Below are 562522 nucleotides of genomic sequence, written 5' to 3' on the forward strand. Positions count from 1 at the left end.
CTTGTGTGGTTTTATTTGTAACTGTTGTATGAGTGTGAACTACCTCTATATCCCAAGTATCAGCCTGATTCCTGTGGTAATGCAGCTCTGTCCCTGCCCTCTGAAAACCGAGTGTTTCTGCTGCTCTGCTCGAAGCAGAAGCATCTCTAATGTGTACAATCCCCCGGTAGCTCCAGATGCTCATCTTTTCTTCTATTCCTACCCCATCCCTTAGGGACAATTAGAGAAGAGCTTGTAAATTCATAATTATGGACCTTTTCAAACCCAGATTAGTTCCTTCAGTCTATCAGGTGAATGCATATTTATAAGTGTTCTTAAAAATGTGCCATCCTTCACTCAATGAGGTGTAATGAATCCATCACTTAACACATGCTCAGGTGCAGAATGGAAAAATCCTTAGGGTATTTTTTAGGATTATTAGAGGGATGTTCCATAAGTTGCTTGGCTTCTCTAGGAAGTGCTAATAAAAGCGATTGAACTATATGCAATGCACAGATCACTTAGTGGATGCTGCTTCTTTATCATAAGAATACTGGTGCTCTTCAGGCAAGCAGGGTCTTTATCTCTGTGACTTGGTTTGTGTTAAGAGTAGTAAGTTAAAAAATCTTAAGGAATAACTCGTGCTGCGGAGATCAGACTCAGAAGGCCACGTCTTCCAAGAACATGTCTTCCAAATATAAAACCAAAAAGTCAGATATTTCCTTCCTTCTGCTACTGTTTCTCTAGCACTTATTACTGGTTTGAGTGCCTAGTAGTGAATCTTAAAATAACACTAGGGTATGTCTCTGGGATACACCTGTGATTACAGTTAATCAAGGCTGTAAGTTAATTGGACTGATGCCAGAGCACTCAGTCATACTCAAAGGCAAACTTGCATCTCAAATCCTCCTGCTGCTAAGCAGAATAATACGCTTCCCCCAGGTTACTAGATGCTGGGGAGGATAATACTTGGTATTACAGCGGGAAGTGAGCCTTTCTCATCTCTAAGCCAAGTCAGGAAAACTTGCAGACTCCTATCCTGACCCTAATTAATAGAATCTATTCTACTTTCATTGCATGCCACTACTTCCTAGAAAAGAAGAGGCAATTATTCTGCAGCATTAACAGCTATCCTTAATTTAATGTTACATTCAGTAGCTGATGCAGAAAGAAATCTGGGATTTTTATGGCTACAACTCTCCAGAGCCTGCCTGCCCAAAGGAAAGGGCTTTTTTACCCAGAACAAAGGGACTATATTTTGTAAAGCAATAAGTGAAGAGATGCGTAGAAAAGGGGCAAAACACGCCAGTTTTCCTGCAGATCCGTTAATTGCTGTGTGCCACAGAGACAGCAGTTGTACCTTGTTAAACTAGCACAAAGAAAGTTGCATTTGCAGGTGAATGCCATGTCTGTGGCAGCCTTTGTCAGTGATGCCGTTACCCTTCCGCCTTGATGTGATTCACAACAAACCCAGAGATACTAGAGCCAAAAGGCTGCATGTGCCTTGCAACAACTTTGCACGCTGCTAGTCCAGACTGAGCTCGTGTGAACCCTGTTCTCATTAAATCCATGAGCAACTAAGTGCAAATAAGCTAAGTTACAGCTTTTTATGGTTTTAATTACTGCACTTTTTAATGTGGGCTGAGCTTTCTGTAATACAAATCTGTTTATGCACACTTCTTTCTTTATGTAAAGCGGAGTGCTTTACCGTTTAATTACAGTGGACTTCATAGAGGAAGCTGAGGGGTGATATTAATTACACTTTGTCCTAAGCTTGTCTCTTGACATGTTTTCTAATTTCCCAATTACTTCTTTTTATGTTCTTTTGCATCGTGAAGATAAGAAATAACATTACAAACAACCAGGAAGGTCAAGGTTTGGGGTGGGGAGAGTTGTATGCCAAACCTCATTGGCTGCTTTTCTGCACTATTGACCACAGCTGGACACAGCAGAAAATCCAGAGCAGGGGCAATAGCTCCCTGGGCACTGGATGCCTTCTCCCTGCTCTCTTCTGCTTCTGATATTAGTGACGGATTTCACCCCCAGCACCACCCCAGGCTAAACCTAACGGTAAAGTGAGTAGTGGAGATGGAAAGCGGCAGCTGGCAATAGCGCTGTGGCCAGGTGCTCATTAAAAGTCTCCTCCAACTCTCACAATGACCATTAGTGACTAATTAGTTGTGCTCCTGGTGTTCCCACTGCGGTACTGATTAATTTAACAAGCGTCTCCACTGCATGCAGCGCTCAGCCAGAAAAGGGGGGTCTGCATGGTGTGCTGTGCCCTGCTGGCACTGGGGCACCCCCAGCCTGACCAGTGGCCAAGGAGGTGGGTGTGCTGGTGTACCCAGGGCTGGTGATGGGTTTGTTGGGGTGTCTGTGAAGCCTGTTCTGCTCCCATCAGTCTCCTCCATGGCACTGGGGGGTGCTGGCTGCCCTCCTGTCCCAGAGAAGGGGGACACATGGGAGGTGACCTGCGGTGTGTGGTTATGGTGGCCTGCATGCTCCTCTGGCTCCTGCTCTAATTTACTGAGGCCTTGTGGTTTATTAACTGCAGTCTTAGAATGATGGATAGTGCTTGTTTAATGCAAAGCTGCCTTTGGTGCTGCTGCTTGAGCAGCTGCCGATTTGTTTTCTCCATTCCCCTGCGTCAGAGCTGGCAGTAACCTCGCTGGGGTCAGCTTGGCACTGGGGACAGACAAGAGCCAGCCCAGCCATGGGGGACACGGGGACAAGGAGCCACGGCTGTGGGGCAGGACTGAACTTGCCTGGCCCCCACTGCTGTGTGGCAGGGGGGCTTATTAATTGTTTGGTGGTGCTGTGTTACATGGCCCATTTGCAGCTTTTTCTTGTCTGTTTTGAAACTGTGAAATGAGGCGCAGTAATCAAGGAGGGTTTTAATAACCATCCCAGCTCTGACATTTAAATTACAGATGGCATTTTCAATTAAACAGGCACTCTCAGCAGGTTTAATTTAGCTATCAGTTCTGCTCTGTTCTTTAAGTGTTTTCTTAAAAACAATGATGAATTTAAATCTTGCTGCAAAGGGAGAAGCAGCTGAGGAGAGATTGGAGCTGGCCGGAGAAGGGAAACCCGTCCAGGGGTGCCAAGTGTGCAAAGGGAAACCAGAGACTGACGAGATGAAATGTTCAGCTCCCCCAGCACAGATTTGTGCACAGGATGCCCAACACTCTGTTCTTCTCAAGTGTCCTTTCTACCTTTTTACACAGGTATGCTCCCATTTTACCAGGGTGCCCCAAATCTACTTACACACTTGAGCTCTCCTTGCAGCGTTCGTAGTCCACTTGTTTCTTCCAAGCAAGGCTGAGGCTGATTTCAGCTCTGTTTAAACCCAAACCTAACAAGAGAAGACCATAAAGGGCATGGTGGGAATTACTGGTTTGGTTCAAACTTAATTGTTTCCCTGATGGCTCTGGCTTGCTTTCCTCATTAGTTGCTGGACGTGCTGTTTGCTGACATGCTGAGTTCTGTTCGCAAGTTCTTTTGGGCCCTAGGAGCTGTGGTGTGTTCTCGTGGTCCTCAGATGGTGACTTCTGTGACAGAGGTGTGCTGCGCAAGTTAAGGCCAGGGTGCTGGGCCTTCCTTTGGGGGGCTGTGTGGCATGTGGAGAAGAGCCTTTCCCCTTCTGCTCGGGAGGGCATCTGCATCCTCGCAGCCATTGTGAGGAGCCTCCTGTGCTTCTCTCCAGTGTAAAACAGGGCTGGATAATTTCATCACTGCTAATAACATTTCTAGTGAGGCAAGCTACAATAATGATAAGGGTAATTGAATCTCATGCTTCAGGGATAAGCTTAGCTCAGGAGGGGGATCAGGGAGGAATTCATTTCCCTCTTCCCTGTGGAAGCTGCTTTGCACGCTCGATCGTTTGTGTTGAAAGGCCGATGCTGGCACAGGGCTGGGCTGACCCTAGCCTCCTGTTACCTGTCATTAAAATAGCAAGGAGTTCTAATCCCTGCAATCACGCTACAAAAATTGTTCATAGTATTTATGGTGGAAACTTAATTTCAAATAATATACTTTGAGAAAATCCCGACTGGGTCAAAACTTAGAGGGGGCCTAGGAAGCAAAATGTGTCTGCGTGACTTTTTTACATTATCCTCCCAGCTCCTAATACCATCTAGAGGTGGATGCGTTTCAGTGGGGTCTGAGGGGATCTCTTAATATCCTTATCCTACCTCAAAGGAGCACTATTGTTTAATTATCTCATTTATGGCTGTTGGGAAGCTTAAAGTGTTCTGAGCTGTGGAAAAGAAAGGGTTTATAGAGGATTGTGGTGGTTGTTTGTTAAGAATAAGGCACAGAGTGATGCAGCTCAGCTAAATGGAGCTTTCAGACCTATCTGATGGGGTGGAAGCTGAAGATGCAGCTGGCAGAGCTGGAGAGAGGAGATGACTGGCACACAGTGGGACAAAGATGTCACCAGCCCTGGTCCCCTCGCTGTACCATGACCGTCCCTTGGGATGGATTTAGTTCCTGCGGGGCTTGGTCTGGAGGGGATCAGGCAGTAGAGTTGTCTCAAGGTCTGTGAGTGGGGATCCAAGACCTTGACATGAAGTGACGTGTTCAAGAGCCAATGCAGAGAGACCACGCAGGCGGCACATTGAACCCAGCAGCACAGAGGTCTTCAGGAATGCTCTGGAGTCTTTTGCGTCTAGGAGAGGAGCCTCCAGCTCAGCTGTGCTGGTCCTGGAAGGAGCACCCAGGAGACAGGAAAGCATCTCTATGCTTTTTTGTGAATTATTCATGGAATTCCAATGACTTAGTGCTGGGGAAAGGATTTCCTGTTCATTATTTACTGATCTCTTCAGAAGTGCTACACTTCTTTTCTCTCTCTCTTTATTTTTTTTTCCCTTGGGATGTCTATAGTAGCGGGAGAAGTTTGTCCCCATAGACTTTCAAAGAGTCCTTTGCCATGTGCCTTTGTTATTTATTCTTCATAATGAAGCTGCTAGAATGAATTCCTAAGAAAGACAGTGTAAAGAAACATCCCTGTCATTAAACAGCCTTCAGAGCTGCCGTTAAAAGATTTCCAAGCAGCAAATGAATGCCTCAGTGGGCTCTGTGTTGATTGACTCATGATGTGATGGATGGTGTCCAGTCTGGCATCGAAGCTGTCCTTGATGTCTGTCACTTGGCTGTGAGCATGGGGTGAAAACACTGCAGAAGGATGCACAGAATCCCTGGTGACCATGTTGGGAAGGAATCCAGCAGTTTGGTGTGGGACTAGGTCTCTCTTGAGGTTACTGATCCCCAAAGTACCAAGGATATTGGGATAACACACTTCGGGTTTTTTTGGTCAAGGCTGTGATATGTGGGATCCATGCCCTATAGCAGTGTCACTCTTTGTCATCAGACAAAATCTGGGCCACCTTCCTGTCACATCTGCATCACAGGGTCACTGCTAACGAGAGAGGCTGGTCGGTGCCAGCATGTCCTCTCTGTTCTGGGCTTGGGTGCCCAAATGGGACAGTGACACATCTCCTACCTATGGTCATAGAAGAAGCAAGCACTGTCTAGATACAGATCAGGAACGAATGCCTCCCATGCTTTTTTCTTTTTGGTAAAGATGATCTTGCTCTTTAGGCTTGTCTGCCTGTACCAGTCCCTTTCCCCAGCTCTTTTCCATCCATACTGAATACCCAGCTCTCTGCTAAGAATGGAAGCACTGACCTTCATAACTGTCTACGAGCAGCATCTCCTTTTCTGTAAGGAGTGCATCAAACTGTAAGTACAGCAGGTTCTCATTTCTTTGAGCTGAAACACCCAATGGCAACAAATCAGTATAATTTCCTTCAGTTTATCTGGTTTTCCTCACAAACCCTGATACTGTTAACATTTGTAGAAAAGAAAGAAGTCCTCTGTGTCTTCAAATGTACCACGATACATTTTCAGCACCCCCTGCCCCAGGTGGTGTTGCCCATGTCATGAGAAATAGTGGCATCAGCAAGTCTCAGTGCTCCTTGCTCTCTGTGAAAAGCTGATTTTTGAGGGGTCTCGGCTCAGATATTCCAGCAAACAGCCCCCCAGGTGCCACCCAGGAGCTGGTGTTGGGTACAAGGAGGAGTATTTTCCTGTTTGTTGCAGTGATTTTTGGATCAGTGAGTTATCCCCCTGCTCTGCCCGCTTCCACCAGCCCCTCTCCCACTCGAGCACTGTGTTCCTTGGCTTCGTGCCTGTAGTTTTCTCTGCTTACCAACAAGAGCTGCCTTGTATGGGTTATTGCGCATCGTGTCGCTGCTGGGTGCACTTGAACCTGACGCGGTCCCTGCGGCTGGCGCTGAGCTCCCTGCGATGGTTGGTGACCGCAGGGGGACACGAGCACCTCAAAAGGGCAACTGGGGCTGCTGCCTGATTTATTTTAGATGTTGCTTAGAAACAAACTCAATATTACCTAACTCGGCCAGATCTGCAGTGCAGAACTCATTGCACAAGGGGAAAAGAGGGGTTTTTATTATTATTTTTATTATTATTTTCTACTTTTTTTTGCTTTCACAAGAAGTAACTCACTTTTCAGCTGTTGGAGAAGGTAGTAATTGATCTAGAGCTTTGCAGCTTGCCTTCCGGAATGGTTTTATTCTTAATGTAGGAATAAAACTCTGTTAGGTCAAATACACAGCAATAAATACAAGCAGCACATTAGGTTTAATATATCGGATTATTCCACTCGGTGGTGATGGGGAAAAAAACCCAAGATTTAATTCCCCTGGCAACACAGGCAAGGAAAATCACTTTCCCTGCCCATTTTTTTTCTGTTAGGTCATTTTTGTCTGTCAGTGCCGGTGCTGCAGGCTTTGACAGGGTTCAACTTTACTTTTCATTTTTTTTAACTTAGTGTGAAAGTAAGAAGTATTTTTTGCAGGTAAATTGGCCACAAATTTGCTCGATGCCTTTTATTTCTCACTGTTACAGCTTCCCTCCCTGGTGGGATGTGGAGAGCTCTCAGTACTGCCAGAAGAGTAGGGCTTGTTGCAAACTGGCAGGATAGGGCAGATTGAGGTTTCATTCTGTTGCTGGTGTTGGTTTCTGTCCCTACCCCGAAGCTTCCCAGCTAGAACCAGGGTTTTCTTCTCCATGCCCTTCAATGCCGTAACATCTGCTGCACTTTCCTTGCATCCCAAGGCTGGTGGTGGCTTAGAGCTCCCATATGGTGGTGATTGAATTTCTACCAAGTGATGCGCCTCGCAGCGCTGGAGCCTTTCATCAAATCCCACAGTCAGTCTTTGTACCAAGCTATCCCTCATTTTCCCAGGAGAGCAACGACATTGGATCCTTTTCCTACAATCCCTGCTTTTCCCCAGATTTCTGTTTTATATCAGGAAGAGGCAGGGATGATTTCCTTACTTGTCATCATGGCAGACAGGGAGAATGCGGCTCTGCTGCGGAGCGGGCAAGCAGCAGAGCAACTGCAGCAGAGATTTAGCTTGGATAACAGAGGAAACACCTCAGCGTGCTGAAGGGCTGTAAGAAAGGATTTGCAGGAGGTAAAGCCTTCAGAGCCAGGAAGCTTTAAAAAAAGGCTGGATGAATCTGTGTTGGGAGCAACGTACGGGTGGGGAGGGGTCTGCCTTCGACAGGAGGACTTGGACTAGGCAAGCCTGAGTTATGTGCCTGGGTGGGGGGTGTCTGTTGGTTCTAAAGCATCTCTCTCCTACGTGCAAATTGTCAAGAGACTGAGGAAGAAGCAAGGTAGGAGTCTCCACGTGGTTAACTAAGCCTTTGCACTGTATTCATCTGTCCAGGCAGAGTTACTGCTCCAGTGAGCACCTCCACCAGCACCTAGACTCTACCTGATTGTATTTGTCTAAGAGGAGAAAGACTTTCACAATAAGCCTGCTGGCAATTAATTGGCTTTTGTTCAGCAAGAGTGAACAAGATCTCATCTTAATCTATTTCATTATTTCTCCTTGTATAGCACAGTCAACACAAGATTAGGTTTAATTTACAAAAAAATGCAAAGTCATTACTCATATCTGGATCAGGATTTTATCTGCTTCATTTTGCAATGCTGCGTGTGTCAGTATTCACGAGAGGAGCTGCATGGTGTGTGGTGAGGTGGAAATGGCGCTGACTCCAGGACCTTTTGGAAGGATTGCAAGTAGCAGAGCTCTGATGTCACCCTTCCTCTGCCCCATCTCCTGCCCTTCCTTAGCGAAGCAGCTTTGTGCTCTGCAGAACCAGCCTCTTCCTGCGGGGCAGGTGGGCAGAGATGCTCTTATCTCTCATCTCCTCGCTCCTTATGCAGCAGCAGCCCTGGACATGCACATGGAAAAGAGCGATGTGAAGCCAAAAGGGAACGTTGTGCGGTCCGTGGCAGTACCTGCTGCAGTTCCATGTGCTCCCTGACAATCCATCAGTACAGCGAGCACTCTTATGACTTTATTGTGGCCTCTCTGTCTTTCTGGGAACGCTGATTGCTCTGTGGTTAATGGGTCTGCACAGATAGCAGCTCCAGATGAGTCGCTCTAAGTGCCTGCAAGGGAGGTGAGCCAAGGGCATGTGTAATGTAGCTGGGACTCCCGCCTCCCTGGGCAGCTGTTGAACTTTGCTGGCAGGGAAGGCAGCAGAGCGGCTGTGTGCGTCTGGGCAGGGGTAGGTGGGGATGCAGACAGCCCTGCTGCTCTGGGTGCGATTCTTCTGAGTCGTGGGCTGGATTAATAGAAGAAGATATTCTGCAAGGAAAGGAATGTTGCTGATTTGAGCGATATATGTAATAAACTAATGCCCTGGGATAGTGTTGGGCGAGTCGTGCTGCTTCCGGTGGAATTTGAAAGGCAGGCCTTGATCTGTGTTCAAGAAAGCTTTCACTGCTTAGTGCATTTACAGTCTTGAAGACAAGTGTATTGCGAGCGTCTGCTGCCCAAGTGGCAGCTGTACTCCCAAAAAGCACGGGGTGTCACTGATGGCAGGGATAGGCTCGCTGCCTGCAGCCCGGCTGCCCTCTGCTGTCACTGCAGCTCGGTTCTTCTGCTCCTCTCTTCCTTCCACACCAATCTTGACCATGTACCTTGTGTGTCCTACTCTGGTTTGTCTGGGTACCTCTGCTTTACACACAGGCTGCTGTGTAAGGAGCTCAGCCCACTTGTGCAGCTGTTTCGGGTAATAGTTATGCTTTCCAGCTTCCATGAGACCTACCAATTTAATTCACTATAGTTGCTTGTGACTGTAGTCACATCGACTGCAGATTTGGGCTGGCAGCCTCTGCTGCAGGTGTGGCTGATGCCCTGCTGTCCTGGCCTTTGGGAGGTGCCATTCCCACATCTGGAAGCTGTTTGATTTAGGGGGAACCACTGTCCTAAACTACCCCGCTTTTTACAGCTGGATAGAACAGCTGGGCTGCAAGTAGCAGGCAATTGTCAGAATTGTTTTCTCCCATTCCCAGTCTTGAATGCCTGGAGTGGGAGCAAACTCCTCCATCTGTCCACAAACCCCTCAGGTGGGTAATAATAGATGCTTCATATAGAAAAATTCAATTAGACTTGACAAGAGATGTATGCTAGTGCTTCCTTGCCAGGGCCCCATCTTGCTCTGTTCTCTTGCTCTGCAAGAGACTTGCTGTAAAAGCTATTATGAAAAAATAAAAAAACCACCTTTTATATATAATGGCATTTATAGCCAGGACTGGCTGTGGTGGGCTTTGTAAAACAGAAAATTACAGTTGGATCTCATACAGCTGCAGCCACCAAGATGCAATTGGCTGCCCAGGACACCAGGTGTCAGCTGCTGGGAGTGGGAAAGGTCTGCGTGGGGTGCTGCAGCTTTGGCTTCTCTTAATGCCTCTGAGTATTAAAGCAGGCAGGGTAGGAGGTGTATTCATGCTGTGTTCTTGGCCAAAAGCGAGTAATTTATGTCAAACTCTCCCTCTGGTTCTCATCACCCAGCTGCTTTGTTCCAGCACGGGGTGTTTTGGAGGACATTCCTGGTGTGTGTTTGGTGTTCAGTGGCCTGTCCCAGAGGTGGGTGCTGGGTCAGGGAACAGAGCATGTACTTTTTTCTGGGAGACTCATAGTATAATACAAGGTACAGTGATTCCTGTTTTTTGGATAGAACTGCTTGACATTACTCCACATAACGGAAAAAGCATGCTTAAGCTCAGAACACAAACAGCCAGCACACAGGGGAAGATCCACACAAAACTGTGTTATTTTATTATGTTTGCCTGGACTGTGGCCTGGCAGGGCTGTGGTTTGGGAGGCCAGTGTGCCCCAGGCATCCAGGTGCAGCAGTGCAGAAAGCCTGATGAAGCAGAGCATGCACATAGTGAGCAGCTCGGATGCTCTCTCCTTTGGCTACGGGTAGTAGTAGTTACACTGCGCTCATAAGGGTGCACTTTGATGCAAAGTGGCATTCAAAGATGCATGTGCTGGCAGCCCAGGAAGGGAAGACAGGCAGGTGGACACAGAAATGTAAGTGGCCCTCTCTCTAGGCAACACCAGCTCTATCAAGGGGATGCTCCTTGGAGAGGCCTGACTAGCAGGGCAGGCTGGGCTCAGGGAAGCCTGGGTGTCCAGGACGGTGGCTCAAAGCCCTGAGCGCTATCAAGAGGCACTGGTGGGGGTGTGTACAGTGTTGTCTTGTCAGTGAGCACATGGAGTGGAGGGAAACGTGTATGTTCTACACACACTGTTAGTAGGCAGGAAGAACTGAGACCAAGTGGGGCTAACAGCAGCTTTCTGCTGTGTTCTCAACAGCACAAGGTCTATGCTGTTCTTTCTTCCTTTTTTTTTGCCCCACTCTTTAACTTCCAGAAAATATGCCCAAATTACCGCTTAAAGTTAAGGAGTGCCGAAGTCTGGGAAGCGGCAGGAGGGGTGTCTAGCTCAGGCTGGGTGCTAGGGTTTAGCAGCTCAGAAGTGAGGTCTGCAGGATTTTTAGGTTATCTCCCTGATGGAGAACATCAGTGCAAGTGGTGAGGCTGAGTCTAACATGGTACATTCACAAATCTATTTGCATCCTTTGCATAGTCATCTTGAGGAAAGAGGGATGGTGGCCCCTGGCACCTTGTACACACATTCGTGAACAGAAAGGTTGTATGTTCTACAGCCTGCAAGCAGCACCATGCAGAAACCATCCAAAGGCCATGGGATGCTCTGAGGGATTTCAGCTCCAGCATGTGTGTCCCAGTTCAGCACAGCTATGGCTCCACTGTCACGCTGCTGTTGGTAACACGTACACCATACCAGCCCTTCCAGAACAGCGTGTCCTGGCCACCGTGTTCGAAGCGGACAAAGCGGACTCCAGGCCCGTAGTCAGAAAAGGTGTGGGAGATCTTCGGGATGAGAGATAAAATGGTTGTTGGTAAGCGTCAAAACACCATGAACCCACCCTACTTTAGTGCACAGAGCCTTCAACCCCACCTGCCCCAGTCGCACCTACCAGGCTGGGTAACAAGAGGACATTTACAGTGGGAGTTACTGGGAGGAGCTTTGATCCCACTGTTGTTCAGAGGCCATTGAACCTCTCCCCATTGGGAATCTCCTTCAGCTTATACCTGCAGTGGTGGCTCAGCATGTTTCCAAGTTTTATGTAAGGCAGCCTTCCAGAATGATACCTTTGTTCAATCACAGGTTCATGGCTCCACAGAACACAACAGAGCCTTCTCCTCCAGGAGAACTCTCCTGCTTCTCTTTGCTTCAAAATATTCCCGGTTCATGCAGGTTGGGTGTCACCTGCTGAGCCCACAGCTGTAACTCACCTCAGTCCAGCTGGCATCATTGTCCTGGGGGATGGTGATAGTCTCACTTTTGTACTCGGCCAGAACATCCTCATTCTCTGAGAGCAGCTTCACACAGAGCTCGTAGAGGCAGCCAGCATCGCTGCGTCCTGCGTACCTGCAAGGAGATCCCAGCTGCTGGCCTCACCTGTGCGGTGGGTGAGGTTTGAAGGCCCAGTGCAGGTATATGCCCTCCTTGCCCTTCCTTCTTTCTTGACTCTCTGCCTGCCTTCTGAGGCATCCTTGCTACTTACCAGTCTCTTACCACAACTTTAGGCTGTGTTGTATCCATCAGCTCTTCCCAGTAGCCCTCAGCCCTAAGGTCAATGACCTGAGCCTTTCGACACCACCTGAAATGAGATATTAATGGGTATCACAATCTCTCCTGGGACTGTGGAAATGAAAAATGTCCCCTTCCCTGAATAAGTGAAGAAAGCAGCCTTACTCATAAGATGTAACAAAGTATTTATGGACTTCTTCACTAGGGAATTCTTTTCCAAAGTCCCCTGGGAGATCTTCAATTTTCCAGCCATCACCTCCGTTCTCTACCTCTCCCCAGTGCTGCAGGTCTTCTGCAAAGGGCATAAAAGAAACTCAGATGAGTCTTAGTTTCTGCGGACCTGGGAAATCCAATCATCTTTCACTACAACCTTTCTCTTGCTTGTGAAAGGTACCATGATAGATGCAGTGCTAATATTGTATGTAGACTATGGAGATGTTTGTTAAGTAGAGCTCAGGCATAAAACATTAGTCTGGTTGAACTTAATATTAACAAAGTTTAACGCTCCTCACCAAAATGGCTATGTACCTGGGGGAAAGGCTTGACCTTTCTTGCCATGGTTTGGCAAGAAACAACCTGGAAACCCAGGTGCTGTTACTGTCACTGCACCGGACAGGGGTTCTGCAAACAACATCTTTGCCTCTCCAGTGGGATTCTGATCCCTGCAGGGGCTTGTATAGAGTTGACGTCAAGTAGAACCCTTTGCAAAGGCTGATTATCAAAGGCCTTCTTGTCCATTAAATGATTTGACTGCATGCAAGAATAAAATGCTGCAACCTGATGGTAACTAAAATATTTTTTTCAAAGACTGCAGATGTCCAGTTCCCAGTGACTGGTCACATCTATGAAATCTCAGCCTTGTTTATGGCTGTCTCTCACCTTCACCACAGGGGTTCTTGATGAGATTCTTCCTTTTCTTGCTCAGGAAGTAGAAATTTTGCCAGTTCTCTGCATTCTCCTGTGACTCTGCTCCAGTGAGGCCTTCCTGCTGACACTTCAGGATCCAAAGCGCAGCTCCATCGATCAGGTTCTTCCACTGGCAGCAGACCAGGCGACACGCCAGCACCAAATCCACCGCAGGTATGGAAGCCAGGATTCTGATCAGGACCGCTTCGGGGAGGGACTCCATCCTCAGGCCAGCTGGATGGAACTTTCTGAGAAAGAAGGGGGAAAAGAGCAGTGACACAGGGTCCTTCAGACATGGGGTCTCCTGTCCCCAGTGATGTCAAACACTGACACATTAGAAAAAAGAAGAAATAAGCATGTTGTCTGAAAGCATGACTTTGGGGGCACAGATTGCTTCCTAACCTCAAGGCCCCACCCCTATTAAGTTAATACCTTGAAGCACGTGAGCAGATTAATATTTTTTGATCTCAGAGAAGCCTGTAGTTAAATCCATCCACAAAATGCAAGTAGTTGGCATCTGCAATCGCGGACAGTGCCAGTTTCCCCAACCAGAACCAGTCCTTCTAGAAATCTCTGCTGCTGCAAAAATCGGCATCTTAGCCCCGAGTTCCTCTGCAGAGGGGGCAGCATATGGGTGTTTGTTCTGCCTGTAAGAACATCACAGATGACAGATGCTGCAAAGCAGTACCTAAATATCAGTGGTGAGCATCTTGCCAACCGTACTCACAGTAGTTCATCCTGCATCCAAAAGGCCTTCCCTCAAGGGGCTGGCATAGGATCTCCTTAGTCATGAGCCTGTATAAAACATAGATCTGAGCATAACTGAAAATAACTCAGTTGATATTCTCTATTATTCCTTTTTCTATGGCCTTATAACCTGAGCAATTAAGTCAGAAGTGTGTGCTTTAGCTTCATGTGCTAATTCTGCACTGACTCCCAACAGCTCTCTGCTGCCCTGAGGTCTGGGGCCAGGAATACAGAAACATGAGTGTGCAGGTCCAGAGCCCCATGTCATCAGTGCGGGACACACTGTGACACTGCATTTATCTCAGCTGAGTCCTGATGCTGGGAAGCTGCTGAGACTGCAGCAAACTGCACAGATGCAGCCAAACTCCCCAGGAGTGAGTCAATAAGCCCAGGAGAGCACTGGGAACACAGCATGTGAAATGTCCTGGCATGGTACTTGATGGCAGCACCAAATCTGGCAGGCTGGGGATTGAAATAGGGAGCCACTACAGTAGCAGCATCCTAAATCCAGATGTTCTAGGTGCAGAGCTATCCTGTGTCCTCTATCTGCACTGCAGGAGCCAACTGTCATTTAAAACTCCTTGGCTTTTATGGAGGTAGCATTGAGTATTCTCCTTTTAATTTTTTTTTTTTTTTTTTTTCCATTTCCATTTCCACCACCGTCCTGAAGGGTAAGATTGGGTGGTGATCTGGGTTTTTTAATGCAAAAAGAGATGATGCAGGTTTCCCCTCCCGCAGGAATTGCACATGCCCGGCCCGCTGCCGGCCTGGCAATGGAGCACGGCTGGTCCCCTTGCTCGGCAGGGATCCCCATGCACTCGGGGCTGGGGTGCAAGACCCGGCTGCCTCCCCTGTCCCCCCGGCACCCTCCGGGGTACCCCCGTCCCCCTCAGCGCACTCTGACACCCTCTCCGCCCCCACCCTCTCCCATCTGCGCCTTCCCCCGGTGACACCCGCGGTGTCCCAGCGCGGTGTCCCCCCAGTCCGAGCGCTCCTACCTCCGGCGCTGCTGGGCGGGCGGCCGCGGCTCCGGGGCGGGCCAAGGCCGGGGCGGGCCGCCCTGATAAAGGGCCGTGTGGGCGGGCGGGGAGGCCGCGGGTCCGCCCCGAGCTCCGCCCGCTGCGGAAGAGTCGCGGCGGCCTCACATCCGTGTCCGGGGAGCGCAGGTGGGGCCGAGGCCGGCGGGGGGAGCGGCTCGGCGGGGCCGCGGCCCGCGGGCGGGCGTTAGTAACTGCTAAGAACTCCGCTTATCTCCACAAGCTCTGCGCTGCCGGTGCCCGGGGATTTTCCATCGCGTAAAGCCGTGGGTCGGTGATGACAACCATTTGCGACCTCCCCGAGGATGTGCTGGTGGAGCTGCTGTCGCTGCTCCCCGCCCGGGACCTGCTCCGCTCCTGCAGGCTGGTCTGCTCGCAGTGGCGGGACGTGGTGGACCTGACCACCCTGTGGAAACGCAAGTGCCAGCGGGAGGGGCTTTACGCGCAGAATTTGGACAGGAGCGTCACCGACTGGAAGATCTTCTACATGCTCTCCAACTTGAAGAGAAACTTGATCAAAAACCCCTGTGCTCAAGGTTTGTTTGATCATCTATAATAGGCGGCTAAGAGTTTCCCAACAGTCAGAATGAGTCAGTGCGCTCCCTGCACTGCTCACGTACTGCTGGTGTCACGGGACTGTCCAGCTGCTGTTGGGTCAGATCCACAAGTAAAAAGCTGTAATAAAACTATCATGGGTAGATAAAATGGTGAGAAATACGTAAGTGTGGTTGTGACCAGAAAAACCTCTGGAATCACTAAGGCCTCAGCACTGCAGACAGTGGCAGATAATTTGCACAGCAAGTACAATGCGGTAACGAAACTATCAGGTGTTGGGATTAACCATTTGGGAAGGTTGGGAATGTACATATGACTACAGTAATTCTACTTTATTACTGATTGTGAGCATCTGATTGGTCAGAAAGTTGCCACCTGTTGCCCTGGCTGCCAACAGCCACATTAAAAGTAATGGCAGGGTAAAGAGAAAAAAATACAGTGTATCTGAAAACTCATCAAAGAAGGTTCTTAGTATTGTTCTGTAGCTGATTCTTTAACAAAAGCAGAGACACTGCTGGAAACCAAACTGAGGTCCTAACACTCATCTCCGCTATCTGTTTTTAGACAACTTCCGGCACTGGAAACTCGATAAAAATGAAGGAGATAAATGGAAGATTGAAGTTCTGCCTGGACCTCATGGAACAGGGATGCCGGACCCCAAAGTAGACAAGTACTTTGTCACTTCATACGGGTAAGAACTGGACTCCAGTAATCTGGAGCTGGGGGACCTGCGTCCTCCTGTCTGTCTGCAAAAGCACCACGGGTAGAAGGCTCGAGGCAAGTCACTGAACCTTAGCCCGTGTGAGGAAAAGGAAAGAGTGTAATTAACCTTTTATACTAGTTAGTCTAAAGAAACAGAAGTATCACTTAGACAGGCAATTGCAGCATCTGCTAAACTTCTCTGTCCCTACCAGGAATCCCTGTAACATTTTTATAGTTGTGAATAATCCACATGGGATCTCTGCTTCTCTTCTACTAAAGCTGGTGGGCAAAGGTTACAGTTTGGCAAGCTAATCAGATACTTACCTGGCAAGGTCAAAGCTTGGTAACCTCTAAGAGTGGTAGGTGTGTTTGTCCTGCTAACAGCATGCAATAAAGCTGTCAACAGAGGATTAGCTGCTTTTACACCCAATAAGCAGTGGTTTCCCATTACTACAAGTGCAGGGACTCCTCTTAATCCAGTTTATAGGTAACTATTCCTTTTATCTGTGAGTGAAGCTAATCACTTCACTTCCTTGTCTAGTTCTGGCTATGGGAAAAGATATGGGAAAAGCCTTAGCCATGTCAGCCTTGAGGGCACTCAAGAACTGGGTGGGCTTTTGGTGAAAGTAAATTTGTCAGGGAAAGTGTGGCTGTTGAGAGGGAAGAGATGTGTTTTGTGAAATTGCGAATGTCTCTATTGCTGCTGCAGGCCATGCTTCAAGTCTCAACTCATTACCCTGCAGAAAGAAGGATATTGGAATCAGTTGATGGATGAGAAACGGCCTGAAATTGTAGTCAAGGACTGGTAAGTGTGTGCACTGAATCTAGAATGTCTGGCATTGACCTAGAGATAAGCTAGGCCTCTGAAGCTTTTCATGCTATCGAATTAGTTCTTTATCTTTTGGGAGTTGTAGCTCCTGAGTAAAGCATAAGCTAAATTTATTCAGTGGGCTGTGAGGAGGTGACAATCCTGTGAGTAGCCAGATAACTGGAAGTTTTAGAACTACTTCTTAGCTATGGGGACAACATTCCTTTTCCTCTGCAGACGGGCTTGCAGGCTTGCGGGCTTGCAGCCTTGCAGGCTGTTTTTGAACACTTAAGAGAACTGAATGCTGTATCTACAACCCTGCTCCTTGATTCCCCCGCCTCTCTAGGTATGCTGCCAGATTTGACTGTGGGTGTCGCTACGAACTCACCGTGCGGCTGCTTTCTGAAGACTACATTGTCCTTCAGGAGTTCCACCCCAAGCCAGTGGTTATCGAGCAGTGGAGCGATGCGATGTGGAGGGAGGTAAGCAGGAGCTTTACATCAGTATCGTCATGCTTGAATCTTGCAAGTCTTACCTGGCCAAAAGTCCCCTGTGGACCTACTTTCTCTGCTCTTCAGCCTCCTCTACTCAAGGCAAAAGTCCTTGCTGTTGTCAATGCTGAAGAAGCAATGGTGCCAGTTTTCACTTAAGCTTTTGTCTAAATAACTTGGTTACAAGAGCACAGTTCTTGTTTTTATTGGATCAAAAAGCTGTTTTAAAATTACTGCATGGATGTCACTTAAAGTATTGCAAACATTACTTTCCTTAAACTACTAAACACATTTAACTGGTTTGATTGGCTGTAGATTCCCCATTATGTTGTTGCTTACATGACAAACATACCAAAGAATCCAACTTAATGTTACATTTGACTTGGAGGGGATTTCAGGGTAAAAGGCTGAATAACAGACTTTTTTCTCATTCCTCAAAAAAGGGATATGATGCACTTTCAATTAGAGATATATGAGAATGATCTTTATCTGAGACTAGGATGCACATACTGTAGTTGTCCTAGCTTCTAGGTCAGTGCTGGTTTTCTCTTTTCTCTTCAGATTTCTTACACCTTCCAGAATTACCCAGCTGGAGTTCGGCACATCTGGTTTCAGCACGGAGGCCAAGACACCCAATTCTGGGCAGGGTGGTACGGGATCCGAGTGACAAACAGCAGCATCACCATTGGGCCCCTGACAATGTTATGAAGGCACGATCTAAGTGTTTGCTCTTACCTCAGGACTGTAACCAGGTGGTCTCAGGTGCAATTACTTGTTTGTACTCTCTTCTGGGTGAGTGTCCCAGCTTTGTCTTGCACAGCTAATTCTTAATCACAGCAGAACTTCTGCAAGCCCAGCCCCTTGGAAGGACTTTGGTCTTCATCTTTCATCTTCCTGTTCCATGGACATTACTGCAATTACTAGAGCCCTCCCACAGGAGGAAGACTGGGACAGTTCAGTATGACATCTGTCTTTTCTAGTTAATATGGCATTGTGCTACAGCCAAAAAATAGGTCTTGAATAGATTAAAAGGCTTTCTTGTTTGTTTATGGAATAATCTGAAATTAAACATTTTAGCCTTATTATACCTGTCCTCAAGGGCTCTGCTACAAAGAGATTTGTTTTGTATATTTTCCTGTTTCAGTTTATGTAGAAAAACATTTCTCTTTCACATCAGACCTTTCATAGCTTAAGGAAACTATCAACCCTTTTTCTTAAGTGCTCTGTCACTGCTCCTTAATTCCTTACTGTTTCTATAAGTGTATATGATCAAAATGGTGCATACCTTTCCTGTCCAAATACAGCCCATAATTGTTTGAATAAAGAGCAAGAGAAGGAGGAGATAATGAATCTCCTCAGGTGGCTGCCTTACAACATAAGTGCCTTTTGATTGTGCTGGGCTTTTTCCCTACTACCTTTGTACTACCAAAGTACTCAGTTTGTACTGAACGGTCTAACCCTTTATGTTAAAGCACTGTACAACCTCAATCTATACTATTCTTGCTCTTTTCCTTGGAGGAAGCAGGGAAGTGCTATACTGGCTGTCTTATGTCTGACTAACAAGCTCAGCTCACTTACTACAAACCATGCCTGCTACTCCTGTATGCATAGAGCCAATACTAAGGCCTTCTTTGCTTTCCTTTGACAAGTGCAGAGTTAACAGTTTCCCTTGTCTGTTCTCTGTTAGTAGGACATTTGCCAAATGTCCTTGCTGGACAAATTCCACCTTGCTAATGCTACTTATTGGGTGAATGCTCTCCCACAGAAAGGGGAGACCAAGGTTGTAGCCTGTCATGGGAACTGACAGATCCTGCATATGTTCCAGAAAAGGTATGGAAACATAGTGGAAGCTCCACATAAAATACAGAGCTCCATACAAAATAGAAATACTTCCTCACATAAGGAAGGAGGCTGGTTTGGACAGAACTCAACCTAGTTCAACTGGGGTAAAACTTCATATTTATTAAAGATTACTTGGGACAGTCACAGTGTACAGACACTACGTAAGGCCTCGCTCACTTTTAGTATGAGTCTGTTGCTCTAGCAGAGCATATACCAGACTGCTGTATATCGCTACCAGTGTGCAATGGAGATGCCCTGTTGAGAGCTGGATTTGTACAAAGCTGACTGCATCCTGCAGCTGGCTGTATCCAGAGACTCGCTGTAACAAAACCTGTACTCACTCTTGCACACGAGTGTACATGGGAAGAGGCTCTGGCTCCACATTCCAAGTCAGTTCTATATACAGTGGTAAGAGCACTTGAAATAAAGAGGCAGCAGCTGCTCTACATTCACCCAGAAGGCCAGCTGAAGAGACGCTTATCAAGGTATGGTTTGTGAGATATCTTATTCCACTGGAAGATCAGATGAAGCTTGAAGGCAAGGAAGATTTAAAATCAGGTGCTTTTGTGGGCTCGCTCTTCTACATACAACTGCATCTGGAGGAGAGAAACAAGCATCAGTTCCATGCAAGTAGGAGAATGGAAAAAAAGTCTGCAACAGGCTAAACAGGAAGAATTTGTGCCTTCCCCCATAAACAGGTTTCTTGTTTTATCATGAGTTGTGCCCTGTTTTGATTCCTGGCACAGACATCCGCTAGGCTAAGGTACAGCTCAGCAGTATTGAAATTGTTACCCTACAGAAAACAGCAGAGCTGGCAGCAGCATAGACAACACTTAGAACTACAGGCAGTTTTGGCCACGTCTCGGTCCAGAATGCTCTGCTCACCTTTAAGATATCCGATGTCATAGTTTTCAGGGGAATAAGCCGGGGGTCATGCATGTGCACGTCTTGTTCATCGGCGAGGATCCAGGGGAAATCCTGGGGGCAGGAACAAAAGGTGCTTTATTTGGAGAGAGGCTGGCAGGCTCTGTAAGGTGAGCTCTTTATCAGCACTAGGTCAGCATTAAGTAAGTGAGAGATCTAGTGGCTGAGGGAAGAAACAGGGAAGTCAAACCTTTCAAAACAGCAAAACTTAACACATGCACGCTTGGTCCCAAGGCTCAGCCTAATCATCTTCAGTTACAGCATCAAACTATAATGTTAACCAAGTTTACTTGTTCCAAAGGTGATGTGTCACTTCTTTAAAAGATATACTCTTAGCTGTCGCCAGCTAGCATGTTCTCTGCATTACACCAGCATCTAACTGCAACTCCAAAATACTCAGGGCATGGATTTCTGTCCTGCCTTGCAAATTTAAAGGCTGGCCTACTATAGTACCAGTTTCTGTTACTAAGCAGTGCACAGTAGACTTTCATTTTGAAACAACTTTATACCTCCCTAGCTTGCAGTTATTTGCCTTAGGACAACCAAAATAACTTGGCTCAGGGAAAAAAGCTTCCCTGTACTTAAGCAAGCATTCTTAAAAGACAAACTTGCTTTAAAAAAGTGACAGACACACGCTTTCCTTCAAGATAAAATGTATTTGTGCACTCAAACTCCACTAGTTACTTGAATCTTAGTCTTCCTTGCTATTTATAATCATCCATCCACACATAGTGGATGTGGGATAAGGGGTTTTTTTTGTTTGTTTTGTTACTTAAATTCAAGTACCCATTCTATATGTCAGAGCACTTTTAAAGTGACTGAGCAGGCACGACGCAGTAAGCATTGTTACAATCTAATTCCACCATTGAAGCAACTATTATCTGCAACCGTGGCTGGTGTGTGGTGAATGTGCTCAGTCACCTCACCAGTGTAAACCATTTAAATGCATTTAAAGCAAAGTTCTGAAGTGCATCACGTGAAGCTGACGTGTGTGTGCAGAATATCTAGTGGCTTTAGAGATGCCAAAACTCTGTAGTTCCTAATCTTTATGGGTTGCTCACACACAGTCATGTAGCTGAAGATCTCACTCACCTTTATCACCTGGATCTTTTCCATATTCCGTGTAGCAGCCTCTCGTGTATGAACCAGAACTGTGAAGGTGCAACCTGCAAGAGAAATGGCAGGCTCCAGATCAGGGGACAACTAACAGAAGATCAGACGCTGCCTAGTGTTGTCTCAAGTCAAGCAACACCATGCTATGAGGCTGTACGGACACGTTTGTGCTTACCTGGGGGATTGTTGTCAAGCACAGCATCGCACACACTGATCTTCAGGATGAATGCACGCAGCAACTGCTCCACGTGGGACAGCAGGGACTCTGAACTGGTGAGGAGACAGCAGTTACTGCTGTGCAGCAAATACTGGGGCCTGGAGCTGCTTCCAGAACACCTCTGCAGAGGCAGGTGTCAGGTGCTGTGAGGAAGGACTAACAGAAGCTTTACCTAATGGAAAGAAGAGGTGGTTGGGTGATCTCAAAGACGAATCTCTCCACAGGGTGGTGCTCTTTATCCAGGATTACAACTACAACCTTCTCCACATCATTCTGTAAGGACAAAGACAGAAAAACCCCTTCATTAAAGCAGGCTGTCTCTGCCCCCACTGTGCTTCACCTACTTCTGACAAAGTGGGAGTATGCTTATTTGTTGTGGCTCACAGCACTGGCAGTTACCCAAAGCTTGAGCGCTGTCAAATTATTATTACTGATCAGAAAAAAAAAGCTTTTGCAAAGCCATTTCTTGCTAGATGTTAAGCTGACAGCTTATTGCTGAGGCCTACGGAAATGAAGTGCGCTAGATAGCTCATCTGTCTAGATGCTATTTTGGAACAAAGGAGGAAATGTACAGCCATCTTGTTCCATCACTTGGGAATGGACAATGATGAGGAAGTTAAGATATGCTTAGACTGGCCAAATATAGCAGCTTTGTACTACTGCAATATAAAACTGATCAGTTTCCATTCTTTAAATGTGCATTAGCTTGTCTGCAAAAAGCAGAGAATGCAAAATCTGCCAGCATCCTACAACCTGAAATGTTTCAGATGGTCACACCTTTCTCTCGCAAAATGCAGAGTTCAAACCTACCTTTACTTGCTGGTTTACAGCAAAGCATTCCAACTATTCTGCCAGGTAGGTGTTTAACGTTTTGCTTTTGAATGCATTTAAGTTAATGTGTAGGATGAGGTAAGTGAAAATATATAGCTCTATATCCTCATGTGCATGTATTAGATACAACTAAATGCCAACGATCAGCAGTAAGGCTGGGCCTTAACTGCAAGGAAAGGTTATGGATGTTATATTTATTTTTGTTACTAACTTTATCAGCTAGTATATTGTGTATTTGTAAATAAATTCTGCAATGAAGACAGTGTTTATGTCCACTTCCTTTCTACGATCTTACCTTCTCGAGCAGTGGCTTTACACAGTGCAGCGTGTCCTGGATGTACTGGTTCAGCTCCGGATGGCAGGACATCTGTGCAAATACAGTGAACAGTCAGAGCCATGGTCTGATGTGAACCAGGACAACACTAAATGGGAAGATTTGAACAGAAGCACTAGTGTGTTACAAGGCACTTGATTTCTCTTCAAAAATGAGTTTGTCTGGAAGTGGTTTAGATTGTGCTGGTGAGTGCTGACTGACCCCTGCTATTTTGCTTGTTTGTGTGGCTGTCAGCAGAAAAATCTCCTACCTGGACAGGTACATTGTATTTTTTCCTCTTCTGAAAGATCCCAATAGGGTAAACTTCTCTGACGTATAAGATAAGGTGAACAGCCACCTCCAAGAATTCTGAAAGAACATCTGCAACAACTGAAAAACAAATGTAAAAGATGCTGAAGTAGGAATGGGGGGAAGCATGCACAGCAATACCATATACTCATAGGAAATGTTTTCTAAAGTATTCTTCCTTGCATAAATTTCAGCTGCCTCCCATGGTAGCAGGAAGTTTAGGGGTAGAGAAACCTTCCAACAGCAATATCACAAGCTCAAGTCCCAACAAGAAGCCTTGCAAGAGTATTTACCTTGCCCAAAGTTAAGGTCCTGCCGTGTGAGAGTGGTCATCTTTCCCAGAACCTGGAAGTAATCACAAAAAAAGATTATTTATCCTCTGGCTCCTGTACTATTAATACAGCCAGTTCATGGAGACGTCCACTCCCCTAGTGCCACTGAGCTCAGACTCAACAAACTGTCTTTGCGCTTAGTCAACACCCATATAAACACTGCCGGACAAATCCACTGAGCTCACACTGTGTCAGATTTAAGCACCCTCCATAACCAACACCACATCATCAGAACTCACCAGCAGTGCAAAAAACAAAGACAGCATCTTTGCTGCATCCTGGTTCACACGGCAGACTGACAGTTTATTCACAATTCAATTTCTGCTATTCTTGAATTAGGCTTTATTTTAAATAAAATCACAAACGTGAAAAAATCTGTTCAGTTCACAGTTCTTTGCTGGCTCCCTCCCTTTATGGTGCATTTGGCTGGGACTGGAAAATTCATGATTCCTAAGACACAGGAAAGTTTAGACAATCACTTCTTAGTAGCACAAGGAACACTTCTTTTTTTAAAGCCACACGAATGCTCTTATAATATACTAAACCATGCCTCTTTTCTAATCCCTATATTCTATTATAACACAAGAACTTCTTAGTTTTATGGGTTTATTCTCACCCCACCACCATGAAACTCTGCTTGTTCAGGCCAGGATCTGCATCTTTCCACTGACACGACACAGGCACCCATCTGCTGTGCGTTACCAACAGCTTCAGAGCATCCCCCTCTCTCTAGTCCCACGGAATCCAAACCCTGCACAGGAATTTGTCACACAGAATCATGCAATATCTCAAGCTGGAAAGGACCCATAATGATTGTGGAGTCCAACTCCATGCTCCTCATAGGACTACCTGAAGCTAAACCATATGACTGAGAGCATCATCCAGCTGCTCCTTGAACTCTGACAGGTTTGGTGCTGTGACCATTGCCTGGGAAGCCAGAAATCTGTGACAATTAGAAAGGGCAGCATATTAAATAGCCAAACTGAATACCGTGTGCTGACACTCAAACAGCAGACGCTGAAGCTCAGCTCTTCTTAAATAGTGGAGTTTGTGCCTTGCACATGTTAAGCTACAGCATACATAATTTTCTATTACAAGTCTTTTTTTCATATCTATACTCTTTGCATGGATGCAAACTCTAACCACTACGAGCAGCACCACTGTTCATGAGCTGTGTATGTCTTTAAAGGCCTCCAGGAGCACTGTGGCTCCATCAGAACACAGGTGTCTGCCACAGGCCTCTGACAAGCCACAGTCATTCCTATCAGTCGTTTAGCCACCCATTTTCAAGCAACTTCAGCTATAACAAACCACGTTTTTCAGACCTACAAAGAATTACTTCAACTTTCAGAAAACAGGGAGCTAGTTTCCTCTCCCTTTTAAAATCAGAATCTTACCATTGTACACAAAGAATCCCTGGAATATTAGTGATCCGGCTAGAATAAACAGAATTAAGATACTTAAACATTTCACTGACAACCCAGCTGCAGTGATTCTCAAATTGGTACAAAAGATCTGTAGCATAAAAAAAAAAATCTGTGTTTTTAGGGGTTTAGATTCACACCCTCACCTAAATGCCCTCCCTTCTTAAAGTGATGCCCCAGTGAAACAAGAGCATCCTGAGACATCCACCTTTAAACACAGTCACCTGAGAACCACACATTTCATACTCCCTCAGCTTAAGGTTTTGGAGCTGCTGACTGAAGTAATGCTGCAGTTAATGGCCTTTCATCTATACATTTTAATTTGCTGTCTTATTTGTACACAGTTTCCAAAGTCATTCCACCTTCCCAGGATAAGGAAGCACGGAGGGACGGTTCGGGGAAAAGGAAACCCCACGCTTTCTTAAGGACACTTTCTGGAAGCCAGCAAAGCCTTAGTGAAGAAATTTCAGACGATAAGGGCAGCAAAGAAGGCAGGGACATTATGTAAGTTATAATCCATCATCACCAAAGTGCCCATATCTATCACACGGGCTCCCGCGCTAGCCCAGAACAAGCAGCACAGGCCTCCTGCCCCAGCCTGAGCTGCGCCCTGCGGCTTCAGAGGCAACGGGGAGTCCCAAACCCAGCACCGTTTCTGTAACGACTGGACAGACAGAAGGACAGACCGCAGCTTTAGGGACAGGGACGGGCACTGCACGGAGCCCGGGTCCCGCCGCCCCTCAGCAGAGAAGCACTGCCCGTATTCCGGCATTCCCGCCGCACTGCCGAGCCGCCGCTACCGGGCGATCACACCGACCCCACCGCACCGCCCGCCACTCCCCCCGCGTCAGCCCCGGCTCCCGCCCGCCCGGGATCCCCCGGGACCCTCCCGATGGCCGGCCCCGCCCCGCGGGTCCCGCTGTCCCTCACTCACCCGCCGCTCCGCTCGGTCACCGTCACCGCCGCTCACGCGCGGCGCCCAGCGCGGGAGCCGGGCGGCGGCGCGAGTGTGTGACGTCAGAGCGGCGGGCGGCCCCAGCGCCCCCCGGCGGCGGGAGGAGCGGGCGCGGGGGGGGGGGCGGTCCCCGCTGGTCCCCACCAGTCCCTGGTGCCCGGTGCGGCCCGGTGCTGCTCGGTGCTGCCCGCAGCTGCCCCCACGGGCTCCCGGCCGGCAGCTGTCTCCGGTGCAGCGGGACCGGGTGCTCGGTGCAGAGAGTGGGGAACGCTCCTCCCCCGGGCTGGTTTCCCACCCCGTTACCGTAACGCGGGGGAGCCCCTGCGGGGAGCGGGTGCGCCGTGCCCGCCCCACTGGGCAGGTGAGCGGGGGCCCGGCCAGCCCCCACCCCGGCCGCCCCCCCTTTGTCTCCGTCCTTTGTCCGCCCCGGTCCCTGCCCCGGACCGCTCCTGCCACCAGCCCCGCGGGAGCGCGCACCCTGCGCTTCCGCACTCCTTCTCCTCCTCCTCCTCACCGTACCCCCTGCACCCTGTACAGCATCCTCTCCCACCCGCGCTCAGCACACCCCGAGCCCCTCCGCCCCTCCCAGCCACACCTACCCCCCCCACCATGCACCCCAGTCCCCCGGGATTCCCGGCGTCCCCAGTTCCCCTCCACATTCCCCCACTGCCTTCCCCCTGTCTCCTCCTCCTCCTCCTGCTGACGGGTTTGAACACCCCCCGGCAGAGCTGCCTCCTCTCCCGCTGCATGCACAGCCGCTGCCCGGCCCTGCCTGCCGGGCTCAGCCCACACTGAGGAGCGGCGGACAGGTAGGCAGCGCTGCCCGCGCCCAGTCCGGGCCGGGGGTGCTGGTTTTCTTCGCTTTCGCGGGGATTGAGAAGGAGTGGGGGGCACTTTCCCACTTTCCGTGCGCCCCGCGGGAGACAAAGGCCGGGGGTGATGGGGACCCCCGGTGCCGCCGCCGGGACGCCCTCGGTGCGCGGTGCCTCGGGTGGCGCCGGCATCGCACCGAGCCTGGGACAGCGCCGGTGCCTTCAGCCAGCCCTATTGTCACCGGGGCCGGGGTGACGGGGGTTCCCACCGCGGTTCTGCCACCCGGCTCGCCCTCGCCGGTCTCCTCGCAGGGCTGTGCGATGGGGGCTCCGGGGCTGTGCCCCTCCACCCTGCCGCAAGCCCCTGCGACTTCGGGGGCGACTGCAAGCTCCCTCCCGAGACGGCTCTTCCCTTCCCTGGAAGCAAAGTCGCCTCGGACGGAGGCATCAAGCCCTGTCGTAGGGCACCCCAGGGGTACATCCCGGCTCTGAGCCACGGCTGCTCTGGAAAGCGGCCGAGGGATGAAGGAAGCTGTTCGCACGGAGTCATTGTGTTTGCAGAGCCGTGCACCGAGCCCCCAAGTACCCACGGTTTATTCTCTGCTCTTTCCCCGTTGATAAAAGTGAGATCTCGTTCCTGAATTAAATCAGTTTGGCATAACTTAATGGCTTATTACAGCCAGTAATTCATCATGTAGGATTTAAGTGACATTTATCCAATTCACACCTGAAGTCTTCCGTCAACCGGAGGGTTTAATGGAAATGGTTTTGTATTCCCATCTCCTCTCCCTTGCAGAAGGAGGTATTAATCCTACACATTTTGCTTCAAAGTGAAAATGATATACAAAGAAAAATGTTCAAAGTGCAGCCTAACTGCAGGCTAACTGCAGGACACATTCACTTCTGTCCCCAGTGAAGATCGGGCCAAATCTGTCCCTGTTCTTCCCTGTCACACTGGTGGGTGCTTTCCAGCCGGGTGAGCAATGACCTTTGCTATTGATTGTGTCCCATTTGTCACTAGGCATTGTGCATTAAACTGGAGAGTCTTCTCTGCTGTGCTGACAGCAAGCGACTATATCTTGGATGCTAATCTCAGACTCATTGCTATTTTAATCTCATTATTGGGTAGAGGAGACTCTGTTTGATAGCGGGTTGCCTCTGATGGCTGTGTCAGCCACTCCATGAAGTCCCAGAGGGGAGCAGAGGCTACTGCATATTCATTCCTGTGCCCCTCCTGTCCCCGGAGGATGTTGGTGCTGCAGCCCCGACTGCCTGGGCTGGTGTGTCGGCAAAAACAGAGTTCTAGTTCCAGCCCATCAACTGATGTCGACTGAGCCACATTTCAAGTGGTTGCTGGACATGAGTTGCCCCAGGAAGATGCTTTGTGGAGGCACAGAGGCAATAAGGGCTACTAGTCAACGCCCTGTAAGCCTGAATCTATGTCCTGTCTCTTGTGCCACTAGTGCAATTAGCGTATTAGTGAATTTAGCCCTTTCTACAGTGGAACGCTCTTTGGTGATGGCAGAAAATGAGAGAAAACAACGCAAGATGTTTCAAAGGGTGGTGGTGGGCTTTGAGTAGCCTAGCCTAAATATCTGCAGAGCGGATATCTCTCATACCAAACACAGTCATAAGGGAGAAGGAAACTTTGGAGTCAGATAAATGTGAAAGACAAGGTAGGGAGGAAAGGTGACAATGGATACAGATACCTAAGAAAGGAGGAGGGCAGCTCTGAAGAGGGATCCGAAATGACTGAGATCTGTGAGCAGGGGACTCTGCTGCTCTTTGTCCCAACGATGTCTGGGCCAGCAGAAAAAAAAACCTTTACAAAGTGAGTGTGCGATAAATGTTAGAGAAAGAAAAGCGTTAGTACTTTTGCCTTGGGGAGGAAAAAAGAAGGATGCGTAAAATTACCTGTCTGCTTTAGGGGACCCTAGAAAGCTGGGAGAGATCCCTTTGAAATGGGAAGGTCTCTTGGCAGATTGTATATGAAGCTTTCCAGCATTTGTCTCCAGAAACAGAAAAACAGATGGAAAGAGACCCAGCAGGGAAGTAAAATCTCATTTATCTGCACAATACCATCCTCCTGGCTCCAGCCAGCTCTCTGCATGTCAGCTACCATAGAGCCTTCCCTGTCTATTCTGCTCCAGGCCTTCCCAAGCCCATCCATCACCCTATGGCTTCTTATTTACAGGGAGCCTGGCACACAAAGCTGGGTTTATTTTCCATCATCCCTGCCACACACACATACACACAACACCCGTGTAGATGCATATACACTTTGTCTATTGCTGCAGCTTTGGATTGTCGAGAGTCCAAGAAATCTTTACACACTCCTGCCAAAGTCGGAGCTTATCAGAGCCAAAGAGAAATCTGGCCCAGAGTACGTGCTTGGGTCTAGCTTGCTTCAGCCTTTGAGCATATGAAATGCAACATTTGTGGTCTGGGGTAATAAAGGATCTTGATATTCTCTATTTCTTGGCTCAAGAGTTTTGTTCCTCTTGGCTGTGACATGAAGAACATGTGAAGAGTTAAAAATAAGATCATTGTGTATCATGTTTTAAGTCAGATATGTGAATGAAGGTAGATGATCTGTTATTTGTGCTTTGTCAAATACAAAACAAATACAGCAGGGACAATTTCAGATCATAATTCCCCACCAAGGTGACTTAACTGTATTTATAAGGGTAAAACATGCCTGAGTTTCTCTTTACCAGGACTGCAAGCAGAGAGTGGAGTAAGAGCTGTATCTGTGAGTCCAGAGAAGTAGACTGCCCACAGGGAAAGTTACCCAAGATGCAAAAAAACCCCCCCTAATTTCCCTTACAGGAGTGTCACCATCCCCTACTAATCCAAAATGGATCAGAAATAGCGGCTGAGAGACAGCACTGCAGCTCACTCATCAGCCCCGAGCCTGCACCCCGCGTGGTTCTGGGCCTTATCTTTGCGTTACACATTTTCTTGTTAGTAGGCAGATTTGCTACCTCAGGAGGCAGGTGGCTCGGAATCCTGATGGTGTATAAAGAAAGTGCAAAGCATTGGGTGGAGTAAGGAGGATGTAGGCATGGTGTTGTGAAGAACTACAGGGGCAGCTTAACTTGGCAAGTACTTCAGCTATTGCCTTTATTAATATATGAATGCTAAGAAAAGGGTGAATTCTGGGCTTGTAACGTGTGTGTTTGTTTTGGAGTAATTTAGGAAGCGCATCTCCTTCCAAGGCTAGAGTTCTTTCTGCCTGGCATATGCTGCAGGGCAGAACTTCACCTTTTGCAGAAAAGGTGCTTCAGCAGTGTGAGAACATTGCTGACACCTACATGAACAAGCTGGGGGCTAGCACAGATTTCTTTTGTGGATTTTACTTCGGTGTGCAGACACTGAGGAGCCTGAGGAGAGCTAGGGATGCTGTCGTGTTACCTAGCTGCCTTTGGGAAGTGTGAATTTTACAGCTTCTGTAGGGTAAAAAAACATAATCTATGTTAAACATAGATCAGGGTGTGGAAACAAGTGCTGTGTTAACTCAAGGTATATGACTTGTCTGTGCACTGTTTTGGTTTGGCAAACAGGTCAGATTTCCCCTGACAACAATGCAGTCCAGGTATTTATCTGCATTATTAATGCAAGATTTCCAGTGACACTGTGAAACACCATGTTAGCCTGTCCTCTCAGCCAGTGTAGAGATAAGGCAACCCATGTGCCCTAGCTGCACTTTCATCCTGTGTCACGCCAGCAAGACAGCTGGGCAGCTAAAATAAATGCCCCATACACTTTGAAGCAGACCTTCTGTTTAACTGCCCTGCAGCATTTAGCTGCTTTCTAGCTCCTGCTGAAAACCAGAATCCGCAGCTAATGTGTCTGTCAGGTTCACCATCAAAGGGCCCGTGTCTGTGTGAGTGAGATTGGAGACACCTGCCTCGCATTCTCTTTTGCACTTGTTCTCTCCTCTTGGCATTTTGCCTACAGATGAAAAGGTAAGATGCTGTTTCCAGCTCTTTGAGTTGTTCTGAGTGATGCCTTGATCCAGCTGGTTTGCTCTGGTTCTTAAAGGGAAAATCCTAGGAAAAAAAAACAAAGAACATGGATGCAGAGCTTGGGTTTTGCTTGGTTGCTATTTGTTCCATTGGTTTTGAAGCAGGACTTCAAGTGCTTTGTTAAGAGATTTAGCTGTTTGTCTGGTTTTCCTTTGTCCCAGGTAGCTGCCAACAAAATATTATTTCATAGTGTTATGCCTTCAGCAAATGAGTTACCCAGCACCTCCTAAATTGGCCCTCAAGTAGCAGTTTGTTGTCCTTTGTGGCCAGTAGAAAAACCTGCTTTTCAGACACTGCATTAAAGAGAAGGGCCCTGTGCTGTGTGCCTCTTTCTAGGGTACATCTGTACTGACAATTTGCTCCCAGGCTCTGAGCAATAAGAGAGATGTATCTTGGAAAGGCAGAACTGGCTGCTGAATGAGTGAGCAGGCTTTACAGTTAAGAGGATGAAGACATCTCTCTCTAAACTCCCCAGATGCTCCATGAGGCTGGGGCTGCTGTGATGACAGAGGTTTCACTGACTCAAAACACTTCACATCTGTTTCACAGGTTGAAAGGAAAGAGGCAAGAAAATGCTGAAAGCCCTTTTTCCCATTTTGTGGGAAAGGACAGTGCAGAATGACCTAATTGCACATCAGACACTTCTCCAATGTCCCAAAGCCGTGTCTCATAGCGCAAACACAGGGACGAAGGAAGACCCTCAAAAAGTGAAGCAGAATGAATGAGAATAGTCTGCAGCCTTTGTGCTGAGGGACTCGACCTCAGTGTTCTTTGGACTTAAATTACCCTCCCAGTGACAGCCTCACCTGGTGGGTTGGAGTGAAATGTGCAGAGTGGAGCAGGGAAAAGTGGGACAAACTAGAGAAATCTCAGTCTGCCTCCCTGACAGCAGAAGATTTGTTTCTCCACTACACTGTGAGGTATCAGCACAAAATTTCCGGTGATTTTTATTCCCTTGACCAGTTTCCGCCACCCTGAAACAGTATGTGTGCACAGCACACACACACGTCTGTCTGTCTTGAGCTGCTCCAGGCTGTTGCTGGTCCTGCAAGACCACCATCTGCCTCCAGTTCTGTTCCTCTCGACATCTTCATTGCAAGGAAACCAGCTGTGAGGAGAGGCCGGTGCCAGCCAGGCCCAGGATGCCAACCTGGCAGCCGACAGCCGTAGCTGGACAGCTGGTGCTGTGCGGGTGGCTCAGGAGCTGTGGCTGCAGGACCCAGCTTCCCCAGTCCCTCAGCTGGGAGGCTGTGAATGGGAGGGTAGGGGGCCAGTCAGGAATCAAAGGGAAATGTCCTGCTGATTGATGGCCCTCATTTGCACATGAAACTGGGACCTCTCAGCCCCATAGGCCCTGCACGTGTCTCAGCTGCTGCAGCCAGCGCTGGGAGAGGAGGAGGTAACCAAGGAGGGAAAAAAATCACTTCCAGCTCTGGGCATCATAACTGTTTTCATTTAAGTGTCATAGATCTGAATCTTACTTGCCTTTGCAGTTCCTAGAAGTTGGTTGGGTTTTTTCTATCCTCTTTTAATTTTTTTTTTTTTTATTGCAGGTGAGGCAGAGCACCCAGGATTATGGCAACTTCTTCCACTTTCTGCTGTCCTTTCCTTTTCCTGTGCATGCTGGTTCTGGCTGACATCAGTCGTGCAGTCTCCCCGGACCCTGTCACGAAGCTCAAAAATGTCCCGGAGAACAACAACCATCTTCAAAACCAAGAGATGTGGCTGCAGCAGCCTGGAAGTGGGCACCACTACAAACACGGCTTGGCCAAGAAGGAGAAGGTCCATGCCATGTCTTCGAGAGGGCAGCCGGCTGCAGAAGAGACCCTCAGAACGGGTAGCAAAGCTCCAGCCACGCAAGAGCTGGCAGCAGAGGGACAGCCAGCAGCCCTGAAACAGAATAAGGATGTGTTCCTGGGCTTTGAGTTCCCATATCCTGAGAGGGACAACCAGTCACCTGGGTCTGAGAGAGGAAAGAAGCAGAACCGAGAGCATCGGCGACACAGCCGCAGGGACAGGCTGAAACACCACCGAGGTATTTGTGCTCCAAGGGAAGCTGAAGCTGTTGGGTCACTTGAAATGAGTGTTGACGGTGTGAGGGCAAGAAGATGCAGCTGTGGCTGAGGCACATGGGTGTGTGGAGGATGTGGGATGTGTGCCTGCTCTAGGGAGAAATCTGCCAAACAAAAGAGGCACAAGAAAAAAGGAGAACTCCAGAACCAGAGTTTTTTTACGGCTGGTTGCAATTTTGTGAAAATGACCTGGTTTGCCTTACAGGGGGAGCTCTGAGAATTTCTAGGACTTGAGGGGTTGTTTTGGGGTGGCCTGCTTTGTTTTTTTTGCTATTTAGCAAATTATCCAATTTATGAACAAACACGTCCAGGCCATGCTCAATCTCTTTACTGACTTTGAAACCATGACCAGAACTAGAAATAATACAAACCCCTACTTTGCTTGAAGATCAGTTTCTTCTCATCAGAGCTTGTATTCTTTTACATGTATGCTGAACTACAAAAAAGATAAATTTTGCATATGTGAAATTGCACTAATTACCTTAAAGTGTTGCTTGTTTTTGGCTGGGACTGCTTTCCTTTGCAGGTCAAGTTGTGGGTGTGTGTCTCTGCGGTATGGTATGCTCAGTAAATCTTTAGTTCTATTTAAGCCACGGAGTTTGTGTCAATCTACACTATTTGACAAACTGGGTGTCAGTATCCCCAAGCTGCAGCTATCACTCCTCTTTGCATCACTAAGAAGAGCTCTATTGTTTTCCCAGGGGACTGACTAAACAACTCATGTTAAGCAATATAGAAGAGTATGGTACAAAGCTGATTTGAATTTAAATTAATCCTCAGGAAAAGTAGGGATCGGGCTGGTTCTGACTCGAGCTAAATTGAAATAACCCACTGCTAAAATCAAACAAGAATGTGTTCACAGGTATTTGCAGCAGCTTAATCCATTGGTTTAAAAATGGTTAAACAAGAACCTTTTGTACTCTTGAGCCCAGAAGAAGAAATCCGTTGCTTCTTAGACATATCTTCAAGGTGTGATTATGTATGACTTAAGTGTGTAACAATCAAGATGTATGTACTCTAGGCCTCATCTATCACTTTTATTTAATAGCACATGACTGTTTTACACTGGTCTAAACAGCAGCTCAGGGTGGTAGAACACTGGCCAGTGGCTGGATGAAATCTGAATTCCTTTGACCCAAATCTATGGCATAAGAATGAAAAGGGATGAGAAAGCTAATGCTAACTGTACCTGTTGCCCTCCACAGGGAAGACTCCTGTTGCTGGGCCAAGCTCCTTGTACAAGAGACCTGAAAGCTTTGAAGAACAGTTTCAAAACCTGCAGGCAGAGGAAGCTACAATTCTGACTCCCACCACGCTTCTCATCACTGCACTGGAATTAGCTGTTTCCACAGAAGAGCCTCCTGTTCATCCAGCCACATCGCCACGGTCACAGGTAAAAAGACAGCTGGTAGTTGCACTGCACCTCTTATGCAGACAGAAATCTCCTGCAGATAAGATCTGGTTTCCATTTATTTTTTTTTGTTTGTTTTCAGTTAGAGGCAAGTGCTTGCATAACAGCAAAGCCCTCTCTTTTGCAGACACCTACACACCTCTTCTTCATAAACAGTTCCTTTAGTTACTTCTCTTCCTTGCCCTTAGCTAGCCATCTTCATTCAGTTTCAAGGACCACTTGCCTGGAGAGGTAGCATGTCCTAGTGCTCCTTGCTCGCCTTTTGTCCTCACACCAAAGCAGCGGAAAGGCTTCAGCTGCAACAAAGGAAAGCTCTTTCCTTTTGAAAATGAGATGCCAAGAACCCCCAGTGGACAAGACGGGTGGAGGGTGGTAGGTTTAGATCTTTTTAACGTCTAAAAGTACCGGGAAAAATTGCAAAGATTTGAGTGTCACTACAGAAGCGTAATCCGTTGTCTCTTTTGTTTCTTGTGGTCTGCAGGCCCGCCTGAGGCAAGATGGGGATGTGATGCCCACCCTAGACATGGCTCTCTTTGACTGGACAGACTATGAGGATCTCAAACCAGAAATGTGGCCATCTGCTAAAAAGAAAGGTGCCAAACCTCCCTGTCCTGTTTCCCAAAAGTCATTCTGTAAGGCTTGTCCCGTGGTTAGTGTTCACAGATGTGCTGAAGGATGTGAGATCTTAGTGGTGGAGAAAGACACAAAAAACATAATGCTGATTGTATTTTGTGCTCTGTTTCAGAATGTTTCTCATTTTGGATGCATAGTTTGAGGGCAGAGGAAAAATGATAGATGGAGGGTTGAGAAATAGGGAGGAGATTAGACTCTGAAAGTTTAGAGTTCAAACTCTTGAAGTTTGCGGCTGTTTTTACCCTGGAGCAATGTAGTCTCCAGAATAAAAACACCAGCATGATTTTTTCGATCAGCATCTGTTTTTTTTTTCCATAGAGAAACACCGCAGCAAGAGCCCCACCAGTGGAAATGAAACCATGACGGCTGAAGGAGCGCCGTGTGATCATCACCTCGACTGCCTCCCAGGTCAGGATCAGCTTGGTAGAGTCATTTCTCCCAACATGAGATTGTCTGAGATCCAGCCCAGGTTCTAATACAAGTATTCTGATTTTTAATACTGATAGGAAGCGGGATGCAGAGGCTCTCTGGGTGTGCTGTGGGAATGGAGGATGTCTGTACCATGGAGGTGTTATGGGTGTCAGTAGCCCTAGAAGGGAAGGGGATAAATGAGCTGTCCTGACTTTTGTTTCTGTTCTGCAGGCTCTTGCTGCGACTTGCGTGAACACATCTGCAAACCACACAATCGAGGCCTTAACAACAAATGTTATGATGACTGTATGTGCACTGAAGGTGAGTTCAGCTATTTGTTCTCCCCCTTCCAGCTGGCTTCATAGTTGGCTGCAATGATTCAGAATCATGGTTTATATGTGAAAATATGAGCCCAGCTCTGCTGCTCTTAATCTTTCCCTGCAACTGACTCACAGTGTGACCATTAAGTCATCTAGGATGTCTTGTTTTCCCTCTTAAAAAACAAACCTCCTGATATCTACAAACCTAACAGAAGCAGCCACAATATATTAACACTTCAGTGGTGCTTTCAAGTCTCACAGGTTATAAAAACTTACTATTATCCTTGTTTTACATGACCTCATGCCTAATATAGTTTTCCTGAATTAATTGCAACATGTTGCAATTTAGTAGGTGGGGGCAGGACACAGACTGTTTCTTAAAACTGCTTCTGAAGAATCCACAGCAGCCTTTAATAGACAGTTGTGTTATGGAGATGTTGAAAGGCACTTTTCTAGTCTGAACATGTTCAGGATCAGCTCCAGGCACTAGGTCTTGTCTGCCAGAGCAAAATTCTGGTTGCCGAATTTTGTGACCTGTGTTAGGTACCTAGTGACTTTGACCGGGCCATTCACCTAATTTTAACCTGGTTAAACAGACAGCTTTCCTGGAGTTGCAATGTTAAATGATAGTCTTCACTTCGGGTGTGTCATGTAACACTTGAAGGTCCTCATCAGAGATGTTTTGGTAGGTTAGCCTAGAAAAGTGTTTCTGTAAGCCTAACGAGGGCTGCCCCTGGCCCTGCTTTATACTTAAGCTAGTTATAAGCTGATGCCAAATGTGCATCCTCTGTAGCATTAAAAAGATCCCCAGAGATGTAGAGTCCAGACAACACTTTTAGATGAGAGCAGAGTTCTGATCCTGTGTGCTCTCCTTCTGGGAGGCCAGACTGCCCTGTGGGGACTGGTAATGAGGGGCAGAAACGCAGCTTCAAGGTAGCTGGTCTCAGCATAGCCCAGGGACATGTACTCCAAAAGGCTGCTCAGTGACCTGTGACATCAGCTGGGTCTCCTGTGTACAAGTACTCAAGGACAGTTTATGGGTTGTCTCATTATAAAGGCTATAAATCCTCAGCCTTCTCCACTCCGGGGGTGCTGGCACTGTTGCTATCTGCTGCTTGCTCTGGAAATAGAGTGTTGGAGTTTCTAGGATCATCAAATCAACTCCTGCCAATGCCAATGACCAGATCCTGGGCTACTGACAATCAGGGCTTTTGTGAGAATTACTTACACGTAGGCTGTGCCCTGTCTGGCCCAACTAGCTACACATTCTGGTCCAACAAAGTCAGACAATAGACACCAAAAGATAAATCTGTCAGTGCCAGAAAGCAATGAGTTACCAGAAGTTCCCATTGCCTTCAGAATATGTACAGATGTTTTTTATAAACAAAATGCCTGTTTTTTCCCCCTTAATATTCATCAATGCTATACCAGATAGCTTCCTTCAGACCTTGTGCTTTGAGCATCCAAAACAAAGAAACTCAAGATCAGCAGTGAGCTTTGGATCAGACCTCCCGGTAATAACAGTTTAAAGTCTCTTCCCTCCTCTCCAGAAGCTTCAGGGAAATAAATAGCAAGGGGAGGTCCCAAGCCATTGCTGCTGCACATTAACTCTGTAGTAATTTCCCAGTGGAGAGATCACTTAGACAGTAATGGGAAGTAATAGGGGGAAACCAAGCAGGACTTCCAGAAAATCACTAGAAGCAAATCAGGATAATTCATTGGTATTTCAGGAAGCCAGTGAAACCTTCTGCCTGAGCCAGTGCATCCCAAACCAGAACAGCGAGCCAAACAGCAAAGCAGGGCACAGGAAGCAATATACACTGCCCGTGCGAGGGATTTCTCTGCCACCTTATTTGACACAGCCCAGCCTTCCCAGCCACGGGACTGTCCCCACTGCAGCAAGCTCTGTCATGAACTGAGGCCAAGAGCTGATTGTTTGATGTTACTACTGCAGTGAGCCCTGGTCTCTCCTGCTCACTTATGTATGTCTTTTCCATAGGGCTACGCTGTTATGCCAAATTCCACCGGAACCGAAGAGTGACCCGGAGGAAAGGGCGCTGCGTGGAGCCCGAATCAGCCAACGGAGAGCAGGGATCATTCATTAATGTTTAGGAGGATAGGACTCCTGCCTGGATGGTCAGGAGCTGGGGTCAAACTGTTTATACCTAGCAATGGGAATTAGAGGAAAAAGTGAAGCAAATGACTGAAGCTGCAGGCTCTGAACGTGCCGGGTTCCAACAAGACAGAAGCTCACGGTAATTATAAATAGAGTGGCTTTGGCCTTTTCCATACCAAGACTGCATTCCCCTCCCTTCCCTCAGCACATTCCTGCCACTGAGCTGAGTCCCTCTCTCCCAGTCGGTAAGAGAATGATCATTACTACTGTTCTGATGGTCCTGGCAGCAAAAGGCTCTGTGGTTTTGTCTCCTCTCAGCAGAGGAAAGATATGAAGGATCCTTCAGTTCAAAGGGGATGTGAGCTTAAACTTTACCCCTTAACTATTGCTTGAGAAGAAAGGTAGATCCTCCTTAAGGATCAGAGGTTCCTAGCAGATAGGAAGCTTGTAGCCTGCAGGTGGAATCAAAGATCAGGAGAAAGGGGGTTCCTGGGTGAGAGGAGACCTTCTGCCACAGCTCTTGCTCCCTCCCTTGTTCAGTGCCACAGACAGACATTCCCTACCTGTCTTCTTTGGGACCATCTGGTCCTATTCCTTCCTTCTTTGCTCCCAAAGCACCACCTGTTTTCTGCAAGGATGTGGCAAGACATCCCAGCCTGCAGCTCTCATTCACTTAGTTACCCTGCCATGTCTGTTATTTTTAATGAATATTTTTAGGAGCTTTCTAGGGAAGTGATAGTTTTCCTAGTGAGCCAAAAATAAAGGTTTTTGGTAACAGGAGATAGGGACAGGCTGTTCCGTTGTAGTAAATCCTGTGACATGTTGCATGTGTGTTTCCATGATATGTAAATAAAGATATGATAGATATCCTTTGTGCAACTCTTCTGCTTCTTTGACGGCACCTAAGGATGTGGCAGGAGCCAGAAAGGCCTATACAGGAGCTGGCCAGTAATGATGACTTCAGGTAATCACACAGAACAATTGTGCCACTCAGTAGAAAAACTTCTCTACCCAAACTGGGGATGCAGGTTTCCTTACATCTTCATTCCAATTGCAGCTAACAGTTTCTGCCTAGTGTAGCTATCTAGATGTTTAAAACTTCTTTATATTACTACTTAGTTACTGACTTCAGTGATATATTGGAGCAACACAGGCTACCGGTGTTAAATAGGAATAGTGTTAGTAGGTAAATATGTTCTTTTCTACTGCTAACACCCCAATACCCTGGCTTCTGGTGGGATAGAGCTCTCTAGCCTTTTAAATATTAAGTTCAAGAACCTGGAGAGGTACAGCGCTTTTTGCAGGAATAATAAGATTAATCCTGGTGCTGTGGTCAGAATCTTCTTTATACTGCTTTCCTAAACCTCCGTGTTCTATTTAGGTAGGCAAATCTCCATTTTGCACTCCTAGTTCTGCATCATATACTCATCAAATGCTGCTGGCGTAATAGTTCACGCCTCTAATATGATCAGTGCCCAGTCATGACTACAGAGATATGCTATGAATACAATATTAGTTTTGACCCACATAAACCTGCACTGCTAGGAGGTGCACTAAAGGAGGAATTCATAAAGGAGCATTTAGGCAAAACCTGCCACTCGGTTGGATGCAGCTATTTAGATTTCTGCTTACAGTATTACAATCTTAGCCCAAAATGCAGGAGTAAAGAAAGGTGCTTTGGCTCCAGCTCTGTGCCGTGCCAGCAAGGATGCAATTTGTTAACCCAGAGAGATAAATGCAGCCCCTCCCTCAGCCCAGATGCAGAATAGGGCGTGGTGCTGCCAGTGCTATTGTCAGTGGAAGCATAAAGGGAAAAAGATCTTAATTGATCACAGTTGATTGCAGAGCTCTCAAACCCTGGTCTGTGTGACACCCGAAAGAACCACATGCACAGCCTTTGTTAAAGCCACGTTTTGACACCACAATGCTTTCCAATACAGGAGCCACAATCTGGTTGGAACAGTGCAATTGAAATTTTGCAGTGGTTTTATCTCTGGTGATGCAGGTCTTCATTGCCCCATGCACTACATACAGAATCCTTGTAGGATGGGCAGTGTTTTGGGCAAGACTGTGTTGCAAACCATGTGAAATACAAGCAGGCTTAAACAGCAAGTTTGAATTTTAAGCCAGAGCTTTTAGACTCCAAAAAGAGACTTGCTTCTTCAGCTTTTGCTTTTTCAGCATTCAGTCTGCTATTAACTCTGAGTATACAGAACAGATGATTCTTAATTGGTGGGATTAGTTAAATATCTAAGGTCAGTGAAAATTGAGCTAATTATTATAAATCAAGTCATGCGATTATTAGATTGATTGCTCGCATTGAGGTTTGAGAGAGTCTGTGACCGAGACTCATTCACTCTCAATCAGACTGTGATGCTGCAGAGCTGAAGCAGAAGGGGTGAGCGGCAGCACAGGCACGTGCTGCACAGCCACCGCTGCGTGAAAAGAATCCAACAACCCGCTTTATGTATCAGCCAGATAACTACTGACTTCACAATCACAGTGCAAAGGAAAGCTGTTGAGTAAATAACGTCCCAAGGTGTGGAATGCAAGACCAGCCTGTGATATAAAACTCCAGGGCAACATTTGTACAACAAGTCCAACCCACTTCTGAGTGTAGTAAAGCTTTTTAGTGCCACGCTGTGCTGTCTCAAGGGCATGACAGCAGCTGCAAAGCAATAGTATGACTGTGTTACATTTAGCAAATTTCCCTTTCCTTTCCCAGTATCTCCCAGTCACAATGCAATCAGTGACAATTCTGCCTTTGGGAGCACTAGGTCTGAACAAGAGAGAGGGAGGCAATTGTCAACCACATCTTGATTTATATGATCTTCTCAACTGTTTGAGAAACTCAAATTAAGAATTCACACCAGCTCAGTTTCTCTGCTGCCCCCTGAGAGCTTAAGCCAGAGCTCTTGCAAGATTTTCTATTGTCTTGCAAGGACTTCGGATCAGGCCCAAACCAGCTATAGCAGGGCTGTGTGGAATAATTTTTAAAGTTAATTGCAGGGCATGCATGAAAGGTGAGTGACAGAGTGCCACCCAAACTCCTGCTCTACAGCTACTGCTGTTAGCAGCCTCACAATGAGTCCAAGGGGCATGCATCATTTTAAACCACTTCTCCAGGGGTGAGAATCATTAGACATGGAAAAGAGAGGACAACGTGCTGATTTGACATAATCATCCCAGCAGCTGCCTACTCTGCAAATGCTGTTGAATCTCGGGGATGTTGCTGGCAGTTGCCAAAATGATGACTGCAAGGGAGACAAGGAGTAGAAGCACAAATTAAAACACTTGGGAATCATTCTGTCTCAGGTCTGTAATAGTCTGCATTCATTTTAGCTTGGAGGTGTTTTATTGAAACCCTCTCTCCTCCCTCCCCTTCCCCCCCCAAGTAATTACCCTGTTGTCAATCCACAGTGTGTGAAAGTGCTTCAATTTCAAACCCATGCTATACTAAATTGTTCGATTCCATGCCAGTCACTCTCTGCTACATAAAGCCTGGAAAAAAACATTGCTTTCTTATTTTTTTATCAGAAAAAAATGAGGGCTGTTGTTTTCTTGGAATGTTCCAAGTGATCACATGTGCCCCATAAACCCATTTCTGGTATGTCAGTTCATTTTCTAGAGTGCCAGTGAATCTGGAAGAGTCGTCCCTCAATTATATCTCAAAGCTCTACTTAGATTTTAGAAAAAAACAGAGGAGCAGCTTTTCCTTGCTAAAACTGGAAAGGACTTTCAGGTGCACTTGTCAAGATACCACATTAGTGTGACCCTTTCCATTTCCCAGATCATCTTGCCAGGGACTGTTTTGCAGAGTAGTTGCAGGAGGAGGCTCTCTACCAGCATTACAAAAGGCCTTCAATTTCCCCTGCAATCTAAATAACATTTCTGCTTGCTAATTTCCCACTGGGATTTAAAAGGGAGTTGTAGAGCCAGGAAAATTTCTATATGCCCTTCCTTGCTGCTTATTTAGAAAGGCTCTATTTACAATCTATGCATTTGTGCTGAGCTGATGCCTTCATTGCTCCCAGCTCCACAGGCAGGGGCACAACTCAAAGACACTGGTGTCATGTGCAGTCTTTAGGTACCTTCAGACAAGACCCCAAGCAAGGGATGCAAAGGGCAGAACTATGAGGGGTAAGCTCATCTCCATCCCCATGGGCTGGACAAGGACAGCAGAAGCAATTGCATTATCTCCTCTACTTCCTCTCAGAACTGCGATCATTTTATTCACCAAGGGTACAGTGTGCTGAAAACACAAAGGAAAGCATTTTTGCCTTATTAGCCTCACTTTTATACTGTCAGGAAGGGAGCCAGCTGTGTATTAGGTTTTTACTCGGTCTGCACAAGACATACCACACAATACATTTGACATAAAGCAGCTAATTGTTGGATATTAGTTGCAGTGACCTGAACTCACCTGGACCAGTCTTCTAGGCAGGAAAACCTCTGTGTCCTGTTTCTAGTCCACTGGGTTGTCTGCTTCTCCCTGCAGGTCTTCTTTAACTTGCTGCTTATCTTTCTCACCATGTTTATGTTGCTTTGAGTTACCAAGCCTAGGGAAGGGAACAGAGACAGCAGGCTACACAGAGAGACAGTTTACAAGGTACGAGCAAAGCAAAGCAGAGATAAAAAACAACCAGTTCCCCAGATCAGATAGGTGTGAGAGATGTGCAAATGCATAACGTCTATCATAGCTCTCACTGTTTTCACATCCATGAGATCATTAAGATGTTTCTAAGTCCCTTGAGTCCATGCCATGCAAGCCCAGGATATAATCAGTAGGCCTGAATTAATTGCACGATACACTGATGAACAAAATGTAGTAAAGTGCTTTTATTGTACAAGGGGAAACAAATGCCTTGCATTAAACAGCAGTCACATCAATCCAAATTATGGCTCATGCTGCATAAATGTTAATGAGACTCTGCCTCAGATAGAACGAGAGTGCTGAAAGAAGTAAAGACGGCCTCACAAAGCTGCATCTCAACAGTGCTCATACTTAAACTGGGACAGTACAATTTGTCTTTATAACAAACAGTTCTCCTTTGACAGATACCTATCCTGGCGGAAGGACACTCCTATTGCAGTGTGCGCCCAAACACTGAGCCAGCAATATGGCTATTCAAAGGCTCTCTTTATCATCCCTCCCACCCCAGGTGTCACATCTTTTTGTCATTTAAGGTAAAATCCAGTCCTTGACACCACTGGCACCACTAGCATTGATCTCCTTTGCTGCCACTACTTCTGTGAATAGAGGCAGGGTTTCCCTGCAAGACACAGAAATGAAGTCACAGCTGATGTGGTATGTGGCAATAGATGAGTTATATTTCAGTCTTGCATATGGTAGAGTGGCACACTCAGAGATTCCTGGGGAGGGACATTTGCAGCTTTTTTTCCTACTCTTCTGAAATAAACAGACAGTCAGTTTTGTTCTGCTAGTTCCTCTGGTTAGCATTTTATAGGTTGTTTCATTTTGGCATTTAATACTTTGCCTTGGGAGATCTTCAAGCATGCTGCACATTAGCAGTCAATAGCACTCAGGGTGCAGTGAAGGACAGGCTAGATAGGGCTGCACTTGTGGCTTTTTTGAGACTGTCTGAGTGTAGGTTCAGCATTGCACGATTTTCACGCATGACCTTGCACTGCACTGCTCAAACTGGAAATGAGACTGAAGGATGACTCATGCATTTCCACATTCAGCTTCTGCAATGAACTTCTGACTCTTTGCTCACTCCTTGGAGGCCCCATCTTTTCTGCAAGAATAAATGATGACAAGAAAGCAACCGACCCAGTGAAACATTGTAGTCTTACAGGGCAGACAGGTAAAGCATACACTGGGCAAGGAAGGGAAAGTTTGAGGGGGGTCATCCTGACTTCTTGGTTCTGTTAGTTCGTTTGCCATGCTTGGGGAGAACACTGCTATTATGGCTGTTCTGTGTGGGGTTGGGTTGATCACTTATCAAGCTTCCCTAGCTCTAAAATGGGAGATGCTTGCGTTCAGAATGAGAGATGAAGAACTCATGATTTGCGCTAGGCTTTTGGGCAAAGAATTCGGTCATCTAGTTCTGTGGAAAAATGGTGGGCAAAAAGAAGCAACTAAGCATCTGCCAACCATTCTAGCTACATGTCCAGACTCCAGTGCTCAACCCCAGGACTGGCCTGAACTCGACTCAGTTATTGTGTGACACAGCTAAGCACAGCTAGCACCCTGCAACTGGGTTTTTTTTATTAGTGTTTATCAAGGCGCTTGTTGTCACTCCTCGCCTTTCTGTCACTGTACTGCTGTGTACACAAAAGGTTTATTTTTCTCCAGAAAGCTGCTAAGTCCTCTACACGCCTTCCTGGACACTGACTCCAGTCCAAAACTTCCCTCAGCTGCATTATGTGTGTAAGTAGCAGGAAGAACCGCTTGGCTGGGTGTTTGGAGTCAACAAACTCACCCAGGCACACTTTCAACCCAGTGCTGGCTGTTTTGGACACAGGTGCCGTGCAATCCAATTTGGTAGCCAGAGCATCCAGACTATTTCCTCGCCGCTTGCCACCCACCAGGGCTCACCCAGAGCCACCGTGCACCAGCTCCTGTGGCAGCGGGCACGGTCCAGGGCAGGGGCCGGGCCTCCTCCTCCGCCGACCAGCTGCCACCAGCGCCCGCGGCCGGGCGGAGGGGCTGGGCCGGGTCCCGGTGGGGCGGTGTCCCGGCTCCTCCCGCCCTCCCCGGGGCGGTGGTGGGGCCCGGCCCAACCCCACAGGAGGCGGCCCGGCCGCCGGGAGTCACGGGCAGGGCGGGTGGGCCGCTGCCATGGAGCTGCCTGCTGTCAGCCTCAAGGTAGGGGCCGCGGGGCCGGGCCGCTCCCGGCCTTCCCCGGCGGGGAGGGGCCTGTCCGGCTGCGCCGGGCCAGCCGCCCGCTCGCTCTCCGCGGGCTCGGAGGGCGCAGGCTGCCCGCGGCGGGGCCGAGGCCCGGCCCGGAGGAGCGGGAGGGCCGCGGGGGTGTGCGGAGGCAGCGCTGTCTCTCGGCGGAGCAGAGGCGTGGGGCGGCGGGGTCGCCCAGGAGCGGGCGCTGGGCCCGGCTCGCTGTCCCCTGGCAGGCTGGCCGGCTTCGTGCCCGGCCCGGGGCCTGGGCAGGAGATGTGGAGGCCTCCGAGGATGAAAGATTGGTGTTTCTAAACCTTTTTCATCCGTGGGCAAGCGTTGCAAAAGCTCTTGGTCATTAAAACCCGCAGGCAATGACTTCAGTGTTCTCTCTACTTGCTGAAGTGGGTTGGGACGGTGGCTGGTTAGTAACTTGTGTTCATGGAGGTTTCCAGCTCAGCTGACCAGAGCTAATCCAGGATAAACACTGCACAAGACCCTGAGGAGGTGAAGTTTTTGCTCGTCAGGCAAAGTATGATCCCACTGACTTTGGGGTTATCACCTGGTGGATAATTAAAATTGTTTCTCTGTTGGGGGGGTACATGGGGGGCTTCAATTTGGGGCAATTTGAAAAGTTTGGTCAATGTCTGATAACTAGAGAAATGGGAAATAAGGGACTTACCACAGTTTCATTATGCTTTTTACTTTGGGAGGAGCACACTTTTTTTTGCTTTGGATGTTGGTGTTTGATATTGAAACCTTCCCTGGCAGACAGATGAAATTTTTCTTTTTTCTTTCTTTTTTTTTTTTTGTCACCATGACAACACAACTAAAATGTTGCCTGGTTTCAGACAACCATTCCCAAATCTCTTCCTAGAAAAGAGTGAGTTTGTCCCAGGCAAACTGTTTTCAGCATTAAGAAACTCCTTGTTAAGTCTGCTGGTATTGCTCTGGGGCTGGAAAGCTGGGGAATATATGAGTTATTAATTGTACCTGCGTCTTTGTACTGTTCCTGAGTTAGGGCCTGCTTCCCTGAGGCATACCTGAAAGCTGGGAAGATTCTTGTTCAGAAAGGACTGGAAACAACACGTACTACTGCTGTTTATTGGCACAATCTGCTCACAGTTTCTGTGAGATTGAAAAAGATGAGCCTGTGAGAGAAGCAGCTCCAAGAAAACGGCATGACTGAGCTGTGTTTGTGCCAGAACACAGCAGTGTCTTAGCCTCGAGGTCTCTTTGTAGTGAATGCTTCACACCTAGGATTATTGCAATAACTCTGCAGAGCGTTGAAATGCAAAGTTTGAGTTTGATCAAGGCAGGACAAAATAAGTTCCCACCTTTATTTTCTGCTCTCAGCACTAGTTCAAGTCTTAGGAGTTATTTTCTTCAAAGAAGAAATGTATGCCTTGCTTAGGTACAGGCTTAAGTCCTTGAACGGATGGAAAACCATTTAAATTCTTCTGCCGTCTCATCAGCAGACTGCCTGCAAACTATCTAATCTCACATAGTGACTGTAGCTTTAGAGAATATTTTTCATTAACACTACATTTTCTATGTTAAAACATACCAAGATCACCAGCTAATTCCACAGCGCCCTGAAGAACTGTCAGGTAAATTGGACTAATAGCCAGGAAGGGAATGCCTTTTTTACATTTCAGCAGTCCCTCACACCATCAGCCCTAGTTTACCTGACTTTATGCTGATGACTAAGCATGCTTCATAATTTTCTAACTGCAATATTGATCTAGACAGCTTTAAAAAAAAGAAAGAAAGCAAGCCACCCTGCCTAATGATGTTAACTGGTGAGCCTTCAGGGTATGTAACATGCAATTAAATACTACCTAATTAAGAATTTCCCTGACATTGTGATAGTCTCTTGAGTAAATGCTATTTGCACGTCTCCATTCTTATCCAAGAACATCTTGTATTTTACTGATTAGCAGTTTTTGCCTGGTCTCTGTGGTACAATTTGGGAGAAGGGAAAGTAGGGGGTAGTGGTAAAGCATTTTGTAGTCTTTCATGAGCAATTAAAAAAAAACATTAATAAAAATCTGTTTAAGCAGTGTTTGAAGTTACAACAACAGGGCGAATGCTCCACAAATGTGCTAGGGCACTTCAGTGAAGTGGGAGCTCTGTCCTATGATAATGTCTTTCTCGAACAACTAGTTTTGTATTAAGTTAGAGCATGGATAGACATTTTAAGTCAGTGAATGTGGTAGCACACTGGTAGATCTTACTATTTCTTTTTTTAGTGTCATAATGCTCCTATCTGCATACAGCTTTCCTGTGTCCATCAAGTAATTCAGCCTTTTGCTACTTACTCTTTTCCTAATTTTTTGCTTCAGAGGGGCTTTGGTGGTGTGTTGTGGTTGGTTTTTTTTTTGTACCGAGGTCAGTATAAATGCCAATTGGAGCCCTTCTCACAGCTGGAACAAAAAATAACCAACAGAAAAGTGCCTGTTTCCCATGGATCCTCTGATATGTTCAGGCATCAGCCTTTCTTTTATGAAGCTGCCAGCAGAGCTTGTCTTCCATATTCTTGTTTTCACAAATGTTTAAAGAGTGAATATGGGTGATCTCCCTTCACTGAGATTGGCCAGCAGGCTCAAAAGCAAGTGAGTGCGTGGATATAGGTGCCGAGAAAGACTGAGGGTGGTGTATTCTTGTTTCCATTTGCTGTCTTAAAAAAACATATAGAGTATGTCTCCTTGGTTACAGAAATGTCAAGTGTTGGTGAAGAGAATCCTTGTGTCACTTGTTACAGTAAGATGCTTTATTCCGGGATTTGTCCCCTTGAGTGCAAGGATCAGGATCGTTAAGGACATTTGCAAAGCACAGGATCTGTGACAGTATTATCTTACTGCTGCTTAGGGCACTGCCGGCGTTTGGGTGCTGGTGGCTTCACTGGGAATGAAGAGCTGTGTGCTCAGTTATGCAGGTTCTTAGAGGATGCCTTCGTGTCTGTGGATCCTGCAGTGAGGTTGAACCACTGCTCTGGAAGGACTTAAAAGGAGGAATTACTGAGGACTGTAGTGAAATTGCTGGTAGCTGCAGGCATGACTTTCCATGGGCTTCTTGGTGATGGGATGACAGATGGGTCATGTCGAAACTGTGCTAGCCTAGTGGGAATCAGATTGCACAGCTTTCTGTACAAACTCTTCTGGAGTTCCAAAATCAATAACCCATTTAGAAAAGAATAAGTGGGCCCTGAATCAACTGTTGACAGAGATGACAGTAATAATGAATGACTACAGTGTAGCACCACAGGAAATACTCAGCAACAGAAGCAGAGAAAAATGGGTTTGTGTCTTCACCATCCCAGTTGCTGTGTCAGCTTTCTGTACTGGTTCATGGGTCCAGGACACTCTTCCACCTGTCCCTTGGAAACAAGATGGTGTCATTTCATGTTGATCCTCCCACAGTTCTCCCAAGTTGCTGACCTGTCTTCCTCTCTTTTCTTTTTTTCATAGGCCATCATTCTGGTACATTGGCTGCTCACAGTGTGGTGAGTGATTGGTAACTGGTCTGGCCTGGGTAAGATGAGGGTATTCCTTCTAAGTGGGAATGGGATATTCTCAGGGAATCAACACTCCCTGTTTGTGCCCGTCTGTGTGCAAGAATATCCTAAATCTATGAGTGAGGTGTTTGGGTGAGAACAGGGATGAATGCAAACAAACTGTTGCAGGCTTATGGTGAATGTGGGCTGTTGTTTGTTTTGTTTTGGTTTGGTTTTGTCTTGTTTGGCAGGGGATGCATGAATCACATGTTTCCAGCCTCCTATGCCTGGGGAAACTTCAGTGTCCTTGCAGTGGGGATCTGGGCTATTGTGCAGCGAGATTCCCTTGATGCCATCATGATGGTGAGTGTGAGTGTATTTGACTCCCAGAGGCTGCTCAGGGAGAGGGTGGAGGGCAGACACAGCTTTTTTGGGTCAGTGATGAGTTTTGGCTGTTCCCAATATAGCAGTGAACAAGACAAATTCCCTGTTTGGGTTGTTTTGTTTTTTTTAAGAGAGCATATAAATCTAGAAGTACTGCAAACCATGGTGACAAGTATTCACTGTGAGTTATTTTGCTTCTCAGAGTTGAGGCATACTTGATTCTTACCTTTTTTTTTACCTGCTGTTGTGACTTACAATGCTAGGGGAGGACTCAAAGCGTTTACTATGCTTTGAGTTGGAGGGGCTGTACAAAACCCTTCTTTGAACATTAAAGAGATATCATGAGAAGGTTTCTGACAGATGTGAAGATGATGCACAAAATACAAGATAATTCATTTAGGAATCTCTGTCTACCTCGGGCAGTGTCAAGGGTTAGCAGTGTGTGATACTGGGGTGAAGGCATCACTGTGTGAACACAGATATTGCAGGAAATAGAAGTTGTGGTTGACTGTTGCTCCTCATGGTTAATGCCCTCTGTGGTTTGTGTCCCATTTTCTTTGTTTTCAGTTCCTAACTGGCCTGCTGCTCACCGTCCTCACAGACATCATTCATGTCTCTGTCTTCTACCCTCCAAACAACTATCTCACCGATACAAGGCGTTTCAGTATAGGCATGGCCATCTTCAGCCTTCTTCTCAAACCTGTGTCCTGCTATTTGGTGTATCAGATGTATCGGGAGCGCGGAGGAGAGTACACCTTTAACATAGGTAGGATGCTTCCTCTGCTTGCACATCAGTGAGCCACCTCCTCTGGTGTTAGGGAGACCCTCCAGCCTGAGCTCTGTGAAGCTGAATGCTGCCCCTCTTTCCAGGGAGAGCGGTGCTTGTGCTCTCTTGTGCATGTTTGTTCTCCAATCTTGTGGCTCTGGTATGTCATAGGCCTTAAACTTACGTTCTTCCTCTCTTCCCTTACAGACCTGGAGTCCTTGTCTGACAGCTGTTTTGCTTACAAGGGTACTGATACCACTGCTGCCTCATTCAATAGAACTGAAGGGCTTTTCCTCTCCCTTCTCCTGCTTGTGTGTTGGAAGCTTTTGGGTGTCCTCTCTTTGCCAACCCTTTCTTTTCCTTCTGGGGGAGAAGTAGAGGCAGCATCCCCTCTTGCTAGATTATGCATGAGGGGGAAAGAAGCTGGATTTCTAACTCCGTGCTTTCTCTGGGCCTCACATGTCCTATAAAGAGCTTTCCGTGCACATTGTCTGTCTCTTTTTTCCCTTCTCATCCCCTGGAGAGTAACATGATTTTGTACCATTCTTGTACCACAAGCAACTTGTTCATAGTGAAATTTGGAACACTGCTGGATTCAAATTTAGTGCCATTGTGTGGCACACTTGAGGCATAGCTGTGTTGTTGGGAAGAATGGCTGATGGATGAATCATGCTCTTACATCCATACTGTCAGCTAGCCATGGTTCCTGCTGCTTCTGGTTTTGTCTGCTCATTTTTCCACTAGATTTCATAAACTTGATCTTGCTGAAATGTGCTATTATAGGAGCCTGTTACGCTGGGGTGCAGTATTGTGGGTCTTGCTTTCCACAAAGCCATGTGGATACTAAGAGAGCAGTTCTCAGGGAATGAAGAGGCATGTTCAAATGCATCTTGGTTATTTTGCCTTTGGGAGGATGAATTTTCTTACCTTCTGTGAGGATGAGAGAACACAGGTGCTGAGAGCTGTTAGAGCAGCTGATGTGGCGTGCCCCTGAGCTGTTGGTTCCTTCTAACGGGTTCAGTTCTTGTGCTTCTGTTTTGTTCCCAAGCTTGTTCTCTTCCCTCTCCATTCAGGTGTCACCCGTGCAGGCCAGGATCGCAGCGCCTATGAGCCAATTGATCAGCAGGATGCCGCTCCACAGTGGCCTGATCCAAACAAGACAGCCCAGCAGCCGTACTGAAGCGCGCTCTGCAAGAGAACGGATGCCTCCCTCACTGAGTCTAGCCTTCCGCTCTTCCCATGGCTGTTCTGATGGAGGAAGACAGGAGAAGATCTGATTTTTTTCATTTCTTTTGCCAGCCTGAAGGGTAGGCAGATGGGTTTGTGCAGTAAGTCCAGAAGATCTTGGAGATAGCATGCTAAGCACCGTGACTCTGTAATCCCAGTATTCTCCTTTCCTCCCTCCCCCTAAATCCCTCCTCTGTACGGGTGAGTGGATGCACCTTCTGTGGTCTTCCAGCTCTTGTATTGTGCATCCTCTCTATTGTAAGTACAAGAACCACTCAAAATATTCCTGGACAAGCTATCTTGAACAGGCTTATGGACTGCCCACAAACAATACAGTTTAGCTTGCTTTTATGCAGATGCATTTCCAGGAAACATCTGGGAGTTCCTGAGGGCTGTTTTTGATGGTGTTATTTAACCAAGATTCATGACTGTAACTCCCTGTGCTAGCTCTGGTGGTTTGCACAAAGCTGGGATTGGTATAAAATGCTGTTACTGGGCCAGGGAGCTGCTTGTGCTCCCAGTATCTAGTCTTGGGTTTTATTCACTGATGCTTTTATGCAAGTTGAATGTCCTTCGGGATCCTTCAAATGGCTGTTGAATGTATGTGCCTTGAAATGTCCTTTTGCCTTCAGCTGCCTGTCTTAACAGAACTTGAAATGTTACATTTTTCTAAGAAAACTATAAAACGAACACAGTTTTTCTGTGTTAGAAAAAGTTACACTGGTCACCCATGTCTCATTTGAAAGTGTCAGTATTCCTGAGGGTTTGCGACTGTAGTCAGGCAGCCTGGGAGAGTCATTATGGCAGAAAGTCTACTGGGCTTCAATGGCTTTTAGTCTAAGCTTTACTCAGATAAGAGGAGGGTACTGTTTGTAAATGTGTGAATGGGAAAGTGGGCTTTAAAAGGTTGATTGGGGAAAGGACAATATGGGTTTATTTACACTGCAGTGGTGAGCTCTGTGGGATGTGACAAACTAATCTTATGTACAATAAATCTGCCCTGCTGTGGCTTTTGGGTAAAATCCTAAAAAAAAAAAAAAGTTCAACAAAATTACTTTGCAGAAGAGCATGTTAGCTTTGTCAGAATGCAAATATTAGTGCTAGGAAGATCTGTGTTTTTCTAAAGCAGGTTTGTTTTCAAAGTTTACATCTGTTATTCTACAGTTGCATTTCCCTTTACATGACCTGTTGTTGCATTGATTCTTCAATGACCAAGAGCCCTGTTAACATTGCTCTAACCTCTAGAACCATGCCATTTTGATTTTTAAAACCAAGCACTTTTCTCCCAAGTTCAATCACTTTAAACATAAGCAGATGCTTCCTCCACTATGCTGCACAAGCACTACAGTGACCTGCTGCTGTACTTGGACCATCATTGATGTTGAGACGAAGCACATGGTAAATGCCATAGAAGTGCACAATAGTCTGGTTTACCCTCCCAAGATGAGTGTCATGCGTGTATTTTGCAGGCTGCCCTGCAATAGGGAATAGGAAGAATAGGTAGGACAGAAATTTCTGGGGCTTGTGGAGTGGCAGAGCAGAACTTTATAGTTAATGTGTTGGTTTGTTTTTCAACCCTTCAGAACTGTACCATGACAGCATGGATCCCTGAATAGCACATTTAAACACTTGGGTTTTTTCTTCCCTAGACTTGTGAAGCATAGACTGAAAGCAACTGTTTTAAATGCAATGCTTGTTGGGTATTTGCACAAAGACTTATATCTAGTGAGGCCTTCCCAGTCATTTTCTCTTGCAAAAGACACCACAAAATCTATTGATACCCATCTAGCTAACCAGCTGTGTGCTTTTCTGTGGAGAATTCAGCCCATGTGGGAGCTCAGGGGAGCAGAACATGGCAGGAGTTACGCTAGGCTTACCATGCCTCGAGGACACCTCATTTGGGGCAGTAAATCAGAATAAAACCAACTACAAACAAGGCCCCTCTCCTGGCTTCTGAAGAGGATGGTGTTTGTTTCAGCAGTACCAACACATTCTTGGATCAATACCTGGTTTAGCAGGGGGTTCACAGTGCCTGTTGTGCTGGAGCCCAGCAGCCTGGCTCCACCATGGGGTTCTGCGTTGGCTCTTTGTGGGGTCTCCTCAGCCAGACGTGCAGCAGGTGCAATGCTCTCCTCAGGTTTCTTTACTTTTTTTTTTTAATCCTCGGGTGCTGATGTGATGTTTTTTTTGCTGCCGAGCTGGTAGCTCTGTAGGATTAACCACAACCGTCCAGTGCAGGATCCTCCCTCAGGCGGTTGGGGGGGTGGGGGGCCGGCCGTGCCCGGGCCTCGAACCGCGGTAGTGCCGCAGCCCGGCCTCGAACACCGGAAGAGCCGGATTGTGGCGGGCTCGGGACACCTGGCGCGGGAGGGGTATGAGGAGAAGGTCCCCGCTCTTCTGAGGCGCTGGCCGGGTCGGGTGAGCGGAGCCATCCCGGGCTGGACCCCGCCTCGTCTGGGTCGCCCTCAGACCGCGGCTTTAATTAGCCATGGGGCAGAGCGGCTTTCCTGCGGCCATCTGCAACCCCAATGACAGGCGGCGTTGCTAATCGCGGGGGATAAGCTGCTTATGGCGACCCAGCTGCAGCTGAGGTTTGGGCATTAGGGTTTGCCCCTGCGCTCGGAGGCACAAAGAGGTATCTGTCCTGTCCCTGAGGTTCTGGCGAGGCCCAGCGGCGTGTCCAGTGGCGGCTGACGGAGTGAGTAAGTGCCCATGAGGAGAGGAGTGTTGGGTGCCATCAGGGGTGCTGAGCCCTGGGGTGTGCGCCCCAGCTGTGCCGGCTGCCCCAAATGGCGTCCCCGGGCTGGGGCCACGGGTGATGCCCTCCCGCTGCCACCACCGCTCCCAGCACGGCGGCTGGTTCTCAGCTGGTGGCACACGAAGCTGTTCCTCAGCTTGCAAAGCAGCGACTGTCCTCTCTGTGGTTCAGAGCTCTTGTGTGTGCCTGTTGATCCCAAAGTGGCAACGAGAGGCTCATGCGATGGTTGGGTCTGTGGGACTGAGCAGTGGGGGAAAAGCCTTTTTTTCTAAGGCAGGTGAAGCGGGATCTTGGACCAACCACTGGTCCCACCTTGCAAGGTGAAATGGATCAGCCCTGGTCTGCAGGGATGGGAAAATTCACCTTGTCTGTGTGGTACTTTTCATGTTTGCTATGGGTTTGTCATTGTCATCATAATGCTAAAATGCATTCACTTGAAAGAGGTTGATTTACTTTTTCTGAGCTGTGCTATTTCCTTCTTTTTGCTTATAACAGAAATACATAGATCAGCTTAATGTTTGTTTGCTTGATTGGATTTGTTTCAGGTTTTAATGCATTAGTGTGTTGCTGTAAAGTGTATAGAGCAAGCATGCATAAAATGTTTTAGTTGGAAACATCAAAGCTAATATGAAATCCATTGGTCATGGATTTTGCAGTTCGCAAAATCTGTGGCTTGCCTGGAATATCTCTTTTGGCCTTAGAAGGAGTTTTTAAAAAGCACTTCACAAAATCTTGTTGCCTTTTGAGTAAGATGAACTACTCCTCAGAAGTGGTTACATTGAAGTCCTGAGTGGCAGACAAACATGATTTTAAAAGCCACTATCTCTTCCTGATCTCAATGAGACCGAAATTAGGAATGAGTGAGGTGAAGAACACCACATAAAGTTATCATGGCAATGTGTTGAGAACCTGGTACCTGGCACAAAGAACTGAAATGGAGAACTGAAAACTATGAGTTATCACAGAAATAGATTATGTCCAGGTTCTTAAGCATAAAAGTAGTCCAGTGCCAGGTTCCAGCTGTTCATGGAGCAAAACAGCAGTGACAAACATGATGGTTTCGTGTCCTTTCACAATTCAAATCCTTTATAACACCATTTTGTGATACATTACTAGTCGTCTGGATATTCCAGGGATGCAAGGAACGCTTCTATGGAACACTGGTCCACTGCTCTTTGTGGTTATTCTTCATGCAGTGATAGGCACCATAAAGAAGGCTGCCATGCTTTGTCTGTTCACTCTGTAGTTGCCAACTTCTGCTTGTCTGCAAAACAAAAAAAATGGGATCTTTCTGTTGCTGGTACACTTGGTGATGTATGAAAGGCAGTGACTGCAGTTCCCAAGGATAACTGCAACGCTGCACGACTATCTCCAGTTGCTTTAGTAATTTACTCCCCAGTTTGTGGTGATTACTGGAGGAGTTTGCCTGTGAGAAGGACAGGTGGTCTGTTCGCAAACAGGGGTGACCGAGGCTCAGATGTTTTCTTAGAAGAGAATGAGATAAACAGTTTGGAGACAGTGCAATTTGACAGGCAGCTTTCTGGTGTTCAAATACATTTGAAAAAGACAGCGGGCATTGATTTCATAGACCGTGCTGTCTCTCTTTTCAGGTTGACTAGGGTTTTTTAAGATGGTATAGGTGAGTGTGTCTTTTCACAATTCCCTTTTCATTTTTTAAAAGAGGGGTGGAAAAGAATGGTGGTGAGAATGACAGAGTGATTGACAACTTGCTTTTAAAGTTTGAAGGAATGAAAGCACAGTCCTGTCAAATTGCACTTACCACTTATCAGCAACTTACAAATTTGTGCTCAGCATGAGACTTATATGTATAACCATCTGACTTGGTGGCTAGACTGCAAATTAGGTCTCCTATCTATGCTGTAATTCTTCTAGGTTAGAAGACAATGTAGATTCTCTGTATGTGTAAACATGGTTTCATCCTTTAGTGTGGACAAGAATAAATTTGCCTTCCTAGCCTAGAGCCTTTGCATGGCTGTAGCGAGATACGTGAACAAATTTTCAGTTGTTAAGCAATGAAACAGTATCTTAAGTCAAGACACTACCTTTCATGTCAGCCCCGGGGAAAATACAAGTGTGGAGGAGATCTGAGCTCGATTTCCAGTCAATGAAGAGGGGTAAGCATTGTACTCAGCTGGAACAATGTTGCTCTGACTTCTGTAAAAACGTTTGCTTTTAAACCTGTTCTTTTTGGTGTCAGGTAGATCTAGTTAATTGTAAAGCATTCTCCAAAACCAGGTACGGACTACGCCGTCTTGGCAGGAGGATAATTCATCTTGCTAGCAACAAGTTCTTTTTGAGGCTGCAGGTGTACGCACAATGCTGGAAGTCTTTGTTTTCTGTTGAGAACTGAGTCTGTCCCCTTCAATCATTTCTGCTCTGCCAGGCTTGTTTGTCTGCTGAGAAAAAGGAAGGGAGTAGTGTCTGTAATACTTTCAGGACTGAAGCTGGTAGATTGGAGACAAGAAATTTGTAAGCAAAATAACCCAAAGCCTTTGGTAAACTAGGGAAGGTGTGATGAGAAATATGCTTGCTCCTTTGTTTATATTTCTTCTTATTTTTCTTCAGAGCAAAGAAACATTCAGAAGAATGAGAACGTTGATCTGTATTTGGGCTGCAGCACTTGGTGTAACTCCTGGCCAGAGAGCAGAATGAGGCCGACTGTGTGCTGCATCTCCGTCAGCCGGGAAGAGAGATCCCAGTCTGAGACAGACTAATCTCTCCTGCCCTTCTCAGCCATCCCAGATACCACCAGTCAATTCTCCAGTTCCTGCTTCTTGCAGCAGAATAATCTCTGCTCGTGGCTGCAGCACAGCTCTAAGTCTGTGGCTCATGGGATTCCCCATCTTGCTTTGTCAGTGCTCCCTGATGTGAATCTCCCTCAGATACACCCACACCTTGAGTTAAGAAGGAAGAAGGAATAAGAGTATTGATGTTCTTCAATAACACTCTCAGAAAGCTGGTAGCTGCTCCATACACACTGCTTGCCATCACTGTTTAGAAAGAAGGAACAAGAAGAGTGACTATCCAGTGGAAAACCAACAGCATTGGCCTCCTGCTGCTTCTTGTATGGATCCTGCAAACCCTTCACTAGTCACTGCATGTTTGTCATCTCGTACTGTAGATTCCTCTCTTAGGCATGAATTAGTGGTGTGTCCTTCTTCAAGGAGTTCAACTGAAAGTGTGAATACTTGTAGGTCAGCCCTGCCCTTTGGGGATCTCGATCCATCTAGTTTGGAGTCCCTCCAGTCTCTTTTGCAATCCTCACAGATTTCTGCTAGATTGTACTGTTCAATCCAGAGGCTTAAGCAAGAAACTGCTTTGATGGGGATATGGGGCTCTCTCCCTCTGGAGCCCAAGTCTTCTCCAGTCAGTGGCAGTTTGTGCTTTGCTCCTGATGGTTCAGCTCCCAGTGTCCTGACCCCAGGAGAACAGCTAGCTGGAGTGAAGACCAGTGCTGCTCAGGCGAGACTGAAATGGGGTGCACCATTCGCTAAAGACTGGAGCCTTAATGCAGTGACAAGAGACTTGTCTGTCTGTCACAGATACGGATACATTGACTCTAACACATGGAGACCCAAAATTTCAGGTGCCACACAGCCAGAAACCCTCTCTTCTGGGGTGGGCTCTAACAGGCTAGTGGATACAGAAGAAGATTCCTCCTACAATTGCTCCCCTAATGTCAGATACCAAACCCAGGCAAAGCCAGCTCTGGAAACTGGTGGTCTTTATGTTCAGACAAAAAGTCATTCCCCTGAAAAGGTTCTTAAAGGAGAAGAGACATCTGATGGGGCATCTCTGTGTGCTGTATCTTGGAAGAAAGACCTTCCAGCCAGTCTGTATCCAGAGAGTCTGCAGGTGTCAGTAGAGACAGATTTTGGAGGGGCTCAGATGAACGTTGGTGTAGCCATGTATGGGACTCCAAGGGACGTGTGTGTGAGAGTCACTTCTGGAGATAATGAGTTTAGACCGGTCCGGCAGCTTAGTATTAAATCTGTAGAAGTCAACAACTCTGATCATCATGTTAAGTCGAGCAAAGAGTCAGGAGAAGTGTGTGTCTCTAGATCACGAGCATCCAGAATGGCTGTGGTGAGCAGCAGCCAGTCCAGCCTTCATGTTGAAGAAGGCTTTGTTGAATATTCTGACGCAGAATGTATGAATGTGAGCAGAGAAGGAAGCAGAAACAAAAACTCCCACCAAAGCAGCTGGAGAAATTGCGAAGCTCATGCCAATCGTGACCGGTCTGAAGAAACTTCTGTGGAGAAGAGTGCCAAAGAACCACGGTGCTGTGAAGAAGGGAGCCAGGCACAGGAAACTGTGTCTAGAGAGGTGAGGCTGTGCTCACTGTGTAGCATCCCCAGATATTACTTGTGTTTGTTTCCACTTCATGCAAGAGGTGCAGAGTTGAAGTACAAAACTGATGGGGCTGCTTGTCCTATGTTTTTTTCTGGCACTGAATGGCCAGAATCTCCTCTCTTGTGGTCCTGCTCCATCCCAACATACGCATTTTTCTATCTCACATGTTTCTTCCTAAAGACCAGCTTCTTAACTGAGTTGTTCTTGGGAATGTAAGCACCTCTTTGTATTTTATGTATTTACATGCAGAGGGAAAGCATTGAACTGGTTTTTTTACTCTTCGAATAGTTTCAGGACCCTGAAATTTCAGTTTTGTTGTGCGTTTCCATGTCTGAAATATTTATGAGTATTCACAGAGCAATGGTAGGGACAGTGTCAAAGGCATCTGACCTAATACACTACCCTGACACAGGACCATTCTGGTCTCTATCCAAAATGACCTGCTGTGCTGGGCACAGCCAAATTCTTCAACAGAGTAGTGTGAATAACCACATGAGTTACTGTCTTTTGTCTGTTTGCAGGTCTCTGAGAACGATTTCTGGTCACTGAATGTGAATGACCAAAGGTAAAAAGACTCTATGTGTGAGTGTGCTGGTAGTTAACAGGCAAGGAAAACTGCTGGAAAGTGGCTAAGGAGCCACGTTCCTGGGAACATTTGGTTTTAGGACTTAAACTACATTGTTCTACCATGTTTGGCTCAGGAGCTGCATCCATTTCTTTCCAAAGGGTTGCCATCTCAAATGGAGTGTGCTCTAAAAAATAATTGCTGTATTTTTAAAATTCTAGCTTCTAAATTCAACCTTGGTTGTTGGTAGCAATGAAAAAGCATTGGTATCATATGTGCTACTTTTCAGCGCAGTAAATTCTGGCATGCTTACTGCATAGTTAGCCAAGATCAAAAACTGGGCTTATCTGTGAGATGGGATGCAGACTTGTGACCTGTGGATAAGATACATGTGAGATTGCTTCCAATTTCGCAACAGTGATACCTTAATTTGGTAGGATTTTCACTCTTTAGAGAGAATAATTTGAAATACCTCTTTTCAGTTTGATGGCTGAACCCTGATTGTCACGTCCTGGCTGTGTTTAATTTTCTGTTCTATTAACTGGAGCTCACTTTTGTTTTTATCTCTTGAAGTTTCCAGCACTCGTGTGACAGACAAATGCTAACTAGGTGTTTCCAAGCGTGGCGTGGACACATCCTCTGGAAAAGGGCTGCAGCCAGGTGGCTTTACAGACAGCAGCTGCTTCGGAAGGGCCTTGGCGCTTTGCAGCGGGCTGTGCACCAGAGGAGGATGCAGCTGGAGGTGGCCCAGCAGAGATGTGCCTCAGCTCTGCTTGCTGTCAGCTTCCGTAGGGTGAGGATGGGCTAGGGACGATAGAGGTGATGCCATGAGTTTTCTGTTGTGCAGTTGGAGAAAGCAGAAATCTTGTTTGGCTAGAGAGGAGGAACGGGTACCCTGCGTGACATTCAGTTATGTGGACCCTGATATTCTGTCTGCAGCTTGTTCTAATCATGTGCTGCTGTCTCCTTCAGTGGAAGGAAGCTGTGGCAAAACGGAGCAAGAAGCAAGATCCGCAGCCTGAGTCATATTCTTATACCCAAAGTTCATCGGTGGGGTTTTCTGGAGTAGGAAGATTAGCAACTATGACAACCTCAGCTCAGCACCAGCTTACAGGAGGATACTCAAAGGAAGCTGAGCAGGCTTGTAGGTAAGCTGAGAGCATTTTCTTTCTGTTATCCTGAACAAATGGAGGTTTATAAAGGGAGAAATTTTTCTCAAATTGTGGGAAACTTGTTTCCAAATCCTTGGATGTATTGCTGCAGATGAGAACTGCAAGAATTAGTAACTTAGTTTTAAGAGCTAAACAACCCTATTTTAGAGTGCACTAGTGTTTTCAGTCTGATTTGAGTGTCTGACAGAAAATAATCCTGTATTATTTATTGAGTTCAGCCATCACCTGCCTATGTGGTACAGGCATAAATGAGACTGGAGCAAGGCAATGCTACAGGCTCTAGCAGGACAGTAGAGGTGTCAAAAGAAACACCTTTTGTTGTGTCTTCTGAATCTGAAGGCAGAAGAACAAGTCCAGACAACAAGAGAAAGCTACCTAAGGAGAAGGAAGGCTCTGGAGTCTGTTCTCTGAATGTCTCATTGGACAGATGGATGTTAACGCTTCCTTGTGACTCTTTCAGGGTGGAGGGAGCACTGTGGACGCAGCTTCATCGTAAGGAGAGAGGAGATGAGTTGTGCTACAGAGTTCAAGCAATCAGAGATATGAGACGATTGGCTGGTAAGCACACATTCTGTAGCCTTGGAACAGCTTGAAGATAATCACTGTTTCACCATGTTTCTTGGTTTGTGTCTAGTTGTTGCTTTGACTGGACTTTCAGAACTTGATCCTGCAAATAGCTGGGCCAATGTCTGTGATGGTGGAGGGTGACCCACTCACCATGTCATAACACCTTCTGCCTTGTCCCTTGTATTAATTCCAGTGCAGCAGATCCTGTTGCTCCAGCACTGTGAGCTGTCTCCCTTAAGTGCCCTTTCTCAGGCAGTTGGACTTCAGCCAGAGGATGTTTGCTGTGTGACACTAAGTTGTTTTAAGATCTTCTAAGTTATTTTTTCTTCCTGTCAATCTCTTCCTGGCTTGCAACACAGCAGCTTTCAGATTGTGGCGCCTGCAGAAGGAGCTGCTGAGCAAAGAGGAAGCCAGGCTTTTAGAAGCCCGTGCTCTGCTGGAAAAGAAGCAGCTACAAAACGTTTTCTCATTGTGGCGTTCGCGATGCTTGGAGGTGGGACAGATTTTAGCACTGACAAGTCTGATCCAAAGAAACTTGGTCTCTCGGTAAGCTGATGAGGTCTGTTTTTCATGTGAAATGTCTGTCCACTGTGAAAGTCCAAGGAATGACAGAGCCAACCCAGACAGCAGTGATGTGTTGTTCCATCTTAAAGCTATCTACTCTTTTGGTTTAGGAGTTAATTAAAATGAAAGTAGAGATAGAAACATGAAAAGGAACTGTTGTGACCACAGATGTTGTGGCTTGCCTCCATGCACTGCCAAAGCTTTTTGGTCCTGACCTTTGACATCCCGAAAGACCAAACCTGCAAGCACCCACTGTGCTGCTATGCTCTAAGCAGGACAATGGCTCTTTAATTAAATAAAAGAATAAATGCTCAGAAGTGAACAGCTTCTTTCTTTCTGGATCTAAACCTAGTCTTGGGAGGTGACATAAGCTTGTACACTCTTCACATGGTTTTCTATGTGGTTTTATTTTCCTTTGGTTTTCTCAGGTGCTTCAGTGCATGGAAGGAATCTGTTGAGCAGAAGGTGCTTTACAGGTGCAACCTGTCGCATCTCAAAGCAGGATCACTAAGGAAATATTTCCAGCGGTGGGTTCAGATGCTGCAGGTCAGAGGTGGTGATAAGCAGGCAATGGTGAACTTCTTCCTCCTACAATGGAGGCAGCATTATGGTGAGCAGCTGGGGGCCTGTGGAGAATCTAAGATTTGAGGTGTTTAGGCTCCTCCCTCCTCTTCTTGTATGGTGAAAACCAGCTGAAAACAGCCTGATAACAGAGAGGCTCAGATGATACAGAATATTAACAAACCAGAGTGGTTAGAGGACTAGTTACTCTGGACATGTCAGTGAACCTACAGAGAGATTTGTTGCTGTCCTTCATAAACCTAGCAGAAAGTCTTAAACTTTGCTGAACAGAAGCAATGTGAGGGCTGTCTAAGCTGCGCCGAGTTTCTTAGCAATGACTCCTGACAAATATTGTCTCTTGTTACTCTCTGTAACTGGTTAAGGACCAGTTACAAGCTCTGTAGCTGACAAGACTGCAACAAAGAGGCATGAAGATCAGCCCTTGTGGCCAGTAAAGAGACGGTTTCCTGAGAAAACAGACTGCTCTCTTGATGACTTCTGCCAAAAGGTGAAGCTCCAGAGAGTATATCTGCTGTGGAAAGCAAGGCTGTGCAATCACCACAGAGCTGAGTGAGTGAAAAACAGTCAGTTACTGGAGCCCTGCCCTCATTAATACTGTCCTCTTGTCTTTGTGATCCTTCTGAAAGATCCCCTTTCTCCACCTACTGTCCATTGTGTCTGTACTAGTGTCCCCCTCTGGTATCCCTTTCTAGTCACTTTGCCATCTCCATGTCTTCTGTCTCAGTTCCTTCTCTCAGGCTTTGGAGCAGTGTAGACTCAGAAAAGCTCTGAAATTATGGCACCAAAAGTGTCTCATGCTGAAGACAGTTGAACAAAGTCCTAAGCATTCTCACAGGACTGTCTATGAAGAACCTCTTGCCATGCTGTTTTCTGAGGACCTCTCAACATCTTCTGGCTTTGACAGCAGTGCTCCAGCTACTCTGGCCTCTCAGAGCTCTTTGGAAAAGGTGAGGAGGTCTTGATTCATCCAGACTGCCCATAGGTATTGAATTGCGGGGGTTTTTCAGGGGAAAATTTCTGCTTCAACATGATTCTGTCATCAGCAAACTGCACTTAGTATTTAGGCCTCTAGAGCACTGAGTCTCTAGGGAGTTTAAATGTAATCAGAAAGTGTAAAGTCACTTCTCTCTGTGCCCTTCCTGGTTCATTATTTAGTGATATGGAGAGGTGCTGAGCTACTGAGGTTCTTCTCTGCACTTGCACCTGTTTGTGGCTGCAGGGTGGAAGGGATGAGGTACAAAGAGCCTCATCACAGAGAAAAGGGGAAATGGGCATGTGCACTGTCTCAGTGATGGTTTGCTGTGTCTGATTACTGGTGGTTTTGGGGTTAACCATTCCCAGACTAGTATAGAAATAACTTTGCCGTCACATATGTGTGTGCACTCCGGAGTTGTTGCTTGCTAGCCTGCAGCTCCTCTGGATATATCCTGGATTTCCCTGAGTCCTTGCCAAAAAGAGGAGTAACTGGCATGGTTGGAACTGTTAGCTGAGTGATTCAATTTCCAGGATACTTACATCACAGCATGTTCTTCCCTCCATACCTGCAGGAGTACAGTTTTAGTGACAGCAGCCAGCAGAGCTGCTCCTCTGTCCTGACTGCTGAGGATGTTGCACACGTGCCGTATCACGGTTCTTTCCTGGACTTACACCAGAGCGCAGAGCTGCCAGCTGAGCCGGGTGGGGAGCTGTACTTGCAGGCATCCTTTCCTCCACAGAGTGCTGGATCTGAGTGAGTTGGACACTGGTTCCTTGGGATGCTGGTAGCAGCACGGCCGCTTGTTTGGTCTGGCTGAATTGCTTCCTTCTGGCTAGTCCCTCATGTAATCTTGCAGCACCCTTCCACATAGTTTATCCTCTTCTTTCCCTTTTCCCCTGACACTTTTGTCTTGCAGAAGAAATTGGTTTGTGGCACGTCAGTTCCAGTCTTTGGCACTACAAAGTCCAGACAACAATGTCCAGCATCTCACCAGTTACTCTACATGGGAAGAGGTAAGGGCTGAAAAGTGATGTGATGCATGTAAATGTACAGGTGTTTTCTGCATGGTCCAATTTAGTGAAGAGCCAATCAGCATATGGAAGGTCTCACTGCTGTTCGTGCTTTGTTCTTTCTTCTCTCTCAGACAGAAGGTTTGGGAGATTGAGGCATTTCTCAGGGTAACTCTTCCCTACCGTTTGCCAGCTGAGTTGGAAATTGCCCATGTGTGAAGGATTTAAAAGCGATGTGTTAGACGCTCATGTCTGGGGTTCGTGTGGTGTGTTTGGGTTAGCAACAGGGAGTTAGGCAATCACAGAACTCACAGCAGCAAGGAGGAAGGGCTGAGCTATGTGGAGTGACTGTGTAACGATGGCAGTTCAAGGCCCTTTTTTTTTTCTGGATTACAGGACTGCAGTTCTGACAAGGAGGTGAAGAGTTCCTGGCATCAAACAGAGAAATGCTGCCTGCAGAGATACTTCATTGTCTGGTCAGCTCGAACTCAGCAACTTGTAAAGGCTGAGCAGTTCTGCAGGCTTGTTCAGCTGTCTCGGTAGGTATTGTGCTTTCCAGAAGCTTTTAAAAACTGTATGTTTAGAGAGATCTACACTTGCTTAAAAAAATAAAATTAAAATTATTCCTCTAGCTATCTTTTTCTGCCTTCAGTGGGAGTTTTGCAGCCTATTTTGTTTTTTTCCCTGCTTCAAAATTATTATATGTGAACACAACCATTTTCCAGTTTGATGGGATGCCTCATAAATTAGAGCAAGACCAGCACTTCTGGTAACAAGCCACGGTAAATTCCTGTCCACTGAGCTGGCCTGACTCTCTGCTCATTTGGAAGTTGAAGAGCACAGGCTTGGCAGAGCCAGGACAGAACCCTTACTCCTAACAACTTGCCTTGTCCATCATTTTCCCTGACTAATGGAGAAAGAACATTAACCGATCACATGTATTTCCTAAACTCCCTCGTGTATTTGTTCTTAAAGTTTCAGTTACAAGAGCGTGAATCTGTGTGAATTGTTCCTACAGTTGGTCCAACGACCTTTGTCTTTCTCAGAGCCTTTTTCAGCTGGCACCACTGGGTTGTGGAAAATAAGAACCGAAAAGCAGCAGCAGCCCTGGAACATCGAGTTCACTGCTGCCAGATGACTTTCAGCCTGTGGAAGAAGAGACTGGCTCAGAAGGTGGAAGCTGACCGGAGATTCAGGCGTCACATTCAGCAGATCACTGCTGATGCTCTGTGGCGTTGGCATTCCTGCTGGCAGAGTGAGTTACCCCATCTTCCAGCAGCACTTGTGTCTGCAGGACAGGGATGCTGTGGGAATGGTTGGGATGGAGAAAGTCCTGCTTCTGGTTGTAGGTCTGTGCACTGCTCTTCTGGAATGGCACATACTAGTCCAGGGGTCAGTGAGTGCCTGCATCACTTGTGATTTCAAACAGGATGTGTGCTAAGTACTTGCACTGTGCTGGGGAAGGAACACTCCCAATTTTTGATGGAAAACTGCCTTGCAGATGAGAGTGGAAGTGAACTGTGATCCCATCCTTGGGGAAGGATGGGAAGGATCCTTCCTTGGGGAAGGATGGGAAAAAAAAAAAGAAGGAAGGGCTGCCTTGCAGGCAGAAAGCAAGGTGAATTGAAAAGTCTCTTCAGCTACTAAAGACAGGACAGGAAATCTTAGAAAGTCTGGTCTCATTTGGTATTTGCAGCAGACGTATTCTCTGCTCTTGTCTGGACTCTGTGATGAGAAGAAAAACTTGTTGGGTTCAGCTCAGCAAGCTCTTGTGTTTGCTCACAGGGAATCGTGCTCTGAGGGAGCTGCAGCAGCAATGGGCTCAGCACAGCTGCCAGGAGAAAAAGAGGCTGGTCCTGCAAACATGGTATTGCCAAACAAGGAAGCAGAAATATGCTGCTTTATTCTGGAAACGTCTTCTGCTGCACAGGTTTGTTTCCTGCCCTCAAAGTATTTCTGTGGGAATCTTTGAGTGAAGAGCAATTTATGTAGCAGAGAATCCAGTGTATTCAGACCAGAGTTTGGGTTTGAAAGTACAGATGATGTGTGTAAGTGGAGCTTCCCTAGGAGTGCCTCCCTGGGGATGCTCTTACCTAAGGGCTCTGTCACACATAGCCTCACACTTGCCATCTCGTTCTTTTCATTCGAAACTTCTGGTTTTTTTCAGAACCTCTGTTCAGTCTTAGTTATGCAGCATGGTATTTGTAAACTAAGCAAGGGAGATGCAAACAATTTTTTGTAGTTTAAAAACATGAAAGCCTGGTTTCCGCTGGAATTATTCAGTATTTGCCAAAAGGAATATTGAGCAGAGGTCTTCCGGAGATCTGATGTTTACAAACCCAAATCTTTTAGATTCTGGGCACAGCATGTTGATTTTTAAATTAAAAATGGAGTTCAATATATTCCTGCAGAAAAGCAATATTCTGTAAAGCCTGTGAAGGGAGAACCATGATATTCAATTCATCTCAGTGTTAGTTACACAATATAGGTGAAGCTGTAGTATGTTTTGCAGCCTTGCATTATGGTGCAGATCCTGAAAACACAACTGGGAATTGTTCAGGTGGGTTTGAGATAACTCAGGAGGGTAAGAATGAGTAAGATGCTTTGTGCCAAGGATTCATTTAAAGCATGAGAAGTGCAGGTTTGGCCCTAGCAGATTTCCTTTTGAATTGCGGGTTCAGGCTGAGACAAAGATCTGCAGAGGAAAGAGCAACTAAAAACCCAGTAAAACCTCAGTGGCTGTGATGCTTGGGCTCTGCGCTCACCCCACCCAATTGCATTTTCTTCTGCAAATCAGTCTGTGTGGTGGCACCCTAGTGCGAATGTGTTTCAGAGAAGTCCTTAATGTTGCTCCTTCCTGTAGAGCGTCTCTCCACCATTAATCTTGCTTCTGAGTTCTCCTTTGATGAGAGAGCACTTCTAATTCCTCACCTGGATATGGTACAGGCTGAGCCCTGTCTCTTCTGAGGGGGGCATTTTTCATGGTAGGATAACCTGCAATAGATTCTCTTGATCTTCAGAGGAGCCTGCCAGGCAGAGGGTATTTACACCTCTGCCCTATGGTGCTGTCGGGTGATTTGCATAATGAAAGTCCGAGTGGAACAGGGAACCAAAAGGACAAGGCAGGAGTTAAAAGCAGATTGGCTTCTGGGGTGGCAGAGGAAGACTGGCCTCCTGTGCATCAGCTTGCATGACACAGAGAGATTATTGTGGGTGCAGATGTACAGTGCTGTTAATAGTAACTCTTGTAGATGCTGATTTTTTTTTTTAATAAAATTGTCTCCATAAAGATATTGTATTATTCTAGTTGTACATCCCATGTACACAGGCCCTTAGTTTGTGGCAGCCAAGAAAAAAAAATCTGAATCTTGACAACAAGCTGCTGTCTCAAATCCAGCCTGGCTCCGCAGTGAGCAGACTTGAGGAGTCTGCTGGGTTCCGTGCCAAAGGAGATTTTAGCAGTTTTATTCTCATCCCATAAGAAAAAAAACCTTCCTCAGGCATCATCCTAAAGGTCAGCCGCTGGCACAGAGAAAGATCAAGGATGGACTAATTCGATTCCTTTATTTTTTTGTGTGGTGGCAGGGCAGAGTAGGAAAATCATTTGTTTTGTATGCGAAGGAGAAACATAATTGAGCATTGCATTCAGTTTGTGGAGGCCTGTGAAGAGAAGGAAATGGTAAATAGGCTGGCAGGAATCAGACACACTCCTGGGCTTTGAGGAGTTAAGAGGTAACAGTGCTGGGAACCTGAACTAAAACAAGGGCAAGATTTTAGCAGAAAGAAACTGTAGGAAGGAGTCTGAACTTACATCTCGCAAGGACAAGGCACTGGAAAAATAAGTAACATAGATAAAGATATGTAAATATTGATTGCAGATGGAATAATAGGAACAGCCTTTTCTTCTTCTTGAATGCCCTTTTGTTTATTTTGACCACTTACATGTGACACTACATGTGAGAAGGTGGAGTTTGGTCTATAGCCTGTTTGGTGCTGACATGCAAATGAGACTTCAGGCATCTGCTGCTTTTCTGTGCTTATATTGTTTTTCAGGTGCCTGGTCAGCTGGGCCCAGGTCACTGCTTGTAGACTGAGGCAGCACGAAGCCCTTTCTTATTTTAAAAGGGTCAGAGAACACCGTCTCCTAGTTGTGAGCTTTACTGAGTGGAGGGTAAAACTCTTGAGAGCTGAACAGCGGGTCCTGGGAGAGAAAAACCACAAGGTGCAGGAACCCTCTCAGGGTAAAGCCTGTCACCGTTGGCGGTTGGCCTCAAGAGGACAGCAAGCCCTGCGCCTGGGATCTGTGGCCACCATAAAACAGGTAAGAAAAGATGAAGGTCCCTATGAGACGGTTATTTTTAACTGCCTGTTCTCTTGTGAAGAGCCCGGTTGGGTCACTAGGCACTGAGATATAGTGACAAAGCTGGTATAAAAACCTGGTTTGACTTGTGGCTGCCTAGCCCCTGCCTTGAAATTCTTTACAGACTGTGCATGCAACTTCATCACCATAATCTGGCACTGATTGCAGCAACCATCTGGAGCACAGCAATAAGGAATGGGGACGTTTTGACCAGAGAGATGAGAGTGCTCCTTCCTCTCTGCTCAAAGATGAGATGAGATAATCACTGTCCCCGCAGAGCAGAGCGAGCTGTCAGAGTCGCAGCTTTTTTCAAAAGGCTCACAGCTAGCAAACCACAAAGAGGTCGATTGATTTGGAGGGGCTGAGTCAGTCCTGCTGGGATCTCATCTGTGCAGTTTCCAGCCTGGGGTCTAGCACATTAAACTACCTGCAGGGATATGAACAGAAATGTATCTCTAAGGCTAGTTTGTACATTGTTTTTCATCTTGGCTGCAGCTGTGTTATTTCTGTTCGCAGGCCTGCAACTACTGGACAAAAGCAGCTGCCTTTTCCCAGTGCTCACGGCAGTGCAGTACCCTGATTGGTGCCAGGAAGAGCAGGAAGATGTCGCTGTCTTGGTCCATGAGTAAGAAGATGCCTTCTCTCTTCCTTTCATGGGGCCATGTGGGGAGTGTGAGTGAGGAGGGAAGGGGACCGGTGTTTGCCAGCCAGGTGACTGAGATTCCTCTGTGGAGTAGGTGCTCATGGCAGTCAAACACTGACTGTGGGTTGCTTCTGTGTTCAGGAGTCAAAGGAATAAGTGTTCATGGCAGCTCTAGTCTCTCCCTCTCCAGCTCTGAGGTTAGTTCCTGTGTGATTCCTCTTTTCTTTCCTAGAAAGCAGAAGTGGCAGAGAAAAGGATTCAGCATCAGCTGCCCCTGGGCTTTTTCCCAGTGCCATTCACCGCTGGCTGGTGATCTACAGAAATCAAAGCAGAGCTGAAAGGCTGCTGCCTCCTCACCTGGTAGAGAGATCTGGTGTGGTAGGACCCTCTCCTGCACACACAAGGATCCAGGAGAACAAAGCAGAAGCGGACTTGGAGGAGTGGAATGAGAAGTGGCTTGGGTAAGTGGAAAGCCCCGGGCTTACTCTTGTTGCTGCCATCAGGGAATGTCTTGTAGGGTTGTTGGGCTGCTAAAGTTTATTTTCTCCGCTTACCTATAGGAAGAAGTACCTGAGATGGTGGCATCACACGGCAATACTTTGCCGGTGCCAGCGTGACAGGAGACTGCGCTGTCTGGCAAGGGGATGGCATCAGTGGAAGGAAGCCAGCAGGGTGGTGATGCTGGCTCAGGCGTTGGTGAGTTGGTGTTAACTGAGTGTTACTGGGCAAGCCTGTGCTTGGACCTGCCCTTGGGGCAAGATGTGTAGCAATTGCATCCACAGTCACCGAGGAGCTGTGCTGGAGCACTGATGGGGCACTGTCCTTTCCCCAGGGTACTCTGACTTAATTAGCCACAATATTTGCAGGAGATAGTATTTCAGGGAGAGCTTTGTTTGTAGTCAGCTTTGTTTGTTACCAGGGCAAAATCATTTAAGGGGCACCTAGGAAAGCAACTGGAAGCAAGGTGGGACTAGAGGGAAGTGAGGTAGAGCCCAACTAACCTGTGCACTGCTCCTTTTCCTGGCAGGACCGGCAGCGGCTGATGGAAAAGGCCTGGAGAGTGTGGAGACGACAACATTTGCAAAGCTGCGTGGTGCAGAATTTTTTGGAGAAGGAAGCCAGGAGCCTACTGTCTCAGGTAAGCATTTATGACTGCCTTAATTCTGTGGACCAAAAAGCACTCCAAAGGGACAACTGTTTCCCTCTCCATGCACAAAGCTCTTGCTTAGGGAGAAGTTGAATACATCAAAGCATGGGACTTGCCCATAACAAAGGGAAATAGCTTCCAGCTTTATATGGGTTCATCTTTCGGTGTTTTTCAAAGCTTTGTGTCACAGTCAATTCCCCTGACGTGTGTGCCCCCTTCTCCACTGTTATCAGAGATGTTAATCCACTAATCCCCTGCCTCTCAAGAGTCCACTCAGGGAAGAAACCAGCTCCACTTTGGTGCAGGAGGGCTGTGCTGACTTGCGCCCACGGGCAGGCAAATTGCTATAAATTTGAGTGAGCAGACAAAGCCTTAGAGCTCAAATAACCAGTTCACTGCTGCCTGCATCCCAGAGATCTGTGCAGGATTACGTCCTCCTTTAAGGAAATGAGAGCAAGTATTGAAATTAGAGGGCAGAGGGGACATTAGTTTTACTTTTCTGACATTGGTTTGTATCCTGCACTTACTGGCCACAGGAACATAGAGGAGACAGGGAGGGGCTCTTGAGTGAGTGGTGAAGCAGTTGGCAGAGCCATTGCCAGAGGAAAAGCTTTGTTTGTGGGTACTGTGCGGGTGGCTGCAGCCCCTCAAGGGTAACCTGAGTATTTGATTTGTCCACTTTATTATTTAAGGCCTTTGGAAGGTGGCGCCAGCTCACAGCATTCCAGCTCAAGGACAAAGGCTGCTGCTGAATGGTGGGGGCCTGCCTGCAGCTGCTGCTCATTTTGGACACGTGGAGGATACAGCTGGCTGTCACAACAAAGAGCTGGTCCTGAGCAATCAGGAAAGCAAAGGCTCTGCTCACGTGATAAAAGCAGTGCTTCTGGCACAGGATAGCCAAAGGACAACTGGGAAGAGATGGTACCTAGTGAAAGGTCCTCTTTAAAGAACTGATATCCTACCTCCCTACAGGCACAAATTTGAGAAGTTATTCCCTTTTGTTGTAGGGTTGCATTCCCTTCTCCTCTGGACCCTGATTTTGCTGGACTTCTGATTAAAGGTCAAAAAAACACCTTATAGGCTCTCCCTTTTACTCAAGTGTTTTTTTCCTGGACAGGAGTTTAGCATCATGGAAGGAGTAAGTAAATATAATGCATCAGTCATAAAGATATCAGGAGTATGCCTGAGCAAATACTACATCCTGTTGATTTGAAAGTCTGGACTGTCCTGGGTAGGTGCTAACACAGGTCTTTATTTTTAGATGTGTCCTTTCCCCTGGGGGGGATTCCCACGTGGCTCACACCTCCTCCCCCTGTCTGGGTCCATCAGCTCTTCATTAAGCCTTTCAGTGGGTGGCCAACCTCTTGACTGCTTCCTGCTGGTTCCTTTCTGTGCTGAATGGGCCAGGGATGGAGAAACCTGCTGGGAACAGCTGAGCACCAAAAGCTTTGCTGAGGCAAGACAGGCGTGTCTGACCCCCAACCTTCCCATTACTTACTTCAGTGATTGATGCCCTGTAATTACCTTGGATATATGAGTGCAGTCTCAGACAGCTGTAATGAGAGGGTCTGAAGAATCTGGAAAAGGCTTTTCTTCCGTGCTTGTTTGAAAGAGATGCTCACAGCATGGCAGGGATCTCAAAATCCCACTGGGAACTGCCCCAAGGTCTTGTTTTCTTAGCCTGTGGTAGCTTTGCAGGATCGTTAAGTACACAAAGCAGCCTCCATCGCTCCCCCAACCCCTTATTTCTATGCTGTGGGGCCTGAGGCTGTTAAGAGGCATTAGGTCAGGAAAGGCAGGCTCTCTTTTTCTACAGGCACTGGAAAAGCACCACTGCAATTCCTGTGACCTTTCAGAACTGAACCAAAGGTTGTTATCTAGTTGCTTTTGGTAAATTCTAGGATTTAAGCTTTCTTTGCTCTACCATGGAGCTTTGTCCATACTGTACTTGGGGCATGTGGTCAAAGTGAATGCAGAACTCCCCATAAACAGTGGGTTTTCTTTAACTTTCCCTTGTGCCAGGCTGATTACTTTGCAAACATGAGTCTTTGCTACTTACAAAAGCAGGGCCTAATACAAAAGATATTCATATTGATGTATTTTATTGTATTTAATCTAAGAAATAGTGTGATTACTACTCCATCTCATTCAGATGTTAAATTCATATATTCCCATTAAAAAGAAAACAGGATATATATAAAAAGAGAAAAGTTAGGGAGAAAATTTGAACCTTCTTCTGGAGTGAGTGTAAAAAGAGCCTGATATGATCAGTTATGAAGAAACAGATCTTAGGAGTGCAATGTAAAAGCAACTTGAGCAGTTTTCAGCACTGGAAACTGTTTAAATAGTCTCCTTGCATAGGCACTGCTGACAGGAGTGTTTCTGTCCCCAAGGCAGCATTTCTGGCATGAGAAAGGTACCAGAATCCCACTGAGCTTTATCACGTTGATGCACAAGAGTTCTACTGTTACTGTAACCAACAGAGCCATGATCAGCCCCTCTTCATCCTGCAGACCTGGCCTTCAAGCTCAGTCTAGAGCCCCAGCTCAGAGATTCAGGTAGTTCTGGCTGTTTTTCAGTGAGAAGGCACCAGGGAGCCTTTGTGTTGGGGACAGAAGAACAGGTAGTGTGGACGGATCAAAGAGCTAGCCTGGTCATTAGGTTTAGGAGTATGTGGTCCAAACATCAGCACAGAAGCCGATTTTTCTCTCTCCCTGCGGTCAGTGGACGGAAGGAGGAAACAAGGGATGAGAAGAGGAATTTTCACTTCTGAGTTGGAGAGTTCAACAGCTCAAAAGTATCATCCACAACCTGCCAGAGGCAGTTTTCAAGTGGGAAGTCATTGTCCACCAGATTGACCAAGTAGTAGTTGTCATGGATGTACTGGATGATCATGCGAGAGGGTGACTCCTCTTCATAGAGCTTGGCCCATTGCTCGATCCACAGTGCAAAGGCCTCATCCTGACAAGGAGAAAAAAAAAAGTGCTTGTAGTGGTATAATGCACGTTAGAAAGCTGCATTTTCATTATACCTCATTTAGGACAACCAGTGTCACACATGCCTAGCCAGCCTGGGGCCTGTTTGTTCTCGGTAAAAACTGCTAGAACTGAGCGGAGCCTCCTGCTTTCCAGTCAGGGGGAGGGACGTGTCCTGAACACAACTGTTCAGAGCTGAAAGGAGATGCATTTGCAGTAAAACGGCTCAATACTGCCCCAGTGCGTGTAAGAGGGGAGTGAGAGCTGCTGCCCAGAGCTCTGGGGACCAGCACAGTGACAGTGGCAGCTCCCAAGCCTGGTTACTGGGCACCTGGTGTCTGTGAAGAGCTCTTGTCAGCACAAAGTTCTCCTTATACTGAGGGAGCAGGAGGAGCAGCATCTGGACCTCTGCAAACTAATATCCCAACAGTCCTCAACTGCAAGAAGTGTCACAGTCTAGAAACAAACCAGACACCCTGAACTTCCAGGATATCAGAGCAATGTATCCAGCAGGAGGAGGACTCACCTTCCAGGAGAGGAAGCTTACAGGATCCACCACAGTGGGCTGGATGATCTCTCTGCCTGGGAAGATGCCCCAGGTGACAGCATTGGGTTGCAGATCTGGAGCATTGGTGATATTCTGGCCCTGCCAAAGGAAGAAAAATTTTTGTGAAGGAACGGCCAGAGGAGGGATTGAGTGAGTTGCAACAACTGCATTTACCCTCTCCTTGTTAAGAGGTCACACAGCTGACTTGCTTCACTTTCCCTTCCCTTCATCACTTTGTCACACTTGGTTCATAGCAATATCTGAATCTTTAATATTTGCCTCTCTCCTAAGGTGAAAGGCCCTCCCAAAGTCCTGTAAAGAGCCTACCTTGACATTGACAATGTGGTAGTTCACTCGCAGCTCATACTTCTTCAGCACTTTGAGCAGCGCCGTGACGATCTCACTGGAGGTGAAGAACTCTAGGTATGCCTACAGGGAAGGATGGGAAAGAGAATAAGAGCCTGAACTCATGGGAGGGCTGGGACAAATACAGGCAACCAAGAGGACAGCCTGACTTGTACATTTCTGGGAATGGACATACAACAGAGCAGGCTTGAGCAAAGGGCAGAGCAAGTTAGTAAGAGAGCTGGGGGAAGAGGAAAAAACAAAACAAACACCCCAAAGCTAAAAATCCAAAGAGCAGAGGTAACAGCCCAGGAGCAGCCAGCTCAGGACAGCTCCATGCTTCCCATTTTGCACCCCAGTAAGCAGACCGGCTGGAATAAGCTCCAGCCAGCGTAACCACAAGTGCTGTGCCTGGGAGAGTCTGTGCCAGACAGAGCAAAGTGCTTGGAAGAGGCCTGAGTTTGACCTCTGTCCTACACAGCACCCTGTGAACAACAGTGTCCTGCAAAGGCAGCCCAGTCTGGTGAGCGCAGAAATCGGGGGTCTCAGCTGGGCTCTCCCAAGCACCCCACCATTCCCTGGCCTCATCTTTTGTTCACCATTCTCCCGGTGTGCTTATACAGCCTAATTCTGTACTTGCTCCATCTACTGCTGCTCTGTGCTTGGCTGCTCCCAACAACTGGTTCCCCTCCTCCCCTTTCCTGGCTATTGTGTGAGATGATGGATTTCCCCTCACCTCGGGGGATTTTTTTCCTTTGAAAACATAACTGCATTTGCCATCTGCTGGTCTCATGGCTTTAGCGGTTTGGATCCCTTTTGAACAAGGCTGCTTTGTTTCCTTGTATGAGCCACTTGCTTGGCATTTACCTTGATGGGAGATTCCTATCACAGCCATTACTGGCAAGGCTCTAGGGCCTGAAAAATGCAGGACAGCAGGAGGCAGGCAGGGCAGGTAAAGCTGCTTGCAGGCCAGAGAAGGATCCTGGCAGCTGTCTGGACAGCACAGCAGTCATGCATTGGGGTGGGGGCAATTGGTGGAGAGCTCTGCCTTAGAGAAGGACAGAAAGGGGGATTTTAAAATGCCCAGTTATTACCGTGAGAAGCTGGGTGGTAGAGATACTACCTCACTGATTCCCACTTCATGAAAAACACTTGTGCTCCTGCAGTGAATGGGATCAGATGCAGTGGGCAGGTGTGTGTTTGTACCTAAAACTTTATAGCCCTGCTCTAGAAAGAAGTTAATAATAATTACTGGCTGAGAACAAAACCAAGAAACTCTATAAATGTTCAATAGATCTTTTGAGATGGGAGAAAACAGCTACGAAATAAGCCACAGAGGTGATGTAGTCCGTTTCTTAAGAAACCAAAGGAGCTTTGCCTTATCTCAGCAACAAGGTATTAAGATAAGGAGCCCACAGAAGGATTATCTGGCTGAAAGCCTAGGGCCTCCCTTCCCAAGAGAGACCAAACGGGGTCATAACTCAGAGCAGTGCAGTACCTTTTGGAAAACATAACCCCCACTGGGCCCCCAGCCTACTATGGGGTCTGTGGATGGTTTGCCATTGATGTTTGGCTGGGAGTTGATGGTCAGGATTCCTCGTCTGTTAACCTTCTCCAGCTGCTCCTTCAGAAGGTTGGTTTCAGTAGCAAGAGGGTCATCATTCCAAGGCATACATGTAACCTACCATGAGAAGAAAAGATGTCTCACCATGGATGTAACAACCCTTTGTTTATCGTCTGGATGTTGAACTCCAGCTGTTGGATTCCCTTCAGCCACTATCTCAGCAAGTCCTTTTGGATAGGGAAGTTCCAATTCTTGTTTAGAAGAACAATGTGGTACCAGGAGCAAGAGGAAATATACACTATTGTCTATGTCACACTGACCATCCCTTCCTGGGCCATCACTTACCTTGTGGCCATTCTTGTTGGGTTCTCCGGTGATATAACACGTGAACACCTCAAAGACACTCTCCTCACCAGTCAGCTCTTCTCCCCACATCTTCAGGAGCTCCTCCCGAGGAGACTTGCTCTTCAGGTAGAAAAGGTAGTAGTCCTTCAGTTCCCCAAAGGCTGGAGAGGAGGAGTTACCCCTGTAAAGGGACCAGATAAAGGGTTAACAGGCCACTAGGAAGATAAGCTGATTTGGTGATGCAGGAAGACAGCCACCTAGGAAGAGAAGTATCCAACAGAATCCACCTAGAGACCAAAGGCTTCAATATCTTGGTGCCATTCTCATCATCTTATCAACGCCATTCTCCTCATCTTATCTCATCCAAGCAACTGGGGGCCACTTTGTTAAGAAGCCACCTGTTCTGTCAAGCTCAAAGTGTGCCCGGGATGCTCACTAATAACAGACCAACTGTGGAGCAGGTTTTCCTACCACACCTCTGCCTCATTGCCATTGCAGGCTGAGAGCTTACCATCGGCCGTTGGGGAAATCATCCCATTCTTGAGTCCGATAGATGTAACTCTTTGGCCTAGAGGCCCAGAAAATTGGCCGAACGTCTTCGACTCTTCTCTTGGGGTGAGCGCTGACTGCCCAGGGCAGAGGCCGCCTGCATGGGAGGAGCAGACGTTAGCACAGTTCCTCTGCTGACTTTCCATTAGAGGCTGAAAGCCCTTCCCCTGGAGAACTTTGCCTCTGGTGAGAGCAAGTAACAGGGGCTGAGAGGAATTCTATTTGTCAAGAAGTAGGACAGAAAACTCTTCTTCCTTCATGGAAAATCTTTTCCCATTCAGTTCCCTCACAGGATGCTCAGGAGGTGTCTATTAAATGGTTCAGTACAGGACTGACACCTGAAATTGAATGAAGTAAAGGAAAAGCACTGTGTGAAGCTGTTAATGAGAATCAAAACCAGCTATCCATTTTCCTTTGCTTCCTCTTATCTCTGCTGAAGCCTGTGGACTCAGAGAGAAGTCCATGTTCCCTTTATCAGCTGCAGAGAACCCTAGAAATCCACAGCGGGAGCTCACGTAGCACCTCGCCTGTAAGAGGGTTGTGACAGACCTCAAAAAACATGTTTCTTCCAAGTGGCAGCTATAAGAGTTTAGGTTTTAAGTGTTCCAGAATAGGCTACTTTAAAGCCACTTGACTAAAACTAATTCCTCCTTCAGCTGTCCCCTCCATTCCTCCCAGCTTTTGTTAGAGACCTGCAGAAAGGTGCTAAAAAAGAAAAAAAGCAGCAGAGGAGAGGTGCAAATCCATGCATTGCTTGAGCCTTCAGTAGATGGAATGAATGTATGTGAAAGTCCAGCATATTCTGCTCACCTGGGGTCCTCATTCCACATGCCCAGGCGCTTAAGGACTTCGGTAGTAGCCACTTCCCGATTGAGGGTGTAAAAATGGAGCCCGTGCACCATGCCACTATCCAACAGCTCCCGGCACATGGACACCGCCAGCTCCACCCCGTAGTTCCGGATAGCGGCATCATTGTCCTTGATGGGTTCAATCACATCTTTGATTTCTTGAGGCACTTCCAGCTTGGAGAGCTTCACCAGCTGGCGCAGGGAGTGGTAACCCTGGATGAGGATGCAGGGGATTTTCATTTTTCCAAGGCCCTTTCCTGACATCCCAGTAACACAGGTACTTGTTCTCAATTTTGTGGCAGGAGATTTAGAACTGGGGCTCCTGGATTCTATTCCTAGGCCCCGCCTCTAGGATGATAAAGCAGTCCTGGCTGTGTCACTTTAGGTGATTTCTTCCCATTTCTTTACTCGTTGCCTGAGTCCTAGGATGCTGACAGTGATGACTAACACCTCAGGACTCATAGGCCACTGTCCTTTATATCCCATTTTTGCCATATGGATACAGAAAACCTTTTAAGCTTAATATTACATGCCTAAGAGTTTAATTTGGCAAACCACCTACCGATTCATCGCACCCTCACTTCCCAGAAATTTTATGGAGGATATTTACAGACTTCTGTCAGGCTCTAACCCACAAACACCCAATATCCTGGATCCTTATTCCCTTCCCAAACTAGAATTACTGGATTTCACCTGTATGGGGAAGATGCCAGGAATAATGGGGCAGGTGATGCCAATGGCTTGACAGTCCTTCATGAATTTGAGAAAGGTTTCCGAGCGGAAGAAAAGCTGCGTAATGATGAAGTCTGCCCCAGCAAGGACTTTTTCCTTCAGGTGTCTCAGGTCTGCCTCGTAGCTCTCTGCTTCAGGATGACCCTTGGGGTAGCCTGTGTAAGGAGAAAAACACTAGAAATCAGAAAGTGTCACATCTGATTGTAGTGTAACAGCCCAGGTAGAAACAGGGACTGCTGAGCTGATTTCCCTGTCTCGGACGTTACCCATACTCTGCAATGAAGGACGTTTACCTGCCACACAGACGTCAAAGTAATCATCAAATTCATTGCGAATGTGCTTAACGAGGTCAACAGCATAGTTGAAACCATCTACTTCTTCCTCCCATTCCTCACCGACAGGATCTGAAAAGAGAACAAATCCACAGCTCTCTCCAAATGTCTGCTGGACTCAGATCTTCTAGTTCTGTAAAAATCTCCTGCTATCAGAAGGAAGACAAAGATGAAACCCTCAAGTCTGCAGTTTTACCCATGGACTGCTTTTGCCTGCCCTTGAGCTGGAGGGGCTACTAACAAAGGGATAGAGTGAAATGCAGTCTCAACATGTAATTCCCACAGCAGAAGTAGCCTCTAAATGGTATTTCTCCATTTTTACCCTGGACTTGAACACAACAGCAATACAGCCTCAGCCCCACGCATCACAGGATGAAAGGATTCACCTCCACGCAATGCCATGATGTTCTTCAACCCAAGCCGCTTGGCCTTCTGCAGATTGGCTGTGATGTCATCCTTGGTCTGATTGCAGCACGTCATGTGCAGGATGGTCTCCAGGCCGCAGTAGTTGACTGCAGTGTTGGCGATAATCATGGAAGAGGTTTCCTTGTCAGATGCTGGGTCTCCGGCAGGGTGCCATGTCACGTCAACGAAGAGCGGACCACCTGCTGCCATGCGGTCAAACCTGTGGATTTCAGAGCTGTGTCAGCCCACCAGGTAGCCAGCTCCCCTCCTCTCTTTGCCTGCGATATCTTGCTCACTGCTGGAATGCCAGTGACAGGCAGAGAAAGCTTGGAATGCAGCAGCAGCAGAGACCAAAAGTGTTGATCTATGAGTTTAGCAAGTGGCCAACATAAATAAGGAAAGTCACCCTTTAAGACTGTATGAGGAAGAGATTAGAGTCTCTTGGATTAAGAAGCAACTTCCTTCAAACCTGCTCTATTAGACTGATATGTCGTCTGAAAGACAGCAAAGTCCCATTCCTTTTGAGATGGGAGACTAATGCTGCAGCCCGCTGTCCCCAGCTTTCACTGCAGAGGCCACAAATATTAACAGACGGACCAGATCTCTGTTGTGTTCCCAAGTATGAGACAAAGGCTCCCCGAACTTGTCTCTCTCCTACTCTGGACTTTCTGTTTAAAGTAAACCTGGCACTGGCATACAGCAGATATAAAAAGAGTGATGAAACTCCCTCTTCTCCTCCAGGTGAGTACATGGTGGCTCCTGGGGCTCCCCACTGGGCTTCATGGTAACCTTTAGCTCTGCTGAGAACTATCACCTTTCATTTAACATGTAGATGGGGACATCTGTCTCAAAGGCTAAAACTGCAGTCCTCTGTAATACAGAGGCACAAACCATAGCGGCTGGATGATTCTGAAAGCAAGTGGGAATCTCTATTCCAGAGACTTTGGCACACTGCCTATCAAGTAATATTTTTGGCTTTTAATAGGTATTTTTCTGCTCTCTTGTCCCCCAGAATTCTGCTTCAGCCCCAAAGCATGACAGTGGGGTTGCTCTATCTTCACAGAGCACAGAAGAGGGGAAACAGTCTGACTCCCTCAGTAACCCCACCATGACTCTTTACTCTTCAGGGCCTCCCAGGAAGACAAGTTACCTGGTATCCATTACCCTCCTCAGCAGGAAAGCACAGCCCCATTACCTGCTTCGTCACCTGGAAGAGGAGACAGAGCATGGGGCAGAGCCTGCCTCATTAGCTATTTCCCAGCCCTCCACCAAAATCACTTCATCTCTCCCCTCTCCCACCCTGCAGCCCTCACCTGGAGATGAGATTGACAGCAGCGTTGGCTGTGCGTGGAGGGAAGAACTCCAAGGAGAACCACCTGTCTCCAGAGTCCAGCCGTCGGCGCATCTTCTCCCGCAGTCGCTCATGCCGGTCAGCGTCGAGGACAGGGGTGGAGCAGCGCGAACTGTCCTTGGAGCTCTCGCTCCCGCTGCTGCTGCCGCCATCGGACTTGGAGCTGGAGCTGGTGCTGCAGGTATGCTGGGTCTCGTTGACCATGGTGAGCTCTCTGGAGGAAGGGAACAGAAGGAGCACAGTGGGTACAAACAGGACACACATCTCGGCAAGGGGCAGTTACTGCTGGGGTGGGCAGCAGATGGTGAAAAGGAAGCCTGTGCCAAGACCCAACATTAATCATCAGCAAGGAGTCCCTTTTGCCAGCCCTCGCTATAAGCTGTAGTGGGGCATCGGGTGAAAAAACAATAGAAAGTGTATCTTTAGACAGTGCTGAGAAAAATAACATAGCAGATGGCTTCATGCCACTTTAATGCAGCTCTTCTGTGCCCACTGGGCCAAATTTGGCTCTCAAAATTGAGTCAGGTCAACATCACTTTTGCCCTGAGTACAACTTAGCAAGCCATGATACTCATGTGCATCAGGTGACAGCCTCTTTGATCTGGTGGCCTTGAGCTGGACATGCCAGCAAATATTGTTTTTCTTCTACAGCAGCTGCTTCTTGGACTGTATCCATCTTCAGAGTTCCCATTCTGTTTGTTCCCAAAGGGCAGCACTCCCTTACAGCGTAGGTAGGAGAGCAAGTGTTAATGGGGCAAGTACACAAGAATGTACAAACTATTGTTTTGTCAGAGAAAAAACTGAAGAATCCCCTCTGATCAGGCCATCCCCACAAATATCATCCTTTATTTTGTCTTTGCTGCCATCAGACAGTTGTATTTCTAACTGTTAGCCTTCTTCCACAAGAGACACCATCTCCACAGACAACTGTCCCCTGAGCCAATACCCCTGCACACACTCAGCTCTTGTTTTTATCAGAATTGCTGTTCTTTTCCTCACCCACTAAGGCTGCTTGGGCACAGGGTCTGCAGAGACCATCCCCTTCTGCCCGCCTTGCAACACAACCAGCTGCGCTTGCTTGGCTTCACGAAAAACAGCACTGAAAGTCAGTGGTACAAGTGGATCTAGGATGCCTAGCTCCTCTTAGCTCTCAAAAGTGTTTCACCCTATGCCTTTAAAATTAGGCAGTGATTACAGATAACTAGAGAAAATTTGGATCCACATTATTTGCTTATGTACCTGCCAAAACTTAAAATTGTCACTGGAAAGCAGCAAGCTGTCTGAGCACTAGGTAATATTGGAGCCTGTTTTGGAGGAAACGGTTGCATGAGCTGTGCACACATTGTCCTTAACATAACCTCAGTGGCTTCAGGTCATCCAAGAAGACTTTGAACTCATCTTCTAACTGTTTACACTGAGTTGCCAATCAAGCAAAACTGTTTGGGAGAAAGTCTACTTTTACCACCTGGAGACCTCTCCTGCTGGCAGGAGATATGAGAAAAGAGCCAGGCCCTCTGTAGCTGAGAGGAACTGGGAGCCTTAAAACTCTTGTATAACAACATTGGGTCATGGTAAAAATCAGCAGCACTGACCTACTGACAAGTCAAGCAGAAGCAACTGCTGCACAGTAGCAGCCCTGACCAAGCTCTCTCAAAAGACTTTGCCTGACAGCCACATGGCACTAATCTGGGAGAATTATCCCAAAGCACATGCTGCTTATCAAGCTAGAGGTGCAAAATCACATGCCAGCAACTCCCAATATCTCACTTCTAGCAAGTGTGTCACAGCCCCGCAGGCAAATCAAAGCATCTCAGTTTTCCATCTTGAGATTTAACACCCATCACAGGGGAAGGGCTCACGTTGTCTCTATAGGATGAGACTTGCTGTTGAGGAAAGGTCTTTACCTTACTGGCAACCTGGAACCACAAACACAGGAGAAAGGTCCCACTTAAATTTTGTGTACAAGCAGCATTTGGAACAGTTTCCTCACCACCAGATGCATCACAGATGTACTGGCAGAAGCTTGCCGTTATTGCAAAGCAAAAAAATATTTTCTAAACAACAGAAACAGTTGCAAAATAACACAATGTTAAACACCCATCAGAGCAAAGATCTGTAGCCCAGCACATCGATGCTGATGAGCATGTGCCTGTTGTGTTTAAGTGATGCTGCTGGACTGTAAGGTATTTTTACTGCTTCTAGGCCTGAGCTGATACCCACACATGTAGTGTGGGGTCTGCATCCTCCTAAGCTTAGTTTTCCCACCCAAGCTAAACTCGGCTGCAGAGACAAACGCTTCACATGGGACTTCGAATCATAGAATGTCCCGGGTTGGAAGGGACCCACAAGCACCATCGAGTCCGGCTCATGTCCCCGCACAGGACTTGTCCCGGGCCGTGGCACCAGGTGACAGCGGGGCAGGCAAGGGCCCCACTGCCGGGCACGGCCGCGGAAAGGCCCAGGGAAGCCCGACACCTCCATGGGCTGCCGGGGGACAAGCTGCGCGGGGGTGTCCCTGCCGCCGCGGGATCTCCGCGCCGCCGCCGGGCTCGGGGCCAAGCGGGGACCGAGTTCCAGCGCGGTCGTTCCTTCACCTCAGCTGAACCCGGCCTCGAGCAGCCGGCGGGCAGATCGGGCCGCGGCGCAGCGGCAGCCTGTCCCGGTATCGCGGCGGGGGCTGAGATGGGCCGCCCTCCCCGGGTCCCGCTCACCTGCCGCCGGTGTCAAGCGCTGCGCATCGCGGCGGCCCCGGCCCGCGGCGCTTTAAGGGCGGGCGGAGCGCGGCGGGTCACGTGGTGCCTCGCGGTTTCCCTTTTCCGACATGGCGCCGTGGCCTCAGCTCCCCTGGACGTGCCGGCGGGGCGGGGCCAGGCGGCGGCTGCCGCGGCGGGTGGGGCCGGGGCGGGGCGGCGGCGGAAGATGGCGGGATGCGGGACCGGGCTGTGCTGCTGCTGCTGCCCGCGCTGCTGCGGCGAGCGGGAGAGCCGCACCCCCGAGGAGCTGGTAAGGCCGCAGCCCCGCGCGCTCCCGGCCTCCCCCCTCCTGGCGGCGCCCGACACCGGGCCCGGCCTGGCCGGCTCTGGAGAGCGCCTGAGGGTGGGCGGCTGTGAGGGGCGTTGAGCGTTGCTAAGGCGCTGGGCCTCTGCTGCAGGTGCCGGTGCCTCAGCCCGCGCTCGGCCCAGCACCTCAGGGCCCGGTACCTCAGCCGGTGCTTTGGGCCACGGTACCTCAGCCAACGTTCGGCCCAGGGCCTCAGCCGTTCCTGCTCTTTTTTCTCGTGTTGGACACGGTAGCTCAGCCGCTGTTGCCTCGGCCTGCGCTGTGCCAGCACCCCAGACAGTGTTTGCTGTGGCTGGGCCTGGTGTCCCAGCGCCTGTGGCTGATGTCTCAGCATGTACTGCTGCTCCTCCCGGGCACAGCAGCCATTGCAGCCGTTAGAGGAGAGCGGCCCTGGCGGGGACTCTCTCCAGCAGCCCGGTGCAGAACAACGGTGTCTGTGCAAGTTTCCTGCCCTGTGCTTCCCTGTAACCTGTTGTGATGGTAGCTGGAATGTGGGTTTAGTACTATGCTGTGTGGAGCTCCCATATAGAATGTAGCGCATTCTTGCTAAGTTGCAAGCTTTAAGGTAAGGCCCTGTACAGTTATCCCAAGGTTGATGGTGGTCTGGTAATCAGTGCTCTGACTTTATAAGCAGTAGTGGCATAGGCCTAACCTTAACTTTGGCTCTGCTGCCGATATTCATGAGCACCTGTCCATGCATTTGTTCCCCTGCTCATTTTCCTTTCCCATGTTTGTTTTGCAGACAATCCTAGGAGAAACTCATGAAGAGGAGGATGAGATTCTTCCACGCAAAGACTATGAGGTGAGAAATTAACTGATAGTAGCTTGTGAAATCAACGTGGAAAGAACTGCAGACAGGTTTTGATCTGTTTGGTTTTGTAATGGGGCAGGTACTTAAAATGCATCACTAGTTAGATTGTATTGGCACCAACAGAAATACCAAGAGTTGCTGCACTTGCAAAAAACTTATAATCATGATACATTTCAGGGTTAAAGCCCTGTGAGTAGAGCTTCAACACCCACTCCTCAAGTCAGACTCCTGTTGAGGAACTTTATTTTCAGAGTTTGCTACATTGTTCCACTTTTTTTAAATGTGAGATTTACAGGCTCTAGTGGTCTTGTTTCCTCATGACTGCAGAAAATATCTGTAGCGACTTGGTCGCTGTTGCCTTACTGTTGTCTGTTGCCATACTGGCTCTCAGCAGATCTTCCCATCTCTCAGATCCTGCTTCTTATGGGAGACTTTTGCTTTTTGCATGTCTGTATGGTGGCCCTGAGCTATTTAGAGCAGGTGCTGTCAGCAGGGGTGTCACCAGCTCAGCCTGTTACTGCTTGGCTTGAAAAGGTGAAGTTGTTGTAGATAGAAGCAAGTGGTACTTTGTGAGTACAACTAAACAACTCTGTATTGCTTTGAACTCCTTGCTCTGACAAGCTTCAGAATTGATGCTGTTCATCTGGAGAGGAATTCTTATCTAGTGTTCTGTTGTAGGGAGAGGTTAAATATAAAGATCTGATGTTATCCCCAGCACTGTCAAATTGAAAGCACTTAAAGAAGCAAAGTCTAAATCTATATGACGTGATTTACTTAAAGTTGTATTAATCAGTCACATTCCTGTTTGGTTCCCTATGTCTTTCAGCTTGGGCAATGAAATTGGTCTGTTCCTTCACTTCCTGATTCTCAGGGTCTGGCTCTGCTGGAAATATTTGAATGAAGTTGCTTCCAGGAGTTTTTTTTCTTCTACTGTTTGCAAAACCTACTGTGGGGATAGTAATGACCTCTGTAATCTTAAACAAGGTCTGCTAACCGTAGTTTTTTGCTCAATCTGTTGGAGCTGATTCTCTTAAATTGACCTTTTGGCATTCTTTCAGAGCTTGGATTATGATCGCTGTATCAATGACCCCTACTTGGAAGTTTTGGAGAGCATGGATAACAAGGTAGGACCTTGTTCTTTCTTTTTCATTAGCTTGAGAGCTAAAACTGTGGACATTTCCCAGAGAAATTGGCCTAGGGAAGTTGTAGATGTCCCATTATCAGAAGTGTTCAAGGTTAGGTTGGATGGGGCTTTGAGCAGCCTGATCTGGGTGAAGATGTCCCTGCCCATGGCCGGGGGGTTGGACTAGATGAGATTTGAAGGTCCTTTCCAACCCAAAGCATTCTATGATTCTAAATATTCTCCACTGCAGGAAGTTTTGTGGGTTTTTTCTTCTTTATGGAATAAATTCTTATGCTTTCTTCGTGTCTCTATGAAAAGAATAAAAATATATGTGGAGATTATAGCTCCCAGCATCTGTTCTGATCCTCAGGTTTAAAGTGAGGGAGATGTTCAGCATTTTCAGTTCCCTGTTTTCAGTTTGCTGTTGTCATCATCTTCTGTTGATTTATCACTCTAGCTGTAACTGAGCTGTGGAGCCCAAAACCACATTTTTCTGTTCTCCATTTCTATGTTGCTTTGACTTGGCTTTTTACTTTTTATCCTCTTCCCCAACAGAAAGCGCAGAGGTATGAAGCGGTGAAGTGGGTGATGGTTTTTGCTATTGGAGTCTGCACAGGCCTGGTAAGGGTCATGCTGTTTGGGGAATGATGAAAATTCAGGAGACTAAGCAAGAATGGTTTAGAAGTTGATGGCTGAGGAATAAAGAGGAGGAAACATTCTCTTTCATGAAGTGGAGAGCTTAGTAGCTTGAGTTGTCTTTTGGGAATTATAGCTTGCTGTTGCTAGATTATTTTCCAGGAAGCCTTTTTTTCTTTCAGATCTTACTGTGCTTTCTTTGCAAAGTATTTTGGCAAATCCTTTAATTCTGCATACAGAAAAACTTGTCCAAAGTGAGCACTTAATAAAAATGGATATTAATTTACAGTTGAACTTTATTTTTTTGGTGTTTGGTAGTACTAGTTTTGCTGCATATGTTTCTAGAGCATTTGAAAATTAGCTTTGCTGAGTGTATGCCTCAATTAAACACTAGCATTCTTCTGTCCCCTGAAGTATGCTGTGGGTGTTAAAAATGCTACCAGATTAGTGCTCCAAAATGCAGCTCTTTGGGAGGAATTCTAAGTTGAGTCCATCCCAGGGAGAACAAGGGACGCAGCAGATCTGAGCTTCTGAAGTTACTTTACTCTGAACAATGCCTCTTTTGCCTTCTTCCTCTGTCCTCCCAGGAGTGTGTACTTCTGGTAGGACTTACTAGAGACTGGCCTTTGTTACTTGTTTGTAGTAATTTCTGATGGCAGATCTGTTGTTTTTGATAGGTGGGCCTCTTTGTGGATTTCTTCGTACGGCTCTTTACCCAGCTCAAGTTCCAGGTTGTACAAAGCTGTATCTTTTACCTCATGTGTGGGTTCCTGTTAGACTCAAGTGACCTTTTCCTTTCTGTTGCCGTATTTTGCTCAGAACAGCTGACACTCGGACTTCTGCCATCTGTCATGTTATTGATGATTACTCAAGTTTTCAACTTGCCTGTGTAATTCAGCCTTTGAAACCAAGAAGTGGTTCATGTACATAGGCAAAGACTAATCCCTGAAAGAATGTTTTCCCTTCCTTGTAGCTCAGTCTTGAGCTCTGAAAAGGAAGCCTGACTGCTGCCCTGGCTGGATTAGGAATCACAGGCTTGGCTCCTGATGCCAATGAGACCCACAGGCAGTACTGAATGGTTGTGTGTAAATGTGGCAAATGTCCTTACTTTCCTTGACGGTCTCTGCAGCGGTGGAAGAATGCACTGAGAAGGGCTGTCTTGCCTTGTCCTTGCTGGAGCTGCTGGGGTTCAACTTGACCTTCGTTTTTCTTGCCAGTCTTCTGGTCCTGATCCAAGTAAGACTTGAGATCTACTGCTGCTCCTTTTTCTTTATGCTCACATGGGTCCTGGGTAAGAAGTTTCCTTCTTGCCAGAATTGCGTTCTGTCCCAAGACATCAAACCAGCTTCACAGTGATAATTAATTTAGTTAAGCAGGGTCTCTTGGTCCCTTGCTATGCTCTGTGATGAGATATTGTTAATTAGCTATGAAAACAATGCCGCACAGCATCAGTGTTTCTTTTCTGCAGCCTGTAGCAGCTGGATCGGGAATTCCTGAAATTAAGTGCTACCTCAACGGGGTAAAGGTTCCAGGGGTGGTGCGTCTCCGGACGGTGGTGTGCAAAGCCATGGGAGTGCTCTTTAGTGTGGCAGGAGGTAAGAAACGCTATGGTGTCTTGATCTTGTTGGGGTAAGGAATTGCTGAAGCGTGAAAAATGCTGTCCCTGCTGTATGTAGGGTACGTAAGGCTTCTCCTGCCTGTCCAGTAAAATAATTTTGATGGGCTGGAGCAGAGTGATGAGCCCTGAATGCACATATAGAGTAGAAAACAGAAGGATCAGAACTGTTGGGGGAACAAGTACTCTTCTGTGTGGGCTAATCAGAAGTGCTTCTTTATGGCTGAGTCCAAGAAGACCTGAGAATTCTCCAGAACACCTTGTCTGGAGCAGCCTGGGGGAGGTTATGTTCTAGGTAGCAGGGCAGAGTAATGTGGAGAGTTCAGAGTCCTTGTAACAGCTGTCTTGGAATAGTTCCACCCAGTTGGAGTGCCAAGTCTGTGCAAGTCTTCACAAACATTTGGGGGATTGTGGGACCAGGGGTCAGCACCTTACTTCACCTCGAGGGGAAAGGGAGGAGCTGCAGGCTTGGCCCAGGGCGCTGTGCCATGGTGTGGGAGTGGTGAGCTGATCTCTCCTGGCATTGTCAGCAAGGGAGAGGCAGGGTGAGACTGTGTTGCCTCATCAGTCCTGTTTTTTCAGGTCTTTTTGTCGGGAAGGAGGGTCCAATGATTCACAGTGGTGCTGTTGTGGGTGCAGGTTTGCCACAGGTTAGTGCTGGCCTGGGTCACTGGTCTGGTCATGCCACTGCTTTGTAAGAGTGCTGTGAGGAGTAAGTTTCCATCTTCTGTCTTTCTAAATCTTTGTTTTGTTTGTAGTTTCAGAGCATCTCTTTGAGGAAGATCCAGTTCAACTTTCCCTATTTCCGCAGTGACAGGTACTGTACCCAGGATGTAGAGGAGGATGAGTCAGCAGACTTCCTTGGGAGAAGGGTGGTGGGCTGGGATGAATCAGTCAGTTGGTTTTTCATTTTCTCTCTGGTGTCCTGCAGTTTCATTCTGCAGCAAAACAACACTGGGACTTGACTCTTCCGTGCTGCTCTGCTCTGGTTTCCATGTTCACTGATGTTCTCTTGTACTACTCCACAAATCTCAACTCATTTAAAACCTTTAATCTGAATGGTTAAATGGCCTCATTGTTGGGAACAAGCTCAGTTACTCACCCCTTGAGACCAAGATATACTACAGAGAAGGCAGGTCCATCTGAATGTGAACAGAATCTTGCCCTTCCCTCTTTGTATTTCTGTCAAGTGATACTGGAACCCTGCGATTTGGGATGGTTCTTCATATACAGGGCAGTTCTGTAGCGTCAGTTTTGCTCTGTATTGGTGCTCTAGAGAAAGAGCATGATGCTGCAACGACATATTGAATAAATGGCATTGCCTGCCATAGCAAATACTTCTCCCAGCTGTCACTCCTGTATCCCTGGGATATATCTGTAATGGGAATGGTCTCTTATTTTGCAGAACCCAAGCACCTCCAGAGCTCTACTTTGCTAAACTGAGATTGTTTTCCTCTTCATTTCAGGGATAAAAGGGATTTTGTGTCCGCTGGAGCTGCTGCAGGGGTTGCGGCTGCCTTTGGAGCCCCAATTGGGGGCACTCTTTTCAGCCTGGAAGAAGGTTCCTCCTTCTGGAACCAGGGACTTACATGGAAAGTGGTGAGTGGTGACCCCAGCTCTTTCTGTGTGTCTCTTTGAGTTGGATCTTTGGGAGGGCTTGTCCATGAGGGCATTCAGATTATCCTGTGTCTCCTCCTGAGCTCTCCTGGCGGGAGAGAGTTTCCCTCCTCTGAGTGCTCCAGAATTACTATGGACCAAGAGCAGGGGTGAGTCGGGTACCGTGTGGAACTGTGGAGCAGCTCTGCAGGCAGCAGATTTAGTGTGACTGGGCAGAAGGGCTTTTGTGCCTGGGCTCTTTGCAGTCCAGTCCTTTGGGAGCAGACAGAGAAGGCAGGTGCTAGAAATTCCTGATTTCTTGTGTGGGAAAGCAAATCAGATTATTATAGGGGTCCATTCTAGCCCTGCTGTCTTTTGTAGCAGGGAATGAATGTTAAACCTCAGTAGGGCTATTTTCCTGAAGCTTGAGAAAGCTCTGAGTTTCTCTTCCCCAGGCATAAGTCTTAAAGAGCTGACTGTACCAGTCTTAATTTTGGAGTGTTCAGTTGTTCCTTTTTTTTTTTTTTCTTTTTCAGCTTTTCTGTTCCATGGCTGCCACCTTCACCCTGAATTTTTTCCGCTCTGGGATTCAGTTTGGAAGTTGGGGGTCTTTCCAGCTCCCAGGGCTGCTGAACTTTGGGGAGTTCAAGGTAAGATTTAGTGTTGTTATTTCCACTCCCGCTCCAGTCTCTTGTCAGTTCAGTGTTTCTTTCTGGTAGCTTTTTTTTTTGTGATGCATGCTTATATTTCAGTGAAAGGCAGCTGATACTTAGCTGAAATACATTGATAGCCTAAGACAGAATTGTTCCCCTTTGGCCACAGCTGCTGAAAGTCTCCTGCTGTGGGGACAGAAGCATTAGTAAAAAATTGCAGCAGCAACTGTAATGCTTATTTTTATGGTTTTCTGCACATAGTGCTCAGAGTCTGATAAGAAATGCCACCTCTGGACGGCCGTGGACTTGGGCTTCTTCGTTCTTATGGGGATTGTAGGAGGCCTTCTCGGAGCCACCTTCAACTGCCTGAACAAGAGACTTGCGAAGTATCGCATGCGGAACGTGCATCCCAAGCCAAAGCTGGTCAGGTATTTGTGCTTTCTTGAGTTTGTGCGGGGATCTGTGATCTGTATTCACTGTCACAAAGCAAAAACATCAAGCTAGGAGACGTAGAGACTGCAATTGGAGAAAGTCCCAGACCTCTTCTATTTGAAATCACAAAGTAAAGCCTCCATAGAACTTAGAAGTGAACACCAGAAGCCAGATGTTACAGCCCCTCTGCATTTTTGTAATTACTCTGGTTGTACAGAGAAAGCTGCAACCCCTTACAAGGGCTATGAAGGAGGCTTTTTATAATAAAGGTTATAGCTGATCAAACCAGAGCTTTGTCTCCATGCAGTATTTTTTTATGTCTTGTCCAAACAGATGCGGAAGGAATAGCAGATCCCACGTTCTTTTTTTAATTGATAAGTCCAAGACTGAATTAACATCTGTGCTATTTAGAGAGGGAATTGCCATGTAATACTGGAAAATAGCTGTTGGTTTGCTTTAGACAATTCCTAAATAAGAAGCCAAGCTTTGGAAAAAAAAAAAAATTGAACTGCACTTTAGCATTTAGAAAAGGAGAGATATAAGACACTGTGTATCAACCTGTCTTGTCCTGTCTAGACTTCTGCTCTGCAAGGATCTACAGAACACTCTTTCCATGTGAACATCCTCATCACTGGACCCTTCCCTGTGGCTTTTTACACATGACTGCTATGTGTTCTCTGGGCAGAAATAGCTCGTTTTTGGGACAAGCAATTAAAAAGGGGAGTTAATGCAATCCCTGGCATCCAAGTAATAATTCAGCTTGACTTGTAGAGCCTCCTGCTTCTGACGTTAAGCTGTGGTGACTACTTGTTCTTGCAGCCTCATCAAAGTCATGTGTGCGGAGCTGCGACTGGGTTACAGGGCTGAGTGTGGCTTCAGTGTATGGTTTCTGTTGTGTACTTGCAGAGTCTTGGAGAGCCTGCTGGTGTCCTTGACTACCACGCTCGTGGTCTTTGTAGCCTCCATGGTTCTGGGGGAATGCCGGCAGATGTCTTCCAGCAGTCATAGTGGCAATGACACTCTGAACCTGCAGGTGAGGGATCTTCTGTGAAGATTATACGTCCCTGTCATATTGTTCACCCTCCAGAGAAGCGCAGGCACATAATGAGCTTTTGACAGCATGCAGTACATAGCAGAACTTCAGTGAAAGCCTACAGACAGTTGCAGGAGCTTAGGGCAATAATGAAGGCTGCCCTTTGTACTGTCTTACCTTGGTGAAGCAGCTCAGCTGTGAATCAGGGAGCCCAATGATGTTCCAGGCCTCATCTCTGCTGCTGATGCTTGGTCTGAATTTCCCAGTGTGGGCTGGCAGCCCTGTGTGGAAGGGTTGCTCCCACTCTGCATAAAGGCTAATGTGGGAGAGAGGGGATTTTAACTCTTAGTGTCTTTGTGTCTTGCATTAGGGCATGTCAGAGGATGTGAATTCAAGCATCAAAACTTTTTTTTGCCCAAATGAAACTTACAATGACATGGCCACACTCTTCTTCAACCCTCAGGAGTCAGCCATCTTGCAGCTCTTCCACCAGGACGGTGAGTAACTAGGAGACAGTATCCCATCCTGTGCTTAGGCTCAAGAGCTTCATCTTGCTTGAAACAGCCTTGTCATAAGAACCACAAGGCCAAGAGCATCTTCAGGCCTTCACAGCTCTGGAGGATTGCTAGTATAATAGGTGAAAGCCTCCTCCATGGAGAAAAAAGGCCTGCTTTTCTTCTCTTTTTCACTTGCTCATTTTCTTCTTGTGTGTTTGGACTGGGAGACTAAGTAGCTCTTGTGAGATGAGCTTGCTGTGAGCTGAGGGGTGGATGGTGCAAGACTACTGTCTTCGTCCAACAGACCTGTGTCTCTTTAGTCATGATTCTTCTTGTGTTGCAGGTACTTTCAGCCCAGTCACACTGTCCTTGTTCTTCCTTCTCTATTTCTTACTCTCCTGCTGGACATACGGGATCTCTGTGCCCAGTGGTCTTTTTGTGCCATCACTACTTTGTGGGGCTGCCTTCGGACGTCTGGTCGCCAACCTCCTCAAAAGGTGCATTGAGAGTGTGTGTGTGTGTGTGAGAGAGATGTGCTGCAGACACTCGGGGAGCTCTGGGGTTATTCCAACCTCTGCGCTCTGTGTTTCACCCTAGCTACATCGGCCTGGATCACATCTACTCAGGAACCTTTGCACTGATTGGGGCGGCGGCGTTCCTGGGAGGAGTGGTCCGCATGACGATTAGCCTGACTGTCATCCTAATTGAATCGACCAACGAGATCACCTACGGCCTCCCAATAATGATCACTCTCATGGTGAGTGCAGTGTTCTGGCTTCTTGCAGACTGCTTGAAGATGTGCTGGCCCTGAATCTCTGTTCACTTCAGGGCTCTGATAAGCCAAGGAGTCTTGTACTTGAAGCAACAGCTCACTATACATTCCATTTGCTCTGCAGGTAGCCAAATGGACAGGAGACTTTTTCAACAAAGGCATCTATGACATCCATGTGAACTTGCGAGGAGTGCCTCTTCTGGAGTGGGAAACAGAGGTGGAAATGGATAAGTAAGGCTGCTCCGCTTGGTAGGGCTGTGGGTTAGAATTTGTAGTAGGGCTTTTGCTCAGAAATTAATGTTGTAATGCAGAGGGATGATGCTTCATCTCACACAAATCTGGCTGCTCTGAGAGCCTATAGTGCATCATTGATGCAATGTTATGTTAAAAAAACATCAAGCACACAGGAATAAGGAGCTGGCAGAATTAAATTGCAGCAGACTCCTTTAGGATCTCATTTTGGGACGGGGTTTGTTTCTTTGTTTGTCCATCACCAACCTTCTGTCGCTGACATGATGCATTCAGCAATCTTGGATTTCTGTTTCCTCAGACTACGAGCCAGTGACATCATGGAACCCAACCTGACATATGTCTACCCGCACACCAGGATCCAGTCTCTCGTTAGCATCCTGCGCACGACTGTCCATCATGCCTTCCCTGTGGTGACTGAGAACCGGGGCAATGAGAGGGAGTTCATGAAGGGAAATCAGCTGATAAGTAACAACATCAAATTCAAGGTAAAAAGTTGCTTGTTTGATAAGTTGAAGGGTAAAGAGCTTTGTTTTGCAGGTGGAAGGCCCTTTCTTTTGTCAGAGCAGAATTCAGGTCGGAGATAATCACTCACTACCACACAAAATTTTCAAGGACTCAATTTCATTCTGTTCTCTGGGTCATGGCAAAGGCAGCAGACTGAGCTGTTACTATATCTGGAAGTTAAGAAGACTAAGTAACCTGTTTTAGGATAGACGTGGAAGAAGTTTGGATTTGACACTGAAATTCTAAACTGACCATTGAGATCAGTAATAGGTGCCTAAATACTTCTCCCCTTTGCAGGAGGGGTAGTGAGACAGATGCTTTAGTCTCTTGGGAAACTTTAAGATCAGAGTGAATAAGAAATGTGCTTGTGGCACACTTGTGTTCTAGTGAAAAAGGGTGCCTGAGTTTCTAAACTCCACGTTCTCTGTCCAAGGGGGTACAGTCCTACAAGTATTGCAGCAGCACTGACTTAAGAAAAACCTTATCTGATGACACAAAGCTGTGATCGAATAGTTCATAGTTGCTCTTGGATAACTATTGACCTGCTTAGTATCTGAAAATTGTTTCTTGTGTCCAGAAATCAAGCATCCTCACCCGAGCCGGAGAGCAGCGCAAGCGCAGTCAGTCCATGAAATCCTACCCGTCAAGTGAATTGCGTAACATGTGTGATGAGCACATAGCAACGGAGGAGCCACCAGAGAAGGAGGATCTGCTGCAGCAGATGCTAGAGAGAAGGTGAGATCCTGGTAGGCACAAATATATGGAAACAGGGTGTTTCCATATGTTGAGATGTGTTGTGATGCTTCATCAGTCTCTGTCATTCCTATGTCAGAGGAAACAGTGCTAGTATGTGAGATTTAGAGGTGACTTGTCAGGTCTCATCAGGTGGTGCTGGGACTCACACCTGTGACCCGAGTTCCTAGGCTGAAGGCTTGATGATATACAACCTGTTAATTTCTGCGGAAGGATAGAATACCTGGGGAAATATCTTGTCTGTAGAAATCAATATCCTTTTGTCTGCAGAAACCAGAGGTCTCTGCAAAGCTCACTTCTCAGAGGAGCTAATGTCCTGGTGCCATAATACTGATACCACCTTTCTGGTAACTGGGCTGAGTCACCAGGCTTGGATTACAGTTGTTGCCAGCAGAAGCCCAGTCTAATGAATCAGTTTCTACCCTAGTGCTTGTGATGCTTATGAGTGGAGTCCTGACCCTGATGTTTTGCCAGATGCTTCAGCTTTTGTTAGAATCTGAGTAATTTGGCACTCAAAATTGCTTCAGTAGCAAGTGATTTGAAGTTGAATGTTAGGAGACTGTCTCCATTCTGCTGCTGTTGTCATATTCTGCTCATGGTAATGGCTCTTGACCCCTCTCTGCTATTTTGTTTGGTGGAGAGGAGGCTTGCTTGTCTCTAGCAAGAGCCCCTGAAATGTTCAGAAGGTTGCAAAGAGCTGAAATAGCTGATGCTGTTTTCGTGGCGGGGGTATATGTCTCTCCTTAAGTTTACGCAGCTTATAACACATTGAATCTGTTACAGATACACTCCCTACCCCAACCTGTACCCTGACCAGTCTCCCAGTGAAGAGTGGACCATGGAGGAACGCTTCAGACCTTTGACCTTCCATGGCTTGATCTTGCGCTCACAGCTGGTCACCCTCCTCGTCAGGGGTGTTTGTTACTCTGAGAGCCAGTCGGTGAGTCCCCATAATCATGAATTGTAGCAGAGACACCCCACCTTCTTGGCCGAGAAGGCTGGGAACAATATTTATGGGCTGCCAAAAAGAATTTACCTATTTTTAGACTTTACAGAATGCATCTGTGTTTTAAAAGCTGAAGATGGATAATGTAAATTCTCCCTTGCAGGTCTAGAATAAAGAGAGTTTAATTTTTGTTTAAGCACCCTCAGGAAGAGAGGGCAAACACTGTTTAAAAAATAAACCAAGAGACCCGTTTGTTGCATAAAGGTGCAATCCTGTCAGAACTGGTGAATGGAGGGCAGATATTAAATACAGAGCAACCAGCCGTGCATACTGTGTCTTTACTGCTGTGTGCCAAGGTCTTTCCAGGGGAGTATGAACATTATGGCTGAGTATGAACATTTGTTTTTGAGGCCTGTCTTCCACGAGGCTGATTTGTTGCTGCCCTCCAGTGTTGAGTGTAGGTCTGTCAGAGAGCAGAACCGATGCTCTCTCAGCTAAATACTTGTATGGGTTTGGGCTCGCACTGCTGTGTTCTGAGGTGAGCTGCTAGGAGCCCCTCTGCAGAAGCTGTGTGTGTGGGCATGGGAGAAGGAGATCTGTGTGGGCAGTTGTGCGGCACCGTTTGCTGTGCTGCTTGCAGCCCATGTGCTGTCTGGGACAGTGAGACATTGGTTCAGTGGGATGTTTTAATTGCAGAGTGCGAGTCAGCCTCGTCTGTCCCATGCAGAGATGTCAGAGGATTACCCCCGCTATCCAGATATCCATGACCTGGACCTCACGTTGTTGAACCCTCGCATGATAGTGGTAAGAGATGCACTGCAGAGTGACAGTGTTTCCTGATATATGTTTAAGACTGTCCCAAGCCTTTAACAAAAGCTGAGGGCATGTGTAAGTCCCTGGGTGCACTGACCAACATTCTGTATTTCTCATGCATTCAGCCAGCCTTGTTTGCATGTGGAAATCAATCCTGTTATGAGGTAACATGATACACAGGTACTTTACTTTCAGAATAAGGTGTTGCCTGTCTAGTTTAACATCCCTCTAGGTTAGATTCCTGCCCGAGTGAGATCAGACAGGCAAACTGCTGGTATCTATTTGGAACTCTGTGCTGGCAGCTCAGTCAGTGGCAAGCCTGTCATTGTCTTTGTGACAGGAAGGTTGCTGTGTAGGCCAAAATACTTTAAAAATATACATTCTTGTTTTCATGGACCCGCATTTATTCTGCTGAGGGGCTTTCTGCAGCATTGGGCTCTTAAGGTCTCAGGTTACAAAGTTCAAACAAACTGTGACAAATTCAGGTTCCTGAAATAATTCTGTATTTGTGGAGAAATTAAAGATGCCCGCAGTCTAATACCCTGTCCAGAGATCAGTGCCTTGGAGGAGTTGTAGGAATTGCTTGTTAGTGATTCCCAGAGACAGTGAAAATGTGACTTGTAAGTAATTGTTTTTCTTTCTCAGGATGTCACTCCATACATGAACCCATCACCCTTTGCTGTCTCTCCAAACACTCATGTGTCACAAGTCTTCAACCTGTTTAGGACAATGGGGCTCCGACATTTACCGGTTGTGAATGCAGTTGGAGAGGTGAGTCCTCATTCCATTTTGTCTTGACCGAGTAAGGAAGCCACTGTGTTTGTTGCGATGCTTTCCACCTTTGATAGAATTAAGATCTCTTTTAATATCGAAGAGAAATGCCTTGAAGAAACCAGAATGTAATTTTCCTGAGGCCCTGAAGCATTGTTGATTGCTCTGACTCTGACACCATCTTTTGGGTCCAAGCCTGTTTTCCCTGCAAAGGGCAGGACATGCAATCTTTATCCTGTCTCAGGTGCACAGCCTTGAACTCATCAGATACTGCTAATTTGGCTTCCTCTTTGGCGGCCTTATTCAAGGCCAAGAGCAGAATTTCCTGTGTGTTGGGGGAGGAGGTTTTTCTGCTGGAAGGGAACTTGCTTTCTGCTTTGAATGGTTTGCGCTTGATTCACGGTACATCTCTTTGTATCTACAATGTTCAGGAATAGTCAGTAGGTGTCAGTAACTTCCTATAAACAAAATGAGAAACTGATGCTATTTAAGCCTGAACTGGTGTGTCCCTGTGGGGCAGCAGTGCCTTTTCTGCCTCTTGGGTGTTCTGATAGCTACTTGGCAGAGCCTGTTGCTTGAAAACATGAGATGTTGACTCGTTCCATGCTTAGTACAAGATGCTCTTGCAGTACTAGAGAGCAGCCTACTTCTTAACTCTCTCAATGTGTAAAATAACTGAGGTGTTTCATTAGCTGAAACACGTGGTTTGACTGTTTCCCCAGGAGACTGGGTGAGGGTCGCTTTTGTGACCTGCCAGCTAGTGATGGGCAGTGTGCACTCACCACTTAGCTTTATCATTTCCCTGTTTTGGTTTTAGAGCTTCCCAGAATGTGTCTGGTACAAGCTATCTGCAGTCATGCATGTGACACACCAGAAATGTCTCTAATGAGAGAGCTTTGTTATTTCTCACTACAGTTTTCAGTTTCCAAAGGATTTAGTTACATCTGTGTGCTGTCTAACATGGACAGGATTTCCCATCCTAGACAGGAGTAACTACTGCTGTGTCTAGACATGACAGCAGCAGTTAAGCTGTTTGTGTGTAGTTGAAGCAGTGTCTTTCCTGTAGATAAGTGCTGGGAGAGGGAGGGGTGTTGTTTTGGCAAGATTTGAACTTGAACCCACTCTCACTCAGCATTGGTCAAGAGCTGCTTGCACGGTCCCTCTTTTTTGGGAGTTGTAGAGAACAATGGCTCTACCATGCACGTCTCTTAGTGGCGCATCTATGATACTGACTTGTGTCTTTTTCTTTTTCCTCTTTTCTTCCTCTTTAAGATTGTTGGGATAATCACTCGGCACAACCTGACCCACGAATTTCTGCAGGCAAGACTGAGACAACACTATCAGACCATTTGATGCCCGTGCCCCACTGTCGGTGTGGCTCCCTCCCTCTTCCAAGCCTGCACACACGCTCACATTCTGCTTGGACCCCACAAGGCCCAAGACTTGCCGTTTGGCTTCTCACATGCATATCAAGCTTGGGGAGCTGGAAAACATCTTGCTAGCCAGAGAATTAGAGGAGCTGCCTGAGCCCAGAGCTGTTGATTGGTCTCAGGCACTTGGTTTGACCACTCTTGATCCAGGATTTTTGTTTTCCTCTGCCCTGGTTGTTTCCTTTCATCAGATATTCTGACACTGTCTGTTCTGCTGTTTTGTTTGGGTTTTTATTAAGGCTTGGGGTAAAGAACGGTCTAGCTCCACTGTGTCCCGTGCAGAGAACTGCAGCATCTTTTTCCTGTCCTCCTGTATGTCTCCCTTTTCCTCCCTTGTTCCTGCAACTGTTGCCTTATTTGTGTGAGCAGAGGGTCGCTGTCGAGGCTGAGTGCAGATACTGAAGTTTGCAGTTCTCCCCCCTCTTTTATGGGCAAGTGTCTCTGCTGTGCTGGTTTTGACAGCAGCTGACTTTTGAGAGCCGCTCAGCAAATCAGTTCAAAACAGTTCAATTCCACTTACTGTTTGGGATTATAAATATTTAATACATGTGCAGAGCATCTCAGAGAAGGGAAATATCTTTCCCTGTTAGATGTTGCTATTATCTCCCTGTAAGAGACTCTTCTAAGGCACTTTGTGGCACTCCACTTTGTCACTACCCTGCCAGTCTTTCATTTCTTGGCATTTGTAGGCACTTTGTCCTTGTACTGATCTAACAGTGAGAGCCTGGGACACCTTTCCAGCTAGGGCTGGAGACCAGGGAGGTGAAGTGTTGCGTTCTGGAGGCATTTAGAGCTCATGCCCTGTCTCTGGGTTTGGTTGAATTATCTGTGTCATGAGAGGAGCTGGTGTAACTTCAGGCTGCCATCCAGGAAGGATATGTGGTGCTGGTGACTAACTGGCAGGATCTGCTGCAGGGTGATAAGTGAGGCCATCTGTGCTCTAAAAAATGCTTGGGATAATGTTTGCAGCTGTAACAGCTGAATATCTGTAAGGGCAAAATCAGCACTTAGAAGCCAGTTGCAGCCAGTTCGCTGCTTTAGCAGGTACCATCCTGGCCAGCACCTGTATTGTTCCAGCAGGCACCTGCCCTCCTGAGTTTTGCATACAGATAACCCTCAGTGGGAAGCCAACATTGTGCCTCCAGGGGCTGCAGAGCTGATTGGCTTGATAAAGCACAGAGCATTCTCTCAGCCAAGAGACTGGGCCAAATAACATGGGGAATGTATCCCAGAAAAGCTTCTGCACAGCCTCTGAGTGCCCCAGTTAACCTTTTGTCTGCCATAAGGAGCTAGGTAGATGAGAGCTGTGACAGAAGGAAATCAGGATTTGTGCTTGTGGGCAGTTACAAGTCCCAGGAATCCTGTTTTGATGGGATTTCAGATCACTCTAATGTGGTATTAACAATCCCATACTGTCAGAGCACCTGTCAAGGATGCCCTGTGTCTCTCCATGACAAATCTTTTCCCTCTTGCTTGTGTTTAGTGATTGTGTGTGGAAGGTTCTCTCTCTTCCTGCACATGAATAGGCCTCCTTAGATTGTTTGTCTTGAGCTGGTCCTGCCCTGTTTTATTTCTGTACACAAACTGCAGCAGTGTATTTTGCTGCAGGATGTCTTGTCATCGCTACTGGAGCCTGGAGTTAGGCAATCCAGAGAAGACAGGCTGAAAAATCTTAAGGTTTGGCTGAACACCAGCTGCTTCCCCATGAAGCCCCTTGCCTTCAGCCTGCTGTCTGCTCTGCCTGTGCGTCTGTCTTAAATGTTTCAGCTGGAAAACACACCCCTTTCACTCCTTCAGTAAAGAAGTTTTAAGTGAGGATGGTGGGTGACCCTGTCAGCTGCTTTAAAGGGAAATCTCGGTGTGCAATCACTGTTGTGTAGCCTGCAGAAATGGAATTGCAAGTTCATCTGACATTTGGAGATGCAGCATTTCCCTTCTGCTAAGGACTGATGCAAAGGGGCTTGTGTTGAATTGATCTTGTTCTCACACTTGGGTCACTTAGTTCCTTTCTTACAACACACTAACTGCTTCTACTCTGGCTCTGGTTGCTTAGTGATTTACCAAGAAACTTACTTCTAACGTAGGTGCCTGTAACCTTTTACTCAGAGTAACACTAATGGAATAGTAATAAAGAACTGGATTAGTAGTGATGGCAAAAGTTAGGGGGTAGTATGGGGCATTCTCCCCTGTGCAGTGTTAATTATGCAGTTTTGAATTGTTAATTTAACTGTGAGCCATTCCAATGGTAGCAACTTACCTTTCCATTTGTTCTTTTGCACTGTTTTTTTTTTTGTTATGAAATGATGTAAGCTAATTCCACAGTGTATATAAATTGTATTTTTTTTAAATTTGTATGAATATATTTTTATTTGAACTATGGCACTTGGGACATATTCATGTAACCATAACATGTCTGAGAGTAAAATGTCTCCTTCAGCACTTTCAAGGCCTTTCGATGTTTCTAGTGTTGTCTTATTTTTGCCCTTTGTTATAATAAAACTGGCAGAATATGGCAATATCCAAGAACATTATTTGAGGTAGATGAATAGTTGGTATTTATGAGCTGTCTGGATAGAACAGTTTGTGCAGAAGGTGCTTTGAGGCTGGGCAAAGATAAGAATTAGTATAATCCTTTAGGCTGTGACCACTCCTGTGCCACAATCTCTCATAACAGCTGTTAAAAATGAAGGAATTATCAAATATATAATAAGGACCTGAATTGTGCACACGGTGCTAGAGGCAACTGCTGCTTTTCTTACCCAAGAACTCTTGCTTTCCACCTTTCTCTCAGTAAGTTCAGGAAAGACATGAAGAATTTGGTGTTGTTCAGTGAGATTTTTATTTGTCTTTGCTGACAGGATCCAGGCTGCCTCCGTTAGCGTGTGTGTGTACACACGGGTGTGTAATGCGCAGCACACACAGCACGAAGCTGAACATGGCTGCGCTCCTGTGAGGAACAGAGAACGAAGCTGCTCTTGTTGTCCAGGGTGCTGAAGCGTTTCTCAGCGGCGATGGGATGTAACGCAGATGGAATCCGCCGCTAGGAAAACAAAATAAAGGCGTTATATAACCTCCTGTTTATGAAGGGCAAGTTGTACTGTTGAGGGGGGAGCTGATGTGCTAGGAACCAGTCAGACTAATTAATTTTGTCCAGATAGCATGATTGGTGAGTCAGGACTCAAACTACTACAAGCAATCAATAAAAAGGACCGAAAGTCGACTGTTTCTGGTTGCCAGCAGTGAGGTCCAAGAGCCCATCTTGTGGTCTTATCCTGCCTTTTTCTTTCACTCTGGTGTTTTCCTTCTCACTGTGAAACACACCAACCAGACCATTTTCTAGAAGAGGCTCATGCCTTACGGTGTAATTACTGCGTTTCAAAGGAAAGAAAGCTGCTGAATTATGCGCTGCCAGTCAGGGTTACTGCCAGAAGCTATTAGGAAGCAAGTCTGAAGTCTGGCCTTGCAGAACGTAGCAAATGTCATTAGAGCTGAGTGGAGGGTGTTAGCCTGGTCCTTCCCTGATCTCACTGAGATATTCCTTCCTTTGCCCAATGAGCACGATAGCACTTGGATACATCCTGGGTGCTGTGTTGGGGGGGTTGCTTGAGATTTATAAAGCACTCTGCTGTCTGACAGGGTGGAGGAGGGCAAGATTTCAGGACCCTGCCCCATGCTCAGTGCTGAATAGTTACTTGGAACATAATCTGCATTAGCTCTCTTTGACAGCAACACCAGAAGAAATAAAAGGCTGTCAGGTTAGCGCCTGGTTTATATATGGGACAACAGGACTGTCTTTTAGAGTCTTTTGAGCCACAAACACAAGTCCAAGCTGCTGCAAAGTAAGGTGGAGCATGAACACGTCATGCATCCCATGCTGTGGTAACCCCTTGTGCCTCTTTTCTTCCCCTGCTGGAAAGGTCAGCCTGCTGACCCTTGGTGAAGAGCAGAGCTGTGGCACTTGCCATTGATACTGTTGGGTCCCAGTGCATGCGGCTGTTCTGTGACACACATGATTAATGAATTAATTTGCTAGCTGGCTCCAAGATCCTTCATTTCTGCACCCACAGGCTGAAATTCCTGGATTTGCTGGAAGCCAGTTCCCAGTAGAGCCTTTTGTGTTTTCTATATGTGCCCTCTGGGCCACAGTCCGTACCCTCTTCAGACAGTAACACATGGAGTTCTAAAGAGACACTTCACTTTCGGATGTCCTTGGTTTAGTCTGCATGTTTGGGACTGGCTGTTTCCAGCACTGTTTCCTGCTCTCTGATCCAGCTCTCACACCACACCGGTAGCTTTGCTTGTCCTTGGGGGTGATGCTCGTTACCTGCAGAGCGAATGTGAGTTTCTCTCATTCAGCTTTTCCAAGTGCTCGTTTCTGTGTGCAGTCTTACTCTGACCTGGCTGTGAGATTTCCCTGGGGGAGCTTTACAGCTCACTGTGTTTATGGGAGTAGCAGTAAAAATCCAGCCACAGAGATGCTTTTTTCCTAGATTGCCTGCTCACAATTAGGTTCTCCCAGACCGCAGGGTCTATTAACATGCTGTCTGCAAGCCAATACAGACTTATTCCACCGGGAACTGGCTTGCTGTTAATACTGGACCCACCTGGCTCTAGGTCAGGCTGCGCCAACTCTTCTTGCCGTTTTTAGCACATTCCACTGCACTCATTAGTGTTTTGTGCCTTGAGGGGCTGACAGGGAGGGACAATGTACAGTGTCTATGCAAGTTTTGCTTGACTGGGTAAAATTCAGCTCCAGCAAGGGCTGTTATTGTTAGAGTAGGAGCATTGTTTTTACTTTCCTTTATAGCAGCACATGGGAAGTCAGAATTAGATGTCTGCAGTTGAGTCTATCCTGGTGCTGCTGTGTTCTTAGGTGCTGAATGAGCTTTCTGGGGTGCTCATTTGCTGGGAATGAGACCCAAAATTAGATGCTCAACACAGTTTCTAGTGCTACGTGCAATCACAGGATAGTTACGTTAAGCCTGGGCTCAATGCCATTGCTGTAGCTGACTTGGAAATCCAGGCAATTTGGTTCTCGGGGTGCTAACTGAATGTAGTCTTGGCAATATAACCCCATTTGGGGTGGGGTAGGATGTGGTTTGTGCCAAATTCAGATCACAGATGTGAAATCTAGCTGCAAAGGCTTAAATGAAACCTTTAGGGGATTTGCAGTGTCCCCATTAGCCATGTTTAGGATAACATTGTGAGGGACCATTCCCAGAAAGTGATAAGTGATAAATGTTATGCACAAGCTGCTTTGTAACTAGAGTGATCCTACCTGCCCTCGCATGAGAAATACCATGATAGGGTTCAAACACGTTGAGAATCCATCAAGAAACGCTGGGGATCGGCACCTCAGCCACATGCAGAGTCAGACAAGACACAGTTAATGATGTATCTTTCTGTTGATGCTCGTAACCTTTATTTGGTCAGTGCTAGAAAGCATATACAATGAATTCCCTTTCCTCCCTCTGGTTATCTTGAAAATTGTGGAGTGTTATGATATTTTTCTTATTTATTTTCCTGTAGACTTTGCGTAGATGAGGGATTTGTGTCAGTGGAGTGCGGTTCCCTTGACTGAATAATCGATACCAGCACAAGGACTCTCTTGTTACTGAAACCCCTGTCTATAGGAGGACTCGTATTGGTCTTTCAACATTGAGTAAGCTTTTTTTCCTGTTAATCTGTTATAATTTATTAGCGCAGAGGGAAAACTCTAGTGAAAAACTATTTTGTTTCTACCAAGCTTATACTTTCTTCATCTTATGTAAGTAAGATTCAGCCTCATGGGTACCAAAGTACCAATAAAACCTAGGCTTTTGACTTTAGGAAAATACAAGAAAACTTAATGCAACAGACAGGAGAGAGGTCCAGCATAGATGTCTAACGTGTTAGTTTTATTTAAAGATGGTCTCTTGGTGCTAGAGTAAGAAATGTTCTTTAAAAAAAAGTCAAATAAATAAATAAATAAATAAATAGAAATAGGAATAACTTTCTGTTGGAGAGTTTGGAAAGCATCTGGCTTTCGTCTTGGGAGGAACAGGTACTGTAAAGCATTCTTCAAAGTAGGGTCTAGGGAGGTTGTCCTAATTCTTCCTGGGACCTGCAAACCAAACATGAAATAAATGTTACTAGAATCTGTTTCTCAGTATATACCACTACTGTCAGCAGTGGTTTTACTGACCAAATAAATAGACATAGGGTTTCTTTTGAAAAAATGATACTAGCTTAGACTAAAATTAATTCCTTTATCAAATTGTCTTATTGACAACTTAAATGAAAACATGCTCGTGTGTCACAGTGGAACGGCTTAGGCAGGACTCACCGTTGCAACCCATTCCGCTCAGGGAACCGATTCTATCAATTCTCCTCCCGAAGCAGCCAGAATCTCTCATCATCCTGGGCATCTGCAGTCCCCGCAGTCTCTTGAGGAAGGGGTCCCTGTAGGACAGAGGGGTGCTGGGTGCGAGCCTGGGTTCAGCCTTCTGCTCCTCACTGTCATCTGTGAGTTCTGGGGGCATCTCCTCCTGGGTTTTGGGCTCTTGCAGGTCAGGATTGGACTCCAGGGCTTCAATCATTGCAAACTTATTCTCCAGTTTTTCCAGCAGAGCCTGTAAGAGAAGGATTAATTTCATCACAGTCCTACTTCTCTGGTCATTTACTAGCTGTTAGAGTCATCCATTCTGCGTTCATCAATGGTCCCATAGCCACCCTCGGGGAGACTGTCAGGTTAGATCCCTTGGTTGCCGGTGGCACTTGGGCTCTGTGCTCTGCAGTAAATCCCTCTTCACAATTATTCTACCTATGGGAATCTCTAGCTGAGTGCTGATTGAAGCTGCTTGCTGCAGAAATGTATCTTACTGACAAGGTTAGAAGTGCTCTTGGCAGAGAAAAAGAACAAGATCTGAGTTGTACAGGGAGATACTACTCAGCCAACCGATGGCACACAATCTCAAAGTACCTCTGAATCCACAGCCCACTCCCGTGTTCTCAGAAGCTGCCCGCGATGCTGTTTGCCAGCAGCTTGCTTGTCACCCCTGGCTGTTTCAGTGGGCATCACTTGAAGAAGCTCTTGGTGTTTTCGCTAATCTCTGCCCCAGGAGTTACAGGATTGCTGCTCCTAAAGTAACATGCATCCCCCTAAAAATACCTATACGCTAAATTTATGTCTGATGTGTGACTTCTTCCTGGGTACCATTCTCTATAATATTGAAATCTTTGTGTAAGAGGGATCAGAGAACCTCGTCAAGGGCAGCTCAGCCTATTAGAAGAATCTAATTGTCCATCTGCAGAAGCAGGCTGGAGAGGAGAGAGCCTTACGGCTTGCTAGGCAGTGAGTGCGTTTGGAAGCCACTCTCAGCCAGCCGCTGGAGACACGCGGCAGCTCCAGCTTGGGCTGGCACTGTCCTAAGGATTTTAGGAGTTTGTTCTCAGGGTCTGATGCTGCAAGAAGCCGGTCACTGGTCACTGGTGCCAGTCCAAGGAAATGTTTGAGCTTTCAGACTTCATCTTGCAAGACGAGTCTTAAGCTTGTATTTTGCTGCATCAGTGGGTGTTCTCTCTCATTCATTAAAATACGCATGTAGTAATTTCATAGCTCTAGAAGCTTTTCTGGATAAGTCACACTAAATGATCATACTATTTCCCTAGCAACTCTTCTAAAAGTTTGACTTCGGGTGCTCGGCTTTTCCTCCTCATCTCCCATCCACATTCAGCCAGTTCTCTTAAATCCACAAATCTAGAGCCGTATGTTTCCTGTTTATTTTGATAAAGCTACTGTGATGATTTGTTCCCTCTCTGGGATGTTACTCCCAGAAATGTGAATCTTTAAGAGAAAAAGAACTGAAAACCCAAAGCAGACATCCCATAGCATCAGAATTTTGTTTCCCACCGCTACCCCAGAGCTCAGGTGAACCCAGCTCTGGAGGATATTGCTCTGTAGAGCTTCTTTGAACCCCTGTGAAGACCCAGGACTTTGTCCCCCAGCGTGTGATCACCAATATGGCTATCCAATCATGCAAAAGAAAGGCAAAACCACAACCTCACACTCCGCTAAGGACCCCAAAAGTTTAACCTTGCAAAAGGAGAGAGTCCTCACCTCCATGCTGGCCAGTTCTTTGGCTGGGCTGAGGCTGTAGATGGGGTTGGCTCTGCTGGGCTGGAGCTGGATGAGAAGCAGCAAGAAGAAGCCGCAGGAAAACGAGCCTTTAGTGTCCATGGCGCTGGGTTCACTGGGAATAAAGAAGTTCAAGCTGTTTCTTCAGAGATGTCTCTTCAGGTCTCTCTCTTCCTTGTCCTCTCCCTTCTCTTCCGAAGCTCGTCTTTTATACTCTTTGGGTGTGATCTCTGCTTCCTAGGTTATCAGTGGATTTATCTGGGGCACATTCCAGTCCCACTGCAGGCATGCAGCTCTGTCAAGGGAAGATTCCCTTTATTAGCTGTCATTAGGCAGCAGCTGCTGTTGCTGAGGAATGTATGTCACAAGTCAGTGATTTCATGTCACTCCCCCTCCTCTTGATACCAGGCGCTGTGATTACATAGTCCAGTTGGAAATTCTTAGCAATTTTCTTTCAAGAGACCCCTATGGTCAGATTCACGGAGATGGGAAACGACCCTGAAAATGCTCTAAACTCCGCTCATTTTGAAGCTTTCCATAGGGAAATTACCTTTTACAGGGAAAACAGTAAGCTTTTCCGATGAGTATTTGGTGAAGAGTAAAGGCTGAAGATAAAACTGTTTTAGGACACCTAAAGTATTGTGCACACTTTCTTTCCGTATATGGAATATGCACAACCACCGCGTTCCATGAAGTGTGCTGAAAATCCCAGTTTTGGGCCGCTTCCTCTATTGCTGTTGGGGTGATATCACTGTTGAGACCTTGTTGCCAACACCAGAGACGCCTCAATCTGCACCTTGGTACAGACAATAACTTCTAGACGGGCTCCGCAGGGACACCGGGCACCTCCAGCCCCCCCGACAAGTGACTTCGGCACCGTTGCAAAGCACTAGTCTTTATTAACAGCTAAACGTTTAAATCAGTAGGATTTCTTTAAATGTCGATGGTAAGGCTTGACCCTGCGTCAATAAAATTTAAAGAAGAGATGGTCAGATTCAGGAATAATCTTCGTGTGCCGTTGTACAGGAAAGCAACTTGCTGGATGAGAACTTTAGATAAATAGTTTTCGGTGTTATTTAGCAAAGGTTTCAGAATTTGGCCCCAAGGAAGAATGAACGAATTTGTGTATATGTGTGTTTAGCGATGGGTTAAAGTGAAATGTTTAGTTTAATAGATTAAAACCAAAAATATTTGAGGGCTGGAGTTTTCAAGGTGAGCTAAAAACTGCCTATGCTTCAACAAGAAAATACAAAGATACAGATTTGCTGCAAATTCCTCTTGCAGCATCATCTTTGTGCATGTAGTGCAACTAAAAATCAGTCTTTTTTACAGAACTGCAGGAGAGTTCTGCACCATGAAGCAGATTGTTTATCCTGCATTTTCCTAACGTTTCTTGTTATTCTAAATTGAAACAAGAACTAGTATATGAGCAAATTGAATATGTCAGTCTAGTAATAATTTCATTACTTTCAATATGAATATAGACATTGAAAGATTCTCCTGAGTACAGTTTCTTAATAATAATGGAATGATAAAATATTTCTCATGTCTTAAATATCTTCACACAGTGTTTGTGTACAAACATGTGCACACACTGTTCATATGATCAGCTACCAAAATTATACTAGAAAGGGCACTCTCAAGGTTGTGAAGTGAAGCTCAAAACGCTACTTTTTCCTAATATAGCCTGAAGTCAGCCCAACTCTGCGTGCATTCTGAAGTCCTTTTTTATAAGCACACTCCATTTTTCCCTAATACTTTATTTCATCACTACAGTGGAGGCAGTGCTTGTTTTTTGTATTATTCTGTGCCCCAACACATTCTCATTTCATGCTATTCAAATTGTACTTAACAAAGATCTCGATAGCTTTTTTAAATTAACACTCCACACTGCAGTGTCTGTACAGTCTGTATAATTCACTAATTATTTACAAGTACTCTCTTACTGCTGCTCTTGGGTGTGTATGTGTGCGTTTGTGCCAGGGCGTAACTTCATTTTGTAAACTGAGGAAGTGTGAGAAGATAAACCAGAATTATTCATTAATATTGTGTGTTCAATTTAAGATAACTAGGATCTCTTATCGTTTTTTCTTTTCCTTTCACCCTTCTCCCCCTCCCTCCCCTGCTAAGTATTCTCTAGTGCAAAAACACTCTGTAGCTTGATCTGGGTTTTGCCTGAGCGCTCAGCACATCTGTAAAACAACCCCTGGGGCACAATCGCAGCAGCAAGAAACTGAGGAACACGGTATCAGGTGTGAAAAATTAATATTTTGGTTTGACTGATCTGTCCCTGTGAAACAATCTGATATTTTAGGGTTATATTGAATAACCTGGACCCAGAGATACTCCTTTCTTTTACTGCTTTGTTCATTTTCCATCTTCTGCATTCCACAGCAGAGAAATGAGATGGAAGGTCCTGACTTCAGCCTTGACAACGTTATTCTAAGACAAGGAGGTTTCTGTGCACTGTTTCACATACTGTGTGTGGAGGTATGTAGGTGGGATAAAACAGTTGTCTCTGTAGCTCTTGTATTTTCAAAGCCAGATTCTGCTCTCTATTATCAGTCTTGCTGTCCTGCCAGAGCAAACAGAGTGTAAAATGTCGGAACTCAGCTGGATCATTGTTGAAGCTATAAGCTCGCTTGTTTGTTTGCTTGTGGTATTTCAGTATTGTCACCCTGGCAAAGTTAATATGAACGTTAGGCTTTATAGCTCAGTGATGGATACACAAGACCAAGGCTTTACCCATGCTCAGCTGGTTATTTGACTAGTAAAAACTCTGTTGGGAGTCTTCAAAGGGCAGCAGTTTGTTGTAAAAAAGCTCACTGTGACCAGTTTTAGGGTTGGGAAATCGGTGCATTACCCCTGCAGCCTGTGGGATGGGGTTGTGGGGACCTTTCGAGTAGGGTGTTTGGCAAAGCCGGGAGCCTTTCTGCTTGTTCTGGGCTCCTTGCGCTTCACAGCCTTGTCTTGGGAGGCTGGAGGGAGCTCTGCACAAAACCTGTGCAGGAAAGCGAGGGGGCTTTGCTGAAGCCGAGTGACATGAGCTTGGGGGAAAGCGCTCGAGTGAGCTGTGCTGAGCTGGGTTTGGCTGCGCTCTGGACTCGGGCGGGCAGGGCCAAACCCTGGACCCGGGCGGGCAGCAGTCGGAGCCCCGGGCAGGTGGTCGGAGCCCCAGGCGGGCAGCGGGAGCCCCAGGCGGGCAGCGGGAGCCCCAGGCGGGCAGCGGGAGCCCGGCGGGGCCGGCGCTCGGCTCGACTGGCTTCTGTCCCGGGTGCTGAAGGCCCCGCGGCCCCTTCGCCCGCAGCGGCCGCTGCCAAGTGTATTTTTAAAGCGATACTGCCCTTCTGTCCTTAGTGGCACCCCAGCTTGGCACTGGGACCTGTAGGATAGGGGCACGTGTAGGGACGCTACCTGGAATTAACCCCAAGCCCAGTGCCCACCTCCTGGGAGGACTCACAGCTAGCAGCCATTGGGAAAGGCATTCCAGTTCACTGCCACGGTCCCAGAGCTGGCAGCGGTGCCTGACAGTGCCTCTGGACTGATCGTTGTTCTGGAAGGATGCAAACACCACCCTTCCTGCTTCTGCAACCCTCTGGCAAAGGCTTGTCCAGACCGGGTGGGATGCTCTGGTCAAGACCAAGTCCTTAGGGTAGAGGGAGAGGAGCGCTCTGGAGGGGATTTCTTTATCTTCTGACCGTGTGCTATGCCGTGACCGAAAAAACACTCACAAAAGGCAGTGCAGGCTTTGTACAAAAGTTTATTGCTGCATACCCCACCCTCGCAAAGGCTCTGGAGGCTCTGGAAGCGCTTGGGAGCCGGTCCCAGCTTCAGCTTCTCCCTCTTCTCCAGAGACCTGGGAGAGAAGGGCAGAGAGCTGCTGGGAGAGCCGCTCTGAGGCTTTGAGCCCCGTCCTCTCCGCTTTGCAGGACAAGCTCCAGCCTCCCCCGCTCCTGGAGCCACGGGCTCTAACCCGGCACCTATGGGCTTTGTATTTGTTGCATCCCAGCCCCGTCTGCGTGCCAATCCTCTCCATCCTCGTCCCGAAGCAGCTGGAGAAGTGTCTCCGTCTGTAGGAGGAGAGGAGGCTCCTCCACTGGCTCTGCCCCTGGGCTGCCGGGACACCGGGCTCCAGGACACCGGCCTCCGCCCTCGGCAGCTCCCACTCAGAGCCGCCGTCCTCAGCCCTGGCCACCGGCTCGTCTTCCAGGCCCAGTTCCCCTTCCTCCTCCCAGAGCTGCCCCAGCGCCTCCAGGAGGGCCTGGAGAGGGAAGGAGAGGAGATTAGCGCCGGGACAGGTGCGGGTGGCTGCCCTGGGAGCCCCGGCCCGCCCCAGTACCTGCAGGGACCGCAGCTCCGCACCGTGCTCGCTGCCGGAAGGTTGCGCTCCTGCCCATGGCAGGACGAGCAGCAGCAGCGAGGTCCCACAGCACAGAGCCGGCAGCTGCATCCTATTTTATCCTATCCCAGCCTGCTGCTTTGCCCATGGATGTCTCTCCTTATATCTGCACTCTCTGCCCAGAGGGAGCTCAGCTGCCTCCTTCCAGGTCCCCGCAGGAGCTGGAGTGCCCCCCAGCTTCGATAAGGGAACTGGTTACAACTGGCCCCACAGGTGACTCTTGGGGAGAGGGGGGGACCCTGAAAGCAGCAATTCCTCCAGAGGGAGAGAACTGCCCTGAGTCATCTCCTCCCCTCCTGGCTGCACTCAATTCCACCCCCCTCCACTCTCCATCGCTGTAGGGTAGGAGTTGATGCAGTGAAAGGGCCTTGCACTTTCTGCCTATTTGCTCTGCCTCACATCCGCAGGTGCGCAGGAGCTGTCGGCTGGCCCAAGAGGGGGTTGATTTCCCCTCCAAGGGGATGGAGGTGGATAATTTCTTCTCCATGGGAGAGAGAAGTGAGGGGAATTGGGAATTTTCCTCTGTCTGCAGCAGCTCCCAAAAGCTTTTCCTTCTCTGTATGCGTGTTTTTGTGCTATGTGAATAGCCCACATCCTAGATTTGGGTTTGGGAGGTTCATGTGATGACTCTTCTTTCCTTCCTCTGGCATTGGCAGCAGACGCTTCCCTCTATAGCTAAGAGACACTAACCTTTTAGTGGCTTAACTCTACCCTGGGCGATGGTATAGCTGACCACTTTGCTATAAACCTTACTTGGCTCTCCAGCCATGCCCTGGTTACAGCAGTGAATGAGTTACCACCCTCTCCTCATATCCCAACATCTTTCCCACAAATGATGGCAACAACTGTCCCCAACAGCTTGGTTTGGAGTGAGAAATTCCTATGGAAAATATATTGTTTTCAGAGTGCCCAGGGGCCTTGCCCAAAGAAAGAGATTTTGAAGATCTTTGGATTTGGGCTCCCCAGATAGAAGTGTCTGAATTACCAATTTGGTGACTGTAACGGGCTGCCTGTTTGTATGAAACTTTCTCTTATTTTGCCTCAGAGCTTTGCAGAAGTTTCTTATTTACTTTCAGTAAAACTTTCAGCATCTCTCCTGTGTGAGTGGTGGATTTCAACTATAAATGAGCACAATTTACACTGGTCCTGGGGTGCAAATCACGATGACCCTGTTAGATCCTTACAGAAGGCAAGGCAGAGCCCATGGTATCCTGTGGGAACAGCTGCAGACAGGGTCCTTTCAATCACCACCTTGGTAATATTAAAGCAATTACACTCTCTGCCTTGTGCTCCCCCTTGTTTGTAGCCAGTAGACTCATCCATCTCTCTGATTTCAGCTGATGTGCAGTGATTTCTGCTTGGGCCTTCATTTCAGAGACTGTCCTAAAGCTCAGCAGAGCCGAAGAAAGCTTTTCCTCTGAGTTCTGAGGGGTTTGAACCAAGCCATTGTGAACTGCTAGGTGCTGTATGAACAAGCAACAACATACATTGTGTTTTTACATCAATTTCCCTCGTTTTCTTGTCCTTCAGTTCCACAAATCTACCTAAAGCTGACAAAACGTCTTAGATTGGAAGCAAACTAGTAATAGCAGCTGGTGTGGGACAGTGGTTTCTGGATCCAGCAGTCTTAACAGTTGGCGAGTGGTTTTGTATAAAGCATCGCAGCAAAGAAGAATCTGGCAGAGAAATGAGGTGCATGTTTTGAAAGCACAGTATGCGAATGAAGGAAGCTCATGTGTGATGATCGTGTTTTGTTAATATGGAATAAGAGCAGATAGCTAAGGTGAGGATGTGCATCATCCTTGATTTTGTGTGTAGTAAAGACAGACAGGAGTGGAGAGGGATAAAGCAGTGAGAGTGTATAGGATCTGTGTGATGACCAAGGGAAAGAAATACAATTTAGTCCTCTAGTAATAAACTAGGCAGACTTGAGCCTCGGATGAGGCCAAATCTAGATTGCTGCCTAACATTGCTTATAAACAGGTACCCAAAAGCAAACACATTTGAGAAAGATATCTCTATGTTTCTTTCTGTGTAGGAGTAGTTTTATTGCAGACCTTTCTCCTCGGCAGCCGCTGTAATCCTAGTCAGTAAATTCATGCACTGCTGCTCAGTGAAGATGGAAATGACATCGCTAGAGATGAGCTTCCCCAGCTGACCGGCATGCTAACTTCAAAGGTTGGCTTTGATTATTTAAATGCTAATAGGACACAGCAAATTACCTAAAGTACAAACACACCTGGCTTCAGTCCCAGGGATCTAATTATGGAGCCTTTTATGTGAAAGAAATTGTTCTTGCTTTCTGAGAGTGGCTTTTTAAAACATTCGCACAAAATGCCAGGTGATGGGATGGCACATTACCAGCTTAGCCTCTGTGGAGCTGGAGCAGGATTCTGTTCACAAGTGCTCACAGCTCAATCTTCAACCTCCTCTGACCTCTGTTATTTTAACTGCAAATAATTTCAATGACCCATAATTTATGTTAGTGTAGCTGAGTTTGGAAACAGACTGAGGATGTTCAGGAAGCAAACTCTAGTACCACTTACCCTTCATTGTTTTTTTGGTGTTGAAATTTTACCATTAGGAAGTTTTTATGGCAATGAGAATGTACCTGCTCCTAAGGTTACTGAGAGCTGGGAGCAAGCTATCAGGCCCAGGATTATTAGGAATTGATGTAACCTTCCCATTAACACCAACTGTCACAAGATACTAGCTCATTGTCTGACAGCAGAATGTCTCTGGGCTGTGTGGATTGACCTTTCCACCATACGGTGGTCCATTAAAAATCACTCTCTGCTTTCTGGTCTGAGATAGTCAGCTCTTAAATGTTGCAACATGTTTAGGAGCTTTTTGTGCTGATGTCCTTCCTAGAGCAAGTCCATGGCTTCAGAGTGAAAGCTGTATTTTGAAAATAGCATGAGAAGAACAAAGTTTTCTCTAGTTTGGCCCTGAATAGCTCTGCAATGGGTCTTCATTCTATGGGAATGTTGGTTAGAAGGTACAAAACCAAATAATGGAATTTAAGTGATTGAGGCAGGCACAGAAACTAAACCTCGAGCTGCTCTGTGCTGAAGAGCTGAACTGCCAGAGATTCAGAGCACGAGTCTGCTGGTGAACTTGGTTTGCATAGATGTTTGTGCTCCGTGTTGCAGTTTGTATCTGGGGATCCTGTTAGGAATAGGTTTATTACCAGAATATATTCTTCCAGGAGCATCTGTTGTGTGGGCAAGAAAATGGGAGGAGTACAACTGTGCAGCCCATCTGTCCACTCCGGGTGAAAGGCTGGAAGTGAACAGCTGTGCCTTCATTTGTGACCGCCAGTGCGGACACGAGTGTGAGCAGATCTTCCTGATTGCCACGGAGCTGCTTCCAGAGCCCAGCTCTCATCAGCATCGGGATGGCACAGGTGGGATCTTGGCAAACCAGCCTTCCTGCAGAATTCCTTTGGCTCAGGATCTTTGCCAAGTAGCCATTCAGTGAGTAATGGGTTTGCTTAAAAAATAGAACTGGTCAGATACACTTCTTGTATAATCTTGACTTTTTTTCTGGAAAAATGCCTTGGATTGTCTGTGGAAGAATAGTTTAAAAGTCCATTTTGCCAGAAAGTAGCTCTTTTAAATGCTTGTGAATTTTAGTGGATTGTGTCTAACTGCAAACTGGGGCACTGCTTCAGTTTCAGGAACGATCCATGAAAGAATCGCAGCAAAGGCTCCAAGTGAATTCACCAAATTATGGAAACCAGTTTATTGTCTGTGACATAATGAGACTTGTTTATTTATACATTTAGTACACAAATAGTACAAATGTTTTTTGTAATTAAATTTCAGACAGATGTTCACCAATTGTTACTCTGATACAAACAGGCAGTACAGCAATGGTGTGTTCTACTGGCCAGGTAACTCAGGAGAGAGGGGGGATGCAATTTGCTCAGTGCATCATGTAGTAGATGGATTGGTGGAGCAAATGTGAATAAGGGCTGAATATCTCACTGAAAGGCAACAGGTCCTTTGAAACCTCAAAGTCAGGCCTGTCAAGAAAACAGAGGAATAAGTAAAAGAAAGAGAAGCGGACAGGATTTCATGCATGGAAATTAACTGATTTCTTACTGTTCTAGGGCCAAGTTCGACTCCACTGTTCTGCTCAGAGTTTCTTTGGATTGGCACAAGCATCCCTGGGGAGCTGGTGAAAACCTCTCTGACCTGGCTTCTGTGACAAGATGGAATGTGTACAGCTGACGTGGAGAAAGGAGTGAAAGCGGGTAAAGCAGGGATGTGGCATTCACAGGTTTTAGGTGTGAATCTGATGACAGTGAGTTCTGAGGAGGGTAGAAGTGGTAAACTGTGTTTGCAATAGGAGGGTAACAGTTACTTTAAGGCATCATTTACTTAAAGCTGCATATTTATACAAGTTATACACAAACACACAGACCACTTGCCTCTGGCTTTCTCTTACCATAGTAAGCAGTTAGCAACCCAGTCCACTCAGTGACCCAATTCTGTCCAACTTGACACCAAAACAACCCCTGGAGAGGCCCTTTTTGCTTCTTCTTCTGTATCTGCGGGGTAAACTAAGGAGGTCGCTCAAGAACCGCTGGACAGCACCATCACCCATGGGCGTGCTGTCAGGCTGGTCCCTGGTGTTTTGGGTCCACTGGAATTCAGCATCTTGCTGATCAAAGGCATCTGTTGGGATCGTGTCGTCTTGCTCATGGTCCCTCTCTTCTGGGAGCAGGGGATGCTCCAAGTCCTCATCTAACAGTTTGGACAGACTCTGAAAAAAGGGAAAGGTAGATGGTGGAGGGGGAGGAGAAGAGAAAAAAGAGGGGTTCTGGGAACTCTGTCATTATTTTCATATAAGCCATAGTCAGTGCTGAGTTTGGAGAAACTGATTTTGAACATTTATCAAAAGATTGAAAGTACTGATGTGATTTCTGAAGCTGCTGATGGTTATCTTTAGTTTCTTCTGGCTCACAGAGCTGCTCTGAGCTAACACTGTATGCTCTCCCAAAATGCTCTAAGGCTCCATTCTGTTACTGTATTCTATAGTTTTGAGCTGACAAACTGCCAGTTAAGTCTTTCCTAGAGCTGGGTATCTGGGCTATGGGATAAATTGTGAAAGACGATGAAAGAGGCTTGGTCAAGAGTGATTAAGGAACAAGAGAAGATGATTGATACCTTGGAATAATAAGAGAAGCAATGCAATGACAGGAGATGTGCTGCAATTGGTACTAGAAGAATTATGTATTTCTTTACAGACTGGGAGGTTACTTCATATTTGGGAATAGCAGATCCCTAGTCAGGCAGCTGAAATATATTTTCCAAATGACTTGGAATTCCTGCACACACAAATACACACACACATATACACACACAAACTTTCTCTTTTTCTCACATTCTGTCTCTGGGGCTCACAAGCAGGGACTGCACCACTGATCTGAGGAGGAGGTCATGCAGTTACAAACCATTCATTCCTTCTTCAACTTAAAACTAGGGTGACTGCTCCAGGCCTCTAGGCAGGAGCCCTTCCAGAAAAATTCCTTTTATTCCAAAAGCTTGTTGCTTGACTCAGTCACAGGATGACCTTAAATCTGTAATCCACAAATTGACCCCACAGGAAAAAGCATTTTCCGTTCAATTGCTTCAGGTGATCAGAAATTTAAATCCAGCAATCGATTACTTGAATTTCCCTCCATTTAATAACTCTGTGTCACCCCACCTCAGGGTTCCTGCTGTCCTTGTTTCTTTGAACGTCACCTACTGGGGTTGGAAGAAACAGAGCTAATCTGAACTAAGCCCTAAAGAAGCATCAGCTTCTTTCAGTTCTATTGAGCAGCCAATCACTTACCTGTAAGCTGGAGATGGGCCTGGCCCTCACCTGGTTTTGGCTGGCAATAAGCAGCAGAAGGAACCCAGGGCAAAAAAGAAGTTTCAGGTTCATCTTCATGTTTTGGTGTCTCTGATTCCTGCTCCCCTTGAGTCTCTCCTGTTCAGTGCTGCTCTGTGTCTCCAGCTACCAGCCTTTATATCTTCCTCCAACCCCTCCCAAGTCTACCTTTTGAGTTCCTGCCCGTGCAAGGATTGGTTTGAGGTTCTGGTCTGTTTTCATTCTCAGAGGAGGAGGAGGAGGGAGGAAATAGTTCTGTTTTCTTGTGGTGAATAAAAGGAGCATTTTACACTTAGGCAATGCAGCATCACTCTGTGAATCTGAAGGTCTCTGCTGCCTTGGTGCCATTTAAGTATGACCATTTGTTTAGCTCAGTGTTCCTTGAGTTGGCTGCTATACCTTTGCTTTCTACCCAGAGAAAAATAACTGTGAGAGAAGTATGAAGTGAGACAGAAAGCAAATTGTATCTGCTATGCATTCACCTGGCTCCTTTGTCACTATGAAGTACCAAATCAGGGGGACGAGTGTTTCACAAAGCACACTTGGCAAGAACTGAGTCTTATTACCTAACATAATAATATGGCATTAGTACCCTATGAGACAAAATAATGTGTTTTGTAGAAGGGAAATCCAAACCCTAAAAATGAAAGAAGTGATTTACATTGGTTACTGGCCTGAGTGACAGACAGTGTGGCTGAAATCAAGCTGACGTGCGAAGAAAGATTCTGCATGACTCAAGCTGAGGAAGAAGTTCCTCTTCTCCCGTGGATCTAACTTAAAACATTTATTCATGCCCATTTCTGAAGTGATTGTAGTGTTCTTTTATATGGCAAATCCTCTCTATAGTATGGGAGTATCAAGAAGGAGGCAGGTTGGCACGTATTGCTCATCTCCAACAGTCAATTGTTTCCTAGTTTATGGAGATATTTCTCCTGTACCAGAAGAGAACTTATTTCTTATGAAAAGAGTAGGATTAGGGCATCCTTTTCCTATGGGGAAATATCTGCCTCATCTCTACAGGCTCTTGTGAGGAAGCTGAGCTCTGAAGCTGACAGCGTGTGGTGTGCTTAGGTAGATATCGTTAGAGCACAGACGCAGTAACTCGTTATTCTCCTCCTTCCTCGCTCAGTGACCCTTGTCAGCCTCCCTCTCCCTCCCAGTCGCTCAGGCCAGCGTGTCCTGGCTCAGCGCAGCTGGCTGAAAGGGCAGTGACGTGTTTGCAGCGCTTCCGTCACAGTGGGAACATCAGCTCCGTGATGGCAGCTGACACCAGGGGCCCATCATTCTTTGGGGTCCCAAGAATGTGTTTTGCCTTTGCCTGGTCTGTTCTGCTCTCGCTAATGCTCGCTCATCTCTTTGATGGGGGTGAAGAGGGGATATTTTCTCTGTAGCCCTTTGGCACAAGAAAGGGTCTAGGCTGTCCAAGGACAAGGAGGGCGGTGGGCTGGCATTTCATAGCAGATCATAGGTGGTTCTGGAGCGTTGGGTTTTGATGGCAAAATTTTAATATTGTGTTTGTCGGGCACATTTATCACATTCTGCTGACACTAATGAAGGCCGGCAGGGAAGCAGCAGTGAGGGAGGGGATGAAATAGCAGGAGATTGTGCTCAGTGCGAGTCAGATGACTGTTCTGTAATGCTGCTTGAGGAGCTGGGCTCAATTCTGATCTCTGCTGCAGCAGGGGTGGAAACGAAGAAGCCACGTGGGACTTGTGTATCTGACCCGTAGCTGCCCAGACCAACCTGACTTCTCTCATTATCCCCAGTGCTGGCACTTGGATGGCACTGGGGAGAGAAGCACAACATCCACTGATTCACTGGTGGGTGTTTCTGGCCCCCTTTCAACCACTTGTTTCCCAGAAGAGCTTTTTCTTCATGCATGAGGACGTTTTCAGGTTCAGTAGTCCTGCTGTGGGGTTTGATACTAAAGATCCCCGACTTTGCTCTGTTCGTCTTGCTGATGGTTAGAACAATTTTGCTGTGAATTCTTTTGACATCTAGAGGCAATCTGCTTTTCCCAAGGTACTTTAAACACACAGAGCCCCACTGCCTGTGGTTTAGCACTCTTCAACAAATGGTGTAAAGCAGATGAAATGTGAAAACTGCTGGAGAACTGGTATGAAAATACAGATGTTTTTTACAGGCTATAGTACTGGAGAGGATTCTCAGATTAATCATGGCATGATGATGGGAAGACAGGAGGGAGTTGGTATTACACAAATGTGAGAAGCAAGGAGGGAATAACAGCTAGACAAACATTGTATGATCAGCTGAAACAAAATTGAGGAATTTTGGAAACCCCAGTAGAATGGATCCTGAAACAAATGGGAAACAAGCTGAGGTGTTCAGAGCAATGGCACAAGACTTGTGGCCAGTGCCTGGTGAGCGGCAGAGGCTTAAAGAAAGACTCATGTTCCATGAATCCTCACTTGAGCTATGTTTTTGACTAAGCTTCACCTCTAGCAAGATGAACAGCATCTTGCTGCCCAGTTGTTTTGGAAAGGCAGGAATGTTGTCAGTAACCACACTGCAACTGAAAACATGGATTAGCTGTGCAGCATGGAGTTTACATATCCCAAATTGTTTTGAGCTGAGATTTCCCCAGCAAAACAAGGTGGTTACTCCTGTGAGATCTCACCTCTCCTCTTCCCTTTGGTTTAGCTGCCTTTGTGTTAGTGAGGTGTGTGGTGACCTCTCCTGGTGAGTAGAGAATATGCCTTCAAGTTCGATAGAACAAGTTCTGGCTAAAAAAACCCAAACCGGACACTGTGGGAGGTTTTGATAAAATGACGGCTTCAATCTTTTATTCAAGAACCTTGTACGTGCAGTATAAGAAGGGGCTGCAGGCTTTAGGCTCTAGTAGCTGTGTTGGAACATGTGAGTGGTTATGTCTTGGGAAGGCACATGGCACGCGTGTGATATATGAATGTGTGTGCGTGGTATGTTGGTGTGTACAGCAAAGCGTCAGATGTTCCGGTGGTTGGCTGACTTTAGATCCACCACTAGATGTGTTGATCTGGACTCTTGTAATGGATTTTGTAGAATGTAAGTTTCTATAAGATGAGAGGGGAGCGGGGAGCACATTTCTTAAGCATTTTGTCTGGAGTAACACTTGCCAGGTTTCTCTTTGCAACGTGGTGCATCCTGGAATAGCTCGGAGTGGTGTCAACAGTGCCCATTGATCTGGAAAGTTTGCTAGCCAAGAAACTAAATAAAGGGCCAAGTGGTCACACCATCCCATTGTGCTATTTATTGCTGCATGCCATTTGTCAGCGTAGAGCGTGCTGAAGGAGAAGGCATTTCTAGAAATGGCTAAACAGCTACAGGAATGAAATGGCATCGTTCCTGGAAGTTGCTCTGGTTGTTTACTTCCCCTCTCCCTTCCCTAACAAACTGCTGATGAACCTAAGAATAACTCGACTAACTAAAAATGTAGCCATTACATAAAGCCTGTCCTCCACTGAACACTCTGTAGATGTGAGAGAGTGGCGCTGTGCAGAACCTCAGTTTTGTGTTCCCTGAACAGGATCCCAGTTGTCTCTTAGTTTTGACACATCTCAGTCCACATCTCTCTGTGGACTTTCCTTGACTGCACAGTTGTGTAGGTAGGTTCATGCTTTTTCAGAACAGAGAGGTAAACCGTCTCGATTTTTGTTGGGCAGAGAATTCATGTGTGTGTTATTCTTCCTGCTTACATTTACAGTGCTCTTCATCAATGCTTCTCATCAGTTCAGGCACAACTGGATGCTTGGATGTGCCCACACGTGCTCACTAGGATTAGAAGGCAAATCCTTCATGTCACAGTGTGGCAAGCAGTTGGAGACTATCCTGGAAGTCCGCAGTGAATGCACATCAGGCTACGTGTGAGCAAGAGAGTCCTTCCTGCCTCGGGTGGCTGAGCTGCAGTGGGAGGAATGCAGCCTCATCCAGAGCTTAGCTAAGCTGGTCTTTCTTAGTCATTCAGTGTAGCTATGGATGACTCTTATCACCCACTGTTCTTGATTTGACAACCCTTCTTTATTTTCCCAGAAAATACTCACTGTGTTCGCCAAGCTTCTGGAAATAGCTCCCTCCTTTTGTGGTGGAGAATGGCATGGCCGTGGGCCAGAGGGGCAGGATATTTTAGCTGTTGCTTGTCAGCACAGCGAGATGGGCGAGTAGCATCTCAAAAACTAACACTTCTAAAGCTATGATAAGGTGCTCAGGCTACAGGGCTGGAGCCTGTGTTCGTGCTTGAGATAAACTCCACTGTCAGTGCTGCATTCACACCTCTCCTGTCACATTAGGCACCTCATGGTCCTGCCTTTCCCATTAGACACTTGCTGCAAAGCCTCAGCATGGGGGTATGAGGCCCTGTGCCTTCATCTGCAGAGTCCCCAGGGACTGCATTTCTCCCTGTGCCCTTGTGGTGACATTGAGGTGGCTGGAGGAAATGTTGTGGGTTGGAATAGATTTGTCACTGCGGGTTGTCATCCTGAACTTTGTTTGGACTTGGGTGCTTCCCCTTGGGATGCGCTATCTGGACGTTGCCCTCTGGGCAAAAGAGAAACGGGAGTAGCTGGATGTCAGGGCTTGTGCTGGGATTGCAAACACCAAATGTGCTGTCTGAAAGCCGGGTGGGAAAGCCGTGCAATAGTAAGCAGTAATGGACAGGTAGGGTAAGAATACAGCTACACAACCTGTCCGAGTTGGACATGTTACTAGTCCTTTTTACAGGAAATAGTGCTTCAGTGTTTTCTAAAATGCAGGAGAACCCTCCAAAGGGTCTTCATTTGGGCACCCAAACCCATATTTGAAAAAAACAACATTTTGTGAGGAGGCATCTATGCTGTAAACCCTTAACTGTGTTTAGTTAAAACCAGCGCGCTAGCAGGGCTCCTCTTCGCATAGCTGAGAGATGCCACCAAACTTTGGAAGCAGAGAATGCGTTTAATGTCCCTTGCCCACTGGAAATTCTTCACATAACTTCTGCATTGTTTGACCAAGAGGATTTGTTTGACCATGTCACCTCCCCGAGGATAACAGCACATTTTTTGCCTGGTGTTGAAGTGTGAAGACCGTTGTGAGCCATGACATCATATCTCAGACCAGAGCAGATCAGGAAATGACCAAGAAGGCCTAAAATATTGGCCATGGGAAGAGTGAATGGAGGAGAGAAGGGATGTGATACAGCAACATTCTTTGGCCTGGATAGGTCAGATGCACCTGACATGTGTAATAGGACCAGAACATCTTTAGCACTTTAGCACATGATGATACTTTAGTGCAGAGAGGTGGCTTATGAGAGGCAGAGGTGAACTAGGGTGCAAATCCACCAAATGACATGCTAATAAATCACAGCTGCCCTTTGACAATAAGGAGTAAAGGGGATATGGGCCTGAACAGCTAAACGGCTCCAAATCTGACCTTTCTTTAATTCTGGAAGGTTTAAAATGAATTCTGAGTCCTAATCTCTAACCACAGCTAGAACAATAACTACCTCCGGACACATCAAAACTACCAGTGAGGAAAGACACATACATGTATTAATGGTTGTGGCTATTTTGGGAGGGTGGAAGGCAAGGAAGGTGGTAATAGGAGAAAACCAGCAAACTACATTTTCTAGAAAATTGATGGTTTGGTTTTATTTGTTTGTTTGTTTCAAAAATAAACCATTTTAAGTATTGAGTCATGAACTGAATAGTTTCAACTGGTTTTGAACTGATGTAAACCAGAAGGGGATTAGTCAGTTAAAAAAACAAAAAGAAGAAGGGGAGGTTTGTAAGGTGAAGCCTCTCTGGGGTCGTGCTCAGTGGGTTACAAAGCTGAGGGCTTGTTTTGGTCCAAGGTTCCGACATCCGTGGGGCTTATCACTGAAGTCAGAGCCAAGACAAACCTTCGGGCTGGGTCATGTCGATCTCATTTTGCCCACAGCACAGGAGCCCTTCATTAAAGTCCAAACAGACCTGACTCGCAGACACATCTCATGCTGTCTCACTGCTGGTCTTGTAAATAATCTGCTCTCCAAATTGCTAGAGCGCATTTCTCTCTCTGTGTTGTTCTCTCTCCTTGTTTCCTTGTGTCAAGCATTGAGAGCAGGATGATTTGGCTAAGGCTTGGCCTCTTTTCAGTCTTTTATTCTGTAATTATGTCAGACATAGGATTGACCAGTGATTAAAGTATTGCTTTGCAAATTGAAAATGTGCATCACTTTTACAGTCTTGCCTGCAGTCTGAGCAACTGCTTGTCTCTGTATTCACCTCCTGCACAACGTGTGTCTGGTGCTCCCCTGTCTCACATGGATGTTATTAAACCAGGTTGTTGTCTGTGCAGCTTTGTAATCGTAGAGGCGAGAATGAATGAGAGCCTTTGCAGATACCCGGTAATTCACCAATGACCAGAAAGCTTCTACTGGAGGAGAGGTATTTAAAACCTCTGTACCTCCTACCTGTCACACCATGTGGCTTTCCAGAGCTACTTTGTGAACATCCCTAATCATTATACGACTGTATTTAAACCTCAAAACAAATCTCTGCTTATACAGGTCCAAGAGCTTGATTTGATACCCCTTAACTTAGCTTCAAAGCGAGTACCTTCATTGAGACAACAAAATGTCCCGTCCCTCCCGGCTGAGCTCCTGGGCCCAGCGCCCGCTGATTTGTTCCCTAACGATCCTGCCAGGTCGAGGCCGCTGAGCACGAGTGCTGCTGAGCCACGTGGGGAAGGCAGAACGTTCAGAAAGCAGCGATTTCTGGAGCAGCAAGAGGAAGGGGCATGACAGGAAGAGAGGACCGATACTTCGCTGAAGAGCCCATCACAAATAGTGCAAGAATAACAGTTCTCTGTCGCAGCTACAGATTCCCTTATCGGGGAGCGTTAAGCGGTGGAGCCTGTCGACACTTCTTCCTCGCGCCCTGCCCTGCACTCAGCCGCCTGCAGATACAGAGTGGCTTGAACAAGTTCCAGTGCTCGCTGCGGAGCTTCCCAGGACCCCGCAGCCGGGTGACATCACTGCCAGCAGCCGCACCGGCGCTTCCTGTGTCACATTCCCCACTGAAGAGCCTCTTGCCAAATCCTTGTCGTTCTACACGGTCTTTTTAGGAACAAATGGTCTAATTTTAGCCTGAGTGCCACGAACACCTCCCTGAAATAGACTTTGACACTCTCCTGCCTTGTGCATGTTCTTGAGAGCTTAAAAACAAAATCTCTAGTCTTTAGGGTCCATAGCTAAGGCCTCTGTCAGCCTAAATTTGGGCAGTAAGAAATCTTGAGAAGTGTCATGGGGAAACTGTTGTCACTGCTAGACCCATGCTGAGCTGAGCAAGGACAGGAATGTTCCAGAGAGGCAGAAACTCAGGTGATGGCATGTTACAAAGTTGTATGAATCTGGTCCAATCTGGATGAGATGTTCTGTAATTCAAGGACTTTGCAATAGAAATAATTTGTTGTTTTCTGGACTGGCTGCAGCCAGATATGATGTTTAGAAGTGTGGTGAGTGGACTCACAGAGTGTCTTCTGTGGTTTGTCTAGGACAATTGCTCTAATCACCATCCTCTCTTTTTGGGGCCTAACGGGATGAGCACTGGCTTAGGAGTCAATAAACTGTGGTTGTATCCCATAGCAAAGTCAGTTCGCATCTGCTGTGCTGTCCTTGACGGGCATGTGCAGCAGTGACCTGCTTTGAGAACGTAAGAACAATTAGGAATTACTGTGAGCTGAGGACAAGGAGCACAAACTCCACAAAATCACTGGGCTTTTATGCTCCTGCCTTTTGCTGTTTCCATGAGCTCAAATACGCAAGCTCTTGTACTGAAGGATCAATGCAAGCTTAAACTGCTGTTTTTAATTAGCATAGAGTAAAAAGCCACATCTTTAAATAACTCTAAATAGGAAAGGAAAAAATGTTTTCAGGCAGCTGTTGTCTTTATGTTGCTCTCTTGTGATTGACACACATCCCTTTTGTTCCTTTATACCTACTAATTAAGCAGCTCCTTGTATCTGCAGGTAAGTTGATCAGCTAATGGACTCCCTGCAGTCTCTAGTGCACCATGTCCTGAAGGATAAATAGGAAAAGGCAAAAAGCCCTTGGACATCCAACTGGATCCTGGGCAGATTTGTCCAACGGGCCTTTTCTGACCAGGACTGAAAGCAGGAACATGAGACAAAGACCAATAGCCCTGAGGGCTGCCAGGGTCACTGCAGGGCCTGGTCTCCAGTGGGTGCAGGACTGTTTGCTGGGGCAGCTTCCCAGCTTGCCATCATTCAGCAGAGGACTAAAAATACTGTTGGCTCACATAGGGTGAGTGCAAAGTGGCTGGTGTTACTGAATACTCTAAAAACCAAACCCCCAGCACCTGGCTCCAGCTGGGCTTTAATGGATGAGAACAAAGCAGGACTTTGTGTGCTGAGCATCCCAGCAGGAGCTGGGAGCACACCAGCACGTTAATGGAAGGACAGAAGGGACTTGGGGGACAGGGCTTCTCCGTTCTGGGTGAGCAGCTGAATTACCCCAACTGCTGCACAGGCTGGGGTAGCTTTCACTCTCTTTCTCTAGCTGTATCATCCAGGACCTTTGAAATGTCATTGGCAAAAACTTTGTCAAACTGATTAATTTAAATTAACTATTTTTGTTTCCATCTTCCCACCTCCCCTCTCATTTTGACATGTGTCTTTTAAGAACAACCTTCTTAACACCCTGAAAAGCAGTGCAGAGCCCACAGATTAGGTCATTTATTGAACAAGATGTTAGCACAGTAAAGTGAGCAGCCTTGTTTATTTTTTCTTCTTTGGCTTCCATTTCTGCATCTGGGCCATAGGGATCATCCCAGCTACTCCAGGATATGTGCTGTTTTCTATTTCATATTCCTAATCTGCCTCCCTTTTTACCTGCTTTCTGGTTTCAAGGGCATGTTACCATTTAATGCCTTGTCTTAAAAGACTTGTTTTGCTCTTCTAACTTCTGTCCTTCTCCACCTCGAGAGGAAAATGTTGTGGCAGCTCAATGACATTCCTTTCTTCTCCTTTCACTGCCTGTGACAAAGTGTGTGTGGGACTGGAGTCCAGTCTTCTCTTGTGAATGTGCCGTCTATCAGGCAGGTCTGTAATGACACCTGGCGTTCAGTGTAGGAAAATGCTGATTATTGTGCTGTCCTGCTCTGGCCTTGTGAGAATTCAGGTGAGAACAGGCTGGCTGAAAGACACCCAGATTCTTGTTTCTAGATCTGCAGAGACAGCTTATTATCCAGACTCTAGACCCCTGTAACTCAGCACTATCACTGGTGCAGGATGGCTACAATAATCCATATGATCTTTATGGAAATGAGGGGTAACCTTTGAGCTTTACTCAGGGAAGGCAATGGAGAAACTAACTTTGTACATCAAACTCAAAAAGGTCTCTACAGGATTTGTCTTGTTCAAGGTCTGTTTCTGTGCCTTTGACCAGGTTGAAACCACTACCCCATCATAGAGTAAACTTGAGACTTCGTGTTAGTCTGATCCAGACCCAGGTTTTCAGTCCAGATGTTTCATCTTACCAAAGGTGAGTCTCTGAGTTAGACCAGTCAACCTGTCCAGCCTCAGCCTTCACCTACTCCAAGCCTTGCTGCATGTTAGGCATAGACAACCCAAAAATCTTTGGAAATGAGCCACCATATCAAAGCATCAGCCATATGCATAGAAAGCAGCTCATCACTTCCTCCTTCCTCTTTGGAGAGGGATTGTTCAGAGTTGAACCAAAGCATTTTTTGTTAATAAACACTAATTGCCGTCTATCATCAAGCACACAGGGCCATTTTCTACTATTTTCTAAATTAAAAATCTGCACTGAAGCCTCTGAAGAGATGAAGATCAGAACAGGCTCAATTTTCCATGCAAATAACTTGCCTCTGATCTTGACCCAGGATTTTCATAACAATTAGAGGCAGTGTGGGGCTCGGGTGGCCCTGAGCTGCCCCGCAGTCCCCAGCTGTCCCTCTCCTCTCCCCGGCTCTGTTCCTTTCATGCCAGCTTATGAGGGGATACGTGCACCTGAGGCATTTTCCTTCACTGACTTGAAAGTCGTGGCTTTTCAACAACACTTATCTCTGTTCCCTCTTTCCTGTTTTGTTTTTTTGGTGTTGTTTGGTTGGTTGTTTTCCCCATTTGATCCCATATGCTGAGCACTGACAGGAACCAGATGAAAGGATTGCAGCCTTTCAGTATCCATCCTGGGCATCACCCTAGATTTATGTAGATATATAGATTTATATGTATGTGTTTGTCTACATGTGATTGTCTGTCTGTTTAACACTGTGCAGCTTCCACATGTCTCCAGTTAGATAAACATCAAGCATTTGAAAAAAACCCAACATACCACGATTCCCTTGGCTGGCTTTAAAAAGAGTTATTTTTTTTAAGTGTTTGATTTGTATTCCTCATGGCTTTTTGTGATGTAGTTTGCTGTAATATGATTTTTTTGTTGCAACCATTAAGCACTGCTTTACCTCCCTTAAAAAAAGAACTGTAATGTGCTAAGATCTTTCTCTTGTGCAGCAGTAGTGCTCTACATGAGCCTGGCGACTGGGAGAGGAGATGGGCCAAACCCTCACCCTCACACTTGTGCTCCTGTTCCCATCAGGATGGTTCCCTCATGCTGGAATTGCAGCCAGCAACACAGGGTTAATAATGTGTACAGCCCACTTACAAATTAATTGGACTCTGTGTAGAGTTACTAATTGTCAACATCAGGAAGTAATTCAGTTTGCTTTGATTTCTCTGAGTTTTTCTTGGAGATCGCTGGATTCCAGTGACACACCAGGCTGTCATTTTGGACGCTGTAGTTCTTGTTACCAAGAAGCCAGTAGGTTTTCATTTTCCCTTTGCCCTGAAACAAGAAAAGGAGAGCAGAAAACAGCTATTTTCATGGGGGATTAAGCAGAGCATCGCTATGGCCAAGGCTACTACCTGTACTGCATTTATTACCTCTCCTTCTCTTTTAAGTGGCTGCTCTTTGGAGAAAGAATTGTAATTTATATGCATTTTGTGTGCTAATAATTCTTTCAGTTCAGAGAAAGGGCTTGCTGGTCACTAGCAGTGTTGCTGAGGGTTTAAAATCAGCTTTATACCCACATGTCTTCATAACTGAATCCTAACACTTCCACCCACATTTGTGTGGTTCTGGGCAGGTGCAGACATAGCAGCTGCATTTCAAAGCACATAGTAACACTTCTTCATCAATTAGGAGGAGTAATGTATGACCATTTCCAACTGAATTAGGAAAAGAACCTTGGGGCCACAGTTAAAAATTGACTTGCAATTCACAGAAGAGCAGTGGCCAAATCTTTCATTTCTCTTTCCTACCTCATTAAACACCTTTACTGTTGCAACGTTACAGAAAAGCTGTTACCTTGACTTCAATTTCTCCTCTCGGTTCAATTTCATACGCATCATCTGTGAGAAGGGCGTCATATGTAGCAGAACTGATATGGATCTTCTGCGCTAGGATTCAGAACAGAGCATTAGAAATGAATGATTCCCCTGTTCCCAGAGACCACACACCAGCCCTCCTGCATTTATCAGCCCAGTGTTTCCTCCTCCTCTTTGGAAAATGTCGGGTTGAGGAGGATGCCCAAGGAAGGGGAAGATGCCTTACGCAAGCTGGTGGACTCCATGCGGGAGGCTGTGTTTACAGTGTCCCCAAAAAGGCAATAACGAGGCATTTTGTACCCCACAACTCCAGCTACACAGGGTCCTGAGAAAATACAAGACAGAGAGACCCCGGTAAGAAACAAGTGGAAAAAGTGCAGGGAGATGCCCAGTGCAGACACCTTTGCTGGTCTCTGGGTCCTCGGGGAGCAACAGGAATGGGGCATATTCAGCACATCCCAGATCTGGCTGCACATTGTTTACCTAAGGAGATGTCTTGTTTTGATTAGCTAATTGATGCTGATATCAGTGCAACATGCACTTTGCCAATACTAAATTGTTTCACAGCCCTTTCTACACTGATGCAAGCAAAAGTCTTTTCACCCCACTGTTACTGCTGGAAGCCGGAGAAATATTCATCCTGGGGTGCTATGAAGAGCCAGTGGCTCATACAGAAATGCAGAATTCTTTTCTCCTCACACAGTTATTGTGTCCTGTTCTCTTTGTCTCATGCCTCCAGCTCAGCCCGCGTACCTGTGTGTATCCCAGCCCGCAGCTGCAGTCTGCCCATTGGCATATGGGGGATCACGACCTGTCGAACTGCTGCCACCAGATCCAGAGACATTTTGGCAATCTCGTCAGCGTGTTTGGTGCCGTTCCTCTCCGGCAGGCCGCTCACCACCATGTAGGCATCACCAATGGTTTCCACCTGATGGGAAGAGGCACGTGGCACTAAGTGGCAGGCACCAAGCTTTTCTTTCAAAATGAGAGCAGAATAAAATATATCTCGGCTGTCCACCACTTGCCAAGCTGCGGTGTAGTCCCTGTGCCTGGGGGGTCTTGGATTTCATGGCTTTTGGCCAGCTGGCCTGGTGTGTTTGGTATTCACTAGGAAACAAAGTAAGAAAGATTTCAGCAGGTTCCAGGCTCCTTGCCTGCAGGTTCGTACTCACCTTGTAAACGTCGTAAGACTCAATCCTGCTGTCAAAACAGACGTACAGATTGTTGAGCATCTCAACGACTTGCAAGGGAGTGCAGGAGGCAGCAATGCTTGTGAAGCCTACGATGTCCGAGAAAAAGATCGTCACCTGTCACAGGGAGAGGGAAAGCGTCAAGGTGAGGTCTCCAGGCAACAGTGGCAGAGCCTTGGGAGAGTTTGGGGATTTGTGACATTCTGAGCAGAAGAGCCTAAGGCACAGGCTGCACACAGAACCACTGTTGCAGAACTGAATAGATAGAATCCTAAATTAACAAGCTCTGGTTGCGAATTGTTCTCTGTTAGTTTGACAGATAAAATGATGCTGATCTCCAAAGTTTATAATGTGCATTTCTCTGAATACCTTGTGCTAGACGAGAGACTGAAAATCAAATGCTTTGAATCTTGTGAGCAGTGATCAACCAATTTCTCTAAGAAGTAGATCCTGATTTTTCTTCTAAGGTGATTTAAACTGTAGTAAAGATCAAAACCAAGTATCTGAACAAACTACAACATAAAAACTCAGCTGCTATATCTGCTCTTGTTGAATTGGGAAATATTAATTGGATTTTGTTTCTTCTTGAGTGATGTTCATCTTTGTTATGATCAAGTAATTTACAGATAAATTCACTTTAAAAAACCCAGACTTATAGAAGAAAGAACAACAGAAACCATAATAACCGAATTGAGGAAGGGAAATGAGTGCTATAGCTGTTGGCAAAGATTTCAGTGTTTCTTCTCTGTCCTGCCTGAAATTTGTCAGTGTTTAAAGTTAAATTGTTCTTTTATTCATCCTTGCTAATAGCAATTAATCCAGAAGAGCCACCTTTTCACTCCCTGTCTTGGTTCAGCTACTTTTGATGTCCTGAAAGTTGTGAATTATACTTAATTGTGCAATTACAGGTTGCTGTTTCGATAATAACACCTACAAATTAAATGCAAATATTTATTATTGTGCTCCACAGCTAAAACTAACGGAGTGTCCAGAATTGCAGTTACTGTAATATGAGGATTTTGGCTGTGGTTTGTGCAGCACAGCTGCTAAATTCAGCATTGCCAGCGGCGTGTGAGGCAGAGCTGCAAATAAATAGGTGCCTGGCCCAACCCTGCCCTTGTTTTTATGTTGACAGGTTTTGGTACAGTGACACACTTGAGGCTACGGGATCATCCATCCCCATCATCCTGCTCTAAGTCCTGCACCCTCCTTTCAGGTATATTTATAGAATCTTACTGACAAGTACAGGCTTGTGGTGGGTTTTTGTGATTCTTCCCATATTACAAGGAGGAAACTCGGTCTTGCTCTTATGTGCTCATGATCTAATGATGCTGGCTGGCTCTCAGGAGCAGGCTCATAAAGGCAAAGAAGAAAACATGCTAATATAGGATCTTTGACATCTAAGGCTGCACTTCTGGAAATTTCAACTCTTCTTCCTTCCCCATCAGCCCACGTGCCTCATGGCACTTTGCTCAGCTCTTTCCAAAACCCATCGTGAATATTTGGATTTCCATCCACACTGAACTATGGGCACAAAACCAAGTTCTTCAAAATGGTGGCAAGGTAGGTGCTTTTTTAGTCAAATACTTTTCTCTCCTTGGTGACAGCATCCTTTCCATTTGCTAACCTCGTCGTAGTTTTCTGCCTCAACTTTTTGGCATTTCCTGAGCTGCTTGGCCACAGATTTTGGCAACATCTGGTGTAAAAGGTCCTCAGCCAGCCGCCTCTCTCTTTTCAAGTCCTCTGTCTTTTCCTTGAGGTTCCTGGCATAATTGTGTATCCAATCTGTCATTTGCTTGAAGGACATGAGGATTATGGGGTAAATGAGGCAGGCTACCACTAACAGACTGATCTTAAGGCTCAGTGTGACCAGGATTTCATTAGATTTTGTGACCAGCTTTTCCTGTCCCCTCTGCAGTAGGCAGCTCTGTGCGGAATGCAGTCCCTTTGCCAAGGCTTCAGTGGGCACAAACTCATCTGAGCCCAGGGATGGGATGAAAAAAGAGATTCCTTCATAGTGGGTGAACTGAAGTGATAGGTTGACATTATCCATCCAGCACTTGCGTACATTCTCTGATGAGAAGACAGCATAGTTCAGAATGGCAAAAAATGGATGCAATGTTGTTTGCAAGCCTGGAGATGCTGGCATTAAATGAGCTTTAAGTGTGGCTTCTCTTATTTGAAGGATGAGTTTAAAAGCTACGATGTCTGCCCAGTCAGGGTTGTATCTCATAGCTCTGAGGTCTTCCTGGAGACTGAAACGCTCCAGCGATTCAGAGATGGCTCTGGACAGCACCTGGTTGGCTTCAGCATCCCCTGTGCTGTTTAATTTTTGTCTCCTGTCAGTGATGTAAAATCTACAAATGGAGATTTTCTCCTTCTTGCATTGGCAATTCTCGCAATACGGTTCCGCTTCACTCGCTTTGCAGAGGGAGTTTAAATTCCCCAGTAGCCGAGCATGAAACGATGTGTTCATCTCACTGTGTCGTTCCTCCTGCAGGACGTACAGGCGAACAGCCCACAGCTTGTCACAGGAGACAAGTTCCTCGAGGGCTTTCCCTGTGGTTCTCCATGTTTCCAAGCTGCTGCTCAAATCAAAAGACACGGCTCCGAGGAGGCTGCAGAGGGAGATGACACATGCTGTCAGAATCCTTCCAACTGGTTTTCTACTGTCAGCGTTGGAGCGGGGAGAACATCTAAAACAAAACCAAAACCAACAACAGTGGGGGTGTCTGATCCCTGGGGTGTTTCTTGCAGCTCCTAAAAACATAACTAGAGTTAGTAGTGATATTTAACGATTCTTATGCATTCTGAAACAAAGTACAGGCATCATGCTGTAGCTGAATGTCATTGAAAGACATATTTTATTATATTTTGTTCCACCTGACGTTTTGTTTTAAAATAAAAGATGCAGTAAAGGGACTGTTTCCTTGACACACTCAGAGCTGCAAAAGCACATGCATGAAATAACAGTTGTTCTGTGAATATTAAGACTGATAAAATAATTTGCTGCAGCTTTTATTCTCTGTGGTACTTAAAGGAGCCCATGAAAAGATGGGTTTCTTATTTCAGTGATGGCAAACTGGAACTGTGGAATTTTTTAAATCAAACTTTTAGAATTCGTTCTTAATAGGGATTTCCAGGTGATGAATCATTAGTGTTTTATATGTTCAAATGCACAATCAAAAGGCAGCAATTGCAAAATGTCTGACTGAAAGGAACCGCAAGCCTAGACAAATTTATCTCTAAACCCAGGTGCATTTTGCTTCTCAGAATTAACTTCCAATCTTTTCCTTACTCTGTCTACTCCTTACCTTTGAGTCGCTTGTCCTTGGTTTTTAATCATTCGTTTTGCTTTTGAATCCACCAAAATATGTGGCAGGAGGGAGAAGAAAAATGCAACAAAAATCCACCTTGCTTTTATACTAACTACCTTTTATTACAATGAGAGAAATATAAAGAGGGGCTTTAATGTAGTACCAGGCTAAATAGTGGCGACTCTGCTTGTGCTTTGGAAAAAAATCTCGGTTTGTGTCTGTGTCAGCCGACAGTGACAGTCCAGAGATCTTCACCTGGCGTCTGAGTGACTTACAAATGGGATCTGAAGGAGATGGGTCTGCGGGGACGCTGCCGGCACTGCTGGATCTCACCCTTCTGCTCCTTCAAAACCTCTCTGTAAAAGCGTTTTGCAGCGCTGCCGCACTCACCTGCCCAGACCCGCTTGCACCCGCGCTGCCTTCCCCTTGGGCATCGCCCCGCTTGCTCTGGCGAGTCCCACTCGCAGCCTCGGGGTCCCGCCAGCTGCCCGCAGCCCTGCGGTCTCACCCCGACCCCCCGAGTTGTCCCTGTGGCTCTAACTCTTCCTCCTGCCTCCTCTTCACAGCAGCTTTGCGTCTCCCCTGGGTGAGGGGAGCAACCTCCAGCCCCAGGCTGGGAACGGCTCTGGCGTTGTCACTAAGTACAGGCTCTGGTCCTGGTGATGCCCAGGAAGAAGTGACACGTGTTTTTCTTTTATGTTGCGAAAAATAGTGTTTATTGCAGGATGGTTATGTATAATGCTTGTGTTGTTAAAAGCATAATTCTCCGTCTCTTTGTGATCAAAAGTGTCATGATTATGACTTCATTCAAGCTGTTTTCCCTCTTGGCATCTCTCATCTCATTCTCTTTGTATTAGTAGTTTGCCATAACCTGAAAAAATATAAAACAAATGAAAAATCAATTATGAGAGCCAGGAATTTGTGAGCAGTATATGTAGCATCCAAAATGCAGGATTTAAATAAGGGAAATAAAATTTTTGCTTCTCAGTCACTTTTTAGATTAAAGTTTATATTAAATTAAAAAAGAATTGATGCCCAGACTTGAGCGGTGTGTGCTGCCTGCTAGGATGCAATTGCAACTACCAGTGTTATTGATGAGTAACCATTTCTGAAGTCATACCAGTAAAATCTTTATGACTATAAATATAGCCCTAGTATGCACTCCTAAACATCGAGACTTATTTAAAAGTAAAAATAATGTGGATAACTGAGAATAGGATACTTTATTTTTGCCGCAGAGACTGCTTTTGCACTGGGAAGGGCTTGTCTACAGGGGTCACTTGGATGTAAAGTAGCATTTGAATCAGAAGTGATACAGCTCCAAGTGTCTGTATTCTCTTGCAGCAACACCGAGAACCTTACCTCCTGGATCCAGCTATCGAAAGCAGAGACTCGAGTGAAGACAGACGGCTTGCGGTAATAGTTGCAGCCAAGACTAGAGCCAAAGCTGACGATACCATGCACTTCCCACCTGCCATCAGCATTTTGACAGTTCAATGGGCCACCAGAGTCCCCCTGGGAGGAAGGGGGAACACCGTTAATGCCAGTTATAGTGTGAGTAGCTCTTCTTTATTGTGTATTTTAAAGTTTTCCTTCCCATCAGGTCTGTTTGTGTCTGAAACCAAGCCCTACAATCAGTGATCTCTGGACTTACATTACAGCTGGAGGTGACTCCATCTCCGCCGGCACAGACCATGGTGGTTTTCACTGAGCTCCCCCACCAGGTGAGCTGGGAACAAGTTGCATGGCTCACTATCCGCAAAAGAGCTTGCTGCAGGTCATCAGGGGTAGGTCCGTTTGCTGGGAGGGAACAGAAACAGAGGAGTCATGGTACCAGCAGGCACTGAAGAAAGAACAAATCCACGTTGTTAAGTTTCTCCCAGGATCTGGATACTATCCCTCCAGGTAAGTAACTCCACAGGGGCTGTATTAAAGGAGAGGCTGTATAATCCACTCCTTAGCTCCATCCTTTTATCTATATATATATTTTAAAAGGCTTTAACTTGCTAATAATTTGCATTCCATTAAAAAATGTCTCATTGTTAGAGAAATAAAGGGCTGCTCTTCATTCAGGAGTTTGGAATTTACTTATCACTGCAGGAATCGCCTCTTGAGGCGAGCCTACATTTCTGCTGAAGCCTCTGAGATTTCCTTCACTTTCCATCTATTTCCTTATATGTCTTTTCAGTTATTCACTGGGATATGTTCAGATTAGTAAATTCTCTAGTGTGCACCCCGTTAACATTTGTGTTACAATAGCTTCTAAAAGCTTAGTACAGGGCCCTCTAGTGTGTTATTAGCCCCATTACAAGAAAAATAAATGAAAGGCGAGGAGAAATCATGGTGTGAGTGAAGTGGGGCCTGATAAACTACGCCACTACTGTGAGGTTGAGCCTTTTCCCAATCGGTCCCAAAAGTGAAAGCAGTACTGGAAGATTTTGTTCCACAAACGTCCAGGCACTTACTCTGCAGGCGTCCCCAGCCCGTCACGTAGCAGGCGGTGTTGGCTGACAGGATGCTCTGTGCCGGCGGCAGGCAGGCCAGCTGGATGTGGTCGGTCAAGGTGACGTGTTGAGAGAGTTTGATCAAGGCAATGTCGTACCTGTGGCCATGTGCACACATTTGGGAGCGGGGAAGAGAAAGGGAAGGGGCGAAGATGAATGCAAAAGGATGAATGTACAGCAGCATGAATGCTTAGCAGTTATGCAGCACTTGGCCTATTCAAGAGAGATGCAAGGGAGCAAGGAGGCTGGTACATAAGCAGTAAAGATTCCTCCAGCCACAAAGCAATGTGGAAATCCATGGACTGGAAGACTGATCCCTGCAGAACTGTCCACTTTCCTGCTGGCAGCTTTTTGGAAATTGTCTTTTATAGGTTATTTGGTTCTTTTATTTGGGTCTTTTCACCAAAACCAAACATGTGAGGGCTAACTCCAAGGTTCTGGAAACAGAGGGGATTTCTTTGATAATGCCCTTAGTTCGCAGAAGGACCTGGGAGTCCTTCAGCAACAAAGGTATTGATACCATTGATCAATAATACTCTGTATTTATGCTATTTGTAGGAGAGCTTCAAAGAGTGTTGTATAGGTTAATTAATTCCCTTCCACTGTATGCAAGAAATAATTGCATAGAACAGCTTCCCACCTGAGCATGAACATGCAAAATGTCATCTGAAAGCACAATCAATAAGCAATTCATATTGAAAACTCTTATCTTCTTTTGAGAGGGAAAGGTACAAACTGTAGACTCAGCTCTCGTCTATGAGAGAACATTTAGAAGTACCACTGTAAGCTGTAACAGGTGGCTCTAAACATTTATGCACTTAGCTCCCATAAATCAGGGTGGGTGGGATTCAGGCAGTTTGATTTTTGCCCTGCATCTAATAACTGAAAAAATACTTGCCACCAACTTACCCTTTTGAAACATCATTTGAATTCCAGTTCTTATTGACAATGATTTTTTGTGGGCTAAGCGCAACTGATCCTGCTTCCTCAGCTGCCAGGTTGTATTTTCCAAGATATACTCGATATGTCCTAGAAGAACTGTGCAAGAAAAGGACCAACAGTCAGTTACGCAGCTGCTGGCTTGCTGCTTGGCCATCTGCATCTTTGCCACCTGAGATTTTCAGTAAGAATATATTTAAGATTGTAATATTGCATCACATGCATTATTTCTCTGGAGCTGAGCCAGTATCTAATGGATTTGCTAAGGACAAAGTGTTGTGTGCAAGGCTGAATAGTCATTTCAGCTCCAGGCTGTTCTGTCAGCTCCTGCTTAAGGCTTCATTAGCAAACTCAAGATGTCTCCAGTCTTTGCAGGATTCAGCTCTTATTCTTCAGTTTAGACTGCTTTTTTGACAGCAATAAACAGCTTCACTGATAAACAGCTGTGTGATAAATATAATATGTAGGATATATAATAATAACATGCAGCCAATCCTTATTTCTTATGATGACATTTTTCTACAATTTGGTGTTACAATAACCAAGAACTGTATCCACATATTCAAGGACATATGCTACCAAACCAAAATGGGGTTGTTTTTGTGGAAGCGGTTTTGATGATGAAAGGTCATAGCTGTACCTGATCATTTCTTTGTTATACTGCCCCATAACATGGAGAGCTTACTGAAAATGACTGACTGTGATTATTTCTTCAGGGAGTGGATCGATTAGGTAATCTGTGGATCTCACTGCCACATATATTATGGAAACAGGCAATGCAGCTGAATTTGAATAGCAACTTGAAAATATAATGATGTTTGTAGTTATTTACAGAAAATGAGGAATGGATAATTCAGGTAATTGTATGAGGGGTTTTCTCCCCCTCTACTTTTATTTTAAGAAAATGAAAAGGTGTCATTCTTCTTCTGACCTGTTAGTTATAACCAAAAGATACGATGTGAAACTTGGAGCTCTTAAATGGGAAAGGGAGAGCTGGCATTCATGTGGTTTTGCTCCATCTACCTCTGGTCCTGCGCTGCCTGCCGGGTGCAGCCTTTGGCTCTGTGGTTTACCTGATGCAGTGCGCAGCTGTCAGCACCCAGTTGGTTGCAATGAGGGTTCCTCCGCAGGTGTGACGCCACTGGCCATTGGAATAGTATTGAAGGGAGGCCTAGGATCAACATGTCAAGTAAGGCTCAGATTATTGCTTACTGATTTTATTTCATTGCTGCACTTCCTGCACCCAGAACACAACTTGCTGCTGGCTTTTTAGGCATTTAAGCAACAGGTTTCCAACTTCTAGCCCAAACAGAGCATTTAGTTTGCTTCAGAAATGTATTTTTAAACACCATGTACAACTATGCTCCAGTAGGCACTGTATACTCCGCTGAATTTCAGTCTTGTTTAAATATAGGATGGTGCCCAAGACTACTGAAAGCACAGGAGAGCCTGCAAAAGCAGCAAGAGGTGGCACATTCAGAGCTTTCTTAAAAAGACTGGACACTTTGGCATTGATCACAATGTGCTATTCACATCCTAAGATATGACAGGCAAGATGCATCAAATGAATATAAGACCTGGTCTTGTCCAGCCCTGTTGTGTGAGGGCAGCACAACCCAAATTGTTGCAGCAAAAGCACAACGTGACCAACCTGCCAGGGCCAGCTGAAAGGTCTCGCGTCTTCTCCTCCAACAACCCTGGACACAAGGGGTGGGTAGGCAGGAACCCCGCAGCCAAAGGCTGGAAGACAGGAAAATAGGATGTGGGATTTAAAAGTAGGAGGTTTAGAAAAATGGCTGTAAGAGAGGGTTGTTTTTAATATAAACTGTTTGTACAGAACATTGCAAGGTCCAAGTATAGGCTGTGATTTAACGTGATACAAGTGAAGATACAGCCATCAGGCAGAACCAACCAGTGTTACATAAAGCCTGTTTGAACGGTTTCATTTTTCTGACAGATAATGAAATCAAGTTGGCTTAACCAAATTCTCATGTGTCAACTGAGATGCAGCTCTTAGCCAGGGTGACAATTTGATGTGGATTAACTGTATTTCAGTCTATTCAGGCCAAGTAAAATAACTTAGAATTTGCTAAAGGCTGCAAGCAGGAGTGCTAATTGAGCCCCTCTACTAAGAACGAAATAGCACAGCACATAGTTACTGTTCTGAGAGAACTTTTTCATTAACTGCCCATGCTGTATCTCTCTCTGCTTTGTTGCAGAATGTCTAATTGCCCTAAAAAAAAGAAAGTTGCTGTTAGGTTTTAATTCATTTTTCCTTTAAAGCAAATGCTGAAACTGGGTACATACCTGCAGCGGCCAGACTCAGCACAGCAAAGAGGACTCCAAGCATGGTGCCAGTTACCTGTGTGCTGCAGGCTCTGGTTCGAAAGCCATTTTATACGGTATCGTTTATCTCTGGGATACATGAGTTAAAATGCAGTGCTATTCTGATACCATTCTGGAGAAGTTGTATAATTGTGAGATAATTTTTTATATGCACAAGTGCTTAAAAAAAACACAGTTTAGATGGACCTTGGACCCAGACTATGTTAATAACCTGGTTAAAAAAAGTTCCAAATGAGTTGCATATTATCTGTAGCAGCTGTTTGCTTTCCCATTGTCTTGAAATTCACCACAAAGGTGTTTTCAGAAGGAAAATGTTAGGTGAATTATTCTAATACTTGATGGTCTGTCAGCAGTGACAGCATCTGATATATTCAGACAGTGACAGATTCAGACGTGTCAGCGGGGCTGAGTTAGACAATCTCTCGAGGCCCTCTTCCAACCTTAATTATTGTCTGATTCTACGATTGCTTGAAATTCTATCTCATTCTGGTTGGTTTTGTGACTGATGGCAGCTGCCACTTTGTACTGACTGAAAACCTGGATCTTCTTTACTAGCTCAAGTTGCATGTGTTTTAGTGAGCCATACTTCTTCAATAAACTGTAATCACTTTGAAGTGGAAGATGTTTCAAGCGATACAGAGAACCAGCTGTCCACGACAAAAGAGAAACACTGGTGAGCCAGACTTCATTTCTGTCCTATTTACCTTTAATTGTTAGATCAGTAGCACATCCCTGGAAGAGAATAGAGTTCCTGTAGCATTGCAAATGAGTATTTTTACACCCCAAATCAGCATGCTGACCCATGGTATCATGCAGTGTGGGCCTCTTAATGAAAAAGGGTAAACTGTTTTCACCAACAGGTCAAATCAGGCAAGAGCAGGCATTTCGACCACGACAGAGCTGCTGCCTCAAAGGAAGTGTCCTAATTCATTACTGGATGTTCGAGATCCATGACTTGATAGCAACATTTTGTGCCTTTTCCTTTCTATTTTATTTCTACTATGGGAATTTTCCATCCTTGGGTGTTTCCATCTGCCTGCCCTTCACCTGAAAAACTGTTACTGGTTATTTAAACAACAAACATCGCTTTCCCGTAAGCAAGGTCATGCACAGGGAGCAAACTTATGAGGATTGAAACAAATACCATAGCGCTGGTTTCATAACCAGAGTTGCATTGTACATACAGACCAAATTTGAGGTTTCATAAAAGCTGATATAAATCTATTGTTTAACGTCAGTCTTAACAAGCAGCAAAATCCCCGTTTTTCAGAGCTTCCATTCGGCAGTAGGTACTGATTTGGGTGGAAGATGCCTGGAGCACACATGTGGAAAGCAGAAATATATAATGCTTTGCTGTTTTGTCTGCTTCTCAAGAATGTATTATCCTACCAAACAATGGCACTTGAGAAAGCTGCATTCTGAATTTCAAATGGAATCAACCCAACTCTGCTCTGGCATCTTGTATTTATTATCTGACAAAGTGTAAATCAGGATTAACTGAGTACAGAACTGAGATTCTAAAATTTTTTTCATTCATTAGTTGGCTCTCTTCTTAATGGCTCAATTTACAAGCTAAACAACATACTATGCTTTTCAGTTTAACTTCCATACCACTATCATTTCATTGAATACCAACCAAGTATAAATTTCAGATGTTCAGTTACTATTTCAACTTTCCTGTTTTATGGGTGTGCTTGTAAGCATGGAACTTTATTTAGTTTTTTAAGTGTTTCTGCAATCATTTCACGAATGACCTTCTGCTATCTTGCACACTGTAAACAGAGAAACCCTGTTCTTTGTTTTCCTCTTTCTTCTTTGCACAGAAATACTGAAACAGTTATTTTATTATATGGGGGGAAGGCTCATAAGAATCATCATATTTTTAATGTAAAACATTCTCAAAGCTTTTGTTTTGTTTTTGTTCCATCTCTGCTTTATGTAACGATTGCTTATCCATCTTTTCCAGTCTAATCTAAACAGGCTGACGTATCTTTCTGGAACTCGGTGGGCGTCACGCTGTTGGCAGTTCTGCAAGTGAACATCAAAAGGCTCAGCCTCCAGCTGGTATCACGGTGGCTTGGAAACAGCTCCCTAGAAGCTCTTACCATCTTCATGCCAGATGTTTCACAGAACCTGAGCAGCTCATGGATCTTCAGTAAGAAAGAGCAGGATCTTCTGGTATGTTCTGTAAAAGTGCAATAGCCAATATTTCTTTACACAATGTATGTAGTGTACAATTTATAATGTACTCCATTGCTTCACAGTCTTTAGCTTGTTGCCTTGTAGGATAGTAACTATGCTAGATCAATTAGTAAGCAGAATGGTCTGCAGATAAATAACAGACACTGAAATCTACTTTTCTGAGGGATGTTTTTAATCTGAAACTAGACAGTAACCTATTTAAAAACTCAAAGTTAAATCCTGCCCTGGCTTTTCACTGGGAGCATCGAATCTGCCAGATTCATTATTTGCTGGCCATTAAATCTGCCACTTGATTGTTCCTTGGGTTCATTTCTGAGTTCCTAAAACTGAAGCTTGGCCCGCATGACTCAAGATACAACGAGGCTGCACAGAGCCAGGGAAATTAGGGAGATTAGCACCACCCTGTGTGTTTCAGTCTCTTACGGTGCCTTCCAAATTGTCTGTTCCCAGTTTAGACCCATTTATGTATTATTTTCCACGCTGTATTTCCTTTTAATCCAAGCACTTTTGCAGTCACTACTCGCCACAGATGTTTTTACTGGGCAGGGAGCAAGGTGAGGAGAGAACACAGACCAAAAAAAAACCAACCATACTTTGGTGATCAGATTAGACTGAAAGATATTTATTTAGAAACAACAGCTTTGGTATTTTAAAACCAAACAATCTTTAAATCACTAGAAAGTGGGATGTCTCCCCCCATAGCCAAAACAAATCAATGCACAAAGTCTCAATATGCTCAGAATAGGAAACCTGCAGATCAGCATTTCCAAGTGTAAATCCAGAAAACAATTTCCTTAAATTGGTTTTGCACTCTGCAATGATAAAGGCTGAAAAACCTGCTACCAGCACGTAGATATCTACAGTTCAATTGACTGACTTGTTACTGAAGTGGAAGCAAAATTAACATCCTCTCCCTCCCCCTGAGCAATAAATTAAAAAAATGTATACCAGAAAGGAGGTTACACTAAAGGTTTCTAGTTAACTCTCTGAAGGGAACCATCATTCTTTATTTTCCTGTAAAATTAAAAAACAAACAAATCAAAATACTGGTATATCTTCAAGTATTTTCAATAAATGGATTACTCTTAGGGAACTGAACAGCTTACAAGGAAAAAGAAACATCTGTTACACAAGCTTCTGGGATAAACTCTTGAAGAACCATACCTTGCAAGTCTCAGATTCCTCTCTTAACAAGGCACAAAAGGGTTGTTGCTTTCAAAAGGTCCTTGTTCTCAGCTGCAAAATTGTCACATGTCTTGTGCAAATGGAGGCTGAAAGCAGGACTAAGTTCACTTGGACACGGGGATGTTCCCATTCAATTAATGAAGCAGGTCATTATTTCAATACCATTAATCTTGCTTCCTGCTACAAAGATTCTGCTCCCTGTTTCTGGAATCAAATCCTGCATCATCTTCATTAAGCAGGTCCAATTAAGAAGAGGCAAGAGAGCTGTTTGCTGTACACTGCAGGGCTTTTTGCAGTGTCAAGAGGAGGAGCTGTTACATCAGCCCCGGTGTGCAGCTGTGAAGCTCCTCAGCATGTCAGAGCACAGTGTCAGGACAGTTACCTGCAGTAACGGTTAACCAGTCACTCTGTAAAAGGCAGAAGGCAAGACTTGTGGGTGGCAAAGGCAACCTGATAGCAGTGAGAAAAGGACATAATTTTATAGTTTCAAGGACATGTTTCAGGACATTATCAGGGTGCAGCTGTATACAAAATAATTTAAATTACCTCCTGACCACTTCCTCCTTTTGCACTATGGCTCTGATCATGATCACAGGCTTATAACTGCAGGTGTCTTTGATAGACGGATCTATTCCACCTCTCCCTAGGTTAGTTTGTCTAGCCACAAGCACCTTCCACTCTTGTTCATTCAATGGATGGCAGGTATTCAGACCTGCCTGGCATCAGGCCTGATCTCCAGGGCTCAACATTACAAAGCCAGTGAGCTGAGAGGGAAATTGCCAACTGACTTTAAATGAGTTTAGTCCAGTACCTTCTGAAAATTTTTCTATCATTTGGAAAACCACAGCAATCTAATGGTAGGACTTTTCCTCTGACAGCTCTATTTAACCATGCCTTTTTTATTTTACTTTTTTTAAACACAAGCCACATTTAACTCTGTTCAACCCGAAGGAGGGATGCCTCTGAACAATATGGCTAGCTCACATGGCAAATCCAGTCTTGTCATTCATTTCCACTCTGTATCAACACACAACCAAGAGCACCACTAAGAGCAGAAATCACCATCTGTTGTCTATTCTGTGCTAAGTTTTTACTAGCACTAAGTTTTCTAAGGCAACTCAAAACAATTTCAAATCCTTTACACCGAAGTGAGATGCGGTGGAGCTTGAAGTCAGAACCTCCAACTCACAGTAAAAAGCACTCAGTGCTTCTCTTAACACAGCTATGCATTTTGTCTGAATCAGAGAAACACTAACTTGGCATCTCCCCAAAATGACGGTGGTAAACGTGGTTTGATGGAGCACTGCACGGTGTCTATACATCTATGAACATTTACCAGTAGTCCCAACAAGTCAGCACCTTGACCTGAGAACACCAGCTTGCACTTGTGTGTTCTTCACACAGTCACACCAGGCAGACAAGTGTACACGATTCCCACGCAGTAGTAAAGACAAGTACAGCAGCTCTCTCACAAGCATCCCGGTCCTGCATAATGAGAAACATCATCTTGTCTGCCTTGACCTGCAGCCTTACAAATGTTTAAGGACAGATGATGGTTTTATCTTTCTAATGTTCATGAGCCCTACCACTCCAATCCCTGCCCTAATCCTACTTCTTGCAAGAAGAGGTCACAGCTCACTTGTTGCAAGAGAGACTGAAAATCCTCACAGTCCAAGACAGAACCTCTCCAGGCACCGCTGACAGAAAATGAGGTTGACTACACTGAGTGGACAGCAGCCAAACGCAGCAGCCTTATACCTTACTCCTGAAGAGCGGCTTGGCTCCAGGACCACAATATTCGTTGTAGATGAGTTTGAACAGAAACAAGTGAAACAATGTGATTAAGGAGGCAACGCTGAACCAGAACAGGAAAGGTAAGCCTGGGTATTGCTTGGCCATGTGTTCCTCATGAGCCAGAATAGCTTTTAGATGGAGTGTGTGTCTCAGGTCCTGCAAGTGGATCAGATCTGTCGATATATAAAGCAGTGGGGTGATGGGTTGAGTCACCATGACTGGGAAAGTGTGACCTCGTGCCTCTGAGGTCAGCTCCACAGGCTCGTTCATACAGCCTGCCTCACACGCGTAGAGTTTAACTGGCTTGTCTTGGAACTTCACAGACACATGCAAGAAGGGCTTTCCTTCAGCATCCAGCAGAACAGCTAGGTTAATCAAGTCCTTATTGTAATGGATCCCACGTAAGGAATAGCTGTTATGAAGTACATCAGGGTCAGCCTGAAACTGAAGATGGTTTTCTGTGAACTGCAGACCCCCAAAACTCAGCACCATTCCCTGCATAAGTCCGTGGACTCCAGCTGCCACAAGGCCCTTGCATCCCCGTTTCTGGAGCGTTAGCTTCCACAGGTCTGAGAGCTGCAAGATCTGGGTGACACTGGTCAGCTTTGCTGGCCACAGGTTCTCCGCGTGCATGGTCGCGTGGCCACTGAAGCAGTGGTCAGCGTAGTTCAAACTGGCTTCCATTTTCTCTCTCTCCTCGCCACTAATGAGCGGATCGAGCAGAGGAGCCGGCATGGTTGACAGCACGTAGTAGAGGGTCATGTTAACAGTCTCACTGGATGGTGTATGCGCATCTGTGATCTTTCGCATTTCAACCCCTGTAATAAAAGAAAACAACCAAGAGTCAGAGGAGTAGACATTAACCAGAACAAAAAAGATCAAAGATGCACGTCATTGTTCAATACACAGGATAATACAACATCTAAGAACCCTCTGCCTATGAAACACTGAAGTGAAATGCCTCCTTTTATTTTCTTAGACGCTCTCTCTACTACTTTGATTTTGAAAGCCAAGCTCCCACTAAAGGCAAGTTTGATATACAGATGGAGCTGTCACTGTAACTCTGCAACAATGACCTGTCAAAGGAACATCTATCTTTTTACTGTCTATAAAAAAGCAAGTCCTACATTACTTGGGCAGCTACTCTTTTATGCAAGGCCATTAAAATCTTCAGAAAAAGCATCCTTGTAGGACAGTCCTTAACTCCCATGAAGAAATCTGTCCTTTATACTGTCACTAGAGGTCAACTCTATTTCCAACTTAGAGCTGACATGCTGGGCAAATCAGTGAAGTTCCTGAAGATATGCAAGTTACGGTTAGAAATGTTCTTCTATCGTTTCCTTTATGCAGTAAGGAAAACTCCACTTTCGTAGAGTACGCTGGGTTCCAAAGTGGGAACACTTCTGTTATCCCACAAGGTGCCTTCTGACCCTGAGAGAAACTTGTCATGAAAAGCAGAGCCTCTGGAGACCTCAGAGCAACCAGGTCACTGAGCTTTCTGCTCCTCTCTAAAGCAACTTTGGAAGTTGATCATCACTTCCCTTACCTGAAATGAATAGGTCTGACCAGGTCTGTTGGTGCTCCTGGAAAAGATCTTCCACCCCCATCTGCATCACCTCCAGTATCTCTTTCTTGGCCGCCTCCCTCAGCTTGCTGAAGGTCTCCTCCAGCCTGGAGGCCTCGATGGGCTCGGAGGTGTACACCACGGAGAGCAGGGTCTCGTCGAAGTGGGATTTGGGTGCCACCTGCACCCGGCTCACGAGTTTCTTGGCCGCCACCACCATGAGCACCACCTTGGTGCTCCCAGGCAGCAGCAGGCGGCCAGAGGAGAGCAGGAACTGCCGCTCCTCCGCCTTCTCCAGGCTGGTGGCGAAGCGGCCGCCCAGCGAGGGCGCGGAAGCCGGGGCCGAGGCCTCGAAGGCGGCCACCCGCTCGGTGGGGTTGGCGATGAGGATGCGCTGCAGGTAGAGGTGCGGCCGGCTCCGGTGCGCGACCACCTCCTCCCGCAGCGTCACGCAGTCCCCGCCGCCCGGCCCGGCCCCGCTCTGCACGCACCGCACCCGCCGCACGGCCCCGTCCCGCAGCGCCGCCAGCGCCGCCCGCGCCTCCCCGCGCCCGCCCAGCGCCCTCAGCCGCACCAGCGCCGGGTACTCGGTGGACAGGGCCGGGCCGCCGCCGGATCCCGCCGCCGACACCCAGAGGCGACCGGCGGCCACGTCCAGCAGCAGGAACCCGTTCCCCGCCAGCGCCAGGCCCGGCCCCGGCTCCCCTTCGCCCGCCGCCTCCTCGGGCAGCGGCAGCGCATCGCCGCGCTCGGCCTGCGCCCGCCAGGCGCCCGTGGCCGCCTGCAGGCAGAGGGCGGCGGCCCCGCGGGGCTCGTTCCCCCGGCCCGTTCCCCGCCGCGCCCGCGCCGCCCCCAGGTACCAGTAGGCGACGAGCAGCAGCGCCAGCAGCAGCAGCAGCCGCCGCGCCCAGCTGCTGGAGAGCAGCCCCGGCAGCCCCTTCAGCCGCTGCTGCAGCCACATGGGCGGCGGCGGGGGCGGCGCGGGAGTCCCGGCCCGTCCCGCGGCCTCGGCGCTTCCCCGCGCCCGCTGCCCGGCCCCGATCCCGCCGCGCCGCAGCGACCCTTACGCCGCCATCGCTGCCGCCCGGAAGCACCGCGCCGTGCGGCGATCCCGGCGCGCTTTGCGGCGCTTTGCGACAGCCCCGGCGCACTGCCCTGTGAGGAGGCGCTTGGCGGGAAGCCGCGGCCCGCCCCGCCGCCCGGGAGATGGGACCCGGTCCGACCCCCCGGCTCCGGCTCCCCAGGCTCCGGGCCGCCGCCGCCCCTACCCGGCCGCCGACAGAGGGACGGGCGAGACGGCCCGGGCGAGACGGCCCGGGCGCCGTGGCCGCGTTGTCAGGCGGCAGCCCCAGCCCATTCCAGCCCACGGCCGCGGTTCTGTCCGTGGCGGGAAAAATCTGGAGGCGTTTTCCATAATTCCAGTGGCAATTTGCTCCTGTTACCGCAGCAGAGCCCGGTGTGGGAAAGCGAATTATACTCCGTTAAACTTTATTCCACTGTGTAGTAAATAGAGGAAAAAACTTGACGTGATTTACATGTGCACATGAGGCCGCAGACAGCTCTGTAGTCCAGTTGAGCTCTGCAAGGAGAACAGCAAGCCGAACAGAAACAATGTGAGTGAAAATAAAGTGTGAAATTCCTGACAGCACAGAACCAGTGAGCCAGCTTAGCAAAGGGGAAGCAGAGGAGACGCTTTCTTAACTTATTCCCGCAAATTAGCTGTTCGCTTTGGGTCGGGCTGGAATCTGTAAAAATGGCGGGTGAGACCCTGTTCTGTGCATGTCGCTGCGGTTTGAGGCTGCTTGAAAAACTGAGCTCTGAGCCTTCCAGTTGTTAGGAAGCTGCTGCTGTGCTGGGAGCACGTGTTGCACGTACTCCTCGGAACATCTGCACTGGCAGCTGCCTCTGCTTACAAAGACAGGCCCAGCCCACCCCAGCCAGGGCGCACAAAGCAGGACAAACATAGAAACAGGAAAAATAATATGCTTGCTGGGTTGGCATAGCTGCAAAATGCAAACAGAGCTGTCAAATAGGGAGCAGTCTGAGTAACAGCAGTATAAACAATGATGCATTCATGATTTCTAGTGTGCAAAACCCCTTTCGTTTTAGAATGGAGAGCTTTAACTTCATTAAAATGAGAAACTTGCAGTTTTTAAAACTCTAGATTGAGTCACAGATCTGTCTGAGGTTTGAAGGTGAGGAGCTGAGCACCTTTGCTTTGGCTCTGGTTTACGGTGTTGGGGCTGCTAAAGATTTATCAGGGCCTGCAATGTACTGCAGAAATCTGAAGTGAAACTCCGTTTTCTTTTTTGTTTTCTTTATTTAGTGAAACTGGCGCCTTTGCAGGAGGAAGTTTCCTGAAATCGCCACCTTAGGGAGAACTAGTATTTCCTTGGATCGTTGCCTGCAGTGCATCGTTTCAGCATGAGGACTATTCTGTTTGCCTGGTAATGATGAGGGAATTCCTGCTTTGGGGAGAGGGAGTAGAAACAAAAACTGCTTTGAACACTCTCAAGAATATTCCCAGTGCACAGTGATGGTACTTCTGTGCGAGGATGCTATGGTGAAGCACGGAGAATACTAATTAGCTACAGTGGGGGGCCGAGAGCGAGCCCCCTGCTCCCGCACAGCCTCCCGTTTGCTCAATATGCGTTTCTTCCCCCTGCAAAGCGCAGATGTTCCCTCGCTCCGCTCCAGCCTCGGCCCCAGCGGTTCCTACTCTCCCTCCCCGAGCGGCCCCAGCTGCTTCCCCGCCTCCTGCGGGGGCCGGGGAGGCCCGGGAGGAGGAGCCGCCGCCTCCCGCTTCCTCCGCCCGTCCCCGCCGGGCGGGTCTGGTGCGTGGCACAGGCTCCGGCAGCTCCGGAGCTTTCTAGAGCCGCCGGTCGGTGTCGGCTCCCGGGCCGCCTCCATGGTGCCTCCGGCGGTGCTGCTGCCCTGGGCGGTGCTGGCGCTGCTCTGGCCGGGGGGCGGCGGCGCCTCCGCACAGGAAGGTAAGGGGGGAGTTTGCGGGGGGAGCTGGTGGCCGGGCTGGAGGTGCCACCGCTGTCCTGTGCGTGGCCCGAGCGAGACTGTGGAGTCTGAACCCTTTGGCTGAGCCTGAGCTGAGTTCTCAGGGGTGCGAAGCTGGCGGGGGTGTCTGCACATGCTCCTCGAGTGCCTCAGCTACCAGACTAGTGCTCGTAGCTCTGAGTTTGAGGTGAGCCTTGGACACCCATTTCATCCCACTAAAGTAATCCCAGCTCCTTGGGGTGCGTCCCACCCAGGTCAGCCCTTCCTGCTTTTTAACTTGCTCAGTTCAAGAGTTTGGTAACAGAAAGCATTTGATCCCAGACTGGCCACAATGTGCCCTGAGATCCGGGATGCTCCGAAAATAACGTAAATCTATCCCCAACATAAACAGTTGGTAGATGCTGTGAAGGGTAATTGGTAAACAGTAGAGGATCAGGGCAGCTACAGAATGTCAGCCAGGCCGACAAAGAGGTTCACACACTGTCACTCTGCCAAGAAGTTTGAATAATTATCTCTGGCTTCATTAGAGAAGTGGCAATTAAGTGGAGATTTCATCTTGTTACCTACAATATTTCCCTTCACAATGTGTGATTCTGGTATAATTTCCCTTAGTATGTATTACTTAACAATAATGCAGTTAATGTGTATCCATGGGAGCGTTGGGAGTACTTTAGCTACAATGGCATAACTAAAAACAATTCAGCATTTAGGATAACTAGCAGACAAATAGAAGAAGTTAATCTCTCTGTGCTATCCTGTTTTCCTTACACATCCCAAATCTTCCAGGTTTTTAGTAAGGTTTTAGAGTGCACTAGAGATATAAAATTGGGTGGTGGGAAAAGACAATTAAGTATGTTGATTAGGAAGAGGGATTTGGAATTAACTGCTTCTTGAACCCATTGCTTCTGGCATGGCTCAGAGAAAAAATGCCTTACCTTTTCTGTGCCTCAGCTTCCTCAGAGTAATATGAGACTAATGATACCTGTCTTCTCTCTTGTACATTCTTTTAGATCTCTGCAAAAGTTCTAAGCATAGTTATTTGTAGTTAATAGAATCTTTAAAAAAACTTTCATAAATGTAAATTTAATAGAGATTGTATCCACTATTAAATTGTGCACTGATTTTTTTGTTTTTTTTTTCTATTTGATCTCTGTATTAATGGTATTTTCTTGGACACTATCTTAGTAGGAAGGGGCACAGTAAGATTGCCCACAGCACAGCCTGGGGATAAATTCATTCCTTGTCCTGAAATGCAGCTGTATTTGTACTATTTCTAATTGTCAGCATGGCCCAAGGAGTCCCTGGGCCCAGGAGGCCCAGCCTGACAGAACAGGCTGCTGTTTCTACATATGAAAAGTAACTGTGACACAGAAAATAGGGAAGCATAAATCTGCTTTTGGAGATTTTAAAATGCCTGTGTGTGGGACTGAGATTAAAAGAGTTACTGCTCTGTCTCCCAAAATACCAATCTGCTGCACTAGTGTTCAGCAAAATCTTTGAGAAAGAGCAAAAAGGGTTAAAGGAGAAAGAGCGGGGGCAGTGTAGCTCAGCACAAGCTCGTAGTACTGGACAGAAAGAATGTCTCTTGGGATGGAAAACTCTTGCTACTGCAGAGATTTTTCAGAACAGAAACTGAACTTCATGTCTCTCAGAGTTCTACCCCACCAGATGAATAATAAGAAGGGAATCTGTAACGTGAAATTCTGCTGGGGAGGACGGTATCTCCTGCTTTTCCGTGCATCAGTGAGTTCACGAGCTGCACGGTGAAACCTTTTCTGTCTTGGAAGTGGGACACCGCTTCCCGTTTGTCCGTGTGAGCCTTTAGCTCTCGCATCTGGTCCAGCAAACTTCTGACAGTCGGATCATAAACAGCTGGTTGCTTTCTTTGGGTGGCGACATAAAAATGAATTAGCGATTCGTTTAACATGAGATGTCTGAGAATTCAGGCTGAAATAATTACATAGTGGTCAGGCTCTTTTCTTTCTTCTCTTATCGTTATCATATGCTTTCTCCTCTCCTTTCAGGTACTAGAATTTGATGTTTGTCTTCACATTCCTCTCTGGCAGGCCCACATTTGCCCCACTCTGCATTGGCAGCATGATCTTCGCGTTCTCAGAAACCACGAGCTCCGAGCCCTTTAACAAAGCTGCCATGGTTTGTGGCGAGAAACTATAATGGCTTTAACGTGTTCCCTGGGGAGAGAGATATTTTACTCATTTGTTTGTACCCTCTGACTGGACAGGACACAAGGAACTGGAATGTGCTGTAGGAGCTGGATTAGGAATGCACTTCATCTAAAAATCTGCTTTTAAAAACCACACAAATGCAGGATTAGTATTCTTTTATTTGTTACTCCCTTCCTGTGAATGTCTAAGAAAATACAATTAGAGATGACCCCCTGCCTTTGTCAGCTCTGTCTAGGACTCAAGCTCTTAGATCCTTCCTCCCAAAGATCAAACAATATCAGTTTTGTTACACTAGGAAGATGCATCTGGTACATCCATTGAAAAAAATCATTATTCCAAAGAAGCCCGCTCAAGCCAAGAAAATGTGCTTTTAGTTTTTCCTGGTATTTTCTGATGTTAAAATCAAATGGCCAGGATTCACATTTAAGCACTGCTGCCAGAGCCTATGTGAATTCCTACTTAAGCTGGAGTGTTAAGATGAAGTAGAGCATTTAATCATCACAATGAAGAAACCAGAGCTTCCACATAAAAATCATATTCCAGTGGGACTATAGAGAAACTTCTGAAAGGGAACTTCTGAATTTAGCTTTGTCATTTTTAAGGGACTGGAAATGAAAAGCAAGTTTAGGAGGAGAATGTAAATGAAAGTTATGGCAGAATTAAATTCATATTGTATATGTATGAAAAAATCTGAAAAACGCCTCAGGAATGCAGAAGATAATTGGACCAGCCATGGAGAGGGAATAATAACATTCAGCGTAACTTTAGTGTTCCCTACACCCAGTCAATGCTGAGTGACAAAAAAGCAGCTCTGTGGGGGACAGGAAGCCAATTGCACTAAATAGATGAATTCCAAATGGGCATTTTTGTAGTAGTTCAATTATTTATCTCAAGTTTAATTTTCTCCATACCCTATGTGAGAGAAGAGAATTGTAGCTTTCAATAGCAGGGCAAAAAAAACACTCAATGCATTATATTTTCTTTTTCTAGCTCATAACTCAGGCAATGAAATTGTGTCTTCTTACAGTCTCCCATTTTATACCCCGCACCAAGTTCTAATCTCCACTGCAAAGGAACAGTCTTGCTTGTGCTGCAGTTAGTGTTGAGTTCTTCAATCAGACTGAAATTTGAGGGCACCTTTGCCCTGTTCTGTCCCCTGTGATAGTTCCTCCAGTAAAACACCAGCTATGTCCACGCGTTATTTGGTCTGATGTTATGTAGAATGGATGTAACCTGTGGCCGTGAACAGCAGAGACTGCAAAAGTCAGGCCTCCTTGGTTCTGTTGCTGGATTCATGATCGACTTTAAGAATGTAGTGGGAAAGTCACTTTGCTTCTTCTTGGCTGGATTTTGATGTCTCTTTGTCAAATCTGTCAAGTACTTTTAGGGCCGTTGTTCCCTACCTTGGCTCCATATCTGATAGTAAAGCTCCTCAGTTAAATATGGAACAGCTGGTAGTGGACACCGTGCAAGTTGAATGTGTCTCTTGTGCTTTCTCCTGTATGCAGAAAACCTGCTGGTTCTTACTGTTGCCACCAAGCAGACCGAGGGATTCCAGCGCTTTAGAAGATCAGCCCAATTCTTCGACTACAAAATCCAGGTGATGGCTCAGTGGTGGCTGGTCAAAGGGATTTGTACTGGGAGTTATCAAGACCAGTAGGGTTGTGTGTTGTGGTCCTTTCCTGTGAGTCTTGCTGGGAAGGTGACCTGTTCAATAGACCCTGCGCCTGTCGTTCTTTAGGTGCTGGGGCTGGATGAGGAATGGCAGGGTGGAGATGACAAGAAGCCAGCAGGAGGTGGGCAGAAGGTTCGTCTCTTGAAATCGGCTTTGAAGCAGTATGCAGATAAGGAAGACTTGATCATCCTTTTCATAGACAGGTAATGGGTTGGAAAGTATTTGCCATGAACTGAATCATAAGGCTGTTTGGACGGGTTCTTACTAAGAAGAAATGAACTGTGAAGTAGATTGCTTTTGGAAGGTGTGTCCAGACCTCCTCCATTTTTTTCCCCCTGAATTCTCTGTGGTTGCCAGAGAGTGGCTCAGAGCTGCATCCGTGGCAGCTGGGAAGGTCTGACCAGAACAGGCTGATTCCAGCTCTTGCATAAAGTTGATAGTGTTATACCTGCTCCTGCCAGGGTGGAATTTGGCTGCCTCCATCTGCAGAGAATGAGCAGACAATTTAAATGGATCCTAGGCAGGCCTTTCTTACCAGAATTATTTGTTTTATAAGGTGAGGCAGGCTGCAACACAATCCTGAGAGCAAGACTTAGTCTGCTGGAGAAATGTGGAAAGGGAAATGGACAGTAATACTGTGAAGCAGAACTAAAAGAAAGAGATTCCTAAAGAAGTTGCTGTTCCTAGAAACTTTTTGTGCTGATCTGGTTTTGTGACCCCATACTTTTCTGTCCCTTTCTTGTCTGTCTTTTGCTCTAGCTATGATGTGCTCTTTGCATCAGGCCCCACAGAACTGCTGAAGAAGTTCAAACAAGCCAAGAGCAAGGTGGTCTTCTCAGCAGAGAACTACATCTATCCTGACAGAAAGTTGGAAGCCAAGTACCCTCAGGTGCGAGATGGAAAGCGCTTCCTGGGTTCTGGAGGTAAGATGCAGAATCTTTTTTTAGCTGAGAACCTCTCTCAGCTTTTTCCTTCTATTAGAGGGCCTTTGGGAGAAGTAGCAAGTGACTAGCTGTGGAAAAAGCATCTCTATAGATGGAGCTTTTCTGATGCTAAAGGTTACATATTTGATCCTGGTGTCATTCCGAGTCAGGAAGTGTGGTCTATACATGTTTTTGCTGAAAGCTGGTATAACCCTGCAGCACTGCAGAGTGGAGCGAGACTTTGTGTGAAGGAAGTGAGAGCATGTGTCTAGAGGAGAACATTCCTTTTTTAGTTGTCTGGGCTGCAACACATCTTCATACTTATTCCCACAGGTTTCATAGGTTATGCTCCAAACCTAAAGAAACTTGTGGAGGAGTGGAAAGGGAAGGATGATGACAGTGACCAGCTCTTCTATACCAATGTCTTCTTGGATCCAGAAAAAAGGGTAGGCATAGCTGGATTTTGAGATTAGAAGTTGTCTGAGAAGCATTGCTGTTAATCCTCTGTGTAGTGTCCCTGCTGACGGTAAAAGAAATTAATTGCATACATATTGCCCCTTAATTATTACTCTGTCATCCTTACATGGAAAAGGCCAGTAGTATGTCTAGTTACCCATTTCCCTTCTGAAAATTTGCATTCTAGCTGCTACACCTTGGTTCTATTATTAGCAGTTTTTATCTTTAAAGTCAAGGTATCTTAAAACAAGTCTTGCTGGAAACTCATGCTGGTATCTGTGTGTGCTGGTGTTTAAAGCTCTTGAGTGTGGCAGAACTCACCAGCCTCAACCCAGGGGATGTGAAACCCAAACTTGAAGTGTGACTGATTCTGCTTCTGTTGTCCCTGCCCAGTTCTGCGTTATGCGGTGCAGCCTGTCCCTGAGGGACAGCACAATGCATGGGAACGAAGAAGGCAAACTGTGACAGCAACGTCAAGAGGGAGCATTAGAAGGAGAGAGAGAAGGAGTTGCGCTTTTTTACCAGCAGGGCTGGCAAAAAATTCAGAACAGCTGCACTTTTTTACTTCCCCAAATCTGAATGTGGCCTGTGATGTTTTAACATGGCCAGTTCCTTTAATGTTCTCATCTGCAGTTCTGGCCCTGTGCCACACAAAGGCTGAGTAATTCCACTGACTTGGCATTCAGAGAGCGGATGTTAGCGCCCTGCTGTCCTTTCCAGTAATCCGTCTCAATAGGTGCCCGGGGGGACACTGACTCTGTTAAATCAGCTGGATTTTAATCTGACAAAAATCTAGTCAGAATGTGACTTGCAGCAAGGAATAAAAGCAAAGACTGTACAAGCTGCCCTTGCACCCTGACTGTGTTCTGGTTTGACACCCATACCTGGGGCAACATTTGGGGTAACGCTTGCCCTGTGGATAGATGGCAAGAAGCCGTCTTCACAGCAGGTGTTTTTGCTATCTTGGCGTTCCTGCATATTATATGTGGGTTTTATATGACTGTGCTGCAAGTGTACTTCATTAATATGATGCATATTATTATTGGTGCACCCACGAGAGCTTTAAACTGTTTATTTGCATGGTTTTGCATAGTATAATATGCTTAAATTGTTTTAGAAAATGGCGAATTGTCCCAGATTCAAGTGAAAATGAGGATTAGCTGGGAGTATTATAGGCTTCAGAGCCTGGAGAGTATGGAAATGAGTACAGGAATGTCATATATCTTCACTCAAAGTCGGGTCTCTCACATGTAAAGAAAGGATGCCCACGTGTTTTAATTAAGGTTATTTATCTAATTCTTTTAAAGGAAAGTATCAACATCAGTCTAGACCAGAGAAGCCGGATCTTCCAAAACCTAAATGGAGCATTAGGTGAGATAAAAGAAGGAAGCTCATTTCTCCTTGGAATACAACTGCATGCCGACACCAGAAATAAAGTTGTGTTGTGGCTGAAGGGATTAAATTTCGGAAATTCCTGTCCCTGCAGAATAAGCCTCAGTAAAAAGCCTCTGCCAGAGTTCTGGGATTTATTTGCAATTCCACTGCAACAAATTAGTTTCTCATTGTAATTCCCTATTCACTTGGGGAAATGCAGGTCAGGTTTTCCATCTTACAGCTCCTTGCCCCTTTGATCTCCAAGCATGTCAGATTGCATTAGCCTTGGGGATTGAGGCTGGGAAGGGACTTCAGTGCAAGCAGTAACACACAGCCCTGCCTGAGGCTCTCCTGTCTGTCCGCTCCATAGCAGTGTGTGGAATGCACAGGATGCGAGATGCAGCCAGACGCTGTCTGTGCTGCTCACTGACCCTACCACCTGCTAATTGGTTTTGCTAGTCCTGGCAAAAGTGATTCCTTTACTCTCCTGACACTACTGCCTAATGTTTTTCACTTTAGAGTCTTGCACGACTCCGTCTTTGTTCCAGTCGGGTAAAAAATTATTATGAAAGTGTAGTTTTTGGCTCTTGTGCTCATTATAACAATGGAGCTTGGATTATCAATAAAAGCCTTCCTCTGATAACACGATGTCAATGTCATTTGCAGATGAGGTAGTTATGAAGTTTGAAAACTCACGAGTGAGAGCAAGAAACTTGTTATATGACACTCTGCCCGTGGTGATTCATGGAAATGGACCCACCAAGGTAAGTGGGTGTCCTGCGGGAAAGATTTGGTATGTATTTGTTGCAGTGATCCTTTAGGCTTGAGTGTATCAGTTTACTGTCTTCCCGTATACTGACTTTCCTATCTACATCTGAGAAACAATAAGTGGTCCAGGTCCATAGCTGCAAGATGGGCCTGGTTCAAAGATCAGCATGTAATTATACCCTCAGGCTATCATGCTTTTGAGATTCTTTAGTCCAAGAAGAAGTTAAATGATGTTCTGATGAAACGTGATCTTACACTGGGGGTGGATGCAGAGAAACTCCCCTGCTCTGTAATGCCTAACATGGCAAATTCACTTCTGCAGCTGCAGCTGAACTACCTGGGGAACTACATTCCTCAAATATGGACATTTGAGACGGGCTGCACTGTGTGTGATGAAGGTCTGCGCAGCCTCACAGGCTTTAAGGTAATGCTGATGTTTATTCAAAGCTCTCAAGACAGGTCTTACAATGGGATCTTACGTGTCTGATGTGTTACCTGAACCATCACTTCTCTTACTGAATGTAGGATGAAGCGTTGCCAATTATTCTGATCGGCATTTTCATCGAGCAGCCCACCCCATTCCTCTCCCAGTTTTTCTTACGGCTTCGTAACCTTCATTACCCAAAGCAACGAATCCAGCTCTTCATTCATAACCACGTAAGTAATGTTGGCCTGTGAAGGTCTTAGCAAATGTGGGGAAAATGTATATGTCCTCCTGTCCTGGGGGCACCTTTGCAGACTTTGACTAGGCTTCCAGACTCTGTAATCCCAGGTCTCATCTGCAATGGCACCTATAAAATAGCTCTGTCCAGATGTAAAGATGTGGAAATTGGAAGAGTAGTTGCTCGTCTGGTTTGGCATTTTCAAGAACAGGAGGCTGAGCAGCCTGGGGTGAACCCATCTCATCTATTTTTCCTTATTTTTCCTTTGGCATAGGAGGAACATCACTCCATGCAGGTGGACTCTTTTGTTGAAGAGCATGGCAAAGAATATCTAGCCATCAAAATGATTGGACCAGATGATGAGGTGGAGAATGCTGTGGCACGTAACTTGGGCATGTAAGTGAAGAGGCCATACTTGATGGCTGGTGGAGTCAGCCTGTGTCCAGACTAAGGCAGTCCAGTTTTTCGGAGTATTGTCACTGTCAAGTGGATGCTTCTCTTCTTTCAATTACCCTTTTCTTTCAACTTTCATAGCTTTAACTACCCCTGCCCGTTATATGTTGGGGAAAAAATCAGGCCAAATGCCAGCTCCCTTTCTCCAATTTCAGAAACCAAGTTCTCCCTGGTCCTTTGCTCTGTTAGACGATAGCCCTGTACCTCCCACCCTCATCAAGCAGTCTATGTGCCCAGTCACAGATCACAAAGAATATGCCCCTGTATCCCTGAAGAGAAGTGCAGTAGTAAAACTAAAAGGTAGTGGCAGGGTATCTTCCTGTCTGTGACTGGGAGGTGTTTGAGCTCAGGTCTGTATTTGGGCTGACAGTAAATGGGAACCTCTTCAGTTTGTGCTGGAGAAACAGTTTGCTAAATATTGATTTTTGGCCGTGTCTCAGTGTGTGCTATTGGATCCTGACTCTGATGTGCTTGTTCTATGCTAGCCTTCTGAGTTGTTAGGTTAAAGTGAACTTCTCTGAGCACCCAGAAGAAGACCTTTAGTCTACAAGGTTTTCTGTCCCATGTCTTGCTGTGTTCTAAGAGGATTTTGATGTGACTTTTCTTTTTCTCTGGCTATAGGGATTTGTGCAGAAAGGATCCTGACTGTGACTATTACTTTAGCCTGGATGCTGAGATAGTTCTGAAGAACACGGAGACTCTAAGGATCCTGATCGAACAGAACAAGTGAGTTCTTTGCTCTGAGCAATCCTTACTGGTCACCCTTCACAGAAGGTATACGATGAGTTCTTTAATCACTGAGATGTGTAAGGCGGTAAGGAGAAATGTGTCAGAGATGGAATGTTAGAGAGACTCCTCTTCTTTGGTCTTTTTTTACTGTAGTTGTAATCCCTGGGTTTTAGGCAGTAGATGTAAATCATCCCTAGTTTTGTCTTTGTATAGTCACTAGAACAAATCAGATTCTAAGGGACCTGTTGCAGGGTACAGTTAGATAGGAGATTGTGACAATATTTGCCCTTTCTTATGTGGAATTTCATTTCAACAGAGTTGACAGAAGCAGCAACTCTGTGAGGGAGAATCCAGCTCTTACAGTTCTGTGGTTTGTAAATATTTTCCTTCCTGTGGTAACATCCTGTCCTGCGATTCCTTTTTGTTTGTGCTCACAGGATGGTGATTGCCCCGCTGGTGAGCCGTCATGAGAAGCTGTGGTCAAATTTCTGGGGTGCGCTGAGCCCTGATGGATACTACGCCCGTTCGGAAGATTATGTGGATATTGTTCAAAGGCGGAGGGTGTGAGTTTGCAAAAATGTTTCTTGCTGATATAATCCCTCAAATATAAAGTGTGCTGCAGCACATTATCATCAAACCAGCTAATGTCAAAGAACCACAGTCTTTGTGTATAGAAAAGGAAAATAAGTCTGGACTCCCATTTGGAAGCAGCTTTATGTTCTCCCCTCAGCAGAGACCATAACCTACTTTGGGCAGATTATCTTATGATCAGAGTAAGGCTTTAAGAGTTCCAGCAGTTCCTTTCTTAGTGGTATTTCAAATCTTACTCTTGTACCCCTGTGTTTCAGCGGGCTTTGGAATGTTCCCTACATCAGCAGCGTTTACATGATTAAAGCCAAGGCTCTGCGATCGGAGCTTGACCAGACAGATCTGTTCCACAGTGGCAAGCTGGATGCTGACATGGCTTTCTGCCACAACGTTCGGAATCAGGTCAGTCGAGGAGAGGCTGGCAGGGGAGAGCTGCGTGCCAGGGTGGAGGTGGCAAGATCGAGTATTTTCGAGGCATTCAGCTTTGCTGGGGCGTGGGACAGGATGAGCTGGCATTGCTCAGTGCTGTGCAGGCTTGGAACGGTGCAGGATTTCTATCTTGCTGTGAAACCACACAGAGCCAGGGACCGCTAAATGCAGATAACATTTTTGTTCTTGGGCCTATTCATGGCTGTTCTAAATGGGATTGACAGGGTAAGAAGGAAAAACCTAATCTCAGTGGTTTACAGAAATGTGGGGCCTGGAAACAAAGCTTGATTGTTTCCCTCTGTTCTGCAGGGAGTCTTTATGTACCTGACAAATCGGCATCAGTTTGGACACATACTGTCCCTGGAGAATTATCAGACAACTCACCTCCACAATGACCTCTGGCAGATATTCAGCAATCCTGAGGTGAGATAACCTGCAGTCTTAACAACGTGGCGTGTGAAGATTTGGTGAGTAGCTTCACCAATAAGGAGGGTCCAGGCTTTGTAATAACGATGTCTCTCAGGTGAGATGAGTAGCATAGTCACAGAATTTAAAGAGAAGGTGTTTATGCAATTTATAATATCTGGATCTTTAAAGCCTGTGAAATACTCCCGCACAAGTGCCTGGCCTTTCATTCCCTCTTTTAGCAGGCCTCACAGAGATAATTGGTTTTCTTATCCTTTAACTGCAGGACTGGAGAGAAAAGTACATCCATGAAAACTACACAGCAGCGCTGAAAGGGAAATTGGTAGAAGTGGTAAGAAAACATTGCTCTTATCCATCAGAATGGGAGATTGGTGTCAGGACAATGCTGATATCATCACTATTGTCATTCTTGGGAATAAGCGGTTCAGCATGACCTCGTAGTCTTTCAGATCCAGAGGAAATGTGACCTTGAAAGTATATCTAGAGCTAAATCATTTTTGTAGAAGTGTATTTCCAGCTCTCTTAAGTGGAAGTGAGGTGTGTAAATCAGAAGACAAATTTCTATCCTCAATGTTTTAGTTACTTTCCACTTTGACTCAATCTACAGTCAGTTTAGTCTTGTTCCTTTTGACTCAAGCACCTGCCCTTGTTTCTGCTGTTCTCACCCATCTACTTTCTGCAGCCCTGCCCAGACGTTTACTGGTTCCCCATATTCACTGACACTGCCTGTGATGAGCTGGTGGAAGAAATGGAACATTATGGCCAGTGGTCCACAGGTGACAACACGGTAAGAAAAAGCAGGAGCTTTTTGATTTCTGGGTCACATCATTATTTGTGTGTATTTGGTAGTAGCAATGACTCCTGTAAGAAGGCATTAGGCCTCACAGTTAAACCAGGAAACCGGAGGAAATACTCTGGTTTTGTTCTTGATAAACTCTGTGATTTTGCCTGTGTTCTTAAAAGTGAATTAATCTTTCTGAGTCCTCTTTAGTGTTCGGCCCTTCTGATGGTGATATTGTTTACTTTAGGGTTTAATTATTGTTTGAAATGAGTTTTCCATCCTGGAAATTCCAATAAATAAATATCATATTTATTTGTAGTTACCAGAAGCACATGCTTTTCAGTCCTGTAATGGGTGTTTTCATGGTTCTGTTTCAGGACAGCAGAATACAGGGAGGATATGAGAACGTCCCAACTATTGACATACACATGAACCAAATTGGTTTTGAAAGAGAATGGTATAAGTTTCTCCTGGACTATATTGCACCCATTACTGAGAAGCTGTATCCAGGATACTATACCAAGGTATGTATAGTTGAGCATCAAAGCTTGTGATCATCTCAGCACCTCCTTTAGTTCCAAATTTGTGAAAAGTCTGCTGGACTCCTCTAGCAATATGCACAGTATTTCCCAGTATGGAGGCACTGATCCTGGAGTATGACATAAGTATATGCAGCAGGAAATATGCCATTTCACAATGACATTTTCCTGCCTTATTTTTGCCTTTCTCTCTTAGCAGTGAGATGTACTTTAAATATTACACCGGGCTCTGCATCTCGGTAGCCATGGACTAGTATAGCCCTGTAACAGAAGTGCACTTTGCTCTTCTCTCCTGCAGGCTCAGTTTGAGCTGGCCTTTGTAGTTCGCTACAAACCTGACGAGCAGCCGTCTTTAATGCCCCATCACGACGCTTCCACCTTTACCATTAACATTGCTTTGAACCGAGTTGGAATAGACTATGAGGTAGGTGTGTGCCAGTGTGTCAAGAGTGCAGTACGGCCCCTTGAGCAGCCCAGGCAGCTGAAAACCCTTTCCTAATCCATATCTCGCTACTTCACACCGCAGGTTGCTAATAAAGACTGGGATATGGTAGAAATGTTTTTGAAAGCAACAGAACATAGGAGATTGCCCAAGCACCTTCTCACACTTCCTGAGGGGCTGCCAGGAGAAGGCAGAGCCTCTTCCCTGAAGCGCTTTTACCAAGCTGGTGTGTCTCATTTTGTTTCCACCAGGGAGGAGGCTGCCGGTTCCTCCGCTACAATTGCTCCATTCGAGCTCCGCGGAAGGGGTGGACCCTTATGCATCCAGGACGCCTGACCCACTATCACGAAGGTCTTCCAACCACCAAAGGAACCCGTTATATCGCAGTGTCTTTCCTTGACCCCTAGAGCCATGTTTCACAGGAAGGACCTTTCCCTGGCCCTGCTCACTGCTGACTTTGAGTGGAAACAGGGAATGCTACTGAGAGTTTCTAAGGCATTGATCAAAGCTATTTGGATATTGATTTTTAACAATATTTTAAGACTCCACTACTGGAAGATCTCTCTCTCTGATACTGCAGGTAATATCTAGGAATATTGCTGTAGAATTTGGAAGGAGATTCTGTGCCTTCGTTTTTGATTCTGCTCCTCATCCGCTGTGTCTTGGAAATGCGATTTACTTGAACCTTCACTGATTGATTGGCTTTACAAAAATGCTTTCTTGGACTGGAAATGCAGCTTTTTGGAGGCAAGTCACAAGCTCCCTCTCCAAGTAGCTGAAAGCCCATTTTCATCCACAGCATATATATGGGACTGGACAGTAATTCCTGGATACAATTCCAAATGTAAACCAATCGGGGAGCTGACTCCAGGAGTCATAGCAGTTAAATGTTATACCAGATGAAACTCAGTAATAAGAGCCTGAAGATCATCTGATTCTTTACCTCTTTGCAGTCCTTGGAAGCATATCACAAAGGTCAGACAGCAGCAGTGGCAATATAAGTGCTTCTGGTTAGCTAAAGGAAAGTCCGCTGATGATATTTTACCTCTGGGGTTAGACTGAAGAGATAAAAGCCTCCCTGTTTTCTGTTACTGTAGCTAAAAGGAGTGTGCGTACCCAGACAAACACAGACCATGTCAGTGTGTGTAGATAAAATCTAAGAAAGGGAAGGCTGAGAACAACTGGATCAGTCAGGAGGGCTTCACTGCTCGGTCCTCTCAGCTCTGTCCCGTGTTCAGATTGTCAAAAGCTCTGATCAGTCTGGATAATAACCCAGAGGCCCCAGTGGCCTCATTCCAGTTCTCAGTGATAGTTTTGATAATTGTCTTTGCATCCAACTTGAGTAGGCCATCAGAGAGCTGTTCTCTGCTACTTAGAGGAAATCCGTATTTAGTGTTTCTTATTTGAGATTCCAAACCAAAATGCAAATTCCCTGCTTCTGCAGTGGGGTCCAGGCTGATAGAAAAGGGTGTTTGGAAAGTGCTGAGAGATCATGGTGAGCTGGTAGGTATAAAAATCTGCCTAGACTAGGCCCATGGTTAGAGGGGGAATTGGGAGAAGCCTTTTCTGCCGTTGCCTGGGGGATATTTGCTCTGCTTCTCAGTGTTACGCTCTGGGCTTCTCAGACTAATTGGTTTCACAAGCAGTAAATTAATATCATGATTGTCCTTAGGAAAAAATATCATCTTCGTTCTCTGTGTTTTCAGTTTTACTGTCTAATTGCCAGGTTCGTCTCAGACAGGTTGCATTAATGCAGGAAGAATAGCTTTAGACCTGTAAACTCTAGCAGGGAACTTTATACAATTTGATGGACCTGAGGAAGGCAACATTGACCCTTTTTTGCTGCTTTCCACGTGCTTTTTAGGTCTGTTTCAAGGCTACACACTCACACGTGCACAAGGGAGAAAAATCCAGGCAGGGACAATCAATCTGAAAAATAAAACAATAATAAATCTTGTTAAGTGAAGTCAGAACTGTTATCAAATGGAAGGCTGTGATAGGCCAATCGTTGACATGTCAAAAATGTGTATGTATTTATTCAGCAAGTTTTTTTTTCACTTATTTTGTTGTGTGTTTCCTTGCTGGGTGGGGTGGTGGGGGTTAATTATGGGCCTGTCGCACGGGTGCGCGGTTTGGGCCGGGGGAACCCGCGTCCCCCCCGCCCGGTGTCCCCTCGGGGGATCGATCCTCTGGCGGCCAGTGCGGGGCGGCGCCCTCGGACTACGGCTCCCGTGATGCCCCGCGAGAGGGCGCGCGGCGATGACACGCGCCGCCTCGCGCCTGACGATGCGGTGGGGGTAACATGGCGGAGTCGCGGTGGCGGCGGTGAAGGTGAGAGCTGGGGCGGCGCATCATGATGGGGGAGGCGGGAGCCGCTCCAGGTCGGGACGGGCTCTTGTGGGGGTCGCCTCCTGGGCGGCAGGGACGGGAGGACCCGCCGAGGCAGGGTCTTTCTGCCCTCCGAGGCGCGCGCCGCCCTGTGGGGGCGGCAGGGGCCCGCTTCCCGCCCTTTGCCGTGCACGCGCCAGCTGCCGCCCTCCCGCCCGTCCCCTGAGGTGTGAGGAGAAGGTGATGGGGCCGCACTGAGACCGCAGCGGGAGTATTGTGTCCAGTTGTGGCCCCTCAGTTAAGAAGGACAGGGAACTGCTGGAGAGAGTCCAGCGCAGCCACCAAGATGCTGAAGGGAGTGGAGCATCTCCCGTGTGAGGAAAGGCTGAGGGAGCTGGGGCTCTGGAGCTGGACAAGAGGACACTGAGGGGTGACCTCATTAATGTTTACAGATATCTAAAGGGTGAGTGTCAGGAGGATGGAGCCAGGCTCTTCTCGGTGACAACCAATGATAGGACAAGGGGTAATGGGTACAAACTGGAACACAGGAGGTTCCACTTAAATATGAGAAGAAACAACTTCTCAGTGAGGGTAACAGACACTAGAATAGGTTGCCCAGGGGGGTTGTGGAGTCTCCTTCTCTGCAGACATTCAAACCCCCCTGGACACCTTCCTGTGTAACCTCATCTGGGTGTTCCTGCTCCGACGGGGGGGTTGGACTGGATGAGCTTTCGAGGTCTCTTCCAATCCCTAACATTCTGGGATTCTGTGGGGCTGCCTGAAGCATCAGCCCAGCACATCCCCCGGGTGCTGGGATGGCGGGGGAGCAGAGCCGGTCTGGGCCGGTCAGGGAGCTTGGCAGCCTGTGTCCCTCATTCCCTGGTCGCTCTGCCACAGGGACAAGCTGGACTCGGCGTCACTGAAAGAGCTGTGGGCCGGAGGCTGGCGAGGGGGACGGCAGGAGAGCTGCAGTCATTCGTATTCAAGAGGGACTCAAGCTGACCATGCCTGACTTGTGAAAACATAACTCATCCTGAAAGTAAGCAGAGGGAGACATGATTGCTGGGGGCTGTTGACCTGAAGGGAGAACAAAGATGGATTTTCATTATTATTATTTCTGATATTTGAGTAATTTGCTCTTGTAGAAAGTGGAGCAATTTCTTTGTGGAAGAAAAAAGTTATTTTTAAAACCTGTATTTATCTAATTCTTGGTAAGATGCTTAGTTAACTGGCACTTGGTGAGCCACCGTTGTTTGCTGGATTTTTCCCTGTAGCGCGATGTCCCTGTTGTTCACTCGTTCCAAGTCAATAGTTGCAGTGAAGAAGGATAAAAGACACATGGCTGAGGTAAATGCTTCTCCACTTAAACATTTTGTCACTGCAAAGAAGAAAATCAATGGTATCTTTGAGCAGCTGGCCGCATACATCAATGAGAGCTCCTCGTTCCTGGAAGGTAAGCTGAATTCTTGAACTGCAAGTGTGTTACTGCTTCACCCACATAGAGTTCCCCAAACACACACCAAAACCCCTCATTCAGTTAAATGACATCACTATACCTGTGCTTATTTATATGTCCATGTGTGCTTATATATTGGTATTTACAAGGAGAACAGAAAATTATTTGATTGGATTTGAATGGGGTTCAGGGTTCACGTTTTAAAGCAGACAAGTTCACAAATGTTATGAAACTGAGCTAGTTATTAAGCTATGCTTGGCCTATACAAGGCCTTTTAGGTTTTTTACCTGTAATTCTTTCAGTATTCTTACCTAGACATGTCATTGCTAGTGTTGTGTACCTTATGCCCAAAATTTGCTTTAGCAGCTTAATACACAGACAGAAAAATTTTATTTGAGGATATTGGAGTGTTGGAAATGTTTGCTGTGTTCTGTGTAAGGCAGTCCTGAGGATAAGGGTGATTGTTAGATACATGGAAGAAACCATCTGATATAAAATTGCCTCAGGGTGTAATTGCGTGTGTCAAGATTACCCACACAGTCTTTGGGACACAGATAAACCTCTAGTTGTGTGTGTTACATCATGAAGAGTGCACCCAGTACGGAGGGAGGTGATTTGGAATTCAGAGACATGATATAATTTTCATTTTAGAAACACACAGGAACATAGAGCTTGATCCCGTCACCACAGAAGAGCAGGTACTGGAAGTCAAAGGCTACCTGTCAAAAGTCAGTGGCATTAGTGAAGTGTTGGCAAGACGACACATGAAAGTTGCTTTTTTTGGAAGGTGAGTCACGTGCTTATGTTGCCTACGCTCCCCACTCAGTAAGGTGACTGGCATTTTTAGGATTGTAGCCAGTAAAAAATATTTATAGAAACCCTAGTGCTCCAGCTTTTGCTTGTAATTTGCATGTCCCTGGTATTAGTCCTTTTGTAAATTGGAAGCAAATACTGCCCCGCATAATTCTTTGATTTGGAAGAATTCTTACAATAAGAAAATAGAAAAGTCATCTTTTAAGTTTCCTGTGGCATCTAAATTGTTAATACTTTTGATACTGCTTGTTTTAGAGAGCTTTTTGTAGTGTGAAAGCAAGAGGCCTAGCTATAACATTCTTTAATCTGACTTCAGGACAAGCAATGGAAAAAGCACTGTGATAAATGCCATGCTATGGGACAAAGTCCTTCCTTCAGGAATTGGACACACCACTAATTGTTTCCTGCGTGTAGAAGGGACTGATGGACATGAAGCTTTCCTGCTCACGGAAGGCTCAGAGGAAAAGAAGAGTGTTAAGGTACAATTTCCTTAAGCATAAGATAAAGCAGAAGAGCTCTTCAGAAGCGCCAGAAATTGGAAGAAACAAGAAAATAAAAGCACTATTAATAGATTTCACAATTAAGGATTTTAATTATTAAAGAAGTAGAGATGAAGAACAGCGTTTTTTATGATGTAGGAAGGGAGGAATGGAGCCAGATATAGCATGGAAATTGTTCATTTTATGAAAAAGATATGTTTATTTGTTAGTGATAGCAGGGAACCAGAACGATGACTCAGGAAGTTCTGAGCTCTGTGTGACTAACAGAAGGCACAGACTTCCTGGTAATTCCTCAGTAGCCTTTTGTGACAGGAAAATTTCTTAAGGAGAATTTCTCATAAACTCCAACTAGGTGGTCGCCTTTTGCCTGGGAGACTCAAGCAAGTTTTATGTTGAAAACCTTCCAGGGAGAAAGTGATTTGGGGTTGGGTTTTATCTTGAATTGTCTGTGAACAGCCCTGAAGGAGAGATAATTGTGTTAATGGGTCTTAGTATATGCAAAGTGTTATAAATTATCCGTCTTTTTAATAGACAGTAAACCAGCTGGCTCATGCCCTTCATCAAGATGAACTTCTGAATGCTGGCAGCCTAGTCAGCGTAATGTGGCCTAATTCCAAATGTCCTCTCTTAAAGGATGACCTGGTGCTGATGGACAGGTGAGAAATAGCTTTCTTTCCTTTCCTGCTTATCAGAGATTAATTACAGAAATGTTCGCTAAATTTTTATTTGAAGACATCAAGGAAATTGCCCCTGTTCTATCTATGACAGTGACTAAAGTCCTTTGCTGTAGTGAGCAGTCAGAGTTTCTCTTGATTGGTGCTTCGTTTTAGTCTGTACTCTGTGTCACCTCAGGACAGTGTAGCTCAGATGTGGGAAATTAATGCCTTGAAAAAATGAAACATATTTCTTATTAGCTTTTTAATTCTATTATTTGCTGTTCTCACAGCATAGTAATGTCTCTTTTTATTGCTAGCCCTGGCATTGATGTAACCACAGAGCTGGACAGCTGGATTGACAAATTCTGTCTAGATGCTGACGTATTTGTCCTCGTGGCAAATTCTGAATCAACGTTGATGCAAACTGTATGTTCAAGTCCACTTGTTCAGTGAATTTAGCTAAAAGTTTTTTTAAATGACATATTAATCTTAAGAGGTTTTGTCCCATTTTGCTTAGGAGAAGCAGTTCTTTCACAAGGTGAATGAACGTCTGTCTCGACCCAATATATTTATTTTAAATAACCGCTGGGATGCATCTGCCTCTGAACCAGAATACATGGAAGAGGTTTGTGATGTGTTTAAATTCCTTCTCTTTGCATGGATATTATCGAGTCCATTTTGCCTCTGGTCATTGTGGGTAGAATCAAAGTGTTGGATGTAATTGTTTTACAGTTTGGGTTTTTATTACCACAGTGTGGAGACTAGAGGGAGCATAGACTGTAGAGCAGTGGTCAGGAGGTGACTCTTGAAATTTCTGAGCTGTAAATCAGGAGTTTCACAGGGGAATTTTGAAGTTAGATCACTTAGATTGCTCTTCTGGAATCTTCCAGAAGCTAAGTTGATTTTTTTTTAATATTGTTTTGTTTTGGTAGCTTGGACTAGCAGAAGGCATCTGGGTGTCTGGACTAACCTTTAAGAGATGGAGCATAAAGTGGATTTAACTGCATGTGGGGCTTATCGTGTTTATCCCTCAGGTGCGTCGGCAGCACATGGAGCGCTGTACCAGTTTCCTGGTAGATGAGCTGGGTGTGGTGGATCGAGCCCAGGCAGGAGATCGAATTTTCTTTGTGTCAGCAAAAGAAGTGCTGAATGCCAGGATTCAGAAGGCTCAAGGGATGCCAGAAGGAGGTGAGGAAAGCAAACAGAAACTTTCCATTTTCTTATACAGAAGAAAATAGAGAATATCTTGTTAGAAAAAAAAAAAAAAAAGATTAAATTGGGGTGGGTCAGATTATTAATGGAATGGTCAAAAAAAAGAGGTGACTTAGCAGCACTTTTGCATTGTCTTCAAGGTAAAGCAGGAGCATTTCCTGATGTCCAACATGTGATTGCTTTGTCAAAACTCAAGTGGTTGTTTTGTACTTTCTCTCAGGTGGAGCATTGGCAGATGGATTTCAAGTAAGAATGTTTGAGTTTCAGAACTTTGAGAGAAGATTTGAGGTGAGTGTAAATGTGTGCTAACCTTCTGTTTACATTTTACTCCTGAAAAGCTGGGGACTGAAATTTATAAACACGGAATAGACCGCATTTTGGAAACAGATTACACGGGAGGGGGAAGTTGTGTTAGTGTGCTTCTGCCTTCTCATCTTGGCTGCCTTTTGTATACAGGAATGTATCTCACAGTCAGCAGTAAAAACAAAATTTGAGCAGCATACGGTGAGAGCAAAGCAGATCGCAGAAGATGTTCGTCTCATCATGGATTCTGTGCATATTGCTGCCCAGGAACAGCGGTGAGGAGAGCTGATGCTTGGTGCTTGTGTAAATGAAGCTTGTATTCTGGGAGAAATCTAAGGGAATATGAGCATTTGAAATGCAAAGTAGAATACAGCATTTTTGGAAGTGGGAAGGACAAGTACCAGTAGTCTTGCTTCTATTGAATTGTGAAATTATTGGGTGAATAATGTTTTTTTGTCCTGTGCCTAGTGTATGTAATGTATTGTAGATAGTGACACATTTTGTTGTTGGGCAGGAGAATCTGCCTGGTTTCTGGGATTCAAATGGTATTTGGTGATCAAAAGTGCATTTATCCGGCTTTTTGATGGGTGCTTTTTTTTTTCACCAGAGTTTACTGTCTGGAAATGCGAGAGGAACGACAGGAACGTTTAGGTTTTATTGACAAACAGCTGGAGCTCCTTACTCAAGACTACAAGCGGAAAATAAAGCAGATCACAGAAGAAGTGGAGAGGCAGGTAAGGAAGAGTGGCTGCAGAAAAAGTGATTGTCCAGAACAGCTACCAGCACTTCATTTTTCACAAGTCTTAGATTGCCTCAGTCTTTTTCTGTCCGTGTTGTTATACAGAGCATAGATCTACATGCTGCTCAGCCACCTTATTTGTTTGCAAGTCAGCAACATCGCGTTTTGCAGTTGGCACACAACGGCCACATGGCGCTGCACAATCTTAGTGTCTAGTGTTCAGTAGTGCTTACTAAGAAGTGCATGTCTTTGGTGCTTTTCCATCTCTCCCGAGGACAGAATATCTAGAAGCTGTTTTGTGCTGTTTCTCTAGGTGTCAAATGCAATGGCAGAAGAAATCAGACGGCTTTCAGTGTTGGTAGATGAATACCAAGCAGACTTCCATCCATCTCAAGTAGTTCTTAAAGTTTATAAAAGTGTAAGTGATGTTTGCGTCTTACAGGTCACTTAAGGAACTTAAAGTGGCCTTATTTTAGCTGTGAGTCAGTTGTTATGCCAGCTCTTTGAAATGCTTAGCATTCTTCAACTAAGATATGAGCTAAGCTTTTCATATTGGGAAAAATATTTTGTTAGAATATTCCTTATATTGGATGGTTTCTGTGAAGAGTGAACATCATAAAAAAAAAAATAAATTATTTTTTTAATAATCTTAGTGATAAATTGATGCAGATACGCAGTATCATATCATATAGATCAAACAGAACTTTTCCTAGACTACACAGAGTACATGTGAGATTTCTTGATTTGCTTTTTCCTCCACTGGAGAATGGGGAAGAAAAATGAAACTAATATTAGAACACTGAGCAGACAGAATGCGTGCTCCTGTTCTGGGAGGGTTTTTTTAACTGGCAAGCACTAGCACCCACAGCCTGCATCTTACCTATGTTTATTTTAAGCTTAATAACCCTTTTTTTGTTTGTCAGGAGCTGCATAAACATATTGAGGAAGGTCTGGGTCGTAACATGTCGGATCGTTGCTCCAATGCAATTGCAACTTCCCTGCAGACAATGCAACAAGAAATGATAGGTCAGTTCAGCAGGCAATATTTCCCTTTATCTTTCCTGTAACTGTAATGCAAACCAACTAAGTAGGTGTTCTGGGCTTTTCTTTAATCTGATGGCTGATGTGCAGCTGGCATCAGGACTAGTTACTCCTGCTTTTTTCCACTCTATCTGAACTTGTGTAGTGCTTTGCTAACAAATACATACGATCAGCTTAATCCTGCATGACAGAGGGGAACTGTGACTTTGGAAACTTGGGTGATTCACAGACCAAGATCTAATGAAATGTGAATGACTTGTAACTAGGTGCCTGTCTGAATATAAGCTTTAAGAGGAGTATGGTGTCTAAATGCTTTTAGAACTGGCCTTCAGGTTCTGTTTTCCGAGTTATCGCTAAACTGTAAACTTCAGCAGCTACCTGTAAGGGCTTGGGAGGGTCCATGGAAAGATTTCCTTCTGAGTTGGTCTGAAACACTAAGAATTTAATAGTAATTTGTGATGTATCTCTTGCTTTACAACGTGCTTGGCTTTAGGAAATTTAAGGTGCTAAGAAAAACAACTGTGGAGGAAGGAACAACCCAGAACTACCCTGATTACAGAATACAAGTCTGGTTAATTTTTGTGAACTCAATATCCATTTTTTGAATGTTTCTCTTTTCCATCTGTGCAGATGGTTTAAAGCCCCTTCTCCCAGTCTCTTTGCGGGGCCAGGTGGACATGTTAATTCCCCGACAATGCTTCATGCTCAGCTATGATCTGAACTGTGACAAGCTTTGTGCAGACTTCCAAGAGGACATAGAATTCCATTTCTCTCTTGGATGGACGATGCTGGTGAACAGGTTTTTGGGACCAAAGAATGGTCGTTGGGCCTTGATGGGCTATAATGACCAGGTAGGTAGAATATCTCATTGAGTGGTCAGGGGTAGGTGTGATATTCATCATTTTGGTAGCTGCTGAAGTCTTCTTGGTGGGAAGGGCAGTGGCTTGCCTTCTCTTATTCTGTATTTTGTTTTTTCACTGCTTTTCTAATTAGGTTCAACGCCCTTTAACACCAGCAAATCCCAGTCTGCCTCCTTTGCCTCAGGGCTCTATGACACAGGAAGAGCTCATGGTGTCAATGGTGACAGGACTGGCCTCATTAACCTCCCGAACTTCCATGGGGATCATCGTGGTTGGTGGCGTGGTGCGTTGGCAATCTGAGCAGTATTTATATAAATAAAGTCGGAGCACTGACTTGAAAGTGCTCGCACTGCTGAGTGTAGATATTTGCTATCCACGGATAGTGAAATACTTTATCCTTTGTTCTTCCATTTGGGTATAAATATTGAGCTTATTTTGCGTAATAGTTAGGCTTGGACCCAGGGTTGTTGTGAATGTAACCCTTCAAAGTATATGATGGAAGTATTAAATAGTCTTTGGTTCTTTTATGAGAATAAAATAAAATTTGGTATTTTCCCATTTACAGAGGAGTCAGGACAGAAATGTCTACCAAGAGCCTCTGTCTACCTTCCTGAAAGGGGAAGAGAGCACTTAATTTTAGATACTGTACCTAATTTATATAAGAGAAAATCATTACCTCCTGCTTCTCTGTCTTTTGAAAATAATGAATGTTTTGAATCTCAAATCTCCTCAGCCTGAAGAGGCATAAGAGATCTAGCTCAAGTTGCACGGTAACTCCAGATCTTGTTGTGGCAGGGTCTAAGTTTCTCTAGTGCCAGTTCCATACCTACTTGCTGTTCCAGTGTCACAGGTGAATTCCCAAAGGGGAGGTGGTTGCTTAGAAACATCTTTTACTTCAGAAACAGGGATTCTATGAACCATACAAAGTTCATTTGCACTTGCAGATATTTAAATATACTGGGAAGGTTAACCCATACAGAACCCAGATAGTTTAAGTTGGGTATTTTTATTTTATGGACTGGACATCAGCAGTAAGCTGTCTGAACAATGAAACCACTTGCAAGTCGGGGTTGATTTTCATGTGCCTAGAATGTAAGTACGATGCTCTGTGCGCTGTTTTTAGGAGTTACCATCATTCCTAGGTGATGATCATGTCTTTTGTTTTTCCATGTACTTTTTTTTAGGTCTGGAAGGCTGTGGGTTGGAGACTGATTGCTCTCTCCTTTGGCCTTTATGGGCTCCTTTATGTATATGAGCGACTCACCTGGACCACAAAAGCGAAAGAGAGAGCTTTCAAACGGCAGTTTGTAGAGTACGCTGGTGAGAAATTGCAGCTCATCGTCAGTTACACAGGTTCTAATTGCAGCCACCAAGTTCAACAGTGAGTTGCCTGTATTCAGTTAAACTTTATCTGAATTCTGTTGGTTTTTTTTTTTTTTTAATGATGTTCCTTGTTAAAACAAGATAAGTCTGCATATTGAATTCCAGGTTGAAAAATGTGTAATAGTACATGTGTTTTAAAAGAACATTTGAGTTTTTGAATCACCAATGTAGTATTTACATTGGTGCTGTTACGCCTTAGTCTTAATGTACTTCTGTCTCCCAAATCAAGTTGCACTGATGCTTGTGCAAAAGTGGAAAGATGAGCACCTGACTCAGTATTGTCATCACTGTACACCAAGGGATTTATTCCTTGAATTTGCTGCTTGATCTTACCTTTCTTACCTTCTGTCGTATCCAACTATTCTCTTTGTTTCTTAGAGAGCTTGCTGGAACGTTTGCTCATTTGTGTCAGCAAGTGGATGTCACGCGGGAGAATCTTGAGCAGGAAATTTCTGCCTTGAATAAAAAAATTGAAGTTCTGGATTCACTGCAGAGCAAAGCAAAACTGCTCAGGTGAGATTGTATTGTCGTTTGCATACAGTTGATTTTTACGTGATTGCCCCAGGATGTTCAGACTAGGGTGTATCTTTGAATGCAGTCCTTCTTCTGTCATAGCGTTTGATGTGCAGATAGCAGCAGCTTTTTCTACTGAGCTGTGTTCCCTTTCAGAATGTACCTTCCCATGTACTGTCAGCAGTCTCCCACAAAACACTTTTTCTTTCTTGTTTTTGGTTTGTTTGGAATTACAGTTGCTTTCCATTTATCAAACATACATTTTTCCTATAAACTCCTTCAGGCCAATAGAAAATGATGCAAAAAGTCTCACCCTTGCCTTTGTACACGATTGTCTGATGTTTTTCTTCACCTTGCAAATGTCGTTGGGAAGAATTTTTCAAACATTCCATATCTACACAGCAAGATCAATGTGAAGTTGTAACCAAGATCTCTGTTTACATGTCAAAGCCTAGGGACTTTGGCGGGGAAGCGTTCCTGACCTGGGGACGGTCAAGGAATGGCCGCAGCGTTTTGGAATGGACTTCTGGCTCTCCTCTGCATGCTTTGCTGTTCACTCGTTTTAGTTGTATTTCCTTCGGATTGCTGTGAGAAGAGGTGTTTTACTGGCCTAATGGAGACTTTCTGTCCTTGCAGGAATAAAGCGGGTTGGCTTGACAGTGAACTCAACATGTTCACACATCAGTACCTGCAGCAAAGCAGATAGTGTGGAAAGAAGAGAAAACCAACACTGTTTCCCTTCAGTGCTCTCTTAATTACTGCAGAGAACATGGTGGGTGATGGAATTCCCTAAAGGGAGTGAGCAAAAGCCTGTTGCCACGTTTCCAGTTGCTGTGTGAACAGTAGGATTCTGCTTCCCAGTTTTGCGTCCCACCTTTGAACACTAGCTGATTACTACTCTTCTTTTTCCTTCTTGTGAGACGAGGCTACTGCAGGAGGAATGTGTACTTCATACATTTACAGGGGGCTTTTTAAAGCAAAATCAAGTACAGTAACAAGTTTAAAACAAGCAAATGTTTATCAGGTTGAAAGTTATTCTGGCACCTCTTTATGAAGTCATTCATTTTACTACATAAAGATAGAACTTTTGACTTCCAAGCCCCAAGTTTATGTATGTGTGACAAGCAGTTTGTCTAAACACAGATCCCATGCACACAGAAATAATGATGGTTTCACAATGTATTTATAGCACGTGCAGGCCCACTTCCTAGGTTAATATTCCATTATTATAGAACATGACAGAGAATCACCATGTTCATTGAAAGGTTTATTACTGTCGTTATGTTTAGACCTATGAACAAAACCCAGTTCTCTTCCAGAGCAAGAGGAACTAAGATTTTGCTTTGGTAAGCTTATTGTCTTTGGTTCTTCCTCTTGAGTAATGCAGTCTGGCCCATTTCACATCATGGACAAATAGATTGCAAAGACCTAACTAGCTCCTGTGAAGGAGGTAATGCTGATAGTTGGCAGCTTGTTGAGGAAGAAAAATAGGGAAGAAAAGCCAGTTGACAGAATGTAATGAACTGCCTTATGAGATAAGTTGATGAATGTGGGGTTATTTTGGAAATGCACAGCTGTGTTTTCTGGAAGCAGGCCTTTGGAATTCCATTAGCCACTGTTTGGCCACAAGAACAGCATGTGGATTACAAGCTGTAAGAGATTTTGCTTATTGTAGAGTTCCCATAGGATGTTACAGTCCGTGCAGTAATTTGATTTCCTGTTGTTTCCCTTATTTTAAAGTATGAGAATGAGCTGGCAAGTGCAGCTCCTCTGGGGCAGGGGGGAGACCTGTCCCTCTTATTTCATCACAGGGCAAGAATGGGTTAAGGCAATTAATTTTATTAAAGATATTTGTTATTTGCAAATAGATAAAATTTATCTGTTAGTTTTGTCCTGAAGCAATTTTCAATTTGGGGTGTAAGATTTTGGAACTAGAACTTGAGTCTCTTCCTGTTGGAATTGATAGATGAGAAATTCCCACTGATTTCAGTAGTACCAGATTCAGGTTCCAATGTTGCAAAGTTTCTTTTCCACTTGGTGGGTCAATATTTTGCCATGTGTTAAGCATAACCTTTGTATTCCCCACAAAATGTCCGAGGAATCCAGAATCAGATCCTGTAATTCTGAGGTTAGTGACACCCTAAATCTCTTCAGCATCAAACTTTAGAGAATGTGGGCTATCTTTGAGGAGTCCCAGCTGAATTCAGAACTACTAAGAGTTGTTTTCTTATTGACAATGAGACTTTTCACTTGAACATGCTATCAGCTGGGCTTAAGATTTCTCGTTCATTGCTCAGGTGTGAATATTTGTGCATGTGACTGGTCCCCTGGTTCACCTGTCGCAAAAGTTCCAGAAAGAAGAAGCTGCCTGATACTTGAGGGAGTTAAAATAGTGAAATGTCAGTAAGTACTTTAGGCTCTTCTAAGATTTGCAGTAAGAGTTGAAGTATCTTAATCGTGTAGGAGCTGGCAGTGAGACTTTTCTTATGTCCCTGAAATGCAGGAGGCAAACAAACCTTTCACTTCCAGTAGACAGCTTTGAATCCAACCCAAACGGAAAAGCTGTTTTCATTAGAGGACTTCCCTGGCCTTGGTCGGTTTCCTCAGGCAACCACCAGGACATAAATGTGGCTTGGATCAGATCAGAGAATGAGTAAGAAAGAAATTTGAGCCCTTGCCTTTGGAACTATGTTTTCTAGGCTTGTGATGAAGTATACCGGAGTAAGTGGAATCATCCACTGTTATTTTGCTGCAGGTGTTATGTGAATAAATGTGGATGTCTAGTCTCTCAGGCTGTCACGTACACATTCATGATAGGCTTTGAACTATGCTATTGAGTTAAAATGTTAAGTACATCCCTTACACACTACAAAATTGTCGATTCCAGGTAGAGGGAGATGATGATGTACTACTACTCAGCAGCTCTGGGCTAGCCAAAACGCTGACCTTGCTTTTGAAGACGTGCTGTTAGTGTGTCTTCAGCAGCCTTTAGGGGAAATCTGATAAATGAGCTCATCTTTAGCATCTCTCATCTGTAAAGGGCAAAGATATTGGTGGATTCTTAGAATCTGGTGTCTTGCCAATGTGTATGTTTCTGACACTGTTCAGATTTTGGTGGTGTAGGCATTCTCAGTGTTGTGCTGAAACCCAACCTATAGAACGAAGGAAAGAACCACCTGGATTTTTTTAAGAAGCAAAACTAACCTGGGAGAGAAGAATTTTTACATACATATATAACACTTGTCCCTACAAGCCTGAGTAATCTAGAATTGAGCTTTTAACAGAAAGCCCTATGAGCTGGATTCCTCTTAAATAAAATACAGCTGTACTTCTTTAATTCAGAGTGGTGGAAGAATGGACACTATTAGCAAGGAAGCAGTTCTCTGCTTTTCATAAAGAATGATAAACTAATCCTGTGAACAGGTAATTTCAAAAGCAATCATCCTCCAACTCTTATTAAAGGAGGTCAGCTAAATGCACTTTATCTTATTGCTGCTACTTATTTTTCCTCATTGTGTTATGTTGATGGAGCTCTTCAAAATACTCTTACCAGTGAGTTTTCTCTCTGCTGTATTTAAGGTGATAAATTTGCATGAATTATTCCTGTATCAATGCTATAAACAATGGAAACCAAAATAAAAATGAATTGGAAAAGTATTTCTCCTGATGTGTTCTGCGTGTTGTGATACAAAGTCTTCAAGTGTAAGTATAATATATTTGGAGAATGATATGCTGCCCTGTTGTAGTAAATTGCCTGTTTGACGACAGTGACCTGTTATCTGTGTTCTTGCTATGTAAATTAACGAGACCAGTAATGCTGAATTATCTGATGGGGAGGCTTGAGAGATTCCTTCTTAAGCTATACTAAAAACGTCAATATTGAATCAGTGCTTTCTTGAGAATATTGTGGGAAATAATGGTCAGCAAGTACTGTGTTAACTGTGGTGAACCAGTACTCTCGGTTGATAAGATTACACGGTGTGTGTGAGAAGGCGGCAGGTTTCTAGTGGTACGTTTTCAAAACAGCTCCCGTTCAGCTTCTGGGGGAGCTCAGAAGATGAGCTGTGGCTATTTAATGAACCCAAAAGGAGCAAGTTAGGGGCCGCGTCCTGCCCGTGACCGCGGGCCGGGCGGTGCCTGAGCCCCGCGCATGCCGGGAGCGCGGGGCGGGCCCAGCCCCGCCGGCAGCCCCGCTGCGCCGCGGGAACGGCCGGGCCGGGGCTGCCCGGGGGATTCCCAGCGTTGGCTGCGGCGAGGGCGGGGACCCGCCGGCGGTGGGGCCCTCCCGGCTGCGGGATCGCCGGGGTGCCGCGCAGGTGGGCCCGGACGCGCGGAGGCGGCGGGAGGGGAGCGGGGGGAGTCTGAACGGCTGCAGTGCTTGGCCTGGTCAGACTGGCGGGCTCCCCACGCCGTACCCTGCAGGGAAGCTTTAGCGGATCTCTGTCGCCTGCTAGACTTGCCTTTTAAAGACGAAAGGGGAATTTTACAGTGCCAACGGCCAACTGCCCTTCCTCCTGGCCACGGAAGAGCCAAACCAGCGTGTATGCGCACAAACAGCTCTGGGAAGCCCTCCGTAGGTGTTAGACAACTTCCTCGGAGAGATGAGAGTGCTTAGTTCCCAAGACGACTGTTATTTATTTTTCTTAGCTGTGAGAAGCTAAGCTCCTTTTCACAAAGTATTCAGACCAAGGCAGTTTCATACCCTTGAGCCCCTGGGGTTGAGCATGAAGGCCTAACAGCTTCTTGCAGATTATACTAAGTGGATCTCATCTGGTAAAACCCTTCCAAAAAGTCCCCTGACTAATGTTATTTTCAGAGTATTTGCTTTTCGATGAGAAATGCTGAGAGGGTGCTGTTAGCTTTGTCCTGTGAATACTGTGGGAACTCTGTTCAAATTATCTCAAATTCAGTTCCTCAAGACTGATATTCCTATTTTGTGTCTAGTAGCGTGCTTCTCATTTATTGTAACAAAAAGATTTGTAGTTTTTTTTAATTCTTAGCGCTGCTCTTCCTTTTCCAGTGCTTTTGTAGAGCATATGCATTTGACTCCATGCATTCAGTTGCCAAGGTAGCAGGCACAAAAACAAACCAGGTGAGTTTTGGAGATCCTTCAGGGATCCTTCAGAACAAAAGGTCCTAGAGAAGCACAGTTTCACTTGAGAACATAATTGATCACTCTAATCAAAAACAATGTGGGGGTTTGGCTTTAGGGTTTTGCTTTGTTTTATTTAAATAACACTTTCTGCAAATTTAGAGGAGCTTATAATGTTGTAAACATGCTGAACAGCATAACAACCTTCCAATCAAACTAAGCTTTATTTATCTGTTAACCTCCCCACACTTCTAATAAAGTGTAACCTTTAGTGGTTAATGTGTGGGACTGGAATTGTCTGAGCCCTCATCCTGAGTCATAAGTGAGCCTTTTGGAGTTTTCCTGCCTATGGAACATGGAGAACAGTTTTGACTCAATATTTCTTTTGGATGTAGTACAAATATTCATCTCCACAATTTATATTTTGAACTTAAGAGCATCCTGGTATTATCACAAATACATTTTGGTGAATTACATAAGGTTGTCCTAAGTATCAGCCTCGGAATCAGATGTCGCTTATTTGGCTTTTTGGTGTGACTTTTTTGTGTTTATGGTTCCCTCTGTAAGAATGTCTTGTCTCTGTCCAGCCAGCTACCAGTTTCTGGGTGCAAATATTTGACAGTACATCTGAGGGGGGAGAAGTGTGCAGTGGTGGTAGTTCTTAGCATAAAGAGTTTTGAGACTGGCTGATTTCTCAGGAGCGGTGATCAACACTCCCAATGTTTCAACAGCTCTAAGGGTTTTTTATGAGAAGTCCCCTGAAAGGGGTTTCTCCTGAGTCATCTTCTTTACTCAATGTTCCATTTATATCATTCATGCTTCCTCTGGCTTTACAGGAAATTGTTTTCATAGGATGGAGTCAGAGCACCTGAAGAGGTTGCGTCAGGCTAACCAGGACCTTCTACAGAGGCTCAGAATGAAGCAGGAAGAGATCAGAAAAAGACTTCCCAGCAGGCCACTCGTTCCAGCATCTCTTCATAATAGAGCGGCTCCCGAGAGATCTGTCCCTGTGCCCAAGAGAGGGGTACGTGTTGTGTCTGGGAGCTCTGGGAAGCAAATGGGCCTTGTGGCATTGCAGGACATAATCCTTTTGTTTCTTCTAAGCACAAAGGTTGAAAGTTTAGCGGTTCCTCAAACTGGGAAAAGCTGCATTTAGATGGAAGTGGACTTCTTTCTTACCTTCTCCAAACACTTCATAATGTGTCATGAATAACATCAGGATTTGAGGGGTTTTTCTGTACAATAATTTAAAGGGGTGAGCAGACTAGCATGGGAGGTTGGTTTTTCTCGTGCTGAGTGAACTGTCCTAATGATAGGTATTTGTAGCATCATGTGGTACGAGAGTGTCTGTCATTACAGAAGGAAAACCAGGACAATGCTGTGAATTCTACATCTGAGCCTGCAGTGTTGGTGTCTATGGAACCCAGAGTTTACGCAGCCAGAGCAGCCCTCTGTTCATCTCTTAATTACAGCAGCAATGACAGAGGGGTTCAGCAACGAGTGAAGATGCAGGAAGGAGTCGCTTTGGATTCCAGCTTTCCTGGGAATGAAAAGAATGTTATGCCAGTGTCTGCAATCACTATGTGTGGCAGAGAAACTTCTGGAGTAGATAGAGATGGTCATGGTCAAAGAAGTCCAGAGAAAGAATCCCTCTGTCTGGGATATGGAGAGAACAGAAAACAGTCCACTCTGCTACATGGTTTCCATAAGAAAAAACAGCCTGAGGATCATGTGGACCCGTCAGTGAGCAGAATACAAAGTGAAGAGACCAGCAAGCCACATGTGGTCCTTAAAGAGCCCATAATCTGCAAATCAATCTTGCTGACATCTCAGTCCAAAGAGCTGAAGGTAAACGGTGAAACCAATGCTTTGCTTATTTTCACAAGTCAATAGATGGATGGAGAGAAAGGGTCAGGAGAACATTGCTTGCCCTGTTCCCACTGTGCAAATTGGAAGTTGGGGTCAGAATTGTTCCCAACCGTAGCAGCCAGGGACTGTTGGCAGTTTGTTGGGGCCTTTCTTTCCTTAGCCCTTGAACCCAAGTCCAGAAAACTGGAGCACTTCGCTGTAAGACTCCTTGCCATCTGTGTATGCAATTCAGATGCTCAGGGAGAACAGGCTGGTGTGGTGTTGCTGCTCCATGGCTTGTTTCCGTAAGCGTGAAGAGCAGGGTATTTCTCTGATCATCTTCCTTTGAATGTAACTTTGAATGTCCTGCTAGATGTATAGGATATCTTTATGAATTGTTTTCTTCCCAGAGGGAAGCTGGTCATGTGACTTTTCAGCCTGACCCTGAAGAATATACCGTACCTGTGAGCAGCTGGTCTGCGTGTCCTTTTCTGGGCTACGACTGGATTGCAGGTGAATCCTAAACCTGAAGGCTCAGTGTGATGTCGTAATGTGAGGGTTTAAAACAGTTTATCACCCCTTTAAGTTGAGGTGTGACAGAACTGCAGAGCTAGAGCTCATGTAGCAGGTCTCAGCAGAGGAGCTACAGTTTTGTCAGAAGCCATTCCCTGTCCAGAGGTGGCCTGCGCGTCGGTGAAGTGGCAGTGGTGTGGGAATCCAGGCAGCAAGTGGCAAAACTGAGTGGGGTCGGGAGGACACCAAGTCACTAAAACGAATGGGTGCAATAAGGGACCCAAACCGTGCAGTACATCTCTGGTTTGACATGTTGGCATGCTCTTCTCGTTGTCCATTTTGGTGCTTCAGACCTTTGTTGTTTTGACTGTTTTGCGTGACACTTGCTTTGGTGATTTCCCAAATTTGCCAAATCCTTGAACTTTTCTCTTTCCTTGCTGTTCTCAGGGCTCCTAGATACCAACTCTCCAGTAGCAGAAAAGTCTGATCAATATTTTGCTGAGCTACATGAGTTCCGACAGGCCAACAAAGAAGCATGTATTAATGAGCAGAACCTGGAGTAAGTGGGCAGGGGGGAAGGGCTGAAGCAGCAATGTATCCCTTTAGCATAATGAGAAGTATGATCCGATTGGAGTGGAAGATGGTACAAGTGGTTTTGTAGCCCTTTATTTACCTCCCAAAAAGAAATGTGGGGCTGTTCAGAGGGCCTGCCCCAAATCACTAACTGATGTATTTGTGTGTTTCTTTAGGCCCAAAGCTCTGGATTACATAGATTCTGAACAAGAACCAGATTTGATAAGCGGTTCCCATAAATGTAAGATCAGATTTCATCCTAATCCAATTTCTGTGTACAAACAACTGAGCAGTATTTTCTTGTTGTTCTGAGAGAGCCCCACAATCATGCAACACCAGAATGTGTTGGTTTTAGCTGCAGTTTCTAATCCAGATTAAACTTCCTACTCCAAAGATACTTGAGCCTTCTAGGGTTCCTCTCTCAGTGTCATCTTACTTTGTCAGGGTTTCTTGTAATTGGCTAATGTTCTGGTTTTAAGTTGAGGTTGAAATTTTGCTTTTGCTTTTTAGGAACTAATTTGGGGACAGGAAATGTAAACGATATTTCAGGAAAAGCAGCTCTTTCTATAGAATGCATATGTGGCACTGTGGTAGAACACAGCTTTGTTGACTGGGTTGAGGAACCTTCTGACAAACTGGAAATACCATAATTGTTCGTTACTCTGTGGCAGGTGTTTACTGTTACCGTTTAAACCAGCGCCTCTTCACTGTCCCTGTGGATTCAGAATCTGCTTGCCCCGTGTGTAAGATCCCACGTAGTCACCAGCCCCCAGAGACACTGGAAGAACCAGCCTATGTCAGGTAGTTAAGAATTATTGCTTTGTAATCTACAAAACTTGAGACAATGGGGAAGAAAAAATTGATCTTGTGAGGGAGAAAATGGCATCAAAATAGCTGTTCTCAAGGTAGGGATATCTCCTGCTTAAACACTCACTACTGATCTTTCCCATAAGCAGACACAGTTTTGAACTCAGAATCTGAATGCGCATGTTAAGTGTCTAACATCCTAATCCAAAACTGTTGGTTGACTTTGGGATTAGGCCCTTGGATTCCAAATAGGTAAGGCATGCAGATTTCCTCCACCTTGTCAAAGGTGTAGGCAATTATTTTCCATTGTGTGGTTGCAGGGTCAGCATTCCCACATCTACCCTTATGCCTGCCTACAAATACAAAGCCCATCGCAGGAAGAGCCTTGAACCAGTAGACAATCTAGCGTTACCTTCGGTAAGTTGCTGTCTTGTTACCGATGCGGATGGCACAGCCCAGGCTGGGCATTGTTTTACAGCACAAGAAGGAAAGAGAATCTGTTACCCTCCTGGCAGGGTTTCCACTAAAATTTCTCACCTGTGTCACCAAGATAGCAAGAAAGGCCATTGCTGTGTGCTTCTGAGTTCATACTTTAGCAGAAATAAAGTATGTGACATATCTCCAAATGCTTTATTACACTGAGGAAAAAAGTATCATATGGAGCTGTATGCTTCTGGGGCATGGTTCAGCTGATTTATTTCAGGCATTGACCTTTCAACACAATAAGCCATGCGTAAGAGTGCCTGTGTTTCTTTCCACAGATGTTAGAGAGTCTAAAAGACAAGGTTCCTTGAAGTATTCGCAGTGTAGAAGGGCCAGGCAAAATAAATTGTGGCAAAGTTGGCTTCAAAACTGGTTTTGTAGAGTCAGTCACGTATTCCAGCCGCTAGGCAATGCCACAGGCAATATTATTAATGAGACCTAGGCCTGGCCTAGAGATTTCCAGGGAAGAGGCAGGAAGAGGCCTGGTTTTGAGGTTTAGGGAACAGGATGAGTCAGTTGAGAAAGGTTCAGAGAGGTCAGGTGCTTGAGTTCACAAAGCGGGAGGTTGTTTTAGAAATAACTATCCACTGAAAGGTGGAAGAGGGAAAAGCTATGCAGTTTTGCTTCGTTAGAGATGTCTTCTCTTTCCTGTTAGTCTCATAAAACTTGTCACAAATTAGTTAATTACCTGCTAAAACCTCTCTGTGCAGAAGTTATTATTTAGAACTAACAGGCCACAGTAGATTAAAAAGGGGAAAGCACTCTAATGCAGCATTCCCCTCTCTTTTCACAGCATTGTCTGGCTGGCTGGGAGAATGTCATCCCTTCCAGCAACCCCACCCTCAGCAGTTTGGATCTGCGAGCTTCACTGGAAGAGAACCCTTCTCACCATCCTCACCTGGTAAGAACAGCCTGTTAAGACTCCCTGGAAATGCTGTGAATTGCACAGATGGGAATTGCAATCCCGTCTCTCTAAAGGGTATGATAATCATCAATGACTGAGCAAACTTAAAATGCATGGAAGATTATCTCCTTGTCTCTTCTGGTGTTGTGCAAACTACTGTGCACAGACAGAAAAAGGCAAATGGAGCTGGATAACAGGCAAAAACCTGTTGAGCTCACCAATCTGCATCAAAATGGGAAAAGTCACTTCGGCATTCTTTGAGTAGTGTTCTCTTCATTTGGATTCCAGAACTCGGTGTCCGGAGTGTCAGGAGGAACCAGAACTGACAAGCTTCTGAATCTGACCCGCTTGGCACGCTTCAGATTTGGCAGTGCTTCTCAGCAGAGGGAGCAAAGCAAACCTGGACGCTACAGGGCAGCTCCAAATTTAAATCTGACTGCCTCAACTCTGTGAACCACTGGCTTGATTCCCCTGGGGAAGGAATGGGTGTGGAAACAACTCTATTTGGATAAAAATAAATCTTGGAACAGATTTTTCCTAGTTTTCATAGTCATGCACATACGTGAGCAGCCGGTGCATGTAGCTGAATGTCCAAACTCTCATACGTGCTTTTTCCCTTTTTCTTTTTTTACCTTTTGCAGCTACTTCTAAGCAGTTGCATGAGCTTTCCCACCTAGAGCTGGATAAAGTGATGCATACAGGATGACTAACTAGTACCGTTACCACTGGGACAACCGTAGCTACAAAGTTCACCTGCCACCTCAACTAAGTAAACCAGAAGTATAACGTTAACTCTGAATGCCAGGGTGAGGAATTGGCCTATCAATGGCCTGGTTCAGTGCAATGCATAGAAATATGTTCATTTCCAAACGTTTGAAACATGACACATAATTTCCTAGTGCCTTATTTTGAGTTACTCAATAATTCAGTTCCTTGTTCCTTGCTGTCAGTACATTGTAAGAATTAATATCAGGAGTCTTGAATGAATGTAGTGCTGATTTATTCTGTTTAGTTACTAGCCTGTCAAGGAATGACTGTCTCCAGAACCCTCAGGTGAAGCGTCTCCACATGGCATGAGCTTGCTTTTTGAATTATTTGCCAACTTTGATTTTTGGAGCTTTCATCTCTTTGGAACTTGAGTTTTCAAAGCCCAGAAGAATTTGTTTTCAGAATGTGTCAAATCTGAAAACACGAGAGAAATTCTGCCCTTTCTCTTCAGAGTTAAAAAACCTTATTTTCACCAGTTTTCTGGGTAATGCCACAGCAAATGTAAAGATTTAGTTTTCTGCTTCATCTGGTGTATTCCGTTGATTTCTGCAGCGCAAACACGTGCTGGTTGGACAAGGAAAAGAAGACCCTCAATTGTCAAGTTGAGATGCTCAGCTACGCTCTTTGGAAAAACTGCATACTGAAAATCTTCCCATTTGTTTCTTTCACAAAAATTATTTAATATTTTCTGTCTTTCTTTTGCTTGTGTCAGCAAAGGAAAGCTCATCTTGCTTCTGTTAAGAGATAAGCTTGATCAGTCTCTGCTTTTAGATGAGGAGAACTAGAGTACCAGGAAAGGATATGAGTTATCCAAAAACTCTGTGACAGTACTGGGAACAAATGACTCCCACTCCTGTGTTTTAACCACAAGGCCAGTCTTCCCCGAACATTTTTATTTTCAATTTTGGATAAAAATGTGTAGAATTTACGCTCTTGTTCCTTTCTCAATTTCCTCAATTTACTTTTCAGGCAATATACATAGAGCGCATTTCAGTTGCAACAATAGCATAAACAATTGCATATCAGTGAACAAATGTAAAATATTTGCACAAAGGGTGGTGAACAAGGAAAGCTCTGGCATATCTTCTTACTATTTTGACCTCAGATTCGTTGTCTTTCCAGTAATAGAGATCCAGAGTTCCTCTGAATTCACCAGAGTTTGTTTGGGTTTATATTTATGTAAATGCGAGCAGAATTTATTTTTATTAGAAGGAAGTGAAATGCTCTTAATTCCAGTAATCTTCTAAAATGGTGAATTTATTCCCAAAGTTAAAAAACAAAACAAAACAAAACAACAAAGTTAATATAGAGAGTGAAGTAAGATCGTAAGTAATTTCCAGTAAATGACAGAGTAATGCTTCATCCTGAAACAGATGGTTTATTTGGGAACTGGTTATTGACATACAGATGAACTTCAGGGGTTAAATGCTTTGCTGAAATAAGTGAATCTGTCTACAAAAGACCTGTTTGTCAGTTCACACATTCAAAATACCTGAACGTAGATCTTCTGTGAAATGGCAAGGCTCTGCAAAAGCTCGTTTTACCTCTCAGTTTGGTTCTGTCCTATGCTTGAATCTTTCCCTTTGTAGTACCTTTCACTGAAGTTTTCTTTAGCATCTTTTGCCAAGAGTTTACAGACTGGAATTCTTGAGTGCCTGGTTATTCCCTCCTTCCAGTTTTGGGTGATGATATGGGAAGGAATAGAAAAATTCAGTCTGTAAACGATTGGCTCCAGGACTGGTGCTACAGGCAGGGCTTTGGGTTCTTTGGTAACGGCTGGTTTTACAAGACACCAGTTCAAACAGTGATACGTGGGAAAGGTTTATCTCGCAGGGGCAAAAGGATGCTGGGACAGGAATTAGCAGGGCTCATTTGGAGAACTTTAAACTAGACTCCAAGGGGGATGGGGTGGTAGCTGGGCTTGTATCAGTGGGGCATCACTCTAGAGTTCATGAAGGCTGGGAGGCCACCCATACCCCAGGGGTTAAATCAGAGTGCTCAGCTCACTCTCTGAAATGCCTGCACACCAATGCGTGCAGCATGGGGAATCAGCAGGAGGAGTCAGAAACCTGTGTTAGGACAGGAGATTATGACCTGGTGGCAATCATGGAGACATGGTGGGACAGCACATGTGACTGGAATGTGGGCATGGGTGGCTGTGTCCTTGTCAGGAAAGACAGGCCAGCCAGGCGTGGTGGTGGAGTTGCTTTTTATGTGGGAGAGCAACTACAATGTATTGAGTATTGTCCAGGCACGGATGAGGAGCGAGTTGAGAGTCTCTGGGTGAAAGTTAAGGGGCAGGCTGGCAAGGGTGATACTATTGTGGACGTCTATTGCAGACCACCAGATCAGGGTGAGGAAGTTGATGAGGCCTCTACAGACAGCTGAGAGCAGCCTCACAATCACAGGCCCTGATTGTGGTGAGGGATTTTAACTTCCCTGATGTTTGTTGGAAGGACTACTCAGCCGGCCAGCCCCAGTCTAGGAGGTTCCTCCAGTGCCTTGACGAGAACTTTCTGATGCAAAGGGTGGAGGAGCCGACTAGAAGGGGTGCACTGCTGGACCTCATCCTCACTGACAAGGAGGGGCTGGTTGAAGCAGTAAAGGTCGAGGGCTGCCTGGGTTGCAGCGACCATGAGATGGTGGAGTTCAGGATCTCCTGTGGCAGGAGCAGGATAGCAAGCAGAATTGCAACCCTGGATTTCAGCAAGGTAAACTTTGGCCTTTTCAGGCAATTGCTGGGGGAAATCCCATGGGCAAGGCTGCTTGAAGGTAAAGGGGCCCAAGATAGTTGGTTAGTGTTCAGGGACTGTTCCTACCGGGCACGAGATCGGAGCATCCAGACATGTAGGAAGTCAAGGAAGGGAGCCAGGAGACCTGCGTGGTGAAACAGGGAACTGCTGGGTGTGCTCAAGTGGAAGAGGAGAGTTTCTAGATCGTGGAAGGAGGGGCTGGCCTCTTGGGGAGAAGATAAGGCTGTTGTCAGAGGGTGTAGGGAGGCAACCAGGAAAGCAAAGACCTCCTTAGAATTAAACCTGGTGAGAGGGGTCAAGGAAAACAGGAAGAGCTTTTTCCAGTACATGGCAGATAAAACTGACACCGGAGGCAATGTAGGCCCACTGATGAACAAGGTGGGTGCCCTGGTGACAGAAGATACAGAGAAGGCAGTGTTACTGCTTTTTACCAGTCCTTTCATGTAATGGATGACTTTATAGAAGCCTGCCTGCACTTTCTGGTTAGGTAGGGGAAACCATGAGTTTTATAGAACTCCAGACAAAGACTTTGACCTGAGGTAAGACTGAGCTCAACTCCAAGCTGGTGCTCCTGGATTAATTTGTGCAAAGGCTGGGGATGGGGGGAGGGGCCCAAACCAAATAATGCTGTTGTGGGTCATTTAGATTTACAGTATGATTACTCTAGCAAATGAGCAGCAGAGATGACTTGTGTTTTGAATTAAACGAGTGCTAGGGAGGTGTTAAGAAAGGGCATGAAGGATCTTTAAAACGCCTCAGCCTTGACATGTTCTTGCCTGTGCAACCTGTGTTACCACCACTTTCTTTACAGCTGTAACGATCAAGTGGCTGTCCTGTCTGGACCGTGAAAGATTCACCCTTGAGCCTCTCCATTTCTAGCAAGGTTTGGGAGGAAGGGCATAATGCAAATGATACTCAATATCTTTGTCAAGAGCTTTCTCTGTGGAGAATGACAAAGTGTAAATCTACCACTCTTAGCTTCCAGAAGCTGTAGTCAGAATTACTGAAAGTACAGACATGATGTGATCTCTCTTCTAAGGTTGTCTCTCTCTCTCAGTGAGCCTGTGGGCATAGTAATTCTGTGACACGGTTTTGGTTTCCTTCATGGAAGCCAAGTCTGTCCTGAGAGCACTGAGTTCTCTGTCAGCTCTTCTCATTTTTCAGTCTGACTCAAAATGCACTTCAGTTTTGAAGCTACTATGCAGCAGAAAAAAAGGCACTTTATACAGATTTTTTTTGTTACATTGGTTATTTTATCATAGTGTATAATGTAGTAGTATTAGCTGAGATAAAAACAGTTATAAGATTTTGTTATCCACATCGACTTTATATAAATGACATCTGTAAAAGAAATTAATTGAAAATTAAGCCATGTTATCATTATTATTAACATGATCAGTCTGACACATTTTTAGCTGCCTAAGTTTTTTTAAGTTCTGAATGACTTAATCCAAGCAAAAAAGTGAATAAAATGACAAGACACACCATCATATATTGTTTTGCATACTAACACCAAATGCAAATCTCTGGTAGCAGAAATGCATGATTACACTTCCAGAAAATTTCACTTTTTAAGCATAACAAGACTAAGAGTGACTTTGCTGCTTCCAGAAGTGTAGCCAGAGGGTAGCACTGCCATATATTGTACTATTTAAACTGAGGATATGCTCGGGTGGAAGTAACTGGAATGAAAACTAGGGAATATGAATGGGGTCAATGGGCTTTTTGTGGGGGGTTTATAGATCTTGGCTGACCAGACTTCTTGCAGTAAGATTAATATGAGCTGTCTGGAGAACTCTTCCAATAGCTATGTTGTGGCTCAGAGCCTGCAAAAACGATTATGGTTTACAGCATTTCTGAGCTTCCCACAGTTGGGAATTGGATGTTTCACGTAAATACTTTTGACATTACATTAAAAACAACAACAAAAGAAGAGTAACCTTATTGCTTAGGAACAGACCAGGATGCATATCCTTCCGTTGGTTGTTCATTAATGGCCAATAAATTTTCTGTGCTCAGCAAGAGCACAACTAATTGAGACAAAAGTCCCGAGTTGCAAACAAACAAGAACTAGTCTCTTCTTTTATTTTAGATTTCTGATTTGCATGTATGTGAAACTTCATATAAAACAAGGAAGCTGATTTCTTTTTCTATTATTTTTACTATAGATCAGAAATACCCCGTGAGAACGTCCATCTACTGAAACTACAGTTACTGAAATGACTTGGGATTTCCCTTATGAATTGGGATTTTATTATGACCCTAGCTCATTATAACCAGTTTTTTCCTGCTGGGAACTCTTGTTTTAAGCCATTGCTACATTTCAACAAGCATGCAAGAAGAGCTTCATAACATCTTCCTTGTTGATCACAGTGGACAGATATACCCAGGTAAACTGCTAGATCAACATAGTTCTGCAGATCATGTTATCAAATGAACCCATGATGTATTTAACATATTGCGGAGTGATTTGATTTGGCTGAATGTAATTAAATGGACTGACAATTATTTAATACTAAGAATAAATAAAGTGTATGTACCAGAAAACAAGTATCGGTACCAGAGTGGCATAGAGAGACAGAATTTTACCAGTTTGTGGCATACCTGGCGCAAATATGATTTTATTCCTTTCTGCATGTTCTGACAAGTTCAAATGCTTTGTCAGCTCCAGGTAGTTCAAACTCCGATTGCTTGCTGACCAAGTGATGCTTCTCCGTGACATCACATGGCGCCGGTGTTGCCTTCCCTCCTGTCTGTTCTCTTTGGGCTACTGACACATTTCCAGAGAAGTTTAGTAAGTTGGCTTCCCATACAACGCCTAAAATCATTGGGATCCTGAATGCTGTCCCTGCATGTTGTTACCATAGTGTCACTTCCCAGGTTCCCCAGGAAGAGAGCTGTCCCATGGCTAAAATGCATAAATTGATCAAGAGAGGTATCAAGAAAGTGATTCTTGGTGACTACTTGCTTTCCTCCCTTTAGCTGTAAGTTATTTTTTCTTATTACAGCAAAGGCTGACATTTTTCTTTTTTAATTTGTTAAGAATTCCACCTTTTATTTGTAGCATGTGCCCAAACAAGCACTGCCTTTGGTACTGCTGAGACTCGCAGTGAAGTTTTAGGATCTGGTGTTATTTCATCTAGCTGAGTAGCAAGAGTTTAGTGATTTTTCATCAGCATACTGCAATTCTCTAAATAGCAGCACTGACAGACACTGAAATACAGATTTTAGACAAGGTAGTTTTAATATGTATCCTTCTAAATTCGGTGGTCTTGTTTATCTGTTCGACAGATGTTTAGAGATGACACTTCTCTCGGTGTTTTTTTTCCACCAATACAGCTAGATATATAGTAACTGAACATAAATATTAAAACCACAAGGAACCATGCTAGTAGTACAATATGAGACTAAAATCAGCCACTTCAAAATCAGAAAATGGCATGAGTATTTTTGCGTGAGTGTTTGTGTAACAATGCTACTTCTACAGTATTCTATTACTACTCGTTTTACTCGGCTATCACTGTTAGCAGCAGAAGCAATAGACGGTGCTCAAGGAATGTACTGGGTAGGTGTTAGAGAGACTTTCCCTCATGGCTTAGCTGGGTCTCTGCATTCTTTTGCTCCAGGCATCAAGTGACATTTGAATAACTGCTGACTTAATGGGACCTTCTCTGATCCCCTCCACCTCAACTCCACACAACACACGCAGATGACCAGCACAGATCAGATACCTGGTGTAAAAATTACCTAAGCTCAGCATTAACTAAATTAGTTAAAATAGAAAATGCCAAGCAGCCTTGTCTTTGGGCGCTGCTACCTTTAACACCTGAAACAAAAGGATATTCAGATGTTAGAGACAGATGCATATAATCAAATAAACATTATAAGTAATAATAGCATGTTCATGGGGGTTTTCCCCCTTTTTTATGATAGACATTGTCCTCTGATGGAAGAATAGAGAAAGACAGGTTGTTTGTTTGCTTCTATTTGTTCTGCTTTTTTTTTTTTTTCATATTAACATAGATTATTTTCTAGGAAATAGAGGCAGCATTTAGAGAACAGTAGCGTGGGTTTGTTATAAAACAGAGGTGCTTCTTCCAGTTACTGATAGGGCTTCTTTTGGAAAGCCCCTTTCATTGTATTTGAAATCAAAACACACAAAGTCGGAAATTAAGGCATTCACTTAAAAATGCATGCAGGTCGGAACATTCCTGTTAAACACAACCTCTTCACCCTTTTTATTTCTGTTGCTTTTATTACAGACTTGTAATGGCATTGTGAGGTGTAATAGCCTTTCCGAAAAGTCGGCAGCAACAATGAGCACTTTACACTTCCTATCCTTTTAAATATCGAGTTCGGTCAAGAATGAATTTAAGAATAAGGCGTTCTAAGAAGGACGGCTGCTGGGAAGCCTGATTTCACTTCGTATGTGTGAGATGGATCCTTTCTTCTGAGGAACACAGGTCTCTCTGCAGCGTTTCCCTCAGTGAGTGTTACTAGAATCCTTCCTCTTTGTGCAAGTCATGTTCCATGAAACTTTGTAAAATGTATTGACATTGCATCCTCAGCCAAATTTAACTGGAGTTATCCAACGGGTTAAAAAATTATTGACATAGTTGATTAAAAAGGAACTGACATACATATATACGCAAAATGCTCATTATGCTCATTTCAGGCTTATTTTTTGTGGAAGACAAGCCAGAAAACTCTCCCTATTGTTAATCTTGGGAAAGTCTTTAATGCACAATGTTTTGTGTTCTGATAATTAATTTTTGTATCAGATACACTGACCTCAGCAGTATGGCTTACAGAGGCTAAAACTTTGCAGGCTTTGTCTTATGTTGGCTTCTGACCTTTTGCTAGAAAAGCTTTAGATAGAGTTGCCTGATGGCATATTATTACACAAGATTTAGATATTTCTGACCCATTATTTAATGAGGAAAACCAAGAATGTATTATTTGGACATTCAGATACTTAGTTACCTCTAAACATACCTACCTGAATCAGCTTAGAGCTTAGAGACTGAGAGTAACCTGACAGAGTGAAGAAAGGAGGTTAGATTTGTGTGTCAAATACACAGTATGAAATGTTCTGAAAATGCCTTGTTTTTATAAGAAGGTGTTCTGAAGAAAGAAAGAGAGGTAGTTACTTAAAAAGAAGAGAATTACAGCTGTGGTTAAAGAAGATATTTACATCATCCCAAAGTCCCTGTGGAATGCTCTCATCTTTGGTACTCTGGTGTGATGGCAGTGAAGCAGCTGTGGGTCTTTAACAAAATAATCAATTATCCGACTTGCAATCTTTTCTCTTTTTTGTTTTGTTTTTTTTCTTTTTGCTGATAAGAGTGAGAAGCAAAAAACCATGGGTGTGGGAATTCAACTTCTCATTATTTTCCTGAGCATCTCAGAGAGGTTTTGGAGGCAGCCTGCCCTTTTTTGAAGTGGGTAACTTTTACTTTTGACAAAACTTTTAGGGCAGATAAGAAAGCTTCATGACACCTTAAAGTGACTGAGGTATTTCCAGGCACCAGAGCCAAAAAAGCATTATGCAGAGTAACAAACAAAAGCGATTGGAATGACAAGTAGCAGTCCAAGAGATGATTGTCAGCAACGGGAATTCATTTCAAGTGGGACCAGAGGAAAGAGAAGGATTCTTGGGAGGATGCTCTGCATTATGTTGGTGTTTAAAATGGCAATGTGTAAAGCCTAAACCTTTGTGGAGTCACCCTGGTTGGTTGTGTGTTTTCACACACTCATTCAACAGGAGTAAAATGACTGTACTGAAAAAATGAGTGTTTTTTTACTGGGAACTCTCTTGAGATTTGGTTGCAGCTCTTGAGAGTGTGGTAGCTGGACGGGGCAGGGCTTGGACTCATGCCTGGCCAAGGCTTTGGGGTGGTGAAGTGCTCTCTGAGGGCAGCCTAAATGACTCAGGAGCCTGCACTGCTGCACAGCCAGCTGCGTACCTCTGGTGACAACCTTGATGCGCGCAACCAACTCACAGAAACCCGACAGCTCTGGGACTAGAGATTGATGTGGTTTTGTTTTGCTCTTTTTTACTTTTCTTTTTCTGGGCAGCCCCCTCCACCCTCCCCCTTCCTTCTAAATTGTTTTCTCAGCTTCCTTGAGTCTCAAAGCCTGTCTCCTTCTTGTCTTGAACAGCTGGAATGGCTCTGGATTGAATGAACAGACACGGAGCAAGACTGGACTGGACCCTGGCAGGATCTCAGCCTCCAGGAGGAGCAACCTGGCTGTCCAACCTGCAATGCTGGCACCTGGGGAGATTTAACACCACCGCAGATGGCTGCCTGCAGCCTGCCACTAGGACTGTGGCTCCTGCTGCTTCTCCAGGATATCCAGACAGCCCCTCAGGTAAGGCAGGGTGGCAGCAGGATCCTGCAGCCCCTCAGGATGCAGGAGCCTGGAGAGGGCTGGGGGCACCTTGGGCTTGCAGGACTATCCTGACCATAGGCTGGGTCCTGGGTGTCCACAGAAACAGGCTTTGTGCAACACAGGGTGATAAATGTAGAGAGCAGAGCTGTCAGGAAATAAAGGTAGGGAGAGCAGGCAGGAGAGTTTGCCCTCTCTGGGAACTTTGCAGGCAGGAGCAGGGGATAGGAGCTATGGTCTGTGGGTTTTTTTTGTTGGCGTTGTTAGTGTTACTGCACCTCCAGGCACATCGCAGTTAGTGAATGAGGAAAGATTTGTTAGGGGTGGGGAACTGTTCTCCTTTCTTTGGGTGAGTGGCTTTTAATTTTACCTGCATGGCCAGGTGTCCTGTGGCAGAGCTTGGTTCGGAGGGCTTCTGCTCACTCTGCTGATGTGAGTCAGGGCTGGCAAATTGAAAGGTGTAAAGACAAACTAAACAGTAAAATACCTTCCTCTTTACAACCACCCACTGCTCTGACACTGACTTCCTCATGAATGGGCTATTATTTCTGCATCAAATTGACTTAAAATAGACAATCGCACACTAGTTCCACTCAGCTGGCGCTGTAGATGCAAGCTAGTTCCCTGCTTAGATCCTGTCATCTCTTGTGGGTTGGTTTTTTTCCCCCCCATCCCCCTGACTCAGTTTTCCTTAGTGGATCACATGGCAATGAGCCCTTAGCATCTGGCGTAAATCCAGGTAATTTCTCTGCTCGACACACACATACAAAAAGGTCAGTTGGAGAGGCTCTTTGCACAGGTAAGGTCAAATACGTGAGTAACTGCACGGTCTTGGATCCTGAAATTGGGTATTTTCCCTTGCAGTGGAAATATGAGCCTATACTAGCCTAAGACACGTGTCTGTAAGTGAATGATATAGCACGTCACTTGGTCTGTCAGCTTTTTAACAAGAAACTGACTCCAGTTAGGTCTTTGAAAATAAGCAAGTCCTGCATCCTCTTCATAGACACTTGAAAAAGATCCTTGTGGCTCTTCTGGAGAGAGTAGTTTGATCTTCTGTCTTTGGTTGTCATTTCCCCTCCCACATTGCAAGTTTGCTCTGTTTTGCCATGGTTATCTGTCCTGCTGCTGTCTCCTTCCTGAAATATAGAAGAATCACTGTTCTTCCCTAGGATTGGAGTCTGTAGACCTTACCCCGCTGGGGAATACGTAGGAGGGTGTTCAGATAACCTTGCTTGGTCTACTGAATGCAAACTGCTTTGGGAGAACTGCAATAGCAAAGAAGATGGTATTTTTGCCTTTTGACGTAACTCCTGGTGTTTTTTCATAAAATGAAAGTGGCAGAGAGAAAATTTGGTTTTCTGATACTCATTGTCAACATTCAGACTCACTGAAAGATCATCACTTACCCAGAATAAATATGTAGATCTTGCTGGGATAAGCAACTGGGCTTTTCACTGTCTGTCTGTATTGTCTCTATCATATCAACCTGCTTTTCCTACTACTGGACTACAAGGAATACTATTTAATATGAGCAAGTCACAGTTTATTGGTCATATTTTAAACCCTGTTCCACCTCGTGTGAGTCCACAGTTTGGGTTTTGTTTGTTTTAATATTCAGTTAACTCTTACTTGCTACTAATGTCTTTACTATTAAGGAGATGCAGCTTGACTACTTGAAGTCTTAGATTATCAGCTTCTTTTGTACTGTCAGAATTTGGATGGGAGCATGAAAGGGAGTCAACTGTTTTGCTGCAGTCTTAGTCAGTTCTAGAATAGCCAGTGCTGCTAGAAGATTTTTTTTTACCGTAATACGCTTTCTTCCTGACTGAACAGCTCATTTGTAGCAAGCTGATTTCTTACTCTGCCTCACCATCACTTTTTCTCTGTGAGCTCAAAAGACCATAAATAAATGAGTCAAACCTTGCCCTGACTGAGTTGCAGAGTAACCCACTGAATTCAGCACCATCTTTACAATTGCCATTATTTAGATTGGAATAGCAAACATGTTTGTAGATACAAAGAAAGTGAGAAGAGCTACAAAAACCCTATTTCCTAAAACAAATTCTCAAAAACAAGCACTGAGAAAAACCCAAATGCTTTGTATCAAATACATTTGTTTTATTTAATTGGACCTTGAGATACAAAGCTTTAAAAAACCAAGAAAACAATAACCTGAGTTCTGTTTCTGTCCTGAGATTCAGACAAGAGTTGATAAGGAGGAGGGATAGTCAAAAGTTGAAAGAGAAAAATATGTTAAATATTAGTTAAAGGGGATTTTGAGGTTACTGCATTTCATTCTGTTTCTTGCATAGATTTAGGAGAGTTTGTTCTGTAAAACTTATTGGAGATTTCCTTGATGAAGCAAAGCCGTGTGCTAGTTGCTGCTGAGCATGGATCATACCCCACCCTTCAGTGTTTCTAGGCATTCCAGGAAGAAGAAGGGGGAATGGAGCAGAAGGGGAAGTTCTTACACACAAATCCTTCCCTATGAAGTAAGTAGTAAGGGGCACAAACGATGAAGGGAATCTTCTCTCACTGGCTAATTGGCAGTTTCCGTAAGCGTACTGGAGCCAGGAGAAATGGCCAAAGCTGTAAGCGGAGAATTTCTTAGCACTTTATTTTTTGTGGGCCTCTACACACGGGCACCACGGATTCAAGAAGTTGAACCTGCCACCCCAACGCTCACAGCTGATGGTTTTTGTAAGAAGGTGATAGCGCTGAGGTTTTGTAATGCGAGGGTGAAACCTTTTTCTGTCTCTTTTGCTTTATCCCTTCCTTTCATTTCAAGAGCTATTTATGAGCAACTAGGACCTGCTAAGTCAAACCTTAACCTTCAGCTTCTGCCTCACAAAGAGTCCTAATTTAAATAATCTGGTTTTGTTCCGGAAAAAATGAGTTTTATTAGTGTTATTCGCACAATCCTGAGTCAAAGTAATTAAGCTCATATTTTTTTCCGAGAGAGGGTTAAATTTCCACTGTCATCCTAGAATGTATTGCAAAAGAATTCTTTGACTTAAGTTCATGCTAACAAATGGGGTAATGGTCCAAGGTAGAAGACTTTCATTGTTTTGTAGTTAAACTTTTTGTCTTATTCACACGTGTGTGTTGCTTCCATAATTCTGTGCAAATCTAATGCTTTTTTTGGCCAAGCCACTGAAATATTTGCTTTTTAACAATAAAATATTTCATAACTCCAGCACTCAGTGGTCATTCTGTCCAGGAACAGTGAGACAAATATCCATGAAGCATTTTCCAGTCCCTCCAAATGTGGTCGGACTAGATGGTTCATGTCTAGGTTTTTTATGTTAAAAAAGGAGTAGCCAACAGCTGAGGAACAAAAAAAGCCCAAACTCATCAATTGTGTCACTTGGAGCCTTCTTGCACACAGAGATTTAAGTTGATGGTCAAATCAAGAAAATGCATAAGGTATCTTTCCAGAAGCACTGAGTTGTCATGGGAGTGGGACTGGAAAACAAGAAATCCAGAATTCCCTGTGTTTCTTCCAGCGGTCTCGCTGTCATTAGAACTACTGAGCTCATCAAAATAAAAGGTCGAACAAGCCAATAGTCGATTGCAAACTTGCACCCCAATTTCGCTAATTGTAGCTGAGATGCTGGATGTGGTGTTTTGCATGTGGGAAGAGCAGTTACAGGTGGTGAAACTGAGGTAATTCACATGTTCAGTCATTGAGTGGGCAAGTTACCTCAGTTCAGGCCTGTTGCTACCCACTAATAATGCACATTTTTGTTCCCTTTTCACTTCATATCTTTGACTGGTTATCTTTTGGTTTAGTTAACTTATTACTCTGATATTCAGCACACATAAACAGAAAAATGAAAATTATGTTGTTCTTTTTCCCAGAAGTAGAGTAATAACTGCAGAAAATTAGTTTCATTTTATGGAAGACTTAAAACAAGGAGGCCTTGGCCCTTCACCTCTGCCCTTTCTTCAAGGTGTGCTCTTGGCTTTTAGGCACCAATTTTTTCCACTCGTACAAAAATTTGTGGAAATTTTGGTGAGTTCTTAGCACAGGATCTTTTATTCCAGATGCATGAAAACCTGAAATTCAGCTTACAAAACGTATTGCATAAGGTAAGCAGCAGAGCCCATATCATCACTGTGACAGTTGGCCTTTCCATACCGCCAGTTTTGCTTATGTAATTTATTTTGAGCTTTTAAGCCTGAAGTGCTGGAGCTCTGGGGGTTTGGATTATACTCAGGTCTACAAAGCACCAACCTTTCAGCTTTGTTTTCGAGAAGAACTTTGCATCATTGCATTGCTGTTAATCAAACAGCTTTAGAATTTAGAGGGAAAAAAATAGGGAGGTGATGATTGATGGCGAGCATTGATATGTTACATTATTTGTCACTGAAAGGATTTATAATAAGTTTTGTACTCATTAAACACACCTCAGCTAAAAGGATGGCAACTCTTAAAACATTTTGCAGGTAGCTGCAGATTAGAAATAGTGGGGTCTCCAGAATGTAGCTTCTCAGCCATAGAAATCATGTCACGTTTTGTTAAAATGTCTTATTCTGACCTTAGGCTTGGCTCAGCGAACAGTAAGGCTGGCTGCAAAGCTGGGCTCAGAACTGGATGCTTGAAAGCAGCATTTGGTGTGGTGCTGTGGATGTTGTGTATTGTGTAGCTGCCCTCTTGTGGAAAGAAAAGTGAAAGTTGAGTACTCTCGTGTATTTTCATAATTTGTGTAGTATTTATGCATGGTTCATGCAGTAATTTATCACAGCGTTAGCATCAGGTCAAATTCAGGATCAGAATTTGCATTGCTGTAACTAAGAGCAGAATATCATCCTAAACTTGTGATTTCAAGTAACTTTGTAAAAAGCAGCCCTACCGTCAAACTTTTATACAGACACCATTCCTCTATTTAAATCCCAAAAGAGACAATTAAATAAGCTGTAAGTTTATGTGCTGCAAAAGTCCTTCAATAATTTTGTTCCCACCCTGATTTAAAGTCAAACACAATTTTGCAGCCAGAGTTTGTTGCCCAGGAGAACCAGGGACAGAAGGTGAGGTTTTCGTGGTGACTTCCCATAGCCCATACAGACAAACTAGTCCAGGACGACTTAGCTCCAGCCAGGATGTTGCTGTTCCTTGAATTTCTTTATACAACTAGTTAATTCGCTTCACGTCACTGCAGTGACTCCTGAATGACCCTTTATCTGGTGACAGGTCTTGTGTCATTTCCTGTTATTCAATGTAGTCTCAGAATGGCTGGTTAACCAGGGTGCAAGGAGATTCCACTTCCATTTCCTACAGCCCGGGGCTTCCTCTTCAGAAGAGAAAAATATGGGGTGCACATTTGTAAACCTGATCTGAGTCAGGCTGAGCGAGCACACATTTGCTATTTCCTCTATATGCTCGAAAAAATGCTTTGTATGGAGGCTGTGTGGCCCAGTGGTTAGTGCAGAAATGTGTCAGGCAGGATTTCTCAGTTCTATTACTGGAGCTCAATGAAATTTAATGGTTTCAATATGGTTTTTTTCTTGTCCTTTTGTTAATTTCCCCCTTGACTGAAAGTTCGTTTTCTGATGTAACCTGGGGCAAGTTAAATAACTTCTGTGTTTTTATGGTCCTGCTGTGAAAAGAGCGGCGTATTATATAGGAGAATACAGCTGTGAAATGAGTTAGGTAGTGAGATCCTGCACTGCGTGCAAAAGCAGTAGGAAAATGCATCTGCAGAAAGTGAGACGTAGGTTTTGTGAAGTATTTAACTGCTCTACCGGTATCATGTGGGAAAAATATCTGGGGAATCTGCTGAGTCTTTACAAAAACTTGCTATTTATACCTTCTAGTAAATACTGAAAATGAAATTCAGATAACAACATTTTTAGGGGATTATTAAGGGAGATGCCAAATCAAAAAAATCAGATTTTCTCATCAGAAAACTTGTAGCACTGTAATTTCCCAGAGCATGAAATGGCCCTGCCATGCATAAATGAAGTCTTATTATATGCTTCTTGATACAATTCATAGCTGAATCTCATTTTCTAAGCTAATATTAGAACTATTCTGTGGGGGGGTGGTTAACTAAATAAGTATCAGTTATGTTGTCGAACCAAAGGCTGCTCCTGAAGACCTTCACTCACAATAGAAATGAGATTAGTTATTTGAATAAGGCCTTCATTGTGTGAGTATCTACAGCATTCTTTTCAAGGCAAAACCCCTTTTTTCTTAGTGTAGGATTTGTCTCTGAATTATAAGTGAAGCAACGTATTGGTTTATAATAAACGCATTTTTAGGTCACTGAATTCAAGTGGTATGACGGCATAAATAATTGAACAGAAAGACTTATTTGCTGCAAACAAACATTATCCTTGTGAATTACAGCCAATCTAGCTAGATTTTAATATGCACTTGAGACAGATACTGGGATCTGCTCTAATAGAGAACTAATTCTTTTCTAACTGTGTCTTTTGTCCGTTTCAATTTCTAGACATCACTAACCCCATCTCATTCCTGTGACACACTTGAAAATTGGTTCTATGATGAAACTTCACAAAGCTGCTGCTACCAATGTCCCACAGGTCAGTACATTTGTAATTCAATCAAATCAACGTGGAGTCTTTCTCGTAGACGTAGTAGGAACCATATATATGTATGCAGAATTGTATTTTGCTGTTGAAGGGAAGTGCAATTGCATGAATCACTGTCTAGTGTGGATCCAGATGTGACCTTGTTCTCCACTGCCGTGCTCCTGTTCAGTCTGCATGCAGTCTGTAAACTGCAAACAAGATAACTTACTAGAATTTTTTAATGTGGTTTTTGTTGGCTGACTTGACACTCTGAAGTAGCCAGAAGTAGGCAGGTTCTAAGAATTCATTTCAGTTTGCCTCAGGGTCTGAAGGAGTGCGGTGAAATTAGGCTAAATAAGTTTCTGGTCAGAGCCAAAAAAAGAAAAAATGCAGGTGCGGAAAATCTGTCACTATCTTCATAGTCAACGCAGTTTAGAAAGTGTCTCACATGAGAAAGTGAACAGCCCCGTTATGAGGGGACACAGTGAGCTTTGCCTGAAGCTCGTTGTGATGCATGAGGTCAGAAGCAGGAAACACACTGGTGAGACAAGTTCTGGAAATGTCTGAAACTCCCCCTGTTGGCCAAAAAACCCCTCAGTGGGTGGGGCATTTTAGGGTACATCACCCTATCCATCTCTTCTTAGATAAATGTTTTCCTTTTCAAAAGGGTACTTTATTATTAGAGCAAAAAAAAGGGGTCTAAAGAGGGGTTCAGTGCTTGGCTGCTGTCGTGGTTCAACCCCAGCCTGCAGCTGAGCACTGTGTGGCCAATCGCTCACTCACCGCCTCGGTGGAATAGGGGAGAGAATCAGAGAGGAAAAGTGAGAAAACTCGGGGGTTGAGATAAAGGCAGTTTGATAGGTAAAGCAAAAGCCGTGCACACAAGTAAAGCACACCAAGGGATTCATTCACTACTTGCCATCGGCAGGCAGGTGTTCAGCCATCTCCAGGAAAGGAAGGCTCCATCCGGTACGTTTTTCTGTACAGGTGATTGCAGCTGGTGTTCCTGTTGCTCAGGCTTTTGCCTGGTTGTTGAACGATGGACACAATCAGTGCTGGACATCACCAGAACACACTGTTAGGCAAACTTCAATGCTACAACACCCGGGGCACACATCCCATGTGTTCAGGAAGTCTGAAATAACTCAAGTTAAAGCTTTTGTGTCATTGGGGGAGGAAGGGGGCGATGACAGACATGTGCAGGTACACATGTGCACCTTGCGTGCCATTCAGCCATCAGCCCTCACCTTGAAAAGAACAGACTCAGACAAGTAGTTTTGAGGAGGTGGAAGTGATGTGGTTCAGGCTTGTCTGGTGGTATTTAGTGGGCCAAATATAGCACAGCTGATTTTACCTGCACTCCTACAGCATGCTTTCCAAAATGCACAGTAGGTGAGTTATTCCCCTGCCAGATCCCACCTCCCAGTGGTTAACTCTTTGTGTCTGGGTGATGCAGGCTGGATGCTGAAACTGGAATTCATTTCTCTCCTCCTGTTTTCCACCTGTGAAACATTCAGCTCTGCCTGTCTTTATGTTGCTGCTTTAGCTTTTTCCTTTTCCTTCTGCAACTGCCACTATTCCTTACCCTCTGGTAGTTATTTCTGCTTCCTGACAAGGTCACAGCTGGCCCCTGCATTTTCTAATTTCTTTGGCACTCTGGCCAGTGGTAGAATATCTCATCTGTTGCTTCAGAAGCTGAAATATTAGGAATGCTTCTGTCCCAGCCTTTCCCATATTCCTAGCTGGTTATTGTAGCTAGCTTGCCAGATGGGTGCTTTTAAAAGCTGGTCACTAGAAAATGATTACCAGACATAAATATGGAGTCATAGAATAGCTTAAGTTTGGCAAAGACCTCCAGAGGTCATCTAATTCAACTCAACTTCATGCGTGCTGCATATACACAGAAGGTATGTGAGATCCAGGGTAGTGTGCTTGCAAACTGGGAGCAATGAGTCCAGGCGAGCTGGAAGTGTTGAACAGAGAAAGTGCATAGCATATACATCCAGCATCAGAAAGACATACATAGGTAATTTGATTTGTTTAATGGAAAACAGTTGAAAAATAAAACCATTTCACTACTGTCAAGGCAACTGTAAAAATAGCAGGACTGCTCAGAGGGCAACCCACTTCACGCTTGAATGGGAAAGGCACAAACGTGCTAGAGAAACAAAATCACTGCGGTAGTGTGTCTAACAGGTAAATTAATATACAAGAACGCTTCAGGATGGATGTCTCCTGTGATTCTGAACAGGGTATCCTGCACATTTTGTTTTTCTTTCTCCAGGCTCTGTTAAAAAGAAAGCATGTCCTAGGAACCCAGACGAGGACTGCATGAGATGTGGACCTGAACAGTATGTGAAAGAAAGTTTCCATAAGCCACAATGTGTGGCTTGTGTATCATGTGCAAAAGGTTTGCTTTCCCTCACACATACCTCACAGTTATATTCTCTCTATGTATTTTGTTTACACTGCATTTATATTTTATTCATTTAGAATTTCCAGCAACAAAATTATCCATCCTTGGTGACTGATTTAGAGAGCAGAATGCTACCTTGCACATAATGAGTGTCGCTTCCTGCGTGACCCGAGACTACCTAAAAATTCTCTCATTCAGTGCTATCCAAGTCTAATTTCTGCTTTCTGTCTTACGTTGCAAGCGATTGTCTACTGGCTTCTCCAATTATTCATGACTTAAGTTGCCATCATGAAGAATGCCAGCAGCCTGTTCTGCTTCCTGAGCTGTTGAACTGCTGGTGCTCAGCTTTGGCCCGTGCTTTGCATTTTCCTTGCAGGGCGATCCTTTGTTACTGCATCTCTTTCTTCCCCACAGAACCTGACCTTGTGGAGACAAAGCCCTGCTCCTTCAACTCCAGCCGTGAGTGTGAGTGCCGCCCAGGCCTGTTCTGTCAAAGCTCTGTTAAGTACACCTGCTTGCGATGCCAGCAGCACACTGTTTGCAAGCCTGGTTTTGGAGTAAAAGTCAGAGGTAGGAGTTCCTACCTGTCTAGTTTACCTTTTCTGACCTTGGCCTTAGGCCTGGACCTGATGCACTTTGGCCAGTCAGTCCTCAGTCATTATTTTAATACAGGCACCTCATCAACTGATGTTATTTGTGAAAAGTGCCCTCCTGGGACCTTCTCCAATCAAAACTCCAGCACCAACATCTGCAAGCCGCACACGAAGTAAGTCCATAGATCTTTAAGGTGACTAACTAATTAATTAAAGTTAAGAAAGCATGAAAAGGAATACCTGTCACTTCTGGTGCAAAGTATACAAATTTAGAGGCTAATGGGATAGCTTTGGATCTATATGCAGAGTTCAAGAGGCTTCTCTTTATACCTGTTGCACAGCTCTGTACTGAAGGAAGGAATTCCTCTTGCCTAATTGTTAGTTTACTGATTACAGTGGAATTAAACATATGTATGGTTTGCATTCAGATCAGTAATTAATGCCACAGTGGTGAGAAGAAGGTTGATGACTTTTTCATGGAAAGCAATAACTGCAGGTGATACAAAAATGACCAAAGGAATGTTTGTCACATGGAAAGTACTCTGATCTTGTACCATGGCAGGGTCCTCTAGCAGTGATACACTGTTTTGTTTCATTCTCTAGCTGTGCCAAGTTAAACAAAGTAGCACTAAGCAAAGGAAATGCCACCCACGATCAAGTTTGCCTGGACCAATTGCCCACCTACCTCACCCCAAGCACTTTGTCCATGAAATTCAGCAATGAAAGAAATAACTCTAACCTAAGGAGGTTTGAGGAGAACCTGGTGACTGTTGCTAGTATTGTTTTAAGTGCCGCAACAATGGAAAACCCCAGTTCAACTCCTGAGGAGAAAGTTCCAGCTGGCACTTTTCCTACCTCAGCCAAGGGGGAGACAGCAATGGGAGGTAACAAAGATAAAGCATTTATACTGTCTAACATGTTTTATTTGGATATGTCTTGGGTAAATGCAATTTTTTTGTGGGAGCTTCCTGCAAATCCCTTACAACTTGTGAAATGTTGTCCGTGGTTCTACGTCCAAAAACATACATCTACTAATAATTCCCCCTCTGCCATTTCTTAGCCTTTCCTGTGCTCCCTTTCTGTGCTATAGGTCTAGTTCTCTGGGGAGTGGTTCTCTCTGTGATAGTGCTACTTGTGGGCATGCTGTTATTTTGGAAGTGGAAAGTTTGCAAGAAGCAGATCCTCATCCTCAAAGGAAAGCGTGAGTTTTTAAATACATAGCATGCTGTTTGATCTCCAAATATCCCAGAATTTTGTGGAGGTCACTGGGGAAGAGAATGTTTACTACTGCCTGGTGGAGGCGGGCCAGATAACGGTTGTACGCAAACTGGTCGTGAAGTGTGTTGGAGAAGATAAGAGAAAGATTGAAGCAGCTGTGAATTTATGGAAGAAGATACTACAAGCTGGGTGGGGAAAGGGGAACCCAGTGTTTCCTTCTCTCAGCACAGACAGTAATATTAAACAATATCTGAAGTGTTTTGTGAGTATTTGTTGGTTCCTGGGATAGGGTTGGGCTTTGAGCATGAGAGGAAGAGTGGTTTTTACTGATACCGACTCTTGGTAGCTTTGCTTAGAGTTACATGTGGGGTGTGCCTGCAGAACCACATTCCCTCTTCTGTAGAAAGCAGGACGTGCATGTTGTAAGTTGGTTGTAGACCGGTGGGTGTGGTAAAGCTGTTAGAACCTGCACGCTCCATGATGAGTTTTGCTAAAGAAATGCTTTCTTTTATCAGCACATCTGCATTCCATCGCTTCACACAAATCCTGTCTCGGATCTCAAGGTCAGTGACTGACGGACCAGGAATCGTAATCCATCTGTCTAAAGAATAAGTGGATAGTTTTAATGTGAAGCTTTATTTTATAGAATTTTAATTTAAAGCATAGAACTTTTTAATGTCAACTGTGTGTCTCTGCTCACATGCAAAAGGCCAGGCCTGTTGTCTGTCTGGTGAGAGCAGGTGACACTGGCTGTGACAACCCACTAGGTGGCACCTGCTTCCCACTGCACTGGGCTGTGTGTCAGTTCAGGGAGGCTTTACTGGAAAAATTGCTCATTTAACTTTTGGGCACTCAAATGTGGGAGACATGCTCCAAAAAATTGGGTGTCAGCCATAGCAACCTGTACAGATCCCCCAAAGTACACATATTTTGCCCAGTTAAATAACCCCCTCTCTTTGGTTGTGTTAGATTCTCCTCATCACCAAACATCAGAGCTTTTTCTATTAATTTATTCAGGAATACAATTTAATACCTCTTTTGTGCAGCTTCGTTTTCTCAAAATGAAGTGTTTGCTTCCTTGCTTGCCTTAAACAATAGAAACTGTGACTGTGCAGCATTATGGAGGTGACGCTGACGTTGGGCAGTAGGGTAGTTCAGGACATGGCTGGGTGATATTTCAGAGCAAATATGGAAATTCTTGTGATTGCTGTGAATTTTCTTCTGATAATTTTTCTTCTTTCCATTTCAGGTTCTGATCTAGTGAACGAATATACAGTAAGTGTGAACAGTATTCCAAAACAGATCACTTTCCATTCCAACGTAATGATATTTTAAAATGTCCTGCTAAGAGTGCCAGCCTTTTTGTTTGCACTACACAACATGCTGAGATCTACTAGGACTTGCTGCTGCTTTGTCTTCAGCTGTGTCTAATGTGGTGTTAAATAATATGATGTTGCCACTCTTGTTTGCAAAGGGAGTATTTGGTTTGGTCTCATGCCATTCATGTTGCAGTCTATGGGACAAGATTCAAAATCTCAGGGTGAACACACCTTTTCTACCTTCTGGGAGAACTTTGTCTGTCAGTCCCATTTTATCTTACTGCTCCAGTCACACAAGTGGGATTTGCACTTGTCTTCTGTCGCACTCTTTGTAGGATTTGCCATGACTGTCATATGGGTACCCAGTGGGTATGGTTTGTCTGGAAGACTTTCCATCAGGACCAGCTTCTGGTTTAACAGGATAGTTTGCGGATGAACAAGACAAACAGCAGTCAAAGTGGTGGTGACAGAAAGCAGTTCCTCAGCTGCTGAAATCATCATACCTGTTTGATTCCCCCATTTCCAGTGAAATTATAGCAACTTTCATTCTGCAAGTATTCTCAGTTTATTAGGCTTATTATCTTTAAATGTCCATATCTGCTAAAACACTCTTTAGACTGATTTTTTTTTTTTAAATCAGTTTGCTTTTAAATGTTGTACATCTGCACACATACAAGATATTACTTACTCTGATAAATCTGATTGCAGTCAGCTATCATGACTTCAGTGTGTCATTGCTGATTTCTGCCACAGAAGGGTTCTGTAGACTTATTGCAGTCTTCACGGTGTTGTTTTTACATTCACCTCACTTCTACTCTCCTCTATATATTGGCAGATCAGACTGACTGCTGACAGAGAGCCAGAAGAGAAGGAGTTCATTGACAGAACCCTCCCTTTGGAAAACAACAATAACTTGTTCTCCAGCACAGAAAAAGCATGTAGTCCTGATCTGAGCCTGACTGACGTGACAGAGAGTGATGGAAATGCCCCAGATCGCCCTGTCGATTCTCGAGTGAGAGACCACACAAACAATCAAATCGGTGAGTCTTGCCTTTTTTTTTCCCCTCTTGCATTTCCAATTTTTCAACCATGGGCACATAATGTCATTCTGAGATTATTAGTGAGCAGCAGAGTGTCCAAAGCTTCTAACAAAGATTGGGCCTGAATCTCCAGAACCTTTGACACACAAATTCTGGTATATCTATTCATTTCAATAGAACACTTTCTTATTTTCACATTTGCCTCAGTCACTTATGAACCTGAGAGAAAAATGCTTTGCTCTTCTTCCTCTTTTTCATCCCTGCAGATGTAAATTTGCAGAAGAAATTTTAAATCCAAATGTGTCAACTGGAAAATGGTGATGTAATACCTAATGAGAGTTGTACTTCACATGTCTCCAACTGTCATTTTCTTCTCTTGGTTTCACAGTAATAGCTTGAAATGTGTCTCCCATATGTTCCCATGAAGTCTCTGACCATAGAACAGGGCAGGAGATAAAATCACACAAGAAGGTTATTTATAGGGGTAGAATTGTTACCTGAGACACAGTCTACGTGAGACATTCTGGCAATTTTTCCAAACCCAATTTTGAAGCATTTGAAGGGTTATAGTGAGTTCTGTGTTTTCACAGTGATGGGCTTGGTTAGATGGGCTTGCCTCTGGTTAGAAAATGGAATGGCGGGGGGCAGGAAGAAAAACTGAGTATCAAATTTAAAAAAGCATGAAAATGAGCCATTTCTAGGGTCAGCAGTGTTGCTTAACTACGCTCAGCACTATTTTTTTCCTTCCTCAGAAAAAATATACATCATGAATGCCGACACTGTTATTGTGGGGTCCATTTTAGGAGCGCCTAGTGGCAAGAACTGTGCTGCTAGAGGGTGTGAAAGTAACGTTGATGCGCAGGAAAACATGGAAGAGGAACTGGTGATGCACTATCCAGAGCAAGAAACAGAGTCGTTTCCAGGGAACGATGTAATGATTCCTGTGGAAGAGGAGGGAAAGGAATTTCATCACCCCACCACTGCCACTGAAAAGTGATCACCCACTGAGATGATGTGTGAAGCTACAGAAACATACAGTGTGACACTAAACTCGAATCTATGGCAAGGGAGGTAAACACACACTGCCTTAGATTATCTGAAAACACATGTTAAACACTGAAACATATTCAAACAAGGAGTGCCAGAAACCTATTTCAGCTAAGAAATGAAAGGATCATCCAAACTGTTGGCCTTCATAGCTTGATGTCAAATATTTCTCTTTCCTTCTTTCTCCCATTGTCGTGATGGAAACAAATTTGAATCAAATCTACAAAATTCAGAGGACATCTGGATGCCAACTAAAGTTTCACAGCTTGCAGGAAGGAATTGATTGAAAACTATGTCTGATTACTTCTATTAGCTATGAAAATTCTGGCCAGAATTCCAAGTTCAGCTTGAGACCCCCACATTATTTCATATGTTATTTCTATTCCAGTATTACCAGTATTTCCAATTTTGTCATATATTTTGCAACATCTGTGTTTTTCTTAAGGCCACAACTCTTGAATAAATATAGTAACAGTTTCAGTTTTCCCTAACACAAACAGAACTCTTAAGTTTGTGGACTTTGTGCTTCTTGAAGAAATAGGATCAAAAGATGTCACATAGGCTCAGAAAACGGCAAATAAAACTAATTGAAGCCCACTGTCCTTTAGGTCATTCTAATTTTGAAGTCTAATTCCTGGGTTTTGACTACTTCAAATCATCACTAAGTGTATAAATTGGCCTCTTCTGATGGAATCTAAACTGGCTGAACATTTGGAGTTGGATGAATGACGGGTTTAGCCCAGTGTGGAGTCTGTAAAAAGGGAAAAGAAGAAAATAAACTAGTTTTCTACAAAAAGGAAGGACTGAAAAACAGGCACAGCAGTTATTTCCTGTTAATATCTGCTTCTTTTAGAATTGCTCATAATCATCAGGGTGACACTGATTCACATATCTGCTCTTTAACAAAGATCTTTTTTGTGGTCAAATGGCTTGTGTTATGCTATTTCTCAATCTTTCATGCTGCTTGTTTGATAATTGTAAATGTAATAGTGCTGACTATGTTTTTGCACAGGACAATGGAAAATTAGCAAGGTGACACGTTTTGCCTTGATAGTCAAAAAAAGGAACCACAAAAACAATTACTTGCCTTGTAGTTCTACCCTGGACAGAGTGCTGTAATAACAGCTGTGCAACTTCAGCGTCTTTTGTCTTAGAACACACAAAAGGAACATAAGAGCATAAAAAACACCTTCTTGGACCAGACTAGTAGCACGAGCTCAACATTTTCTCTCTGACAGTTGCAGTACGATGTTATTTAGGAAGAGCACACAAGCCTGGTGAAGATCTGCTGTTTGCATTCCTCGTAATTCTTCAGCATCAGCTGCAATTGGGTTAAGGATGTTAAAGAATTTGCCCCGGCCTTTAGTGTTCGTTCATATTGCCATTAATTTTTCTTCTGTCTTTTGCATATCCTGGTACAATCTGCCTCCACAAGCATGTGGCAACAGCTTACAGATAGTTACCATTCACTGTGTAAAGAGGCACGTTTAAATTGTCCTCTTGACTCATTTCAGTGAGTGCTGCTAGTTCTTGTATTACAGTATTTAGTGCAATACTGAGTTGCTTTTATCATTTTTGCTGGTATCCTCCTCAGCCTCCAAGCTGAGTTCCCATCTTTTTATATTTGTCATGTAAGTTAGATGTTCCACTGCCTTGGTCAGTTTATTGACCTCTTCTGCGTCTCTTCTAACTTCACTACATTCTTCTGGACATCTGGAGGCCAGAACTATGCGCTGCACTGAATACGAGGGGAGTTGTCAGTTCCAGTATTTACTTCCTGAATTCCACTCTTCTCTGCAAGTCCAGAACGTAAAATAGTTTTTAAAAACAATTGCTGCCACTGTGTACTTTTGTTTGTCTACCCAGTCTTGTAAAGAGAGGCAACTGGGGAATCCTTTCTGGGTACTTGTGTATTTGTACTTGTTTTATTCAGAAGATAAACTGCTCCTAGTGCCCAGAAATGTCTTCTGGCTGTCAGTGTTGCCATGTCAGCAGCAGCTACATGAGCTGAAGAAGTGCTTGTGCAACAGAGGGTCAAGTTACCAAGTACTGACATAAAACAGCAATGCAAGGAAGAAGAAAAAACTGGTCACCCTTTCCTCCCAGTCAGGGTAATTCATTGTTTCCCAGTGCATACACTTCATTCTACAAATATACAGGAACTTGCATTTCATTTTAGAGAACGCCAATTTGTGTATCCACGAACTGTGAATAACCATGTTCGCCTGGCAGTGACTGTTAAAGGATGTTCTGTAATGACAGCTAATCGTGTATTTCAGCTCTGTATATAAATTAACCTTTTCTATTGGAATGGCTTTCCAGATGAGCCATATGCATTGCAATGTGTTAGATGTATTATATTTGATTAGTTGCTGGAAATCTTTGAATTAAAAATTACATGGATTTTAAGCCATAGCCACACTTTTCTTGTCTGATATGTAAATGTTTTGTTGTTTATTTCAGTACATGTGTCACTTGCAGAAAAGAATGTTTTTGCAGGAGAGCTGTTCAAAACTTAGAAAGGTATTAGTCAACCGGAGCAGGTCTGATTTACATTAAAGTGTCTACAGCAAACCGGCAGCGTGTACGAGACATGAGTGAACGTGATGCAGCAGCACGGTGGGTATCAGTGAACGCTACAAAAGGTAAGTTTGTATTTTGAGGCTAACGGAGCATAAATATGACTTAGAAAGACCCTTTATGCGTGTGGAGGGTCTCTTCAAAGATACTTGATGTAACTTCTATGTCTGGCCAGCAGCCAGCAGCGCTGTATAACCTGAAAGCCGCGGGGTTTAGACCGAACGCTGCTCCGCGGTGCCGCCTGCTCGGGGCGGTTCCCGCCGGTGTCAGCTCCGCCCCGGCCGCGCTCGGCGGCGGATGGACCGCGGATGGGCCCGCGATGGGGCCGGGATCGCGCTGGGCGCTGCTGATGGGGCCGGGACCGTGCTGGGCGCTGCTGATGGGGCCGGGCCCGTGCTGGGCGCTGCTGGCCCCGCTGCTGGCCCCGCTCCTGCGCTGCGCTGCCGGCCGGGTGAGTGCGGGGAGCCCCGCGGGGTCCTGCCCGCCGGGACCGGGCGGTTTGTGTGGTGCTTGCAAAGCGGGAGCGCACCTGGTGTCATTAAAGGTGTGATGCAACAGGCAGCGTTTTACCGTTGTGCTTGCAGAGGTGTAATGTAATGGGCGTCGTTGTAGTGTTGTGCTTGCAGTTATCTGTCTCCCTCAGCTTGTGCTCAGCTCGGTGTGATCCCTATAGGAGCCTCAAATCTCCCTCTTGGACTTCTTTAAAGCTCATCCTGCTCCCTTTGGTTGTGTTGTCGTTATTTTCTGGCTTCCCAAAGCAACGGCTGGTCATTTTTCCTGGATTTTCATTGGAAATGGGTTGATGTTTTCAGGCTTGTTTGAATGTAAGATCAAGCCTAATGTGGCCAGTCCTGACTTCCTGATCCTTTCATGGGAACTTGCTCATCACCTGCCCTGTGATAAGTGATGAAGATGCAGCCTGTGTTCCTGCCTCTCAGGCCTGCAACCTGTTATTCCTCTTGCTTTCACCCCTTGTCTGCCTGAGTATCTTTGCTTTCCGTAGGGAAACTGTAGATTTTAAGGCTCATCAGCTTTGACTGTGCCTGTTACTGGAAGTGTCAGATCTTGATTTAGTGAATATTGTCTTATATTATGCTAACCTTTGGGAAAACAGATCAGCTTTCAGATACATAAGCCTGAAGTTCTGAAACGGAAGAGCTGATATTCCTGAAAATGTGTATATTTTTTCAAATATATATATATAAAGTAAAATATACTATGTAAAAAGAAGCTTTATGTTTTGAGTATAGTTGTTACAGCCTGATACAGCTCCCACTGATTTTGGCAAGACTTGTTGTTATCTGATAACTAATCTTCAACAGAATTATTTTTGTAAATGAGCAGTTTAAATATTTTCAATAGGAATCTGCTTTTTTCCTGTCTCAGCAGGTTTGGTAGCTTAGCAAACAGTATCTCTTTACCTCAAGTCCTTTCCATAGCAACAGATTTTTACATCAGAGCCCTTGGTGACTTCACTGTGGTTTCATGTGCGTAAAGAACATCATACGCCAGATGCAGTTCCTGTTCAGACTCCTTTGGTTGACAACTGGAGTTTGAAGAAGGCAACTGTATGAAAAAGAAACAAATAAAAATCTAGATATGTGAGTTAGGATTAAAATGTATGTTTAAATATTTTGGTTTAAATGGCCTCCTTGAGTGGAAACGAATGTAATGTGAATGGATTTATATTTATATATATATATATATATATTCATCCATTATATTAGCATGTTTTATTTCTATTGTTGAAGATACTTGAATTCAATTACACAGAAATTCCAAGAATACAGGAACAAGCTGTGAGGCAGGAATGAAAGGAAATTACATTCATTATAACTAATATTCAGACTTCTCAGCTGGTATGGAGACTGCTGCTGGCCCACTACAGATGGGAAAATGATTCAAACAGTGCAGAGAGAGTCTTGAGTCATTGACTTTTTTGTATGTAACTTCTCAGCGATTGTTTAATACACAGGCATTGCAAAAATCTCCCCAGTGAGTTGTGTAGTCAGCGGCAAGCATGGTTTACCCACTTCTGTGCCAAAATATATTGCGTAATTTCAGTGGTGTGCATAGAGCTAGACTAAGTTTCATGTTTAATAATGTCTGTGCCTCTGCTGCTAGAGGCGTTTTGCTTCTACTTCTACCTGTCACATTTAATGAAGTCCTCCAAGTCTTCTTTTTTCTGTGTGAATATCTTGAGTCTACTGCCTTTGGACACTACTACCTAATCTGAGATCTTTTAAGTCTGTAACTCAAGAGATCCAGCATCCTTCACACAATCTGCTTGCAGAACATTGGATCGCAGTAAAAGCAGAAGACAAAAAAGGACGTAGGAGATATACAAACAGTAACAAAATGTGAAGATTGTGGAATAGAATCTGATCCCCATTCATCAGTCTTTCAGCCCAAAGTAGCCAATGGATCTGGATGCCGGATACAAATATTGTACTGCTCAACTCGGACCCTAGAGTTGGTGGAATGGCTAGAAAAAGCTGGGTCTTCTTGTAGCAAAGAAATCCAGAAGAGATTTATGCCCAGTAAGTGGCCACACTTCCTCTGGCAGAGTGGGAGATCTGACTGCTGGCCTCAACAGTTTACACTGGCAGTAATTACTAAAATTAACGGCATCCTTCACGTGCAAACAAAGCTGAGTTCACGTGTGTATACAAATTGTATCTAAGTTAGTTTCCCATAAAGTTCTTTGAGGACAGTTGGCAAGAAATGTTCAATTGTATGTCATTGAGAGCCACAGCTCATCAAATAAAATCTCTGGAGATTGTATCAGGCAGTAGACATATCCTTTCAAGCACAACTTAAGAGAAATAGATGTGAACTTATCAACCAACAGGTTTTCCTGTGTCTTTAACTTGCAGGGCAATATTTGCAACAGACAATGCAGGTGAGATAAGAACATTTTTTGCCAGGAAGCCTTGCCACCAGAATAATTTGTGATGTGGTTTATTGTATTTCTCCTTCCCCCACCGTGTCTGTTCTTGCAGTGAAGTTTTATGTTTTAAAAAGACTCTCAAGTGCTTGTTTTAATGAAGCTGCTCATAGTAGCTACAAAAATGTGACAACACACTGGATCTTTCTTGGTTTAGTAAACGAGAAAATAATTGACATGAAAAATGCTTTGGATGAGAGCAGAGCCCTTTTCTCCTTCATCAGATTTTAGTGTCAGCTCATATTTGCAAATGCTATGGTTTGTTGCTCATCCTATGAGGGTACAATAACAAATCCAGCATTAAGAATTATTACTGAACCTAGAAGGTATTGAAAAGCCTTGGTTTTATTTTTAAATTATTATGGTTATTATTCTCATTAACAGTGATGAAACTGATAATGTTGAAGGCAGCCACCTGGTTCTGCTTCAGAGTCTTCAATCCTTGTGCAAGCGTCCTTTAAAGAGGCCTTGTTAACTGGGAAGCAAAAATGGAAGCCAGAGTAGATATGCAGCTAGTAAGAGGTAAAATATTTCCACAAGCAGCATAAGAAAAATACGGGTTCCCTTTAAGCACTTGTTGAGAGTGGGAAGTGTTAGTCTACTTTGTCAGTAATGTGAAGACACAATAGATAATCAACGTGTTTTTTCAGTAAGGAGGAAGGATATTTTCATTACCGGCCTCCAAAGGGATTGTTCCTGTTTTGATTTCTCTTTTTAATAAGACTTGTGTAGAACTTCTCTAAATGTGTGTAGATTATACATGGGGCAATCTCTTCAGACTGAAGAAAACTGAGCAGCGTCGCATGCTTTTGAACAGCATCTTTCTGATCTAGCAGGAAACTCCTACACTTGCACTACCTAAGATTAGCCTTTTTCTTTTGAGTGAGTGTATTTTTCCATTTGAAAACAGGTGACACGTCCTCAAATATTTTGGTACTTGTTCACTGAAGTCATTGAGCTGTGCTGATTGGTGTGAGCTGAAAATTGGGTACACTTGTGACTCATGATTCTCCTCCGATTTCTCCTAGGAATATTCATTGCCTTATACACCGCAGTTTGCACAATGCAAAGATCCCAGCACTGAATTCTATGATGAAGAACTTAATAAATGTTGCAGCCAGTGCCCTCCAGGTAGGTTATAATTCAAACCATTACTTTACACAGCCAAATTCGTCAATTTTCAGATAACTGTGGTACGTTTTGATTATTTATACATCTTAAGAACATGGAATTTTTGCTGTTGTCTAGCTGGAAGACAATAACATGTGACTATAAAAATATCTGCAAAAGAGACACACTGTTCATCAGAATTGGAGTTCTGGTGCAAGGTTAACCTGGCTGGGGCTCATCAGGAGCTGGGCTGCTGAGCTCATGTATAGGCACAGCTTTGTGCTGAGCTCTTGTAAGCACAGCTTTGCATGGTGTTTTGATGAAAGTATTTTTAAGTCAACATCTGGGGGAGGGTGCAACAAATTAGACAACACGTCAGGCTCAAGCCAGCTAATAACAAATATATTGTAAAACAGGCCGTGAGATAGAGCTTAGTTTCCATACTTTGATAATATTGCTTAAATAAGGGGCTTTCCATTGGACAGGTTAATCTATAAGTGCTCATTAAGGCAGGTTTTTTTTGTCTTTTTACTGTAAATCAGACACTGCAGACCACTGTCAGGGACTGGGTACAAGACTACAGAAACTGCCTGCTTGACGTGTCATGTCTTACACTTCAGTGACAATGATTAATAATCTTCTGCTAGCAAAAGCTGTTGACTGCAGAAAAGTGGGTGTGTGGCTAGTAATGCTGTTTGGGTATTTTAATAATACAGTTTTTGCATCTAGTTGTAATTATATTATTACATTAGACACAGCAAAAAACCTGCCTATTTGTCTCATTACATGCTGAGCAAACAAAATTTGTCTCCATAAATGCTGAGTTCCTGTCAGAGAGATCCGGAAGCTGAAGCAGGAAATCAGTACATGCTGAAGCAGCCACAGTTGCTTGAATTAACTGAAAATGTCTAGATAGATCTGTCAAGCTTCCTTTGTTAAAAACACAGTGGATGAAAGATGATAATTCATCGGTGAAGCCTTTTTCTGTTGTGGTATGTACAACGAACTCTGGGCAACGAGTTGTAGGAAGTCTAAACTCTTTGTTTTTGTTATTATGAATTGGATTTTTTTTTTACAATAGATTATCAAAAACTGAAGCCTAAATCATTAGCAGGATGTGGGAGGCAGAATTCTAAGGTTCAAGTAAGTACATGGAAAAAAACAAGTCTTTGGAAATATTTTCTATGGCTCACCTCCAGGGCCCTTCTTTCAGATAACAGATTTCCCAAGCAGTTCCAAAGGCTTTCTCAATGTTACTCCTGCTTTCTGAGCGTATTTTCCAGGATATTTCTGGACAGGATATGAGACATTGACTTGTATCTTCTTCCTCCTTTCAAGCAAAGGGGAAACAGCAACAGAGGGGTTTTGCTTTCTCCAAAATGGATATGTTGGAGTTCTTATTCCCACAACTGCACTGAACGTGTTGTTGGTGAGAAGCACTGGATGAAATACCTTTGATAGCTTTTGATTTTGTCTGGAATGCCAGTAGCTTCAGAAACTCTGCTTTGATCGTTAGGGCTGGCTGAAGAGCTGAAGGAAAAGGGTGAGCTCATGGCCCTTCTGTGGTGACACGTGGTGAAGTTCTTAGTTCAGGTCTGTTTGTGGTAAATCTTTATTATGCGTTCGTCACTTGCTGCTTGTAAAGGTAATAAGGGCCTCAGCCAGACACGTCATTCCAGCACGTGCCTGACCTTCAGCATGAAACACCATCCTGTGTTTCACCAGAAAACACAGCTTCTATGAGGAGGAAAAGATTGATGTACTGAACTGAACTGAATGGAGGAAAAGGGGCCAATCAGAGTTTCTCTGTATATACACGTGGTCCTTGCTTGGTGTACATTGCCAATCTGATAGCGGCAGTGAAGGGAAAGCATTTCTACAGCTAAGAATGGAACTTACCGTAAATGATTCCCAGTGATCTTTTCCAATGAGATGCTTTCTCTTTTTGTTTTCTCATGTGTGGTTTTTTTTGATAGGTCAATATAAGACAGAGAGCTGCAGTCACAGTGCGGACACAAAGTGCCGTCCCTGTAGAACTAACACATACACAGCAATCTGGAATCTGTCTCCTCTGTGCTTTGCCTGCTCACCACCCTGCAGGAAAGGTAGGCTTGAATTATTAAAGAGGCATTTGTGACTTTAACAGTCTACTCAAAGTGTGGCCTTGGTTTAACCTAGTCTTTTCTCCTAGGAAAACCAGGAGGTTTTGGCTATCACTTGTATAGTCCCATTCTCATGCTTTTGGGGAAAAGAATCAGGGAAAAGTCTTGCAGAGGGACCTGCCCCCTTTTCTTTCCAAATCCTAAAAATGTGACACCCATCTTATATTATTTGAAACTAAGGCACCACATCACTAAAATAGGTATAAATGTCATCAGCAGAGTAGATTCCTGCTTATACTCTCCAGCCAAGGGAGCTTAAGACCTGACTTGCACAGTATGGAATGGATAATAACATTTGCAGCATCCAGCCATTTCTCAGTTTGTCGTCTGAACTGACAACAGCAAATGGCAGTTGTGATATTCCTATATGGTTTTGGTTTCTTTTGCAAAACAGCATAGTCAGTTTGTTAAAGCAGCTGGACGGTATGTAAAGTAGTACCAACATCTGCACTATGTGCATTAACAAATTCAGTGCTGTTGCCCATCACTTCTAATGGAAACTGGTGGAGAAAACTATCTTCTTGACTCACTGGCAAGTAAGTTTTAAGGATAAAATCTAAGCTGTTCAAAGGACCTTTGGTCTCATCTAAATAGATAGTCCTACAAAGCTGGTTGATTACAGTATGAAAATGTCTGTAGTAAGGTCTCCAATCACTTTAAAGACAGTTGATGATCTGCATAGACTACAAATGTTGGTATGGCCCCCAGATACTGCACCGATGAACACAGGTTACACAAATGTGCATATATATGGTTACGATACAATACAGCGCAACTGCAGGTACAGAGTTTCAAGTGTGAATTCTACAAATGCAAATTTCTCCTTTCCTAGAGAGAGGGAGGAAAGTCTTAGAAAATGTTGATGCTGGGGCATATAACGTATTCATTGTATGATGGCATACTAGCCAGAAGCTGCAAAATTGTCTTCAGTTTGTGGAATGTGAACATCACCCCATATTCACTTGAAACGTTACAGGCTATAATTTTAAATATTGCTAATGACATCTTGCTTTATTCTATTTTTAAAAACAGGATTGGTGCAGAATCAAACATGCACTAAGTCGCAGGACAGAACCTGTAGCTGCCCGCCCAATGAGTACTGCATTTTGAAAATATATGACTCCTGCAAAATATGTGAAGTGCATAAAAAATGTGGAAAAGGTTATCGAGTTTCCAGAAAAGGTAATTGAATTCTGAACACTCTACACACAAAATAGTTTTACTGTATGAAGAGGATTATTTTTTGCATTAACAGTCCATAAATATTTCTGAATCTGCCCCCAACTCAGTAAATTACAGGAATATTGTCTTTTGATTCTCATGCATTCTTTTTAATGGAAGCATTATCTCAGCAAGTAGACAGTAGCTAGAGCAACAGGATTCTCAAGGGGCATATCTGAAAAGACAGCATGTTGCAATCTGTTATTACCATATATCATGAAGTTCCCCAATCCAACTTAATCTTCCTTTGTTTTGCTCTACCATGTGATTTCTTGCATGCAAGTGACTCAGATTCAAGATCACTTGTATCCTGCTTAAATCCTTGGAACAGGGCTTCAGGTTGAACTTTTGTTACAGTAAGTAATGGTGACTCTATGCTGTCCTGCAGAACTAATCTGTCTTTATTAGATTATGAAAGTCACCACTCTGATAATGTAGCTGTCTCAAGATGATATATAATATTCAAAGAGGTGGAACACTGAATATTTTTAAGAAATTAAGATTAATCTGAAAAGATACAGAACTCCAGAAGAATGGAATTCATGGTTAGCCCGTCAGGGATGAGTGAAAAAGCTCAGCTCTGTCTGAAGTACCACATTTTAACCTTTTGGTGGGTTCTTACAGTCTGAAAAAGACTGTAAAGGGCACCAAACTAACCACTGATTAATCTTCTGATTTGTGTTTGGGTTGGGTGTTTCAAGTAAATCTCTTCCGTGACAGTTAAAGAGACTGTATTTTGTGTACTGCGTCTGTATCACTTCCAGGATCTGTACCGCAGACTGAATTATTCATTCTTGTTTCTCACTAGATGACTAACTGGAGATTTTCTATGTGTTTAAAGGGACAGATAGCACAGATACAGAATGTAAACCTTGTCCTCCTGGCACCTTTTCACATGAGGAATCTTACGATACCAGCTGTGTACCACATACAGTGTAAGCCAATGTTTCTGTCTAATAGTGATCTTCACTATGCATGGGGTTGCTTTCTTTCCTAATGTCTCTTTTTGTTTCCTGTAGTTGTAAATCAGTGGCTGTTCCTGGAAATAACATAAATGACACTGTTTGCAGCGACTTGGGAACAAGACTTGCCACAGTTGTACCTCACACTATTTTGAACCTGCTCCTGACCCAAAGCTCGTCTTCCAACAAACCTGAAATAATAACTCGACCTGTCATTTTAAACTCTGTACCTGACGCGTCTCACATCATTGGTGAGCTATTGACCTTTTAAAAGTAATTTTTGTCTGCCTAGGAAGCAACCTCATAGTTATTTCTCAGTTCCCCTCCAAGACCAGTTACCTGTACCCAAGCAGAACCTCAGAACAGCTGAATTAATTTAATATGATGCTGCTTGTCATGAGTTGCATAGTATTTACCTGTGCTACCCCAGTGCATCCTACAGCCCTTGTAATTCCGGAAATATTTCTAAAACTCCCAAAACGATATTATACAAGGCATTTCCTGAGAATTGCTGCTATGAAGAAGCTGGTAGAGAAGGTCATATCTTAGATTTGGGACTATGAAGAGAGAGGAAGTCCTTAGGACATTCGAAGTGTGGATGTGTTCTCTCCTGCTCACAGCCTCTCCAGAAGGCAGACGTGTTTAAGAGCATTCTGAGCTGCCTCGCCTCGTATTTAACAAACTGTTGCTGGCCTAGAGAGACATCTTTTGCGACCGAGGCCTAAAGTCTGTCCTCACTTCTCAGAACAGGAAAATTCAGTTTTATGCAGTGTTGGAGACTGAAATGAGACCTTGGTATCCAACAACAGAGGCATCAAATGTGAATGTCAGACACACCTGATACTTGTAAATTTAACTTTTGTAGCCAGGGATAGAACCTAAAAAACTGCCTCTTTCTAATTAGATCATTTGTCAGGTCAACCGGCTAAATAATTTGTCTTTTTAATTTATTTTCAGGATCAGTAGCAGGACCATTGTTATTGATCCTGATAATTGCTATTCTGGGGGTTTGCTTAGTCTCCGAAAAAAAAGGTAAGATTTATGAAGAGAAAATAAGCAGATGTGTAAATATTGGAAAGAGTGTCACTTTATTTCCCACCAAGTTGAGCCTAGTGCTTGAGTGCCATTAGCGTCTCAGAAGATGCTAACTGTCTTTGAGAAGCTTTTGCAACTGAAACACATTGAGGTGCTAACGAACTGTCTATCCTCATTTGCAGCCCTTGTATATTCTCCAGCAACTACAGAAGCAGATTTGGTGAGTGTCCCTCGTTCCTTTCCATCTTTTCCATTTCTTCCAAAGTTTTACAGAAATCGGGCTGTCTTATCTGACTGCAAGTAGAAAACTGCACAGCAGAAAGACAACTGGAGTGAGAATGGGGTGGTGTTGGATGTATGTTCCACACACAATGCACCATCTCGCTTGACTTTAGGCTATATTAGCAATAAAACAATCAGAAAACCAGATTTTAGAGCCCAGGTAATCAGCGAAGTGCTGTAGGTGCCTTCAGGAGACAGGTTCATTTTGTTGAACGCTTAATGAGCTGGTATGAATTTTACTTAGTCATCAGTAGGCAAATGGAAATTTTCAGTGGTTTCTCTAGCTCTGTAAGTGCTGAGCTGTTCTTTGTCAGTGTTTTTAAAAAACATTAATGTTTTGCATTTCTCTGCAAATGTTGCAGCCTATTTCCCCTGCAGAAAAGCTGTGTGACAAAAAAGTAAGAAATACAGAATCACAAAACTCCAGCAGTTCTGAACAGGAGGAACAGCGTCTCTTAGAAACTTCTGGGTCCAGCAGTAGCTCCCTGAATAATCCAGCTGGGTCTGCAAGTGTCAGTGTGATAAGTAACAATAACGAAAAGCCAGAAACAGAAGGATTTCAGCAGCAACCTTCAGCTGCAGAAGGGTGTCAGCTTCACGGTGGAGACAGACACAACTCCGCGAGCTCAGGTAAGAGCGGATCAGAATGATCCAGCTCCTCTTGAAATTTGATTATCAATCATGAGTCTTTTTAGCAGAAGTTTAAATGGCAGGATAAAGCATCAGACGCATGTTCAGCAGAGAGAGTAACTTTCAAAAAGAAAAAGCGATTGTTTTAAGCCTGAGACAGTAAAAAGAGTGTGCTCGATGGAGGAGCAGTTATTTGCAGACTAGGGGATCAGCATCGTGTGGGGCTCCGACCTGTGAGTGGGAGTGAGAGCCACAGGGAGCAGGAAGAACACTGTCAAAAGCATCTGAAATGGAAACGGGTGGGTAGGGAGTTGGCTGTGATCAGGGCTCTGTATTAATTTTTATGGCTTTTTTATTTCTGGGATGACATATGGTACCAACCCCCCCCTAAAACATTACAGAATCAACTCTACCAGCTTACCTAAATGAAGTGAAGCAAGAAGATATTTAGTGTCTATTTTAAGTCAAAAAACTGGATAAAGAATCCAACCATCCTGTTCTGGATTTCATGCTTCCGTGTTTAATGTGTTTTCTGTTTATTTGACAGAACTTTCTGGTAACGGAGGAACGCACGTGAATGTGACTTGTATTGTGAAGGTGTGTAGTCCAGACTGCAGTTCCCAGTTCCCAGAAGAGAATAGTTCAACGAGCATGGATCATGGAAATGCTCCCTATTATTCCCCAACAGGGGAAGAAATTCCCCTTTCAAAAGAAGAAAACCCCTTGAAAAAACAAACTGAAATTCAGATCTCAGTGGAAAATGAGGACAATTTACTCCAAGACTTGCTTCCAGAAGAAAAGAACTTTCCTCTGGGTATTCAAGATGCGGGGATGAAAAACAGTTAAAGGAAATTACAGATTATATACTGATTGACTGATGATATTAATCAAACAACCCCTTATCTTCTAAAAGAAACTTTATGATAAATGTAGCATTCCTACAGAGACTTGACATTTCAGATGAATATAGACACTGATGCTTTTGAGGTTTTTAATCTCTTTTGCCAGCTTTGAGAGTCCAACGATGATCTTTGCAGTTTAAAAAAATTTGAATGCTTTTTCTTTTCAACTGAATGGCCAACGCCTCCCTTTCTTCTCTGACACCTTAGAGGGACCTTTACCAGATCTGAAAAGGAACATTTTTTCTAACTTTATGCCATTGATTTTTCTGCTGAGTCTTCTTGTGATGGTGATTTGGGTTCGGGTTTGCCCCCTGTCAAGAACATGGCTGTGACCAGCACTTCTAAGAGACTGGAGTTGAATTATCATTCATTCAATGCTAATGAATTATCCATTTGATTTTAATTTTGAAAGTATTGCATTCCATTTCCTATCACATGTCTTCGTGGGCTCACCTTCCCTCATCCTCCTGGTTATTTCTTTTATTCTTACAGTTTGCTTTTGCTCATGATGAGAACCAGCTTCTCAAATCAACCTTAAGCGTATCAAGGAGTGAAATCTTTTACAAGAACCTTTTTTACTAGATTACAACTATTATGTCTAAACAATAGCATTTCATTAGCTGTACATAGTGCTTTTTATTTTAGGAAAGGAAATCTAGATTAAATAGTTATGATCTTGGAGTAGGAAGTAAGTTCCTTTTATTGGCAGCTCTAAAGTTTGTCATCTTTGTGTCCGGGCTGATTTCATGTGGTTCCCTGATTGATTTTGACTTCATTTTTGAGGTTAAACATAAACCCCAAATATTTTTCCCTATGTTCCAGTGCATATTAGAGAAGATCCACGTGACTATGCGCACCGCATACCTCATGCCCACTGACCTCAGGAAAAGGGCTATCTCTTGATGATTATGTAGCATAATCTGTCAAAAACTGAATGGACTCAAACCTCAGAACCAGAAAATCCTGTTCTCCTTCACTTCTTGCTTGACATTGAAGATCCAACCACCTCTTACAGAAAATTAGTAAAGGTTCTCCTTCAATCAAGTGGGAGTCTTTCGGTTTTGGAAGTCAATTCTTAGGGTCCCATTTCCCGTAATTACATTTTGTGCATATGGCTTAATGAACAATCGTGGCATCTATACTCAACCAGAATTTGCAATACGGTGTTTGAATTACATTGGAATGAAGTCATACGGTAGGCACAACTCTTTTATGCCATAAGAACATACGGTTGGACTAGATGATTACTGTACTTCCCTTCTACCTCAAGAGAAACTAAATGCAGTAGTTATTTCTGAGGCCTTAGACTGAAAAAGGACATTTTGCAATAGCATTTGTTCAAGAACAACACAGAAGAGGCACAGATACTAAAATTACAAATTTTAAACTTCCACAAAAGCTACGGGGTTTACTGACAATGTTTCTGGAACTGAGAACTGGCAAATAGGTCTTTAATTCTGTTATGAAGAAACCTTTTGTAACTGTATATTAAACTTCTAGGTGAAGGTAATTTTCAGAAAATACTTTGAAAATGGGCACAGTGAAACCGTGACAAAACTGGAAGATTTAGGCAAGAAAATGACCTAATTTTATGCAGCACTTTGAACCTCCTGCACTGTGCTACTTTCACGTCTTGTTCGTCAGCTCCCAGTGCTGCGACCGCCCTGAAGCAGCAGTGGAAGATTTCTGAAGTTTTAATAACGTTTAAAAGGAGGATCCCGTTATGGCCGTTAATTTACTGGGTTTTCAAATCATGGAGCTATGTGACAGCAGGAAAACTCAAGTTTTGTGTTGAAGTAGGAAAAATACGCTTGCATTTGCTTATAAAAAGTAAAAAAAAAGCGCCTATATTTTTATAATTGTGTGTATCTTCAAGTTTCCTAACCTCTCAATTAAATAAGATTATAATTTTTAGAGGGAGTGCTTTTCTTCCATCGGTTAAGCTGCTGCTTTCCAAACAATTTTATTTCTTTGTACCACCTAATTACAGGAGGGCTGATGCACAGCAGCCTGTGCCGCTGAAGAGAACTCTACCCAAGCCCGGCTCTTGACCTCAGCGCAGCCAGGGGCAGCCGCCCCCTCGGCCTCCAGCCCGACAAAGGGACTTTTGACGCTTTTTGAAGCCGAAATACTTCGATACTTCGTTTCCCGCCGTTTTCCCGGCTCTGAGGGGCCTCGCGCGGCCCCCGCTGCACGAGCCCCCTCACGGCCGGCACGCAGAGGCGCGAGCCCGCCCTCGCGCCGCCCGCACGTTCCCGCCTCCCCCGGGGCTCCGAGGCGCCCGGGCGCCCCTGCAGGCGGCGCGGAGCGAGCCCGGCCCCGTCCGCCCCGGCTCCGCCTCACATCCATAGCTCGGCGCTCCCCTAGCCAGGCGTCGGTTCGCTCGGGATCGATTGGCGTGCGGCCCGCCGGCCCCACGCACCACTGAGGAGGCGCTCACCACCGGGAGCCCAGGTGGGTACCGGCGGGCTGAGGGCGCGGGGCTGCCCCGGCTGTCGTATCTTTCTGCGTCAGCCCCTTCTCCGAACTCCACGGCGTGGGCCCAGCCCTGAGCGGCCCCTTCCTGCCTCACGCCCCTCGCAGGGCTCCGCCTCGCCGTCCCGGCCCCGGGGAGAGCGGGGGGGCGACGGGCAGCCGCGCAGTCCATGTCTCCTCGCTTCGGGGCCGGGGCGGCGGAGGGGACACCCCGGCGGGTTCTGTGCGGCGCCTCATCCTCGCGGCCGGGCCTGCGGGTTCCCTGAGGCGCCCGCCCCACGTGGCGCAGGCCCTTTGCCCCCGGCGCCTCAGGGCTCCCGCCGGGCAAGGTGACCTTTCGCTTGGGTTCCACAGGCGGTGGTGCCAACAGGTCTCCTCTTGCCTATCGCGTCCTCCGTGCGACGTGTTTGCCTGTGTGGAGCGAGAGAAGGGACAGTGTCCCGAACGCTCCTCAGCCACTTGTTTTTCTCTCTGTGTGTATCATCGGGCCCTGAGTAAAATGCTGCCCTGCTCCCTTGCACTGACAGAAAACCATCCCAGCTCCCTTCCCTCCCTGCTCGCAGCCTTTGCGCTGCCCATGGCCGGCTGCCCCAGGCTTCTCGAGGGCCTGTCTCATCCTCCCTGTTGGAAAAATAACACATTTTTCCAGAAAAAGTGAGCTTACTTTGGGTGGGGGTCTTGGTTTGGACTTCTATTCTCATCCTGCTAAGCACTGTATATGTTAAGAAAATAAAAGCACTGTCATAGGAAATAAGCGTTCTGTTTTTCTTTCCAGTGGCACAGCAGTGGATTAGAAGTTTATAGAGTAACTGTTGATGAGCTGTTTATTTGACATGTATCTGATTACTTCCCACACATACGCTGTTCCCAAAAAAAGGGTTGTTTCACAGATGTCATAAGAGTTCTTCAAAAATACAGTCAAAGGCTCTGGGCTGTCACATTAGATCAGGCTTCCAAAACCAGAATGGTGGCAACTTGAAGAAATACTGGCAGCAGAAATCAAGGAGGCCAGTGCAAAACTGCTTCTCATCAATGTGGAGTTTTAGTCTTCACTTTTTCTTCTTGGTTATTGCAACAAAATATGGTGTTTTGATTAGAAAAATGATGGAAAGGTGAACTTAATTTACAAATGGAGTGGTCTGTAGTAATGAAAGCTCTATATGAAACACTTGACTTAAAGGACATAGCATATAGCAGTTTTTTAAGGCAGAAATCATGCTAAGTATCTTTACTGCTTTTTAGGGGGGTTACAGTGAGAATTACGGTGATAGCTGTATGCCAGCTCTGCTGAGTTTGCGTTTCAGACAGTAATTTTCTTCGTGTTTTTTCTTTCAGCGTGTGACTGTAATTATGGAACAGAAATCCAGAAAATGACAGACAAACATTAGTTGCCCTCCTCTAGGACAGTCATGTTGGAAGGATTGGTAGCCTGGGTCCTCAACACTTATTTGGGCAAATATGTCAATAACTTGAACACAGACCAACTCTCAGTTGCTCTTCTAAAGGGTGAGGCTTTGTGGTGTTTTCTGTAGTATTTTCATACCATGTTTAAAAAGAAAAAGTTATGTTTTTGTAATAACTAGAAGGTGGAATAGAAATGGTCACTAATATTGTGTTTAACATTTATATAAACCCTTTCAATATAGAGTTTTGTGCCAGCACTGTAAAATGAGTAGTGAATTCTCTTGTGTTTCTATCTTTGTTGCTTTTTATCAACACTGTTAAAGCAATTTGTATGAAACTTTCAAAAGTATGCCTAGCATATCTTATCAGCATGTTTAATTTAGCTAATATTTGAGTGTCATTTTTCTTAATACTGTTTGGTAACTTTCCTGTTGAGGAACCGTGGCAGGAAGTATTCCGTAGTCTTTTACTTCTTGTGCTTTCGTGCTGGTAGTTACTCCTCTGTAACTAAGACTTCTGGTTTATGTTATGTCATGCTATGTTCACGAGTCCTGCATTATAGAGTCCTCAAATCAATGCTTTCTCATTTGCCTTTTGTTGCTATTAACTGCTTTTTTTGGAGAGAATATTTTATAACACTTCAACACTTACCTGTTCCTGTTTTTTGAAATACCGAGGAAATACTTGAAGTCTCTCTTTTAAAAAGACAAAGAGTAGGAGCTTTCTCCTTGGTTACAATAAAGTTCAGATCTAAAACCTTGCAGAAGATTGTTTCTAGATGACCTCATCAAATAGTTTGAGCACATGGCATTTGAAAATTAACAAGACAAGTATATTAAATAACCATTGTCATTGTAACACAACTTGGAATGGCATTCTCATGAAATTCCATTTCATTTTTTTTCTTTAAAACATGATGATAGTCATGTTAGACTTAGAATGTTCGAGTTGACATTGATTTAACATAATTTTCTTTTTAACGGACTTGTCTTTTTTTCTGCTTTGTGTAGGTGCTGTTGAATTGGAAAACTTGCCACTAAAGACAGATGCCTTGAAGGAATTGGAATTACCATTTGAAGTAAAGGCAGGTTTGTATTTTGCCTCGGTGTGCAGGACAAATATTAATAAACAGGAAGTATTGCATAATTTAGGAGAACCTTTACCTCTGAGTCAGAAGCTTGTGTGACTGAGGTAACATGGTTTTCAGATTATCCAGTTCTATTTTAGCTTGTTTGTTTCTTACACCACTTTTTCTTTCAGGCTTTCTAAGGGTGATAAAGTATGTTTACACAGGAATCTGACAGCATCTCTGTTTTATATATCTAGGTTTCATTGGCAAAATAACACTACAAATACCTTTTTATCGCCCACATGTGGATCCATGGGTGATATCTGTCTCAAAGCTACACTTAATTGGTGCACCAGAGAAAAAAGAAGATTTTGATGAGGAAAAGGAGAAGTTACAAGAAAGAGAACGCAAGAAGGCCCTTCTTCTGGCACTTGAAGAACAATGGAAAGTAAGTCAGGCTTGTCTTTCATGCTGAAGAAACTGCTATAGAAGAATGTAGATGGATTGCATTTAGGTCTTTTAACAAGCTGGAGAACAAATGCATAGGAAAGCAATTTAGAATTTGTTTAATTACCTGTTAACATAGTGCGATTTCTGCCTAATCCCACCCTGGTCATGTCGTGTTTCCCACATATTTTGGAGATACTGAATTCTATTTTTTTTCTTTTCCTCCCTGTTCACAGTAATTTCAGTATAACACGGTATATTGTTTCCTGATCGGTTGTCATCATGGTGCTTAATGCTTTTCCCTATTTTCTCTTTTAGAAAGAACGACAACAGAAAGGGGAATCTTACTGGTACTCAGTTACTGCATCTGTGGTCACAAGAATTGTAGAAAACATTGAAGTAAGCCTTTGCATTTTAGAGCTTTTCTCACTTGTTACGAATTCCCTGTGCCCACTGTGCTTCACGTTGTGTAGTCCATATTTGAGTCTTTAGTTGGCAATGATGTTAATATTTGTCTCTACTATTTTTTTTTTTCTTATGTCTAGTTAAAAATTCAGGATGTGCATTTCAGGTTTGAAGATGGTGTCACAAATCCTTTGCAACCATTTGCGTTTGGCATATGCATCAAAAATGTATCAATGCAGAATGCAGTATTTGAACCAGTAAGTATAAGCTTTTGTCCTGGCAGTTAAGATGTGATGCTATATTTTATGTGTGCCAGCAAATATTTAGTAAAAAGTATGGCATTTTAATAATCTTCTGATTATTCTTATAAATTGATTCTGGGCATTGTTTATAGAATATCTCGAACTAGAACTGAAAACGTCATGGTATGTGGTGCTTGATCTTGACTTTATACCACTTTTTCTACTTCAGGTAGAGAAACTGATGCGGAAAAAACAGTTGGATGTTGCCGACTTCAGTGTTTATTGGGATACCAGCTGCACTTTATTGGGTGACCTGCCTCCTGGTCAGCTACAGGTATGAGAGAGATTGGTGTTGTTAGTCTCCTTTTTATGTTGCAAACCTAATTGACTTAAAATTTATTGGATCTGGTGCTTCTAAGAGCTACAGAAGTTTATGTTTTCATGTTATAATGATGGCATATGTGTGCAACCCCACAAAGGCTGTGCTGTGAAATATTTTGTTTTACCTTTGAAGAGAGAACATGTTTAAGAGGGTTTTTTATGGACTGGTATGCTAATAAAGTGTATTCTAATATATGAAACTAATGCATCCTAGTAAGTATTGTACACTCTTTTCTTATAGAATAAATTTGCTTCTAACCCACAGGAAGCAATGGACAAAAGTATGGAAAGTCACGATCATAATTACATCATGGGACCTGTATGCACTTCTGCTCTTCTTAAGAGAAATTGTTCTAAGGAGCCTTTAAGATCACGCGAGACTCCGCGGCTGGAGTGTGACATTCAGCTTGAGACTATACCCTTGAAGCTTTCACAGGTAAATACCAAACATCTTCATTCAGTAAAATTCAGTCTTGAATTATCTAAGAAAAACAGTTGTTGATTCAAATAGTGAAATACCTGTAGGGGTCACAAAACTGGAAGTGTTTGTAACAGCTTAAATACCAATTATTGTAGCATAAAATTAATACTTTCTTAAAAATTTTGAATGGGACATACTGAAGAAGCTGTTTGTTTTAAAACCAAACGCTCGAAATTATTTAATTATTTCACCGGAACTGATTATTGCAAGGAAATTACGTTTCTGTTTGTTCATTGTAACAGGAGGGATATACGTGGGGTTTTTTAGTCTGTAGAATGTACAATAGCAGCTGATATTTGGCTGATAATCTGACATGGAAGGAGATTTCATTCTGAGTTTTGTAAGTAAGGAAGCCTGTAAATGGAATGTCACACATCTGCTAGCTACTGGGAGAAGATACGTGACACTAGAGAATCAAATTATGAATTATGGTTAACTTTAATCTTAATTCTGAAACTGTATGGAGGCCATTGGTGCAAATAAAATAAGCCTGCCTTTTCTTGTTGTTATTTGTTTTGTTTTCTCCTCCCCTTTGATTTGGAAAGCACTCCCAATATTGCTTAATTGATCTGTGTATTCTTTTATGAAAAGATGCAGTATCAGCAGATCATGGGATTTTTAAAGGAACTGGCTAGAAAGGAACGACAGCTTAAATTCAGGAAGTGGAGACCAAAGGTTACGGTAACAGAGAAGTAAGTATATTGACACACGTGGTGTTGTTAATATGGTATTAAAAGCTATACTAGGGAGACTAGAATGAAGGCAAATATAAAAGTAGATAATAAAAATAATATATTAGAGCTTCCATTTTCATCAATCTGTCTTCAAAAAGGAGGACCCGGGTAACTGTAGACCGGTCAGCCTCACCTCCATCCCTGGGAAACGGATGGAACAACTTACCCTTAGAAAGATTGTATCAGTTCAGATCAGAGGTCTGTGTAACTCAATGTTTTGTTTTCTATGCTTTGATATGTAACAACCATATTAAATCTCACTAAAGTGGTGGGGACTTTGCAGAGTGCTGCTCTACACAACTTGTAGAACTGCCCACATATGCTGTCTCTAATCCTGATGCTTCTTCTGACCAGTTGCCCTCTGTTTTTTTCACTGAACCTCTCCTGGACGTTTCACCAGTTTGGCATGTGTTTGCATTTTTTTTTTTTTGAAATACTGGTAATATGGTAATTTTAAAATGTTTCAGCTGCCGAGAATGGTGGATCTTTGCTTTGAATGCTAATCTTTCGGAGATCAGGGAGCAGAGACAACGTTCGACCTGGGAGTTTGCATTACATCGGGCCCAAGATGCCGTATCTTACACTGACCTGTATTACAGCAAGTTGAAGGGGGAACCGCTGTCTGCTGCAGAGGAGGTATTTACATTTGGGTTTCCTACAGTATTGGTTTTGGTTCATCTTCTCAAACTTAAAGTGTTCTGGTTTAGAAGCATCTTTAGTTTTTCTGCAGGCCATTTTCACTGAACAGACTGTCTTTTGACCATAATTGAATTTTTAAAGCTTGGAACCTGGGCTTGTGGGAGGTGTGTGAGTGGCAGGGTTCTTGTGTTTTTGTTTTGCTTTTCAAAAAGCTGTCTCATTTTTGAGCTGTAACTGGTTTTCACCAAAAATAGCATCTCATAGAACATTCATGTCAGTCTGACATGCTTTCTTAACTAGTGTTCTCTGTAGACTCAGAAAGTATTAAATACTAGAAGTGTGTCAGGTCACCAGTATGGTTGGGTAGCTAATGTGGGAGAAATTATGGCAAGTTGACAGTCTGTTTCAGGGTGCTTTGTTGGGGTTTTATTTTTCCCAGTTGATTTTAGGATGATGCGGTTACTTCACCTTTTTTTCTCTTTTCAGGCAGAAATGCATCGAATTGAGGATGAGCAAACTTACGAAGAGTTGAAGATACTATGTGAGATAGTTCATGATAAATTTCACGACCTAGCTGAGGTGAGAAACATTCTGCATGCAGGGTGATATTTAGAATCTTTAAGTGAATTATTCTGAGATATTGTGTTCTGTTCTGCTGGAGAGTGTTAGTATATATTTATTTTGATTTAAATATGTGGTTTATTATTTCTTTGCTGCTACTCTCCTAATAGGCTAAGTATTGATGGAAAATATTACTGCTGGTGTATTGAAGAGTGCTGAGTAAATAGTAGATGGAATTGTATTTTTATTATGACTCTTTTTGTACACTTGTGATATTCTTTCACCTATCAGCAGTGATGTGTATCTCTTCAATGTTCAAACACAGAGTATTAAAGAGCCGTTGCCTGATTCCCCTGGAGCTTCCCCCACAGCAGAATCTGCGCATGGCGGTAGCACTGGAATGCTGCAGTATCTGCAGTCCTGGTTTCCTGGCTGGGGAGGCTGGTATGGATACGCTCAGCAAACATACGAAGGTGAACCTTTTGAAGGGCTGCTGCCAGACCCAAAGGAACAGTGGAATCCGGAAGACATACTAGGTGTGGAAATACAGGGTTTTCTCTTTCTTTTTAAGGCTGCTACCTCTACCATAGAGAGATACCTGGTAAAGGTGAATAGGAACAGCACTTTGGTTCTGTCCTGTTAAAAGATGATGTGTGTCAACTGATGCACCTAGGCAGCAGAGCTTAGTAGCCTGTTAAAACATCTCAATACCTGCTGTACCTGCTTAATTCTGGAGTGATTTATGGAATGCATTTGCTTCCACTGTTAGAGATATTTACGGCAAAGAGCTTTAGGGTATTTTCTGTTCAGGTGGGTAGGGGTCACGTATCTTGCTGGGACTGGGTATAACATTAACAACACTGGCTTGTTGGTATCTTCTTAAATTTAGGTTTATGTTATCTTAATAGAAGGGTTCTACAGAATATTCAGTTTTGTTAAGGAAGGAGGTATTTCTGCTTTATTTTTTGTTTCTATGTTTCTTCTCTAAAGCTGGGGAAATCTTTCGTTTTCAAATTCAGAGAAACTTTTCTGTTCTTCAGTAGTATTCCAGAAACTTACTTGATGTCTTGTTTTGTGGGTTTTGTTTTGTTTTTTAATTAGGTGCAGATGAATTTTTTGATCCTGCTGCAGATGCTTCTAGCATGAATACCTTTACAAAGAGAGATCATGTTTTTGCTAAATTCAATCTGCAGTTGCAGGGTGGCTCTTTCACTCTGTTGCATAAGGAGAAGAAGGCGGTACGTGCTGAGGAGACTGCGTTCATGCAGCTGGAGTTTTCAGGTATTAAATCAATTCCTGTTCTTTCTCAAAGAAGACCAGAGCTTTGTTGGATGGTATTTGTTATCTGTAAAATTTAAATAAAACCCGTGCTGTGTAGTAATAGAGAAGCATTTTATGTCTTTATATTCCAGGTGTCAAGATCTTAGCAGAATCCCTTCCTCGCCGAAATTCTTCCCTTCTCAAAATTCAGCTTGGTGGTCTTTTTCTGAGGGATTTGGCAACTGAAGGGACCATATTTCCTGTTCTTGTTTTCCCGAATCCTGTAAGTGAAAAAGCCTCTTTAAGTTACTATGTAGAATGCATAAGTGTGTATGAAAATTGGTACATTCCAGAACTCAACACGTTTTTCTTGATTTGTGTCTTATCCCAGAAAGAGAACACAAAATTCCACTTGTTGAACTTACTTTTCCCCTCCCTTTGCAAGGATCATTCATAGAACTCTTCATTGTTTGCTCTGTATGCTTGTAACTTTAATGTGACAGCTACTTGTGTTGGGAAGAAGGTAATTTGTTGAACAAGATTTGATTTTTGGAACAATCAGCATTCCTGTTTACTCAGTGATTGTACTTTTTCATAAAACTCTTTGGTCCAAGTAACATTTTATTTCACCTGTGTACTGTTACTCTAGAAGCAGAAATACAGAACTTCTTTTTTTTCTTCCTAATGTATTGCTGAAAAGACTTCAAATATCTCTTCTGAGCAACCAAAATTTGAATCTAATTCCATGAAAATTTCCCATGCGTTTTGTACTTTGTAATTTGTAGAGAACAGCTGGGAATTTGGACTTAAATAGCATTAGCCTCTTAGTCATACTTCCTGCTCGTTTTACTACCTCAAGGGAAAAAATGCATATATTTTCAGACTATACATATAATTCACTTATAAAGTGACCGTAAGACGTAATACAGAAAAGACTTTTATGTTTATAGCAAGTGGCTTGGTTGATTTTATCTAAACAATCTTTTTCTTTTAAATTCTTATCAGCAAAAAGAGGTTGGCTGCATGTCTTCCTTTGGACTCCAAAGTTTGTCCTCAGAAATGATTAATCAGAATACCGGTAAAGATTTTGTTTTATGTTTGATGATAACAAGCATATGGGATAACTCCTGCAAACGAATTTCAAAACTGAGTGCCTAGGGTTGGAATTCCTGCAAATGCTTTTTGCAAATAGTGAAGATAAAATCGTAGAACTTTGTTCAGACATAAGGGTGCATGCAGGTTCACTTGAAAGGAAGTAAGAAAAAATGTATTTCAGCACGAAGGGAGTTGCACTTGCTCTTTGTCTTAGTTTAAAACAAATAAAAAAATGTTAGGAGTTCAGTATTAGGACACCAGTTCTGAAAATGGTTTTGTATATGCAAACATGTTGAATTCTGTTGGTTGTAGAAGTTGATCATATTACTTGCTTTTCCATTACTGAAGGATTTTCAGACAGGTACTACTTTCCTAGTAGCACTAATTAAAAATTAGTCATTACATTCTTTGGGGTTGTTTTTTGCTTTTGTCCCTTTGGTTTTTGTTTGGTGGTTTTTGGTTTTTGCTACAACTGCATTTTGTGACTCAGTTTTTATTCAGTTGCAGATCCTGATGCCCCAGTGTTTGAGATGCTTTATGAAAGAAATCCAATCCACAGCAATTTTGAGAGGCGCCTGGAAGTCAGTACCAGACCTCTAAATATTATTTACAATCCACAAGCCATTAAGAAAGTAGCTGACTTCTTCTACAAGGGAAGGGTTCATACCTCAGGTTAACCTTTAATGTGTTTTTTTGTGGGGTTGGGGTTTGTTTTGGTGGTATTACATCTCATCTTTGATTTTTATTTCTTTTCATTCTTAGAAATATAAAGCACTAATCAATCTCCGCTTCAAATTAAGCAATACTTTTTTTTTAGTTCAATAACAGATGAACAAAATTATACCTAGTCAGCTTTATCTCTTGTGCAGGTTTTGGATATCAATCTGAGTTAGAGGCAAGAGTGGCTGAAGCTGCCAGAAGACAGTACAACAAGCTGAAGATGCAGACAAAAGCTGAAATCAGGCAAACTATTGATCGTTTACTAGTAGGAGACTTCATTGTAAGTTTTTGCCTCCAAAATGTTTATGTAGGCTCTTTTGCCACATGTTTTAGGACTTGAAACTCTGAAAAGTGGGGCTTTTTTGTTGTTTGCTTCTGTGGTGTTCCTTTGATCAAAGTGGGGAGTTTTAATGTGGTATTGTAGTATTCTTGTGGCCTATTATTTCTTTTTTCTTTACTTTCAGGAAAACAGCAAAAGCTGGACCGTGTGCCTTGATATTTCTGCCCCTCAGGTGATCTTTCCTGATGATTTCAAATTTGTGGATCCAGTGTTAGTTGTTGTAGATCTGGGAAGAATATTACTTACCAATTCTCAAGGTATGATTTAGAATTATTGCAGCTTTCATTTTCTTTCCACCTTCTCCCAGAAACACTTTTGTAGTAATAGTGGTTGAAAATGAGGCGATAATGTCTTCTAATGGATTCTATAGTACATTGTGACTGACATCTGCGTGTATGTAGAAGTGTAGTAGATTTCCTGGTGTGCAAATAAAAAAGTGACAGTGGAAGGGGGCAAGGACACAGTACTGGATATGCTTTGTGATTACAAAAAATACAACTTAGACAGGATGATTAGGTAATGATGGGAAATACTCAAGGAGAATGGAGAATACTCTTGTTTGTTTACTATTTTTTTTTAATCCGCAGAAGAATCTAAAAGGAGTGCAGATACTATTTCTTCAGACGTCAATGAATTGAGTGACGAGGAATATAAAACGCCTCTCGCAACTCCTCCCAATACTCCGCCACCAGAATCTAACACTAATAGTGGCAATAAAATGTCCGAGTTTACTGGAGTAGAAATAAGTGAAGAGCAGCTACAAGCACAATTAATGAGTAAAAAAATGTATGAGACATACACACTTTCATTTATGGACCTTCAGATCATGGTGGGCCGAGTGAAAGACAACTGGAAACATGTTCAGGATAGTGATGTGGGTCCAACTCATGTGGTAGAAAAATTCAATGTTCACCTGCAGTTGGAGCGCAGATTGATATACACGTCTGACCCAAAATACCCTGGAGCTGTCTTGTCTGGCACTCTGCCTGACTTGAAAATTCATATCAATGAAGACAAAATATTGGCTCTGAAGAATTGTTGTACACAGCTGAGTACATCTGAAACGAAGTCTTCTGATGCCCTACATTTAGCGAAAGACAAGATTTTTGCAGAGGTAGAGCAGCTTGGCAGCTTGCACGATTCTGTAATGAATCTGACACAGAGTGTTGTGATGCTGGAGCAACATACTAGAGAAGTTCTTGTTGAATCTCAGCTGCTTTTGGCTGAATTCAAAGTCAACTGCATGCAGCTGGGTGTTGAAAGTAATGGACGATATATCTCTGTGCTCAAGGTTTTTGGCACCAATGCCCATTTTGTGAAAAGGCCATATGATGCAGAAGTGTCCCTGACTGTTCATGGCCTGTTACTGGTTGACACTATGCAAACGTATGGAACAGATTTTGATCTTTTGATGGCTTCTCATAAGAATCTGAGCTTTGATGTGCCAACAGGAAGTCTTCGAGACAGCAGGGCTCAGTCTCCAGTTTATGGACCATACGATGCACGTCCCATTGACGTAGCTAGTTTGGCAGAGAGATGCACTGCAGCCTCCAATTCTTCATCCGGTAATGATGCAAAAGATCAAGAGTCTCTGATAAAACTAGAGTATCAGTTTGTGAGTGCAGAATGCCCATCAATGAATTTGGATAGCAGTCTGCAGGTGATCTCTCTGCAGGTGAACAACTTGGATATCATCCTTAATCCAGAGACTATTGTTGAGCTGATTGGGTTTCTCCAGAAATCTTTCCCAAAGGATAAAGAAGATTCTAGTCCTCAGCCTTTGGTAACTGACTTGGAAAGAGATTGGAGGGAACAGGAAACCTTCCAGTCTACTTATGTACAGAATACAGAGGTAGCAGTTGATATTCACTGGTTAAATATACTCCTCCTCAGGACAGTCGCCATGACAAATGGAGAAAAATACGGCAGAAAAATTGCGACAGCCAGTATTGGTGGCACCAAAGTCAACGTCTCCATGTGTAGTAAATTCGACATAAATGGCTCTCTTGGGTGCCTTCACCTGATGGACCTCACACAAGATAGTCTTAAGAACCAGTATGTTGTCAGCATAGGGAATACAGTAAGGTATGAAAATCTCATTGGTGACGTAGAATCTTTATTCTTTAGGCTTGATGATGGAAATAGCCTTCCAGATGCTTTAAGCTTCACCTTCACAGAAAAGTCAAAAGAGGAATGTTCTCTCAGCCTCAAAATGGCCTCCTTGCACTACAACCACTCGGCGAAATTTTTGAAAGAATTAACTTTGTCAATGGATGAATTGGAAGAGAATTTCCGCAGCATGTTGAAAAGTGCAGCTTCAAAAGTTACTACAGTCTTGGCAACTAAAACTGCTGAATATAGTGAAATGGTTTCTTTGTTTGATACAACACCACGGTCAAGAGATGTTACCAACTTAGAAGATAGTGAAGGCTCTGCATTTGGATCACCACCTCTCAAAACTGATACTATTAAGCTTATATTAAATATAAACATTGAATCACCGATTGTCTCAATACCTCGAAAGCCTGGTAGTTCTGAACTGCTTGTAGGTCATCTAGGACAAATATCTATTCAGAATTTTGTACCAGGAGAAGATGAGTCAACAAGTGATAGACTGCAAGTTGAAATTAAAGATATTAAAATGTATTCTTTAAATAGCAGTCAGTTTACGAGCAAGAAGGAGGCTGCAAGTGAAGTAACTCATGGGCTGCATTCTTCTTCAGGTCCTGCCAGTATTAATAGCCAGGAAGAATCTCATTTTACTCGTCATGACTTCTTTGAATCATTACATAAAGGCCATGGTATGTTAATCAGAGGACTCTTAATTATTTTAATATGAGTACTAGATGGTACTAAAAATGTGTCTTGACCATAGGTCTGATTATATATTCTGTCTCAGCTGTCCTTTTGAGATTTTAATTTAATTGCTCGATTTTAATTTCAATGGACATGTTATTTTATTTATATCCGTTTTTAGTCTTCTAATGAAGACTCAGTTCCAGAAGGACAAGGAACTGCTGGAGAGAGTCCAGTGCAGGGCAACAAAGATGCTGAAGGGAGCCAGGAGACATCTCCCTTGTGAGGAAAGGCTGAGGGAGCTGGGGCTCTTTAGCTTGGACAAGAGGAGACTGAGGGGTGACTCATTAATGTTTACAGATATCTAAAGGGTGAGTGCCAGGAGGATGGAGCCAGGCTCTTCTCGGTGACAACCAGTGATAGGACAAGGGGTAATGGGTTCAAACTGGAACACAAGAGGTTCCACTTAAATTTGTCTTCTCAGTGAGGGTGACAGAACACTGGCCCAGGCTGCCCAGGGGGGTTGTGGAGTCTCCTTCTGTGCAGACATTCCAACCCACCTGGACACCTTCCTGTGTAACCTCATCTGGGTGTTCCTGCTCCATGGGGGGATTGGAATGGATGAGCTTTCGAGGGCCCTTCCAATCCCTAACATTCTGGGATTCTGTGATTAAAAACTGAATAGTGCCTTTCATGCAGAAAGTTAACAAAACATAGCTATATATACCTATTTTAGTATTGCTAAGAGATTCTGAGCAAGTTAAATAGCTACTGTGTTATCTTTGCTGTACAGTCTTCATAGGATAATCTGTTCACTTACTATAATTTTGTTTTCATTTCACTTAACAGCATTCCACATTCTGAACAACACCACCATCCAGTTTAAATTGGAAAAGATACCACTGGAGAGAGATTTGGATGTAACTTTTCCTCTGAGTAATGAAGACTTTGGAATATCAAGCCTTATGAAGATTGAAGGGAAATTTGTGAACCCTCTTCAGGTATAGTAATGTAGTATTAATATTTCCACTATCGATATAAAAGGATTTCTCTACATAGAGGGCAAGTATTTTTCAGGCAAATACCTTCAAGTTTAACATGTTAGTAGTTTGGGAACTATGTGTGGTTAGAAGAGACAGTCTTAAGTCATAATAACAATGACTAAAAAAATTCATCTTGTTCTGGAGCATTTTAGACATGTTTATGAATTAGTGATGATTGTTTCTTTTTTCTGCATTCTAGGTGGTGTTAGCAAAACATGTGTATGAACAGGTCCTGCAGACTCTGGATAATTTAATTTACAGTGAAGACCTGAACAAATTTCCAACCACTTCTGTGTCTTCAACTTGTCAGAGTTCTCCTTCAGCATCACCTCATAGCACAGGCACGGAATTCTCAAGTGAAAGGAAGGAAAATGGCTTATTCAGCCATTCTGGTTTTAATTCTGTTCCAAACAAGTCATTAACTGTCAGGGAAACAAAATCTTTTACTCAGATTCAAGCAAACTTTCATATCTCGGAGCTCCAGGTTCAGTTGAGCGGTGATCTTACACTTGGTGCACAAGGTCTTGTCAGCCTTAAGTTTCAGGATTTCGATGTTGAGTTTACTAAGGATCATCCTCAGACTTTGTCTATTCAGATTGCCTTGCGTTCTCTGCTGATGGAAGATCTTCTGGAAAAAAACCCAGACTCTATGTATAAGAATCTCATGGTGTCCCGGGGAGCACCCAAGCCTTCCAGTTTAGCACACAAGGAATATCTTTCGCAGTCTTGTCCGTCGGTGTCCAATGTAGAATATCCAGATATGCCACGTTCCCTACCTTCCCATATGGAAGAAGCAACTAATGTCTTTCAGCTGTACCAAAGACCAGTTTGTGCCTCCCGTAAGAAGCAAAAAGAAGATGCCGATTCTGAGTATCCTCTGACTCCACCTCCTTCTCCAACAGCAGGCAGATCCAAGTTGCCTTGTGGAAAAAGTAACTTTGATGATTCATTGGTTCATATCAATATATTTCTAGTGGATAGGAAACATCCTGAATTTTCTTCTCGCTATAACAAAATTAACCGTAGTGTAGATGTTGATTTTAATTGTCTAGATGTCTTAATAACTTTGCAAACTTGGGTAGTGATACTGGATTTCTTTGGGATTGGATCCACTGCTGATAACCATGCTATGAAGCTGCAACCTGAAGATACTCAGCAGACAGTCAAATCAGAAATAAATACCTTGTCAGCTTCTCAAGCCCAAGAGCCTGTAAACACTAAGCTGGATCTGAAGGTATACTTGAGATGCAAAACAGTAATTGGATTGTCTGTCATAAAACGTCTGGTTTATAGAAACTTGAGGTGACATTTAAAAGAAATGCTCCGTGTTCATCCCGTGGAGCTCTCGGGGGTAGAGTTTGACACCCACCCCCAGCCCCCACCCAGGCTGCTCTGTGCCTGAGGAAGGTGGAAATTTTGTGGGCAGGGATTATTATTTCCCTGGGGTAACGCAGGGCAAAGACTAAATGTCTGTGGTCCCTAATTGCTTCAATATTGAAGACTGGACATAGTGAAATTGGCACTGTGCTGTTCTGGGTACTACAGAATTTTGTTTTGTTGTTTTTTTAATTATATATGTTTGTAAATATATATATACACATGTATTTCTCTACATATATTTCTATACATTTCTATGTATAAATGTGTAAAATTTTAAAAATATGTGTATATATATAGTGTTTTCCCAGAAGTCCTGCAGTTTAACTTAAAAATGATAAATCATGAAAGAGAAAAGGATGAAGATAGCAGCTCTAGGATTTGTTGGTGTCCTGATCATTTTGAGTTGATTGGGAGACCCATTAATGTGCGAACAGGGAAGTAAAAACTTTGCTTTCCTCCAGTGCCCCCATTCAAATAATTATTGTTTGCCATTTATGTGTTACAAAGCAATTGTCTTGAAAAAACCTAATGACATTCCAGCTATGAAATTATATTGTTTAATACCAACCTCTCCATTTTTTGACCAGGTCCATTCCTTATCATTAGTACTGAATAAGGCAACTAGTGAGCTTGCTAAAGCCAGCGTGTCAAAGCTTGCAGCTCACTTGGAAGTGACTGGTGAGTCTGCCGGGCTAGGGCTGTATGCAGTTTAAAATAAAACGAGATGTGCACTGGAGTTGTGATTTGAAATGCTTTTATTTTGCTGCTCATTGGGGGTTTTGTGTGTTTGTTTCCTGGGGAAGATGCACATTCTCTTCCTGCTGTTTCTTCCTCTGCCTTTTCAGGCTTGATTTTAAATCCTTGCATCCCTTCCAGCTGTCAAACCCTTCATCATTTTTGCTGAGATTAGCTAGGAATGTCATCCTTTACTGTCACTGAGCACAACAACAGTGTGTAGTACTGATTTAGAGAAAAGGAGTTCTAAGTTTTCACAAATCAAAGTGATGTGATCACATTATGTATGTAAAACATGGAGTTACGTTTCGGTTAATATAATCTTTGTGGCAGAAAGGTGTGATTTTCTTTGAATGTCATGTTTAATGTTTAATTGAACTTGATATTTTTAATTACTTGCAGTGGGTTTATCACACTGATAGAAACTTTTGGGTTTTAGTAACTTATCCATGTTTGAGGATACTAATAGTGTGTCTTGTTTTGCAGAGGGAGATTTAGCCCTGCAAGGAAGTATCGGAAGTCTGTCCTTAAGTGATCTTACAGCTCACGGAGAATTTTACAGAGAACGTTTCACTACAAGCGGTGAAGAGGCACTCATTTTCCAAATCTATAAGTATGAATTTAAACTCCTTGTTACTCTCTATTAACAGCATTAATACCCCACCCTCCAAAACAGCAAACCAAAACCTAAACAAACCGAATAAAACCACCCACAGTTGTCAGGTCTGCATAGTTCTGCTTTTGGATGCTTGTGACTTATAAATGAGACTTTGAACCTTCGCATAAACTTGAGATTTTTAGCACTTTAATGTACTTACTTTAGAAATAATTAGTATAAAATAAATAAGAAAGATAAGAAAGAAAGAAGGGTAATTGTAGTAGGCAGTTCCCTTCTGAGAGAGAGGGAGGGCCCAGTCTGCAGAGTTGACCCTCATCGTAGGGAAGTGTGCAGTCTACCTGGAGCCTGGATCAGGGACATCACCAGGACGCTCCCCAGCCTGGTGCACCCAACGGACTACTACCCACTGCTGATCTTCCAGCCAGATGGGGAGGAAGCTGCATCCCGCAGTCTGAGGGGAGTGAAAAAAGATTTCAAGGCCTTGGGCTGGATGGTAAAAGAGTCTGGGGCTCAGGTGATTTTCTCTTCCCTCCTCCCAGTTTTGGGTGATGATATGGGGGGAATAGAAAAATTCAGTCTGTAAACGATTGGCTCCAGGACTGGTGCTACAGGCAGGGCTTTGGGTTCTTTGGTAACGGCTGGTTTTACAAGACACCAGTCCAAACAGTGATACGTGGGAAAGGTTTATCTCGCAGGGGCAAAAGGATGCTGGGACAGGAATTAGCAGGGCTCACTTGGAGAGCTTTAAACTAGGCTTGAAGGGGGATGGGGTGGTAGCTGAGCTTGCATCAGTGGGGCATCACTCTAGAGCTCATGAAGGCTGGGAGGCCACCCATACCCCTGGGGTGAAATTGGTGTGCTCATTGGGACTGTTTCGAGGTCTCTTCCAACCCCTAACATTCTGTGATTCTGTGTAATATAATTAGTATAAAACCAGTTTTTATATCTATAATTGAAGTAGTTTTAATTATATACTGTGAACATCAGTTAAACCGTTATTTTGAATGCAAAAAAATGAATGGCACTATTTTTAAAACATAGCTAAGATAGCTGAATTTTACTTTCAACCTTTATCATAGATATGGGAGGCCAGATCCGTTGCTACAGAGAGAGTGTGATATTTGTGTCACTCTGCGAATGGCGTCTGTTCAGTATGTGCATACTCAGCGTTTCCAGGCAGAGGTCGTGTCTTTCATCCAACATTTCACTCAGCTTCAGGACGTCTTGGGGCGGCAAAGAGCAGCAATTGAAGGACAAACAGTATGTCGTGTTTCTTCTGTTCTTTCCTAGACTGCTTTTGGAAGTGCAGTATAAGATTTATGTTAATGCATCAGAGTTCTGATATTAGCAGAGATTGCTCATACTCATCTTGCAATTTGCACATTACTTAAAACTTTGGCACCTGGATCCTGCCATATGCGCTGATACAGGTGGTTCCCTGTCTTTGTAGTGCCAGACAATAAAAGGCTCAAGATTTTATCTTGCCTTTTTCTCCACTGTTCTCTAGGTAGTTATAAAACCTGAATAAGGAGAACCAAGCGAGAAGTCCTTCTGTTCTCCTCACGTGTCTTTGATTAAGTATGATGGCTGGTAGACTGAGAAAATCAGATCTTGAACTCCTGCACAATATTTTCTAAAAAATCTAATGTGGGAGTGATTAAGATGGTTAATAGTAATAGTCTTGTTTAAAAAGTCACTTCTCATTATTGGAACAAAGGCAGTTAATACTTCCATATATTAAAATGCTTCATTGTGCATCATGTAGGAGGTTTGAATCTGGTCTTGAAACATCTGAATCTTTTTTTCCTTTCTTAAATAATTTTTTGAAGTAATCTTTTCTTTCAATGGTGACCTGAGCAGTGTCTGTTATGCCTCTCGGTTCAGTGGTGATCAGGTGCTTCACTCTCGATTGCTGCACCTGTTGCACAGGTGTGGGTGTTTGCCTCATGGGCCTTTTTTAACTATCTTTATAATCTGCCTAAAACAAGCTTTGGGGTTCTTCTTTTTGACATAAAATTTCACCACATTTTAATTTTATAAATCAAAGAATAGCGTTCCTGAAATCAGTACTAATCAGTGTGAAATAATCACCTGCTTCTGGTATTTAAAAAAAATTTCTTTTAATGAATTTTTGCTCTTTCCAGGTAAGAGATAAAGCACAGCGAGCTTCCCGAGTCCTTCTTGATATTGAGGCGGGTGCTCCTGTTCTACTTATACCTGAAAGCTCCAAGTCTAATAGTCTTATTGTAGCTAATCTTGGAAAACTGAAAGTCAAGAACAAATTTCTGTTTGCGGGTATGCCGGGTACTTTTTCACTAAAGAACAAGGTGAGAACATTACTTCTTAATTCACCAGCTTGTGGTTTTTCTATTTCTTGTGCATTTTATGTCTGTATCAAAATGGTAAATGATTCTTACATTTTACTTGGTATATACACTTTGTGCTACTAGTAGCGAAACTGTGCATGGCAGTGTGCTGGGTAATCTGGATCTGGCCGGGGGCTGATTGTAGCCAGCTGCTCCCTTTTGTGCCTACACCCCTTTCTGAGACAGGGCAGGGGGAGACTGTTGTGTGGAACTCGCTAGAACTGGCCTTGTTACGAGCAGGGCCCAGCTGGGTGCGCACCTGGATGTGGGAGCACAAGGGGCTTTCAGCCAGCTCGGTTTAGTACCTGCTTGAGCTCTTAGCCAAACAAAATGTCAACAGCATGAGCAGCAGAAAATAGAGATCTGTGTTGGCTGAATAGTTGGTGTTGCTGTTGAGAGGTGCAGCCACAAAATTGGGGGTAAGGAAGATCAATCTTAGTTGGCTTTCTATATCTAACCTATGCAACAAATAGGTTGTTGCTCTGGAATGCCCCAGTCCCATTTTAAAGGAGTGCGGAATTGAGGTGGACTAGATTGGTACAGCAGATGTGGTGTGTCTGTCACCCCCATTTAATTTATATCTAACAGTGTCTTTATTGTAAGGAACTATTGGACTAATATTGAGCTATGTTCTGTACTTTAGTGTGCTGACGTATTTAAAGGTTTGTAAGTGGTAGATTCATAAATTAATATTAGAAGTGAAAGGATGTGCGGACAGTAATTTTTATTTCAACTTAAAATTATTGTGTTATGTAGTACTGTAGAATTTGGGGGGTTTGAAATGAGATCGGATGTTGTTTGCGTTTTTTTGTTTGGTTTGTTTTCATTTTTTATCTGCCCTATGTTTATTTTTGAGGATCTGATTTTACAAGGCAATGCATACAAGGATCCAGTTTTATTTGAGGTATTTCACATCTTTATAGTAGTGCTCAGGTGCTCCTCATTCCTTTAAAAAAAAAGGAATTTTTCTTACAGAATTTAGCACTTTAAAAGTTCCTTTGTACATTTGAAATTATACTTAGGTTCTGAAGACTTTGCTGAATTCTGTAAGAACTGGATTTAAATTTGTTGTGGTGTGCTTTTTATGCATGTCTGAGGGGCTATTAATTTGGATTTATTGCATAAATTCATAGATGATGTGATAATTTCTCTTTGCATGTACTTCTCAGTCTTGTGTTTACAATTCAAAGTCAATGTCTTCAAATTTTTAATCTTAAAATCCTTGATCATGGCTACAATAATTTTTACCACTGAATAATAGAAGCTGGATACAGAAAGAAGGTGGGCAGTGATAATAACCATACTGCAGCCTTGGGTAAAGCGAGCAGCCCTGGAGTGAGGGGCAAGTGGATCACTACAGAGACATGATTGTTATCTGCTAGGGCACAAGAAGCTCAGTTAAACTGAAACATGAGGTTAATAAATGTAAAAGCAGGACGGACTGAGTGAACCCTGAAATTGGCTTTGGAGTTTCAAGGTAGTGTGTAAACCTGTTCCACCAGACGTATGGTTTTGGGAGAATAAACCCTTTTGAGGTTTTTGATGCTAAAAAGCATTGTGAAGGTGGAAAAGCTCGTAAGATTTCCACTGGATATGTGGTGATGTGGAGATTAACTTCATGCTTCGAACTGTTTGTTCACATATTCTATTAAAAAGTTGCTGACATGATCTTGCAGAAATAACAGCATATGTTTCCATCATCTGAAGGTGTTCTGAGAAACAGCTTTACATATTTAACAATCTTCACAGAAGTGCTTGATATCTTGACAGTCTAATCCCTCTATTTTGTATTTCATTTACATTGGGTTTTGTTTTGTCCAAAAAAGCGCTGGTTTTGAATGAATTTCTCTTGAAAAGATTTCACAGCTTTTTAAAAATGTTGCCGAAATATTATTTTTTTAAGAAAATGTTTTAATCTGCTGTTAAGGTTGTAGAAAAACATTTGGCTGTCTTTCTACAGTAAAAGATACTGGCATTGAAATATTTAGTATTTGACAGGAATTTGTTGCAGCTTGAACCTTAGTAAACTGGTTCCTTAGAATTTAAATTAAAAATCTATTCTTAATTCCAAAATTTCTTTCGTTAGCAGGATTCAGTTCAATTTTCATCTCCTTTGGGAACCCCAAAACATAGCATGAAGAAGACAGCAAGTGCTGAGGAATCAAAAGTGGCGATGGAAGGACTGTTCATGAAAAAATCATCAGGAACAAACATTTCTAGGCTGAAGAGTGAGCCTGTGCTGAACCCATTGAGTAAGCAACAAGGGCAACAATCAAAGCTACCGATTGTACCAAACCCTGACAGCCCAGGTATGTGATAAATAGTACAAACCCCATATACCTCTTCTTTTTCTTTCTAAAATAATGCAGTGCTTGTATCTGATGTGACACTGGAAAAGTAAGGCTGGCTCTAAAGACAGTAGATTTAAATAGATGACTTCTTAGTTTTGAGGTTGATTCTTGCAGCTGAAAGGATTATAGTTCAGTTTCTGGAAGAACAAGTTTGGGCATGTTTTGAGATCCATATTGCAGACTTGTTTTAAGAGTTTACATTTAGCTGTGGATGAGCTTGGCATTTGGTAGTTACAAATATTGATGAGTGTGAATAAAAAAAAATAGGAATAACTTCTAGGAGACACTAAATTTCTTTTTAAAGTAAGTTGCATTAGTTTTGTACAATTTTTTTTTTCTTTCTTAATATGTTATCTCCTGTGCACTTGCAGAGGATCACATCTGCCTCTTAGACTGCATTGTGGTTGATCTGCAGGACATGGACATATTTGCTGCAGAAAGGTATCAGAGAGAGCACTCAAAGACTGTGGAAGACACAAGTGTGGACTTGAGCTTTCCATCCTACTTCGTGAGGCAGACAGGGAGGAGCCTCTTAACAGAACCTTTCAGACTGAAGTTACAAGTGGAGAGAAACTTGGACAAGTGAGTTTATCTAAAGAGGATCTGCTGTCAGTATAAGCCAGTGTTTTAGATGCATTTTATTGTATTAAGTATTGCCCGTTGTGTTATAGCATCTTGAAACACCGAGGTTTTTCCTGTGTTGTAGAGAGCTAAGCCATGCGGTTGCAGACATATCGATACATGGCAATCTGTCATCAGTCCATTGCTCTCTGGATCTGAATAAATATAAGCTGATACGTGGATTGCTGGAGAACAACCTGGGGGAACCTATAGAAGAGTTCATGCGGCCTTACGATCTGCAGGATCCAAGAATCCATGTAAGAGGAACTATATGCAGTTGAAATTCTATCTTGAAATGTCTGGAGTTTTTGCTGATTACGCTCAATATCTTACTTTCTTGTAGTTTACCAGGTGGGATGGTAGACTGGTAGGTGGTGGTAGGTGGGACTACCAGCTGGTAGGTTGTGGAGTCTCCTACTCTGGAGACACTCAAAACCAGCCTGGACACCTTCCTGTGTAACCTCATCTGGGTGTTCCTGCTCCATGGGGGGATTGCACTGGATGAGCTTTCCCGGTCCCTTCCAACCCCTGACATTCTGGGATTCTGTGATTCTATAGAACAGAAATGTGAAACTGGATTAATAGACATTTTTCAAGTTGACACTTGTGAAATGTAACTTTTTTTCTTCAGCAATGGTTAATGAAACTCTTTGAAGGAGAAAGACAGTACAGCTATTTGCATTTGTCCAAAATAACAGAATTTAATTCAGGAAGGGAAGTTAAACAGATGCTCTTGAAAAGCGTGTTGGTGTTTTCCACTTTCAGACAGTTTTGAGTGGAGAAGTTTATACTTCTATGTCGTTCCTCATCGACATGGTTAATGTGAGTCTGGAACTGATGGATCCAAAAGGAAAAGACGGATGCAGCTCTTTAGCCAGGTATGAATTTTCTTTTGTTACTGATTGCCTTATTCTGAATACTATGCTCATCTGAGCGGTTATAGGAAAGGGATTAACGTAATACATGGAATTATGGTTTAATAATACAATGAAATAGAATTTCTTAATTAGAGTCCAAATTGAGAGTCTCAGATGATCTGAAGGGAATGACGCTGTTCAAAAGATACCACCTGTGTCTTTCAAGTTGTCCTTGGAATGACAGTTCAGTAATCAGTCAACTTGCCTGAGACATGATGTTCTAATTAAGCAAACACTGAAAGGTAATCCGAAAAAAAGGAACCCAGCATTTTTCTGCTATTGGTTTTTGTTTGTTTGTTTGCGTTTGTGGTTTTGTTTTGTTTTCTAATCCAGACGGCTCCGTATCAGTGGAAAATATTATTACATACAGTGACTTCTATAAATAAATGAGCTACAAGACTCTTAACTGTATTGTTTTGCTTTTTATTCTCCTAGGTTTGATTTTAAGAAATCCAAGTTGCTTTTTGAAAGCTCTTCAAATGGAACAAAGTCTGTGAATTTGGTTTCTCATTCCATGATGGCATTTGACACACGTTATGCTGGACAGAAGTCTGCTGCAGGCACTCCGAACGTGTTCAACTGCATCTTTCAGTCATCAAAGAATACTAGTAGTCCAGGAGCAATCCAGATTGAATTGCACTTCAGGTTGGTAATTCTGGGATGTGTTTGTTTGTTTTTAATAATGACATACTTGATCAGGATTGTCTTGTTTTTAATATAGCTGTTATTAATGTAGATAAACTTTCTGGCATATTACTTAAATCTGAAGACTTTTTGAGGTGGTCAGTGGTACTTGATAGATTGAAATCTGCAGTGTCTCCTGGACATGGGATGGTGTCCAGGGAGGTTTGAATGTCTGCAGAGTAGGAGACTCCACAGCCTCCCTGGGCAGCCTGGGCCAGTGTTCTGTCGCCCTTACTGAGAAGAAGTGTCTTCTCATATTTAAGTGGAACCTCTTGTGTTCCAGTTTGAACCCATTACCCCTTGTCCTACCATTGGTTGTCACCAAGAAGAGCCTGGCTCCATCCTCCTGACACTCACCCTTTAGATATCTGTAAACATGAATGAGTCCCCCCTCAGTCTCCTCTTGTCCAGCTCCAGAGCCCCAGCTCCCTCAGCCTTTCCTCACACGGGAGATGCTCCACTCCCTTCAGCATCTTGGTGGCTGCGCTGGACTCTCTGCAGCAGTTCCCTGTCCTGCTGGAACTGAGGGGCCACAACTGGACACAATATTCCAGGTGTGGTCTCCCCAGGGCAGAGCAGAGGGGCAGGAGAACCTCTCTGACCTACTGACCACCCCCTTCTAACCCACCCCAGGTACCATTGGCTTCCTGGCCACAAGGGCCCAGTGCTGGCTCATGGTCACCCTGTCCCCAGGACCCCCAGGTCCCTTTCCCCTATGCTGCTCTCTAATAGGTCATTCCTCAACTCAGACTGGAACCTGGGCTTGTTCCTACCCAGATGCAAGACTCTACACTTGCCCTTGTTATATTTCATTAAATTTTTCCCCGCCCAGCTGTTGATATCGTACCTGCCTAAACTGGAGGTTATTTTGCGGAATGTAGTTTAATCTGGTTCATGAGTGATAGTTTCAGGATTTACCTCTCAACTGTTGTGCTTTCAATTTTTAGCCACATAAGAATGTGTTGGTTTTTACTGGTGAGAGCATCCTTGGCACCAGACAGAAGCTTTAGCAGAGCTTAGTGATAGTGTTATACTGGCTTGTGCCTTTTGGAAATATCCTGGAGAGCCAGGGAGGGTTAAAGGATTTTGCTATTGGAAGCAATGCAGGCAAAGGAATTACAGTACTTTAGAGATTTTATAGCTCAGAATGTGTTGGATATAAAATTGTTTCATGGTATTTAAGCACTTAGACTATTTTCCAGTTAGCATGACCAAATATAATTGGTATTCCAGATCATGAAGCCAAACACTTTCATCCCTCCTAGCCAGATACTCAAAATGTGATGCTAAGAGTTCAGTAGAGCCAGCATTTTTTCTGAATGACAAAGAAGCTTCCTGTGCTGCAAAATGCTGTCACGGTGTGAGAGGAAACACATTGTACGTCTAGTCTTTCCGCGGGATATGGAGCCAGGGCTAAGTTTCACACGCAGTACATTAGGTTTGGTACTGAACAGATGTAAAATACTACTAATGAAAAATCAGTTTTAAAATTGGAGACTTTGCAAATTAATATCAATAACGTAAATGTATTAAAAGAGCTTTTATAAGTTAATTGCTTGTTCCATAGTTTTTCAATTCATCTCTTCTTTCATTACAGTTTAGAATTCATGCAGTTAAGACGTATTGGGTTTCTGTGTGTACAGCAACTTCGTGAATTTCAATCTGTTTAAAAAAGATATATGTATTTTAAAGGCCAGTCACTTTGCAAACTAAGTGTGTCCCTGTAAAGTCCCATGCAGTTCTTATTTGCTAGGTAGTTTTCTGCATCATTTAAAATATATGCAAGATGTAAAGTTCATACGTACACTTTTCCCTTCTTCAAAGGTCTACTAAGGATTCCTCCAGTTTCACAGTTGTTCTGAACAATCTTCGTGTATTTCTGATATTTGACTGGCTGTTACTTGTCCATGACTTTCTATATACCCCTGGAGATACCAAAAAGCGGGAGAAGCACCTTTCTTCCCGGCAGCGAACTTACAGCAGTGAAACAAGTGTGGTTCCCAAAACAGTGAAATGTGGAGTAGTTACAAAACGTTCATCACTACATGTGTCTGCGGAAAAACAGCTGGAAGTTAAGGTTAATGTGACAGGTAAATGTATTCCTCTCTAATGCTTTTCTAGGAGCTTTTCTGATTAAAAGCCATGTGCTAGTGGAAAAACAGGTCTGTTAAAGGATGGAAAAATCAAGAAACCTGCTACAAATGGCTAACATAACTTAATGATGTTTCCAATTGCCCTGTTAATTATTTGTGGTTTTGTTTTGTTAAGGAACTGAATTTGTGGTTGTTGAAGACATGTCTTGTTTCGATACCAATGCAATTATTTTGAAGGGGACTACTGTTCTCACTTACAAGCCCAAGTTGTTAGATCGTCCTTTCTCTGGTAGTCTGTTTGGCATTGAGGTAAGAAGAAATAAATTTGTATTTGTAAAATATCTAAAATTTGAGGAAGTTGTGAAAATACTTTACTATAAGTATATATACAACAGAAATAGTCCACAGATTATTTCTGAAGTTTGTTAGTTCCTCATAAAATACTCTCATTCTATAGCAGTTTTAAGAATGGGTTTATATTGTTTGTGTTAAGACATTGAAACACTTGATTATCATCTCATCAGTCTTTGATTTTGAGGCTCTTTCCAAACCTGTTCTCTTGGTTCCTGTTTTTTTTAAAAACCATTTTGAATTTTTAGGTTTTTTCGTGCCGGTTGGGAAATGAGCAAGAGACTGCGCTGTCGATTATTGATCCAGTCCAAATTCAGATGGAGCTTATTGGGAATGCTTCCTACCCAAGTGGTTCAGGACTGTTGGATGCTTTCAACAGTGAGGATTTTCCTCCTATTCTAGAGGTAATATTAAAGCCCTGAATAGAACTGTATGCAATAGAAATACTAGATCATTAACACAGATCCGATTGGGAAAAGCTTTCTTAATATCCAAAGTATACAATAAAAATAGGTAGGAAAGGGTAACTGAATCTTATTTTTTAATTCTTCATTTAGATTCAGTTGCAAGCACTGGATATCAGACTGTCATACAATGATGTTCAGCTGTTCTTGGCAATTGCAAAGTCAATTCCTCAGCAGACTAGTGCCGCTCTGCCTGACTCGGCTGTATCGCTGGCTGAAAATGCTGCTAATCCACCTACTTTAGCACCGGTGACTGAGGCTTCCTCCTTGGCACATGAAAGCAGAGAGATATCCAAACGTGTGCTGGATCCTCTTGTTGGTACGTTTTTAATGTTGGAGTGAAGCCATTTTTTGTATTTGCAGCAGGTTTCTGCATTGTCAAGCTAGATTGTATGCTAAATGCCAAAGGTACTGATATCTTCATTATGTAAAACCCTTTATTGATTTGAATTCTCTGGGGTTTGGGGTTCTTTGTTTGGTTTGGTTTCATCTGGGTTTTTTTTGTAAAGGCAGTGCTGAATCATGTGCTTTTTCTACAGTTGCAAGCTTAAACAAAACCCCATTTTTTGTACAGATATATCTTAAGAAATCAAAACAAGTAGAAGACTGTCAAGGATTTATGATGGGTTCTGTTCAATTACAGAGGTGCAGCTGGCTCGTCTCCAGGAGCTGGGATTCAGTATGGAAGATTGTCGTAAAGGTCTTTTGATCTGCCAAGGTAGCCTCAAATATTTTTAGTAGGCCTTGCGGCTTGTTCACGTTTGTCTGGCTTGCAATTAAGTTTCAGACTGTAAGGTAGCTGATGCACAGGCAGCATTTCCTTCTTTTCTTTGGCTCTGTCTTGGCATATAATCTTAAATATTCTCATTATTGTGTTCTCCTGCTGTGTAGAGCCCACACCCCAGAGATCCTTCTTGCCTTTTGGGATGCCACATGTGGGATGTTGGAGTGTATTTTTGTTTGGGGATTTGGGTTGCTATTTTCTTTTCTTTTATGGTATACCTATTTCTTGCTATTCTCCATCTCCCTCTCTTCAGAGCATGTGTTTTTCACCTCTCCCTTTTTAGATCATGTATTTTACCTACTTCTACATGCAATACGTGAAAAGAAAATGAAGCTTTAATATGAGTGATTCTTTAGCGCTGTCACGTTTCTCATCTTATAGGCGTTCATAGTATTAATATAGATTTATTTTATGTTGCCATTAGTTTGTAAAGTTCAAAACACATTTCTTAGGAAATACCAATGTATTTATAATCTTCTCATATTTGTTAAATAGAACACATTCAAGATACTGTTGGTGTCTTGCTGTACTTCTTGAGTGGGAATCAGTTTGCTTCTGTATGTTTTTTAAATAAGTACATTTCACTGAAAAGTAGACGGTGATTGATTGTCTGGTTGGCTTTGTCTAAGGTGACTTGAAAAAAGCAGCAAGTTGGTTATTTAAGAATGCTGAACCTTTGAAATCAGTTTCCCTGACCTCTTCTGGTCGAGACAGCCAGGGGATTGTGCCTTTTCAGTTCATCTCTGGAGTGGAAGTAAAAGCAGAAAGTATATGCATTTGCTTTATTGATGACTGCATGGACTGCGACGTTCCCCTTGCCGAGTTAACCTTTTCACGTGAGTATTTTGTTTTGCTAAGTGAGTTGCACAAAATGACTGTCAGTTTTGTTTTTAAGAAGATTACAGTCTTTGTAGTGTTAAGATTCTGGTTTCCCCTTTATACATCATGTAACAAATGGAGCCTGTCCTGAGGAGAACCCTGGGGAGACTCCATGTTGTAAAGCATGGCTGGCTAGAAATGTTACCTGAAGAGTATTATGATATGTTCTTTATACTGTTTCAATTTAAAAGACAAGACAAAACCTTCAATTGCTTACCTGACAGTTGAGAAAATCAGGGAATTTGATTGTTTTGTATTAATATGACATTCTCTCTCTCTTTTCTTTCTTCAGGTTTGAATTTTCTCCAACACTTGAGAGCCAACCCTGAAGGCTACGCTCATTTTACCCTCTCTGGAGATTATTACAATCGTGAGCTTTCAGGTGAAATAGTGGTTTAATATAAGAAGACCATCATAGTTTATATTTTAGATATAAAAAAGCAAGTTAGTTATACCTCGTTACAGATCAGACACTGACACAAGAAATAATGTAGTTGTGTGTTTTCTCTGAATTGAGAAATTTTCTGTTATAAAATTGGTGACAAGAAGCTTGGGAAATATCTATCAATAACAAGGTAGTTTTTTGTTTCTAAAAATATGTAGGGTGCTTTTTTAATAGCTTTTGGACCTTTGTCTTCTGTGATACTGAATAGTAAGCCAATTTCACAAGTTGTGAAGTTCATTTTCAAAACCATTTCAGAGAAATTAGTTTCAGCTAACTTCAATATGAAGCTCTAATTGCCTTCTAGGGCTTTCCTCAGAATTAAGGTATTTGTGCAAGACCCTACTTTGCAGTATATGCTGATTCAAATGGAGGAGCTGGAGCAAATCTGTATTAGGTAGCAAATGAAACCTATAGGCTTACAAGTCCGTCTTGAATGCAGATTGAAAGTGAAGGATCTCATTATTAAAGTTGCATTATTGAATACTTAGGTATGTAAACAGCATTCCAGTGCAGCCTTCAAACATGCGGTACATGTGAGGTGCTCTGTTTGTCCTCAGGCTGGGAGCCGTTTATTGAGCCATGGCCGTGTTCGCTTTCTTGGCAACAACAAGCTTCGAGCCGTCTCCACCCTTCCCGACTGAAGCTGGATGTAAAGGCCAAACACCGCTTGGATGTAAACGTTACCTCTGTCTTGATGGGTATGTAGGAATATTCCCTGAGGACATCGCTACACAGGCTGATTTTCCCTGGTCTGGAAATGACATACGTTTCTAATTGAGTCTTCCCGCTGTCCCATGGATGGTGAGAGGGAGATCTGGCACATGTCCCTGGATACTTCACACAATATTGAATGCAGGTGTGCACTTCAGCAGCCTGTATTTTATCAGATATTGTGAAAGCGTAAAGACATGAGCTACATATTTTAGAGGTTAGCAGGAATTGGTTCTCTGGTCACATGAATTCTATCAAATTCATATGTTATTTGAAATTTATATTTAATAAGAAACAGGCTGTTATCTAAAGCTTTCCATGCTTTACAGTACTTAAAAATATTTTGATAAGCTCATAATTTTTCAGCGTATTGACAGGCATAGTGGGGAGCTACTCATTTCAGTTGTGCACTCTCTGAAAACCTGAGCTGTCAGTTCCCACCTCAGGAAATCAAAATATTTTGTTCATCATTAACTCAGACTTCATTCAAGCTCCTGTGTTGTGAGTCTGTGACTGTGTGCACAGAATCCCAGAATGTCAGGGATTGGAAGGGACCTCGAAAGCTCATGCAGTGCAATCCCCCCATGGAGCAGGAACACCCAGATGAGGTTACACAGGAAGGTGTCCAGGCGGGTTGGAATGTCTGCACAGAAGGAGACTCCACAACCCCCCTGGGCAGCCTGGGCCAGGCTCTGCCACCCTCACTGAGAAGTCACTTCTCAAATTTAAGTGGAACCTCTTGTGTTCCACTTTGAACCCATTGCCCCTTGTCCTATCATTGGTTGTCACCGAGAAGAGCCTGGCTCCATCCTCCTGACACTCCCCCTTTAGATATCTGTAAACATGAATGAGTCACCCCTTAGTCTCCTCTTGTCCAGCTCCAGAGCCCCAGCTCCCTCAGCCTTTCCTCACACGGGAGATGCTCCACTCCCTTCAGCATCTTGGTGGCTGCGCTGGACTCTCTGCAGCAGTTCCCTGTCCTGCTGGAACTGAGGGGCCACAACTGGACACAAGATTCCAGGTGTGGTCGTTCCATCAGTTTCCCAGGGATGGAGGTGAGGCTGACTGGTCTTTAGTTACCTGGGTCCTCCTTCTTGCCCTTTTTGAAGACTGGAGTGACATTTGCTTTCCTCCAGTCCTCAGGCACCTCCCCTGTTTCCCAAGACTTGGCAAAGACATTCTGTGCATTTCACAGAAATACTGTTGCTTATTCTGTATAAAGATCTGAAAAATTCGTTGGTCATATTAAAAAAATGTAAGTGGCTGGGGTTGCAAATGTAATGGAAGAGCTTTCCTTGTTCCTCGAATTTTCATTCCTTTCTCCAGCAAGGCCTGTGGAGTTGGTAGGAAAGAGGGAGCAAAAGTGGGAGGAAAAGACACAAATTAATGATTCCTAAGAGTTCCCATGATGATTTTTAATACTAATGATAACAAGTATTAAAGCTAGCTTATGATTAATACTGTGACAGAGGAATCCATTGGTGTCTTGATATTCATGCAGGAATGTGCATGTACTTCCTAAAAAGAAAAAAAAAACTAGAGATTCTGACATGAAAATACTTAAGGTTAATTGCCTTCTCAGGGAGAGCTCTTACATTGGCACAGGATTATCTTAAGAACATGGAATTTGGCTGAAAGTTTAAAATAAAAATAATCTTAAGAATATAAAAATATTTGGTTTTGAAAACACTGCTGTGATTTCATGAGCTGTTGTTGGTCTTTAACTTATGTAAGTGCCTCATAGAAAAAGCAGTGAAGCAAAACCTTTGCCATGTAAGTGGAGTAACTTTAGTGTTATGAATTTAACACACTTAAATTACTTTGTTTCTTGCCACCTTGGAGATGTTTACTGGCTATGCTTCTGTTCCTCTAGAACAATACACATGTACCAAACAGTCATGGATGGAAGATTACTGTAAACAGGACAGAGAAGTGAACGTTGTCAGTTCAGAAGACTGGATGGGCTCTTCGGTGGATCCACCATGTTTTGGGCAGAGTATGTTGTCAGTTAATCACACTTCATTTGAAACAATCCTGACATACAGAGTCATCTGTCTAATATATTACAACCATAAGTATTTGGTCTTCATAGCGTACAATTAATTGTTAGAGATACTTGGCAAAAAAGACAAAAATTCTGTTTTCTGTTCAATTGTGTTAAATTCTTTAAAAACAAAGCCTTTCTGGCTACTCAGCTTTGAGTGAGTGCTTTGCAATTTCTCAGTTAATGAGTGACTGTCCTTTTCTCCCAGTGTTACTTCTGGAAGAAATTTTAGCAACTCAAATGCTAACTTAGCATAAGCAAATGGGTAGAGAGCCGTGCACTGATTGCATGATGCCAACTGTCCGTGTCTTTCCTGGTGCATGATGGGGAGAATATTTGTGTGGTTTTTCTTACCTGCTAACTTTGTCTTTCCTGTCTGCCAGGCCTTCCTCTTGTCTACCTTAGAACTAGGAGTACAGCCAGTTTGACTAACCTAGAGCATCAGATCTATGCTAGAGGTACTGTATAGCAGACAGAGACAAAAAGGGTTGATGTAGGGAAAAACTTTCTGTTTGCTTTATACAATTTCTGTAATAGTTAATAAATTTTTAATATTTCTTAGTGATGTGTTACCCTGTTTCTTTGATCTGTTTTTCTAGTGCAGGTTGTGGTTCTCCAGCTACTGCCTCATCCTGTATTAGTATCTGATGAATGCTTTTCTCCTAACCGTTTTGACAAATCTTTATTCTGTTTTATAGCTGAAATGAAGACTCCAAAACGTAGGCAGCCGTTTGTCCCGTTTGCTCTAAGAAATCATACTGGATGCACTCTTTGGTTTGCTACCCTAACGACAACACCTACCCGGTAAGCAGCTTCTGCGGGATCACTCTGACAATATTTGTCTGGCTTCTCTAACATGTCAGTCAAACCCTATTGTTTTCAGAGAAGCAGAGGTAACTCCCAATCTTTCTTATTTAAGAGCCTTTTTTTGACAGTTTTACTACTAGAAAAAGGATTTTGTTTTTCAAGTGGCCCAGCAGGATTTTAAAACTGCTTAGATGCATTTGTGTTTACTGCAGGACTTCTGCAGACCGAGGCAGATCAAAAGGCGTTTGTGACTTGGAAAAGTAGTTTTGTCAGTTCATAAAGTGGTGTGGTTCTGTTCACAGGGCTGCGCTGTCTCACAGTGGGAGTCCAGGGGTTGTTCCTGAGGAAAACGGGACGTTGCTGGATGATGCCCATAATGTCAGCGAATGGCAAGAAGTTATCACTGGGGAAGAGATTCCATTTGAATTTGAAGCCAGAGGGAAACTCAGACACAGGTAAAGGGACCAGGCTAAGAGAAGTGTTTTGACACATTCATATGTGGAACACAGGATCATAGTTGTGAGAACACTGATAGATGTTAAATAAAACTGGATATGTTTTTAGATCTCCCATTAACATTTTGTTTTTCAATATTGAAAACTCATTATAGAGTGAAATTATCAGTGGTCTAAGTGCTACTAAGCAGCATACGTTGCTGTTGGTGGCAGCCATTCCTAGATGTGAGTTGGATCATTACACTGTATAATAATAATGCTTAATAATAATTTAACTTTATCTCATCTGGTAGGCACACACATGATCTAAGAATTCATCAGTTGCAAGTGAGAGTCAACGGCTGGGAAGAAGTCAGTCCAGTATCTGTAGACAAAGTTGGAACATTTTTCCGATACGCTGCACCAGATAAGAACTCATCCTCTTCTACTGTAAGTTCTGATTTTTAGTGTTAGTTTTAATAAACTATGTAATTTGAGAGTAATTATGTCTCCAAGATTTTGATCTTAAAGCAGCTGCTGTATGAGATTGTCCTCTTTCCAGTTAGCTTGGATTGGGAGAGCCTGGGATGCTGGGTTCCTAACTGGCAGTTTTATGCGTAACAAAACCAGAGAGCAGTCAGCAGTTAGTCTGTGCTTAGCAGTCAGAGCTACCAATGACAGAACGAATATATTAGTGGCAGTGTCAGGGGCTCATGGAGATCAAGCTTTAAATCAGCACAGCCTTTCAGCAGCTATTTTTATTTCTTCTGTTGCAGGAATGCTTTACATGTGTTTAATTTACTTAAAGTAAACAATACTGGCAATTTCCTGTAAGCCTAGAAATTGTTGAAATATGTGGCTGCTTAGACAAAATATACTTGTCATGAAGGAAAAATGAAATTGTAATAATCAGCCCTCTGGCAGCCAGTCTGTGAGGCTCAATTGATGAAAATGATCATGTGGATTTCGAAACTATTAAAGTTTTGAGACTATCTGCTGAAAATTGTTGAGCTCTGGAGAAACTGGAAGTTGAGATCTTTTTGGTATAAAACAGAACTTGAATTTAATTTCATGATACTATTGACAAGAGCCAGTCTCTTATTTGGATCGTTCTTGATGTTCTTGTATTGAAGTGTAAAAAGCATCATCTCTCTCTGTAACTTGATTCTTGAAAGAAAAGGATGCAAATTAATGAGAATTGCTATTCAAGAACATCTTCTGTAGCTTTTTTCTTCTTTTGCAACAAACCTCCTTCCTTCAGCTTCATTTCATTTTAAAGCAATATTACAAACAGGTTTTGCTGGTACAGTTCTGACATATTTTCCAAGCCATATGGAAGATCAGAACCACAAAGTGGTGAAAGTATTTAGTTTATTCTTCTGTAGGAATGTTCTGTATTACGAATGAGAGTAATATCTTAAAAGTTGAACAGCTTTAACTTTCGTGTTTACTTTTCTTCCAGCTTGGAAGCCCAATAAGCAGAACAAATATAATACATCCCCAAGTCTATGTGAGTATAAATTTTCATTTTTTGAGAGCTTCTTAAATAGACTGGCATAATTTGACAAGTGAACTGGCTTTTCTGTTAATTATATGAGGCGTGGAATTAATCTCCATGAGTTTATGAGATAATGTAATAGTGAGATAGTGTATAAAATGTTCTCACAGAATCCTAGAATGTCAGGGGTTGGAAGGGCCCTGGAAAGCTCATCCAGTGCAATCCCCCCATGGAGCAGGAACACCCAGATGAGGTTACACAGGAAGGTGTCCAGGCGGGTTGGAATGTCTGCACAGAAGGAGACTCCACAACCCCCCTGGGCAGCCTGGGCCAGGCTCTGCCACCCTCACTGAGAATTACTCCTCCCAGCTTGGTGTCATCAGCAAACTTGCTGATAGTGCACTCTATTCTCTCGTCCAAATTGTTGATGAATATATTGAACAATACAGGCCCCAGCACTGCCCCCTGAGGCACTGCACTAGATCCAGGCCTCAACTGGACTCTGCCCCATTGACCACGACTCTCTGGCTTCTTCCCTTCAGCCAGTTTGCAGTCACCTCACTACCCGCTCATCCAGACCGCACTCCTCAGTTTAGCTGTGAGGATGCTGTGGAGACTGTGTCACATGCCTTACTCAAGTCAAGGTAGATCACATCCACCGCCTGTTGACTGCCCCTGATGACCCTCTTACCCCTCTTATCTTATCTTTTAGGGTCTATATGGCTCTTGTTTGAACTAACATTGCTTTGATAAAGGGGTTAGTAATATTTAGATTTCTTTTCTTAGTTAATTTTATTCTGTTTTGAGAAGGAGGTGCCTTAGGTTTTGCACATATGGACTCGCCTGGCAGGTTTTTACTCTAGCAGTTACTGCTTCAAAGTTGAGGTGTCCCTCTTCTAGATACAATGATCACCTGAGCTTTTTAATGCTTTTAAATATCTTCCAGTTTTCTTCGTTACCTCCAGTTCGTGTGGTATTTGAAGTTACCATGGAAGGCAGCGCTCGGAAAGTGATAACAGTGCGCTCAGCCTTGATGGTGAAGAACAAGCTGGAGACACCGATGGAATTAAGACTAGATAGTCCTTCTGCTCCTGACAGTAAGTCTTGTATAGTCCTTCCATCCTATGGGCAATCTTCAAAATGCTTCAAAAATTTGAGACTTACTATTTGAAAATTTATGCTTTTCAGTAAAGGAGCCTCTTATGATATGTGTATCTTCTTCTCTGGTTGCAGAGCCTGTGGTTCTTCCAGCAGTTATGCCGGGAGATTCCTTTGCTATTCCGTTACATCTGACATCTTGGCGTTTGCAAGCCCGGCCAAAAGGAATGGGAGTCTTCTTCTGTAAGGCTCCAATTCACTGGACTAATGTTCAGAAGACAGCAGAAGTGTGTAGCAGCAAGCGAGAGTGTCATTCCATGGAGTCTGAAAATAGCCGATTTTTCAGGTAATTCAGACCTAATTATTTTTCTGTGAGCTGTGTTACCTTTTTAGGATAAATGAAATACCGTGAAAGTGAATAACAGGAAAGAAAATACTTAGAGATGAAAGCTGCTGCAGTTTAATGGGATGGTTTGCGTGGTCTGTTGAATAATGAGAAAGCATTCAAGCATTAACTGCTGTATTTCTGCAGGGCTTCTTGAAGCACCTTTGACAGTGCTTGTTAGCAAATATCTAACAGTATTTCTTGTAAAAAAGAAAAGATTAGAAAATAGGGTAAAGAGAGGTTTGCCATAGATCTCATTCTTTGTCCTGAATGTCCTGTACTCTGTTTTAAGCCCAAAAATATCACTGCAGAGTGAGGACTTAATGGAATTTTGTAGTTATCTGGTATGATGGATTTTGGGTTTCTCTCAATTTAGACAATACTTGAGTAGAGATTATGGAAGTTGTTTCAGGAAAGGACCTTTGAATACAATATAGTTACTACTGTACGTCAGTTCTATTGTTCATTTCTTAACAGGGAGGAAAAATATTTAAAATGAAGGTTTACATACCTAATTTTTTACTTAACTAATGAAAAACTGACGTGTCAGGTGGCCAAAGCAAGCGGGACATGTTTATAGTTCACTTTAATAGTTACAATTTCTTTTTAGTGACAGTTGCTAACATGTTTCTGTCAGTTTATGGGAGCTGGTTTTGAAGTGGGTAATCTGCAAAAGCCATTTTCCGTCAGGTCTCTGAACAGACGAGGTTTTTCAAGTGACTAAATAAATTCCTTGATTAAAATCAGGAAACTCTGTTGTCTTAATGTTAGGCATAAATACAGAATACCTTATAATCGAACTCCAAAATGATTATGTGGAGAACAATTCTAAATGCTGGTTTTGCTATCAGTCCTGGAGTTACAGCATGTTGAGGGATTTAGTGCAGTACACACAGACAGGGTTCAATTACTCCATTGAGTTCATTGATTTCTTCTCATGTACATCTGCCTTCACAGGTTTTGTGTGGCTATAAAGAAGGAAAATTATCCGGACTACATGCCTTCCAACATATTTTCTGACAGTGCTAAACAGATTTTCAGACAGCCCGGGCATACTATTTATCTCTTGCCAACGGTGGTGATCTGTAACCTGCTCCCTTGTGAACTCGAGTTCTATGTCAGGGGAATGCCGATCGATGGGACGTTAAAACCTGGCAAAGAGGCGGTGTTGCACACAGCTGACACATCTCAGAACATTGAGCTTGGTAAGGTTCTTTTTCAGATACCGCTTCAAGTAAGTTCCCCCAACATTCTGGTTGGTTTTACTGTTTTATTTCTGATGAAAAAAGTTGTTAGTGACAATACGTATGGAATTATTCAACACTGATTGGACTTCTGATGCCTAAGGCAGTAGTTAGCCCTAAGCAGGGTTCTTTACATAACATTTTTGCTGCTTGTGACCCAAGCGTAGAGTCTTGCATCTGGGTAGGAACAACCCCAGGTTCCAATATAAGTTGAGGAATGACTATTAGAGAGCAGCACTGGGCCCTTGTGGCCAGGAAGCCAATGGTACCTGGGGTGGGTTAGAAGGGGGTGGTCAGTAGGTCAGAGAGGTTCTCCTGCCCCTCTGCTCTGCCCTGGGGAGACCACACCTGGAATATTGTGTCCAGTTGTGGCCCCTCAGTTCCAGCAGGACAGGGAACTGCTGCAGAGAGTCCAGCGCAGCCACCAAGATGCTGAAGGGAGTGGAGCATCTCCCGTGTGAGGAAAGGCTGAGGGAGCTGGGGCTCTGGAGCTGGACAAGAGGACACTGAGGGGGGACTCATTCATGTTTACAGATATCTAAAGGGTGAGTGTCAGGAGGATGGAGCCAGGCTCTTCTGGGTGACAACCAGTGATAGGACAAGGGGTAATGGGTTCAAACTGGAACACAAGAGGTTCCACTTAAATTTGAGAAGGAACTTCTTCCTGGTGAGGGTGGCAGAGCCTGGCCCAGGCTGCCCAGGGGGGTTGTGGAGTTTCCTTCTCTTCAGACATTCCAACCCGCCTGGACACCTTCCTGTGTAACCTCATCTGGGTGTTCCTGCTCCATGGGGGGATTGCACTGGATGAGCTTTCCAGGTCCCTTCCAATCCCTGACATTTTGGGATTCTGTGAAATTGAGGCATTTCAACATGAGATCAGAGGTTACTACACTGGTCAGATTTAAAAGTTAATCTGGGTAAGCTATATGAAATATTCAGAAAGATGAAGCCATATGAAACACCAAGCTATACGCTTATCAAAATCTAATGATTCTGCATGGGTGATGTTTGGTTTGGTTTTCGTAGGTATATTGCTAGAAAACTTCCCCATCTGCAAAGAGTTGTTGATTCCTCCTGGGACACAAAACTATATGGTGCGGATGCGACTGTATGATGTCAACAAACGACTGCTAGATTTGACCATAAGGATTATATGTCGTGCTGAAGGTTCTCTAAAAATACTGATTTCAGCACCATATTGGTTAATCAACAAAACAGGTACAATATTACTACCTTATTATAATATTTTACGTTCCTTACTTTGAATTAGTTTTTACCATTCTCATTGTAATTTGGGCAAAGGTGAAGTGTAGTTTGACGCTTCATTTTTTGTGTTTTCTTAAAGGATTACCTCTTATCTTCAGACAAGATAATGCAAAAACAGATGCTGCTGGTCAGTTTGAAGAACATGAGCTTGCACGAAGCCTCAGCCCACTTCTGTTCTGTTACGCTGATAAAGAACAGCCCAACCTGTAAGTAGTACCGCAAGAAGGGCACAAAAACTTATTCCAAATTTCTTTTTATTTCAAAGAAAAGAGACACACAAATGTTGTCACGGTTGATCAGTCTAAAAATGACCAAACCTTTTACATGCCAGTCATTGAGTCTTGACCAATATGTTAAAAGAGCTTATGGCAAAACCACAGAATTAATTACTCCAGAGGAGACTTCTTGTGGCTTCTAGTGCTTTGATATTGAAACACAGGTGTTCTTTTTTAATCTGGGTATGTGTTTGATCACTGTCATCATGTTGATATCTGATCCTTTGTTTAAATGAGTAAATCTTTGTGTTTTCTTCTTACCCTTAGTTGTACCATGCGGGTTGGAAGGGGAATCCATCCGGAAGGAATGCCAGGCTGGTGCCAGGGGTTCTCCCTGGATGGTGGGAGCGGCGTCAGAGCCCTGAAGGTGATCCAGCACGGGAACCGGCCAGGCCTCATTTACAACATTGGTATGTGCTGCTAGGAACGTTTGAGAGATACTGTGCAGCTTGGCAAGATGTGATGTCAGCGACACTGGAAACGGAACAATTCCAGTAGGAAAAGATAGATTGTTAGAGGTTTTTGAGGGTCCAGAGAAGATTGTTAAACAAAAAATAGTTTTGTTTTGTTTTGTCTTTTATTTTGAAATTCATTATCTTAAAAACCAGTTTCCAGTTATATTTATTTCTACGTTTCATCGTTGAGTGTTAGTAACTGCATTTACAAACTGTTCTTTCTTTGTCTTTATTCCCCTTGTATGTTACTTTTAAGTACATTTGACATGCCACCTCATTGCTGTCTTTGGTTACTTGGAGTGTCTATGTACTGTAGTTGTTCAGCCGTGTGCTGCTGCTGTAGCTTTTGCTTTGTGGTGCCTCTGTAGGCTGACACCGAGGAGTGCAACTTCTGTCTTCCTTGCTTCCTTAGAAACTTTTACCTTTTAATAAAAGGACAGTTTGGAAGTTACTCCACAGTGATGTTTGAAGAATTTTTCATATGTTTAAAAGTGGAACAATTACTTGCATTGATTTACTTATGACTGGAAATAGTCGGGTTTTTTTATCCTCAGTGCTATAGTGGCTGATGTCATTTGGTTTTGTTTGCAAATAATAGCTTTATTTTTATCTTTTTTTTTATTACTAGGTATTGATGTTAAAAAAGGCAGAGGCCGTTACATTGACACTTGCATGGTAACATTTGCGCCCCGTTACCTGTTAGATAATAAATCATCCTACAAGCTTGCCTTTGTTCAGCGGGAGTTTGCCAGAGGTCGGGTAAGATGTTTGCTTTTTGTTACTTGTTTTTACAAGACCAGTAGTTTGCCACAGCATCTTCTAACCATAAAGAACACAAGCATTATTCTTGAAAGTATCGTTGGCTACTTATGAGCATCTTTCAACATTATTCTAATACCAAAATCCACCTAACAGAAGAATTGTTGTGTTCGTATTTGAGAGCTATATAGGTTAATACTGTATTTTTTCATAGCTATAGGATATGTGTTTCCAATTTCTGTTCCTAGGGAACATCCAATCCTGATGGCTACATCTCCACACTTCCTGGTTCCAGCGTTGTGTTCCACTGGCCGCGCAATGACTATGATCAACTACTATGCGTGAGACTAATGGATGTTCCGAACTGCGTCTGGTCTGGGGGCTTTGAGGTCAACAAAAACAGTTCGTTCCATATTAATATGAGGTAGCTATGATATATAAATCTTCTGTAGCCTACTTCCGTTTTTTGATAGAAGCAGCTATTGCACACTTCTGACTGTGCGTAGCGCAGATCAGAAGCCTACGTCTCTCGTTTGTTCTTGTTCAGGGACACCTTGGGAAAATGTTACTTCTTAAGAGTAGAAATTACTCTTCAAGGAGCCACATACCGCATTGCGTTCAGTGACACGGATCAGCTGCCGCCACCTTTCCGCATAGACAATTTTTCCAAGGTAAGAGAGAAAAATAAATACATTTTTTTTCTTTTATTTTTAATAAAAAAAAGAAAAGTAGGACTTCTTTACATTCGTTAGAAAAGGGAGCTGACTAGCTTGCTTAGTTAAATAAAATATAAGTGTGTGTAGTGAGAGGTATTTGTATATAATAATTATAATTTTGTGAGGTTTTACTAAAAATTAGTACTCAACTACATAATCTAGTTCAAATAACAGTGCTAATGTGGTTTTCATGAGTACATTAGAAGTCTTACAAGGAAGAGCATTATTACTAATGAGAAAATTGTACTAGGGTGGTAGTTTATAATCTGTGTTATTTTCAGCACTTGAATAAGATCTAAAAGGAATTCCAGCTACTGCTGCCACTTTGTTTGTCTTTGGGCTTCCATGTCAGTGATTATAAAAATCAGAGAATTTGCTTCTCATATTTTACAGTAATTTACTGCCAACCTTGTGATCAGAGCAGGATAGATAGCTCTTAATAGTTACTGGTTCTCAGTCTGGATTTTGGTACTGAACTGTTAAATAGAGCTGGACAAGCCTTGTAATTTTGATTAGGAGGGTTTGAGGTGCTGCCGTGGGACATTTGAGCCACAGATGATAGATAAAAGCAAATATGACATTTCTCATCTGTTTGGACTCTTTGTAACTGAGTCCTGACTGGAAGAACATGTATAGTGAGCTGAACGTGTTCCAGTGATCAGCTCCTGAAAAAGGAACAAACAGTAGCAAAATATCTGTCCGATTCGCAATTTCTGTGTGAAACCAAAGTGTCTTTCATAACTGTTACAGGTCCCGGTTGTTTTTAATCAGCATGGCGTTGTCGAGCCCCGACTGTCCACTGAGGTGAAGCCCATGACCTCTCTGGATTACGCGTGGGATGAACCTATTCTACCACCTTTTATCACGCTGACGGTTAAAGGAGCCGGCTCCTCGGAAATTGTCTGTAGCATGAATGACTTCCAAGATAGCAAGCAGCTTTACTATGAAAACTTCATTTATATTGCTGCTACACATACTTTCTCAGGGTAATCCTTTATATACTAGAGGAAACATTTTGAATGTGGTTGGTGTTCTTTAGTTAATGGTCACTGTTTGAAAGATTTTCAAATGCAGCTAAACTTTTACGAACCTTGTAGCTAAGCACAAGAAACACCAAAATTCAGAAGTTAGTCTGCCAGTCAGTAAGCTGTGTGTCTTACCTCGTTTGGTCATGGTAACTTAGCTTTATAGGTGCAGCTTACCATTATTTATTATATCGCCTAATGAGAAAGATTTAGCATGTGGCGTCTGTTACGATCCCACTGTCCAATCTTGGAATAGCAGAGATGTTGAGGGTCACATCTGGGGGCTTAATTTCATTTGGTGTATGAAGAACATTTGACTACAGGGCATACCTATTTATGACATGCCTGTGAATTTTAAACTCAAGTTAGTTTATATTCTGTTGAAAACAGCTATGGGAGATGGATACATGCTTTGTTGCTTTTCTCAATATAAGGTAGAAATTTTTCTTTGGAATTCATCTGCTTTGCCTGTGACGTTCCTAGTTGCAGTGAGAAATCAAAGCCCCTTTTAAGAATGTACTCAAATTGACAGCTTAGACTGGCAATTCCAAAAATAACAAGAGTGAAAAACCACCAATATAAATTTTTGTCTGGTTACATTGGAGGTGTAAACTGCCTTGACTAGATTTGGTTACAGATCTAATTCAGTCTACAGAAGAAGCAGCTACTCTGCATAAACATGATGCTGTTTTCTTGGTGTTCCAGTTTACAGGAGCCAAATGTAAGACCAGTTGCTTCAAATAAGGATGCTGCATATGCAGAGCTTGTCCTTGATGTTTCTCCAAAGACTCAACGAGTTGTACTGAAAAAGAAGGTACCAAGACACATTTGATTTTGTTAAGATGCTGTTGCTATGTGCTGGAGTGAAATCAAATGCTGGGAGAAGGAAAAAAAGAACATTTTTGTGGTAACTTTTAAAGGGTGGAGGCAGACTCCATTGAAAGTGACAGGTTATTGCAATCCAAGTTGCATGAATTGTGGTGGTGCTTCTGCATGGGACATTTCACAGAATCACAGTATGTTAGGGATTGGAAGGGACCTCGAAAGATCATCCAGTCCAGTCCCCCCAAACCAGCTTGTAAATACTGCTCTGCATCTAACTAAACTAAACAACAGAAATATTTGCTCTGTACTGCTGCGTTCATCTAAATGTTGAATTTTTGTGCAACAGGAGCCAGGAAAACGATCCCAGCTTTGGAGAATGATGGGCACAGGAATGCTGTGCCATGAAGGTTCTTCAGTTCCTCATAACCCCCAGAAACCGTCTCCTCAGTCTGTGGACTCGTGTATGATTTTAGATATCGCAGGTCTGGCGGCCGTCACGGATAACAGGTATTGCAAATACGTTTCCTTAGGAAACTGATGCAGAGTCTAACCTTGTCTTTGAAAGCACACTTGACATCATATTCTCTGAATGAGGAAAGAAATTTCAATGAAGGCATGTGGAAGAGCTAGATTTTATCTGTCTTTGTGAGCAGACCTCATCACTTTTGTGACTTGGAAATATATTTAAAAGCATGGCTAATGTATTTTCAGCAGCAGGTTGTTAAAAGAGCACTTCAAAAGTGAGATTAGGAAAATGAGCTTGAACAAACGTAGAGAAGTGTTTGCCAATAACACATCTTCAGAGTAAAACAGGCACGCTGCAATCCCCTGAGCACCGGCTGGCACCCTGTCATTGCAGGTACGAGCCCCTGATGCTGAGAAAGCCCGATCGGCGGCGCAGCACCACCCAGACATGGAGCTTTCGGGATGGAAAGTTGACCTGTGGTATCCATGGACTTGTTGTCCAGGTCAGTACTGATGAAAAGTTGAACTTTTTTGAGTGTTGCTGATGCAGGTGACAGAGTCATTTGGGTTTAGTATTGAAGTGAACTAAAGGCTTTGGGGCTAAAGTTCAGAATACAGAGGAAACCAGACTTGCACAAACAGTTTTGTGGTTTGAACTTATGTTTGAATGTTGTTATCAATTTCAAATAATATGTCTTATCAAGTAAAATGCTGCTGGACTGCTTTTCTTTTAGTTCTGAAGAGTAAGGAGCGTGGAGTAAAATACACTTTTAAATTAATGTCTGTAAGTAGTTATCTGAAGCCTTTACCCATCACTTAGTTTTTTTTCCTTACTCTTCGTTCTTTCTCCAGGCAAAGGGAGGAATACTAGGTCTTCGTGATGGAGCAGAAGTTGTTCTTGGTCCTGATACTTCACTTGAACTTTTGGGGCCAGTTCCACCTGAACAGCAGTTCATAAACCAAAAGCTGAGGCCTGGATCAGGAGTACTGGCTATTAGAGTCATCCCGGATGGGCCAACTAGAGTTCTACAGGTGAATGTCCTTCATTAACTAGAATCTAGTTTCATTATTTGCTTGTACTTGAAATACCTTAATCCGTATTGCATCTCTAAATTCTTACAAAAATTACCTTTATAATGATATGAAGGGGGAGGGGAATATCATAAACCAGAAATACTTACAACAATTTTTTTTTTATGATAATTTTTTTTAAGGTAGGACAATATAGCTGTTATTTATAAATAGGTAAGCGATCATTGTAGTAACTTACTTGTTTATCAGATAACGGATTTTAACCAACGTAGAAATGATCGTTCATCCAGTGAAGCAGAAGAACTTCCAGTTACGGAACAAGATCTACGCAAGTTAAAAAATCCAGATACAGAGCAAGAATTAGAAGTAAGATATTACAACTACTGTCTGTCTCTTATTTACCATTTTCCTTTCTAGATTTTAGAGGAGATCAGTATGGTTCCCCATGAATGATCTCTTGTTATGAACTTACAGATTTTCCTGCTAAAACTCCTCATTGTTAGAAGTTGGGTATGACTCTCTTTATGTGAGAGAGCAACTACAATGCATTGAGTATTGTCCAGGCACGGATGAGGAGCGAGTTGAGAGTCTCTGGGTGAAAGTTAAGGGGCAGGCTGGCAAGGGTGATACTATTGTGGGCGTCTATTACAGACCACCAGATCAGGGTGAGGAAGTTGATGAGGCCTCTACAGACAGCTGAGAGCAGCCTCACAATCACAGGCCCTGGTTGTGGTGAGGGATTTTAACTTCCCTGATGTTTGTTGGAAGGACTGCTCGGCCGGCCAGCCCCAGTCTAGGAGGTTCCTCCAGTGCCTTGACGAGAACTTTCTGATGCAAAGGGTGGAGGAGCCGACTAGAAGGGGTGCACTGCTGGACCTCATCCTCACTGACAAGGAGGGTCTGGTTGAAGCAGTAAAGGTCGAGGGCTGCCTGGGTTGCAGCGACCATGAGATGGTGGAGTTCAGGTTCTCATGTGGCAGGAGCAGGATAGCAAGCAGAATTGCAACCCTGGATTTCGGCAGTGTTGTTTTCTATGTGAGCACTTTATTGGGAGACTAATTGTTAATGAGCTGTTCAACCTCTCTGGAGATGGGTCTAAAAAATAACTTGCTTCTAGAGGTACATGTTCATTATCACAGTTTTTTTCAGTGTTGTTTTGTTAGTGTTTTGATTTGGTTTTTTCCCCTCTTCAAATATTCTTTTCTCAGGTGCTTGTGAAACTGGAAGGTGGAATAGGATTGTCTTTGGTCAACAAAGTTCCTGAGGAGCTGGTCTTTGCAAGCCTCACAGGAATTAATGTCCACTACACACAACTCTCGACAAGTCAGGTGCTAGAGCTCAGTGTGCAGGACATACAGGTATTTGCCATTTTGAAACAAGTTCAGTTGTTCAGATCTTCTGTAGTTTTTGTTGCCATAATGTTTGAAAAATGTTTAGAGCTGCTACTGAGATTTCAATTCCTGAATATCATGGAAGTTTTGATTAGCATTAGTTTCCTTACTTAGTAATAGTTGAGACAATTGTACCTCACACTGTTAATTTCTATTAGACAAATTAGAATCTCTATTTTGTAAACAGGTCAGATTGAGATTTTTTTTTCCCTTCCCGGATCTTGGCTCTTTGTCATTTCATAACAAAAAAGCAGCCAGTGCTGGTAGATGCGCAATACAAATCATAGACCCATAGGCAAATGAGACAACTATAAACCTGTCATGTTATTTTCCAACTAGATTTTGGGTTTGACTTTGAAGAGTTTTGCATTCACCTTTGTTTTCAGTTCAGTCTTCGAAATTCACAAGGTGAACTGAAGGCTGTAAAAACTGTTTTTATTCTACTAAAAAACTCCTCTAAATTATTAGAATTTTGTTCCAAGTAAGAAAGATTTTCTTGGAAAAAGGGAATTGTGGGTACTGATGCAGATTACATGAGATAGATGGGTACATTCATGCATCAGTCAAGCTTCAATGCAGGAGTAGCTTAACTCTGCTGCTGTTTAATAATTTTGGCTGTGTTTTTAAAAGAGGGAGAATAGCAATTTTGTTATAGGTTTTGATTTTTAGTAGCTGTAACAGTTTTTTTTTAATGAAAGACATTTCTGAATATGTTATTCTGTAGGTGGACAACCAGCTCATTGGCACCACGCGGCCTTTTATGCTCTTTCTGACACCTAAGATAAGTGAAAATGAACCTGTGGAGACTGGTCCTGCTGTGCAAGTGAATGCTATGAAATTTCCCAGTAAAAATGCACTGACAGATATATACAAGGTAAACCACAATGTTTTGACTGTGCCATGCAGGTATTACTCTGTTTGAATGACCTTTCCATTTTTACTAGTAATCTGAATTAAATAATTAGTGAAATACACTTTGTTGAATTAATACTGAGGCCTAGAGGACCCTATGTCCACCTTCTCGTGTTCATAGTGTTTAAAGCTACAGTACAGTGATGAACAGGATAATAAAAATATTTTAAAATATAACAGATTAGGGCAGACCCCTGTTTGTTCATGTCTGGGACCAAACTTTTCAAACCAATTCTTCTCCCCTCAGAACAGGTACCATTGTAGCACAGGGAACCAGAATATCCGTGCTGTGCTCTTCATGAGTTGTATACAAGGTTATCATTTCTCTCTGATAAGATGAGGTTACACAGGAAGGCATCCAAGCAGGTTTTGAATGTCTCCAGAGTAGGACACTCCACAACCTCCCTGGGCAGCCTGGTCCAGTGTTCTGTCACCCTCACTGAGAAGAAGTGTCTTCTCATATTTAAGTGGAACCTCTTGTGTTCCAGTTTGAACCCATTACCCCTTGTCCTACCATTGGTTGTCACTGAGAAGAGCCTGGCTCCATCCTCCTGACACTCCCCCTTTAGATATCTGTAAACATGAATGAGTCCCCCCCTCAGTGTCCTCTTGTCCAGCTCCAGAGCCCCAGCTCCCTCAGCCTTTCCTCACACGGGAGATGCTCCACTCCCTTCAGCATCTTGGTGGCTGCGCTGGACTCTCTCCAGCAGTTCCCTGTCCTGCTGGAACTGAGGGGCCACAGCTGGACACAATATTCCAGGTGTGGTCTCCCCAGGGCAGAGCAGAGGGGCAGGAGAACCTCTCTGACCTACTGACCACCCCCTTCTAACCCACCCCAGGTACCATTGGCTTCCTGGCCACAAGGGCCCAGTGCTGGCTCATGGTCACCCTGCTGTCCCCAGGACCCCCAGGTCCCTTTCCCCTATGCTGCTCTCTAATAGGTCATTCCCCAACTTATACTGGAACCTGGGCTTGTTCCTGCCCAGATACAAGATTCTACACTTGCCCTTGTTATATTTCATTACATTTTTCCCTGCCCAGCTCTCCAGCCTGTCCAGGTCTCTGATGGCAGCACAGCTTCCAGTGTCACCACTCCTCCCAGCTTGGTGTCATCAGCAAACTTGCTGACAGTCACTCTATTCCCTCGTCCAAATCATTGATGAATATATTGAACAATACAGGCCCCAGTACTGACCCCTGAGGCACTGCACTAGATCCAGGCCTCAACTGGACTCTGCCCCATTGACCACGGCTCTCTGGCTTCTTCCCTTCAGCCAGTTTGCAGATGTTACCTTGCAACATAAACCCTGTTCTCTGTACTGCAGCTGTTTGGAGATGCTGTTTGGAAATTTTTCCACCAACCGTGGTGTCCCTTGTGAGGGCAAAACTGTTACCAAGAGCCACTGTCTCACTTGGAATCTTCACCCGTGTATTTTGATGGTGTTTTGAAAAACAGCTGATTTCAGTGTTGGAAAACAACTACGCATCATATTCTGAAGTGTTAGTATTAGGTGGTGAAGCACAATACCATCAAAAAAATTGAAATAATCATTACAGGTCGTAGGTAACTTTACATGAATAAAAGTACCAAAGACATTTTGAAGGTGGGAATCTTACTATTAAGATGAATCTATTGCAGCGAAAATACTCGTTTAAGTAGAACACATTGTCTTATTTCATGTCTTACATGGATTATATTTCTAGTGTTAATACTGTAAACTGAGTCTTGTTTATCTTCGTAGCATCTGATGATCACTGCTCGAAAGTTCACAGTTCAAATTGAGGAGAAACTGCTTCTGAAGCTATTGAGTTTCTTTGGCTATGATCGATCTGAATCAGGTACAGTATCAAATTAGAAAGACCAGTTTTACAGTGCACAGGGATATTATGATCTTTGCATATAAAATAAGTTCAAAACACCTAGCAAACTCGTAGCTGCTTGGAAACTTCCAGTGAGGAGCAAAAAGCTGGAGAGTTAATGTCTCCGTGGTGCCCATGAACTGTTGGTGTCCCTGTGCCTGTTTGGCGCTCGGGCAGGGACGCGCTGGTGGCCAGTGCACGGTGGCTGGTGCTGAGCTGAGCTGAGCCTCGGTGGGAAGGAGTTCAGCTTTCATCTGAAGTTCCTGTATCTGGATTCACCTAAAAAAAAGAAATTCTGTTATTCATTTAGCAAACCACTTTGTTTAGTAATGTTTGTTTGTTTAAACCCAAGGCTAGAAATGGGATCTCTGTTCATTTGTTCTTTGGGCAGTTCCTCTTGCTTAAGTGAAGGAACGTTTTGGCTGTCTGACCTTTTGGTCGTGCCCTTGACTTTAATTGTAATACGAGTTTTCTTCCGTTCATATTGTAAGACTGTGACTACACAGTAGGAAACCATTGCATAGTTATGTTTGTGTCTCCTCCTGTGTGCTGGCAAAGATAAATGAGAAGCGAGATGAAAAGCTCAAATAACATAAACTATGCACTTGGATGACATTTTTATCTAGGTACGAATACATGCAGCTTTTGGAGATACAGGCAGATCTGAATAAAAATTCCTGAGCCTCAAGGGTCAATTCCATGTCACAAGGCATGAGTCATTTTGCTGGGTACATGAGCAGTCGCACATACTTTTTATTTGTACAGAAAACTATTAACTCTTTACAGAGTATGCATTTATCTTTATTTACATATAGTCTATTCTGATTTGTATGTTTTGTCTGGTTACAGAAATCGAAAAGTATGATGAAAACCTTCATGAAAAGGTTGTGGAACAAGGAGGAGGACAAAAGCGATACTACTTTGAAAACCTGAAAATTAGCGTGCCTCAGATAAAGCTGAGTGTCTTCACTTCCAACAAACTGCCTTTGGATCTCAAGGTACACCAACGCTTTCACAGAGTAAAGAGATCCTGTTGGGGGAGGAAAAGGGAACAGAAGCTTTTCACTTACTGCTTTAAGTTTCCATTTACAAAATCAACCAAGCAAGCCATAAAAAACCCTCCCCACTGTGGAGGAGCCGAGCTGCTACTTATCCAGCTTGTGGGTTCATATAACAAAATTGAGACGCTGGCCAGGCTTTTGTTTATGGACGCTATTATGTCCATATTATTATGGACATTAAGATGTACAAGCTTTTAGAGAAGTTTTAGTTTTGTGGAATGAGCGTATTTAATGGCATCCTACTAAAATGACCCAGAATATTGTCAGTCCTGTATTGCTTTCTCCCAACCCTTGTGCGAAGGAGGACAATTCAATAGGTAGCTGTAACGTTTCTTACCGTTCAACAACATGAGCAATGTCTTGAATGTGTTTGTGCTTTAGCTTCAACACAAAAATGCTCATCACCAGATTATCTCAAGTTTAAAGAGAGAAAATAGCGGTGGTTGTCTTTAAGAAGGGAGCAACGTGCTGTTCTGTTTGGCTTTCCTACCGCCTTTGGTGTATGATTGCATATGGATATGTCTTGGCAGCCACCAGAATTGTTCCCAAGAGAAAACTTGACGTATACATTTTGTTCCCCTAATACAGTCACTGACTGTATTCTGTACATTAACTTCACAGAAAGAGTTCCATTCAGTTTAGTAGCACAGGAGAGTTCAGGGTAGGAGGGAGAGAATAATCACAGTAGAGCCTTTGTAGAAGTTTTTCTAACTACCCCTAATGTTTCTGGCTTGGCCATTGCTGTCTGGTAATTTGGTGTAGACAGATTATTTTTATTAGGTACTAGTATTAACAAAGTTGCCTTATATAATATCTGATAGTTAAACAGGAAATTACTTCCTACCCAAGTGAATAATGAGGGCTACTCTAGTAAGTCATCCATTTACTGAAAAAATAAATAGGTCCTTTCTTACTTGCAAAATTAAATCAGACCTGTAATTTACCTTAATTGCCTGCAGATGGCAGAAAAACTCATATTACTCCCAAGCATGCCTTTGTGATTAATGTCGATAGAACACAAGTATCAGGCTTCTTGCTGCCTTCAGATTTTCTGATCTCAGTGACTGTGCAGATTCTATTATCAAGACCTGAAGTAGAAAGGATCTCTTTCTTTCTTAAAATACCGTGTTTCTTGGTTGTTTTTTTTTCCCCAATTATTTTATTTTTGTGTGTATATATATATATATATATATGTATAGCTTGTACAGCTTTAATGTTTTTTTAATGTGTAGATTGTGCAGGTAACAGATGGCCCATGGTCTAATGACCACCTTAGTTTTATTCCTTGAAAATAACTGAAAAAGTTGGTTTAAATAATTTCAGTCCACCACACATATTGTTAAGAAATGAGCCTCAGGCTTGCAGGAAATTCTGTATGTTACTCCAGCTCATCCTGACACTTAATCCATTCACAGAACTTCAGCAGTGTGGAAAACGCCCAGTTTTGCCTGCGCTGTGTATCAAGGAAATTCATTTAGGGTTCGATTTAGTTAAACTTTAAAGAGTTACAGCAAAGTGCTAAGCCTGAAAGGTTTCTGAAGCGATTGCCCTCTCTATGAAAGCGTCTGCCTGGCAGCGATAAACTCCTCTAGCAGCTTCTGTTCATTTTGGCTTGATACCTATTGAAAGTTTCATTTGGGTGCTGTGAATGAGAAGTAGAGAGAAAAATTAAAGTAGCAATATCTTTTATTTAATTAGGCATTGAAAAGCACGCTGGGATTTCCTCTAATCCGATTTGAAGATGCTGTGATTAATCTGGATCCTTTCACCAGGGTCCATCCCTATGAAACTCAGGAGTTTATCATTAATGACATTCTGAAGCACTTTCAAGAGGTGAGTGTACGCTTTTCTTGTGGCAAAGGCTGATCTACTTTTGATGAGCTCTCTACTGAGGGCGGGGGAATGTTTTCTTGACTATTTACATGTTTGTGCTTTGGCATATGGAGAAACAACATCACATGCTTCTAAGAGTACGCTGCATTTTGAGATGACACTTGTTGATCTTACTGGTATTTGTGTGTTCATTTCTTCAGCAAAATGATATTTTTTTAATATGCTTTTGTTGCAAGTGGGACTTTTTTTTGTTTTAATCAACCTTGGTAGTGTTAACATGATCCATAAGTGATATTTCATTATCCCTGTTATTTTTCAGGAGCTGCTCAGCCAGGCAGCAAGGATTCTGGGTTCAGTGGATTTCCTTGGCAACCCTATGGGTCTGCTGAATGATTTTTCAGAAGGCGTTACTGGGCTCATAAAATACGGCAATGTTGGTGGTCTGATAAGAAACGTCACACATGGAGTATCAAACTCTGCTGCAAAGGTAACAATTATGATACTAAAGTTTGCTAAAACAATAAATAAAAGTAGTCAGGAAACAGGTAAAATAGAATTATTGACCATCTTTAAATTGCTTTATGCCCTGTTTGTTTAGTAAAATCTGCATGTGAAGGGTAGATTTTTTTGAAACACTATATATACAGTTCAGGGATGCCAGAAATCCGGCAGGAGCCAATGAAACCACTCAAGGCCTCATTATTGATACACGTATATTTTGCAGATACCAGATAACCATAGTGAGAACTAAAGTGGAACTGAGGGGCCACAACTGGACACAATATTCCAGGTGTGGTCTCCCCAGGGCAGAGCAGAGGGGCAGGAGAACCTCTCTGACCTACTGACCACCCCCTTCTAACCCACCCCAGGTACCATTGGCTTCCTGGCCACAAGGGCCCAGTGCTGGCTCATGGTCACCCTGCTGTTAATTTTTGTGTTTGGAAAGTGGTTAAGGTGATGTGAATATCAATTATTATGCTAATGCTCGAGTTATTTTTTGTTCTATGCTGCATAGCAACAAACTAAGAAATTCCTCGATTGCTACATATTTATCTTTAGTTTAACTGCAAAGTCTCTGCATGGTGAACATTCTTTTGCTTTTCTGATAATGACTGAGAAAATTCAATTTTCTCTGCGTTGCCAGTGAAAATAACTATCTTTAGTGCCTGAGAGAGGTAAGATCTGACACAGCAGCCAACAGTAGGAAGTGGTTTGGATCATGGTTGATAATGTGCTTGATACTGAACAAACATATGTTGTCTTGGACAAAAAAAAAATTGAAATATTTTTCATTACATAACATGGTGTGTCAGCGTGTACTGTAAATGAATTTTGTGAACGGGGGTAGAACTGGAATAATATGTTCTTCGGATAAGGACGTGTTGTTAGAATCTGTTGTTGTGAAAATTCTTTACTTCCTATTATGTCCATTTTCCACACAGGTAAGTTTGTCCATGTCTGTACACCAGAGAAGGTTTAAGTCATCTTTCCTTGTGGTTCAATCATCTCTGTCATAATTACCATGTTCCCAGCATTAGCCCATTTTGGACAATCTCAAGAAGCTCAAACAAAATGCCATGTTGTGGATATTCCTGTGTTTCCCCCACCAGATGACTGTGCTGCTCGGCACTCAAACGCAGGCTGACCCCGGCGCTGGGTGATGTGCGGAGCTGCGCGGGGCAGCGTCCATCTGTGCAGAGCAGCGGCTTTGTCCAAACTTTGTACTCGTGGTTCTGGTCTCTGGTGACCCGTCCGCTCCACCCAATAGAGTCTGTTTCTTTAGAGTTTCCTTTCTATAAAGTGTTGTTTCCTCATCGCAGTCACATCTGCAGCAACAGTCTCATAAATCTTTCTTTAAAAGGCACGAGCCTTCCTGCGTTTCCCACAAGGGCAAGGTCATTCTTTGAACTTTGGAGTCATTTGTAACCAAGGGTTTTGTGAAGGGAGATTTTCAAAGGCAGAGGGGCAGTTGGATGCTGAACTCCTTTCAAAATTCAACTGGAGCTCAGTGCCTGCTTCCCATTTATACCTTTGAAAATCACCCCATGTCCTATTTATCTGTCTTCCCAGGTATTTTTTTTCCCTCCTTGATATATCCAAAATGTCTGTGATACAAGTCTCACGCAGTTCCCTTTAAAAACTTTTTATATAGATTATGTATTTGTCATTTTAGAACAAGGAGAGAATCAGATCATTTAGGAAGGCTTAGTAGTACATTATGGAACTTCTTAATTAAACCTCCTTCCAAAGGATGGATCTTAATTCTGCTACATTAAAAAAGATGGTAAAAAGTCTCAAATAATCAGGATTATTTCTTCATTATATGTTGCGCTGTTTTTAGGCATCTAAATCTGCTAGAAAACTAAGCCAGGAATGTCCATATGGTAAAAAATTGACATTTCACGTCCAATTTGTGATGTGTTATGTACATGGTACAGTGCAGAACTTTGTCTTTTACTCCTTTCTACTATGCCGTGTATATCCTTTGTGACCATGTCTAGGACATGTGAAGTTTTGGTAAATTTAAAAAATGTGGGGCAAAATATTCAATTACTCAAGAAGAACATGACTGAAACAACAGGTCATTTTCATCTTGCTGTTGGTGCTCGCTGTAGGGAAAGTATTTGAAGTGTATTTTCACTGCATGAATTTTCACCTGATTCAGCTGGGCCGTAGTCGAGGGGGCTGGTAACCAGTGCAGCCACAGGGACATGGTTCTGTCTTCTGCCCATAAACTGATGGCGGGGGAAAGTCCCCATTTGGGTTGTGGGCACCTGACTTTTAAAGTGTCCTACATAAAAATCTACCCTAGATTGGAAGATGAGTTAGCTTTTAAGGCATGAGTGGACAGATAAACTTTAATACTATAATCATCACTTTCAAAGGAACGCTGCTTGAGTGTATTGAAAAGTAAGCTGTTTGAGTTGTATCTGGTTTTGTCATTTTATTGCTTTTCTATTTTATAGTTCTGTTGATTATCCTGTAATGGCTTTTCCATGCGTTTCAGAACACGCAGTGGGTAATGCCTTCTTTCAAGTGGAGAGCTGCACTGTATTTAAGTTGGCACAAAAGCGTAGGTTAAATAAAGTTCACTACAGACAGTTTTGTAGTTTTTATCCCTTGGAGACTCCAAGTTCTGTATTTTAAAAAGTGCTTTGATCCTAAATATAGACACCTGAGGGAATTTCATTCCCTCTGAATGGAGACTTCTATAGTTGCCATATGCATAGAAATGTCTTGCATTCTTGGCATCCACACTTTTTATTTCCCCCGTTAGGCGTGATAGTACTAAATCCTAAATTATTCCTGTTTCATCGTCGTTTCAATTAGAAATTAATATTGAACACTGAGTTAGCATCTGAGCAAAAATGTTCTGGAGCTTGTGTTCTCCAAATGGAAAATTAAGCCTGGTTGTTTCTATTACTGGCAAATAGGTGTTGTGCTGACCCACACGGCTGTTTGTTTCTGGAGATACATATATAGAGAATGGGAATAATTCTTATATCCCTCCCTTCCTCCTGAAAAAAATAATTTACTTAACTTCTTGAAAGAGCCGTATTTTCATATTGAACTTTAAAGCTTCCAGTGAGAAATGTAATGAGGCTTTTTAGGGAAAGCTGAAGCATCAGCCAGGGCTGCATTTCCCTGTTGGGTGTTTGTGGAGCCCGCAGTGCTCGGGGGCGCTGGCCACAACTCGGTTATGGAGGAGCTGCAACAAGTAGTGTGGTGGATGTTTGTTTCTTTTATGGCTGAGGAAGAGGCACAAATGAACTTCTGCTCCGGGCTTTCATTTCATGTATTTATTTTAAATCAGTTCAGAGTGTTAATTCGGTTCAGAGGTGTTTAAGTGATTACCAGAGAGATAAAAAGAGTAGGGTGTTGGAACCAGGTAAGAACATTATAACACTAGTACGCATACAAATATTGCTCCAAGTGAATGTTTGACATGGAGGCATTTGTAGAAAAGGAGCATGGAAGCAACACAGAGGGAAATAGTAGTTTTAACCCATGTTATAAGATAAATCAAAGCAGAATCTCAAGTGGTTGGCAGTGACAGAAAAATAGAGATAACTGAATGGAAAGTGAAGAGGAAGTAATAAAGGGATTATTTAAAAACAAATCATGACCAAGTGTTTTGACTTGCAGAAAGTTAACAAAACTGGCAATAAATAAGGTGAGGTAGAAACAGCAGAGCTCAGAGTGTAGGTACAGTTTAAACGCGTTCTACCCAGGAACAAGCAGAAATGTTTCTAAAGCAGTCAGAGCTGATGGTTTCCTTCTGTTTAACGTTTGGTAGTTTATATAACCAACCACTCTTGAGACCGTTCAGAACAAGAACAAGTGGCATTTGCGCATCTTTGGAGACGCTGTGGTTCAGTAGTTCTAGGAATATTAGCTCAAAATGCAAAGCAGGTAGCTGAAACTACAACCGTATCTTGGTGACAGGAAATTTCTGACAAAAGCCTTGCGTGTGAAGCCCGAGGAAAGAAGTACGTGGTGGCAGGAGATGTAAAACAAAATAGTCAACTGATAATGTAGAAGGCTCATGGTGGCTTTCGACTTCTGAGTTTCCTACCATTTTATATTTTCAGGATTTTGACTCCCTACTCTTCTATTTACCTGTGAACAGCAGAATGTGTGTGATTGCTGGCAGTCTCATTCTGGACAAAAATGAGGCTGGAATACATGTTGTCTTTCTGGGCAGCTTCACAGATTTGAGTTTTACTTTGGGGAAGTTGCCCGTCATCCTCTGCAAGGGATGTCCAGGAGCTTGCGGGATTTAGCAACAATTGTCATGAATAGGGGTTTTTTCTACTCGTATAGATGAGACAGTTCAGGTCAAACGAAGCTTTCCCTGAGTGTAATCTTGAGATTTTGTTGGTGTGTCTCGCTCAGTATTGCCTGGGAGCTACTGCAGCCTGTGGAGGTGACGCACCCAGGTGGCACTGCGGGTCATCTCCAGTGTAACGCGCCTTTCATTCACAGACCAGCCCAGCAGAGGCAATCTGGATGAAAATGTGCAGATTATGAGATGGAAAGTAATTGAAATTCCCAGTGCTGGGAGGAGCATTATAATGAGGCCATTTTCCTAGCAGTTTTAAAAGACAGCAAGCTTTATAGCCAATTAGTGACAATGAAAAGCCATGGAAAGTGTCCTTTTTTATGTGCGGAACATCTGGTATCTGTGATCAGTATGTTTGAAAGAGGTTTTAGGATAAAGGATAGTCTTTGAGAAGTTTGAAGTATTATTTTGTTCTTCCTGTTTTTCATTTGTACCAAGGGATAAATGTGTGTGGCCAGCATCCTGGTTGAGAGTTTTCGTCACTATTGGGGTTAAATTCAGCTCTTCTTTTACAAAGCTTCTTATACAAAGTGTTTGTGAGCGTGCTTTGACTACAGCCTATTTTTCTGTGGCGAAATGGGCATGGCTAAGATCAAACAAAGCTGGTGCTGTGGGAAGAACTGTTTTGATCTGGACTTGGTGTCTCAAATGTGCACATTCAGAATCAAACTGTGACACACTGCTGGTAGCTCTGAACGAGCCTTTTCCAGGAGAAATTATTCAGTAGACAATGAGAATCCTGCAACATTGCAGCAACAACTGCAGCCGGATGCTCAGCTCTACGCAGAAATCTGCAAGTGACCATCCTGACAACTAGAAAAGGAGGGGTTAGAAAGCTGTAAGGTTTTCACTTGCTCTAGAGCTTTATTGCAAATGGTTTTACCAGCTGATTTTCTTGCAAAACAAAATACAATGTTCCTGTTTTGCTGAGTCATTGGGGAATTAAGTGAAAAAAAGGAGAATTTAAAATGTGGTATGCAAAATGTTGCCAAATCATAAACTGTGAAATGAGAAATAAACATGTATCATAGGGGTGAAATTAGATCTTAACCTACAGTTTTTGAATGGTTAGCATGTCATGAAAACAGGCACATATATCCCATATATCGCAATTAGCATCTGAAGGAGAAAAAATGGGGTGTGGGTTTGAAATTAATTACTTCAGTCTTGACAAAAGGCTAATTATCCCTCCCTTTTCTATACATAAACTTACATAGTTGTGTAGAATACATTAAATAGTACAGATTTAAACTAGAAATTCCTTGGCTGTGTATCCCTGAGGAAGACAGTATTTTATGTCAGCAGGAGATGGCCAAGGTACCTTCCAAAGCTTTAACTATAGATCATGGGCATCCGTTCAACAGATCCCAATGAGAGTTATTTGCTCTTTACACCGTACACACGATGGCAGGCCGAATTAACACGTTTGCATTAGGTTCCCTTCAGAAATCTACTGGAACACAGAAAAGCTGTGGGGTTTTAAATAGAATGTTCTTTCAGATCCCCAGTGTGGTCACAGGTGACCGTGGCAGAAAACAAATCTGGCTGGGAAGAGCCTGCCTGCGGGTGTACGGCTGGGAGAGAATGCAAACGTGTGGTATAGGTGATGGTCAATAGCAAACTTCATCTGTGCCCTCTAAATACATTGTTGTTACATATTAACTCACGGAACTGCACTAGGTCTCTGCAGGCTTTTTCGCAGGTTTGCAGTATATAGGGGAGTTTTTAAGGAGGGGGTGAAGGAGAGCAAATGATTCCCATCCCAAAAAATAAACAAACAGGAAGACCTTAAGGATTTGCAAGAGTTAAAGCTGGGGGTTGGGGAATTATCTGTTAAGAGTATTAGTTGTTTAATAAAGCGCAGTTGTCCTCCAGATGAACCCGCCAGTGACTCTGCAACTGGGGTCATTCCAAGTTCATGCTGTGGACTTTTGCCGGCCTTGTGTGTCTGCAGAGCAGCGGCAGCTCCTGCGGGGATCACTCGCTCCGCCGGTAACACAACCCGCTCGCCAGCGGGCACCTGCTGGGGGGCCTGGGGCAGCGACTGGCCCGGCCGGCGGCTCTGGGGACAGCGGGGCTGCCCTGGGACACCCAGCTCCTGGGGACACAACGGGGGCTCCCCTGGGACACCCAGCTCCTGGGGACCCAACAGGGGCTGCCTGGGGACACCCAGCTCCTGGGGACACAACGGGGGCTCCCCTGGGACACCCAGCTCCTGGGGACCCAACAGGGGCTGCCTGGGGACACCCAGCTCCTGGGGACCCAACAGGGGCTCCCCTGGGACACCCAGCTCCTGGGGACCCAACGGGGGCTGCCCTGGGACACCCAGCTCATGGGGACCCAACGGGGGCTGCCCTGGGACACCCAGCTCCTGGGGACCCAACGGGGGCTGCCCTGGGACACCCAGCTCATGGGGACCCAACGGGGGCTGCCCTGGGACACCCAGCTCCTGGGGACCCAACAGGGGCTGCCCTGGGACACCCAGCTCATGGGGACCCAACGGGGGCTGCCCTGGGACACCCAGCTCATGGGGACCCAACGGGGGCTGCCCTGGGACACCCAGCTCATGGGGCGTCCACACAGGCGGCACATCAGGGGGCTCCAGGATTACCCAGCCAACATGCCATTGTCAGGATGCATTAGGAAGCTTAGTTAACGATGGGATGTGAGCTAATTAAAGCTCCTTTCCTTTATGTGTCATAAATAGGGCTTGAGGATGCTGCACAGAATCTCAAGAAACATGTTTGGGAAAAGCTGTTGCCTCCTCTCGGTTGTCAGTAATTTAGAGAGGGTCACAGTGCTAAAAAGACAGGTTATTAGTATTTTTCTAAAAAACTTGTAAAAATAACGTTCTGTGTGAAACATTTGGTATAAGAATATATATTTTGGGGCTGATATTTACTGTATTATATTTCTTAGGGTTTTCCTGTCAGGTTCACGGTATGCACTGATTTGTTTGTTCCTTTCAAGCTGTCTGTGTATGAACATCAGCAGCGTGTGGCGTTCAGGGTTTTTCTGAAAGGTGGTTTGGGGTGAGAGCTGAATGGAGTTCAACAAAGAGCTCCTCTTTAAAGGAGTTCTGCAAAGCAAAGATGAGAACCAAGTAAGCCCTGTGATTTCTAATTTAAATGCAGTTCATTGGGAGGTTTGCACAGAAGTTATAACTGACCTATATTCAATTTCATCACTTTCTCCCTTAAAATTCCAGCCTGGAATGTTCTGCTTTGCTCAGTCAATAATATTTGCAAATGTACCATTCTCTGCTGCTAGAATTACAATGGAATGTTTGGACTAAAGTCATAATTGTGTATTTATCCTTTTGGGATGTCCTTAGAGAACCAGGCAGTGCCAAGAGCTCAAAAAGCCTTTAAAAGATTACTTCAACCTTATTTCCATGCCGTGTGCTTCATACATCTGGCTTGGAGGAAACATGCTGTACAAAGTCTAGAATTAGTTTTCATTTGCTTTGAATTCTTCTTGTGCCCCATAAGCCTTAGTGTTTGGCACCAGCTTTGATTCACAAACACCGTATTTGGATGGTTTTGTTTTTCTTCTGTTGCTTGAAACAGCAAAGGATACATTGGGCTAAAAGTTTTTTGTTGCAAAACTTCAATTATTGGGCTTTTAAAAATGTGAGCACCAAAAAATCCCCAAACGTGTGTACATTCGTTTCTTGTACAGACAGTATTGCAAGTGCTTTTGCAGATTATGGTAGAGAGTTAATATTGATTGGTGACACCACGGAAACGTAGAACAAGAAATTATTAATTGTCTCTTTACTGGCAGCTACACAGGATGAGCCAAGGCCAGAGTGCCCCGGCTTACGGAGGGTAATAACATCTTCAGGGACAGCGAGTCCCCGTTTTACTGGTTTTACAGTTCATGCAGACTGTGACTTTTACATTATGTGCACGTGATTTTTTTCTTTCCTACTAAGAGAATCATTTACTATGACATGGAATTCTTTCTGTACAGTAAACCAGAATTGTTCCTGACTATTAGGTGTCAAATTCTGAGGCAAGACTGGATTGCATGTACTGGGCAAGCTGGAAAGTGGGGCTGACCAGTTTAGAGGGGGCGGGGGGAGGGAAACCAAAGCTGGAAGGAGAGCTTACCAGGTCTGATCAATATGAATAAGCTGGTTTATTCCCGCTGGCTGGGTGTCTGATCACACACTAATGTAAATTTCAAATTGTGTTCTGGAAAAATCATTTTCAGGCCTTGACAGATTCCTTAACGAGGTTTGAATTTTGAAGGTCTGTCGAGCCTTCCAATTTTTATAGCAACTACTCTAATCCTCTTAGACTATTTGTCCAGAAAAATAAAACAACAAACAAACAAACCCAACAACTTTAAATATGGTTAATAGGCATCTTCAGGTTGGTCTGTATCTGTAGGCTAATTTAAAAGAAATAACATCTACATGAAGTTCACAAAGAGGTCAGGAGTAGTTCAGTCAGCGATAGCCAAGCTCTGTTCAGTGTCTGTAGGATCAAGTCACAAGAAGGGTCATGGGATTTCATTGTCATTCATGATGTAAAAGTCTACTTGTTTAGATAACTGGAGCCACTGGACAGTTTGTTGTTGAGCTGGAAACAGGCATCTAAAACGAGGCAACCATCTCATTGGTAAAAAAGAAATGCAGCCTTGGAAAAACAGAAAAAGGAGGGGAAATTTGTCATTGCATCAAGCACATAAATTAAGTATTTGTTTCTTTTTTAATCAGAATTTCACACCAGTTTTTAATTGTCTTCTGGAGCACACTTTAATCGCATAGGGTTTTAACCATAAGTATAATACAGGTGCAAAGGAGATGGTACTTGCAACAACCTGAGCCGTGCAAAGCGCAGTTGTGAAGCAGCCGTGCGCTGTGGAGGAGCTGGGATCAGCAGCGATTCCACCGCTGCTGCAGCCAGCGGGGATCTTGGACGTTCCTCTGGCACCTGGTACATTCCCCAGCCCTCCTCTAAGACACAACAAAGCATTAAATTATCTTTCCTTGGGGAGGAGAGGGGGGAAAAGTTCATTTATTGAAAGAAGATTGTAAGAATGCTGATGCTAGTGGAGGGAGGTACAGAAGATGAACAACTACACATAACCAAAGAGTAGCTCGTATTTGGAGGTTATTCCAGGAAAATGCCTGCTAGGAGTCCCTTTCTAGAATAACATCCTGACTATGAGGTAAGGTTTCAGGGGTTCTGTTGCCTTTTCTCACCTCCCTCCTTGTACCCAGCTTCTGTTTTATATCTGATTACGTCAAACTAAAGGTCAACAGATCACAATAGATCATGTTTATTTGCTGCTTTTCCATTGACTGGTACTCAGTAATGGTCAGAAATCTCAGAACAAATCCTGTTTGGACTTAGGTGTCCTCTTGTATCTGTAACCCTGTCTCAAGTCTTCCCCCGTACTGCTAAAAGAAAGTATGAGGAATAAAAATGCTCCTGACACACATTCAGGGTTCTCTTGGCCTGTTGCTTTACAGTGCCCGTCAACACGGCCCGTGTGCCGCAGAGGACCTGGCACGGCTCCCCCACCAACTCCTCTCACAATAAAGCCATCTCTACGTTGTGTTACTAAAAAGAATTTAATTAACTCTTGCAAATGTTTTAGTTTCATGACAGGCATATTCGCCCCGAGGCATTTCACATATCTCTGCAGAAGAACAGCTCTGTATCTAAATAACATTCTTGTGAGTGTTTGAAAGGTTACAGTTGGGTCACTGGTGCGGCCTTCACAGGCTTCATTTATTTTGGCCAGACCACTGTGGTTGGGCGCCTGCTTAGTTTTTGACTCTCACCTGAGGACTGAAGTTGCACCAATGGAAAGCACAGGTCAATGTGGCAAAAAAGCTGGAGTGACTCTGTATGTGTAACAAATGAGTTGTATAAATCTGTATTTCACAAGAATCTAAGAATTTTCTTCAGTAAATCTGCATAAGGGAAACACCTTTTGTTCTTTTAATAACAGAAAGTTTCCTCTCTTACAGTTCGCTGGGACCTTATCAGATGGTTTGGGAAAGACAATGGACAACAGACATCAGACGGAACGAGAATACATTCGGTATCATGCTGCAACGAGTGGAGAACATCTTGTAGCTGGAATCCATGGGCTTGCACATGGTAACCCTCAGCTGTCATTTTAACTCGCTTCTCTCTAAAAAAATAATGATCAGATTGAAAAGAACAGTTTGTATTTCTCTTGGATGATTATTTGGAGCCAGGGAAGCGGAGCTCTCACTGGCTTTATATTTGAATTTGAATGCTTGCAGGTCAGGGTGGGAGGATTGTTTGTTTTTTAAGATGACAGAAACTACATTTTAGAATAAGGTCTTCCCACATGCAACTGTAAGTAAAAGCTTTTTTGCAAATTGAAATGAAATTTCAAAGTTAATCACAGTTTCTTTGTAGAGGCATAAAATACCCATGCAAACAGTCTTCTTGAGGGCCAGACATGAGAATAAAAATGAGTATGTCTGGATTGTAGCTTTCTTATGTTTGCTTTCAGTTCCAGAAATTCGAGAATTGGTACATCAGCTTAAAGGAACATTTCACCAGTTGGGTTATTTTGTGGTCTGGGGTTTACCAGGAACTAGAGAAATGGGTTTGTGTAAAAGGCGGTGGACTAGTGTTAATTTGGCCAGAATCTCGCATCAATTTAGTTCATGATTTATCTGTTGAAGAAAGTTAAATCAATACCAGCCAAGTTTAAATCAAATATTTATATTTTGCATCATCTTGTCTCAGTTTGTTTAAATGTCATTCTTTTAGTGCAACTGTTGCAGCCTGTGTAAAGATAACGTGGCTTTCACTAAAGCAGCAACCTCTTCTGTGCTGAGCAAAAGTCTTTAGGCTGGACTTGTGTCGTAAAGAGACACCGTAGGCATTGAAATGGATCATGAGAAAGGTTCGCACGTGTGTGTACTACATATACAAAGTATAAAGTTACAAGCTAATGTAATCAGTTTTGAGGCAGTTTTTGTATGACATTAAATGCACAGCACATTTCTGTCAAGCGTAACAGTAAATCACCCCGGCAGACGGCACCAGCTGGGACAAGGCTCTGGAATTCTTAGGCTCAATATTTCTGGCCTACTCTGCTCTTCTTGTCTTTGCCAGGGATCATTGGAGGATTGACAAGTGTGATAACTTCAACAGTCGAAGGTGTGAAAACTGAAGGAGGTGTCAGTGGTTTCATTTCGGGCCTCGGGAAAGGGCTGGTTGGCACCGTCACCAAACCTGTGGCTGGAGCCCTGGACTTCGCGTCGGAAACTGCCCAGGCCGTGAGGGACACGGCGACGCTGAGCGGCCCCAGGTCAGTAACCGCTTCGTATTTCTGATCAATAGTACTGGAAAAATACGTATTAATACCTGCTGCAATTTCTGATCTAATTATCTTTCCTTGCCCAAAGAAACAATAACTTAATCAAATTTACTGTGAGCTGTTATTAGTGCTGTAGCCCATTTCATTCGATTTGCCTTTTCTTTAATAGATGGCATTTACTATAACGACTGAAATTTGCACGGAAAAGCTGCAACATAAAATAGGAATTATTAAGCTACAGCATTAGATTAAAGCAAAAAATGTAAAAGGCTCTATGTAATGAGATTAAACTTCTACCATGGAATTCTTATGCAGAGTTGGAATGGAAGAGTTCTCCCTGCTCTACCTCCAGCTTCCATTTAGCTGCGTAGAAAAACAATTCTTGAAAGGTTTGGAGATTTCTGGCATCAATATAGTGTCATTATCTTCTAATTTTCTCACAAAAAGTGTGGATATATGTCCACATGTTCTTCTGTTTACCCACCCACGTGTGGATGTGAAGTGTCAGCACATCAGGACAGATGCCTTGGCTTCCTTCCTGTGCTCAGGGCCAGGCCAGTGTGGGCTCCACAGAATTACGGTGATTATGTTTGAAGTAGATGAGTGCTCCTTAGCACTGCCTGTGAATGTGGAAGAGGGAAAGGGCTGAGCTCTAAAAAGGCTGCTCTGAGAGAAGATTCCTTTCACTCTTTGTGGCCAAGAGTTTATTTTATATCACAGTACACGCCAGGAAGTCCTGTTGCATGCACGTGAGCTCTGCGTGCTGAAGAAGCAAAAGAAAATCCTAAGTAGGTTTTATTGTCAGAAAGCTTAGAGAAGAATGTCTGCAAAATGCTGGGCTTTCTGGTTGTTTTGTCTTCCCCTTTGGCTTTTCAGTTTCCTGTGTATTCTTACACCACACTTGGAATCCTGAAGTCTCTGCCCTCAGTGTTTCAGTAAAGAACAATACGCTTAATGAAGTGTGAGATGCAGGAAACTGTGCAGAGTGAACTTTGTTGTCAAAATGCACGTGTTTACGTGTATGTGTCTGATGTATTTGGTACTTAGCTTGATTTGTAAAACCACGAGGCCAAGGATTACAATTTGGTAAGTACATGCGCATACACAATTACATGAGAACTTCAAGTGCATCCCTGTGAAAACACATTGAGTGTTTTGCTTGTATGTGTTCTATTTTTGTGACTGTACAGATTGATTTACTTAAAGAAACACACCTGGCAATAGTGTAAGTTGTCCCAGTTTGTTTCAAGATACACATATACTTAAAATTCCTGTTTTGACTTAATTCTATGAAACACAGCCTATGCACAGTAGCAATGATGTTATCAATGTTTAACAAACTAGATAGTGAGTGGGAACCAGCCTTATCTCTAGCTTGTGTTGGCCTGTGTGACACGTCCCGTTCACTTGTTAACTGTCAGGTAAGAGAGGAGGGCAAGACAGATGAGCTGAACCGCAGTTGTGCTTCCAGTAGATTCTGAAATGCTGTTGTCACAGACCAGCACTGTGGGATGATTTTAGTGTTTACACACACTCTGCTAATAGTTTGTGGCCCAGCAACCTGCTGCTACATTGAACCAGACTACAAAATCTGATCACAATTGTTTTCAGATAAACAAATGTACTTGAGAATATGTAAATAATGTAAGAGGGGAAAACAAACCAAAACACAAACTGCACCACCACCTATAAGCAACCTTGCACTCATGTTTTGTTTGGTAAGGGGTTTTTTTATGTGCTTATATAATGAAGCAACTAAATTGTTCTTTTGAGGGTATAAAAAAGCCCCAAAACAACAAAGGATTTGTACATTTTTTAGACTGCTGTGTGCCAATATCCCCCCGCCGCATTTGTTAACTGTTCAAATATGTGTGGTTTGGAATGAAAATAGCAGTGTTCCAAACCCGAGCTGCTGGCTCCAGTTGAATGCTCTGCTGAAGCCTGCTGGGCCATGCAGGCTCTTCCAAGTAAAGTACACAAAAACAGCCAGCCCTGAGGAGGGAACGTTTATGGCAGCGACTGATCTCAAGCGCAGTTTTGAACAAGTGAAGAACGCAAGTTAATACCCCTGGTAAGAGCCAGCCTGACCTCGAGACTGACGGCGTGTGTGCGAGTGTCCGGTTCTGGTGCAAAGTTGAGTCAACCAGGTAATTAGTTTCATTTAAATAGCCTGATACATAACTGTAACTTACAGGCCCCTTGCAATTCTCTAATTACATGGTTAAATTTTTAAAAAGCCCTCAATTTAAGACTCTGCAGCTGGTGTTACTGTGATCATGCTACATGGACATAAGGCTCTTCTGGCTGCAAAACGCATCGATTGGTACTGGGACTCCCACAGTAGCACAAACCCTGTGTTTGGAACACGGAGCCACCCTGATAGAGCCGAGATGCAGGTGACAGCCTGGAGCTTATGGTGATAGTTTAAGAGGTGCTGTGTTTAAAGTGCAAGAAAATATTTTAGAAATCTCACTTAAGCTGGACCTTTTCAAGGCTAATATTATAAAATGATGTAATCAAATAATTTCTTACGCTTGTTATTTTCGAATACAGCTGCATAATACTTGTAAATTTTAATGCAGAGGAGAGCATACAAGATGGTAGTTGTTGACAGTGCAGCATACATCTAATTTATATACAGTTAATGCCTGTGACTTGATACCTTTCTTTAAGCGTGTGTTACGTGTTCCAAGCACTCTAGTGTCACATACAAGAGTTCTGATTACTTCCGTATTTGTTATATACTGCCAAGTCTTAAAGACCAGTTCAAACCAGGAAAGCTGTTACATCTCTAGATATGCTTGGAAAGCTCTCTCCTAGAAACGTGATTTAAGTCCTAGTGCAGCAAAAGTAAAGAACATTTATATTTGAAAGTGTGTCTGACTCAACAAGTCACGCAGGAAGCGGCCATCCTGGCGTCCTCAATGGCTTCTGCCAGGTCAGTGCAAATTTAAGATGATTTTAACTGCTGCTGCAGGGGTTTGCGTTCTTTCCTGATAGTCACAATGTAAAACTTGGATGGAAGGGGACAACTTCATGACCTACCCAAGGGAACTAAACTGTATTCATAAAGAATAGTTCTGAGACTGGCAAGCCATTGATGGCCACAGAAAATTCGTATGTAAATATTTGATTCTTTGAAATATACTTCCCCTGGAAAGAAGTGGCCCGCGCTAGTGGTTCTGTGATCACCACTTCCATGCCATCACTCGGAAATGTGTAGTGAGGTTGCAAAGTCTGAGACAATGTCAACAGCAGGCGATTTATTTTCTTATTCTCCTTTGTGCACGTCTCAGCTGTGATTTCAGCTGTAATCCCAAGCGCAGTACACTTGGGCATGATTTTCAGTGACACTGAGAAGTAGAAAATATGTACCGAAGTGTATGGAACACCAGCTCAGCTAATGTACTGCAGAGAGTAGATTCTCAAGATTCTCGACGGTTAAAGATACATGTTGCCCGAACCTTAACCACCCCTGTATGTGTCCCACATTCTGTCCTGACCTTGGACTTGATCTGAATCTCGCTTCTGGAGTCCTTACAGTGATGTCAGTCATGTATGGGCCACAACTCTGGTGAAGGAGACGACATTATTCTCCTGGAAAACCCTTCCAAAGGTCTTCTAGAAGCCAGAGAGAAAATATGAGCTAATATTGAGCTAGTATGTATTGTGTAAATCTGGAAATGTTGCATGTTCAGCTGATTTATCAGACTCATTTGTAAATGACTTGCGCAGTGTGATTTCCTTCATATCCGCTTTCCTCTTTTTTCCCAGTGGGATAACAGGTCTTTATAATAATCTGTTTTCTTCTCAGCAAGTTTGCCTGTTGTACTCCTGTGGTACCCTGTGAAATGGCTGCAGACATTGGCTCTTCCCGTCAGCCCTACCTCCCATCCTCAGTCACTGCTGAGCTCCATTCAGTGGGTTTACATTCTTCTGCCATTAGTCCGTCCACATTCTTCCACTGCTGCTGTTGAGTTCCTTTGAAATCACCCCAGTCTGCAAGTTCCCCTCAGTACGGTGTGAAAAGGGAACCTCACATCCCTGTTCTGGGACCTTTCGCAGTCCCTTCCCATCCCTAACATTCTGTGACGTGTGATTCTGTGACAAGCTGTGCTCTGCAGCTCATCCGAATGGTGCTGGCTGCTTTAACTGCCACACCACATTGCAAATCCATACCCTACTTTTCTGCTTGCTATTTTCCCCCAAGAGGTTTTTTTTTCATGTTTTGTTTTATTTTACTGCTGTGCAAATATCTCCTCGTCATTTAATATTTGTGTTCTGGATTATTTTTCCCCAGACGAACCAGGTTGCAATTTGTAGGTTGAATCCCATTTCATTTCCTGCCAGATTTCTGACCTCTTCAGGTTCTTTAGTACTTCACTGTCCTCACTGGAGTTTTAAACTCCTCTGAGTTTGTCCTATCCAAATAGAATTTTACATGCTGCTTTTGCTCGATCGTTCAAGTTAAGCCAGCCCGGTTTTGTGCCCACACGTTCTGCAGCGCCTCGGTGGACACTTCTCCCTGCTTTAAAAAACCATTTTGTGTTCCCAGTCTCACCTACTCGCTATTCTTCTGTTAGGTTTTAACTGATCACCGGTAACTGTCTGTAGTTGTGCTGGATATCCTCTTGCTTGTTCTGTAAGTGAATGTGGATTCTCCTGTGGGACAAGTAGCTCCTCAACTTCTTTGGAAATACTTATTTTTCCAGAGCCTGCATATTTCGTCTCATTACCTTATATACCAGCAAAAGCTTTTGGACACCAAGGACAAGAAGTAAAAAGAACACCTTTTACTGTGTTGTATGATTCTTGTTTTCTGGAATTCATGGTGTTTTCTAGATTCTTCCTTATTCAGAAAGCACTCTGCTAAATGACCCTTTTTGGTATATTCTATTTACTTAATTTGGTATATTCTATTCTAAACTATTCTAGTTTTCTTGCCTTGAAACAACTAGAGAACTGCAGATGTAACAAGTCTGTATGGAATCTCCTAGAATGGAACTGGAGAGACTTTGAAAAAGAAAAGAATTATATTCATGTGTTAGCATCAGCAAACAAACTAAAAAGCCATCGAAGACCAGGCAATAAAATATTCACAATTTCCATTCACAAACCTACTTGCTTAGAATTAGGTGGGGTAAGTTGAGAGCGTATGCGCACCAGGAATGAGCAAAAGCTTTATTCAAACCAGACGTGTCTGTTGGAATGTACCAGGACGAATGACCAGACTGCATGAAACCAGTCCGACTCCATCCCCAGAACTGAAAAAAATTTAACACACGTTTTGTGGGTTTTTATAATATCTTTTGGCCCTCTTACTGGTATTTTCAGTTCATAAAAATAGTAGGAGAGATGAAACTGGTGTGGTGCACCAGGAATATAGTGTTTATTTACTTATTTCCAAAGCACAAATGGCAGGGGCTGTGACCCCATGGCCTGAAACATCTGCTGCGGGTGCCAGGGGGTGAAGTCTGGTACGGCGGGGCTGGGGCAGCTCGCTGCCAATGGGTTTTACGCGTCGTGTGCTGGTGAAGGTAAGCAGAGCTTTTCTGTACCGAAGAACTGAGTACACAGGTACCTTATATTATGGATATAATCAGTAAGAATCCTTGTGGTTTTTCATATATTTGTTTCTCTTGCCTGTGCTTGGAATACCAATTCCATTTGCTTTCACTCCAGAATGGTTTTGCCCTGAGATCACGTTAAAGTTTTCTTTATGTCCTTAATGTAAAGACGGAGCTAATGCCTGTTATATGCAAAATGAAAATCCTCCACGTACTGTATTTCCAGTGGTTTTGTGTCTTACTAGGGCTGTTTGCTATATTCTCCTCCCAAGTATAAATATCACAGGTCCTCTGAGGTTCCTCTACCTGTTTAAAATGGTAGAAATACTAAGGCATGCAGTGGGACAGGTAGAACTGTTTGTACCGACGGGTTTGATTTTCAAGTTAAAAGATCCAGCGTTGCTTTAAAACTAATACCACTTCTAAGCGGTATCTTAAGCCAGATTAGTTGAGGTTCCTATTTAAGCAGTGATTACAGGCTCGCTTGACATGAAGGGACCCTGCGGGAAGGTGTGTGCTGAGGTATTGCTGGTTACCTGTCACAGACAGGTTTGTCCTCTGTCATCACCGCGAGGTTTCCTGTTCAGTCCTAGTCCGGAGTCTGTAGATGGGAGCCCAGGGCCTGCTGGGATGGGGTTTTACACTTGTGCTGTCCTTTTGCCCTTCCACTGAACTCTTTTCATTTCAGTCATGAGCAAACAGTCAGTGCCTGAACTAACAACCCTGCAATCCTCCAAAGCACGCCTCGCTTACAGTACCAAACAAAGGGAGGCCCGCGTGGGCCGGCCCAAGCCAAGGAATGCAGCTTCGGGGTTCTGCTCCATAAATTTAACCAGCACGACAAAAAGGAGATAATATGAGCCTTCGTGATGATCTGAAAGGGGGAGGTTTGTGTCCCATTGATTGCGGTCTGGCCTATTGCCAGGCCCCGAGCCTGACCGACAGTTGAACCATATCGTTAAGGCGTGTAATACAGCTCAAGTCTTGTACAGCAGCCAATGAGTACATATCCAGAGGGCAAAAGTTTATAAAGAGTTGAGGCTGTCCTGTTTAACCCTCTCACACTGCATGTAATATATACTGCTGCCATTCAGAAATAGTCACATTGCTATTAAAAATACAAACCTTCAACTTTCTTTACTTGGAAAAAAATACATGTGTGTCTGATTTCTAATGTGCAGCAGATTTATAAAGTGATCTGAGAAAAATATGTAAAACTGATTTTTTTTTAACAAGGAAAATCCAACCCACATTTTTTTCAGTACTGCTTTATCCATAGTTACTTTTTTGTTCAGAGATGTCTACAAACTCTTTCATACAGATGGAGCTATTTATTGCCTTGATGTCACCTCATTTAGCATGTGGCTGGTATTTTTATAGATAATTTTTTCACCTAATGTCGCTGTTAACATATGGAACACTCTTTATCAGTTCTGTAAGTACAGCCAGTTGATTTGAACTGTTCTTGCAACTTGCAAGCTTTAAAAATCAAAACAAACTCTGCAAGTAGCTTTTGGTTCGGTGCAGTTGGTGCTAGAGCCCCTGGCCTGTACGAACTGGAACGCACCTGAAGGAGGGTTTGAGAACACTCGGTCACCGCAGTCCCGCTCACACAGCTCCTCACGCACACCTCGCGCTTCAGGGCTGCGCAGGGGCCCCGGCTTTGCTTCCTTCCTCAAAGTGGGTTTGCTTCCTTCCCCAAAGTGGGTTTGCTTCCTTCCCCAAAGTGGGTTTGCTTTCCCAGAAAGGCCGGAGTTGAACATGGAATCGTTTCTGTTCCACTCCAAGTATGTCACACGCGAAGTTAAAGTCACCCTGTTTGCACTTACAAGAAACGGGCGTTGCTTGGCTGGCACTCCTGGGGTCTCACTAAGGCATGTTCAGCTCCTGTTTTCCAGGCAGGCGTTTGCAGGAAACCCCTGCTAAGAAGTGTGTCTTTTACACTGAATCAGGTGAATAGGAACAATTTTCAACACATTTGTGAGACAAGGTGTGTCTCACTTCAAGGTGACAACTCTAGTCACCACTCTGACCAATACAGGAAGAGTCTGGGAGAAACTGGAAACTGGGATGTCAGTGTTACGTTTTGTTAACCTCTTATGCGTGATGATATCAAAGTGCTTGGAAAAGTGTTTGTTTGCTGCACAACTATTGCAGTTGGGGGTGGAGCAAGTGCCAGAGGCTCCACACTGGTTGATGCACAGAGTCTGGCTGGGGTGAGCACCGTGCATCCGTCTCGGATTTGTAGTATGGATGTCATAAGAATGTGCCATTAGGGTGAGTACATCTGCTGCTCTGCTGGTTTGAAAGAAGCGATTCTAGATGTCTTAAGCCCTTCTCACTTCCTTTTGAATTTGTAGCCTGAAGAGGTTGTATCCAATCATACACCAATGAACAGCTTTCAGTTCTGATCTTGTGTACAAAAGAAGGGGCAGAGGGGGAGAAGAGCTACCTCTCGAAGAAGCTGGCAGGAACAGCCCGCATGATAAATAGTTGCTTCTTCAGCATGCTGTAGCTCTCCTGAAAGTATATTGGGTCAGACAAAGGTCTTCAGCATCTGAGCTGGTAGATCCCTCCAAAGAGGAGGGATTTGACTGTAAGTGGGAGGTTTTAACCCTAGACACCATTTATTTGCATGTTTCTGCCTGAAACTAGCATTTTGGGAACACATTTAACAAGCACAATATATTCCATGCGTTTGCTGGAATAAACGGTGCATATAAGCTTCCTCAGATATGCAGTCAGCAGGGAGCTGTCTGGCTCATGATTTTACACATTCTTGCATCTAACTGAGACATTCTGATGCCAAATGCAGCACTCGGACTGACTGCACTGCCCGTGCATTTTTAACACACCTTAAAAACATCTGAATCTGAATCAGTGGATGAATTCCAGCACAGAGCTGTGGCAAATCTCTGGGTTCAGGTGTCAAGTCTTGAAGAAATTATCTGCCTGTTGGGAACTGCACCCCTAAAGTCCGGCACTGGCTGGGAGGCAGCTGTACGTACGCTGTGCAACAGGCATTGCCGTCCGCCTGTAGAGTCACAACGGAACGCGACATCTAGATCGCGTAGGTTTTCCTAAAATGAGGCCCAAGTCATCTGATGTTCTCAGATGCAGAGATCTGACACATAAACGATACTGCCCTGTGTCTCCTAATGCCCAGTAAATGCAGGGGATGCTCCTGCTTATCGCAAGGGTTCACCACTGGAAGCCAAGTACAAAGTACATCGGTGAGGAAAGACTTGTGCAAATAGTGGATTTTCAGTATTTTGCAAAGGTGCGATATGAAATACAGACCATAGCAGAAATGGCAAATGTTTTGTTTTCATTTGTTATCCTTATGATCTGATGGTACAACTGCATCATCTGTAGTTTGTTGCTGTGACGGCTGAACTTTGAGGGGAGTTTTTAAGAGATACGTTGTTTAGCACTGAATTGATGCTGGCTGTTCTGAGTATCCTTTACACTGCGTCCTCCCATTACGCATCTGTGACACAAGTGTTGTCATCGTTCTGTGTTTTGTGGATTATGTGCATGGGATGATAACCTGTACAGAAGGCTGCAGGTGCAATTCAGTCTTGAACTTGAGCAACTGTAGCAAGTAATGTAGTTGTTGTGTAGTTATGATTGAAGATGGGAGGCTATGCCTCCTTTAACTTACCAGATTGAGTCACTTCTTAATGTCTGCAGTGCACTTCAACCTCCTTAGATGAAGCACTCCCTGTAGTTATGAAGCAGACTTTTCCAGAGCCAAGTAACAGGTTTAATATTATTTCTTCACAATACTAGCAGCAATTGAATTGTTGCGTAGGCTTATTTTACCTGCCAGTTTTCCTTTGTTTGAACTAAGGTTGTTTTATAATTATTTCAAGGGCATAAAAATTGTTCCCAGGCTGAATGTCAGTTTGTCAAGTTACAGCCCAGAGCAGCCTTTTATCAATAAGTTCTATGCAAACCTGAAAAAACACGTTTACAATGCAAACGCTGACAGAATTTGAGCTATAGCAGAACCAGTAAGTTACTGCTTTAAATGGGTTGGAAAGATGAGGTTGTTAAACCACAGCACCTTTATGAATGTGACACGTTGGTGACAGCTGGTGGAAGTTTTGGCAGCAAGAACTGAGTTTAGCTGAAGGAAATTCTGACTCGAGGGTGCTGGGGGAGCCCTGTGGCCAGAGACACCTCTGGAGGGATCATGCAAATTTTTTTAGGTCCGGAGGACACTCAAAGGTGAGTAACAGTTGCTGTTCTCAAAACCACTGTGCATTTGTGCACCTCAGCAAGAATCACGTCTGTTACCCGACAGTGTAAACCCAGTTGGGTGCAGCGAAGGAACAAGGATTAAAGAAATTCCGTAGAACACGTGCTGTCTCTTGTAGAGGTCTTTCAGTCTACGTTGGTAAATAATTACCAGCAATAATACCTGAACAACTTCCTTACATCAGGGGGTCAGTGACTTGTTTGATTACAAAACTTCTGGCTTAAATCTGGTCAACTGGCTCACAAGAATTCTGTGAACTGTTAAGCAAAAGCCAACCAATTAACGCTGTTAACTGGTTTTAGTGGGCGTACAGTCATCTGAAATGAGATTCTCCAGTGTTCAGCTTTGTCTGAGCAGTGAAGAACTGGAGTGTGTGCCTCAACCTCCTGACACCATTTCCAGTCCCTTTGTGTCTCCATTCAGCAGCGCTCTTCCCCGCTGTGACCAGTAGACGTGAGGGCATTTCTGTCTTGTATTGCCTTTGTGTGCTTATTAAAAAAGAATCAGCAAATCTGTTGAGTGCATGTTTAATGTAACCCAGATGTGGGCACACCACCGTTCATTCTGCTTTACAAATCTTCAGCTTTTTATATTTCATCAGTGTTGCTTATTATTTACAGAATGTAACTTGAGACAGTAGAACAAATTTTTAGATTAAAAAATCAAGCCGTGTGGAATGTTTTTAGCTGTCCAGACCAAACAGACCACTCTGCCAAGGGGCTGATGGACTGAATCACGGCAATTTACGCTAGCACTAGTGGCACTAGGTTGAAAAGCAGCTGACCTTGTTATCACCAAGATGAGAATTCTCTTTTATCACCAGGATGAACATTTTAGCGTGGCGGAGCAGCGGCCACGGGGAGTGTTGTACTCTATTTCTTCCATTTACATAACAGAAACAAAACCTAAAAGCAACCACAACTCAGAAATTACCAAGCCTTCCTAAAATCTTTAGTGCTTTTGCAGTACTGGTACTTTCTCTGTGACCTGCTGCTCAGCCAGCTGTTAGAAACCAGTGCTCACTGGTGTGGTCTGGTTTCCATGAAATAGGTCTGATTTTAACGGCCCTATTTCTTCCTCATTTTACAACAGTCGTGCTTGCAATGCTTTGGAGACCTGTCTCACCATGTTACAAAATACTAGAGCAAATAGCACAGTTGAACGTTTAACTGAAAGATGGTTAATGTAAAAACCATTATGCACTGTTGTTTCTCACTCCCATATGGATCATTATCTAACTTTCCTGAATTCATAATAGGAAAGTGTGCAAGTAAAAGGTTATTGATTGGCCAATAGTTAATTAAAAACTATATTATGCGTCAGATATTCACTCTTTAAACTTGTCAATAGAAGCTACAGGTGCTGTAGAGAGGTTTAACAGCCAGTGGGGACTTCTTGGATAAGTGAAATTTTGCCATTTTACTGGTTTTGGAAGGTAGGCAGTAGGACAAGTAGCAAGATGTGAATTACCCTGGTTGGAACCCTTAATTTCTTTGGAACTTTGCCTCAACGTTGTACATTTTATGAAGGCAAACACATACTTTTGTTTCTTTGTTCAGCTCTGGTGTGGGTTCTGAAAGATAACAATACTGACATGTTACTGTACCTGCTACAGGTCAATCCTGCTTATATGTGAAAAAATGTAAGGGGTGTGAGAGGTGACTTGCTCCAGAATCGCAGCACTTAATAGTGAAGTTCCAACCACTGCATGCAGCTGTTATTCAGTTGAATCATTTTAAGTTGTACATAGGCTGCGTAAGTCAGCTGTTTACCTAGTGCTTACGTTATTCTGATTCAGAGGAATGCTACTCATGCAAGAATAGAGTTTTCAGACATTGTGCTCTTTGCAAATGAGGAAAACTAAGTACCTTTATGTGGCAAATTGCAATTTTCATACTGGCCTGTTTTAGTTTGGATTGTGTAACGCTGTAATTAATGAACGAACACCTAACAAAAAGCAAAAGCAGTGCAGCAGGACAGGTAGGGCAGTAACAACATCTGTCAGCAGAGGTACAACTGAAAATTTGACTAACAGCATTTTACTGGCACCGTTGATGACAACATTTGTTATGGTTTCTTAAGCCCTTGCTCTGTTTCACATTCTTTTAGTTGGAGAATTTCCACTTTTCATCCTGCCTGCTGACAAACTGACTTCCCATCTCAGTATAACCACAGTTGAGCTGAAGTCAAGAGCTTTTAGTCTATCCAGAAGTTTCTCTCAAAGTGGCTCAGTGAGAAGCGCTGCTGCTGAGCCACTGTGGTTTGTTTCACAGGTCAGGGATGTAATAATCTCATTAACAAATTCAGAACTTACCAGATAGTCAGAGTGTATTAAGAATATCAATGAGCTGATGTTTTTCTCTGCTGTGCTGGCTTGTACACCTTGTCTGCAAAACACATTGTTGACACCAGACAGTGGCAGGAGCCAAAACCACTGAAGGACCAGTGACCCAACGGGAGAGCAGCAAAGATGATATTAAGAGGTTCTGCTCCAGTAACATTTACTGCAGCCAAGAAGGGAAGGGGCAAAAAAAAATGCTGTCACCATTAAAAGGTGCAGGTGACAAAGACTCAAAGGAAAACGAATTTTGAAAGGGTGTGCGGGTTTTGGGTCTGAGACAGGACTGCTGAAGGGAAAGGTAACAAAGCAACAAGGCTCCAGAGGAAACATCTGCAGAAAGCAAAGCTTAGAAGGTAAGTGCTCGTGTGTGCTATTGCCAAGCAGCTTGGAAAGAAAATGTGTTGTTGCATGGGATTTTTTTTCCTGTCTTTTGATCAAAAAGGATAGAAGCAGTTCATTGTACAGGATCTTTACAGAGCACCCAGATGGGAAGTAGAGAACGCTAATCAGAAATGGTGCCTTTGGCTTGGAAAATTCCTGTATCAGTAGTAGCCTGAAAGAGATAAGAAAGCTCGCGGCAGACGCAGAGTGATGCTGTCAGAAAGGACAGAGAATAGAGCGGGGCCAGGCAGTCTGAACACAATTCTGCAGGGGCAGGGCGTTTGAAAAGCTTAAAGGAATTCAGAATATTATTTTTTAACAAAATACGGCTAAGGGAGGACCCTAGCCTGCAGTTCTCTAGCACTGGCGCCAGTATCAACCTCTGTCTATTAGGCCACATGTGTGTCTTTTTTTATTACCGTCATTTTCTAATAGATGCTCAAGAAAGGTGAAGTATGCTGAACCCTACTGTGGAGACTAACTGGATTTTTCTTTTGTCTGAACCGCGTGTTCTTATTTCTTTAACCCTTTGGTTTACAAACCACTGACACTGCCCATCAATGTGAGCTCTATCTAGATTGATGCATTCTTATTTTCTGTAGAGAAGTGAGAAGAAAACAGTAAAATTCTTCTGAGAAATTAGATCCCAAGATCTGCAGCCACGGTACTCAGTTTAGACTGCTGCTTATTACTTGAGCACGCTGCCCATTACTTGTGGAGGAAAAACTGAGAGTCGTTCCTTTGCAATGTAAAACTACAGGAGTAGACACGTGGCTTCCAGCTCAAGTATTACAGAATCTATAAGCTGTATCTGTGAAGATCTTGTGTTTCTAAATGCTTTGTCACACCTCATATTTCATAATAAATAAAACTCGGTGTGCTGACAGGATTCAATGGAAGGAAAACCAGTGCTGTTGCACTAAGTCATCTTTCTGCCTCTATTTTACACGTAGGACGCAAGCGGAGCGAGTGAGGAAGCCGCGCTGCTGTCGAGGACCTCAAGGGCTCTTGCCCCGCTATTTAGAAAGTCAAGCAGAAGGACAAGAACAGCTCTTCAAGTTGACCGACAACATCCAAGATGAGTTGTAAGTACTGACTTTGACGCGTATCTGCACTTCCCCGGGGTCAGTGGTCAGGCTGCGGACGCTGTGTGCCGCTTCTGGATTCCAGAGAGTGTGAGATCTGCCACTTGCTTGCGGCCCTGTGATCTTACACTCTCATTAATCCTGTTTTAATCTCATTTAAAGGTTTCTATGCGTATACAGTCTGGCTGCCAGGTAGGGAGAATTGACTGAGTGCAATTGGTGACCCAAAAAAATCACCAGCTTTTTCCAAGTGTACCTCGCAAGCAGATCAGTGGGCTTTTGTCATCAAGTCACACCATTCATTCGCTGCGACTTTCGCCATTAGGAGAATTGTTCAACAAGAAAACAATGTTTCTTGTAATGGAAAATAAGTACAGAATTATGCCTGTGACTTTTATCCTACTATCATAATCAGAAACACATTTAAAGACCTGATTATTTGCATATTTTCCTTCAGAGTTAAATCCATAAAAGGGGGTTTAATACCTTGCTCTACTGTTCTAACTAAATGTTTCCACATTTTTTTCCAGTTAGGCTCACTGTTTCACTTCTGGAAAATATTGTGTAATTACTTCCTGATGTTGTTAAAAAACCCACAAATTCTCTGGAGATCTGGTTGCTTCTACTTTGTTCTACTGGATCATGTTTCATTTAATTTTTCATTTTATTAATTTGAGATCTTTTTAATAGCGTAGAAGTATGGGTTAAAAAAAATAGTAACTTGAAGTAGTATCTTGAAAGGTTAAACACCCAATTTTTGAGAACTAGACACAGAGAAGAAACAGTTGGCAAGAGAGAATGGGTAATGATGCATGACTCAAACTTAGAACAAAATGTAGAGCTTGAACTACAAATTAGCTAATGTTTCTGTGCTTCACCATTAAATCACAGTCCTCTGTTTCCATTCTTCAAAATATATACATAACACCAGTAAAAATCTTGTATGGAAAAGTAGATATAAAATCTGTTGTTCTTATGCAGAAAATCCAAACGTGTAGGCTGCCTAGTGGCTTACACTGAACCTTCTGTAGCTTTAGCGCTGCAGTTCTCTCCCTGGATGTCCCCCGTACCACCATACATCAGGAATGGAATACAGCTGTTCTGCTTTTGGGGATACATAAAACATTCTCAACTTTGGCAGTTCCGCTGTGACAATTGCAGAGGGGAGCACTGCAGTGTTAGGGGTTTCTGATCCCACCTTGTAATGCTCTTTCCCCGCTGGAAGAGCAGCCCGGCCCGACAGCCGCAGGTCTCCTGTGCTGCGCTGTGCTGTGGTGGCAGTCTGCCCCGAGTCTAAGGCGGGATCGCTGTCAAACACTGTACTTGCTTTTATGTGCCTCTCCGAAGGAACGAGGCCATTATTCCGCAGGCTATCATGCTGCTCTGTTTTAAAATTAAGTTTTCTGTGACACTTCATAAAAAATAGCACTCTCCGGTCTAATTAACTTATTTCAAAGGCAAAACCTTACCCCGGGGTGTTTGAACTCTGATGGAAAGCTGAGGGGGAACTGCTCGTTTCAGTAACTGTGTTAACATTGTCTTTCACCTAAGGGTTTTTTTAAGCTGAAATACACATTTTTTTTGGTCCATTTTGTTTTGCTTTAAGGAACACAATTCAATAACTCAGAGTAATTTGTGCCAAGTGTTGCTTAAATGGTAGAACCAATAGTAGTTCTGGAGAGGGTAAACTTTTCTGCTCTAGTGACAACTCCTGTTTCAAAGACAGAGCAGTATTTTGCAGAATGTGTTAGGACAACAGCAGACAGATTTGTACAAGCACCGGTTCGGCAATTGTAATTTTGAACCTACCTGACAACATATGAGAATGTTAGTTTTACAGATATGCATTACAGCATTATTACTGGTTTGCACTCTTTCTTAGTTATGAGCTCATACTTAATTTTCTCAAGTTTTCAGCATTAAAAAAAAAAACAAAAACATTAATGAGGTTCATTTCAGTAGTAAATCAGAAGTGGGGGAGAAGCGTTTGTGTCTGAAATATCTATTTCACTTTTGCATTCCTTACTGCTGTTTTTTAACACATCAACCTTCTCAGCCATCATAATTCTCGATATTCTTAACTCACTCTTTTCTACCTCCACTATTCATCACTCAGCCTAATCTCTCTGGGGAAACCTGCTTGCTGCTTAACCTTTCACCCCAGTGTTAAACAGCTAATTTCTCTTCTCTAGCTACTGATCCAGGCAGCAGGTTAAACTTGTTTTTTGTTTTTCAAAGCCAGAGGAGGTGCGTGGTAAAGGGAAGCGCAAGCAGGTTTACAATGTGTAGAAGGATAATGCTCTTGTCATAAATGTCTGCAAACCTTTCATGTATCAGCAGTGAAACTGAACTTGCAATTAAGTATTAGGGCTTGCAGTGCTCCAGTGCAAGGAAATTACTCTTCCTAAGCCTTGTTAAAGGATATTTTTATATGCCCTTTTAATGACCAAAGCTAGAAGGCAGGCATTCGGCACTACTACTTGATTTACAGCATGATCTTTTTTAACTGGGTGAGAGGGTACTTCATCAGCTTGATTTTTAAAACATTTTAAATTAAATACAGATGAATTGTACTTGTTATGCTATTAATTTTTCTGAAAGACTTCTAAAGGTCACTCAAAACATCACAGGTGAAGACACTTGTAGTTTAGTATTTTTAGCTTCAAGAGACTAGTATTTCTTCTTGTTCTCTTGTGCAGCTTCATAGCAGTGGAGAACATAGACAGCTATTGTGTTCTCATTTCATCGAAAGCTGTGTATTTCCTGAAGAGCGGTGACTACACCGACCGCGAGGCCATCTTCCTGGAGGTCAAGTACGACGATCTCTACCACTGCCTTGTTTCCAAAGACCACGGGAATGTGTATATACAGCTGACCAAGAAAGCTGTGAATACAAGCAGCGGTGTAGCAATGCCGGGTCCATCACAACAAAAACCAATGGTAAGGATCTGGCACTTATTGTTTCATTCCTGGGGGGTTTTCTTTCCCCTTCATGCCTGTACTGATGCTGAAAGTGTTTGTACATTAGTGTTGTGTTTCCTAACAATGAAAACTTTGAAAATAGCTGCTGCCAAGAAGGTTTTAGGTGGCAACAGAACTCACTCCCTGAACTCCAGAGAAATTTGGAAAGCAAAATTGAAACTATTCCTGCAGGCAGAAGAATTACAGTGGGAAATGTGTATTTACCTGAGAAGGGCTTTTAACTTTGCAGTGCATACATGAAACTTCGCTACTTACTCTAGTCTTCTCCTCCTATACGTAGTACTTTTTTACTGCAAGGTATCTAAGATTGGAAAGAGTGTTCATGCCATGCATGTAAAAGTTAATCAGAACTCTCGCTTCTAAAACCCATTACACTTTTTTTTTCTTTTTTTTTGGCTCCATTACAGTAGTTGCTGCAGGGTCTGTTTTACAGACAAGGTTACAGGCTCACCCCTGACCCCAGTCAGTTTACATTCCAAACAGATAAGCCAGATAAAAGGTAGGAGGGGAAGCAAAGGAAATAACTTCCAATATTGCAAGATGTTTCTGCTTGCATCCTGAAATACCTCCGTCTATTTACCTGTCTGTCCCTCTCTCACTTCTTCCTTAGCTCAGCACTGAGAAGGACCCTCCAGTGCAACATTTCTGTACCCAATGCTTTCAGTCAGTGCAATGACAAAACTGTTATATTTTGCTGTAGATGATGGTTGTAGCACATTAAGAAAAATCACATTTCTTTTTGCAGGTGAAAGTGAAATCTGAAGTTCTTGCAGTAAAGCTATCTCAAGAAATAAACTATGCAAAGAGCCTTTATTACGAACAACAGCTTATGTTAAGACTCAGCGAAAATCAAGAACAATTAGAGCTGGACTCTTGAAACCTCTTCCTACTGCCAGAGTGAACCGCAAGTATCCGTCTGGAGCTGATGATACTCTGTAACTGCAGAAAGTACTACATGGGAAGGAGAAATACAGTTTTAGGATTTAGCTAAACAGAATCATTGTGCGTAAGAAAAGGGAGTTGGGCTTTTTTTTAAAAAACATTAGTTGTATAACAAAGATATAGCTGAAATGCATTTGGTTCTGGGAGAAGCCCTGTATTTTGCTAACATGTATATACGTAAAAGTGTTTCATGTAAATAAGTACAGACCAGGGTGTTGGTATAAATAGAAGTCTGTTTACTGTGTAAAGAAATTAAAGGAGATATACTGAGTCTGCACTACCTGAAACTAGCCCTTCTCTGTTTTTTTTTCCTTGAGAAAGCCGATTTTCACAGTGCAAGAATGCAGATAAAAGTTTAAAAAATAAAATAAGGAGTTAATTGCAGATGCTGGAGCACAGATGTCCTGCTGTTTGGAGCTGTAAAAGTGTGATTAGGGTGCATTGTTTGGGCTGGTTATTGGATTTTTGGGGTGTGGGTTGGTTTGTTTCTTCTTAAACCACTACTACAGGTAAGTGTTCCACTGAAATTTCATCCTCGATTTTAACAAAAATAATTGCATTTTGTTAAATATTGCAGTGAAGACTCACTAATTCAACTACATTTTCAAAATATTAGAAAACAAGAAGCTGATTCTATTCTCAATACAGCACTCAGGCCCAGCAAAGTCTGCACCGCTTCTAAGTTGTTTAAAAATAGCTCAAGTGAGCAGCCTTGGAAATGGAAATCTTGCGTGTTTTCCTTCACTCGGATGGTGCGTGTGCACAGGTGGCGCGTCGGTGTGGAGTTCTGCTGGCACTGGAAATGCTGGGGAGGTGGGAGACAGAAAATCACTGTGGCACTTGTCTTCATGACAATGTCTTCAAAATTAAACTTTTTGAAATAATTAACAAACATGCTTTTTCAGATGTTGCACATCAATCAGTATTGTCTCATCAACTTTAACCATGCTGAAGCTTGAGAAATGAGTGCACCTACCTTTATTCACAGCAACTTGGACATCTCATTTTCCAGAGATAGTTTGGCTACCGTGCTGAACACCCACACAAATACGGCATTTTGTTGGGCCAAGTTCACAAGCCCAACTTTCCTAAAACTTCTGAGTAACCCACATTCTAAAAACATGATTTTGTAAACCTTTGACTCAAAGCAAGGAGCCCACTATAGCTTTATTTTCAACCTCGTTTACTTTGTATAATAATAATACCTCCTTTCATAAAGACATACAGGAATATTTTTAAAGTTAGAAATAAAACAATTCTCAACTCCTGTAAAGCAAAAGGCAGAGGATTATTGTCTAAGGAGAAAAACATGGTATCAGTTGATGTGTGTATGGTCTGCGACTGGAAATCAAAATCCATAAAGATGCATTACACAAATGAAACTGATATAATACATCACTTTTGTATATCCCTCTGTATAATTTTTAAGTAAAATAAGGAATTCAACAAGCACGTTGGCTCAAAAGTGCTTTAATGTCTCAGTCCCGTCAGACTCTGCTACCAAGACTCTGTGCTTCTCCCTCGTGTACAATTATTTCTTAATGCGGCAAATATCTGGCTGCTGAAGATGGTAAGTAGGTGGGGAAGGAAAAGAAAAAGTAGTTCACAGCTCAGTGTTGAGAATTTACAAAATGGCTTGAATACTGACGTTTTGTAACAATTACATAAGGAGCTCACATGCAAACAACTGAAATTCGACAGTACACGCACCATTTGAGTTACCTGAACTCAGAGCCATAGTAAGAGATCTAATTTGTGTATTTCTTTTGGACTGTGGTTAAGCTGTTCTTTTGACTGTTAATAATGATTAAAGAGAATATTATTTAAACTTTTGAAAAGTGTACCCACTAGCCTCGATGTACCTGAGTACCACAGATCATAACTGGAGTTGCTCACTCATCTATAGAGAAGGCAGTTTTCTCTTAATAGTAGAGCATGCACACAGAGTGAGGTACAGACCCAGCTGAAAGCAGCACACTGCCTCATGCAGCATTCCAAAACAAACTGAATCAGACCTGTTGGGTTTTTTTTAAAAAAAAAAAAAAGAACAAATGATGTTATTTATTGCTGTAACCCAACTATTTTTATATAATTTCAGAACTCTCACTGTGGACTTCCTATTGCTGTTGGCACCACTAACATTGTTACTCAGTGAATAAATATAGCTTTTGGACTCCTGGAATCATACTCAAAAATAGTTTACAGAAGATGTGGAGATGTGCAAGTCTCCAGCTTTCACTCAAATTCTTAAGGACTCAAACACAAGCTGTAAGCAGGCAAGGCAATATCAGAGCTGCATTTATCAAGTTGTGCAAAGTTCTTGAGCTGCTGAAGACCGTACGCTTACCTCGCCTGGCCCGGAGCACTGGAGGGGGGCTGCTGCAGCGATGCAAGCACATTGAGTCCTCACATTTCACAAGCTGGGGAGGAAAAAAATACACTACTGAGCAACAGTGACACAGCTTTCTGCCACTGCCCACTCTTGAGCACGCAGCCAATACAACTCAGGGAAGACACTGCTTTTTCATGCCTCTTTGCTCAAGTCTTCATAAAAAGCTGTTCACACTCTAATAAAAGACTAAATAACCCAGCAACTATGCAGGTGGTAGCTCAAAAACCCATGCAGTGATATGTTGAAGTAGAAATACTTTAGACCGTTAGCTTTGATTTTACCTATATTGTGCTGCAAACTGTACAAGTTGTTCTCTGCCTACCCTGAGCAACTTTGTTTTCTTGCTGGAGGTGCCACTGAAGAAATGTAAAATAAAGACTATTGACAGAAGAGTTAGTTCACCATAATCCTCAAGAACTGTAATAAATTTATTCCACCCACCTTCTTCATGTGCCCTTGCTTGCAAAACCATTAATTTATGTGCAGGAACAAAAAATTACTGTAGAGGAGAGGAATGAATAATTCTCTAAGTTAGACAAGTGCCTCTTGAGTGGTGAAAGAGCCCTCAAGACTCTTCTTACATCACGTAATTCTGCTGGTTGAGGTAAACCTGGGCAACCCCCAGAACACTGGTTGTCAGTGTCTGTCAAACCCAGACTTTCCCACTGCATTTCTCTGACCTGAACACTCAGTCTGCATTTCAGATGATCTAATTTGCCAAAAGTCATCTAAGACTGGGAAATCTAGATGCTAAGCTATTTAAACTTCAAAAAAAATAGAGCACATCTCATAAAATCCAGACATCTTTCATACACAGCTGGATGACCAGCACAGCCGATAGATGCTTTTGTGCTACAGTAACACCTCACAGTACGTCACCTGCCCAAGCTATACAATGCCAGTGTTAAACAATACACCTCAAAATAAAAAATAAGGCACTTTAGGCATTATTTTATATGGGAAAAATGCATCCTAATGTTTCTAACACTTATCCAGATCCACTAAAATGAGGCAGACTTGTGACTCAAGTTCTTAATGTGCAAGATATGCAGAAGAACACAGATGGCAATGGCATTTTATTCTAGAAGCAATTCTGGACAAGCAGAACTACAAAAGTCCTTTCTGTTCTGACCTAAGTCCACAGCTGTGGCTGCAAACTTCTGTTTTGCTGCCCTGTATCTGACAAAGCAATCAAAACATGCAGGGTTACTATTTTGGGCCACTAAAAGACCTTTTCTTTCCCCTAAGGAAACAGTATTGCTGGTAAACAATCTGGTAATGCAGAAGTACATAATATGTGCATAATATGGCTACTGAAAGAGGCAAACCCCATACTACTCACCAATATATGATTTTGTGACCAAATGTAATTCCTGGAGACAGCCCTCAGCTCGCTGCAGGCTCTAGCACAGGCCAGGGAGTAGATAAGGTGTCTGCCCACTTGTTGCCTCTGAAAGAGAAATTAATCACTTGCTGAAGTCACTGAACACACTGGGAAACGTTTGGTAACTTTTAGAGACTTGACTCAAACCAGGGGTGAGGTTCTGCATGTACTTACACGTCTTACTATGCTATGATCAGGTTGAAACAGACTTTTTTTGTTATTACCGCAGCATAAACAATTCTGTTACCAACTTAAACTTAGCCATTTCTAAATAAAGTCTAGGCAGTGAAACAGGAAATACAGAATGAGGTAGGCCTGAAATGAGGTAAAGTGTGCAAGATGTGAACACCATCCTTCCCTTCCTTCTGCTCTTGAATAGATTTCCAGTAAATCAGCCAGATTATAATAATTATCTGAACAGCTTCACTTGTGAACACTGTTTACCAAACAAGTGCAGTGCTTACGTTTCTGTGGAGAGAATCTAAGTGGCTAAATGGCCCACATCTCAAAACAGAAAAATAACATTTCCCTGTGACAAGGAGGCTTTGATCTATTTGCTGGCCATCTCCTAGACTGCATGATGGTTTTTCAGCATTTTATCTGTTTTCTCATCAACAGAATACTTACTTTCTAGGGTCCTAGGGCAACTATATATATTTTTAACTTCTTGATTTTTTTTTCTCTGCAATACAGCTTAGCACTGACCTGTTTCCTACAGTGCACGAACCACTAGATGATGACTTCTCAAGGAATAATCTTCCTTACTCTGCTTCCCAGAAAAACATGCCTCTATTTGCTAATCACAATGATTTCATCGCTGGTACCTGGGTCTCAAAAAGCAGGTTTTAAAGCGTATACTCTCTGTAGGCTGCTGCAAAGATACAAAACCAAAATATAACACATTTTTAATAAAGTCAACAGTTGAACAGTTGCCCAAAATCCATTTATACAAGTTGGTTTCTTACAAGGACTAACACTCCCTCTGTATGTGTATACTTCTATACTTTTAAAAATATATATATATACACACACCCACACGTACTAATATTTTTTAAAAAAACACACAAAAAAAATTATCAAGACGTTGTCTTATTTTTCAGGGTGTGGAGGGAATCAAACTATGCCCTGGGCTTTAGATTCCAGTCCAGACTTGTGTAAAATTCAGGTGTGACAGCAGACTCTGAATCAGTACACATTATGATGTTCAGTTTTACCAAATGTAGAGCTAGGAACAAAACACTTCAAATCCCCCACTTGTATTATTGCTTCAACTTTATTACAGCCTATTTATTACAGCCTACAGTGCTCTGACAGCCTTAAAAAAGGAACTGGGACAGCACAAAGCCATCTGCCTCAATAATACCATAAAGTTACCTAGCTGAGAAAATGTTTGATTAGCAGAGGCCACAGATCAGCTTGACTGAACCATGTGCTTCTCATAGCTTTCTATCAGCAGTTTTTCTGAAGTGGGGAAATGTGAGGGACAAACCAGCACCAGATGTGTCTGTAAGGCTGGGTCCTCGCGCTGCCACTGGCTTTGCACATGTCTCATAGATCTAAGAGAGTGCGGTGCTAATCACATGAAAGGAGACTTGCCAAGACAACAACAACAAAAAAAACCAAAAACGTTGCTAATTAACCACTGACAAACATGGCGGGGGGGAGGGGGGTGGGGGGAGGGGTGTAAAACATTTAGGTATTTTCCTCGGTAGAACTACAGCACATTCTAGTATAGACATAAAAATAATCTTGGCGCAAACTGCAGTTACATAAGAGAGACATGCCTCCAGCATTATATCAATTCTATTAACAGCCTGCTGCACAGTTATGTTGCCTCAGTGCAATCGCACTCCAATATCACAAGGGTATTTGGGTTTTTTGTTTGTTTGTTTTTCTGTAGCTGACACAATATTGCCCAAGCAACGTGCCCAGCACAAAGAGTTCTCTCGGTGGCTAAGAATAACCTTGCACCTCGGGCCTATTCTGGTCTGACTCAAAAGTACTAAAAGGCCATGAAAGAAGTAAACAGCTTTCATGTGCATTTACATTTTGGATAAATGGATGGGTCACCCAAAGGACAAGGATTGTGTGTGGGAGCTACAGAACAATTGTTGCTGCACACTGAAAATGCCAGCAGAAAAAGTCCCCTGGATGCTGCAGCTGTGGAGAAATTTTAACAAATAAAAGAGAAATCTATCATACCAGCTGTCCCTCTAGACACAGCAAGAGCAAACATTTGCTCTGCCCTGGGTGGGTGACTCACCATACCTAGCGACTGTTGCTTCAAGGCCCTTGCAAACAATCGACAATCAGCAGTACAAAGCACTGGGCAGCAGATGCAGCAAAAAAATTGTGCCTGCATACCATTTTGGTGGGAGGGCAAAAAAACACACCAAAAAACCCCCGCCACACACCAAAAAGCACACAACACCATTTGCAGGACCAGACTCCACCCCTCCTTATTTAGTAAGGTCAAGCCCCTGGTACAGCAACTCCAATACTCCAGTGCCCGGGAGAACACCACCGCTGTCAATGTGCAATTCTAGGCCCCTTGAATAATCCTTTGTGTGCCAATACGTTTTCCAAGATTTCTTTTAATCTCCAAGCATGGAGGGAACAGTATTTGAGGTAAACATCCCAGAAATGTGAAGATTATATTTAGCACTACCTTCTGTGCCAGAATGTGTCTTTATTTGTAGTGTAACAGCAGCTTCACTATGAGTCTTCAGAGGATTATGCAGAGACAGCATCCTTACCTCCCAAGTTCAGACAGGTATACGCAGAATACAAGAACACAATACAAGCTTCCTGATTTCAAATGCTAAATCCATATAACACAAAGACCTTCATCCACTCTCCTTTCTTTTCAGTAGCTACCTTTTTGCCGTCTCCTCCAAGCACACACCCAAGGGAAGCTGATGCGCAGAAGAACATGTATTTACAGACCAGAAACCCAGAACATATCACAGGACATTCAGTAACTCCCACAGCATCAGCAATGTTGGATGCACTCAGATTTTGAACATCCATTGACAAAGCAGAGGTTATAGGGCTATTTGAATATTAACCATCAACGACAGGCAGCTCAGCACTGCATGTGTGCCTGAGCCTCAGCTGTAAATTCACCCCAAGGTTATTACTGCAGAACCTATTTGCTGTGGGTTCCTGTGGAAGTTTGAAATAACCCACACACAGCTCAAGAATCCACTTTTGCACCTTGCACACATAAGCAAGCCCTCTAGACTCATGTTGGTAACTGGACTGCTATGGGGAGAAAGCAGGTTTCTCTGCATCTTTCACACACAAATGGTGAAATATAAGTAATTTGCAACACAAACCATGTCTGACTGATGACCGACACAAGCACAACACAGCACCTGCTTATTCCACAGAAGCAGCATTGTGCCCTTCCTTGGTAGTAGTAAGCAACAGGTTTCCAGCGCAAGCCTCAGCTCTTGCTCTCAAAGAGACAGAGAGGAGGAATTCTGAAGGTCTGGCCTCGGAAGAGAAATGTTTCCCTTGGCTTGTGAAAGTTGCTCAGACTCAGAGCGGTAACAGGCTGAAGAAGCCAGCTTTCAATTCCCTGTTCCATTACTCTTTTTGATTGGCACTTTAATGAGGGCGCGAGGGGTCGACCCCCTGCCAGGGGGCCGGTTCATGCCCCGTTTATCTCACAGTCCATGTAAGACTAAAATAACACGCCAGGCTGAGTTTCACTGGCTTGTGATCCAACAGCCCACCATGATGGATTGAGTGACTGCAGCAAGTTGGCAGCTAAAGTGTGTTGTAACAGTATCTTTCTGTCAGCACAACACAATGGATTTGCTGATTCCCTGGTTTTCCCAGTGTTCACCGTTACCATCGGCTCAGAATTTTCTAAAGTTCATTTTCCAGGGGGCTGCAAAGTGATAATAAATAACATACCAAAGGTTATGCCAAGCTTTTCTTCCCCTCAACTGTCCTACTGCTGACAAAGTACGGGTTGTGGTGCCAGCTTTACTACACACACAAGAACAGCCATAAATCCACTGGTTTTTACAGAAAGGAAGAAAGGGGGCAGCTATATTGCTCTTTCAGTGTGAGCTCATTCTGCTTAGGCCAACACATGCTACACAGGACTTTTCACCCCTGAACAGAACAGTAAACACAATCCAACACAAGAGGAGGTTGGTATGTAAAGCAGTGTCGGCTTATTTGGGGGCTGAGTTCACAGGCTGCAGAAACACAGCCAACAAGCTACTGTCCTTGTGATCATCCTACTTACCTGCATGGCTTAGAACCATCCAAATAACCCATAAATGAGCTAGAAAATCCAGGAATCCCGTGCGAGGGATGGATTACGCTTATCCCTTTCTATAATATTATAATATATCCTCATGTCTCCTCTATAGGAAAACCCCAAGCGAGAGGGGTTTTTTTCCTTCAAAAAACTGGACTACAAGGAAATTGACAGAATTTTTATTAGTCATCTGAAGAGGCTCTCTATGTCCTCTACCTAAGGTCTCTGTGCCCTGTTTCTTCAATACATTTCATGCTCCTTGCCACTCTCTGTGAAACTAAAAGCTCACCTCAAATACTGGGGAGAACATCGGTATTTCCAGTCATTGCCATCCCAGCCCCTGCCAGCAAGAATGAACAAATGAGCTCCATGACAGAAGTGGCTTTTCACTTCCTGTATAAGGATTTTTGACATTACAAATGTCAACAAGCTAACAAGTCTCCCAACCCCTCAAAGTCAGATTCACACCCAGAGTTAATAAATAGGGAGGGTGAATGCTGTTTTCCTTGCTTAGGGAAGAACTCTTTATATCCACAGAGTTTTCTGTTTCTTTTATGCCTTGCATGAGACAGTCTAACACAGCCAAAAATACCTCTAAAATCAACTTTAGAACTTGAGCTGCCCTAATGTCAATGTGTTCTGAAATAATACCTCATTGCAGGCATCCAGAATTGATCTGGTGTCACACTTTTCCAGCTCTGGGACTCTAGATCCATCTAACCCTGGGCAAAATCAAGTGTGTTCCTGCCAGCAGAAGAAATTACTAAGAGAGAGGAAGGTACAAGAAAAAAGAATACAGATCTAGAAGAGACATGGACAGGCAATAAAGAGAAGAACACGATGGGTAAAAGGGAGCCAGACTGAGGCGATCCTTCAAGGAAACATGGCTGCTCTCAACAGCAGCTTACTGTTCATGCCAATGACACAAACCGCTGCACAATACAGATTTCAATTCACGATGCTGGAGGAACAAGCTTCATGAGTTGAACATCTCTATTTGTGAAAGAGAAAAAACAATCATGCCTACAAACTGGAACAGCAGCAGCACATAGGGACAGTACTGGTGCAAGTCTTTGCTAGCACAGAGTGTGTAATTAAGGTAGATCTTTTCACAACTCCTCTAGAGAATCCAGTTTGTAGTTCTGTGCACCCCAACACTGTAGCCTGCAGCTAAATTACTCATCTGGCTTTGAACTAGCTACCTCAGAGGCTGGCAACACAACAGCCACAGCAAAGTAGAAGATGAGCTGTGAATGTGGTTGGAAGCTTTACTGAAGCTGCCAGTAGCCGATCTATCTCACTGGTTCACGTCCAGCTCCTATCTGCCTACGTGAGTCGCTGCAGCCAAGCCCTAAATGTTCCTCTGGGGAGAGCTAGATGACTACACCTTAGCACAGTAACACAGAGGAGGGCACACCGAGCGGACAGCCAGAAAGCCTGGGAATTATTAGGAAAAACGAGTGGGTGTGGGAGCTCAAGGGACCAGTGGGAGGATGCGGGAAATCAGTAACACTGATTTGAATAACTGGTAACAATTATTAGATCTTTTTTTGGTATGAATCATCTCTCAGAGACTCATCGTTTAAATGATGTCGCTCAAGAGGCAGTAAAAAATACAATACAAGAAATAAGCCTGCCCTGACAGAAGGGTTTTGAACCACAAGGTGAATGGCCAAAACAGCTCTGGGAAACTTCACCAACACATCCAAAAGGGAAAAACTTTTGTGGAGAATATACACTCTGACAGATAAGACAAGCAAATTTGTCTTTAGGGAGATTATGATGTTACTTACAGCTCTGCTGAATCTCCTTAAACTAATGGAAAAGGAGTGGTCTCACTTATCTGATGACCACTGAACTTCTCCTTGCCCAGTGGTGGTATTTGCATTTGAAACTACAGGTGATAAAATTAGCCAGCCAGAACCATAACAAAGGGAACACAACAAAATGAGAACAACAAAACATTAGCCCCCAACAAGCAAGCATAAAAAGTGAGTTTGAACAGTATCCGTCCTCTGACTGGGCTCTTCCAACCTACAGAAATGCTCCTGTCACTGCTGAGGAGGGAGCAGCAGAGAGCAGTGCTGCCTTATGCAGATTTCAACTACTTCTTTTTATCTTTTTAAACAGCTGCATGAGAAGAAAAACTGTTTGATAAACAACTAGTAGCATCAGCAACAGACAGGCCCAGCAACCCACCAGCAACCACCTATGGCACCTACGGAATAGGTGCTGCTAGCTATTCCGCTGTGTAGCCCAAGAAGCACCTGACCACCTTCCCAGAGCCAAAATGAGGGGTGGAAATCATCATTCTGCATTGAGCAGAGTAGGAGGCAAAACTGAGCCAGGAAGGCTCAGTTTCCTGAAGCCAGAGACTATGTCTAGGTTTATGCAATGCTCTTTCCATTTTAGACACAGATCTCCCAGCATTTACCATCTGAAAGTCCACTACCAGTAGGAGTTTCTTAACAGGGGTCTGCAAGGACCTGTGTTTTATAGAATTTAAGCACGCACACAGAAAAATACAGGACTTAACTCCTGCAAACACTGTGCATTAGACAGCTTTTATTGGTTTCTGACTTTCCTTACCTATAATGAGCGAAAAGGAAATGAGAAGATCAGAAGAGAACTCGAGTGTCAATTTCAAACCAGTCGTTTTCGGCCTAAGAACAAGGTTGAAATGCTTTACCAGGTATTACACTTCAATGAACCTGCCACACCACAAATCAGAAAAATGGTCTAGGAAAGCATGTCAAATACTTCAGCCTCACCACTACGTACTGATTGTGGTGGAACAATTCCTTTAAAAACAGTAACTCTTAATTTGCTTGGAGCTTTCTTGGGAGAGGAGAAACCGAGAAGAAGCAGTAGGGATTTAGGAAAGGGTCAAGAGAACAAATTCAGCTCTTGGTTCCATACCACACCTCTGGAGCAAAGCCCATTACATCGGTGTCATGGGAGTAAGAGCCCAAGTATGCCGTATCTGCCCATCAATATATGTTACTAACTAAGAAAAAAAATAAGCTTAATGGTTAGCATAACGCTATGTTTTTACAACATCTGTCAGCAATTATTTGTATTTACTTGCACTGCAAAGGCAGAAGAAAAGTCAGAGAAATATAAACACCAGAATTCCCACCAGTCTTGTGTTTTCCCACAAAGAATCTCTAATCATCCCTGTTTAGACACTGTCATTTGTTGCTTGCCCTCTGCAGCATGGAATTTCTTCCTGATCCTCAATGATCAGAAATGACTGGTCCTCGTTCTACACTGAAACAAATAATAACTAACCCCTCTGCAATTAGTGGTGTTAATGTCAGTTCTCTAAAGACAGCAATTAGAACTCTAATATTTCTTGGACTCAAAACAGCAATCAAACTCCTTTCAGTTCCTGGTCTCCCCTTGGCCACGCTTTACAGCAAAAAAAAGAGGCAGGGAGAGCAAGGGTTGTGCACTATTTGAGTTGTACTCCACCTGTGCAATGCAGGGTGAGGAACAGGTTAGCTGGGTGAAAAGTTCACTGCAAGCTGAGCTGTCTGTTTCTCTTGCTTAATTTATCCGATATTTGGCTAACCTTGCTCTGAACCCAGCCCCCAAGACCCCCTTCCTCTCATCCCTCCCCAGCGGGTTCATGTCAGCCAAAGACACCGCCCCTTATTCCCTTCTCCCTGACCCTGCTGAATGGAGCGGGGGCTGGGACAGAGGGCCAAGCACCGAGTGAGAGCCCTTGCACTCCAGAGATAATTATTATTTATGCTCTGAACTTCAACAGGCCTCATCCCCAGGAGCAAACAGAAAAGTTCCACAGTCAGCAACATTGCCTGATGTCGTGTTCAATCTTACCAGTTTTCCCGAGGCGGGATGGCACCCACACTGCACCCACGTGGCTCCTCTGCACCCGGTCGCTCTTCCACGGACACAGCGCTTCCTAAGGAGGCTCATCATGGATCCCTGATCCACTCTGGCAGCCCTTGCAACAGGACTGTCACACAGTTCCCACTACTTTCATGATCTCTAAGATACCAGTTAGCCCAGTATGTCCATTACCTCACTTCTGCAGCTCTAGATCCTCAAAAAGACCAAAACAGACATACTTAAAATATTGCAAAGACCAGAGCAGTAACTGCAGTAACACTGAGCATGACCAGGAAGACCCTAGATGTTTTTTCTCCCCTCAAATCCCAGGAAGTCAGTGGCAGAATGGCTGGGGTAGTGAGACGTGCTCCTGCTGCTCTCTGGAGATAAGGTCTCCCTGATCCATGGACCTTTACACATCTGTAAGCTACTCATCTGCAGAATACAGAAAAGGTTCTGCTCAGAAACCACTGAGCAGTTTCCATTTCAGCGATAGTCTACAACTTTCCCACACATCCTTCCCCGAACCCAAAAGAAGTGTGTCAAGAACACTGTGAAGTTACCCTGCTGTGTAGGCAGTAGCAGGGCACCGGTTTCACCTCCCAGAAAACATAATTCAACGCCACCTCCTGACTCAACACGTCAGAGCTCCACATCAGGTGATGCAAACCACTGGAAAAACTGCCCGAGAATGCACATTTCTGGCAGGCTTGCACTGTTTTCCTGCTGTGCTCAAGACTGCTCCCGGCACTCTCTGGGGCAGCACAACGCGCATTTGATGGCCTTCCCAATGACTGGATACACCATCGGAAAACAGTGCACAAACCAAACCTGTCGTGCTTCCACTGCTCCCACTTGGACTCCCAAGAATCAACAGGCTTTATAGCCGCCCGCTGGCACTTTTGCCTCCGTGAGGTGGTGAGTTAGGATGTGAATAGACTCTACTAATTGAGAATAATAAATGTTTCCTGTAATTTCATTATACTCTTTGACCTGACAAAGGACCTTACAGCTGTTCTACGGCTTTGATACACCTAAGCTGCTTTAGCTCCAGTAGAAACTCTCATAAACAGCTTATTATTATTAATAATCTGCATCATCATAGTGCCCCAAAATTCCATTACGGTATCAGCGTAGACACGGAGAACAAAGTTGCTGTTCCACTGATTGGGGGGGTGAGGGGACACAGGGGCAGACACACAGCCTGACAGCTTTACAGTAAGTGGAAATTCCTTGTGGTCTAAGAATAATATTAAACTGGCTTCTCAGGATCACCAGATGACCTCGCCTTGACACATGGCTTAAACTGTCTGGAAGCAGTGCAGAGTAGTTCTGATGCGGTCACTAATTTAGTAACACCATCCATTTCAAACTTCACCGCTCCCACAGCAAAGTCGCAAAAGACCAGTTTGCAACAAAGAGTCCTTGTTATTAAAGGAATCCCAGGCCCTTATCGAAGAACATGATCCAGCATCCCCCACCTAACCTCTGCATATTTTCAAGGCATGAAAATTGCTAAGAGCCAAGCAAGGCTGTCAGGAAGATATCAAACCTCAAACTGCTACATGAGAAAACAGAGGATACACACCAAACCCTCAGCCCGCATTGTGTAACTCTCCCAGTATCTGTATTTCCCAACAGTAGGACCAACACAGACACTCGCTAACCATTGCATCAAGATAATTAAACTATTAAAATAACAGACAACAGTGATTTCCATACAAGGAGTTCTTTGTGTAAACTTCAACAGCCTTTGTTAGAGATTTTAACACCTCCTCAGAAGTGCTGAAACCATCACGGACAGGTAAAACGGCACAGGATCGATACAGCAGATGTCAAAGGCGAGGCATAAAATAAATCGCAGAGTTCTAGTGCTACATATCCCAGTTCTTTGCTCCTTCCATCCACCACACAGAAAAGCAAAAATACTTCAAAATCACCACGGGACAACTAAAGGCAAACTGAACCGAAATGCAGCTCGAATCGTTTACAACTTGCGGTTTAAGAATCACCTCATTAAAACGAAAAAAACAAAACTTTCAATCATTATGGCCTATCTCAAAAAAATCCAGTGTTAACAACAGAGACGAGCTTGTGAAAACCCAGCCATTCGGAACAGCTTCCACTTCAGAAATTACAACATACAGGAGGGCCATTCACAGGTCAAGTTTAAAGGAAACCAGTGTCCTCTTTTCAACGTACCAATTTAAAGGCTTTTGTTGTTTGTGGGGAAAACAAACAAACAAACAAAACACCTCCCCAGACACCCACATTCTGAAAACACAGGAGGGCAGCGATCGGAAATTCGGCATTTCGGTCTCTCTGGCAGGTTCTTTTGTTCCATAAATGGGAGGAAATCTCTCTCCCTTCACAAACACAAACGCTCCACTTGCAGCCACTCAGGGCTCAATCCACTTCAATCCACTTGGTGCTTCTGCCACCAACGCCTAATCCGGATTAACTCCGACAGCAGACCCGCACACCTAAGGGCAGGCTGACTGCCGAAACGGAATTAAATCAAAGACAACGGCACGAAAACCGCCCCATCTTCCACCAGAAAACCCTGCACAGGAGGCGCCGGGCCCGGCCCGCTCCCGCGGGCACATGGCGCCTCGGGCCGGTCGCACTATCGCGGCGAATCCCGGTACGACGCTCCCCTCACCAGCCGATAACGAGCACCCAGCGCTCACCCCGCTCCTTCCCCGCCAGCCACGGCCGCTCCCCGCGCTCCAGCCCGTTCTCCCCGCCCGCCCTCCGCGGGGTCTCCGCTCTCCCCACATCCCCCCGCAGCACTCGGACCTACCGCTGCCCCACAACACGGCCCCAGGGGGACCCGAGGGGTTGGAGTGGGTTGGGTTTGGGGTGTTTTTCCCCGCTAAAAGGCCGCGTTTCTCCCGTTTCTCCTCACCTCAGCCGCCGCCTCGCGTCCCCTCACGGCCGCTCTGGAACGTTCTGCGGCGCGCGAGCAGGTGCGGCTCGAGCCGCAGTGCGCCCCCTGCTGGCTGCAACGGCCGCCAACAGCCGCCCGGCGCCCTGAGGAGCCGCCCGGGCCCAGCGCCTGTAGAATCCATATATAGAATCCACGTACAGAATCTATGTACAGAATCCATACCCTGGGCACGCTCAGAGCCGAGGGGACGGTGACCTCGGGATGGAGGGCCGGGCAGCTCGGCGGGAGCGGGAGTTCATCCCCCTCGGAGGCAGCGTCCAACACCAACCGTCCCGCAGGCGGGTTTGCTACCTACTGAGCAACCAAAATATTAAAAATCGCTCACATGTGGAATCTATTAGGACATCTAGGAGGAATTCACGTTCATTGTTTCGCTTGAAATATAAAGGTTATAAAACTTAACGGCCACATGACAAGGAAACTATATGAAACACTCGGAGATTTACAGAGCAACCGTTACGTTCTTTAGGCATGTGGGCTGAAAATGGCTTTACAATAGGCAGCGCAACCTGTGGTTTGAGCACTGAGGTTTGCTGGCAGTTTTAGCTTTTTCTTCTTGACCTTGCAGACTGGTATTCAGTTACCACAGCAGCTCCGAAGTAAAACAGAAACACAGCTTGTATCTTCTTTCAAGTATTTATTTCTTTTGTCCTGTTAACATCAAATCATGAAAGGAATTGCGACGATTTTGGGGGGGGCGGAGGGTAAAAGAATGAAAGCAGGAGAAAGGATAAAGAATACCAACATAATGGGTTATTTTTCACAGCGTGTGCAGCAAAAACGAACAGTAAACACATACCACAGAAAAATGCAAACAAATGCTACGTTTGCTAACAGTTCCAAGGAAAAAACACATAGTCAGCGTCCCTAAGCAAACGTGACTAAATCCTTAGAGCCTTTGCATTTCTAGGCCGATTTTGCACAGCAGATACTTTCCTCCTTCCCCCAAAACACACCTGGACGAGCCAGCGGGGGAGGAGGGGGCAGGTTTTCAAGCCTTGTTTTGAGGCACAGAAATGTCGCGGTTACGGCGTTAAGAGGAAGCTGCAATCTAACGGGTCAAGTACGAGCATGAAAACTCAGTTCCAAATTCACCACTAGGGTTTGTCTATAGAGAGTGACATGATTAAGAAAGCAACGGTTCATGGGCAAATCCTGTGTTTTGCTGTGCTTGTCAAACCTGGAGCTCAGCAGTGGCAGCACCACCTCTGGGCTGTGGTCTGGGCTGTCACACGAAGGCTTCAGGGTGACCCTAAGGGTCACACCATCACTGCAGTCATATATTGTCTCATTCTGTGACACCGGGCCACACTGCGCAACTTTCTGTTTCGCCCTTGCCCTATGTAAACAACAGAATCTGAAAGGCTTTGGTCCAGCAAGGTTTGCAGAGGTGTTCATCCAAATATGCTGCCGTTTTGACACAGGAGTTTCAAATCTCCACTCAGCATTTGGAGTGAAGAGGGAGAACATGAGCATCAGCTGAACTGAACTCTGCCCAGCAGCAAGCGCCACCTTCCAGCTGCCGCACCTGCATTCCCAGGGCATTCATTCTGCTCTTTTGCTGCACTCGCTCACTGCCCACATTTAAGTGGCAGTACAACTCGATTCATTTTCTCAAATGAACTAGGGGTGAATATGCAGCAAAACAAATTCAAAAAAATCATAATGCCATTCCCCTGATGTCAAGAGGTCACTTTTATATTAATTAACTATATCCTGGATCAGTACAGTGTGATTTTTTTTTCCCCCTGACAATCTAAGGCTATTAGAGAGGTGAATCCAGTGAAACAAACAAAACCAAACTGTGAATATTTGCTGCTATAAGTAAAAGCAAATGCACTTTGACAGCATTCCAAGGTAGGTTTTTTTTCCTGTGAAAGCGTCTATAAGCACGTTTTTGATCACGAGATTGGACTGTGTCAGGAGAACGCATTGAAGTATGCGTTTGCATTAATACTGTTGCCAGAAGCCATCTCACAGTGATCGTCAGACATCCTGGAGCCCCTGGAAAGCTTTCTGTGGGATTGGAAGGCATCCAGCCAGGGGAAAGCAAAGCCACCATGTCATTCGGATGGCCAGTTCCGCAGGAAAACTATACATTAATGAATGGCAAACACTCAAAGCGGTACTTATGGTGAACAGCTTGCAAGCGAATCATTGGCCGAGAGCCGTTAAGTATATAAAGTATTTGATAAACGCAATTTTGAAGTAAGCCTACTTAAAAATAATCTGCTGAAAGAAAACAGACTAATTTTACAGCAAGAATCGCTGATGTCCAACAGTACTGCTAGCTGTAAAGATCACCAGAATATGAGTGTTCCATTCAGCCTTAAAGCCCGTCTAACATTGTATGTACTTCATACTGTGAAAAGACAGTTTTAGGTATCATTAGAACAATCTGGTTTAATATTTCTCAAAGGTAAATTATCAGAAGCTCTGCACCACATTTCCATTATTCAGACATGGAAAGAGTTTATGTGCTTTACTGGCTGTTTGTCTTCTACTTCAGTACTGATCCACAAACACCACTAGACCTGCAGTTCAATTCTTCGTCCCAGAAAGTGGGAATGTAACACTTAAACCTGCCATTTGCACTCTGAACTTTTCATGCATTTTCTGCTCATTTCAGCAAACCTTATTTTCTTCTATTGCTTGACTTCTAGCTTATGATTCCTCCTTTAACCATAAGGTGATGTTCTGCTCAATCACTACCTAACAGTCCTTCCCAGCTCCAATTCAAATCCTGTGCGTGTTAAAAAGAACATGCAGTTCTCAACTCCTGAGGCAGAAGGAATGCCAGCTCCTCTTGGTACATTTAATGCTTTAAAGGAAGCTAATCTCAAAGATATTTAGGGCAGTTTGCCGTGTTAATGTGTGAGAAGGTGCGGACGCAGGCACGCACAGGTGAGACTGCCCCAAGGGAAGGCGCCAAGATGAATAATCTGCATTCTGCAGATTGCACAGCATTCTGGCTCAGAAACTTCCCAAACACAGGCCTCCCCAAGAGGAACAATTGGAAGAGACAGGCAAAACGATGAAAAATGAAGGGATCAGCAAAAACCAGACCTAATATAAGCCCAAGTAAAATAAACTCAGCGTGGCTCCTGTGGCTCATTCACAAGAAGGTTTCCTCTGAGAGTTCATTTGCAAGAACTCGGTTCACTGAAGAAGAAAGACAGAATAAAACTTACTCCGTTGGGTGCGATTAGGAGCCATTGGCAAAGCTGATTGAGAATATGAAGAGGTTTTTAAAGGGAATTACTGAAGATTGCAATGGCTACCTAGCAGATCACATCACGACAAATGTGACATCTCCAGCCAGAAAGCGTCAGTGCTCCGAAATACTGGGCAGAAGAATTGGAAAGAATTAAGATCATTTTCTTAATTGATGTAGGAAATGAGAGCTGTCAGGAGTATTTGTCTGAATTAAGAAACAAATAACAGTTTTTACATAAGAAAACTTACAATTCTGTAATGTGTTTAAATGTGTACTGGGAAACCTATTTTAAAACTGGAGTGAAGATGCATTGAGGCTCTCTGTTTAAAACAACCAAAATGAGGTCAGAAGGCTCAGTGCTATCAGCCTGTAATGATGGAAGCAGAACGTTCTATTGAATGATTAAACGTAGCTGTTGGTACATGACTTCTCTGGTTTTCAACATATGTAGCAACTTACACTGCAGGACATCGACACTTGTTTTCTTCCGAAATTACTTTTCTGTGTCAGCATCAGATCCCTCCTGAAGAAGTTTGAGGCTCATTTGACTAACATGCTTGTTAAACATCAGTTATACCAACAGGTCAACAGAGAAGCCAAATGCATTTGGAGGTTCAAAAGTATTATAGTAATTGATGTGGGTGAAAATCCATTTTGCAATAGCAGACAGCTGAGAAACATGTCAGATCGCTAATACTGCATCATCTATAATATTGAAAGTCACAGACAATTCAGTGTTGTGCTGGCTATCTCATTCTTTAAGCTATCTTTTTTTTCCGAAAGTTTCTTGTGGGAACATAATTTGAAATCAATTTGTTCAGTGATTATATTTACCTCGGCTTTCTACGCAGTCTTCCTCTGCACAATACAGAGACAACTCTTTCAGATTAATAAGATTCAATTTAAAAAAAAAAATAACAGGAAAGTGAACCACATCTACCTGGTAGCACGAGGTCAGCAAGACTACTGACACAAGCCAGAGAACCATGTGGCCTTGTAACACCCAGGCAGCTGGGCAGGAATAAGTGAGCAGTGAGTCAAACTGACCCTTCTTTGTTTGGACATGCATGGGTTGCTTTCCCTTCCTCAAGAAAACAAGAGACAGCAAACAGTAACTGGTGTAGGTGTATTGGGGTGTTTAGAGCCAGCAAGCTACAAAGTTAATGGACTGCCTTTTAGGGCATGGTGACCCATAGGAGTGAGCGTAAGTAACAACATGCTTCTTTTATAGACTTTGGATTTGGATGGAAATCACATGCTTCTACTTTCATGTAACCTCAGGAATATAAAATGGTGCCTTGCCTCTGTTTATGGTCCCCACACTCCCCCTCAGACTGCATCTATCCTCTATTTTGTTTCCTCTTGTACTTACTCTTTGGTCACTCTCAAGCTCAAATTCTAGTGCTTTCTCCCTTGTTTAAGGAGGAACTGTTATTTCCTATGTTTATGCAGAAAAACCAGCATATACACTTGCCTTGATTCTTTTTCTCTGTGTTAATGTCTCACGATGCCCACAGCCAAGGTGAGCACAAGGAAATGACAAAGGTGTGAAAACAGAAATTGTCTCCTCAGAGGTCTACACGCTTTTCAGTTGTATCCAGTCCACACAGGATGGATCAGTACTACGTTTCTGCTAAAGCACCAGCTTGAGGGATTTGTTACAGAAACACAAGAGGGTGTTATGTTTCAGGAAAAGATGACAGGTGCAGGGGAACTCTCTACCTTTGATGGTACTGCCAACATTCAAGTTGTGTCCTGCATCTTCCACCTGTGGTACCTCAGCCCCACCAAAGCAGAGTCTGCTCTTCCCTCACACGTTACCCTGCTGATCTGACTCTGCTCCAGAATACAGAAAGGTCATTTCTGTTGAAGCTGTCAGCTCCATGAAAGGATCGAGGAAACGTACTGAGGTGATCTCAGCAGAATAGAGAGGCAGTTTATCAGCCACAAAAAAAGTGACTGAACACCAGATAAAACAGAATGAATGGCAGGGAGAGGGTAAAGTCCTGGTTTTCTCCATGTCCATCTCTAAGTTAGTCGCTGGAATCTGTGAGAGATGCCCGCCACTATCCACATTGCAAAATCTCCTTCAGAAAAGCATCCTAAGGAAGATGATTTTGTTCACTAGAGAATGTAACTGCTGCTTGTGAGTGAGGTCTCAGCAGGCTGAGCAGACACCAGGTTGAAAGATCTTAGCAGCAGGGAGGTAAGAGCTACAAAGACAGTGCAGAATATTCTGATTCTCAGGGCTGTTGGTCGTTTGGTGAAAAATTCAAAAGATTACATTTGACATAATCTTGCTTTAGCCCCAAATTTATGACCAAGTGCTGTCAAAAAGGTGGCTGTCACCAAGATTAAGTTTATTAAAGCCACATGAAGAAATAAATACAAAAGAGATGATCCAAGGTCACCCTGTATTCTTTTCTCAACAGTTGCATTTCAGCTAGAGGAAAACACAAGGCCAAAATAGTGTCTGCTACAAACAGATACGTTCTCTTTGAAATAAATGCACCTACTTATGCTCTGCTTGCATTAAATCTGTTACTGGATTCTTATGAGATTTGGCAAGTGTGATGCTATCTGTTAATATCTGAAGGTGGGAGCGTCCAGGGAGTTGTCTGAGAGGCTTGCAAGACTAGATCTGATCATATCCACCCACACTAATTAACACATTACATAAAAGCACAACAAGTTTCTCCTTGCAAGCATCAGAATCACTTGCCCGGGCACTTTCTGTGAAGAACTATAGGGATGGACTCTGTCACTTTTTAACCTCAACAGAACAAGGGATGAGTAGGTAGGGTATAGTTCCCAGTGTCAGGGCTCACTCCTTCTCCTGTGTAAAAACTATAATAAGGGGTCTTCTACTTCTTCATAGATTGGAGCAAATAAAACTGGAGGAGCTCAGCTAATTTCATATGAAACTCCTGTGACCTGCTCCTACAGCTTCACCTAGATTCCTCCAGCAGGATAATAAATATATACGCTGCTTTAGATTTACTCCAGACTCTTTGTATGACATCTGGCTTCAAGATGGTGGCACTGGAAAGTGCAGTAATGACATAGGAAAACAGAAGGAAAACAAAATAATTGTGCAGTGGAAAGCAGGAGGCAGTGGAGAGAGCAGGGAAAACCAAACTTAAAATAAGTCAAAGGGCGGAAATTCCTTTGAGAAGGCCTTAGGCTTCAACAAAGCTTGTCCATATTTGCAGCACTTCAAGATTACCCAATACTAACCTTATGTGAAAAGGGACAGTAGACCTCAGCGGGCATTCCAGAGGAGCCTTTCTGTAAAAAAAATAAAGTCTGCAAATGTATCCATCCAAATGTGCAAGTAACTGGATGGAGAGAGCATTCTGTCTTGTAACACTCAGGAGAGAAGAAACCTCTTACCCAGCTCTTCCTTGCTATCTGGAAAAGCAAAGTCAATGTTTTCCTCATTCTGTTTGCTGCATACCTCTCCCCCGCTGTGACTGCTATTTGACCTGCTGGCCGCTCAGAGACCCTGAGGGAAAGAGAGAGGCAAGTCTGTGTGTGTAGGAGAGTGAGATGACAGTCTCAGCTCTGTTCTGACTTGTTTATGTTCATTAGAAAGAAATCAACAGCACTTAGTATGTAAAACAACCTCTGAAGACAGGAACAGCTTTCATACAGTGCAGGAAAAGAGTAGATTCACCTAAGAGACAGGATTTGGGGATGAATGTGGAGTTAATTTCAATGCGTGCACCAGTTTTTACCTCACTTTTCCATTAGGATGTCATTAATCAACACAATCTCAGCATAAAGGTTTAATTTAAGGGGACACTGTGGGGTGCCCTCTTTCACCAATTCTGTTTGCTCTTGCATCTACAAGCCTGACTGTGAGTAATGAGAAACTAAAAAGGCCAAGAGTGCATAAAGGGAGGTACGTATAACCATCCCGTGCCCTCCCAAGCATCTCTTGATAAATATGGTACCTTCAGTATTCCTGGCAGATCCTGGAAGGGTTCTCCCTTCATTGCACTTGTGTTTTCAATGAACTGGCTTTCTTCTCAAAAAACACACAAAAAATAAAGCTGAAAGTATCTATTAGGGCGGGCACCAAAATCACAGAGATCAAAGTTTCTTTTTGTCCTCTCCAGAAAGCCTCAGAAATCTAGGAATTCAAAACAAAACTCCATGGTAAGAAACCTTTCCAAAGCTGATATGCTCTGCACTGACGCAGATCCGAGAGCTCCTCAGCACACCCATGCAGGCACAAACACTCGCATCACTGCAGCCGAGCCGTTGGTCTCCATTCTACACGGCAGAACCAAAGGAATATCTCAAATACAGCTCACAGCTTTTCTGCTGTAACTCACATCTCTCTCAGGAGGTGATGCATCTCATCAGGAAGTGATGCATTTCGGCATACGGGTTTTTTCCCTTCTGAAGTTTTGTATAGAACCTCTTGTTTTATGAACAAATACTGCTTTTCCTTTCTTTAGCATGTACCCTTTGCATTTGCTGAGCTTTTGACAAACATTTAGGTAGTCAGACTTACAGCTTTTGAGGTAGGGAAACACTAGAAATATCTGCTTTGCAGGTCAGGTGTACCTTGAAACTGCAGCTTGCCCCAGGTCACACAGGACATCTATTGAAAAGCCTGAAATTCAAGTCAGAAGCCCTAAATTCACTCCTTTCACCACGTGCTGTTCCTTGAGGCGCTTCATTTGAGTGTTCTCCTGTCAAGCTTGCTACTTGCCTGTATTGCAATTATATTAATTCCTCTTTTAGTAGCGTTCCAATGTGCTTCAACTACATTACTATGCCTAGTCCTGCACACTGCATCTGGCATAGGAATGCAGTGTTGCTTTTACTAGGCTGTCAAAGAGAACATATCATTACAAAAATAAATAATGTCTAGCTGCTTCTGGCATTTCAGTCTGAGCAGTATTTGTCACTTTTGGCTGCTCAATGCCTGATTCAATGCCCCCAAAAAACAACGGGTATATTCCCATTTGAATTCAACGTGCATTTAATCAGGTCTTTGCTAACTGTGCTTCCAAACTTCACATTTCATGAGCACCACAGTACTGTCTCTTCTATTTTTAGAGCATTATTCCACTTACTTCACTGTGCAGATTGATACAATGGATTTTCCTCTGCATGGATTATGTCAGTGAATATGTGTTTGTACAAGCAGCCTCTAGTTTTAGTTCTAGATTTAGTTCAACTCCAATGCGATGCTGCCTACATGCATGGCAATCTGGGATTAATGCTAAAAATATAGATATATTTTATCATAAATGAACAAAAATATTCAGAAAGACAATTAGATTTCATATATGAGTTCAGTGACAGAATCTTCCACTATTCAGACTGTCTGCTCCTCTGCCTGAGCACTCCTCTCCAGCCTCCCCAGTAAGACAGCTTTCTTGGGCCCAGCACAGTCCTTCCAGACAGAAGTCCCGGGTGGCCTTTAACAAAGAAAACATCGCTCCACAGTTCACTCCTTCCCTGGTGTGAGTGGGGCATAGCTTCATCAAGAGACCTCAAGTGAAGGAAGGGAAGGAATCTTCCATTAGCTGTCCATAACTTTCAGTTCTTCCAAGTATTTTGGAAGTTCCCCATTCAAAAAGCTGAAATGAAACCAGTAGCAGTTAGTAATCGCAGTTCCTCTGAAGAGAAGGGATGAAGTGTGGGGTGTGATGTGCTGCCTCTCAGCCGAGACAGCCTACAGACAATTTAGAAACAAAAATTACATCTTAAAACCATAAGTAGATTTAACAATTGAACTCTAAAGAATTAAACATCATATAAACATTTCACACTTTTTTGTTTTTCTTTCCAGAGGTCCATAGTCTACTCATTCAGTCCTGTGCAAAGGTCACGTTACTATGGATATGACCTGCAAGAAATGTGTTGCCTCAGAGCAGTGCAAGTCACATGAACAGGCGACGAGCCAAGACTGCTGATTCACAGCCCTGTCAGGATTTTCATGCTTGTGTTGGCTTCCCTGAAGAACAGTCCTTGCACCATCAAGTCTATGTTCGCCCTTTGAAAGTGTTCATGCAGGTGTAGCTCCCAGAAAACTTGTGGATTTCTTCAAGTGCTGCCTGAGGGAGAATGCTGCAGGAGAAGCAGGAAGAAGATCAGCAGACCAGACAAACCTCTTTGTCTATTCTAATAAGAGGATGTCTAAATATCTGTTATGCACACACATAGGTAAGTACATATGTTCTCAAAAATCAGATAGTGAGAGCACACAGACAAAACATGTGTCAGCATCCTGCTATGGGTAGGCCTAAAGGGAGAAAGTTGTATCAAGTCACTCTTTCTCTACAGATACAGTTACCCAAAAAGGACTGTAAAAACTGTAACTTGGGAGATGCAATCATGTTTTATTCCTCTCAAATACTGTGCCAAATCTTGCACTCTGAAATAAACAAATTTAAAGCGAGTTCTCTGGTTAACTTGCCATCTATTTGTGCCAGGCACATGGCCTCATCATACAGTATACATACAGATCCAATTTCCTGACAGCTACTGTACTGTAATGTAAAATAAATGATTAATTACAATAAAGGAGAAGGAGAAGAGCCCTGTAGAATTCAGTCTGTAGAATTTCTGGGAACTTTTGAGAGTATCCCAAATTTTACATTTAGAGCATTTATCGTGAATTATTTTTTCTTGTTTGAAATGCAATATTGTAATTATTTTCCACAGAAATCTCACAGCCTTGTTTCAGCTCCTGACTGAAGCGGGTTTTCCAAAGGCTTTAGTGGAAACTCTCATGCAAACACTAATTTAAATGTCCTTTCTCTTTACTTGTTTAAGGATATGAAGTTGGGCCTTTCTTTCCTTAGGGACTTTAAAATTCCTGTCCTAATCATAGACGATTATTTTTAATAGTTTCATTGCTGTAACACAAGCAATGCTGTCTAAATACTGTTCTGCCTTGGTGGACAGACACAGAGGACCGCAAGCCAAGCTGCGCTAGTGCTGGGCAAAGGAAGTATTTACCTTTTGAGGATGACAAGAACATGCATTGTCCACGGAAGGAGCAGGAAGGCTTGATTCATCTGAACGGCTTCTACTGTCCTCCTAGCCACCGTCTCTGGCTTGAGAGGAGGAAAAAGATTAGGGAACCTGAATAAATAAAGTAAAAAATAAAATAATTATTTGTTAATCAAACTCCTTCTTTAAGATATCACCTTCCAAGCCCTGTTGCTCACTAAGCTGGTACTGGTTCCTGGCATTCGAACATGCCCCAAGCATGCTGGAGAGAGCAGGAAGTTCCAGATCCAGCCAGAAAGCTGGAGAGCAGAAAGCCCAGTTCCAGCCAGTACCCCTGGGTCAGCTAAATGGTTAAGAATGTTAGTGCCTTTAGGGTGAAGTGGCAGACTGCATTTGGAGCCTTAGTTCGGGGATTTTCTTAAATTGTATGCAAACCAATATGAAAATGCTGTCTGTTCAGTGTTGTTTTTCCTCTTCCTCTCTGTTGCTCTTTGCTTGATCCAAATTCTTGACAGGTGAAAGACAAATATTTTCCCTTGTTGCTTTAAATACCAAACATAAGGCTTTTCCCAGCTCAAGCAACAGTTTGACACTGCATGTTTTCTTGACTAATAGAGCATAAACTATAAGAATAGGTTATTTTGTCTGTTGTAAAGGATTAATTCGGTCAGCCATTAGCCTTTGAATTTAGCTTGTTCTCTTAGATCGAGGTAAAAAGGAGGTACTGATAACCTTACTTGGGTAAGTGGCTGTCATTCTTTTCAGTGGGAAAGACTGAAGTATTTCTACGAATAAAGAAGGAATCTGTGCTGTTAGTTCTCAAGTAATTTGTAGACTGTTCCTTTTGAATGACCTCAATTTTCAGATTGCCTTCCCTCCCTCTCTAGAGGCTGCACGTGGCCCAAATACGCTCGGGGAAAAAGAGCTTGCAGATTCTGTGCAGAAGCAAAGGTCTCTCAGCACAGGCAGGAACCAGTCTGATGGGTCCCAGGTGGCCTAGAGTGACCCTCTGTTCCCAGGCAGCCAAATGAGACATCAAATTCTCTTAACTAAATGAAGCATTAATTAGGAGTGTATTCTGATGATTCATTTAAAATGAGATGCTTTCTTCTAGTTCCCCTGGACTGACCTGATTCTCATGCCCTGAAACATCTCTGTGCTGGTGTGGAAGGGCAGGACTGTAGTGGCGTTCACCCCAGGACAGTCGAGCAGCCCCAGGGTCAGGCTCTCCATAAAGGCGAAGGACGAGGCTTTGGAGGTGCAGTAGTCAATGGCTCCAGGGATGGCTGACAAGGCCAGGACAGAGTTCAGGCAAACAATGTGTCCATTCTGCAACTCCAGCATCCTTGGCAGGAATGCTTTGGTGGTCTGAAGGACAACAGAGAGGAATATACAAAAGGTTTGCTCAGCAGAGATACAATAAAAACAGTAGTTACTGGAAAAAAAAAAAAAGGTGACATGGAGACAAGAAGCCAAACTGTGCTGTTCATTGTGCTGGGAAAGGAGCAGCAGATTACCTTGTTGCTTTGTCATTTTCCAAAAGATTCTGAACAGGCAAAGTTTGTGTAGAAACAAAACCAAATCTCTCCTAGCACATAAGGAAGCAGTACCCACAGATATAGGCCACGAACAGGATGCTTTGAGTGTTTAAGAACTGCTTGTAGAGGACAAAGTCCTCAACAAAGTGACGAAATCACAAGAAAATATTTTAAAAAATGTATTCCTATTATCTAATTTGGAATGGAATGAGTTTCACACTAGCTTCCTTCCCCAAGCAATGGAGTCTCACTCTCCTCTGATGTTCCATGTACAGAAAAATAGCCTCTGTGAGCTCTGGCTTTCTCAAAAGAAATCAGATGTTTTACTGGAAATCCCAGAATGGGGATACATTAGCATCAAATATTGTGTTACTACTGGAAAAATTAATTTTTGTAGGCTTCTTTCCTCTGGCCTTTGCCCCTCACATTGTTTGTTCTGTCTCCTTTTCACGTCGGACTGATTTCACCAAACATCATTTAGAAAAAGCTTTGTAGCAGCCAACAGTTTACTGGCAGTAATCTGTCACTCTCCTTCCCAGTTCTGAATACATGTGACAGAAGAGCTCATCTTACCCAGAACTGGCCCAGGGTGTTTATGTGCTGTGATTTGAGCAGGGCGTCATCATCGCTGTCCATCAGGCTCTTACCATGGACCACAGCAGCATTGTTCACCAGGATAGTGATGTCACCCACCTGCAAAAAGAACAAATGACCGGTTACAACTAATATCTGTCCTCAAGAATCAGCAGTCACCGTTATATCTGAATATCTATTATTGCCTAAATACATTTATATTTTCATAGTTTTTCACATTCTGGCCTATAGGCCTTGTAACCCTTCTGGATCACTTAAAACAGGTAGCTAGACTTTGTACAACACAATCTGGATGGTCATCCATCCATCCTCATCAAACTTCCCTAAATTCTACCCAAAACCAGTGTTTCCACAGCCACTAACCTTTTCCCGCACAGCTTTGGCTTGCCGATAGACCTCCTCTCGATTTCCTACATCGCAAATGAAATAATGGCATTCCGTCCCCATCGTCCTGATTTCCTCTGTGGTCTCCTTCAGACATTTCTCAGTTCGACCCCACAGGATGATCTGCAGTGAAAAAACCTTTTGTTAGAGTCAAACAGCTTCTGCTTCAAATCTAAAATAATTAAAACATGCTTCTAACTTCAACAATTTGATGAACATCTTTGATGTGTTTGCAGTGCCAGCCTCGTTGCCTTGTTTCATTTAAGACTAACAATGTTTTTCTATTAGATGGGGATGGGACTTGAGTATCGTGCTGGTAGCTGTATCGCGCTGCTGATGTTATTTACAAGCAACACAATAGCTGACACAAGAAATCAGATCTTTAGCCTAACATGACAAACACATGAAACACTTCTGTATCATGACATTTCAAATCCATCCCTGCTTTTGCTATACACACACAGAGAAAGATCAATTTATTCTAAAATCCCAGACCTTCCTGTATATCTGGTATGTTGTTTAGTTCTTGTTCTACATTTGGAGGCAAGATCTGCTCTGCAGTAAAACATCTTTTTTCAGCGTATCATATGTAAGTATTTGCAATGCTGTTTGCAGGCTGGTGCCCTGGGTGCATTTCAAACAAGAGGTTCATCCTAATACAGACATTTTAAGTGAGCAATTTCAACCTCTTAGCAGGATTGGATCAGTCAAATGAGACACTAAAAAATTAACCCACAAGTTGATGAGTGATGGAAGGCAGGAGAGGAAGAGAAATAAGGTGTCAGACAAGTGGAGGAAGGCAAGAAATGGCCCTCACGTACGTAGCACTCTGGGGTTTCACACTGCTATTGCAAAATAAAAAATAGACCCCTTACTTCAATCTCTTTCAAACATCCATACAGCCTCCTGTTCCCAAGAGCTGCCACCGATGCACTGAAGGTCAGGAAATATATGGAAGAATAGTTAAGCAAAGGATGACCTGTCAAAGGAACATCTGTCTGTGATGCAGCTCTTGGATATATTATTTTTTATGCCCCAACAGTTACTTGGGGACCTTTAATATCCTACAGGCAAGTCTTGCAAGGTGACCCCTTTAAAATCTGGGCCACCTGGGGAAGACGGAATTTGCTGGTTATCCTGCTGACAGCATTCACTTCAGCACTGATTTTTTTCCCTGGGAAGTTTCCGTGTCCCTGACACTGTTCACACTCAGGTGAAGGCTCCAGGCTGCATAAAACAAAAGCAGTAAATAAAAGACTATTCTTTCGTGAGAGGTGAAAGTTCCCTAACGGCGCAGTGGGAAGTGAGGTTTCCTGCCATCATTTCTGCTACTTTTTACAGATGGATAAAACTCTCAACTCAATACAACAGGCTTTTGGTCCAAATTCAAGCTTGACCGCTCCTACAAGATCATATGAGACTTTCAATTTCTCTCTTACATCTGGCCAAATTAAATTGGCACAGGCTTCCCTCTGGCCTCCGAGGAGATCAGATCTTACAGACAGACAAGACTTTTAGTTGCTGCATTAGCCTCATGGTTGAGGCTTCTATTGCTCCTGAGCTTGATCCTCACAGAGGGCTCTGGCTTCGTGTTTCTGTGTAGGCAATACTTATTTTTTGTTTGTTTGCTTGAGCAGTTTTCACCAATGTTTTTCTAGGTCCTTATTCCACTATCGCCTCCTGAGATTTTCTACAAACCTATTCATCAGTCCTTGGTTTCCTGAATTCACCTCCTTCTGCAGAATCCCCAATTTGACAGTTTGCTGTTTGGCTCTCGTAAGGTTGTATTATTTGTAACGTTCTCACTAAACCATTCAACCAGACAGCTCAAGAGTCGGGGATAACCACGCACATTCTCAATGCTCCTAAACAAAACCTCTTGCTCCTTGTTGAGCTGATGAATGACAGGGCTCGGGCCTGTGTTTTGCTGATGCCCCATGGCCTAAACATGGGCAGTTGGCACCTCCCTTTACATGCAAGCAAGCATGTATTTTATTCTTTGCTCAGTCAACATCAAGAAAGGGACCATGTAGCTCCATCCTGCCCTAGTCAGGATTTGAAGGCTCTGCATTTGTAAGGACTCTAGATCTGCAGTTTAGGAAATGGCCCATTTTACTAGGAAGCACAATTGTCAACATGTAGACAGGGCTCTCACAGTCTGGTCTGTGTCTCCTTTCCTTTTTTAAGTTTAAATTGGCAATAAGTGTGTCCCAATCGGAGGCTAAGTCCTGGAGAGAATGACACTTACAGACACAGAAGTTGCTGCCTGGGACAAAGGAAAATGCCGAGAATAAAGGAGAAAAGAGACACGGCGTTCCTTATTACGCAGCCTGTCAGGATGTTGCACAGCCACTCATTCACAGTAATTTAATGGTGGATAGAGGAATACTTAATTTATATTTCAGATAAGTTCTTGGACAGACAGTTTTCCATCCTGGAAAGAATCCAGCCCCTATTTCTTCTCCTCCTTCATCTCTCATCATCCTCTCCCGCCTGCCCCTCCCTGCTGCACTAGACACGCTCTCCTTTCCAAAAGTTACTGACCAGAAAATTGTCGAGGGCAGGAGCCCAGCGAGGCGGTTAATCCCCGCTGCGGCAGACCTGCTCCTACCCCGGGGTTACCTCGGGGTGACCCCGCGCTTGGCAGTCGGGAGGCAGGTGGAATGTCAAAGCAATCGCTTCTGCTCCAGGCTGCGAGCGAGAGGCGGTGAGAGCCCCGCAGCAGCAGGGTCGGGGTCTTCCTGCCACTGGACGAGGAAAAGACTAGATTTATGATGACAGAGGAACTTAACACACCCTCCTCTTAATTAACTTTAAAGTAGGCAAGGGCTGTGACATCACAGCTGATGGCAGATTTTCCCAGGATTTTTGCAAAACAAACCTTATCTCCAGATCTCCCCTCTGGCAGGTCCCAGGACTCCTTATCTGGCCTTAGGAAAATCATCGCAGCCAGAGTGGCAGGCTCAGTAGTCGCTGCATCCTCCACTCCCAGAGGACTCGTTTAACTCTGGACTTAATCTGCTAATGAGACATGAGCTGAGGTCGGAGGGGAGGCAAAGGGAAGGTTTTAGCTGCTGTTGTACCAAGGCAAGACTTTCTACAAGAGGCCTGTGCTGGCTACTTGCCAAAAGCCCCAAACCTGACTGCAGGTTTAAATCCTGATTTTCACCATAACACAAGGAAGAGTTATGTTTTTGACCGCCACAAAATCAGATAAAGCCACTAATTTATATAAACTGGTCTAGATTGAAGCTGCCATCAACCACAAAATACACACATGACCTATGCTTTCAGAGCCTTAAGTACATTACTGGTGCAGGAGATGAGGCTGGAGCTAATTTTACATCGTTTACGAGGCTATTCAACTTGTTTGGTCCAATTTTATTGCTAGCACAGCTCAAGAACAGCAGCAAAGGAATGTTGCCCTTTTACATCGTCAATTAATTTGGCACGGTATCTTCAGCAAACCCGCTGTGCTAGACTTTCACTCCAGTGAACTAGACCAGTGTTGGAAACGTGTCCCACAACAAACGCATTTCTGAGACTGCACATGTGCCATTTCTCGACGCTCCCCTTGGATTATCTGGGTTATATTTTAGTGGAGTTGTTTACCCTTAGTCTTTTCCAGCACAACAATGTGTATTGTGATTAGCAGCTATAACTCCCATCCCAAAAGTTCCAGCACGTTGCGATTCATGAAGCAATTCTCTGTATCAATTTGAAGACACTGAAAGATAAAAGCGTTGCAGAGAGACAGGGACGTGCCCTTTCTGCCTGATCTCATTATTGCTGCCTCCACAAATCAACCACAACTCTTAGCCACAGATCAGCAGAGATAGGAAGTAGTTGGTAGGTCAACACATTTCATTACCTCTTTCAACCTCCCTTCCTAGTCCAGTGAAACAAAAGTTGCTCTGTTTGAGTTGGTCTCTGTAATTGCACAGCCTGCCACCTTTGTTCAAACACAGAAAGCCTTTCTGCACCTAACACTGAAAGTCCCTGCATACTTTTAGGAAGTACAAAGTGTAGATAATCCACTGAAGTATGTCAATTTTAGCCCCATATATTTACAAAGCCTGGTAGTACTAACTCACAGTTGGTCCTCCAAAGAAATGCATTCCAGTGTGTCCCGTAATCCCGGCGGAGTTTTGCATATCGTGAGAACAAGAGGCTCAATTAAATCCTACAGCCTCCAAAGCTGTCAATGGCAGAGTTTTCTCCTCCACCCCTTCCCCTCTCTCGCCCCAGGGCAAACGCAGACAAGTCCTTTCAGGAGTTTTTCGTGGGAGAGGCAGGAAAGACAGATTACTGGGAGAGCGAAAGGTGTGGCCCTTCGGTGTGAAAAGCCAATCTTGGCTTTAGAAGGGAAAAAAGAACCTTTTGATGCCTCAAGTGGGTCAAAATACTTAACCCAGCCCCCTCAGTGACACTTTATAAAAGTGAGCAAACAAAGCAGGCCAGTGGCAACAATTTCTCCATTCGCACAGTGGAAAGCGAATATCAAAGCTGCAGGAAAGATTACAGGTAAGAACGGGGGAAATTAAGAGAGTGAGCCCATTTGCCTATTTTACACACAAGCTTTTGTAGATTAGTATTCAGAAGCTGTGAAGACATTAAGCCATAAGAATTTCAATTAAATTTAGTCCTGCCACCATGGTAAACACAAAACACAGACTTTAAAATAACTGGTTTGAGTTAAGGCCAGGAGTAATATACAGTAATGAGATTAAAATGTAGGTGTAAAGAGTCTTCAGGAGACTAAAAGAGTGAATTCCGACTCCTTTAGTCTGCAGTCAGAACTTTTATTACTTTATATGTTGATCTAGCGCTCAATGGCATTAACATTATCCACCCAAACCACAGTCAATTCCAGTTGTACCCCACTCACTGCTTTTTTTCCTCTGAAGGGAGCAAAACAGCACCTAAAAGGTCCCAGAGAACTACATAACTACCTGTCTCCCATTGAATAGAGGCCTTCCTTAGAAAGAAAATTTGTACTTTTCTATCTTCATTCAGGCATTTCAGACCAGCTCCCTGTAAAGAAGTGAACAAATGCCTACTGTTCTCACAGCCAGGACTATTTAAGGACAGGTGGCCCCACGCTGACTTTTTTTTCCAGTGGTTTTTCCAATTGCTTTCGTCTGCAACATGAACTGTCACTCCAGACTGCCCTGGGAGCAAGGCTTTGCAGCTCTGTCCTACCCAGCAGTTGAGGAAGGGGAAGGGTTGGGGTTGTTTGCAAGGAGAGGTCACGCAGGAGTCAGCCTTTACAATCCTATTAACGCTGGGACAGGGTCAACCGGAGTGCACGTTCCAACAAAAGCACCAAGTGGCCACAGGCTGTCACCCTGCAAAGGTTCATGGAAGCATTTGTGGGGGAAAAACCGACAGATTTTTGAATGGTGAATGTCTGCCACACCATGTGTTAGAACCGGCCTCTGCTCCAGGGAACCAAAGCACACAAAGAAATACCCAGCAATAAAATTCTCTGGCTGCAAAGCAGGAAAAAGTGGCATATCTGGGGGTGGGGAGGAGGGGTAAAGTTTTTAAAGTTATATATTTGAGGTAAGAAATATAATACCCCATCCTTTAAAAATAACCGGTGTGCCGCCGCTTGGCACGCCAGCTCTATAACCCAGCTTCACAGGAAAACGTGCAGAGACCTCAGGAAATTGTGGGAGGGGAAATCCGCAGGTGCAGAAAGCGCTTCTGAACTGCAAGCCCAGCAGACAGGACGGAGGGATGGAAAGTCAGTATAAACAACATTTCGAAGGAAAAAAAGAAAGGACTGGTTCTGCCATGGCCCAACAGGGCACTTCAGCACAGCTGAAGGTTTGCTGTTTGCACGTCTTCCTTCCAAAATTCTGCATTATTATTTTTACTTACCGCTCAGGGTTAAGAGTTCTTAAAATGTGGCAGGTTAACCGTCCGTGTAATATAGTTAAACATTTACTATGATAGAAAGTTTTGTTGACACTGAATGGCAAGAGTGTTTGTTTTTGTAAAGCTAAAACCAGTCAGAAGTTTAGATTATAGGGTAATGTTAGAAGTTAAGGACATGTGAACTTAAAAACATGAATCCAACACTATTATTTCTATCACCTGCCTGGGTGAAAGTAACTCCTGAAATTGCCTGATTCAACCAACAGTTAACTGAAAAGTCTGCTACTTCTTAAATAAGAGACTGGGAGAATCAGACCTACCATAAATTTATGGAAAATCAGAATTAAAGAGCTACCAACTGGGTGCCAACAGAACTGCATTATCTTTTAGAGTTTGCCTTTCTGTTTCTGAGAAGACTTCTGTAACAGCGTGTCTAATCTTGAAATGCTGAGAGGTTCTGGAACAAAACAAACATGGAAACCTAAGGATGAATAACATTTCTACCGCCGTCATTATAAACTACCCTCCAGAAAGGCCTAAAACATGCTCCAGATCATCAACATGCATAATGGGATGCAGCTCTTGACTGAAACAGTAATTCCTCCCATGAGGCTACTGGAGAAGTATTGGAGTTAAACCAGCCTGCATTAAATACGCGTATAAACTGAGCGCCAGCAACAGCTCCAGACAAGCTCTCCTAAGAGTCTCCTTTCTTTGCATCCAGAAAGAGAGAATTGCTACCTTTTAAAAACCATCTAAAAGCTGACAAAAGGAGCTTTTATTCTAAGTATTTTAGTCCAAGAAATAAAAGATATTGCTTAGAAAGCGTCAATATTTAAATGCTTAACTGGTTTCTTATCTTTTTATGCACCCTTCAAATGCTATTTTTTAATGGTGGCTGTTGCTATGCAACAGGGCAGAATTTCTAAAATCTATTCATCTGTTGTACAAATGACAGTTTTCAGGACATGTTTAACTCTCTCAGCCTATTAAGCCAAAGAAGGAGGATGGGAATGGGCAGACGGTGAGCAGACATCCCCAGAGGGGGACAGCACGGCTAAAAAGGGCCTTCCACTGATTAGACCAATTTTTTCAATACAACACTAAGATGAAGTAGCTACCCAGCTTATAAAAACGTGGAAACAGCACAGCTCTGTTTGAATAAAATGATATCTAAATGTAGAAATGCAAGTTATGATTGTTACTTTTATCCAGAATTGATCAATTCTAATCAGATGCTTATTTAAACTAGAGAGACTGCTCAGACAATGGCAAATCAAGCTCTAGTGTATTAAGAAGTTACAGCTCCCTGGAAGTTACCGTCCTTCGGATGCGATCGCCTATCACACACGTTAGGCCACTGCAAGCAAAGTGAACTTAACACTTCAACATGAACATAACATCAATTAAGTTAGAACAGAACATGAGATAAGCTTTCCTTGCCAGTAAATAAACTATATCAAGTAACCTGGTCAGTAACCAGGATTTAGCTGAGGGGACAGTAACATAATATTGGAGCATAATACATCATATTGAGGCATAACAATTCCTTAACGTGCTCACAGTCAGTAACAAGCACAGCTCTATGTCACAAGGCTTTTCTACCTGCCAGGAGATTGCAGAGCACCAGGGATCTGTCAGCTGCTTCTACGGTGGGTGCAAAATTCAGCCCTAAAAACCAGCCCTGTTTTTGGTTGTCTCGCATGCACAATCTTCACTGAAAAATATTGATAGGTACACAAAAAGACTAAAATAATGGAACTAACAGGCACGACTTGCAGGAGTGCTGAGTGAGGGCAGCGGGAAATCCGCAATGTATTGTAATGTATTGCACTTACAAGCCTAGATCCTGATACAAATAACATGGCTTGGCCTAAATCTGTGACTCAAAAGCAAACCAATAGTATTTTAATTGTTTTCACTGATTCTAGTGGCTAAAGAAGCCATTCTGGCTTCAGGTATTGCAGAATAGTTCATCCCAACTCTACTGACTCCCTTTGAGATGGATCTGTTTTTCAGTCTGCAATCAGCATTCTGGTTATTTACTCACACTAACAATATTAACAACAACACAAAACACTGTTCTGTCTTTTATTTTCCCTTTTAACTCAGTCAGGAAGAGAAAAGAAAATCACTTTATAGAGGATGCTTTACTGAATTCCCGATTCTGCAAAACCACTGGACTAAAATAAGATAATGACAGTGGTCAAACCCAGCAGCACGGCACTTCCTGAGCAGTAAACAAGTGTAACGATGTCGTTAGGAACTGGCTGACCCGGCGATGAACTCGGGGCTGTAAAGGAGACACAAGGTACCAGATCACTACACACACTACAAGACATGTACACACTCGTGTGCAAACGTGTCCTTACACCATAAAGGTGTCACAGCCCAATCTGCAACAGTTGCACATCATCAACAAGGGAAATGAAGCCCTGAAGAAACCCTTCGATGACTAAATATTTTGCTTTTAAAGAGGTAAACCTCTTGCTTCCATAAAGCACACATTCAGATATAAACACAACATAGACAATGGTCTCTAAGGGGCCTGGATTAAAGTCAAATAACAAGCAACACAAAGAACACTCTGCAACATTGCACAATCTCAGACCCCCAAATCAAACAACTCGGCTCAGTGAGACAGGGCTCCCGTCTTTCCCAAGGGGCTTGGAAACGTTCTTACCTCATTTCTGACAGCTCGCTGTGCTCAGAGCCAGCCCCGGTCTATTAGCACTTGTACCAGCTGGATGTCTTTAATATTCCACTTGGAAGCATGACCTCTTCTTTTTAAGGCAGTTTTAAGCTGAGTTTTGTCCTCCCCGGTAAGGTTTTGTTTCAGGAGGGAGGGAATTGGAGTTTGTAGTCAAACCCAAGCTGCTGAAAGTGGGTGTCAAGGTTTCCCATTCCCTCTCCAAAGCACCACAGCCAAATCTCGCCCAGCAAATGTTCTGCTCAGACAGAGGATGTGTCTCTGTTTACTACCAGCAAGGAGATTAAAACCATAGATCTAAGACAAGTGCTAGTTTAATCTTCAGGTAGAAAACATCTGAGCGTCCACTGTTATTGTTGAGCCACTCTTTTTAAGGGCACAGAAAGGTGAACTCAAAGTGTCTTTACAACAACATTTCCACTCCCATTTAAGTCTGGTATATTGAGGTTTTTCTTAAGGTCCAGCACCCAGAGTTAAAAGATTTTGCTTTCAGTTAAAGTGGTGTAAGTTAATCCACTTATCGGATATGAAGAAAACATTGAAAATGTAACTTGGGTGTTCCCAGTGATTCAAAGGGCAAACAGAATGAAAAAAACAATTATAATTACTTAAAATACCATGCTTTGTTGAGTAGTAACTCCTGACTTCTTAATGTAGGCCTAGCTGGACAGGAGACATTCATTGCTCAGTGAAGCTTCTAAGAAACACTGAAAAAAGGTTTTGTTGGGTGTGTGATGTTTCGTTTTCCGATCCAAGCAGGCACTCACTGAACCTTCGCCAGCAGGTCCAGCCCAGGACTTACTGGGGAAAATGGGGTATCTGAAAGACAGACAATACCCACTGCTGCAACCGGCATCTGCTGACTGAGAGAAGGAACAGTGACCGAATGAGAAGTGAAGCTTGAAATCCATTTGCACCTATTTTAAATGACTGTTTCACTGAGATAAAGGATGAAATATATTAGCCAGGTCACACCAACTGCCACTCTACCTTTCTATGGAGTCTTTCTAACCTGTGGTTAAAAGTATGTCGTGCTACAGCATAATCACAGCTCAGAATCTTTTCAGGCATCGTTTTCACGCCACCTCAAAATATATATGATTACTGAGAGCCAGATTTATCTCAGACTCACATACGTAAAGCTTAACCGATTTCAGCAGAGCTGCATTTGTGCTTTCAAACGCTATTTTATTACCCCAAGTGGAGCACTGACACATCCGCTCAGGCAGAGTTAGACAACAGAAATCCCCATGTTAATCAAAACAAGAAAGCTCCATAGCACTGTATTCAATAAATTGTAATTAAGAAGGTGGCAACATAAGGGTGGCTGTCCACCAAATCCTTTTGTAATTATGCATAGTTTATGGCTAAGCTAATAGGATGAACAATTTAAATTAGTTACAAACTCTGCCAAGGTACCCATCTATTCCCAAGTCTATTAATTAGAATCAATTTAATCCCCACTGGGAAAAAGGTCAAACAACATGTATTTGACCCTTTTCTACTGGCGTCAGTGTTATCAGCCAATGGATCTGGCAGTGCCTGGGTCTGACTTGTCCGGCTCTCCAGCATGTTGACACGATGCTTTGAAGAACGGTCTAAAAAGATCTCTCTAATAATTTCTGTTTTATATTCCTGATAAGCGCACAGGTTTAAAAAGGCCAGAGTTGGCTCTCTCTCGGTGGTCAGCTCTGCGGCTGTTGTTCTCTGTCTTTAAGACTTTTCCTTTTTGGTCTCGCTTTCCTACACAATGCCCTAAGGCAGCAATGGTATGAGGTTTGTATCTTCAATTCAGTCCAGAAATCAAAGTGAAAAACAAACATTAAAAACTAACAGACATGTGTTAATGGATTTTAAAACAAAGACTCAAAAATCAATAATCATTAGGTGACATTTCCAAACTGTCCAGAAGGAAAAATACAGAATTTCTATATACTTATCCAATTTTATGGGAAGGAAATAGTTCCCCATAGTTCCTGTAGAATTAACTGGCTACTTCCGTGAAGTTCATCATCATCATCTATTTGTCCTAGTTCTTTTGTGGGAAAAATTAATTAAAAACCCCCTCTGTGTTTTCTATCACACTGTTTGCACCTCTGTAAACATCCCCCAGACTCTACTGTTGCTCTTCAAACCCCAGACCCCAAACCTCCATTGCTGTGATGCCTTTCCAAATAACTTCAAAACGGCTCAATGAGTGGTGCTGAAATCCCTTGTTTTACAGTCCCCAGCAGTACAGACCTCTGTGTTCGTCTTCAGCTGTTGCCTTTCGGTTTATATCTACATTGGAAACCCTGACATAGGCATCACCTTTTTCTGTTGTCCTTATACAGCACATTTAGCATCTTCATGCTAGATAACTTCTGGTGTGTAAGTGGGTTTCTGAGGCAACATTAATATATAACCAAATCTTTAAAACTTACCTCAAGATTTCTTGCAGCATTGACACAGTGCTTATATTTTTGTGGGAAGCCTCATTCAACCGTCTTGATGCCGGTCCTTGAGCATTTTAAAAAGGGCTGGGTTTTGGTCTCATTGGGACAGTATTTTCCCATGACACCACTGTGTCCTGATGCAAGATGACAAGCCTGTCACTCTGCAAGTTCCACTCCATTATTTGTTCTCCTGACAACATACTCACTAACAGAAGACAGGTATGCTCTAAATTATAAGCTAAACCAGCTCCAGCCGGAATGCTGCTTCACAGACATCAACAGATCTGATACCCAAAGAATTCTGGCTTTGCCTGCCAACCAGAAACACTTATTCAGCATGTTATCCAACCGGCTGCCCTTGGCACTGCCACACATCACAGGCTTAAGGCCATCGAAGCCTGGGACTTGAAACAAATCTTCTCCCCAACCTTAAATTCAAGCAAAGAAGTCAGTTGCCCACAGGGAGTCATCAAATTGCTGTCAGTCAATAGTCTTTATAGAAAGAAAGGCTTTTTAGAGACCATAAAGTGACTCAAACAATTCTATACTCTCATATTTCACCAAAACCTCCAAATGAATATATTCTTTTGCATGACATGAAAAAATATTCACTCCCGATTCTTTTTCATGTACTTCTGGTTACTGGTTCATTTCCAGCTCTAGTCACAATACAGTTAATCTTTTATCACATAGCATTGGTATATGTTATAAAGAAGTTGTGAAGAGGTATATGCTAATTGACAAAATCCGTGACAATAATAGGTCAACATAATTTCTAAAGACCAAAGGACTGTAGAACTATGATCGTAAAGATCAGATGCAGTTGTGTAGGTAATGTGGGAGTAAGAACTAATTTCAGAACTTGCCAAATTTTCCATTACTGGGAATACAAGGCTAAATTCTAAGACCTGATCCCATTTTTTACATAACCTCTTTGCAACACTCATCCTACACAGCTCTCATCCATTCCTCGGTGCTCCTCCCTCCACTGACTTCTGATTACCATCCCAATTGGAACTGAACGGGAAGAGGATTGCACACTCAAATGACAAGGTGTCTTCCTAAATGCAGAAATTGAGGTCTGGCTTCGAAAATGTTCTGAAAGGAGCAATGGAAAGAACAGGTTTCAGGGGTGGCTTTTTTCTAACCCGAACAAAATCAAGAGTGATAGAAGCAAAATACAAGCCAAAACAACAACAAGAAAAATCTCTGCTAAGTTTTCAAAGCAATAGTTTTCAAATAGTGCCTTCAGGATCTTTGTTCACTGTCCCAAAATAATCACTGTATGACTGCGTTTGTGGCATTCTACAGCTGCCCAACACATTGCCATCCTGTTCAAAGTACCTTGCGGACACAACAGTCTAGACTCCCGTGCTGACAGAGTGAGGTCATGGCTAGCAAGCGGTACATTCCATGCAAGAGAGAAGTTTCCGTTTCTTGTTTCAGTGGGTGATACCACCTCCTTGCCATCTAGTAAGGGCTCTTGTCCGTCCTGATATTGCAGACTGCTCACCTCGCCCGCTGCACAAGCATGCAAACCCTCTGAGCCGCACAGTCTCCTGCAATACAGGAGGAGAATGTCCAGAGGACAAAACAGTGAAAGGAGAGACCTTTCAGTGTATTCACGAGGTCATTTCTTGCACTGTGATGGAAGCAAAGAACTCTCAGCGAGGTTAACAGGGATTGTTGGACTCTGCTCTGCAGCACTGTCACACTAACACAAGGCCAGGGCTGCCCCAGCCCGTTTGCTACTTTGGAGACATCTCTCGTGTCAAACCAGCCCTGGTTCCCTAGAATCTTGTTCATTCATCAACAGCTACAGTTAGCAGAAAGGCAAACATCGCACAGCTGGAGGGGACAGGGAAAAAAGGAAAGAAATGTCTCCTAGACATTTATCTGCCCAAGTTATGTTTGAGGTACAATGGCTTAAAAGAATGGGGGTAGGGAATGGGAATCGGGATGGATGGACATGATCATGCCCAAGAGACTTCCATTCTGCTGGATTGAGAATTTCAGTCTCCGTGCTCATCTGTCAACAGGAGACACTGTATTTCCATTTGCGCAAACCCTGTTTTGATTTCTTTCTTGCCATCTTCATATCTTTAAATGCAAAATCAAATTTTACAGTAAAAAAGTTGCAGATGCGACAATTAATAATCTTAGTGAGATACAAAGACTTGTCACCTTCCGTGAAAACTGCTCATTTGTGATTAACAAAACTAGCCTCTGAAAATAGAGTGTAAGATGAAATCCAATCCAGTCTAATTATCAGAGGAAATTTCATATGCTAACAGTCTCAACTGACCTATCTTTCAGAAGATTCTAATCTCAAAAATATGGTTATATATCGCCGCCTACCTCCAAAACTCCGTCACTATGTCCATACGCAAGCGCTGTGATGACTTTTCCAAAATACACTGCACACCCACTATTAGAATCTGAGTCTATAAGTTATTGCTTCCATTCTTCTCTCTGTCTTGGCCTCAGAATTTCACACCTTTGGTGGAAGTGTCACAGAAGGCAGGAAAGAAATGAGATCTCAGATCAAAGGGAACGGAAACTACCACATGTAGGTAAAATTGTCATTAAAATGTTAAGGAAGAAAGGAATATGACTGCTTTGGTGTCGCAGGGAAAACGTGCAAAGGCAGTGGCGCTACCAGAGCGGATCAAATCCTGGGGAGTGCCATATTTGACTTACTGGAAAGCCATGATCTAACTGAAAGGAGAATCTAAATCAAATTCAGTAAAAGCAAAAACTGAAACATCTTGACGACAGACACGAAAAAAACCCATAAGGCAAAACTCCTCAAAGTTCTAAACAACAACTAGCAACCGCATGGCATTTCACAGCATCATGTGAGACAAGTACAAAGGTTCCCAACAATTCCTGTCATTTATTCCTTCTTTCAAAGACATGTAGAGATTTTATAGACAAGTCATACAAATTAACTACACTCTATATCTGTTTACTGCGATTTCCCCCTCAGCTCTGTATCTTCAATAGTTCCTCTCCTTTTGGCCCATGTCACCTGGTTCCTTAGTGCTGCCGCCATTGAGCAGCTTCTGGCTCAACTGCAGCGCTTGAATTAGCTGTGGAAACGGTGGTACTTTAATACCAGAGCCTGGCACAGCAACCAGCCGGCCTAAAGAAATAAATAATGAGGCACAGTATTCTAACAGATTATCTAAATACATTTTCAGCAAATTGCTTGGGTCCAAAGGTCAATCAACTTGTTTGCTCTGCCTCCAAGAATTTGTAAATCTCAACATGATGTTTAAACACAAGCATATACAAACATCAAAGTTCAATGCTGACATATTTTACACCTCAAAGCTGTGTGCCAGAATAGCTCTATACCACACAGAGAAAACTGCAATGCATGTGTAGGGAAGTGACAAAACACTGTCCCAAACTAAATGCTAATTTTTCTTTAAATATCTTCCCATTCTGTATTTTTCTCCTTCTTTATTCTCTGTTTACTCTCATTCATCCTCTCACATGGGCAAGTGTTTATGCAGCTGTCTAATTTCACGATTCCTCCCCTTTATTAGCCATAAAGGGGGAGATGAAACTTTACATCCCAAGCCTCATTTCAGGGTGTGTGTGCTTTCTGTATTCCTGATTGATTCACACATAAGGAGACACGTGTACTTACGCAAACACAAGGTTTTGTCACCAGTTCCTGAGCTAGAGAAGGGACACACCAGCTCCACTGGCATTTCCTTGCTGCTGTGCAGACAGCCCAGTCTCTCAGCCTCTCTCCCTTCCCCTCTTTCCTAAAGGAAACGTGCAAACAATCGCACAGCTCCTGCTCACATTGTGCTTTTCCTCCTTGCTGGGTTCTCATTCATCTTACCTTTCAACAGCTCTGGGCTGGCAAAAAGCAAAATACAAGGGACTTAAGAAAACACAAGAAATTCATTTCACAAACGGAGAACCATTGGAGTGAAACTGAACTCCTCACTTTCCCAAGAGAATATATTAATAGGGCTTAGAGCCAGAGCCCTCCCGCACACACCCATTGCCCCTTGCTGTGTCACCCCTCTCCTCTGGGGTGACACTCGCGGCAGCGACAGCCTGGCTGTGCCTAAGGAGAGGTTAAAGATGAGCTCAGCCTGGAAGGCTGGAGCTGCAGTCAGCTGCCCCCTCTCCCCTTGTACACAGCCCCACAGGCAGCCCTGCCAGGAAGCTGCCTGGTAAACAGAAATGCAAGCGAGCACCAGCTTCACGCACGGAATCGCACAGCTCTCCTCTGCCTGCTGGCTGGACTGAAAACCTCGCCTTTGTCAGCCGAGGAGAATTCACCAGGGGGACCCTTCCTCACCTTCACATTTGCTTAGCTGAGATGGGGAAAGACAGGACACAGGGAAGGAGGAGTAGGTAACTCCTGAAATGTGAGTCAATATAATAGCACAGCACGCCAGGGGTTTGCCAAATCAGCGCCCCTTCTCTCCTCTCACCTTTCCAAAGTGATCCATCCCATCAATCCCACCTAGAGGTGATGGAAAAGGCTTTGGAGTCGGAGGACTCCCCAGTAGCGCAGCAGGTGGGAGCTCCCCCCCTCCCCTCCCCTCCAAAGCGATTCTCACCTTTCGGGCTCCCCGCTTGGCAAACTCCCTGGCCAGGTGGCGGCCGATGCCTCTGCCCCCGCCGGTGATGAGCACGTTCTCCCCAGACAGGTCTCGGAGCTTCGGTGGCAGGACCATGCACACGGCAGCTTTCACCACCAAATAAACCATCTGCACTGGGAAAAGCAGCAAAGCGCCCAGCCATTTCCAAATCATCCTCTTGTTCCAGGCAAGGCAGGAAGGCAAAATTCTCTTCCAAACCTTCACAAAACCAAGTTAACAGAGAAAGAAAACCAATACCCTTCATGCACCCCCAGATGGGTGACAAGTCTTCAACCCCCTTCCAAAACTTGGGAGTAAGAGATTCTTGGACTGGAAAAATCCTTCTCTTCCCCTAAAAAAACTGGGGTAGGAGTAAAGTAGTGCAGAAGATCAAGTCACTCCCCTGTCTCTTGGTCGGTGTCCTCTGGATTGTCACTTGCAGGTAAAAAACGGTTTCCTTGCTTTTTAACTGGAAGACAGTTGTTGTTTGTTTGTTTTAAATTAGAAGAGAAAAAAAAGTAAAATTAAAAGTAACCACACATCCCTCCGCTTCAAAGACCGACATAAAAATCCAGTATCCAAATGGAAGGGTTTTTTTTACTTGGAAAAATAAAATAAAGCAGCCTATGTCTCCAAATTTCAGCCTGCAGTGCCTTCCAGGCAGCTCATTTCTATTCTTAGACTCAGGAAATTGCTTAAAGAAGACAGAATTGCCAGGACGTTCTTTTTAAGAAAGGCTCTATTCAGGGTAAGGTTGGTTTTGTTTTAATACCTATAAATATCTATAGACGTGCCGTCCTGAGCCGGTTGCAAAGGTTGAGCTGATAACCGCCTCTCTCTGCCCCCTCTCCTGGCTTTTTTTTCACTTGGAGTATCTGTGATCACAGAGCAGGAATTACGCCGTACACTATTTCAGCTCTGGCTCTTACTCATTTCTCCCTATTGCTCTCTCTGCCTATCACAGCCGCGGCGCTGGGGAGTTTTTATACCCCATTAAGCCTGATTGACAGTTAAAGTGTTGGGGAGATTTCACTACTGTTTCTGTGAGTGGCTGGCTCGGCTCTCCCCTCCCCCAGAGCGCACACACTCGCACATGCAGCCAGGCTGAGCCTGTGCTCCCTCCCGAGCCGCAGCCGGCAAGCCGGGACTTGCTGCGGCCAAGCCGGGCTCAGAGCGGGACCCGCAGCGCTCGGGAACCCGGCCAGGGAACCAAAAGGTGCCGGGGGCTGAGCGGAGCCCAGGAACGGGCAGAGTTAAGGCTGAGTTCAAGGGAGGCAGCTCTGCCTTACAGAGCTCCGACAGGGAACTGCTCGCCTGAGATAAGCTGGTGTGGAGGGGAAAACTCCTTTCAGCCCTAAAATGCCAGGCTGAACCCAGCCTAGACTGATAATCAGCAAACTCTGTTACCATCAGACCAGCGTCTTTATGGACAACATGACAACTCGTGGGTTTTCCAGCCGCAAGATGAAAACCGGTGATTTTTAGTAGCAGGGCAATAAAAAAGGCAGGTTCTGAATGAAGGAGGGAGACTCACTTTCTCACAACAAAGGGTTTTTCTCTCATTTTTCAAGACTTTTTTGTCCAGTTATGAGGGCATAGTTGCAACACCAGAAGGTCTCTGTGGCACTTTAAACTATGTTGTAACAGGAGAAAGGGCAAAATGTATTGCAACCGGGGCCCCAGCTCGGTTGTTTGCACTGTTAAGCATTAGCAGATAAGTTGTGTTTTCAGTTGTACTGATTAAACATTTCTGAGGAGGATTGAAGTGCATGTTTTAACTGAGAGCTGCTCACGCACAGTTGGTGGCAGCAACCAGAAATAAGTTAATGTGCAAAGCTTTGAGGATGTCAAACTCCACATTGCTGGATCCACGGCTGAGCTCGAAAAACCTTTTTTATGACTGTATATATAATTAAGAATATGCCAAAATAAATCCAATCCCACCCGTTAATGCAGGAGGGGTGGGTCTATATCCACTATCCTGGGAAGCCATCTAGTGGTAAAACCCAGAATTACTGAAAAGTGACAAGAAGCACCACTGCCATGGAAAAGTCTGAACATCTGTGCAAAGGTAGCCAAGTTACATTAAACTACCAACAGGAGTGGGTTAGGAAGCTGGATCCCTTTGAAAATAAATACAAGTTTATGCTTTGGAATTAAACATATTTCTGAAAACAGGCATTGTTCGAAGTTGCCATATGGTAACAGAGTGTTCAGGGGTTATTTGTTTGCAAAGAGAAGAGCAATGGAATTTTCGCTGCCACCCACATTTAAAACCGATATCGCACATAGGGTTTTTTAACACAAAATATGAACAATGTCTAAATCCTTGAATTCTAACTCGGTTAAAAGTTCCACAAAACTTTACAGAAAAAAAAATATATAATAAAATTTAGAGAGAAACTTGCAGTTCTTACCTTTACACGCCAGGTTACCTCATATGACATGAGCCATTCGATTATCACTGCGGCATCATAAAGTGGCAGGAGAGGTTTTTGGAGAGAAGATGAAGTGTTCTCACTGGAAACTGAAACTCGACACATTGCCAGAATCAGGTGATATTCCCTAACTCAGCTGCATCTGAAATAACCAGAGCTCAGAGAATTTCCGCTGTCGCTTGGCAGTATTTAGCACCTCGGTGTGTTTTTACAGTAATACCTTCAGAAATGGAGCTCGGGGAGGCACCTGGCATTGCAATTTTCCTCTCAGTCCAAAAATGCTGAAGGGGGAGAAAGAAATTACACAGAGAGTCTAGTGTCTGGTTTAAACAAGAATGACTCAGTGTCTGGACTGGTAACAAAATATAACAACTTTCTGGTATGGAAACAAGGAGCAGTGTTAAAAATGAAGGGACATGAAGTTCATAAAAATAAATTTAATTTTTTGACTTCTGGGTCGAGTCTCTTTCTGCATAAATCACCAAAGACACATTTAGCATAGAAAAGTCAGCATCTTCACAAGTTCCAGGCTTGCTGAGTTAAGCCAAGAGTTCTATGTTATAACTTCCGTGGATTTCAAGGATTTCTCACCCTTAACACCTTATTTATTTATATTTTAGGCCACATAATTCAATCAGTTGTACTTGCTGAATTCCACTGAAGTTAACAATTACACCTTTTCTCTTAAGAATCCAGTCTGTTCACCCTTATCTCCCTGTACTTTATCTCTTATGACTCATGTTGTTTACTTTCATTCCAGGCAGCTAAATATTTGTTTATCTTATTGACTAATTCACATCAAAGTTTCTTGCTCTTTTCTTAATGCATATCTTGCATAAGTGGGATTTTTCTAAGCAGATATATTTCATCTGCGTCTTTTATGGGTATAAGAGACACTAGAAAGGATTCACCTTTTTCAGTCAAGATCCCACTTTCAGAGGGAATCTCATTACAGCTTTGTTGGCCAAATGCAGAAGCTTATGGCTTATGAAAAGGAGCATTTCTTTTCTACGACCATGATCGCAAGCTTTTATAAGGGTTTTAAAATGGAATATCTGGGAGATTAGTGGAGATAAAGAAATAGTTCAGAGTGTTCAGAGGATAAGCATAGATTGTACTGAGCTAACCCTAACCGAGCTAATTGTCAAGCTGAGCTGATGTTTGTTTGCATTTTATGTTTATGCAAACAAATTCTGTCCAGTCACATGGTGGACAGAAATATATGGAGTTGCACCTGGTCACTCATTCCTTCACTATCACCGCCTCTGCTGGCACAAGCATTTGACTGGCCAAAGGGTCTAATCCCAACCTAAATTACAAGGAGGGATAACGTAGAGTTGTCTTGGCAAAAAAATAGCAAACTATGAATTGTAAAGACATTGAAATCCTCCCTCTAGAATGACTCAGAATGGAGGGTTAGGGCCAAAGTTCTCCAAGTCAAGAGGAAGTTTCCTTCTGACACTGTAAGAGGCACAACAAATACAATTATCCTAAATATAGTCTAGAAAAAGGTAGCTCATGGCCGTTATAGAGTAGGAAGACTTGATTTTTCTGGCTATATCTATCTAGGTAAAGAACTTGGAAGGTCTGGGTATCTCTGAGGAGCACGTACTTACGAGGTTGATCGTTGATGGACGTTGATGCGGGGATTCAAAGCTCTTCATAAAGGATCTGCATTTCCTTGAGGTGCCAGGGAGGATTTACCTCCCAAAAGCTCCATCTGCAAGCAAACGGAGAGGAGTCACCTTCTTCCATGGAGGATGCAGGATGTTTGGAAGCATCAGGAAGGAACTGAAAGAGAAAATATGATTATTTAGGATTGTTGATTATCTATTTTTAAAAATTCTCCAGAACCTAAGAAGTGATTGAAGCTTTGTTTGAGAGATTGAGACAGAAAACATTTAATGTTTATTTTTACTGTTCTCTTCTTATGCTGTAAGAATCTCTGTTTTCTTCTTACATCAAAGAATAAAATCTCACCATGGCAAAAAACATTTTAAAGCACACAATATATGAGTACTCAGCAATGTGCATATACATATCCATGCAATACACAAAAAATTGGCACAGCAGCACAGATAAAATGCACCTGGAAGCTGAAGATACTTTCAGTAATTCCTATGAATACCCAAATCACAAAGGAAAAAACCAACTAACCACCACCACCAAAACCACTCAGCTCCATTGTTACATTGCTTATTAGGACAGATCCACCTTTGCTAAACACAGATGCCAAGGTAATTGCCATTGCACATCAAAATAGCTGCCCACGGGATGCCCAGTTGTGAAATATTTCATCACTGTTCTACCTTTGTACATACAAGTGCAGAAAGAGGGCAGTGTGACCTTCACCCTCTGACAGACAAACTGTCCGTAGGAAGAAAACGGTGGGTTAAATTCTTCATGTTGTCACTATGTTAATTAAATATGGTGACAAGTTAGCAGTTACAAAGCTCTGGAGCATCAAGTTGTGAATTCTTGTTCTCCCGTCCCTCTCAGCAAAATGAAATTATGTTTCTTTGTGCTGTTGATAAAACAGATCTTTTGTTTCATTTTTCCTTCTGCAGGTAGGAGCAACTTACTCTTCAGGGAAAGAGATTCTCCCAGGAGTAATAATAACATTATAACATGATAAAGTTGCAAATGTTCCAATGTTTGAGGATTACAGGATTTGCTGGTTGTGCAAATCAGTACCAGGATTCAGACAGACAGAGGGTTCTTGGGATCGCCTGGAGTCACTGTGAGGGAGCATTTCACATCTGTTGTATTTCATACCTGTTGTATTTTGTATCTGTTGCAACTGGCTCAGGTTCTGTCTCCCCGAGCATGTGCAGATACACAACAGAGAAAAAGCTAAAGGATGCCAGCCCAGTATTGACAAGAGTTCAGGCACTGACACTTAGCTCTTCACTGGAAATTAATAAGAAAAGGAGTTCCTAGGGTAGGAGAAGATGAGATTTTGTGTTTGGGAACCAGTTCCTCTGGTCTATCCTACAGGAGCAGGAGATAAGGCAAAAAAATTGGAAGCCGGAGAGAACATAGATTTGAAAGATTATTTAGGGAATGTTCTCCATCCTGGGACACAAACAAGCTCATAAATTGCTGAATCTACACTTAGAAAGCATTAAGTATTACTCTGTGTACCTGCAATGCCTAAAGAAAAAAAAAAAAAAACAATCAAAACAACCAATTCATTATTTCAGGAACCAACTGGTTTGTTTCTGTTTTGTGTAACAGCATTTCCTAATGATCTTGTCCAAGCTATAAGAAAGCTGAGCCTCATACACACCCCGGTCCTGAAGGGTCTGAATTCACCGCTTCCATTTCCCAAGAGTGTCCCAACCACAGGCAACGTGCCTTTCACCAGCAGCCCCTGGCAAGCTGGGCGGCTGTACCAAGTGCCACAAGGAAGAATAAACAAAAAGAAACCTGATTTTATACTTAGCACATGAACAACCTTCTGGCAAGGGAGGGAGAGGGAATGAGGACATCGGGAAATGAAAGTCCACAAGGAGTTGTTGGATAAAATAAAGAAACAGTTCGGGCAGAGGGAGCAGAACACAGAATCAGCTTCTTCTCAGAGGGTGTTACCACCAGATTCTAAAATGAAGTTCCTGCCTGTTTATTATAAACAATTAGCGAACAGTTTCTAAAGTGAGGAATCAAGTCTGAGGTCTTCTTTTCATTAGATTTAAAGGTGCAATGGCAGAGCAGTGTACGAAATCAGTCATCAAAGGTGACGAAATGTGTCTGTACCACTGAAACCTTGATTTCACTCAAAGGCTAAAGAAGCAAGGTGTGGAGGCACAATAAATCAAGAAACAGAGCAGCTCTGAAGGCGATTACTAAGAAATCCTGTCCCATGGGAACACCCAGCAGTTCAGAAATAATACAGACTTGACTGCATCCAAGAGATAGAGAGAGACATAACAACTTTGTGTCTTCTTACAACACTGACGCTACAAATGATCTACCAAGCACTGGTTCTGTGCTGATGGGCAGAGACTCATATTAGCTGCATATATGAAAAACTGCGCATGTAAGCCTGTTTCACAACTAATTCTTACTGTCTGTTTAACAGTTTGATTGCAATATGTCTTAATGTTCCTATTAGCATTTTTCAAATCTGGGATATAAAGAGAACTGCTAATCCTGCACTTTTACCTTTGCAGCTGGTTGCTCCCGGCGGCCCAGGGGAATGGAACTCTTCCTGGGGATCTTTCTTGCTGGTCTGACCGTCCTTGTGGCAGTAGCATTCTACTATGAACACTCCAAGGCTGAAGTCCCTCATGGATTTAGTCAGCGCCAAAAGCTTTACTTTTTTCATTACACCCTGAACTTCACATTGGGCCTGGTAAGTAGAACTTCATTAAAGCTGGAGTTTTTAATTTAATTTCTGATAGACGGGTAATGGATTGCTGATTGTTTTTCCGGATGGCTTATGTTTAGCTTTTTAATCCTGCTGCCTCAATGCAGTGCTGGAAGGGTTAAAAAGCTTATTGCACTGTCTATGTGGAACTTCTCCATATAACACAGGGCTTATTTAGAGAGTGATCAACTAAATGGCGTCTGTGATCTTTGTTCTCTTCTATACCTGTATCGCTCTCCTTCTGAGCCATCCGAAAAACAGCTGCCACATTCATCATCTTTTGCCATTCGCTATGTCTCTACGACTTTCTGGTTTTTGAGGTAATACACACAGCCCGGTCCTGCAGGCCTCGGGGAGGTGATCACTTCTTTCCACAAACCATAGGCCAAACCCCAACACCTCACTTTAAGGGAACACATAATAAAAAATTGGACTTGAATCAGAAAGCAAAGCAAAACCGCAAATTCTGCTGGTTCTTGTAGAACTTCCGTTCACAGGAACTGTACAATTTAAAGCAATACAATTTAAAACACCACCACCGGATTAAAATTTCATTTGCACATTAACAGAAATAACGGTGAGGATTATGTGTGGTTATACTAATCACAGATGCCTGTTGTAACGTTCCTTTTATCAACAGGCAAAATTTCTGGAAAAAGTAGGTATCATCTCAGAGGTCTCTTTCCTGAGGGCTGCAATAGAAGGAATACCACCATTAAAAGATAAACATCTTCTTACCAAGGACTTAAGCTTTGAAAGGGTTCCAGTCAGAATTTACCAGCCAAAAGCATCAACCACTGGCCAAAGAAGAGGACTTCTTTTTTTTCATGGAGGAGGTGGACAGTTTGGAAGCATTCGTGAGTAATATGTATAGTGTGAGCTGTAAATACAAATACTATGTCATTTCTGATCTGATATAGTATTTCTTAAATGACAAGAAGAGTTGGTAAGTTAAGCAAGATAAATAACAAAAATAATTTCAGGACAGGAGAATAATTTAATCTACATGCAGTAGCTTCATGTTAAGCTGCCTTTATGCAGGTTGTGTAACCATTAATCACAGAATAGAGATAAGAACTTCAGAATATTTTTCATTCAACTTATTTTCAAAGCAAGTTTCAATTCCATTGAAATATTTTCTTTCACAGGCGTCTATGAAAGAATGTGCTGCTATTTTGCTCGAAAAAGCAATTCAGTGGTTGTGTGTGTTGGGTAAGTGGAGTCAATCCAGACAGACGATGTAACAGCCCCAGTGCCTCCTTCGAGGCTCAGCCCTATCCAAACCACCTGAGGTTGAAAACCAGCACCGTGTTTGAAGTGTGACTGTTTCTGATGAAAGCACAGTTGGCGAGGCTACCGAATAGTCATTTTAGTAGTAGTTCCGAAAAGCTGGGGAGGAATATCCACATTTAACTCGCAATCAACCTGAGATGAACATTTAAAATAGTTTTCTGAGGAGCTGTAATGCATTTTTAAAAGAACCAAATTTTAAAAGTTCAAGAAAAGAGCTGATGTCTTGGAAACTGATTAAAATTGTACTAATTACTATTTACATCCTAAAATGCTTGAAGGACAATTAACTCTTATTGATCCTGTATATAAAGAATTCAGCTTATAGAAAACCACTGAAAATCATTCATATTTTCATTGTCAATTTTCTACACTCATATTACAAAATCACAGAATCACAGCACCACAGAATGTCAGGGATTGAAAGGGACCCGGAAAGCTCGTCCAGTCCAATTCCCCTGCCAGAGCAGGAACACCCAGATGAGGTTACACAGGAAGGTGTCCAGGATGGTTTCAACGTCTCCAGAAAAGGAGACTACACAACCCCCCTGGGCAGCCTGGGCCAGGCTCTGCCACCCTCACTAAGAAGAAGTTTCTTCTCAAATTTTAGTGGAACCTCTTGTGTTCCAGTTTGAACCCATTACCCCTTGTCCTATCATTGGTTGTCACCGAGAAAAGCCTGGCTCCCCCCTTCTAACCCACCCCAGGTACCATTGGCTTTCCTGGCCACAAGGGCCCAGTGCTGGCTCATGGTCATCCTGCTGTCCCCAGGACCCCCAGGTCCCTTTCCCCTATGCTGCTCTTTAATAGGCCATTCCCCAACTTATACTGGAACCTGGGGTTGTTCCTACCCAGATTCAAGACTCTACACTTGCCCTTGTTCTATTTCATTACATTTTTCCCTGCCCAACTCTCCAGCCTGTCCAGGTCTCTGATGGCAGCACAGCTTCCAGTGTCACCACTCCTCCCAGCTTGGTGTCATCAGCAAACTTGCTGATAGTGCACTCTATTCCCTCGTCCAAATCATTGATGAATATATTGAATAATACAGGCCCCAGCACTGCCCCCTGAGGCACTGCACTAGATCCAGGCCTCAACTGGACTCTGCCCCATTGACCACGGCTCTCTGGCTTCTTCCCTTCAGCCAGTTCACAGTCACCTCACTACCCGGTAACCCAGACCCACTCCCTCAGTTCAGCTGTGAGGATGCTGTGGGAGACTGTGTCACATGCCTTACTCAAGTCAAGGTAGATCACGTCCACCGCTCTGCCATCATCCATCCATCTTGTTATGTCCTCATAAAAGTCAATGAGGTTGGTCAAGCACGACTTCCCTTGGTGAAGCCATGTTGACTGCCCCTCTAACAATTTGTTCAGGAACGTTCACTTCAACTTCTAACTAGAATTGCTGATAACTGATTCACACACACCTGCCTTGCCACCTGATTCTACAATAAGTCAGCATGTGCCTTCAGTCACCTAAAAGATAAGTAGTATTTTGCAAAGGTAAAATAGAGTATTGACTCTCCCAAACATTAACAATAGCAGCAAATAATACATTAAAAGCAGTAAATAAGATCAATTCTGTCACTGTAATTATAATCTCAGAATATTTTCCAGTCTTCAGAATGAAATATATGAATGACAAGATCAGAACAGGATCATTCACTAGATATGACCATGTCAAAACACTTCCCCTCCTATTTAGGTATCGCTTGGCTCCTGAGCATCCACATCCAGCCCCACTTGAGGACTGTCTCAGTGCCACCATACACTTTATGAAGACTGCAGAAGATTACGGAGTAGACCCTTCTCGCATTGTCATCTGTGGAGACAGCAGCGGGGGGACACTCACTGCTGCTGTTGCCCAAGCACTGGTGAATAGAAGAGATCTCCCAAAGCTGAGAGCACAGATCCTAATATATCCTTTACTACAGTTTGTGGACTTTGAATTGCCTTCTTATCAGCAGAATAAGGGAATCCTTGCTTTTTCAAAGGAACGAGTCCTCATTCTTACTTTGAAGTATCTTAATAAAGACTTGTCACTCATGGAAGCGATACTTAAAGGTTGTCATATGCCAGAAGATTTGCAACTGAAGTATCAGAAATGGGTGAGTCCTGACTACATCCCTCATGAGTTTAAAAAAAGAGGGTACAAGCCAAGGACAACACACCCATTCTCAAAAGAACTCTATACGCTGGTCAAGCCTCTGTTTGACTTGGTTCTCTCACCACTGCTAGCTGAAGACAGCGTTATTGCCCAGCTTCCTGAGACTTTCCTTCTAACCTGTGAATTCGATGTGCTTCGAGATGACGGACTGCTGTACAAGAAACGATTAGAGGATCACGGTATAAAAGTGACCTGGTGCCATCTGCAAGAGGGATTCCATGGAACAATATTCTTAGCTTCCCTTGGTGAGGTGATGGCTTTCCGCTCTGGAAATAAAGGCCTGGAAAAGATAGTAGATTTTCTAAGACTGATGTAAAATTCCACTTCTTGCTTTCCTTTCCTGATTCCTATCTCTCATTGCTTCCAAAGGTTTTTTAAAAAAACACCATCAATTCTCCTTTTCTTAAATCACCTTCCTAAATTTCTGCATTGCATCTGTCTTATTTTTACCCAATAAATTGATTTGGTGATGGCTTTTTGCTTCATTTTCTCATATTACAAGTAAAATCAGGTGAACTTACCTTTCTTTCCTCTGCCACCTCTCCAGAGTTTTCTCCTGTACCCATAAAAGATCTGGTCCCGTGTTTTGCAATGCGGTTTATCTCAATAAAGTTTTGGTAATATTTATAAAAAAACACAATTTGAGGAGAACTTGGGGCAGGTAACAGGGCGTGAATGTGCAGGGTAAGTGCGTGGGAAAAAGGGGAAAGGGAAAGCAAACTGTCGTATGTCATTCTGATCACCAGATGTCAGTATACAATTGAGTGTTTAATGCCAGCAGAACAACTGAATAGACTGAAATATTTTTACTGAACCTGTTGTTGTGCCTTCATAGACTAAACTGCATGTTTACTAACAAAGCATATTTTAAATAATAACAATTATAAAGTTAGATCACCTGTTCTAAACCAACTCAGAGCAGTTTATTACAGAAAGCTAAAACTTCAATTATCTTCTGCTTGACTGTCTTTATCTTTTTGTACTACTCTAGTTAAGTCAAGATATGAGCGCAAGTATTTTGAAAAATAAACAGGCAATTAGAAAACATTCCAAATGTATTAACCCTAGTATTTAAAAATAATACTACTTATTTAAAAGCATTTAACATTATTCTCTGCCTGTGATGTGCATTTTCTGTACTGCTCCTGAAAATAAATAGGCATAATCCTGCAAACTATACCTGCATTTATTCCTGTCAATCTTCTGTCTCTGATTGCCCATCACCTCAATTATTCACTGAGTTTGCTGACTCTCTCATGATAGAGAATGAACTGCTAACCTAAATATTTAGAATAATGAGTCTTGGGCAAATCTGTGAACAGCAAATTAAGGCCAGTCGCAGTTTTTATATTTACATTCAAGCTACTTATGACTTAATAAGAAAACATTTTGGTGTGGTGACCTGTCATAAAATCCCAGGTGGATGTTCTGGAGCAGCTTATTTGGACCCAATTTGTGTAGAGCAGAGTTCACCCGTCCTGAGGAACAGGACTGCACAGTTACTGAGACACACAAGCCGAGATCAAACCCCCACTTCAAAATCACAGAATCACAGAACCATGTTGCCATGGTCCCAGTTGCCAGCTGGGGTTAAACCACAACAGCTACATAATGAAAACCTCTTGTCAAGGAACCATTTCAAAAAAATACCTGCTCTGAACTGTGCCGCACAGGATCCAAATTTTCATTGCTGAATGCTAATACACAATATTTGTCATTTTAGTTTGACTTTTTTATAATACAGTACAGCTTTTTACTGTAGAATTCGTTAGCAGATGTTTAAGCCAGGAGTCATTTGGAAGGCATCGACTTCAAAGAACAGCTTACAGGAAGAAAGGTTAAAAATAAAGATTTATGGCAGACTAAATGAAAGATGGATTTCACTCATGAGTAAGAGCAAAACGCGTAGGGGGCAGCTACTCATTTGGGTGGGGAGATGGAGATAACAAAAAGGGAGGACACCAAAAGATACGTAGGAGGAGAGCTAAATGAAGCAGACAGATCAAGCAAATACACAGCACCTTTGAGAAACAGTATCAAAGAGCATGTACTAAGCTGTCATTTCTTAAAGCCTCCTATTGTCACCCTAAAGGGCATACTAAAGCCATCTCACAGAGCCACAGACTTACAGCTGTGAAGAGGTCCGAGACGCTTTCGGTCATTTGTTCACATAAATACAAGAAATGTGAACGGAAGGACAGTCATTTTCTTACACGCTCTACTTGGTAAAACCCAAGTTAGTTGAATTGCACTACAAAGTCCAATTTCCTACTAAGGTACCTAGAATGAATAAATTAATAATAATTAAAAAATACGACACTACCACACACACACAAAAAAACCCCGGACAAAAAAAACCCACCAGAGTGTTTCATTTTGAAATGCACATTAAAAGCAAACAAACAATGCATCAGAAGCTGTTACGTCTGCTTTTATTTCTTCTTTGGAATACATTATTTTTTCCTGTTTCCTTAGCTTTATGCCTTCCAGATAGTTACTAAGCCTGGCTACACTTGATAGCATCACTATCTCAGTTGTTATAGCTGGCTCCTTTACCATGCTTCAGCTAATTCTCATAGTATTTCCTGTGTTACACATAGTAGGTCTGCAATACCCAACTAACCGCAGGCTGTGTTTCCCAACACGGCCTACAATCAGAACTGAAATGTTTTGCAATGTTTTACAGAATGACATTACAAGAGAAACAGTAACACATGACATTGGCATAACTCATTAGCACTGACTCCCCGGACACTACTGTCTTTAGCAGTGTTTGGTTTGAAGGCTGCCTGCCTCTTACGCTGATAAACAACTGACGTGAATCTGATAAGTTTTATGTATTTTCAATCTACAAGAGGTCTGTGATCCCACATCTTCACAAGCCTTACAGGAACGGACAAGCCAGGGGACAAAACAGCAAAGATCATATTTCTTTAAATAGGTGTTTTTATAATTCTTCGCCTTCCCATCATGACTATGACCATTAGAAATAGCTGAAAATCAAGACTGTAACTTGCATACACAGTGGCTCACTGATGAGAAAATGGGAAGAATTTACTGAATTATGATCAATTCTATACTCATTACCTGATATATTAAACATGTCAGTCTCCAGCAATGCTAATGGTTTATTCCCTTTCAACCCACTCCATGAAGTGAATACCTTCCACCTTTTGTAAACAGGAATGCTTTTTCTCTTTCCAGCAGTGGGAACAGTTGTGAATATGAGCATTCCTAGAAGGACCAAGTAGCCCTAAGCCCATGGGAGTTTCTTGACTCTGGGAAAACATGGAAACTGTGGTAACAGGACAGGGAGGAAGGACTGAGGTGCTGACACAGCACAGTTAGAACATGCTCTCAGCATACACAGAATATGCTCTAAGAGTAAAATATTCAAATATTAAGACTAAAATGTTAAAATACTATTCTGAAACCTTACTCAACCAATATTTCTTTAACAACAGAAAGGCTATAATGCACACCTGAAAGATTTTTTTCAGACTGTCAAGACTGTACAACAGATGGTCACTGAAGACAACCGCCAAGGCACAACATCAAAGAGCAAAGAAAACCTCCAAACTGTCCCTTTAAAATGTATTTTTAAATAAAAGACAGGAAAGAAATATTCCTTCCACTCTGTCATATCCATCAAAGCTTCAAAACAAAGATGGCATCTGTAAGGTGTTTTTGTTTTGATTAAAGGTGTTTAATTATTGACTCACAGAAAGCTGTGAAGAAAAGACTGCTGCCAATACGATGTCAGCAGCAGCTTATCCAGCCACAGCAGACATACACGTCCTCTTTGGCATGAAGCTTTCATAGTCTAAACTGATCTACTCCCAGTATCAGGCATCCAGTTAAATTATCAACTGCTCTTAAAAGTTACATTTACTGCCACTGCAGTAGTAAGTGCCTTTATGAGCTTCCTATTCCTGATTACAGGTTCAGCACAGAATTTTCCTTCCCTGAGGATCCAAACACAAGGAATCATCAAGAACACTGAAATACAATATTCAAAGCTGATCTCTATATGGTAATTTATTTCAGGATATTTTGACTGACGGCGCAGACATCAGAAACAAGCACTTAGAAAGAACTCTGTTGTTCTGCAGTTTTGCTGGGAATATATGGCAAAACAAACACTCAATAAAAAACCCACAGGCTGTGCTATAATATCACACTACACAGAAACTATTTATGGAACCAATAACCAAACCCATTAATAGAATGACCCTGCTGTGTGGCAGAAGAAGCCCTGTGGATAAATGTGGATAAGGTTAGGACAGAACGAACATTGACTATGGGCATCTGGGCTTGGTATCAACACTCTACAGTCTGACGTGTAACTAACTCTGTCACTGTATCAGCTGTCATGACGGCTTTGCTTCACAGAATCCCAGAGTGTCAGGGGTTGAAGGGCCCTGGAAAGCTCATCCAGTGCAATCCCCCCATGGAGCAGGAACACCCAGATGAGGTTACACAGGAAGGTGTCCAGGCGGGTTGGAATGTCTGCAGAGGAGGAGACTCCACGACCTCCCTGGGCAGCCTGGGCCAGTGTTGTGTCACCCTTACTGAGAAGAAGTTCCTTCTCAAATTTAAGTGGAACCTCTTGTGTTCCAGTTTGTACCCATTACCCCTTGTCCTATCACGGGTTGTCACCGAGAAGAGCCTGGCTCCATCCTCCTGACACTCCCCCTTTAGATGTCTGTAAACATGAATGAGGTCACCCCTCAGTCTCCTCTTGTCCAGCTCCAGAGCCCCAGCTCCCTCAGCCTTTCCTCACACGGGAGATGCTCCACTCCCTTCAGCATCTTGGTGGCTGCGCTGGACTCTCTCCAGCAGTTCCCTGTCCTGCTGGAACTGAGGGGCCACAACTGGACACAATATTGCAGGTGTGGTCTCCCCAGGGCAGAGCAGAGGGGCAGGAGAACCTCTCTGACATACTGACCACCCCCTTCTAACCCACCCCAGATACCATTGGCTTCCTGGCCACAAGGGCCAGTGCTGGCTCATGGTCATCCTGCTGTCCCCAGGACCCCCAGGTCCCTTTCCCCTACGCTGCTCTCTAATAGGTCATTCCCCAACTAAGACTGGAACCTGGGGTTGTTCCTGCCCAGATACAAGACTCTACACTTGCCCTTGTTATATTTCATTACATTTTTCCCTGCCCAACTCTCCAGCCTGTCCAGGTCTCTGATGGCAGCACAGCTTCCAGTGTCACCACTCCTCCCAGCTTGGTGTCATCAGCAAACTTGCTGATAGTGCACTCTATTCCCTCGTCCAAATCATTGATGAATATATTCAATAATACAGGCCCCAGTACTGCCCCCTGAGGCACTGCACTAGATCCAGGCCTCAACTGGACTCTGCCCATTGACCACGACTCTCTGGCTTCTTCCCTTCAGCCAGTTCACAGTCACCTCACTACCCGCTCATCCAGACCGCACTCCTCAGTTCAGCTGTGAGGATGCTGTGGGAGACTGTGTCAAATGCCTTACTCAAGTCAAGGTAGATCACGTCCACCGCTCTGCCATCATCCATCCATCTTGCTATGTCCTCATAAAAGTCAATTAGGTTGGTCAAGCACGACTTCCCCTTGGTGAAGCCATGTTGACTGCCCCTAATGACACTCTCACCCCTGGTATGCCTTGAGATGGCACCAAGAAGTCATTCCATCAGTTTCCCAGGGATGGAGGCGAAGCTGACCTCCCCCTTTTTTTAGTATAATAAAGTGTTGTCAGTAATACCATTAGCAAAAGAGGGGTGGAGAAAATTAGTGTATTGCAACATTAATATACATGTCTGCTTAAGAACAAGTGCTTAGTATCCTGTGCCGTCACCTCAGAAACACTTGAGAACAAAACTTAAGACCACGTAGTTTATTTAGCCTTCACTTCCATTGAAGTGAAATGGCATCTGTTTATACAACTTTAGCAATAATAGGAATATTTTTCATTTCTCCTTTTATAATACCAGCACTAGTTTTGTTGGGGTTACTTTATGATTTTTTGAAGTCTGAACTGCCACCTGGAATCGACCAACCTCTAAAGCTTCGTGTGTTCAATTCATTGCTGGTTACAATCATGATCTTGGTAAGTTGATTCACTTTTATTGCGGTTGGATATTCTGGAGCTGGATGATAATGGCTTTAAAAAAAAAAAGCAATTCACCCCCTGAAGCCTGTAAGCATTGTTATCTGAACCAAATCATATTAAATTGACTCATAAAACTGATATGACTAATCTTAAAAGCGTATTTAGATTGTTCAGAGCCTCTGTCAAGCTGCAGCCACTTTACATTGGAAAACTGTTTTACATAAAAACTAAAATAAAAACTATATGTATACTGTAGCTATTTGATCTACATGTACACATCATAATGCTACCCATTCAGAGGCAAGCCTGTATTACTCCTTTTTACATTTGCTTCATTCTATCCTTATTATCCGCAATCAGACCTATATATTCACGGATTTATACATGCAGTGTAGTGCGAAAAACAAAATAAATACAAATAAAAATGGATAGGAATGGCGAGGGTGAGGTGTTTCTTCTGGTGTGGCTAGCTCCAAAGGTAAGGTAGAGGTATATTTAATAATGTGTGTAGGTTTTGCTGCTTCTTTAAAAATGCCTGTGTGTTTGTACATTTATTCACATGACAGTAAATATAATTCCAATATATCAATTTTCATTAACTCCCTAACATAGAGACCAATGAAAAATGTTTCAAATGGGAAGTAGAAATAAATTATTATGGAAATAAAAAGGCGATATTTTCAGTTTCAAAAGATTAGCCTATTTTTCCAAGTTCAGGACAATAACAAACCCACCGCTTTTCACAAAATTATGGGGTCGTTTCTCAAATGCAAGTGTTACAAAATTAAGAAGCTACCAAGTTGGGACTTGTTCCTTCCACCTCCGAAGTTGTACGCTACTGTCAGCACCCCAGAAACTTAGCACGGATTTATATGTGTTAGTCTTACAACATTAATCTCCTTGGGCTAAAAGTGACCACTGAATCCTGTCCCTTACAAATAGCAAACTATTTTGATATTGGACTTCAAACCAGTTGATTTTAAAGTTAACACGTTATGGCACAGCTCTTCTTCTTATTTTTCGATACATAAAAACACACAATGAGCAAGAGGACAACTGTCTATGCAGAATGGGGTTGATGTGTTACTTTGTGGCAACCTTCAACAATATTTAATTCTATCAAAACTGTTCAATGACTTCTCAACTATCCCCGTAACTCCACTGAAGCACTGTCTCCAGTATCTCCTGAAATACAACACACTAAAATTAACCCAGGATTTTTTTTAAAGAGAGTTGGAACCCTTTGCACTAATCACTTGCCAAATTCTTTCTTTCCAACAGGGCAAGATCTTGAAGAAGCTGGGGATCTGCAGTGATTTAAGCTTATTGCGAGTTGCGCTAGATGGAATACCACCATGGAGAGATTCAAAACTTCTTATCAGAGATCTCAAAGTAGATGAGGTACCGCTGAGGATTTATCAGCCTAAAGCGCCACCTACTGGCAAAAGAAGAGGAATACTTTATTTTCACGGAGGCGCTGGCACGTTTGGGAGCATTAGTAAGAAACCAGAAAGTTTTCTTTTTAAATTCCAATCTAAACCTTTACATTTGTACCTTCAGACACGTGCCGGTTAATATCTCACCTGTCCTTCCTAAGCACAATAGTCTTTGCAGTCTCAATACCAACTGCAAAGCTCCTTGTGGAATTAAGTCTAGTGCACAATTAAGTGTCACCACATTTCTGTCTCCTTTGGGCTCCAGGCAAAGCTGATGAAAGCGGCTCTTAGCAGATCTGAGGCTGCTAAATGCAGAACTGTGGCCCAGAAAATCCTGTCAGTGAACAGCAGAGGGACTCTGCTGCTCCTGTTGAAGCTGTTCCGAGAAAGATTCTGTTTGCTGGGGATAGAGCATGAAAAGAAAGCACATGTGCTCAGGTCACTGTGAGGGAAGTTCAGCTCAGAGGATGCTCTCACACCTTAATTAACTGCTAGCTGAAAATAAGGTATAGCAACGGTCCTGGAGCAAGGGCTGGAATCCATGTCTCTTCCCTCCTTCTTCTCTGTACTCCATCTTTTCTGGAAATGTAACTTAAAATCCTTTTAGGCTGACAGGAACTCAGCATAGGCTTACTTTCTGGAACAACCACAGCATCGTGAAAATGGCAATGCTGTTGCCAAAACCAATACAACCTGGCTTCACTCTTTGGAACAATGCCTGCGTTACTTCTCAAGGAGAAATGTTTAGTTTGGGATCTCAACTGGAATGAAGTGTTTTGTGTAAGCTTGGATAGGGCCTCACAGTCTAGAATTTAAGGTATAACTCTCTGCTCAGCACTCAGCTTTTGTGTAGAAACACTACAAAAGTCAGTGTTTCTCAGCTTGCAGTCCAGGCATCAAAGGAAGTCTAAAAGACATAAGAACATGGTCCAGGAAAGAATTTAAAGAACACATTAACCTCCCCCATAAATATATTCCCATTCATGCAAAGAAGGAATCAAAATGAAGGAAAATACAAATAACAAATGAGCATTAAGGATAGAACCAACATAGGGGAGTTTGATTCTTGTGGTGGAGACGTAAAGAACACTTTATTTCTTTTTCAGAAAGGGAGACAAGCCTTTGACTGTCTCAGTAGCTGCTGGGTGTTCTGATCTCTTTCTGAGCAACCACGTCTAGTGTGCTGTGTCTGGAAGCCAAGGCACCTAACACACAGATCTAGAGTTCATTCCAGGGGTCAGACAGGGAAGTTTGTGGGTTTTGAATCCTTCACTGTTCCAAAGGGTGAGTCTCTAGCACTATTTTAGGCAGACTTCAGTTATCCACAAATGAGTTTGAGAGTCTAATTGGCTTTGTTTAGCATCATGCAGAAAAAAATAACGTAACTTCTAGTAATTTAGGCCCCATTCTAAAAAAAGGGAAGATTCAGGTTAGGCATGAGGAAGAAATTTTTTACAAGGGTGGTAAAACACTGGCCCAGGTTGGCCAGAGAGGTGGTGGATGAACCATCCCTGGAGACATCCCAGGCCAGGCTGGACGGGGCTCTGAGCAACCTGAGCTGGTGAAGATGTCCCTGCTCATGGCAGGGGGGCACTGGGGAGCTGGGAAGGGCCCTTCAACACAAACTGCTCCACAACTCTGCACTGTCACAGAAATAATCTTCCCTTGTTTTACTGCAGACCACGTTAGTCTGGGTGGAGCGTCAGGCTGACATCAAATATGACACTTCCAGTTCCAGAGGTAGTTTGGGCGGCAGTGAGGACTCAAGAGATAAGCCTCTGTGACCTAGACGAAAGGTGAATTCCTTTCGCTGGAAGAAAGAAACACACCACTAGGTCGCACAGTTGTTTTTCACAACACAGCTGCTGTTGCACCATCAGCACAATGAGGGAGCTATATCACATGCCATGGGTCAATTTAATACACATACCTATATACTGACTGTAGTGCAGGACCTTTCATTTGAATTCCCATTGGTACTTGGTAACAGAAAAGCAAATAACATAATGACAAGTTTTTAAAAGGACACTAGTGAGCTTGAAGTCTGCAACTAGCAAATTAGCAGAAGCTACAATGAAGAACAGAATCAGTGGACAGAGAAGTATGCCTTACTCCTTAAAATCCATACAAATGGAAGTCATGCTTCACAAATCAGTTTAAGCTTTTTAGATGAGTCAGCAAATAAATGAATAAAGGAGACTGAGGTGATAAAACCTACTTTGACTTCCAAAAGAGTTTCTTAAAGAGGCTACACACCCATAAGAGGGAAGGTCTCTCATTTGAATAAAGACTGATTAAAAGACAGAAAAAATATGGGCTGTGGGAGGTTCCTGTGAGATTCCCATAAAGAGATCTGTGCTGGGACCAGTGCTAATCAATATATTCAAAACCAGAAAAGATGCTGAAAGCTGACATGATACTAAGTCCTTCAGCATAGTAAAAGGACAGCTGAAAAAGTGCAAAATGGCTTTATGACAGCAAAGGCTTAGGCAATAAAACGACAGGTGAAAGGGTACATAGAGAAGTGAAATAGATGAACAGAGCATCCTAACTTTATAAAGAAAACCATGGACTCTAAGCAGGCTACTACCTTGCAGGAGGAAGATCTAGGGATTATGGTAGAAAAACGCCTGAAAATCCCGACTTAGTGCACAATCACAGTTTAAAAGCAAATAAAATATCAGGAATCATCATTAGGAAAGGACAAAACAGGATACTTCTTTATGCCATTGTAATAAATCCATGGTGCATCTAAACTTAGTAAATTGGTTACAGCTCCAGTTCCCATACTTCAAAAAGGATATAGCAGTACCACAAAGAGTCAGGGAGAGGCTGCACAGGTGAGAAAAGTGCTTCTGTACAGAGAATAAGTGACTGGACTACAACTCTTCAGTCTGGAACAGATTTTAAAATGTCATTTCTGATAAACTTTCTCTTTAGGAGCCTTTGAAAGAATATGCCGCCATATCGCCAAAAAATGCAACGCAGTGGTTGTGTCTGTTGGGTAAGTGCTACTTTGATGCAGAAGTATTTATGGTTAATCCAGTTCACAGTCGACACATTTCTGAATAATATGCTGAATATATTTACTCTTTTAGATTGTGCTCCCTATTTTTTGCTTTAGCCTTTAATTTGATTTAGGAATGTGCTTATGGGCAAAGTATTCTAAAATAATTATAACACCATTAGTTTGTCTTTCCAACCTATACTAGTTAAAAAGAAAGATAATCTTTAAAATTTAGAAAAAAAGCCCTACATAACTACCATACCAGTCAATCATGAAAAACACAAATTAGATTTTTGTAATTACTTTGATAATAACCACACTATGTTTGACATTTCAGTTATCGTTTGGCTCCTGAACACCCATACCCAGGGCAATATTTTGATTGCCTCAATGCCACCTTATACTTTATGAGGAATTTAGAAGAGTATCATGTGGATCCTGCTCTCATCATCATTAGCGGTGACAGCTGTGGAGCTAATTTTGCCACGGTTATTTGCCAAATACTGCTGAATAAAAGAGATCTCCCAAAAGTACGTGCTCAGGTCTTACTTTACCCAGGACTCCAGGCGCTAGATTTCCATTTGCCTTCCTATCAGCAGAATGCTTCAGTCCCCATATTGTTTCGGAAGCTAGTTATCTACTTCTGTTTTCGTTACCTTAATAAAGAACCAGACGTTTTGGAAGATGTCCTACAAAACTGCCATGTTCCTGAGAGTATGAAACAGAAGTATAAAAAATGGATAAGTGCTGACAATATTCCTGATGAATTTAAGATTAGAGGCTACGTACCACAGAAACCCACTTCATTTAAACCTGAAGTCCATGAAGCAATCAAAGAAATTTTAGCAGGAACATTTTCCCCACTTTTAGCTGAAGACTCCATTATTTGCCAGATGCCTGAATCCTACATTGTGACCTGTGAGTTTGATGTGCTTAGAGACGATGGATTGTTATACAAGAAGCGATTAGAGGACAACGGCATTAAAGTAACCTGGTATCATTCTGAGAGTGGTTTCCATGGAATTGTATCTTTCTTTGGTTATGGGATTTTTTCCTTCTTATCTGCAAAAAAGATAATGGATAATACTGTGAATTTCATAAACAGTTTATAAAGCTATTTTTCAGAACAAAGATGCTAGTCTTACATTATGCTTGGCAAAGAATGTAAACATGGTTGTTCTATGTTTTGGATTTTGACTGGATTTTGTACTTTCTAATTTCTCCTTCTGCAATGACTCTCAATTATTTAAAGCACCACCATTCTAGAAAACATTATAAAACCATATCAGCATGATGGAGATGCAACAGCAAGGCACCTCCCACATACTGTTTCAGCTCAGCTCTAGCATCTCGGCGTGGCTGGCACACATTCCAGGCAAGCAGCAAGAACATCTCTTCCAGAAGATTCTTCAGCTGCCCAGAAATGCTGAAGACAACAACTGGCAGCAACTTCAGCCCCTGTGAGAGACTGGAGATGGCTGGGGTACCAGATGGAGAGCCCAAGGACTCAGGTTTTGGGAAGTCTTATGTCAGGTAGTGAATTTGCAGCTATGCATTTTAATTCCTAGGGTTAGTTTGCACAAAGGCTACACTTCTCTTGAAAAAGTGTAGTCAAAAGAAAGGCTTCTGGAGCAGAAGTGCTAAACCAGAGCTAGTGTGGGTTTGATGTTGTCTGTAATCTGATAAATGATGGTTCATTTTGGAACTTGATTCTTAAACTGGAATTCCTAAACTTTAATGAGAGATAAACTGAGCATGAATCTAAACTCAGCCTCCTGTGTTGCTTTTTAACCATGTTCTTCTTTTAGAGGAAAACACAAATGCAAAAACCCCCCGATATTGAGGTAATGAGATAATTTCATAAGTGCACCTTTCCAAAAAAACATTGATGACAATCTATTTTGCCCTTTAGAGTGATAATCATCATATCCAGGCTCCTATCTTTGCACAGCCCTAGAGAAACTCTTCTGAATAATGATTCATCAAGTCACAAACTCAAAGTACACAAATGTCCTGTGTCCATTTTCCATCTCTAATTAAACATGAACACGGTTTATTCCTAACAATCTTCTTCCGGGTAAGGATTGGTTTCTTGCCAAAAAACATGATACGATGCTGGCATGGATTTTTTAATCAATTTTGGACTTCGACCAACTTACCTTTCGTGAAATAAAGGGAAAGAGAGAGTGGGAGAGGGAAAAATACCTACTAATGTGTTTGTAAAAAGGAGGGGAAAGGTTTTCACTAGAGCAACCTTCTAACGAACAAAGAATCAGGAAGTAAGAAGCCAAAGATATCAGGGAAAGTCATATCAAAGACATTTCAGGTCACTTTGCCGCTCAGCAAAATGGCAGTTGCTTACATACTGCTGGTGTTATTCTTAGCAGTTTTTGTTGCCGGATTTATATTACTGGTCTTGGGGGCAATTAATTTTGATTTATCCAACTCGGACATTCCTTCTGGAGTGGATCGGCCTGTAAAGCTCCGAATCATTCACGTATTTATAATATGCACAGCTGTGGTGGTAAGTGAACCTTGTGTGATTTCTTGGGGAAGAATGGTGTACCTGTAGATTTTAAACAATGCAACACTAGAATCCTGCTTGGAATTAATTTTCAGAGAGAGAAGTGGGCATAACTCTCATGCTACATGTTGAATATAGAAGCTGAGTTTTACTTAAGAAACCTTTACCAGGTTTTTTGCACTACACTGCATGATTACAGTCCTGCCTAGCTCTAACATTTGGCAGTATGAAAATGCTGCCTCACACAAGCATTTGAAAGTCTGACTGTGCTTCTACAATGAATTGTGCTAACCTAGCAATAATTTGATTAAGAACACTTATACACGTTGGATCATTTCTATTTCTAGGTTCAGAATGTATCAGATGTCTTTGGGCTGTGGTTTCAAGCTTTTCTTGGACTTGGGGATGAGAGTCACATATTTATTTTGAAGACAAAATTAGAAACTGACCATTTCAAAGCTGGTTTTGGGAAGGGAGAGTTTTTGTCACACCAGTGACAAAACGAGGTAACGATGCCCAAGAGGAGCTGAAGGAATGCCATCTCTCCCAAACACTTTTATAACTCCTGCAGCAGCTAAGCATGGAATTGATGGGAACTATCCTGGCCAGCCCGACTTCTCTTGCCTTACCAGCACCCATCCTCAAGTGATCTCTGCTGACAAAGATCTTGCCAAATCAGAGGGATTTCCATGTGATGACAGATGTATAGATGCTGTCATGATGGAAGATATTAAAAACACAAGAGAGCAGAGGTTGTAGATATACTTAATAAATTACTTACACACCTCCAGGAAGGGCAAACTATTTAAAACGAAATATATATATATAATCTGTCAGAAATAATCTAGATTATAGTAGATTATAGTAATGAATTCTAGATATATAGTCTCATGCTTTGGCTGTATACACATTGCAATCAGAAAGAGATTACTTAAGCAGCTGGACAAGCCAGTTCTCTTTTTATCATCTATACTCTGCCCATTAGTACCAATAACCAGAATTGTACACTGCAATGTAAACAACACAGGATGAAAGAAACAGAACAAGCTGAATGTAAAGGGGAGACTATTCTTGAAAGTTTTTCCCTGTCTGCTTGGAAAATAGCAAATACAATAGAATAAATCACTTTAACATGTTCGTATACAATCAGAGACACTAAGACTAGCTTCTATAATTAATTAAAATCAGTATGTTGCAAAATGTATTAGCTTCTTCAGCCTCAAAATCAGACATAGAGAACATCATAAACAGCTGATGTCACTGAACAAAAGGTCTTTCATAGGTAAATATATTGAGAGTCATAACACTGTACTGACAATCCATTCAAATCTGGTGGTCTAATGAGAAATATTCGTAACAAAATAGTGAATATTAAGAGCTTGATCCAAATCTTCATAAAGACTGAAGTACTGGTTTGGCCTGACTGAATAATATATTTCAAAAGAGATGTTATACCTTTTTTGTTTGGTTGGTTTTGCAAAGCTATGTTGGACCAGTAGCTCTCATTTGTATTTTTGTTCAGAATAACCAGTGAAAACCAAACTTGTTTTCAATGTTAGAAAGCTGAGAAAGCAAAAGAATATTATTTCACTAGTCTTCGTTAACGTTGCATTGATTTGGGATCGTGGTCTTCAGTGAACACTGCTGTTGATGAGACTTCTCATGAGGCTACTGTTCTTTGTTCAGTTGTACTACACCTGTACACCTACTCCACTAAAATATACAACTTAGACATCACGTGTGTACTGCACATACAGTGCCTTTGCTTTGGAAAATAAAGAAGCTCTTGAGTGAACTCCCTATTCTCTTCGCCTTTGAACAGGGAAAGATTTTGGAAAAAATTGGCATCTGCAGTCAGTTTAGCTTCATACGGTACATACAAGATCGAATGCCTGTAGGAGTGGACCCAAAGCTCCTCATCAAGAACCTGAGGTTTGATACGGTGCCTATAAGGATCTATCAGCCCAAGGTTCCATCTGCCAGCCAAAGGAGAGGAGTTATGTTTTTCCATGGAGGAGGATGGGTACTCGGAAGTCTTGGTAAGATATCTAACAGAAAAAATATTACAATTTAGTTAAAGATGTATCTGCTTCATAAATGGTAAAGTTGATTATCATTTGATGCATAGCAGTTACGAAGTTGGAGTGTAACAGAGGTGCACTCTAAGTCTTGCTGTCAGAAGAAAGCATCTGCTGTGCACCATGTGCATTTTTCTTAAAGACAAGGACAATGAGATATGAGGAGAAAAATACAGTGAGCAAATACTGCAATAGGAAGATGAGGGTGTACAGGTCTGAGGAGCTATGTAGGAAGGGACAGAGAAAGGTAGATAGTATTTTCTTCTTGCAATTCTTTGACTTATGCAATATATAACATTAGTACTCTGGCGAAAAAACCCAAACCAAACCCAAACCCCACCAAATATGTTTCTTTCAGAGGTCTATGAAAACATATGCCGCTTTATCGCCAGAGAAAGTGAATCAGTGGTTGTATCTGTTGGGTGAGTCTTTTCTCATGCTGGTTTTTAGAGATTATTTCCCATAGTGTGAGCATCACCTTACAGCTTCCCTGATCAGAGCAACAACCATTCCCAGATAAATGTTCCTGTGGGACTTTTCAAGCTTGTGATTTACAAATTCACTCTGCTCTTGTCTGGAGCCCCTGGAGATTGACTCAGTTTTCATTGTCTATGCCACAAATAATCTAGCTGGAAAATGAAGTTTCCAATCAATGTTTTCCAATTCCAAACTCAAAATTGATAATAAACAAATAGTAAGCCATATATTCTACTTCATTCTTATTCAAGGAAACTCTGGTTGATGCTTACAGAAGCACTACCTGAATGACAACCTAATATCATTATCAATATACAGACATAATGATTTGGATTATGAGGATATAGTTGCACTGTAACGAAGACATAAAAAAGAAATATTATTTGTATTCAACCCATAGAAAGGTAAAGCATAAACCAACTACACAGCTCAATAAAACCTAGACAGAATTGTCTCTTTTTGTGTATTAGGTATCGTTTAGCCCCTGAACACAAATACCCTGCTGCGTATGAAGACTGTCTCAATGCCACCATACACTTCATGAAGAATAGTGAGCACTACGGTGTGGAACCTGCTAATGTCGTTGTCTGCGGGGACAGTGCTGGGGGCAATCTGGCAGCTGCTGTTTGCCAGACCCTCGCAGGTAGATCAGACCTCCCCAAACTACGCGCTCAGATCTTGATCTACCCAGGTCTTCAGGCACTGGACTTCAATTTACCATCTTACCAGCAGAATCGAGGAGTCCCTCTCTTATACCGAGAACATGCCGTTTTCTATGTGCTACAGTACCTAAATGGGAATTTATTGCACATGCAAGAGGTCCTGGATGGCTCTCATATTCCTATAGATATTAAATTAAAATATAGGAAGTGGGTGAGTCCAGATAACATCCCTGAAAAATTTAAGATCAGAGGCTATAAACCACACGTGCTACTAGACTGCACACCTGAAGTTTTTGAGAAAGTTAAAAGATTCTGTGAGCCCACCCTGTGTCCACTGTTGGCCGAAGATGCTGTTATTCGGCAGCTGCCCGAGTCTTTCATCCTGACCTGTGAGTACGACGTGCTGCGGGACGACGGCTTGCTTTACAAGAAGAGACTGGAGGACAACGGTGTTCCAGTGACCTGGTGCCACCTCGAGGACGGATTCCATGGCATTATATGCTTACTTGATAAATATGTTTTGTCATTTCCAGCTGCAAAAAGGGGTGCTTACAATATTGTCAGCTTTCTAAAAAGCTTATAGAAACTATTTCCTTTCTTTCTACTGCCAATTTTCTGTGGTCTTTTATGCTTATAACCCCCATGTGAGAGGTTTTAGTAGGACAATCTGTTAATGATCAATTATGTCAATGTGATCACAGCAAAATATATTTTAAGAATGCTATGCAAGTTTCTTTTAGTGCTGTTTGAAGTTTTCTATGTGTAGTCTGCCTATTTTAATGATCTCTTTGGAGCAGACACTCGCTATTCTCTCAGTAAATATTAAAGATGCAGTAAAACTAAAACAACATCTGGTCCGCCCCATTTTGTTTAATTATGATCTATGGTTTCATTCTTCCTAGAAGATGGTGTTTTGGTAAAGGAGAAGTTGCTGATATTACAATGTTATTCACTGCCTGTGTCTAAGATTCCCAGTCACTGACTTGCACAAGATTTCTATGGGCTGGGTAACTGGTATTTTAGACCTGAAAAAATGAAGTCAAAGCTGCAACTGTGCCCAACAAAGATACTCTATTAACAGCTTTGTGTAAATGTTTTCCTATGTTTATTAAACATATGAGTACGCTGAAAAACTTGCTCCTGTGCTTAAATACTCTAACAGCAAAGCAAGACTGATGCATTTACTTTTGTAGAGCACATATTAGTTAGCTTTTTTTATCATGTTAGTTCCCATTTTATTTTCTAAATGTCCTTGTTAAAACTATATATTCAAAACTACTTAACAAATGTCACGATTGAGGAAACAATACGTTGTGCCTGCAGATCAGATGCAAGAGGTAATTTAACCTCCACGGTAGCTGGCTCTCCTTGTAAACAGCAACCCATCAGAAACTAGAAATTCATTCAGCACTTAACTGCTGTCTCTGAGCAGCCATTCATAACATCTGCAACCCGAAAACACCATGTAAAATACCAGGCCATGCACCAGTCCCACAATTAAGGTGAAGCTAAACAGGAAATTAATCACACTCTGCCAGATCTCCAATATGATGTGTGCTGGCACCTTACGCAACATTTCCAAGGACTTTTAAAGTCCGCAACACCCGAGAGATCTGTTCTAACTCGGACTGCTCTAAGGTTTACTATTATCTCTGAAAGCTAAAACAAATACACGTGTGAAGACACCTCACCTTTGGTTAAGTGAATGGCATTCATTTATATATTGCCAGTGATACTGCTGGTGATTTTTACCGCTTCATTCATACTACCAATTATAGGAACAATTCAATCCGAGTATTCCAACATATGCATCCCTGCTGGAGTGAATCATCCTGGAAAGCTCCGAATTGTCCATGCTTCTATGGTTATGATATCTGCTCTGGTGAGTTATTCTGCCATGTTTTCTGCCAGAAATGTGGTTTCAGTGTTATTTTTGTAATGTCGTATATGTATATACTAGAATCCTGCTGGCTTCATCAAGACTTAAATGAGTCTTTCCTTTTTGGGGGGCTGATTTTAGAGGGCAATATTCGTAAAATCATTCTGTCAGACCTCACATAGTTTCAGTCAGGTTTTCCCTACTACACAGGGATGAAGCCAACCACAAGATCAGCTGTGCTTCCCTAATTCCATTTAAATTAATTATTTATCGAAAGCGAGATTGCTTTGATGTCCATTTCAGCTAAGCACAGATGATGTTTTCAGGCCATTCTTGGGGCCTTCCAGTAACACTGACGGAAGGCCGGGTGTTTTTAAGCAGATAAAACCAGACTCACAGGGAACTTGAGAGGTACAACACCTGTGTTGTGAGCCTTTAAGTGCATGAAGCTGGTGTGAAACCCAAGGATTGACGATGCTGAGAAAAAAAACACCTATTTTTTTCCTCCCCCAAGACGTTTTGCCTGTCAGAGCGTGAGTGGGACGCACGGGCCTACCTGCTCAGGCGCACGGTGCCAAGGCGACCAGCAGCCTCACAGGGGCCACCATGGCCCTGGGACCACCACGGCTCCGTCTTCTGGGCTGGCTTTCTGTCGACGCCCGGACCGGAGTGGCAGAGGCTCTGGAGCAGGCTAACCCGCCAACACGAAGCCCGGGTGTCCCCTCAGCAGCCGCGGGAAGGCGGGCGCAGGGTCTCCTCACAGCAACCTGTGGTGTCCGGAGCCTCCCCTGGGGCGGCCCGCGGGGAGGCCGCGCTCCGCTCAGCCGGGCTCTCCTCTCTCTCTTCCAATAGGGGAAGATTTTGGAGAAGATCGGGGTGTGCACCGAGTTCGCCTTCGTCCGCTACGTGCTGTCCGGGAGGAGGCTGGGGCCGGAGCCGCGGCTCTGGCTGGAGGACGCCGAGTTGGGCCGGGTGCCGGTGCGGGTGTACCGGCCCCGCGCGCCACCTGCCGGCCCGCGGCTGGCCGCCATCTTCTTCCACGGCGGCGGCTGGGTGTGCGGCAGCACCGGTACGGCGGGCAGGGATGCTGAGCGCTCCGCAGCTGCGAGCTGCTGTTGTTATCCTCTGGAGGCGGGGGGGGGGATGATCCTGCCCCGAGATGTGGCAGAAAGTCTGAAATCTGGCCGAGTTTTCCCGTCATCTTCGGCCAGCCCGGTGCGCAGGGTGAGCCGTGAGGGGAGGCGGCAGCGCTGAGGGGACAGGGGAGGTGTGGGGGTCGGGAAGGGCGGGAAAAGGAGGTTCCTAGAGCGGGCAGCTAGCGACCCCCCAACTTTTTGCAGATACCTATGAAGACGTCTGCCGTTACATTGCCAGAAAGAGCGAGTCAGTGGTTGTGTCCGTTGGGTGAGTTGTGTCAGTGCTACCCTATGGAGGTCCTGCTGCTTTTCTCAGAACCCCAGTGCTGCACGTCCTGTGCGAACACTCCTCAATAAACCATTTCCCCAGGGTCCCAGATGGCCAGGCAGAATTTCAAGGGGACTATTTTCATTTCTTCTCCTCTGCCCCGAATCTGCTAATGCAGGGAGAGTACAGACTCCAAAGTGAGGTTTGTGTATCTCACAACACAGAGCTACGCTGGCACCAAACAAAATTGTAACGCTAATAATACAGAAAAATATAACTCTCTCATTATTTAAAAATAATGAGAAAAATAAAACAAAACAATTGTCCAGAGAAAATACCCTAACACAAGGTGAGGTGCAGACTGATTGAATTACTTCATCCACAAGCCAGACACAGTCTACACCAGAAAAGTAAAATGAACTTGTATCACTCAAGTTCTAATCAGAGCTGATCTCAGAAGACTTAAACTATGCTACATCCTCACAGCTTCATCCCAGTGGCTATATCTGTGATAACTCGCTGGACAAAAAGCTGTTTAGCAGATGACACCCCTCAAACAACACAGGGAAAGCCAAGGTGCTGTACAAAATTTGTATTTAGTTATATTTGCTGCTCTTATTTTGTTGCCTCTTTGTGTATTAGGTATCGTTTAGCCCCTGAACACAAATACCCTGCTGCGTATGAAGACTGTCTCAATGCCACCATACACTTCATGAAGAACAGTGAGCACTACGGCGTGGATCCTGCCAATGTCATTGTCTGCGGGGACAGTGCTGGGGGCAATCTGGCAGCTGCTGTTTGCCAGACCCTCGCAGGTAGATCAGACCTCCCCAAACTACGGGCCCAGATCTTGATCTACCCAGGTCTTCAGGCACTGGACTTCAATTTACCATCTTACCAGCAGAATCGAGGAGTCCCTGTTGTATTTCGAGAACACGCCGCTTTCTTTGCTTTGCAGTACCTAAATGGAAATGCACTGCACAGGCAAGAGGTCTTGGAGGGCTCTCATGTTCCTCCAGACATGAGGCTGAAGTACAGGAAGTGGGTGAGTCCAGATAATATCCCCGAAAAATTTAAGGTCAGAGGCTACAAACCACACAAGCCCCAAGAATTCAATGCTGAAGTTTTTGAGAAAGTTAAAGGATTCTTTGATTCCACCGTATCTCCACTGTTGGCCAAAGATGCTGTTATTCAGCAGCTGCCCGAGTCCTTCATCCTGACCTGTGAGTACGACGTGCTGCGGGACGACGGCTTGCTTTACAAGAAGAGACTGGAGGACAACGGTGTTCCAGTGACCTGGTGCCACCTCGAGGACGGATTCCATGGCATTATATGCTTATTTGATCTTTATGTTTTGTCATTTACATCTGGGAAAAGGGGATTGGACAGAATTGTTGAATTCATAAAAGGACTGTAAAAACAATTTTCCCTCTTTGTGTTTGTCCCACTAATGTCTCCATTTAGGCTCCTAAACCTCAGGTAGTACTTTACAGCAAAAATGTGATACCTTTTGATATGTAAAATACTAATTTTGGTATTCATGAACTTCAAATACTGTCTCAACACTGGTCTTTGTCCTCATGAGCCTATTGACAGTTCAGTCTCTACAGTTTTAATGTTTTCCATATGTTGTGTTTCCATCCCTTTCAAATCAGCACCTGATTGATTCCTTGTATTTAATTACCAGATTCTTTACTTTATTTGGATTAAATAACTCCTGTAAATTACTGTCAGGATCTTTGTGATATCCATTTGATAAGCTCCAAAGCATGACTTCATTTTATCTAGGTAAAAAGTACAGGTTAGGTACATAGTGAGTTGGAGGAAAGCTCTGGAAAACCAGATCAAGGTCTCAGTGAGGAGATTCTACATGTATGCAGTGGGTGTGGCAGATCCACATCTGCAAGAGCAGCTGTAGGGGGCCCGAGTTAATTTGGGACACCTTGCTGGAGGCAAGGAAGGGCTGTCCTGGTTTTGGAATAACCATAGCTCTGCAAACTCCTACTTAATTTGCAGTGTCTCCATTATGCTCGTTGAAGCTCAAGGCAAGAGATGCTGGTAGAGAGCAAACACTTAGGTCAGGTTTTAGAAAGACAGTAAGGGTGAGTGAACTGGGCTCTTGATCTGTGTGTACTGGAAGGTTTACCTCAAAGACATAAAAAATAGGAATCAAAACGTTTTTATGTTCTTTCTAAGAGAGGTACCCTGATATTATTTTTTTTTTTTAATTCATGCTGTGATGTTTCTCCATGTTTTGAGTTTTCTTTAAAGGACAGGGCAGTGTATTCCTTGACATGATGCTTCATTACACCTGGCTGATGGAAGCAAGGAAAACCAGTACTGAGCATACATGAAATAGTAAGATTGATGACATTAAAATCCTAAGGAAAAAAAGTAATCCCAAGACTGAGGAAATCAGATTTTTTTACAAAAACAAATGCTGTCTTCCGTTTAGATTTCAGACTGCAAAGGCTCCACCTGTCCTTAGACAAAGAATCCCTACATTTAAGGACAGACAACACACTCCCGGCGATGAGAAGACGAATCCATCAGGAACGCGGGTGCCCTGGCAACCCCCCGGCGCTGCAGCTTTCCCGGCTCCTTTCAAACGGCAGCACCGGGGACCCCCCCGGATCCCCCGCAGGACGCGGCGATGGGCGCAGGTCACGCTCTGCCTCCTTGAACCGAGATTACACCGCTCCTCAAGCCGCCAGCGCGGCCTCCCCCCGGGGCTCGGGGCCGCCCGCACCATGACCCCTGCGGCGGCTTTGCGGAGCTGTCACAAACGGCCCGTGACGCCGCCGGCCGAGGCCGCGGTCGCGGCGCGGAGGGGGCCGGGCGGGCGGACGCTGCCGGGCCCCGCCGCGGGCCGGGGAGCCCCCGGGAGCCCCGCGGGGCGGCCGCCGGGCCATGGCGCTGCTGCCCGCGCTGCTGCTGCTGCTCCTGCCCCTGGCAGCGCTGGCGGCGGCGCTGGCCGCCGTGCTCCTCGGCCTCCCCAGCTACGACATCCCGCCCGGGGTGAACCAGCCCGCCAAGCTGCGCCTGGTCCTGGCGGTCCTCCTCGGCACCGCGGCCCTGGTGAGTCGCGCCCTCCGGCGCGCTGATGGTTTCGGCGGGCGGGAGGGTGTTTCCAGCCGAGCCGGGGGTGGGGGATACACGGTTCCGCAGGTCCGGCCCCGCCGGGGTCCCCCCGCGGTGAGGGTGGGCAGGCACCCCCGCCCGGTGCATCAAACCCCGGCCCGCGGACCGCGCTGGGAAGCGAAAAAAGAAGGAGACTGGGTGATGCTCCACACGCCCCGGCATCTCATGGGATGCGTGGGGCTGCGCATCATGCGGGGAGCACCCCGGCAGACCTTGCTCATATCTTGGGCAAAACTCATTTTACGTTCAGAAGTAGCGAGGGGCTCGTTAACAGATATTGCCAGCCCGCGGTGTTGGTTTAAGTCTCGAATTCAGAGCTGAGCTGCTCTTATCTCTGGTAAGAGCCCTCACCTTGAGGCGAAGTCACCTTGCACAAGGAAAACTGCAGCTCTTCAACTGCTCCTGCCACGGCTGACGTTCGTGGTACCAAATCCGGTTAGGGCTGCTTTACTTAATCCCTGGACTCCCTTTTCCAGCATTGCATAAACAGCATTAGAGCTCGCCTGAACTCTTCCTCTGTCACTTGCTCTATCTTTTAATTTAAATCTTTGGTTTTCTCCTTTAGCCACAACATCACCTTTGCTATCACACAGACCTTCTTTTCCTCCACACTGTTTCTTACACCATTTACATCCTCTTGAAATTCCCTGACAAAACAATCCAGCTCTCCTGAACCCCACTAGCAGGTGACAACAAGGGAATGGATAAAGACGCTCATTGGGTATTTAAAATTGGGATCTTGTTTAGCAGCTGAACTGTAATGGTTTATTTGTTTGATTCCATTAATTAATTTGGTTCCCAGCTAATTGTTTGTTCAATTCTTACATCAGATTTATGTTCTAGTTTGCAAGATCACTGGGAAATGAAGCCTCTTGATTTTGCTCAGTAAATCCGTTGTACTCAAGACTTTTCAACTTCTTTTCCCTCTAACAGGGGAGGATTTTGGAGAAGACTGGACTTTGCAGTCAGATCACTTTTGGCCGATACGTGCGGCAGGGCCGGAAACTAAGGGTGGACCCAAAGCTCTTTATCCAGGATCTGCAGTTTAACAAAGTTCCTGTGAGGGTTTATCAGCCTAAAGCTGCCTCTGACGGGCAAAGGAGAGGAATCATCTTCTTCCATGGAGGAGGTTGGATGTTTGGAAGTCTCGGTAAGATATCTGCTGGAGGAATTGTAGTAATACAGAAAGAACACTCATCTTTCTGTAATATTGAAATAAGAGGTTTCAGTATGTGATTTGGGAGGAAGTCTGAAGACAAACACATGCCTTTCTGGAATGACATTCCCTGGCTGTTTCAAGAATGAGGGTAATTGCAAAGCACTAATGAAAACACATCATTTCTTTTCCAGATACCTATGAAAAAGTGTGCCGCTACATATCCAGAGAAAGTGAATCGGTAGTTGTATCTGTTCAGTAAGTGAACCCTACCCAGATCTGTTGTTTGATTATTGTTGCTTTGGTGCCACAGCAGAGCTGCACTGGGTTTGCAGATGTTATTTTTTGCAGAGAAATTTCTATAGAATTCAGTGAAGTCCATAAAGAAGCAAATAGTTATAACAGAGATTTCACAGCTCTTAATTGTTCATGCCCTGATACACCCAGAAACGACCCAAATGGAAATATTTGGCACACTAAGAAAATCTATAAAAGCCAATCAAAAACTTAGATTAAAAAAGTCTTCCTTTTGCTGAACATATGGACATGTAATAAGATGCTCCAAGGAACTGTGATGTATAGAAAAAGAGAGAATAATCACATGCTGTATTACTCTCATTTTACACATAGGAAGCAGAGGCTCAAAATGATTGAATTATCTTGTCAAGAATACACAGGGTGATTTCAGCATGACTAAGGAATGTTCAAAGGCTCTGGCAGGCTCTTCATCAGAAGACAATCCTACTTTACTGAGCCTTTGTATTTGAACAGACAATATACAGCTTATCTGCAATCACTAACTGAGGAATGCCTGCTTAGGAGGTACCAAATATCCCAACCTGGAAGAAAACCACCCCAAAATGATAGGGCTGGAAAGACAGCATGGGATACCATTTCCTGATTAACACATTTCCTTCTCTTACACTTGCCTCTTTTTGTGTATTAGGTATCGTTTAGCCCCTGAACACAAATACCCTGCTGCGTATGAAGACTGTCTCAATGCCACCCTGCACTTTATGAACAATATCGAGCACTATGGCGTGGATCCTGCCAATGTCGTTGTCTGCGGGGACAGTGCTGGGGGCAATCTGGCAGCTGCTGTTTGCCAGACCCTCGCAGGTAGATCAGACCTCCCCAAACTACGGGCCCAGATCTTGATCTACCCAGGTCTTCAGGCACTGGACTTCAATTTACCATCCTATCATCAAAATCGGGGAGTCCCTCTCTTATTTCGAGAACGCGCCGCTTTCTTTGCTTTGCAGTACCTAAATGGGCACGCGCTGCACATGCAAGAGGTCTTGGAGGGCTCTCATATTCCTCCAGACATGAGGCTGAAGTACAGGAAGTGGGTGAGTCCAGATAATATCCCCGAAAAATTTAAGGTCAGGGGTGTGAAGCCACTTACGCCCACTGATTTTGTAGCTGAAGTTTACGAGACAGTGAAAAGATTCTGTGAGCCCAACCTGTGTCCACTGTTGGCCGAAGATGCTATTGTTCACCAGCTGCCCGAGTCTTTCATCCTGACCTGTGAGTACGACGTGCTGCGGGACGACGGCTTGCTTTACAAGAAGAGACTGGAGGACAACGGTGTTCCAGTGACCTGGTACCACCTCGAGGACGGATTCCATGGAATCATAAGCCTATATGATTATTGCGGTTTCTCCTTTCCATCTGGGAAAAGGGGATTGGACAGCGTTGTTAACTTCCTAAAAAGCTTATAGTAGACACCTTAGATTCCACGAGTCTGTTCATGCCTCAATCTAGACAAATATCTTTTTAGGATATTTAATATCAGGTGATGGGTAGTCAATCAAGGGCAGCCATAATCAAAGATAACCAAGGCTCATCAGAACCTTATTCCAGCTGTTAGTTGGAACATGGAATATGCAAAGCTTTTACAAGCTTGTACCATGCTGCAAGCCCTTAGCCTTTAGCTACGTCAATAAAGAATTATATTGTTTTGAATGGACATCCTGGTTTGTCCCACTTGTTTAAAATAAAACACGTCTGTGTGAAGAGAGACTGTGTGTTGTGCAGGTATGTGTGGTGTGTTTGCACAGAGAGAGTACCACTTATATCACAGCATTTCAAGACATACTCTGCGCTCTGATTCTGAAACCTATTAGAGAAAAAAGCCCCGCTGACTTGAGTGGGTTAGGAACCATTGTTTTGCTCAAGAGTGAATCTGATGCAGCCTAGAATGTGGTTGATGGAACAACAGTCGCCATGGGGACAATGAACAGATGGTTCTATGGGCAAGCAGTTCCACGCATCACCCGTGGTTCTCAGCACACCAGCAGCAGGACTGGAGCCCCTTTCTGCCCCAGTTTTAGCACTGGAGTACTGAGGAACCTTTCACCCACCCAACCTGACAGACAATTCCAACAACCAGGGGGGGTAGTGCTGGTGAGACAAGGAAATATGGATGGAGAGAACTGGTGGAAAGTTAAACCCAAATACTCTACTAAAGTTCTCATTGGAAACTGGGTGGAAGACAGGGCACGGGTAAGAGCAGGAAAATACGTGAGAGAGTGGAGCGAGTCGGAACCAGCGCTCTGGAGGCAGCATCCTGCTGCAGCCGTGACAGAGGCCAGGCTTGTCTCGGAAGGGTGATAAAAGAAGGATGAGCATCTTGCTTAGCCTACATTCATTCATTTTGTTAATGATCTGCCACTCTTCTCTAAGCCAGGACAGAAGCAAAGCCCGAGCGTGGGTTTTATTGTGCCATTCACAGCGGACATAACCATAGCCAATTAAAAACGCTATAGCACTTTTTATGGCAATCCCTTCAGACTGCTGTACAACTTACATATAACAATACACACAACTTAATAATATATACCAACATTATACAAGATAGGCTCCATTACCCCTTTCATAACTTAATACTTATTATTAGTTATATCAGAGGATCTTTAATTATTTGGCTATTGGTTTCATTTGCTTCTATAAACAAGAGCATCTTTGCTAGTAGAGCTGGTCGACAGATCACATGCCCTAATTAAGAGCTGAGCAAATTATCATCATTAGACATTTAACTTTGTCAAAACATGCCAGCTAGGTTCGATATTGGAGCTGCTGGGGCAAATCCTCCTGGCTATGCTAGAATTACTTGTTTTAGGTGCTAGTTCACATGGCAGGTGTAAGTATTGAACACCAAACCATGACTCATTTTTCAAGGGCTGTACAGTATCTTATCTTTACAGCAAGGAGTCAATCCAATATTTTATAATTGCACCAGCTGACTTTACCATCTGATTAAAACTACATAGTACAGACTTGTGTCCAAATAAGTGCTTTTAAATGCGTAGATGAAGGAAGCAGCACTGGAACAGAGCTGCTGTAATTCTCAGATTCCCTCGGCTATACTAAGTGTTGTGTATCTTTCCAGTTGCTAAAATCCACCGCGAAACCTGGCAGCAGCATCTACAGCACAGACTTCGTTTCTTTCCCAGATCACAAACCAGACCAATTGCTGAGGAGAACCCTGGCCGAGAAATACGAGGCAAGTAAAGGGAATTTCCAATGTAGGGCTGTGTGTGCCAGCATTCCGAACAGCAATGATCCTTGACTAATACTTCAATCATATTTCCCACAAGTAACACCTGCTAGAATGTCCCTTTCTCCGAGGTGCCTCTCCACACCCAAATATTCTTGTCATTCTCTCCTGACGGACAGACTATATAGTGCTAGTGCACACTGAAACACTTAAGCAGCGCAAGACAACCGGCTTTTCATTCGCAGCCTTCCTAAATGTATCTGCAAACCCACGATGCACGTGTTGAAATCAGACTAATCAGACCTCATGACATACAGATGTAGGTAATTAATTTAACTGGAAAATTATTTTACTTGAAATGCAAATGCTCTTATTTTCAGGGATTAAATTACAAGTAATACATGTGCTGTCATTTTGTGGTATCACTGGTAGCACAGTGTGACTCAAAAGCATGTCGAGCCATCTCAGTGCTACATGGAAAGACAATCAGCAGCGTTTCATCTACGTCTCCTTTCAGGGCCTGCCACTACAGTACCTCTTCACCCATCATGATGAACCAAGAAGCCGATATTTAGTATCGGAGTATGACGATAAATACAACAGACACGGTTATAACCCTGTGCTGCCTCCCCTCCGCACCTGGAATGGACGCAGGCTCTCCTGGATTCCTCAGAAATCAGATTTCCCCATTATTGGTAGGTTTGGGCATTATTAATTCAAATGGATGGAACGTGGTGCAGTGGTCAATATGTAGACTCACAGCCAGGAACCTCCTTCTGTTTTAATTCTAAAAGTGGGTCTTGCGGTGAATTTTGGCTACTTTCTCACCCAATCGGTAGCTTATTTTTCAGATTGATGAAGTGGATATGTCATCCGTACAACAATACTTGATGACCATAGCAAGCACTGAACAGATTTCTCTCCCCCATGCACTAATGCAGGACACAGCTGAAACGAGGAGAGCTGTGACATACAACCAGCGGGGGAATTCACACAGTCATACTATGTTTCCCAATTTAAGTGACACGTACAGCTCTGTTAACTTTTAAAATATCTACCAGAGAGACTATGAAGAATCAGGACTCCTTACATTTATGGCATTACTGCTGTTCTATCGATATCTAACAGTGATTCTCCCTTCCAGGCAGAGGGTAGACACACATGCCCTGGGAACAAAATGACCAGTGTTGTCCTTAATCTGCTGTCAGTACAAATATTCCATATGGCAACTGTGGAGTAAAAACAATAGGACCAAAAATTTAATTCTATAATTTTTCTAACATTTAATCATTTCCTGTCTCAGAACCACCCACCAACTATGGCCTCCTTGAGTACCTGATGAAAAAATGGTACAAGAAGGAAGCCGGAGTGATGAACAGTGTCTACACCGTCTCCTACCAACGCCCACCCATTTCTCCTTTTGATATTTGGCAACTAAAACATCCAACCAAAACTCGGTACGTCCCTTCCAGCCGGGGACGCCTTCCCACGAGCACCAACAGGATCCTGGACTACGAAGGGGGTCAGAAATATCTGGAAGCCGTCAGTGAACTGGTGAGAGCCAGGAAGCCAAGGGAAGCCTCTGCGTAAACTGCTTAGGGTGATCTTAAGTACTACTTAATATAGCTTGTTACTGCTATATATGAGAGTGACTTATTCCATGCGGAATAAATGAGAACTGGGTTATATAGGCGGAGTTGCTGGGTTCCATTCTGGGAATATTTCAAAAGATATTAAATCACTGAAAACAAAATTTTCATGTCTTGGTTTCCAGTCAATGAATCGTTGCAGTAAGAAAAAACAAACCAGGGTGTATTGAACCAGAAAGGATATAAATCTCTTAATTGATTTATCCTTAGTTGTTTCTTTCATTTTTACACAGCTTGCTAAACATTTCTTTAATGAAAGAGGAGAAAAGAAACTTGTGCTACTCCATAATACGTCTGAAACATCCAAGAGTAAAGTAAATATATGAAATGGCTGCATAAGTAGGGACAAGGTGAACCAAGGTTTCTCCCAGCGCGGTGAACGAGCAGACCTTGATTGCCCTTGGCTGCACACACCGAATGGCACTTAATAGTAGATAAGCTGCAAAGTGAATTGCGTTGGCTGACCTTACATTGCCTGAAAGAAATAGCTGTAGGTGGCCTTTATTCTACTGGATAGGCCACCCCAATATGTTACTCATTCAAGAAAGTGCGTGAACAATCTACATAAAGAATGCTGACAGAAGGTCCAAATTCTTACTGCACTCATGTCCCTTGCAGGGACACGGAGGATCGTGTAGGAGCAGTGTCCCGCCAGTCTCAATATGCCTAAGTTAACCATTAAGCAGGGGTCGATCCTGCTTACTCACCCCAACAAAGGGCGCGTAAACTTCCCAGAAACCTCGTACTCGCTCTATAATCCACACTCACATTTCAAAGGAGCCACTTGTCTTCAAAAGCAGCTAAAGGGGGCAGAAGCGCAGCAGCACGTCACAAACCTGATCTGTGTGATGAGCTGCCTCTGACAAAGCCATTCCCTCCGTTCTTTTTGTTTGTGTCTTGTTTCCTCGTGACTTAAGATCTACACAGGTTCCAAAGGCTATTTGTGGGAATTACTTCGCAAAGGAGCAAGGTTGGGATATTAAAGAACTGCTGCAGAATGGAATTATGTTTTTCTATATCTAATTGTGAGGATACTCCCAAGCTGGTTGGTGTAGAGAATAAAGGAAATAATTTTGCAGTTGCAGGGATGGAGGCATTTACTCTGGGTATTAGAAGGAGGGTGGTCAGTAGGTCAGAGAGGTTCTCCTGCCCCTCTGCTCTGCCCTGGGGAGACCACACCTGGAATATTGTGTCCAGCTGTGGCCCCTCAGTTCCAGCAGGACAGGGAACTGCTGGAGAGAGTCCAGCGCAGCCACCAAGATGCTGAAGGGAGTGGAGCATCTCCCGTGTGAGGAAAGGCTGAGGGAGCTGGGGCTCTGGAGCTGGACAAGAGGACACTGAGGGGGGATTCATTCATGTTTACAGATATCTAAAGGGGGAGTGTCAGGAGGATGGAGCCAGGCTCTTCTTGGTGACAACCAGTGATAGGACAAGGGGTAATGGGTTCAAACTGGAACACAAGAGGTTCCACTTAAATTTGAGAAGAAACTTCTTCCTGGTGAGGGTGGCAGAGCCTGGCCCAGGCTGCCCAGGGAGGTCGTGGAGTCTCCTTCTGTGCAGACATTCCAACCCGCCTGGACACCTTCCTGTGTAACCTCATCTGGGTGTTCCTGCTCCATGGGGGGATTGCACTGGATGAGCTTTCCAGGGCCCTTCCAACTCCTGACATTCTGGGACTCTGTGATTCTGTGTATGGAACGACCTGAGTTCTATTTAATGATGACCCATAGGAAATTGTTATACAAATAACATCCTAGTTCTTTTGCAGCAATAGCATTTGCTAAGAAGGAAAAAATCTCTAGGCACAGCATTTTATAGGAAGATGCTCTTTAATGTCACATACTTTTACTCTTTCAAATTGCAAAACCCCCTAAGGACGTCAGCCTCGTTGCCCAGAACTCAGCTGTAAACAGACAATACAAAGACAGCCCCTGGCCCGGAGAGCTCCCAAACCTACAATCGTTTAAATACTCTGTCGGGATTTAAAAAATACATTGAACAAGCCAGTCCATTTTTTTAAACTAAGCACTCCGGATTGGCTGCATAAATATGTACTTACCTGCTTCAGTGCTGTAAATGTGTAATTTAGGCTGCTGCCTCATGACATATTTTGCGTCTAATTTAAGGAACTGTATATTTGGACAAGAGGGTCTGGACGCCTGTCAGGTAAATATTACAAGCTGTAAATTTTCACAGCAGATTTAACACTAAATTTAGTTAGCACTCTATATAAAGAGAACATTGACCTGGTGGGAGCCCTTGTCCTTGACAGTGGCCTGCGCGGCAGCAAAGGATCCCTGAGGAATGCTGCCCAAACCTCCCCTATGTTTCATACACCGACACTCTGCCGGGCAGCGCCGACATCCTTTATATCAGCATTTCAGCTTCAGCTGCCATGGAAGCTCAGAGCCTTGTTCCTTAGTTCACCTCGAGGTGGGGAACGCTCCTGCCACACAGAAAAGTGCTTATGGAGAAGAGGCTTAGAGGCGTTGATTAAGCTTCTTGAGTGTCTCAGCCCAGCAGCCAATACGGGGAAAATCTTGGATTTTAAACATTTAAAATAAAGCAATTTTGAATTCCTACAGTGATGCAGAAGCTACGGCTTTGCACATGCTGGTTGTTGATAACTGCCCACAGAGCCAGCTTTCTAATTTCAACTCTTTGCTTTGAGGTATCTAGAGGAATGCTATAAAAATCCCCTGGTTCTTACAAGCAAGGCTGCATTTTTCTCCTGTTCCCCCAAATGCTTGAGCTTTGAAAGGACCCCCAGTTACGTCAATGGTCTCACTGGGCAGGCCGCTTTCCATCAATATTCCTGACATTGTGCTGTCAGTAATTTTACTTTTAAATATATACTTAGCACAATCCAAGTATTTGCTTTTGTAAAACAGGTGTGGACTTGCATCACCATGTATATCACTACATACTGCATGGACAATTCTCATTACTGCTATTTAAATAATAAACATTGAAATATAGTAAGTATTGAAAGGAAATCACTTAATCTAGCCTCTCAAGTGCTTTAGGCTTTACTACAGGAATCTCACTGGTGAACACAACCTCGGTAAGATCTCGAGCAGGTTAGGGCAGACCAAGGTTGGTCCACAAGGCAAACACGGGCAGTGCAGCCGCGCAGGGAAGCAGCAGGTGGCAGGATTTGCTCTGGTTCAGTTCGCCCTGAATCCCACACCACGGTGCTGTGGCTCCTCTGGCACTAAGAAGGGCTCCTGAGGAGCTGTCACCCGGCCTGTGACAGCCCCACCACCCCTGGGTACCGCAGAAATCCCAGTCTAACCAGAGGGCTGCTGGCGCCTGAGGTCTGGTCTCGTCCCCCTCTCCGATTTAAGATGAGCACCCTCTGTTTTCTACAGAGTCAAAATTTCTGCACCATATCTCTCTTCAGAGGATGCAGCTTTTCCCAATATTTTGAATTCCCTGGAGACGAAAGTGCCATCGCTACTGTTCTTTATTTCTCCTACAGTAGAAATGAGGTCACGGCAGGGTGGAAGGTAAACTGTGCTTGATTTTATGCACAGGTAGTTGTTAAATGGCACACGACTGACAGACAAGGCAGCAACAGCTCTCACTCTCCTTCATGAGTACTTCTTTTTTCTGGAAATAGTCAATGCGCTTACTACAGGATCCGTGTAGTAAATGTCGACGCAAGCCAGCCCAAAATGACCTGCAGTGTTCTAACATGAACCATCTGCACCATCACACAAATTCACATGATTTACACCCTGGCCGCTTCCACCTTTCACACCCCATGATGCCATATTTGAAGACACTGCTATATCCAAGAAATGCTGCCCCCCCAGTTTCCAGGGGGAAACCAGCCCTTTGTGGATGATTAAACACACGGAGACAGGGTGGTTCGCCTGCAGAGTCGGAGGAACAACACAGGCGTTTTGATCCCTATTTCCATATTTTCAACACTTGACTAAACTTTCTTCCCACAAAATGTTTGCGTAGACCGAACTGTTCTGCTTGACTGTGCAGACAGGATTGTCAGCCTGCATTTACATGATCGGGGTTGTTGGTCTGTACCTGTTTCCCCTATTAACGACTCTTTTCTCTCGCTGGTCATTTCACAGACACGGCTTCTTATTTTCTATTTATAGCGACTATTTGCAAAGCCACCTCAGTCAGTGGCACTGAAATCTCATAATCAGCAAACTGCTACAGGGGAAAATATGTTCCAATTAATATGAAATGAGCAATGTGCCTTTTTTTTCCCTTTTCAAAGCTGCTAATGAAGAAAATCAAAATAGCACCTTCCAGTGAGCTGGTGACAGACCTAAGGTGTTCAAAGTTTAAATCTGAACACAAAGCGAGGACTCTCAAGCCCCCAAACACCAAAGCCATTAATGTCAAAAATGCCTGTGAGGTTTCACATGGCCTTTTAAAAAGTGCACACTGGCACCAACCCCCTGAAAGAATGGACCAGCTTGTTTCCAAGATGGAATAAATTTCCTGTTTTTGTAAGGTGAATGCAGCTCTGGCTTATGGTGCTACTTGATCACAGGCATCTGCTTCTGCCTCCAGCCAGGACAGCCGGCGCAGGGGAATTTATTCAGAGCGCTCTAATTTTATTCAGATTTGTATTTAGCTTCAGACAGTGCGAAATAGCAGCTTTTAAATCATGTCTTTTACAGAGATTACCACTGCGGAATGAAAGCGGGAGAATTTGCCAGCTTCATAGTTAAAATAATGTTTTTCTTGCCTTAAAATGTATTGAGCCGCAGCGAACTTCCAGCCCTTTTTAAGGCCTATTTTAAGGAGACCCACTATTGACGATTATTGTCCTCCCTTTAGAGTCCTGCAATGGTAATTATTTCCTTATTTTCACATATCTGATGGAAATCCTATGCCAGGATTGCCTATATAAATATTGACATGCAGACTTACTGCGATATCAGCCCCTGTAGGACTAAGCTTAACTATCGAAGCAAAAATTGGCTGTGAAAGTAGCAGTTATCATCACGGGTCCTTAAACTCTGCTGGAAAAGGCATCATAACATATACAACACAGCAGCGACCCGGACTATATTGCTGGGGGAATTACGAATTCTACAGTGCGAGATGCATTGTGTACAATATGGTCCACAGTAAACTGAAAACAGTGGAAAGATTTCCAGCTGTCTGCAAAAGACCTATGGTCAGGCTGCTAATACTTGGTTCTTAGAACTGCAACTCCTGGGATTACAGATAATTCTATTTCTAGACTGTGGTGACTCACAAGAAATCCCCCTTTTCTTGTATCCACTCATCCATTTGCACTTCAAAGTTCTGGGGGACATTCTTCTCCCTCCCTTTTTTCTTTATAGATTAAATCCCACACTGTTCAATTAGTCAGGCTCAACCTTGACACCAAGAATTGTCACTGTGAGGCTATGGTGGCACCAAATGGTTTTTCTTTGGTTTCAGGGCAGAGTCCCATTGTGCAAGCTGGATACCCCAGTTCCCTCTTCCCAAAATGTTGGGGCTTTCCACAAGTGATCACAAAACGTTCTAGCAAAAGATACCAACTGCAGATCATCTGTGTTCAATTATCCAAGCAAGCATGTGCTGCTATCGATGTGCACATGGGTGGTTCTGCAAACAAGTCATGGATGTGAGTTCGGCAATAGGAACACAGCAACTTTTAAGTGGAAAATCTATGTATTTGTGGCAGTCCAGCTACAGGTCATGGAGATCGACTGGTTGGTGGGTTTTGCAGATTGTGCCACATGCTGTGCAGCTGAGATTGGACAATTTCTTTGCACCTAAGGCAGTTAACAGCAGCGGTAGGTCACGCAGTACCGGCACCCATCCTCCCAGCTTGTATACAGCAGTACAGCATTACCAGCTTCAGCATCAGCGTTTCTCTTCTCCAAAATCATTCTGGCCCCATTGAAGCCAGAGCTAGAAGTCTAATTTATCTAAGTCTCTGTGAGACATGCAAAAAGATCCCAAATTTGCCATTTCTTTCCCTGTCACAGATAAGGAAATACAACTACTACCCACAGCTTTTGCCGTCACAAGTTTGATGTCAGAGACAATTGCCTTCGGGTCTTAAAGCGAAGGGCAAAACACATGTTTGAAGAGGTTATTTAAACACTTGGCCTCTCCGCGGTCCAACGTGCCACCCAGGAAACAAATTCCAAGAACACGTGCCTTTAAAAAATAACCTTTACAAAAAGACAGCTGTTGATGCTGCACATCTCAGCTCAGACATTTGGTCCGTCAGCCTAAACCTACCACAGGCTGTGGCCACCTACGTATGGAAGCCATATTCCATCATCAGCTAAATATATTTCTATTGCAATAGAGGCAGAACACAAGAACACTCTGCAGGTCTCCACTTGCTAAACTAAGGGATCAATTCCCTAATTCAGCTGGGAGAGGTAATCAACGCGGACTGGAATTCCAGCCAGCAGACAAACAGGGCTGTATTGTCTGTGTAGCCCAAAATAAACATCATGTGAATGCTCTGCTTGGCCAAGAAAATGGAGACAGTTAGGAAAAGGAATCATCACCTTTTGTATACTGATCTATAGATTCATGTGTTTGGCCCTAGCTTAAAAATGTGGAAATTACAGTTGTTTAGGGTATTTGGAAACAAATTTTACCCATTTGCTGGTCAAAAGCTCATACAAATCTAGGGGGTTCTACCTGAACTTCAAGGGATTTTATATTTTCTGTCCATATTTAGAGCTCTCAGGTGTATTTCAGCCAATATTGGAGCAGTTCCTCAATTAGTGGGGAGACAAGGCTCATGAAGCAGCTGTTTCGCTGAATGAAGGGCAGAGAAACTGTTAAAATTCCTAATCCAGAGCACAATTTATGTCCATGTTGGAACACACCCTGGGATGCTGACAGTAACTCAGCAGGCAGGTTGGTGTTATTTTGCATTTTGCAGATAAGCTTTTTTAACCAGCATCTCCTACGCTTTCTTAGCCTGTAAATTGCCTGTTTCTCCTCCCACTTCTACTTTTGTGATCATGTTTTATTTGAATCTTGTTCTCCTTTTAACCTGGGCCCTGTATGGCCCCAGGAGATGCTCTGCCTTCGGCTGGGATGGGCAGGTGGTTCTGCAGAGATGAAACACCCGTAACCTCCGAAAAGGGACAATGTGAGAGGGGACGGACAGTCTCAGGTGGGTGATGCCTTTTGAGCACACCTCTAGCAAGCACACTTCACCGAAATTAAAAAAAGCCTATGATTTTTGCTGATGATTTTTTCCCTTTCACACTCAGCCAAATGTTCCATGAATTGGGAATCTCCCAAGCTTTTCTTTATTTAAAGAGCTCCCAATATTATTTTCCAGTAAGTCAGCGTTACTGTGGTAAACACGGAGCCTTTCATAACCTTGCTGTGTGTGATCCCTTCTGAAAGTCACTCTGCAATCAAATGTACGGGGATTTCATAATAGTAATTTGCCACACTGTCAGAAATAGGCTTATCGGGCTGCTGTCATTGGTATCATGTGAACACCGCTCAGTGTGCTGTGCCCTTCAGATGAAAGGCAGAGCTCTGAGCCAGTGGCAGAGAGAAAAAGAAGGGAGAAAAAGGAGGAGTAAGAGAACATTAACTCTTTAAAGTCAAGTGCAGCCTCAGGCCGAAGGAAGAAGCTGCAGCGATGCTGTCTGTGGTGTGGGCACCTCTTTAAACATCAGTAATATTGACTAGGTAATAAAATCACATTTTTTTGCAGCCCACCTGAAATCTCTGATAAATCCACTCCTGTTGTATCTCGCTCTGTGGATTGTGCCATCTACCGATTTCCAACGCCACGAGAAAGACATCATTCCCAATGCCCACAGGCCGTTAGCAGATCCTGACTAGTTGTTCAGGTTTAGAACATGTATTTCCATCCTTTCCTCTTCTTTGCAAATGTTTCTGTGAGTAGTACCTAAGCTTTTCCTGTAAAAACTCTTAGAGAGTTGGGATTCACAAAAAGAGCTTTAATTAGAGCAGCAAACCTTTAAAAGGGTCCCTGGATCCACACAGCTAAAATGGTGCTTTTCTCCAAACCTTCTCCTATACAATCACACACCCCGCAAACTCTTGAGCAATTTCTATGGTTGTGCCAACAAATCAGGGAACAAAAGAACTATCGCACAGCTTAGACTGACCAACCAACTCGAATGACAGAAACTTGAGTGGTTTTTTACAGCAACAAGTGTCACTGATGAGATTGCTCTTAAAGATTATTCACAAGCCTGTTTTTATAGAGTAAATAGGGAAAAAAAATAAGCCTGGTCAATTCCATAAATTCTATTATAGCAACAAGCATAAACTACAGGCTTAATACTGCAGGATTGTTTGGGCGATGGATTAGCTGCGTTGTGCCTGAAGAGGATATATCTTGGTGGATAAAGCTTTAACCTTCCTAGTGGTTCAGGGTATTTCTGAACAGCACGGAAAGGAAAAGGAAGAAGCAAAAGAACTCACTAAACCAACAAAATCCAAAGCCATAACATTAGTAACGTCTATAATGTCTCAGCTTACATTTTTAAACTTTTTTCTCCACAGGAACTCATCTTATACAAGGGATCTGGTCTTCAGGTAAAGAGGTAATACTAGACTTAAGATGTAGGATTTTCAGACATGCTGAAATTATTTGGATGGCTCCATTTTTGTGCCTTTCCCAGGCAGCAGGTGCTCAGCACTTCACGGTCGGTGCGGCAGAATGCAAACCCCCCTCTCTCCCCCTCCCTCCTCCATCATGGAAGGAGTAGACACATCTCCCTCTCTCTCTGCTGTTTGAGGCCGACAGCTTCTTTTGTTTGGCCCCACAGGCCCCTGGCCAGGGCCGTTAAGAGAAGGGAGCGCTGAAGCGCCAGGGAGCCCCTGGGCACCCACGGCCAGTGTGGGGGATGTTTGGAGGCTTCAGGGGCACCCCACATCCAGTGTGGGGGTGCAGAGAAGCTTCTGGAATGCCTACAGTCAGATCTGATCAGGCTATAAAAATAGGACTCTCGTTGAGACTCTGCCCTTTGTCGCGGATCTCTTGGAGTTACAAGCCAAGCCACTGCCATCTGGAGCCACCACCTCCCCCTGCTCCTGTTGGATTAGTTGCTGCCCCTTAATAATTTTCCTCAACTGATATCCGAACCTGTATTCAGGTCACTTTTGGAGTGCTAAAACCCTGTTTCACACCGGTTTAATAAAAGTGGTTTTGGACCCTGTTTTCCCTTAAACGAACCTTGGGGTGCCTCCGTGGCAGTCGGGTTCCTTGGGATATCACAAGCTGCACGCTCTCAATCAGTATTTACTTTAGAAAGTGTTTGCTCAAGTCATTTGGTTGTTTTAAGAACTCCAAGTATTTGAGACACCCACAGTGACATTTAGATGCTTTGTAAGGGACTTTCCCGTGAATGAATCAGCAATGCAAAATCATCAAACTAATGTATATCTGATGTAATAGTTTTGACACTCACTGTGGCCATCTCTTCCAGTGATGCTTTTTGTTTCATTCAGACCACTCCAGTCTAATTTTCTAAGTGACTCTGAAGAAAGACAATAAAAACCTTGCTGGCTGATGACAGCATCTCCTGTAATAGCTCCATATCACATTGAGGTGTATGTTCTTTACGACCTTATTTATCTACAAACCCAAGAAAGTGCCACAATTCGGTCTATGGACGTTTCAGGCTGGGTGGTTCTCCATCCTTTTGCAAAGGACACGTGTGGTTTGAGGTTCTGAGATGGCACAAAGAAGGAAACCTCACAAAACCACGTATGCGGTCACTTGGCACAGTGGAACTGCACTTCAAACCTGGCACCTCCACTGCTGTGGTGATGAATAGCAAGTAGAGTACTTTTGTGGGTGTTTTGTGCCTGCAAAGCATAGTGTCAAATTTGCTTCAAAATACTAGGTAAGATTTGAATACTGTAGCATGTACTAGGCAATCTGTTAAAATAGAATTAATCATTGGATTTTATTTCTGTTGGCTCTTATATATTATATTTTACCATAAACACAACTCCTGAATGACTCGAGTACTTCATTAGTAAAATTAAGTATTTTTATCATTATTTTTGAAACTGCATAGGGCGTAGAGAGATAACATTGAGAATGATACCTGGTCATATTCCACGGACAATCAGCCTGAAATGTAATGCCAGGGCCCTCTATAGAAATTATTGATAACGAGCTCCCCATGAGGGTGTACCGTTACCTCCCGCTCGCCCTCGCGGACCCAGGAAATCTGGTTTGTGGACAATAGTCTGCTTTGGTTGGTATAGAAATGCCTTCAACTATGTTGTCCGGTTCCTTCTGATCCTGGGGTTAAATTAATTCAAAAGACTGCCTGCCAGGATCGAGCTCTGAGCTTGTGTCAACATGTCTTTAGAAATGCATTAACAAGTTGCTCCACATGTATAATTAATAGAGACGAAGGAACCCTAGACTGTCAGAAAGTCTGTACTCCATCCCACGACATCTCTTTTGCTCCTTGATACTTCCTTCCCTTTTTGATGTTATTCCTAGAACATTGATATAGTTCACCATATATTACTATGGGAAACGTCTTATAAAAGCAATAATATCATTATAGAACTATTTTGCCTCTTTGTGCATCTTTTGTACAGTGAGCTCAAAGTGTTTGAACAGAGCTTGATTAAAAATTAAGCGTCTGTACAGCTGCGTCAGGCAGGTAAGCAGGATCATAGCCATTTTACAGATGGTTAAACACACAATAGAAAGGTTAACTGCCTTGTCCATGGCCACTCACTAAGTTGGCTGCACTGTTGGGAGTGAGAACTCAGACCTGCATAAATAATCAATTTCTTGATTTGGTAGCTAATGCACAAACCAGAGGAACAGTGCTTTCAGTTTCACTGAAGATAATTTTCTTCTAAAGGCTCTTTTAACCAAGTGAGATACAACCAAAAATTTAATTATTGTCAACCAAAAAATCCTGTTTCATCTCAAATGAAAACATACTGAACTTTTTTGCTAAACTCTATATAGGTCAAAGTCAAGGAGAAATGTGACATTTTGAAATCACAAGTTGTTTCCTGAGGTGAGTCAGTCAGAAATCATTTGTTTCACCAGTGAGTTTTGACAGGTGAACTGGTACCAACCTGGAACTGCTTTGAATCAGCCTAAAATCAAGAGTGGCAAGTTCTTTTTCTTCAAAGCGACACTATTAATGAAATATACTTCACAGAGTTAATATTCCATCCCATACTGAATAGAGAAGTTCTCTTTCTGGCCCCCAGGACGCACCCGTATCCCTGTGCTGAGGCTGGGCCGGGGTTTGGAGAAGGGGCAGAAGGCAGAGAAAACGAGTGCGGTGGAAAGTGGGATCTGAGTGATTAAGCCTGTCCAGCTGGTAGACACAACAGCTGTTACTGTTACAGTCCTGAGAGCATTTCATTTATTTTAAAACCCCGTCTCTAAAGCTTTAATATCCCATCCATTTAAAATCGCTTCATCTGAAGGTGGCAGCAGGGGAGATCATCTAGTAAAGAAAATGGAAAAAAAGACAAGTCTTACGTCAGGAGACCAAACTTCTTATACTTTTCCATTTAAGAGTAGACATCCCTAATTTTCTAGTGCTGTAATGCAAGACAGACCAAAATTCTGGCGACTTGACAAAGGCTCATTTTTGCTAACAGTAGGCAGGGGGAGAGCAGTTTTATAACCCAAAACTTATTTCCACTAATGAAGTGAGCGCCCTCACTGACACTTTCCCATTCTGAGCTGTGCTGTTAAACAGAAAAATGGACAGTTGCCCTCAAACTTTAAGAATAAAGTCTCAGGAAGCTATGGTGATATAGATATGAATCAGGCAAGGAGAGAGGTTGATGAGGAACAGCAAAGGAAGGCTTGGAGAGTAGAATAAGCACTGGATTTCCCCCGCTGCCCGTAGATTCGGGGCAGGGTCTCCCCCTTGCTGCAAAAGGGGTAAGTGCTGGAGGTTTGAGGGAATAGTGTATCTTGCTGACAGTGAAATCTCAATTCCTGCATTTAAGAAAAGAACAGATGGACTCCAGGATGGGCAAACAGGCAACAAACTGAATGGCAAGCTTCCCTTAAATAAATACACAGACCATATGTCCTTGGAAGAATCCAAAGGCATTTTGCGTGATAAAAGCCTATAGAGTACGGGGTCAGGGGGAGTCTGCAGTAGCAGAGTGATTTAGATCAGGTTCTAAAAGATTCAAAGTGGTAAAATAACTGGTAAATTTGAAATCTATTATTTTCTGAGGAAACCCGGCTTTGGAACTGATTCCCTGTGTGAACGTGGGTTTTACAGAGAAACTATGCCAAGCCTTGGTTTCTGTGCATGAAATACAGTGAAAGGGGTACGTAAAGTCTTGCATGTAGCGCTGTGCCAAAGTGGGCGATCTCGCATGTGCACTGCATCCCAACTGCACCCATTGATGCTGCATCCCAGCTGCACCCATTGATGCTGCATCCCAACTGCACCCAGCGATGCTGCATCCCAGCTGCACCCAGCGATGCTGCATCCCAGCTGCACCCAGCGATGCTGCATCCCAACTGCACCCAGCGATGCTGCATCCCAACTGCACCCAGCGATGCTGCATCCCAACTGCACCCATTGATGCTGAGTCCCAACTGCACCCAGCGATGCTGCATCCCAACTGCACCCAGCGATGCTGCATCCCAGCTGCACCCAGCGATGCTGCATCCCAACTGCACCCAGCGATGCTGCATCCCAGCTGCACCCAGCGATGCTGCATCCCAACTGCACCCAGCGATGCTGCATCCCAACTGCACCCAGCGATGCTGCATCCCAACTGCACCCATTGATGCTGAGTCCCAACTGCACCCAGCGATGCTGCATCCCAACTGCACCCAGTGATGCTGCATCCCAACTGCACCCAGCGATGCTGCATCCCAACTACACCCATTGATGCTGCATCCCAACTGCACCCAGCGATGGTGCAGTGAGGAAAACGAGGTAGCAGTAATGACCACATCTTAAAATCATTTCCACATATATCTATTAAATCAAAGATCATCTAAAACCAAAATAAAGCCAAGCAATCAGTCTAAGGCTCCTATCATTTGTTATAACATTTGGAGAAGTACTAAATTAAACCAGCATGGCAGAGATACTTCTCTGACAGCTTAGTCCAGACAAAGCAATTACCTCTGATTTTTGTTTTAATCAGATCAATCCTATGTGCTAGAAAATCCCCCCCTTCTTACAGCACATTCCCATTCCTAACACAACCCTGAAGCGGTGAGTGAATGTGGATTCTAGAAATGCCCCCTCACCAGCCTGGCTCACACAATCCCTCCTCCAGCCCCTGCTGAGGACACGTATCTCTGTACTACTTGCTCTGACAAGACTTAATTTTCCTCAGTGCAAAGATTATTATTATATTTGACTGTGGTGCTCTCTGTAACCTTTCTTAGGATCCTACTGGGCATGGGCACTGGGGTAGGTTACAATCTCGCTTGATTCTGGTGGGAGGAGATGACTCACTGTTTGTTCTGTAGGACTACAAGGAGACACCTTGAAGCGAAAAATTGCTTTGAAGTGCCAGCTTGCCTCACAGAGCAGATGGCTGGGCTAGGCCGAGGTTAAAGACACTCATTATAAACCCATCAAACTAGGACATAGATACACAGCGATTATCAGATTGAGGAAACGGGTTTGGAATGACGACTTCTGAGTTGCTGCCCGAGCTACACGAGACTGCAGACAAGTTTTGGTAAGTAGGGTCAGACCTTCCTTTCACAGACTGGAGAGCAATACACTAAATCCAGAAAGGATCTGGACAAGCTGCACGGCCTCTCTTTGCACAGAACGTCTGCAATCTCCAGATAATGCCACCTATAATCTGAAATAAAATGAGCACTCACCCCGCAATGCAGAAACCACAAACTCAGGTTCCTAATGTACATACAAACCACCACTGCAAAGGCCCACACAGAGTTATTTTCTTTCATTCTGCATGAAAACATAGAGAATAAACACACATGCACACATGACTGCAGATTCCATTGTCCAGGCAGTATCTTCATTAGGTAAATCAGCATATCTCAGTAGTAAAGTTAGAGCCCTACCGATCTTCATGAGATAAGGACTGGATACCAAATAATTTAGCAGTGAAATCAGAATCAAGGGCAACATACAATGATTTTTGTCAAAACATATGGGTTCAACAGGAAGCAATTACTTCCTTTGATACACTCGCAGTCTCACAAAACACACACTGCCCAGTGGTGCATAATCTGCATCCTACGTGCCAGTAGTGAAGAAATCAGCCTGCATTAGATACCTTCCTCTGGAAATAAACTCAGCCTAATGACTTCGGTTCCCTCAAGGAATAATATAAATTAGAGTCTGTTAAATCTGTAGTCACTGTCCTGCCGTATACTATAATGTTCAGGAGTTTATGGTTAGAACACTTTCTGCTTTCATTTAAAATCCTGTATTAGAGGGTTTATTTTAATTTGGTTGTTTAAAAAAAGCCATTCCAGACTGAATAATCTCAAAAGCAGCTTTTTCTTCCTTTTTTTCTTTTTTTTTTTAAGAAGATTTCTTTGAAGCTGTGGACAATATATCTAACTTAGCACTCACAACATTGTAACACTCTTGGAAACAGAATTTCACAGAATCACAGAGTCCCAGAATGCCAGGGATTGGAAGGGCCCTGGAAAGCTCATCCAGTGCAATCCCCCCATGGAGCAGGAACACCCAGATGAGGTTACACAGGAAGGTGTCCAGGCGGGTTGGAATGTCTGCACAGAAGGAGACTCCACAACCCCCTGGGCAGCCTGGGCCAGGCTCTGCCACCCTCACTGAGAAGTTTCTTCTCATATTTAAGTGGAACCTCCTGTGTTCCAGTTTGCACCCATTGCCCCTTGTCCTGTCACTGGTTGTCACCCAGAAGAGCCTGGCTCCATCCTCCTGACACTCCCCCTTTATATATCTGTAAACATGAATGAGTCCCCCCTCAGTCTCCTCTTGTCCAGCTCCAGAGCCCCAGCTCCCTCAGCCTTTCCTCACACGGGAGATGCTCCACTCCCTTCAGCATCTTGGTGGCTGCGCTGGACTCTCTGCAGCAGTTCCCTGTCCTGCTGGAACTGAGGGGCCACAGCTGGACACAATATTCCAGGTGTGGTCTCCCCAGGGCAGAGCAGAGGGGCAGGAGAACCTCTCTGACCTACTGACCACCCCCTTCTAACCCACCCCAGGTACCATTGGCTTCCTGGCCACAAGGGCACAGTTTAACAGAAAATGAAATGACTGTGAATCTTTTGAAGATGCAAACTAGATGGTCTTTTTTTCTTTTTTTTTTTTTTTATTAATACAATCAGAAGGCAACTGAATTCTTCTGAACAAAGCAAGGGCCTGCACAGTGAATCAGCATTGAAAGGCAGAAGTTTCAGGTTATTAGTTAGGACACTGCAGCTCTAAACCCATAACTAGCACTAATTTACTGCAAATATTTCACAATTCCCTACCAGCATATAGGTTTTAACATCACTGAGTTGAAATTTAGGTAAGTACTCAACAAAGTGACTCAAAAATAACGGTCACCTATGAAAATACTGGTCCTTAATCCAACTATGCTTGTTTAATGGTATGTCTCATCCCTCTGGTTAGCCTTGTATTTTTAAAACCATCAGACACCGTAATCATACAGAATATTTTGGAGTTCAGACAAGTGTTTTCCCATCTTTGAGTATACAGTTCATTATCGTTAATAAGGGCATCTCTATGCATTTGCCCAACTGATCAACATGACCTTAAGGGATTTATTCTGGTCATTTCCTGTGACCCGAATTCGCATTTGAAGCCAGATCTTCAAAGGATAAAGAGTAATACTTTAACCCACTGCAGATTGCAAACCTAATCTACTCGAGAGAGCGACAGTTCATCAATTTGAGAAAAACTGGTGGGCAAAAATAGGCTAGAATTGTTTGTCAAATATATTCACAGTCATTTCATTTCCTGTTAAACACCACGAAGACCAAACATGATTTCCACTGCAAAGTCTGTCAACACTCACCCTAATTAAAGGACACCCCCCCCAACACCAGCAAGCTGTCCCTTGGAACAGTTAGCTGGGCTGGGTCACATTTAGATTCTAAGCCAAGGTCACAAAGCTGCCTTTCCTGCTCAATTCCCAATGTTTTTTTGCTCATCCTTCCAGCTAAGGGGAGTTCTACTAACAGAAATTGGGGAAAAAAGCAGCTTCGAGATGAAAACAATGCTGCTTTGAAGCAAACTTGACTCTCCTGAACAACTCTGGCCCAAGCTGTTTCGCTCCTTATTTGCTGCTCACCTCCCTGCAAACTTGTCACTTCCCACAAAACTAACAGCAGAAGCCCACTCCAAAGTGTTTACTCGTGTTTTTTGACAACTCCCCAAAAAAGCACATTATGTGCCGCTATGCCAATGTTACACAACTTCACACAGCTCCGTGGAGCGCTGGGTGGGGTGTGAGAGCTGATGGGAACTGGAGTCACACCATAATTCAGGCACGCTGCTTTGCAACAGAAAGTCTCCTGTTGCTCTCTATCAGCTTAAAATCCAATCGTTTTCTTCCTGCTAACTCTTTATGATGATAGATGGACAGTCAGCCTAAATAAAACTGCATTTTTCATAACGTTAACAGATAGGACATGAAATAAATGTTTCTGGTGGCTTATGCCTATTACAGGCTGCTCGGCACTCAGAGTCCAGGGCAGATCTTACTCTCCAAGAAATTTAATTTCCTAACGTATATTTCTGGGCTTTTTTTTGGAAAGAAAATGCAAAGATTCAGCATTTCAACATCACAACGAATCACTCACAATGACTTACCTCCACAGTTGCCACAAGAGGTCGGTAGAACAGGTTACATCATAAATTAGAACATTGTTCTCTGAGAGGAATGGTTGGATTGGGAAGCTATAAAAACCCTTCTCCTTTATTTTTGGGGGGGTATAAGCTGAACTTTGAAATGTGACGGCTACTAGCCTTGGCAACTGAAGTCATTTACTCACGTAGTAGGTAGGTAGCACATGCTGGATCAATAAAAGGTCCCGCATAGAGTTGCTCCCGTGGGTTTGAAAAGTCAGCGCAGAGGAATCTCCGCTGGGAGGAAGGGCTGGGTGGGCTCAGCATCCCCACCAGGCTGCAGCTGTTCCGCTCGGGCTGTCTACGGGGTGACAGTTACAGCAAGCTCTAGTATTGTTACACACACCTTCTCCCTACCGCACAAGCGTGTGCACCCTACCCGCATCCATAGGTTATTGCACGCAGTTCTTCCCACAGATGCAAGACCAGAACATTTTTGGTCACTTCTAAGTGTGTCAGGCTACGTTTTAGCTGTCAGTGCACAGTGGGTCACTCTCTACTGTGTATATATATATATATATATATATCTGAGGTAGGTTGCAGTATGCTCCTCTTTACGAGCTTCCAGAACCATCCCTTCAAGGTGCTTTCCCAATGCATTTTTTATGCTGCTCTAAAAACCGATCCATTAATATTCACACCTGAGTAAGAATCGCAGCGAGACTGAAGCTGCCTCAAAAAGGTGCCGGCTGATCGAGGATGAAATGCTAGGTCTGGACAGTCACTTCAGGTGATCTTTATTTTAATATTCTGTGGATTAAACATTGTTTTAACCCCTTTAACGCTTCCAAAAAGACTCCAGCTCAATTACATCATGCAGATTTGCTTTCTTGCACATTATTTTGGATCCTCACACATACCAAGACCCAGCATTTCATCAGGGAGACGTATCCGCAGGCAACGTGACAGCTGCTTCCTGGCTCTCGGAGCCTGCAACATTCTATTTGGGTCACGCACAGAATCTTTCCTTCCCCTTGAAGCAGGTAAAATGTCTGCTCGCTTCTGGCAGGGAGAGATATCACTGCTAAAGTAAAGCCATTTTGGAGGGAAAATTGTAACTGGGGACAAACTTGTGAGCGCACATTTGTGGTCACCTACAGGCAGTGCTGCTTGAGCTGGTGAGGTACTGCACAGGCAGCTAAATTCAGCTTTTCGATTTGGCACCGTCATGACTTCGCTGATTTTAACAGGGGTCACCAGAGCCTGGGGAGGGGGTGCCCACCCACTGGATCCTTGCACGGGATGATCTCCCACATCCCCAGAGCTGGAGATGGGATTACTGCCCTGTTACTGCCTTTGTGAAGGTAAAACTGCAATAATAATGCAGCCTTCAGGCCACTTTCTACTCATGATGAAACTGGCTTTCCAAGTGTTGCAGGGGATCATTACGGTGAGCACCAGTTCTGGCAACATTCCCACACGGGAACGATTCGCTCTGAGGATTATGTAAAATAAGAAAAAGCCCAGGAAGAACAAAATCCAAGTTTTGTCTCACTTACTGGCAACTAAAGTTACACCAAATCGATATTAATAGTTGGTAACTGCTGATTCTTACAATGAATAAATATTACTGACTGGATGAGTTCAATACTTATGAAATATATATTACTTAGTAGGGGAAAATATCATTAAAGTTTCTTATCTGGAAAAAGCACATACTTTGCAAGATCACTTTGATGTGTCGAGTATCCAGAATGGCAGGTTCATAAATAGAGCTTTACTAAGCCTCGCTCTTCAGCTTGCACTGCATTATGTGGGTGTGAGCTTGGTCTGTTCCTTGCTGTTCTGAGGGGCGCTAAGTTCTGAATCTAATCAGCGCTTTCATGGCTTTAGGTTGGGTTGAACAAAAAGCTACAAACTATAAACAAATCTAGATCTTCATTGTGAGGCACCACGGTAGGAGGAACCTGCAAATAAGAGCAGAACCCAGTCAAAAGAGTTGAGTTTGAGATGTGGCCTCTGCAAAATTACTCAGCCTTACAGGATAATGAAACAAAACCATAAATTAGTTACCAAAGGAAGGGCAGACATTTGCTGAAACAGTCACTGCTAAGTTCGGTAGAACATTTTGCTAACTGGTTGTGAGTTTTGAGTCCAGCAGAAAACTTGCAGACAAAAAAAAGTGTGACCCAGTTTCTTGTTCCATGACTGAACAATTCGCACAGCTCTAAATATAAAACTGGCAACAACATAGCTGGGTTGGTTGCAAAGGGAGCATGCTTCAGGCAACAAGGGGTGTATTTCCAACCAGACTGCAAAACCTGTCTTATAAATGATACAGGAATCAGGCACGGTTTTTCTCCTCTTTCCATACCCACAAACAAACAGACATGAAAGCCCGTGTTGAAATTATAAATGTATTTGTGTGATTTATAATCATGGCACTACACAGTGAAGATCATGTCATTGCATTTTTTCTTGAAAGAATCAGAATAGAATAAGACAGTATTGATACAGAATATTCTCTCACTGTCCCTACTTAATCCTGTTCCAATGTGTTTTCAGAAGCAATAATCTTAACCATGGCAGCATTAAGTCGCATTGAGTAAGCTGCCCGTAAAAGACCATTCATATTCACTGAGCAAGGCAATATTTTAACCCAAAGACTGTTTGTTTTAAAGAAATAATAGCATTTACAGTGGTTAAATAGATGCTTTTTGTCAGATCTGATTATTTTATAATAGCATACAGTCCTTAGATGGTTTATTACTATGTTACTCATTACTTTAAGCCCTCACAGCTACTCTAGATAATGCTTTAAATACACAGAGCTTTAAAAAAATATTTCCATTACAAATATTTTAAAAATATACTTATCCCAAAAGGCTTTCCAGCACTATTCCAAAAATCTCTTGTAATAAATGTCTTTTTTAATTTTAACAAAAATATCTACTGTTATATAGAAGAGCTCAAGACTTGACCAACCTATAACACAGTCAGAAACATCCTGGGCCAGATTCCACTCTTGTTTATACAGTTGCCAATTTAGATCACGGTGTTCCCTTTGCTTATGTTACTCTGGTATAAGCAGGAGCAGAATATAGCCCTTAGTGTTTTAAAATAACTAAATGGACTGGATGCTGCAACAGTTACTTGTGCCTGGCATTACGGGGAAGGGAAATCCTTTACTTCACTGCATCTAAAAATGTAAAAGAATGTCGTATTTAGTATTGGTGCCAGGACCAAAGAGGCGCCAGGCAGCTGAAGTGAATGACTCACATCTACAATCGCTTGCACTTATAGAAAAAACCCAATTTTTTTGGCTGAACGATGCGTGCAACTGCTGCCATTAAACAGAGGATGAATGGTTATAGAGAACGTTTGTAGAAGGAAAACGCCAACATTCATATAACGCTTTCTACAATTCTAGGAATCACGTTAATTGCATTTTGTTACTTAGAAAGTTGTGTGAGCTTAAGAGAATCTCCCAGCACTTAGATCTTGGAAGGACACTATTTTAAATTGCTTCTGTATTTCCCAGCTGAAACGCCTCCATCTAGCCAGTTCTTTTTGAAGCACATTCGGAACAAGCTGTTAAGCGCTCACAGGAATCTGGATCTCAGCAGAAGGACAAGCTGGAAGCTGTCAGTTCATCTTTTAAAACTCTGGGATTTTATAATTTTTTTTGCCTTTCCACCTTTTTCCTCTAATCTTCAAATTGAAATGCAGCGCTTGATTAAGCAGGATAGAAATTACCCTGGTCTCATGGCATCAGGTTACAGGTGTAAGCAAAGCTAACAGTCTGGGATGCAAACTGCAATTCCTACCTGTGATTAGAACATATCCTGACATTGTCATTTCATTCGATTCATAGTTAAAGCTTTTACTCTACTTGGTTGCTTCCTACACTTTGGCTGATGATCTAGTAACTTATAAACCAAGGAAACTTAGGTATAGAGACTAAGTTCAGTCCTCACTGTCGTCTTCATCATCATCGTCATCTTTACTGGGAGCACATCTTTGGAAGCAGTGGACTAGAGTTGCTAAGAAGAAGCTTGAGAGAATAGCAGCAATGGAGACTGCGACTCCAGAGAAGATGATGATAAAAAGGTCCGTCAATGACAAACTAAATTTGCATTCACTAAAGCTGACCTCAGATAATTCATTCAGAAAGATTCTTCTGTTTTCTACAGGCAGGGAGCACTGGATTTCATGGAGACCTGCAAAGAAGAGGAAAGGGAAACAGATCAGCGGAATATTGATGAATCCTTCAGCTCCAGTCAGAGACTGAATGGCTGACGAAAAGTTTTAGGGTTAATTCTTGGTTTATCAATTGGTACAAAACTCAGGAAAAAAATGGAACAAAATCTGCCTTTACGTAACCCCCTTGAGTGGATCCTCGAAATGAAATTCTTTCACTTTCAGTCCTCCCGGAGCTCAGGTACGATCTGGGACCAGGATTTTGAGGATTTAAGGAAGTGAATGCTAAACCCTGGATGCATCTAAATCTGGAGACATGGAAGCACTTCCCAGCTACTTCTGACCTCAAATCCTGACTCCAGAACAGGGTAACAGGGAGACTGAAGCTCCTTCCACACCTTGGCACCTTCTATACTACTTTTTTTCCATGTAGTTCCAAAACTACTTTTGTCTTTTTCTTCTGGTCTAAACAACAGCTTAGGTTTAACCACTTGACTAGTATTCCTATTAGTAATTTTGTTTATTTAATTCTGTAGAACCTGTTGAATTTACTCTTTAAAAAAAACCAGCCAGGCTTCTCGTAATGGGTATCTCGAAGAAGATTAGTGCTTGGCTGCAGCAAGAAAACCTTTGATGATAGTTATATATATATCTCATTGCTCCCACAGCATGTTCAAAGAGTTGTTTCTTCATACCAAACAAATCTGTAAATGAAATAACATGTGTGAGTGCGTTATAAATACATAGCTTATGTTATTTTAGTCAGGGCCAGCACATAATCTGTAAGAACTCCAGCTGTCCCAAGGACAATGTCACCCGCTCTGTATCTTGCTGCTACATCATCTGAAGAAGCAGATGTACCAGAGTGGCAAACTAGTGTGGTGTTTGCTTTTAAAAAGGGAAAACTTTGAAGTTCCAGCCAAGGGACAGGTGCTAGATTCTATATAGGCCTGACTCTTAACGCGTGGACTGCGAACTGGCTGAAGGGAAGAAGCCAGAGAGTCGTGGTCAATGGAGCAGAGTCCAGTTGAGGCCTGGATCTAGTGCAGTGCCTCAGGGGGCAGTACTGGGGTCATGAGGATGGAGCCAGGCTCTTCTTGGTGACAACCAGTGATAGGACAAGGGGTAATGGGTTCAAACTGGAACACAAAAGGTTCCACTTAAATATGAGAAGAAACTTGTTCCTGATGAGGGTGGCAGAGCCTGGCCCAGGCTGCCCAGGGGGTTGTGGAGTCTCCTTCTGTGCAGACATTCCAACCCGCCTGGACACCTTCCTGTGTAACCTCATCTGGGTGTTCCTGCTCCATGGGGGGATTGCACTGGATGAGCTTTCCAGGGCCCTTCAACCCCTGACACTCTGGGATTCTGTGACTCCTTGTGTGTTTCTGTCATTCTGATTTCTCTGCTAACTACAGCTTTTACTGCAGAACCTCTGAGATTCATCATTACCTCAATATTATGGTCTGTTAAACCTCAGAGCCAGATTTCCCTGCTATAATTTTGAACGCAAAGTTACAAGAAAGAAAAAAAGAAGAGGAGGCAGAGGGTGGAATTTAGCTGTTCTCTCAGGTTGCTGAATGTAGTTGACACAGCTTGGAAATGTTTAAATGTGGCATTTTATTTCTTGCACAGTATTTTACCTCCAGCTATAGTTCTCTTTAGTCTATTTAAACACTGTCACTAATGTACTGGATGTATTAATCAGAAGTGAGAGAGGCGTTGCCTCTGAAGAGAGATAAAATGTCACTGGAAATAGTCTCAAGCTATGAGAACAATAAGACTTTAAAAAAACTTTAAAGGTTTTAAGACTTTAAAAGACTTTAAAAGATTTAGGTCCCTCAATAAAACTTATGGTCAAGTGCCCTAGAGTCTTACAGATCCACACCAGAGGGTAATTAACAGCTTGTCTCAATGCCTAAATATAAAGTTTAACATTAGGTGTTCATATCTGCAAATTCTGTCCTCACACCTTCAAATCCGTCAGAGATGGAAGTGCTCCAAAAAACCTTAAGATGGAAGAAAGAGAGTGAAAGGCCAGTGGCAGTCAGATCATTTTACTGAAAATGACTAGGATATCAAATTATGTATTTATATATGTGTATATATATATAGAAACAGATTCGATGCGCTTGTTAGGGCATCTAATTTCTGTTAGGAGTTTCTGCTTGAACAGAATAAAAGCTGCAAAACGTGTGAAATGTCTTAAGGCTTTTAATTCCTTTCCAAAAAGCAGATATAATGTTCTGTACCAGTGATGTGCCAGCATGTGCAGGATGCTCGGGGAAGAACCGGGTGGCTGTAATGGCCAGAACAGCTTGTCCTTCCGAGCTGAAGCTCCCTCTGCTTCTACATTAGCATGTGAAGGTACAGCAGCCTTCTCTCCATAGCTGATGAACAAACAGGTACTGATAAAGAATAATAAGAGGAGCTACAAAGTGCTCAGTTGTTCTTAGAAGGTCGAATGACACCTGTATTCTCACGTAATTACGACGCTTTGTTCTGAAGACAATGTTGAACATTTTCAGGGAGCCCAGCGGACTAGTGCAGTAAGATGTTCTTTTATTTACAGGACAAGTTTAGTGATAGTTCTTAGATTGGAATGGGATTATAGAAAGAGCCCGAGAAGCAAGAGATGATCAACGCACGGCACAGTCTTTCTAAACAAGCGTACAAAAAGAATTCCACTCTTCTTGCTACACTGATTGACTTCTGAATCTCACAACTGTGCTTTTAGTACCGAATTCAGCCCGAGTTTCCTGTTCCAGAAAGCTGCTACAGTCTCATTGGCACCTGCTCTTGCATTTTTCCTGCCTCCTCTCACCACCATCCTTCTCTCCTTTGCCATAGACACTCTTTACCTGGAAATGTGCCACTTTCCCAGCATTTGCCTACCCAACCGTACCAAGGAGGCACCAGCTACACAAGTCTTGCAAGTAGCCAAAGAGCATCTCTATCAGTACAAACACAAAAACCCTTTTGAGCATCTTAAAAATTTATAGTCTTGTGCACACAACTTTCCAAAGCGGAGCAACATTTGACCAAAAGAAAAGGAAAACGTGGTCCTCGCTACAGCCTTTGTGTTGCGACATGGGATTTGCTGCCACTAATGAACTTTTTCCTGGTAAAGTTCAGCAATTAGCTTCACTTGGGATACAGCTCTGCAAGCGGACGCAGTTTTGCCGTCTTCGAGCTTCTTTTACCAGTTCTGCTTCTAGTGGTGTGAACTGAAACGTCGGCATTCAGGAGGACAACACAAAGACCCTGAGCACTGACCCTCGCTTCAGCTTGTGCCACTTTAATTCCAGCCATTCCGAATGTCTCTTTCCTTTATGTACCACACAGGCAGCACAAATCTGTTGGGAACTCTGTCGCTGGCCAAATCTGAGTGAATTTTTCAAGTCTTTCTGGACATATCAGTGTATACAGGCTACTCACAAAATTGCTCAGTCTAAACCTTTTCATCAAATTGCTAAAAGTCTTTCTAATACTGTTTTAATAGAGGGCAGCAAATTATTTTATTCTTGCAATGTATAGTGGGGAACTTAACCAGTCTGTATTAAACACAAAAGGCTGAGAAAAACACTATTACATCTAGTGTGAAAAGCAGAGACATCAACTATTTCTTGCAATGTCAAACTCTACACAAGTTCTTGAAGAAGTTTTTCCAAAGATACTGAGGAGAAAAACCATAAAAAGCAAAACGAGGGCAAGATGACAGAAAGGAGACACCCCAGCCACACTCCCCGGAATACTTACACTCTAATTGAAAGTAATGTTAAAAATGCATTAGTCATTAGCAAACAAGGTCATGGGCACAGCTGCCCAAAGCGTGTTCACCGAGAGTAAAAATCAGCAACCGCGATCTCTACAGAGCACGTCAATGGGGCCACTGCGGGCTGCTTTTATTTCTTTTTGTCACACAAATTTTAGCTGACCTTAGTGCTGTAGATCAACTGCAGCAGCGAGCACCTTTGGCTGGACGAGCCCTGACGTTTCAAACAGTATTCAGTGAAGATTTTTAGGCAAGGTAAAATGTGATACAGCAGCTCTTAAAGCAGAAGGAAGCCCTTCCAAACATGAGAAAGTACTGAGTGACTTTCAGCTCCCATTGAAGCAGAAAACACAAGAAATCTCAAAAGTGACTCATCTCAAAAAAATTATCCAATATTCTCCATCTCAGAATCACACAGAATCACAGAATGGACTGGGTTGGAAAAGACCTCAGAGATCATCCAGTCCAACCCTTGGTCCAACTCCAGTCCGTTTACTAGATCATGGCACTAAGTGCCATGTCCAATCTCAGTTTAAAAACCTCTAGGGACGGCGAGTCCAGCACCTCCCTGGGCAGCCATTCCAATGCCTGACCACTCTCTCTGTAAAGAATTTCTTTCTAATATCCAGCCTAAATTTCCCCTGGCAGAGTTTAAGCCCATGCCCCCTTGTCCTATTGCTGATGCCTGGGAGAAGAGACCAATCCCCACCTGGCTATAACTTTCCTTCAGGTAGTTCTAGAGAGTGATGAGGTCACCTCTAAGCCTCCTCTTCTCCAGACTAAACAACCCCAGCTCCCTCAGCCTCTCCTCATAGGTCTTATGTTCAAGTCCCTTCACCAGTCGTGTTGCTAATCTCCATGCCCCTCCTAAGGGGGAGCCTTTAATAGGAAACATCGGACACCACGCTGCCATTCAGGCTTGCTTAGGCCATGTCACAGCTCTGAGAAAACCAATCACTTGAATATTTGCTCCTTCCCTCTTTGCTTTCCCAGGTCAAATTTAACTGAAAGTCTGGAAGATATGGATGAGCTAGTAATTTTGGAGCTATTTGGCTGAAAATAACTGCAGATGACAGAAAATGCTGTGAGATAGCATCTCTAAGCTTGCAAGACACTGAGAAGCACAGGCAATACTATGGGAAAGTTCAATCACTTGGTACTTCCAGACATAAGTTCAGATCCGCTTTAAAACACTGACAGGGCAGAAGAGAAAAGAGAGACGTGCTGAGACACTCTCAAACACCTATAAAATCAAACATCCTTCTACAGAAAACCTTTGTAAGTTTTATGACCTGACCATTTTTACCCATAGTGAACACTTTGTCTTCTCTGGGAAAAAAACCCACTATTATATATTCTCCGCATATCACTGTTCCATTGACCTTCACAGTTCCATTGTCTATTTTGCACCACATACACTAATTTGTTTTTAATCAACTAATAACCAAATCAGAGAGAAAAAAAAAATGTGCTCTGGTTTTGGAATATGATGAAAATGCTGGTTTTAATATCTTTTTACAAGTATAAAACACTATTTGCCATCTTAAAGTGCTGAATTTAACTGCCAAACTTTCAGCGCAGTTTAATGAGTCCGCTTGCAAATCTGGCAGGTGAGAGTATTCACTCACTGCCAATTAAGCCTTTATTTAGAAATTTAGATGAGATGAATAAGTGCCGGGATCTGTAAAGTGATTCAAATCCCAGCTGTTTGTGTGAAGCGACAGGTCAGATGTGCAAAGGCAGCTCAGCTGGGAAGAGCCTTTACAGGCAGCGACTCAGCCAGGTCAGCTCAGTTAGAACTTTACAAGCTATTTCTGGTAAGATGCCAGAAAGAAAAGGGACCTGGCCTTTGCCAAACTAATGAGTTGGAGTATGGCTTTTGTTCAGATCACCGCGTCCTCTGAGGCCTTAATCACAGAGGTAAGAGCTTCAGGATCAATCACGGAGATTTCAGTTCACAAAACTCCAATTTTTAAATCAGCTTGGTGTTTCTCCTGCAAAATAACAAGAGAAGCTTTGACTAACGTGCCGTTTTACTGCAGTGCTAAAATTAAAAGGTAGAGCAGTGGCTGGGCTTAGTAAATAGGGAACAGTTTGAGTGGTTTGTCTCAGACATGCAGACTGGACACATTAAACTATTTTCAGTGTCGTTCAAAGTGAGGAATCAAAATGAATGCCCAGAACTAAAAATGTATCTGTTAATGTATTTCCCCCAACCATTCGTCTCCTAGTTCTTGCTGCCACTCCTGAGTCCCCAGGGACTGCTGGGCTCCGGTGACACTCGCCAACAGCAGCCCTGGATCCGAATTCATCCACAGACTGGTTGGAATGTGCTGCTTTTCTGCTTGGGCACATCCTTTCTTGTCTCAACCCATTCTGAAGGATCCCAAGCCAGCATGAGACACACCAATGAGTACAGAGCCTTCGGTTTCTTTGCAGTGTTTTGTACTTTTCATGAAAGGACTGGGGGTCACAGATGCAAAGGTGTCATCATTCACCCTTCCACACTCTCAGTAAAACCAGGTTACAACGTCTGCTGTCTAAAGGCTGGGGAGCTTCAGTCTGTGATGGAACTGTTCTGCACTGCTCATCACAGTTTATTCTTACGGAAAACCAAGAGAGGAAAAACACCAGCCAACACTTTTTTTCCTTCCTGCTGTTTCCTATTTGTATAGGTCAAGCGACACAAATGCTCGAGTTGCTGCAGAATTACAAAGGAAAAGTGTGCAGCCAAGATAACCAACCTTTTTTCTTAGGCCCTGAAAAAGTACCCCTATCTTTTTATTTTGCAGCGTTTCCAGACATAATGCCTGCTGCCCTATTTATCTTGATGTGTTTGCTGCAAGTACGCTTCTGTCTCCAGCCTTACAGCACCAGGAGGAAGCCAGGGAGTCTGGACGCTGAATCCTTCAGTGTACCTGAATCCTTCAGGTAGCTCTTGCCACCCCTCCCAGGAAAGGTCAGGAGAACGTGGCTTTGGACAAGTACAACCAAACAAGTAATGCTAATGTGATTTGTTCCTAATGGCTATAAAGCTGCAACATCAACAAAAACTGAAAATAGATGTAAAATGCAATCAAATCATGATCAGAAGAATTAGTTTTACGCTGACTTGCCAAAAGTTGTTTCGAAAGGCACTCAATTGTGACCATACGGTTTTAAAACGTTATCGAGACAGTCTGCCCCTTTTGGGTTTAGTTTTGCTCTCGCCTTCATGAACACTGCTTTGCCAGTTTATTAAAGAAGACAGGCAGTGTTTTTGTGGCAGCAGCTGACAACAAGCGATGAAAACGCTGACTTGGCACACTTTTCTGCACACATGCACTGGATCTCACTGATACGACTGGCTGCAAAGATGTCAGGGGACTTGCTCCTGGGGACAAATGCAAATCATTTGCTTAGGCCATGTCACAGCTCTGAGAAAACCAACCATGTGAATATTTGCTCCTTCCCTCTTTGCTTTCCCAGGTCAAATTTAACTGAAAGTCTGGAAGATATGGATGAGCTAGTAATTTTGGAGCTATTTGGCTGAAAACAACTGTGGATGACAGAAAATGCTGTGAGATAGCATCTCTAAGCTTGCAAGACACTGAGAAGCACAGGCAATACTACGGGAAAGTTCAATCACTTGGTACTTCCAGACATAAGTTCAGATCCGCTTTAAAACACTGACAGGGCAGAAGAGAAAAGAGAGACGTGCTGAGACACTCTCAAGCTGAACAGACTCAGTCTGGATGAATGGAAAAGAGCTAAAAGTTCATTAAAAGAGACAGAAAGCCCAGGGAAAGTGAACTGACATTTAGCACGAGAGATGGGCAAATACTTGGTTCAAAGAGAGCAACCTTTAGCTAAAGCATCAGGGAAGGTGCAAGAACAGGCCCAGGTTTGGTTTAGAAAGAGTCAAGATGAAAGTTTCATTGAGGTAGACAGGAAAAAACCTGACGCTTTCTCCTCAAATGACTTAGTCCTTAAAGCAGCTGCTTTACAGCTAAGAATATTTAGGGCAACCTGGATGAGCACATTAGAAAAAATGCTACCCAAGGTCATGAGCATAGGAAGAACTTGAATAACTGACTACAGACGGATAATAAGAAAGGAGAGAAGAGACCTCTGAACTTTGTATGCTCACTGTGTCGTTCTCCCTTTTGGTCTCAAATCAAAGAAACAGTCGCTTGACCTCAACCTGTTCTCTTGAGCTCTTCTCCCCCAGCCTTTTAGCTCTCACCATCTTCTGCACAGACACCCCCTCAGACACAGCCCAGACAGCAGGGATTTCATGTCGGGTAACACTTGTAAACCCTCCGCAGCCTTTCCTGAGCTTTTATGCCCCGCGCAGTTTGCCTTGTGCCGGCAGCTGGGCAGCTCCATGGCACGAGCTCCTGCCCAGGGCTCCTTGGGAGCCATCAAGTGGGAGATGATCTCTTGCTTAAGCTGGATTAAGGATCTGGGCTCAGGTGGGAAATGCAGAGCGGGAGTCTGGATTCCCTATCCACCGGAGTCTTCATACTTTTTTTTCCACCACCATGTGTTTCTGAAAATTACCGTCCAAATACCAGAATTATACATCCTGTATTTTGTTCCAGAGCCATTTCAATTTATTCCTAATACTGTGTTATTTTAATAAGTCAAAAATCCAGCTCCTGCAGAGGGTTTCAAACACAGAGTATCACAATAAAATCCTTCCAGGGAAGGGCTGACAATCACAATTACATAAAATGGGGATTTAACTCTTCTGTAGCAGCTTTATAGCTGATAGTAAAATGAGAGAAAAATCAGTTTTCCTAAGGAGCTGGCACAGAATATTTAACTGCTCAAAGAGCTCATTGTAGAAAACACATTTACCAGAGAGAAACTGAAGTCTGGAAGAGAATCAGATCTGGACTGAATGTATTTGAAAAGGCTCTTTCACTGCCTATGTAAGTTTAGTCTATAAATCAAAATTATTAGGGCTTAATTTTTAAATTTTATTGCTTAACTGGGAGGAGGACCTGCTGCTAAAAAGAACCCAACGCCATCTTAATGGACTCATTTGTTGAAAACATGCAATTACAGTTTGACCAAAACGCAGTTTGGGTCACTGCAGGCGACACACAGACTATTTGACCAAGAACCCTCTGAGTCACACAGACACACACGTACTGCGCTGTAAACCACGGAGCTTTACCTTTCTGGAGCTTAGACGCATTGTCCTGTATCCAGCTGAAAAGATTGGCAAAGTCACAGTCACAGACCCAGGGGTTGCCCTCCAGGCGTATAGTCCGCAGGGAGGGAAGCGCTTCTAGGGCTGCCACATTGAGGCTCTGTAAGTTATTGTCATTCAGTTCTAACACTTGGAGCTGTTCCAGGTTCTCAAAAGCAGCCTCGTCCACATCCACCAGGTTATTGTTTCCAAGGCTCAGTTTTATCAGTTTTTCTGCTGATTTGAATATCCCAGCGTCAAGTTGGGTTAAATTATTGTAGCTTAAGTCTAAATACACCAGTTTGGTAGAACTGCTAAAAGTACCCTCTTCTAAAGAGGTGAGGGAGTTATTCCTGAAGTCCAAATAGACTAGATCTCCATAAAATATAAAGAAATCAGCTGGTATCGCCTGAATGTTGTTATCAGCTATAAGAAGTTTCCGTACATCCAATGGAAATGGATTCGGAACACTTGGGAGTCCTTGATCCCGGCAGTCTATGGTGTGGTAGTCCATACAGCTACAGACAGCAGGGCAAAAATGACCCACGGGCAGGAAAAGCAGGCAGACAAAGACAGCAAAAGGCAGAAGGCAGAAAGGAAAGCATGGCAACATCGTCAAGGATTCGAAAGCTGTGATGAGCACCACTTCTAGGAGAAGGACATTTTGCTCAGCTGAGCAGCGGTGCCTGGTACTTCTGCGTGTGTGTGATTGTATCCAGGAGATCACATATCATCACAGATCCGGTAGCAGCAGCCTGGGGAGGGGGAGGGAGAGAGACTGGAGGAGAGAGGGAGGGAGGCAAATGTGAGGATTTCCACTGTCAGAATGTGATAACGCTGCACAGTGCAAGGGAAAGCGATGATTGGGCAAGCGGAGCATCTTTCAAAGGACTCCCTTGCTTTTGTGAGCTAAAAAAAGCCCAGAGCCTGTTTGCATATTTCCTGTATATTCCAGCAAACGGGAAATCACACCTGGTCCTGCAACTCCGACAGAAAGAGCTTATGCTTAAAAAGCCCTCCAGGTAATAAACCCTGATGAAATCAATTTGTTTCTTTGCATGAGCCTTCATCAAGGTGACCAATACCCCCCAGAAATACAAGGGAGGCTCAGGGAAGTCTCCTGGTGACTGCTAAGGACTGTTTGCCCTTTCATTTGTGAAACAGGGAGCAGAGGGGCAGCAAGGGGGGAGCCCAAGACAAAGAACGCTGCCTTGTGCTGCTTCTGGATGCCTTCTCGGCTTTTACAGCAAGCATGTCAACATTATTTAAATATGACCCATTATCATTTAAGCAAGAAGTATAACCCACTGTAGCAACATGGAATATGGTCTCAAAAGTGAGGGTTTTTTTCCTTCCTGTTTCAATGACCGGAACAGCTACTTTCTAACGTGGCACTGTAATGCCTGTTGGGTCACATAAAAGTGCAAATTATGGAACAAATCTTCAGCTTGTTAAAACCAAATGGATTTTCTTCATTTTCAGGGGTTTGAAATATTTGACAACCAATCTGCTTGTCTCCCGTGGGTCAGCAGACATGATTTTGCAACAAGGCATCTGTGTTTTTCTGACATCCCCAAATCCACACCCAGAAAGGCAAGTGCTGCGCCAGCTGCGAAGCTTAACTCTCAACTCCATCCCTCCCTCTTGCTGCACATCAGAAGCCAGAAGCGGGACTCCAGCGCTCAGGCCACACCAGCATGCTACAAGGGAAGATTTCTGTAAAGAGATTATATTGGGGTACGTATGTCCTAAAGATTAGAGCACAAACTCAAATATCTTTGGAAAGCTCATTCCCAGGTCAAAAAAAGGTGAGTAATCTCAATTTAAGGTCATATTTCATAACTGAATTCAGAGCATGTTTCATCCAGGACTAGGTACAAAACTTTCCTTCTAAGACAGCCTATCCTCCCAAGACACCTGCACTTAAACATTGAAAGCAGTATTGTCAGCCTCTCCTTCACTAAGCTCACATATATTCTTCACATATTACCCCCCCGTAGGGAAAGCACTGTAAGCATCACCGTCTTCGCAGCTTATTCTGTACACTCTCCTTCAGTTTGCAATCTCTGCACAGAATCTGTGGAGCTTTCCTGTCTGAGAGGTTTGTGAAGGGGCTGGCAGGAGAGCTGGGATTACTGTCAGGCTCTGGATATTCTGGGTTAGGTACCCTGCAGGTTTCACAAACATTCATTCACTTGCCAGACACTTCAGGCAATTTTGGATAGCGGGAAGGAGATTCTGCAAAGCTTTCTATCTAATAAGATATTAAAGCTTTACTTCTTTCATCTTTTATTCACATCAGTCAGTTACAGTAGCGTGTCCTACTAAAGAAGGGGTTTGTGTGCTATCTGCTAAGTGCAGAGCACCCTCTTGTGCCCTACAGGACACTGGTCATTCCACAACCACTGTGATCTCTTTTGAGATCCCCCAGGTTCCAGTCTAAGTTAGGGAATGACCTATTAGAGAGCAGCGTAGGGAAAGGGACCTGGGGGTCCTGGGGACAGCAGGGTGACCATGAGCCAGCACTGGGCCCTTGTGGCCAGGAAGCCAATGGTACCTGGGGTGGGTTAGAAGGGGGTGGTCAGTAGGTCAGAGAGGTTCTCCTGCCCCTCTGCTCTGCCCTGGGGAGACCACACCTGGAATATTGTGTCCAGTTGTGGCCCCTCAGTTCCAGCAGGACAGGGAACTGCTGGAGAGAGTCCAGCGCAGGGCAACTAAGATGCTGAAGGGAGTGGAGCCCACATGTGAGGACTTTGTCTTCAACTAACACTATGATAAAATACAAAACTGCTCCAGTGAGTAGTCTCAGAAACAAAGATTTGTTTATCATCTATGCTTCTTCAGTGATCCCGAGAAAAGTCCTCATAGGTTTGCCACCCGTTATCCAAAAACAATTCCAGTACTAAACTTTACTCCATACAGTCTTGAAAAAGCATGAGCTTCCCAATTAGAAACTGACGCCAAACAAAAAGTAAATATCCTTCTCTCCACGCAGATGGGATCCCACACAGATCAAATCTCAGCTCATTTATCTACAATCCTGGCTCCCCTAAGGCAGGAGGGACACAACGGGTTTGAAAAACATGCTTGTAAAACAAACATGATAACAATTTCATAATCAAAGAACTATGGAGGAGTTTGTGTCAAATCCTTTTGTGGAGAATGAGGAAGCGAACACAATTTCTCTCCACACCTCCCAGCTCTGGGAGTTGAATAAGCACAGGCCTAGGCAGGCTAAAGCAATCGTCTTTCTGTTTCTTTAATTTTCTATTCAGGATACTACTAAGAGAAACCTCTAAAATAAGAGTGACAAACCACCCCAGTTCTGGATTGTTAGTGTGCTTGCAGTACCATAGCGTGGCAAGCAGTAAAACACCAACAGAAAAACCAGTCACGTCCCTGCCTAGTGAAGAAATAGCTTTGCAGAAAAATGACGGAGGGTTCATCTTTTTCTTAGAAACTTGAAAACTGTCCATCCTCATTCATCTTTTTGAACAGCTCATTGAGCATATTTTTCCATGAAGGAAGTTATTATTCCAGGCTTACGCTTCACTGAGTTCAGGCACCGTCACGGCTGAGGCTGCCGTCCCACGTGCACGGAACGACTGCAAAGGGCTTTCCTCATTATCACACATCAGCAATGTGGCACGGGAACCAACGCTCAAACTCGAGTGACTAACAGTATGTTAATCAATGAAACACTGAAACCAAGTGCTAAAAAACAGCTCTGAACAAAAGTCTCATTTTAATCCAGATATTTACCATTATGGCTTTGGTGCTTTTTTCTTTTGAGAAACATCTTCCCCTGCTATGACCAGGCGTGTTTTGATGAGAGCAGCCAATGCCCACCTTTGGGCAATTTTCTCTCTGATCTTACATATAAGAAGGCCTGAAAAAGCAAAAGAAAAAAAGGGTATATTCCTTTGTCTTACAATGTATGCGATGACACAAACTGTGCAGTGAACTGAAGCATGTATTACACCTGCCCTGTCCTTCACTGCTGCTGTCGCTGCCATGCCACCGGGAGGGAAATTACATCAAAACCAATCAACATGGCAGCAGCAATGATTGAATTTGAAACCTTTAGACATCGCTGTTCAGCGGCCAAATGAGACCAGCCTAAACCTATCAAAAGACTTCCATCATCTGCTCTAGAAACACGGCTTACGCAGACATGTGGTCACTATCTTGTTGTGAACCATTTACAATCACTAAAGGCATTCACGAGAGATGGAACAGTGTAAATTACATTTCCTTTTTCCCCTCAGGAAGGAGTTTGTCCCCAGCCACTACAGTACAGTCAATCCCTTGCCCTCTACATAGTTTTGTATGCTAGTCCAGAATTACCACAGCTTTAAAGCAAATTAAAGGTGACTAAAAGTGAAGGTTCTCCTGAGCTGTTGATCAGTGATACGCTCATGTGTATCCACTGCTACTCCGGCATGGAAAAGCCACAAGTAAAGCTGGTCGCAGGTTTCTTCTCAAATGCTGCTTATCTGGTCTGATTCACCAAAGGGTCTGTCAAGATCTGGAAAAACCTGGCGGGATCAGAGATTCTTTAAAAGCTCGGAGTTTCTAAATAAAAATATAAGAAATCCAACATCGGATTTGCACAGGAAAATTTATGAAATTCAGTGACTTTAAAGCAGCAGCTGGAGTTGAACATAACTTTCATATCGGGAACTTGTTTCAACCTGCACCTTGGTCTCGAGCAGTGAAGCTAAACAGAGAAGGAAGCTCCAGCAAATTCTCAAAGCCCCAAGCGATCACAAAATTTAATCCAGCTCTGATACAATGCTAAGCAGATTGTTATTTTAACCCATGCTTGTCATTATTAACGTTGCATATCTGCTTCAAAAGACAGGAAACTAATAGCTCTCAGGAACTGACCTTTTCCCCATCGTGCACTCCACAGGTTCTCAGCCCTCTACAGAGAACAAACGCCGACTTTATCGCTTTATCAAAGCGTCCAGAGGCTGAATGTGCCGCTGCGCAATCTGGCTGAGCAGAGGGTAAAGGGTGACAAATGGTGTATGTTGAGCAAAAAGGAGGCAAGTTTTCCTTTCCTGTAAGGCAGGAAAAGCAGAAATTATTCTGAAATCTCTGGGAAGCAAATCTGTACTCTCTCAGTAGGAAGTAGGTAGTTTTAATTTGTGCTCTGTGCCACCTAGAAAACCCTTTGGAGAGCTCTCTCTGTTCTAATGAACAGCAAATGGATTTACAGCAATGAAAAGAGTTGACAGCTGACGTTTATAAAAACACCACGTACCTTTTGTGTATAAAACCCCTGCGGATCATTAGGTACCAAATACACACCCAGCAAGAAAACAGCTCCAGTTACAATGGCACAGTCAGTTTAATTGGAGATCAAGGTCTTTTCATGACTCCTCAGTTTGCTTTCATAAGCGGACTTCACAAAGACATCACAATTTACCTTCCTTAGCTGTATTAATTTAACTTATTTTATGTGATACAAGCTTATCACAACAGTGGAAAAAAGCAGTCTAGATCTTTTAGATCTGTTTTCTAATGCAGAGGAGAAAATTCCCAAGACAATAATTTGTGCTTCCTTCCCTTCTCCCATCTCCCACAGTGACTATCACTGCATACACATCATGGGTTTAAATATGCAGCAAGTATGTTTGTGTCAGTAGGAATTCCAAGCATCAGTTGAATAGTAGAAATAATGCAAATAATTGTTACACCCCTCTCTGTTGCCCTTTAATATAAAAATACTTAATGAAAATATATAACTTGGTGCTTAAGAGATCAGACTCTAATTTCAAAATTGGGCTTGAAAAATGCACTTGGAAGTGCATGGCACACTCATTAAATATATGCACCATTCCCACAAGTGTGCAATTCCATATTTGACAGGTTATTTCTGAGCAACTGGCTTTCTGCAAAATAACGACTCCACAGAAACGCGTCCATCTCTGCACTGGAACCACACAGCACTGAGGTACAAAGGGACAAACAATAGGACAGGGCTTGAGAGAAGACAAGGAACACCAGAATCCTGCACGACATCCAAAGGGAAGCAAACTGACAGAATAAGGGTGTGCAAATGTATACTGTTTTTACCTTTAAAGTAATAAGCAAATGTTGAAAAGACCCATATACTTTATGCAAAAAATGTTTGCAAGATGACAAAAACTCATTATAGTTACCAATCTCTTGGTATAACTGAAGTATCTACAGTCCTGTTCACGGCAGATGATGCTGGTCATTCACTCATCTTTACTCTAAAGGGATCTTTCCACCCTCTTACAAGTTTCTCTGGCTATACAGAAGTATAGTGTCCCTTAGGGAATGCAGCATATTTTGACTTAATGCCTTCTGACATTTCACTCGCCTGGTTAAGAAGATGGGTGAAATGTCAGGTGAAATTATATCAGCGAGTACAGCAATCCCCGAAAGGGAGATGTTTGGAGCCTTGTAATGCTGCCTCTGGATTTGCTTTTCAAAAACACGTTGATAACCGATGCTATTTATTACAATGACTAACTTTCATAATGGATTCAGAAATTACTTACTTCACTGAAAGCCAGCTGGGTGTATTTCTCTGGTACTCTGTGATACCGGATGCAACCTCCAGAACTTAGAGTCACAGTTTGGATGGTGTATTTGTCATCACTGGCACAGCTGCTCCCTTCAACACAGCTGCTTTCAGCCTATGTGCTGATACTGCAGGGGACGTTTTAAACATTAGAACTTGAGTAGGACCCTTGTATTGGGAGGTGGAAGTGTCTGAGTACTTGGCTGCACAACTGCAGCACCCAGGAGATGTCCCATAGCAAAACAGTGCAGGGAACTCAGTGCCCTGCAGCAGGAGCCTGATCTGGTCTGGTTGTGTAATGACCCTTTGAATGATCTCATTTGTATATTTACTGACACAGGCTTCTCTGATTTTGGGGTCTGCCTCATTTCAGAGCTATTAAAGCTGAGGAACAACACCAAAGGAAGGTAAAACACAGAATTTCCTCCCTGAGGAACATTAGTGAAGTTAATGGGCATTAGTGCTGGCATTACACATAGTTCACAGTCACCACAGTCTCTGGGATGGCTCTACATTTTCTTTCTTTAGTAATATCAAGAATAAATACATCTCACAAAAATACAATGAGTCTCTTGAATCTCAAATTTGAAGAGAACCCAGAAGAAAAAGTGTGTTTGCTTCAGGCTCTTGTAAATTTTTCAGAAAGTTAATGGCACGGAGGATGAATATGGTAAAAATACTGTTCACATGGTACCACGTGAAATGTTCTATACTCTCCATTTTCTCAGGCTGTGCTATAAGCAGAAAGATATTTTTAGGGCTCATGGAACGGCTGCAGACTGAAAATAGAAAAGCCAAAAATGTCCAACAAAACACTTTCAACAAAAAACTAAGTTTGAAAGTTTCATTTTAACTGCTAATTTATGTTTCCTCTTTAGAAAGTGTTTTCAGTTTTTAACGAGGGATTTTATTTGTTATTTCTTACATTTTCTCTGTATTCCTCAGTAGGATATCATCTTCTGAGTTTTCCAAAAAGTAATCTCCTACAACGTATGGTCCAAAATGCCTTATCTAAGCATGTAATGAAAAGCTTCAATTTCTTTCTTGATACAGACACACAAATTACTTAGTCCCTTGACTGCAGTGAGACAAACACTTGCTAAAATCACACATGTGGCTTCTTCTGATACAGACGTTATGTTATAAACACTGTATTTGCTTTTCCTGCAAATACAAGCCTAGCCTTCTGCTTTTCCTTTATCATGACGGTTTTAAGGATGATGGTTTGAAGTTAACTTGTCAGTCGGTGCATGAGCAGTTCAATTATTCAAAGCTACCACAGCCAGCACTATATCAGTGTCAAAGCACTTATGTGACCGTCGTGGACACAGGCGTGGAAGAGCTGTCAGAGCATTGATACAGCACCTGGGCAGCCCTCCCAAAAAACCAAGTTTGGAGTGTTTGGAGTTACTAGCGATCAAAGATTTTGATAGTGGTAGGAGGGGAACTTAGCTTAAAGTTACTTTTAATCATATTGTTATTGTTGGGTCCCTACAAGTGGGACCTTTATTCTCACCAAAATGACATAAGAAGTTACCTGTTACCCACAGAAGGGTCTTCTCTGGCTCCTATCCCAACCAGGTATCACACAGCACTCTGTGATAGGGCCACAGGAATATAGTTACAACCTATATCACTGGGAGGCGTTATAACAGCTAGTTTTGGAGTAAGCTGATCGTTCCAGTTGCACTTTTCACGCTAAAAAAGAAAAATCTAATAAAGGATTAGTTAATGCAAGTGTTCAAGAAAGCCCTAATGATTTTTAGTTTGCCTTTAGACGTATTACTTCCTAGAAAATATAATATACTGAAATATTGTCAATGATAACGTGGCTAGTGGGCATCACTCAGAGAAGCAGACACCTTATTGTCACTTATAAAAGTACGGTCTGATGCTGCTGCCCTGGTCGTTACCTTCAGTGCCATCGGACAGAGGCAGGAGGGTGCAGGGTCACAACTGCTGAGCCAAGAATAGAGCTCCATAATTCCTCAGGAGCTTTCTGGAAGATTTATGCACACACAGTTTTATGCAATATATTCTATGGGTTAATAAAGTACCGGTCAAACTCCCTGGATACATGTTCTAAGGCAAAAAGTTCTACTAAAAACCAGTCTTGACCCTTACATACAGGCTATAAGATATATGGATCTAAATCCCTTATTTTAGAAGCAATCCTTGCTACAAAAGATGCTCTGTTATCAAGTCCTGCAAGCAATTAAAATCATTCATTTCTTTGCATTGTACTTGTTGTACAGCTACCTACGCCTACAAATACATGAATCATGGTCTTCCAGTTCAGTTTCCTGCAGTGAAACCAAGAAGATATTAACAGTCCAATTAAGAAAAAACCTCTTGATTCACTACTTATAGTTAATGAAATAATTTATAGAATAGAGACAGGGTTGTCCCCAGAGGAAGAATGTGCAATACTTATTTCCACTTATTTCCACTCCTGATCTGTGTAAACTTGGAAAAGTCACTACAGCACTCAGTGCCTCCATTTCCCCACTGTTCCATATGGGAATAACTAGAAGCAGCAATAGGACAAAGCTTCAAAGTTAGATGATATTCACCTCAAATGCTTTCAGCATTTCCTTTCTAAAAGGCAGGGCTTTTAAATATTTATATTTTAACAATACAATAGTGCCTTGATCCAAAGACACATGCAGATGGCTTGGGGCTATTAAAGTGGTGAGCAGACCTCCAAGAGAGCAACTGTCTCATTCTCCCGTGTGTCCTAGAATTAGTTTATGCAAGGCAGGTCCTGAAAATGCAGAGCAAAGCATGAAACATTTATTTCCTAATTGAAAGCATGAATTAGCTTACCCCTCAGGTAGGAAAATCCTGCATTTGAACTGCCTTCCCTTCTCTCCCTTGAGTTATTAGTGGCAAGTTAATATCACAAAAAGTAACCTCATGCAATGGTTTGAATAATGCAAAGATAAGGTCTTTGTGAATTCCAGTTTAATCACATTCCTCTAGGTCAACTTTGTACACAAATCCTGCCCCACGCTGACGATGCCCAGACAGCTGACGGCTGCTTGGACGCAGGACGGCCTCCCATAGGCCAGGGACTGCGCTGGGTCCTGCTCAAACACCAAGCAGGTGTCATCTCAGCCACCTTCTCAGGGTTGCACTGTGTTAGTGTGCTGAAAATACACCAAGAAATGTGTATTTAAACAAAAAGGGGACATGCAAATTTCTAATGACAGACATTTGCTTTATCCGTATAAACTGTATAAAGCAGTGAGTCTTTGAAAGTATTAACAAAGAAGCTCATAGAACCATTCTGTAGCAAATGAGAAACTGAGTACACAGTGTGTGTGTGTTTTCCCCCCTTTTTGGCTCCATTGCTGTCTTGCTTTCCTTATATAACTGTTCTTGTTAAAAGAACACTCCTGACCTGAGAAAACCTAAGCCAACCTTATAATTTTTTGTTAAATACATGGTGGTCATCCACAGGTTTAAAAGTAGTAAAGAGTGGGCATTCCACATTTAACTCTGAGTCACTCCATTGTATGTCACGTAGAGACAACTGCTGGCAGACTTCAGAGAGACTTTTTCTGGACCAAGTACTTACTGACAGAGATCCCAGCTCCAGTGTGTCCTCGGGAATGTGCCCACTCCCTACAATCAGCTCTTACACTGAATGTTATATGTTGCGTTCAGTGAAATTTGTTTTCAGGAGTGTGGCCCCAGAGAACTCTTGCAGGAAGAAGCTTTCTTGTGAAGGCAGCCCAGCAGCTCTGCTCCAGGGGTCTTTCATTTTCCCTCTTCCAGCCCATCTTATCAAGTCTTTTCAGGACTGACTGAAACGGCATCTTGGAGTGAAGCAGCATGTACAAAGAACAATTGCCCATAAATCTAAAACAAAACTACTGCAAGCGGAGCTGCTTACTGCTATTCCCTTAAACACCAGCTTCTTTAGAGTCAATTCAATAGATCTGCATTTCCTGGCCAGGACGGGATAGGGCTGCTTCAGGATTGCTTTCTCCATCAGCCTCCTGTATAGCCCAGGAGCCCACGCTGAGCCAGTGCCCATTTATCAGATCATAACATATTTTAGGTTTCCTCTGTGCCCCATAGAGGGGAACACTGCTTTGTGAACACTGATATATATTGATTCTGGTGAAGCTCTGAGTTACAGCAGCTGAAAATCTAGCTCCATCTCTAAAACTGACCAATAAATATCATTACTATTCCTGCCCAAGATCTCCAGTTTCTAGCATTGCTGCAGTTTTCTGATTCCATCATCTCTTCTTTACAACTGACAGCCAGGGCTGCTCACACATGTGTGCACACAGTATTTTACTGTCAGGAGCACAGATGGTCAAGGAGCAGGGTTTGATTTATAGTTGCTTATCTTAAAAATAGCTGCATGATATAAATATTTGAGTTTGTCTATACTGATAACAACCCCTTCCTATAGGACACACTTTTTGGGCAGTGAATTCTTCTCTCTTGTACCAGCTGCAAGTCTGACTACACAAAGTCAGGAAAGGATGCATGAACCATACATAGGGTAAAAGCTGCATCCTCCGTTTCTCCCACTCTTGACATCTGCCCAACAAGAAACTTCTGGATTGACATTTTAAAAGCTAAAGTGAGGCTAATATATATTCTTGTATCTTGCATTTGAAATGCATTTCAAGAAATAATAGAAACTAAAAGCACAGAGACTCAAACCCAAGAGCTACCACAAAGCCACAGCTATTTAAGGCCTATGCAAATCAATGAAGAGATACCATGGACTTCAACAATTTGTGAATAACAGAAGGTAAGAACCATTTCTGAGGGCAGGGGTCTGTATTTCTGCAAAAGCCTTCAAAGAATCTTTGACTTCCATGTAAATATCTCCATAAGATGGGAACGCAACCCTCCATACTCTCAGTTTAAAGTCCACTATGCAGACCTGAGTATGTGCACATACACATATGAACAACTTCTCTCTATACACACACACACAAAAATGCCACACAAATGTCTCATCTCATGAAAGGAATATCCAAATTATCCCTCTATTTTCCTGCAGAGTTCCCTAAGTCATCAGAGATTGCAGCATGGTGACAGATTTGAGTGTCCTGGCTTTTATCTGACTGGTTACAGAATTTTCCATCAACGTGCAGATCCCTGTGCTGTTAGAATTTATCTTTACAGAACCACATCCAACACAAATGAAATCTTAGCTTACAACATCTCTAGTACACAATAAATAAATCCATATTTTCCTTTGCTACTCTTTCATTAAAAATACACTCAAAAAGCGTAAATTCAGCATCCTTTTTAATTATGTCCTTGGCAAATCTGCTCTGTAACTGAAAGCCACCGTCTCTTTCTGTTGCCAGCTTTCCTGTTTCTATACCCTGGGGGCAGCTGCAGGCCCTGCAATATTTGGTCAGAAGCATAAAAACTGTTTTCTGCAAGCTTTATTAATTTTCAGGCCGTTTCCTGTTTTCCATTTGCAACCAAAGCCACCCCTTTTGGCAGGTGCTGAAATACAAAAACCACACAATTCAGTCTGAGGAAATATTCTGTTACTTTAAAGAAGAGGAGACCCAGAACGACAGCAACCAGTTTTCTATTATCTGCTTTCAACAAGGTAACTCTGCTCTACTTTGGGGCAAATTTTCAGCCAATCATGCTGTACAGAGTTGACCATTTCAGTTTTTGAATCCTTTACATCATAGATTTAGTCTTAGAAAACATTGTATAAGCCACAAGCAGAGAATGCCCACAAAACAAATTGTTCTGGAAGTGGAAATACAACTTAAATTCTATTCATAGTTTGCATTTTTCATAACTGATGTTTAAGGAGGCGCTTTTGACACGTAACACAAACCAGTAGAAAGTAGCTTCTGTCCAGTTTGAAACACCAGAGCCCCAGTTTACAGATGGGACAAGCAGGAACAGGCTCAGACCATTTCCAGGAGCTCTGCATGCTTGGCACTCCTGAACATCAGTCCTAAAAGACACAGGTGTCCCCAAAGGGTTTCTATAAAAAATAAATCAAATACCCATTCTGGCAATATAGCCCTAAAAAGTTTAGACCTTGATATAGATATATAATTCCTTTTGTTTTAGAGATAGCTGTAGTGAAAAAGGGAATCATCCCTGAGATGCTTCAAGAAAATTAGAATAATTTTATTGTTATCTGAGATTAAGTACAATTACCAGGTTCATGCTACACGTGGAGCTCTGTAACAACAGCCCCTTCTCTCCAGCCCATTTACCCCAGACGCTGCATCAGCCTCATCCCCACAGTTCACTGTCACACCTGGCTCTGTCTAATATTCCTTATTTTCTGGATCATAGTGGTGTTCACTTGCAGGGAAAGTAAATCTGGAGCTGGGCTTTTGCAATTTAAATGAATTATATGTACACATACGGATTATTTCATTCAGCAGAGAAATGCAATCAGTTCCAGGATAAACTGTCAGACAAAATTTCCAATTAAAGGCCTGATTCCAAGTCCATTTATGACAACAGGGAGTTTTCCATTGACTTCAGTGCTCCTGGGTTCATATTGCAACACTGGCTGATTCAGAGGAAAACACACCATCCCACACTTGTGCCACTGAGGCAGAACACTTTGCAGGATATAGTCACTATCCTCCTACTCCCCCAGCTACATCTCATTCTTGGCTCTTACTGACCTAGAGACAGCTTAACCCCCTCATCACAAGGCTGAGCAAATGACTGCAACCATCAGATAGAAAGGACAAGTTATGAAATGAAAATATAAGGGCTGCTTGTACTCGAGACCCTTTCCATCTCCTCCCTTTAACCGTTGTGATTAAAAACACACAGAGCTGCCTTGCATCCATCCCATGATGATGATGCACAGAAACATGTACAAGAAAAAAGTAACTAGTCTGGAACAGACCATTACGCAGCTGTACTACTAAGTTATGTATGAAAGGGAAAAATCCTCCATCTCTGTAGGGTGATATTAGCACACAGAGGCCAGCAAGCCTGTGGGCAGAGATAAATGCTAGAGCACAGCTGGGATGTCACTTGAGGACACACACTGAGAGACGTGGACAAGCAGAAAAATTCAGACAGTATTTACTGCACAATTAAATAACCTGTCCTAAAATTATTTCAGTATCCCTAAGTGCACATTCAGTACCACATTGCTCAGATAAACATGGGGGCTCACTTTGAAATGAAACAAACATCAGTTCACTGCTGGAAATAACAGGAAAAATGTCCTTAGTGTTGTTCCTTAAATATTTTTAAGGACGGTTTGCAGAAGGAGCTCCCTGAATACCTCGCTCTGCTTAAATACCCTTTCCCCCTTTGCTAAATAAAAGTCTTCTGAAAGCCACAACAGCTCCTGTAACTTTAAACCTGGGCTGAGATCATCATTCCAGTACTGACCAAACAGAGGCGGAGGGCGGGCCTGGCTCTTCTTTGAGGACCACCTTAGGCACGCTCCCACCCCTTGGCTAAAGAAAATAATGCCGACTCCACTCATTTTTCTTTAGTTGTATAGTTATCATCTGGGAAAACCTTCTCCCTTTAGACTACAGCAGTTAAAAGGAATATTTGGAATACCAAAGCATTTTTTTGCAGTGATTTCTTTTTGTGATCTCAATTCTTCCCTGCCTCTCAAAAAATTAATCAGAATTGGAAACCATCTGCTCTGAGGATTGGAAAGCTATTCCCCAAGCTGATCAAAGATGTTTATTAAACTTCAACTCTTCATCTTCGTTCTAGGGAGTGTGCCTTTCGTAGCACTTGCTGAAGAAGGTAAGGAGAAACTTTGGCTAAAATTATTCCCATGTTTTCCTGTAGTTTAACGGTTTATGTACTTACTCATAGGCAATATAGTTGCTCTGTCCTGTTTATAAAACTTTCTTTTGAGTTCTGATGCTATTACTGGGCATCTGCGATGGTTGTAATCAGGAAGGAAACACCAAGTTTTCAAATAGCCTGAGTTCTGGTCTGATAGAAAAGGATTTTCTCTGTCTGTGTAAGGGAAGGAGAACGGTGGGAGCAGCCTGGGAAGGGATTTCATCAACAGCCCTTGGAAATGTCTTCGCTTTCCCTGTAATATAAGCAAAGGGGACTGCAAGCAGTAATTTTGCTGTAGCTGACATTTAGGTGGTGAAACTCCCTGCAAAAGTAACTTATAAATCTTTCCATTCAAGAGTTTGGCTTCTGTACTTGGAGGCATCACAACAGCTTAGAACTGGAGCCTTACGCAGGGCTTTGCTAATACTAACTTAGCCATAATTAATACATTCAAGTGAGGGAAACTAAACCAGGAAAAATTATTACGTAAGAGAATTGAAAAGTGGTTTTGTCTCTACTCAGAAAAAGTTTATTCGGCAAACTGTTTCTTTTGAATTTTACATGAAAAACACAGGCTATAATTTTCGGTAAAACATGTTTAAGTCTTTTTAAAGCTAAAGGAGAAGGGTCTGATTTTTTAACAGTAAATCAGAATTACCCCAATCAGTACTTGATTCCAGGAATACCACATTCAAATTATTTTTTTCTGCGTAGCGTTTGACTCATTATGAATGAACCAGCCACAGGCGACGTGCCTGATGTATGATGTGTGTGCAAAGTATGTCCACCGCAGTGAAATACAGCTCCTGTTGCTACAGAACGTGTTCCAAGTGCCAGTGCTCTGAAAAGAATAACTCGAAACTCAACCCACTAGTCTGTCAAAGCATAAATCTACTTGTCTGACTTGGGTTTGGGGCTCAAACTGGAACAATTTCCCAGGTTTGTGCTGCTCTTAACAGGACTATTGGGACTATTGGGTCCTAAAGTCAGCAAGATGGTTTCCAAATGAAAGGATAAAAGCTCCTTTAATTGGGCTACATAAAGCAAGGTATAAGAAAGCTGTAAAAGCATAAAATACTATACTGATGTGGAAGAGAATTAGCTTATCAATTCACTTAACTCTTCATATGTGAGCTTCCGGGTAGTGAGGTGACTGCGAACTGGCTGAAGGGAAGAAGCCAGAGAGTCGTGGTCAATGGGGCAGAGTCCAGTTGAGGCCTGGATCTAGTGCAGTGCCTCAGGGGTCAGTACTGGGGCCTGTATTATTCAATATATTCATCAATGATTTGGACGAGGGAATAGAGTGACTGTCAGCAAGTTTGCTGATGACACCAAGCTGGGAGGAGTGGTGACACTGGAAGCTGTGCTGCCATCAGAGACCTGGACAGGCTGGAGAGCTGGGCAGGGAGAAATGTAATGAAATATAACAAGGGCAAGTGTAGAGTCTTGTATCTGGGCAGGAACAAGCCCAGGTTCCAGTATAAGTTAGACCTATTAGAGAGCAGCGTAAGGGAAAGGGACCTGGGGGTCCTGGGGACAGCAGGGTGACCATGAGCCAGCACTGGGCCCTTGTGGCCAGGAAGCCAATGGTACCTGGGGTGGGTTAGAAGGGGGTGGTCAGTAGGTCAGAGAGGTTCTCCTGCCCCTCTGCTCTGCCCTGGGGAGACCACACCTGGAATCTTGTGTCCAGCTGTGGCCCCTCAGTTCCAGCAGGACAGGGAACTGCTGGAGAGAGTCCAGCGCAGCCACCAAGATGCTGAAGGGAGTGGAGCATCTCCCGTGTGAGGAAAGGCTGAGGGAGCTGGGGCTCTGGAGCTGGACAAGAGGACACTGAGGGGTGACCTCATTCATGTTTACAGATATAGAAAGGGTGAGTGTCAGGAGGATGGAGCCAGGCTCTTCTCGGTGACAACCAATAATTAATAAAACAATTAAAAGCACAAGCATTCCAATGAGTGCTTCAGAGAGGCAACACATTTCCTAATTTGAACCCCTTCCCAAGGTGCAAGTATCATCGCAAAGAAGATTATGGGCTGTTGCATAACATGAACAGAAGTTAACATGATCGTTAAACAAGTTACCACATGGCACTTGAGCTGTATCAACTCTCCATGCCTGATCTTACCTAGAGGCAAATACTAGATTATACCTCCTTATGCAAGTCTCAAAATTAAACAGGTTTATTCTAGGTCATCTTAATTCACATTTGTTTCAGACTACAAGTAAGCTCATGGACAGGATAATTCACATGAGAAGTGTCTATATGGTAAGAATGGAAACAGAAGTTTACAGTGAACCATGAAAGACTAAAAAAAAATTATACGTTTTTCAAAATCGTAAAAACCAGAATCGACAAAATCACAAGAAAGGGTTTTTTCAAACGTATCTTGATTTACCCAAACTGTGTTAGCAGTTCAGTGGCAAACCCAAACAATAAAGTTAGGTGACTCTAAACTCTTCTGGAAATCACATTCTGTAACTGCTGCTAGTACATAAAATGAACAACTAAAATGAATGGTATATGTGACTCCGAAATGGACCCAGTTTTCTAATAAATAAGCGTGACAAAACCTTTCATCCTCTATGAGGCTGCATCACAAACAATGAATGTACTTGTATGTGTGTCCCCAATACTGGCCTCTTGTAAACTACATTATCATGATACGATTGTAGCTCCATATGGCCAATAACCAAAACTTAATTATCACAAAAACCATCTTATTGGATCTCAGTGTGCAAATTAGTGTGTCTGTACTTTGCAATGTCTTAATAAAAGCCCAGCAGAACAAATAAATATTGCTTTCTCCTCGTGACTGGGAAAGCAGAGAGGTTTGCCCATCTGTATCTCAAAAAATTAGTTTTTGAATCTGTGTAACTTTGCTTTAAAAGGAAATCATATTTAAAACCTCACAAGTGGACCTTTCATTAACTCAAGCTGCACAGTGAAAACGAAATGAAGAGGCCTGATTCTCAGCTCCTGTAATTCAATGGTTTCCACTGAACCCACGCATTTACCCCAGATCCAGTACTTTTAAAGCATCTGCAAAAATAAGCAGTTCAGAATCTAAAGAGATAAAAGAGCATTTTAATAGATAATAAAAAACAGTGAAGGAAGGAGAACCCACAGCACGCAGGCTGTTGGGCTCGGACAGAAGCATGCAGTGTTCCCTCCCTGTGTCATCTGAGGCAAGCCATACATCCACGCGTACCACAGGAATGACTGCTGTTTACCCAGCTCCAGCATATGGTCTGTCTCAGTTGCACGTTTGTTTTGTTGGTTTGTTTGCTTTTTGTCTGGATGTGGTCAGGGACTAGAGGATGGAACTCAAATGCTGCCAGGTCCTGCTCTTCAGCGCATCCCAGCTCCACGCTGCGGACAGGCAGCCTCTGAAAGGGCCTCTGCCAGTTTGCGTGTGCACCTACCGTACCCTCGGTTTGAAATAATGCTGCAGCAAAGCTCACAGAGCTACGTGGTGCACAGCTTCCTGCACAGCACTTCAGAAAAAGTTGTAGGATTGGGAGTATATGTATGTTTGGATGTTAAAAAGAGAAACAAATGAGAAGAGACACAAATTTACTCACTGTCTCAGAAGTCTGGCCAAGGACTCTCAAACGAAATAGAAACTGTGATGCTGTCTGTATTCCCCTGTTGCTTTATGGCTTCCTCATGTTTTTTTCATCTTCGTACTTGGTGACTACAAACGCTACAACATCCAGCATAAATTGCATCAGAATAATCCTATCAGGGCACAATTCTGCTGTGTACACCCTTCCAGGCAAACATGGACTGTCTTGGAGGGCTTCAGTAGCATATGAGCTGCTGATGAATCTGTAAAGGGGACACACTTAATTCCAAATGCATACTAAAATGGTTTTATGACTAAGAAACTCATCCAAGTATTAGCTAGTATGTTATTAGTTAGTATGAAAGTCAGACTAAACATATTTGAATGGATCTTGCTGTGTGGCAATGTAAAGCAGCTAACGAAAAATCTTTTTGTGAACAAAGTAAAAGCCTAACCAGATTCCAGTTAGTGTCCTATCACTGGTTGTCACCGAGAAGAGCCTGGCTCCATCCTCCTGACACTTCCCCTTTAGATATCTGTAAACATGAATGAGGTCACCCCTCAGTCTCCTCCAGCTCCCTCAGCCTTTCCTCACATGGAAGATGCTCCACTCCCTTCAGCATCTTGGTGGCTGCGCTGGACTCTCTCCAGCAGTTCCCTGTCCTGCTGGAACTGAGGGGCCACAACTGGACACAATATTCCAGGTGTGGTCTCCCCAGGGCAGAGCAGAGGGGCAGGAGAACCTCTCTGACCTACTGACCACCCCCTTCTAACCCACCCCAGGTACCATTGGCTTCCTGGCCACAAGGGCCCAGTGCTGGCTCATGGTCACCCTGCTGTCCCCAGGACCCCCAGGTCCCTTTCCCCTACGCTGCTCTCTAGTAGGTCATTCCCCAACTTACACTGGAACCTGGGGCTGTTCCTGCCCACATTCAAGACTCTACACTTGCCCTTGTTCTATTTCATTACATTTTTCCCTGCCCAACTCTCCAGCCTGTCCAGGTCTCTGATGGCAGCACAGCTTCCAGTGTCACCACTCCTCCCAGCTTGGTGTCATCAGCAAACTTGCTGACAGTCACTCTATTCCCTCGTCCAAATCATCGATGAATATATTGAACAATACAGGCCCCAGCACTGCCCCCTGAGGCACTGCACTAGATCCAGGCCTCAGCTGGACTCTGCCCCATTGACCATGACTCTCTGGCTTCTTCCCTTCAGCCAGTTTGCAGTCTTGTGGTTTTATTTCACAACACTGGTTGTAGCTCATATGCACACAGCAAGCACTAGAAGCACAGTTATTTTTCTCTCTATCTGCCCAGTTATATTCTGTTTTGCTTTTCTGTGTGTATTCTACATATGGGCAACATAGAATTTTGTAACATTCGGAAGCCACGTGATTTGCTTCAGAAGCAGCTGAGTGGCTCTTTGCCACTTGGCACTGAAGGTTTAAACTTCGGCTTTGTTCCTTTGGCTAAACCCGCCGCAGCAATAGAAACCATCTGGAGTGGGGTGTGGTGACCAAAGGAAACGTTTCTGACAATTCAGTGAAACGTTGTCATCGTGAGCGACATGGAATACCTGAACACAGTCAGCCATCCTCCAAATAAGGCTGAGCTAAATCTTTCCTTGCGCGTTGTGACCATTTTTGGCATTTCTGGCAGATACTTTCCCAAGTTCATGGTGTTTTGTCATGCAGCTTCCTTCATTATCTTAAGCAAAGCTGGGAGGTTTTGTATAAGAAAACTGCATTAAGCACTTCAGCTTAAAGACAGACAGCACATACTCTCTCTGGACAAGTCTAGACACTTAAACATATGCCAGGGCGCTTTGTTATCATGGCATGATATACAACACCAACTTCCAGAAAGGATTAACAGAGAAAGAAAAAATGCCAATGTCATGGCCCTAAACAGGCTCAGGATGCTGCACATGTCAGGAATTCTGCAGGAGCCACAGGTACAAATGAGAATTTCAGTTCTCATTAAGAAACTTCCTTGCCTTTCTGAGGCCTGAAAATGTTAACTGTCCATAGGCTCAAAATCCAGAAGGCAAACCCCAGAATCCACTATATTATATTCTTCAAAACCTCAAAGTCCAAAAAATGTTGTAGCCTGGATTTGGCAGCGTTGAACCATTTCACACGCAAAAAAGAGACAACTATACGCTTCTTAAAAATATCCGAAAATGCTTAAGCAATTATAGAAAAATAATGGAAAACTACTTTCAGAGAAAAATAAGCTGATGAGGTAGGTTTTGGATCTGACTGTGGAATATGTTCAAACTTAGGATGAAACCAAATAACAGACAAAATGGTATTTGAAAACCACAGAGCTGCTGCTGAGACATTATGTATTCAAAAGGCAGATAACAAAAATGTATAATTTGATAAGTTAAAACTTCCAAGACCATGAATAAAAGTTTCCACCGAACTACCACTGAACAAGGTTCCAATAATGAGAGACTGACTAAGACTCACTTTGCTCACAATCAAATTAAGGTCTGGGGTGAAGAATGTTTCCTCGGAAAGGGAATTCCTGTATCAGGAAAAGAATACTGAGTAAAATATGGCCAAAACAGGATGGCTAACACACCCAGGCATACACAGTTCTTCAAACACCACCACTGGGGCTGTGACAGTTCAGGAAGCAGATCCTGAACTACATCAGTCAACTCCACATAGTTAGCCCAGTAATATCTGAAACACAAGAGTGATATCTCCCAAGTGACCCGTCCCACTAAATTCTTTCCCTTGCTTTTCTAGAGAGCATTCCACAAAGCATCTATCTAGCTCAGCTCGGTAAGATAAAATATTATATCAATAAGATACAGATAAAAAGAAGCTTGAATGTTAAGATCAAAGCTTTGGTTTGACAGTTAACCCGCTAGTTAATTTTTTAAGCTGTTATAAATATATAAAGCTGAAGGAGTGCAATGAGCAACAAAGACTATTTCAGTTCTTGATTCAGGGAATCTTTTAAAGTTCGCCATTTTTATCTACTGGTCTCTTATATGGAGATGGAAGCTCATCTGATTTTGAGGGCTTCCTATTTCAAGGACTAAGCTAAAACACAGGGTTACAACCGCCTTCGCCCACTGGTGTCTGCGTTTATTCTGACTGCTGGGAAAGAAACAAGATCCTACATCATTCTTCATCTTCAAAAGTATCTTTGTTGGTTTTGGAGATATCTGAAAGGAATGGTAATGAACAACAGTTTTACAACTCATTCTCCTTTCCAACACAACCACTGTGCTTTGAAAGCAGCCCTAAGAGGTTTTTCTAGTAAACTGTCACTCCATGCATAACAACGAGTAGTGAGCTCATCCTCCCTAAGTGGGTCATGGGATGCTTAACCATGGGCTGTTTTCAAAGCACTATTAAACTTTTAAAGACATCAGATTTTCTGCTGGTGTGAGAAGTTGCAGCCTGATAGCAGCTGGGGACTTTGAACTGAAACGCACCCAGCTGGAACTTTGGCAGAAAGAGATGCAGTGATGAATTCCCATCCGCAGCAATGTAAAGCTGTGGACAGAAGAGGCCACGGAGCTAGAGAATCCCAGCACTGCAGGCACTGCTTTGATTTACAACCTCCTCCAAGATAATATTAAGAACACATGCAGAAGCACTACTTAACCCTATAGCTCTCGCTACGGTTGGCCCACATCAAATGAAACAAATGAGTAAAGCACACACACCCTTACATCCCATTTACATCTCTCTGATGCCAGCACTATATTTGTGTGGTAGTGGGAAAAATGTTTCATGCCCAGTATTTCCCTCAGTTTCATGTAAATATTTTTTCCCTCTATCATGACTTTGTCTGACAACAGCTTGTCGAGTATCAAATATTCCTTCCTGCAAATGCAATACACTGGTAACAAATTACCTCCTGGTCTTTCTTTTGGTAATAGTTCAGTAGTGACTGCTTAACTAGCACCCAGAGCACTTCCCCTGTCTGTCGAGGAAAATAAACCTGGAAATATAGTCCAGGGACTATTCTCCAGCAAATACAGGAGCCCAGCTTGACCACAGTATTATGCAGATTGGACAGGCCTGGGACAAAATCTCCACATGGACAGAAATCAGTTGTACCTGTGAGCTTTAGGAAGTTAAGAGGGAAACCGTATTATTGTGGCTTCCCTTTACAGTTCAGAAAAGGCAGCACTTCCAAGGATGACCCAAAGCACCTTCTGGCAGTATTTATCTTTCCCTACAGGCTCTAAAAGACGAGGGCAGGCAGACACCTTATTTAGGCACCTTTATTAAGCACCTAAAATTAGGCAGGATTAATCTGGGCCACCTCCTTTTGTCAATCACCGTGCACTGAGGTCAAACGCAGCACTGAAATAGCTTCTCTACACGTCACTTGTTGCCAAGAATCTGCAATAACTTGATCACACAAAGAAGAATTATTTCATGTTTCTTTGTGACATTTCACTAATTCTCTACACCTTTGTTTCTTTTCCTGCCTTGACTATCAGGGCTGAAAGCTACTGCCATGCCAAGAATACAGGCAGCTTCTTTGAATAAGCTGCTTGGTGTTAACATACAACATTTTCAAGGCTGCTTCAAGGAGAAGAAGAAAAAAAGGGCAATTTTGGGGAGACTGGGTGGCTTAATTAGCCACTATATTAGGTCTCATGTTGGCATAACATGAATATACGTTCTTCATCTTCAACTGCCTAAAGTACTAAAGCACACCCTTTTAGCTCTTAAATAGAAAGTGTATCTGTATTCAGGCTTCTAAATGTATAAGACCATAAAATTCTATTTACTTGAGTAAACATGGAATTAGAAACCTAAGTTTAGATCAGTGTTTAGTCTCTTGGTGATGGGACAAAGCTCGGAGTCTTACATTGCTAGAGGTGGGTGAAAAATTGTTGGTTTGGTTCAAAAATGAGTTTTGGGAGCAAAGAATATTTTGTTAACTACAGCTACACCCATATTTATTAATGATAGTTCTAAATTTAAAAGGTTGCAGCTGGCACTGAGCTGAAAGTGCACAGGGGCAGGGAGACTTAGCATTACACTGATCTTATATGTAACAAAGTTTAGATGTCTAAGTAGCCAGAATATGTGAGTATCAAGTAAAATCCTAACTCATTTTCTAAAATTCTATTCAGCAAGCTCAGTTCTAGAAGGAGAAGAAAGTGCAAAAATTGATTTCAGAGACAGAAATGACACAGAATTTGAAGAATTATCAACCCTGGTGAGTATAATTCTAAGTAAGGCTCCCTTATTTAGATTTCATATTCCTGGTACTGTCATTCCCCATCTTATACTGGAACCTGGGGTTGTTCCTACCCAGATTCAAGACTCTACACTTGCCCTTGTTCTATTTCATTACATTTTTCCCTGCCCAGCTCTCCAGCCTGTCCAGGTCTCTGATGGCAGCACAGCTTCCAGTGTCACCACTCCTCCCAGCTTGGTGTCATCAGCAAACTTGCTGACAGTCACTCTATTCCCTCGTCCAAATCATTGATGAATATATTGAACAATACAGGCCCCAGCACTGCCCCCTGAGGCACTGCACTAGATCCAGGCCTCAACTGGACTCTGCCCATTGACCACGACTCTCTGGCTTCTTCCCTTCAGCCAGTTCGCAGTCACCTCACTACCCACTCATCCAGACCACACTCCTCAGTTCAGCTGTGAGGATGCTGTGGGAGACTGTGTCAAATGCCTTACTCAAGTCAAGGTAGATCACGTCCACCACTCTGCCATCATCCATCCATCTTGTTATGTCCTCATAAAAGTCAATGAGGTTGGTCAAGCACGACTTCCCGGGAGCTTCCGGGTCTTTCAAGAATGAAAGTGCCTGATTGAGAGAAAAAAAAAAAAAAATACAAAAAAAGGCTTCTCTGTACGTCGAAGATTTTGTTTAATCAGGACCCACCGAGCTGCCTCCGATCAGCTGAACCAAACACAAACTAAAGTTAAAAGAAACAAGACCACGAAAAAAGGCAGGTGTGCAGTCCTCTCCTACACCTTTTGTAGTCCAGCGTAGACCTCACCCGATTTATAAAGCCTCTAGCAGCAAAGACAAATCACCTTTTTTTTGGCACTTTACACAAGTCAAAGACAAGAGGTAATAGCTAAACAAGCATCCATAGGGCACCTGACAGGCCGAGAAATTTAAATGCTTGTTTCATATACATAGCTTGAATGTACTGAGCTTTTCTTTTCCTTTTTCCTCCCAATTCCTGTAGCTGCCCACAAGACTGCACCACGCAACAAATCTCTTGGAGTTTGGAGAACTGATGACCACAGAAAGTGCGTTTGCCACAAGTGAAGACAGTGAGCATTCTACTGGTTACGAAACTAACACAGAAACTGTCGATGGTAAGAAAGTCACTTCTATTTTATTATATCAAAGTTCTACTGCCATCTACTAAACTCTCAGTTCTACCCCAAGGCAGGCAATAACTCTCCGAAGCCTTTGCTTTCTTTTCAGATGATTAGTATGGAAATCAAACAGCTCTTCAGATTTTTTTTTTACCACCTCAAAGATCCTCAAATGCAGGAAACACAACTGTTATAACCTGCCTGCCCTTTTGATTTTTGCCAAGTTCTCTGCCTTATTTTTCCTGGAGAGACACAAATTACTGTCACACGTATGCAAAGCGAATTGCACCCACATTTATACAGCAGTCAGTGAGCAGCAGATCAGTGCAAAAGGCTGATATTCTGCAAATACACTGAGAGCAAGGCAAAATTGTATCAGCATGAATCAGTCTCAGGCAATTAAAATCTGATCTCTGTCTTAATTAGAATTATTTTATACCAGGTATGTTCTTATTGATGCTAATGTGATCGCATTCTGTTTTCACTGGTACATATTAAATCACATTCAGTCCCTTAGATTTTAATTTCTACTACTTCAGAGTGCTCTTTGCTCTCATTCTCTCAAGGTTTTCAATTGTTCAATTGTCCTATCAAAGAACAACCTATTACACAGCCCTCAAGACATGGTGATATAGTTGCTAGAAGTTTTCCTTGGATATAGCATTATAAATTGAGATGCAAAACCCTGCACAAAGCTGAGTGATTAAGTAATTATTCTCTTTCTGGCTTCACAGGTGGACGGAGTGGGGAACCAGAGAAAACTGAAAAAGGTATTAAACAAAAGAACTGCTTACAAAGACAAGGGAGAAGTTAACTGCCAGGCAACACCTTCTAGAAGCCACTAGCCTTGCCCATGTCATTCTTAAATAAAAGTTTTGGGAGAAGACATGATCTACTCCCCGATCTGCCTCCTCTAGTTCACCTGATTGCTTTCTCCATGGCCACATCTGTACGGAGCCCTACAGCACAAGGGCACATTTGCAGGTGACAAATAACCCCGCTGGATATGCCAAACCTGCTTCAGAGTTTACAAGACAGAAGGAAATTTTCCCCAAGGGGTGGGATGCAGCAGGACAAGTGTCAGTTCTATCAACAGCCTCTTATCAACGGTCTTCATGAGAAACATGCCAACATTCCCAATTTCCTCTTTCAGGTGGCCTGGAAACAATTGCACTGGTTGGAATAATCATTGGAATCATAGTTGCAGTTGGAATCCTTGCAGGAATAATAATTGCTGTTGTAAGGAAGATGTCAGGCAGGTACTCGTAAGTAAATTGCTAATCAGTCTTTTCAAACAAGCATCATCCTCTGAGCAAGGTCACAGGAATCGCTCTGGATATGTATAATGCTTCTATTTTGACAAAATAACTTTTTTTCGTGTTATACAGCACCTATTGATTCAGCAAGAGCTGCCAATGCCTTGTAGGTGATTAAACCCCCTCACACACTCCAGAACAATGTCAGACACTGCATGCATGTTGTTATACCCATCAGGTGCATGGGGTTTGGATTACTTTACTGCACAGAGCTAAAATTCACTATGAATTACTACAGGGCCAGCTTCTGGAAGCGCTGGACAATGTATGAACACTGACAAGAGATCTTAGTCTTATCACTCTGGACATCTGTGGAAGCTCTTTTGGTAGCAATAAGATTAACTGGTGCCATGTAAATCTAAAGAGCTTTATAAACTCTGAAGTAGTAAGAAAACCACATTCCATTTAACAAAAACTATTCATCCAGCATTAGTCAGTGGCAGGAAACAAGTTATAATTCCAGTAACAGGGATAGGGGAAAGCAAAATATGAACTAGGAAGAGAAATAAAGTGGTGACAGGAAAGACAAGGGAGGAAAAAAGATCACATAACACATGTGTAACTACAAACAACAAACGTCTGTGGTTTTTCTTTTACAGGCCCTGAAAATAGTTGAAACAAGCAACCATGCCATTCTGCACCAGAAAACACAAGTGCTTCTTATTTCATAAGAACCAAAGACAACTCCTGTAGTGCTGTGAGGAGATGATCCATGGAAAATATGGTCAAAGAATTCCAGGTCTATGGGGATCCCACACAACTCTAAGGACTCCTTCCCTGCCCCAGACTACAGAGTATGGAACATTTAATAGGATTTTTACTAACCAGGAATTTACTAGAGGAACAAAAAAGATTATGCAGTAAGAAAAAAACCGCAGCAGCAATGAGATTTACATCTGAAAAGTGATTTGCAGGTAATATACGCTAGCTTGATTTTTAAACGCTACCAAAGATTATTTCACATTCCATTTTTTTAATGCATTTATTTAAAAACACATATCCAGAATCTTTCAAGTTTTTGGCTGGTGAAGTGCTTGTGGCATGTTCGCTACTAAACGATGTATCAAAAAGGAGGATTGGCTTCAGAGAGAAACAGTTATTTACGAAGTTAGAAAATATTAGATACTGGAAGCTAAAATCTTTCTGCTATTGATACAGATTGTCCGCTCTTGATACTTATGTGGCAAAATATGGTAGGCCCAGCTGGAACTGACCTACCAACTAAACGCTTGCTCATCTGACTGTTGCACCAGGAATTTCCTGTCTTGTTGCAGAGACACGCAGGGATTGAAATACACATCCTGAATTAAAGGGTGCTTGGAAAATACCCAGTTTTGATGGGTCACTTTAAGCAGTTACTCAGCACGCTTTAGAGCTGACATGTAGAGGCTTCTGAACTAGTTTATACTTTTTTTTCTTTTCTTTCCAACTGTCTGATTTGCTAACTGGATAGTTGGCTTGTTTGATAACATGTGCAACACTAGATCAGAGTGTGTTACTGAGGTATAACACACCTTGGGAGTCTACAGCTTTTCTGTGGCATATTTAGTGCAGCAGGACCCGAATGCACAGAGATCAGAGCAAAGGCTTTGTACATCAAGTGGTGGCAACACGTTCTGTTCTTCAAACTCTGAGGCACTGAAATGTTTGGTGTGAAAATCACAGTAATCCATATGGTCAATATTTGCTAAGCAGGTCAACTTAAATATATTTGCTTTTCTGTTTCTTTCATGTGCCATGAACTACAATATCAATCCAAGCTTTGGAAATAAAAATTATAATGTAAATTATCTTATTTTCAATAATTGTTCTTTATTTTCTTTAAAAAACGCCTACGAAATGTTATAAACTTCCACCAGTTCTCCTAAACTGTTTTTTTACTTGTCTTTTCAGTGCAGTTAAACTTTCATTTCTGAAAGTTCTAGTATATTAGTTATCTTTCAAGTTCACAGTCTCTTACAGATGAGCATATGAGGTCCCACCCCTGAAACACAATTCACACACACCTTAATACACTTTCCAGCTCCTGTGACTCAGTTCAGTTGAAGACATATGTCTTGACTAGGAAGAGTTCGACTTTTCACACTGGCATCCTCCTCCCCTGTCCTTGCAGGCTACAGTATTTCCAGGGAGCCAGATTACTTCACCTGTTTAGTTTCCAAGAGTCCATACATCCCACTGCTTTTAGAAAGAGAATTGTGACCAAGTTTCATGCATAGCTGTTCTATTTGCTTGTGTGACTTGTACGAACTAACTAAAAATGTTTATAAGTTCATATGAAAGCAGCAAGACAACAGCTTTTTCTTACTGTGGCAACGTAAAAGAATAGTACATTCTGTTACTCTAGACTTAACAGTTTCTTGTCTGTACTGGAAACTACCCCATAAAGTGCACTTAATGTCTGACCAAACAGACGCCATATGGAGTTATTAATTATTCAGCCATTGGAGAGAATAGCACAGATGTCACCAGTTTCTTCTGTAGCAGCTTAGTTGCTGCTAACTTGCAAATGCCATAAAATGAGAAAACCATTCTTATGCCTGTTCTGAATATCAGTTAAACCAGAAGTAACGAGACCCCATTTGAAAAATGCAGAGCAGTAGAGCAGACAACCTTTTTGGGAAGTTCTGAGTTTCCCTGGGTTATGTACGGAATTGAGCAGCCTGCATTCTACTCAAGTAAACTGTGCTTTGCTCCTACTCCAGAATCTCTCACTAAGAGTCATTTTAACTTCATATACCAACTATCTAGATTTTCTGGTCTGAACTGTGCCTTTATGTTCTGCCCTCTAGTTTAAGGAAAGTTTTATTAATGTTAAGTGAACTCAACCCCTTTCCAAATGGCTCATGCTCCACTGAAACATTATCTGTGGGCTTCCAGCACTGAGGACTCAGTATTAAATATCGTGCTACACTAAATCCAAACCTGCAAAAATGTGAAGGCATTAATTTCCTTCTGATCATCATCTGGAGATACTTGTATATGGCTAAAGAACACAAGGGCTCCAAAGAATCAGAAGACCTCTGTTATTCTGCCAACAGGAAGAAACAGCAACTGCCGCTACACTGATACATTTAATATTCTGATGATTCATACTGCCTTGCTGCGAGAAATCTCAAGTATAGAACATTTCATTCAGCTTCAAATGAACCTCAAGAAACAATCGCCTCATGAAAAGCTTTGCTATATTTGTTATGTGTTATATGCTACTGAAGAATTCTTAATTCCCTTTCGTACCATCATGATACAAACATTCTTGAAGTATAGACTATAAATCTGTGCAGAGGTCTACATTCCATATGCAAACTGCCGCAGTGTTCTGTGGCTGAGCTTCCACTGACTTGTATTATGTAGCTCCCCTTTACTGGTTCAGGGCTTCAAAGGTAGGTTGAACATAAGCTACATGTTTTTTGGTACAATTTATGTGGAAGATGGGATCTTTTCTGCTTTGCAAGAAGTCAAACAGCACATTGTCCTAGGGCAAATACTTCTGTAAGCTGAAATGTACGATCGGTACACACCTTTGCAGAATCAAGGCCCAAGGTCAAGAGGCTTCCCATGCATGAGAACACATCAGGAAACAACCACGCCACACTTTCAACAGCTGGCCAGGTTTCATTTTTATTCACCGGGAACAACATTCAATACATCAACACTCGCTTTTGACTTAAAATCCTTAGTCCTGATCACATTCATTCCTTTAGAGTTAGTAACAGTAACGTTCCCTTTTGCAGCTTGGCTTTGAGTCATGAATGTGGCTCTCTCCAACAGACAAGCAGGCACCAGACTTCCCGTGAGAATGCCAGATGTCACTAAAAAAATATCATAAACATAGTTGTCCCCTTGTATTTGTGTCTGTGAGGAAGATATACAGTGGTGGTATACTATGAAAGCAATGACTTGATGCATCAATATTTATAATACTTCTAGGCATCAGTACAGCAATTCTTACAGGAGTTCATCCAAAGTATGTTTTCACTAGAAAAGCAGAAAATACCAGAGAATTGATTCAATAAAACTAGCAATAATTAAGTATGAACCAGAGAATTATGGAGATCAAGTTAGTCCTAGAAACTTAAAAAGTGTTCATTTATAGTTAAACACCAAATAAAACATGCAGCAAATGCTATAAAGTGTAATTACTCATTATTTTAAGAGAACCTGCAGTATGCCATTGCAAGTATCTTAACCATACATTATTTAATTAATAAATGGGACCTGCACATTAACACTGTCTGCAAAGTGCTCAAACTCAAAAAGCACTGCTGTATCATTCACATGGGGATGGCAAGTGAGACCTCCAGCTCAGGAAGGTATGATACACAGATTAAGTGACTTGCCGAGGGTTATGACCACAGGTAAGAGAAAAGCCACCAACCCAGCCGCCTTTAAACATCAGTCCTGCCACAGCTTCATATTAGTTCAAATGAAGTGATGCTCCATTATGTTTTATGATAACATGATCCTCAATATTCTTTAATATAAGGTGGCAACTAAGGACGCGAGGAAAAAAGCAACTTGCTGAATCTACCAGGAACCTTCAGCTCCAATTGCTTTTGATGAAAAAACACTCCATCTAAAAATAGTTTCTCCTCCACCAACTGAAGTTTTGTAGTGTAGATACTACAGTACCACTGCAATTTAAAGCTTAAGTCATAACTGGCCTACACCATACCTGAAGACATTGTTATACTTATTTATACTCATCTGTTTAACTAGACAAAGTATCAGATTAACCATACACATCCTTTCCCAGACAGTTTTTTTAACCTAAAGTATTAATCATGCAAAGTTCTCAGCATCTAGTTTTGTTAGACGACCACTGACAGACACAGAAGGTAACAGTGAGTATGCAACTTGACACTAGGTGCCATAATGAGAAGTTTGAATGAGTGCTTTATACATTTTTCACAGCTGCAGTGCAGAGGCATTTTATATATAAATAAACCCAGCACCACACTAGCCATGTGTCTTTGTCCATGCCCTGTGGATTTAGGCATCAAACCAAACCCACAGCTCCTTCTGCTCTGCAACGAACACTTGAACTGCAGCACAAAGATCCCCATTCAATCAGGTAGCTTGTTAGGCTATTCCAGTCTGGAGAAGTCACATTTTCAGACTCTGGTAAATGTCAAACTGGCACGTGTCTTAGCAGGCAAGGAGTACTGCAAACTCCACGCATTTTCAGGGTTGTGTTCCTTTTGCAGAAAGCAGTTGGGCAAGTTGTCCAATTCCCCTGCCAGAGCAGTAACACCCAGACCCTCCTTGTCAGTGAGGATGAGGTCCAGCAGTGCACCCCTTCTAGTCGGCTCCTCCACCCTCTGCATCAGAAAGTTCTTGTCAAGGCACTGGAGGAACCTCCTAGACTGGGGCTGGCCGGCTGAGTAGTCCTTCCAACAAACATCAGGGAAGTTAAAATCCCTCACCACAACCAGGGCCCATGATTGTGAGGCTGCTCTCAGCTGTCTGTAGAGGCCTCATCAACTTCCTCACCCTGATCTGGTGGTCTGTAATAGACGCCCACAATAGTATCACCCTTGCCAGCCTGCCCCTTAACTTTCACCCAGAGACTCTCAACTCGCTCCTCATCCGTGCCTGGACAATACTCAATGCATTGTAGTTGCTCTCTCACATAAAGAGCAACTCCACCACCACGCCTGGCTGGCCTGTCTTTCCTGATCAATTCTGATCAATCCTGATCCATCTGATCAATCTGATCTTTTCCTGATCTACCCTTCAAGCTCTCATAGAATCAAAGTTCTAAAGTGTTTTCTGGGATGTCACAGCACAAAGATAAGGATAAGGAACCACCTAATACATCATGGGCTGCTCTTGCAGTATTACAGAGAGAAGGAAAAAGAGTTTTAGCTAGGACTGAGGTTCATCCACTTTGTGTCAATGATTGAACTCAGTTGCTGGTCAGTATTGCTTGTACGTTGTTACTAGATGTCAGCCTTATTGTGGAAAACAAAAAATAGTTAAAGGGCTTATGTAGTACAGAGAAATGCATTTTCTTAAAACATCAGTAGCTTCCTGTTTTGCATAGAAGAAAGAAGAGAGGAGGGTTTTCTGAAGCATAGGACAGTATCATTCTACCATTTATCCCCTCAAAAAACAGAAGAATCTTCTATTTTTACACAGGTTTTATTGGAATTTTTGCTGCATTACATCACTATCCCTCTTACATTGCTCTCTTTCCTATTGGAAGATAGGTCGCAATTACTTTCAACTACTCTGGAATGACTAAACATTTTCTAACAAGGCAATTTTAAATGTACCGATGCTTGCCTTAGGAAATTAGTACTGTGTGTCTCATTTGAGCTGGGAAGCAACTCAATTTCCTGCTTTTATCAACCACGTTACCCTCAAATAACACATTCCTCTAGAGTTCTGTGGATATTTTGCCTCATGATATTTTTGATTCATGATATGCAGGAAACAGGGAAGGAATTAGCAGGTTCAGCAGGTGTACCCAGGGGAAAAGAGAAGGGAATATAAGCTCTTCCTCATTTCCTATCTACCATTTTGCAAAAAAACACAGGAGTTGAATAAACAGTTGAATAAACTGAGCATTGCACACACATGCTAACTTCCTTCTTGAAGGCACACAAACTGCTTATACAAAGAGAATTAAGAACAGTCCATTTCTTACAACTTAGACATAGCTGTAGAAATTGATGGCACAAGAGATTTTGACCCAAAATCCAGCCTTTAAATGTGAGTTGTATAACAAAATACAGCTTATGTTTTTAACAGGCAGCCTTTACTTTATTATTAAAGCAGTGAAAGAATTTACTTGGTTTAAGTTGCTGCAGAAAGTTACCTCTGCGATCCAGAGCGGGACTTGGCCTGAGGAAACTACTGCTGGCACTGAGATGTGTCCCTTCGTAAGAGACCAAATATTCATGAGATTATGAAAACATGCATTGCTATTAACCACAACTCAAAGGGAGGCAAACCCTGGAATCTGTTCATTTAAACCTAGAAGTGCTGAACTTAAGAAATGTTAACTCCTAATTATGAAGTTACTCCTTGAAAACAGTTTTCCTAATGGACTTTTCTCACTCATTTTGTCGTGATTAATAATTAGCTTACTTCCACAATAAGCATGCTTGATCGACTGAGTGAAAAGTAACAGAAGTACCTGCAAATGTAAAGCATGCTTGCATTTCACACAGAAAACTGAGCAAGAACCACAAGTAACTAAAGATTTGATACACCTGACAAGAAGCAATGTATAAAGAAATACACAAGCGGAATACTAAAGTGAAAGGCTCTTCACTGCAGACTAATAATGCAGATACACCATGACTGCACACCCAGTAAACTGTATCCTAGCACCAGCTAGTGGTAAGAATTACTGAAGGCATTTTTACAAGAAAAATGAATATGTTCATAATAAAAAAGCCTCAGATCATTATCAATTGTCTCCTGGCCACCAAGCCTAACGGTATTTTTTAAGTACTTTCAATCAAAGTTACTTATCAGTTCTACAGCCTATGCCTACACCGTCTATACCGCACCTCAAGTGTTTTTGACTGATCCAGTCGCTAGGAGTTGGAAGACGCAGGAGTACAGATAACACCCAGATGCTTTCTCCACCCTCAGTGCTCTTTCATCCTCAGAGCCAGCTTGTCACTACTCAAGTAGTAGGTAGCCGAGAGTTAGACACCATTCTTACCATGCATTCCCTTCCACAGAGTATTGCCAATATCTTATCTCAACATAAATGTTATTAAACACAAAAAAATATATAAGTGATTAATTCAGCTAAGAAACTCATGGTCATTCATTTTCTGGACCCAGTCCTGTAGTGCTTGAATCAGTTTACAGAGGCAATCCCAAACCAATTTACAATGGATACCATCCAATTTAAAATTATCTAGACTTAAATGGACCTTATCTTCATCCCTCTGCCACTGCTGGTGTTAATTGACACTGATGCGTTTTAGCCAGTTAGTAGGAGTAGTGCTCAGGTAATGGGTAGTAAGTCCTATATAACTTACCTGATGGATTTAAGACCTCAGCAGCTGTCAGGTTTTGGAGAGGGCAGTGTTCAAGTGAAGCACGTCTGTTCAGTCTTAGATGGAAGTCATCCGTTCTGTAAAATGGAGAAAATAAAGTCTTGAGTTCCATAGCTTGTGATCAAGAAGTAGTGAATCGATTTCACTAACTTGCCACCATTACCCTGCCCCATCAGATCCCCCTTGTGCCAAAGTCAGTCATATGGGAATTGCCGAAAGGCCACTTGGTACACCCACATGGAAGCCAATCAGTAGGAGTGTGAGTCCTCAAATGAAGCCTCTGAAGCTGCAACAGCCTTGACTAGGAAGGAGCAGAGAAGTAATGCTGAGATTTGAGCAAAAGCATTTACTCTTTGCAGCCTTAAGAGTGTGAGTAAACATTGATATTGTAGAAATAAAGTTATAAAGCAAGATAAAATTAATAAGCTCAGAGGAAGTGTTGAACTATCAGCCTTTTGTAGGTAGTACTATAAGTTTGTGAGTTAGCTTGTTGATACTTGCCCTGCCTGGTTTACAATCTCAATAACAATCCCTCCAGAACAGAAGAAAAAAACATCGAGAAGGTCACAGGCTAATTTATTTAGAAGAAAGTTATAATTTGTATTATTTGTGATACTTTTGGGAAACCTTATATTTAACAACCTTGAAGGCAGAAAGGTTTGTACCCTAGCTGATACGGTATGTATTTTTTTGTTTTCTGTTACTGGTATAATGGGAGCCTTGGTTATTCTTAACCTCAAACTTACACAGGTGTAATTAGTCTGGCTTACTTATAAATTTAAATATTAATATAACTAAACTAGAATTAAATTATTTGCCATAATAAGCTAAAGCAGTTGAAACATTTATAGGGGATTTGTTACTACTAAACACAGAGGTTTCAAACATGATTTGGGTAGGTCTGAGCAATGTTTTAAAGTACAAATGCATCCTGTGTATCCCAGGTGGGAAGATCACTGTCTCCTGTTATTTTTCAGCCTGCCGTTAAGTGAAATTCTGTTCAAATTCTCTGCCTTTAGAGTGCACCTTTTCCCTGTATTTGGGAGGTTATCTTTGTAGCTATATCTGTGGGGAATATGGTGTATTGTCTTAAAAAGCTTCAGTTTGACAAGAGTAGGTAGATTTGCCTGGCTGCTTGTAAAGAAAACCTTCCAGTGTTACAGAATGAGACTCCTCCATCCTGGTACCACATGAGCACGTTGTGTGTTGAGGCTTATCCACAGTTTTATTGTTACTCCTTGATGTACATGCACAATGGATGTGAAAAGAAAATAATCAAAGAAATGTAAAACATTTTCTGAACTTCAGGCCTTTAATGACTCCCACCTCCTGTGGGTCTAAATCAGGGGGGTTTTCCTCTGGAAAAACTGAAGATTCTTGACACTTCCATGTAAAAAATAGTCCTAGCCCAAGAGGATTAAATCCCTTTGACAGTAGGATGAATAGAAAATTCAGGTAAGACATACAATTATTTTGCTCTTCATATTAAAGGGAGCCACTGCTATGCCCTGCAATACAAATAGGCACATCTCCCGGGAGATAACCATGATTTCTTTTTTCCTCTCAGGTACTTGTTTAGGAATTACAGTGAGAAAAACTTGATTTCCAGGGGTCAGCACATTATTTGTGCAGCAGAAACGGGTCTCGGCCTGTCAGAGGAACCGCCCGCGTCTCTCAGGGCTCTGAGGGTCTCTCCGTGCGTCACCTCCACTTACTCAAGCAATTTCCCCTCAGACACTGATTTTTTTAAATTTTTTCTAAATTATTATTCAGTCAGAGGCGAGAAAACCATCTCCCTTGCGGAGCTGCGTTACTACGAAAAGAAGAACAGCAGACCAAAAAAAAAAACCACCCAGAAAGAGGGAAAGAGAACCTGCTCTTCTCCACAGCTCATTGTCTGGGATGAGGGTGGTGGCTGGAGGCGGCGGTGCGGAGCCCGGCGGTGCGGAGCCCGGCTGCGGCAGGTGGGACGAGCCGAGGCGCTCTCGGGGCAGCACTGGGGGTGCAGGCGGCTGCGGGGAGCCGGGGGTCGGCGGGCGGGGGGCGGCCCCGCTCTGAGGGGGGTCCCGCGGCGGGGGGACCGGCCCGCTGGCCTCCCCCCAACGTCACTTCCGAGGCTGGAGACAAAATGGCGCCCGGACGGTGCCGGAGCTGAGGCCGTTTCGCGCCGCTCCGAGCCCGGGCCGCAGGCGGCGGCGCAGGTGAGAGGGAGGCGGCGGAGCCCGGAGAGATGCCGGAGGGCGGGACGGGCCGTGGGGGCGGTGGGCAGAGCCAGCGGCGCCGGGCCCGGGGGCGCGGCTGGGAGGGGGCCCGGCGCGGGAGGAGGGGACCATGGCGGCGGCCCGGCCCGCCGAGGAGCCTCCTTCGGGGGCGTGGAGCCGCCCGGTGGGGCCCGGAGGGAGGGGGCAGCCGTGGCTGCACGGTGGGCGGGCGGGCGGGAAGCGGCTGCAGGTGTGAGGAGCGAGTGTGGGACTTGTGCCCTGAGGAGAGCGGGGGTCCGCGGAGGAGGGTGGCGGCACAGCCGTTTGGAGGAAGATGCTCCATCCCCCGGCTGCATTTTCAGGTTTTTCTCTTGAAAATGCTGCCTCGGGGGTGTTGGCTGGGTCTGTAACCACTGCCTACCTGATGCTGTGAGACAACTGTTGCATTCCACACAGCTCATAATACACAGTCTTCAAAAGTTTTGGCGATTCACACGCCTTAAAGCTCGCTGCCCATCAAGCGGCTGCTGAGCTGGCTGGGAGGGGGCTGGAGAAATTAATTTCAGAATTGGTTTCTTCACTGTAAATGCGCTGCCTGGGACGTTTCACATAAATCAGAGGTTTCTTCGTGATGGTGGTACCAAGGGGGAAGAATTTCTGGGGTAAGAGAGAAAATCTGCATGTAAGGCATTCAGGACAGATCAAGAGTAGAACCTTCAGGTACATTTTATATTTGAAGCCGGAGCAGCGTGTGGAGCATTGCTGATAACTATCTCATGAGCGGGTAGCTCAGGTCTTCAGTACAGTTTCCAGTGGTTTCAAATTCATATGAAGCTGCAAAATTTCCACTTTGAAACAGTAAAGAAAACTTTAAACTGTTTTCAACTGTTGTAAAAGGAAGGGAAGGTGATGTGGCTGCAGCTGCTGTCTGATTATTTAGTGGCAAAAGAAATATTTCTCTTATTTTTGAGTAATCAGCAGTGGACAGCTCTTGAGAACAACGTGCATTTGTGGTGCCACTCCAGGTTGCTGTGCCCAGCCTGTGATCTTGACTTTGGGTGTGTTGTTTGGGTGCAAAATCTTTTTCAGTTTATTTACACATATTAAGTAGATGAGGAGAACTGGGCGTATATAGCAGTGTGATATGTAATTATGTTGTTGTGTCTTGATGTTTGCCACATTTTAATAAAAATGACATGCGTGTTAGGAATTAAGTTCTTAAGGTATGTGTCCCTTGGTATAGACAGAGAAGCCTCCAGCTCTGTGGCTGTTGAAACGTGTGATGGTGAATCAGTGATAGCACTGTCTCTATTCAAATAGAGAAATGGGTCATTGATAGATGGGGTATGACTATTAAGAAATGAAAGAACTATTGGGCTTGTAGAGTAGGCAGCGAGAACCGTGTTGGTTTTCAAGCATATAGCTCCCAGGATTTGCTAGGGCAGAAGTGTCTTAACAGCCTGTCTGCCCATGGCATAGACCATAGAAATGAGACCAATTTTGACTTATAGTGAAACCCTAGTTATGCTAAATAGAAGGCAAATAATCACTTTGGATAATATATCTTAAACAGAAATGCTGTGATGAGTATGGTGTTTGGAGATTCCTGAATTGCTGGCTGTTCAGTGTAGGTTTGGGGATCCAAAGAACCTTCCAGAGTAGCATAGAAGATGAGGGAAGGATGCTGAAGTACTTATGTACATTTGTATAATCCTTCCTTATTTTTCTACATTAATATTTACTTGGAAATGGAAGAGAAGTAAAGCAGGAAGTCAAAATGACCTACTGTTTTTCTGTAAAAACTGAAATGCTTCTTGCAGTGCAGTGTTGTCCCCTTTGAGTGTTTTACATGGGAGCCTTGATCCTTCGGGGTAAACAAGTAACTGTATATAAAAAAGAGATATAAAAAGGCGATCTGAATATTGCTGCTGACTCGGTGGCTGTTTGTTGAAAACTGAAGTTCAGAGAGGCTTAGAGATGACCAGTGTGGTCATGTATCTCTGGATCGTTGGTAGGAAGTTGATAATTCGTTTGCAGTGTGGCTGCAAGACCTTTGAATGAGGATCTCAACAACAATATATATATATATATATATATATTAGTCAGTGGCTTATAGCAATAGCGCAGTACCTTGGTCATCACAAGTCATTGCTTACTGGAGGAGTTTGGAGCTGCTGCTTGTATGTTTTTTATCAAAGATTTATAAAGAGCTGGCGTTCATAAACTTGTGTGTTGAATATCTACATTGACAGACCTTGGTAAAGCACTGCAATGTATTTGCTGTTGAATTTGTTAGCGTGTGAAAGGGCAGGTGTGATCCTGATGTTAATGCCTTCTCTCCAATAAAATCATTTTTTTATCAATATGTTTTTTCTCTCATTGTATTCTCAGCTGGAAAATATTTCTTCTCTGCCTCTGTGTGAAACATGCCTGTAGGGAGAACCGGGAGACCAAGTCCTGTATTGTAAAAAGAAATTACAGAAACAGACTTCATGTAGTAGTAAATCAGGACATTTTCATTTGAATTTACTGTCTGTGCAAGTAGAACTAAAAGGTGACCTTATGTCTGGAGATTGGAATGGTATTTCTGTGAATTTGCTGTTTGTTAGAGATGTGGGGTTTTCTGTTGCTTCTCTTGACTAGTGGCTGTTTAATTAATGAACTTGGGGTTTATTTTTGTGCGGCTTTTTTCTTGGCATGATTGTCTGAATAAGCCTAAGGTACAACAGATTATTTAGCTACGTAGCACTAGCAAAGCCCTTTTTCTTAATGGTTTAGTCTGGAGAAGAGGAGGCTTAGAGGTGAGCTCATCACTCTCTAGAACTACCTGAAGGGCAGTTCTAGCCAGGTGGGGATTGGGCTCTTCTCCCAGGCATCAGCAACAGGACAAGGGGCCATGGGCTTCAACTCTGCCAGGGGAAATTTAGGCTGGATATTAGAAAGAAATTCTTTACAGAGAGAGTGGTCAGGCACTGGAATGGCTGCCCAGGGAGGTGCTGGACTCGCCGTCCCTAGAGGTTTTTAAACTGAGATTGGACATGGCACTTAGTGCCATGATCTAGTAAACGGACTGGAGTTGGACCAAGGGTTGGACTCGATGATCTCTGAGGTCTTTTCCAACCCAGTCCATTCTGTGATTCTGTGATTTCAGTGTTGAGAAAATAATTGTTTGTCTATTTTTTCTCTATTGTTATTCCGGCAGTCTTGAATAACTCAAAATGTTTTTGCAGTTAAGTGCCCTTAGTGCTTCTTGCTTCTATAAAATGCATATTTTGATCTTTCAGAGTTAACAAGAACTTAATTTTTTTGCAAGCTTTGTTTCACCTGATACATTAAACATTTTTGGATTAGAGTATTTCAGTGTTGAATTTAAAAATTTCCTGATTAGAAAAAAATTATGTGTAGCAACAGAACACTAAACCAAAGAAGACGATGATTTCCGAAGCCCGGCGGTGTCCCAGCCTGATCCCCGGTCATTTGGAAAGCAGACTGCTGAGACTTTCCAGTTTTGTTCCTGGTTGTAACGAACAGGTCTTTACCGGAGCAGTGACGTAATGCACGGCCCATTTTTGGCTTCCAAAATAGGACTCATGCTCTTATGCCTGGTTTTTCTTTTCTCTGAATTGGAAGCCCCATTGTCTTTCACAGTGTTTTTTGATTCTGTGATTTTTTTAGGACCACCCCCCCCGAAATTATAAATATAGCTTATAAAAATAGAAGATAGACTGCCTAGTGTAGCCTAGGAATGCTACACTAAATGAGGAGAAAAGGTAGAAACAGGCAGCTGGAGGCAAGAACCACTTAAACTTGTGCGCTGTGGCCATCGCAGCTCATCAGGCTCTGAAATCACGTCAATAAAAGGTTCTGGCTTTTGTTGTCTTTATGTGAGCAATCGTTTTTGGTTTTGTAGCCAATATAGAAAGGCAGGACACTTGTAACTAAAAATAAGTAGTTTTAAACACTAGGAAGTGTTTTGATGCCTCTCTTGCTATCCGAAACATTTCATTTATGAATTGGCATTGTGTGGGTATTGTCCCCGTGAACAATGAATAAGAGCACTGGCTTTTTCTCTGTTATTCAGCCCTCATCTCAAGTACTGAAGTTCAGACCGACTCCAGCTTTTGCTTTTCCTTTAATCAGCATTGACATGTGCTAAGGCGACTTTGAGCAGACGACAGGCAGTCTGTGGGTCGGATTTCAGAAACCATTTGCCTGAAGCATTTGCGTAAAAACGTCTGAAGTAGAAATCGGATTTGTCAGGAGGGAAAATGAGTTAAGATATGAAGGTTAAGGGAAGTAAAGGGTGTGCGGAAGATGGGTGAGGAACAACTGTGTGCTAAGGCACGAGAAACTTAAGAGACAAAGGGATAGTATTGGTGTGAACAAGATTTAACACCCTCAGGAGTGGCTGTAACTGGTAATGAAACCTGTGGAGCTTTCCCTGCTTGCTCGGTGGTTTCTTGGTGTTGACTGTGTTCTCTGTCAGCATCACAGAAAATTGTAGAAAAATCAAATGCTTGGGACTTATCATTCCTAGGAGTCCATTTGTATTTGGCAGATGTACTGAAATAAGGTAAAGTTGTCATAGTACCTTCCAGAAGGAATGCTTTTCTGCAGATGTTTTAAAGAAGAGTTTCCTGGTTTTAATACGGGAGAGTGGAGACTCAAATACATGCGTTTTGTTAATTTGAAGACCACTTAAGGTCTATTATAATCCTTTGATATTAAATTCTAAAGAGATCTGACTCCTAAAGTTCTTAAAAGTGTTAAATCCTGAACAAGCTAACTTGTTTTTAAGAATAAAACAGTTCTACTTGAGCATATTTCTATTGCTTCATCATTTAAAATTGGGGGAAAGATTAATGGCAGAGATCTGTCTTGAGGTTATTCTTACACATTTGAGCTAAAATAACAAAACTATCACAGAATCCCAGAATGTCAGGGGCTGGAGGGGCCCTGGAAAGCTCATGCAGTTCAATCCCCCCATGGAGCAGGAACACCCAGATGAGGTTACACAGGAAGGTGTCCAGGCGGGTTGGAATGTCTGCACAGAAGGAGACTCCACAACCCCCCTGGGCAGCCTGGGCCAGGCTCTGCCACCCTCACCCCAAACAAGTTTCTTCTCAAATTTAAGTGGAACCTTTTGTGTTCCAGTTTGAACCCATTACCCCTTGTCCTATCATTGGTTGTCACCAGAAGAGCCTGGCTCCATCCTCCTGACACTCCCCCTTTCCATATTGATCCCCAGCAATGAGTCCCCCCTCAGTGTCCTCTTGTCCAGCTCCAGAGCCCCAGCTCCCTCAGCCTTTCCTCACACGGGAGATGCTCCACTCCCTTCAGCATCTTGGTGGCTGCGCTGGACTCTCTGCAGCAGTTCCCTGTCCTGCTGGAACTGAGGGGCCACAACTGGACACAATATTCCAGGTGTGGTCTCCCCAGGGCAGAGCAGAGGGGCAAGAGAACCTCTGCACCCTCTGACAACTTGCCTCCCTACACCCTCTGACAACAGCCTTGTATTCTCCCCAAGTGGCCAGCCCCTCCTTCCATGATCTGTAAACTCTGGAACAGATTTTTTTAATAAAGCAATATGCCGCTTTGTGCAAAATGTTTTAGGAAGAGAAACTAGTGTCTGTATGTACTTTCAATTCAATGTAAATTTGTAGGTAGGTACATGTTACAATTGTCTGTTTTTCTTTTTAGGACTCATGTAATCAAAGGAGTTTCTTTGTGTGTGTCTTTCAAGAACACAACACGAATTCAAAATGAATCAGGTGAGTATAAATGTACTACTATCAAAATACTTAGATGTTAGAACAGTTAATGATTTGTAGGAAAAGTAGATATAAAACTAAAAAAGAAATGTTATTTAAAATCTTCAGTGTCCTTAAATTTCATAATCTTCCTTTCCACAACATGTATGCATGTGAGATTTATTTTATATCATGGATTAGGTTTTGTGTGTGTGATTAGCAGTATGTAAGTTACTACTGCTGGCACCTCTTATAAGAACACCATTCCGGAAAAATCAGTTTAACCATGAGGCTTTTGGTATTAAATTAAATTTGGCCCAAAAATCGAAGGCTTCCATTTAATTTTTTTAACCACTTGACCATTTCATATGTGCAGCAAACAATCTGTCACAGGAACTGATTGATGGGGAAGTTTCACACTTTTCTAGAACCTGAAGCGTTTCCCATAGAACCAAGTGAAAAGACTGTGAAACACATTTCTGTCGTGATGCTGGACTCTGCTGTATGGATGCATGAATATTCTGATGGGAGGGTGTTGTTTTAATCAATGCCAAGTGTACATGATTTTATTTTGCATTTGTCTGTCCAAGTAGGAATTATGTTTATCATGCACAGTTGTATTACTTAAAGATAATTATAGGCAAAGTAGGTGTTGCCTTCATTTTTTCTCATAAGTACTCCTCTCTTTGGATGATCTTACAAAGTCCCTTTGGCATGGGAATGCGAATGTAGGATATTAGACTGAAGGAATACAGATTTAATTTGCTAAAAACATTGGCTATGAGCAGAAGCTTTCTGAGCCAGAAACAGCCATGGTCCAGTCATGTAAAATGTTTTGTATACTTATTTTTTGTTGATGCCTGTGTACAATGAGTGCTTTTATTGCCCTTTGTGCCTTTATTTCAGCAGCCATGAATACAATTAGCACTTTGCTGAAGTAGGTTTTCACTGAAGTTATAGAAGTATATCCATAATGTAAGCAATTACAGTGTGGAATGGGTTGGTGGGGTGTTTCTTATTGCTTTTTTCCTCTGATTTAAATTGAAAAATTTTCAATATAAAAAAAATTGAAAAGGGAAAAGCAAAATAAATATCAGACGCTTGAAATATGTATGGTAAAAAAAAGACATATTTGTATTGTATCTATACACAAGTATAAATTATCATATATGTGTGTGTATATATATATATATATAATACAAATAACATTTGCATTAGCACGCTTTGAAGAACTAGCAGTCTGCTTTGGGGTAACCAGGTTAACTATTGCTTCACAATTTATTTCTCTTGTGACTTAATGTTGTTTTACCTGTGAGGTTTGTTCTGAGCTCCTGGGATCAGCTGGCGTGCAGTGGGCGCTGCGGCGGCGAGGGCGGGTGATTTAAAAGCCGTAACTCCAGCACTCGGTTGCTGAGATCAGCTGGTCGGGCTGGCCACTCGGGGAGAATGTCAGGCTGTTGTCAGAGGGTGTAGGGAGGCAACTAGGAAAGCAAAGGCCTCCTTAGAATTAAACCTGGTGAGAGGGGTCAAGGACAACAGGAAGAGCTTTTTCCAATATGTGGCAGATAAAACTAACACTGGAGGCAATGTAGGACGAGGGAATAGAGAAGCTTTGGATTCTGCTAAAATTCTGAAAGCTGTAGATCCTGATCTTTAATTGTTACTATTGGCTCTTTTCTTCCCATTTTTGTGTCCGTGTCCCCTCATGTCCTGTCATCATGTCCCATCCATTTCTCCCTGTCTGTTTCTAGAATAAAATTTCTGTGCTGTATGAAAACAAAGTCTTCTTTTTTCTTATTGTGACTGCTTAATATTGCTTATGCAGTGCTGTGATGTATGTCATCTTACAATTAAATAATGAGATGACGCTGCCCCTGAGAATAGTTACAGTAGCTTCAAGTCCTTCTTGGTGTTTCTGGCTTTCACATTTTGTTTCCCAAGTGTACAGAGCTCATATGGCTTTTTATTATTCAATTACTATTCATATTAAGTGTGTATTTAGCATCAACCCTGTGGTGTTTTTTCTTGCAGTGCCCTTGTCATTTCATTCACTGTTGACAAGTTATAGTGCCAGGTCTGTATGAGCAATGTTTTTCCTGATGCCAAACATCTTTCAAGTGTTCTGTTCATGTATTTCTCTCATGCTCCTTATCTCTGCTTTTGGTGTGACTTCAGTGACCCTGGAACTAATTGGGCTATTGTTAATTTGGTTTGTATGAAAAGACTGTTTATCCCATAGCAATCTTGAAGTAATGAAGGAAATCATAAATACTTGGATATGGGCTTCTTGTAGTAGGGAGAGGAAGGATTAAAAAAACCCCCACAGCTGTTGTTGGAATGAATACTTTTGGGTTTCTTGGGAGATCGCTGTCTCCGGATACAGTGTGCATTCTCTATCTGTTTTAAAGAGATCTTCCTTTAATATGTAAACTACTTCATCGGAATATGCTGTTTAATTTACTTAAAAAACCACAAGCAGACATGGGGTTTTGATTGATCGCACTCACTGCAGCTCAGACCGCCTTAAGATAGAGTAGGAAGACCTGGAAAGCTGCATGGGCAGTTATTTAACACATGGTGAAGGCATACATTAATAAATTACACCTGCACTTAAGTCGCCTCACACTGACCAGTTTGAACTCTAGCAGTGTAATATTTCTGACCTTCAGAGTAAGAAGCTTAAAAGTGAAATAAGCTTCAAGTGCTTTTGTATTCAAAATTGCAGTCTCGAGGTGAGTGAAAAATACCATATCAGGACTTCAGTTCAATGTGAAAGTTTACTGTAGGACACCCACCGTGCACTATCCTTATCAAGAGGTGAATGTTTTAAACAGAAAAGTCCATTTAAATGTGATTAAGTGTTGGTGGAAAAGGGATTGAAATGTAGTATTTCTTCATTTGGTAGACAGACATTCCTTGGGGACAAGTTGTGATCTGCAAAAAGTTTTAAGTAGCCAGATTTAAATTGCAAATAAAATGAGATTGCACTGATTTGACTGAACTGATTTGTTGTTTATTTTACTGTATAATGTTTGGTTACTTATTACCATTCGTTTGAGGTGTGAAATGTATTATTTACTAGGCCATATCCAGTTTTCTGGTATTTGTGAAATCCACTAGTACGACAGGTGTTGAATGAGTCTGAGTGCTGTGTTCTCTGAATGTAGCTGCTAAGTCTTGATTTATGGAGGTAGATGCAAACCCAAGTTCTGGTTGTATATTCGTGCAAATAAATGATAGAAGAGTTTGAGGATATTTGTGGCTAAAAGCAGCTGTGACTGTTAAGGAATATGCCAGACACATTGAGGATGTGACACAGTGTTGTACTGTCTGGTTGTTAAAGTTTTGGTAGGTTAAAATTCACTTGCAGGCTTGAGATTAACTGCTCATCCAGCTGTGGTTGTGAAAAACCAAACCAAACAAACCCCAGACAAACTAAAAACCCAAATCAAACAAACCCAAAACAAAAAACCCAAACAAACCAAACCCCCAAATGAAACCCAACCAAAACCCCACCTTATTTTGTTAGCTTAAATTTGGAGGGCGCTGTTCTGATGGGTGTCTAGTTCACTCTCTCTAGTCCTCCTCATCTGTGCCTATATAGAATTCGTAAGAAACCACTGTGCAAAATGGGCTGGTTTCTCCCCTACTGAAGTCATGGTGTAATGTGCTAGGAAGATATTTAGGTTTCTTTGTTTGATATGCTGAGCGGAGTGTTTCTTTTGTGTTTGCGACATGGCTTCTGGCATATCAATTCAAGGCTAACAGATGTCTGACAGACTACTTTCAGCACTATTTCTCCTTTTGTGTTGTTGGAGAAGCAAAATAAAACTTTGCTCTGCTTTGAATAGACTTCAACTATTCTGACTAAAGAATAAGGATTTTTTTTTTCTTCCCTGCTCTCTTCACTCTTGTAGATGGGAAGAGATTTCTGGCATTCTTTTCCTTCCATGGTTTCCAATTTGGGGTCTTTCTGCCCTACAAATAGCTCTCTAGGATGTGTCTGTGCAGCTGTCAGGGCTTACCAAGGCAGCAACAGCATAACCTTGCTATGACTCCAGTTTGATCCTTTTTCTCGTTGCTGTTAAAGCTGGGAGAAGACATGTTCCTCTAACTTAACTTAGCAACTCACATTCAGAAACGTGGGCAGGAGTTGCCATATGCAGCACCTTCATAAAGAGGGGGTACTAAGTAGAAAAGGTTGAGAAACTTTCTGTTTCGCTTTAGACATAAAAACCTTAAATTTGATTGTATAAAGAGATGCATTTAAAATATATATTTCCAGTGAACTTTCAGCACGATCTATTTTGTAAGTGCTCAATGGAAAATGATCTGAGTATTCCTCAGAAACTATTATCGTATCTCTGCTGTATGGTTTTATGTAAAACCAAGGATCATTTCCAGAAAGTTGGGGTTAACTTGAATAACTGTAGTGTTGTCCAAGTTGTTGTTCTCTCTCCGTTTAATGCCTCCTAAAGCTCATTCGCAGCTTCGGTGTAACAGCCTTCATATTGAAGGAGTTCCTGTCATCACCACCAGGATTTGTTTCTGACCAGAACAACCAAATTTCACTGTCAGAGGGCAGGTACTATTTTTTAATAGGGCTGTTGCACATGGTCCAACAGAAGCCTGGTTCTCACTGAGCACAGTTCTCTCCTAATGTGGGCAAATTTTAATGGGAAACTGTGCATGCTTGGAACTTTTGGTCCATTTTATCAGGAATAGTGTTTTGAGCCAGCACTGGGCCCTTGTGGCCAGGAAGCCAATGGTACCTGGGGTGGGTTAGAAGGGGGTGGTCAGTAGGTCAGAGAGGTTCTCCTGCCCCTCTGCTCTGCCCTGGGGAGACAGCTGATCGGAGGCAAGTGTTCCTGGTGTTCCTGCTCCATCAGGGGGATTGGACTAGATAATCTTTCAAGGTCCCTTCCAATTCCTAACATTCTGTGATTCTGTGTGTGATTCTGTGAAATAAACCATTGCTAATATATGTGAAATGATCCTCAGTGTGTTGTTGCTTGTGTGGATTGATCATTGGTTGCACTGTTGTTTTGATCTGTTAATGGTTGTGGCCCTTTTGGCTTTTTGCCTCATAGAACACAACTGAACCTGCTGTCGCTGTGGAGACCTTGGATGATGTACCTGAGCACGTGCTTCGGGGGCTTCCTGAGGACGTGAGGCTCTTCCCCTCTGCTGTCGATAAGACGCGGCTTGGTGAGTGGAAAGATAACGCAGATGTGCTACTTCACTGCTCTTTCACTTACAGCACTTCGCACTTTTCCCAGTTTTGTGTTTTCAACTATCTTACTGTTGTCTCTTTAAAATGCTGCATCTCACTTCCAATCAATACAAAACATTGAATTTATAAGAACGGGTTTAGTGCGGACTTGAAAGCTGCTGCATGGAGCAAAGTGTTGTTTCTGTGATACGTGCAAAATGCTTTTTTAACATGGTTTAGCATGCGAGAACTGATGGAAGTCAGCATTGCAGACTGGATACTTGATGTTGAAAGGTGGTAGTTTGATGCATAAACCTGACTATAGATACATTACTGTCACTAGCAGGTTATAAGCTCTTTGGAGCAAGGTTCATATTTTATAGTATTAACCTGATCTAGCATGGTCTGAATGAGAATGTTATGTTTAATTAGCAGTTATTAATCTGTTGTTAGTTTTTGTACTATGAAGTATGAAATGCAGCTGTCCATTTTCAGTTCATTTAAATCTTGTCAAATCTGTGGGAAGATGCACAGATTTTAACCAATCCTAAATGATTTTTCCTTCAAAATATATTATTAATTAGGCTCACAACTTCTATGAGGGCTTTATTTGCCTGGCATCGTTTTGGAGAATGCAAATAGGATTTTTGTTTTGATAACATGTTTACTCAGCCAAACAGCTGAAATCAGGGACTTTACGATATAAAGCCTGCAATGCTCTTCTGGGATTTTGAATATCACCTGAAGTACAAGAAAAGTCTGGGCAGGCTTTGTCTTCAGAGTTAGCAGTTCCCTGTCCTGCTGGAACTGAGGGGCCACAGCTGGACACAATATTCCAGGTGTGGTCTCCCCAGGGCAGAGCAGAGGGGCAGGAGAACCTCTCTGACCTACTGACCACCCCCTTCTAACCCACCCCAGGTACCATTGGCTTCCTGGCCACAAGGGCCCAGTGCTGGCTCATGGTCACCCTGCTGTCCCCAGGACCCCCAGGTCCCTTTCCCCTACACTGCTCTCTCTATTGTGGAATGCTCCCCAGTCTGAGAGAGACATGTATAATCGTAAGAAATATCAATTGTGAGTAGAAGATTTGCCTGAGATAAGTTAGATTAGTTTTAACTACTGACCTGTGTCTCTTCAGGTGTCTGGGCAACAAAATCAATTTTAAAAGGCAAAAAGTTTGGACCATTTGTTGGTGACAAGAAAAAGAGATCTCAAGTTAAGAGCAATGTGTACATGTGGGAGGTAAGAAACAGCTTGTAAATGGAAAAAGACATCTGTCTGTAGGTCAATATTTTGTATTTCACAGACTCACAGAATCCCAGAGTGTCAGGTGTTGAAGGGACCTGGCAAGCTCATCCAGTGCAATCCCCCCATGGAGCAGGAACACCCAGATGAGGTTACACAGGAAGGTGTCCAGGCGGGTTGGAATGTCTGCACAGAAGGAGACTCCACAACCCCCTGGGCAGCCTGGGCCAGGCTCTGCCACCCTCACCCCCAACAAGTTTCTTCTCAAATTTAAGTGGAACCTCTTGTGTTCCAGTTTGAACCCATTACCCCTTGTCCTGTCACTGGTTGTCACCGAGAAGAGCCTGGCTCCATCCTCCTGGCACTTTAATACTGATACTGGAATTAAAAAAGCTAAAATGAGCCCACAGCAGTTGGCCCCGTATGCTGAAATCTGAAACCACTCCAGAATACTAACTGTTAGAAAAGATAGTTTGTAAGAGGATGGTGGTGTGTGGGAGTAGTTATGTCTATGAAACTTCAACTGGGAGAACAACCTTTTCCAAAAGAATCCCATTTGTTTTTTGAGTGAAGTTGAACTGAAGAAAAAGGCTTCTAAAAGCTGGCATCTCCCATCAATTTGAATCCTTTAGAACTGTCATGCTGGAGCATCATTCTGAATAACTTGAGTTGTGTGTGTCTGCATAGTTATTTTTCCCGGTTCATCAGATAGTAAAAATGAAGCTCCATTGCCTTAATATCTTAAAATCAGTTGTTTTACTAAATGCATAATCTAGAGAATCATTTCTGGCTTGCCAAACTGAGAAGAAACCATAGAATGTTTAAGTGTGTTGACTTTTAGAGAAAGGGTTTGCAGACCAAAAGTGGGTGGGTTTGGTTTTTGTGGGTTTTTGTTTGTTTTTTTCCCAATTGTACCAGTTCCACTAAAAAGATTGCAGAAGTCCAGCATCATTCCCTGCCAGTAAAATCCCAGCCTCTGCTCATATCCTGCGTTACCCTGCTCCTTCGCTGATCACTGCTGCTTTGTACGGCTTTAAGATGTGTAATGTTGTAGTGCAGGCACGCTTGAGTGGCAAGAGTTGCCCATGTGCTTAACGCCGTTTTCGCCCCGCAGGTGTATTACCCAAATTTGGGCTGGATGTGTGTTGACGCAACGGATCCAGAGAAGGGGAACTGGCTGCGCTATATAAACTGGGCACGGTCGGGAAAGGAGCAAAATCTGTTTCCTCTGGAGATCAACAGGACCATATACTACAAAAGTTTAAAGGTATCAGTGTCTGAAGAATGAGTTACTGCTTTGTTACGTATTATTATTAATACTTTTTATTTCCCTTTATTCAAATCCTACTTTTTACTATTTGTATTAAACCAATTTTTGAACCATTCTATGAAATACAATTAAAACATTGCAATGCTGCATTTCATTGGTCTAAATTCTTCTGTGCCAATACAGTTGACACTACAATCTGCTTTTAAAATGTAGGTTACATATGAACACTCTGTTTTGTTGGTTAATTATTTGCTATATCACCAAATTTGATACAAACTAAAATGAAACACCAGATTACATAATTTTTTTTGCCTTTTCTGGAGATACTGAGACACTGAGTATTTTTTTCAGATATTGGTTATTCTTACAGGCTTTGCATCATATTGATTGTCAAGACGTTTTTCTAGGTAGCTTCATGAAACAAATTTTGCTGGTTTTATACCGTGCCAGTTTTATTCAGGGAGCCCTTCTCTTTCTATGTATATGTGTTGTGGTATATACACTGCCATTTCGAAACTGTTGTGAATTTACCAGCCCAGGTATGTGCACATGGATCCTTCCTGATCTTTATCATAATTAACAAATTTAAAGGGAATTCCATTTGGTGATAAAGTACAAGGTTATAGGACTTAATTTATATTCTGGAGTCGTTACACCAAAACTAAATTAATCAAGTCGAATGGTAGTTCCAGCCATGCAGTTAACAAATTACACGCTCGTTATCATCCCGTGTTTGCATTGCCTAAAATTTTTGCCGTCTCTTTTCATTGAGTTTGTATATTGTTGAGATGATAAGTTGTTTGCATCAGGCAACTCTTCATTCCTTTCTGCTAAACAGCTGCAAGACGGGGCCATGCAAATAGCTTTACCACTATTTATCCTATCAAGCCTCTGGAACTGTTAAGGAAGCCAAACCATAGGCTTTGCCTATATTATAACTTAAACATTTAACATAATTGTTGCAACTCTTGTTGTTCCAGTGTCTGGGGGGTATAAAGATACCATCACCTTTATCCAGTGCTGTGAGACCCACTGAAAAAAAAAGTGCTTTAAAAGAAGCAAATGTTACTATTGTTCAGGATACAAAAATTCCCTTTGGCTTCAGAGTTGAAATAGGTGTAAGGATACCCTTGGCTCTAATGTCATGACCCTAAAAATAGGGTGTTATCTCCACAAGCCCAATGTCCATTAAGCCCTGGAAAAAGGGGGATTGTAGTTAAGGCTAATAATGGTGTATTATGTTATTAATTAAAAATGCTGGCAGATACAGCTGTTTTTCGGTGGGCTTGTTGGTGCTGCCCCGTTTCTGCACGGGGCGGGGGGAGCTCGGCGCTGCGCGCCCTCCGGGCCGCCAGGGGGCGCTGAGCGGCAGCACGCTTGGCGCGCGGGGCTGCGCGGGGCAGCGCCGTCGGCGCCGCCGCGGCCTCTCTCCCCCCGCCCCGTCTCGCTCCCCCCCGCGGCCCGCCGCCAACAAACCGCCGCCTGATTGGCTCCGCGCCTCTCTCTTCTCTCCCGGCAGCCAATCGCGCCCGGCGAGGAGCTGTTGGTGTGGTACAATGGGGAGGACGACCCGGAGATAGCCGCCGCTATTGAGGAAGAGCGAGCCAGCGCCCGGAGCCGGCGGCACTCCCCGAAAGCCAAGAAAGGTACGGCCCTCCCCGCCCGCCGCTTCCCCCCGCGGCGCTCGGCCGTGGCGCCGGGGAGCGGGGCCGAAGGGAGCGGGGGGGGCGACCCGCAAACTTTTGCCAGGTGGGCGGTGGCGGCCGCCGTGACCTTCCCCCCCCGCTCCCCGCCGCCTCCCGAGCCCGCGGGGCGGAACGTGGAAGTTGTGGCGCCGCCCGGCGCGGCTGGAAAAGTTGGCCGAGGTGGTGGGAGAGGCGCTGGGCGGTCCGCGGGGAGGGAAAATGTCTCCGTGCGGGGCCTGCGGGAGGTGCGGGCCGGGTGAGCTCCTCGGCACGGCGAGCTGCGGGGGGGACAAAATTCTTTACAGGCAGCGTGACCGGGGGAGGTCTCGCCGAGGAAGGAGTTTCTGTCAGGCGCAAGCATTCTGATTTCCTTCGGTCGAGTGCTGCTGCGAACGAAAAAATAAGGTTTTGTTATTTTCTGTGTGGGTTTTTTTTTCGTTTTAATGTTATTTTTAGGGTATCGGAGATGAAATTTTACAGGCAACATGAGTGATTACTTTTGGCTGACTCTGGCAGATGGGAGAAGAATTTCGGGGGGGTTTTGCGTTAGTCCTTATGTGACTGTGTATGTCATCCAGACATCCAGTATTTGTTCCGTGATTAATTCTGTGGCAATATTTTTTAGAGTGCATGTGCCTGCACACATGGGCTTATATAACTGACATTTTGACTACCGTTTTGGGCCGAAATCGCAATAGAAGCTATCGCTTACAGGGAATAAAGAGAAAAAGGAATTATTTGCAGTTGTAGCATAAGGGTATTGATTTCCTCTTGTAAGTGAATATTTGTATTTTGGAATTCTCTGGAGGTGACAAACCAAAAAAGGAAAGGAGATAATATTTTAAATGGCATCATGGTAATTCTTTTTTTAACTTAAAATGTAGGGCCTGATCTTACTCGTAGTGCAGTCGACTGTGGAACTCACATTGGGAACAAGCTCAACTATTTAGGAGAACGGTTATTATGTAAGGTTTTTTATTTTAGAGATCGAGGAGGGGGCTGGGAGAGAGAAGTAGTGCAACGCAATTGCTTCTGGTTTTGAACTGTAATTTGTAGGTTAAGCTAATACAAACTGAAACTCAAGCACTGATTTTTATTTTGCTGCATGTAATGAAAAGCATATTTATCACCATCTATAAGTAACACTCGGTAAATCAGAGACTGCATTATGCTTTTTCCTAAATGTGCATGTAATCTCGTTTTACCGAAAGCACGTGCTGCATAAGGCAGCTTGAGTGAGAACCTCTCACGAAACCAAATGACCTCTTAAAAAAACAGTTGTCACCTCTGAAAATAGAGTCTTGTAGCGCAGGTAAAACGCCTGAGTTGGGCTCGCCTATATCTTGGACAGCCCCTGATGATTATTTATTCTAGTACAGTTTTGAAGTCTCAAACCATTGCTAATCTTTTAAAACTTTACTACCGTAAATGGCTCTACTGCTGTCATAATGTTGCTGTTTCCCCATGGCTCTTATCAGATTTCAGGGAGAGTACAAACTATAGTGTAACTCTTGGTGAATAGTGCTGTCCCAGAGATAGAGTGAGATTAAGGTGGGTAAATTATGAATCAATTATCTTCGGTTGTAAAGAATTATTGTGCCTTGTTGCACTTTGCATTCAGACCTATATAAACCTTTAGGCTTCTGCTTCACAGATTCTAAAGAAGTGCTGTAATTACACTGGATTTTCTGTTGTCTGTGCGGCTGAAACAGTGTCAAATTGCTGCTGCAGGAACGGGAAATGTAAAGGTGAAAAGGGCAGGTTAAATTCTGTGACCACAGAAATCCTTGCAGTTGTTTGTTAATTCTTTTGTAGGCATTCTCATGGCAGCTTCTATCTGGTGAAAATCTAATGTATTTGAGGTCTTCTAACCAGCAGAAATTTGCTTTTCTCCCTCATAAATGGGGCCCTTTGAATAGGAGACTTGTATTACTTTAAATTCCCATCTTCTAGAGCTACACCCCCAGTTTCTGTGATAGCTGCTGCTCTGAGCTTTCCCATCAGCAGCGTGAAGCTGCTATGATTCATTCCAGCATTGCTCCTGCCTACAGCTTTAAAAATAGAAGATAAGCCTTCATTCCAAAGGTAAAAAAAAATAAATTTTATGTATTAAGAAAAAACAAAATTCAGCACCAAATTGCATGCATTGATCCCTAAAATTCCATATTTTTAAGAGTAAACTTTTGGTTTTGCACCATCAGATATTTTATTAAAATGTGGGTTTTGCTGCAGTCAGGTTATATCATTTCTGTGAACAGTGAGAAACTTGTTTACTTCTTTGCTGTAATTATAAGGTTGGGGAAGGCTGTAGGGTTTGTTTCCTCTGCAGAAGCCTCAGATGTATGATGTGGCTCCGTTCCCTTTACGTTTGCACGTGTGCAGGTGGTGATGGCCGTGCCCAGGTGCCATCAGGTGCCTGTGGCAGTGGGGTGGTCTGTCCCCGTTGTTGAGGGTTATCCTGTATTTGTGTTTGTACTGGCGCTGGGATCAGACACCTGATGGTTGTGGTACCCCAGCCTTGTTGTGGTGCCCCAGCTTTGTCTGCACAAGCATCTGACCGGTGATGCCAGTAAGAAGGCAGAACTTCTTAGAAGAATTCAGCACGTGGCCTGAAGGCGGTTGGCAATGCAGCATAGGACTCAGTGCTAGCTATCAGATCTTTGTTAAAACAAGCGTTATTTGGCTAATCAAATTCTAAATTGTTTCATGTTTTTCTTTTGCTATTTTCAACCACACCTGGACCATTCTCCATCATCCTTGCTAAGTCTTGGGAAACGGAAGAGGTGCCTGAGGACTGGAGGAAAGCAAATGTCACTCCAGTCTTCAAAAAGGGCAAGAAGGAGGACCCGGGTAACTACAGACCGGTCAGCCTCACCTCCATCCCTGGGAAACTGATGGAATGACTTCTCCTTGGTGCCATCTCAAGGCATACCAGGGGTGAGGGGGTCATTAGGGGCAGTCAACATGGCTTCACCAAGGGGAAGTCGTGCTTGACCAACCTCATTGACTTTTATGAGGACATAACAAGATGGATGGATGACGGCAGAGCGGTGGACGTGATCTACCTTGACTTGAGTAAGGCATGTGACACAGTCTCCCACAGCATCCTCACAGCTAAACTGAGGAGTGTGGTCTGGATGAGCGGGGAGTGAGGTGACTGCGAACTGGCTGAAGGGAAGAAGCCAGAGAGTCGTGGTCAATGGGGCAGAGTCCAGTTGAGGCCTGGATCTAGTGCAGTGCCTCAGGGGGCAGTGCTGGGGCCTGTATTGTTCAATGTATTCATTGATGATTTGGACAAGGGAATAGAGTGCACTATCAGCAAGTTTGCTGATGACACCAAGCTGGGAGGAGTGGTGACACTGGAAGCTGTGCTGCCATCAGAGACCTGGACAGGCTGGAGAGCTGGGCAGGGAAAAATGTAATGAAATAGAACAAGGGCAAGTGTAGAGTCTTGTATCTGGGCAGGAACAACCCCAGGTTCCAGTCTAAGTTGGGGAATGACCTATTAGAGAGCAGTGTAGGGGAAAGGGACCTGGGGGTCCTGGGGACAGCAGGGTGACCATAAGCCAGCACTGGGCCCTTGTGGCCAGGAAGCCAATGGTACCTGGGGTGGGTTAGAAGGGGGTGGTCAGTAGGTCAGAGAGGTTCTCCTGCCCCTCTGCTCTGCCCTGGGGAGACCACACCTGGAATATTGTGTCCAGCTGTGGCCCCTCAGTTCCAGCAGGACAGGGAACTGCTGGAGAGAGTCCAGCGCAGCCACCAAGATGCTGGAGGGAGTGGAGCATCTCCCGTGTGAGGAAAGGCTGAGGGAGCTGGGGCTCTGGAGCTGGACAAGAGGAGACTGAGGGGGGACTCATTCATGTTTACAGATATCTAAAGGGGGAGTGTCAGGAGGATGGAGCCAGGCTCTTCTCGGTGACAGCCAGTGACAGGACAAGGGGTAATGGGTTCAAACTGGAACACAGGAGGTTCCACTTAAATTTGAGAAGAAACTTCTCAGTCAGGGTGCCAGAACACTGGCCCAGGCTGCCCAGGGAGGTTGTGGAGTCTCCTTCTGTGCAGACATTCCAACCCGCCTGGACACCTTCCTGTGTAACCTCATCTGGGTGTTCCTGCTCCATGGGGGGATTGCACTGGATGAGCTTTCCAGGTCCCTTCCAATCCCTGACATTCTGGGATTCTGTGAACGTCTTACAGTGAGGGCTTATCTTCAGATGCCCTGTGTAATCTGTTATGCGGTGATAGTCAAGCATGTCTAACTTAAAGCAAATGCTAACAAAGTTTTGATAGCTGATTTATTTATGGGAAGAGATGCAGACTCCATTGGGGCGGGGGGAGCGCAGTCTGAGAGCTGTTTTCTTTAATTGTGTGATCTCCTTTGTAAGGTAATTCCTGTTCGTAAAGTCTCTCATGTCACTGGATTACAAACTGCAAAATAGCAAAGAAATTCTGTATTCCACTTATTAACTTAGCGCATTTTCCAAACAAACAAAAAGGAGACGTGGTTGTCAGACCAGAGTGTATTTATCTTTTTCACTCTGTCCAACCTTCAGATTAATTTTGTTGTTCTTTCTGAAAACCTTACACAGATTGACAGGAATGATGTTGTTGTGAAGAATTCTCACTGGCCCACACTCGCTGTGTCAAGTTCCTCAAGGAAACGTTATAGCAGTCTGAGTTTTTACTGGGGTTTAGCAGTTATTGAAATAAGCCTCATGGGTATTTCAATATTTGTAGCTGAGAAATTAGATAATGCCTGACCGTCAGATATTCACTAGCAAATATTTACTTAGCTTTTATAAACTTTTTCCCCCGGACTAAGCAAGCTCAATATTTATTTGGGTCACCAGTGCGTGTGAGCTGTTTAGAGTGAAACCCTCAGCTGCTCTTCTGAGCTTCCTGGGGTTGCTGTTAAGAGTTAATTTTGTTGTTACACTTTCTATCAGAGCTCTGCAAGAGTGATAGACTATGATTAATGCTTTAAGACTTCAAAGAGGCAGTATTATTAATGCAATGATTGACATAAATTTACTCTAGTGAGAGTATTGTAATAGCTGAAAATCTATCATCTTGATGATTATTACTGCAAAATGCTGTGGAAATGGGCAGGCAGCTCTACATCTATTCTAACTTGTGTCGAGATCCAGATGCTCGCTTGAGTCTAGGCAAATATGAATCTTGTTTTCTTTGGCAATCCATAAGAAACAATTGGATTGTTGAATGGGAAAGACCTGGTGTTTCTGAAAGTGACCTGATGCATACAAATTTTCTTCAATTATCTCATGCGTCACCTTTATTTAGAACCAATTCCAATTCAAACTTCCTTAATTTGTTGGTAAAATTGGAATCGTAATGTCTGGCTATGAAGCTCTGGTGCAAAGCAGCTCATCTGCACTGGTATCAGGCTGTTAAACACCTTTGCCATGGCGTCATGCTCTGAAAAGGAAACGGTGGTATCGCTGCCAAGTGTTAGAGTTGTCTTGGGCCTTTACCAAGGAGTAGGTCATACTAAGTTTCAGCAAAAAAAGAAGAGACTTCCTGCAGAGTGTTGTATTTCAAGTGACAGGTAAAGAGCAAAGTGTCCAGCGTTTCCGATCTTACGGGCCCTTGTCAGGGATCGCAGAAGCAAAGTGGACTTTGTGCTGAACCTTCGCTCGCAGCTCCCAAATCCTTCACTGTTGAGCGTCAGCCGCCACTCGCACACCAGAGCGCTGTGTTTTCTGGCTGTTTGCCTGCAAATTAAAATGTCTGTGTTGCTTTTCAGTAACATTTTATATTTGTATTCTGTTCTAATTGACATTTTATGCTATGAAAATGTGTGCAAAAAACTTCTACAACTTTCAAGTGTAATTTGATCTAAACAGGTTAATCTCAAATGTAGCAGTTAACTGAGTGGAAAACAAATACATTTGTGGTCTGCCTGGGTTTTGGATCTAACTCTCTCAAACGTTTAGTGATCCAAATGACAAATATTGGGGTTATTTACTACAGGTAAAGGCAGACTGATCTAATAGTGATTATTTTAAACTTTGTGGTACAAGTAGTCATGGGAGGTCTCCCATTGGCATTATCTTGCAAACGATGCTGTCAAAATGCATGTAATTTCTTAATTATCTGAGTGTAGCTTAATTTCAGGGTTAGAAAAACATGTCAGGGAGAGTTAAAGTGAATGTAGAAGCAACATTTTCTGGACTCAAGTAAAAGCTCATTTGTTAAAGTTGAGATTTAAATTTTGACTGCTCTGTATTTAAATACAAAATGTGGATGCTCTATTTTTAACTGAATTGTACATAAACACTGACTAAATATAGCCACACCAGTTATTTCTGGAAGATGTGTATGCCAGCTGCCATTTCTTCTGCTGCTTCTTTTGTTGTAATACTGGGCAAAATAAAAGCTCGTGGAACATAACTACAGAGTATTTATTACATTTTCTGCAGTGGGTTGGCTGTGCCCATGGTAGCTGTGGTTTGCTATTAAGTAACTTGCTAGAAATTAGTAGCGAATGGTGGGAGGTTGTGTTATTAGGGTGGGTAGGAGGTAGAAAATCACAACTACATTGAGCGATTGAGAAAACCTAATGCAAGTCCGGTTGTGTGTTGTGTACTCTGTATCTGCTATTTTAGTTTTAGAAATATCGGTGTAAAGGCAGAAATAACCTGTTAAAATCTTAATAAGATAAAAGCTCTGTGTTTATTTACACTTAATTGTTTTATCACAGTTCTCGTGTGGGTTAAAATTGCATAGAATTAAACCCTGTGGGTGTTTATTTGCCGTACTTTGTAATTATTAGGTAATATTCCGTACTACTTGAAGTCGCAATGGATGAGTAGGTCTCATAGTCTATCAACTTAAGACTTCCCATGGTCTATACTCAGGTTAGAAGGCACAACATATTAAGGATTTGAATGAGATACTGCAAATGTGGTTGGCATACTATTACAAACAGATAATATAAACTACTTTTGGACCCTCTTTTTGTTACGTAGTTTAATTTCCAAAACCTGAGGAGTATGAAAAAGACTGGAGACAATTCTTATTTCAATTTTTGGAGACTGATATAACAAGAAGATACAGTAACATGATCTTCAGTGCTATCATTAAAGTGGAGTCTTTGCCAAACATTTGCAGAAGATGGTGTTTTAAATAGCCCAGCTCAAAATTTTCTTACACTTTCCATGGCAACAAGTTCATCTGTTATGCAAATGTCATGTTAACAGTCTCTGTAAATGCATTGCTCTGTTTCTTTTCTGCAAAGCGGGTATTCAGTGCTTGGCACAAACATATTTTAATACACAAATACAGTTAGGTGTATGTGCATCTGTCTTCAGGTGTACTGAAATAACTTCCCAAGGTGAGACCTTATTGCAACATTTATAGTCTGGTTGGAAAACGCAGGGATTAAAATGCTACTATTTGTATGTGACGTGATGGTTAATGTGTAGCAATATGTTTATACAAAGGGCAGTTTGATATTAATAGAATTACTGCGAAGTTTGTCTTTCATGCTTATTCTGTTCCTCTTTCTCCTGCTTCTACCGTGTAAGCTGGAAAGTGTCTTTTTAAGGAAGAAGAGATGCAAATTGTGCTGAAAAAAATTACGGAAGAACCTTTGCTCCCTGAATGAGCTTTTATTCTTCATGTCAAGCAGCCGTTTATCTCTGCTGCTGCTGTTTGTGGTCTCCACACAGCAGTAGTGCTGGTCACTGAGTTGTGAGGTACAGCAAGGGAAAGTATTATCTGAAACAACGGGGCGTGCAGTTTCTCTTCAGAGAGTTTGCTTCTGGAATTTTGGCTTTGGAAAGATCCCTCCTGGGTCCCTTCAGCATCGCTTGGCACAGGTGAGGCTGTTGCAGGACAGCCCATGTGTGTGTGCACCGCTCCTGCCAGTTTGGCTCTGTTATAGTACGGGAATAGGAACTGGCTATAGATGATTTCCAAGATTTTTCCAAAGGATATAGCTATATGAATTATGCCTCTCCACCTTTTACATTGTTTGGTATGTTACATTTGGGAAGATTGACAACAGAGAACTGAGATCTTCTGTAGCTCTGAATTCTTCTCATGGTTTTCAGGAGTCAGAAGTTAAAACTCTGTTGTGTTAGGTATGGTGTGTATGTCTGTGCTCTGAGAGGACTTCTCAAGGGGTCTCTGGGGCAGCTTCTCAGTTTTCCAGAACTCTTGAGATTTGGGTGGGTATCTGTGGTACTTGTAAGGAACAGCACGGACGGGGCATGGGGTAGTTGTGTTCTTTTCGCTTATTAACCCAAGATTTTTGGGGAGGCACAAGTCCATCTTTCATATTTCTTGTAAGTGATCAGATGTGAGTGTCCTCCTTACTTTGTGATCTTAACTGTGAGCAGGTTTGGTGCTGCACTTAAAGTTTGTTAAAGATAATAGCATGTTGTACAATTTAGCAATATTTAATTAGAGAATTAATTAGAGAATTCAGCTCCAGGTGTGTGGAAAGATCATGTTTAACTTTTCCCCCCAGTATCCGAGCATGCTTATCCCATCCCACCAGTTGTTTTACTGTTCCATTAGTATTTTGGCTAACAGCAAAAACAGGAGCACAGATAACTGTAGGTTGTTTTGAGATGGCTTGGCTTGATCAGTAAAATGAAGTGTGATTATGTCTTTTAAATTCTTACTCTGCTGTCATCTGAACTATTCTGAAATAGTGGGGACTACAGTATAAGTATCAGCCAATTATCTGGGTGGTGGCAGCGCATGAGACCTCCTGTGCCTATTGCAATGCTTGTGCTAAATGTTATACAGGTACTGTACAGGTGTACAGGCAAATAATGCTTGTGCTGACCTATGTACAATGTAAGTGAAGGAAAGGGCAGAAAAAGAACCATATTTAAAAGTTAAGTTGCAAGACAAAAATTGATGCATTCCTCTTTGATCTGTTGCTCTAGGCAAGTAGCTACTTCCCATCTGTTTCTTTCATTCATTTTCCTTTGCATCTTTCTTTTGCGATTCTTTTAATGCACATACGCATATATAAGTTCTACCTTTCATTTATTCTTTTGTCATTGTTTCCATTTCACTTTCCCTGTGTTTCATTCCTGTATCTTTCTTGTTTAGACCAAGTGGAGGATCCAGCTGGCAGTAGCAGCCATGTAGGACCCTTCAGGAACCTGATGGTAAGTGCACGTGTGTACTTATACTCAGGCTTCCACCAGGTTCTGGATTCTGAGGCTTTTCCCCCCTCCTTTGGGCCTCTCTTAGTTCTTGAACTGTAAAAAAATCAAGGGACACATCTCAGGCTGCTTGTTAAAGTTCTTTATATCAGACTAGTAGGTCATGTTTTTAATTGGAAATCTACAGGAAGAAAATGATGCAAATCTTGCAGGTCTACATGGATTTTAAAAGCACTTTGCAAACTCATGCAGGAAAGTCTATCAAAGCTGTTAAATATCTTCAAAAGTTCCAGAAGTCTAGATAAATGAAAGCTGGGAGAGCATACCAGTGAAATATCACTGTTACTGTATTCTTTAATTTTCTTGCTGGGCATCTGCTGTTGAACACTCAGGGCCAGGAAATGGATGCATCTGGGACAGTCATGGCCATGCTTGAGTATAGTGGATTCTTTTATTCTTTACAAAGAAAGCATCCTCACAGCTAAACTGAAAGAGTGCGGTCTGGATGAGCGGGTAGTGAGGTGACTGCGAACTGGCTGTAGGGAAGAAGCCAGAGAGTCGTGGTCGATGGGGCAGAGTCCAGTTGAGGCCTGGATCTAGTGCAGTGCCTCAGGGGGCAGTACTGGGGCCTGTATTATTCAATACATTCATCGATGATTTGGATGAGGGAATAGAGTGCACTATCAGCAGGTTTGCTGATGACATGGGGGGATTGCACTGGATGAGCTTTCCAGGTCCCTTCCAACCCCTGACATTCTGGGATTCTGTGAAAGCTGCCTCCTAGAAAATGAACAAGCTAAAGCTGCTAAAAGGAAAATACCAAAAATCAGTTGGCATCTCTAGTTGCTATATGTCAGAAATTGATCTGATGCATGTATGTACACAAGCAGTTTTGCTCACTATTCTGAATAAAGGCAAGTAAGTGCTAAATAAATCCTCTCTTCAAATGTGTTTGTGCTTAAAGGCCAAGAACTTGAAACATTTCCAGTCATATCTGTGAGCAGGTTGCGTCTTGGGTTTTTTTGAGGAGACTGACAAGAGAACTTGCAAATGATCATATTTCCATCAATAGCATAAGGAAGGATGTGACTTAAGTAACTCAATTTTGCATACAAATCCTGCTGTTCTGGTGCTTTCCCAGGTGATAGTTGAATTTCAGGTACCATAAATTTTATATTCTGTAAATGGATGACACTTTGGAAAACCTACTTTAGCATTTATGAGTGATTTTAGTCATTGCTTTTACATATTCTACCCCACGCTTTGAACAGCGCAGTAGATTTCTAATCTTGTTATAAGAAACAATACATTTGGTCTTGCTTTGAAGGCTTTTACTGTAACCTGTCACTATGCTGTGAAATTCAGGGCTGCTGTAGAACTGGATGTAGAATCGCCCAGTGAGTTCATCTGCAAAACCATCAGGCTGCACCATCTGGTAAAGTCTGGTCTGTAGCCCTGGGCAGGGTCAGGGAGAGCGGACTGTCGATCAGTCTTTTCCTCCTTCTTTCCCTCTCACACGTGGAAGTGAGAGATGAATCTCGAGTTTTGTCACTTCAGTCACGATAGTGATGTTGGTCTTAATGCTAAGCAGTCTGCAAAAAAGTGGGGAACTCTTGATGATTTCTAGCAATTCTGTGTGTTTGGTTACGTCGCTCCTAAGGTGGAGTGTGATGCATGTTTGATTCCCTAGAATATATATTTGGATCCTTTACCTAGAAATGGAACTGTTTGTTGATCGTGTTACTCTGTGTTTCAAGAGGGATTTCAGGTGGCTTGGCAGATATTTCTGGAAACTGGTTTGAAATCCTTCCTACTCAGATCTTAATACTGCAGGTTGTAATTACAAACATTAGAGATGATAACAATATAAGGTTCTGTTCAAATTGAACATTCAGTAGCCTGTCAGGTTAAGATGCGTTTCAGGTCCCTGTGTGAACACTAAAATACACGCTGAATCTTCCGACAACTTGCAGGTGTTTGGTATAAAATACAGTTGAATATTGTATTGTCAAATAAACCGCTGTTGGTTCCTTATGGCAAATGTAGACACAGGGATTGTTGTAATGTTTGAGGATATTATGGGATGATTCCTAGGTTACTTTAGAAAGGATGTGCGTGTATTTTCCAAAGGTGACAAAAATTTATTCCAAGTCACATTTTCTCAGACTAAAAGTTGTTAAATTTGAATAAGAAGGCAAAAAAAAGAAGATAATTACACACGTGAAGATGAACCACACTGGAATTTGGGGAGAGCCTGTGAAATCTGAGCTCCTTGAGAGGAAATACAATTATCTAAATAGAATAGAATGTTCAAGTAAAAACAGGCATTTCCTTTGAAAGCCGACCTGTCTCTGATCCGTTCCATTGGACGGGTGCGTACTTGGCAGTTTTCAGTTTGAATAGAGGAACGTTTTTTAAAAGGCATTTCAATTTCTTGGCTCAGGATGTGAAAAATATTTTTTGGGGGGGGGAAAGGAGGAGCTTGTTGACGGGATTGTGAGTTGGAGGGATGTGCTTCTAAATAAGAACTGGATTTAGGGCTACGGTGCACACTGCTGATGAGAGGGAAGGGTCAGTGTGTTAAAAAATAGCATTTGGTGCATTAGAGGGAGCAAAGGAGGAATTTGGATGGCTGCTTCTGGACAATTCTCTTCTCTGAGAGGTGGTGTGTATTGGAAGTGTGAAGTTTCAGAGGAATCTGGTGTTTCAGTCTCAGTGTTATATATAAAATACCCGTTCTGTATAGAGAACTTGGTTTTTGTGATGAACCGAATTGGAAGACCTTGACGTTTCATTTTATTACACACAGTCCTTTCGACATTATAGGACTGAATCTTTAATGGAAACAATCAGCAGTAGAACTGTGTAGTGCATTGGTAAATTAAGTTTTTGATGTCTTTATGTCTTGGTGAGGTCTTTGCATAGTGCCAGTTTGCCCTGATCCCCATTGTGTTCTTCATTCTGTGCAACTAATATGTGCTGCTTAATTTTGGTAATAGAAAGCATTAGCAAATGTATTTGTGTCAGTGGACATGATGAAATAACTTTGTATTTTACTGTTACTTAGTTCCATTTAATTTGGTTTTACTGTCTCTGCCTTGTTGGTCAAGATCATGCTGCTTTTAATGTTCTCATAATATTATTACTTCATTGTTTTTACTGTAGCTCGGGATTGGACTGTGTGAGTTTTCGAGGTCCCTTCCAATGCCTCATATTCTGTGATTCTGTGATACAGTAATTTAATAGCCAGACGAAGGTTTTGGGTAACTGTATGATGTGAACTTGTTAACTCTGGAAAATACATTTCTGTTGTCGTCTGTTCTTGCTTTGAGAGAGAGTATTTTGGAGTCTTAGGTTTTTAGAAACTCATTGTTACCTTTAATTTTCATTTCTTCTGAGCTCTATAGAGACTTACTGCTTGATCTGAACTCTATATATTTTTTACTGATCTATCTTTTGTATTCCTCAGGAAAACAGGGTTTCTACAGAAACGCTTTATGTTCCAAAGCTGGTGATGTTTAATTTGTGCCACTCAAATACGAAAACTAAAAATTATTGGACAAGAATAATCAATGTTCCTTGTTTTTCCCTAGGAAAGAAAAAGACTCAGGAAGGTAAAAACAAGGGAAAGAAGGCAGTGGATACAAACCAGAAAAAGGCTGTTTTGGACTCTCCTTCTGCAGATATGAGGGATTCTAAAGAGGGTGAGTTCTCAAGTGTCTGATTTTCTCCTTCTGTCTCTTTGAATCAAAGGCCACTTGTGGTCTTTAATATGTTGGCATGTTATGTTAGTGTAGCAAAGTGTACGTGTTTATATAGTTTGCCCAAACTTTTAGTAAGGAACTTGGATATGAGAAGTACGTCATTAAACATGTAGCTCTGATAACAGGAAAAACAAGCTTACTTGTAAAATCTAGATATAAATCCAAACTCCTGAGAACAGAAGAGCAAGGTTTTTATTCTAAAATAAAGTAAATGAGATGCATGCGGGCTCTGGTTCGGGAGTGTAGGAATAGCCACTCAGGCGATGGCTGCAAGAAAATCAGGTATAAGGAATGGGAAGGATGTTAATAATGTGGGGAAAATAGTCAAAATCCAAAATTGGCTCGACAGGCTTCCTGTCTACTTTATATGTATTGCAGAACTTCTCTGACACGTAGTCGCAGTAAGAGAAGTCAGTGAAAGTTTCTTGGAGGTTTCCTGAAACGTTCTGAAGTCTGCCTTGAAATGTCCCGCTGCTCTTCGGGCTGGTTGGGGTTTCTTGGCCACAACGTTCAATCCAGAGATTCTTTGTTAAGTGCAGGCAGTTGCCTACATCTTGCTGAAGTTCCAGAAAGGAAATTTCTGGATCCAGTTTTACTCTCTGTACTGAATCACAGCAGAAGTAATTGGTTTTGTGTTGAGTCATGAATGTTGGATACATTGTGTTAGAGGAAAAGGCAGAAGAAAGGTGCAGCACACTTTAAGTGTTTGGTAAAAATGTCCCATGCTTTTCTTTTCATTCTTTCTGTGTCAGGTCATAAGGAGGAAGATGAAACACCTTCTGTTTCTGCTGTGCTGTCCCTGGAGCAAACAGCTGTGATTCAGGAAATGGTAAATCAAGAGGTTCTTCCAAAGCTGATGGTCCCCAGTCCCACCAGTGAACCACAAATGGTGACAGAAGACAAACAAGGAGAAGCAATAAACTGTGCTTCAGATGACTTAGATGATGATGAAGAGGAGGATGATGAAGAAGAGGAAGATGAAGAGGAGATAGAAGATATCAATATGCCTAAAGAACATGCTGAAATGCCTTTGATATGTGAAGAAAAGTTAGACTCTCTGGAAGAACAAAAGAGTACGTCAGAAGAATCTCCAGAAAGCTCTCCAAAGAAAAAGCTTGTTGTGAAAGTTCCAAAAGCGAGAGGTGAATCAAATGGTGATGTTCAGGAAATGTTCATGTTTCCCTGTCAGCATTGTGAGAGGAAGTTTACAACAAAGCAAGGACTTGAGCGCCACATGCACATCCACATCTCCACTTTCAACCATGCCTTCAAGTGTCGATACTGCGGGAAAGCCTTTGGTACTCAAATTAACAGGCGAAGACATGAGCGACGCCACGAGGCAGGGCCAAAAAGGAAACCGTTCCTAACACTGACGTCATCACAACACTTGGATAATGTTGCTGATAACCAAGTGATTGTGGATGATGGTCTGAAAGATGATCTGAATGTTTCCAGTCTTGTGCAAGACTCTGTTGCCTTGGATTCTGAGAAAGTTTCCCAAGAAATGTCAAACTCTGCTTTTGCTGAGGAAAATAAGGAACCCAAAGAATTGCACCCGTGCAAATACTGCAAAAAGGTTTTTGGAACTCACACCAACATGCGGAGGCACCAGCGTAGGGTTCACGAGCGTCATCTTATTCCCAAAGGTGTCAGAAGAAAAGGATTCTTCACTGAAGAGCCACCGCTTCAGACTGAGCAGGCCCCTCCAGTCCAGAGCGTGTACATAGCAAGTACAGAAATTGAAGAGGAAGGCGAAGTAGACGATGTCTATATCATGGATATTTCCAGCAATATCTCTGAAAATTTAAATTATTATATTGATGGTAAAATTCAGTCCAACAGCAGCACTAGCAATTGCGATGTGATTCAGATGGAGTCCAACTCTGCAGACTTGTATGGCCTAAATTGTATAATCAGTCCAGTTACGGTGGAAATCTCCCCGAATTTAAAGGTGACACAAACACATGTGAATGAACCTCCCAAGGAACCCTCCAGCAGTGGGAGCAATGAATCCAAAAAGAGAAGAACTGCCAGCCCTCCTCTCATACCAAAAATAAAAACTGAAGTAGACCCAGAACCCGTAACTCCTACTAGTTCTTTAAATCTTCCTCTTAGCATTTCAACAGAAAGCCTACCTTTTCATAAAGAAAAAGGTGTTTATTTGTCATCAAAATTAAAACAGCTTCTTCAGACACAGGACAGTAAGAAGATGACTCCAAGTGAAATCCCTAAACTAGGACCTTCTGTTACATCATCCCCTATTTTGCCTCCAGTATCCAGTAGGTTTAAAAGAAGGACCAGCTCCCCTCCCAGCTCTCCCCAGCACAGTCCAGTTCTTCGAGACTTTGTCAAATCAGGTGAGGGAAAAACTGTGTGGAACGATAATATTCGGAGTTCAAAAATGCCAAAGTTAGAAAGCCACAGCAACTCACCCGCTTGGAACTTGACTGGAAGGGAGGAAAAAGAGACTTTGAGCACTCTGTGCTTTGAAGACTATAAAATATCAAAAGACTGGACAGCAGCTCCGACTTTTGGCAACGTGTGCAACCAGCAGCCGCTGGATTTATCTAGTGGCATGAAACAGAGGTCCGATGTCAAAAATAAGAATCAGGTTCCCTGGGAATCTGTTTTAGATTTAAGCGTACATAAGAAGCCTTGCAGTGATGCCGAAATTAGGGAATACAAAGAAAATTCCACACAACCAACCTGTAGTGGTGTTAAAAAGAAGAAACCAACCACTTGCATGTTACAGAAGGTTCTGCTGAATGAGTACAACGGAACGGACGCGGCCGTGGACAGCGCGCTTGGTGTGAGCAGGAGCGCGAGCCCAAGCAAACCCCTGGAGACTCAGGCTGACCCTGACGTGGATCCTGCTCTCTCTGCATCTTCTCTTGACACTCAGCCCCTCAGTTCCTCAGTTTCCCCTGTGCCGCAGGTGGCTGCTGTGCCTTCCGTGTGCCAGCTGCCTCCTTTGTTAACGCCAACCAACCCTCCTTCCCCTCCGCCCTGCCCACCTGTCCTAACGGTTGCTACATCGCCTCCTTCCCTTCTTCCAACAATGCCGTTACCAATTCCAGATGTCTCTGCCAGTGCCACTAACACTTCTTCTTGCCCATCTCCTCTTTCTAACACTACTACCCAGTCCCCGCTGCCAGTTCTTTCGCCCACGGTTTCCCCTTCTCCATCTCCCGTTCCTTCTGTTGAACCTCTTATTTCTGCTGCTTCACCTGGTCCTCCCACACTCTCTTCCTCATCTTCATCCTCCTCTTCCTCCTCTTTCTCCTCCTCTTCATCTTCATCATCTCCGTCTCCACCTCCTCTGTCTGTAGTTTCTTCTGTCGTTTCCTCTGCTGATAATCTGGAAAATACTCTGCCGATAATAAAACAGGAAGAAGCTGAAAATGAGCAACAGAAAGCAAGAGAAGATCCTCATACTTCAAGTGAATCAGTAGTGCAGGAAACATTCAATAAAAGCTTTGTGTGCAATGTCTGTGAATCACCTTTTCTTTCTATTAAAGACCTAACGAAGCATTTATCCATTCATGCTGAAGAATGGCCCTTCAAATGTGAATTCTGTGTACAGCTTTTTAGGGATAAAACGGACTTGTCGGAACATCGCTTTCTGCTTCACGGAGTAGGAAACATCTTTGTTTGCTCCATCTGTAAAAAGGAATTTGCTTTTTTGTGCAATTTGCAACAGCATCAGCGGGATCTCCATCCAGACAAGGAGTGCACACATCATCAGTTTGAAAGTGGGACTTTGAGACCCCAGAATTTTACGGACCCCAGTAAGGCCAATGTGGAGCACATGCAGAGCCTGCCCAAAGATTCTTTGGAACCTTCTAAAGAGGAGGACGATGAAGATCTGAATGATTCCTCTGAAGAGCTTTATACTACTATAAAAATAATGGCATCTGGAGTCAAATCGAAAGATCCAGATGTTCGTATGGGCCTCAATCAACACTACCCAAGCTTTAAACCCCCTCCATTTCAATATCACCACCGGAATCCTATGGGTATTGGAGTTACTGCAACAAACTTCACAACCCACAATATTCCACAGACTTTTACTACTGCCATTCGATGCACAAAATGCGGTAAGAGTGTTGATAACATGCCTGAGTTACACAAACACATACTGGCCTGTGCATCTGCCAGTGACAAAAAGAGATACACACCTAAAAAGAATCCAGTACCACTGAAACAAACGGTGCAGCCAAAGAATGGCATGGTTGTCATAGCCGGCCCTGGAAAGAACGCCTTCAGGCGAATGGGTCAGCCCAAAAGACTTAATTTCAATGTTGAGATTAGCAAAATGTCTTCAAATAAACTGAAAATAAGTGCATTGAAAAAGAAGAACCAGCTTGTCCAGAAGGCTATCTTGCAAAAAAAGAAATCTGCCCAGCAGAAGGCAGAGCTGAAAAATAATCCGTCCGAGTCAGACTCTCACATCTGCCCCTACTGTAATAGAGAGTTTACTTATATCGGGAGTTTGAATAAGCATGCGTCATACAGCTGTCCCAAAAAACCCATCTCTCCCTCCTCTAAAAAGAACTCAAAAAAAAGTGCAAGTTCTCCTTCACCTGCAAGCAGCGAAAAAGGCAACAGCCTGCGCAGGAGAACGGCGGATGCAGAAATCAAAATGCAGAGCACGCAGCCCCACTTGGGCAAGACCAGAGCGCGGACCTCGGGACCCGCACAGCTCCAGCTGCCCTCCGCATCCTTCAAATCCAAACAAAACGTGAAATTCGTGTCTTCGATTCGCTCTAAAAAGCCAAATTCCTCTTCGTCGTTGAGGAACTCTAGTCCTGTGAGAGTGTCCAGAATGTCCCACGTTGATGGGAAAAAAACTAAGGTGGTCGCTAAGAACAATTCCTCTGGAATCTCAAGCAAAGTGTCCCGGAAATTGCACGTCAGAATACAAAGGAATAATAAAGCGGTTTTGCCGAGTAAATCTGCTGTGGCGAGTAAGAAAAAGGCAGACAGGTTCGCTGTCAAGTCTCACGAGAGGATCGGGGGGCCGATCACACGGAGCCTGCAGCAGGCAGCAAACGCAGAGGCGGCGGAAAACAAAAGAGACGAAAGTACAAAGCAAGAGCTAAAAGATTTCAGGTAAGCGTTTAATTTGACGTTGAAGCAACACAGGAGCGCGTTGCTCGCTGTTTTGCTGATTTTCTTGATCTTTGTTTTTGAATTTCTCATACTTAAATTAAACAAAAAGGTTGCGTTTCCTCAAACGTGGTTAAGTAGCTCAGTGATGCTGGGGTACGATGTACATACTTGATGCATTTTGTCATGAAATAATATGTAGTTTGTACAGAGAGTGGCTTTCTCTATAAACTGAATTGAAAACTCTGGAAAAAAATGTCAGTGCCCAAGTGCAAATAAACTTAACGTCATTAAACTTGATGTTATCGGAGACGGCAACCTTGTATTTGATATCTAATGTGTATGGTGGCCCCAGATCATTCTTGGTTTAGTTTATGGTGGTTTGCTAAGCTAAAAATCGTGACTGCGTTTTTTACTCACTAAAATAACTTGCATTGTTGGTTTTTCTATCAAGAAAGCGTGCTCTGCATATCATATAAAAAAAGCCATGACCAAATACTTCAGAAGTGTATGTACATACTAATTGAGTCAGATCATTAAATACTTAATATAAGGGAAATAGCCTTGTAAGAAAAAATATATGAACATGTAAATTTGTTAGAAGTATCACACTCTTATGTTTCAGTATAAACAAATTTTATAATTAAAGTTCTGTTTCTTTTTGACAAGAAGCATTTTAATCACAGGAAAGGGTAATACCTCAATAAATAAATAAAATCTTAATCTACGTGCCTGAGTCCCCACTTCTGTCTTCATGTAGCCTCTCAAATCAACAGGATATTTTGCAAACTGTTTATGACTTTATTAGCACATTCCTGCCCTGTCTGCCCATAGGATCCCGGTGGTGATATTGAAATGGAGCTTTCCAAGAGTGTCTTAGAAATAGGTGTCTGATTTATTGATTAACTTGCACAAAGCTCACTGGTAATGAAGAGTTAGTTAACTTCCCTGATGTTTGTTGGAAGGACTACTCAGCCAGCCAGCCCCAGTCTAGGAGGTTCCTCTGGTGCCTTGACGAGAACTTTCTGATGCAAAGGGTGGAGGAGCCGACTAGGAGAGGTGCACTGCTGGACCTCATCCTCACTGACAAGGAGGGGCTGGTTGAAGCAGTAAAGGTCGAGGGCTGCCTGGGTTGCAGCGACCATGAGATGGTGGAGTTCAGGTTCTCCTGTGGCAGGAGCAGGATAACAAGCAGAATTGCAACCCTGGATTTCAGCAAGGCAAACTTTGGCCTTTTCAGGCAATTGCTGGGGGAAATCCCATGGGCAAGGCTGCTTGAAGGTAAAGGGGCCCAAGATAGTTGGTTAGTGTTCAGGGACTGTTCCTACCGGGCACGAGATCGGAGCATCCAGACATGTAGGAAGTCAAGGAAGGGAGCCAGGAGACCTGCGTGGTGAAACAGGGAACTGCTGGGTGTGCTCAAGTGGAAGAGGAGAGTTTATAGATCGTGGAAGGAGGGGCTGGCCTCTTGGGGAGAAGATAAGGCTGTTGTCAGAGGGTGTAGGGAGGCAACCAGGAAAGCAAAGACCTCCTTAGAATTAAACCTGGTGAGAGGGGTCAAGGAAAACAGGAAGAGCTTTTTCCAGTACATGGCAGATAAAACTAACACCAGAGGCAGTGTAGGCCCACTGATGAACGAGGTGGGTGCCCTGGTGACAGAAGATACAGAGAAGGCAGAGTTACTGAATGCCTTCTTTGGCTCTGTCTGCTCTGCTGGAGGCTGTTCTGAGGAGCCCCGTACCCCTGAGGCCCCAGAGGAAGGCAAGACAATGGAGGAGTTTGCCTGGGTTGATGAGGACTGGGTTAGGGAGCAGCTGGGCAATCTGAACATCCATAAATCCATGGGTCTGGATGGGATGCACCCGCGGGTGCTGAGGGAGCTGGCTGAGGTCATTGCTGGACCGCTCTCCATCATCTTTGCCAAGTCTTGGGAAATGGGAGAGGTGCCTGAGGACTGGAGGAAAGCAAATGTCACTCCAGTCTTCAAAAAGGGCAAGAAGGAGGACCCGGGTAACTAAAGACCTGTCAGCCTCACCTCCATCCCTGGGAAACTGATGGAACGGCTTCTCCTTGGTGCCATCTCAAGGCATACCAGGGATAAGGGGGTCATTAGGGGCAGTCAACATGGCTTCACCAAGGGGAAGTCGTGCTTGACCAACCTCATTGACTTTTATGAGGACATAACAAGATGGATGGATGATGTCTGCCTGGACACCTTCCTGTGTAACCTCATCTGGGTGTTCCTGCTCCATGGGGGGATTGCACTGGATGAGCTTTCCAGGGCCCTTCAACCCCTGACATTCTGGGATTCTGTGAGGCTAACTTTGCTTCTGTGCTGGGTCGGCACTGTTGGTTTTATCTTTTCCCAGGAAATTTTTTTAAGACTTGCTTCATGTAATACTTGTCTCCACGGTTGTTTCTCACCTCTCCGTTTCTCTGTGTAAGCATACTCCGTTCACAAAGACTTGGTTTTGTCATTTATCTTCAGTTTTTGTTTTTTATTTTCTAGGAATCTCCTGTAAAAACCAAACCAAACAAACAAACAAATCCTTTAATGCCATGGTAGAGCTGTTGCATGCTCCACTTAGGATAAGCACTACGCCAATGGATGTGAAATCCAGCAAGCTTGCGAAACCAGCTGCAGCTGACTCAGAATCCTAAAATTGCCTGCGGGCTTCTTGCTAAGATTCAGTGGCGGGTAGAGGTTTTTTGTTTCGTGCCTGACACATGCACTGGGCTACAGGATGATTCAGATAAAAGAGAAAGGGTACTATTAAAAACCAAACCTGTGAAACCATCAAAAGAAATGGTGCGATTAACTCAAGCAAACCTTTTGCTGTGGTGTTTGCGCAGGTCCTGGTTTGTCCCGGCTCTCTGTGGCAAAGCAGGTTCCTTCGTTTGGTCAATAACTCAGTGGAGATTCAGGGACAACAGATGTTGCTGCACTCGGTGGTGTTGTCACTCGTGGAGTCCCTTAAAGCCTTTTGTCGAAGCAAATGGGTAGAGCCCAACCTCATTTCTTCCCACCTATTCCTCACTTTCTGAGTCTTTTAGATGTCCAGCACACAGCGGGAAAAAGCCTTGTTGGGATGTTTTATGGATTTTTCCAAATTCCTATTTATACATGCAAATGAAACTTTATATAGCGGTGAGATACTGATATCGATTTCTAAATACCATATATATAATGAATGCAGTGTATCTTTTTATCAATAAGAAGGCTAGACCAGGACTACGTACCTGTATATTTTGAAAGTTAAATATATAATTACTCTAAAAGGTCGTACACTTCTAATAACTTAAGACAGCAAATCGGTCTGTTGTTCATAACAGTTTTAATGGAAATACCGTTTGTCATGTGTTGATAGAGCTTTCAAGGTTAACGACGGAACTGATGGGACGTGACTAGTTTCTTTATCCAGCCACCCCTTTTCTTTTTTGTTCTTGACTTAAAAAGTAATCTACCTCTTAAAATTTGTAGTTTATTACTTGTTTGGTGAATTTGTGCCACTTTCACTTTCACTATCATTCCCATTTTGTTACATTTCTGTTATGGGGACTTTCTGTTGAAATATTGTATAAAGCATTTGTAGCAAGTTTAAAAAAAAAATAAAATATTTAAAATTATTTAAATTGTTTTGGACACTTCAATTGTACTATATGTGATTTACATTTTACATTAATTTCATTTTGTTTTCCTTTTGGGTTGTTAATCTTGGAGCATGTTCCTGTATTAAAGTTTGCTGTTAGTTATATTGTTTCTTCTATTGGAGAGTGATATAAAGACTATTCTAATGCAAACATTAAAAATCACAATTTGACATAAAAGTGGGGTTGTCGTTGCTTTTGAACGCTGTAGCCTTGCTGGAGAGCCTGTAAATGCAGGTAAGCAACTGTATTTCATGCTGGAAGAAAAGAATCCCTCTTCAAATATCACGTAAGCCTGAGATGTATCAGAGTCTCTGTGGTGTTGCAAGCACTTAATGACCAACTAGATGGAACCATCATGACACATTTTCTATAACTGTAACCAATAAAGCAAACGTTTGGAAAACTTGTGGGAAACTCGCCTTTTGTATGGAAACCAGATGTACCAGGGCAAACAGAACAATGTACATCTAGAAGGAATTAAGTCTGCTTGCATCCTCTCCTTGTCTACACCCAGTTCATGGAAACGAGTTTGTACCAATTTGACGCTTTGGAGTTAGTCTTAGATATTTTTGTTTCTTTTAATTGTGGACACAGTAAATTTAAACTATTTTAATTAAAATTGCACACGTCTTCAACTTTTTCTGATATTATGATGTTCTAATTTTATATGCTTTAAACTTGTGGAGTAGTTTAATGTAAATAAATACATGGAAAGAGTTCTGGGATGTTGTATTCCAGCACTGAGATGTTCACTCTGTCCCCTGCGGTGGAGCTGGCGGCATCTGTGTCCATGTTAGTGTGACATCGGATGGAACAAGGTACCATCGCTACGACTGGCGCTGTCACAGTGACCCATTTCTTAGCATATTCACTGCTAATCCAATAGCCATTTAATATTTTATGTAGTTGTCTATTCAAATTAATACTTCTGTTTGAGTAAGATTCTTTGACAAGCTCCCTGTGTATTTTCTCATGTGATAGGTCATTCCCTGGCCATTATTCTCTCCATAACAAACTTTTCCCTAAATTGGAACAGATAGGGAGAATTTGGTACAAAGCTGCACATAAATAAACCCTATTCCTTCCCTGGCTCCTTAATATTATGGCAGAAATCCTATTGCCGTTTTCTTTACTGTTTCTCTGCTGGGCTGTTAAATCCTGTTGTGTCCCGACCCTGGTTCACCCGTGTTTGCAGGTGATGTGCTATGGGATGCAGATCTGTTCCAAAATGAGCCCTAATCATCGCAGAAATGTCTTTCCTAAATAGGCTGCTCACCACAGGCAGAAAATGTACAGCTCTCCTAGTTCCTATTGCATCTCATCTGCATAATTGAATCTCTGTGGCTTTTCTAACTGCCTCTTGACGATCTAAACGCAACAATAAAGCTGTAACGATGCCCAGAAATTGCTGACAACTTTTGAAACCCATCCAAACAGGCAATGAAAACAATTAAACTTGTCCTGTTTACAGAGGCTGACACGCTGGTCAAGATCAAACACCCTGTCAGTTTAATGAAAACAGCAATACTGCAATGAGATCTATCACAGCGTGATAGACCGGGTAGTGAGGTGACTGTGAACTGGCTGAAGGGAGAAGCCAGAGAGTCGTGGTCAATGGGGCAGAGTCCAGTTGAGGCCTGGATCTAGTGCAGTGCCTCAGGGGGCAGTACTGGGGCCTGTATTATTCAATATATTCATCAATGATTTGGACGAGGGAATAGAGTGCACTATCAGCAAGTTTGCTGGTGACACCAAGCTGGGAGGAGTGGTGACACTGGAAGCTGTGCTGCCATCAGAGACCTGGACAGGCTGGAGAGTTGGGCAGGGAAAAATGTAATGAAATATAACAAGGGCAAGTGTAGAGTCTTGAATCTGGGCAGGAACAACCCCAGGTTCCAGTCTAAGTTGGGGAATGACCTATTAGAGAGCAGCGTAGGGGAAAGGGACCTGGGCGTCCTGGGGACAGCAGGGTGACCATGAGCCAGCACTGGGCCCTTGTGGCCAGGAAGCCAATGGTACCTGGGGTGGGTTAGAAGGGGGTGGTCAGTAGGTCAGAGAGGTTCTCCTGCCCCTCTGCTCTGCCCTGGGGAGACCACACCTGGAATATTGTGTCCAGCTGTGGCCCCTCAGTTCCAGCAGGACAGGGAACTGCTGGAGAGAGTCCAGCGCAGCCACCAAGATGCTGAAGGGAGTGGAGCATCTCCCGTGTGAGGAAAGGCTGAGGGAGCTGGGGCTCTGGAGCTGGACAAGAGGAGACTGAGGGGGGACTCATTCATGTTTACAGATATCTAAAGGGTGAGTGCCAATCCCTGACATTCTGTGATTCTGTTTACCTTTTTTTTTCTTTTCCCTCATGATCCAGTTTGCTAGAAGGATTTAAAACCAGCTTATATCAGAGATTGTCTTACATGTGTTTGGCCTGAGGCGTTGCAGGACAGTCCAGTGATGGGCCAGGCCCCGCGTGTGCTGGTTTCTGCCCTTTGTGTGAAGTACCTGCGCTGGGATTGATGCTGCTGTGTCTGCTACGATGTTTTGTTGGCATTTCGTATTGTGAGCCTTTTATTGAAAGTGTTCTGGTTTTGTTCCCGATGGTTTTCTCGAGGGAGATATCGTAGCAAGCTGGCAGCATGATGTGTCAATTTTCCATTTCAAATGTAGAAATGAGTAGCACTCCCTTTGCTTACGGAGTTTTGTGACCTCATTTCCAAAACCGAGGGGCCAGTTCCAGCTCTTCCTCGAGTCAGGTTCAAGAAGCTGAGGTGCAAGTGATAACCTGTGACAGACAAATAACTTATGAATGACCTTAAGTACTGCTGGTTTTAATGCACCATTGTGCACCTTCTGGCTTGCGCGATGCTCTGGCCTTCCTTAAAAGAGCAGGAAGATTAATTGCTGACCTGATACTGTACATCTAAATGTATAGATCTAGACCAAGATTTCTTAAAGTGACTAATAATTTCTTCCAGCTCCATTTGGAAGCAGCATCCAGGAGACTGATCTTCCAAAAGAGCTCAGTAGCCATCAGTGATGAATCCCTTTAAAGTGGCTACTTCAGGTCACCAGTTGCTTTGGAAAATCTAATCAAGTAGAACGATACTGATCCCTGAACGTGAGGTAGTTCCCCAGGTGAGCTGCAGAAACGGCCTGAGAGTTTTTCCAACAGTTCTCGGTGGCGATTCGGCCGTTGGTCACTGCAGTTAATCATGGTCTGAAGCAGGATTTCCTGGGGCTGGAACCAGGTCAGCAATGAAGGAACTTGAACTCCAGAGCATGTGGATGAGACGGTTTCTGTGTCACTGCAGGGCAGCGATGCTGCTCTGAAGTTCTTGGAACCCCTGTGATTCAGTGCTGCTCAGCACCTTGAAAGCCGAGAACACCAAGGGTTACACCAACAGGTTTTTCCAGTTTAGATTCATGAAAGGCCTGACCATAAAATCATAATATTCACATTCTGTCTTTTAGCATCACATGATTGTGAGATAAAATCCCGACGTGTTTCAGCTCTTTTTACTGCTTTCATAAATAAACACACTTAAATCTTGCAATAGCCCAGCACATTAAGATCCTTTTTGCTCTCTGCTGCTCCCCCAGTTTTCATACAGAGAGACAGGACTCTCTGCATCCTCCTCAACATTCTATCCACAAGCCTTTTTGCTAAATATTTTGTTTCACTTAAAAAAACCCCATGTAATTGGTGCTTGATGTTTTTCCAAGCCCTTGTTTTGTGTATTTATTTTCTCATTAAGCAATATGCCGGTACAAGAGAGCACATGCCACTGAGGTTAGCAACACATGGTTTAGCTCTGCCTGGGAGCAGAGAGCCCAGCAATCTCATTTATCCCCAAGCGCTCTCACTTGCCTTCTGGCCTGTAAAGTTACCTCGCCTAGTCCTGCAAAGCCAGGAATTTACCTTTAATCATCCACACCTTTTTATCTTCTTTTTTTTTTAGCAGGCAGTAAATTATTTTAGGACTCAGTCTGTGTTTTATTTAAGAGGAGTAAACACTTTGGATAGAAAATGTGCCTGTTGTTCCGAACTCTGTTGGAGTGTATGTGCCTGGGGCTGAGATTTCGGACCATATGCATGGGGGTTTTTTAGGTTAGGAGCCATAGATGTATACGCCCTGCAAGAAAAACATGCTTTGATTGAGATTCAACTGTGAACCTAAATTACCTGAATGTTTGATCACGCGCTGGGATGACTGTTCACTGAATTTCACTGGCGTGACCACGACCGTATCGGTTCAGTCCATTCCCACAGTAACGTGCCTTTTCTGGGGCATTTTTAGCGAGTGAAACTCACCACGGGAAGAATGTTCATGGCACAAGTGTGATAGGAGACAAGGGAATTTGCATTAAAAATACCTGATGTATTTGGAGAATGTCAGAGGGGAGGGTGTGTGCCAGGAGCTGGAATTTTCACTTGCATTCTAGTTTGTGCTGCTCTCAAGGCTCGGTGGCCTAGGAGGGTGTCTGGACGTAGGAATTGGATTTAGACAAACGAGGTGAAATTTCTTAAGTGTTCAGTTTAACCTGGGGACAGTAGCTCAGTCTGACAGGGGAACCCTGGTCTCGCTTCCTGCCCCAGTTCCAGACTGCGGATTTCCTGGGCAAATCACTTTCTTTCTGACTCAGTTCTGCATCTGAAAAACGGGGATTCTGGTCCCGACTCACACCATAGACCACCGTCAGATCTAAGGATGGGAGGCTGTACGACCTTAGTGAATTTATTGTAGCAAGTCTCACCAAGTTCAGTGGTTTGTCTCTTGTTGGGCTGTGCTTTCAGTCAAAAGCGAGCACTTTGGGCCCCGTCTACATGTGGAAAAATAGCATCGTTGAAACTTTCGGTTTGGCTTGAATTTATACAATAGCTAATATTTACCAAAACTGTTTATCCTAATTTAAAAATCCTACTTGACAGAGAAAACAGTGTGAGTCCTTCCTGCTGCCTAACATTTGATTCCTGTGCTTTTTTTCTTGCAAGCGCAGTATGTGCACGGGGGGGTTTGCAAGCACGGGGGGTTTGCTGGGTGTCCGCAGGGGCCGGGGTGCAGCCCCCTTGGCGCTCCCCTACTCAATCCTTATTGCACAGCAGTGTCAGCACAGGCCGCTCAATGATTCCTTTTCTCTTGCTGGTCTCCAGTTACCCCGGCATGGGTGATGGCGAGAGCAGGTGCAAAGTGACAGCGCCAGGAATAGCAACATCAAGAGCTCTTCCTGGGGTGTTCCAGCTCCCCGGCCCCTCCGAGACTGCAGACGCCGGGAGTTCCTCCTCAAACACCCAGACATCCCTACAGTTCTTGAAACAGGCTCTATAAATTCAACTTCTCGACCCGCTTTGGTTTAATGTCGGTGCGGAGGAGGGCGCCGATTTCTGAACCGCTTTGGTAGAGCAAACGTCGCTGTCGGTGCTTTGCTGCGCAGTTCCCGTGCGCGGTTAATTGAGAGCAGCAAGCAACAGTAAAACTCCGTTAAGAACTCGATTTAAATTTCTAGCTAGAAAAACAATCCCTTTTTATCTTGGTCCTCTAATCCTGAACTTCTGAATAACGACCCAATGATGTATTAGCTTTAAAACCGGGCGAGATGAGGGGGTGAAGGAGCGTGTTGTTTCGTGGGAGGACAAGGGGTGTGCGTTTGGTCAGATTTTCTCAGATACTGCGTCTCGTTGGATTCAAGGCTTTTTGTTAAGGTTTCCCACAGGATCTAGGCATTGGCGCATTGCAATAACACGCAGATGTTACCCATTATCCAAGAACCTTTACAAGTCATCATTAATTTTTTGACGTTAAGCGTTGCTTAAATGGAAACATTCTAAATAAAAAGAAACTCAAATTTATCTCTTCTAGTTGTAGTGAAGAAGTGAAGCCAAACAAACTGAACTTATTTTGGATGTTCTTCAGTTTCCCTTGGTAACAGTCCTTATATGGGACAAGAAAATGTGGCTTTTGTTGACTTCCTCATCACCACTTTGTGAATCTTGCGCACGAGACGGATGCTCCAGTGTTCAATTCACAACGGCTGGAGAGCACGGTTTACATAGAACAATAACAGAACTTTAGCAGATGATTTCAACCACAAATTGTAATTGGGAAATAATCGAATTTCTTACTTCTCTGCATTTCTGTGGTTTTGTTTTTCTGTTGTAATGGAAAATTTTGCACTTCTTTGTCTAACCGGCAGTTACACTGTGCAACAAAATCTGTATGTGAGGGCGAACAATAACCGAAATCCCCTTGAAAAAGAGGATTATTGAACTTTTAAAAGAACCCGGAGGAAACCTGAACTTTTCGCTTGTCTTAGGTGTGTTGTTATGTAATAAAATTATATTTCAAAAGCTGTTCCCTTGGAAGAACATGAGTAGCTGTGTTTGGTTGGACTTGTGAAGGGTTTGCGCAGAGGTGGGTACGTGATCACCGCACGTACGGGGTGCGGGGAGCAGACGTGTCTGAACGCCCCAAGGAGCTACAAGTACGTGCAAGATCCCAGAAGGGGCTGAATTTAAAAACAAATAGGGACTTTTTGTAATCTTTCGGTGTAAGGAAGTTTAGCCTGGGTGTACATTTGCAGTTTGCATGTTCAGAACATGACATGAGTCTTTCCGCTGCCTTTGCTTTGAGTGATGTTTTCTCTCTTCTCAAAATCACCATCGGCAGAGGTGTAACGCTGTCAGTTAAAATCTCTGCTTTTCACTTTGGCATTCTTGGACTTAGTTTAGAATTTGAAGTGAAATAACGTATCTTGTACAGACACTGCAGCGTTCGCTGCCACGGCAAAAATGTCCCGCAGGCTTTGACCCTGGGGAAAATGAGCAGATGGGGTATTATCCTTAAGTATGTGATTTAAAACCCGATATGGAGTGTCCTGAGGAAACAGATGGTAATTCTTCTAGTTGCTCTTCACATATCTGGGTTTGTGTGTCTGTCCCAGTTGGAGGGTCTCTGGGTGGGACGTGGGGTGGGGGGCTGGACGCTGCTTCCACTTGCTGTTGTCTGTTTCCTACTTAAATACTCGCAGGGTAAGTTCAGAACAAGGCGAAAAGCCCCTCTTGCCTTGAGAAGTGGCTCTCAGAGCTTGCACAGTGGGTGGAGTGAAGGGTTTCTCATCACTTACCAAAGCCCCTATGGGCCACTAAAGCATGTCTCTGGTTTTGGTTTCTTTGGCTGGGGATTTTTTGCCCCAGTTCCCTAACACGTTTTGAGTGTTTTCTGCCTCTTTGTACAGTTACAGGCTCCGCATGGCCTCTAGATGTCCCTCCTCCTCCTCGCATAACACCAGCGCCAGGCAGTGTAAGAAACCCAACTGCGCAGCATCCCAGTTCTTCAAGGAATAGACTCTTCCACATGGCCGAGCGAACCAGGTACGGCGATGGCACCGGAGGATGCGCAGAGCTGGCGTGTCCTCTGCCTCTCTGGGGTTTTGGTGAGATAAACTGGGGTAATGAAGCATTTGGGCTTTGATAGGTTAATGGTCTGGTCAAGTGTTACTGGTGAAACTGAGCGGATCTCCTGTTGGTTGACTTTAAACAAGGTACTGTCTTCTGCTGCTTCATTTCCCCACTTATAATAATCTTCTCCTTCATACCAATGTAAAGCTAATGGATGTTATACTTAACGTGTATAAAGGTAAAGGTGAGAATGAGTGCCAGCAAAATCAACACTCTGCAGCGTGGAATTAATTCTTTGCTAAATATGCTCAAAACAATAACATTTGAGGGAAACGTTAGTAAAATTCTGAAGTTTACTATCTCCTGAATAAGGGGAGTGGTTGCTACTGAAATGTTGAACACCCCTGACTGCAGCACAGTCCATTGAGTTGTGGGAAACCCAAGCAAATGTTGAATCGTGGGCATTTCTCCTGCCCAGCACTCGCTGAGGGCCCTGCTTCCAGCTCGCTGTCACAGGGCTGGTACTCGGCTTCGTCTCAAAACTGACTCCAACTAACCACAATTCCCTGTGTATTTGCAGGTACTAGGAACTTTTGACTGGAAAAGACGAGGTGAAGTGATCCTCAAGCATTATCCTCTCCTGCTTTGTCTCGAATGAGGTGAGAGCGGTTCCTCCGTAGACGCCAGGGACAGAGGTTTCTTCTGCTGGAAGCAACGGTATCATCTTGTCCTCCCTTCCAGAGGGACAGACGTGGAGCAGGGCTCCTGCCTTCTCCAGGAGCGATGAGCTGGGGATGCTGGTGAGAGGGTGATCTGGAGGTCTCATGGAGTCCACGCATCAACAGCCAGTGGAATAGTGTGGAGAAATGTTGAGACAATTGCAGGCAGATTAACCATGTCCAGAGGGTTGATGGGTCTGGATGAGTCTCCTCTTCCTGGTAGAACACAGAGGGGTTTAACATACTATGCAATTAAATTCTGAAAAGACTGTTACATCATTTTAGTTTCTACTTTACATCCTAACGGGTAAAGAACTGGGCATCCCGCAAAAATCCACTGAAGGGAGCAGTAGGTTTGGCTGAGGTTTCCAGAGTCTGTGGGTACCCCAGTCTCTTCACTTCGTACCATTAGCTTTAACGGGCACGATGCCATTGCTTTCCAAGGGTGTCAGGACCCAAGGGTTTTTTGAAGACCACCTGCTTCATCATCTCCATGAAAAAGCCCAGTTCCCTAAAGGGACCAGCATCCATTCCTCAAAAGCTGCCATGGCGTTTGCTGCCAGTCTGGTACTCTTGTTACGGTCAGGTTTGATTTCTTTAGCGAGAGGATAAAACATGCATGTCGCTGTGCAGTATCAAGCAACGCTTTCCTTAAATACAAACCTTGTGTTTGCGACCCTCGATACCAGCCTGCCTGGTTTCCACGGTCCTGTGGACAGGACATCATGAAGGCAGCGGTGAAGGCAGCCAGCGAAGACAAGTTGAAGAAACAGGTTGGTAAAATGCAGTGCAGAAAGGTCTCTTACCTCTTGGCCCAGAACGGTGACAATCACACATGGGTGCATCACCTGGCAGGGTGCTCCTTGGGGCCCCGCAGATTTCACCTCCAAGATCAAGGCTTCCTTCTGGCAAGGCAAGTTTTTGCAGGATTCCTTCTAATTTACCGTCTGGGTTTGGGTTTTTTCAAAGAGGCCACGGGGGTGGATTGCCCTGTTTCCCCTTTATTTCAGCCCATTAATTCCTCTCCTTGTCTTGCACTCCACACAGGTCAGCAGACATCTGTGTATGCACACATTAGTTGAGAAAGAAACAAGTGCCCAGTTGATACTGCTTCCCACCACCCTGGAAAAGTCAAAAAAAGGATCGGTTTTATATATATATCTATATATATGACATATATATTAATATATATATATGTATGAAATTGCTGAAAACAGTTGATTTTTTTATAGTTTTGATGAAAATCAAATTGTTCAAAATGAATACAGAAGCTTTAAATAAAAACATAGGTATTGTTCACCGTCAAAATGTTTTAGCTACATGTCGTTTGAGTTAGAAAGAGAAGGTCTTCAGGATCTCGTATTATCTAGCGACAGATTTTTCGGATAAACCCCTATTGGAGGCTTTCTAAGTGCAATTGTGGTTTGGGCAAAGGCTGAGATGCCGAGGACTGGATGAGCCATAACAAACGACGTGTCCTCCTCAGTTGGAAGCGATGCTTCCAGTTCAAGACGGCGAGACCGTCGAGGTGGAGGTTTGTGGTTTGAGCTTGTGCCGTTGCCGGCTGCTCCACCAAGAGCGAGGAGTCTCCATTTGTCCCCCCTCCAGCTTTTGGCTAGCAATAACTTCCTCTTGAAATACGTGATGTACTAATTCCAGGTGAAGGCTGAAATTTTCCGTAACAGGCTTGGAAGACTGAGATTCTCGTGATTCACTAAAACTAGTCGGGAGTGAGTATCCAAATCTGTTGGGCAGCTTGGTAAATTGTGGTCAAAAAGCACAGAAATGAAGTTTCCTGGCCTTACGTGTATCTCGAAGGAGCCGGCGGGCACACACAGCTCTCCAATCACTTCGGCTCGCTTTAGTTTTGTGCGTTATCTTCTTATGTTCTCTCCACGTTTTCTCCTCCTTCTCATCATCTAGCATCAGTAAGGCAAACCCTGTTCTTTCAAACAGGAATGATCTTCCTGCGTGTCTGGACATCATTTTCAAGGTGAATATACACCGCGAATAAAAACCAGCCCAAATATACTCTGTCTTAAGGGACCAGTATGATATGACATGCCCTTGATTTTCCCAGCGCAGCTTTGTTAGGCATTCCCTCAAAAATGACACTTACTGTATAAATTTGCACAGGTCACGTGAGGATTGTTGCTGAGGAAGAGTTTTCTTGCCATGCAGCCCCAATCCTGCTCTAAACAACCGGTTCTTCTGAGACCCACTCGACTTCCAGCGACAGTGAGTTAAATCACAGAGGTTCTGGCACGGATGCTGCTGAGTTTAGTGCCTTTAAGGCATACCAATGAGGTTAGTAAGGTCACTTTTGTGCAATTTATTTTCGCTGCTCTGTTTTAGAGCGGTATTAACTATAATAACTGACAAACTCAAGGAGAGAAGTGTGTAAATTGTTGTGATAGACGAACATTTTTTTCCCAGAGAAACTCTGGTTTATCACACAAGCCTGTAAATATGTATTTACAATTTTAAAAGCACGTCTTTATGTCCCTGGTTGTAAATGCTCCGTTTTTAAAGTTTTATACCATACTCAAGCCAAGAGACCACAGCACACAGCTTTATATTGTACTGGTCTGTTTGAAGGATCCCTTATGGTTCAAGCTGTGGCAGAAGAATATCCACACCACCAACAAGAAATAACCCATGGTTGCATCATTTTCCCTCAAATAACAAGTGTTTGGAAAGGTGGGGGAGTTGATTTTTCTTGCAGAAAAAAATCAGTTCAAAATGGTGTCATTTCTCTGGAACAATGAGGATATTTTATTCGCACTCAATTCAGGAACGTATGCCATTTTTTTTTTGTTCCAAGGCAGAATTTCACAGTTTTGCAGCAAATTTTTAACCTCCCCCGTGCCTGCTGATGAAACGTGAAGTTTTGCCCTTGACTAATGTCACAAGTTCTTGTGAAAATTCGAGGAGAGGGTGGGGAAGAAGCTCAGGTTTTGCATGTAGGATGTTGCGAGGCTGACACCGGTAGCTCTGCAGTGCTCTCCTGATGCTGCCGACGCCGAGAAGCTCATTAAAAATAACCTGTGTGCAGATGTGGTGTTACCTGGTTGGCGCTCGGGTTCTGAACATCACTCTGGAAAGCTCTGTTGTCCGTCCGCCATGTAAAGAAAAAGAACAATAAAGTAATGTGACAAAGCGCGTAAGAGAGATATTTGTTCTTATTTCAGCAAAGGCAGCCTTCAAAGTAGAAATCAAATATATCTGAGCTCTGAAATGGCTGAACGGTTCGGGATTTTCTGCAGGAGAGGAGATGGAAATGTCACCTTGGTCTATCGAGCTCTGTGCACACGAACGGTAATTACAGCAGAAATTTTGAGCAGGGCACGGGATGGGAGGGTTTTATCTTCCTAGAAATGGTCCCTGTTTCATGTATCGCTGTTACAGGACATGCTCCATCACAAGGCCTGGAGGGGGAGTTTTATCCCTTGTCCGGGGCTGTGGGACTTGGCGTGTTTGTTGAGGGAGCTCCGTGGGCCGCCGTTCATCACCGCTGCATTCTTCCAGCCGCATTCTTTAAAAATAGCAGATGAAACAAACAGGTTTGGGGACAGCTGAAGTATAGGTATTAATATTAATTTCACACGGGCTAAAAATGGCTCTTTTGCCCCAGAAAATCTGAAGATTCCTTATGCATTATAAATCCGACCTGTTAATAAGAAATCGCTGTTGTCCCCATAGCACGGCATTGTCTTGCCATGTCAACCTCCTCTGGCGGTGTTGCGGCCCACCTGGTTTTATTAAACAGTGTTCAGTTTCACTCAGGTTTTGAGTGATGAGATGTTGCTGAACTGTAATTCTCTCCCTGCGTGAGAATCTTCTGAAATATTCTCAAACTAAATAGCTACACACCTCCTTTCATCTGTCTGTGCTGTCACGTGTAGCAGCACTAATTACTCCTTTTTATAAGAGCTGTGGCTTTTTTGGAAGGAGACGACCTTCAAAAACAGGTAAGGGGGAAAACATTTCTAGAGGTGGCCATTGAAAGCATTATAGGAAGGAGCAATCTCATGGGAGACAATAGCTTTCACAGCACAGAACCAATCTAGCAGCTGTTAAAGTGCTAAATCTACCCGTTTCTTTGGACTGGAGGGAGTAGACACAATAAAATGATAAATCTGAGATGATGCGGGCATCACCAGTTCTCAGTTGAGCTGGAGGAGCTGCTCAGCCTGCAGCACAGATTGGGAAATGTGACTTCAATTCCCTGCTGCTAAACATTCTCCAGGTGGCCCTGGGCAAGTCCCTTTGCCTCTCTTGGCCTCAGCTGCCTGCAGAAAGGGGCTAAAAACATCCCCCTGTCTCACCTGGGTTTTGAGCTACCCGCAGGTGACCCGTGTGGTGTACCCTGGGCTTTCTGTTGCTATAATCTGGCAGTTTTGTATTTGCGCCCAGGTCACGGCATGTGCTTTCCTGGGCCTGGGTGTCCTTCTTCCCAGCAGCTTCCCAAAGAAAGCACCCATGACTCACAGAGGACAAAATTATGCAGAGTGCCCGGAGTCAGCATCTCCGTCAGAGGGAGTTTTTAAAATGAAGATGAATCAGCTGTGTCAGACTTAGTCCTGAGAGTTAACTCTTGGCCTTTCTTCCCTGCAAACAGCCCTGGCTGGTGTTGACACTGAAGGGGTCACAGCAAGGCGGTGACCGTAGCGCGATGGGCGGCAAAGCCACGGGCATCACCCCGGCGGGTCTGGGTGCCGGGTTTGCCCCCTTCCCTTGGCCGTGTCAGGACTGAGGGGGTTAAGTCCCCGCGGCGCCGCCGGGCTGAGTTTGCACTTCATGTGCCTCCAGCTGAGCTCCCGGAGCAGCCGCTGCATCAGGGCAGGGGCAGAGGGAGGGACACTGCAGCAGGGCAATGTTATTTAACGGCGGCTCCAGTCTCCTCCCCCTCGCCTGTTTTGCTGGGGGAAGGGGAGAGAGGGCTGGCAGGCAGGAATAAACGGCGGGGGGGCTGATGCCGAGACCCGGCAGAGCCCCCGGGAGCGGAGGCTGCAGCAGCGCGGGCGGGAAACCGCGCAGCCCCCACAGCCGCGGGGACCATTTTGGGCACAGCACGGCAGGTTTTGGAGCTGCTCAGCCCTCGGCTTCACCCTCTGGAAACCTCCTCTTACCTCCTTGGGCTGCAAACCCCGGCGAGAGGCAGAGATCTGCCCGGTGCTCCGGGCGGCCCCGGCTGAGGGACGGACGGACAGACAGACAGACAGACAGACAGACGTGCGGCCCCGGTACCTCACACAGGAGAAACTCCCCCGTTTCCTCGAATGAGGATGTGCCCACGCTCACGGACAAGGTAGCTGCTGCGTTTAGACATCTCAGTGCCCTACGGAGAAGAAAAAAGACGCTTATCTTTGCTGTAACTATGGCAGAGACCCCGGGGGGGTCAGACATCCCTGCCAAGTGCTAACGAGGGCCTGAGGCCTCCAGGACACCACAAAACTCCTGCAAGAGACAGATCACGCCCAACCGAGACCATGTATGCTGTAACTCACCCTTGAAAAGAGGGAAAGGAGCATTTTTGGAGCTGGGGAACAGCTCAGTGGGGTCTCCAGCCCTCTGAGGGCCTGTGGGGCACTGGAGGCGTCTCCCTGCAGCCAGTTCCCCCCACATGACCCACAGCACGGACCCACCAGCGCGATGGACGCGTCCCCGGTGACCTCCAGCTCCGCGCCAGGCCCCGTCACCTTCTCGCAAGTTTTCGGGCAGCAGTGCCAGCTGATGGAAGCAGGTAAGAGCAGAACATGCGTGTACAACCTCGGCTCTTCCCGCCCTTGTTTCCCAAGCTCTTCCCAAAGCCCCGTGTTGGCCAAAGGGAAAGCTGCAGTGACCCCTGTTGCGTTTGCACAGCTGCCTCAACTTCTCCCAAATCCACTTGAAAAGCTTTGTGTCCAAATAGTTACAAATTTCAGGCAAGGGTTGGGATGATTGTGTGTTTTGGGTTAATGGGACTGGAACAAGATGCTTTTCCCCTGACAGTGGAAGTTGCCGTTACGTTTAGACGCATGCACAACATGTATAGCAATTATTCCAATTTCAAAATAATGATATTCAAACTGGAGGTTAATTTGCTGATTTGGAGCTGACTGTTGCATCTCTAGGTACGCGGGTCTCTGCTTTGGTGTTCAGTTCTATGAAGTACAAGGTGTTAATATCTTTTTCCTTTGCTTTTTCTGGCTGTTTGTGTTACTGTAGCACCAGAAGCTCCTTTTCCCAGCTGCTTTTGTCCATTTGCAATATCCCTGCAGATGTGCCTGATTATCTGTTGCCTGCACCTTTTGGGTATTAAGGAGGGGGAGTGTAACATGACTACACCCAAATTTTCCAATTTTGCCTTTTTCTTTTAATTTGCTCTGCACAGGTGCTCTGAAGCACCGGTCCATTTAGTGCCCAATGCTTTGCAGTAGCATCCTCCTTCATACCTGAGTTCCCAAGTTTAATAGATGGGCGTAATGAATTTCACATGACTTGCAGTCTCTTCCTATCCCTACTCACAGTAGGGCTGAGAATGGATGGATTTATTTACTTGTGGCTGTGGAGAAAACCTGAGTTTTTGCAAAGATGTTGTAACAACACTTGCTCTGAATTTTGAGGGCTTGTTTTACTTAGGCCTTATTACTGTGATGAGAACATATTTGCTAAGATACATGCACCAAAGTGTTCTGTCCTGTCTTTCTCTTCTTCACAGCCAGTTCTGCAACTAATGATGTTTGGATTGTAGTGCTTCGATTTATGTGGTGAGATCCAAAGTGCGATGTATTAGTTTTTTGCTGCAGATCTCTCTGTGACTTCTGTTGTCTCTTGTACGTTGAGTTAGGAGAACGACTTGTTAGCTGACAACTACTCAGTTAATCAAGCCTGTGATCATGCTGCTGCCTCCAAGGAAATGTCAGGCAGTTTTTTAAGAGGGTTTGGTATTAATGTTTTGTATTATATGGCCTGGGATCAGTCCAAAGGCTGATCCATTATGTCAGATATTACATCAAGAGGAGACATGTGAGAAAGCCCCAGTCCTGAGTATTTTGTTTGCCAAATGCGTAAGACCAACCAGCTGGGAAAACACAAGTGGTAATTTTAGTGTTGTTTGCTTTTCCTTTCCCTTTCTCCCAGGGAGATGCCAGAGGGGAAGCCTGTGAATCTGGGTGTGGTGAATCCCACCTTAGTAATGCAACCATAAGATTTTCTTCCTTCTGATGGATCATTTTAGTAGGGTTTTCTAAATGTCTCAGACATGTTCAGCCTTCAGGTACAAGGTGCAGTGTGATGTAAGGGTGGCTGCCATGAACATCGCTGACATTTGGGGACACCAGGCTCTGGTTACTTGGTTATGTCCCATGCCACCGAATAAACAGTATTTGGGACAGAGCAATAAAATGGTTCTGCATCGTTTAGGTCTGTGCAGGTGCCCTTGCAAACCATAAAATCATGCCCCCTGTGATTCTTTTGCAACAACAATTTCTAAAGAGCTCTGTGGAGTCGAGTTCTGACCCATATGCTCCAAATTTCACGAACAAGACTTGTAGACACCCCGTACCACATCACTGTCGTGGGTGACATTTGGGCTTTTTTGACAATGTGCTTGAACGATGAAGTCCTGCCCTTAACTAAATGTCAAACTATGTGCCTGGAGAAATGCCGAACTCTAAATAAGTCACGGACTTGACAGCACAACTTCCAGGTACCACCTGGAATGATCTCATGGTTTTTATAGCTTCTGCCTTCTTTATAGGGACTCTTTACCTCCCAAGCACTTGCAGGAAGAGCTGCGGGCTGCTTGCAGAATGTGCCTTAGGTTTCGTGTAACTGTCCCCGGGGGGTACCGTGCCACCCTGGTGCAAACGTGTGTCCCCTCTCACCCAACGCGGCTCTTCAGTGACTTGCTCTGAAAAACCACTATTGAATATATTGGAAGTTGACTTCTCAGCTGATTCTGCTTAATTGGCTGATTATTCATGCAAAGTTTTAGTAGATTTGCATGATACCCTAGAATGTACTACGGTATTTGCAATATTAGTGTAAAGAGTATGTTGTTATATAGGAGTCCTGCTCCAAATCTGATTTGTCCTTTGCACAAGTACTAGTTCTTTATTTTACCCCTGCAAAGCAGTTTACCTATATGTTATGAATATTAGTTTTCTATTTTCTTATTTTCCCCTTCTATACTGATGCTGCTTACCTTACCAAGGTAATAAATCTGACAAAGCTCCAGTTTCCCAAGGCAGTAAATCCTTTCAGTTGCAGGTATTAAATTTACCTGGTGCCCAAAAAGATGTGTGGGTGTTGGCTGGGGGCACAGTCACCTTTCAGGGGAGGGCAATTTCCAAAGAGGGTCTGTAATTCCTATCTGGGATTGCTCAGAGAAGAAGGTTTGTGTTTCATGGGTAGGCTGGTTGGTTTTTCATCTGGAGATTTCCAAAAGGAGTAATTGAGGAAGAGGTCGGCTGCAGAACCTGGTCCTAAATCTCCCTGATCTCAGCTGAAACTCCTGTCTGCCAGGCAGTGCTGGAGGATCTTTCTTGTTTGAAGCATAGGATTGAATCTGGCACACATCCATGCTATAAATTTTGCTAAAAGCACAATGAAAGGCTCTATATTTTTTTTCCCTTTGACAGTTTCTGAATTAAAAAAGTCTGAAAGATTTACGATTGGCAGTACTAGACCTAAAAATGAGCGAGACTGTGAATTTGAAGGGTATTTCCCCCATGCCCTCCTGTGAAGTGCTGAATATATGGAGTGAGACCCGATCTCAAGGAGAGTTGGGGGCTCTCTTGCAGAATTAGGATTAGAACATAAACCACTATTTTTATACGTGGGCAAATTCCAAGCAATTTGTTTGGTATAATGCAGTTTTCTGAACTTATCAACATGTGTTATTCTCTGCCTTGCTGCTCCATTAGATTAATTGTCATTTTCATTAAATCTTTGGCTCACAGATGCTGCTGACTTTTTAGATTCTCCATTTATTTTTAATATCTTGCCAGTTAATTTTCCATTGGTTATGAAATAAGGAACTCAGTTCAAGATGTGACAGCTATGAACAAGAAAGCTTAAGTCATTTGAAAATCATCCAGACTTTAAAACATTGCACTGAAACTTTTACATGTTATCATTCCTTAACATACAAAATATACATACTGGGTAATATGTATCTCCCTCTGATGGTCGCTCCACAAATGGATGCGAGTTTGGTTTGGCTACCAAGCAGAAAATTAAGGACATGATGTAAAGTTCTCAGTAGTTCTATGGAAATCAATGTACCATAGCTCAAAGCTTTTGCCTTTGTCCCCTCAATTTGTAGTTCAGCTCTTGATCCAGTTCCTCTCAAGAGGAATGTGAGGAGAGAGACACGAAGCGTTACCTAGGGCAATATATTTGTCCTGCAGCGTGAAATCCTTGGAATTTCATCTGGTCCAGCATCTTGCTGCAAATAAAGCATCGTATGTGCAACATAAGACTCCATCTTTTTGGTGTCTGAATATGGTTTTTAAAACAATATGCTATGTACTTTGTGATTTGGATGAAGTTTTCCTTGGTGTCCTGGTATGCTGGTCCTGGCTTTCTTTAAGTACAACACGAGCTCAGACCTTCGTGACAGCTCTTCTTGATTCCCACGGACAACAAGAGAAAACAAGTCAGCATAAAATCTGCTTGGGTTGGTTGGTTTGAGGCCACACCGAGTCAGGGCTGGGAACGCGTTCCTCGGTACTTAGCGCATTAGGTTTCCTATGTGCATTAGTCAGTAATAAATCTTTCATGGAAACAAGTTGTTTCGTTTGCTCTCCTGAGACAAGATGATGTGTAGCAAAAAGTGACTTTGTTTGCAAATATGATTGTGACGGTCTTGTTTAATTAGCGTGCCACAGGTTAGGTCTGTGCAGGAGTGGATTTCGGGTTTTTAGGGGAAATAAGGAGCAGGGATCAGGTGAGGGAGGTGAGGTGAACTCAGTGATGCTTGGTGCGGGTACCAGGAGCTGTTGGGCTGCTGGCAGAAAGCTGGAACAGAAAATCATTTACTGCAGCGTTGCAAAATTTGGGCCTGTTATTTCATAGAAATTCAGTGGCGAGCGGGGGAACGTTGCTTTTTCTTTGCCTTAACTAAATGCGCCTGCTCTTGGAGATGTCTGCTCCCTTGGGCCGGAGCTGTCAGCCGGGTGTATGTCCTGCTGTCGCAGGTTTCAGCCGCTTGATAGAAACCAGCATAAATCTCCGTGCTCATCACTATGGTGCTTGAGAACGTGGAGATGCGATCTCTGCCAACTTCTCGTGCATGGTTTTGTCACGGTAAATAGCCGCGTGTGTTGGTGTAGAAAAAGGTGTCTCTTTTTATCAAAACCAAACCCCTATTTTTTCCTGAGATGACAAGAAATGTATCAGAAACAAACTACTCCAAAAGCCCTTTGAGTTTTGTGGTTTAGGGGAGAGCAGGATAATGTCATTCTCTCTTGGACCAGCTCCGGCTCTAGGAGGAAAAGTCATTTACCTCTCCCCAGAAAAGCAATAAGTAAAAATCCTCCTTGACAGCTGATGTGCTCCTGCCTGAGCTGAATAGATTAAGGGGCCACAGAAATGAAACAGGAAGATCACTAATATTTTTCTTTTCCACCCAGTGGAGTAAGCTGTTACTAGGGATATAAAAAAGTGACATTTATCTCTCTCTTCACTTTGTTAGGTAGCGCTGTGATCCCCAGGGGGAAAACAGCGATCCAGGCCTTGTGGATGGAGTTCACTTGCTGTTTAGATCTTTCATTGCTTTACAAAATTCTCCTTTTAATCACACAAATATTGTGCCTTTGCTACTCTGCTTGGGAAGCTGTGGGTGATGTGGGTGCTGCACAGGGCACAAAAGACAGTGACAGTCACAGAATCCCAGAATGTCAGGGGTTGAAGGGCCCTGGAAAGCTCATCCAGTGCAATCCCCCCATGGAGCAGAAACACCCAGATGAGGTTACACAGGAAGGTGTCCAGGCGGGTTGGAATGTCTGCACAGAAGGAGACTCCACAACCTCCCTGGGCAGCCTGGGCCAGGCTCTGCCACCCTCACTGAGAAGAAATTTCTTCTCATGTTTAAGTGGAACCTCTTGTGTTCCAGTTTGCACCCATTGCCCCTTGTCCTGTCACTGGTTGTCACGGAGAAGAGCCTGGCTCCATCCTCCTGACACTGCCCCTTTCCATATTGATCCCCAGGAATGAGTCCCCCCTCAGTGTCCTCTTGTCCAGCTCCAGAGCCCCAGCTCCCTCAGCCTTTCCTCACACGGGAGATGCTCCACTCCCTTCAGCATCTTGGTGGCTGCGCTGGACTCTCTGCAGCAGTTCCCTGTCCTGCTGGAACTGAGGGGCCACAGCTGGACACAATATTCCAGGTGTGGTCTCCCCAGGGCAGAGCAGAGGGGCAGGAGAACCTCTCTGACCTACTGACCACCCCCTTCTAACCCACCCCAGGTACCATTGGCTTCCTGGCCACAAGGGCCCAGTGCTGGCTCATGGTCACCCTGCTGTCCCCAGGACCCCCAGGTCCCTTTCCCCTACGCTGCTTTCTAAAGTACTTTAGAAATATTAATGTGAAGTGCATGGGAAGTCAATGGAGACTGCATTTCAGTGAGCAAAAGAGTGGGCAAGTGACTGTGGTATCCTAATAAGTCTGAAATTCTGTATATGTACCTACGTCTACACATATAATACACAGCAGGAGGGGTTTATTTTTCAAACTGAGAGGAAAAGCTTTTCCAGAATGTTAGGACTGCCATATGCCGTTAAGTATCTGACAAACAAAAAACCCCAATGACAGATAACAGAAAGAAAATATTGAAAATATTTTTATTTGCATAAATTAAACATAACTTGTTCCCTGCCATCTCAATAGAGAGAACAAGTGATTACAGCATCTGTGGACTAGCCACATGCCAGCTGATTTGCTCCTGATTAAATTATGGGTAGTGTTCATCTGCATTCCTGATGGACAAATTTGGTTTTGTCAATTAATGTTCATGGGTAGCAAAGTATAAGGATATAATAATTCCTTCAAAATGAAAGAAACCATCAGATCTTTATGACACCAAAATAATGAACTGAAAACACGTGTATGATTAGATTTGCAGCTATGAAAATGAATTAGTTATCCTTTCTTTCTTTGGAGGTCTTTGAGGCAATTTTAAGACCATGCATTGTTAAAAGGAAAGTGGAATAAAAGACATTAAGCAATATATTTGCCTTTGCTGTGGCTTTATCCTATTTTATGGAAGGTGGGGTTTCTTTAGAATTGTGGAAGTGGATATTCTAAAGTTGCCCAAATTCTGATGTGAAATAATGCGAGTGTTCAACTAGAACATATCCAAATGATCAAAGCTGGGGTTTTGCCTTTGTGCTGTATCACCCAGACTAATGCAATGGCTGGAATGATGAAACTCAGCCTTTCCAAACCAAATCATTCCTACAGAGCCAAAATACAATACTCTTGAAATACCTATATGTTATCCTGGCTTTGAATGAAATAAAGTATGTGAAGACACATGAGATGAGGAAACCACATTTGAATTCCATTTGTTTTGGGAAGGAAAGTGTGGTAAGGAGAAAACAGGATAGGATAGAGAAAATGATGGTTTTTCTGCAGAAGAGAGAGAAAATATTGCTGTGTCCCAAGGGTCACGGGTTGCAAATGAGGAGTGTGTTATCAGCTGATACACTGGGCATTTTTGCAATATCATTCTGTAAGACGTGGTCCAAAAAGCACTTTTAAGAGCTCCCAGTAAAGCAGCTGGAGATGATGACCTTGCAGCAAATTGCCGCCAGCCTGGTTAATGACACCATTCATCCATCCTGGTACAAGCTCTACATTAGTGCTGCTCTGCCAACTGGGCTTCGCTGCCTGTTGTCTTGAGAGTAAGTTCCAGGTAATTAAATTTATTTGTATTTCTACTATTCCTTTTTCCCCCTAATCACCCAATTACTTGAGCAATGCAATTATGCCACATGATCTGCTGTACGTGTGCTCAACATTCACCAGCTTTATGTGCTGTGATCTGCTGCTGGGTCCAGGTTACAGGGACCAAGTGCCCTTGTCCTGCTGCCTGCAGCACAATGTGTTATATTCCTGTGCCAGTACCAACCGTTGTTTGTTGGGGAGGCTGAAACTCCTGCCCTCAACTAAATGGTTAGAATATAAATAAGTTAAATCTCAGGAATTCAGAGTGTGCCTCTATAGGCTTGGTGAAACAAAGGGCATCTGATGCCCTGAGCGTTCACAGAGCTTGCAGCAAAATAAAACTTCATCTTTCTGCATGGATAAAAATAGTTTCTGCCCCTCACTTGAGCTGTTCAGGTTATCATCTTACAGAGGTGCTTGTTATTAGCTTGATTTTTGCAGGTGCCGAAACAAAGGTACAGTGTGCTTCAGTGGCTGCAAAATTCGACAGCTCAGCCTCAGATTTGCCAAAAATAGCGCTGAGGATTGCTGATTTATGGAGCAGCGACTCTGCGACACCTCCGGGAAGGGTGAAGCGGCAAGAGTGGGTAATGCAAAAGCAAAAGGGCCATGGGATGTTGGGTTCTGTGTGGCCAGGGAGGGGGGAGGAAAAGAGACATGAGCCTGGCTGGGGCTGTGCAGGGCAAGGAAAGCAAACCTGCAGAATTCCGATGGATTATTCTCTGTTCATCTACCATTCTCCATCTGTTCCACGCCTCCAGAGGATGTACTTCATTTTTCTGTGCTGTCGCTCCAGAACCCAATTATATGGTATTTTCTGTAATGCTTGATTCAAACACAGCTATTACAGCAATTTTGTTTTCTTGGTCTTGAGCAATAATGTAACTATGTGGTTGTTAAGAGCTGCGAGATAAGATATCTGGAGGGGCTGGGAATTACAGGTAAGAGCTGTATCCTCCAGTTTGCCTGGGCAGGACAAACCCTCCAAACCCCTTCAACCCCTCTTAAATCTGTCAAAGCAGCAGTTGCCAGGATTGCTCTTATACATAGAGGATCCCTTGGTTTTATTGGTCTCTGTTTAATATTCAAGGCTGCTTTGACAAACGGCTAACACAAAGACCTCGTGTTTCAATGATAAACAGCAATTGTGTGCTTTACTGGGAGTGTACACGTAATTTCTGTAGGTTTTAAATAAGGGTTTAGTGCTTTCCTGAATGGATGGGAAGCTTTGTGGGGCAGGTGTAGTTTGGGGCAAAGATGTTTCTGTTCCCTTAAGTGAACTGGAAATATTAAGAGTGACCTGGCTGTGGCAGCACAGAGCTCTGGGTAGGTTAATTTACTGTTTTTATCCTCATTTCCCAGCTGCTGCAGGTGGAGCTCTGGGCACCCGTCCTAGCTCAGGTATTTACCCTGCCCTGACATGTGAATTGCCCTTGGAGCAAATTACATTTTGTCGGCAATATTTTCCTTATGCCACTGGTCCTGATTTTGAGGTAGCAAGGTCTTTCCAGGCACTTTTTGGGGCTATTCCTTCCAGTAACTGTTAAAAGGGTTTCCAGTTTCACTGGCTAGTGCGTTAGCAGGTCGCCAGGAGAGCTGTGGGATTTTCCATGCTGTGTTAAAGATCTCCAGTCTGCCTCAAGGGCTCTGTTTGGTCTGGGAAGGTTCCAGTTAAACAACAGGTTACATCAATGTGTCATTTTTATGAGCGCAAAGGAATTGGGCTTCCTCCTCTTTCGTTCACCTTCAGGCAGGTAACGATACCAAAGGACTTTTTAATAAATAGCTCTGTCTGTGACTTTAAAAAATCTCAATAATCCAGCCTCTCAGACACAGCTCTCCATCAATGTGTACATGGCTATGGCTGGTACCCACAACTTGAAGAAATCGATGGGGTTGGTTTGTTTGCTTGTTTTCTCTCCTAGAAAAGCTGGTATTTGTGAAATAAATGTCCTTTGTGCTGTGCTGCTGACCCCCAGTGGCTGCTGTGCTGGTGTCTCCTTGTGCAGTGCTGCCTTCTGTGCAGACCCTGTTTTCCTATCAAAAGCCTGTTTTTAGGTAGAGACCGGTCAGCCTCACCTCCATCCCTGGGAAACTGATGGAACGACTTCTCCTTGGTGCCATCTCAAGGCATATCAGGGATAAGAGTGTCATTAGGGGTAGTCAACATGGCTTCACCAAGGGGAAGTCGTGCTTGACCAACCTCATTGACTTTTATGAGGACATAACAAGGTGGATGGATGATGGCAGAGCGGTGGACGTGATCTACCTTGACTTGAGTAAGGCATGTGACACAGTCTCCCACAGCATCCTCACAGCTGAACTGAGGGAGTGTGGTCTGGATGAACGGGTAGTGAGGTGACTGCGAACTGGCTGAAGGGAAGAAGCCAGAGAGTCGTGGTCAATGGGGCAGAGTCCAGTTGAGGCCTGGATCTAGTGCAGTGCCTCAGGGGGCAGTTTATTTGAACTTCGATGTTCTTTGAACTCAGAGATGGCCAAAATGAATGCTGTGGTTTCATGAGGATCTTTTTCCCATTTAATATGGTTTCACCATGTGGAAAATATCAAAGGCAACATAATCTCTGGCTTTGATGGCAAAGTACACACAGGAAAGTTTGAAATACAAATGAGCTTCTCGAGAATCTCACTGTATGAACCTAATTGCATCTAATGCTAATTATTCTACAGATCTTGAGCAGTTTAGTGTATTCCAGATACATCTGGAAGTCTGGTACTTTAAGCGTGGCCAACAATTAAGCATACATTTATACTTATCCACATAAAAACACAAATGCAGACTGAACCTGCTGCTTTGCCTAATAAGAAGGAAAGGGGTTTTAGTGTGGAATTTTATTCTTTTCCCCCTCCCCTTGTAGCTTTTATAACCCAGGTGAGCCCATTTACCTGGGAATGCCCCAGTGCTGATTGACTGTGCTGTGATGGTTTCCCTGTGGAGAGAGGGGATTTTGTTATACTTAACTTTCCTTATGCTTGATAATGGTGCACTGGAGGTTTGCTTTCATTCTTGTAGATTGAATTAGGGAATCATGGCTTGAGATTGATGCTTCCTCATCCACTTTCCCTTGGGGAGTGAATTTTGTAATAGGTTTACAATTATTAATGAGTGTGATGGTGATAGTTTCTTTTAAGAAAGGCTGAGTAGAAGTTGCCAGGCTTTGATACCCGTGCTTGTGATCTTAAACAGGGATTACTGGTGTTTTGGCTCGTCCGTTATCTTTTCTTTTGTTGGACGTTTGTTACAGCTGCCGGCCCACAGCAAAATCTGCTTTTAGCAAGTCTCAGTGCTGGGTCAGTAGGTTAATGATGGGAAGGATTTCCTCAGGGCTCTGCTTTTTTATCTGTAAGTTTTGGGCATTTTATATGGACAAATATCCTAAGCTGGCTAATGCTGCTTGAATTCCACTTTTCACCAGTTTTTGATGTTCTGGGAACAGGCCAGGAGAGGGAGGCAGAGCTCGCTGCACTGCACAGCCCCTTCCGGGCTCATTCACCTTGCTCTGAGTTTGTGGTTGCAAAACTATTTATTTGTACTGCATCAAACCCAGAAGCGGCGCAGGGCTGGGGCTCCCCTGCGCTCCCCATCGCCTCCCAGCCATCGCTGGTCTCCTGCTGGTGGCAAGCTAGGATGATACCTGTTTCAGGTGGCCTAATCAGATTTGGGTTTGTTTCAGGTTAATTAGGCTAATTTAATGCAGTTCGATGATGACAAGCACCAGCATTTGGTTTATCAAATAGGCCACATTTGGTATAAATCAAATGTGTCCTGAGAATCTGGGCAGGGAAAAATGTGATGAAATACACCAAGGGCAAGTGTAGAGTCTTGTATCTGGGCAGGAACAACCCCAGGTTCCAGTGTAAGTTGGGGAATGACCTATTTAGAGAGCAGCATAGGGGAAAGGGACCTGGGGGTCCTGGGGACAGCAGGGTGACCATGAGCCAGCACTGGGCCCTTGTGGCCAGGAAGCCAATGGTACCTGGGGTGGGTTAGAAGGGGGTGGTCAGTAGGTCAGAGAGGTTCTCCTGCCCCTCTGCTCTGCCCTGGGGAGACCACACCTGGAATACTGTGTCCAGTTGTGGCCCCTCAGTTCCAGCAGGACAGGGAACTGCTGGAGAGAGTCCAGCGCAGCCACCAAGATGCTGAAGGGAGTGGAGCATCTCCCGTGTGAGGAAAGGCTGAGGGAGCTGAGGCTCTGGAGCTGGACAAGAGGAGACTGAGGGGGGACTCATTCATGTTTACAGATATCTAAAGGGTGAGTGTCAGGAGGATGGAGCCAGGCTCTTCTCGGTGACAACCAGTGATAGGACAAGGGGTAGTGGCTTCAAACTGGAACACAGGAGGTTCCACTTAAATTTGAGCAGAAACTTCTTCCTGGTGAGGGTGGCAGAGCCTGGCCCAGGCTGCCCAGGGAGGTTGTGGAGTCTCCTTCTGTGCAGACATTCCAACCCGCCTGGACACCTTCCTGTGTAACCTCATCTGGGTGTTAGAGCAAATGATCTCCAGTTGGCCTGGAGCACATGCACTGTACTCATTACAGGATTCTGCATGGTGCATATTAAGGATTGACATATTAAGGGACAGTGTGAGCAAGGAAATGACAAAAGTCTTTGTGTCACGGGTGAGTGTAAGGAAAATGAAATTACTACTTGATGTTGCTTGCAGCAGCCCAAGGAAGCTTGGAGTTACCCACATCAGAAATAACTCACCCCAGAATAATGATGTGACTGAAGCTCAGGGCAAGCTGCATGTAGAATTTCTTGCCAGAGAAGAGGTTTTAGCTAAATAAAGTTCTGGTGAACAATTACTCTCATAATTCAGTGGTAATCCTGTTGGGGAATTGCTGTCAGTAACTCCTGTATTATTAACTAGTTCAACTAGCGTGAGGGATTAATAAACATTGCAACACTCTCGATGAAATATTATTTGCTTATTCCCATTTTTCACATGACATACCTGAGGAATGAAGGTTGTTCCTTGTTTTTGGTAGGTACAGAAATACTGCTTCACTTTTCTGACACAGCCACCAGCTCTCAGCCCCAGTTTTTCCCTCTGATGGCTCATCTGGAAACTTCTCTGCTCCTTCCTTCCCCGCGGTGCTGAGCACAGGCCGCGGCATCTCTTGCTGTTCCTCATCCCACATTGTGTGTGCTCTGTCCATCTGTACAGGAGATACTTGGGCGTTTTTATAGCTGTGATAGCACCTTGAGGGTTTGTTTATTAATTATTATTATTATTATTAATATTATTATTAAAATTGGGGAAAATGTGAAACTGGTGTGTGAGGAGGTCTTGATGTCTTGTTGCCAAAGCAAGTGGATCAGCTGGTGCCTCTGTGACCTGCTGATTTTATTTCATTGTATTTTTGTCAGCAGATGCACCTGAGGCTGGGCTAACCTTTCTCCGTAAGCAGCCTGAGAATTAGTTATGACATTTCTTGCTAGGAAATAAACTCCATGTGCCATTTTCTCCCTATGTAACCATTTTTTTCCCCGCCCTTTACAAGTCTAAACAATTAACACTCCAATGCATCATCTAGACGATAATTTTGTGTGGCTTGATGGTCTGCTCAACCCTCTTTAGTCTTGTCACCGGGACGCGGCAGCGGTTTTATGGCTCTCTTGCTAAGAACAGCTAATCAGATTGCCCAGCAATTGAAAGGTCAGCGCGATAAGGAGCGTTCCCCTCGCAAAACCTGTGGTGGGGAGGGGACACAGCGCAGAATGAACCTGACCCAGGGACAGACTACAGCAAAATGAGCAATGGGAGGTGTTAACTGCAAGTTAATCTGGTTACAACCTGAAACCCATCATCTCCTGGACTTTTTTTAGGTGCTGGAGGGGCTTATTAGGTTGATAAATGGCTCCTTTGTTTTACTACACGGAAAGAAATAAGTCTGCTGTAAGATGTGCACCTTCAGGGTATATTTTTGCCTGTGTCGTGAAATGTTTTCCAAGTATCTGCTGGGGTGCTGTCTATCTTTTATGTCCTTTAATAAAGAGAAATAAGAACACCATGAGAAAGATGTTGCTGGGGTTGTTGCACTGTAGTAAACAGACAAGTGTTTGAAGAAGAGCGCTTGCCATGTTTTCTAGGGCTGGTGTGGTTAAAAAAGTGGATGAATAATTAAGTAAACTTATCTTTAATTAACGCTGCAGTCTGTGGGCATGTGACCAAGCTGTACAGACCTTTTGTCAAGGCGTATATATGAACCCTTGGAAGAAATCTCACATCCTGATGGAACAGGAAGGTTCCTTGAGCAAGTATTAGCTGCTTTCCTTGCTGTATTTCCAGTTAACTTCACCAGATTTTCATTTGTTTGTCTTTATTTTGCAAATATCCTTTGCTTGTTTTTACTGCTTAGGTCTTACCCCTATAGCTCATTGTATATGGTGTGATTTATGTTGTTCTGTACACTGCTTTAGGCTTCACTGCATTACTGTGTACTGAAGTGTTCCACAGAGAAAATGATGTGTGGAGAGTTGCAAAACCAAAAATATATAAAGCTCGCTGTGATTTGGAGGAAACTCGGGGTTCTGTTAGACTTCTTGGCCTGATTTTTTTTGTTTCTTCCTCCAGCTTTGCACCTGAATTTTTTATTTGGCTTTTACAGGGTTATGTAAAAAACAAACCAAAACAAACACCACAAAACCCCTTGAATGGACATTGGATGAATATCAGTTATTGCAGATGTGTTTTGCTCTTTGCAGGACTGAGCTGTGGGGTAAAGATCTGGTCCTTGATGATCCCCAAAGTGTTTTAGCAGCTCTGGTTCCCCTTTGCTGCTTGGGTTGTAAATGAGTGTTGATGGAGCCATCTCTGCTGTGGGAATACCAGCAGTGGGTACCAGCCAAGGCAGCGGGGATGTTATTTGTTGGATGAGATGGAAAAATCGGAGCTCTGGAAGGAATGGATCATTCCTCCTTGGAGAAATTTAGACTCTAGCTTTTGCAGCTCTGAAAACAAACTGTGTGGAAATAAAGCGGGTTTTGGTGATGAAATCCATGCTGGTAAAAAACATCCATACAATATTGCTATGAAGGCATCTGGATACTGTTATCTGCGGATGCACGTCTCCATTCCTTTCTGTACTACTACAATAACTTACTCATAGCCACTCATGATGTGGGAAATCCATGTTCACAGCTCTCCTGAACGCCTTTTTGCAGTTTATTACAAATTCTTGAGTGCTTCAGGCCCTGAAGTTCCAAATAGGGTCTGTAGTGCCGCGCTACATCTATTTCACACTGTAATAACAACGGCTGTACCAGTGTTTAATACAAACCAACTTGCATTTTGAGTAGCGTGGCCTCTTTGAAGCGTGAATAAAGACGAAGCCAAGTCTTGAGGGATGTTTGGGGCTGAGACAGCGCAGACACGGCGGCTCCAGCGCAGCTGCGCTTTGCAGCTGTAAATACTCAGAGACCGGTGGGTAAATATCTTCACCCATGGGTGGGAAAACACCCTCTCTTAGATGTGCATAAGCCACAGGACTTCCCTCGTTACCCAAAAACTTGGGCCCAGCAGATGCTGTGGCTGTGCACCCTGTCCATAGGCTGGCACAGGAATGCATGTGGTTATAAACCTTTCTGGCAGTGACCATGGAGCTCTGAGTCTTATGGCTTTTGGAGGCTACTTCAGTATAAATTCATTTTAGGCTATTTTGGGTGGAGGACGTGCAAGCTGGATGGTTCAAGAGCTTATTTAAAATGCTTTTTCCTACATTAAGACAAGGCAAAGCCCTCTACGTTTTGGAGCCTGTTCGAGCATGAAGTTCTGAGCTGCAGCAAAGTATTTCATTTCATTCCTTTCCACTCCATCTTTCTTCCTAAAAATGTCGAAAACACACATAACATTAGAAATGCTTGAGTGCTTAAAAGTAAAACTGCGGAAACTTTGGCATTCTGTCTGATTGGAAATTCAAATGGAGTTTGCTAGGGTGAATCTAAATCTGTCTTTCAACACACTACACACAGAGAAGGTGGGTACGGTGTTACTAGAAGTTCGCATTTATGTAGCAATTTGCATACATGATTTGCAGCATGGAGGCTTCTAAACAGTATTAAGCCTCATGTTTTAAAGAATAGAATCAGGAGTATAGAGGTTGTTGGTGTTTTATTTTCAGAAGCGCTGAGAATCCTGAGCTCTAACACTTCTGGAGATTACTCGATATGTTTGTAGACACTCCAGTTATAGCACTGGGATCTCACTGGTCCATGAGCTTCATGGCAGGGTTCACCAGTGTGCATTTTGCAAGCTGAAGAACTATAGATAGTTTTGAATTTGTCTTTTGTTTTCCCTATGTGACTCAAATGTGGACTACTACCTTTTGTTTTCAGTTCTATGTGTTGCCAATAGAAACATATTGGGTATGTTGGCAGTAGTAGCCTTGTAACAGACATTAGTTATTAAAGGAAATATGATGTGGAATAATTATCTGTGACTTATTTTCCAATCAAAAAGAAAAGCTCATCAACTTAACCATCTAGTCTTCCTCGAGAGACTTTACAAATGTGCTCATGCCCTTGTTTTAGAAGCAACAAATGAGATGCCAATTAATAAAAGTCAGTAATGGAATACTTTAAAACCTCAGTTTGTCCTTTGCTGTCAAAGATGCAAACGCCTGTCACTCCGCTCAAAAGCTTCTCAAAGAAATCTCCTTCGTGTCAAGGAAAAATTACTCCATGTGGTAATGTAATCACAAAAGAGAAACTTCGTTCTATTTATTATCCCCTCCAGATATTCCAGTAAAAGAATCATTGTAGAAAAATAATAAGAGTTTTGCGATTCCTCGTTGCAAGTCTGATTGACTCTTGTTTCTTTGGGAAGATGCAATATGCTCTTTTTTCCCCCCATTCTCTGTAAAAGCACTTTATTTTTAGGGGCTGTTTAGTAATTCAGAATCGCAGAGGAGCAGGTGTAAGAAGTCTGAACAACATCTGCGTGACTACGGATGAAAGCATTATGACCATTATGGTCTAATACACAATAATATTTCTTGGTTGATGGGCATGGATCTCCCCGCGTCCGTGGCTGCGCATACATCCCCTTCTTCATTTCCACAGCTGCCGGTGCTGGGGTTTGGCTTCTTGAGGTGATATTGTAAATCACAAAACGACTGCGTAGAGAAGGTCCCTCCCTATTCAAAAGCACTGTGAACCGTAAACTTAGATAGTGATCTGATCTGCTTGGTTTACCAGCAAAGTGCTTGTTTGCTGCTGGTGCCACACAGGCAGTACAGCTGTGTATAAGCAAGATGGGACTCTCTTTCTAGTTTATCCATCACACTAGTTAAAAAGACCGAACCAACCAAAAAAACCCCACAAAACAAAAAACCCGTCCTTGTCTGAGAGCCTTTGAGCACCTCAGACCTTTCTGATTTCAAAGTCAGAATTAAAGCATTTCTGGGATCAACTATTTTAGCTTGGAAACTTAGCAAGTTTTCTTTGAAGGCTGGAGAGGGTCTGTGTACAATGGCCACCACAGTTCTGGTTGGATTTCCAAACTTACCAGTACTTCCAGCACTGTAGTAGAAGTATCTGTACTACTAGAGCTGCTTCTATCTCCTATCAAATCCTTTCACATCCAAGCTAATAAATTAGCTGCAAAGGAACGATATTTCAGAAGATAAAAGGAGTTTTGCTAATATTAATATTGGAAAAATAACCAAACGTGTTTCTTTATTTACCAGGTGACCCTTTAGATGTGATGTACATGTGTAGGAGGCTTTTATGTGTTTTACACAATGCGTTGGGATCAGTGGAAATGAAAAGCAGTATAATTACCCTCTGGCCTCTTATCTTGCTGTGGTATCATCTCTAGAGAACGCAACGATGGGGTAGAGAAGCCTTTGCACAGCAGATAATCATAGGTATTAGAGGAAACGATGCTAACTGAAAATCAGCGGCGTTTTCGCAGTAAAATGTTAATATTAGAGTCTGTGTTGATGTGTTACTGAAATAACGCAGCCAGGAAACAGCCACGCTCATGGAAAGACGCACACGTAAAACCAATCGCTGAATATTCTAGTAAATTCTTAAAATATTCAAAGGATTGGTGTTATAGAATGGAGTGGGATACACAAAGCATACAAACTTCTGCTTTAAGTGCAAAATACAAGTCAACCTTAATTACAAGTTAGTGATCAATGCTGCTGTATTTTGAATATGTTGGTAAATAATTAATGAACAAGTGCGGCACAAGGATTAAAATTTCCTTTTAAAACTGTATCTTGAGCGAACGCCAGTGCTGGTGCTTTTTAAAAGAGGGGAAGCAAAGGACCAGATTTATGATACAACTGGAATTTATAAAGTGAAGCAGTAGTTTTATTTGGTAGTTAAATGCACGTGAAGCGTTTCGGCTGCTCCGGTTTGTCATTATCCCTGATCCAGGAGCAGCAGCTGAGTGAGCGGGATCTGTAATTGCGTGGGGAATATTCGCGTGTCAATGAGATCTCGACTGAACGTCACATCCACTTAATGGTGTTTAAAGGGGAAAGGAAATCGCTCTGTCTTGCCCCCCTGAGAAAGGTCAGAACATCAATTTATCTGTTTGTCCGAAGCCAATTGAAAATACAATGCAAGTTTGTCACTTAAGGATTTTATTTTGAAATGGGTTTGTTAGGGGACAAAATGCCCTTAGCTCTAAATTTTTGTGCCACTACTTAGTTTTCCAAAAGCCTCTGGAATTAGAATCCAGGTATTCAGTGAGAGGTTCAGTGAATAATTCAATGCGGATACTTTTAACGTTAGTTTTTGGGTATAATTTTGTTGGTAAAACAGGATTCTGTCTAGAAAACTTCTACAACTTTGCATGAAGTCAAATTTAATCAAACCTGCAATCACAGAATCACAGATTGTCAGGGATTGGAAGGGCTTTGGAGCTTGGAGAAGAGGAGGCTGAGGGGTGACCTCATTAATGTTTACAGATATCGAAAGGGTGAGTGTCAGGAGGATGGAGCCAGGCTCTTCTCGGTGACAACCAGTAACAGGACAAGGGGCAATGGGTACAAACTGGAACACAGGAGGTTCCACTTAAATTTGAGAAGAAACTTGTTCTGGGTGAGGGTGGCAGAGCCTGGCCCAGGCTGCCCAGGGGGGTTGTGGAGTCTCCTTCTGTGCAGACATTCCAACCCGCCTGGACACCTTCCTGTGTAACCTCATCTGGGTGTTCCTGCTCCATGGGGGGATTGCACTGGATGAGCTTTCCAGGGCCCTTCAACCCCTGACATTCTGGGATTCTGTGATTTAGGAAGAAGTTGGCAAGTGTCTAAATAATAAATGATACCAGGAAAAACCTGATAGAAGAGCATTTAAAACATACCTTAACATTGTGGAGTAAGTTACACATAAGATGCATTGTCAAGAAATGCAAATATTACCAGGTTTGTACACTACTCCACGTGCTCTTGGGTGCAAGCAATGCTGCTGCCTTGACACCGATATTGTTGCAATTTACCAAGTGATAAAATGAAAGTAATTTATTATAATTTTACAGTAATTTTTTCATATGGAATGAAAGGCTTGATTGCCTCCAGTTTAGTCCATTTCACTCTTAATAATGCTGATTTTACCATATATTTTTCTTCCATTTTTAGAGCCATTTTCTGAACTTGGCACAAGATTTACATTTTAATGTGGTTGACAACATAAAAGCCAAGTGTTAAGAAATCTTATTACGGTAATTACATTTCCCTGCTGGAAGCTAATGTGTATATTACATAGAAAAATACTTTCTGTAGTTGGGGAGCCAGTATAAAGGGACAGTCAATAAAATAAATGTTACAAACACGCTTCAAGTCTTTGGTGCAAGGTAATTTCAGTATGTTTGAAGGAGTGGAGAGTAGTACATGCCTCGCTTTTCTGTATTTGCTCCCACTTCTAGTGAGGAGAAATTTCTCCTAGAAATGCTTAATATAGGCCCAACTTTTCTCAGGAAAGTAGCTGAGCTATTGTAATTCCTCATCCTGGTGTATAGTTAATGTATTTAAAATGAGCTGACTCAGGGGAAGTTCTGGGGAGTTCCCAGAATAGATACAGCCACGTATTGAGGATGAAGGGTAGATTGGGGTTATATTCCTAGAATGGGGGAAAATGGGTTATAAAAAGGCAGAGAGTGAGGGAGGTGGGAGGGAGAAGGGGCTTGTTGGGTGGTCATGGAGGAGAAATGGAAATGGTTGAAGTAGCGTTAGAGATTCGACACAGACAGGAGAAAAAGCATATATAGATGAAGGTTAATGATTGTCCATCTCCCTTCTGCCTTGCACGTGAAAACAAGGACAGAATGATTTGATAATGATGCAAGAATAATTACAATGACAAAACACCTGCCTGCTAGTGAGGAGTGAATTAATTCCTTACTCAGTTTTAAAGCCTGCAGATCTAGTTAAGGCAGAACTGAGTTTGGGGAATAGAAGTCAAGAAGATGAATGGTTGGACCTTACTGAATAAAATAATGCATGTTGTGTATGAACACAGCACCAAACAAATATGTTCTGTTTCATGGATTATGTGAAAATAAACGGTGTTCAGGAGAGCAGGGCAGCACACGCTGCCTGTTCGTTGCCCTTGTTGCAGATTAGCGGGTGGTCCTTTGGGGAAGAGGAAACTTCTTTCCCCATCTTCACAGAATCCCAGAGTGTCAGGGGTTGAAGGGCCCTGGAAAGCTCATCCAGTGCAATCCCCCCATGGAGCAGGAACACCCAGATGAGGTTACACGGGAACCAGAAAAATCTTGGTTCAGCTCCTGGCTTGGTAAATATTAGGGTATTTATACAAAGTGGACCAGCTTAAGGAGGAACGACCAGGAGCAGCACAGCCAGACTGGCTGGTAGCGCCATGGCTCAGAGTTCTGCAGGAGATGGGAGAAAAAGAGAAAAATCTACTTTGTTAGGTTCAGATCAGCAAACTAAATTAAATTTCCCTGTACTTAGGAGTTTCTTTAGAAAGGCAAAAGGCTCCTGTTACTACTTGCATAAAATTAATGCAGGAACAAGCAACCCAGGAAGGCAAGAGTTTCAATCACAGCCAGAACACAGCAAACTAGAAGTCTCTTGGGAAGGTAGTTTGGCCCCATTCAGGCTCACGTCTTGCTGTTTATATTAATGCAGAGGGGAAATCTGAGGGGACTGAGTTTAGTTGCTTGCCAGCATCCCAATTTGCTGCTCATTGAGAATAAGAGCTTTCCCTCTCAATAAATGCAGATGTGCTGCCAGCAGCACAGGGTGTCCTCTGCGGAAAAGCATTGCCCTGGAGGGGCGCACATTTGGGACTTGCTGAGGGCTTGGAAATCAAATAGCAAAAGGTTGCATCGTAACTTCTCCTCAGGAAAAGGTAAATGAACAGATTGCAACTAAACCTTAAATTTAGATAAATACTCTTTGGTTCTGGAGGTTAAATCCTGCCCATTGGCCTCAACCTGCAGTTTTTTATGGAGATAGACAGTGACCATACAAGGGGGACCTTTAAAAGGCAACTTACCAAACGCAGCCTGGGTGTTTAAAGACTCCAAGGGGCTTCCCTTCACTCTGGGGTCACAATCTCTTTTCCTTTCTTGACCGTTATTACAAGTAGCCTGTTTGTTTTCAGATCTTCGTTCCTTAGTGCTGTTTCAGAAGCCCAAATGCATATACTTGGTTAAAAACCCAACACACCTAAACCTTTTTAAGTTCTCAGAACTGGAAGGTCTCTTGATTCTTGTATATTACTGTATTTTAGGTTTCCTCTTCGTCCCAGTTCTGGTTTAAACACTCACGTCAAGAAGAAGAACAAGCTGCAATAAACAGGCAGACTCACGTTTGTCATGAGTGTGCTGGGTCTATGTGAGCATCCCCCTTGGTCCTGCAACTCCTGTTTCACTTGGGTACTTCTTAAACCATCCTGTGGCTCAGTACCACATCTATACAATTATATACAAAGAATATAGTATCTGCCAAAGGCTTTAGGGGAAAAAAATCCATGTGCCGCCTTAGAAAAATAATAGCATGTAATCTTGTAAGTACTGAGATTCCTCATCTTTTAACAGTGTTAGGCTTGCTGAGATTCATAGAAAACTATAGAAATGCTGTCAGGTTTTTGGGTATTTTGGTGCCTTTTTTTTCCCCTTATGATGCAGTGATTTTTCAGGAGGGCCTTTGAAGCTCGGCACAGGCCATGGGGCGGCCTTGGAGCCGCGGGAGCGCAGTGGGCTCTGGCTGCAGGGGGGACGCTGAGATCTGCGGTGGCTGCACAGAGCCCAGCGTGGGCTGCGCTCCAGACACCAACACTGATGCAATGCAGTGCCGAGTTGGTTTTGCAGTTACCCGCGTTAGCCCCTGCATTTCCAGATTTACTTCAGATTCCACTGCAGTGCCCTCCCAGCTTGGAGGAAGAAAATAAGTCTTTGTATCTGTTCTTAATGTCTTCATTTTTATCTCAATATTTTGAATAATTTTGGTGCAGTCATCATCACCCTGGTGGATTCAAAACAAAACGCATCATCCTGAGCGTGTTTGCCTTGATTCTAACAAATATGTTGCTATGGGAACTTGATGTTGCTCTAGGTGTTGCGCCAGATGCACCAGCTCTCTGTCCCTAGACTGGCTTTTTTTCTAATAAATTAATTGCACTTAAATTAAACACATGAAGTTATTTCATGTCAATTAATTTGAATGTTAAGCTGGGTATTTGCAGAGTTTCTCTCTTCCTCCTCACCCCACAATGTTAATTAACTCCTCCCGATACTGTAGTCCATCACATAAAGCCGCGGTCTTTCCCAGCTATCTGCAGTTACAATACTCACTGCCTGCATGGGAAGTAATCAGTGTCCAAAATAATTGCTTTTCACAAGCCTGTAGCCAGCTGCCTTGTCAGATACTTAAGCTGTAATGAAACTGTTTTGTTTTCCAGGAAAAAATATTCAGCTGAAATGTACTGTAATTGCAGGTGGAAAGCAAAGCTGATAATGGAACTGCTTTTGTTTAGCACATCATGTTTTCATTTGTTGGGCCTCTTTGGAGGCATTTCTTCCAGTGCTGGCACCTCTTTGCAGTTCTGCCATGGGAGGAGGAGGTTTGGGTTCTCCTCAGCATCGCTGCTTTGCATTAAGGCATTAAAAGGTGGAGAAGAATTCAGGTGTAGTGCGGTGAGTGAGGAGCATCCTTGGGCACAGAGGCAGGCAAATGATACAGGATAGCTCTGTGCTTTGCTCCTGTACATTCAGCCAGCGGTGAGGGCTTGTGAAAATACTTAAATCCGAACTGGTCACTTAACCAAGATTAAAATAAATAAGATTATCAAAGAGTTGTTCCAAAATCTAAACTTTCCAAGAGCTCAGCGGCAAATGACTCAGTTGCTTAGATTTTCACCATACAATAGAAGGCTTTCTCCTAGAATTCAGAATTCTCAAAGCAGAATATTTGCTGTGGATACACGTGCCCAGCATTAGCCCAAAGACAGACAAGAAGGAAAAAATGTATGTATGTAGCAGACTTAAACACTGTATACGCAGCTTTCTGATCTGTGGTCATAGGCTGTAGAGAAAGTGGCTGATAAATTAGTAGCCCACAGGGAAATCTTATTTACAAGGAAGGCAAGAGAAACACATTAATGTGTCTTTATTAGCCTTATTTAGACCATATGCTTTGTACATGGTGGGAAACGGCACAGTCCCCGCAGTAAAACAGCGGTGGGTAGATGCTGAGTTACAAACTCTCCTCATTTGTGTGCTCGCTTAGAGCTCTTCAGCTGCTGCAACTTCTTCTTCCTGAAGTGAAAAGCAGACTGATAATCACCACGTGAGGAAAGTGGATTTTTCTTTGTCTTCTCCAGGGTTTCATTGGGTAGAAACATATGGAGAGTATAGCACGAGAGAACGCTGGTTTTTATAGAGGAGGGGGGTGTGCAAAATGGGATTTGTAGCTTTTGTGAGAGAGAACATAGGAAGGTGTTTAGTTTTGTCTGACTAAGAGATCAGTTCTACCCTCTTGTCCCCTGAGATCTCCCCACCAGAATAACAAGAGCTATGGTACAACCTGGGATATGCAAGATTTATGGGTGTTTTGTTTGGTTGCATGAGAACCCCTACTGGAGTTAGGAAACGCTGCTTTGGTGGAGAATATCATCTGCAACCACATATTACATGTAAACTTACTTTGTTCTTGTCCAAAACAGATGTGTTTTCTTTCTTATTACTTATCTTTGACTTGGATTTTGATAGGCTTTTGGGGTCGGGTTGCCATCGAAATTGCTGTCACCCAAAATGTAATAGCAAATTCTATACTCTCAAAACCATTCATTAGGAAGGCCACTAGTGCTTTTGAATTAAGCTGTAGTTACTTGGTTTTTAATGCACGCACACATTTTCCTGCATATGTTTAGATAAATTGAGTGTAACCCAATGACGAGGAATTAAAAAGATGATTACCATAATTTTGCATTTTCTTTCCTATCTAGCTCTTCCTATTCCCAGTGGGTTTCACTTTGTGCGTTATTTTGCTTGGTTCAAGTGCAATCCTTGCAATTTTTCACTGAATACAGCGAACCTAAGATATCTTGCTGCTCTTACTGGCAACTTCCCTTGGCACCTTTGAAGCATTATTTGTTTATTCACTTTTTTTAAAGGAAAGTCCATGCACCGTGGTGATTTCTTGCTCTTCTGTCAAGCCTGAGTTTTAAATTGAAACGTAATCCCGAGCAAGTGGTCTATTAATTCCCAGCTAACTTCTTGCTGGCTGATTGTAGCTGGAGAATGACAACATTCCCATTTTGTTCCTTGCCACCCATGGACTAAATAAATCAGGAGAAAAGTGTGGAGTGAGTCTTAGGGGCTACATTAATGCCAAACACAAAGACGTTCCTGCTTAGATTGTACTACTTTGATTACTCAACTGAGTTATTAGATACATGAAGAACACCCATTTAAATGTAAATCCATTCTCCTTCTGTAATAGATAAATGTGCTTTGCCTTGAATTTGTAAGCAGAATGCATTACTTTGGTGTACTAACTGGAACAGAATAAAGCTACTCAGTAGACCAAGGGGAGGATGCGGATGGCTTTAAAGCGAATGCGACAGAGGGGTCCATCAGTTAGTTAATTAACTTCAATTTTTATTTTAATGAATTTTCTCTGGTGCTTGTTTAAGAATCCAGATGCTTGCAAATGTTTATTTTTTTCCCAACAACAGGCTTTTGTTGGCTTGTAACAAATCATAAATGGGGGGTACCTATCTTCTGTATCCCAGCAATACTCTTTTAGTATTGGCGCTGTGGCAGCATCAATGTGCTGGGTGTGACGCACGTGTGTTGTCAGCCCTGGGGCCAGCGGCAGCACCGCTTCAAAAGCTGAAAGAGGAGGAGAACCAGGGATTTGGTGTCTTGGCACCTTCCTCATGACTCTTCCCACACACAAGAGATCAGAGCTGGGTGATCACTATAGGTGACCGGTTTGGTGAAGCTCATCTTCTCAGGCTCCTCCTGATCAAAGGCCACTTGGGATAAATCAGATTCCTACTTGGAATTGTACTCTGGATTACTCTGTTTGCTATCAAGAATAGGGGAGTTGAGAGAACCTAGTGCGTCTAGACCCAGGTTGTCCAAGGTGTGTGCAGGTAACCCTTCCCGTAGAGCTTCTCATCCCTAAAGCCTCGGTCATTCTTCAGGAGTTGGTTGGACTTACTAATGCCAAGGAAATCCCCTTTGCTATTTGTTGCAGGAAACAACATTCAGGAAGAAACCTGAGTTTCAAAAGAACAGTGCAGCAATTTTTCACACTGGGGTTGAACAAACTCCTGGGAAATGGCACCGCCTGGTGATGGCTGCCAGAGGAACATCACAAATGACAGGCCTGATGTCGGGTGTCTCCCCTCGGGTGTTATTTTGGAATTGGCAAATTCTCAAAAAACTACAAAAGTAGAGTCTGGAAACAGGGCAACAGATGGTTGAGATTCACCTTGGAAGTCTGTAAGAAGTTTTCTCTTTTCTTTATCCTGGACTCCTTGTATTGTAATTGTAGATGCAACCACCCTTGTGAAAGGAGGAATTCCATTATTCCTCTTATTATTGGATGCTATTAATTGGATGCTTAATTCTTGCAAACACCATAGTCATCTGTGGAATGGAACAGATTTAAAATCTAATAGTAACAGCTGAATAAATGCATGTGCCAACTGCAGAGATTCTCAGTTATTGCTCACTGTAACTGTAATTAGCCAGTTAAAGCCATCAGACATCCCTGTGTTAAGAGATTAGGTCTGTCCTGCTGATTTCATTAACTCGGTGAGAAGTGGGAGGGTTAATGAAACAGATTTTGTAGTGATGGATGTATTAAAAATGCACTGGAGAAAAAATATCTTACAAATGAATCTATGGCTGTTAGTGCAGGTGGTAGGAATCATTTCTGGTTGTTCTCAATGCGAGGACTCCTGGATGGACTCGAATTCAAAGTTGACTTGCGATGGACCGCCTTTGCCATAATGCTTTAAAATACTTGTTGCACTTGTTAGGGGGATTTTATATTTTGGTGTTTTTCATGCTATCCCCAGCACCTGAGACCAGTTGTACAAACCACGGGCTGGGAGCTGGAGGAGCAGGGCCCTGCTTGCAAGGAAACTATAAAAGGGGAGTACCTGCCTTATATATCCCAGAAATACCCTTGCAAAACCCAGCAATTGATTTTTGGGAACTGCCTGGTGCTGCTTTTATTACTTATAAATGCCAAGGAAGAAATTAAATTGCTTTTCATACTGTATCCCTCCAACCTGGGGAAGTTTCTGTTGAAGTCTCTGGAGGAGAGAGAGCTTTGCTTAATCCTCTTAAAATTGGCGCGAGTGCTGCAGGTCGTTCTGCTGATAGAGCCCTATTTGTCCTTGGGTCTCCTCTTGGTGCTCTGCAGGTGGATGAGAAGGTTCATTTTATATATATATGTATATAATATATATATATATTTAAAATGTTTTTGCTGCCAGTTTATTGCAATATTCTACATCACTGTGGTGTTGGTTCTAAACCGACTCTGGTATCACAAGGTGCAAGCACCAGCGCTGCTCTGATGGCGCTTCTTCTCCAGAAAGCAATGGGGCAGCTCTCAGATGCTTCTTGCGTTTCTGGGAAGCAAAACCTTCAACCCATTCTAATGCCAGGCCACAAAATGACGCTTTTTCAGATGTAACACAACAGAACTGCTGCTACATCTGAGATGTGGCTGGGTTGGGTTTTGTTATTGTTATTTTAAGCTGGTTTTTGAGCTGTGGTAGAGACTTGAGCTTGGCCATGTGAATTACCTGCTTTTGAACCCGTTTCCATGGGGGATAATTAAAAATTATGAGACGTAGTGGGGCCGGTGGGTTGGAAGAAGCTCTTTTCTCTGCTGAGGTTGTGCCTTCTGCACTTTGGGCAAAGCAGAGTCTAGCAGAAAGAAAATAGGACAGTTAACTGAATGAGGATTTATGTCTGTTGTGGTTTTCTGTCTTTATATACTGTCTACCATAGAATCTGAGTTATTAAAGCTCCATGACTAATGTACCTATACAGACCAAGAAGTGACCCTGAACCTTTGCTAGGCTTTGAAAACCTTAGGTTCATTTATTTAGATTTTCTTTGTCTCTAAAATGGGAATGGAAAGGGGGAGTTTAGGGCTTGCCTGCGAAGGTCAGTGAAGAGCAGGATCCCCCCGAGGTCATAGGGTTGTTGTGAACATCATTGTTTGCACAAGCAAGACATAACTAGCAGGTTACATTGTCTAAAAATCTGCTCAAATTAGAGGTGGAGTTTTGTACATGAATCTGCCATTTTGGATGCTTATCTGCCTGCTCCACATGTTGCATTTCAGTAATCGCTTCTCAGTATTTCATGTTAAATTCATGATGTGCAAGCTAAGTATTTTCTGAATATGAACTCTTGCAGTAGGAGATCCCTTGAATAGATGAGGTACAGCGTTAATGAGCTGTGCATTACCCGCACCATTGCTGGTGTTTCCGATGCCGAGAGCTTGGAGGAGATACGACTTGAAACAGTGATGGATTTGCTTCCTGAGGTTTCATAAACTCTGATTTGCCCAAGGTTTTGGGGTTTGAAAACGTGTGAGAATCCTTCAGCCAGTAAAAACCTGTTAATTGGCTTTATCTGTGGATGTGATGTGTTGGGTTAGCAGTATCAGAGTGGTACTACTTCTACTTCTTATATTAATTATTCCTCCCTGATATCTTAGGACACAGTGCCCCAAAACTTTTTAATGCATTTTCAAGCTTGCAGCATTCACGTGGGCACAAAGTAGTAAAAGAAATGAGTTTGTTTATCCCTTGTTTCCAATTAAGTTTGCATACGAAGTAGCGTGTGCATGGGCTCAGCTCCGCGCTGACGAGCGACGCTCTGCTGGGTCAGTGATTGCCAGTTAAGGAGCCCCAAGGCTAATTAAGGCTCCAAGGCTAATTACAGCTTCCAAGGAACGGGGATCAGTCTGCCAGGTCACAAACTACTTATTGTCAGAAAGTCTGGCATTCGGGGATGCTTTCACATGTGTTGCTTCTCCTACTGTCTTCTAGACACTGCAGACTCTGAGCCTTACTCAAACTGATATTAATGCTTAATTTTTAATGGGCTAATTAAACTGACCAGCGCAAAACCTCAGAGGTCAAGTGTAGTTTCAGCTTGTATCAGTTAATTCTGTTTTTCAGCAGCGCTCTGACAAAATGTCAAGGAGATGTTGTCTTTGTTGGGATCACGCTATTCACTTTAGTGTCTCGTGTATTTAAACTTCTGCTCAGTATGGTAAATACCACCTTGTTTCCCAACATTTCCCAAGGGTTAGAAAGCTTACTTAAGTTTTTAAACAGATATAGTAATATGCAAACATGTAATGAAGATCCTAATCAAATACATACAATTATTTTGTTGTGCAAGCTTGGAGTTTTAATAGAATTAAAAATGCAATTGAATTCAAGTCTAAGGTAACATAATCCCCCTCTGTGGTTTTGTTGATCGGAATTTTGAATTCCACGCAAGAATATATGAATCTAAGTGTCTCTTGCAAAGTGCTGTGATGCCGAAACATGCCATCTGTAATGAGATGCTCATCAGATTTGGCTGTATAATTTGTGCCCTTAATTTATTGGGCATTGAGGGTTTTAATATGTAATTCATACGTCTCCAAAGGTTTTATTTGGCTGCTGGCCTGAAAAATACCAATATTGTAAGGATTAAACAAACAAATGGTCTAACAGAGACTAAATCAATAGGAAAGAAGCAAAACCCAAAAGAACCCAAAGCAAACACAAACCCCAGAACAAAATGAAGCGATGGCAGTGGGTGGGTGTCTGACCCACCTTAACAAACCCTTGTTTCGGGTGTTTTGCGAACTCGTTCACATTTTTGTGCCCTGAGAACAGCCCGTCTGGGTGAAGTGTGGTTTAGTGGCGTGAGATTGCTTTCACGCCAGGTGAATTAATGATATATTGTTGTAATTACATGGATATAGGAAAATACTGAAGACAAAGTCTTGAGAAGGAGGTGGGTTGTAAAGGTGGTGGAAAAGACAAACTACGTATCACAGACATCCACGGGATGGGACAGAAATGGATTTTGGATACAAATCTGTGAATGACAGTCCTATATTTGATTCATGGAACTATCATATGTACAATCAACTCCTTTCCACTAACGTTGGACGTGCATTCTCTGATCTATACAGTGGTTGTAATATCAAATCTATAGTTTTTAACTGAGTATCTGTGTGGTTGAAGAAGATCAAAGCTGCTTTGAGTGGGACACTGCCGGTGCGCACAATATTTCTGATTAAAAAGCTGCAGGATCGTATACCCTGAGAGTGGCGTGTTGAGCGTCAGACGCGAGCCAAATCAAAACCTGACGCTGTTTTAGTTTTCAGCGGGTCTGTCTGGATTCTTGTAATTAACTAATAATATCTGCGAACATGACGATTTTGGAGATGATCTGCTGGCTGCGAACTCCCTGCGCTGCCTGCAAAGGCTTTTTTCCTATGGATTCATAGAGCTGATCCCATCAGGGAAATCCCTGAAACTTGAAAATCAGGCCAAGAAAAATGCATAATTATTTCCTATGATACGTTTTCACGCATCACACAGAAGGACCGGTAGCTATGCAGCTCTGCTTTATTTTTGCATCTTTAAACTCCTGTGCCTTCAAAGCTCCATATTTCCCTGAAAATTCACAGTGGACGAAATACTTCTCATCTCCCAACCCCAAGCGAGTAGTTGGTGAGGAGCAGACAATTAAGATGCGCGAAGCTTTGCTGCAAGTGACAGACCATAAATCACAGCCCGTGGAATATTGCATTTTAATGCACTGCTCTGTGCATGGCGCCGCGCGGAGCCCCCGTCATAGCTCGGGAATGAAGTCACTCTGGGGGGAAAGCGAGGGAGGTCGTGCCGAAGCTATAAAAAGGTGTCAGGCCTTTGGTATGTTGTTTGCAAAATAAAAGAAGCGGGATTTTGGGCGTCTGCTTGCTCTCACTTCTAGAGGAGGTATTTAGGAGCTTAAAGGGGGTTTCTTTCTTGCTCTTTAATAAGTGTAATTTATGGCAGGAGGCTGAGAAATGCTGTTAGCAGAAATGTTTGTGAGAAAACCTAATTGTAAGTGTGACTTGGGGCAAAGCTCAGAGCAAACTTGCTCAATTTTGCAAGGAAAATATTAGCTCAACAATGTGCCTGGGCACTGAGAAGTCCCTATAGTCAAGCAACACGGTCAAGAAAAACACCCTTCTGTATAGAAGTAGATATTAGACTCACGTGCAAGGTCAGATTCATGAATTCCACCAAAAATAACACAAGAATGTTGCAAAATAGCAGCACAAAGTTTCCCTAAATTTCACAGGATCCCAGAATGTGAGGGGTTGGAAGGGCCCTGGAAAGCTCATCCAGTGCAATCCCCCCATGGAGCAGGAACACCCAGATGAGGTTACACAGGAAGGTGTCCAGGCGGGTTGGAATGTCTGATAGTGCACTCTATTCCCTCGTCCATATCATTGATGAATATATTGAATGATACAGGCCCCAGCACTGCCCCCTGAGGCACTGCACTAGATCCAGGCCTCAACTGGACTCTGCCCCATTGACCACGACTCTCTGGCTTCTTCCTGTTTATTTTTTGTTTTTGCTCTGATTGCTCTTTATTTTTATGTGTAACATGTGCTGCCCAACCCACCATCAGGACAAAGTAAATAGCAGGGGGCCTGTCTGGAGCAGCGCCCATTGATTTCTCTGTATTTTGAGACTATTGAGAGCTGAGTTTGTGCTCCTTTTGTGGGGTGATCCTTGGCTGAATGTGGGCAAGACTCCCCATAGGAGCTGCTGGGCAATTCGGGTCAGGTGGAACCTGCTGTTGCTTCTTTTCTTTGACTCCATCCATAAATTGTTCTGAAGCCGGTTGCTTTTTTGAGAAGGTGCTCATTTTTGTGTGAATTCCTGCTGTTTCACCATCCCCTCCGAGCTCCGGCATTTTCTCTGTGTCTGAAGTATCCTCCAGAATCTGACCATTTTCTTTTATTTCTGAGGGGTCAAGTGCATACAAGGAGATAAATCAATGAGAAGGGAAAAAAATACCCAACCCCAAAACCCTGGCAATGTAGAAAGGAAGAAGTGACGTTGCCAGTGACTGCCAGCGCTTCTTAGCTTACAGTCAAAGAATTATTTGCAAGTGGCAGGGAGATGGAGGAGACGGTTCCTGATCCATCGCTCCAAAGGCCAGAGCATCCTCTGCAGAAAGAGAAGCCGACAGGCTCTGACCTCGGGAGCAGCTTCAATCTACTGCAGCTCAGACATAAATATCTCCACAAGCACCAAGTGCTGTGTGAATGATTTAAAGGAGAAACGCACACCTTTGAGCTGCTTTCCTTTGTGCTGGGGACAGCTTACGTACTTAAACGTGGGGGTGATTTAGTCCAATGCACTCCAGAATGATGAAAATTGTTGTGTTTGTGATTTAAGGGAAAAGCAGTGTGGACAGTTTTAACAATTTTAACATTTGCTCTGGATATATTAATGACCTCTAAATGTTATACACATTGTGATGTCCTTTTGCTAGTGAATCAGCTGTGCAGGCAGGTCTCAACTTGTGTGCTGTTTTGAGTCCCAAATTCTACTGGAGGCAGGGACCACCTGCTAAACCCTTCCTTAGCACCCTCTTCCTCTGCCCAATTTCTAGTAGAAACCTTCCCCTCGTGTTTGGAAAACATCATCACGCTCCTCTGTGCTGCTACTCGTGGATCTCTAGTGTGAACGGGTCCTCTCCGCTTCTCTTCACTCAGGGTGCAAAATCCTGTCCTGCTTCAGTTGCCACCCCGAGCTGGTGCTCAGTTCCACCTGCACTCATTCATTTATTGTTGTGAAACTTAATGATCAAAGCATAATGTCATAAAAAGGCATCTCCCCTCATTCTTGAATAAATAATTCACATGTGTCTGCATCGCTCATTGTCGCATAGAGCATCCTGCGTTTGGGACTTGGCAGGTGAAGAGGTCATTCCTTGGCCTATCCAAATGTTAATTCAGAGCTGAATTTTGCTCTTTTGTTTTTTCCCCCCCTTTTTTCCTCAGGTTGTCAGCCCCTTATTGAAACTGAAAATGCCTCAAATTCTTCTTAATTTCTTATGCATAAAAATGCATTAATGATAAGGCAATTTTATGCTACTTGAGCTTGTTTGACCTTGAGAGGTGTAGGAGTTTGAGTTTTATTTCCCTTAAATTATAATATAATATTCCACATCTTGGAAACCTTCTATACATTCTGGAAAATCACAACCCACTGCTTGACTAATATTCAGTCTCTAGGTTTATACCAGTTTAACCAGGAGAACAATTTCACCTATTGTGTTTTCCTATCTTAATACCACTCGGGAGTGGCATAATTAATTAAGCCATATGAGAACGGATGTGTCTACAAAGAAACCAATTTACTGAAAATACCAGAAATTGGTTATACTGAGTATAAAAGGAACCCGATTTTGCCTAAGCACATTGTAGTGCTTTTTATTAATTCATCACTACTGCTGTGTTTTTTCCCCCCACCCCTCATTTGACGCAACTTCAGAAGATGTGGTTGGAAGCAGAATGAAGCCACATTCTCCGATTTCCAGCCAAAACTGCGCTCCTCTTCTTTTTCATCTCATGCTTATTTTACCTCATCAAATAAAAGAATGTCAGACACTTGTGTTGCAGGGAAAGCAACGTGTGGGAGTCACCAAAGGAAAACAGGCTGGAGGCTTTCCCAGGAAAGGAGAAATCTCATTGTTCGCTCCTTATCGACAGAAAGCAACGGCCACGTTACATGGGGCTGGCTTAACCGAATAATTAATTCCTCCGTTTGAAACCCTGTGTCATCTTCGCATGTGAGGAGGGCAGTGCAGGGATGAAAGGGTTTGTCTCTCAAGCTGCTTCTCTGTCTTGGTTCTTCGGGTTATTGTGAGAAAATCCTCCTCCTGCATCTGCTCAGGGCTGCTCTAAAGCTCTTCCAAGCCTTGCTTGCCATCGGTGGCACTCAGACGTGGGTTTTGGTGCTTCTGTGCTTCTTGCAAAGCCCAAAAAAGCCCCTCATCCATGGATGTCAAACACATGGACCCATCAGGTGGATGTCAAACCCATGGGTCTGAACTCAGGTGTGTGGACAGGACGACGCTTTTCCTGTTTGTTTCCCTTTCAAAGTGAGGAAGGGTTACCTTGGCTGGGGAACCGAGCGGGCAGGGAGTGGATGCTCATGTGCTTTTGTAGTTGTGTTTTGTTGAGGAATGGCCAAAAATAGGGTTTGCCAACGGGCAGGGAGATTTCAGTGCGGAGAAGTGCTTTGTCTTGTGCAATATTCCACATCTATGGATGGGCAAACCCATGTGCGTGGAAGCAAGAAGCAGTATGGTCTATACTGCATGTTGTGTAAAAGCTTTATTGTTTTTTTTAATGTATGGTTTCACTTGAATGTCCTCTTTTTCTTATGATAACTCAGACTCTGCAAATAACTGGCATAAGGAGCATCTGCATTTATGTTTTGTATTCTTCCCTTTTGTTTCTGACCTGGTGGGTACCTTACTGATGTATAGGGCAGGCCATGCCCCCAGGAGCTCAGGCACTCAGCATGAGGGTTTGTTTTTATCCTAACCAGCATTACTCTTACAAACACCCCAGTTCCAACCTGCCTGTACCTTTCTCCCCCAAATCAAAAAAATCACATAATGGTTTATGGTACATCCCCCAGCTGTGTCCAGATTCCACTGTCAATTACGTGCGATGCACACACAGACTTTACAAAATGGGGATCGCTATTCTTTGCTTTTCCTACTTTTCCCCTCACTGTTTTAAGACCTCTTATGAGGTCAGCGAGAGCTGTGAACTCCTCAAATTATGTTCTGAATAACTTCACATTTGCCCTTGTATTCATTTGCGCTAATCAGTCTCTTTCCTGTTATTGCTGGCTGAGTCACTGGCTGCTGCCACACTTCACTCCTGGAGTTTGCACAGCGCCGGTGATTATGACCCAGTTTGGGTAATTTGTCCTCATAATGACTCATTTATCACCATCCAGAACCTACTTCAGCAAAACACTCCAATGTGCTTTAAAATGCTGTACTTATGAAGAATTAAAATAAGCACTTGCTTGAATGGTCTGGAGGTGGGGAGAGTTGTGTGCTAATCATACTTTTCCCTCTCCTGATGTTACTGACAAATGTTCCCATCTTAGTGTTTTGCAAAAAGTAACAATTGGAGATAGATAAATTCGATAAGCAGAATCAAATAACAGCAGCGTGTCATTCCTGATGAGATTTGACATCGTGCTAACATCTATCTTCTGGAAACCGCGTTGCATTGACGCAACTATTTTCTGCTGGAATCTGGCGCTAAATTATAAAACTGTCCAAGCCATGCAAAAAGATTTATTTCCATCCAAAGATCATTGATTTGCTAGAGAACAACAGAGGCAGCCATGGTATTTGGTGGATACCTTCAAAACACTCTTTATTTAATGGTTCCTTTTGCAACCAAATGCGGAAGTAAATGAAGTAAAATTGCTACAATCTGAATGCCGCTACACATGGGAAATAGTGCTGCAGCCAGTACAATTGTATTTATATGTATATACAGATGCACACACACATGCATATATATGTGTGTATATATATATATATATGTCTATATGTAAGCCTTTACCAGCTGAGTTTGACAGTGAAAAATTCTCCCTGGGTCCAAGCACAATTCTTATATTAATACTAAAAATCTCCTATACATTTTTATTTAAACCAGATTGGAAATTAAGTCTTGACTAAATAAGTTGTAGAAGGTTTTAATGTGTTAACAAGTTAACTCTGCATCCCAGATAACTCTGTAGAAAACGAAGTAGTGTATTGCACAGGAAGGTAAGGAAATCATAGAAAGAATAACAGTGTCTGGGGTGGGTTAGAAGGGGGTGGTCAGTAGGACAGAGAGGTTCTCCTGCCCCTCTGCTCTGCCCTGGGGAGACCACACCTGGAATATTGTGTCCAGTTGTGGCCCCTCAGTTCCAGCAGGACAGGGAACTGCTGCAGAGAGTCCAGCGCAGCCACCAAGATGCTGAAGGGAGTGGAGCATCTCCCGGGTGAGGAAAGGCTGAGGGAGCTGGGGCTCTGGAGCTGGACAAGAGGAGACTGAGGGGGGACTCATTCATGGTTACAGATATCTAAAGGGTGAGTGTCAGGAGGATGGAGCCAGGCTCTTCTGGGTGACAACCAGTGATAGGACAAGGGGTAATGGGTTCAAACTGGAACACAAGAGGTTCCACTTAAATTTGAGAAGAAACTTCTTCCTGGTGAGGGTGGCAGAGCCTGGCCCAGGCTGCCCAGGGAGGTTGTGGAGTCTCCTTCTGTGCAGACATTCCAACCCGCCTGGACACCTTCCTGTGTAACCGCATCTGGGTGTTCCTGCTCCATGGGGGGATTGCACTGGATGAGCTTTCCAGGGCCCTTCCAACCCCTCACATTTTGGGATTCTGTAATGCTTTTTAAAATTTGCATTTGTGAAAATTTTCCCATTAAAAGTGCAGCACAGTGTGAGCTGTGGTACAGTGTAGAGTTTTAGGACAAGACTTTTACACCTTATTAACACTGAAGTAAGGGAAAAATACTTTAAAGAACATTAGGGGAAAAAAAGTGTCATTAAAAACATATTTGTCGGCTTCCAGGGATGCTAATGAACAGAAACATAGTGACATATTAACAGCTTGAGATCCTCTCCTTTTCCAGGGGAAACTTCAGCCTCGCGTAATTCTTTCATCTCGGTGTGGAAATCCCCACTAATGAAGGCTCTTTTAGGGGCAGGAGCTATTCGAAGGTTCCAGATGTGGCAAAAAAAAACTGTTATGTGTGTAGCTGCTCCTTTATTTCATTTAACATATGAACAAAAGCCATTAGAAGGAGAAACAAGAGGAGGCTGTGGAAAAAAAAAAAAAAAAAAAAAAACAAAGAGAAAATTCAGGTCTTAGATGTAGATGTTATTTTTTAGTGGCGGTGGGAGCGCTGTGACACGTCATGAGGAGCATGAATTGGGATGAGGTGTCTGATACTCTCCTTGCTGCAAACATTTCTTGTGCTGAGAAGCAATTCTGAGGTGAGGGAGGTTGGTTTGCTTTTCATTTGCCTGATCCGGTCTGAGTTTAATAGCAAAAGCATGATAAACCTTGTGTTCTTTTAATTAAAGAAACCCGTATCCTCCTTTGGCTCGGCACGTGTTATCTGTTGGTGTTATTAAAGAGTTTATCATTTTGACTCCTCATCCAAATCACAAAGGGGCTGGAAGGGTTTGATCCACGGCTGAAGAACCGATGAGGTGAAGCCAGTGGACCCGTGTGTCCCAATTGGCACCTCAATGTGCTTTGGACAGATGGTGCTGGAGATTGTGCAAGGAAGTTACTCCTTGACCACGGCTACTTCTGTGTATTATTTCAGAGGTTTCAGTCCATCCTTTATTCTTGTCAGAATACCAATGGAAGTTTTTTCAAGTGTCGTTTTAAGCTATTTACTTCTAGAGGTATTAATACAGTAAAATGAATCAAACCCACAGTAGGCATACAGTTATAAGGTGTTTTTGTTTGTCTCAGCATAAAAGCAGTATCTACACGTAACTCAGTCTACAATCTATATCCTATACAGGTTTCCCATTTGTACCAGAGGCAGAACAAGGGCCGACGACTGAAAATTGATGCAAATAGACAATCTAAAATGAGCTGACCTTTCCAAGCAAGGCTACTTCCCAGCACACTGATCCAGCCTGTAAATGTACTTATCTTGCCTTTTTCTCGTGTTAACTTCACAACCTTTGATGAGAACTCACTGATCATCAGCAAAAGGGCCCTTTTAATGAGAAATATGAAGAATACCTGTAGTCTGACTAGATCACAAAAATGCAATGTTTAAAATACTGCATACGGATGAACTATGTATGTTTGTGCTGTATGTGTAAACACCGTATTGCCAGCTCCACACATTCAGACACTGTGATGGGAACAGCATCCGTCTCCCACCTCTCGGAGAGTGTCTTAAAATCATCTTGGAAACGTGTTTAAAATACAGACTTTGCTTCTCACTGTGGTGCTTTCAGTCTGTGCTCAGCTGTGTTGGAGATGCAGCTTTCCAAACCCGAAGCGGAGCTGCTCAAACCATTGAATTTTTCCAGGAGATGGGCTCTGGGAAAATAAAGAGCTGCTTAGGGGTGAAATAAAGTCACAGTTGCTGTCAGCTGCAATCAGAACAGAAATATTGTAAGTGGTGGGTAAAAGGGAAGAGGAGGAGCCTCCCGGCCACCTTGGCTGGTCTCGGGTCTGCTCTCCATCCAGTAAATCAGTAACGCTGCTGAAATGAGTCGATGGAGCCCCACAAATACAAAGCACTTTGCAAGGGGAAGATCAAATTGCTGTAATACGTGAATCACTTCTTACCCTCTGATTCTATGTGTTTCTTTGTGTTTTACGAGCTGCTTTTCACTTGCCTTCTTGGCCAAAGCAATTCGCTTGCAGAATTACAAGGGCCATTTCCACAGCTGAGGTTTTTGTAGATCCCCACCGTGGCAGCTCACCATAACCTAATTACGAACCAGCTGCACGTCCAGCACCTCTCAGATGTCCAAAGAATCTTCCCCAAAATGCAAGTAACTTCTAGTCTTTGCTTTTCAGTGGCTACCTTTTCCCCTTTATGGGGCTGCACCAAGCACACGGGATCAACAAGCATCTGAACAGTTTCCTAGCTCAGGATTCACTCATGGAGGAATTTGGAGTTAACGGAGCCATATGTGATGCTGTTGCTAAGAAACCCTGGCTTGCCTCTCTAATGTCCTTTTGCAGTTTGGCGAGTGTGTCCCCCATGGAAATGTTCGTGTTGCAGCCTCTCTGCCTTGTCCAGAGCAGGGGCTGCTCCCTGCAGCGTGCTCAGCTCCACAGTGACAAAACGACATGGGAAGCCTATATCCCCTATTTTCTATGCGCCTTATCTCTCGCTTTCTGGAGCCACAAATCTCCTACCTGCCCTTTGCACGTGTTTGCAGCTGGTTATGTATTTATTGTCTGGGATTTACTGCGCTGCAGGTTTTCAGGGCAGCGAGCGTGTTGCCGGTCTCGCGTGTCTCGTAGCTGGGAGGTGTCCTAACCCGGCGAGGGACAGAAGGACAATTCAAAAGCGTAAACCCATCCGTTTTACACTGGTAATATGCAGTTTTCTTGTTGCCATGGCAAACCTGGAAAGAAGAGCAGAGAGAGTCATTCAGGTGAGGGAGAAGAGACACAGAGGGGAGACACCGCTCTGCATTACACTGCGTAGATCAGGATAAAACCCACCACCAAAGATATTAAAGTTACTCTGGTGAGAGCAGAGGTGGCTTCTATGCAGCTGGGGAGGTTGTTTCTTGTTTGTGCAAGTCCAAGCATAAAGTATTTTACATTACTATTGAACTCTAGCAGATTTGATGCCGATCTCACTTGGACTTTATAAGAAATAAATAGACCTCTCGCACTGAGCTGTCTTAGCTCATTCTCCATGTCTTCTAAGAATCCCCTAAATCTGACACCAAAATTAGTTTTTGGAAGTGTATTATCATTTCCCTCTCCTTCTGTCTTTTTGGTCATAATTAACAGGGACATTTTCTGTCAATCAAGTGTCAAAATGAAATGCTTTCCCTTCATCCATCAAAATGCTTGTGCCAAAGAGAATGGTTGTTCCCTTAGGCAGCCGGCGGGGGAGAAAACAGAGTGATGGGCTGGGTTATTAGCAGGGCCAATTAACTGTTAATGTCAATTTGTTGTTTAAGCAGGTTTGTGAGCCTGGGGAAGAGGAAAGGCTCTCAGAAACCTGGAAGTTGTTTTAGTGCCAGCCAAAAGAGATTCTCGGACAGGGAAAGGCAGTTGAAGCTCGAGCCACTCGGCACCCAAAAAGTCAGAGCGTAGGATGTTTCCATCAGCCCCAGGGGTTTTGCAGGAGGATGGGTTGGCAGGCCAGCCAGTAAATGTGCTCCCAGGTGCCTCATTTTGGGGCATCTCCCACCTTTCCAGGGCTGGGCACCCAGAGTCGCTGCCCTGCTTGCCCTGCGCCTTCACAAGTGTTTGAGCTCCGTCCCCAAAAGCAAGGTAGATGCCAAAATGTCACCATTACTCCACGACTCAGGAGCCAAAGAACCGTGGGTGTGTTTGGAAATGAAACGAGACTCTGAGTCACTTCAAGAGTTTTGCACATTTTAATCAAAACCCTTTCTATTTCTGTAATATTCTGCTGTTTGAGTTATTTCTCTTACTTACAGCAAAAGTTAAGTTTGAAGTTGTGGATACAGACATAGTCGATCACAGGATCATAGTCTTTACAAAGAATGTTCTCTTGCTGCATTTTATAGTCATAGTTACACAGAAATAACAAGTTTAAATACTGGTCTGAAAAATCTACTTTATTTTAGGAGGAGTTTATTCAGTTCTGTGCCCATAAAAAGAAATTACACGCCGAAGAAGTGTCTTGAATGTGAAGCTTTTGCTTCAAAGATATTATCGTGTCAGGGTTATTAAATGCCGAATATAGTTTCCTTTTAACTTTGATTGCCTGAATACATTTCTAGACACTTATTTTTATTCTACATAAACAGTGCTGGTGATACTGGATGTAACGGCTTAACAGGCACAAGTCAGAATTGGGCGGTAATTGACACAATGTCAAAATTACCTGAACTGCAAATAAGCCTAAATATCCGTGTCATGTCTTAGAGTTTTTAAGCAGCAGAGTCGCTCAAGACAGCGGCTCGCAAGGAAATTTAGATTCTTGCTTTACCAGTATCTTCCATCCCATTGTGCAGCTACGAACAGCAAATATAGACAGGCCAGTTTTCATGGCTTTATTGCAAGTCTCATAATCACTGACATTTTCCTTATGTGGCAAATCTGTTGGGTTTGGGTTTTGGTTTTCTGTGTGGTAGTGGTGTGGTTTTTGTTTGTTGTTTTTTATTTCTATTTTTTTAATTTTAAGTTTCTAACCCTCGTGAAGAGAAGCGCAAACTCTCAAGAGCTGACGTGAACAACCCCAGTCTGTTGAATTTTACATCTTATTTTTTAAGCCAGTTCCGGGATTTCTGGTGGCCCTCTCTGATTATTGCATGCCCGGCAGGTTGGCAAGAAAATATTAATCAGTCTGTCAACACTCACAACAACATGTAACTTGGCTTCGTGCTCCTCCAGGTGTTTGGTGGGAAACCAGTCAAGCTCAGTTGTCTTCTAACAATCCCAGTTAATTCAAAGCCTAGAAAAGCCTGTGGTTTAAATTCCCTTTAGGAAACGTTTTCTTCTACCTTTGAGGAGATGGAGCATCCTGTTTGCTGCTTGTTAAACCAGAACAATTCCCAGTTTGCGGCTGAATAGCAGGGAAAAGCCAAACGAGTCCCTCAGCAGTGGGGACATCTCGCCTTTGCAGTTTGGTGATGTTTCTGTGGGCTGCAGAACTTGGATTTACAGCTGGGAAGCTGAAGTGCTAAGGGTTTGGGTGACCCATCCAAGATCCTGGGGCCAATTTTGGGCACAGTAGGAACCAGTCCTCCTGTACCCATCCAAGGGCCATGTGCGAGCACAGATGGACATCGCTGCTCTCAACTCAGCTCAGCGCAGCTGGATATCTGGCCCGTGATGTCTTTGTGTTGGCATACGGGATTTCTCTTGTTCCCTTCCTTTTTGTCTAGATAAAGTAGCTATTGTCTATGAAATACAATAGTTGCACAGTTAGCTGAAGAGGTGACAAATAAATGATTACCCAAGCGAAACAAGAAAGCAGCAGCTGTAAAGCTGGCTGCCACCATGCCTTGGCCATCTTAGGAAAGGGTTTTTATTTTGTTCTTGGCAAATGAAAATTTTCTCTTGCAACGGTGAGATTTACTGCTTTGGCGTCATGCCTTTCGTATTTCTCAAAGCTCGACATTGTTCCTGGCAGTTTGTAGCTCTGTGAGGGATTAAACATCTCAACTATTCCTGTAAACAACAACCATCAAGCTGTCAAAGCTGCGAGTCCAGTTTGCTGGAGGCTCTTTTAGCCCAAAGCCCCATGGAAAGCAGCAGGACCCCAATGCCGGCTGCTTTTTCTGCACTGTGACTCGGTCTGCCCGTCGTAAGCACAAATATAGCACAGGCATTTCTTTTCTATTTTTGTTTGTTTGTTTTTAGGGTGAGCGGTAACATTATAGACAAACTCCCATCCTTTCCCCACCATCTGCTAAAATATGTTCTTTTGGATGGAGGAGCAATGTCATGAGGAATTATAAAATATGTTTCCATGTTGCTGGATTCAAAACATATCCGTGTTTTTAAGGACAATGTAAAATCGACATTATAGTTGGAAGGGTTAAAAAAAACATCTTTGAAAGAAGATCCTACTGCATTAGAAAAGAAGGTGTCAATGCAAAGCTTTATTAAAGAGCTGCCAGGACTCCACAGAGCTCCACTTCGTGATGCCATTTTTCATTTTCACAAAGGTCAGATTAGTAAGGAGAAGCTAACAAGCTGAAAAAATGACCAGCTTCATTTCTGAGTGTGTTTTCCTGCAGAACTACAGGGCTATTTATTGGTCTGCTGGCTTTCTTCTGCATCTGGGAAGCTCTGAATGCAGCTCTTTGCCAGTTACACACAGAACATTTACAGCCCGAAGAGGCCAGCTCGTTAGTAATTACTGTAATGAGTTCTTCACTGTGTTTCTCTGAAAGGTGATCGAGCCCCTAATGTAGACAACAGATATTTTTTCTTCAGTCAATGGTGTAGTAAATGATTCCTTGGAGGGGGCTCAGTGAATTCCTCCTTTGGAACAAGTTAAAGACCACGAAGGAGAGAAAAAGCTGTAGGTCTTGGTATTAGGAGAAAAGATTCATGCAGTGCTTCAGATCTAGATCTTCCCAATTTTTCTGTGGACAGGTATGAGTGTAAGGTCGTGTTGTGTCAACAGCAGCGGGCACAAGCGAATGGATGGGGCAGATGCTGCGAGGTGTATTTTCCAGCTGCAAATACTTGGGTAAAGGAAAAGATTTTGCCCAGATGGAGCTACCGCCTTGTGATCCCCGTGGTCACAGGCTCTGCAGCTTTGCAGATCAGCTTCTCATCTTGTTGGGAAGCAAGAGGTGTCAAACCAACACAATACTGGTACGAGAGACGGGAATGATTTTCGTGAGCTTGGCTTTTACAAAGGGAAATTTCTTCTACTGCTAAGTGAATAAATTAACTGATCACAGAATCACAGAATGGACTTGGTTGGAAAAGACCTCAGAGATCATCCAGTCCAAGCCTTGGTCCAACTCCAGTCCATTGACTAGATCATGGCACTAAGTGCCATGGCCAATCTCAGTTTAAACACCTCCAGGGCCGGTGAGTCCCCCACCTCCCTGGGCAGCCATTCCAATGCCTGACCACTCTCTCTGTAAATAATTTCTTTCTAATATCCAGCCTAAATTTCCCCTGGCAGAGTTGAAGCCCATGGCCCCTTGTCCTATTGCTGATGCCTGGGAGAAGAGCCCAATCCCCACCTGGCTAGAACTGCCCTTCAGGTAGTTCTAGAGAGTGATGAGCTCACCTCTAAGCCTCCTCTTCTCCAGACTAAACAAGCCCAGCTCCCTCAGCCTCTCCCCACAGGGCTTGTGCTCAAGTCCCTTCCCCAGTCTTGTTGCTCTTCTCTGGACCCGCTCCAGCACTTCAATCTCTTTCCTTTCCTTCTTCAATACCTTTCCTTTCCTTTTTGATGTGTCCAAATGCAGTTAGCAAATGCAACAGTGGGAAAGGCTTCGTAATCGGAGTCATTTATCAGGCAGAAATGAACTGTTGCATGTCTTGCATGTTTATTTGGGCCTCAAAAAAAAGAAACTTAGCTAAGCAAATCTGTGTAACTGCTCCGCAAAAGGAGGTATCGACTGGGGCTTAGGATGTGGGAGATGCCGAAATCCTCTGCTGAAAGGAGCTGGGTGCTTCGGGCATCCCGCGTGTTACAGAAACCTGTGCTGACTCTGGTGTGGCAAAGCAGATAAAATCAGGAGAGCTCCTAAAGGAAAAAAGGCCTGAAGTGCTTTGAATATTTTTTTCCCTTTTTTTTTCTTCCCTCACTGCAAAAACAACACCCGTACATGTTATTTAAAAGCTGTTTGGTAATATTAAGCGATAATGAATTGCACAATTTGCCCACATACACATCATTGCCTTTTCCTGCATAGTCAGAAACACTCATTAATTAGCAGGCGAGGTTTCCCTGGCAGCCCAGAGCTGGGGAGGCTTCTCAAAGCATCTGTGTGCACACCGGGCCTTCTGACTCCCATGTCCATGGAGCGAACCTCCAGTGGTGCTGAGTGCTTACAGAGAACTTCAGTTTCTATGTCTTTTCTCATCTTTTGCAGCAGAGTCGGCTGATGAGCCCAGGAATCCTTGTACCGCATCCCTTGATAAGATTATGATACTGTCCATCCTCTTTCATTTAGTCACTCCTGCTAGCGAGAATTAATTTTAGACTCTGCTGGCTTTTGTCAGTAGATCTCAGGATATATTATCTACCGTTTATTATATTCTGTACTCATCTGGGCAGTAGCTGGAGTGAATAAAATAGGGTCTCCTGGAACAACTTGATTGCTTCAGCCTCTTCCTTGGAGTAGTCTGGTGCACAAGGATGCTTTTCCCCCTCATCTCTCACAGAAATCAATTCCCTTTTCCTTTTGCACGTCCTTCAGGCTCCAGTAATTCCCACCCTTATGCACCCTGCACGAAAACAACTTCGACCCGTTCTTGCTTCTGGGGGCGGCAATTGTTCCTCACCTGTAAAAAAGAAACCCCCCAGGGCTCATCATCTCTGATAGCAGCGCTGGAAAACACCGCTTGCAAAATCTATCATTTTCTCTCTTCTCGTAGGTGGTGTTAAAGCACTAATGGCAGATTGTTACGGTTTCTTTGCCTCTTGAAATTGTCCATCGCAGGGAGGAAATGGTGCAATTGGAACAGGAGAAGCCGGGAAGCCAACGGGGCTTTGATAGCTGTAACTTAGCTGGTTGTCTCGCTCGCAGCACTACTGATGTGTTATCAACCTGAAGCCAAGAGGACTCATATAGGAAGGGAAAACCGGTGTCTATTTTTTTGAGATCTAGAAGAACTAAATACACCTGTGCTTATATCTGAGATCCATAATCTTTTTAAATAAAACATGTATCTTATGTGTCTGCAAAGAAGTTGCCGGGTTCAGCGCCGTGCTGCTCAGCAGAAACGTTAATGCTCAACGTTGAGAGGGATGGAGGCTTTGCCTCATTATCCTGCTTGCTCAGGTTTTTCGTGGGCACGGAGCAGCCAGTTCCTCTTGGTTTAAATGAGGAATATCAAACACCTTCTGCCTATGGGAAGGGCTGTTTGGTAGTTGTGTTGCAGACTGACACAGGACATGTAGAAAACCAGTGTTTGGATTTTTAGGCTTCCTTTGGTTTTACTTTGTGTGCTGGCAGAGATTCAGAAATGCATGTTTTACTCTCACAGTGAAGACTCAGGTGATTTTATTTTCAAATACAGTGTCTATTGTTTGCATGGAAAAAAGATCTGTTTTGCTATGCAGCGTTTAAACATAAAGCTAAGGCAGATGCTTATAGAAATCAGCACAAGTCAAATACTGATCTGCTTTTTCCATGTTCTTACTGAAAAATATGTCGTCTGATTTCTCTGGCATCTCTGTAAACCTGAAGAATTACAAATGAGAGAAGCATTTGCACCCCAGAGCTTAATGTGCCACATATTACTCAAACAACATGAAGATTCCCAAAGGGTAGGAGAAGAAATATCAGAGAATATAGAGCTATTGCTTCAGATAAGGGTGTTAGAATAACTTAGGAAAGTATAATTTTGTTTGGTTTTAATTACATTAAAATCTAAAAGCCTGGGAGAACTGCGCTGCAAACCAGTTTCTGGTCACAGTCGGTGTAAATGTGGAATTGAAGCCGTCAGCTCAAGGAGAACTCTGGTACACGTTAATATTAGTAAAAGCAGATGTGGGTTTATGGCTCAAGCCAAAATTTTGAAGTGTAATAAAAAAACCGATCTGTCCTCAATTCTTTCTGGGTCGGAATGGGATGGATCGATACTCCTGCATTAGTGGTAGGACGATGGCTCTCGGGGCTGTTGTGTGTGATGGAGATGCTGGTTCAGCCTGGGAGTGATGAGAAAATGAAACCTGCAGCCACACACCCGCTGCGACTCCGGAGGAAAAACCTGCAGCTTCCTGGCGCTTCTGAGTGGCGGTGGGTGTAAGGATATGTGATTATAAAGTGATTGCTTCACGGTGACTGGGAGAAACTGAGCTGTGTGTATCCATAGGCAAACTGACTGTTGTTTCCACTGCACCTGTGTGCTGTGCTGCTCCCCACACCCAGGTACCTCCGGCTCCACGTGCCCACCAGAAGGAGATGTTGGATCTACCAGCGTGATGCTTGCCTGGCTTGTGATATTCAATAGAGCATGACGTACACAAGGCCCACCCATCAGTAAAACTATTATGTAGTCCAGACAGACGTCAGCTTTTGCTTGCAAGCCATCACATTTTTGGCAAAACTGTTTTTGGAAAGTGATCTGGTGCTGGAGAAACCCTTGTGTGTCTGCAATTGGAGGAATGCTAAGCCCTGCTTTTTTTTCCTTTCAAGACATAAGCCTGACTTCTCAAAGGAAGCAGAAGCTTTGTGTGGCTTTTAGTCCCTCGCTTCCATTTTCATTAGAGGGGAAAAGAAATCACATCAGTGCCTTACTCTTTGCTGGAATAAATCCTGCTGCCTGACTTGCAGAGATCTGGAATAGAAATGCTGACAGAGCCTAATTTATAATAGTGTGAACAAAACCATGGTAATGGGCCTTGGAAAAGAGAAAGTGCTTCAACTTTTAGCTGGCCGAGTATGGGAAATGGACGCAGAGACTTTCCAGGGGACTTTCCAGTGGGCTGAAGACTAAAAATGTTGTCCTTGGCATTCACGCAGACCACGTGCGTTGGTAAAATATGGGTAGGAGGAGATCAGGAATCGATGGGCCAGTTTACGGGCCCATGTTACACATTTGTGCGTTTCTTTGTGACAAGTGAACACCCCCAAATCCACCTCTGCCTCCTGGTGCCCATGGTTGGTGCTTCCGCAGGCAAATTGGGGTTTGATGCTGGGACGGGGGTCAGTCCCCATGGCTGGGTCTTCCCGGTCAAAAGGTGAGGGAGGGTTGATTTGTTTATGGTGCAGGTGACTTTTGCCTACGTGCTTATCAGCAAGTTTTGCTCGAGAGAGGAGCACTGGAATGTTTTGGCCAGGGGCGGCGTTTCTGGAGGCTCCTTCATCTTCTTATTCCGCTCAGCTGTAAATGGGTTATTGACATACAGAACTAAACAAAACCAGACCTTCCAGAATTGGCGGTAGCAGCTCTTTGTCTAGTCCGGTTTGACCTCGGAGTGGCAAAGCAAGAAAGAAATATATTTGTAAATTGGGGGGAAGGTGTGGGAGGAAAATGCAGCTTTTGAGTGGGTGGTCTGTAATCGCTCGGTGCAGAGGGCGAGCGGCGTGGGGTACGGCCAGCCCTCAAATCCCCTTCTGGCAAGGAGCAGCACAGTGCCTGGATTTCATGTAGTCAATACGATAAGCTGTGGTGTGCAGGGAGAAACTGTGATGTTGGAAAAAGTTGCCTAGTGTGGCGATGGTCGTGTGTGACTTAAAACTTAATCATGAGAGGAGCTGCTGGTCCATTGCATGACCAGCTCAGTGTGGTACCCACCCCAGTACCCGCTGTGTTCATTTGCTGTATCTTGAAGGTGCTGAGGACTCTGTTATTTTGATATTGAGGGAGCACGCCTCTGTTTTGCTTGGTGGAGTGATTTGCAAAGCCGAAGTTCCTCTATTCGAGCAGCATCCCTGCTGCCTCCCTGCTTTTCCAGCGAGTGCAACGCATGTACGTGACCCACGGACACCCCGCGCCCCTTGCGTGCTTGTGAAAGCTGGAACTGGTTCAATGGGTTATTCTAAAGCCCTTATCTTGAACATGATCTATATTGTGGTTTGAAATGGACCCATCCATCACGGTGAGCCTCAAATACCTTTTCTATAAGCAGTGAGGAACATGAATAGCTTGAACCTGGGAATCCTCCCAATCCCTGCAGACTCTTCCCAAGGTTTTGCAAGGTTCATGTTTTCTTTTAATAAAAAATAAACACTTTCTGTAAGGAGGATTCTGTTCTTTCACTCCTGTGTTTTGGAGTCATATCTTTTATTTGTTATGGACCTTTTGTCTGGGGAAGATCTGCTCCTTAATAAGTACGGTTTCTGGCTGATCTTTGCTACTTCAAATTTTATGGTAAGATCCTCTTTGGACAGAACTAGGTTGAATATATTGCAGCTGCCTTGTGTACTTAAAATCACTTTGTCAGAGAGTCCTAAATAACACATTGTCTTATTCATAAACAGCCTGAGCAGCTCAGGATTTGCAGTCTGTAGGGCTGGGGCACAGTGATGTGTTATTCGGAGCCACAAGCTTATCAAAGGGCTTCACTGCGCGAGCCACGGGCAGAAAGAAATACACCCAAGAATTATTTGAGCCTCATTTATTTAATGAGTCTGCGGTAAAAATGAAAACTCCAAACTTGCGATGGTTTAAAAGCAAATTGCATCGCGGAGTTTTGAAAGCTGTAGAAGTGCAAGGTTTTTAATTGGGCAGAAATAAATTTTGCCGTAAGTTTGTGTATTACAGCCCGTGTGAATTGCAGTGTGTGAAATGATTGGGGGACTTGTGTGAGAATGGAGGTGGTGATTTCTGATGTGCGTGACTGGGAGCAGAATCCCACATATAACACCTGGCTTTTGACCATGTGAAGGAGAATTTAAAAGATTAATAGTGCTTCAAATACCGATAATCGTGGAGAAACAAAATGAGCGATGTTTTAGTTGTTGGTCTTGCTCTCTCCTACCCTAGTGAATCAAAAGGCAATTTTTCTGGCTTCTGCCCTTCATGTTGGCTGGAGCTCTGGGCCCCAGCACGTTGTAGGGATCAGCTCTCTGAGCTGGGAGACGGGAGACTAATGTTACTTATTTTTACTCTGCTAATGACCTGTTATTTGACCTTGGGCAATTTGCTTTCTTCACAGCTAGACTATGCTGCTCTTTAGATTTGCCGTATCCTGGGAGGAAAGGCTTAGGGCTTCCTTCTTCACAGAAACGATCTTCACTTTCAACTGAATTTTATGAATGCTAATGTGGGAAAAATTTATGAGAAGTAATATTTGTAACCAACCACTCCTCTGTTTCAGAATGTTTTAGTGCATTTTGTTCCTATCCAATACTGCCCCAGCTGCTGGTGCGATATAACCTTAAACCTTGGAGTTACCCATAGATGCATGGATATGTATTTGTTATTGATAAACATTGATCCTTATAGCAACAGCTCAGTACTTTTGTAACCCTCGTGTCCATTGCAACATGCATTTACTCTTGAAAAATACAATTTTGGTGCTGCAAAACCTTATCACATAGGGAGAGTTGTCTGGATGAGGACTGATTGGGGGAGCAGTGAGACTGTCGTGTTTAGATTCGAATTCTGGTTGATATCTGGAAATAACTAAAATGTGACGCTGCAGTGTTAATTTAGACTGCATTGTCTTCTTGCTGTTGCTGCCGTTTTCCATCATTATTGGACTTTATGGTGGTCACTATCTTTTCGCAGGCCCTCTCAGCAGAGAGGCCAATGGAGGTGATGGGCACCAATTTCTACCTTTTCCAAAGGAGACTGCAGTCTGGAGCTCATCTCAGTCTGCAAAAACAGTGTCAGCTCCCTCCGGCACGCTTTCATTCCCTTTTCCCTCTGTGTTTCCGCAGCCGTGGAGTCGCTGCACTCCTTGAATGACCAGATCTCCCATTTTATCGTCAACAAGTCGAAAACGCTGGATGAAGACGAAGACGCCTTTTTGCCCAGCGAGAAGGAATCTCTGAAAGATGCCATGATGCTGATGAGGCACCTCCTAATGGATGCACAGGTAGGAAATCAATAAACTCCTGTCTGTTAGGACACGAGGAAAGCACATTACACAGATCCGGAGGCAATATATCATTTTTGTGTGCGGTTTTAGCAGTGGGGAACATTAGTCCCTGACACTTATTTCAAACTGACTTTGGCTTCTGAAACCTGCAGCTGTGGGAAGGACATCTCAGTGCAAAGACCATGTGGCTTGTAATTTAGGGTTGAAAATCGTTCTGGAGTTTCAGGAGAAAATGCAACAATATACGCACTGATGGGAATCCAGCGTCAGCCCCAGCAAAAGAAAATCATTTTGCCACTAAGCATCTGTGCTGAATGCCAGTTTTAGAAGTGCCAGACACACAACGGAGCTGTTGGTTTAGCCAAGCTCTGAAATGCCAGTTAAAAGTCATGAAATGATGTGCAGATGTTCCTTTGTGCCTTTGCTGCTTCGACATCAAATCTCTCGCTCTGTAGGTTTGCTGTGTTGCAGCATGCTTCCTTCATTCTAGTGAAAAAAACCCAAACATTTGAAATATTCAGTATGGCTTTATATATTCCCTTCTGGTCTTTATTTATAAAGCCTGGATGGAAAATGGCAGCTTATATGGGAGGATTGTTTTGAAAACAGAGTGATCTCCTCTCCCTTTTGCTCCAGTAAACCCTAAAATCCAGCAGAGCAGGTCTGAGAGCCTGTCCAAGGGTGGCGATTGCACAGCCCAGCCTCCACACTTCAACCGCCCTCACGTTTTATGTTTTTCTAAACATCTTATTGGTATTTCCCATGTTGCAGCTTGTGCATATCACCTCTTGTTAGAAGCCTAACAAGAGAATGGAAGAGAAGTAAACGATTCCTGCAAGGATTAGCAAAATAATCTATTCAGGGTTTTTCCTGATTGCTCTCCCATGCCGAGCCCGGGTTGCTATTGCAAGTACCAGCAGGGGTTGGTGCCGATAGCGTTACTGCAATTACCCTGCACTTCGTTAAACAGCTGGTCCCCAGGGCCCAGGTTCCTGTGACTTGCTGCCAGCATTTCACAAGTACCTAAATGGAGAATATAACCAGAGAAAGCTACACATTTCTGTCTTTTATTCCCCTATTCTCCCATGTGGAGGCTGGTGGCTACCTTATCGGCTTCTCTTGCTTTCAAAACCTTTGCTCCTGATTACTTTGGCTAATAGGGATCTTGGTGCATGCGAGAAGTGGCCTGGGAGTCCCCGCTGTATTTGAAAGTTGGATATTTTCACATGTGGAGCCAATCCGGGCTTTGGGGGCTGTGGAGGGTACAGTGAGCAAACCATTCCAGCCACACTCTGGGTTTTGTTTCTGTGACTATGGTGTTCGTGTCACTTCAGTGCATCTTTAGCCAAATCACCTCTGTTGACCCCAAATCAAGGGGTGGAACTCTGCTGCAATGTCACGGGGAACGTGAAGGGTTAAATTGTGCGTTTGGATTTGCTGCAGGTGGGAATACCTGTGGCAAATCAGGCATTAGAGCAGAAAGATGGTTACAAGCATCTGCATGTTGGAGATTAAAATCAATATGGGGGAAAAAAGGTACCTATTGATAATCCCCTTGCGCAGGAATTCCTTTTTTAGCACCTGAGAATTGCTTTGCTACTTAACAGTTGTCCTGCTGCATATTAAGTGTGGTCTGTGATAGAGTGACTGCTTCAGGAAATGCTGATAACAATAGGGAAATGTCAAGTGCCCCTGCGCCCTCGTCATGCGCCTGGATCTCTTCCCAGAAAAGACAGGCTGGTGTTTTACCTGGGATTTCCGAGTTGGAAGGATGACAAGGCGGGAAGTGGTGGTGATGAGGAAAAGCATGGAATGAATCAGGTGACAACATCAAGTCCCCAAAAAGCCGATAAAATAAATCCTTAGAGGAATGGAGGAAACAGGAGGCTGGCAGCAAGCGACCTAAGCAGGAATATCAGCGCCAGTGTGTGCATATAAAGTATGTACTAACCGTGACTGCAGAGTGCCCCGTGGCTCTAATTACACAGGAGGAAAAAATATCACCAATGCAATTATTTCCTTTCCCTTACCTGATCTCATTTCTTTCCAGCCAGTGTTTTTTATGGGAAGATGAAGCCCTGCAGCTCTAAAGATTGTTTGTGCAAGGCTCTGAACAAAAATAAGATGAAATCCAGTGTTTGGCCCTTTTCCTTTCCTTCCTCTTGGTGTGGACGTGGTTTTGGCTGCCAGGTGATTTGGGGAGAGAACATGCAGCTTGAATTTTTGGGTAGGAATTAGCTAAAGTGCTAGAAGTGAAGCCACCAGAAGTGGCCGATCAGAGGGGATGGTTAATGAGCATTTCTCACTTCTCTGACATTATTAATGTGCTTTTAAGACACAGCCTGTGGGATGATGTCTCACGCCTGCTGCCTTTCTGGTGTGGAGGGAAATGGTACACAGTTTTTGTTCGGGGTTTCACAGATGTATGTTTTCACAGCCCGAATGTGGACTCCCTACTCCTGAGTGCCAGCCCAGTCCCTTCATTAGACCATATTTATTTCTCCCTTAGCTTCTTGCAAGAATCTCTTCCCCCATCTGTTTTGTCAATTTAGTTTTCATGCCTTTGCTTTTGCGGTAGTGATGTACAAGCAACTGTGACAGTAGTGGCTATGGCTTTATAGGAGAAATTTGCTCTGTTGGAGGTCACTTGTTGGTAAACACAGTAGAGAAACAGTTGTTGAATGGGGTGGGGAAAGAAATCATCACATCTTCCGTATGAGATAAGGCTTTCTCCATGCAGAATGGGGCATTGCCTTGTGTATTTTGCACTCCTTCTGCCTACAGAAGTGTCACTGGCGTCAACTGAAGTAGCACTGGGCTGGCTGAGAGGTGGCTGCCAGTACCTCGTCCCGCTCACCGGTACTAAACTGCACGTGGGGATAGGTAATAAGCTGTGTGGAGTCTCTCAGCAATAGCCTGTCAGCTCAAATTCTGCCCAGGGAAGACAATGATTTAATGAAAGTCATTGCAGTCTGCAGGGATCTCTTGACCCCAGTGGTCTCCATCCTTTACACAGTGCAGATAGGATTTCCTCATCACGAAAACACCCCGTTGGAGGGATTGCTTGCTGACCCGCGCGTCCGCTGCTGGGCTGGCTGAGCTCTGGAAAGAGAGCATCACCCTTCCTCCAGGGAGGATTGCAGCTTTGCACCCAGGTTGCTCATTCCTCATGTTTGTTTCGGGTTTGCAGCCGTTTCCTGACGTCAGCCTGGAGGTAGAAAAGCATCACGTTCCCCTAAGCAGTGCTTAGCAAGTCATCATCTGCACAGCGGAGCGGAAAGGGGGGAGAAATCCGAGAGGAAACTGGAATAGTGTTATATGAACTAAAAAGTGGACTCAGATAATGCGAGTGCATAAAAGCAGACGGAAAGAAAAGGTGCATTTATTCTATATGACATGTTCCGTCCTCCGCGCAGTATAGGAATGAATAAACGATTTCATTTCTGCCAGACAGCCCCGTGCAAGATGCTATCGCAGGGATACGGCAGCCTATGATAGATTGTCATTGTTGTCAATCATTTCTGACAGTCCTATTATGCCTGGAAAGGATGTTTGCTCTGTGCATGTTCTTTTATAATCCTCAGAGGTGGAATTTTATAGCCTAGCAGTGTTTTTTCCTCAGACGTTTCCCTAAGCAGGATTTATTGCTTCTGAGACACACGTGACGTGAATCCATTATACTGTCAAACTTTAAATCTCCCCCCAGCTTTGCCTGAATTCCTTTTGGTTTGTTTTACTTGACTTGCTGTTTCTAATTGCTCTCGTGCAAGGTTTATCTGGCGTGGAACACAACATCTCGGGGCCGAGTCACCTGCGTCAGGTCTAATCTCGCCGTTTTGCCGAAGCAATTTGTTTAATGAATTCAAAAGGTGCATCCAGGCACCAGCATCAGCCTTAAACTTAGGGTAATATTTGCTCTTGTATGAAAGAACACACTTAATTTTTCTGGATGCTCGACCTTAAAAGCCAAGCTTTCAGGAAGTTCAGTCCGTTTAGTGACTTCCATAAAGGGTTTAATTGACTTCAAGTGGATTTTAAGTTCTTTGAGAAAAATAACCATCATTTAATTCAGTTCCTTTCCCAACAGTGTTGTGATCGTTGTGTCCTTTTAGCTGCTGTTATAGAAGGAATGAATAGACATAGGGACAGTCTCTCGGTTTGGCGTGGACTTTTCAGGTGCACTCACACCACAAGTCGTGACTTAAGAACAAGATTAGTTGAGTAACCTTGTGGAGCACCCGGCTTAAATTCAACTGGATTTCAGTTCTTGACTGGGCATGAGAGCGTGAGGATGCAGAGATATCCAACTGCTTCTCTGCGGAGGGTTTGCTTCTATTTATAAGTGAAGAAAGAAAATAAATGTGGTGGTACTTCTAGCCAGAGCTGTTAAAACAATAATATGGTTGTCGCCAAAAAGTCACAGGGGGAAAAACCTTTTAAATGACTTTATTTTTTCTTTAAAATCTGGTGGTTTAGCGCTTTACCTGAATAAAATGGCTCCAGTTCTCATTAACTAGTGGGACAGACCTTTAGCAAGTGTTTACCAGGGCAGGTCTGTAGATACAGCTGCAAGCTGATAATAGTTTGGATAGTGGGTTTTGCCAGGGTTTTCTTTGGAAACGGTTTGAGTATTTGAGTTGTCCCCGCAATAAGCCTTTGAAGTTTGGCTCTGGGATCCTGTGAATAAATCATTTAAGGAGAGAGAGTATTTCAGTTTGGGGAAAACAAAACAACTGCCCCCCTGCACATACACACAAACCCCACAACCAAACCAAACCACCAACCCCAAAAAAACCCTGCTTGGCATGACTTACTTTTAGCCGTTCAACATCCCACCAGCTGGTTTTGGTGTGGTTTTTTGTTTGTATATATATGTATATATACTTAATATATATATTAGCCTCCATTCTCCTTCTCACCTGGAAAAAATACAATTTCTTGAGCTCTTTTACATTCCAATCTTTTCTTCCGTGGTCTCTGTTGTGTTTCTGAGGTGGCTGTGGTACCAGCTGCAGAACTAGTAGCAGAGCAGCGCTATTTCAACTGACCTTTAAAATACTTTTGATTTCCTATAGAGATCTGCTGTACAAAACCCACCGTGTTGTTGCAATATTTTGCTTGCTAGTTAAACACTTTCCACCATCTGCTCTTCAGACTTTCAGCAGACCGAGTTCAGGGAACTAAACCCCACGACCTTTATTTTCACGCGAGTGGGTCGTATTAGTATCAACAGGAAGAAAAGGGGAGGGAGGATTTGCCCTTTGTTTCGATAAAGTTACATAATTTGAGCTCTGAAAGCATCCTCTCCACACTAATGTGTTTCGGAGGTTGTAGAAATGGATACGGCGCTAATTCTCTGTTATGGAACATTATGAAAATGCAATTGTAAATTGGCATTCGTGTATGTCAGTGATCGCATTTCATAAGCTGGTCTGGCTTGGAAAAAGCTTCATTTAAAATCAGGATGTATTCAGGGGGAAGCCTGAAAAACAAATGTGCTGCTCGGCACAGTTGTATTGTTTTTACATTAATCTTGCCATCCCGTTTCCATAAGAAGAAACCTCCTTAGCCACTTCCAAGCCAGCAGCACATCTTCTAATGATCCCGCTCGGCCTAGTCTGAAAGGCAGCACAAAAGACTCTCGCTTCTGTTGCAGGAGGAGAAGATAAAACGCAGAACTCAGCACAAGCTTCGTCAAGGACCGCGTTGTGTCTAATGGCATCATTAGCATGTGTTACACGAGTCCAGTTTGCGGCGCTTATCCCTAAACGTGTTCCCGCCAAGCCGCTGCCTCGCGTCGTGCTCCACATTGATTTGTGGATTTGCCTCTGTTAGTTCAATTTATTTAGAGAACGATGTGCTGTGTAATGAAGGGAGATCAAAGATACCTGTAAAAAAGTGATTGTGCTGTAAGGTACCTGGGCACAGCTCTGCGCATCGTTAGTCCCTTGCTAATGATGGGGTTTGCTCGGAGCTGGGATGCTCTGGCATGTTCTACCTGGGGCTCACTGATTCTTCATCACCCACTTTTAGCCACCTGTAATTTGTTGATTCATGTGGGGGGTTTAGGCTGAGGTTCGCTGGCCTTCACTTCTAGTGACAGGAGGAGACTTTGTGAAATGTGTGATGCCGTTTAGATAGAGTTAAGTGACAGAAAGTTTCATCTTTGTGTAGAAATGGAGGAAAAGGTGGCATTTGTGCAACTCCTCTTGCATGACTGAAGAGGCCTAACGCCCCATATGGTTCGAACCAACCTACATTAGGTGTCTTCTGCTGGTGAAGGAAAAGCTAATCCAGATTTGAAGATAGCATTTCTCTGAGTATTTAAATGGGATTTACCTCCAGTTATTTAAATCTGGAAAATTTGTCTTGCAAAAAATCCATGCTGACCTGATATTTTAGGCAAGGCCGTGGCTGATTCAGGGTCTGCTTTAGCCCATTCTTGCTGTAATTCCAACTTTTTCGATCCATCCATCCTTCACCCCCTGTCTCACACCAGGGTGGCCCGGTGCGGAGCTCTCAGCATTTAACTGGTGTGGGAAGAGCAGCTTTGTCCAGCGTTTTGCTCCGATATCGATGTCTGTGATCAGCCTGGTGCTTGGATGCTGAGCAAGAGCACTTGTCGCTGTACATTTTGTCGCTGTACGTTTTGCAGTGTTGTCGCTTGACAGGGTTGTCATCCGGGAGTCACCGCGGTCGTTTAGCTACAGCTGTACCCTGCCCAGCCTCTGCTCGCCTCCTCCCCTGGGAATGGAAAGAAAAAGACACCGCGAATGTGTTAAATCCTTATCCATACAAAACACGACTGTCTGCATGCTGGAGAGAATCTAAATTCAGCTGGTTCCTCACGCGTGGATGCTTGTTGGTGCTGAGGCTCCATTGCGCTGCCGTGGCCCAATTTGCTCCTTGCTTGTCGCAGTTCGCTTTGATCTGTTGATGCACAGCTGGGACAGTGGAAAAAGAAGCAATTTCCAAGGCGGGAAGGAGATAACACCGTATTGCAGGGCCAAGTGTTGGGGAGTGGGGAAGGTCAGCTTAACTGATCTGGTGCTAGAAATGAAGACATGATGTGGGACAAACCTGAGCCGAGCTTCTGTAAAGGATGATTCTCTTGCCTACCATTGCTACAACAAAATATTTCTATTGCTAAGTAACTGTACTGAAAAATGACGTTACATTTGCCTCCACCCAAGTCCTACAAGAGCAGAGCTGATGGTGATGCATTGGGTACGGGATGGTTCAGTGCAGCGACATCCCCAGTTCTGATTTCATTTTCCCGCTTTCTTATTTTGCTCTCCTTTGCTGCTGGAAAATGCTCATTACTCTGAGTTAGGTTTGATATTGCTGGGTTGAAAGCTCAGAAATGCTTTCAATACTTGCAGCCCTGCGAGAGTAGAAGCCTAAAAAATAAATATTAATCACTCGTACAAACAAGAGAGCATAACCTCGTGTTTGAAGGGTGCAGGCGTGAGATTCTCCACAGGTCTGTTGTTCATTTAATTGCTTATAAATTAGTATTGACTTCTATGTTTTCATTACGGTATGGAGGTCAGCAAGAGAGAACGGTCATGGCAGTGGAGAGGCTGAAACGGGATGTTGTACAGCAGCAACTCAGCGCTGTGCTCCAGAGAGAGAAATGTATCTGTGTGTACATATAAGAGAATATAACACTTGGGAAAATGGGATAGACACCTTTTTTATGTCAGAGGGGAACCAACACTGATTACAAGACAAAATGCATGAAGAAGACATGATGTCTGCAGCTGTTGTAGATACTGCAAATCAAGCTGGTACCCAGATAATTCCCAAATTCCAGTTTCTCTGACTCTCTCGCTCACAAAATGCTCTCGCACCTCTGAGCAGGTGGCTCAGGACAGGGGTCCAAATGCAGAGTCCTGTTAACACGGAAGAAAAGAGGGTGACCATTCTGTGTCACTTAAAATGTGTTGTATATTCATGAGTGGGGATGTGTGTGTGTAAAACCTCCGCAAGCTTTAATTAGAGTTCATGAGAGATCAACGAAAAGTATCTTCATAAATGTAAAAGAAGCAATTAGGGGAGAGCAGAGTGTATCTGCTATCGCAGCCGTTTATCAGCAATGCAGATTTTCAGTTAATAAGAGAATAAAAACCCCGATTGTGCAGCCAACAAATGAATCAGAAAATCCCAGATCGCTTCATTTTCTGCACGAGTCGAGGACATGAAGACTCAGGAAAATGTTTTATTCCCTCTGAATACTCAACGTGTTTTCTTCTGCCTGGAGAATCTCCTGCTCCATTTCTAGTTAACAAAAAAGCAAAGGAAAAAGCACTAAACCCCCCAAACAAGGTGCATCACTGCAATGAGCCGCCGGGAAGCCCGGGAGCTCCATCACATAGGAATCAACTGCTCCGGAGTCATCTGCAAACTGTTCCTCCAACCTGTGAGCTCAGGCTCAGCAAAGCCAAGCTTTGCGTTCGCGTTCTTGCCTCAGAAAGACTAATAAATGCTTAATGGCTCTGCGAGATAGGGTGAGCACTCGCATTCTTTCCCCATACGTCAACAGTTGCTTTAAGCGCTTGCTTGATAAAAATTAAGCTGTTTCTCCGAATTTGTGCGTCGGATGCTTGATAGGGAGCTGATTTTGCAAGTGTAAGTTGTCTTGGTTTTGAAATAAGATTCTAGTGGAGGAGCTTTAGGAAGAGAATGCTGCTCTGCTATTCCTGATGAAAAGAGGCAAAAATACTCAAAACAGCCACACAGGTTAACCCCGACAGCGGCTCTTGGCCAGCTGGTGTAATCCTTCCTACTTTAACTCCTTCTAGGCTGTGGGTCTTTAATCTGTTGTGTAATTTTAAGGCTGTAATTTAATTCCCATCTTCCTCATTTATCTGTGAGTTGGGAATAATATTTGCCTACTTCACAGTGATGGTGTGAGGCTCTTCATTAATTAATGTGTAAAAGCTTTGAGATCCTTAGGATGAAAATTGCTTTAAAAGATGCCGTTAATAATAAATATCAAGTAATGCACCTTGGTACCTCTTAGCAATAATTGGTGCTATCATTTCTGCCCAGCTCTTCCATGAATTAAAAGGCTTTGAGCGGGATTGGAACCACGAATGGGATTGGGACCAATTAACATGTAATCGTGTGTCAGGTTTTATATCCTTGACTCTCCTGTCATGGGACTCTTGGGAAAATCTCCATGGATTTTAACGGTGCAATGTCAGAATTCAGCCCCAGCCGTGTTTGTGTGATAATTGCCCGATCGCCTGCGTTCTTCTGCTAACTTGGTTGCTTAGTGATTAAGCTGAAAGCAAACCCATGGCAGTTTAATATTAACGTAAATGGAATTAGCCACTCTTTCCGTGAATTAAATGTTACCGAATAACGTTCATCATAAGCAAACCATGAATTCTTTTTCTTCTGATACTTGAATTTAATTAACTATTTTGTTGAAATACTGATAGTTTTTGACCTGTTCTATGTGCTTAACCTCCACTCTGGCGTGTGGAGCCTGGTGCTTATGGAAAATCCAATAATTTGCTGCTTGGTCACCCAGCTCAAACTTTGATTAGATTTCAGACACACAGCAGTTATTCTCCTAAGCGTGGAGGCTCTGAATATGTTTTCCATGAAAATAAAGAGCTCCCATAAAGAAGTTACCTGGTCTTTCCAAAATATCAACTTTATTTTTATGGAAAGGGAAAGCACTGAACCATCGGATGGCGGGCGGGATGGAGCCAGGGCCAATGTGAATAATGACTTTGCAAATTAACACATAAGAAAGTTGGTGTCCAGAAAGGTGCAAACGTACAGCAAAGCGTTTCCCCCTTATCAGCGGCCCTGGAAAACCCCGTGATTCGTATCTGAGCCTGAATTGTGCCCTGTGAACATTCCTGGTGCCACATGGGGGAGATGTTGAAGAAGAGCTGGATCACTCCATGCACACAAGGGCTGCCCAGGGCAGAGCAGCCCCAGGTGTTCAGGAGCCCGATTCCTTTTAATCCCGCCCCCCAAATAATAAGGATTTAAATATCCTTTATAAAAGGTATCTGTTGCAAGCCATCTGAAAAATGCTCCCTCCTGGATGAGATTCCCTGCAACACCTTCCAGTTGCTCAAGGAGCTTTTGTAAGCGAGACCATGAGGTGATCAAGGAAGGTACAATAACGAGCGATACGGTCCAAGTGCTGAATCTCTTTGTGCTGATGTGCGTTTTAGCATCACCTATCGCTGTTCATGCTCCTGTCCCACAAGCTGGGCCCCGGGAGCCTTTGCAGGAGCAAAGGGAGTGCGGGGCGCTTATCAAGAGCAGGATTTCTTGCTGCTGTTTCCTAATACATAAGAAGTACCGATAGGCCCATACAAGTGGCTTGTGATTTATTCAGGCCCTCCGGCCGGCTTTTTTGTTTCTTCTTAAAATAATACTTTTCACACTGCCTCTGAATTAGTGGTTAATGCTTATTTGTGCGTGAGAAATCTCCATAGAAATGGCTTGAGGGAAAGAGAATATACGTATTAGGTGGAAGGCAGGAAAGTAAGGTTTAGTTTTTGAAATAGCTTGCCAATTTCCACTCTTCTCTGCAATGGTTTAAAAAGACATTTTCCCTAGGACTCTGATATAATATTTTAGAAGCTATGTTAGCAGGCAGAAGCAAGGGTATTTGTAAAGGGGCTGAGTTGCCAACACAGGCAGGTGGCCTGGGGAACTCAAGATATCCTCATTTTCCAGTTTAAAAAACCCCAAACCCTACAAATATACAGCTCATCCCCCAAAGCTGTGCTGCCCCTTCCAAAATGTGCCTCAGTTGACTTAGAGGAGCTTTGGCTCCTCTTTCAAGCACAACATTTCCTTTCTGGCCACATCACCAAATCACTGCGTGATGTGCGCCCCAATTAATATTCCCCAATTGTTTCCTTTTCCTTTCCAAATGATATCAGTCTTCATTATTTTTGGCATAATGGCAGTAAGAGGAATGTGTTTTCTTTCTGAAATACTTCATCGCATTTTTACATTCTGAACAATCATTATTTATCTCAGGATTATTTCTTTTTTAATCTATCTGGTTTTGTCTTGCATTGCAAAAGACCCAAAGTAAAATAATGAAAACTGTCTGAATCTATTACTACTCAGTTTGTACATAATTAATAACGAAGGCAGTGTAATTAGGCTGCGGAATGCACAATGAACACAACATTAAGATGTCCTTAACTAACATCTGTGGCTGATGCTTGTCTTATATTGGCAAAAAGCACCAAGATTTTCCATGAAAACAGTATTTGTGCTTTTCCAGAACACAGGGCCCTCATTTTTTATGAGCCGCCCGTGAAATTCATAGCAATGAGTGCTCATCTCTATTGAAGTTGTATTTAACGTGCAGATCCTGGTCTTGGTGGTGGTGTTGATTTGCTGAAAACTTTTTCCTTGTGTCCTCAGTTGTTGAGCTGACAGGATGGGATGCCAGAAACTCCTTTTGAAGAGACATTTCTTCTCCTCTGCCACTTGCTGCCCCCTTCCCATGGCGAACCCCCCGATCCCCATCCCCGTGCGTCTCACAGAACTGCCTGCAAGGTGCTTTTCCATCAGTGTGAGCCGCTGGTTTGATCCTCTGCCCGTGCGGTTCTGAGCGGTGACCTGTGACACGTCACATCTCTTGAACCAGGGGCATCAATTAGCAATAGGACAAGGGGGCATGGGCTTCAACTCTGCCAGGGGAAATTGAGGCTGGAGACTAGAAAGCAATTCTCTGCAGAGAGAGTGGTCAGGCATTGGAATGGCTGCCCAGGGAGGTGCTGGACTCACCGGCCCTGGAGGTTTTTAAACTGAGGTTGGACATGGCACTTGGTGCCATGATCTAGTCAATGGACTGGAGTTGGACCAAGGGTTGGACTTGGTGGTCTCTGAGGTCTTTTCCAACCCAGTTGATTCTGTGATCAAACGTGTCTCTGTTTCGACTTGTTCCCGAGGTGGTGACAGGGGATCTTACTCTGAACACACGTGTACTGCTGCAAGGACATCGCTGCCACAGAGCTGTGTCCGACATGCCCCATCCCTCCCTCTTTGACAGCTTTGAGACCAAAAAGGGACCTTTTGAAGCCAAGGGACGTTCCCCAGGCCTCAGCATCTTTGGTGAGGTCTCCTGTTCTAAAGCAAACTGCTTCAGAGTCATTCTGCGCTATTTCAGATTAAATTCTTCAAATGTAGGCCAAATCAGGCCAAGCTTGGGCCAAACTTCCAAAACTTGGCTGCTTTGGATTTTCACAGCATGATTCTTTCAGCTTGCAAAGTTGTCTTTACACAAGTGGCATCCGGCCTGAAACGGGAGCTGAAGTGGTACTCGGAGATCCTTCCTGTGCCATTAAAAATGTGAAGGAAGCAGCTCCCACGATTACAGACTTCTTAAAAAAAACTCTATGAATAACGCACTTGAGTTGGTGTTAAAAAGCTGTGGCAGCGATGCTGTAAGTCTCATGAATGCAGGGAACTGAAGGTGTAATGATGATTTCTCCACGTGGCCGGTTGCCGCTTCCACAGCTGTGGCACTGCTGGGGTGAGGGGACCAGAGGCTGTTCCAGCTCTGGGCTCTCTGCTGCGTTCCCAGGGGCCATCAGAGCCCTTCCCTGGTGAATCGTAGAAGGGAAATGCTGGAAAATGCTACTGGTATCTTCATCCTTCAAGTTTCCAACTTGGTGAAGGGGTGTTAGATCAAAATAACTGATGCTCTGTAGGCTTTTCCTTCCACTGGGGTTTTGTGTTCCTTCTCTACCACACTGACACCCCATCAAAGCTGGTGCAGCTGAAGACGACAAATTCTTCCTGATTTCTTGGTGTGAAATAAAGGGGAAGCTTCCCTGGTGCTCGTTGCAGCTGCCCGACATTGTCCTTGCAGCCCAAGCTCTGCTGTCAGTCCCCCATGGATGGTTCCTCACAAACCATCCAAAAACGCTTAGTTATTTTTTTTGTAGGGATTTGAGAGGAGGATTAAGCTGTTCCCACCAAAAACACAAGTGGAAAAACACCACGCATGACTGTCTAGTGCAGTAAAAACAAGCGCACTTGGGTAGCAGGTACCGTTGGGGCTTCCTATGTGTGAACATCTGAAATGAAAACTCTGTAAGGGTTTTTAAAATCATGTTTACAGTGAAAAGTTGCATAGAATAACTATGCGCTCCCCACTCATCTTGTTAACGTAACCCTCCCTGTCACAGCCAAAGTTATTAGCGGACCCGAATCTTCCTGCTGCTCCCACATTACTCATATGATCAGTGATGACTCTGCACAAACAAGAAAATAAACCAGCCTTACAGCTGTATTAATGTATCAGCTCCACCGAAAACACAGAAAAATGCAATGTTTGCAAAAGGGGGAATTGATAGTGCAAGGCATTTTATTGTGGCACATTCGAGAGTGGAGCACACAATGCAGAGTGAATAAAGACCTTATAAAAATACTTGGCAGCAACTCCTTTACATCTTTCAAGGTATGAGTTTCTTATTTTAGTTGATTTACTGGTCTGACAAGGAAGCAATCATCATTAATCAAAATAACTCACTCCTACTCTGCGTATGAAAGCTGAAGTGAGATGAAGGTCATGGAAAAAATATGATAAACTAGCCTGGGACGGTTAGTGGTTGCAGTTCTTTGGGAAGCCCATTCTAGAGAAGAAACAGATTTTTGCAACTGCTGATTATTTTTTAAATGGAATTTTTAAAAAGCAAGGTTTGTATCCACAGCAGATTCACAGATGTG

The 562522-nt window shown here is 43.6% G+C and overlaps 29 protein-coding genes and 2 long non-coding RNA genes across 86 annotated transcripts in view; 21 read left to right on the forward strand and 10 right to left on the reverse strand.

Moving 5' to 3' along the window:
* Positions 1-10114: 10114 nt before the first annotated feature.
* On the reverse strand, positions 10115-14772 carry LOC102090986 (F-box only protein 2). 3 transcript variants are annotated; one of them, XM_065038025.1, is made up of 6 exons: positions 14639-14772; positions 12867-13137; positions 12153-12279; positions 11962-12057; positions 11690-11825; positions 10115-11263 (listed from the first exon to the last, which is right to left on the reverse strand). In XM_065038025.1, the coding sequence occupies exons 2-6, from the start codon at positions 13114-13116 to the stop codon at positions 11129-11131; spliced, it is 744 nt and encodes a 247-aa protein (XP_064894097.1). In that variant the 5' UTR covers positions 13117-13137; positions 14639-14772; the 3' UTR covers positions 10115-11128. The 3 variants fall into 3 exon arrangements, with proteins under 3 accessions (XP_064894097.1, XP_021137436.2, XP_005514305.2); XM_021281761.2 differs by having other exon boundaries at positions 12867-13141; XM_005514248.3 differs by lacking the exon at positions 14639-14772 and adding an exon at positions 13326-13811 and having other exon boundaries at positions 12867-13141.
* A 182-nt stretch (positions 14773-14954) lies between these two features.
* FBXO6 (F-box protein 6) lies at positions 14955-18315 on the forward strand. Its single transcript, XM_005514246.4, has 5 exons — positions 14955-15213; positions 15797-15923; positions 16644-16739; positions 17089-17224; positions 17795-18315. The coding sequence occupies exons 1-5, from the start codon at positions 14955-14957 to the stop codon at positions 17939-17941; spliced, it is 765 nt and encodes a 254-aa protein (XP_005514303.2). The 3' UTR covers positions 17942-18315.
* MAD2L2 (mitotic arrest deficient 2 like 2) lies at positions 17423-25577 on the reverse strand. Of its 2 annotated transcripts, none has more exons than XM_065038027.1 (9): positions 25473-25577; positions 23076-23127; positions 22745-22863; positions 22456-22527; positions 21502-21602; positions 21288-21382; positions 21092-21165; positions 19961-20053; positions 17423-19671 (listed from the first exon to the last, which is right to left on the reverse strand). In XM_065038027.1, the coding sequence occupies exons 2-9, from the start codon at positions 23113-23115 to the stop codon at positions 19630-19632; spliced, it is 636 nt and encodes a 211-aa protein (XP_064894099.1). In that variant the 5' UTR covers positions 23116-23127; positions 25473-25577; the 3' UTR covers positions 17423-19629. The 2 variants fall into 2 exon arrangements, with proteins under 2 accessions (XP_064894099.1, XP_064894098.1); XM_065038026.1 differs by lacking the exon at positions 25473-25577 and adding an exon at positions 23354-23603.
* A 96-nt stretch (positions 25578-25673) lies between these two features.
* On the forward strand, positions 25674-38163 carry DRAXIN (dorsal inhibitory axon guidance protein). Of its 3 annotated transcripts, XM_065038022.1 has the most exons (8): positions 25822-25854; positions 26220-26302; positions 31887-32368; positions 33611-33798; positions 34298-34409; positions 34768-34857; positions 35092-35181; positions 37180-38163. In XM_065038022.1, the coding sequence occupies exons 3-8, from the start codon at positions 31909-31911 to the stop codon at positions 37290-37292; spliced, it is 1053 nt and encodes a 350-aa protein (XP_064894094.1). In that variant the 5' UTR covers positions 25822-25854; positions 26220-26302; positions 31887-31908; the 3' UTR covers positions 37293-38163. The 3 variants fall into 3 exon arrangements, with proteins under 3 accessions (XP_064894095.1, XP_064894094.1, XP_064894093.1); XM_065038023.1 differs by lacking the exon at positions 26220-26302 and having other exon boundaries at positions 25674-25854; XM_065038021.1 differs by lacking the exon at positions 25822-25854 and having other exon boundaries at positions 25896-26302.
* A 5782-nt stretch (positions 38164-43945) lies between these two features.
* AGTRAP (angiotensin II receptor associated protein) lies at positions 43946-50743 on the forward strand. Of its 3 annotated transcripts, none has more exons than XM_065037625.1 (5): positions 43946-44128; positions 47623-47657; positions 47900-48011; positions 48600-48798; positions 49872-50743. In XM_065037625.1, exons 1-5 carry the CDS (start codon positions 44102-44104, stop codon positions 49976-49978), a joined length of 480 nt encoding a protein of 159 aa, XP_064893697.1. In that variant the 5' UTR covers positions 43946-44101; the 3' UTR covers positions 49979-50743. The 3 variants fall into 3 exon arrangements, with proteins under 3 accessions (XP_064893697.1, XP_064893696.1, XP_005514301.1); XM_065037624.1 differs by having other exon boundaries at positions 44051-44128; positions 47623-47686; XM_005514244.4 differs by lacking the exon at positions 43946-44128 and adding an exon at positions 44403-44684.
* Positions 50744-50981: 238 nt separating this feature from the next.
* On the forward strand, positions 50982-69820 carry C21H1orf167 (chromosome 21 C1orf167 homolog). 2 transcript variants are annotated; one of them, XM_065037573.1, is made up of 20 exons: positions 50982-57130; positions 57679-57722; positions 58296-58515; positions 58695-58870; positions 59355-59452; positions 59821-60007; positions 60454-60635; positions 60970-61156; positions 61332-61554; positions 62155-62336; positions 62500-62596; positions 62990-63132; positions 63640-63848; positions 64379-64523; positions 66647-66914; positions 67470-67578; positions 67829-68057; positions 68157-68292; positions 68624-68734; positions 69436-69820. In XM_065037573.1, the coding sequence occupies exons 1-20, from the start codon at positions 55871-55873 to the stop codon at positions 69493-69495; spliced, it is 4266 nt and encodes a 1421-aa protein (XP_064893645.1). In that variant the 5' UTR covers positions 50982-55870; the 3' UTR covers positions 69496-69820. The 2 variants fall into 2 exon arrangements, with proteins under 2 accessions (XP_064893645.1, XP_064893646.1); XM_065037574.1 differs by having other exon boundaries at positions 59824-60007.
* Positions 69821-70828: 1008 nt separating this feature from the next.
* Positions 70829-81583, reverse strand: MTHFR (methylenetetrahydrofolate reductase). Of its 3 annotated transcripts, XM_065037596.1 has the most exons (13): positions 81448-81491; positions 78699-78950; positions 78536-78592; positions 77367-77605; positions 76942-77052; positions 76610-76803; positions 75879-76129; positions 75031-75165; positions 74520-74700; positions 74109-74291; positions 72593-72694; positions 72245-72364; positions 70829-71704 (listed from the first exon to the last, which is right to left on the reverse strand). In XM_065037596.1, exons 3-13 carry the CDS (start codon positions 78544-78546, stop codon positions 71507-71509), a joined length of 1725 nt encoding a protein of 574 aa, XP_064893668.1. In that variant the 5' UTR covers positions 78547-78592; positions 78699-78950; positions 81448-81491; the 3' UTR covers positions 70829-71506. The 3 variants fall into 3 exon arrangements, with proteins under 3 accessions (XP_064893668.1, XP_064893666.1, XP_064893667.1); XM_065037594.1 differs by lacking the exon at positions 78536-78592 and having other exon boundaries at positions 81448-81583; XM_065037595.1 differs by lacking the exons at positions 78536-78592; positions 81448-81491 and adding an exon at positions 80504-80647.
* A 6-nt stretch (positions 81584-81589) lies between these two features.
* Positions 81590-127241, forward strand: CLCN6 (chloride voltage-gated channel 6). Of its 4 annotated transcripts, XR_010467425.1 has the most exons (26): positions 81590-81739; positions 82539-82598; positions 83666-83731; positions 84286-84351; positions 85044-85110; positions 85496-85602; positions 85835-85961; positions 86564-86631; positions 86740-86798; positions 87448-87580; positions 88114-88227; positions 88492-88658; positions 89569-89695; positions 90066-90192; positions 90536-90689; positions 90790-90949; positions 91089-91195; positions 91515-91701; positions 92298-92455; positions 93257-93413; positions 94116-94223; positions 94878-95003; positions 112157-112424; positions 113063-113206; positions 124253-124348; positions 126953-127241. XR_010467425.1 is itself a non-coding variant. In XM_065037592.1 (23 exons), the coding sequence occupies exons 1-23, from the start codon at positions 81656-81658 to the stop codon at positions 96354-96356; spliced, it is 2610 nt and encodes an 869-aa protein (XP_064893664.1). In that variant the 5' UTR covers positions 81590-81655; the 3' UTR covers positions 96357-98951. The 4 variants fall into 4 exon arrangements, 1 of the variants encoding a protein (XP_064893664.1); XR_010467426.1 differs by lacking the exon at positions 124253-124348; XR_010467424.1 differs by having other exon boundaries at positions 113063-127241.
* BNP (natriuretic peptides A-like) lies at positions 102310-104742 on the reverse strand. The gene is given in 3 exon segments (NM_001282844.1): positions 102310-102536; positions 102759-103044; positions 104532-104742. Coding segments are annotated over 3 exon segments (423 nt in total). The 5' UTR covers positions 104652-104742; the 3' UTR covers positions 102310-102519.
* LOC102089527 (natriuretic peptides B-like) lies at positions 108310-109015 on the reverse strand. Its single transcript, XM_005514240.3, has 2 exons — positions 108889-109015; positions 108310-108810 (listed from the first exon to the last, which is right to left on the reverse strand). Exons 1-2 carry the CDS (start codon positions 108997-108999, stop codon positions 108310-108312), a joined length of 612 nt encoding a protein of 203 aa, XP_005514297.2. The 5' UTR covers positions 109000-109015.
* Positions 127242-131406: 4165 nt separating the features above from the next.
* On the reverse strand, positions 131407-136594 carry LOC102089151 (chymotrypsin-like elastase family member 2A). The gene is made up of 8 exons (XM_005514238.4): positions 136471-136594; positions 135815-135903; positions 135237-135334; positions 134134-134262; positions 133186-133322; positions 132375-132520; positions 132083-132235; positions 131407-131591 (listed from the first exon to the last, which is right to left on the reverse strand). Exons 1-8 carry the CDS (start codon positions 136511-136513, stop codon positions 131574-131576), a joined length of 813 nt encoding a protein of 270 aa, XP_005514295.2. The 5' UTR covers positions 136514-136594; the 3' UTR covers positions 131407-131573.
* Positions 136595-136733: 139 nt separating this feature from the next.
* Positions 136734-139658, forward strand: LOC135575951 (uncharacterized). The gene is made up of 2 exons (XR_010467434.1): positions 136734-137182; positions 138476-139658. It is a non-coding gene; the product is annotated as an uncharacterized LOC135575951 (long non-coding RNA).
* Positions 139313-144360, reverse strand: KIAA2013 (KIAA2013 ortholog). The gene is made up of 2 exons (XM_005514349.4): positions 143237-144360; positions 139313-142508 (listed from the first exon to the last, which is right to left on the reverse strand). Exons 1-2 carry the CDS (start codon positions 144213-144215, stop codon positions 141649-141651), a joined length of 1839 nt encoding a protein of 612 aa, XP_005514406.3. The 5' UTR covers positions 144216-144360; the 3' UTR covers positions 139313-141648.
* Positions 144361-145977: 1617 nt separating this feature from the next.
* PLOD1 (procollagen-lysine,2-oxoglutarate 5-dioxygenase 1) lies at positions 145978-160755 on the forward strand. The gene is made up of 19 exons (XM_005514236.4): positions 145978-146244; positions 149958-150049; positions 150191-150327; positions 150884-151047; positions 151381-151493; positions 152811-152874; positions 153544-153641; positions 153968-154069; positions 154171-154302; positions 154582-154703; positions 155382-155486; positions 155927-156052; positions 156338-156479; positions 156816-156929; positions 157198-157263; positions 157615-157719; positions 158091-158237; positions 158551-158676; positions 158946-160755. Exons 1-19 carry the CDS (start codon positions 146163-146165, stop codon positions 159099-159101), a joined length of 2193 nt encoding a protein of 730 aa, XP_005514293.2. The 5' UTR covers positions 145978-146162; the 3' UTR covers positions 159102-160755.
* Positions 160756-160896: 141 nt separating this feature from the next.
* MFN2 (mitofusin 2) lies at positions 160897-174155 on the forward strand. Its single transcript, XM_065037593.1, has 19 exons — positions 160897-161025; positions 161920-162061; positions 162297-162475; positions 163130-163265; positions 163608-163770; positions 164323-164447; positions 164765-164873; positions 164965-165072; positions 165482-165635; positions 165880-165947; positions 166116-166237; positions 166570-166696; positions 167015-167119; positions 167625-167727; positions 168373-168593; positions 168736-168885; positions 169787-169983; positions 170364-170498; positions 171135-174155. Exons 3-19 carry the CDS (start codon positions 162301-162303, stop codon positions 171202-171204), a joined length of 2268 nt encoding a protein of 755 aa, XP_064893665.1. The 5' UTR covers positions 160897-161025; positions 161920-162061; positions 162297-162300; the 3' UTR covers positions 171205-174155.
* MIIP (migration and invasion inhibitory protein) lies at positions 174078-182414 on the forward strand. 5 transcript variants are annotated; one of them, XM_065037600.1, is made up of 11 exons: positions 174589-174814; positions 176427-176614; positions 176950-177438; positions 177849-177951; positions 178399-178510; positions 178701-178765; positions 179196-179325; positions 179652-179748; positions 180608-180715; positions 181007-181204; positions 181360-182414. In XM_065037600.1, exons 1-10 carry the CDS (start codon positions 174649-174651, stop codon positions 181169-181171), a joined length of 1623 nt encoding a protein of 540 aa, XP_064893672.1. In that variant the 5' UTR covers positions 174589-174648; the 3' UTR covers positions 181172-181204; positions 181360-182414. The 5 variants fall into 5 exon arrangements, with proteins under 5 accessions (XP_064893675.1, XP_064893672.1, XP_064893671.1 ...); XM_065037601.1 differs by lacking the exon at positions 181360-182414 and adding an exon at positions 175519-175590 and having other exon boundaries at positions 174716-174814; positions 181007-181250; XM_065037603.1 differs by lacking the exons at positions 174589-174814; positions 181360-182414 and adding an exon at positions 174078-174200 and having other exon boundaries at positions 181007-181250.
* Positions 182415-182648: 234 nt separating this feature from the next.
* On the forward strand, positions 182649-207211 carry TNFRSF8 (TNF receptor superfamily member 8). 5 transcript variants are annotated; one of them, XM_021281901.2, is made up of 14 exons: positions 182649-185122; positions 186408-186629; positions 188502-188725; positions 190402-190611; positions 197091-197181; positions 199454-199579; positions 200000-200155; positions 200258-200351; positions 200782-201062; positions 201269-201379; positions 201912-201959; positions 202646-202671; positions 203551-203755; positions 204508-207211. In XM_021281901.2, the coding sequence occupies exons 4-14, from the start codon at positions 190540-190542 to the stop codon at positions 204750-204752; spliced, it is 1455 nt and encodes a 484-aa protein (XP_021137576.1). In that variant the 5' UTR covers positions 182649-185122; positions 186408-186629; positions 188502-188725; positions 190402-190539; the 3' UTR covers positions 204753-207211. The 5 variants fall into 5 exon arrangements, with proteins under 5 accessions (XP_021137576.1, XP_021137579.1, XP_064893678.1 ...); XM_021281904.2 differs by having other exon boundaries at positions 204559-207211; XM_065037606.1 differs by lacking the exons at positions 182649-185122; positions 186408-186629 and adding an exon at positions 187119-187223.
* A 142-nt stretch (positions 207212-207353) lies between these two features.
* LOC102093466 (tumor necrosis factor receptor superfamily member 1B) lies at positions 207354-220547 on the forward strand. Its single transcript, XM_065037598.1, has 10 exons — positions 207354-207833; positions 211358-211460; positions 213416-213544; positions 214634-214783; positions 215664-215757; positions 215842-216035; positions 216742-216816; positions 217002-217039; positions 217464-217731; positions 218279-220547. Exons 1-10 carry the CDS (start codon positions 207546-207548, stop codon positions 218575-218577), a joined length of 1638 nt encoding a protein of 545 aa, XP_064893670.1. The 5' UTR covers positions 207354-207545; the 3' UTR covers positions 218578-220547.
* A 269-nt stretch (positions 220548-220816) lies between these two features.
* Positions 220817-301525, forward strand: VPS13D (vacuolar protein sorting 13 homolog D). 7 transcript variants are annotated; one of them, XM_065037556.1, is made up of 70 exons: positions 220817-221087; positions 222444-222614; positions 223523-223600; positions 223839-224029; positions 224347-224427; positions 224574-224690; positions 224905-225009; positions 225322-225492; positions 226129-226229; positions 226739-226907; positions 227397-227489; positions 227797-228007; positions 228573-228752; positions 228884-229014; positions 229737-229809; positions 230328-230498; positions 230696-230826; positions 231011-231143; positions 231477-233687; positions 234532-234683; positions 234925-235959; positions 236693-236783; positions 237327-237453; positions 238539-238719; positions 239604-239786; positions 241912-242134; positions 242548-242758; positions 242883-243054; positions 243563-243675; positions 244150-244359; positions 246223-246488; positions 246667-246800; positions 247091-247246; positions 247400-247625; positions 247950-248024; positions 248720-248926; positions 249262-249351; positions 249972-250112; positions 251999-252121; positions 252553-252627; positions 252868-252973; positions 253279-253431; positions 253725-253860; positions 254873-254920; positions 255855-256005; positions 256142-256352; positions 257349-257596; positions 258662-258853; positions 258981-259107; positions 259444-259586; positions 260260-260390; positions 260639-260814; positions 260938-261061; positions 261857-262092; positions 262837-262945; positions 263303-263463; positions 263816-263924; positions 264274-264453; positions 264703-264819; positions 265662-265811; positions 266569-266718; positions 268499-268595; positions 269466-269614; positions 271376-271510; positions 271830-271997; positions 282343-282475; positions 283472-283667; positions 297183-297314; positions 300014-300254; positions 301042-301525. In XM_065037556.1, exons 2-70 carry the CDS (start codon positions 222518-222520, stop codon positions 301171-301173), a joined length of 13176 nt encoding a protein of 4391 aa, XP_064893628.1. In that variant the 5' UTR covers positions 220817-221087; positions 222444-222517; the 3' UTR covers positions 301174-301525. The 7 variants fall into 7 exon arrangements, with proteins under 7 accessions (XP_064893628.1, XP_064893629.1, XP_064893626.1 ...); XM_065037557.1 differs by having other exon boundaries at positions 220818-221087; positions 230334-230498; positions 231474-233687; XM_065037554.1 differs by having other exon boundaries at positions 220819-221087; positions 231474-233687.
* A 22768-nt stretch (positions 301526-324293) lies between these two features.
* Positions 324294-373849, reverse strand: DHRS3 (dehydrogenase/reductase 3). 5 transcript variants are annotated; one of them, XM_065037612.1, is made up of 9 exons: positions 373431-373849; positions 348505-348679; positions 346868-347169; positions 344430-344919; positions 328789-328932; positions 328405-328524; positions 327423-327661; positions 326300-326425; positions 324294-325405 (listed from the first exon to the last, which is right to left on the reverse strand). In XM_065037612.1, the coding sequence occupies exons 4-9, from the start codon at positions 344622-344624 to the stop codon at positions 325321-325323; spliced, it is 909 nt and encodes a 302-aa protein (XP_064893684.1). In that variant the 5' UTR covers positions 344625-344919; positions 346868-347169; positions 348505-348679; positions 373431-373849; the 3' UTR covers positions 324294-325320. The 5 variants fall into 5 exon arrangements, with proteins under 5 accessions (XP_064893684.1, XP_064893685.1, XP_064893683.1 ...); XM_065037613.1 differs by having other exon boundaries at positions 348501-348679; XM_065037611.1 differs by lacking the exon at positions 373431-373849 and adding an exon at positions 351996-352135.
* LOC102093285 (arylacetamide deacetylase-like 4) lies at positions 350706-355901 on the forward strand. The gene is made up of 4 exons (XM_021281818.2): positions 350706-351242; positions 351898-352114; positions 352406-352469; positions 354255-355901. The coding sequence occupies exons 1-4, from the start codon at positions 351087-351089 to the stop codon at positions 355030-355032; spliced, it is 1215 nt and encodes a 404-aa protein (XP_021137493.1). The 5' UTR covers positions 350706-351086; the 3' UTR covers positions 355033-355901.
* Positions 360243-367142, forward strand: LOC102087308 (arylacetamide deacetylase-like 4). Its single transcript, XM_005514229.3, has 4 exons — positions 360243-360808; positions 362093-362309; positions 365188-365251; positions 365592-367142. The coding sequence occupies exons 1-4, from the start codon at positions 360626-360628 to the stop codon at positions 366364-366366; spliced, it is 1239 nt and encodes a 412-aa protein (XP_005514286.2). The 5' UTR covers positions 360243-360625; the 3' UTR covers positions 366367-367142.
* LOC102087125 (arylacetamide deacetylase-like 4) lies at positions 367574-372048 on the forward strand. Its single transcript, XM_005514228.3, has 4 exons — positions 367574-367778; positions 369601-369817; positions 370215-370278; positions 370804-372048. Exons 1-4 carry the CDS (start codon positions 367602-367604, stop codon positions 371576-371578), a joined length of 1233 nt encoding a protein of 410 aa, XP_005514285.2. The 5' UTR covers positions 367574-367601; the 3' UTR covers positions 371579-372048.
* LOC102093105 (arylacetamide deacetylase-like 4) lies at positions 372581-376872 on the forward strand. Of its 2 annotated transcripts, XR_010467427.1 has the most exons (6): positions 372581-372877; positions 373727-373943; positions 374215-374278; positions 374921-375757; positions 376550-376636; positions 376734-376872. XR_010467427.1 is itself a non-coding variant. In XM_065037609.1 (4 exons), exons 1-4 carry the CDS (start codon positions 372701-372703, stop codon positions 375693-375695), a joined length of 1233 nt encoding a protein of 410 aa, XP_064893681.1. In that variant the 5' UTR covers positions 372581-372700; the 3' UTR covers positions 375696-375830. The 2 variants fall into 2 exon arrangements, 1 of the variants encoding a protein (XP_064893681.1); XM_065037609.1 differs by lacking the exons at positions 376550-376636; positions 376734-376872 and having other exon boundaries at positions 374921-375830.
* Positions 376873-377127: 255 nt separating this feature from the next.
* On the forward strand, positions 377128-380544 carry LOC102092929 (arylacetamide deacetylase-like 4). Its single transcript, XM_021281841.2, has 4 exons — positions 377128-377356; positions 378353-378569; positions 378770-378833; positions 379522-380544. Exons 1-4 carry the CDS (start codon positions 377189-377191, stop codon positions 380294-380296), a joined length of 1224 nt encoding a protein of 407 aa, XP_021137516.2. The 5' UTR covers positions 377128-377188; the 3' UTR covers positions 380297-380544.
* Positions 380545-380708: 164 nt separating this feature from the next.
* On the forward strand, positions 380709-384008 carry CFAP107 (cilia and flagella associated protein 107). Of its 2 annotated transcripts, none has more exons than XM_021281823.2 (4): positions 380709-380981; positions 381967-382080; positions 382592-382769; positions 383378-384008. In XM_021281823.2, the coding sequence occupies exons 1-4, from the start codon at positions 380802-380804 to the stop codon at positions 383662-383664; spliced, it is 759 nt and encodes a 252-aa protein (XP_021137498.1). In that variant the 5' UTR covers positions 380709-380801; the 3' UTR covers positions 383665-384008. The 2 variants fall into 2 exon arrangements, with proteins under 2 accessions (XP_021137498.1, XP_005514401.3); XM_005514344.3 differs by having other exon boundaries at positions 380721-381080; positions 383378-384001.
* Positions 384009-396580: 12572 nt separating this feature from the next.
* Positions 396581-449308, reverse strand: LRRC38 (leucine rich repeat containing 38). Of its 9 annotated transcripts, XR_010467428.1 has the most exons (8): positions 449113-449283; positions 447222-447316; positions 418525-418700; positions 417397-417523; positions 413620-414412; positions 404636-404703; positions 402203-402450; positions 396581-400844 (listed from the first exon to the last, which is right to left on the reverse strand). XR_010467428.1 is itself a non-coding variant. In XM_065037619.1 (7 exons), exons 5-7 carry the CDS (start codon positions 414245-414247, stop codon positions 402373-402375), a joined length of 774 nt encoding a protein of 257 aa, XP_064893691.1. In that variant the 5' UTR covers positions 414248-414412; positions 417397-417523; positions 418525-418700; positions 447222-447316; positions 449113-449283; the 3' UTR covers positions 401262-402372. The 9 variants fall into 9 exon arrangements, 4 of the variants coding, with proteins under 4 accessions (XP_064893691.1, XP_064893688.1, XP_064893690.1 ...); XM_065037619.1 differs by lacking the exon at positions 396581-400844 and having other exon boundaries at positions 401262-402450; XR_010467430.1 differs by lacking the exons at positions 396581-400844; positions 413620-414412 and having other exon boundaries at positions 401262-402450.
* PDPN (podoplanin) lies at positions 427584-441005 on the forward strand. 4 transcript variants are annotated; one of them, XM_005514226.3, is made up of 6 exons: positions 427584-427945; positions 436678-436763; positions 437764-437896; positions 438634-438669; positions 439053-439164; positions 439815-441005. In XM_005514226.3, exons 1-6 carry the CDS (start codon positions 427876-427878, stop codon positions 439819-439821), a joined length of 444 nt encoding a protein of 147 aa, XP_005514283.2. In that variant the 5' UTR covers positions 427584-427875; the 3' UTR covers positions 439822-441005. The 4 variants fall into 4 exon arrangements, with proteins under 4 accessions (XP_005514283.2, XP_064893694.1, XP_013226556.2 ...); XM_065037622.1 differs by having other exon boundaries at positions 427598-427945; positions 439053-439154; XM_005514227.3 differs by having other exon boundaries at positions 427602-427945; positions 439053-439158.
* On the forward strand, positions 448921-497541 carry PRDM2 (PR/SET domain 2). Of its 12 annotated transcripts, XM_065037568.1 has the most exons (12): positions 449307-449440; positions 455141-455211; positions 457222-457264; positions 460281-460398; positions 461541-461644; positions 462762-462914; positions 464437-464563; positions 473693-473751; positions 477342-477452; positions 478265-482624; positions 493497-493632; positions 494240-497541. In XM_065037568.1, the coding sequence occupies exons 9-11, from the start codon at positions 477434-477436 to the stop codon at positions 493603-493605; spliced, it is 4488 nt and encodes a 1495-aa protein (XP_064893640.1). In that variant the 5' UTR covers positions 449307-449440; positions 455141-455211; positions 457222-457264; positions 460281-460398; positions 461541-461644; positions 462762-462914; positions 464437-464563; positions 473693-473751; positions 477342-477433; the 3' UTR covers positions 493606-493632; positions 494240-497541. The 12 variants fall into 12 exon arrangements, 11 of the variants coding, with proteins under 11 accessions (XP_064893635.1, XP_064893640.1, XP_064893637.1 ...); XR_010467421.1 differs by lacking the exons at positions 457222-457264; positions 473693-473751 and having other exon boundaries at positions 494240-495151; positions 496515-497541; XM_065037565.1 differs by lacking the exon at positions 473693-473751.
* A 150-nt stretch (positions 497542-497691) lies between these two features.
* Positions 497692-500162, reverse strand: LOC110355841 (uncharacterized). The gene is made up of 3 exons (XR_010467435.1): positions 500027-500162; positions 499629-499719; positions 497692-497913 (listed from the first exon to the last, which is right to left on the reverse strand). It is a non-coding gene; the product is annotated as an uncharacterized LOC110355841 (long non-coding RNA).
* KAZN (kazrin, periplakin interacting protein) overlaps positions 499273-562522 on the forward strand; it is a 190023-nt gene continuing 126773 nt past the window's right edge. Inside the window, exons 1-2 of the mRNA XM_065037604.1 lie at positions 499273-500124; positions 548631-548788. Of these exons, the coding sequence (XP_064893676.1) occupies positions 500034-500124; positions 548631-548788 (249 nt within the window). The 5' untranslated portion in view covers positions 499273-500033. The remainder of the gene's footprint in view (positions 500125-548630; positions 548789-562522) is intronic.

Source organism: Columba livia, chromosome 21 (assembly GCF_036013475.1).
Source record: "Columba livia isolate bColLiv1 breed racing homer chromosome 21, bColLiv1.pat.W.v2, whole genome shotgun sequence".
Lineage (NCBI taxonomy): Eukaryota > Metazoa > Chordata > Aves > Columbiformes > Columbidae > Columba > Columba livia.

Excerpts from the sequence above, each read along its gene's own strand:
- LOC102090986 (XM_065038025.1), bottom strand. The coding sequence starts at position 13,116 with ATGGAGTCCCTCCCCGAAGCGGTCCTGATCAGAATCCTGGCTTCCATA. Across the intron at positions 12,280-12,866 it reads CAAGAACCCCTGTGGTGAAG|AAGACCTGCAGCACTGGGGA; the intron begins GTGAGAGACAGC and ends TGCCCTTTGCAG. Across the intron at positions 11,264-11,689 it reads ATGATGCCAGCTGGACTGAG|ATCTCCCACACCTTTTCTGA; the intron begins GTGAGTTACAGC and ends CTCATCCCGAAG.
- FBXO6 (XM_005514246.4), top strand. The coding sequence starts at position 14,955 with ATGACAACCATTTGCGACCTCCCCGAGGATGTGCTGGTGGAGCTGCTG. Across the intron at positions 15,924-16,643 it reads TACTTTGTCACTTCATACGG|GCCATGCTTCAAGTCTCAAC; the intron begins GTAAGAACTGGA and ends TTGCTGCTGCAG. Across the intron at positions 17,225-17,794 it reads GCGATGCGATGTGGAGGGAG|ATTTCTTACACCTTCCAGAA; the intron begins GTAAGCAGGAGC and ends TTTTCTCTTCAG.
- MAD2L2 (XM_065038026.1), bottom strand. The coding sequence starts at position 23,380 with ATGCTGTCTTTGTTTTTTGCACTGCTG. Across the intron at positions 21,603-22,455 it reads TAAAGCCACTGCTCGAGAAG|AATGATGTGGAGAAGGTTGT; the intron begins GTAAGATCGTAG and ends TTGTCCTTACAG. Across the intron at positions 21,166-21,287 it reads GCTTGACAACAATCCCCCAG|GTTGCACCTTCACAGTTCTG; the intron begins GTAAGCACAAAC and ends TTTCTCTTGCAG.
- DRAXIN (XM_065038023.1), top strand. The coding sequence starts at position 31,909 with ATGGCAACTTCTTCCACTTTCTGCTGTCCTTTCCTTTTCCTGTGCATG. Across the intron at positions 32,369-33,610 it reads CAGGCTGAAACACCACCGAG|GGAAGACTCCTGTTGCTGGG; the intron begins GTATTTGTGCTC and ends TGCCCTCCACAG. Across the intron at positions 34,410-34,767 it reads GCCATCTGCTAAAAAGAAAG|AGAAACACCGCAGCAAGAGC; the intron begins GTGCCAAACCTC and ends TTTTTTCCATAG.
- AGTRAP (XM_065037625.1), top strand. The coding sequence starts at position 44,102 with ATGGAGCTGCCTGCTGTCAGCCTCAAG. Across the intron at positions 47,658-47,899 it reads CATTGGCTGCTCACAGTGTG|GGGATGCATGAATCACATGT; the intron begins GTGAGTGATTGG and ends CTTGTTTGGCAG. Across the intron at positions 48,799-49,871 it reads AGAGTACACCTTTAACATAG|GTGTCACCCGTGCAGGCCAG; the intron begins GTAGGATGCTTC and ends CTCTCCATTCAG.
- C21H1orf167 (XM_065037573.1), top strand. The coding sequence starts at position 55,871 with ATGGATCCTGCAAACCCTTCACTAGTCACTGCATGTTTGTCATCTCGT. Across the intron at positions 59,453-59,820 it reads AGATATGAGACGATTGGCTG|CAGCTTTCAGATTGTGGCGC; the intron begins GTAAGCACACAT and ends CTTGCAACACAG. Across the intron at positions 67,579-67,828 it reads GTCGCTGTCTTGGTCCATGA|AAAGCAGAAGTGGCAGAGAA; the intron begins GTAAGAAGATGC and ends TTTCTTTCCTAG.
- MTHFR (XM_065037594.1), bottom strand. The coding sequence starts at position 78,940 with ATGGTCAACGAGACCCAGCATACCTGCAGCACCAGCTCCAGCTCCAAG. Across the intron at positions 76,804-76,941 it reads CTTTGACGTCTGTGTGGCAG|GCTACCCCAAGGGTCATCCT; the intron begins GTAAACGTCCTT and ends CTCCTTACACAG. Across the intron at positions 74,292-74,519 it reads CCAACAAGAATGGCCACAAG|GTTACATGTATGCCTTGGAA; the intron begins GTAAGTGATGGC and ends TTCTCATGGTAG.
- CLCN6 (XM_065037592.1), top strand. The coding sequence starts at position 81,656 with ATGGCGGGATGCGGGACCGGGCTGTGCTGCTGCTGCTGCCCGCGCTGC. Across the intron at positions 81,740-82,538 it reads GCCGCACCCCCGAGGAGCTG|ACAATCCTAGGAGAAACTCA; the intron begins GTAAGGCCGCAG and ends TTTGTTTTGCAG. Across the intron at positions 85,603-85,834 it reads GTCTTCTGGTCCTGATCCAA|CCTGTAGCAGCTGGATCGGG; the intron begins GTAAGACTTGAG and ends TCTTTTCTGCAG.
- LOC102089527 (XM_005514240.3), bottom strand. The coding sequence starts at position 108,999 with ATGCAGCTGCCGGCTCTGTGCTGTGGGACCTCGCTGCTGCTGCTCGTC. Across the intron at positions 108,811-108,888 it reads CGGAGCTGCGGTCCCTGCAG|GCCCTCCTGGAGGCGCTGGG; the intron begins GTACTGGGGCGG and ends TTCCCTCTCCAG.
- LOC102089151 (XM_005514238.4), bottom strand. The coding sequence starts at position 136,513 with ATGCTTGGAGTCCTCTTTGCTGTGCTGAGTCTGGCCGCTGCAG. Across the intron at positions 135,904-136,470 it reads GCTGAGTCTGGCCGCTGCAG|CCTTTGGCTGCGGGGTTCCT; the intron begins GTATGTACCCAG and ends CCTGTCTTCCAG. Across the intron at positions 133,323-134,133 it reads TCAAATGATGTTTCAAAAGG|GTACGACATTGCCTTGATCA; the intron begins GTAAGTTGGTGG and ends ACATGGCCACAG.
- KIAA2013 (XM_005514349.4), bottom strand. The coding sequence starts at position 144,215 with ATGTGGCTGCAGCAGCGGCTGAAGGGGCTGCCGGGGCTGCTCTCCAGC. Across the intron at positions 142,509-143,236 it reads GTCAGACCTATTCATTTCAG|GGGTTGAAATGCGAAAGATC; the intron begins GTAAGGGAAGTG and ends CTTTTATTACAG.
- PLOD1 (XM_005514236.4), top strand. The coding sequence starts at position 146,163 with ATGGTGCCTCCGGCGGTGCTGCTGCCCTGGGCGGTGCTGGCGCTGCTC. Across the intron at positions 152,875-153,543 it reads AAACCTAAATGGAGCATTAG|ATGAGGTAGTTATGAAGTTT; the intron begins GTGAGATAAAAG and ends TGTCATTTGCAG. Across the intron at positions 154,070-154,170 it reads GCAGCCTCACAGGCTTTAAG|GATGAAGCGTTGCCAATTAT; the intron begins GTAATGCTGATG and ends TACTGAATGTAG.
- MFN2 (XM_065037593.1), top strand. The coding sequence starts at position 162,301 with ATGTCCCTGTTGTTCACTCGTTCCAAGTCAATAGTTGCAGTGAAGAAG. Across the intron at positions 165,073-165,481 it reads AACCAGAATACATGGAAGAG|GTGCGTCGGCAGCACATGGA; the intron begins GTTTGTGATGTG and ends TTTATCCCTCAG. Across the intron at positions 169,984-170,363 it reads TGCAGCCACCAAGTTCAACA|AGAGCTTGCTGGAACGTTTG; the intron begins GTGAGTTGCCTG and ends TTTGTTTCTTAG.
- MIIP (XM_065037600.1), top strand. The coding sequence starts at position 174,649 with ATGCCGGGAGCGCGGGGCGGGCCCAGCCCCGCCGGCAGCCCCGCTGCG. Across the intron at positions 179,326-179,651 it reads GAAGAACCAGCCTATGTCAG|GGTCAGCATTCCCACATCTA; the intron begins GTAGTTAAGAAT and ends GTGTGGTTGCAG. Across the intron at positions 179,749-180,607 it reads ACAATCTAGCGTTACCTTCG|CATTGTCTGGCTGGCTGGGA; the intron begins GTAAGTTGCTGT and ends CTCTTTTCACAG.
- TNFRSF8 (XM_021281901.2), top strand. The coding sequence starts at position 190,540 with ATGGCTGCCTGCAGCCTGCCACTAGGACTGTGGCTCCTGCTGCTTCTC. Across the intron at positions 190,612-197,090 it reads ATATCCAGACAGCCCCTCAG|ACATCACTAACCCCATCTCA; the intron begins GTAAGGCAGGGT and ends TTCAATTTCTAG. Across the intron at positions 197,182-199,453 it reads CTGCTACCAATGTCCCACAG|GCTCTGTTAAAAAGAAAGCA; the intron begins GTCAGTACATTT and ends TTCTTTCTCCAG.
- LOC102093466 (XM_065037598.1), top strand. The coding sequence starts at position 207,546 with ATGTCTGGCCAGCAGCCAGCAGCGCTGTATAACCTGAAAGCCGCGGGG. Across the intron at positions 216,036-216,741 it reads TGACGCGTCTCACATCATTG|GATCAGTAGCAGGACCATTG; the intron begins GTGAGCTATTGA and ends ATTTATTTTCAG. Across the intron at positions 217,732-218,278 it reads ACACAACTCCGCGAGCTCAG|AACTTTCTGGTAACGGAGGA; the intron begins GTAAGAGCGGAT and ends TTTATTTGACAG.
- VPS13D (XM_065037554.1), top strand. The coding sequence starts at position 222,518 with ATGTTGGAAGGATTGGTAGCCTGGGTCCTCAACACTTATTTGGGCAAA. Across the intron at positions 269,615-271,375 it reads AACTGCCTTTGGATCTCAAG|GCATTGAAAAGCACGCTGGG; the intron begins GTACACCAACGC and ends TTATTTAATTAG. Across the intron at positions 271,998-282,342 it reads TATCAAACTCTGCTGCAAAG|TTCGCTGGGACCTTATCAGA; the intron begins GTAACAATTATG and ends CCTCTCTTACAG.
- DHRS3 (XM_065037612.1), bottom strand. The coding sequence starts at position 344,624 with ATGATTTGGAAATGGCTGGGCGCTTTGCTGCTTTTCCCAGTGCAGATG. Across the intron at positions 327,662-328,404 it reads ACACCCTGGGCCAGTTCTGG|ACCACCAAAGCATTCCTGCC; the intron begins GTAAGATGAGCT and ends GTTGTCCTTCAG. Across the intron at positions 325,406-326,299 it reads GTTCTTGTCATCCTCAAAAG|CATTCTCCCTCAGGCAGCAC; the intron begins GTAAATACTTCC and ends CTTCTCCTGCAG.
- LOC102093285 (XM_021281818.2), top strand. The coding sequence starts at position 351,087 with ATGGAACTCTTCCTGGGGATCTTTCTTGCTGGTCTGACCGTCCTTGTG. Across the intron at positions 351,243-351,897 it reads TGAACTTCACATTGGGCCTG|GCAAAATTTCTGGAAAAAGT; the intron begins GTAAGTAGAACT and ends TTTTATCAACAG. Across the intron at positions 352,470-354,254 it reads TCAGTGGTTGTGTGTGTTGG|GTATCGCTTGGCTCCTGAGC; the intron begins GTAAGTGGAGTC and ends CCTCCTATTTAG.
- LOC102087308 (XM_005514229.3), top strand. The coding sequence starts at position 360,626 with ATGGCATCTGTTTATACAACTTTAGCAATAATAGGAATATTTTTCATT. Across the intron at positions 360,809-362,092 it reads TGGTTACAATCATGATCTTG|GGCAAGATCTTGAAGAAGCT; the intron begins GTAAGTTGATTC and ends TCTTTCCAACAG. Across the intron at positions 362,310-365,187 it reads TGGCACGTTTGGGAGCATTA|GAGCCTTTGAAAGAATATGC; the intron begins GTAAGAAACCAG and ends CTTTCTCTTTAG.
- LOC102087125 (XM_005514228.3), top strand. The coding sequence starts at position 367,602 with ATGGCAGTTGCTTACATACTGCTGGTGTTATTCTTAGCAGTTTTTGTT. Across the intron at positions 369,818-370,214 it reads ATGGGTACTCGGAAGTCTTG|AGGTCTATGAAAACATATGC; the intron begins GTAAGATATCTA and ends TGTTTCTTTCAG. Across the intron at positions 370,279-370,803 it reads TCAGTGGTTGTATCTGTTGG|GTATCGTTTAGCCCCTGAAC; the intron begins GTGAGTCTTTTC and ends TTTGTGTATTAG.
- LOC102093105 (XM_065037609.1), top strand. The coding sequence starts at position 372,701 with ATGGCATTCATTTATATATTGCCAGTGATACTGCTGGTGATTTTTACC. Across the intron at positions 372,878-373,726 it reads TGGTTATGATATCTGCTCTG|GGGAAGATTTTGGAGAAGAT; the intron begins GTGAGTTATTCT and ends CTCTTCCAATAG. Across the intron at positions 373,944-374,214 it reads CTGGGTGTGCGGCAGCACCG|ATACCTATGAAGACGTCTGC; the intron begins GTACGGCGGGCA and ends AACTTTTTGCAG.
- LOC102092929 (XM_021281841.2), top strand. The coding sequence starts at position 377,189 with ATGGCGCTGCTGCCCGCGCTGCTGCTGCTGCTCCTGCCCCTGGCAGCG. Across the intron at positions 377,357-378,352 it reads TCCTCGGCACCGCGGCCCTG|GGGAGGATTTTGGAGAAGAC; the intron begins GTGAGTCGCGCC and ends TCCCTCTAACAG. Across the intron at positions 378,570-378,769 it reads TTGGATGTTTGGAAGTCTCG|ATACCTATGAAAAAGTGTGC; the intron begins GTAAGATATCTG and ends TTTCTTTTCCAG.
- CFAP107 (XM_005514344.3), top strand. The coding sequence starts at position 380,802 with ATGGGGACAATGAACAGATGGTTCTATGGGCAAGCAGTTCCACGCATC. Across the intron at positions 382,081-382,591 it reads CCCTGGCCGAGAAATACGAG|GGCCTGCCACTACAGTACCT; the intron begins GCAAGTAAAGGG and ends GTCTCCTTTCAG. Across the intron at positions 382,770-383,377 it reads ATCAGATTTCCCCATTATTG|AACCACCCACCAACTATGGC; the intron begins GTAGGTTTGGGC and ends TTCCTGTCTCAG.
- LRRC38 (XM_065037616.1), bottom strand. The coding sequence starts at position 414,247 with ATGTTGCCATGCTTTCCTTTCTGCCTTCTGCCTTTTGCTGTCTTTGTC. Across the intron at positions 404,704-413,619 it reads TGCGTCTAAGCTCCAGAAAG|GTCTCCATGAAATCCAGTGC; the intron begins GTAAAGCTCCGT and ends TCTTCTTTGCAG.
- PDPN (XM_005514226.3), top strand. The coding sequence starts at position 427,876 with ATGTTTATTAAACTTCAACTCTTCATCTTCGTTCTAGGGAGTGTGCCT. Across the intron at positions 427,946-436,677 it reads CGTAGCACTTGCTGAAGAAG|CAAGCTCAGTTCTAGAAGGA; the intron begins GTAAGGAGAAAC and ends AATTCTATTCAG. Across the intron at positions 438,670-439,052 it reads ACCAGAGAAAACTGAAAAAG|GTGGCCTGGAAACAATTGCA; the intron begins GTATTAAACAAA and ends TTCCTCTTTCAG.
- PRDM2 (XM_065037563.1), top strand. Across the intron at positions 460,399-461,540 it reads TGTCGATAAGACGCGGCTTG|GTGTCTGGGCAACAAAATCA; the intron begins GTGAGTGGAAAG and ends GTGTCTCTTCAG. Across the intron at positions 482,625-493,496 it reads CAAGAGCTAAAAGATTTCAG|TTACAGGCTCCGCATGGCCT; the intron begins GTAAGCGTTTAA and ends CTCTTTGTACAG.